The sequence below is a fragment of the Nipponia nippon genome, unplaced genomic scaffold (assembly GCF_047370975.1).
Source record: "Nipponia nippon isolate SJK-2023a ecotype South Korea unplaced genomic scaffold, ASM4737097v1 scaffold_5, whole genome shotgun sequence".
Classification (NCBI taxonomy): Eukaryota; Metazoa; Chordata; class Aves; order Pelecaniformes; family Threskiornithidae; genus Nipponia; species Nipponia nippon.
The window spans coordinates 1,499,260-2,012,740 of NW_028262369.1; the positions used below are offsets into that span (position 1 = coordinate 1,499,260).

Sequence of the window (513,481 nt, forward strand, 5' to 3'; positions counted from 1 at the left end):
CCTAGAGAGGTGGCCGATGCCCCAAGCCTGGCAGTGTGTTTCCGCAAGCCGGTCCAAAAACTTTCTAACTCCAGTTTGGCATTTAGAAAGCAGGCATTCTTTATTGCAGCGCTGGATGCACGGGGATATCTCCACCTAGCGTGCATGCCGTAGGTCACGCCAGCAAAGTATTTCTCAAACTTAAACATACATATTCATTAATTTTTTGAGAAAAGTCACTAATATTACAATTATTTCCCAGAAATCATTAACCTACTTCCCCTCCCACTGGAGCATGCGCTGTTTAATTCTGGGGATTCTTTCGGGGGTCCTTGGTGGTCGTTATCCTCAAATTTGAGCTGTCCGCTTGTTGACCTCGTTGATTTTTTCCACCTAATCGTGCTGATTTGGCTGTTTTCTTTTGTTAAGAACACAGCTGACACTGCCCAATGTCCAGGGAGTTTCTTGTTTTATGCTCAGACCCCCATTACCTTTGTTCTGACCTTGCTATTTCGTTCAGGCCTTCCTTCTTATCTCACAGGCCTCTCCTCTGTCCTTGGTTTCTGCCGGTTGTTGGTGATTAACTGTCTTCCTAGCTCTACTCTGTCCTTGGTAGCCGTCAGTTGTTGGTGATTAACTTCTTCTAAGCAGGCCTTGGTGATTAACGTTTTTCTGAATCCCACATGTAACAAAGGTTTAAGAGGCACTGGGATAACGCCGTTAACAACGCGCTTTAACTTTTGGTCAGCCCCGAGTTGGTCAGGCAGTTGGACTAGATGATCGGTGTAGGTCCCTTCCAACCGAAATAGTCTATTCGATGAACAAGGATGCTAAAGTTAATGAAAAGAAACACTTTACTTCAAGCGAGGGCGACATCTGGTATCCATCCTGAGTGCGCTTAGGCAAGAAGGGCTCCTCGGAGTTCAGAAGCTGCTGCTGCTTTTTTTGGGCACAGCAGGGATATTTAGCTCCGAAAGCCACAGAGAGGCAAGATCAGCTTCAGGCTCGCTGGCCCTTCCATCATGTGCTTAGCGCTTGTTTTCAAGTCACTGGAACTAAATCCATGGTCCCTTCCAGAGCTTCCCAGTTTGGCCCCTCCAAGCTCTCTAGTGGCCAGCAGTGAAGTTGCAGTGATGGCCAGTGAAGTTGCGGTGATGGCCAATATCTGTTGAGAGACCCAAATGATTTTTTCTGGCATATAGGGTATTTGCAAATGACATCCTATCATTCTGTGGCACTACCGTTAACTTTAAAGGGACGCTTTCTTCTGTCATTTTGGGCAGAAATAAAGTGCCTTATTCGGGGTATGTCAGCAAGATAGCTCAGCCTCCAAAAAACTGGCTTACATGGATGTTTCTTCAAAATAGCTGCATGCGCATGCAGGCAAGAGTACCTTTGGGTACAGACAGACAGCTAAGGCATCAGGCAGGACCTGGGAACGCCCTCTACTACACTATTATCATAATTCTATGATTAATTACAGGCCTTCGTCTTTGATTCGCTTTCAGAATTTGAAGAAGGAGAGGCTGGGGAGAAGGGCCACAGCAGGGGGAAATGAACCCAGCCTCTGGCCTAAGACAGGTTTCTCTGAACACCGCTTCTAAGCTAGGTTTACACAGAGCAAAGTGCCTGGCGTTCCCTGACGCCCCTTGCAAATACCTGGCGGTACGCCTAAGCTAGCTAGGAACGTATTGGTGATTTTAGTAGTCGTGTTTTCCCCAACTTATTAACTTTAGGGCCACTCCTTTCCCTTCTGACTAACACCAATATTTTATCTGTGCACTTCATCCCCAAAAAATCTGTAGAACAGACATTCCACTTGCAAAGGATAACGGGCACGTTGTTCACGCCACACGCTGCCAGTACCAGCGGTATGGTACCTGTACCTAATTAGGTCTTAGAATCATAGAATCACAGAATCGTTAAGGTTGGAAAAAACCCTTAAGATCATTGAGTCCAACCGTTAACCCAGCACTGCCAAGGCCACCACTAACCCATGTCCCTCAGCACCACATCTCCCCGGCTTTTAAATCCCCCCAGGGATGGGGACTCAGCCCCTGCCCTGGGCAGCCTGGGCCAGGGCCTGGCAGCCCTTTGGGGGAAGGAGTTTTTCCCAATACCCAACCCAAACCTGCCCTGGCGCAGCTTGAGGCCGTTTCCTCTCGTCCCATCGCTTGTTCCTGGGGAGAAGAGACTGACCCCCCCGGCTCCAGCCTCCTTTCAGGCCGTTGCAGAGAGCGATGAGGGCTCCCCTCAGCCTCCTCTTCTCCAGGCTGAGCCCCCCCAGCTCCCCCAGCCGCTCCTCCCCAGCCTTGGGCTCCAGCCCCTGCCCCAGCCTCGCTGCCCTGCTCTGGCCACGCTCCAGCCCCTCCATGGCCGCCTTGGGGTGAGGGGCCCAGCGCTGAGCACAGCATTCGAGGGGCGGCCTCACCAGTGCCCAGCGCAGGGGCACCATCACCTCCCTGCTCCTGCTGGCCACACTATTCCTGATACAAGCCAGGATGCCATTGGCCCTCTTGGCCACCTGGGCACACTGCTGGCTCATGTTCAGGCGGCTGTCGACCAACACCCCCAGGTCCTTTTTTGCCAGGCAGCTCCCAGCCGCTCCTCCCCACGCCTGCAGCGGTGCCTGGGGTTGCTGTGCCCCCAGTGCAGGACCCGGCCCTGAGCCTTGTTGACCCTCACCCAGTTGGCCCCGGCCCAACGACCCAGCCTGTGAGGCGGCGGGTGTGGGTGTGGGCCCAGGTGAGCCTGGTCAGGGCGGCAGGGGCACTCGGGCCCTCACAGACCAGCACTTGGGAGCCCCACATCCGTCTGCAGGTGCCTTGTGAGCAAAGCTGGCTAAATTGCACATCCACCAGGTCAGCCATGTTATCGTTTTACCATCTATCCATATAGTTGGGGAAAAAAAAAAAGTGCTCCTGAAAGACAGGATGGATGCAGCACTTGTAAAATAAAGCACTTGAACAAATGCTAGATGTTAGCGTTAGATGTTAGCAGCCCTTAGCGCAGGCTGTTCCCTGCGAACAGTTTAAGGTGTTTGAGCGAAAGCCAAAGCACGATCCTGAAAGGACTCCCAGAGCACTCTACTCACTGCTTTAAGAAGAGCCTTAAAACCACACTGGTTTAGTCCATCCTGGAGTTTCAACTGGGCAGCCTTGTTTCCAGCTTGAAACCCAAGCAGGACACATGCAGCTCTCCGCTGCTGAATGAAAGCAGAGGCATGATAACCCATTTGCTAAAATCTTTTAATGCCCTGGTTTGTGCTAAGGGAGGTTTCCAGTTTATTTCTGAAATAAAAGTACATGTTTCCACCTGCAAGGCACCTGAGACAGCAGCACGCTTGCCTATACCGGGCAGACTTGTCCTGGGAGACCCGTGGCATTATCCTCCCCTCCAGCACTGGCCATGGAAACACTGAACGCAGCCTCAGGCGCGCGGCTCCGCAGCCCCGCTCCCCGCGCTCCCAGGGCCGATACCTGCCTTGAATCGCACAGCATTGACAGAACCAGGTGCCTGAAAGGGAGGAGAGGACTAACCGAGCCCATCACCGACTAACTGAGCCCATCACCAGCTAACCGAGCCCATCACCAGCTAACCAAGCCCATCACCAGCTAACCGAGCCCATCACCGACTAACTGAGCCCACCACCGACTAACTGAGCCCATCACCGACTAACCGAGCCCATCACCGACTAACCGAGCCCATCACCAGCTAACCGAGCCCATCACCAACTAACCGAGCCCATCACCAGCCCGATGCGGGCTAAACAGACAGAAACACTGGTCAGGCAAACGTGATGAACCCTTCTGCAGCGAGAACGGGGCTTTCCCAGTCCTTCCTCCGTGAATTCCCCTCTCCCCCGCTCACGAGTAGCGCAAGGCACTTGTGTGCAATGCAGCTCAGCAGTAGGCTTGTCTTTTTTGCAATAAAAATACGAAACTTCTCTATCAAGCTGCTAATTTGCGTGCAGGGAAAGAAAAGAAAGGGTTTAATTGCATCCCCCACGCTGAGGCAGGAGCATCGGCTGGCAGACAGCGGCGGCAGGCCTGCCCTCTGCGTTCCCAGATCTGAGCCCGTGCCAGAGCCATGCCTCCAGGGGACACACAGCCTTGGATTTTAAACTTAGCCCCATGAGCTTGGGAGCTGACTGCACACCTAAAAGATGTCTTTTATTCTCAAGACAAACGTTTTGAAATTTCATTTCCCATCTAATGACATACCGGCAGTATTTTCCTCGGCGACAGGTATGGCTCAGAAATGAAACACTAAAACAACATCCTGAAGCGAGCGTTTACATCCCCCCAGCAACTCGCCCCAAACCCTGGCAAAACCTCTCCAATTAATTTCCTCTGCTATTTAAACTGTGAGAATTTAGTAGAAAACCAAAGGGTGCCTGCTTTTACTCTTGCTCTTCAGGTGGTTATGGCTTCCCAAAGAGTCTCTTTTGTTTGGTCAGGGCTAGAGCTGAAACTTGGCTGAAAACGCCAAGAGAAAGAAATACAAAACTTAACAAGTGTTTGGAGCCGTCGGCACGGCTTGAGGCGGTGGCGGGACTGAGCGCTTGGCAAAGACGAAACACAGCGAATAAAGTAGGTGCCCTTACCGCTGTTAACAAAATAGTTCTTTGATTCAAAATACAACTATGGAAATTAGAAAGAGAAACACTTTTGCTGAAAATGAGGGGTCTGGCATATAGTTCCTGGTTAGAAAAATTACCTTATAGGTAGGTAGAAGAATGGAGGATTTGCTTTTTTTAATCATGTATTTGACATGGGTGTTTCTTGAAAGAAAAGATTCCCAGATTTGTAAACTAAGGCTCTCCACGAGTTTTCACCCTAACTCTGTTAGCCAAGGTGTATCACAGAATCCAAGCCACTGAGGTCACAGTAAGGAGAACCTAGAGCTATGGAATATATTGTCGTCCCCCGCAATTTAGTTATTTTTCTCTTCTGGAAAATGGACAAAATCGTAATCCTCCGAATGCAGATGATGAAGCTGTAGTGGCTGCAAAGGCCGTATTTACTTTGTTGTTTGTGAGATATCTGTGAGGATCCGTCAGAGATGGTGCTGAGAAGATGCCAGACCCTGGAGGATGGAGAGCGTCTCCTCCCTGACGCTAAAGCTAATTCACAGAATCACAGAACCACAGGAGGCTTTGGGCTGGCAGGGCCCTTTCCAGGCCATCCCCTCCATCCCCCTGCCATGGGCAGGGACAGCTTCAACCACATCAGGGTGCTCAGAGCCCCGTCCAGCCGGGCCTTGAAGGTTTCCAGGGATGGGGCATCTCCCACCGCTCTGGGCAACCCCTGCCACTGTCTCACCACCCTCGGCGTAAACAATTTCTTCCTTATATCCAGTCTGAATCTCCCCTCTTTCAGCTTAAAACCATCCCCCCTTGTCCTGTCGCAGCAGGCCCTGCTAAAAAGCCTGTCCCCCCCTTTCTTGTCAGCCCCCTTTCAGCACGGCAAGGCCGCAGTGAGGTCTCCCCGCAGCCTCCTCCTCTCCAGGCTGAACCCCCCCAGCTCTCAGCCTGTCCTCCCAGCAGAGCTGGGCCACCCTCGGAGCATTTCGGTGGCCTCCCCTGGCCCCGCTCCAACAGCCCCATGTCCTTCCCGTGCTGAGGACCCCCGAGCTGGACGCGGGGCTCCAGGGGGGATTCAGACACCTCTGCATCACCCAGAGACAGGCTACAGTTTATTATTGAAAGAACAGACTTTGAAAGTATTTCTTTCCATGTTTCTAGTCGCAAATGTCCCTTAGCTCGCTGCTCTGAGCGCAGGCCGCACCCTGACGGGGGGACGGCGGGAAGCGGCCGCTGGGGCTGCGCCACCGCCGGGCGGCAGAGGGCGCCCCGCCAGCGCCCGCCCGCCAAGATGGCGGCCTCCGGGGCGGCGGGGGCCGCGGGCGGGGGCCGCGGGAGGCGGCGGCCGGCGGGGAGGGCGGTGGTGGCGGCCGCGCTGGCGGCGCTGGGCTGGCTGCAGGCGGCGAGCGGCGCCGGGTGAGTGTCCGCGCGGGTGGCCGGGGCGGTGCCAGCCCTGCCGTCCCGTACGGGCCGGCCCCGGGGGGGTCCCTTCCCGGCCGGGCGCCGCCGAGCCGGTGCCGCCAGGTCGGCTTGGTGCTGCGGGTACTAAGCTTGGGGTACTAAGCTTGGGGAGGAGCGGCTGGGAGCTGCCTGGCAAAAAAGAGCCTGGGGGTGGTGGTCGACAGCCGCTGAACATGAGCCAGCAGTGTGCCCAGGTGGCCAAGAGGGCCAGTGGCATCCTGGCTTGTATCAGGAATGGTGTGGCCAGCAGGAGCAGGGAGGTGATGGTGCCCCTGCACTGGGCACTGGTGAGGCCGCCCCTCGAATGCTGTGCTCAGCGCTGGGCCCCTCACCCCAAGGCGGCCATGGAGGGGCTGGAGCGTGGCCAGAGCAGGGCAGCGAGGCTGGGGCAGGGGCTGGAGCCCAAGGCTGGGGAGGAGCGGCTGGGGGAGCTGGGGGGGCTCAGCCTGGAGAAGAGGAGGCTGAGGGGAGCCCTCATCGCTCTCTGCAACGGCCTGAAAGGAGGCTGGAGCCGGGGGGGTCGGTCTCTTCTCCCCAGGAACAAGCGATGGGACGAGAGGGAACGGCCTCAAGCTGCGCCAGGGCAGGTTTGGGTTGGGTATTGGGAAAAACTCCTTCCCCCAAAGGGCTGTCAGGCCCTGGCCCAGGCTGCCCAGGGCAGGGGCTGAGTCCCCATCCCTGGGGGGATTTAAAAGCTGGGGAGATGTGGTGCTGAGGGACATGGTTTAGTGGTGGGCTTGGCAGTGCTGGGTTAACGGCTGGACTCGATGATCTTAAGGGTCTTTTCCAACCTTAATGATTCCGTGATTCTATGATTAGCGGGACAGCCCCCCCCCCTTGAGCTGGGGCAGGTTACAGTGGTACCGGGGACTCCCTGGGGGCAGGGGAGAGCAGGGCCTGGGGTGTCAGTGAGGCCTCCCCCAGCTGAGCAGCTCTTGTCCTACTGCCAAGCGTTGCTCTGCCAGGGTGGCCTTGGGGCAACCAGGTCTTCTCATTGCAGGAGCCCCTCCGGCGACCCTCTGCTGCAGCCATATTTCCCCTCCCAGCACGGCCCTCGGCACCACCACAGGCACGTCAGAGACTGTCAGCCCACCAAGTACGGCAATGTAACACACGAAGCTTGGCCCAGTGACAACAGGACGGATGGCCCAGTGGCTACCACCAGAACATTTGTTTCTTACATCCCACTGGAGGGCAAGGACCACAAGGCGGTCTATGGCCACTTCACTTTTGTGAGGAACCCCCTGAGGACCTTCTCTGTGCTAGAGCCGGGCGGTGCGGGAGGCTGCCAGGCTTACCGCAGAGCCCCTGTGGAGGAGACCGCAAAGCTCGGGAATTGTCTGGTGGCACAGAACGGTGGGTACTTCGATATGGAAACCGGAGAGTGCCTTGGGAACGTTGTGAGCGATGGAAAGCTGGTGAGAAACTCTGGAGGCCTGCAGAACGCTCAGTTCGGCATCCGGAAGGATGGCACCATGGTGTTCGGGTAAGAACTTGGGGGATGTTTGGAGAGCGCTCTCTCCTCCTGAGGACCGGTAGGAATCAGAGAGGCAGGAAGCACTGCCCAGGCCCTGCCTCCTTGGCCTTTCCCAGTTACAGCATGAGGATGCTTTGAACACTTCAGTTAGGGCTGCCCTACCTGTACCCCATTGAGCTATCTCTGGTCATTGGCTTTTGTTCCTAGGGAGAAGAGAAGCTGGATAAATTAATTACTCTGATGATCTCTAGCTGCTTAGGTTCCTGTGTCTCCTCTCCCAACATGCAGCAGGGATACTTGATTATGGTAGAAGGGCAAGAGGTCTCTGTCTTTGCGACGGAGGAGAGGCAGAGTGGACTACGTAACCGCTTGTGCTACAGCACAGGAATGCTGGGCTCGGAAGGGACCTCTGGAGGTGCCTTGTCCACCACCCTGCTCAGCGCAGGGTTAGCTGGAGCAGGCTTCTCAGGGCCACGTCCAGTCGGGTTTTGAACATCTCTGAGGATGGAGAGTGCACAGCCTCTCTGGGCAAACCTGTTCCTGGGGTTAACCACCCTTTATAGTAAAAAACCTTCTCTTATGTTAAGTTACTTACTGTTAAGTAGAAATCCAGGTGTCTCCTGGATTGCCTGTGCTCCGCTGTGTTGCCCTTTCAGCAGATGGTTAAAGTCTTCCACAAGTGCCAGGGCCTGTGAACGTGAGGCTTTTTCCAGTTTTCTGAAGAAGGTCTTAGCTCCTGTTTCCCGACCGGGCAGTCTGTGGCAGAGACCATGATGTCACCCACGTTGATCCGCCAGAGCTCTAATCCCAAGCCGTAAGCCCTCAGCTTGTGGTCAGTGCTTAGGCAGAGCCCCAGGCGTTCCTGCTGCTCTCTCACGTAAAGGGCAACCGCTCCCCACTTCTCCCACCGCATTCCCTGGGTACAGGCTCTTCCTAAAGAGATGTATCCATCCATTGCAGCGCTCCAGTCACACGCACTATCCCGCCATGCCTGCATGACTCCAGTGAGGTTGTAGCCCTGCAGCTGCACAGACCTCTGATTCCTCCTGTTTGTGCCCGTACTGCTTGCACAACTTCACACAGGCACCCACTCCTATTTTCCAGGAAGAGGGTGAGAGCTTCCCCTAAGTCCTCTCCCCATTTCCTTATTTGTGGGCATATGGTTGAGATCCCCTTTTGTTTATACGCTGTTGTCTCAAGTTCTTATGCCCGTGTCACCCTGCCAATCTTCGTGTGCCAGCCTGGTCTGCCACTTCCTCCCTTGACTGTGGGTGATCGTCTGCCTCCTGCGTCATTCCTGGTCTAAAGCTCTCCTCAACAGATCGCCTGTTTACAGAAGTTACTTTTGCCTCGCTTGGTCAGGTCGACATTCCTCAGAGAGGGTTCCAGCCTTGTAAAAGCCAAATTCCTGTTGTCAAAACCAGCTGCGCTACCACATGTTGACCCACAGAATCCATCCACTGCTTCTCAAGCCCTTCCTCCTCACCAGCAGGACTGAGGAGAGGACCACCTGGGCCACCCTTGGCTATCACCCCCAGAGCCGTGCAGTCACTCTTGCTACACTCCTGGTTTCCCCTGGCAGTGCTGCTGGTGCCCGTGTGGAAGGGCAGCGGGGGGAGCAGCCTGGGGGCTGGAGGAGCCTCAGCAGTCCCCGCGCCACCCTGGATCTGAGCCCCCGGCGCACCTCCCTAGACAGGTTAGCGGGTGGGAGCTCCATCCTGCGCAGCAGGGAGCTTCCCCTGCCACTCACCCACCTCCTCTGGTGCTGCTGCGGGGCTCAGGCTCAGCTGGCACGGACGCATGGTTTCACAGAGCTCCCGGCCCCTCTCCTGCTGCCAGGGCACTGAACCCAGGCGGAGGAGGAGCTCCCTGCTGGTGCCAGAGCTCACAGGCTTCCAGCCTTCTTCATCACAGGATTTGCCACCCCAGCAAGCAGATCCTGGGTGCTCCATCTGGGCATTGTGGGGTTTAGGGGTTTGTTTCCGCAGGCTATGAGGGAAGATCTGTCCATCTCTTTCTCATCATCCCTGCTGCTGTGCAGCATGCAGACCTCCTCCTCTAGCTCCTTGTCTCAGCAGCATAGCTCCTCAGCAGCACACACTGGGACACTGTTCCCCTTGGCCCCAGCTTCAGCAAGAGGCACCGGGTATCCCCGCAGAGGGACTGTTAGTGCTTGCTGGAAGTAAAGGCCCCTGGTAGCTACCCTTCCCCAGCAGCAGCCAGCACCCTCAAGGCCCTAGAAGGTTTCTCAGAGTCCTTCTGTTGGTCTCAGAAGATTGAGCAGCAGTCTGGAAGCTGCTGCATCTGTTGGCTGCATTCTCCACCCTTCTGTTAGCCCACTGCCACGAGCCCTCAGACCGCAGCAAGGGTCCCTGCAAAGCCAAACTGACCGGACCAAGCCGGGGCTTCAGCGTGCAGCCATTCTCTGACAGCCCCGAGAACAACGGCTTAATTTATGTGGCAGAGGGGCTGGCAGAGTTGGTGACGTGTCCACATCGGTGAGGGGGCTTCTGCCGAGGGGACCGGCAGCACCTGCGAGGTCACCGCTGTGTGCTGAATCTCAGCTCTGCCCCGTTTCTCTCCTGCTCGGGCAGGGTTTCCCGTGTTAAATGCCGTCACGGCACTGTGTGAGTTGTCTGCTTTGTGGTCTCCAAAACATGACACTAGAAATAATAGTTTTGGGGTAAATAATTTGGTCTGTCAGGGCAGTGGGGGAAGTAATTTGCACTTGACCCTTTCACACTATATGACCACCAGCAGGAGGGTGCACCAGGGCAGATTGTCACCCCCCACCTAGCAAAGACGCTGCCCCTGCCACCTAGGCTGGCGATGGATAATGGCAGGTTTAGAAGCTGACAGTTAAAAGCTGACAGACTAATGTCCGTGCTCAAGCTGCTGTGCTATTTGATCCATTTTCAGCTGTGTTCATTTTGTCTTTGTGTTCCCTTCCCATGGGTAAAGGGATTTCTTTTTGCACGTTTTCCATTCAGGTATTTCCAATTACACTTTTCTACACAGTGTGAAGCTTTGTTTGGCTGCAATCGTGGGTACTAAAAAACTGAAAGTTGAGCATCCAGCTCCCACAAGCCGTGTCTGGAGCCCGCGGAGCAATCAGTGTCAAACCAAAAACCGCTGGCAGAGCTTACAGCAAAAGCCCAGCTGCTCAGCCCCGACCTGGGCTGCTGTCCTCTCCTGTCGCAAACGTCACCTAGCATCAGGTCCTGACGAGGCGGATCTTCCTCAGCACCCTAAATCTTGAGAGAATACCCCTTGGGAAGCGCCCTACAGTGACACCCAACACCCGAGCGTGGAAATGGTCACTGAACCGTTCTTTTACTGCCCGACTGTTCAGTGAAAGGTTTTGCCGCCTGGAAGAGAGCAGAGGAAGCTCTTTCCCGGACGGAGGGGAGCAGGTAGCATCCAGCAGTGTCTTCCCCTCAGCGCAGCTGCCGGCAGAGCGGATGCTGTTGCTGAAAGCCCTCTCAGAAGCTGTTTGGTGTCACTGTTTTGCAGAATGGAAGCTGACAGACAGCAAGATGTTACAGCTGCTTCCACAGATCCCCGAGTATTTGGCAATGGCTCTGCCCTCATGTTCTGCCAGATGCTTTCTGCCCTTATTTGTCCTGGCTCAGGTCCACTGGCCACGTCGTTGGCAGGAGGTGTTTCGTGCACAGTGGCCTGGCACCATCATTAGCAGTGGGTTTGTGCAGAATAGCGGAGAACAGGGTCCGCTCTGGCTGCTAAAGTGATGTTTCGCACTGCTTGGCCTCTAGTTTTGGATGTAGCTAGCCTTCATTCAGCCGCCTCCTCCCCTTCTCCCTGCTTTTGGAGCCTGCTGGCAGCAGGAGAGGCTTTTACATGACACTGCTGTGACTGGGTAACCCCTCCTGCTCTCTCTTTCCTAGCTACCTGTCTGAGGAAGATGTCTTGGATCAAGCAAACCCTTTTGTGCAGCTTGTGAGTGGGGTAGTTTGGCTCCTAAGAGATGGAGAAGTGTACATCAGTCAGAGTCAAATGGCTGAGTGTGGTGAAATTCAAACCACAGGTAAATATTGTAAAGCCCAGCTTCGGCCTGGGTATAGATTGTCCTTCTGATGGGGCTACTGGAAGGAGGGGGTAGCAGTGGACACTATTGCCTAGTTGCAGTTCGCTGCTCACTTAAGAGGTCCAAAGTTCTTCTGTGCTACTTTACCCCGACGCTGCAGCAAGTGCAGCACAAGAAGCAGGCTGCCTGCGAGATAAGGCGGCGCGCGCTCGCCCGCGCGGGGTTGTTGAACAGAATTTGCTGAGGACTGTAAATAGCGGTGGCATGAGTGGCATGAACGCTGCTCCAGAGAAACTCGAAGCAGATGCCTGTTACAGGAGGTTAAAACCGAGGGCTTGCGAATCCCCTTCTTTGTCCCTGTGCCAGACAAAAACTTAACAAGAGTGCTTCTGGAAATGTTATTCCTAGATGGGCTTGGATGAACAAGAGGAACCTGGGCTCTGTTCTCATTGCGTTTCAGTTTAGATGAGCTCCTTGTTGGGAGCTGTTTTGTAGACAGATGAGTCTAAGCAGGCAGTTCTGTCACCCAGCTGGCGTGCGAATTCTTCCCTCTCCTGCACAGGAACCTTCAACAAGTTCATCAACGTGATATCAGCCAGGACTGCGGTTGGACACGACAGTCAGGGGCAGCTGGTCTTGGTTCATGTGGATGGACAGACAGAATCCAGAGGGTAAGGCCAGGCTTGTGGTAAGGTTTTGGGGCAGGTGTGAGATCGGTCTTTAAATTCTGTCACTGGAACTGGCTGCCAGTAATATGTTTTAAGGCAGAGACTCAGAGAGCTCAAGAGGTCAGCTGAAGACCCCGCTGTTTGGTGTCTTTCTGGCAGAGCCAGAAAAGGCTCACGCAGCCTCCAGGCAGCGAGTCGGCAGACCTGGGATGGGAGAGCTGCCCCCCTTCTGCTGAGGAGAGGGACCATTCCAGTCTAGCAGTTTCATTGAAGTCAAATAGCACGAACGCGCCACGAACAACTGTTTGCTTTTGCAGGGTCAACCTCTGGGAAATGGCTGAATTTCTGAAGCAGCAGGGAATCATCAACGCTATCAACCTGGATGGTGGAGGGTCTGCAACGCTGGTCTTAAACGGGACCCTCGCAAGCTACCCGTCTGAGCACTGGTAGGTGCTGGCTGCACGTGCCCAGGGCGGCGCAAGTAACGCAGCTCCCGTTAGCGTGCAGGGCTCAGTCCTGCCCCGCTGCTCTGCGAGGGAGTCAGTCCGCGTGGCTGGGAGATCACAATGTAAAGGCGAGTGACAGGTTTTGAGGGAGAGAGTGACTCTAAAATTTACAGCAATTTAGTGACTACATATTTTTTCCACTCAGTCATCCGGGATTAAAGTTCAGCTGGTTTGAGACGTGCAGCAAAACTGTTCAACATGCCTGAGTGGCCTGATGTGGGAATCGGATAAGGAAACAGCTCTTAGAGCAGGAGATTCAGAGCTGCACATTCCCAGGAATTAGCAGAGATCTGTCAACAGCTTATTGTTATGGAAGAGAAACGCTGACTTGGAGACCCTGCCCTGCCTCGTGGGAGGGAACCCAAAGAATATTTTACTTTAAATTTAGCTTTTTAGACATTTCTGACTGGAAACATGAAGGGATTTAAAATCCGGTTTGCAGTCTGACAGTTGAAAGCCAAGCGTTGCTATAACCGCAATGACATCGCTTATATCAAAGCAAATAATATTGAAGAAAAGCGCGTTGAACGCTGAAGCTAGGGAAGCTAGGACTGCTTAAAGCGAGCCTTTGCTTGCATGTTGCTTTCTGTAATCTCACGTTTGAAATGACTCCTATCCAATAGGAGTTAACACTGAGTTAAAACATTGACTCAAATCTAGTTTATATTTTCCCATTATTAATGTTCTTGCTTGGCAATGTGAATTGGGATGAAAATTTGTGGATTATATCCACAGGGGTGTAATCCCCGTAGGGCTGGGAGCAGCACAGTGCTTGCACACCTTATGGGACCCGTCTTCTGTCTCCAGCTCTTTTGACAACATGTGGCGTTGCCCTCGGAGCATCTCGACCATCCTGTGTGTCCACGAGCCTGCCTGCCAGCCTGCAGACTGCAGCGGTCACGGGGACTGCGTGCGAGGGGAGTGCCGCTGCGCCGGGGACTTCTGGAGAGGCCCAGCCTGCGACGTCTTGGACTGTGGCCCTTCCAACTGCAGCCTGCACGGCATCTGCACCTACTGTGAGTCGCTGTGTGCGCAGAGACGGCCTCTAAGGTAGCTCTAGGGGAAGCTGGACAGCATATACGTGGGGAATATCGCTTACCTGCCCACGAGGCGCCACGTGTGCAGTCCTGGCTGGTCCACGGGGTCCTTTCCCACCCTGGCGTGAAGGAGCGTAGCTCATGTGAACTGGCACCAGCAGTAGCTGCTTCCTTCGCTGCAGAGAGCGGCGGTTTTTGGGGTGGCCTCCCAGCCCTGGGAGCCAGCCTGTCAGGGCCGCAGGTGCCGATTGTCTGGCCAGCCCCAGCCCTGCCTCTGGAAGCCAGCCGGTGCTGCGCGCCTCAGCCCTTGTCTTACCTTCTGGGCGCAGGGAGCTGCTCTCCCCCTTCCCTCCAGCATCTGAAGCAGCAGTAGAGATGCTCAGAACCTGTCGCCTTTAGGAGACAGCAGCAGGGCTAGGCTGGGGCTCAGCTCTGGAAACCAGACCTTTCATAGGACGACTTCATACTCCGTGCCGGAGTTTCCCTTTCTGCCCCCTGGGGCTGTGCTCCTGGTCTGTTTGTAAATCTGCTGATGGGAAGGGCACTGTATGACAAAGCAGCCGAGTTCTGCCCCCTCCTTTATTGTTCCTTGACTCTCCTGCTTCATGATTTTTACAAGTGGGCAATTGCAACACTTCTGTAAAGTTGTTTTGAATCTAGGGACTGCGTAACCCCCCCCCAGCTTCTGCTCTTCTGTGCCCGCTCAATCCTGTTTCTTTGCTACCGCCCTGATTGCACTGACAGCCAGGTTTGCCCCAGTGAAGTGACTGGGCAGAGCTCAGTGGCTACCGGTGTTGGTAGCAGTCGACCCAGAGTTAATCTCTGGCAATCCAGTCAGCAGGAGGCTCTGCTGTGCTTGGCAGCTGCAGCGGGGGGGTATTTGAACCTAACCTGCGGGTGAGTTCAGGATTCCTCGTCTGTGGGTTCCTTAGCAGAGGCAGGGAGAGTTAAGAGGGCACCCCAAGAAGCAGAGGCTCCTAATTTTGAGTTCCTGCTATTTCTAGGTCTTTCTCTGTTGTTGCTAATGCCTGTTTGTCTGTGTTTGCACAGCTGGATGCCTGTGTGATGCTGGCTGGATTGGCAGCAACTGCAGCGAAGGTAACGCTGACTTCTACTCCTCTTCTTCGCAGCCAGCGAGAGGATAGTGCGAACCGCTTCCTAACCGCTGGCTGCCTGCAGCGGCGGGCGGCTCCCCAAGAGGGAGCAGCGAAGGGAAAGGCTGCACAGCGCGCCTTTCTTTTTGTCAGCGTGAGTTTAATTGCAGCCCGAGCATCTTATGATTGCCTCAGTGCGAAGAATTTTAAGCCCTTGCTCCTTATTCGAGGCACAGACTGGGCTTCTGTTCTCTGCGCAGCCTGTGGCAGTGACTGCTCTGCGGGTGTGAGCGTGGGGTGGGATCGCTGCCTTCGTAACGAGGGCCCTGATGAGATCTCTGCTTGTCTCCTGTAGCTTGTGCTAGCGGCTTCTATGGGGACGCTTGCACCCAGAAATGCCAGTGCCAGAACGGCGGCTCGTGCGACCCCGTGCAGGGAGCCTGTTCCTGCCCAGCTGGGTACTACGGCACCAGCTGCGAGCACGGTAAGCGCTGCTCCAAGTAACAGCCTGGGCTGGGAGAGGCTTTTCCGTCACATCCGAACCACACGAAGTGAGCGTGAGGTCTGCCAGCAGGCTCAGGCCCGAGCTTCCCAGCTGGAGTGGAACTTGCCAGCTCCCAGCTCTCAAGGGCTTGCCTGCCCTAACCACGTTGGCTACAAAGAAAAGGAGGGAGCGGAGAGGAAAGAGGAGTTTTCTTCATCATTAGAAAATTGTGGATGCCTGCTTAGTCTCTGCCCCAAAGAACCGTGTAGCTTTCCCAAGTGTAGAACACGAATACTTGAACATCCATGGCCTGAGGCTGTTGCGCCGGGCCCTGCCTGTAGCCTGGGCTTCAGGTGATCCAGGTCAGTGGGCGCGAAATGCTCCACAGGGCCATTCTGGCTTACAGCCTTCGAACTCCAGCTGTGCCGGCGCTAGCAGAGCAAGCCACGTCCTCGGTTGTGTGGCCACCCCAGCTTTCCTGAAGTGCTCACGGCCCCCCGTGTACCTGAACAGCCTGCTCCGGTGACGGGACCAGTTAATTACAGCATGGGTGTAAACTTCTTGCGTGCGTGGTTACGCTAGCGCTGCTTTGTTCCCGGCCTAGGAACGCTCAGCCAGCCCGATCCCTATTTTACAAAATCTCCTTGAAGTAAACAAAATAACAGCGGTTCGCTCACAGCTTGGTGCTTTCAGGCTGCTGGAGGAAGCAGGGAGGGCAGGCACAACAGCTTTGTCAGAGGCCGCAGGAAACCTGGGGCCCCGGCTGCTCAGCACGGCCAAAGAGCCCACCAGGTGCTCGCATTGAACACGAGTGCTCGCTTCCCGCTGGGAATCGGCCGCCTCCACCTTTGCTCTGAGCCAAAGGGCAGGGCCGTAGCTCGGATGTGGCAGGGAGAAAAAAAACCCACATGGGAAGCAACAAGGCCAGAGCCTGCTGTGGTGATGGGGGGCGACGCGAATCCCTCGGGCAGGTGTAGGGGAGGTTTGAGCCTCTCCTAAGGCTCTGAGCGTGCCCGTCCTGCCTGGCGCGGAGCTGGTGCACGGCTGAGCTGGGGCCGAGGGGAGCTGCGGTGAGGGACCGGGTGGTTTCAAAGCACGTGGAGCTCTGACAACGACCGACGTCTCTGTAATCCGTTCCCCAGAGTGCCCCATGGGCTGGTACGGGCCGAACTGCCAGAAACCCTGTGCGTGTGAACACACATGTCCTTGCGACCGGGAGACGGGCAGCTGCAATGTCACCGACGAGCTGGCAGTACAGGACCAGTTAAACAGAGGTACCTCTGGCCACAGGGGCTGTGGGGTTTTAAAAAAAAAGCAGCTGGAAGAGCAGTTTTGGTGCAGACTGTTCTGGTTGCCGGGTTATCAGCTCCGGCTGGCTGTCATCTTACCTAAGCTTACTCGTTTTCAGTGGAATTTTACACCCTTCCCCAACGCTGCCTTTCTTCCCTCTGTTCTTTGTTTTCCAGCTGGGCAGTGTTTGGCTTCCCAGAATAAGGGAAGGAGCAAAGAAAAATCCTCTCTGTCAGAGTAAGTGTGTAATATTCATCGTATATATATCTATAAACATACACAGCGAGTCCGGGCCATCAGCTGCTCGCTGATGGAGTTGTTCAGGCCACCTCCTGAGCGCCAGGGCAGCGTCGGTGAAGCTCGGAGACCTCCTGCTTCATTGCCCAAAGAGCCGTGCTCTGACGCCATTGCATCACCTGCGGCTCTTGGGATGGGAAGGATGAGGCTGGGGAAAGCAAGGTGATAAAAATCCAAGCGTAAGACAGGCGCCGAGCCGAAGCCCCCAGCGCTGACAGTTTGTGCTCTGTAGCACTGTGTCTAGAATCACAGAATCGTTTAGGTTGGAAAAGCGCTTTAAGATCCTCAGGTCCAACCATTAACCCAGCACTGCCAAGCCCACCACTAAACCATGTCCCTCAGCACCACATCTCCCCGGCTTTTAAATCCCCCCAGGGATGGGGACACAGCCCCTGCCCTGGGCAGCCTGGGCCAGGGCCTGACAGCCCTTTGGGGGAAGGAGTTTTTCCTAACAACCCTGATGCCGCAGACAAGGAGAGCTCCAACCCCAGAGCACAGCTGCCGTGGTGGCGGTGAAGCTGCAGTTGCTCCGCGGGCACAGCTGTCACTTGTTCACCGAGCGGGAAGCTAAAACCACTTTTGCTCTGGCTGCCAGCGCAGCCCCTCGCAGGCTTTCCCAGAGCCCGCGCTCACCTGCCTGAGAGCAGAACCGTGAGCTCCTGCTGAGAGGAGGGAGTACAAAGCTTGAGAAGTCATTTGCGCACCGGGAACATGTGAAAACAGGTCAAGAGATGTGGCTTACGTGGCTTTTTCTTCTGTCTGACAGAAAAACCTGGATCTCCGTGACCTCTGTCTTGGCTCTGCTGCTCGTGGTGAGTGCCATGGGAAACGTAGGCCTTTTCCTGAAGGCCAGGCCAGAGAAGCACGGTGGGAGCGGTGACTATCGCTACCACCCCCTGAGGGTGATGAACGGGGAAGCCAGTCACACCTCTGCCTCTGCTGCCGGCGAGACAGAAGATGCTCAGGACCAAAGCCAGGCCCTCCTTTAGAGTCCTGGAAGAGAAGAGACGAGGTATTTCGCTCTGCACCCCGTACCACGCCACGCAGCGCTGACGGCTGCAGAGGCTGTTCAGACCTAGAGTGGAAAAGTGCTGACAAGAGCAGCAGCAAGATACCTCAGCCCAAGAAAGTCCCTTGTTTCTGGCCCGGCCCTGCCGAGGACACGGCTGCCCTCCCTCCCTTCCCCTGCCGCTCTGGCTGGCGCGAACAAGGCTGCACAACCAGTTGCCCTAGGAGGATGCAGGGCGCAAGCCACGGGGCCGGCTTCCACACACGCAGGTGGGCAAGGGAATTCCACTGCTGCAGCAGGAAGGGAAATTCCCTCCGATACCTGAGGGAACCAGGTGAGGAGTGCAAGCCCTAGGCACTTCACAAAGGTCCCATCTCACCTGAGCAGGATTTTTAAGATGCAAGATAAATTGTCTGTAGCATAAAGCTAGGCTTAAGGAAGCTGGCTTAAGGATGGTGTAGTCTATAACTGTCTGCCCTTCCCTGGTAAGCTCAGACTTTTCATAAAACTGAAAAAAAGTTGTTTTAAAGGGTTGGACCAGGTGGAGCGCGCAATGAAACCACAGCATTCCTCCTCCTGGCCGCAGTGGTGGGCCCAGGCTGACGCCCAGGGCTTTCTGGCACCTGACTTTTCTTCCCCTGGCCTGTGCTGACTGCAGGGCGAGAGCCTTTTCCTACCAATCTTAGTCCTAGGGGCAGCCTAACAGGTTTGCGTTTTTGGTACGTCCTTGCAGCACAGCAACATAAAAAGCCTTGTCTATTCCAAAATGTCATTCTTGCGTTCTCCCGTACCTCCCAGAAGTCGGTGCGCTCGGCCCAGGCCGCTACCGAGGGACCGCGGCCGGGGGCTCCCCCACCTGTGGAGGGGAAGGGCCGGCAGCAACCTGGCACGGCCGGCACCACGCGACCAAGCCCTGGGACCGGGCTCGCCTTAGCCAGCCTGCCGGGCCTGCGCTGCCCTCGGCCAGCGGGCCAGTCCGTGCCGCGGCCCTCGCTCCCTGCTGCTGGAACTGCCCTTCCCTCCTCAGAGGGAACGGCTGCCGGCTCGGACCGCCGTCAGCCAGCACTTCAAGCAACCCAAGACCCTGAACATCTCAGCTGGAAATCGGACATTTTACTAGAATACATCCTTGCACAACGCATTTTAAAAAACCCCAAAACCCAAACCCAACCTATTTGCTTCCGCGCGAGGGAAAACGAGCCTCTAACGTGCTCCTTCAGCGCTGCAAAGGGGGTTAAAGCCCCTCTGAGCCCGAATGCTAACGTTTTTATGCACTCTTTTTATCGCTCCAAGTATGTCATTTTTGTGCCGCTGCTGGCGTCGGATCAACCTGTAAACGGAAGATTCTATTTTTCTATTATTTACAGAAGCCTGTTTGAAACTTGAATAAAGTCTATTAGTAACAACTGCCGGAAACTCCCGTTCTTAATACGCCGTGGCAGAAGGCAGGCGCGCTCCTTTCCCAGGTAATCTCGGTTGGCCATTTGAACCCGGTGGGCCCTTTTTATTTTAAATCACCAGCTCCATTGCAGGACGACGTGTACCAGCCTACGCTGTGGTATGAAAATAAATGAAAAATGCGGGCTCTACAGGAAAACATTAAAGAACATTTTAGTTAAAAAGTAGGAATAACTGAATGCAAGCAAGACTTACCTCCGTTTCTGTGGTAAAGAGCAGCACGCATGCTTAAATTTTAAGCATGCGTGCTGTAGGTTTACCACAATTTGACGGGTTGCAGCAAACAATCAGACACGTTCTTTGAAGATGCTTTTTTTTTTTTATTTCCAACAGACAGAAGCGTACAGCTCCTACCAGACCCTACAGCCGCTGTAACGCGGTACGGCTGTCGTCCCGTAGCACGTTACAAAGCACTCCACGTCGCGCTAGCGTGCTCTTCGGGAACGGTTGGGGGGTTTTGGCTGAGAAAAATCAGGACTTCAGTACACAGAAATGAAGACAGCTGGAAGGGAGAGAGAGCAAGTGCTTGCTAAAAAAAAATTAATGCCCATTTAACTTATATACGTAACTAATAGCTTGGAAGTGGATGTGGATGTCATCAAAAGCCAATGCACGTCACACCACTCCAGTTTAGCCTTCCAAGAGAGAAATGCTCAGGTGTAAGAATCGCCACAGACGTGCTGGAAGAACATTAAAGCTGACAGCATGCAGGAATCGTTGACAAATGCTTGTCATTTTTAGTCCGTAAGAGTCTCCTAGCGCTGTTCCTTGCATTGGTTGGCTCACGGTATAAACACGTCAGATAGTAAAGTGGGAGCTAGTAAAATGCATGTTGAAATAAGGGGTTCCTCCGGCGCCGGTACGACCGGCCTTAGCTACTGCGTCGGGACGTCGCAGCTTCACTCCTGAGCTGAGCGGGCAGTCGGGCTCGCCGCTTCCTAACAGGAATTCTGCGTTGCAGCATTACAGATTTAAGAGGACTGGACTATGGCATTTTCAAAATCTTTTGATGAATAAACCAAATTGGGATTATAAATTCTTATTAAAAGTTTGGTTTTTTCCTGCTACCGAAAAGGAGCTGATAGAACCGAACGGGCCAGCCGTAAGACCGAAGCGATTCAAACATCTGCACAGCCAAAGCGACTGCCCTTGCTCCGAAGTCCCTCAGGACACGGCAATCAGGCCTGCTCTTCTCCCAGCAGCAAGGGCAGCGAGCTGCGAGACAGCAAGAGGCGCTCTCAGTGCCTCCTCGCTGACGCGCGAGAGCGCCTTAGGGTGCCGGGTTGGTGTGAGAGCACCTTAGGGCGCCGGTTTACACCTTAGCCCTCGGCACGCGGAAGCAGTAAAGCAGCCAGCGCTGCTGCTTTTGCACCGTCCCGGGCCAGAGTCCCCCTCGGTCCCTCCGCAAGGCCGAGCTGTTCTGCTCATAGCAGTTAAAAAAGCCCTTTTCAAACCTGAACGACATCAAAACGCTTAGCCAAAGTGACTCGGTGACTGCACGCCAGCTTTGCCCCGCGTCTAGCCTGGCATCCGTCTTCAGCGCATGCTCACTGGTGACGCGCTCCGCGTTTGCTTTTCCCAGTCCTACTGGGACAGAAGCCAGTAAATGGCGGGACGGGGCAAGCCTACAGAAATGGTGAAGAATCGAGGTTTCGCATATGGCCGGGTTTAACTGTAAACAATGGCACACCACTTTGTACCTCCAGCATCACGTCCTCTCTCTCTTGAGCTCTCGCATCACACGCTAAACATGGCAACAGCTCTTTGAGGTAGGTATTGTGTTTTGCATACGGAATATTTGAGACGGGGGAAAGCCCCAATTTACCGAGGAGCTCTTTTTTCCGTACCCAGCCATAGTTACCTGCGCACAGCCCGAGGGCAGCTGCCGGGGCGCGGGGAGGGCCTTGCTGCGTCTCTGGCTCAGCACCCAAAACTGGAGCCCGTTTTCCGAGGTTCAGGCTTACAAGATTTACGAGAGATGAGTGGCTCCCGGGGAGCCAGAGCCCCAAACTCCTCCCAGTCTCAACTCACAAGAGGTTGCTGTGAAGAAGACAGCGTGGTTTATTTTCTAAAGCACGCTGCTGTCATTTTAGGGGGGAAAAGGGGTTTTAGCAGAATTCTGCTGCTCTTGTATCTGCAGTTCACAAAGTCAGGTTTAAAAAGCACAGCACAGCATCAGCCACAACATCCAGGCTGTTGCCCCCTTTCTCTTGTTACGTTAACGTTCAGGGAAAAAAAGGGAAAAAATTCCATAGTGGATTATTTAAATTGGTCACTAAGTAAACTGGTAGGTGGGATAACCCAGGCGATTTTGCTTAAAGTGGACAAGGGAGGGATCAGAAGCTGCTTCCCAAGCAGGAGGGTGCAGCAATCTCTCAGTGGGGCAGGAGAGCCGCACTACTGCGGAGCAAGAGGAAAAACGACGGCGGTGACATCCCCAGAGCCGGCGGGAGGGAGCGCGCCGAGGGCCCAGCCCTTGCTCAGCCTGGAGAGGAGGAGGCTGCGGGGAGACCTCACTGCGGCCTTGCCGTGCTGAAAGGGGGCCGACAAGAAAGGGGGGGACAGGCTTTTTAGCAGGGCCTGCTGCGACAGGACAAGGGGGGATGGTTTTAAGCTGAAAGAGGGGAGATTCAGGCTGGATATAAGGAAGAAATTGTTTACGCCGAGGGTGGTGAGGCAGTGGCAGGGGTTGCCCAGAGCGGTGGGAGATGCCCCATCCCTGGAAACCTTCAAGGCCCGGCTGGACGGGGCTCTGAGCACCCTGATGTGGTTGAAGCTGTCCCTGCCCATGGCAGGGGGATGGAGGGGATGGCCTGGAAAGGGCCCTGCCAGCCCAAAGCCTCCTGTGGTTCTGTGATTCATCTCCTCCTGCCTCATTCAGAGACCTGGTGCCAAGTTCCAGGTGCCTCGCTGACAAGAATTAAACACCCAAAACTGTTACCAGTGGGAGGAGAACAGCACATGCCACAGTTTAAAATTAAAAAAAAAAAAAAAAATCCAGTGCAATGGAAGAGATTCTTAACCAGAGCAAACCAGCCAGGAATGTTACCACCACGGGACGTGACCAACCACGTAAGAATCGAGCGACAAGAAGCTGAAATCCTGAAAGAGCATGGGGAGGATGAGGCTGGGTTCGCTCTCGATGCTTTGGGAGTCAGTTTGAAACTCTACTGCCAGGCAAACACCTCGGCAGAGCTGAGGAGAGGAGATGAGTAAGAACGCGCCGCCAGGACTGGACCGGCTTAGGTTGAGAGATCTCATTAAGATCGATCCCACTATACCCAATTAATGGAGCTTTTCAATCTATGGTTGGTATCTGGTACTATACCGGGCATGGTAAGAGAACGTCGGACTGCGTTAATATCAAAATCTGCTTTACCACAGCGCCAGAATGACATCAATAATTGGCGGCCAATTACCATGGGATCAGCCATTTTAAGGTTGCTCTCAAGGATTTTAACAGCAAGGTTGACTAAGGCACGTCGCATTGATCCACGACAAAGGGGGGGTTATAAAGTCATCAGGACATGCAGAGAATTTGGAACTATTACAGCTACTGATTCACGATGCCAAAAAGGAACGTCGACCCCTTGGGGAGCCTTCACGGATGTAGCGAAAGCCTTTGACACCGTGAGCCATTCTCACGTCATTTCGGCTCTTAAACAGAAGGGGGTGGACAATCCCATCGTTGCCCCGATTACAAACTTGTATCACGACATCAGTGCTCGTATTGACTCGAAGAAGGAACAGTCGGATCCCATTGAGATTTGGATTGGTATAAATCGGGGGGCTCCAACGTCCCCAGGTTTATTTAACTTCGCTGTGGCCCCCCTGCTGTGCAAGCTGGAGGAGGAGGGAAGTGGTTTCCAACGCTGTTCGAAGAATATAACAGTTATGGCTTTCGCAGACAACCTGGTACTGTTGAGCGGATCATGGGAAGGAATGCAGAAAAATATTGACATTTTGGAGGTCTTCTGCGAACTAACCGGCCTCAAGAGGCAAGGGGAGAAGTGCCACGGCTTTTACATCCAGCCGATGAAAGACTCACGTACAATCAAGGACCGTCCTCCATGGATGATGAACGGCACATCCCTCAATATGACCGAGCCCAGTAGCTCTGAAAAGTACCTGGGCTTCGGTATTGACCCGTGGACCAGAATATCAAAACCAGAACTACTGGAGAAAGCGAAGGGCTGGTTACAACGGATTGGGAAGGCTGCATTAAAGCCATTTCAGAAGGCTGACACCTGGAAAGGGTACACCATTCCGCGACTGACCTACCTGGCAGACTGTGCCGACGTGAAAGCTACGTACCTAGAAACCCTCGAGTTGGCAATTCGAGCAGCCGCCAAGGAACGGTTACATCTCCCGACAAGTACCTGTGATGCCATCCTGTGTTCCAGCACCCGGGATGGAGGTTTAGCTCTCACCAGGCCCTGGTTTCATTCCCAGCGTACAGGCTCAAAGACTACACAGAAATGCGCATTCTTCGGATGAGACAATAAGAGCAGTTGTTCGGCAGGAAGGCATTGAGAAAGGATTTGAAAGATTGTGGAGGAGATAAGGATAAAATTCCATCTATTTGGGACCCGAGAGCGATTATGGTGATATCAGAGGAGATACGCAGTGAGGAACCAGCCTTGGAATGGGAGATTCCTGCTCCAAAAGTTATCTTTCCAAGACCCTGTCACTGGTGAAAACAGGAATTTGTGAACTGGACCACACTGGTATGCCAGGGCTGTGGAATTTCCAGCTTTGAGAAGGATAAAATCAGTAACAACGGGCTAGAATTTTCTAGAGGCATTCCCCGCAGAAAGCTCGTCACAGCGCGACAGCTGAGAGCTAATGTCTACCCCATAAGAGAATTTTTAGCAAGGGGCAGACAAGAAACTCAAATTAAATCACGCCGACATTGTCAGGCAGAGAATGAGACCTGTTCACACACCATCGGGTACTGCCCAGCAGTACAAGACGCTAGGATTAAGAGACATAACCATGTGAATTATTAGCGCAAGAGGCCAAAAAGGAGTGGGTAGTATTCCAGGAGCCGCTGCTGAAAGATGAACAAAATGAAGTAGGTAAGCCGGACTTGGTATTCGTTAGAGGAGATCAGGCCCTAGTAGTAGCCATCACGGTTAGGTATGAGAGTAAATCAACATCTTTGGCGGATGCAGCAACAGAGAGAGTTAAGAAATAGCAACACTTAAAAGATCAAATTCAAGAACTGACGAATACCAACACTATTAAATTTATGGGATTTCCATTAGGAGCACGTGGAAAATGGTCTCAAGGCAATTACGAGCTATTGAAAGAATGAGGACTCTCCAGTTCCCGACAGGAAAAGGTCGCTCGTTGTTTATCGAATCGGACGTTATTTTCTTCAGTAGATGTTGTACCTATATTTGTTAGTCGAGCACGGACTGCTTTAAGATCTTAATGGATTAATGAATTGTAATTGTATTACTTAATGAGCTGTAAGTAAACTGACTCCTTCTCTCTAGCTAAAGCAGGAGCTGGGCTCCCTGGAGAGTGCCGAGGGTGGCAAAATCTTAGGCAAAAGGGCGAGCGCGACACATGAGGGTTGCGATAGTATGTAGGGACGACAGTGGGCTCGGAACCATGACGCGTCATCTATCCTGCCAAAAGACGTTAATTACTGGCCTTTACCAAGGTGGACGGGCCACCTTTACTTAGCCTGGAAAAGGAACATGTATAATTTTGTATATGTTTGATAAATAGCATCAGAATGAATTATGGGTAAAGGATTTTACATTAGGGATACACACGTGCACTTTTAATTCCGGAACTCTTGATCTTCCAGAACAAAGGTAGTACTTTTCCCTCTCTATCAGACTCCCGTTACGCTGAAATGCCAGAGACAGAAGTTTCCTTCATCTGGGAGAAACGGTGAAGTCCACGGAACAACTGGGGAACTCTGAAATCGGAACGTTCCCAGAGGCCTGCGTAACTACGTTACCTGTTCTGCTCTCACGGTGAGAGATGCAAGGTGGGAGAGTGATTTCCTTGACTCCGATCCTTTAAAAAAACCCAAGCAGCTTACAGAAACACATCAAGTTCTTCACCTCCCATTGCTCCAAATAGTGGGTTTCTTTTTCTCCTTTGTCAATGCCTGCTGCTCCAAAACCAGTAATTAAAAAAGCGGGGTTAGAAGGAACTAGTGTACATGTGCGTTGTTGTTAGCTGCACAGATTCCATCAACCTTAATAAAAACTTGGTGAGAGGGAAAGAAACCCCAAGTCTTTACTGAGCACCATGGCCACGGACACACGAATTGCTGTGCTGGAGGAAGAGCCCACACTTCCACCACCACCTCTGCTTGCCCCCCGGCCCAAGCCAGAACTGTTTGTGCTGCTCCCCAGCTGGGAACTGGGAACTCCTTCATTTTAGACCCCATCCGCTGTATTACATGATGTGAGCCACTCGGCTGGGATAACCCGAACCATCGCGGGGGCAGCACCCTCACCATCCTCCTGCAGGCAGCGGATCTGTGCAGAGGCCACCTCCAGCTGGCGGGGAGGAGCCTTCCCACAGCACAGCTGGATCCCGAAGCTGACATCCGCCCACATCCCACGTCCTGCACATCTGCCAGCTGCAAACGCTGCCTAAGGACGATTGGAAATTTGACGCCTGTTCTCACTCTGTTGCCACCTAGACAAGAACACGTACAACTTCGCTACCCAACCTGATCAATGGATCAATAGCACCTTTGCTACCCATCTAATCTCGGGAACGATCAGTGGAGATTATGGACCGACTTGGTATTTTTGGCGTGTCACAAAGATGGGCTATCGTCTTACAACTCCTGAACTCAATCCTTGCTTCTTAATCTTAAGAAACATCCCTCTAGAGGCCAAAAAGCGCTGGACTCTGACCTCGCCTTGCAGGAGAAGACGACAGGCAGCCCTTACCCCGAGTGCTAGGTACCACACCGCCCTTCACGCAAGAACGTCCAGCGATCGCAAGCGATTAGACCTGCGGTAGAAAGAGTTCTTGGGACCAGCTATTCCTTTCTAAAACAAAGCTCATCCCATTAAAAAAGGTGACTGGATTTAATAAATAGTCATTTTTGAAATTATAAATAAGTTAAAAATTAATTTAAAATAAGCTAGTATTTGAATAAATACATTTCAGTGAGTGCTTAAACACATACATGCTTTTTTTTTTTGTTGTTTTCTCTTCAAGTTAGCTCATGTTTTAAAGAAGCGAGTTCTATAATACTGCCATAAAATTGTGTGCCTTCAGGAAATAAAATATTGCTTTTCTTAGCCCTTTATAGTTTGATTCAGTTCCCATCCGCTTTGACGAGATGGGTCAGATCTACTCATTATTGCTTGTAAACCTGAGGAAAAAAGGAAAAATAGTCTATCTTTAAGAAAGATGCTGCTTACTGGAGGCAGGTTCTCTGCCCGTACTTTCTAGAAAACCATTCTGACTTTTGTGTCTCAGTGGGTTAAAAAAATCCAACACATTTCCTAATAGCATCCTGCCAGATCGGAAGAGGTTTTAGGTTTGACCTGGAACTGATTTCTGAAACGTCCGCTCCGTATTAAGGTATTTACAGTTTGCTTCAAGTCCCTGCACCTGAAATGCCCGCTTTTCTTTCTGGTGTGTAAGTGGTACCCTGGGCACCCAGAAAACTAGGTGAAGTTTTGCTACACATGAATAACCTAGTCCTAAGCTCAGACAGGTAAGGCAACATCAGTCTCCTCTACCACACGTAGGAAAAGGACTGACTGGAAAGAGCCCTTTAAAGTCGCGTAATACACAGATTCATGCAAACTGACATTCATCCAAAACCACAATTTGTGAAAAAGACTACTGAGAAGTAGGCATCTGATATAAAATATCTAAATCTGCCATCCGAATTCTAAGTTTTTATGTTTAAAACAGCTCCCAGAAGCCTCTCTGTGTCCAAATGGCTGCTACCTGCGGTCACAGGAGCGACTGCCTCGAGGCTCGGCCGCCGCGGGCTCTTTGGTTGGGCGCACGGAGCAGCTCCGGGGCGGCCAGGAAGCCCCGAGTGACTTTTCCTTGCCGGCGCGGCCTTGGCCCTGCTATCTAGAAAGATGGGAGCTGCTCTGGGACTGGCTGGAAGATGTCGTGGCTCCACTCAGCTGGGAAAAGCCGCTGTTGCAAGATTCCAGGCTTGACATGGATCCCCTGGGATGGGACAAGAGAGAGGTATTTGTGAGGAAGGCAGCTCTATACATCTGACAGGAGATCAGCTTACGCTCTATAACATTTGCAAAAGTTTTTTATTTTTAAAATAAAATCATTTAATAATAAAACTATATATTAATATTAATATATTAATATACGTTAATAATATATGAAATAAAATATAATAAAATAAAATATATAAAAAATATATAAAATAAAATATATAAAATAAAATATATAAAATAAAATATATAAAATAAAATATATAAAATAAAATATATAAAATAAAATATATAAAATAAATAAAATATATACTATTAATACATAATATTTATTATTATTAATATTTATTATTAATAATAATAAAATCCCATCATTTTAACTTTGTTTCCAAGAATCTCAGGGTTCCTTCGCGTCACGATGAAAAACTAATTTGTCACAGACATCTTTTTCCTTAGCTACAGCTATTACACCCTGCCTCTTGCAGTTATTCTGGGGGCGGGACACAGCTGGAGCCCCTGCGGGGCTGCGTTCTGCCCCTGAGCAGAAGGCCAACAGCAGGGCGCTCCGCACGCCGCGTAGCTCAGCGAACGCCGCGGCTAACGCGAGCGCTCCAGCCTGCTGAGCACCGGAGTCCCAGCTTCAGCACGTCCAGCCGGGTCTTCTGCTCCTGCTGCCAAGGCAGACCCCGTTCACCGTAGCTGCGACTGCCTACTGCTCTGACACGTTTTACGCAGGTAGAGCCACGAGGAACGGGTTCGAACGATCGGAGCGAGGAATCTGCTGCTGCTCTGACTCCACAGCATCTGGCCAGGTCACGTTCGCGAGGTCGCCACCTGCCCATCTGCAAGTCTGGTCTACCTAACACGTCCTCCAGCTCCCAGGGAAAGGTCAAGTACTTGCAAAGAATTCAAATTACTGGGGGATTCAAGAAGTACTTTTTGCCTTAAAGGAGGCTAGACAAATCCTGCCAAGGTTGATGTATTCACCTATTCAGAAAGCGCTCTCCAAGTCACGACTGACATCCTTATCAGGTGCCAAATGAAATATTTATGAAATAGCCCAGCTGATATTTGTTAAGTTACTCCAAAAGTAACTTTTCAAAATGTTCCCAACTAAGATCAAAAAACTCCTCAGTCAAAAGCCTCCCCTCTTCAGGGGGCTGTAAGCAAGAACTGAAGCACAAATTCCCCTGGTGGACACAGAGCCGAGGGGTCCCTTATTACCTACAGCGCTGCAGGGGATTCTTTGCACAAAATGCCACCAAGTTTTTGTCCATCTAACTTATCATCCACGAAACGCAAACCCTGAGGAGGTCACTGCTATCTGGCTGTTCAGCTCACACTCACTCCTCTCATTCGGCTTCTCTATTGCAAGTTGCATAGCAAATCACAGAATCACAGAATCGTTAAGGTTGGAAAAGACCCTGAAGATCATCGAGTCCAGCCGTTAACCCAGCACTGCCAAGCCCACCACTAACCCATGTCCCTCAGCACCACATCTCCCCGGCTTTTAAATCCCCCCAGGGGTGGGGACTCAGCCCCTGCCCTGGGCAGCCTGGGCCAGGGCCTGACCGCTCTCTCCGGGAAGAAGTTTTCCCTAACATCCAACCCAAACCTGCCCTGGCGCAGCTTGAGGCCGTTCCCTCTCGTCCCATCGCTTGTTCCTGGGGAGAAGAGACCGACCCCCCCGGCTCCAGCCTCCTTTCAGGCAGTTGCCGAGAGCGATGAGGGCTCCCCTCAGCCTCCTCTTCTCCAGGCTGAGCCCCCCCAGCTCCCCCAGCCGCTCCTCCCCAGCCTTGGGCTCCAGCCCCTGCCCCAGCCTCGCTGCCCTGCTCTGGCCACGCTCCAGCCCCTCCATGGCCGCCTTGGGGTGAGGGGCCCAGCGCTGAGCACAGCATTCGAGGGGTGGCCTCACCAGTGCCCAGCGCAGGGGCACCATCACCTCCCTGCTCCTGCTGGCCACACCATTCCTGATACAAGCCAGGATGCCACTGGCCCTCTTGGCCACCTGGGCACACTGCTGGCTCATGTTCAGGCGGCTGTCGATCAACACCCCCAGGTCCTTTTTTGCCAGGCAGCTCCCAGCCGCTCCTCCCCACGCCTGTATCCCCAGTAGATCTCCTACCTGAAGTCCTTGGATGCAAGCACCTCGTAGTAGTATATAAGCTTGCACTTGTGACTGGAAACTTGCAGAGAGGCAAGAACATCATCCACCCGAGGGAGGCTTGTGCCAGAACAAGGCAGAGGGCCATGCATTTTCCACTGGAGAATGTAAAAGCCAGGCCAGCGAGTCACATGAGATCCCTGGGAGAGAACGAGAGTGCCAACAAGTGACCACCAAGCGTCTGAAGAAATAGATGAATGACTTGGCAAAGTCAAAAAGAAACGATTGAGCTGACTACTTGGGGAGCATATATCATTCACTTATTTTACATGCCCGAGCCACATGCCCCTGTAATGCTATTAAAAAAAAAAAGGTTCTTTTCAATTAACTTATCATCATGGATTATAGAATCTTTTGCCAATGGCGCAGTCTAAATTAGGACATCAATAGCAGCCACTTTCACAGGGAATCCAGAGAACGATGGCCACAGCGACTATTTCCAAGCACTACGTGATTTTCCATGCCATCAATTCCTTCCCCTCCCCACCACCGGATCATTTTGGAGTTTGCTAGGACAGCAGGATCCCCTCCAGGACCCAAACACATCTGACCTGGATGCTCTCTCCTTCCCGGCAAACCAGCGGAGATTCCATACGGCTGTAATCCACCCCAAGGACCCACGTCTTATCAATTAGCTGCATATTGTCCCCAGCAGCAGAGGTACTTGGTAACGTGGCTTCTTTATGACTTGTTTCAGGAGCTCGTTTGGAGTGAAAGAGGCTGAACACCACATCGCCCTTCAGGATGTCAAAGTCCCAGGTGATGACGGATTCCCCTTCCAAAATCTCCACCACTATCTAAGAAGGGAACAGAACAAGCACATTGTAAAGAGTCAGGTCTTCCGATGGCAGCCAGCATCTTCCTCCCCACTCTACAAACACGCTTTTCTCTAGAATCCTTCAGTGAAGCTATTGGTCTTGATTCCTGAGGAGGACATAGACTGATTTCCATTGCCACTCTTCCACCCCAGTAGCTCTGCTCAGGCATTTTTACCCCCTCTCCCCCCTCTATCAGAGTTGCCTGTGCATCATCTGCTAGTTCCAGGAAAACCTCAGCGGAACCGAGCGAAGCGTTCAGGACACAGCAAAGAGCACCTTCTGAGTGGCTATGAACTCCAACAGCCACGGCTGCTTCGTCAGGAGTCTAAGCAGAGTTACTTGTCATCAGTGAGGCTGGTAGGCTGCTTTGACATCCAAGTGCTCCTTTTTGGGACATTCTCTTTTCTGATGACTCCCGTCAGGATGTTCCCAGTACATACCTCCTTCTAGCACCACCATCGCTGTACTGTCCTAACTACGCCACTGAAAATGGAAGCTGTACTATCGGAAGGGAAACTGAGGGAGCTTTATTTCCTCAAGGAGGAGGTCCAGAAGATCAGCCCATAGTAGAGACAAGAGACACCAATTCTCAAATTGCAGTTCTTTGTTTCCACATTTCCAGCTAGCGTTAGCCTTCCCAAGAAAGGCACACTGCTGCTGAACCATCTTGTGCTCACGCTTTGGGAGCCCTTTCTTGTTCCAGTCAGCCTTAACCCAAGGACCACATCACTGAAACCAGTTCAGCGCCTCCTTCAGCCTTACGAAGTTCTGGTTTGTACCTCGTGGGGAGCTCCTTTGAGGACGCTCGCAGAATGATAGATAGTTTCTGTCCATAAGCGGATGTGATCCGAGTTCTCTGGCTCTTCTTCTGTTTGATAAAGGGACTTGGGAACAAGTCCCCCTTCTGGGACGGTACACTGGAAGAGGCAGACAAACAAATATGAGCGGTCATCCTCATCTAGTGGTAAAGCATCAAGTCACCTGTACCACGAACACTTGCCTGCTGTCAGACGCAGAGGACGACACCCTCAGCTGGCATAAGATTTCACCGTGGGACTAAGTCTACTTGAGCTATGACAATTTATCTAAGCTCCATTTAGAGAGCCGACCTCCAACCCCCTTCTCCAGGGCTGCACCGCCACTTCGGGGTGAAGTCTCCTGGGTGCAAATTAACAGCACCGTGCTCAGAGCAGCGGTATCCCAGCCAGAACAGAGGTTTAACCGTCTTTCAGAAGGGAGCGGAAGGCCAGGGCGTTGAGGAGGAGGGAATGGAGGGAGCTTGCGCACTGCAGATTCCACCTGCCCAAGGGGAAGGAAAACTCACCATGCAGTCTCCTCCCAGGAAGTCTGGGATCACGTCCTTGTCCACGTAGTCTACCAGCCCTCCCGGACCCTGGTAGTTATTCCCACTGTAAATGAGGAACTTCTGCCTTGTGTTCTCATTGATAAAGGGACTGACCTGAAACAAAAAGTGGACAGAAGACATCGCAGTCACTGAGTGAAGTTACAGACAACGTTCATACCATCGTACATGGATGCTTTAGGCTCTAGACTGGGAGGCCTCGTCGGCAGGAATGCAGACCAGCAGTAGCACAGAGCTTCGCAGCTCTGAAGCACTTCCCCAAAGCAAGGGGCGACAAATGCGAAGTGCCCTATATCGTCATCTCACAACACTTTCTACTTCACGTAAAATAAGTTTTCAGTCACTGCACCGCATATAAACCTCACAAGAAATTTAACAAGCATGTTCTTACTGCCAGAACAGTCAGCAGCACCAGGCAGAACCAGATTTATTACTCTTCACTGCCCTCCAGCATGAGATTAAAAAAAACATTTGTCTTTTCCCATCAACAGAAAAACCCACCAAGCTTGGGCTGCCACTGCTGCGTGAGGATTTGCAGTCTAGGTCCGACAGCCTGGCCTGCTTTGGTGGACGACAGCCACTAGAAGGAAATGAGCTGCAGGCACGCTATGGCTTCTCTACAGCAATGCTGTGGCCTCTTCAGGAGTTCAGCCACAAGTTACCTGGAAGCTTTTCCCTCCCTAGCTCTTGAAACAAGCAGAACTTACACTGACTGTGTGTCAGAGAAGGGCAGTGTGTGTCCAGAACAGGGCAGCGAGGCTGGGGCAGGGGCTGGAGCCCAAGGCTGGGGAGGAGCGGCTGGGGGAGCTGGGGGGGCTCAGCCTGGAGAAGAGGAGGCTGAGGGGAGCCCTCATCGCTCTCTGCAACTGCCTGAAAGGAGGCTGGAGCCGGGGGGGTCGGTCTCTTCTCCCCAGGAACAAGCGATGGGACGAGAGGGAACGGCCTCAAGCTGCGCCAGGGCAGGTTTGGGTTGGGTATTAGGAAAAACTCCTTCCCCCAAAGGGCTGTCAGGCCCTGGCCCAGGCTGCCCAGGGCAGGGGCTGAGTCCCCATCCCTGGGAGGATTTAAAAGCCGGGGAGATGTGGTGCTGAGGGACATGGGTTAGTGGTGGGCTTGGCAGTGCTGGGTTAACGGTTGGACTCGATGATCTTAAGGGTCTTTTCCAACATTAACGATTCTGTGATTCTATGACTGGATGATTTAGCTATTTGTACATGCACAAGTGCTTATGATCCTGCAGTCCAGATTTCACGCACCAGAGTCCAGAGCACAGGAAAAACCCTGGGTGCTCGCACTATCAGTAGTCTCCCCAGAGTCTCAGGGTAGTTGTCCTCTACAACCTCAATTATCCGAAGCAGAGCCTTAACTCCAGGCCGCCAGAGATGCCGCATATTTAGCCCTTCCAAATCCACCAGACATGTCCAGGATCTAAAATAAACACGCAGAAAAAGACCTGTCAGAACTTCATTGCACAGTGGCTGCTCAGTTTATGATCCACAAGGTATTTTCAGTAGCACCATAGCCTGTACAGGATCTAGTGAGGCTGACAAGGGAGACCAGCAGTTCCAATAAAATGCAGATCTCCACGCAGGCAGCAGACAGCCTGAATCCAGTCGAGCTTTCAGGTAACCCCGAAGGCAAGAACATGTGCTGTCGGCGCGGAAGAGGGTGAAGGTATGCAGGCCTATTGCTAAAAATAATTCCAAAATGCATTTTAAATGGAAGTGGAACCTGGCAGACAGTTCCCTGCATATAAAAAAAATGAAGAGAATTTCAAGGACCTGAATTAAAATCACCAAGATTGCAAGATTAAATTCATCTGAAATGGAACATAAGAAGATGTAAGAAAGGACCAAGTCTTGCTTTCATATCAAGCCATAGAATTTAACTGCATTTCAGTCCACTATATATGGTACCCCAAGCCCAGGAACAGCCCGTAACAGAGACACGCTGCTGCCTGCAGTTTAACCCCAAGGACATCATCTAAAACCTTCACAGAAGCATTCTTCTCACCATCTCAGTTCAAACTCTGTAAGGCTACAAGAAAACTAACTATACTAACGTGATGGGGCGGCCAAAGACGTTGGTATTTTCCTCACATCTCTTCTGTCCTTCCTCGTTAATTGACAGAACCTGAAATCAAAGACAGTACAGACTAGGATTGGCCTGAGGGCGACTGAGAACCCAGGATGGCCCAGAGATCTTATTTCAAAAACCACAGAACCCAGAAGTATACCAGTTTGAGAACTTGCAGTGTGCAAAACAGAAAATAAGAGAGGAAGAAAAAAAAGGCTTCACTACTGAAAAGTTGTGCTGACCATAAAACGTGCAGAAACTGAAAATCTAAAATGAAATCTAAGAGTCTCGAGATCAAATGTTATTAGCTGAGCTGCGTGAAAGGGCCATGGAAAGCTTACAGCTAAACTGCAAGTTATCAGAAAATGTCTTTCTGGCCCATTCTTATCATTTGTATCAGGAATACTGTGGCCAGCAGGAGCAGGGAGGTGATGGTGCCCCTGCACTGGGCACTGGTGAGGCCGCCCCTCGAATGCTGTGCTCAGCGCTGGGCCCCTCACCCCAAGGCGGCCATGGAGGGGCTGGAGCGTGGCCAGAGCAGGGCAGCGAGGCTGGGGCAGGGGCTGGAGCCCAAGGCTGGGGAGGAGCGGCTGGGGGAGCTGGGGGGGCTCAGCCTGGAGGAAGAGGAGGCTGAGGGGAGCCCTCATCGCTCTCTGCAACTGCCTGAAAGGAGGCTGGAGCCGGGGGGGTCGGTCTCTTCTCCCCAGGAACAAGCGATGGGACGAGAGGGAACGGCCTCAAGCTGCGCCAGGGCAGGTTTGGGTTGGGTATTAGGAAAAACTTCTTCCCCCAAAGGGCTGTCAGGCCCTGGCCCAGGCTGCCCAGGGCAGGGGCTGAGTCCCCACCCCTGGGGGGATTTAAAAGCTGGGGAGATGTGGTGCTGAGGGACATGGGTTAGTGGTGGGCTTGGCAGTGCTGGGTTAACGGTTGGACTCGATGATCTTCAGGGTCTTTTCCAACCTTAACGATTCTGTGATTCTATGATTACAAAAGCTTCACTTCTGTCTCTGCAGGAAGACAGAGGAGCTGTGCCATATGCCAACGTCGCTAAGCCAACTTTGAGTTGCCAGCCACGAAACACAGGAATTGCGTCAGGCAGGCTGATGCCTGCTGCGCCATAACAAGCCTTCTAAACACCCCAAGGGAAGTGGAGTTCCTCAGGTGAGAAATATAAGTACAGCTTACGTGTCGCAGCAGCGATTCCTCTCCCAGAGCTTTCACCAAACCTTTTGTGTCCATCTGGCCAAGACGAAGGATGTAGAGTGGGCGTCCATCTTCAAAACAAACGTACAGGTTTAAAGAGGGTTTAAAGACAGTCTCCCAGGCTATCGCTCTAGGGCCTTTTATAAAAGCGACATTGAATATTTGAAAAGGATAAAAATCATATCCAAATGCAACCTTATCAAAGAGCTGCTGCTTTGCGCTAGCTCTAGTCTGCCTGATCTGTGCAGAGAAAATAACAAAATTACAGCAAGCCAGAGTGGCTATTTACAGGCGTTGAACTGCTTTGTTAATGTTTAAAGTGTCTATACGACTTTCTCCACAAATCCCAGGTTACTTATGAAGTCCTACAATGCAAACCGTGCTGTAGTATCGATGTAAGGGGCAGCTTCTAACCTTTGTCTTGATAATGCCATCCTCCGGTGTAGTATTCCTCCAAGAGGGCGGGGGGCCGCCAGGACTGTAGGATGTAATCCACCTGGTACTGCTTTCGCCAGGACAGCGACTGACACAGCATTTCTCGAGCTTTGTCAATGTTGAAGTCACGAGCCCGCAGAAATCGAAGGATATGTTCATCTTTGGGGATCTGAGAGAAGACAGAGTCCGAGGATCAGGACCAGTACATTACCTGTACCGCTGTGCCATACAGCCTGCTGTCGCGGGTTAGCCCCAGCTGGCAATGAAGCACCACCCAGCCGCTCGCTCGCCCTCCCCCCTGCAGTGGGATGGGGGAGAGAGTCTGGAAAAAGTAAAACCCATGGGTTGAGATAGAGACAGTTTAAGAGGACAGCAGAGGAAGAGAAAATAATAATAATAATAATAATAACAATAACAATAATAATAATAGAATATACAAAACAAGCGATACATGACACAATTGCTCACCACCCGCCGACCGATGCCCAGCCCGTCCCCGAGCAGCGATCGCTGCCCCCCGGCCAACTCCCCCAGTTTCTATACTGGGCATGCTGCCATAGGGTATGGACTAGCCCTTGGGCCAGTCTGGGCCAGCCGGCCTGGCCCTGTCCCCTCCCAGCTCCTTGTGCACGGGCAGAGCAGGGGAAGCTGGAAAGGCCTTGACTGCTGTAAGCACTGCTAAACCATCAGTGTGTGATCAACCTTATTCCCATCCTAAATCCAAACCACAGCACTGTACCAGCTACTGGGAAGAAAATTAACTCGATCCCAGCTGAAACCAGGACACCTGCAGAACATGCACAGTTTTCAATCTCTTCAAACTAAGACAAGAGATATTAAAGCTGCATTCCTTCTCCCTCCCTCCTTAACTAATCCAGCTGAATGCAGCAGCTGGTGCTAGGAGCCCAAAAGGAGCGACCGGCTCACGCCCCGTTGAGCGATACGGGTTTGATGTTTATCCGAGCACCACGCGTGCACAGGCACGGTCTGTGAGAAGCCTTGCACTGATCCAACGGCCAGAAGCCCCAGCAAACTCTTGCCTGGCTAAGGCTTCCCTCAGCTACCTAGCCACAAGGACAAAGAAAATACTGAAAGGAAGAGAGCTGCAAGCTTACCTCCCCGCAGGACAAATTAGCAAAGGATGGAAAGCATCCCTAGGTAACACATTAAGCAAGTTAAGCAGGTGCTGTTTGGAGGGGGATGGCGACTGTACAGGCCTTGTGTGACTGACTAGCACCTGTTTCAGCTCTCGGGCAGGGCCTCCTTCTGCGTTGCTGTTGACCGTGCTTCCCTGGTGGTGTCTGAACAGGAAAGCTTCCGAGCTCTGCCACAGCCTCCCCCGCCCCACCACGTCACGCTCGCTCTTGCCAAAACAAACACATCAACCAAAACTGCAACGTACCCTTCTCCTCTCTCTCGTGCTCATCCCAACGCTTGCTGTCAGGATGCTAGTACAAAAGCCTTCCCAAACCAAGTCTGCAGAGTGGCTTATTCCAACCTCCTCCCAAATCTCCTATGTTCCCTTTTGCTGAAAATCAAAGCGAAATTGCCAGTAATTCCTAAACAGGAATTGGCAATAACCCTGACAGATTCCACAGAAGTGCCAAATTTGACTAGAAGTCTCTTTGTTGCCCAAACAACTGGATTACAGCTGCGTATGCCGTGGATTTCTCAGTCCCTTCACCCCAGCTCCCCCAAAGGCTTCGACCTCATTTGCTACATCAAGTTTCCATTAAAAATCCAAGTCCTGTCGAGCAGGGATAGTCTCCTCCAGAGTATCTGTACTGCGCTGAGCACAACGCGAGCAATCTGAGCCCTGCTGTAAGGCAAAAAAAAGCACATGTTCGGGAGTCAAAGCTCTTTTGTTTGTTCGCTGACATGCTCACAAAAACAGAAAGCAGGGAAGAAAGCAAAGCCGCCAGCAGCGTCAGGCTGGGGGCAATCTCAGATTCACCAGCTGCTATGAAGCTGCAAGAGATATTAAGAATTGATTCCACGTAAAGAAAGAGTTCAGGCAGCCTAAAGCCAAGCCTAAAAGCACCTGAAGAGGAGCTGGGAGATGAACGCTGTTCGAACGCTTTGCAAATACCGCATTTGCATGCCACAGAAAGCAAAAGGGCAGCCTTCCCGAACAGGATCTCCGATGTAGTTAGAAGAACGCCACCAAAATTTTCTGCAGCGGAGCAAGATTAAGGACAGCAGAGTGTTCATCAGCTGCTTTACATTTGCGTTCCTGCTGCCCGGAGGAAGCTGCTGTTCACCAGACAACAGACCAAACCCACACCACCCACCACAGCCCCTGGCTCTCCTCTACGCTGCAGGAGAGCGGATGGCTGTTAGAAGGTTTTTTCCTACTTTTAATGTTTTAAACCTACACCGTACATCGCTGCAGGTAAGGGGCAAGTTCAGCGCTTCTGTCTGGACCAAAGGCGGGGAGCTCTAAGGGGATTTACTCCACCCCGAGGGGAACTGGTCTCATCATTATCCTTGTCCAGCCAAAGCAGTGACTGCCATATGCAAGAAAATGCAGTTTTAATTTCAGCCTCTTTTTTCATTTATTAGTGAAACTACATGTACTGTTCTACATGGTGCAAAGCCATGGATTACCAGCTTTAACTATCTGCAATTTTAACATAGTTTGAAGGTTTTTTTAAAGCAATGATAAATGTGATTAGAAAGAATAATGTCTGTTTCGGAAGGATAGTAAAATAGGATGAAGAGGACAGTTTCCAAGAAACAGGAGATCTACAGATATTTTTTGACAGAGGAATAAGGACATCCCTGCTCCGGATTAAAAGAACAGATTGTCACAGCCAGGTCACGGCCGCTCCAGAGAAAACTCAAGTCATGTAGGACAAGTTCCTGATTTTATATTACTCTGACAGGCAACCGAGCAGCAAACAGGCAAGTAGTAAGGGCGTTTGGGATGAAGTTTCAATAGCCAGCACCATCCTTCCTACTTGTTCAAGACCGTGCGGGGAACGGGGCTGACCAAGCCCACGCCGAGGGTCCGAGGCAGGTCCCAGCGGTCGCTAAGAGCGCCCAGCAATCGCCTCTGCCCTGCCAAGGTACCAGCACGCAGCAGGCGGCTGTCGGGAAGCACAAGGGCTTGCAGACGCTCACAGAGCTCCAAGCACCCGAGAGGTGGTTGTTTCTCATGTGCTGTCACTTTTACCTTCTCCAGCCTCCATTCCCCAGCCTCTGCCTAGGAGGGGGGGGAAAAAACCAACCCACAGAACAAAGCGGGCAAACGTTTAGAAAGTGCTGCTTCCACCTGAAACCCAGGCCCTTGCAGGTCGCACACGGATAACGTCTCACTGTCTTACTCTCATCTAGGGCTCCTTTTCAGCTGGATACCCAATCGCTGAAATATCTCCTACCACGCAGAAGTCCACACTGTTTTAGGGGACAGATCACTGCAGACCTGAAAAGCTTCATGTCCTATACTTCAAAGCGTAACTATAGCTGGGAATTCACCCCTGCCCGCTCTGTTCTGCATCTCCCTGCTGTCAAGCCCCTTTTATCTGACAGGAGGTTGGATGGGGGGAGACGTGGACCACAAGCAGTATTTAGTAGAGCGAGTTTTATTAGTGAATCTGTTATTACCAGCTGTTTACTGGGAGGCAAAGCTTCGCTGTGACATGACAGCAGCTTGCAGGTAGGTGTTCAGCTGGTCCTTCAAGGGGCCCGTTGTTCCATCGGGTCTGTATCTATTCCTGCAGTCTGTACCTGCATCGAGCAGCCACCACGCTCTTGGACACGGCCCAAGCTATGCAACCTGCTGACGCTACCATAGACCAGCAGCCTTGGACAGATTTGGCAGATGTTTGGTGTTGTGAATTTATCAGCTCCTGAAGATTCAACAGCGTTGCTGGTCTGCGGAGCTTATCAGCTGCTGGGAGACTTTCCCACACTACCTCAACACATACTGTTCTTCTCTTCAGCCTACGGTTTTCTGGTAACTGGTTCTCCATCCGCGTTCATAGGTACCAACAAAACCCACGTGCACACTCACACAGAAGGGGACTTCTTCACGAGTTCCGTAACAACAGAACTATAGCACTAAATCTTTGTTGCATTTTATTTCTACATGGGTGATACACATTAGTTCTTCCAAGAGAAAACAGGGGTTTAAAAATCACGTTTAAACTCCTTATACTCAGATGAGACATGCTCTCTCTCAGCTCAGAGAAAGATACAGCGAGGCATGCAGAAAGTACCGGCAAAGCTCCTTGCAAACTGCGGCCTCTTTTGGAAAGGCCAGTTAAAAGAAAAATAAAAAATTAAGATCTTCCAAAGCCCCTGAACTTGGAGTACCTCTTAACCCTGCGCAACTGCCTGAGCAGTTAGCTTCTAAGCCAGGAAGCTATTACTACTGAAACCTTATCTAGCTGTACTCTTTTCAGGGGAGATCCCTTGCTCCAACCATCCTTCTGTTTTCCCCTCTTCCTAAGCACTCCCTATCGACCCAGCCCTCCCAATTACTCTGTTGCTACCCTTGGTCCTTCCTTCCTTCCCACCCAATCTCTCTCCATCAGAAATCTGGAGTTAGATCCCTCTAGAGGCATTCAAGCTGCCCTGGGCCTTTTATTTCCTCAGCCACATAGCACTTACCCCCTGGGCCTGATATAGAGACTCCCCTTCAACCAGGAGGAGCCCAAGCAGCTGCTGAACGCTGCAGCAAAGCGGAGATGCACCTAGTCCGCACTACCTGTACTGCTAAAAGTACTCCCTAAAAAGGGAAACATGTTTCTACCTATGCTAGCTGGCCAGCACCAGCTGTACTTGTCCCAGTCTAGTGCCCTCAGCCCCTCTATTTTGGAGGCTTACACAAGGTACCTCACAGCTTAAGGTGAGACTGTCTCCACTTCCCGAATCCTGTGTGGTTTTGAAATAGTACATTTTGATAAAGGAGATTAAAACAAGAACAGAATGAATTCTCGGGAGAATTCAGCCCTTGGCTGTACGAGCTTACACAGCCTGCCTGACGTACCGCGCACCGCACGCTGCTGACGCGCAGCGGCTGAGAGCTCGGGGCTACCAGAGCAGCATCTGCCCAGAGATGGGGGGTACCGTCGGTGCAGCTCACCACTTCTCCCACCCTCCCTGCAGGGCTTGGGAAACACAACCCGCCCGGATGGGCCAGTCTGGGCCACCGAGCCCCGGTCAGTGCCTCCTCTAACTGCGCAGCAAACGCACGGTGCGCAGGGACCACAGAGCGGCCTTGTCAATGCTGACGGGACTGAACTGGGCAATGCAGGTGCTGTGATACTGCTGGATCCTGCTGCGAGGTCACACGGACCGTTCTCCACGCCTGGCCTTTTACCTAACCTTGCCAAAACACTTGAGACTCAACACACAAATTGTCCATGACCCTGAGTTTTACTGCGGGGCTGAAGGCACGCAAGCTACGCGAACAACGGCGCTCAGGCTTGCAAAGGGGTGCTGCGCTCTGCCTCACCTACCCACCTTGCCTTTGTGCGTTTCTTGGAGCCACTGGCGAAGGCGGATCAAGCAGCTCTCTTGCATTGGAGTCAGCTGGCCCAGATATCGCTCGATGTAATCAGCATCCAATTTGTCAGCTGGAGAAAAGAGGAAAAAAAAAAAAAAAAAGAACAATTCAGAGGAGAGTTGGCATAACCAGAAAGGAGATGTGCAGTTATTTCTACACATCAGGTTACTTATGATTTACACCAGAAGAGCGCAGAAGCCCTCATTTTAGCTGCCTGGGGGAAGCGAGCGAGTGATTTTCTCACGGTGATTAGGGCATGAGGACACAGACAGCACATAAGGTATCAAAGCTGGATCCCTCTGCCTGTCTCTTAGAACACCAATATTTCACCAATATTTCATTCAATGCTGAACTGCTCCAGCAGGAGCTTTTTAAAAAAAAAAAAAAAACCAAATAACAAAAAACAAAACAACCCAACAAAACACAGGAGCTCTGGCACTCATCTCATTAACCACTCCAAGACCCGGGCACTTAAACCCCCTGGTGTCCTAAAGATCTCACACACAATTCCTATGACAAGAGGCTAAAAAGCAGACAGCTGAAAACTGAAATGTTATTCTGCTTACGGACGCCAGAGGGAAAGGGAGAATAGCACTACCGTTTCTGACAGCAAGGGAGATTTTTGGCCTGAGAAGCGCTGTGCATACCAGCAGCTCGAGGTCCCCGCAGATCCGAGACAAAGGACAAGGGGGCTGGGTCTGCCAGCATTCAGGGACAGCGGCAGATGTGCCATCTGAGGCTTGTACGGGCAGAGGCCAGCGAGGAGAACGTGGTACCCAAAGGGGAGCAGCACAGACCAGTAGCTGTGCTGGAGGCATGCAGGCCCACAAGGAGGAGGAGGGCTGGGAGGAGGACCTCCGAGCTAGCTCTTCATCAGGCGGGACTTTTTTTTCAGCAGATGCCATTAACTACAGAACAAGGCCTGGACACCCACAGGATATGCTCTTGCTGACTGACAGTACAGAAAATATATTGGATAAGTGCTACGCCCCCACCGAATCCACAGAGCCAGCAAGCTGGGGAGCAGTCCCAGGGAAGGCAATCACTTCCTAAACATGAATGTAAGGAGAAAAATAACAGCTACTCTCCTGCTGGATGGGATCTGCCGCTCTTAGATTAACTTTAATCTCAAAGCACATGAACATTTCCTATAGCCAGCTCCTCTGTGGATTTCGTTCCTTTTTCCAGACGGATTCCAACACGGAGAAGCTACCAGAGAAGGTCTGGTGAGACCAGAACCATTGACAGTTCCGAATTCCAAGCTTTTTCCCTAGTTACACTCAGCAAAACAAGCGCTGTCTTTCATTCTGAGGAATGACAACTCCTATTTCTAATACCACAGTTCTAAATTAAAAGGCCCCTATTTCTTTTTGTCAAAGAAGAATTTTATTTAGTCTAGAAGATATCGTCAGGTCAACACACAGAACGATAAAGTCCAATTCAGGCATTTTGTGGGAGAAACGCATTAGGCAACATTCTGCAAGTTTGTCTTGGCTTGATAGAGGGGCAAAACCTATCCAAACCAATCCCCAAGAACATTAATTTTGAAACAGCCAAAATATTTCATTATAATTCAGTTATAGTGTACTCAAGATACTTTTAAGTTTCTCCAATTTAAGGTATAAAATACCTTAAAAGGTCAGACCAAAACCAAGTTCTTTTCTAAGCTCAAACACAAACATACTGCCTGCACAGTTTCTCTTGGCTTTTCAGTTTTGGGGAAAAAAAAAGTTCCATTGTTTGTGTTTTTCTTGAAGAAAGAAAATAACTTTCCCTCCTCTCCACCCACAATCCAGAAGAAAAACCTCATGCCAAAAACCTAAAAATAAAGCCATTAGTCAGTGCTACTCCAGGCATTCAGATTGCCAGCAGCTGCCGCTGCCTGGACAGTGCATACCGTCAGGGCTGCCAGCCTCGGCCGGCGGGCAGGAGCTGGCAGTTTGCTCTTTGGTAGCTCCACGAGCCCCAGACTCTGGCGGTACGTCATCAGCATCGTGCCCAACAGCCGGGGTCCGCTCATCCTTCTGTCCGCACGCTGGGGGAGGCGTCCAGCGGGGGATGAACGTGATCCCTTGGGAGATCAGCTCCTTCAGATAGTGCTCAATCACTTCCTTACCCTGAAGGGGAAAACTCTCATTAGGAAAAAACAGCCCCATCTCCCCCAAACCAGCAAGGTGCAGAAGAGTGCTCCTCAGGACAGATGACTAATGGTCAGAGATAAACAGAAGGGAAATAGCTGTCTCCCATCTGCATGACCCCGTTGGAAAAATTTCAGTATGAAAGCACCATACAAATGGTGAATTATAAGACCGGCCAGGCAAATCCCACCACCACGGATGCGGCTACCTTCAGAACACTTTTATCCCATTCCCCTGCTCCCAAACCATCAGTTAGCTGCCCTGTTCCTCTGCAGCCCAGGGGAAAACGCCACCGAAAGGCAGCACCTCTCCCCAAGCTATTGGAGGGACAGGGTGCGGATTTGTACCCAGAACTTGCCCTTCCTGCCCGAGAACAGTGTCCTCAGTGTCTGAGGAGCCTGGCACCCGCAGCATCCACTGCGATCCTCCTCTGGTACAGCCTGCTCCCTCCCCTGCACAGACGCATTCCAGCGAGCAGATTGTTTTTGCTCATTGCACACTGGCTTTTTCTTCGTTTGCCCTACTGAGGGATTTCAGAGACATATGCAAGTGTATAAAACTATAGTGGGTCTATTTTACAGAAAAGAAAATAGATGCACACGGAGAGCAGGCGTTTGATTTTTGTTTTTACGGCACGAAGGGAAGCCCATCTTACCCGCTTGATGTTTGAAGTGTACTGCTTCATGGCAATTTTTTCCACTGTGCTTTCAAAGCCAAAAAACGACTTGATGTCGAGAGACGCAGACTGTTCAAAGCAAGTCCACTCTTCATTCTCAGGGTGAACCTACGCCCAAAGATACACAGATGGTTGGATGCTAGCAGATAGTTCACATTATGGCAGGGCCCTTGCCCCAGTACCAAACTGGCTATTTAACCTCCAGAGCTACAGAGTGAGGGGGCAGAAGAGGCCTCCTATGAGGCACTGACAGAGCCGCATTTAACGGTTGAATTCTCCCAGAGTAACAGAAGCACATCATGAACTGGACAGATGGACGTTTGTGGTTAACCCAGCATTCTTCACATGCACAAGGAAATCAAGGTTAAAACCCATCTCTGCCCCCGCAGACCTGAACGGTAATATTCGTAGCAGAAGTGGCACTAAAATAGTAGTGAGGCTGCCCACTTGAAACCATCACGTCAAGATCTCCTTACAGAAAGGCAGGGATGGCTTCTCAGAACATGCAATTAAAAACCCCGACACATCTACAAAAAGAAAATCACAAACCAGGGTTTTTTTTCTAGTTTTGGATAGGAAACTCAGTCACTAGTGTCAGTCTTTACCCCAAAACACAGGAGACACGGCAGTTTTCCCCATCAGTTCAATAGCCACTTTTCCTTTCTAGCCATTTCCCCTCGGTTACTCTACATATGGTAAAAACCTACATAACCTTTTCCTCTTTTAAACTTAACCCTTTTCTGAGAGGGCTCTGCCTTTTCTCTGTAGGTGCTGCTCTTCACAAACTGACAGGAAAGAAAAAATTCCAGCCCACACACGAAGATACGAGCTCTATAAAGGACACAAAACCCCCCAGGGGAGATATTAAGTAACTGCAAGAGCAGGATCACATTTCTCTAAGTTGCTTCAGAGAACACTGCAGAAAAGGAAATATGAGAATAAACCTGTTTCCGGAGCACCCTGGCAGGGAAAAGGGAACTGGTAAAAATAGAGCAGGGAACCATCTTGAGGATGCAGACAGCTCGCTTCCACCCTGTTCCAGGAAAAGCGCTCCCCTCAAAGCCCAGCTGCTGACGTTTCCTTCTGAAGGGGACAAGTCGGAGGCGACACAGCCAAAATCAGCAAGTGCAACAACATCTGAGCCATTCCAGAGTTGACCTGGGAGCGTTTCGGACCTGTCGGCGCCTTTTACCATGATGGAATTTTGATTCACCGTAGTTTTTAGGAAGCCCCACGTAGCCACCGAGCGATCTCTGGCTCAGGAAAGCCCCTCGCCATCCAAAACGTTAATAGCTCTTCAACTCTTTGCCTTGCTTGAAACAGAAGCTACTTTCAGTTTGCTTACCCCCAAGAAGCTGAGCTGTTGTCCAGTTGCCAAAAGGGCAGGTAAGTAACAGGATCCGGACTTTTGTTTAGGGAACAAAAAGCGGTATCTGATTGCTTCCAGAAACAGGTGAAGCTATTTAATGGTGACTGAGCCCTAATAGCACAATTACAATGAAATGCCACACTGTCGCTGAAGACACAGATGCAAAACGAGACATCCCAGGCCACAAATAAGGCTCAAGACCTTTTTCCAAATATTTAGAGCATGAAGATCATGACACAATGCTAAAACTTGCACTTATTTGTGGGCAAAATTAATTGCCAGACTTTCCTCTGGCCCTCATCATAACAGTTATTAAGAGTTTCCTTCTAAATATCCAGATCTAAATACACGCCCAAGCTCCAGGTGCTTTTATTAACTTGAATTTCAATCGAAAAGAAACTCAAGGAACATCGTCAGTTCTGGAGCACCAACCGTGTTTTCTTACTCTCGCCCTAGGGCCTAACACTCCAATCGGAGAATGACAATCAACCTAAAAGTGTTTCTCAAGCCCTACGAAAGCACTGGAAAAAGCCCACACCCTAAGACCCAGTGGCCTTCCAGCCTAAGAGCTTACATTACGTGACAGTCCAGTGTTCAAATTCGTTCAAGCAGCTTCGCCCTGTATGTTAGCACATGACTTTCAACACTTCCTTCACAGACAAGTAGAAACAAGGCACTTACTGAGTAGCTACATGTCTCGAGGACGACCACACGGTTGGCAAAAGTCTCATTGTGGGCTTCAATGCGGAGAGTTCGCTCTTTCCAGTTCACCGTGTTTTTCTGGATGAAGAAAACATACTCTACCCCTGCAATCTGAGAAGGATGAAGAACCAAAAGGAGGGGCAAAAAAAGGGAGAAAGAGTAACTTTAGGTGCCTTTATCTATCTGAGCCAGCCAACAAAATCCAGGACTCTGCCCCCCGGGTTCCCCTTGCCTTCTTCAGCAGCCTAGGAGCGTCCACGTTCAGTTTGCAGCTCCGTTCAATGATATGTATGGCTCCGTCATCACTCCTGGATTCATGCAGGATTTCACTTCCCAGGAAGACCGGGATCTCTGGACATGTAGGAAAGCGCTTTTCATATGCCTGGAAGTAAAAACAAAACAAATTTCAGCTTCTGACTAGATCAACTTTAACTCTTTCTGAATTAATTATTCCCCTTCCAGCAAGAGTCCAACAAAAGAGATGCCCTTCACCTCTGAGAAAAGGGGAACCAACGCGGGGGTTGAAGTCAAAGCAAAATAACTATGAGCAGAGCCAGAGTCCGCTCATGTCAGTCATCAAGCTAAGCGTGTCTTAACAGAACTTTTCTTTCAAACACAAAGTAGAAACAAAAGCCTGTTTTTAGAGAGTACTGGGAGGGGACTCATAATGACTTGAACATCAGGAACCTAATCTTTAGCTAGCAAAAGCAAGCACAGCTCTGCTGATTTTTGCTAGCTAGAGACTTGACCCAGAGCTAATAAATTCATCAGACATATTGCCTGTACGAAGAAGCTATTTAAAAATACCGAATACTCCTGTGCCTTAAAAATGCGATGTGTCAAACAGTTCTAGCTGTCCTAGACTATCAGGGGTAGGACCTCCAATTATTGGCTACTCACTTTGCCTTGATTTATCCATTTCTACAACAATTCTGTCCCGGTTCTGAAATCTTCCTTCTTTTAATGGACGCACATCCCTCTGAAAAGCCTTTTATCCAAAGCTTCTTTATCAGCTCTAGCAAAAATCCAGCTTTCCACGGCACTTGCAGCAAACAAAGTTAACTTGCATAAATGCTACCTACTGCTGCTTCTCTTTCCCTAGCTTCTCCATCTCTCATTCTATTGCAAGACCTTTGCAGGATAGGGTGCTTTCCTTGGATTTCTGAAAAACACCTCCTTGCTTGTTGGGATGCTGTTGTAAATATGTGATTGAAGCAACGCTAGCACAAGCAGCCCAGGATTCAACTACAGCTGTGACAGGAGGAGAAGCCGTGCTTTTCCCACTGCACTCTCGGAGCGCTACACCATTTTGGTGATGAGATGGTTTTGCTATCATTCCACAGACGAGCCTAACCTCTGTGAACTGCTGCCAGCTTCCCATCTTCTGTAAGACACAATCATTTTGTACAGCACATAATTCTCCCACGAGTAATTATATTTATCTACCACAGAAGATATTAATGTGCTAACGATTGAGATCAGCTGAGCCGTCAGCACACGTGCAGCACCATGGGCACGCTCGGGGTGGCTGCTTTCCCCGTTACCACGGCAGTTCAAAGGCTGGTTGCCTCTGTACATATTCATGGAGCCTGTGAATAATACCTGCTCTTAAAATAGCTCAGGCACTTAAGGACACATTCCATATCTCCTGCTCCTAGACCTCTGAACGGAATAGGAGTTATTTAAGATTATCGTGCTGCTCTAGTATCAGGAGGGAAGTGCAAGCAGACTACCAGCTGGAGCTCCGGCCATGAACTCCATGCACGGGTCTTTAAATCATCCTCTCCGAGTCACTCCGTAACGTCCTGCTTGCTTTGCCACATTTCTTGGAGAACCTCCCCCAGATCTGCGAGGCCTCTACCCGTGCTTTGTTTTTCTGATCGCAACTAAAATGTTTTAGATAAATATAAAGCTTCCCATGGCAAGCGGCTGTTTCCGACACCAATCCACCTGGCTCCACACAACAAAACCAAGCTCCTTGCTTTAAGCAGCTTAATCGGTAATGACGGAAATTCACGGGTGGCTGTCGGGCACTGCCGCAGGATGCTTCCAGCCGTCCCCTCCGGGCACTGCGCTGCCCTCCAGGGTCACGGAGCATAAGGGCTGCACCCCTTATCACCCGCGCTCCCATATCTGCAGTTGCCAGGACATTAATCCTCCCAGGCAGAGTTAATACTTCCTACCTGTGCCTCCACCTGCCCTCTCCCAACCCTCCAGACGCCAAACCACCACCTGGAGCTATCTTGAGGTCAAAACCTTTTCCCTCTTCTCCCTTGCTAATCTTTTGTATTCTAGCACACACAAGCAAGAGTCTCTCCAGGCCGCCCATCCTTAGTTACTAGTCTCAGCATTCAGGCAGCGAAAGCTGTGAACACCTTTGTAAGGCCACTGGAATGCCAGAACATTTAGCAGCTATTTTTCAACTGTTTGTCCCACACCATGCTTGCAAAAAGTGTAGCCGAAAACCCAACCCACAGGGTAGGGCCACCGAAATGCTCCGAGGGTGGCACAGCTCTGCTGGGAGGACAGGCTGAGAGCTGGGGGGGTTCAGCCTGGAGAGGAGGAGGCTGCGGGGAGACCTCACTGCGGCCTTGCCGTGCTGAAAGGGGGCCGACAAGAAAGGGGGGGACAGGCTTTTTAGCAGGGCCTGCTGCGACAGGACAAGGGGGGATGGTTTTAAGCTGAAAGAGGGGAGATTCAGGCTGGATATAAGGAAGAAATTGTTTACGCCGAGGGTGGTGAGACAGTGGCAGGGGTTGCCCAGAGCGGTGGGAGATGCCCCATCCCTGGAAACCTTCAAGGCCCGGCTGGACGGGGCTCTGAGCACCCTGATGTGGTTGAAGCTGTCCCTGCCCATGGCAGGGGGATGGAGGGGATGGCCTGGAAAGGGCCCTGCCAGCCCAAAGCCTCCTGTGGTTCTACCCTAAAAGAAGGCTGCCCCAGTTAATCCCATGACTTTGGAAACCAGCAGCTAATGCTAGACAACACCTTGAGTGTCAGAAGACCACGTGAGAATGGTACTAGGATTGTCCCTAGGCTTGACAGCAAATCACAAGTCTGCCTAAATACCCCTAAAATCCCAGACCTGCATTCCTGCGAGGAGCGCCAGGCCCTCCTCGCCCTCAGCACCATACCCTCGCTGCCTGAGCTCGGGCACGCTCTCCACCACCTTGGCGCACAGCTCCAGCCCAGCGGGTAACACCGCACGTTCCAGGGCTCCACGTTCAACGAGCCAGGACTAACCGTAGGAAGCAAAGCTGAGCCAACACCATCTATGTCTCTGGGTCAGGATTAGGGCTGGCCAAGGATTTCTTGCCCCAAGTACTCATGATTTCCCGCAAGTTTAAGAGGTGCAAAGCAGCTGTGCCATGAACATTTGAGGGAGTTTGCAGAGAAACAAGAGCTGTTCTGGTAGGACAGCGAACGATCGAAGCACAGACACCCTCCAAAGGCCTTGCTTCAACAGCTTCGCCAGGAGCACTGAGCTGTAAGCGCCTCCTCGCCACCAAAAGACCGTAATGGGCAACCTGAAGCCCCCCAGACCACCACCGAACCCAGGTACCTCTGGCTCTGATTTGAAGATCAAGCCACTGGATCTCAACACACAGCTGGGTTTTTTTTCCTCCTCTAACTATGCACTTGACCCAGCTGGAGACAGGCTTCCTAATGAACTGTCATTACATCTAGCAAAACCAAGACCAGGACAACTACTAACAGGGTGCAGTCACTATTTCGGACAGCTAAACATCATCTGGAGAATGAAGAAAGGTCAGGGCAGAGAGGCACATGTCTATGCGCAGCCCTGGTGATATAACTACGATATGCCCAAACCCATCACCTAAATAGCAGAACGTTTCCATATTTGAGAAAATATCAATGTGCAAAAGGGATTCTAAGTCCTTTGCTAATCTTCTTTGCACAACAACTCTAAAAATACAGCAGCTGAAGATGCCGGAGATCATATGAAGGACAGCTGAAGCGCCACGCTGCAGTCACAATACAGTTTTACTGTTAACATGCCTGATCTTTCAGCACTGAAGAGACTGAGCTATCAGGAGAGCAACCCATCTTCTGCACCCAGCATCTCTCATCAAAACCAGTCTCGATACACAGCAGTACCTTTTTGCTCCAACAGAGAAACTGAGGGCAATCAAAGACAGAGAAATATTTTAAATTCTTTTTTCAAGCCGTTGCCAGAACTCGTTGTTATTTTCTCCTCCTCTACGATTCTGCAGAGTGCAAGGGGAACGACAGAACACCCCAGTCAAATGAAAGGCACGGAGTACTCAATATTAGCTTGTTTTAATACTTTGGCTGCTAATCCGCCTGCGTTTTTCTTTCATCTCCTTGCTGCAGTAACTCTGTGCTGTCTAGTATACACGAGCTACGATCGGTCTCTCCCTTCTCTGCCCTCCTTGCCCAGAAGGAATAGCAGCAGCATTGTGCCATTACTTTTCTCTTAAGCGCATACCTACAATATTGCTTTAAGACAACCACCTTGATGACCGAGTCTTGAACAGGATCAAATTATCTATCTATCTAATATATAAATAAAATAAAAATAAACATATATATAAATATATATATGTAAAACAAATATATATATATATATATAATAAATAAAACGAATGGCTTCACAAAGCCACTCCCCAACTTCTTCTAAACCCCACCGGGATTAACATGCAGAGGCAGAACCAGCCAACACTTTGCGCGCCTCCTGCAAATCCTCCAGCCCCAGCAAGCCAACGTGTCACACCGAATCCCGGCTCGGGCTGCTTTTCTAGCGTAATCAGTCTCTCGTACTGACTTCACACCAGATCAGACTGAATAAAATCCCCAAGCAGTTGCACAGCAGCAGGAGCTGCCCTGGCAAGCCAGAGGACCGCGTACACCTGATTTACCAAGCCAACTATCTCAACAACACAGTTTACATTAGTTATTTTCTTAAAGATTCAGATTAACATGCTCTCTTTGTACCCAAACCAACCATTTCACAAGACCTGGTGGTTCAGGCCCACCGCTGTCCTTCCCTAAATCAAGCTGGTTTTTCCCAGATTTCTTGCAAAAGAATTGTTGCCAAAAACAGTGCAATGTTGTTTTTTTGTAGTGGACCGTATCCTTAATGTGACCAACATACAGATGTCATTTAAATCTTCGCAGTTATCTCCCTCAGACTGAAATTACACGTTAAATTTCACAAACGAGCTGGGTGAGGACAGAGGGATTTGGGATCTGTTTGAACTCTCCAAGATATTCTGCTTGGAAATATAACCAGTTGGTTTTGGGGGCATCTAAAGTGTAAGAAAAAAAAAAATCATTTAGATACAGATGACAGCCTGCTGGAATTTAAAAATTTTAAAAAAAGTAGAAAAGAAATGAAAACAATGTACAAGTGAAACAATTTCTAGCTAAAAAATGTAAAACATGCAGGGAAGTCATGACAGATACTCAAGGTTTCAGTAGCGTCAGGTCTTCCTTGCAGACTGAAGGGAAGACGAGGGAAATGTGTGCAAGGCTGCAGCGCGCGTGTTTGTGAAGGTGCCAGTGGCGCGGCCTGCCCCGCCGTCCCAAGCGGCCACGGGGGCTGCCTCGGTGCGGGGGGCTCGCCAGCCTTACCGCATAAACCCAGGCTAGCGGCAGCACAGACGGGGCTCCTTCAGACTGCTTACCCAGTGACCTCGGCATCCCGGAGCCCTTAGTGCCACAGGAGCTGACAAATGATTAATCACACCGAGCAATGATTAATCAACAGTGATACGGCTGACTACGAAATCAGTACAGAGTGCTTTGACCAAGGTTTTGCCCTGCAGTCTCCTGGGAGATGCGTCTGAGTGGTTTTATCTATGCTGGCGAAACAGGTTATGGGACCAACACTGTGATAGTTGAAAATACCTCGTGAGAAGAGAGTCTTTGAGGACTATGCAAGGAAGCCACACTTAAGCGTCCTAAATTGTTGGTGAAATACACAATAACCAGTACAAAGAAATGCATCTGTGAGAAGAGATTGCCCTGAGGGTCAGACAGATGCCAAGCAAGAACAAGTTATACAAGAATACAAGTGTCAAAACCAAAAAATGACATCCTAAAGCCTCACAACCACAGAGAAAAGGGGAAATTACCCTCCTCTACAAGCCCTCTAGTTCACCTGCTTAACCCCTTCCCCTCCCGAGCACAGAGGTCCTCCCCGAGTCCTTTGCCTTCCCGGTACCAAGGTGGTACACGCACTGCCAGCGCAAGTGTGTTCCTGCTCCCCGTCCAGTTTAATTCTCCTGTAGGCTGGCAATAGCTGTATCGCTGCCGTTTCCCACCCGACCCGGAGAACACGGCCGGAGGGCAGGAGCTTTTATAACAGCTACTCCTGTTTCTCCTCGGCAGGTTTCAACATCCTTTTCTAGCAAGTGACCTTGAAACCAGTTACACAACAGAGGCCTTCGGAATCCGAAACAACAGGGACGTCCAAGCGCTGAATTACTGCATGAAACAAAACACCTCAAAACCAAACTCTCCTCCACACGTCGAGGCTCCTGGCAGTTTCTTCCAGCCCAGTGGCTGCTGGGTCCTGAGTGGTTCCAACGTGCTCCAACAAGAGGCAAGCTTTTGTTAGACGATCTAGTTTTATACCTTAATATCCCAGAGGGAATGCGATCCTCTCAGTCTTGGGGCTGCAAACAGACTCCCAGGGCCGCAGCTCTGGCTTTCTCCCCGCACCTGAGAGAGGTGATTCTTCAAAGCTTCTCACTAATACACAGCAAACGGGCAAACTGGTTTGGATTCTCCCTACCAGCATGCAGATCCTTCAGCAAAGTAAACAGACAGAGCTCGCGTGCTAAATGCTGCCGTCCATGAAATCAGGCAGAAATGTACCGAGCTATTTTGGAACAGCGGTTGGCAGGAAAACATTCATCTTCCACTTAACAAGTGCTGCTCTGAAGTGGCTGCACGGCCATCATGTCCTTAGGGTGCGTTGGTTGGCTGTTTTTTTAAACTGGGAAGGCTTCCTTAGTGACAGCATCACGGAGATCTGCTGTTTCGGATTCCGGCAAGAGCACAGGAATGGAAAAACTATGGACTGACTCCTGTATGATGCCAAGATGAACCTGAGAGAGATCTTCAAGAGCGCAAAAGTTCAGCTATTGGTGAAAATTATATTCTGTAGAACACACAGAGGAACTAAACTGTTATTCATCTGATGTAGACAGAAACTGTTATAGCCGATATCATATGAATATGTTACAAGGGTAAGACTTCATCCTTGTGCTAAGAGCTAAAACACTTCAAACTTTCATGATCAAAGACAGCGTTTAAATCTGTATTAATGAGACTCCTCAAGGTCATGTTACAGCCATGTGCAGTTTGCCAGGAGAAGGGAAGAAAACGTACATCTGTGTTCAGATGAACGGGAAATAAGGAGGAGATATGGTATCAGGTTTTGAGCTAAAGATATCCAGATCATCATGTCTTTTCAAAGAGATGACGAGAAGCAAGGTAAGACCGAGAAGCAAGATCAGACCCCTCATCACTTTTCAGTAGGAAGTGGATGCGTTTGGACTAGCTTTTGAGCAGCTCTAATGATACATAAATATCCCTCTCCAGATTCAGGCGGTTTCAGATTGTGGCCTTCTAGGAAAACGTCACCATTTCACCTTGCAGTCCCTCCTGCTACTTAGGCTAACTGCTGAAGGGAACTGCAGGGCCTGCATACGTAGTCACCAGACGCAACAGTCCATTTGCTTTGTAATCACTAGAACATCTATCTGCTTCTCGCTGGCCATAGCGGTGCAAAAGAAAATACACGTGGAACAACTGGGAGCAGGGAGGGACCAAACGGGTATCTGGGGTGCAGAGATGCACTGAAGTCAGGGAAAGGGAACTTCATTTTAAGGAGGTGCAGAGCATCTGCGGAGTAGCAGAAAAAGTCTTTGGGGCCTGAGAAAAAAAAAAACCACACACAACACTTTTTCTGGAAAGATGAAAAAGATTTGCCAGTGAGAAGTCCACTGGACCACAGTACCCAGGCTGCACACATTGACCCAGTGTTATCTCTCCCTGGACTACAGCCAATAATTTGCCTCATTTCTTTGGATTTTGGTGAAAGAAACAATTCAGGGAGCAGCAGCTGCCTATTACAATACAGGCACAACTGAGTGACACAGCAAACCTACTAAAACCAGGACATGCACTGCGGCTGCACAAAGCGAACTTGGGAAACTGCCAAGGTGCCTGACCTCCTGTCCGAGAAGAAACAGTACCTCGTTCAAGTTGTTCTGCTACAGCGTTCTCCTCTGCTTACCGGAGAGAAGAAACTTGGTGGTGGAGCAGTTCAACTGTATGAGATTCAACAAGGCTCAGGGCCGGGTCCTGCACTTGGGGCACACCAACCCCAGGCACCGCTGCAGGCGTGGGGAGGAGCGGCTGGGAGCTGCCCAGAGGGAAAGGGCCTGGGGGTGGTGGTCGACAGCGGCTGAACATGAGCCAGCAGTGTGCCCAGGTGGCCAAGAGGGCCAGTGGCATCCTGGCTTGTATCAGGAATGGTGTGGCCAGCAGGAGCAGGGAGGTGATGGTGCCCCTGTGCTGGGCACTGGTGAGGCCGCCCCTCGAATGCTGTGCTCAGCGCTGGGCCCCTCACCCCAAGGCGGCCATGGAGGGGCTGGAGCGTGGCCAGAGCAGGGCAGCGAGGCTGGGGCAGGGGCTGGAGCCCAAGGCTGGGGAGGAGCGGCTGGGGGAGCTGGGGGGGCTCAGCCTGGAGAAGAGGAGGCTGAGGGGAGCCCTCATCGCTCTCTGCAACGGCCTGAAAGGAGGCTGGAGCCGGGGGGGTCGGTCTCTTCTCCCCAGGAACAAGCGATGGGACGAGAGGGACCGGCCTCAAGCTGCACCAGGGCAGGTTTAGGTGGGATATTAGGAAAAACTTCTTCACCGAGAGGGTGGTCAAGCATTGGAACAGGCTGCCCAGGGAAGTGGTTCAGCAGAAGAGAGAAGGGCCTTTTAGTCACTACCGGAATACAAGATAATGGAGATACCTCCAGCTATGTCGCGCCTCCTTGTGCTACGCTGCGGTGCCATTGAACTATAACTTACTTTAGAGCTTGTCCATGCCAGCACTAGACTGCACTGATCCGATTAAGCTTGAGACACCGCTCATTCTTCAAGGAAATAAGCCTCCATGTTGCAGCTGGAGAAGGCGATTAAAGAAAACAGACTCTTTGAATTACTCAGTCTTCTCTCCAATCTACGCGTGGTGCCAGCAGCATCCGCTCCTAAGCCATTCTTGTCAAGCCAACGGAGCCTTAGCAGTGGCAATGCAAAGCTATCAAAGAAGAGACTTGTATGATCCCTACAAGACAGGCTAAGCAGGCCAGATGTGCAGATGTTGCCAGCAGTTCTCCAGAACTCTGAACGAACAAGCAGCTCTTCCATCCGCCGCCAGCAGCTGTGGTAAACAGCACTCACCAAACACCTTCTGCTCCCTTGAGGAGAAAAAAAACTTGACTCACACCATCATCTCAAGAGAAATGTCAGCTCTCTGCTCAGCCTGGCTATTGCTCACTCTCAACCTGCTTAATACCAGGAGGAGGTGGCGGCAGGGCACAGGGACTGAACACATGAATGCAGCTGTGAGGAATCATCCCAGTGACACAGAGATCATTACTTTCAGACTTTTGTTGCCAAATGCTTCTCATCAGTAAGATGATGGGATATTTATAGCGTATCTTGACAGCACGGTTTCAAACCCTCAAGTCACACTAAAGCATCATGTCTTGAGTCAACGCTAGATCCTCTGTAAGTGCATAAAATGTTAACCCAGTAGCTTCTGACAATCTCAACAAATTTACCTTCAAAACATGGCAAAAAGAAGGGACAAGGGAAGCTGCCTTCTTTAAAATACCTGGCACAGACCATGGCTGCAGACACACCATCCACATCCAAAGCTGATTTGTCTGCACTCAAGAGGCAAGTTCCATAGACCTAACAACCCTGCCAGAGGGAGCAGATTCTGCTTTGTAGGGGACTATCCATTTCTTAGCTACTGCTCAGATTATTATTGGGACGTTTCATGTTATCCGTGACATGGATTGAACACCGAAGAATAACTATTTTAAAGCGTTTCCCCCCTCGCACATTGATTCTCTCTCAATCTCTAGGGTACTGTCAACCAGAAACACCATTTCAGACTGCACCTGAAAACCGTGTCGTTATCTATGCCACAGCAGCTCCAAAGGAGCTTTCGAGCACCGGGCATACAGGCTACACGCTGCAAAGCTCTACCGCATGTCATCTGCAGCTATGCAAGGACACAGCGGGCAGCAGGCCACTGCAGGAACCTCTTCGCTGGCATTCCTGCAGATGCTGCGCTCAGAGCTCCACTCCAACCTCTTTGGCTACTCCGCACCGCCCTCTGATCAGCTGCACCATCACCGCTGCTTCAGAGGGACGCCAGCTGCCAGAAACCGCCCCGCGCTCCCTGCGGCAAGTGCTCCTCTTGTTCCAGAGTCCATGCTTGGAAGCAGAGGTTATGAACCAGCATCAAATATTTTAGTTAAGATTCTACTTCTCTTTATTTAAAACCAGCCTGTGACGATACTAGAATAACGACGACAACTTGGAGCTCCAGATGGGGATATTCCAGGCTGTAATTACAATTAAGTATATAGGAACCCCCAAAACCATAGTCTGCGGTGCAGCACCTGCGCTGTAGGCACTGTAGGATACCGCTCTGTAGCTGCCCTAGATGGCCAAGCTGCACATCTTACGCAGCAAGACGGTAGCAGCCTTTCCGAGACCTGGATGGGCTGTGAACGCACACACTGAACTTGTCACTCTAAACAAACCCACAGAACTAACGTGGTCCTCGCTAGACATCAGTCTGCTTGTACGTTATACCGCTTTCACACACCATTTTATCTCTTACCACACACACGCACCTCATTTCATCTGTTACCAATGTGTACTGCAAGCTGTTTGGGCCACACTGTGGTGCCTACCCAGCAAAAGAGGGCTCAGAGGTTCTGTTGCAAAAGCATCACCGCATCAGTCACTGAAATATTGAATCCTTTGAGACACCACAGCATTAGAGAGGAGAGCATGCACGATATATCAGGATTTATGCAGTCTCTTTATATACTCAACGTGCTAAACGCAACAGCAAGAAGTCATTAAATAAAACTACTTAGAGATCTAACATCTTTAACACAATGCGTGTTGATGCTGAAAAGGCACTAATAAAAATAATTTTGAAAAGGTGTACGGAAAGCAATTCTAGCTGTCAGGACCTGAACTTCAGTATTCAGAATTTCTTCTCCTGCAGCTAAACCCAACAGCTACAATAGCAAGGAGCTGCTTTCAATTAGACTGCGTATACGAGCCTCCCAACACCGCTGGCACAAAGGAACGTTGGGACGGTTGTGAAATAGGCAATGCGTTTTGCTTTTAGTCGTACTGGGTGTTTGACTCTCACAGGTAGCTGTGGGCTTGATCCTCAACTGCTGCAAATGAGCAAAACTCCAGTGGCTGCGAAGCAGCTTTGCCAGCGTGCAAATAGCCAGCGTAGTCACGGCTGATCTGCTGGTGGATTATTCAGGGGCAAGAGTAAGGAGCCTTGCCAAATCCAGTGACCATCATCAAGACTGCTTCAGCAGGGTCAGGCATGCAAGACAGACGTCTCACACAGGGACCGGGATGTTGGCTTTTGATGGGTTACGACCCTGTGTTACAGGATGAGAGAGTAAAGACGATGGAGAAGGAATACTTTCTGCTGCTTACTCCAACTGAAGTGACTTCTGACTCTAAATAAACCTGCAACATTTGCAGCCTGAACTAAACTTGCCACCCAGCTTGTTAGCACCCCCGACACTCAACCCATACTGAGAAGAAACAGAAGTATACATCATTAATTTCCTACTTTATCTTACCTGAAAAATAAAGAACTCCAGATCAACTAAATGCAGAGAACACTGAATTGCTACTAAAACTAGAAAAGAGAGTTACAGAGCTGCTCGGAAGTACAGGTGACAGGCCAGGACCTCAGATGACCAAGCTTTCACTTGCAGACATGGGCAGGGAAATCACGAGCTGCCACCTAACAGGTCTATTAGAGAGCCTGAGCGAGATAAGAAATGCCAGTATACCACACATGCACCCAAAGAACAACTACCCCCCAAACTAACGCTGCACGTAGCAGAAGCACGCGAGACTGAAGAGTACCGCTCAACCAGCGCGGGGAGAAACAGACGCCGCTGCTGTCCACGCGTGCGTTTTCAAGAGGTCAGGCTCTCAGCTGCTCATATATGTGTCAACACACGCCGTGGGCAGCACCAAGAAACGAGGTCAAGCAGAAAGCAGCACTGCCTCACATCGTGCACGTGCGGGGCTCGAGAGCAGGTTGGTCTCAAGCGCAGAGTACGACTGGTACGCGCACCGAGAGCTGACGCTACCGCAAACTTCCGAACGCCTGATCTTTGTTCTGTCTTTTCAAAACCATGACATATTTTTTAGGTAAGTCGTAAACCACTCAAAGGCTGCAAACCTAAAGCTGATATCCTGTATGCAGTAAGCTTAAATGTCAAGTCACATATATATATTTTCACATATGCATATAGCTTTTTAGCGTTTAACTAAACTCAGCCTTTAACCTACTAGTGTTGTGTTTTGCAGAGCTTTTGTTTCAGAGAAAAGATACAACCCCAGGCACCGCTGCAGGCGTGGGGAGGAGCGGCTGGGAGCTGCCTGGCAAAAAAGGACCTGGGGGTGTTGATCGACAGCCGCCTGAACATGAGCCAGCAGTGTGCCCAGGTGGCCAAGAGGGCCAACGGCATCCTGGCTTGTATCAGGAATGGTGTGGCCAGCAGGAGCAGGGAGGTGATGGTGCCCCTGCGCTGGGCACTGGTGAGGCCGCCCCTCGAATGCTGTGCTCAGCGCTGGGCCCCTCACCCCAAGGCGGCCATGGAGGGGCTGGAGCGTGGCCAGAGCAGGGCAGCGAGGCTGGGGCAGGGGCTGGAGCCCAAGGCTGGGGAGGAGCGGCTGGGGGAGCTGGGGGGGCTCAGCCTGGAGAAGAGGAGGCTGAGGGGAGCCCTCATCGCTCTCTGCAACTGCCTGAAAGGAGGTTGTAGCGAGGTGGGAGTCCGTCTCTTCTCCCCAGTAACGAGTGATAGGACGAGAGGGAACGGCCTCAAGCTGCGCCAGGGGAGGTTTAGGTTGGATACTAGGAAAAACTTCTTCACCGAGAGGGTGGTCAGGCCCTGGCGCAGGCTCCCCAGGGAGGTGGTTGAGTCTCCATCCCTGGAGGTATTTAAAGAACGGATAGGTGTGGTGCTTGAAGACATAGTATAGATGGACTTGGCAGTGATAGGTTGACGGTTGGACTCGATCTTAAGGGTCTTTTCCAACCTTGACGATTCTATGATAGAATCTCAGACAGTAAAGTGATAAAGGCTTGATCTGGCTCAAGGTGCAAAACCTGCAAGCAGAACATTCCCCTTTTCAGGATCTGCAGCCTTTGCCATGCCCTTGGCACCGGGCTGTGCAAAAAGACCCCTCGCTTGCAGCAGAAACCATAAATTGCTATTAGGAGCAGTAAGAGCTGAACGTGAAGTGCGCTGTAAATGTGGCAAGAGGACCAAAGAATTGACAGAAGTGCCATCATGAAGTTTCTCATTTCCACCACTATGGCAGCAACTCAAACTATACATCAAGTACGGAAGACCATGCGAGAGTCCCTGGGCGGGTGTTTCAGTTCTGGAGCATTAGGAAACATCCTAAGCAAAATGAGCGTATACTATATGCAAAAAATGGTAGACGTCAAATCCAAGTGGGAAGGGTTGAATACACTACTAAAATTAATGGGAACAAAACACCCCGCTACTTTCAAAGCTAAAACTATCTCATCTAGCCTAATAATTCATGGGCAACAATAGTATTAAAAACGCTGCCTCTCTTAGCTCTGTTACCTGTACAATGATACATTTTGGACTTGCTCACCCAAATCACATTCTCCTCTCCACATGTCAGAGAGGGCTCACAACAATTTACATCATCCAGAGTGAGTTATCACTCACGAGCCGCGTGGCAGAAACACCTCTCCTTCCAGATGTTTCCCTCTTTCTACCAACTTAGTAAAAAACCTTTAGCTTGAAAACTACAGGTACGACACAAAGAAAACAAAAAGTTTACACTTGGGGATTTTCTTAGCTGCAAAATAAAATGACGAAACACATGCAATCTCAGACCTGCTGCTCTAATGGAAGAGAAGACGAGATCAGGCCCAGAGAGGCACGGACAACCCGTTTGAGGGAACAGCTCCATTTAAAAGGAGAAACAAAACAAAAAGAGAGAGAGAAAACAGAAAGGAAAAACACGACAAGATAGCAAAGCATAACAAACGCCAAGGTTCTTTTCAAGTATAAAAGGGATAAAGATGTCAGGCACTGGTTATAATTTGAAGAGCGTAACATCTGTGATCCTTTAATGCGAGTGCAGATTAGGAACAAAGCAGGTGAAAATGAGCACTATGAATTTGCACAGGTGTGGAAAGATTGTCCTTTGTTTAAATCTTTTTAGAAGGGAGGACTCTTCTAGCAAGAAAAAAAATTCAGAACTCCTGAATGACCGGCAGGGACTTGGTAAGCTGATTACTTTTTACCTCCTCGGAGGCACAGGACTGGCGAAGAAAGCAAGAAAGGGAATGTGGTCCTCCTTCCAAGGACTTGGAAGGTACATCAAATCTCCTGCCTGCAAATGCCAGAACGCAAGCTGCAGAAGTATTAGTAAGCAGCAGACTGTAAATCCATAGACAATTATCCAGAGACGCAGAATAACAAAGGTATTAACAGTAAAAGCACTGGCTCATCTGTCAAGCAGATCCGCGTGCTGTCTAGAGGATGAGCTGCACACACATGCACCCTGTACAAGTCCAAGGAAGATAAATTCTGTTCCTGATGGTAGGGCTCAACAGAAGGCATGGGGGACACTATGTGTTTGAACAAGGCCAGGAAGCAATGAATCATTTGCCTCATTTGGCTACGACAATCCTATTTCTCAGACCCTCATATCTGAATGAAGCATACGCACTGTTTTCTATAGTGGGATCCAAATATCCGAGGTTCTAAGGGAAAAATACTTTTCCTAACAAACGCTGCTTACCTCAGGACATAGCCTGAGCAGGCCACAAGAAGTACGACCCTCCCCGTTACACAGATGAGGAATCAAGCACAAGTGTATCAGGCTGAAGGTGCATAGAGACCCATAAAATAAGGAGGTGTCTTGAGGTCACCCACGCGGCCTCTGCTTCCCTACCACTAACCACGGTACGAGACCTCGGCGCTCCAAAGGCTCACACAAAGCATTTGAGGGGAAAAGATGAAAGCAGCTGAGTATCAGGTTCCCAGCGCCGAGGCAGCTGCTGTCAGATTTATGCTGAAGCAGATGAACAGCAATGCCACGTGCTGAGGAGCAAAACAGCTTCACTGTACACCCACTCTCCCTGCAAAACTTCCAGCAACTGACAGCTAGCACCTGACAGCTCTGTGAAATCTGCACTGCCTCCACACAAACGGAAGACTCCATCTGAACACATCAAATGCGATAACAAAGCCTGCACCCAGCTCAGCCTGCGTGGACCGCCACTAGATTGAAACGCTACTTTATAATGCCAGCCCTCGTAATAAAGCAGATCCTGCTGCGAACGCATGATTTTCACAGGACATTAGAGTGGGATGAAGGGGTCTATATTCAGCTGCCTACTCCACTACACAGTCCTTTGGGCGACCCTGGACAAGTAACTTGGTCTTCATAAGAAAGAGGACTAATAACTTTGCTGAGGTAATGGGAACTTGAGTTTGCCGAACACCTAAAGGATGACATTTACAATCCCAGCCCTGAAATCCCAGGGAATTTTAAGTTCTGTCATGTTGAAAAACTGAAAGCAAATAAAACTAAACCACTTGAAAAATAAACCCATCAAACCCTGGCCTTCAGGCATTCTGCTAACAAGCTTACAAAGGATTTGCCTAGAGGCAGCCCTTCTATATTAGCAGCCAATCTATTGACGGGCATCTGGTGTTAGGTTTATCCTGCTAATATAGACAACAGGAATGGGGAGAGGTATGCATAGAGCAAAGGCTACCAGTATCTTCCTGACAAGTACTGGTGTCTTATTCTAATACAGGACGCACTGAGAGAGCAAAGAACGCGGCCAGAAAAGCTTCACTACCACAAACATCAGCCCCAGCCTGGCTGGGGCACTTCTACAGCACGCCACTGGCTTACCTGTTAACAGCCACGGCAAATTTGGGTAAGACTGGAAAGAGAAAAAGAGGGAGGGTGGGAAGTGGCGGAGGGGAGCCCAACCGTCAAAAAGAAAGTGTTTATTTTGATAATTAGAGAGCATCAGAGTGAATGGCACCTGCTGAGGAACTGCTGCTACCTTCGGGGTCCATTTTTCCCATTTAGGGCCAAAGAATCTCTACCCCAGTTCTAACGATAGGAACAGAAGACTGGAGATTGTTTTGGACAAAACAAATCTTACAGCACTTATTTCCCAGGAGTCCAGAAAAGGTAAGCGGCATGCAGTGTACTACGTCAGGCTCTCCCTTCCATTCACGGGAATGATTTCAGCTACCTGAAATGGCTATAGCTTTCCATCTCCATTCCTGATCCCTAATAGACAAAAAACCTGGTGTCCTTGTTGAGCAGGGAAGGGAGACAATGAAGAAAGCAGCAGACTAAAAGTGGCAAATACTAAGTCTCGGGGATCCCTACAGTAGACAAATCCGCAACGAATTACAAAACAAAGCCTTGCAAGAGTCTATAAGCAAGCATCTCGGATAAATGCCCAAATGCTCAGTGCTGCCCTTGAAATGCAAACAGCAAACCTTTCAGGCTATTTGAGTCGCACCTTGAAGAGCAGTGACAAAGTCCAGAATATCACAAATGTCTTTAAACTCTACGGAAGGAAGCTGCCACGGCCACGCTAGCTTTCTGCATCCCCAGCAAACAACCTTCAAGCACAGCCCTCAAGCCCCTTGGGGAAATCACAAGATTTGGAGAGAGATCTCCAAGCATTTCAAGCACAGGGGAAACAGGGAAGAACGATACGGAAGAATTTTTCCGGACTTCTAGCTTTTAACCAAATCAAAAAGCTCGGTATGCTTTAGAAACAAGTTTTAGACACATACATCCTACAATACTGATTGGGATCAGATCTAGGGAGATTCTAAACTGAATGGCATTTGGTGATAAGGCAAAGGCGGTGTCTGGCCACAAACTGACCCTGCCTTCCTGAACATCACCATTTTTTTTTCCTTCCTTGTGAAAGGAATTACAGAAGGTTGGGCTTTGTTCGGCTTTTTCCCCTTTAATGACTAAACTGCCTCTCTTAAAATACTGAGATGCTGATTCTTATTTTTCATGGAAAATTGAAGAAAGGACAAAAAGATAACGAGAGCTAAACCTCTGTTCCCGCAATGTACCCGTAAGGTTGCCACAAAGGCACGCTAGCCAAAACTGCAGTCCCCCACCTCCCACTGGCCTGAGGTTGCAGCCCTTAGCAGCTGGAGAAGTAAAAGTGCTGAGTATTACTCACTGCCATGACGAGCTCAAAAGGATATTTGTAGACTCGAACTGGGGACTGGTATTTCTGCACCATTTTTACTACACACCTGCAATAGAAAGAAATTGGAAAATTTTAGATCCCTTACACCAACCACCACAATACATTCTAGCGGTTTTTACAAACAGAGCTTACTAGAAGCCGTAACTTTCTCACAAGTAGAGAGGAGACATATTAGGTAGAATATCTCGCCCAGCATCGCTTAGCAAGTCAGTGGCAGAGGCAGAACAAAAGGCAGGTCTCTGCAGTCCCGGTCCAGTGCTGTGTCCAGCACGCAATAGCATCCTTTGCTGCTTCCCAACGCTGCTGCAGCAAATTCAACTTCGAGCTCCAACAAAAGTCATGATAATTAAAGCACAAAACAAAGATGCAAAGCCAGAATCAATTGTACTCTGAAGAAGGAGCCTGCCTTTGGAGCCTTGCAAAGCTTAAATGGCGATTCTTCCCCCATCCCCCTTTTCTGCATTACATTTGTTATTTACGCAAAATCCCCCTTGTCGAAAGCTTCCACAGCTTCCCATATCTTGGTGTTTTAAATGCTTTTGTGCACAAAGTAGCATTCAGCTGTTTTAACCCACTAAAAGAAAGGAAAAGGAAACAGCAGGCTTAAAGAACACGCCTGACACTAAGCTAGCAATCACATCCCACTGACTGGATGCCCACTGCTTCCAGCTGAACTAAGGAAAGAACTGCATGCAATGGAAACAATTCCCTTCTCAGCCTTTCATTTCTCCCAGCCACCTCTCACTGTTCTCATCAGGATTCCTCCCTCAGACTCCCTCGCTGGGGTTTTAACCCTCAAATACGCATCAATAAGCAGCATCTCAAGGAAGCACATAAACCATTAAAAAAAGGTTATTAGGCTGCCCTTCTGCAATTCCTTTAGGTTCCTTTATATCGCTCCCATTAATGCCATCTACGAGCATCAGACGCACAAAAGACCGGACGGCTGGTTTGAGACACTGGGCTGATTCCACCCCACTCAAATTCCACTGCTGAGCAGACACAGCCCTCGGCAACATGACGCAGCGTAGCGCGGAACTCGACAGTCAGAGCATTAAGACAACTTATCCCTGACATTTTAAGCCCAAAAATGAAGGTGAAATGGGAATTAAAAGGCAAACGGCAATAGATTCTCCCTCAGAAAGACTGCTGCAAAATACCATTACACAGTAAAATCTCAGCAAGGGAGAGGGGAAAACGACTCTAAAAAGTTTGAGTACCTGAGAACTGGGAGGGTTTGTAGAAGAAGGGTCTTGCAATCAGACAGTTACTCTGCAGAGTAACCCAAGAAGCAACGTTCAGGACTTGCTGGGTCTCCAGGAGTCTTACTGGTACTAAAAGCCAGTCCACGCAGAACCAGTCAACGCAGAGAGAATGCATCAGCAGAGCATCCAACTCCAACTGAAGCGAGCGGAGCAGGGGCAAGCGAACACCCAGGAAGCCCGGGCTGCTATCACGTATCGGATACCCGAGCCAAGATGCACGGGGCACCTTGTAACGCAATGCTGTAATATGATTATGTAAGCGCGATACCTAGGCCGCGCGGGAACCTTCCGAGTAAGCGCAAATATAGCAAAAGAAGCCTCGTCAAACGTATTTAGCTGTGATCTTTGTTCCCCCTTCTGACCTCGCCTGCTAAACCCGGAATTCCTGCACCTCTGTAGGAGGGGATCGGGGACCTCCGCGGGAGGGAGTCTCAGGACAGACCAGTCTAGAATCGCCCACGGCCCAGCAACGGAACGACGGGATGGCACAAGCTGTAGTTCAACAGCTGCTCGGACAGATCTGTGGCTCTCTAGCAGCTGCAATACCTGATTGCCCCAGGTTTACTGCCCCATAGCTGTCTAGTTGGGGGAAGCTTGAGAAAAAGAGGCTGTGACTGTTATACCCATGGGAAGCTGTGGAAGAAAGCTGATAACTCACACCTGCCTTCGAAACCTTTCCTACCTTGGGGAAAGGACAGCGGCAGACCTTCTACGCCCTCTCCTCTAAACCGAGCTGCGAGACAGTCATTCTGCTTCTCAAAGCAAGAGGGGCTCCAGCTATAACTCCAGAGGGGGGAAAAACGTCAGAAAAGGCAGTGAAAGGTAGCTACCCAGTGCGCACAGATACAGATGGATGACAAGCACCGATAGCGATGTAAGATTTTCAGGTGTTAGCACTGGGCATCTGGGCCATATTAGCTGAGGATGTGCATCCTCATAGGGCTTTAGAACAAAAAGATGTGTTTTTAAAGTCATCTCATGTATTCCACTCAAATTACAAACAGATATGTTCAACCACCTTGTAAAGAAAACCAGAACGAAACTACACAACTACAGAATACGTCCGCTCCTTCAACATCCATCGTACCACTTCAGCCTCTACAGTGGCCCGGGCTACCTGCTCTACGTCGTATTTCCATCTGGCTAAGAGCACATATTAGGGAACGCAGCTCAGCTGAAGAGCAGTGACTCACTAAACTGCAGCTTGATCCCTTAGAAACCCCGATCCCCAGCTAGAGGCAGACCTGTAGCCATTCCTTGGGCAACACCAGGGAAGAGCACGAGTTCAGCTGGCCAAGCCCAGCGCAGTTTGTAAAAAATCAGCGAGGCTGGAGCCATCAATGCATTGAAGCAACACACCTAGCTAATAATCGCTTTAACCATCCCAATTAGATATTAAAAGTGTTTCAGTTATCACACACCTCAACACAGAAAACAGCGGCAGCTACCACGTTTCACAAAGCATCCCGTGACACGCTGACAGCAGCGCCGACAGCACGGAGACTCAACAGCCTGCGGCTCCCTGCAGAGGCCAGCTGGCCCGCAGACCCCGTTCCGCTACAACCCATGCAGCAATTCACAGATGAACCAAACCCTAGACGGCAGAGAGTTCATTATAAGCTTCAGATACACCAGCTGGCACTGTACCGGGGGAAGGAGGGCATGGAAGGGGACATGAAAGGGAAGGATATGAACCCCTGATGAACATTTCCCTCCTGTAACTTTGGTAGCATTTCAGAGAAATGGCGAATTCTTAACAAGAAGCGGCGTAGCATGCAAAGCTACCACTACGTGTTAGCAGAGCTTGAAGACCGCGAGGGCTCCCATGAGGAACACACATCACTACACACGCAGCAAGGGGAAGAGAGGCAGTGATACATTTCCATTTTATTTAGAATCATCCACTATGTACCTGAGGGATTTTCCATATGCTTAACTTTTATTCTCCTATTTGTAGCAGAGGCTTCCTTGACAGAATACAGCCAGATGGTTGGAAATCAAAAATTGAGTTTATATATTAAATACACATAAAGCCCTGAACCAAAGCCCCCAGCCCCTGCTTCTCGTCCAGGCCAGTACAAACTCATTCGGCTCTTTCCACATTAGAGCTGCCTCTTGGACGGCGGAACTCGGCAGCAAGTGACTTTATTAACTTCTCCCACCTGTGGTGGCTTCTTTTCAGCTGGAAGAGAACAACTGAGCAATTTTTTTTTTTTTTTGTTCTGTTTTTGACAAAGAACTGCTGAAAATAGCAGAATTCCAGACTTCCTCAAATACTACTACAACATGTGAAAGCCAGCTCGGCACCCAGCTCGGTCGATATTTCCAGTTAGAAAACGGGGGACTCTGCGGGGCTGGAGTCTTTCCTCCCCCCTTCTGGAGTAAGGCGGAGAGGAAGGTGTGTGACATTTCCTCTGCCTGAAACGCCTGACACTTAGGGAGACGTTGACACAGTAGCTGATCCTTTACACACATAATAACAAGATGGTACCAAGCTGTAGGATATTTATTACAGCTCTTTCACATAAGAACTCGAGAGCAAGTCTTTCGCAGCTTGATATAAGGAAGGCTCAAAGCGGAACGGTGCCAGCATAAGCTTTTACTGTCTTTTAGAAGCAGACATCTTCTCAGGCAGGACTTCACCTTACCTCTGAGAAACACCTACGGCGCCGGGGTGAAGCAGCGCGGAGGGCTGCAAGCCAGCACGCTGCTGCGGAGCCTGGCCACCGCTGCACACCTTGCAGAGCTGCCTGGAGTCCTGCTGCGGATTAGAAATCAAAGGCGAGCAACGCAAACATTCAAACAACAACATTCACACATTCTTTACAGCACAAAAAGGAAGAGTCTCTTTGGCCGAGAGGGGAAGAAGAAAAAGGAACAGCATACAGCATTCTGCTCTCAAAGCCTTGTAAAGCTAGCAGTTTCTTCCATGTACGTACCAAAATAAGCTTCATGCCTGATACTTCCACACCTTCACCTCACAAGTTAATTTTCTCACCAAAGAACGACCGCTGACCTCTTACACACAGCCACATACTAAATCCCCGGTATTTGCCACCCTGCAGCAGTAGATAAGCTTTCTTGAAGGAAAGCTCCTCATTCCTCACCCTGCTGCTCCACGGGAAGTCACACTGTGCCATTTTATCCATCAACACCACAGTCAATTGTTCAATACCCAAGTCCGGTTTAAGAACGGAGCCATGCTTTAGCTTAACGTGTAAAACAAGAGCGGGTCCAGTCACCAGGTCCCTTGACAGTGCACCAAAGCACCAGCACAAAACCGTTTCGGCTTGCCCCGAGTGAAGTTCGCAGCCGTATTTTCTCCGAGCACAGGTATGCTGTCCGTATGCTGCACGCTTGTCAGCCCAATTAGACAAGCAGTGCCATCAGCACAACCCCCTTCTCGCTGTCCGCAAGCCGATTTTACTACTTGGAGGAGTTAAGCCAAGTGACCCAAGAACAGCACATGCTTGGTTTAACCCTGCCCTAAAGCCAGTGGGGTTTTATAGAGAAGCTGACCCAAATACATCGATATGTTTAGCAGCAACTTACCAGGGTCAGCCTTCGAGTTTACAAATACTTCAGGGACAGGGTTTTTGGGGTTTGTTTTTTAAATTAAAGCGGCGCCGGCGGCAGGGGTGACGCTGGCAGGCGAGGGGAGCGCGCCGGCCGCGGGGCGAACGGCTGGACGCGCTGCTCTTCGCCGTCTTGTCCAACCTAAACCATTCCGCGATCGACTCCTCCACGCTGCGGGCCAGCCCGCTCCGAAGCAAACCACCGCCAGCCTTTGGCGAGAGGAGATCCAGCGTTTACCCAACTTCTTCTAAGCAGGACAGAAATCAGCAAACTTTAAAACCGGGTGCTTTTTTCGAAGCAAAGCTGTAGCGATGCTCAGGCAGCCTGCCGCTCGCCGCCGCTCGGCTTCCCACCCGCTCCCCCGCTAAGCCCCGCAGGTTTATGACTAAAACGTCCCTCTCAGACCCCCCCTCGCTGCACGGACGACGGCCCCCGGCGCCCCCGCGCACCGGTGCCGCCTCCCCCGGCTCCGCACGACGGGCGCGGGCAGGCAGCGAGGCACGGATAACGGCCGCCCCTCAGCCCCCTCCCTCCCCGAGGACCCCCGGAGGAGGGGGAGCCCAGCGCGGCCGCCTCCCTCCCGCCCTCCCCGCCTCCTCACCGCGGGCACGGCGGAGCCCGGCCGGGCCCATACCGAGCGCGGCGGCCCCGCTGCCGGCCCCGTTTGCGCTGCGCCGCGCCGCGCGGCGCCGCCGGGCTCCACGCGCCGCTTCAACCGCCGCGCGCGCCGGCCCCGCCCCGCCGCCGGCCCCGCCCCGCGCGGCGCCGCAAAGCGCTGTCCATTGTGCTGCGGGGGGGAAGGGGGGGGCGGGACCGGGGTGGCCCCGCCCCCGCGCACGTGCGCCGCCCGCCGCCATGTCGCCGCGCAGGGCTGAGGCGCGGCCGCGGTAAAGCGGGACCGGTCCCCGGGCAGGAGCACGGGGTGGCTCGTAATCGGTGGAAGGCTTTCGCTTACGGCTGTTATCTGCCTTGAAAGAGGGGGTGTGCGTGGAGATGAGCGCGTCCTGGCCTGCGGGCCGGGCTTCCCGGGCTGGCACGTGCCCTTGAGGAAGAAGAGTCACAGAATCACAGAATCGTTTAGGTTGGAAAAGCCCTTTAAGACCATCAGGTCCAGCCGTTAACCCAGCACTGCCAAGCCCACCACTAACCCATGTCCCTCAGCACCACATCTCCCCGGCTTTTAAATCCCCCCAGGGATGGGGACTCAGCCCCTGCCCTGGGCAGCCTGGGCCAGGGCCTGACAGCCCTCTCGGTGAAGAAGTTTTTCCCAATACCCGACCCAAACCTGCCCTGGCGCAGCTTGAGGCCGTTCCCTCTCGTCCCATCGCTTGTTCCTGGGGAGAAGAGACCGACTCCCCCCCGGCTCCAGCCTCCTTTCAGGCCGTTGCAGAGAGCGATGAGGGCTCCCCTCAGCCTCCTCTTCTCCAGGCTGAGCCCCCCCAGCTCCCCCAGCCGCTCCTCCCCAGCCTTGGGCTCCAGCCCCTGCCCCAGCCTCGCTGCCCTGCTCTGGCCACGCTCCAGCCCCTCCATGGCCGCCTTGGGGTGAGGGGCCCAGCGCTGAGCACAGCATTCGAGGGGCGGCCTCACCAGTGCCCAGCGCAGGGGCACCATCACCTCCCTGCTCCTGCTGGCCACACTATTCCTGATACAAGCCAGGATGCCACTGGCCCTCTTGGCCACCTGGGCAGGAACCCACTCAGGGTCTGGGCTGGAGGAGGCAGAGCCAAACAAGACCCCACCCCACTCATCACGGGGCAGATCAGGGCTTCATGAACTGAGATGCCTCCTCACTTTAGCCCTTTAAACTCTATCATTGCACTGTACGGAGGTTTGATTTATTACAGGACTTATTATAAAGTTACAAACTCAGACTTTGGGCAAACGTTATCATAACTGAATTCTCCTGACAGGGTAAAAGGCGATCATCCAGCTAAGTGGCGCTGAGGAGGATGCTGGGGTGCGTTCTCACCTCTCAGCCTTTGTTTCTCCCGCCGTCTCTGAAAATCTGTACACTGTTTCACGAACCTCGGGGAGACTGCACTTGCCCTGTGCTTCGGAGCGCGTGGTCTGAACGGACCCGGTTCCTCACACCGTGAGGCTGTAGCAGATAGTTGTCACCGTCTGGTGAGGGTCCTTGAGGAACGTGGCTCTACGGGAGGAAAAGACGCCCACGCTGCAGCCCCTGTGGGGTGGAAGAGAGCTGCTGAGCGGGCGCGCGGTCCCGGGGCAGGAGCAGCATGTGGCACCAAGAAGTGGTGAAGGAGAGGGGGATGTGGGAGACCGGCCCGGGAGCGTTTTGCATCTTCAAAGCCTCCTTTCAAGATCTCCCTAGGGCCCAGCTGCTACTTCGCATGATGTTATTGAAAAACATCGCAATCGCATTTACTGCTGCTTTTTCTTTTCCTGTCTCCTTATCACTTCTGGCTGTAGAGCGTCCCCTTATCTGGGCAGGCATTTCAGGAAGCTGCGGCCCTATTTCTGATCAGCAATATTTCCTGAAATGTTCGGCTATCTCAGACCGAGGAGACCAGCCTGACACGGCTCTGTAAACATTGAACCCACAGAGCCGTCAAACGTCAAAGCCCTCAAGGCTGCAGCCTGCAGAGTCAGGGCAGGCAGCTTTTCCTACAGGCCTCCGCAGAACAGCCAGGCATCGAAAGTCACAAAGTTACCCAAGGCCTGCAACATCTACGTTCACTTTATAAATAAATGCTGCCTTTTCCCATTCAGAATGCGACTTTTTTTTACAGAGAAATGGTATTTCTCTCCCATTCCTCGCTCACTGTTAAATTTCCTCAGAGAAAACAGAAATAAAAATAAAATACTGTTTCCACCCTCTTGCTACAAAACTTACAGCAACCCATTACTACTTCGTGACCTAACAGCAGCAGTTTTCCTTTTATTCTAGGCATAAAAGCTGCTCAAGATTTTGGCAAGTAACATCCCATCCTTTCCTCTGCTGGGCAGCCCTGGCTATAATTCCCGTTCTCCAACGTATATTTTCTCCTGCTGCCCAAAGGTCGCCTGGGCATTTTCCAGTGTCGGTCGGCTACCTTTTCCGCTGACACAGAGCCAACTCTCTCCTGGCGTTCCCAAGGGCCACGAAGTCTTTTGCTGTCCTTCCACCTACAAGAACTGGGTGCTTGCCTCCAGGGCTGGCATTCAGCCCTCAGTCTGTCTCCTGGGAGCTGCTCAGAAAGAAGTTCTCACCCTGTAGTAGCCCAGCCCAGGAACTCCTGCGAGGCTCCGCAGCTAGAAAGGAGAACGTCTGCCAGGAAGGACGTCTGGTCTGCAGATACCATTCAGCCTCCACTTCCCCATTACCAAGGGCTTTTCACTGCAAACTCTCTCTTCCTCTCAACTTTCATGCCTCATCTGTGGGTGTCAATTTGAAAAACTCAACAGAAATTCAAGTGAGCTGGTGCATCACATGCAGAAAAAAACTTGTAGGGATTGTTTGTGGGACTGTTATTCCTGTTTACCTTATCACCCAAAAGAGCTGATCTCTGAAGGAGCTGCAGAGGATGTCTGTGGCAAGGCTGTAGCCAGAGGCGCTGGAGCACTTGGAGGTGCTGGGGTAGACTCAACCCTACGCAGGAGAAAGATCACGGTGTCGCGGAAAGGCAGCATCACGCAGCCAGCCCAGCCCTTTCTGCATCGTCACACTAAGGTGCTTTCCAGCCCTCTTTCACACGTGTTCAACAACCCTTAGAAAATCAGCATTGTTTAAACATTAAAGAGTCTCTTTAAAAATTCAGCAGCAAAGTTCCCCTGGTTTTCAGAGCCATATTTAAAGCGGCGTGGAAGCGTATTTCCACTCTCTAGAACTGGGCTTCGGTCCAGCCCGTGTCACTGAGTGGAGCTGGGAGACCGTGGAGGCTCTGCAGCCTCTGGCGCTGGGAACAGACATGCCAGGCTACTCCACAGCAGTGGCCAGGGCTAGCTCTCACCTCTGCTACCTCTACGTCTCTGTAGAGAAACCTTTCAGCACTTAGCCTAGCTCTGTTTCACAAAAGCTAAGCAAAAGTTGGGTCTGTTGCTTTGAGAGCCAGCAGAAGTTAAAGTATTGAGGCTTTTTTAACGGAAAACAGAGATCAGCGGTACATCATGCCTCACCATTCCCCGGATCCTTTTGTGCCCGAAGGTTGTGCCCCGTGCCCTATGGGTCCCTGGGGCTTTGCCTTCCCCGTGGCACTCAGAGAAGCACATACTGTCGCTCCCATTTTTTCTGGTGCAAAACTGAGCTGAAATGTGCTGCCCAAGGTCACACAGTGCGATGGCAGAGATCACCGGCAGAGATGAAACTGGAGATCTAATGAGCTCCAGTCCAGCCCATTTACAGCAGATTCAGTTACCTTACCCATCGGACTGCAGATAAACAGTCTGCTAATGGCTCTCTGCTACATTCCCTTTTCCAGATAATGCCTAGGTGGCTACCTGCCCAACCTTCCCTTTCTCTGCAGCTGTTCAAATAGTTAGACAGTCATATTTTATTTAGTTTTATTTCGTTAGGGAAATAGGTCTCCCAACCTCTGACTCACCAGCAGTTAGGAACTGAATTTCTGCTTTGCATAAGAGAAATACAAAATGAAACCATTGCAGCAGAGATATTTAACCCCCAAAGCTTCCAGGTCAACAGCCGACCACGCCGATGCTCTTTAAAGGCATCTTTATGAGTTTATACACGTGCAATGTGTTGAACATGGTCTGTTATGTCCATTTATGGGGAGTGTTTGCATTTTCCCCGGTGGCTCATAAAACACTTGCCATTTTCCAGCTTATCCACTCAGGAAGATCTGATAGCAGACAGGACTCATTTTTATCAGAAATACTCCTCCTCCTCCTCATTTCTGTTCGCTCGTACTGGGACTGCCTTAGACAGATACAGCGCGTTGCGACAGCAGCACGTCTCCACAACCTTACGAGCAAGCTATAACATTGCAAATGAAGGCAGAACTCAGCTTTTTTGCAAGCGTGCTAGACAGACCCTGCGTAAATAAAACGCATCCTGTTTAAATGACGTGTTCTGTGACTTCTCTCTCTGCGCTGTTCGTTCCTTCGTGCGTCTCCCTTTCTGCCCCGTGGTAGCTCTGCGAGGAGACGTCACCCTGTGACCTTCTGAGTTCTGCCGAACTCCACTTGCCTGGGAGCCAAGTGTGACACAGGTTTGTTATTCTGGGTCACCGCAATCGACATCAGCTCCGGGAGCACAACGCTCGTCATATCTTAGCTTTCAGCATTGCTCTGAAAAGGTAGCAGTTAGTGACAACGCTATTAATAGAGAACAGAAAGTTTTCTGTGCTTGAAGCAAAGGAAAAAGGCACGTGATAAATTCAAAGAAAATAATGGAAACCAGTTAAGTTAAATATGACTGCTGTGGAAAGCACCCAGTGCTTGATCCTTGCGCGATGGAAGGATCTCCAGTGGCTGAAAGGAACCTGGAGGATTTCTTTTCCAAAGAGGTTGCCAGTAAGCTGGGAGCACAGAACTGTCCGGGCTTTTTAAAAGGTTCATGTCTTCACAGCTCTGTTGCTAGCAGGCAGCTCGGGATACGCAGAATACAGCGGCCCTGGGTCAGCATCTCGCTGTTGCCGCCCTTTGCCACGCGTTAGCATCAACTGCACAATGTTTGTGCTTTGTGGGGCTTGTCTGATCCAAGCCCTCACCCGCTGTGGTGCTTTTATACAAAATCTTATTTCTTGGGACATTAAAATATAAATCATTTTGTGGAAGCAGCATCAAGTGTGTTCTCTTTCAGACCACGTCACTGATCCCTGCTGGGCCAGGACTGGGCTGTGCCCTTCCCGCACTCGGGGAGGTGGAGTTCAGTACTCGTGTTTTGACTCCTGTTGACTTCCACCAGATTAAAGTTGGGCCTAAATAGTTCCGTTTTCCCCATAACTTGTCCCTTTTCTACCAGGTTCCTCAGGTGCCGTTGGGTGTATGTAATGCCACAGCACAGCTGAAGGCCTGCTGCTTCCCAAAATCTTGTTTGCCCTGTTCCCTGGCAAGTGTGGCGAGCAGGGGCTGGAGACATCTCCCTAGGATGCAACCTCCGGCCAAATGCTCTTGAAGACACGCTGCTGGGAGCGGATTGGTATCTGCCGTACAAACCCCAGGGGAACTGGAGATGTTTTTCCCGAGACAGGGTAGACCAAACTGGTGAGACTGGATTTTGCTCTGTGCACCTCCTACCTGTCTTCTTGCAGCTTTGCCCTGTCTGTATCACACACGAGATGAGAACAAAGCCATGGGGCTAAACCCACAAGTAGCACCAGTATTTACTGTCATTGCACCGAACCAGAGAGCACTGGGGACCAAGCTGTTGACCACAGGGTATCCCAAGATTAATATTTTTTGAGAGTATCTCCTTCCTGGGAGTATTCCTTGTGAGTGGTCCAAAGAATTACGTTTCCTTTTAAAAGAAGTCCTTTAATTTATATTCTGGGGCAGGCATTCAAAAGATTTCATTTACCCTTAACTTAATTAAGTTTAACCAAAACTTCAGACTGGTTATTTATGTGACTGTGAAGTTCCACCACACAGTTACTGTTCAGCAGTGTAGCGATATCCTTGAGTACAGTAGATACTGGCGAGGGCCGTGATTTTTCCTAAGCCTTTAGTTTAGGCTATAAAGGATCCACGTGCTTTGAACCCCCAACAAGGGAGATTTGAGGTAATCGTAACAATTCTGTGTAAAAGCCAGAACGCACCTCGTTTTCCTGCAACTTCTCAATGCACCTTGCTACCAGCTGCCAAAATAAGAGGGAGGGAAAACCAGACGCAGGCCGGGTATTTATCTCAGAGACGCTGAACCCAGCAACCGCAATCATAACCCAGAAAGCAAACGCCTTGTGAGCAGCGTTTCCATTTTATTTTCCAGACCCTGTGTTCATCTCGGATCTCTACCCCGCTCATTGCTAACCACCTACAATCTTGCATCACGTGTATCTAATTTCCGAGTGACACTGCAGGCCTTTATTGAAATATGTCCAGTATGTCCTCTCCGGCGTTCCAGGGAGTGCTCGGCGTTCAGCAATGCATCGTCGCAGGTAGCATACGGCTGGCTATCTCCGCACTCTTCTTCCATCTAGCTGAGATGGTGCTTTCCATTTCAAGCCTTGCAGCTGGGAGAAGCTATACAAAAAGAATAAAAAGAGAAGTACCTATCCCAAGACAGCGAGGATGCTACAGATTAAGCTGTTTTGATTACAGTCACTAAATATACTTTGGTTTTTCATATGAAATACCAAAAGGAATCTGTTGGAGACCCCTGAGTCCCTTGGGTAAGTTTATGCTCCTCTTACTACCCGGGATAGAAGCTCTAAAAGGCTGCCAGTGAAATCCAGGTCCTTATAGCCTCTTGAGAATATTTTTCCTATAAAGCTGCAAAACCGTGAGCAAATAGCCTTGCATGATAACTCAGAGGTAGACACGCAGGGGAGGTTGCTGAAAAAGTCTTGGGTCGTTGGGAAGAATTAGTCTCGTGTTAGAAAGCTTGTTTCTCAGTCTGGTTTGCCTGGAAGCTGGAGCACCCGTGGCGTGTCTTTCCCATCTCCCAGCGCAGCAGCAGCAGCCAGGTTGTGGACGGTCGCAGGTTGGAGCACGAGCAAGCCATGGGAGATTTATGTAGGCTTCTTAGGCGGTCCGTTGGTTGGACTCGGTGGCTGCGGTTGATCACTCCTGCTCTGGCTCGGAGGAGGGGGCCACGTGGTCTTCTGATGAAGATGGCTAAAAATGAGAAATATGTTTTTGTATACGTACTTTGGAAGAGGACACAGAGGATAACATGAAGACAACACTGGTTATTTAGGAAAGACAAGAGGCGGCCACGGATCTTGCATGGCTAGTGGATTGTAGCGGCCATCGGTTTTGTCTGAAAATGCTTTTCATAACCTTGAAATCATGGTTTGCAAATGTCTACTTTGTACCTAACTAAAAAACTGTGCTGGCAGACATTCAGTCTGAGTTAAGGTGATCAGCTAAGACAGTGGCAGTAGGTCTCAAAGTGTGTCCTCTCTTATGTCCCAAAGTGCCCTTTCAGCAGATATCTTTAGGACATGGCTCTGTTGAACATAAGCCATTGAAGAGGTTTTAGGGAAATTCTTAAGATGCTGAGGGTCCAAACAAAGCCACGTTGTCCTGCTCTCCTTGGCTGGGACTTCACAGCATCTTGATACCACAACATAAAGGATTAACACGTTCAGTGCTGCTTTTTCCCTTACTCAGAACTCAGCAGTCTATAAAAATGCCAGCTAGACAAGTGACAGAACTGTAAATCCCCATCTGGTCTGAAGGAAAAAGAACATTTTAGAAAACAAAAGAGAGATCCAGGAATTCACACCGTGCTTCACTGCGCAGGGCGGGAAGTCTTTTGCTGTCTAGGAAGGGACGTATTTCTCTGACGTGGCCATCTGAAGACCTCTACTAGATTATCTGGTTAAAAGTTGTCAAGCAGAAGTTTTGATTAAAAAAAAACCAACAAAGCAAACAGGAATTTTTAGTATGTATATTGTCAAAATTACAGACCACGGCAGTTTTGACACCTACTCTTTGTAATTTGGGTTTCCTTCAGCAGGCAGGCACTGGTCCCTGTCACATGGCAAAGCTGCAAATGTAAGCACACAGCCAAGAATAAGCGAAGGGTTAGAAAGCATGCCCAGTGCAAGCAGCGCTGCTCATTAGGATAATGCACATTTAAATGATGCAGGAACTCTGAAAATGCTGACACGCTTATATATCAGAGGTGCTCCTTAAAGGCTACAATTATTTTCCTTGTGTCTTGTGCTTTGAGACCAAGACAACGCTGGACCATGGCCAGGTTGAGTTGGTGAATAGCATCAAAGAGTAAAGACTGGGCACCTACCTGGGGCTGTGCGCTCACCTGATCCTGAGGAGGAGGTCATAAACGCTCTTTTTGCATGGAAAGAGACAAGCGGGGTCAAGTAACTGCTGCCAAGGAACATGTATGGCTCATGGACTAAGCTCAGAGTCCTGGACTGGGAAAGTTAATTCAGACTCCCATGGAGCTAGATGCCTTTTCTCTGATTTTCTCCCGTCCACAGACGCGTGAGTGGACCGAAGTCTAGGCTGATTTGTATGCCAAGGAAACAAGGAGATTACGATTCCCCTCCGCTCAGCATTGTTGTAGTCATACCTGGATGGCGTAACGAAGGTTTGGATCCTTGGTTGAGAAACTGGATGGGGTCGAGCAAAGGGAGCCCTAGGGCTGGTAACCTGCAAGGAGAGGCTGGGGAGGGCTGCGGGAGCTGGGCTTGTTTAGCCTGGCAAAGAGGAGGCTGAGGGGCAAACTCGCAGCACCCACTCCTACTTCAAGGGCAATTAGAAAGATGTCAGAGCCAAACTCTTCTTGGCAGTGGCAGACAACATAACTGGGGGCAGTGGCCACAGCTTGCACCTGGGGGAGTTCAGACTAGATGCTAGGAAAATCTTTTTCACGGAGCATAATGCAGCTCGGGAACACATTATCCGGAGAGGCTGTGGATCTCCATCCTTGGAGGCTAAACCCACTGGAGATCTCATCTAGTGTGATGGTCCTACCTGGAGCAGAAGATCTGACTCCTGATCTCCAGCAGTCCCTTTCCACCAGCAGTTCTGCGATTCTGTGAAACCATCCTCCTGCCTGTTAGGTTTTTTTTCCCTGGATAAATGCCTTTCTTCTGGCCCTGGGCACAAGTCACACCCTTTGATTCCTTACACTGCGAGTCTGCATTTTGGATTCAAAGATGAGTCGTATGGATACACGGGGGGCAATTACATCTCGGTTAGCATGAGAGAATCAGATACGTGTATGGGAGGCTTAACTGGTACGGCAAAAAATACGTGAGGTGGTGGAAACTGTAAATAGAACTAACAGACATCCCTGAGACTTGTTTGGATTCAGGTTTCTCCGGTTAATTTAGTGCTTACCGTCCTTGTTGGAGAGGATTGGCGCTAACAGCTCTTTAGCTTCTGATAGCAAAAGGTCAACAAGATCTGAAGATGGAAGAGATGTGTCTGAGACTGCGTCTGTTTTATCCTCTTCTGTTTCACTGTTGACTCTTATAAATACGGAAAGTGCCATCAATACTTCTGTCATGGAATGGTCATTGAAAATCCCGGCCAGCCTCTCGTGAAGGACATTCTATGTAAATTCTGTGTGTTCAGGGGGGATTGCAACTCGATCGCTCAGCAGCACAGGAGACTCTTTTAGACACACTTGCACCATTGTGTTACAGACAGATAGCAAGGTATTTTTTAAGAATTTCTCAAGAACATTTTTCCTTCATTATATTATAGGTAATCATCTTGGAAACTTAAAAATTGGATTCCATCCTTCTTAAAAACTGGCTTTTCTTTAAGGGGCTGGTCATTATCAATGAGACTGTGACCTTTCAATGAGTTAATCAATGAAAAACACACCAGCGTTCCGATAATAGAGCTGTGATAGATTTTTTGCAAGCGACAGGAGATAGATTCAGGTTGAAGGGGAGTCCAGAAGCCTGAACTTTATTTCTCCAACCGTTCGTGCAGTGAAGAGTCACACTAGCTCTTTGCTTCCACTCTAGCAGTTTCTGTAACTGCTGATAGAAAAGGACGCGGTCCTAACGCCAAAACCTGACGTATGTTGGGAAAAGCAGGTGGGTCAAAACTCTGCTTCTTTGAAACAACTTGCTTAGGGTCTCTGCTAACAAGAGCAACTTAACCAGAGGAGTGTTTCACCTACTTATTCCCAAAAAAAGCCTGAATAGAGGCCAACCCCCCCAAATACCAATCCACCAGCAGCCTCCAGATCATCTTTCTCCTATGGTTTCACTTCCAAAGTGACAGTATGTTTAGAAACGCTGGGTAGGTTACGTGTGAATCACTTTCCCCTGAGAAAGGTCAGAGGAGGACATTTCATGTTGCTGTTCACGATTCCCAGAAGCCATCTCCTACCTTTTCTCATCTGGTAAATGACTGGGTGTGCTCAGGACCTTGTGGACGTTCTGCCATGCAACAACAAAAAAGAAAAAAAAAAAACGTTTCAAACTTGTAGGAACGAATGATTCCTGAGAACAAACCCCATGGGTTTTTCCTGATGATCAGATTTAATATGACAGTAATCAGCTTCTGCTTATTCATTGCCCTTGAAGCGAATATCTCAAGGCCTTTTGCAACTCAAGCAACGTTCACAGCCTATGCAAATATACAGACACATCTAAATTATGCATTTTTAATACCAACACTAAAATATATGAAATGCAACATAAAAATACTCCTCCAAAGAACAATTTTGCAGACTACGTTTCAGCGAGCCTTGATAATCGCTACTAGCAATCCCTGGTTTCTGGACTGTACCTGCACGCGTAAGCTCTCGTTACCATGCACGGTTAGTGAATTCTCAAGCACTACTGAGGGATGTATAAAAAAGGAAGATATTTTGCTCCAGTGTTCAAAATCCTGTGATGTTTGAGCCTGGGGCCAAGTCAAATCCATTTCCAAAGTCCAGCCCCAAACTGCACAGGCACCGGCACATAGTGCTGCGGGTCTCGAGGCATTTTAATTCTTCCCTCTCTGAAGCAGAGGACGCAGCACCTACGCTTCCTTTCGCTCCGCTGTTTCCTATTGATTTCAAGAGCTCTTGGGATAGGCTACTAGTAGCTCTAGCAGATATACTGAATGCTAGTGGTCCCATGCTGGCTAGTTTCCTAATTACACAAGCTTGTATTCCCCATACGGGTAGTGAAGTGGAAGAATAGTCAATTAAAAGACTAAAGCAATTATGTGTGTGATTTCACAGGAAATCTGGGGGGAAAAAAGCACTGGAAGAGCAAAACCGCTCTTCGAGTTCACATTTGTTGTGTAGAGAACCAGTCGTCCAGCTGTACAAAGGGAAGGTTAGAACACGTGATGTCGACCGTCGTGTCCAACAGAGTTCCTGGAGCAGCCTCAACCGGAGCATCAGAGCGGTGAGCCGGGGACACCAGAGCCGCCGGGCAAAACCTGCGCCACGGTGCTGACATAGCTCTTAGGTGTATGAGTACATATGAGTTCATTGCCTAGTTTCTCCTAACCGACAGACAGTGCCTTTTTAGGATGAGACAGAATTAAAAATCCCCTCTCTTGCTTATGGAGCAGGAAGTTATTTGGACTTGCAAAATTCCCCGTAAGGTAAGAGGCCGCGGCGATGCCGCCAGCGGCGGGGGCGGTTCAGCCCTTCACCTGCACAAAGAGGAGCAGTTTCCTATTGCAGATCTCCAGGCGCTTCCGGGAGACTTCTGATTTTCGTAACTGGCCGTCAGCCAGGGACAACTGTCTTTTCAGTTCCAGGACGTCCTCCTGAGACAGGGCCAGAGGAAGAAGAGAAAGGTGATGATGATGCTCCAGCCTTGGCTTTTGGAAACACCAATTTATGATATTTGCTACAAACAGAAAACCACTGTTCTTTTGGAATGGACAGTGGAGTTTATACAGATGATAACACAGACGCAAAGACCGCGCTGGCCTTGTGGTCATGCACAACAAATGATGTACGTGCTACGTTCATTTTCTCCTTCATAAATAGAAGGAGGGGAACCCACAGAAGAAGGGTCGGGAAGGTTGTGGGGTTTTTGCCAGGCGGAAGGGTTGCATTACCTCTATTTCAGAGACGTGTTTTGCTTTCTTCCCCGCCAGCTGCATCTTCAGTTCTGCAATTTCAGCTTCCAGCAAGTGGATCACTTCCTCGTAGTCCTGCTCCGCGCTGTGAGCCTGTCTCTGCACGACCTCTGCCATCTGCAGCTTGCTGTGCAGCGTCCGGTTCTCGGAGAGGAACCCCAGTGCTTTCTGGAAGCAGCGAGAAGTTCTGGTGAATGCACCACATCCCCACCGACCACCAAAACCACCCCAAGGCCCCCAGCAACCTCTTCGCTAACCTGGTTCAGTCTCTGAAGCTCATCTTCCATTGACTTCTTGCTGTTCTCCACCTCTTTCAGGAGAGACTACGGAAAACATTTTCACCGGATTAGAAGCAACACGTGGTAGGACATTCTCTAGAAGATGCCCTGGTCTTGTAGCCCCTACCCACCAGAAAAATATTTCAGAGAAGCAGTCGTGTGCACTCTCCCCCACCCCAGTGCTTTTTGGGCTGCGACCTGCATGCCTGCGGAAATCCACCTGGACACCACCATGGTGCTGAGAGCCATGCCGGCAGTCTGCAGCTGGGTCAGGATGGGAGGACAGGCGGTGCTTCTGTTATTCGTGGACTTGAATTATTTGTGAGACACGTTTTTGTGTTTTTAAATATATTTACTCACTGCTAAAAAGTGACTGCGTACTTTCAGTACAAATAAGTTTTCGTGTCAGGTTGAGAGCGAGAAAGAGGCAATTAAGGAGAGCCGAGGGTGAGAGTCTCCTTTGTAAAGAGGAACGCGCAGAATGCAAACTGGTGACTGCTTAAGAGGGACAGGCTACGCCGTTACCCTCGCGCACGACTACAGCGAGCTACAGCAGAAGGCACCAGCCAAGAAATCTGCTCAGAGGAGAGGCTCCACCTTTAGCCTTCGGACTTCTTGCCGCAGATCCATCATTTCCAGTTGCAGCTGCTCCAGCTCCTCGTTGCCGTTACAGCTGAGAGAGTCGAAGGTCTGCAAGGCAGAGGGACAGGCTGCATCACGCACCGCTTACGCTTTACCAAACGCGTGGGGCTATATGGCAGGTGTATTGTTTTCCATACCCGGAATAACGATGAATCAAAATCACTTTGAAAAGGAGTCAGCATTTTTATGCAACAGATCAAAAGGCACCTTAAATAATTCAGCTGCAGGGTTTTTTTTTTCACCCCACAGGATTTCACTCTCCGAGCCCTGACATAGCTGGAATAGCTGTGCTACAGTGAATTTTCATTTTGTGAACCAAATGAAATTAGTTGCAATTGATTAATTATGACTAGTTTTCCTTCTGCATCACTGCCAGGCCGCTTCCTTCATATCATCCCGTAGATATTGTTATTTCCTTATTAAAAATGAGAAGTTTGAGGTCTTTTATAGAATTTCCTATCGTCAAAATGATTAATGCATATTTCTGCCTTCTCTTTATAACTCTAGAACAACGAGAAAAGGGTAATTTAGCTTTTCCCATCTCAGAATTTCATGGATTTCCCGTAGAAGATTCATGGATTCAATGTAGAAGAGCGTCGGACTGACTGACCGCAGAGTGAAAAGCCGATGTATCCAGCAAACTGGCCACTTCGTGCTGCGTGAAGAGCATGGAGTTGGAATCCAGACCAGCCTCGTCCAGCTCCTCCTGCATCAGATCCCTGAGTGCCTGGAGAAGATCTGCAAGAAAGAATCAGTTTTTACTGGGCTAAAAGAGAAAGCGTTGTGTGTTAGGAGAAAATCACAGAATCACAGAATCGTCAAGGTTGGAAAAGACCCTTAAGATCATCGAGTCCAACCGTTAACCCAGCGCTGCCAGGTCCATCTATACCATGTCCTCGAGCACCACGTCTGTCCGTTCTTTAAATACCTCCAGGGATGGAGACTCAACCACTTCCCTGGGCAGCCTGTTCCAATGCTTGACCACTCTTTTGGTGAAGAAGTTTTTCCTAATGTCTAACCTAAACCTCCCCTGGCGCAGCTTGAGGCCGTTCCCTCTCGTCCTATCACTCGTTACTAGGGAGAAGAGACTGAAAATGCCACCGATCTGGGGGACATCCAGTGACTGCCAAGCAGAGCGGGTTTAGAAATGCCACCCAGTCTTCTCGAACGCTCCTGGGTTCTTAGGCAATCCCATCAAGTTTAAATAAGTTGTTGACAATCTTTACCAGACTCTTGTTTCTTATCCAAGTGAAAAAAATTAAACTTTTAAATTCAAAAACCCCAGATATTTTCACAGCAGAGTTTTCACGATTGCGGTTCTCAGAGTTTTAAAATTTTAAGCCAAAGCAACATTTCTCTGACAAAAGGCACCCACCTGCCTGCTGGCATTTCTCGTGCTGCCGATTTAAACAAAAAACAACTCAATGGCTTCAGCACTTAGAAAAGCTGTTAAATTGACAAGTTGGAAAATCCAGATTCATTTTGCTTTCAGACGCGGAGGAAAGCACGGTGCAAGGGGCTGCGTGGGACAGGCGGGAGCCGGCGCAGCAGAGGGGAGGTCCCAGCCCCTCCAGTCCTCAGCCCCTGGGCTGCAGCAGGAGCCGGGGTCTTGCCGCCAGCACATTTGCCGAATACCCCTAATCGTCCTTATTTCTGTCACCATAAACTACGAACCGGGTCGCTCTTAGGAGAGACGCACGGTTCTGTATCCCATCGCTCGCTCTGCACAAAAACGTCCGTCCAAGAGGCGTTGTGCTTCGCAAGCCTGTCTGTCTGGTGGGGACGTTGCTGACGGCTTGGAATTTTTGTGAAAAAACCTCTGGGGAGCAGACCCCGTGGGCCAGATATGCTCTGGCAGGTCCCAGAAAGCAGAGCAGGCTTTTATTTTCCGCATGTCCTCTGGCCAGCTCTTGCTTGGCAAGCGAGGGGTTTAAGGAAAGTGAGCCCTCGCACTGACTTCCCTGTATTTTCATTTTACGTATGCTTCTACCAAACACCGTCTTCTGTATTTGTGACTTTTCTTAGCTGTTTTGAGGCTACATCAACACCCAGCCAGGCATCTTACCTGCCACCTTGCCTCCAGCAAAGCTATGCAAAAATGAAAAAGCCCATCCCGCGCAGAGCTGCCTGCTCACCTCCATAGGCCACCGTCCCCTGCGAGTCTGTGGTCAAGCTTTGCCGTAACTGCCTCTTCTTCTCCTCGCTCACATCCAGACCAAGATACTGCAGAACCTTGAGCAGAAACAGTAAGCCTTTAAAAAGAAAAATACTGGAAAGGCAACTCTTTGAAGTAGGTGCTGGGAAGATGCTTGGTGCTGGGTTTTCTGCTGGAAGCAGCTCTCCAGGCAGCATCTCCCAAAGGAGCAGGCTTGGGCTGGATTTCCAGCCTCTCCTTTCCTCCACATGTACAGAAATGCCTGTTCCTCAAGACAGGGACATGTTCACATCCCTCCAAGAACATTTTATACAGATTTTGCAGCTATGACAAACTGTCAGGAGCTTTATCAAAAGCCGGTGGAGCTGTAGCAAGGCTCAGCTGCCAAGAGCTCAGCCTCTCCTCTTATTGCTCAGGAACTGGGCTTGGGACCGAGAAGCTAACAGCTCTTCACAGAGTATTTCCCGTGGCAACAGAAGACATTCAAACATTTTCCTTCTCCACTGCACCTTTAGCTCTCTCATTACGCCTAATGCCCTCTCTTCTACTGATAGTTATCAGTTCAGCCCCAGGCCACTGCACAGAAGCAGATGAACCGGTGCAAACCCCGCTTCACTGCTGGCAGCAGCCAGTAAGAGCTTTTACAAGACAAAGTCAAGCTCAGCGGACTCTGGGAAAGAAAGAGCCCAAGTTAAAAGCTCGCCTGTCCCAGGCTGCACCCCTGGCTCCCGCTCACGCGTGTACCGCACCTCCTGCACGGTCCCCAGCGACGAGTCCTTGCTCACATCTCCATCACCAGCAAGCCCATGGGACCTGTCCGCTCTCCTGCGCTGCCTGCGTGGCCCATTTGAGTCCCACCTCCCGCTCCCCTGCCCGCCAGCCCCGCACAAGGCAGCGCTGCAGGCTCCTGGGCTTCGGGATGCCCTGATCCTCAGTCTGCAGATGTTGGCATCTGGCACGGGCCACCCCAAAACCATCTCAGGTTGTGCCGGGGGGTGTGCATGTCCCGACGCTGGCACTGCTGCAGCAGCCCACTCACAACACTGGCTTTTAAAAGGGGAAGCCAAGCGTCCCCACTCCTCCCACCAAAGAGGAGCTGCTTTTTACCCATGAGGAGCAGCGGTCGCTGCGAAAATGCAATCCTAAATCCCGCTTTAGGAGAATTATGCAGGCTTAGAAGAAAAAAGTTCCTGCTTGCCTGCTGCCCTCCTGGGAGGCGAGAGCAGCAGAAGGGCGAGCGCTGGATCTGCCGTCGGGTGGCAGCAGCTGCTCGTTGCATCGGGTCCTCCTTGGAGTCCCCCGGCCCTGCAGAAGGGGCTGGTTCCCACGCCCCCCCCAAAGCCAGCAGTACCCAGGGGGGGCCTGCACCCCAAAGCCAGACCGAGGGCATGGCCCCCAAGGGCACTCTGCTCTTCACCGGGGGCCCGGTGAGCAAATGGGCAGCTCCGCTTTGATGGTGCCCATGGAATGTATTTTCCATAAAATGATGAAAGGAGCAGCGGTTCTGGCTGGATCCTCGGTGAGATAGCTCGTATTCCAGCCTTCCCTCGCCCACACCAGGCTGCCCGAGGTCACCCCAGCAGCCACAGCGGCACCGGAAAGTTTGGAGGGCAGCTGCCTGCACCTATAGCCCTGAGTCAAATGCATTACCTCCAAGGGAGCTGCAACTGCCAGGAGACTTCTGGAGTCCCTGGAGCATTGAGAAACAGCCGAGATGAGCCAAGGTGCCTTCAAATGCCCCTTTGGACACGATCGGGACGTTTCACTGTGCCCTCTTCTCCCTTTTTATCTTTAGAGGCTGGACCCAGCCTCCAGCAAACTCGACTAAAGAGTCGAGACCCTGTTTTTTTCCCAGCCTCTTGGTAATACATACAGTTTGATGGCCAACTCTTATGCCTCTGTCTCAAAAATCACGTGAATTAATTGCAGCACATGAGCGGTGTGATGCAAATAAGGAAAGCAACGTTCTGAGCACGGCGGCTGGCTCTGCGCTCTGCATCGCCTGTGCTCTCGCTATTCCCAACACAGCCCGGTCGGCATCCTGGAGAGGGGAAGGGGAGTGAGGCTGGCGCAGGCTGTTCAGCAGAGGGTGGTGTACAGGTAGATTAGAGCATGATCAAGTGCTATAGCTTTATGCTGTGCAAACAGGCAGGCTGGTTCTCTTAGGCTGTTTCTATTCAGGCTTGCATTTTTTAATCCCTCCAAAAACCAAGCAAGGTAGTGACCCCCATGCTAGTACCTGGCCCAGTCCTCACATGGCCGCGTGCAACGTTGGTGCAAGGATCAAAGCTGAAAGGTCTCGATCAGTTCTTTCACAAAAAAAGCCATGAGACCATTCACGTAAGCTTATTTCGTTTGCCAATAATGCGGCAGCTGGAAGCGAGGAGGCATCATGCCAGCGGACTATTTTCTGCGTAGCGCACCTTGGGAGAGGATTGAGAGACCTCGCTTTCAGGAGAGGGACCCGTTCCGCTTACCAGTTCGAGTTTCCCATCCTTGAGCCTGATATGGGGATCCAGCGCTACTTTGGGTTTGGTGCCTGAAGCTGCTTTATGATTAGATGCCGAAGCAGGTGCTGAAAAGCCAAAAATAAACGTTAATGGAAGAGCACCTGGGTAGAGGAAGGAGGTGCCTGCAAAGCAAAATTCAGAACTCTTGTTGCATGAAATATAATGTGTGTGCAGCAGGCCAAAAATCAAAGACCGGGATTTACTAAATCCAATCCTGGAAGGCTCAACTAGTCCACCATTGAAAAGACTGGGTACTGGGGCAAACCCTTACTGAAACTGGGCTTCTGCATGGTTTAAAATGGGATGTTTCATTCAAGGACCTAGGACTAAAAATGTAGCACTTTGGAAATTTCCAATCACGAGTTTTTGTGGAGTTTTGGGTCTGTAGCTATGGTGATCTGGGGGAAAAAAAAGTCTGCCTGGATCTTGTCTTCTCTAATTGATTAAGCAAAACTGAAACACAGCATTTTATAAAACGCAGCCTTGGCTTTCACAACACCCATGGAAAAGGGAATCGAAGGATTAAAAGTGAAGTGGAAAAACACCGCTGCAAGACTTCTTCCCTCCATAAGACTGCAAAAAGCCTTGAACCCTTTTCCCTCGGTTGGGCAGGCAGGTTGTTTTGGGTAGAAGGAGCCATGTGCAGAGGCAGACACAGAGGGAGAAAGAGGCAGAAACGGCAGCTGCTTTGCTGGTGAGAAGCTGCCGTGAGATCAGAAGAATCAGCTGCTGGCAGCTGGCTCGTCCTTGCCGCCACTGCCTTCACCGCTAAAATGGTAGAGAGCGCAAGCCCTGCTGCCATGCCCTGCCACTTGTGCTCCTCCATCCCTGGAGGGAACCCCACCTTTCCGTTACGACTAACCCTTGTCCTTGAGGAACCGCGACATTCCTTGGGAAAAGGGCTGCAGAAGGCGTTGCTCACCCAGGAGCTCCCCTGCCAGACTCCAGAAAGGCGCAGGACTGCTGTGCCTGCAGCCCTGCCTGCCTGCCTGCCCATCTGCCTGCCCTGCTCACCCTCAAGCCATCAGCCCAGGTCGCTGACAAAATTCCTCCTCCTGCTGGTGGCACAGGATTTGCCCAGGGAGCAATTTCTTTTATCTGCCTGGGATCTCATTAACATCACGGGAAGCCCCGTCTTGCTGAGTAACACCGCTTCTCCTAAACCTCTCGAGCACTTCTCATTGCACCCTTCCTCGACCGCCGGGGCAGCGACCAGGCGCAAGGAGAGGGCAGCGAGAAGCAGCGGAGGTGCTGCACAAATGTAATCCTCCTCAGCTGGGTGTTCATCTGCTCTGCTAACACCAGCAGCTCGGAAGCAGCAAGAGGTAATAAATGGGTTTGCTGGATCGGCTACCTATGCTCCAAGTTCAAGGGCAGAGCTGTTACCCTTCGACGCATGGCTAATCAGGATTAGCTCCACGTGGCTTTGCTGTCAGTTCTGGACACGGAGATATCCAGGGCATCCATCGGGCACCCAACAGAGAGGCAGTCACTGGCCCAGGCTCCAAGCCTGGCTGCTGCTCTTTCAAAGTCAATTGTCTGTTTTCATGGATGACAACACTGACACAAAGCCTCCTCAGCATTGCACATTAAAAAACCACGTGTAATAAAATCCCCTCGCTAAGTCAGGAAGCGATTAGGTCATTGCTATTTGCTGGATTGCCTACATGACCCAGGGCTTTGCTCCCCATCGCCGGGACCTCTGGCTGGTGGTGGTGGCCACCTAAAAGCCTACCTGAACTCAAGGCTGCAGGACGGTCGGGGCAGGGAGGACAGAGCGAGGGCAGTCCCTGTCCTGGGGGCTCTGCAGTGCAGAGCATGGAAGGTGAAGGCTGCAGCCTGCTGAGCTCGCCCAAGGTGAGACGGGCAGCCCTGGGAGCAGGGCGCTGACGCACACCCAGCCCAGCACCGCCTGCTCCCTATCTCTTCCACTAATCCCAGGTATAGACTAAACACAATTCATCTTGCAATGTGCGCTTTTAGCCTTCCAGATGGAAATTACAACATGGCACAGGGATTCACAAGTGGGGCCAGTGGCCTGGCAGTGCCTGGGGAAGGCAGGGCTGTCGGACTTGTGGCCACGAGAACGATGGGCTGCACTTGCTCAGGACTCGCTAGGGAAAGCCCAGCTTTTCCTCTAGGGCCACCAAAATGCTCCGAGGGTGGCACAGCTCTGCTGGGAGGACAGGCTGAGAGCTGGGGGGGTTCAGCCTGGAGAGGAGGAGGCTGCGGGGAGACCTCACTGCGGCCTTGCCGTGCTGAAAGGGGGCCGACAAGAAAGGGGGGGACAGGCTTTTTAGCAGGGCCTGCTGCGACAGGACAAGGGGGGATGGTTTTAAGCTGAAAGAGGGGAGATTCAGACTGGATATAAGGAAGAAATTGTTTACGCCGAGGGTGGTGAGACAGTGGCAGGGGTTGCCCAGAGCGGTGGGAGATGCCCCATCCCTGGAAACCTTCAAGGCCCGGCTGGACGGGGCTCTGAGCACCCTGATGTGGTTGAAGCTGTCCCTGCCCATGGCAGGGGGATGGAGGGGATGGCCTGGAAAGGGCCCTGCCAGCCCAAAGCCTTCTCTGATTCTATGAAATAACCTTCATATCGTAGGGATATGGGGTATCTTGCTGGAGGTCATCTCCCTGGACACTGGATCATGGGGGTTATTGAGATTTCCTGCGATTCCTAAGGGACCTGTGAAGCTGCAGGGTGATTTGAGTTCACCCCCTGTTGCTGCCATCCTAGCGAGCGAACAGCAGGTCTCTCCCACAAAAGTTAAGAGCTCAGTACAGGACTCAGAGCACGGAGAGAAAACACAGCGTGGAAAAGGAAGCCAAAAGTGAAGCTTGGATGTAGAGAGAAATCTGACTTCACATCTATAAGCAATTTCCCAATTTGACCAACTGAGGGCAACCTTAATGCCTGTATAATGCCCAGGGTGGCCGTGTGCGTTACAACCATCCGTGACTGACTTTTTTTATACTGTGTCTCTGAGGACCACCCATTCCCACCAGAAGGGAATGTTGCCTGCGAGCAAGTCTGACGTGGCCTTTGCAGGTGGGCAAAGACACTGCTGCAAAGGCACCACAGGCTGAGACTGGAAGAAGTTGTCGTCTCCCGTTTCCAGTCCTCTGCATGCCTTAGTAAAGAATTTTGCTACTACGGACCAACATGGACATAATTACTACTTGTTGAGTAGTAATTGAGTAGAAGCTGCTACCTTCCCTCTCTCCTACTGGGCTGAGACTCATTATCACACCATTAGATTCCACTACAGCAGTATGAACACTGATCAAAACTAATTTCGTGATCCTCAGCACCGAGGAGCCAAGGCTGTGCTTGTCACCCACGCAAAGAAAGCAATTTAGCAGGACTCTTACCTGAGACAGTAAGCTCTGGTGGGCAAATGTCCGGTGACAAAGAAGGCACAGGAAAATGATTTTCACGTCTATTCTAGAAAAAGAAGACAAAACGGCACAGGCAATCACTAAGCAGAATCTGTTGGTGTAAATAAAGAGCCAAAGGTGGAGGAGTTTAAGAGGGAGCAACCCGTCTGGCCCATGAAGAGCAAAGGCAGCGCGTACACCCCTTGTGCAGGTGGGCCAAAAGAGACTCCGGGGGTTTCTCCAGGAGCACTTGGCACAGGCACGTTCCTGAGCCACCTCAAAATCTCTGGTCACACACAGAAAACCAAGTTTGTCATTACTGTAATCGAGAGCTGAGGATAAATTTGACCTTGTATGCTTTCTCCGTAGAGGTTCTCCCTACAGCTCTGCATCCAACACACCAGTGAGGGCCTGATTCTGACCACGGCCAGTTGTGTTATTTACCCAAAACACGTAATTATCACAGCGTGCAAGAGAGGAAGCCATTGCCCGCCCTTTCTTAAGTGCCAGGTCACGGCTGAAAGCACGAGTGAGAGGGAAAACCAGCATCACAGGGTGGATATGCTGAGCACCACCGAGACCGTGCTTCCACAGCTGGGAACTTACGTGCAGAGAGAGGCAGAGGACTGGTGCTGAGGGCGTACGGACGGGTAGCACAGGCGCCCGAGCACGCTTTCCCTAATGTGGAAGCCTAGACCTCATTAAATGTTCCATCTTTTAGCAGCAAAGTGAATTTAATTCAGCCAGCGATGTAATTTTATAGAGGTGCCCAGCATTTCACAAGCACACCTTCTGCTGGATGAGGGAGGATCTAACTATACTACTCAGCTGTATGTATATGGGCTAAGGCTGACTTTCATAAGGACGTCTCCAGCCTGGTACACCCGAAAGCAACATATATATGATGTTCTTGCAAGTCCAGGTCTCCACAGGGTCTGGAAAGAAGGACCTTTTGTGAATGATGCTTGTGTGAAATGAACATCCAGCCGGCCTTTCCTAAAGGAGGGTTACGTGGAAGAGGGCAGAAGATACACCCGGTATTGCACCAGTCCAGGAGAGGAGCGACACAGGCACAGAATCCAGCCACAGACCTAAATTATTGTGAGGGTTGTGTGGTTAAACCCTGTCTCACCAGGCACAGCTCGAGCATGCGTCTCTGCAAACACAACACGGAGCTAGGCTCCACAGGAAGATGAGCCTGGCTTATCATTAGGCTAGTGAAGAACAGAAATGGGCTGCTTAGGAACGCTGCGGATTCATCCTCTTCAGAGGTCTTTAAGAACAAAGAGTTGTTCCTGCCTTTGGGTAGGAGACTAGATCAAACCGACTCCTGAGATCCCTTCCAGCTCTATGACTGGTATTGAATGAGATGCAGGTTGCTATCCACAGAAGGATTTTGTTTTTAAAACCTGAGACTTCCGAAACAGGTCTGAATGCAGGCCCTGGAGATGAAACTCTTCTCATTATCTCCACAGATCATTCGCCATCTCAAACCCAAGACAGAAGAAACAATATCTCAGATTTAAAATACCTGGCTGTAAACCAGGGCTACATACATCAGCATTACAGACTTTCCACCATCCAGAAGGGCTACCACAGAGTCCCTAAAGAAAAGCTTTCTGATCAAAGAAAGATCACAGGACTGATGTCTCTGGTCTTAGATATGAACTTCAACCTACCTCTGGGGACCTCACATGGACCTTCAGTCTGCAGGAGCTCAGACCGTTTCCCACAGCCTTTGGAGGCGGTGATGGGACGTTGTTGTGAACCGACAGTCCAGGGTGTAACCGTCCCCTTCCAGGAATAAAGGCCACTTCTGTGTTTCCCTCATGTCTTAAACAAACAACAAATACAGAACATTTTATTAACAAAAGAAAAGTACAATTTAAATTGGCAGAACTTCCATGCCTGTGGTCCTTTCTCCAGGCTAGCCCATGCAGCCTCCATCAGTGTAGCTGGATCTCCACCAGCTGGGTTGCTTGTTTGAACTTCAGTTCTCTTGCAAAACTCTGCTGGGCAGTGACAGAGGACATTCACGAGGACCAGAACATTGGAAAGGTCTGGATTACACTTCAGGATGATCCATGCATTCAAGATTTCCTTATAGCAGGGCCATCTTGAAGCACTGTTTAAGACTAATAATCCTTATGCTTCTTGAGATCAAACATTGGTGTGACATGAAGGGGTTTTGCCTAAGACTCAACAGCACCATGATGATGACGGGAAATCTGTTACAGGCCTACCTGAATTTGGCTTTTGCAATTATTTTTCTGGCCTCTTCATGTGTGCTGCCCACCAAAGAATCTTTATTGATAGCGATTAGTTGGTCACCAGGTCGGAGCCGACCATCCTAAACAAAGAAGGAGAAAGTCAGAGCATTGGGAAGGAATCTGCCCAAAGCCTCCCTCTGCAACACAAATCCTCATTAGTCCGTGCAATGCATTATTCATCTATTCTTAGAAAAGCTGCTTCAGAACAGCTACTGCTTCTAGGATAGGTCTCCATTGCAAAGTCACTGAGGGTCTCCACGCTGACTTACCTTGTAACAGTCACCATCTGGCATAAGCTCTTGAACATAAATCATGGGGCCATCAGGCCTGTTAGATCCACCACTGATTGTCAGCCCTAAGCCGGAGGATTTTGCTATAGAAATGCTCTGGATTCCTGATTCAATGGAGTAGCTGCAAGGGAGAGATGTTAGCAGGTGACTCAAGGTGATCTGGTTTATTTTCCCATGTCGCTGAACAAACTCTGCCTGGCTTTCTTTCCATGCATGATCCTTATAACTTCTCCCAACCTTTTCTGTCTCTGCATCTTTTCTTCCACCCAACCTTGGAAAGAGGAGGTGAGGACTCCCGTTTCTTAGCAGACATTGTTCAGCATTATGAAGATGACTGGCCTGCATAATCTCAAATGCTGGGGAATACTCGTTTGCATTTAGAAAATAAAGAGAGAAGAAACTGAAGGTTTACCCAGAATATATTTGGCACTCCTGCTTTTTATAGCCAAAAGCATACAAAGGATGCTTCAATGTGGTTATTGTTCAAATCCATTTAAGTCACCAGACAGCAATTTACAGATGGGTCAACCGTTAGGCAGGCCTTAGCGAACGTCACAGTGAAGCTCAGGACACACAGCTATGTCTTAACCAAGGCTTGGACTCAAAACCTTGCAAGATGCCCTAGGAAAGGAGCCCTTAAGCACCTATATAGCAACACCCACCGCACTGTGATTTACTTCTGTGCTAGAGACGACTCTCCCAGTCCAGGACGCACTGCGAATGGAGCAGTGACAAGGTTGGACCCTACCCGCAGAGAGCTGCCTGCTAGACAGGACCCAACAGGCCACCAAGGCCAGGACACAGCAGGCAGCTCCATGCAGGGAAGGAGCTTTAGCAATTGCAGTAAGAGTTTGTGGCAGCAGAGATTTCACTGACCATCCACGGGCTGGTGGGAATGACCAGGCAGCATCGCAACAGGGAGGTTTTGGGGAAGGATTCGGTGGGATCTAAGGGTCAGTAAGCCCCTTCCTCCCAATGGGCTGGCTGCAACTGGCATTTCTCCTTTTCTGGTCCTCCTTGTGTTATCTGATAACTTCAGACGCAACGACAGCTGTGCATCCCGTGCCTCCCAGTGACCCCAGCGCGTAACCGCCCCGTGCTCCTCAGCAGTGCCATCCCCAGCGGTCAGACCTCCCCATGACAGAGCAGCATCCCACCGGCACCCCCCAAACCGGAGCGGGCCCCCGGGAGAGCCAGCTGGCTCTGCGGGGGAAAGGAGCGGCGTTCATGCAGCATGCGTCTTACTCTTATGGAAAAAACACTGCTTTAAGAAATATTTTAGGAAAACGATGTCACGAAATGTAACATTAAACCCTCTGTTCAAATCAAAATATCAGACACTATCTGTGGTGAGACTGAATCGTATCTGGGTCCCGTTGAGGCAGGACCTCAGATGACACTGCGGTGGGAGGTCGCAGCCTGGGGACAACCTGCGGCGAGCAGAAGGGATGGCAGCCACATGCATGAAGAGACCCGTGGCCCAAATGACATCTCTGCAGCTGACCACCAACGCTCCGCTGCAGTCAATGGTCCGTGATTTCAAATGGCTCATGCTGCTCCCAGGAGAAGATCACTGGGGCCTGGCACTGGCATGGAGACAAGCAGAAGATGGCACAGTGTGGCAGCGTTGAGCGAGGAGGCCACCAAGTCAGGTCCCCTCTAGCCTGTATCGCAGCCTGGAGTGGGTTAACAGCAGAGCAAGGATAGTTTGTCCAAACCGGCTGCCAAGTAGATGAGCTGGCCTCTCCTCTGTCAGGGTCTCTCACTCCGTGGAAGCAGCTTAAACCTCTGGTGCCAAATATTTGTCCTCTGCAAATCCCTAATAACGAGCTGGTATTTAGCAAGAGAATTTACTGGTTCTGCAGTGAGGGCTGATTTTCTTTACCAGCGACTTGGCTTATTTATGTTGGCAAAGGAAGGGAAGCTGCAAGCCCTGGGGACAAATGGTCCCAATTCCATGACGGTTAACACCCTCCAAGCTGTCCCTCTTGAGAAGGGCAACCCCAAGCACCCTGGAGACGAGACTCCACAGAAAAACATGCTCTGCCTGTCCAAACCTCTGACCCTGCGAAATATGAAAGGGACAGATGACCACATGAAAACACATGCTCCAGGAGATGCTCTGGAGACAAAGGGATGTGGTGTCTGTAGACAACCGCTGTTGACACCAAAGCAAAGGGCGTCGGGAGATTTTGCATCGAGAGGGCAGTGTTTGTGCTCTTGTTGCACGATGTCAACGTGTCAGAAGCAGGGCAATAGAAAACAAGCTCCTGAAACACCTTCCAAAAGCACCACTGGCCTCACAGAAACACTCCGCTCATGACATGGTTTATAAAGGTGATGAGCAGGGTCCTCTCAGCTGGCTGTAAGCCACGGCTTCTCCCCAGGTTTCAGAGGGGAGGAAGAGGAGCAGCTGTGTCGTTAACCGTATTGCAGACATATTGACTGCCTCAACAGGGAAGCTTTTCAGCTCTTGGGCACAGGCTTCCCAGGAACAGTCAAGATGCCACCACGACAAGGACTTCTAAAAGATGCTGTGGTCTCCTAGCCATTTTGGGGATACAACGGTGTGGAAGACATAAGGGTGAACAAAGCAGTTCTTCAACACTAGAAGTATTTACTGGATCTACCCCTCAGACAGCGTTAGACATTCGGTGATATCTTCATGACTGACCAAGGGACAGGCTTTGCGGGGCCGGCCCCGCGCGACCCGTACGTACTGTGCGTGAGGGGGGTGCGCCGGGTTCCCGATGACGGGGCCGTGGGAGTTGGCGGGGCTCAGCAGCAGCGGGCTCTGAGAGCGCGAGGAGGAGCCCGAGGATGTACTTTCCAGGTATCGACCTGAACAGCAAAGTCAGAGTCAGTCCAGGGAACGCAAATACTCCAGCATCACCCTCCTCCCCCGCTCTACCGCTGAGAGCTGACACCGTTTTCCTAGCTTTTTGGGGAAAAACCACATGGTAGTTAAAGACATCAGTATAACGCTCATGGAGAGGAAACATTCAGCCTCCTCGGCACATTTCCAGCGTGGGACTGTCACCCCTCTGCCAGCCCTACCTACCTCTGCCACAGGGGAAGGATTGGCAGCCGTCTGGTGGGATACCAAGCCAGAGGGACACCTTCTTCCCCCAGGCAGACATGATTTGATGCGCTGGCACCTGGCTTAGGTTAACCTTGTTGCATCTCATTAAACATTTCCCATTTGCAAATGAAAAATAATGACCATTGCATGAACGATTGCTGAAATGCTTTGAAATCCATAGTAGAAAGCTGCACTTGCAGAGACGGGTATTGCTGGGGTTCCCTGCCCCGCACGTCAGTTAAGCGGAGTCTGGGGATCTGGGAAGCTGTTACGACCCCAAGCCAGCTCTCCCTTGCTCGCCCCAAGGAGGCTAGCTTGCTGCCTCGCTTTGTGCTTGCTGCCTCGCTTTGTGCTTGCTCTGTGCAGGCAGGACTGGCCGTGCCCGCTGCTCTGCGCCCCGGGACGCACTAAGTGCTTGCAATAAGGACGAGCAGAACTTCTCTTCCTTCAAACCTCCACCCCAACACCTACACAAATCCAACCGAAACTCCTTCAAAATAACACCGAGATAAAGAAAACTCTCTCAGCAGAGAGAGGGGCTTTTGGTTCCTCCCCAAAGGCATGCTGAGCTACTCACTGCCACCGTGCAGGATCGGCGAGCTCCGTGCTGAGCCCGTATTGCTCTGGGAGCCGAACTTCTCCAGCAGCTCAGAGAACTCTCTCCTGGAAACACAAACATGGTATAGTCAGCTGCTGCTTAAAACCATCCCCCACCTGATTATATGGCAACGGTGCCTCTGATGGCAGTGACTTACTACCAAGTGTAGAGGGCCGATGCCCTCCAGCAATGGGGAGCAGACAGGGCTTTCTTATGCGTAAGGGTATAATCCCCCTTGTTTCAAGAGGTTGTGCAAGACTTAAGGTCCATAATCAATCTCATGGCAGTGCAGCTTTCCTGCGATGGGCTGGAACTTCGGCGTGCTCCTGCCTTGGGGAGCGTTCAGGGTGAACGTTGGCAAGAGGAGCTGGGCAGGGATGTATGGACAGGCACTGGTGACAGGGAGAGCAGGCAGATGAACACAGGAGCCCTGCCCTGCACCCTGCCTTGCACCCCACCGCTTGGACCCTCCCAGGAATCAGCTGGAATAATTTCACCCCCAGCTATAAGGCTCGGAAGTTTTGCTAACACACCACACAAATTAAACAGACTGTCAGAAGGAGCTGTAACTACACAAACATAAACAGAAAAAGTTTGGCCTATTCGTGACTCCTTCCAAAGTAGTTAAATGTAGATTATTCTCTGTTTTTTCTCCTTTCCCAGGCAGAAAGCAGATCCCGCTAGCTCTGGCTGGGGTAAAGATGGGAGATGGCTTCTGGAGCACATGCAAAAGCAGCAGCCCACTCTCCGAATCCATCCCTGGTGATATCCTCCGTGAACGTCGCAGGATAAACTTTTGGAGCATACGTCCTTAAGAACGACCTGCACTTGTAAAGCGTGCTGGGGCAGCGCAGGCTTCTCCGCTCTTCCCAGCAGCTGATGGCTGAAGATGCTGAACCAGCAGGCGCATGCTAACTGACAGATACCAAGATCAGAAGGGCTTGTCGGTGAATTCAAGAACAGGGAGGAATGGCAACCCGCAGACATTTAGCATGTTCCCTCTGTCTTGAGGTAATCCCCCTGCTTCCTGTAAACCTCTCTGCAAAGCAATCCCACCCACAACATCCCCTGAAAGCTGGCTGGGTGCCCAAGTCCCTCCATTAGCGCTTTGCTTCCAGGCTGAGCCTGACACCGTATAACTACCCGACTGCGCTGAGTCCTCGATGAGCTGTAACTACCTGTACACAACAGGTGAATTGCTTCGCAACCTTCCTTTTCCCAAGTGAAGCACGTTGAGTTCTTTCATTCAGAACCACGTTTACCAGCTCCTGCATCATTTCTGTAACCCTTCTTTGAGCTGCCGTGAGCCTCTCGCATCCTTTTGGAAGAGGAGGCACAGAAAGGGGATGCCATGTTCAAGCGTCGGCCTCCTGTGCCCGTCCCTGCCCCACTGGCTCGTTGGGCAACACGGCTCGCAGGAGCATGCTCTCCCTCTGCGACTGTGCAGCCCTCTCGCTTCATAACCCAACGCTTCTGGATCAATCCAACCTTTTGGCAGAGAGAAGAGCCTCAAGGATGACTCATTTCTTACAGGTGTCATTAAACAAGCAGCCAGGCAATGGGGAGAGACCTTGAAAATGTTTCTGTGGCCACAGTAACAACATTAGATGTCCACTTTGAAGGCATGAAGGAATCCCCATGGGAAGGTGCCGTCTTGATGCCACAGCCACAGGGAAAGCCTGGTTATGAGTGGGTAGCTCTCACGCTTGACAGTCAGACTAGCTCAAGACATAAATTGGTAGGAAACCAGCCGCAGCAAAGTTTCCTCCGCGAGGAGACTGCTCTTACACACAAGCAGACGTTGTGTCATCTGCGTGCTTTACCGGGACAGATGTTATATATTATTGGCTAGATTAGAGTCAACAATATTAAATGATGAATGAATCATCAGCTCCTTAGGTTCCTGCTGGAAATGCTCTCAGTAATTTACATCTTCCCCTTAACAACCAGCTCATTAAAGAACTTCAAAGACCAGTGCCTGCCTTATCTAATATTGCCATCAAATGTATGCCTTATTCATTCCATTTGATGCTAATTTTAAATCCAAGTGTCACACAATACTTAGTGGAATGCCTTGGTGAATCCCAATACTTCGCATCAACACGATTGTCTTTATCAACTAAACCCATGACCTTAAAAAAAGACAACTACTTTGTTCAGAAACCCCACCTTCCACAAAACTGTTCTAACTCGCAGTTTCGTGGCGTCAGACGCTGAAGTAGGTGTAAAAGCACTGAGAAAGTGGAAGGACAACTTAGACCCTGTAGCAGCCGGACAGCCGTTCGCTGTTCTGTGGTTCCCTGGGTTAAGCCTTGGATGGATCTTACCTTAGCAGAGTTTTTGCAATTAGCCTCTGTATTTCTATGGGTGATTCACACTCCCGTTGCACGGGTAACTCATGCAGCGATGGCCTTGTGCCTCCATGACCTCTTGCCATGGCAGGTCTAACTTGCTGGAAGCTCACGTATTATTTCCAGTGGTTACCAAGCCATCGGCAGCTGGGTTTTTGTTTTGGGCTGGCTGTTTCTGTGGTCATCTATTGTTACATTTTCCTCAGATAATAATCCATCGGAGCACAGAATAGGTTATGAACTCAAAACAATGGCTAAAAAACTCTTAGTCAATGCAAATGCAACTAGTCTGGCAGCTCTTACGCTCTTTAAATCCTGCTAAACAATGCAAACTCACTCACCGATCCGTGCTGTCAAACTCTGTTCTAAGCAAGAGCAGGTATGACTTGGGCATTCGTTGTTGGTGTTGATTTCATGGCGTTAAGTTGATCCACAAAGCAATATTTCTCCTTATTTGCTCAGGAGCCTGAACAACGAGCTCGGAGCCCAGGGTTGCTTTGCTGCAGGGACGGTGTGACTAAGCGCTCCATCACGGGTGACTGTCCCAGCTCCTGCTTTGTTGGTCAGTACTGCAAACCCCGGTCCCACCAAGGACATCATAAACACATGACTAACTTGAAGCACACGCTTATCCCAGCAGCAAGCAATACACTTTCTGGTGTCAACCTCCCGAGAAGTAATTTTGTGCTCAGTGCTGTATTTGAAGGAATTTGCAAGCAGGCAGATGATGCCCAAACATCACGGATTAATGAACAAGTACGCTGAAGGAATGCCCACAAGTCTTGCTTTGTGCTTTCAGACACTAAGAGACTTCAGAAGATGTCTTTAATATTTAAAATTTGACCCCTGCTGAAACATTTTGAGTTGCCAGGTGTCTGCAGGACTAAACTGCCCAGCTTTATTTAAAAAAAAATAAAAAATGTGGGGTTGTATTAGGTGGAAAGTTCATTTTAACAGTCCCTTCTCCAGCTCTTTTTCATTAAGACGCAGACATTTGAGGTCTGGAGGATCCCCGTAAGAGAGCTCGAGCCTGCACAGCCTTCGGCCAGCCCCACGGCGGGGAGCGGGGTACTGGGGTTGGCCAGCAGCAGCCAGCTGCAGGCTGACTTTGCTGCAGATTAAGCAGTGGGGGGTCAATCTTCCTGCAGAATATTGTTGTTTTATCTCATAATACCTTTTTGTCCTGCCCTTTTTTTCTTGGGAGAACAAAGGGTGAATCCTACATCAAAGGTTATGTGAGAGCACAGCGTCTGGAAGCCTCAGCTCTGCACTGCAGCTGGGGGAGAAAGGAGCCTATGACACCAGATAAATGAATAGCTTGTCTCAGAAAAACAAAGCCTGCAGGTCAGTGGGAACCGTGGACCCGAAGCACTGCAAAAGCATCACAAAAGCAGATTTTCTTGTCCCCGGCTTGCAGCAGCTGCAACATTTCCACCGCTGTCCGGGCAGGATGATGCTCTGGAGCAGCAGCTCCGGCACGGAGCCCAGGTCCATCCCAGCACGGAGCCAGCGCATCGCAAGCTGTGAGCCCTCCCGCACCGGCTGTGCTGGGCAGCCCGTCACACCGCTGTTTGTCTTTGCTTTTTCATTAATGCCTAGGAAGCGGGGACGTGTACAAGTGCATCTCAGCTTCTGCGTAAAAGGATGCCTGTTCTTCCCCAGGGACCTGGGACAGCCCAGACTTGCAGGAGTCAACCCCACCACTGCCTTCCAGTTTAGCACCAAGCGCTCAAACACACAGGGCTCACTGGAAAAAAGGGATTCCCTTGTGTTCTCACCAGCCTGGGCACGAACTCCAGCCACAGCCTCTCTGCCGATTCCTGGGTGCTGGTCGCCGTTGGCTGTGCCTTTGCAGAAAAGCAGACTGCTTTCCTTCCTGCTTCTTGCGCAAGCCCTATTAATACAACAGCCCATTTTCCCCGAGATGACTGTGCATGTCGTGCGGCGATGCAACGTATTTAGCATGTTATCATGCGCGTACTAGGAGGTGCAGTGCAAACTTGCTTTCTCACAGCGATAAACCTGAAAGACCAGGATGATATCTGTGCAACGCAGAGAAACAAGGAACTATTGTAACTTTCAGGCTGGGAATGAATAAACAATAATTATGTGTATGCAATAAAATTATCTTCATTAGCTAAAGATGAGCACAGACGACAATCAGATCCAACCATCATCCAAACCCAGCATGCCCAGCTCTAAATCTGAATTTTCTGCTTTAAGCCCTAGCATTACTGCCGCTCTCTGCAGCATGTCTGATGCGACAGGCTGAAAACATGCATCTTATACACGCCAGGACTGAGTTCCATTAAGAGCACAGGTAAATTGGGCCTATAATTAACTCCAGGGACAAATAATAGCGTTTATGAGTCAAATTCACCCGAGGGCAACCACAACAAAATGCTACTCAGCTGAGTCATTGGGAAAATTGGCAGGCGGGTTGGATCGCCTTCCAAACCCAGAGCCATTACGTTTCCTCCTCCAGCGTGCCTTGTGCGCTCGGGGGTTGTGAAGACGACCTGCATGCGAGTGTCTGCAAATACCCTGAATGCCACCCCTCCCCGTGGCATCCTCCTGGCTTTCATGTCTCGTGAGCCGCTTTGCTGGGCGGTAGGAGGGTGCGAGGCTGCCCTCAGCTCGTGGGAGTTCAGGGCACAGCACCTCCGTGGGTATCGCCTGCGGAGCTGACAGCCCCTGGGAAGTCAGAGAGCCCGTTCCAAGCCAGCCAGCGGGCTGTCTGCTCGCCCACGCTCAAGGATAGACTTAAAAGATAATAGGGCATCAATAAAATAAAGACAAAACTAAGGAGAGGGAAAAAAAAAAAAGTAGAAAGAAAAATCCTTCCCCTGTTGCCACAGCCCTTAATCCTGGAGATATGTATTTGTGTATTAAACAGTTTGCGAGATGATTATGTAAGTGAAATCTCTGCAAATCTTTTTTAAAAAAAGACAAAAACAAAAAAACCCTCCACTGATTACTTCCCCACTCTCCCGCCGGCTAACCTTTTGCAGATTTAACAGATAACCAACAGCAAACGGAGGCCAAATAAATTGCTTAAAGTTTCGCTGCCCTCCCGGTCTCCCTCGGCCGGGTTACGCGCGGCTCCTCCACAGGGCGACTGGGGACTGCCGACAGATGCACAAAGGAGCGGGAGCTGCCGACGAAGCCTCGCGCGCGTATGTTTTAAGAAACATCTGCTGCAATTTAAGATATTAGGAGGCACGTCGAGCTGCCTGAACCGCTTGGAGCAGATCAGCATGGGTGAAGGCAGAAAACCTGCTTTGGGGGCTCTGGCTGAGAAATAAAGTGTTTCCCCGAGCAAGTCCTGCTGCTGCTGGGTGCAGGGAGCCGCTCGGCTGCGGAAACCATCCCTCCTGCCGAGGGCCAGCAACAGCCAGCCCGAGGGGACAGCGCGAGGTGCCCGCTGCCACTTGCCCCCCTACGGCGAGCGCAGGGACCGCTGCCGCACCGCGTCCCGCGCATCCTTCCTCGGACCAAAAGAGGGTCAGACTCCCCAGTCTAGCTCTGGGGAGCTGCTCGCTTCAGCCAGTCCTTCCTCAGCAGCTGCTGGAGGACTTGCAGTTAATATAATAATTTGAGATGTTATTTTCACCGGAAGAGTGGGATAGAGGTAGGTAAAAAGCAGTTCGTCATTAATAGGAAATAATTCTTCCACCATAATATTACTGTGTCAGAATTAGTCTCATCCCTGTCATTACAGCACTCTCACTGTTCTGCTAAGGCAGTAACGCTCTGCAGCTGCTGATGGATAAGGAATGAAACCATCATCTCTGACGCTAACGGGATGCGGGTGCGTTGAGCAAACGACTCCGTGATCTTCAGCCACCCACGTGCAGCGCGAAGCCTCGGCGCCAGCAGCCTGCCCACGACCGCGCTCTGCCTAAACCCACTCTCATTTCGGTGGTTGCTGGCGCACCTCAAGTTTCCAGACCTGTGTTTCTGTTCAACAGGGAGAGGTGCTCCAGCACATCGCACCAGATCTGCCAGGGGATGGGAGCAAAGGACCCCACTAATCCCATAGCTCGGTTTCCACAACCCTGCCCTCTCTCGCGACACCATCGTTGTCCCACACAGCTTAAATCCAGCCAAGACAAAACTGAACTCCTTCCTTCCCTTTTTGAATCCTCCAAGCCTCTCTAGAGAAAGCTAGGTTTTCCAGGGAGCAGCGAGGGGAGAGGTTTCAGGGAGAAACTGCTCGTCCTCCCTGAGAAGGAGGAATCCTCTGGGGAAGGGAGACCATAACTTGACGGGTCTGACTGGAAAGGAAAGGGAAGATCCTGCTGTCCCTCTGTGTCTTCATCCAAAGCTCTGTGCAGGAAGCGCTAAGCCGTAGGCAGCTCAGCACCACGCAGCAGAGCTGAAGGAGCCCGTGCCACCCTACAGCCGAGGCCGGAGCTGCCCTGGTCCTTGCTGGGGAAACGCCTGCAGAAATCTGCTCGATGCTGGGATGCCCCACGGACCTGGCACAGGGTGGGCTGCAGCCAGGTCTGCAGCTGGGAGCCACCAGCTTTGCTTCCCTTCCCATTACACCTCCAGCACATTCCCACCACTATCAAAGCCCCTCAGCCATCTCCATCTTCACCACGGGCTTTGAGCCCAGTTAGCTCAAAGGCAGTCCAGCCACGGTGCCAACGAGCGCTGCGATCCCCCTTCCCGGCGCGAGATGACACCCCTTACCTGGCGTCGTCATCGCGGGCTATCAGAAGGCGCATGTGGCTGGTGGCTGACGCTGTCCTCAGGATGTCCACGGCCCTGCGAGACAAGGACCGCAACACGTCAACGCTGGCTTGCAGCGATGCTCCACCAAGCTCATCCGACCGCGTGTCGAAGTTCAAGGCAAACTGGGCAGAGGCCCATGGCCTGGGCAAACCCCGTCAGCAGCCAAGTGGCTTTTTTTGGCTGGATGCCGGAGGAGCAGCTCCTTTCCCTGCCCTGGCAGCTGGGCCAGGGGCAGCCAAATCGCAGCCTGATTTTCCCACATCTGCACTAAATTGGAAGCCCCCGATAACAAAGCAGACCCAGAAGATGTACGTGGCAGTGAGCGGATGCCTCCCAGCACATCTCCTCCCTTGGGAAGTTTCCGTCTCAGGGACGACCGCTTTCTGGTTCAAAACAGAGGCGTCCCCGTGCGCGTCAGGGCAGCGTGCTGGGGGCCAGAGGCAGCCCCCCTGCAGCTGCAGAGATGTCCTCGGGGACCTCCTTCACCAAACCCAGCTGCTCTGGAGGGTTGGGAGCGGGAGAAGCTCCTCGTGCCGCTTCCCAAGCATCCACCCCGCCTAAGCACGCCATGCAGAAGCGCAAGGCAGCAGCGAGCGGGCTGGCACCACGTTTAATGGAAGAGGGGTGCCCCAAAAGTGCGGTACTCTTCTGGGTCAGTTAATTATTTCCTTGGCGGGGAGGCGAGGGGCTGGACTGCAGCTCCGGAGGGATCCCCCGCGCAGAGCAGCGCTGTTGGGCGTAGGCACGGGCTAATCTGTGCTGGGAGCTGCGGGGCTTGCTGGGAAGCCGCAGCAGATGGAGTGGGGGTGCCAGGAGCTGTTAAAAACCCGGTATTTGGGGGAAATGTCTGAATATCTCCCAAATACAGTTTGGATTCACTGATCTATTTTTATATAGAAACTTTTTTTTGGTAATTCCCAAATTGGCTCTCAGGAGCAACACCGGCTGTGTCAGAGCACAGAGAAAGTGATGCCCTGGTGTCCTCCATGCAACTTGCAACCTAATCCACTTCACAGAATTATACAAAAGCAACAGGAATGCAAAATTTCCATTTGGATATGGTACCTCTCGCTTGTAACCCCAATTAAGGAGTCTCCATTGACCTCCAGGATCTGGTCTCCCGGCTGCAGGCGCCCTAGAAAAGAAAACTAATGGATAGAAACTGCAGAAAATACAGCTTGAAGGGACTGGGAGAGGTCGGGCAGTTCCTCCCTTTGCCCAGAGACAGGATGAAATATGCATAGGTCATTCCTGAGATGCTCATCCAACCGGTTTTTCAACATGTCCATAGATGAAGTTTCTGCAACCTCCCCGAACAACCTGTGCCAACGTCGCGGCGCTTCCTCTGCTGTAGGAAATTACGAAAGTAAATACCAAAAAATGCAATAAAGCTTTTACTTAATTCAGTCTGAGGTCAGGTAGAAAACCACGAGTGGCACCTCCACCTGTTCTGGGTTTATTTTTCCTTATTAGGTGGAAAAATGATGTTGTAACATTTGGGAAAAAAAAAAAAAAACAACCCTTTCTGGCTGAAGTTATGGAAGGTGAACTCTGCGGAGGCCTGCCTAATACCTCCTTATCTGAAGACGCTCAGAATGAAATCAGTGGCCCAGCGCAGAGCTGAATTTGCCAAAGGATCTCAGGTCATTTTGGGGCTACAGGCAGGCAGCGGCACGGGGGAAAGGACAGGCAGCAAAGGGAAGTTTTTTGTGTGACAGAGAGGGATCTTGCTTTAAAGACGCGAAGCAATCATACACATGCTGAGAAGCCAAGACAAGGCTGCCGTCGGATCTTACAGCGATTGCCACGCAAAAAACATACCCCCACTACTGGAAAATCTGGGAGGAAGCACCTGAAATGTCTAAAAAGGCAACGTATGAAATAAATACATTGGATTTTGGCCTTTCTCAGGCTTTGCGGTACTCTGCACCACGTTTAACTCACCATCTGCATAAGCGACACCCCCTGGAAGGATCCTCTTGACATAAACTCCATATTCTTCTCCAGTGAGTTCCTTGATGCCACCGATTACCTTAATACCTGGAGGAAAAGAAGTGCCCGTGACCCAAAGGCAGAAGAATCGCAGTTTGCACGGGCCGTCTCGGAGGGACGCAGCCTCCAGCCTAGCTCTCAGGCACCCCGGCACTGCCTGACACCCCTTTTAAAAATCATTTGTGGAGAGCCCCGCGTCTCCCCTGCACTACACAAGCAGCAGCAGAAGCAACGGGATGCAGCCGCCGACACAACACAAAGGCTCAAGGCATCTGATAGCACCTGCTTGGAGCAACGGCTATGGAGACAAAGCTTCCCAGAAGGGCATAGGCAAGAAGCAACCGCCTTCCCCAGCTCCAAGTTCATAGAACCACAGGAGGCTTTGGGCTGGCAGGGCCCTTTCCAGGCCATCCCCTCCATCCCCCTGCCATGGGCAGGGACAGCTTCAACCACATCAGGGTGCTCAGAGCCCCGTCCAGCCGGGCCTTGAAGGTTTCCAGGGATGGGGCATCTCCCACCGCTCTGGGCAACCCCTGCCACTGTCTCACCACCCTCGGCGTAAACAATTTCTTCCTTATATCCAGTCTGAATCTCCCCTCTTTCAGCTTAAAACCATCCCCCCTTGTCCTGTCGCAGCAGGCCCTGCTAAAAAGCCTGTCCCCCCCTTTCTTGTCGGCCCCCTTTCAGCACGGCAAGGCCGCAGTGAGGTCTCCCCGCAGCCTCCTCCTCTCCAGGCTGAACCCCCCCAGCTCTCAGCCTGTCCTCCCAGCAGAGCTGGGCCACCCTCGGAGCATTTCGGTGGCCTCCCCTGGCCCCGCTCCAACAGGTCCAAGTTCATCACTAATGAGAAAGGATCCGATTCTGCTGTGGACGCCTCAGCCTGTGCTCGTGTCTCTGATAAGACTTGATGTAGGAAACATGACTGGGGACAAGCGTTTCCCCCAGGAGACCCCCTTCGAGGTGCACCATCTGGACAAGCCCCAGCTTCAGTACAGTGGTGAGAACATCCCCTGCCTGCCAGGCTCCCGCAGCGTCTCCACCACAGCCTTTGAAGCTGCCGCCGACTGCAGAGCTGCACAGCAGCAGCCCCAAGAGCTGCCGCGTTTTACCAGTGTTTGGACCTGGGAGGAGCAGCGCAGAGGCAGGAGCCAGGGTGCAGAGATGACCTTTGGTGTGGCCCTGAACCCCCCCGTTGCAGCAGCGTGGCTTGGGTGGCCTGGAGCACCTTGGCAAAGGGCTTGTGCTCTGCACGGCCACCTCTCCAGCCACGGGACCTGTCCCTGCTGGCATGCGTAAGCTGGCTGGCAGGAAAAGGCCCAAGAGACTTATTTGTCTGGGGCTTATTAAGTCCTGCTTCAAAGATGCAGGCTGTGGACAGAAGGATTAAAAAGCCTGGCTTTAATTAATAAATCTCCCCCGAGAGCCGCTGGTCAGGCATTTTGCTGCTCTGGCAGGAGGGCACGCTGAGGACAGGCGGCACCGCGAGAGGGGTGCTGCCCGCGTGAAGCCAGCTTCGTCCTCTGCTGCTGCCCTGGGCCGATGAGCTGCTCCGAGCCTTGGTGGGGTCCGGGGATGCACGAAGTGACTGCGTGCGAGAAACGCCTCCCTCCAGCGGAGCAGAGCTCGGCTTCTTCCCCAAAACACGAGGCCCCTTTTTGAAACGAGCAGGAGGGAAGAGGAGTGGACCGTGGATTGGGATTACGCGGGACGACGGCACTGTTTCCATCCCTAGTTCCCTTCCCTTCGTAACCCAAGCTCTGCTCTAAGGACCCTCGCGGTTTTCAGCTACCTCTAGGGAAAGACCTTGTCTCTCAAGTCACCTTATATTAAAATTGTGATTAAAACCAGATTTATCACAATATTTCTTTCCCATATGCACCAATTGCTCCTTCTCCCAAGCACAAAACCCCAGCCCCATCCAAGTGCTGGAGTTTATTCCCTGGGCTTGATGCATTAAACCATACATCCCCCGGGTGTCCGGGAGGAGCTGTTTTACCGGTGGCAGCGGGAACTCATGGCAAAACACCTCAGGAAAAGGCACCAACGTTGTTCTCCATTGCATTTTTTTAAGAAATTCACTAAAATTTGAAATATTGTCCGAGAGAGGTATCTCTGAGCGGCGCAAGCCTCACCGAGGCATGAGGGCAGGTCAGCCACCTGTGGACCAAAGTGGGGAAGAGATGCTGCAGCCCCAAAGCCCGCTCACAGAAGGTAAAACCTGCTCATCACCGAGGATGCTCAGCTGGAAAGCTTCTCAGCTCCCGAGCGGGCTGGGGGGCTTTGCCACCAGTGGCAGAGAGACGCTGGGGAGCAGGCTTGCACCTGGGATGGGTTTGGGGAACCCCTGGCATGGGGGGTCCTGCAGAGGCAAAGCCCCATCGGTTCCCCTGGATGGGGAGGACACTGGAAGTCCAGCTTAAGCCAAGGTGATGACTCAAGAAGTCGTCGTACGTCTGTCTTCACACCAGAACATGAAGTAATTAGGAATGATGAAACGCATTGGACAACTCATGTAAAAATCTGCATCTCAGCAGAGGCGCAGCTGGAGCAGCAGCCAGCAGCCCAACGGGACCTGCTGGTGACAGGGTCCTCTGCCAAGGTATCAAATCAATAATGACTCATTTCCCTTTTATGTCCACAAATCAATTGTAATAATGGCTTAATATAGCTGAAGTATCTACAAATCCTCCTTTATCCCCAACGATGTCAGGAGAAAATCCGATCTTGTTATTAAAATCGGTGATTACTGACAGTGTTGTTCCCAGACACACTCAAACTTTGACGAGGGGGAGGAGAAACCCCTGACTCTTAACTCCCTTGTTGGCAAACCAGCTGGGTGCTGCCAGGTTCGGCCCGCGCTGCCCTCCCACCCATCGCCTTGCCGTGGAGGCACTGCGGGTGCCGGTCCTGCCCCCCCGGGAGAGGCACCGGGGAGCCCCATCGGGGCGGGGAGGAGGAGGAGGAGGAAGGGCTCACCCCTGCCAGGGCTTGGACCGAGCCATGGGACAGCCCGGGACTGATTGCAACAAACCCGAATCATCAAAGATTGCGGTGGTAGCATTCCTAGGAGTCTTTGTATTTTATAAACACTTATTTCAAATTTATATTTGGGACCCAGTGTAGGTAAATAACGGCTCTTTAATTATCACAGCATCAAAGTCCCGGTATAATGCTTATTAAGTCATACTTAGGGCCAGATAATCTAGCCTATTTTGGATCGCTCTCTTTAATCTTTCCTTTCTGGCGAAGGTCCTGGAGTCAGTGCCCACATCCCCAGTATTTTCTCTTTTGCAGAATAAATGTTTATGGGGAAAACCCAGGTGGGCATACAGGTTGGACTGACCAGGACTGTGTCTTCTTGAGATTCTTAGCGATCCTATAAATTTCTTCCAGACCCTCGAGCTTCTCCGGCACATCTAATCCCGCTCCCACTAATGCCAGTGTCGCAGTTCTCAACTTCTCAGGCTATAATCTCACCTGCTCCCAGCTCCCTATACCAGGGGTCAAGGGGTGTCCTGGCTAATCCGGTTGTTTAGCCCAACTGTAATCATCTCCGGCACATCCCGACCCCACCGGCCACTGTGCCGCGCTCCCGGCGGTCCGCACGGAGAGAGGCTGCCCGCTTTGCGCCTAAGCTAGCAATGTTCAATTACATTTCCCTTAATCCCTCTGTTGATCTTGCAGCCCCGGCCAGCTTTTTCTGTCTGGAGGAAGGGACAGATTGGAGGTGAATCACTCACTGCCCTCTCCTAAGAAGATGAAGGTCAAGATAATGGGATCTCAGTGTTTCTGAGAAATGCTTCTTAATCAGCACTTCCCTTTGATGGCTATTCTTTAATTCAAAGTTCAGGTTTTAGGAGCTGCCAGGTAACCCCTTTGAACTTCTGCTGAGGTTCACATGTGGGTTTCCACCTAAAGCCACAGAGCAACAGACCCGGGGCCAAACGCTGACCTGCCACGCCGGCCCCGAGCGGGCTGATGCTGCCCTAAGGAAACCCTGCTAGAATAACACCCGCATCTGAACATAAGAAACTCACGGAGGCACCTTTTTTCCCCCAAAAAAACATATTCTGAGCAGCTACACCTATGGCAAACACGGGGCTCCTGCAAGCACCACTTGGTCCTCAGCAGGGAGGGATGATTTCTGGAGGACGACCGCTTGTCTCGAGTGTTTCAAGCCTCACAAAAGAGGATGAAGAAAGATGATGACGGCATTAGAAAATCCACGTCATTCCTGCAGCACATTGCAAGACCCCGTAGAGGGTCTGCAAGACCCTGCAAAGACCCTCTGGCCGCAGACTGGGGGAAAGGAGGAGTACTGGGACCCGGCAAAGTGGCTCGCAGCGGGCTGTAACGTCTGTGCACCTCTTCCAGAGGTCAGCAGCAACCCGGTCAGGCGTTTCTGGGTCTCCTCCTTTAATGAGCTAATCTAACCCAACAGCTAAAATCCCATCAACTCAACCAAATCCACCTCTGGAGATTAAAATATCATATTCACCGAGCAAAGACGTGTCTCTGAGCTCCTGTGAACATCATGAACCAGGGGAAGAGTCAGCAGAGCTTTTCCTCCATGACAGAAAGCCCCGTTACCCAAGAGCTGGAAACAGCCAATAATGAATCTATAATTAATCTCAGGTCTCAGGAATCCTGACCTTGTTTCCCTGGCGAGTTTGACTTCTCAGGAGGGGTCCCCAAATGGTCGCCCAGGGGCCTCACCACGGGGCCCGCAGCTGCTCCGCGGGATGATGGGCTGCACTCGCAATTAAAAATTGTGGAGGAGACTGCATGGTGGACCCCGAGAAATCCTGATGCAGGATTGCAATTTTTTTATAAAGTCCATGAAAGAGCACGAGTATTTATGCTGCTGGATACACAGCGGGCAGCTGAGATGCTATACCGCATCCTTTCGGGCTGAGTTTCATCCACCTGTGGCTATTTCTCACGTTCTGATGGATATGACCGTCTCTTTTCCCTTCTCTTCCATGCTTTGATGTTCAGAACACCATGGAAGGACGTCTGACTCGCTGGGTGCTCATACCCTTACCCGTGGGCCAAACTTTCCAAAAACAACTCATACAGCCCGGTCCCCAGGCGCGCTGCAAGGCCCTCCGCTGCCTGTCGGGGTGGCATCCCGGGGGGCCCTGCCTGCAGCGGGGCAGGGGCAGGCAGCCGGGAAGTGCTTGGGATTTTTTTTTTTTTTTTTAATTTTAAATTTTAATTTAATTAATTCAGCAGAAAATTCTGAAAAGCCGTTTTCCCCGCTGTCCTGCTCAGAGGAGGGGCTCTGGCCCCAGGCTCCTGCACAGCTCTCAGCACTGCGGCTGCTCACCATCAGCAGGGAATTAGGCGGGATTTTGACCTTATTTTAACCTCCCAGCTGCAAAAGGTGCTCTCGGATGCTCGTCACAGACGGGCACAATAACCGGTATTTCTGTGAGATACCAGACTTCGCATAGGGAGGCACATCACGACATGGGTGCTGGGGACCGGGGAGATGTTCGAGCTGCCCCAGCCCACCCCGATGTCCCTCGCCGAGGTTCGGTACTCACCCAGCCCATTTGCACAGTCGTAGAAATCAAAGCAGTGCACGGTTCGATCCATCCCGTATGGTCCCATGAGCGTCCTGGGAGAGAGCAGAGAAGCATCTTTCTTTCACGGGCTAAAATAAAGAGACGCACAGGCGCCCAGCCAACACGTGCACGAGCGCATCCTTCCCACCAGCCCAGACGTTGCCCACAGACCGAAGCAGACGCTCAGGTTGAGGGACACAGCCCCGCGTATTAAGCCCACGCTGGTGAAAAGCAACCCCCTCCCACCTCTCCCAAAGTATATACAGATAAATGAGAGAATATGTGCAGGGCTAGACATCATCCTCCCCACCCAGCAAATCTGATGGACCTGTCTGTGATTCATTACCCCAGATTAACGGGGCTGGACAGCTGTCCAGCTCCCGGGAAATGAGATCAGAGCTCGGACCAATGTTCCGGGAATAAACCAGTTCCACAAATACAGCCAGCCTGTAATGAATACAGCCGGGCACGATCCGCTCCCGAGGTTTTGTAAGGCAGGCAGTCTCTGTCCTTCTGGCAGGGGTCTGGAAAAGGGGGATGGAAGATCTGCCGAGCTGCTTCAAGTCCCTGCCTCGCCAGGTCAAGGGTGGGAGCTTCTCATCACAAGCCAAAGTGGGTGCAAGAGCATCATGCACCTGAGTTTCCCCCGTGCCAAGTAATTCTCCCAACCGCCCCGCAGTCTTCCCCACAACACCCACTGGCAAGGTGGGCGTCCCAAAGAAATGACACTGAAAGCTCCACTCTGCCCTCGCTGGGGACCCTGGACTCCAAACCTGGGACCACCAGCACTTCTCCTCCTTGGGTGGCCCGTGGCCGTCGCCCCAGGGACGATGGGTGGACATGAGGGTGGGTGGACTTTGATGTGACAAACCCAGAGCCAGGCGTGCCAGGTGGGAAAACAGGGGCAAGGGGCTCCCAAAACACTCTCCACTTCCCAGGATTTAAGTTGCAAGAGAAAAGAAGTTTCTGAATCAATATCAGATCCCAAATCTGGATACAGCTGAGGAGGGACAACACCGTGGGGTGCAATGGGCTCCTCCGAGTCCAGCGGGACACAGGAGAGGAATAAACCTCAGGGATTTCTCTTTGCAGGCATCCGAAATACCTCTCAAAATATCAAGTATCTGCAAAGCCAGTAATGCCCACCACTAAGATTCGGACTGGAAGTTTTTTCTCCTCATTAAAAATGCCCCCCCTTGGTATTGTTGCAATGTTTCACGTATTCAAGAGACTGGACAAACAACTGGCCGCATCTGGCTGTCAGAAAACAGAGCCTGAAGGCGTCCCAGGAAGCCAGAGCCGCCCTGGGCCCAGACTGGTTCAATTTACCACCCAGGATTTTCAGAGTATTTTGAGTAAATCGCCAAGGAAACTCCACCATGAGTAAACAGAAATAGCTCAAACTGGGCTGAAATGCGACATAAGGACGGAGGTTTCGGTAAAGCAGATGCCTACTTGATACGATCAACTTTTATCCCCGATTTGATGCACAAACGGCGGAGCAGAAGCGCGCTTCACTAATGCTAGAGACGCAAGAAACCCAACAACAGGCGCGAGTGATGATGTCCTCAGCTCCTTCTGCTACGCGCGAGCCATCTCTGCCACCGAACCCTGGTCCTGGCGAAGCCACAGCAGATGACCCTTGGCTAGAGGTGGCCACCGGGACCCCCAGGGCCGCCCTGTGCCCCCTCCCCGATTCCTGCCCTGGCTGTAGGGGGGATTACCTGCTGATGATGATGGCTCCCTTGTAAAGGACAGAGACGGCAGGCATCTTGCTGGCGGCGGCAGCCCAGCCCTGCCAGGCGCCAGCCACTCTGATTTGGCAGGAATCCGTTAAAGCGATGGGAAAAAAAAAAAAAAAAAAAAAAGGGGAGGTCGGAGGGGGTCACGTGGTCTCCCCATATGCATGTTAATTCCACCCAACATTAACACAGATCCGCTAAAAACATCTCCAACTTTAGATTAAAGCTTATGCAAGCCAAAGCCAACACGGCCCATTGCAAGCGCCTTCCCGAACGAGCGGGGAGGGAGCTCTGCCAGCCCCCCGGTAGGGCGGTCGCACCCAGCATCAACCCAACGGGGTAATTATTTGGATGCATCCTATTACGCATCTTTCGGAACAGCCCCTCCAGGGATGAAGGGCAGCATTCGGTGCAGGACATGTGGGCTCACCATCCCTAAAGGCTTAAAATCCATAGCAAAGCTTTGGAAGTAATAACAGACTGTCGCACTTAGGGGGTTAGGGTTGTGGGGTTTTTTGTGTCTTTTAGCATCTTTTCCAGCCCACAGCGTTTCCTTCTTAATACAAAGCAAGTTCAGCTGTTCCACTCTCTGTTGGGAGGTCAGAAGTATGATTTGCCTTTAAACAGCCTCTTCCACCCCCGTCTCGCCGCACATCACCCAGCCCGAGAAGCGGCGTGACCCCCGTTTTGTGGGATGTGGGGATGGAGGCATGAAACGAGATTATCCAAGGTTGGCCAGTGAGCAGGGACGGAGCTGGAACAAGCCACCCTGGGGCTTGGCAGGAGCAGGGCTGTGATCTTGGCAGGCACAGTGTGAAATGAAGAGGATTTCCCAGGAAACATGGTCCCCTGGAGCTGCGGGAAGCAGGAGGAGACAGCTCCTGCATCCCTGCCCACTCTGGGGGACAGCTAAGGTCACAGGTAGGCTCCTGGCCCTGACTCCATCAACGGTGTCTTTCTCCTGCTCTTCCCACAGCAGGCCGCGGGCCAGACCCCATCAGTGGTGCCAGACCTCATTAGCTGAGCGTCAGCGTACATCAGCCCGGCTCAGCTGGGGATCAGACATGGACGTGCTCGCTTGGGACTGCAAACTCGCTGCCAAATATTTCCTTGGACCTGGTGCTGTTGGATAGTACTTTTCCCATGCACGAACAACTAATTTCATTAGCAAGAGCTTCCCCAATGGCTGTGTGAAGCCTTGCTGGGCAAGTTTGAGATGTTTTAAAATAATGACAATATGTGAAAAGTTTTCCTGCATTTTAATTGCTTTTTTTAAAGTGACTTCCATTTGGGGACATTCAGATGAAATATTAAAATCCCAAGTAGAATAGACCTTTAGGTGGCCAAAACTCTCCTAAAAAATGAATTCATTTAGCTGCAAGATCAAAATTTGGATAAATAATGCCAACTAGACATCAAATATAGACGCATCTGGCGATACCTTACGCGCGCCCCACCAAAGCAAGGCACACCCAGCGCCTGGTCCACGTCTGCACAAAGGCTTTGGCCAAATCAGACTAAGCACAAGGGGTTGTACATGAGGCCGTTTCCCAGCCTCCTGGGCAGCTGCAGCCTTCCCTGCACCAGGAGCCTCACAAAGCTACTCATCCTCACAGCAACCCGACAGCGGGGAGATGCTCTTTCCCCTGCCATCCCACGGACGACGTCCAGCGCACGGAGAGCCGAACATCCTGCTCCATTAAGGCAGGAGGGTCCAAGCACCCGGTGGCCCCCAGCTCTGGTACTAAGCGACTCGGTTAAGGCTAGCCAGGAAGTTTTGCGGCAGAGCAGGCACATGAATTCACCTCCCCCGGGGTGCGGTAACCCTCCCTCCGTGCCTGTTCTCCTGCAGTGGAGAGCTGGTCCACGCCAGGGCACAGCTCCTTGAGGGGCAGGAGCACCCCGGCACCGTGCCCACCTCGGGGTGGCCTTTTTCGGCAGCTCCCCTGTAAATGGATGCCCGAGCAGCCCTCACCCACCAGCCTCCTGCCAATTACAGTAATGATCATATTCCAAGTCCTCTAATAATCATCCCGGTCACAGTAAGAGACAATTTCCATCCCACCACCAAAATTCAACATACAACCTTCTGAGGTCCTTTGAGACTCTGCTAATAAATTAATTCACAGAATCACCCCTTTGAGTCATGGGCCAGAGCCTTGGCGGGAATAAATCGGCGCTGCTGAAGGGAAGGGATAGCACAAGTGCTGGAGGCAACATCAACAGGACAAGGTGACCTCTCTGACCAGCTTCAGAGGGGCTGCAGGAGAGCTCGCTGGAGACAGGCCAGCTTGACCCAAACCATGGAGGCAAATGGGAGAATTTCCCCGCCTGGCAATTCAGTAATTCATCCGCCCTGCTTTCCGCACCTCAGGGAACAATTTCCACACTCAACATTAGAGGACATGTGTTTGTTTAGGGCTTGGGTGCTCAGCACCTTCAAAAACAAATCCTTCAGCAGTCCAACCGTGGCCCCACCAACCATGGTCCTACCAGCTGCTGCCAGCTGCACCTGGAGCCACGCTCGCCCTTCCCATGTGCCGATGCTTCATACTGGCTGGGTGGGATGTTGCAATAAACCACACGTTTGTCTGCGAGGTGGTGAAGTAAATGAAAATCGATCCAAAGAGGCCCTCAGGGAAGAGGAAGAGGGCTCAGCTTCCAAGCTTATCTCCAAACCTTCAGATCCTTGACTCCATCCTCCAAAACACAGAGTGACCCTGGCAAAAGCATCAGACGCTGATGCTCCTCCTGCCGATTAACAGCTGTCTTATTTAGAAAAAGTTTCAGCAAAATAGCTTCAAAAGTTTTTTAGTGTTTTAAAAAATCAGGCTCGCATTCAGGAAGGATTTAAGCGCCACATATAACCTGCCCGAGGGTCCCAGTCCTGCTAGGTGTAACTGGTGTTGAAGGCAAACATCCTACTGGCAAAGGGGATATGCCATACGCTCAAGCTCTTTACCGAGCTAGGATCTATCTGAGCAACTCAGAGTAAATCCAGCTGGAAAGCTCAGGCTTCTTACCCCAGGGAACCACCGATGAGACTTTACATTTTCAAACAAATGGGTGAATAAAAGGAGCACGAATTAAGTACAAACTATCACCTCAGGGCTGGACAGCCTATAAACGCGTGCTTAACTTGCACGTCCACTTTTTCGTTGACTGCTAGAAAAATGAGTTTGAAAACTCATTGAACTCATTGAAGAAAAAAAAAGTTGGTTTTTATTCTATGTAAAAAGTTATTTTTGCTTGAAAAAGTATTTTTAATATAAAAAGTTGAGTGAAATTACATCAGTCAGCTTTACTTAACACTAGCGTGTATGAGCAGGGGTGGGTGAAGCTATGAGTGAAATCACTCCTATGGTCTTAGAGCAGGACCATAAGGTAAAAAAATACCGACAGCACAAGTCAGGCGCTTTTCCGATACATTTTTCTAAGAGATCACGGCGGGGAAAGTGAGGGCAAGAGAAACTGGGAGCACTGGGGAGAGGCACGGAAAGGGAGTGGGTTACGTACCAGCAACTGCGTACAGCAGCTGAGCTGCTGCTTGCTGCCGAGGAGCCAGGAGGCAAAGCAGGCTGTCACTGGGCTGGCTGTGCCCTACGCGCCGTCCCGCCTCCTCCTCCTCCAGGGCATCACACCTTCTCCAAACCATCCAACTTTGGCCGCTGCCAAGAGGAAGCAGGTGGAGAAGATGGTGGCAATATATTTGTCTGGGTTTCAGGAAGAAAAGAGGGGAAGAGGATGGCTGCAACAAGCACAACCAACAGTAAAGCTATTTTTTCTCATCATTCAAGTCTCCCCTTGCCCTTCCTACCCAGACTACAAGCAAACAGTGCTAGGAAGAGCTCGCCCGCAATAGGTGGAGGTCACAGGTTTAACGTCATTGGGAGCGTTGGCACCACATGGTCAACACGGGGGCAGAGAGATGTCCAGCAGAAAATGTAAAATTGCATGGGAAGACATCGCTCAAGGCTGGTTGCTTGTGAGACACACTTTCATTTGAAACTGCAGGGTTCAATGACTGCTCTCCCCAGCCAAACAGTTCTTTGCAGCCTGCCCACCCAGGTAGGGTCATCTCCAGGTCACGTTAAGGCCATACAAGCAAAGAAAAGAGCCATCGGTCTCCTCAGTTATTCCAGCCCCCAACATTGAGGCTAAAACCCAGGAACCAATCTTTTCTTGCAACTTAGCCTTCAGCACTGACTGATGGCAAAGAGATCTAGAAGGCTTGTGCAGCCCAAGCCACAGCCCATGGAGATCCTTCGGCAGGTGGAAAAGCCACCTTGTCTGAAACTAGAACTAAAGAAACATCTCCATTACATCAAAGGAGATGTCTGTCTGCTGGTGGGACAGCCAAGAAGACAACTCCACCGCTTCCCCAGTTGAAGAGGACCCGCATATATCGCTGTGCTGGGGCAGGGCTGTTTGCCCCAGGACGCACAGGACCTCTGGACTTCCAGGCTTTGAAGCGACCAGCTCCTGGACTTTCAGGGTGTTGGTTTTCAATCCCTTCGTGAAGGTCTGCAGACTCCATAGGAAGGATGCTCTCTCTCCTGCTTCTCTCCCCCCTGAGTTTTCCTGGCAGCACATTTTAAACTTGGAATTTCTCCTAAATACCAATTACACAATCCTTCCTGCCTCCAGCCAAGCAACGTGCTGCCTCGAGAGTTCCTCCACTTCACCGCCCAGGGCAGGAGATTTCAGCCTTCTTGCTTTAGAAAGCACCATTATGATCAGAGATATAAAGTAATGGTTTGGGTAAGGATGCAAAAAAAAAGATGAGAGTTTATTTTCTATCCAACAGAAAATCATGAGCAGATGCAATTGTCTGCTATGTTATTCTCCACCTCTCCTCCACGCGTTGCTCAAAGGACCTTCTGGGCAAGCAGCGTTTAGCCTGTCTATGGACAAAAGGCTCTTCTACATTTCTTCCTTGGTCTGACGTGACCAACATGAGCACCAAAGTAGGTGAATGGTGGCCACCAAATCGCAATTGCAGCTGGAGGAGCCACGCGTGGTTGTCCCCACAAACCAGGGCTGGCTCCTTGTGGGCAGACACCCGCTATGGTCGGTGCCAGCTGCAGGATAGGGAATTGCGAGATTTATGATGAAAAATAGCTACAGAAAGAGACAAGACCAAACCACAGGGACAGGCGTGTTGGCAAGTATGAGAAGAGAAGCGAAGAGGTGCATCCCTGGCAGAAACACAGGGCAAAAAGAGAAAGTCAAGGGAAAGGGCCAGGTACAAGGACATGGTGCTCTCAGCCCTGCCAGCGAGCCGGGAGGGGTTTGCCCCACACCAGCCATGCAGTCGGGGCAGCCAGGCTCGGCCGCCCTCGGTGCAGGGAGCAGCCGAGCCAGGACACGACCAAGACCCCATGGGGATGCCCAGCCCGGGCAGGTCCCGCAGCGAGCATCCCTCACCGAATCAGGTGATTCAGCCAGGACCAAATCACCCCTGGCAGCTCCAGGCAGGATCCTGAGCCGGGCAAAGCAGCAGCACAAGGATGCCAGAGCTGGGGACGGGCGGGTTGTGCCGACAGCAGCACCACCGAGCCCACAGGGAGCCTCTGCGCATAGCTTAGCGGAGGAACAGGGGCCGAGCAGGTTTGCGTGGGTGGGAATTAGAGGTGCAAAGATGTCCTGCAGCAGCAGTGAGGTCTGTCTGAGGGCTTTTGGCTCTGGAAAGCAGCAGTAAGAAGTTTTGAGGTGGGAGGGTGCAGTGCTCAGCAGGGCACTGTGTTACGGTCTCTGCCCATGTCTGACTGACGCCAGGAGCCGCGGTGGGAGCAAAGGGCTGCCCGGGCGGCATCAAGCACTTGCTTAATAATGGCCCAACGTTTGTTTCATGACAAAACAAAATTAGCGTAGGCTCAAGAGGCATTTGCATCCGATTAGAAAACAGAAAATGCAATTGTGTTGCTTACAGGATCAGCTACAAAGCGTTGATAATAAATCAAACAAAATAAATCAGCTGCTGTGGACCTGGGAAGCAACTGCACGCTGTCCACAGTCGCGGCGCAGCCCACATCGTTTTCATAAATATTACCCATGGAGCTGCTTCAAATGAGCTCATAAGATCAGGGACGGTCACAGGCAAGTCTGAACAGAAGAGGGAAAAAACAAAACCACACTGCCGAAATTACTGGCGGAGAAAGCAAGCAGATACTACAGGGAGCACCCAGGGACCGGCAGCTCCTGCACCCACCGCGGTGCCCTCTGCGCCAGCCCTGGGCATCAGCAGCTCCTTGGCCACCCGCCTGCAGGCAGAGGGGTGGTAGCAGATGAAGGGGTGCTGCCAGCCCCGGGGGGGTGACACCGCTCCCCGGAACCTGGGGTCCTGCCTGTTCCTGGTGACACCACTCATGGAGAAAGCTCATCCCTGCAAGCCCCACTGCCAGTGGTCACACGTTGATGTCTCCACACCCTACAGGCACCTTCCTCCTCCCGATGGCCGTGCAGACCTCTGTGCTCCCTCATCCCCTTCCTCGGGGGCAAAGAAGGGGATCCCAGGGGACAGGAGGGGCTGCCCAAGAGCAGCTACTGCTTCCCACCACCGCCTGCATGGTTGCGCACCCATCCCCTTCTCCCCAAGGCGGATGGCCAGCACTGATCGTTGTCACGCACCTCATCTGTGGAGTGTCCCTTCCTTGCAAAGGGGCCGAAGCACCCCTACCACATCCTAACACCCCTCCTCGCTGACCCAGCTCCACTCCCTGCAGCCAAGCACAGGTCTCCTCTGGCCACAGAGATGCTCCCGGGGAGCATTTCATCTCCCTGCTCCTTGTGTTGGTGGGTCACCATTCACACCTGTCTGAACCACAGACTGCTTGTTAGTCTAAAGAGGGAGAAGTGAGTAGGTTTTAAAGCTGAGATTGTTTTCCAATGCTTACTCCCTCCATCTGTTGAAGGAAGATGTCTCCACCCTGGGCTGGATGCATCTCCTCACCATTTGAGGAGGAAGACCCCTTCTCCCATGGCATCTGCCCCATGAACCAGGATGACCGGGCCACCAAGACCGCGGTCAGGTGGAGATGCCCTCTCTCCCTGCTGGCCAGGCTTTTCTGTTCTTCAGCCCCTTTTATCACCCTCCTCTAAACTTCATGCCTTTTCCCAATGCCCTTCTCAGCCAGTGGATTTCTTCACCAGCAGGGGTTGATCCCAATCAGCCTTTGCTGTCTAAAAGTCAGGTCTCTGCTGCCCATCACCTACACCCTGGTGGGGACGGGGGCTTCCAGGAGGGAGCTGATCCCACCTGAAAGATTTGCATCAAGTCAACTGAGGTGGAGCATTTTCTGGAGGTGCTTCTTGCCCAGTGAGAAGCAGCTCAGCCCGCAGGCACGTGCCTGGCAGAGCTGGCGAGGCAGAGCTGGTCTCGGAGACCGCTGGGGCTTGGAGAGGGGTTACGAGTGTTTTCCCATGGACAGACCCCTCCGTCAACATGCAGCTCTTCCCATGCTGCTCTCAAAAGCTCTGCTTGAGGAAAAGGCAGAAGGGCCTCTTTAATTGGCCTGTCCTGCAGTAGTTAGGAAGAGAGGCTGTTTCAGGTGGAAGCAAGGTCAGGCCTGGTCTGCCAGAGGTTTTTGGGAAAGGTGTTTATACCAGAGCCCCGTACCCAGCTGAGATAAGCATCCTCCAACATCTGGGCCAGCCCAGACCTCCCAGGTACCCACTTGAGATGGGGATTAACGCAATTTGAATACAATCACAGGGGAAAGCTCAAACAAGCTTCGCCCCAGCAGGCACAGTGCCATATCATACGCAAGGAAGCCTGCCTGCCTGCCTTCCTCCCTCCTCCTTCTCCTCCTCCTCCCACGAGGTAGGCGATCTACTGCTCTGCTCAGGGACTCATGCTGCAGCCCCGGTTTGGCCATCAGCTCCTGTGAAGGGTTAACAAGATTATAAACCTGCCTGCCTTTCTAAATCCCCTGGGCTGTGGGATTGGACTGGTTATAAACTTATTAACAGGGGACAGTCACCGATGGGGGCTGGTGACCCTGCTCTGCCAGCCAGGCCACCGGTCTGTCCTCAGGGTTGGGCTCTCCAGGTTCTCAGGGGAGCAGCAAATCGATTAATTTCCCCAATTAGGGAAAATGCAAGAACGATGGCAAGGGACTCACCCAAGTGAATCCATAAGAAAGAAGAGGGAAAGAAGGAGGGGGGGGAAATGGCTGGGTACAGAAAGACAAGAAAACGAGATACTTTTGGGAAAAATTTCAGAACGTGCCACGAAGCTGGGAGCATGGCAGAGGCTGGCGCAGAGGCTTGGGAAGAGCTTTGACCCGTCCTTGAGCTGCGAACATCCCTGTGCTCAAACCCAGGCCCCGGCACAAGCCGTAATCACAGCAGCAATAATAATGCAAAGAGGACTGGGGGAAGCACTGGGCTGGTCCTGCACCCCAGCCATGCCCAGTGAGGAGCCAGCAGCAGCTCCTGCCAGCTCCAGCGGCTCCTGGAGACCTGCCCAGCATCGGTGGGCACCTTCAGGGCTGTTTTATTTCCCACTGGGCCTGGCAAAGCTCCCGCACAAAAGCCACCATTGCAAAACCTGCTTAGGGCCTCCAGCAGCCGCTCTCCGGAGGAGCGAAGCCGTACGGGAGAGCCCTGCCACCAGCATCACAGCCGGGAGAAAACGGTGCTCAGAGACGAGCTGTCAATCCAGCAACGCACCCCATCAATCGCCACCCCGTGCCCCAATGATGCCAGGCAAAGTCCTGCTGGCAGCTCATATTTATGTATTAAATTCCTATTTCAAACTCTAAAATTAATCTTTTAATCAGCGGCAGAGCGGGGCTATACTTATCGGAGTGCTGGGGAGGCGTTATCTCTCCGCCATCTGCTCGCCGCCCTCCGCCGCGTCCCGACAGAACCGCCAGACAGCCAAACGCCGGCCGGCACAGCTGGCACCCGTCGCATGTGGGGGCTGCTCCCCCGGCACAAAGCCAGCCGCCCCTTGGCCGGGGCTCTCCGTTCCCACAAAGCGCATCCCAGTGGGCAAAGCTGGGGGAGGTTTCCACCCAAAACCCCGACATGCGAGCAGATTTCTCATGTAGAAAATGGGTTTTGAGCATTTTTTTTTGCCTTGCAAGTGCAGAGGAGCAGGGCTTAGCAACTCCATGGAGCCCAGGGGACCCTGGTGAGGCTGCTGGTGCTGCTGGGCAGGGGTGCAGCACTGCCTGGACTTCCCCAGCCCTGGTGTGCAGACCATGGCCCCATCACATCGACACCCATGGGTGGCACCGACATGGCAGTGCTCCCCAAAACACACCTGACGAGGTCCAGCCTGCCCTGCACTACCTCCTCCTGACCGCCGACGGATTCTGCCTTTTCTGCACCCAAAAGCAGGGCAGGCATCAGCAGAGCACCCCAAACCAAACTCTCGGGTGAAGGTAATGGTCGCCCCGGGGTGCTGCCCTTGCCAGCCTGCCTGCACCCTCGTGGGGTGCTGCCCGCCCCCAGCCCCCCAGCCCTCGCTCCAATGACCTACTTCAGCAGGAGACGGATCGTGCCCCAGCAGCGTCCATCGTCCCCGGTGACTGCAGGGTGCTCCGAGCTCTCGGTCCCCAGAGGGGATGCCCAGGCTCGGCCAGCCCAAGAAAGTCTCTGCCAAAGCTCAGGGTGGCTCCAAGAGCCTGCCGGGGCCCCTGCTGGCTCTGGATCCGGCCCACTGACCCCCAGTTAATCGGCTAAAGCTGCACGCTCTGAACCCTGGCCCCGGCCACCGCCGTGCTCCCGCCAGCTCTCTCTGCCCTACATAGACATCTGCAGCCACCCAGCACCCGCCTTCACCTCCCGTCCCCTCCGTCGTGCCCGACGCCTTCCCCGCACCCACATGGGGGTCCCCACTCCGCACCCACCTGCCCCCCAGGCACCGGGGCCACCGGAGGCTGGTGTTGCCAGATGGGAGAGCCCAGCACTGGGGCTGCAATAGGAGCAAGGGCACCCGTGGCTGCTTGCAGAGGCTGTGGGTGCTTCTCCAGCTGCTGCCTGTGAAATAAATCCCCTCCCCCACCCCTGGCCGATACTGGCCTCACCTGTGTGCTGCCCCTCCCAGGGGAGCTGGGATGCTGTGGGACCCCTGGGAGTCCCTGCCCGCCAGAGAGGGGCCACCAAAATGAATTGAATTAAACCCCGCAAAAAGCTGCAGGGTCACTGAACACCTCTTCCCTCCATGGGCTAACGCCGCTCCCGAAGACGGGGTCCAAGATGCCGAGCGATGCCCTGTTCCCGGCGTGGCAGCATCCTGCCCTGCTTACCAGTAAATGAGAGAAAGCCCATCGAAGTGCTCCAGGTCCCGGCCAGGGGGCTGGAGGTAGGACATCATCCAGGGCCACCCGTCCCCACCGAGCCCTTAGGGCCGCCGTGGCCAGCTCCCGCTGCCCGGGGCCACGGGCTCAGAGTACCGGCGGCCGGCACGGCTCCCCGGCATGGCTCCCCGGCACAGCCAGCCACATCTAATCCCAGACGGGCGAGCATGTGATCGCCCCTCTCCTGGCTCCCCCCGGCTAAACCCCGCCGATGTCTCCGGTTCTGCGGCGCTGGCCAGGCACGGAGCGGCTGTGCCACTGCCTGGGGATGCTGTGGTACGGCTAATTCCAGCCGGCAGGTCCGAGCCCCCCAGGGTCAGAGCCGCTCGGGGCCCAGCACGGTGAGTGCCTCCGCCACGGGACCCCCGCAGCACCCGGCAAAGGTGTCCCATCACCGGTGTGCGGCTGTCAGCCGGGGGCTCTCCCTACCAGGCATGGCCCCTAGTTCAATAAACAGCATTTCTTTTAGCAGGGTGACCCCTTCACCCCCTACCAGTGAGGTCCCCCCCTCGCCTGGCGCTCACAGTAGCTGTTAATGATGGTTCTGATAATTAATGATGGTTCTAGTCGATGGTTAACCTGGCACAACAAACTATTTAAAGCCAATTGCAGGTGTCACTGACCTGCACTAAGCCCGGGCTGCGGCGACACACACTGCTCCCCTCCTCCCCAGCCGCTGCCAACAGGCTTCAGCATTTCTAATTATTTATATAATTCGGGGGACAATTCTTGCATGTTTTTTTTTCCCCCTGTTTCAGGTCATCTGGTCATACTTGAGCATCTCAACAGTCCCTTGGACTCTTAGGAAAACCCAGGGAGCGAGTGCCGGCGGGCAGATGGAAACTGTTTGAAGCAGGGGAGCTCATCCGTGTAAATTATCCCGGAGCAGCGAGGGCACAGCTCGCCCTGTGGTGCTTCCCCGTATCCAGCTGTGGGTGGGATGGACAGACAGCGAGATGGGCAGACAGCAGGACGGGCAGACAGGTCCCTGATTCAGGGTGATGGAAAAGCCACAAATGAGCATCAGCCTGCTGCACGATGCGTATTTTATTTCTCCCTCGCCCCATCGGGCACGGTCCCACGGGACCAGCCCGGGGCGGCTGCGTGCCTGGGGACTGGGTGAGTCCCAGGGATTGTGAAATGCATCCGTCTGTCCCCGTCCCGCACAGCCCGGGAAAGCCGCCAGCCCCCGCAGGGGCCAGGTCCTGTGCCCACCGCTCCCCCCTGCTCCACGTAACGCTGGGACACCTGGGGACTAACACCAAACGGTAGGGATGGTGGCAATCCACCTGTCTGGCCACCGCTGCCCAAGCCGAGGCGTCCCACGGGCACTGGGCACGGCGGGTCTCTGAGGACTCGGTGGTGGCCGGTGGCATCTCCAGCCAGGGCATGAGTGCCCGTGGGAGAGAAGCTGGGAGACCTCGGTCCTCGGGGTCAGTGCGGCCGCCCCAGCCCGTGCCACCCACGCTGTGACAAAGAGGAGGGAGGAGGCCGGCGGGCGGACCCGGGACAGGCGGGTGCAGGGCCCCGCGGCACCCAGCAGCCGCCCGGGAGGATGCGCCCGTGCCCGGGGTGACAGCCCGCAGGCACTGCTCGTCAGGCGTTACCGAAGCTGCCTGGGAGAAGGGGGTGAATTAAGGCCGATCCCACTCAGCATCCTTTCCGAGTGACTGTGCAGGATCTGCCGGTGCCAAAATCCTTTTCACCTGCTGCTACCCAGCCTGGTGACAGCCTGAGGAGGCACAGTCCTCCGCCTGGGACAGCTGCCACCACCGGGGCTTCGTCCCTATGCAGCTTTAGGGGTGCAGCTCTGCTTTACGCCCTGCCCTGAGCCAGCCCTCTGCAGCGCACCCCTGGCCAGGACCCTTCTCCATAGGGACCCCCCCCGGTGCATTTGGGGTGCATGACCTTCCCCAGCCCGGTGAGCCCTCCTGCCGAGGGGTGCCGGTACCCCACGCTGGTGCGGGGAGAGCCACCTGCTCCTAGGGCTGTCGCAACCTGGTGCCAGGCGGTGCCGGGTGTGAGCTCCGGGACCGGTTTCTGCTGCCGGGAGAGGACGGGCAGCAGGGTTTGCCGAAACCACTGGGAGCGGGCAGGCGCAGGGGTGCCGGGGTGCAGCAGCCGGCCCGGGGCTGGGCCGGCCTCTCCTGGTCTCACTGGTTGGGATTGTCAAAGGCGGTGTCACCCCGCTCCGGGGCGGGGCAGGACAGTGCCCAGGGGCCTTGGGGATGGCAAGGCCACCCTGATCCTGTCCTGGTGCCAGCGGTCCAGCTCCGCCGAGGCGCCTGGTGCCCTGGAGCATCGTTTCCACCTCCCTCCCTGCAGCTGCCGGGAGCCCGCAGGGACACCCCACGGATGCGTCCCCCCTTGCCCACAGCTCTGGGGGGTCACAGCATCCCCCGAGCTGGGCTCATGGCGTGAATCCCAGAGACGTGCCGGGGAGGGACGCGCTGCCTTGCCCTTTCTTCCGAGAGAGTTTCCGTGCTGGCGGAAGCGGAGCATTATCTCCCTCACCCATCAGAGGCAGCTGCCCATGGGTGCGCTCCATCTGCATACTTATATGGATGCAAACATTACACCCCGGAAATTCCCAGCCTTTACATCACGGGCCAAAGGCTGCTGCGGAGGCTTGACCTTTTTCTCCCTCTCAATGGGTCCTGGGGAGCCTGCGCTGGGGCGGGCCCTGCCTTGGGACATCCCGGCCAGGATCTCGGCCATGGGTGATGCTCCCCTGCGGGCAGCGGGAGCCCCTTCAGCAGCGGGACCACCGCGGTGGTATGGGGCTGCGGAGCGGCATGGCTCCCCTCCGAGCTCCCACGAGGCCGGGGCTGCAGCATCGCGCCACACAGGAGGCAGAGGGGACACCCGGTTGTCCCCCCTGGGGAGCTGGGACCCCCCTCCCCTCTCCATCCCTTCATGAGACACAATAAGGACCAAGAGCAGCTGCTGCCGCGTCGGATGCAGCAAGCGCATCACGATCCTAAAATCCTGATGCCACCAGCCCCGTCGCACAGTGCTCAGCACCTTTCTGAAAGCCGTGGCTGGGGGACACAGGATAGGGACCCACTGGGGGGGGCCCCCTCTGTCGGTCCCCCCCCGTTTGCTGCAGATGCCCCCGATCCCTCCTCGATGCCCTCCGTGGGTGCCACCTCTTGGTGCCTCCAGCCGAGCACGGGTGGCACCAGCACCCCAAAGCCACCACACCAGCGTACTCAGCTGCACCGCCGGTGACAACGCGGCTCCTCTGCTCCGTACCGCACCGGGAGAATGAGGAAGAGCCGAAATTTAATTTATTCCATGCTGCATTTTCATGCCAAATGAGTCAGCGCACCGGCCTCACTCAGCCTTTGTTTTGCTTGGCTGCTAGCACTGGCTTTTGCTTGCTGTTTGTTCAATACTTAACTCCCTTGATGGCACTTGGGCTCTAACCAGCAAGTGCAGCAGAAAAAAACCACTTCCCTGCTGGGGCAGGAGCTCTCCCAGCCTTCAGCTCCACTTGGGAGCAATGCATTTATTTTATTTATTTCTCGCAGCTTGATGAAGCCCTGAGCTTGGTCCTTTGAGCCACCGCATCCCGCAAGACCCCGTTTAAAGCTATGGGGGCTCACAGGGGCTGGGGGACGGGGCCGGAGCACCTGGAGCAGCCGGGCTGGCTGCTAATTTCAGAGCAAAACCAGCCTTAAAAGGAGCTGAGGGATGTTTCGCCCGGTGCAGGACCAGTTAGGAACGAGCACAGCTGCATTCCTGCGCACGTGGGAGCCAGCGAGAAGGAAGCGGCAGCGCGGAGGTGTTTCGGTGCCCTGCTTTCCTATGCCGTGCCGGCCGTGAGCGGGAACTCCCTTCCCACCCCGACAGCCAGAAACCCCCCAGACGTGGAGCGAGCGGTTCAGCTGGCCCCGCCAAGGAGGGCTGTCAAAAAGTCCCACCCAGAAAATAAATGAGGTTTTGGTCAATCCACTGTTGGTTTGTGTTCCACCGACTGTCTCAATTTTGGAAGAAATTTCCAAATTTTTTTACCCCCTCATCCAAATCTAAATCCTAAAGTTGGGAAATGCTGTTGAAAAGCCCCCGGGGTTGAGCATCCCCATGCCCGGCTCCTCTGCTGCGACAGGTCCCCAAAACCCCTCGGCGCCGCAGGATGCGCCAGGGCCACGGCGCCTTTCGGGGTGCGCGGGGAGGGGGATGCCGCTCCCATGATGCTGGCTTGACCCACCAAGCCCCCATGCCTTCCCCAGTTAGGATGGGCTTGCGTGGGGTGGGATGGTGGGACGCAGTGGGATGGCCAAGCTCGTTGCCAAGGTGTCAGCAGGGAGCAAGACCCCGGCAGCTGATGCCCACCCTGCACCTCTCGGCAGCAGGGTCGGCCTTGGCCGGCGGCGATGGGGACGGTGCAGGGTGGAGCAGGGCGAGCTCAGCAGGGTGTGGGATCTGCGCCGGCGAAGGGCTTGCCAGGAAAATGCAATCTCGTTGCATAAAACGTGCTCCTCTCCTGCTCCCCTCCCGCGGCTCAAGAGCTTCTTACCCAGATTAAGTCAATATTGCCACATCGCTGCCTCTGTCGAGGTGCTCGCCCCTGTGGAAGGAGCTGAATGGGTGTTTTAAGGGCTGGAGAGGAGTCACGGGAGCACGGCTGGGCGGGGGGTCCCTGTGGGCTCCAGCACGGAGTGCGGCTTCTCAGGGTCCCCATGAGCGGCACCCAGTGCACCCCTGGGGCTCGGCAGCCCCCCACGAGCTCCTGGCCGCCGCAGAGGGACCCGGCTGCGCTCGGCAGCTCCCTGGGGCACACCAGGGCCAAAGCCCTCTCCCCAGCACAGGGACGCCTCTACTCCTTGATGCTCCAGAAACTTCCAAGGAGCCGGCGGCACTGGCTCTGGGTACCAGCACGGGGATGTGCCAGGTGCAGCAGCAGCGGCGGGGGGGGGGTACAGAGCGCAGCGGGGACCGGCTGCATCAGTAAAGCTGCCGAAAGGCTCGTTTGCAAACGAGCTGCAAACCTCCCCCCCCCCCCCCATCCCAGCTCTGAGCTGTGGCTCCAGCAGACCCCAGCTGGGGAGGGAACCTCGGCACGGGGTGTGCGGTGCTTTGGGCAGGCACTGGAGCTCATCCGAGAGCTGCCAGCACCCCCAAACCACAGGCCCCCAGGTCCCCAGAAGCACACTTTGTACAGCCCCTCGGATCCCAAACCAACGTGAAGGCAAAATACCTGGGCAGTTTACATAAGACATAGTTTTCCACTACAACGGAGTTTCTCACCGCCCGGCGTTTCACCCAGCAGCTGCAATTTTGCAGCTCTCAAGGGCATTCGCTCACGAGAGTGAGCCACGCCAGAGATGCGGGGAGATTAGGATTATTAAGGCTGCAGAGCTGGTGCAGGAGAAGATATAATGCGAAAACCCTCCAGTAGCAGGCAAAGGCCTTTCATCCCTAAACCCGGCCCCCGCTCACCTTCGCAAAGGCCTTAAGAACGAGGTGGGCTCTGGGATGCGCACGGCTCACGGGGAGAAGCTGGAAGAGCAGCAACCGGTCCCCTGAGCACCCGGGAACGTGTTGCCGCTAGATATTGGGGGGATACAAAAGCATGAAGACCGCGGTGTTTCTAGAACAAATAAAGACACGCAGAACTTCACGTGGTAAAATAAAAGTAGGTGGGTTGGGTTTCTCCATCCTCGCCCCCCCTTGTTTCGGGATCGGAGCCAGTGCACGCTGCCCGGGGCGGGGAGGATGGGGATGCGGGTGCTGCCTGGCCCGGCAGCTCTGCCTCTGCGGCACGGGGATGCTCACAGCCTCTGAACACAGCACCGGGCAAATCCTTCCCCTAAAAGAAACAGGGAAAGCCTGGTCTGCTCCTCGGCCCGGGCAGGAGCCTGGCAGGGCCATGCGGCTGTAGCGAGGAGCGTGCCAGCCACCCGGCACTGCCAGCCCGGCCAGCCCGCAGGGATTAACCGGTACTGGGGAGGTGGGATGAATGGTTCTTACCAAGGGGATTCTCACAAGCTGAATCTATTTAGAAGCAGAAATTGAAGCTGAAAACAAAGCTGTAACCTCAGTTATAGTTCAGCCGGAGCTGTCATGGGTAGCAACTGATAAAGGCCGGAGAGGCGGCCCCAGGCAGCGTGGGGCCAGGCCAGCAGCCCCGATTCAGGCTGCTTCGGGGCTGGTGTGGGAGCAGGCTGCCACTGCTGGGCTGCTCCAGCCTCGCCCCATCGCCCCCCGGCAGCGGATGGGGTACGAGTCTCATTGCACAGTTTCACCCCAGGGGAAGCTCGATCCCAGCGGGACCCTGCCACCCCTGCCAGGACGGGGCACCACCAGATCGGGCTGCGGCACAGCCCTGGGCACCTGCGAGCATGTTAAATACGTCCCTGCTCCCCAAAGGCTTGAAGATGCTTGGCTGGACGAGGCCATGAAAACGCAAAGCTTTGCTGTTTTGCAGGTGGTGGCCTGGCGCCGAGCGGGGTCAAGGCTCTGCAAGGCATCAGCTGCAGGTTTCAGCCTCGCAGCCGAGCTGGTTTCTGGTGACTAATTCACCACCGAGAAGCGGCTGGCAAAGCCGGGGAGCACGGTGGGACCACCCCAGTGCCGCAGAGCCTCCGGCAGCCTCCCCGCTGCGTGCTGATGCCCTCAGCCCCACGAGGAAACCGCCTCTCGCCCCTCAAAAGCAGCCAGGAGGACACCCCGCACCGAAGCAGGAACCCTCCTACAAATACACAAACACACACACACACACTTGCCTTGCGCTGTCGCCGCCGGGACCCGCAGCCACCCAGCACCTCAGGCCGGCGAAGCCAGAGCCGCGCAGGACCGTCTCGCCGGCCGGAGGGCTCCACGCTCTCTAAGGGTGCTTGGGACGAGCTGCCCCGGAGCAGAGGCGATCCGATGTACGCAGGGGATCGGGATCAATAGGTCACAGCGTGCACTGACTTGTCCCCAGAATGAAAATCAGCAGAGGATTTGGGGCTGGTGGGGAAGCTACAATCAGGCCTTTAATCCCACATGGGCACAAAATCCTGGGATAAAAAGGCCAGAGCTGGTCCTGATTGCTGGCTGCTGCGTGCTTGTGGATGTGTGAGCAAAACCTCTTAGGCTCCAGCAGGCCTGGGGGGAGCGGCTCCTTGCCTTCTTGCTGCCCGTGCGACCGAGCCCCCCGGGACGGGGGCTCCCCCTTTGCTGGGGGGGATCTGCCCCAGCACAGGCAAGGGCGGCGCTGGCACCGGCTTCCCCAGGGGGCTGCAGGCCCTGGGGAAGGATGCAGCTGGAAGGAGCCGTGATGCTGGGCACATCGCTCCCTCCTAAGGACAGACATCAGCCGGGAGGCGCAGGGCCAGGCAGGGAGGCTGGGGAGGGGGCGGCCAGCCCCTTCGGCTGCCCCTCCACGCCTGCGCCCATCACCCCTGGCCGCATCAGGGCTGGAGGAGCACCCCGGCTGCTCCCCCCCCCCGCCTCCAGGGGGATGTCACAGTGACCCCACACATTTTGGGGGGGTCCAGCCCTGTCGGAGCCCCTTTCAGGCAGAGCTGGAACTGGGAGCGCTGGGCTCCGCCAAAACCCTGCTGGAAGCCGGGGAGCGCCGGGGTGGGGCGGGGGTGGGGGATGCTGCGGGGCGGGGGGGGCCGGGGCGGGCAGGAGGCGGGCAGCGGCGGGCAGGAGGCGGTGCAGCCCCGTCCCCGCCTCCCGGAGCGGCCCGGCCCGGTGGCGGTGCAGAGGCTGCGGGCGGCGGCGGGGGACGAGCAGGCGGAGCGCGGTGCCGGGGACGCGATGCACTCGCTCTTCAGGAAACGCAACAAAGGGAAATACAGCCCCTCCGTGCAGAAGAAGAGGTGAGTGGCCCGGCCCCGGCAGCCCCGCTCCCCCCGGAGCCCGGGGCTCCCATCCCGCAGCATCCCCTCCCGGCGCCGGGCTTGGCGGAGCCCGGGCACCCCCCGAGGGGGGAACCCCGGGGTGCGGGAACCCCCGAGGTGGCAGCTCCTCTCCGAGCTGGCTCCGCGTCTCTGGTGCCCGGTGAAAGCCCCGAGACGGTTTTTTCCCCAATCCCCCTCGCATCGCAGGGGCGGCAGCTCCGGGGAGCAGGTTCCTTCGCTTCCCAGGCGTCTGCTGGATTGGATCTTAGGGGAAAAAATGTCTGGCTGTCCTCAGCCTTCATCCACTTGTTCCATCAGGACCGAGGATTCAGGCGATCGTCTTTTCCTCAGCTCTTTCTGATGGGATGGGGACGCGTTTTGGTTGCACTGGTCATAAAAAAAAAAAAAAAAGCAGCATGTTGAATGCGCCCCGTGAAAGGTCACTGTTAAAAGGGAAAAGATGTAAAAATCCCCTCCCCGAGAAGCTTGGCCCCTCTCCGGGCCGGGCGATGCGTTGCCGCAGGAGCGGGGCTGGAGGGAGGGCAGCCCCCAGCCCCTGCCTGCACAGGGTGGGTGGCACAGGGGACATTTTTCCAAAGAGGTGGATGTCGGGATCGATTCAGAAGCGTGTCCTGCCTTTCCCGGAGGAGCTGCGGGGGCTTTGGAGAACGTGGGGCGGGATGGCTGGTGCAGATTCGAGCCCATGGCTTATTCACCCCACTCCATCCCTCTCCAGAGGCACCTGCCCTGGCCGATGGGCTCGGAGCAGCCGCCCTGCTCCCAAAAATCCTCCTTTGGGAAGGAAACTGGGGAGCTGGTCCAGGCACTGGTGTGCCTTCGGGGACCCAGAAAGGGACCAGTCAGCCCAGAAGGCGCCGACATCTTCCAAGCTGGGGGAGCCCCTCGCTGCTGCCGGCCCACGGGTGCTCCCTGGGAGGGGAGGGTGCTGCCCTGGCACAGTGGGTGCTCAAGCTGTGGTATTTGCTGAGCTCCCTCCGTTCGGGCTGAGGCTCCAGCTTCAGCCCTGGGGACGGGCTCCCCTGACAGCCTGGCTGGCTCCGCAGGGCCACCCAGGCTCCTGCCCGGGGAGAGACGGGTGGCACAGAGCCCTCCGAGGCTCAGCACGTGCCTCCCTGATGGCCCCGGCGTCCCCATGGTCAAAGGACGGTGTAAATACCCAGTTGCACTTCTAGACTTTGGGGGTGTTAGTGGAAGGCTTGAAACCAGGCCACACCTGGGTTGACACCTCGGGGCTCTGAGCAGCATTAGGGTGTTGGGAGGCAGGAGCAGTCAGACCTCCTCTGCGCCGGGTACCCACCTTGCGATCCCCAGCGGGGTCCCCGCTGCCGCGCTCCGAGCCCTGCCGGCACCGGGTGCCCCGTGCTCACGTCATCTGACAGCGGATGGGGCTGGGGAAGACAGTCTTCCCTCCGCCGCCCTGCCCGCGAGCCCAGCCGGCTCTGGGCAGGTGCCAAAGCACCTCCGAAGGCTCGGGGCCAGGCTGAAATCCTTATTTTGCTGGCTGGCTGGTGGCGGCTGAGGAGGCAGCACAGGGCTGTGGCCTCCGGCCACCCTCCCTCCCTGCGCCCCGGCTGTCCGTGCACACCTCGGGGAGGGCTGTGCTCATTAGCCCCAATTTGTTAATTCCTGCTTTGGAGTTTACAAACATCTGTGAATCCAGGGAACACTCCCACCGTGTGGAAACAGCCCCACCATCGAGATGGGGAAGCCGGTGCTGGACCGGTTAAACAACTTGCTGGAGAAGGATTGCGAAGAAGCGAGGAGCTCCTGCCGCCCCGTCCCCTGCTCCAGGCGCTGCCGGGCTCCCAGCCGGCTCCCGCCCAGTTTTGCTGTTAGAAAAACAGAGCAACACTGCTAAAATCAACCGACCGCCCCCGCCGTAAACAGGGACGGGGATTTCGACACCATGTACAGCCCGGCCTCATCCTGCGCTTCAGCGAGGCGGCGCAGCCGGGGTGCAGGGGCTGCATCTTAGACGAGGGCTTAGTGCCAAGGTGCCGCCAGTGACCGAGCCTTCAAAGCACAGCGGCGACAGGGCAATAACCGAGCACCGGTTTAGCAAGCGTGCAAGTGTGCTGGAACGTTTCCTGCAAGCAGTGAGGAGCCGGGGCTACAAGCTCAGCTGATTCAGTTAGGGATCGCCAGGGCAGCGCCAGCCTGCAGCAGGCTGTAGCCTGATGAGGCGCTGCTCTGAGTCTTGGTGGCTTCTTCAGCCTTGGGACGAGCCCTTCCCGTGATGGGGGCGTCTCGATGAGCATCACCGGAGAGTCAAGATCTCCGTGAGTCTGCGCAGCTCAAGCCAGGCGCGGTAATCTGCCCACGAACAACACTCGTTGTCCCCCTGGACACAGCCAGCTGCCCTTCCCCAGCCCCAAACTGGCCCTTCAGCCTCCCATCCAAAGCGCCTCGAAGCGTATGGGCTTCGAGCAGCTCCCCTGCCTGTCCCCGAGCAGGCAAGAGGCCGGGGTGGGCAGGGATGGGTTTCCCCGCCCCGTGCCTGCTGCCGTGCCGGGGATGCAGCTCCCCACGGGAGCCGAACCCCTCTCCAAACAAGGACGGAGCCATTTGTGGCAACCGCCTCCGCGTCTCGAGGCCGATCAGCCCCATGCTAGCATTAGGAAGGAGGAGAGCCAGCCTGCTTTGAAGCTCTAACAGGGCAATGGTGGGGAAAGAACAGGAGCAGCATTAAATCCTGCAAAACCGCGATGGTTTGAAGACGACTCGGTGCTGGGTCCTCTGGCCTGCTGCGACTCGTCCGTCCTCAGCGACACCAGCTGAGTCTTGGAGACCGCTGGCCACACGCTGTGCCACGGCTTGGCTGGTGGAAAACCACGGCGATGCTCTGAGCTGAGCGCCCTGGACCGCATCCCCATCCATCCATCCACCTCCCAGCACCACTCAGCACCAGCGGTTGCTTTACCCGCAGCGTGCAGGGGATGCTTCTCAGCAGGCGTTCCCCGTGGTTTTGTTTTTCGGATGCACAGATTAGCAGGACCAGGGGCCAAGTCTCTCTTTAGGAATAGCTGCTGCACCTCTGGCCTGGGCTCGTGGCCTCCAGGCTCAGCAGCCAGCCCTGTCCAACCCCGGGCATGTCACTAGGTGCGTGGGCATCTCCCTACCTTGTCTGGGGAACGTGGCTGATGAGGATGATGACATTTCTTTTGTGTCATGGATTTGGTTGCTTTGTGCTCTTCTTGCTCACCCCATCCCAGTAGCATAAGGGCCTGGATCCAGCTGGGACTGGCCATGACTACTGTGGTGTTAGCCCATCATATGTATATATACATGTGTCCCAAGAGGGGAAGGTAGAAGCCTCGAATAGGGATGTAGTATGGGGGAAAACCATCACCTCCTTCCCTGTTGTCTTCACCAAACACTTGCTGCACTTAGAGAACAGGAGGTTGGTCTCTCTCTTAGAAAATCCAGGTTTGGGAGGTAGAAAACACAGCTCAGCCTTGAGAAGTGGCTGCCAAAACCCTCCTGCCAGCAGGAAAGGTGTTCGTCCTTGGGGTCCCCTGCTGAAAGCATCCATCCAGGAGGGCTCCCGGCCCTGGAGACCCTCGGCGGTGTCAGGAGAGCCGGTCCCCACCTAAGCGGGGTGCGGGCAGCTGGGGCAGAAGCGGGGAGGGCTCTGCCTGCGGGGCTGGCACCCATTTCTAGGCTGCGTGGTAGGGCTGGAGTCAGCACGAAGGACCAGACAGCGGGTGAGTCAGGGGAGCTGCTCTGTATTTACGCTGGAGCAAGCCTCGCCATCGCCTAGCCTATTTCTGCTTTAATTTCCATGCACATTACAATAATATATCACCCTTACTACGAGGGAAGATAAATATAATTGGAACGAGCTGGACTAAGCACAGCAACCCTGCTGTCCAGCTACGCCCTAACGTGGGTAGCTCAACGGCACGCTGCTCTGGAGTTTTGAGCCAGATCCTAATCTCTCCCAAACCTGAATTACACCACCCATAGCCCAGCCCTTTTGTCCTCTGCTCTGCCACAGTTTCACTCCAGTGTCGTTACAAGCGGCACAAGGGAACAGCATGCAGGGGTAGCTGCGGCTCGGGGAGCTTTAAGGGCATTTATAGTTCTGTGCTGTGGCCTTCTGGAGGATTCGTGCCCTTTAAGTCCCTCCTAAAGTCTGGTCTCCAGCAGCAGTGCTCAGAGGGGTATGGTTTTTTATGAAATCTGTATAAATGGAAATTAAATGGAGATGGAACGGAGAGCAGCAGTAGGCGGTGACTGCCTGATGCACCGTCCGTGCATCCCAGTATAGGGATGCGGTAGAGCAGGACCGGGATGCGTGCTGGGACCCCGTCCTCAGCCGACTCACTTGTCCCTGGCCGAGCGGTCCCACCTGGCGCGGGAAGGTTTCCCAGCAGGAGAGCAGGGGCATGGCCAGCATCGCCGAGCTGCGGGACGGAGCAGGACAGAGCCCTTCCCATTAACCCTCCCAGCAAGGATCTGACTCACGGGACCAGCTCCCAGCAGGAGTTTCCCAGGGATCGCGTTCAGCTGGAGCAGTCAAAACTCCAGGAGTAGCTATTTGAATGTCCTCACTTGGGGGGGGATTAGTGAAATAGCCTCCTTGTTTGGGGAAAAAAAGGAGACAGAGAAATCAAAGGGATTTCCTACCACCTGCCAGCGAGCGCAAGCCCAGGTGCGAACCTGTGGACATCCCAGAGATGCCAGCTGCGGGGAAGCTTGCTCTTACCAGTAAAGACACAACCTAACGGGAAGGGAGAAAAAAGTAGGAATAGAGAAAAAAAAAGTCCAGTTTTTAGCAGCAAAGTTCCCATGTCACAATAATTATCATCACATCTGTCTTTGGAGAACCTCTCTCCCAAAAAAAACAACCAACCAACCAAACCCCAAACCCAAAGAAAAAACCCCAAACCCAGAGAAAGAGACTAGCACCTGAGGTCAGAATTGCGGCAGATGGCCGAAGCGAAGCCTGCCACAGAGCAGCTGCCTCCTCCCGGCTCCCCAGCTGGGAGAAACCCAAAAACCCCCTCCCGTTCCTCACGGGAATAATCCTCATGGGAATAATCGCGGGCCCTTCACGCCAGCCGGGCGATGCTCAAGGCAGCGCTGAACAGAAATAACGCTTCTGCCGAGCGCAGCCTTTCACGAGTGATATCATTTTTTCCTTCCTGATCAGAAAATGTTAAAGTTCTCCAGAAATGGCAAAGCCAGTTTTTTCCAGGCTTTTTTTCTTTTTTTTTTTTTCATTTTTCAAACAAAGCCTTATCTATTTTAGCAGAAAAGCTCTGCATTTCCCTTCCCTCTGCCGGAGCCTCGCAAGGGCCGTGCCCCGGGCACCTTTGCTCCTGCCTCCGCTCAGCCGCGCATGCGCTGCCCTTCCCAGCTGGGCTATGGCCAAATCCTGCCCTTCTCCCTCCCCAGCGCCGCTCTGTGCTCCGGCCAGCCCCTCCTGCCTGGCTTTTGGCCCCGGCAGCCCTTCGCCTTACCCTGCCAGCTGCTCCGCTCCAAAGCCCAGATGCACCCGCGGCTCTTCCCAGCAGCTTCCCAAAAGAGCCATCTCCTGCAAATCCCATCCACACCCCTTTCCCGGGCCGGCCAAGGGTTCCTCACCGCTTCGCCCATCGCCTTGTGCTTCTCCTGCATCTTCCTCCTCTCAGCAGATGAAGGACATGGAGATGCTGACCTCCTCCATCCCCTGGCACAGAGATGCCGACCTCCTCCGTCCCCTGGCACGGAGATTTCGGTCAGGCTTCAGCTTTCCCAGCCAATCCCTCCGGCACCCTGCTTGACATCCAGGTGGATGCAGGGACCGCGCTCGTCCTTGTGTTTTACCAACACAGACCCAGCTATGGGGAGGCAGGCAGGTTATTAACAGGGCTGACGGTCTCAGGTCAGTAATGGCCAAGTTGGTTGATGAAGTGGCGCAGAAGTGTTATGTATGCAGAAATAAATACAGAAATAAGAGATCTTGTAAGAGAGAATAAGATGCAGAAGTAATAAGTATGTGGAAATAAATACAGAAAGGAGAGCTCTTATTCTCTCTTATAAAATCGTTCTTTTTTCTGTATTTATTTCTGCACACTTATTAATTCTGCATTTCCAGCAGCAGTGGGGTGAGCTGGGGCACACACCGACCCCCCCGCTCCCCTGTGCCGCGTTCAGCACAGGCTGGGGCGCGGAGGAGCAGCTCCCCCGACGCTGCGGCGGCTGTTTTGAGATCCATCTCCCGTGGGAGATTTCCCCGCACCAAAACCTCAGCTGGTGACACAGTCGCCTGCTCGGCCGGTGACTCTGGCGTAAACCGCAGAGGTGGAGAGCAAACAGCTCTTGTTGCGTGCGTCGGGAAAGCCGAGGCTGAGCGGCAGAGCCATGCCCACGTTGTAACCGAGCATGTCCTTGCTTGCTCCGAGCAAGCTCTGCGTTTTCCTTTCCCTGGTCACCCAGATACTGCACATCAAAGTTTCTGGATTACCGGGCAAACCGTCCTCTCCGACACCGGGAAGCGCCATCCTCTGCCCTCCCCGTGGCCCCAGCCCCGGCTTCTGCTCCCTGCAGCGATGGAGAAGGGGCCGCCCCCCCCCGGTACCTCTGGGGCTGGCGGGTGGCTCTGCCCCGGCACTGGGTTCCCCGGGTCACAGGGAGGGTGGGTGGCTGGGGAGGGATGGCCGGGGGCACAGGGTGATTAACGGGGGTGATTAGAGCTCGTGGCTCAGACCCGGGGGAAGAGTGGGGAGAAGGGGATGAGGGGGCGCATCGTCGCCCGGACACGTCACCCTCGTCCCAAACCGGCCTGGCCGTTCCAGCAGCAGCAACGCGGCTGCGGAGGATGCTCCCGGCAAAGCCGGTACCTGAGTAAGAGGGTCAGGGCCTGGGTGTTGCACTCGCCGGTTCCTGGCACACGAGATCAGTTTTGCTGATGCAAAGCGAGCGCAGCGGCTGGGCAGAGGCTCCAGGCTCAGCTCTGCTAGACCAGATCAGCAGCAACAGCTTGGGAAGCCGGGGCTGAAGCGCAGTGTTGCCGCGGATCCCAAACGATCCCTGGCTTAATTTCATTTCCCCTGTAAAATTTAGAAGCTTCAATCAAAACCAGAACTAGAAAAGCCCCAAACCTCTTCTGCTTTTTGGGATGGTTTTTCCATCCATGCTATAGATCCACCGACACCCTGAAGATTCATCCATGGGCTTGCTAGAAAACACTGGGACCAAGGTAGGGAACACGGAGACCAGCCGGCGCGCCCTGCCAGCTCTTCCCGAGCCCTGCTCAGTGCCGGTTCCGCTCCCGGCTGTCACAGCAACGCATCCCAAGCTCCCACCTGGATGATCAGCCTCTCCTGCCCTCAAAGCTCAGGTGGCCTTGGGTTCATCAGCGAGAGGTGAGGAAGGCTCCTTGGTGGTTGCAAGCTTTCTCAGGGTGCAGGAGATGCCAGCTCTGAGTAACCGTCATCCAAAGACACACAAACGCGTGCATGCGAGAATGCAGATTAGGAGAAGCCCCCACGTGGATTTTGAAGAGCTGCTTCTGCGGTTGCAGCAGGATCCAGCCACCCACAGCCATCTCCCGGTGCACCCCCGTACCCTCCAGCGGCGATTATCGAACAGAAACCGAGGCTCATCCTTGCAATTACTGCAACCAGCCGCATGACTCGCAGCAACCTCTTCCTTTGCTCCTCTGCTCGGAAATGCCCGCTCGGTTCGTTTCTGCTGATGCGAGAGGGCCCGTAATTAGGGCTAATCCCTCCGCTCATCAGGAGGTGCCAGGCAGGCAGCAGCAGCGGTGACAGACACAAACCACCGGCCGTGCCGAGTACCATCCTGATGATGCAGCTTCTATAAAAAGAAAAAAAAATCAGTGTAAATCCTGCCCACGCCAGAACTTCCCAGGGAACCGTGAACTTTTGTGGAGCTGTCGGATGCTACAAGGCTCCTGCAGCCCGGGGCAGGGTTCGAGGTAGGGAGGAACAAGCCCAGAGCTGGGTTTTGTTTTGTTCTGCTGCACTGGAAGCGATAGCACGCGTGGCAGGCAGGAACGTGTCCTGAAGCTCAGCACCAGCGCCAAGAAGGAGGCTGGCCAGACCCGGGCTCGCCAAGCTTTTTCCCCCCGTGCCCACACTGGAAAGGCAGCAAACTGAGACATCCCCGTGGGGGACTGCGTGTGGTCCCCGAGGTGCACAGGACTGACGAGGCCACGTACTGCTCTTACCTGCTGGTAGCCGAGCGTGGGCACGTGCCCAGGGAAGCCACGGCAAAGCCCTGGAAGAGGATTTCCTATGAGGACAGGCTGAGAGCTGGGGGGGTTCAGCCTGGAGAGGAGGAGGCTGCGGGGAGACCTCACTGCGGCCTTGCCGTGCTGAAAGGGGGCCGACAAGAAAGGGGGGGACAGGCTTTTTAGCAGGGCCTGCTGCGACAGGACAAGGGGGGATGGTTTTAAGCTGAAAGAGGGGAGATTCAGACTGGATATAAGGAAGAAATTGTTTACGCCGAGGGTGGTGAGACAGTGGCAGGGGTTGCCCAGAGCGGTGGGAGATGCCCCATCCCTGGAAACCTTCAAGGCCCGGCTGGACGGGGCTCTGAGCACCCTGATGTGGTTGAAGCTGTCCCTGCCCATGGCAGGGGGATGGACGGGATGGCCTGGAAAGGGCCCTGCCAGCCCAAAGCCTCCTGTGATTGCCTTGGTCGACAGGCCATTTCCACTCTCAGCTTTGGCCCACCTCGCTGTGGAAGGCAGGAGGACGTGCCTCATGCTGTCCTGGAGAAGTTCCTGTGGTCAAACCCTGCCCAGTGATGGATGTAGGTGCTGCAGGACCCCTCAGAGCTGAGCTGACAAAGCTGCAGGACGCGGCTGTCCACCCGGGGACGAGGAGCTGCCACAGGAGCCCTCCACGTCACGAGCAAGCGCGGTCGGGACGCTGGTTGCTCCACCAGACAACTCTGCTCTCCCCCAGCCTGCCCCACTGCCCTTCAGCCTTTGCAGGAGACACACAGCTCATCGACTAGCAGCTCTAACAGCAATTAACACCTCCCAGCGCCATACAAAGATTAATTCTACCACCACATAACGAGGTCATTAAGGCTCATTATCCCTGCTCTATAGGTGGTTGGGATTGGAGTGAGCCAACCCTTGGCTTAAGCCCACATGGCAAAGTAGCCCAGCTGGGACAGGAGCCCCAGCCTTGCCAGCAGCCTTGGCTCTAGGAGCCCTCCAGCTGCAGGGGCTGTTGGGGAGCACACCCTGCTTTCTGCCTCCGGCCTGCAGAGCCGCAGCGGGAGGCTGCGGGCATCGCCTGGCACGCGGTCCTCGGCATGCTGCAACCTCGCCTTGCAGCCAAAGCGACAGCGAGAAGATGAAATGTTTAAAATAACTCCAGCAATGCAAAAGCTGCGTCATGGGTTGTTCGGACTCTGCTTTAGCTCAGCTGTCCCTGCAGTGGGGCTGTGACTATTTGGGCTGGCCCTGCACCCTGCCAGCCCGGCTGCAAATGGAGAGGCTTGGACCAGAGTCACCCTGGGAGCAAAAACCAGTGCCTAGCAAGAGACAAAGCACTGAAAGATAGATGCACTGTGTGCTGTCCCATCCCTGTATTTGGTTTAAATTGGGAATAACTCCCTGCAGAACAAGGAAGCCCTGACCGTGGCACGGAGGGACACAGCAGGGCTGTGCCCTGACGCGGGGAGCACACAGGGCTGCAGGCAGGGGCTGCCCAGGGCACGGGCAACAGCCTCAAACGGACCCTCTCGCCTGTGTGCACAGGGTCCAGGTCCTCCCTGGGGTTCAGGCTTCTCCAGCTCCACGCAGGACCCCCCCTCCCTCTCTCCCGGTCCCCTGCAAACGGCTCTTTTGCTCCGAAGCCAAGGGATGCTCAGGCTCGCCTACGGCATCGCTCCCCTTTCCACCGTGCGGGAGACGCTACGTCCCCACCCGCCACCCCCCTCCTGGCAGAGCAGCCGAGTATTTTGGAAAGTGTTAGAAAGGCAGCAGTGAGTCACGCGCAGCTGCAGCGCCTGGCAGGCTCGGCTGGCCCTCGGCCACCCCGGGGTCACGGCACCCCCAGGGCAGCCCCCGGCAGCAGCTTGGGACTGTGGCCCTGTTTGTGGGGTGACCAGTCCCCCTCTTTCTCCTCCTCTTTCTCCCCAGCATCTCCAGCAAAGAGCTGACTGAGCTTATAGAGCGTCTGCAGAAAAATGCCGACCAGGTGGAGAAAAACATCGTGGAGACTGACTCCCGAATGCAAAACGTAAGCGAGCGCTGGCCCCACGCACACGGGCTCCTCCGAGTAGCCCCGTCCCCGCTGCCGCAGCCCTTCCCGCTTCGCTGCGGTCTCCTCTCCTCTCCCACGGCACGTGTGCGCGGCTGCCCTGCCCTGCGGCGGGTACCCAGGCTGCGATGAGCCGTACCGGAGGGATGCACGGGTTCCCCCGGCTCGTGGGAAGAAGGTGGGAGGGTGGTACAGGCGACAGGGCCCTGAAATTCTTCCCTACGCAGGGCTGGGCAGCACTATGCAGAGCGGGGATGTGCATCCCTGGACGTGCATCCCAGCAGGCAGCTAGGATGGGGGAGAAGGGGCCTGAACCATCCTCCTCCTCCCAGAGGGTACAATGCATCCCGAGGCAACGCAGCCCCCCCAGCCGCAGCCCTTCCTCGGGGCCAACATAGACAAGGGGAAAGCAAAATACATCCCTGGGAGGACAGGAGACGGCAGAGCTCCTGCCCATCTCCAGTACCCAGAGGCAGCGTGGTGGGACAACCTCTCGGATACCCGTTTCTTTTCCCCTCGTGACCCTTCCTCCCCGCTCTCTGCCTGCCCAGGACTTGCACAAGATCAAGGCGTGCCAGCTCGCGCAGTACAAGGACCTGACGGCTCAGAAACTCACTGAGTCCGACAAGCTGCTCTACGTGCTGGATGGGGATGCAGCGATCGCCCGGCACATGAAGCACCCCCAGGGTGACATGATCACTGAAGAGTGAGTACCGGAGGGGGGAACCCGTCCCCGCAGCCTTGCAGGACGCTTCTCCCGGGGCTCTGCTCAGCTCCTGCCTGCAGCGGGGGGAGGCACCACGGGCTCCTCCACAGCCCAGCTCGCATTGAGGTGCATAACCTGCAGCCGTCCATGGGCAGGTATAGCGTGAGAACGGCTGCAGGCCTGCTGATGGCTGTGTATAAAGCTCTGCATGAAGCGTGGTGGGGGGTGTCTGCCCAGCATACGGGCAGTACCAGCCTGCCCCAAGCTGAGCAGCCCTTGGCAGAGGACGGGCGTGCAGGAGCCTTTGCCCTCTCCCTCCCCAGCCGATTGCACAACGCGGCTGCAGCCTGGCAGTGCTGGGCTCTCCAAGGTCCCCTAAGGACAGGGCCCCCCTCCGTAAGGGGGTGGGAGAGGGTCACCTCCAGCTGCCGATGCTAATGCCAGCCCGTGCCCTCGCCCTGCATCCCACCCTCGCCTTTCCCTTCCCGCAGCATCCGTCAGCTGAAGGAACGAGTGGCAAACTTGCGCGTGAAACATGAGCAGATCTACAGCTTCCCCCTGCAGCGTATTGAGCCCCAGGTCAACTGGTCAACAGTGATCGAGGAGAAACAGGTACCAAGGGGACCATCGGTGCCACGGCCTGGCCAGCAGCACCGGCTGGGGACAGGCAGGACCTCCTGCATCTCCCCAGGGAGAAACAGGCTCCTGGAAACCTTCTTGGCTGCTTGATAGTGGGAGCAGCAAACGGCACGGGAAGGAGGCGGGGTGCTGGCTGGCAGGGGAGGGTGCAGAGGCAATGGGACAAGGCGAGCTGCTGTGGCACCGGGAATCGGTGCTCGAAGCAGCACCGCTGGCAGCAGCCAGGTTAAGCAAGGAAAAGCTCCGGAGGATCGGGGGGCCACGGGGTGTGCGCCAGCCTGGCCTTCGGGGGATGGGCTCCTAAGACTCAGCCTGGCCAGTGACCTCTTGGGTGAGCTTGGGCAAACCTCTGCCCTTCTCCATCCGAGGACAGAGACCGCACTCCCTCTCCAGGCAATGTGCTCCAACACCCCACTGTCCAAAGAGTGGAAAAGCTTCTCCTTGCACCCAGTCTGCACTTCCCCTGGTTCAATTTACGCCTGTCATCTCTCATCTTCCTACCACACACCACCCTGCAGAGCCTGGCTCTGTTTACTCAACAACTTCCCCGCAGTTAGGGGAAGGATGCGGATAGTCCCCCACAAAGCCTTCTCCTGCCACGGCTGAACCAGCCTCAGCCTCTCCTCTCGGGCCCTTGGCTTGGCATCCCCAGCCACCACTGCTTTGGGCTCGACTCTGTGGCCCTTCCTCTTCGTTTTATCCGAGTACTACACTATTCCAGCCAGAAAAGGGTTAAAACCCCCAAACTGGCCTTCCCATGGCCACCATCCGGCATGGCTGCCTTCACCCATGGGCTCCCGGGCACCCACACGCTGCCAACGCCGGGGCCCATCCAAGCCCAGCTCCATGTCCATCTCCAAGAGGAGTTTCCCAGGTCTTGGCTGCTGCATCCCGTTCCCCCATCGCTAACCTCAACTCCTGTCGGCCGCAGGATGCGTTAAGCAGCAAGGGCTTCGGGACCGACCTGCCGCTGGTCAACAGCCAAGTAGAAGAGCACAAGATCTTCCACAACGAGGTCATGGCCATCGGCCCACACATTGCCAAGGAAGGCAACAAGGTCAGCTCTCCTGCCCCTCTCGCTGCTGCCCCGCGGGGCCAGCCCCATCCCAAGCCACTGATGAAGGCGAGGGCATCCCACCATCCAAGCTCCTACGGCCTGGACCAGGTTGGGTGGTCGCCCAGCTCCGCGCCTAACCTCAGAGCTGAGCATCGTACACCGACTCTAGCTTTACCATGAGGCAAATCCCATAAACCCTCCATCACCAAGCCCCTGCCAGACCACCTCTCTCCAGAGACACGCTCCTAACTCTTGCCTTGCTTCTCCTCTATTACCAGGAATACACGAGCGACTTCCAAGCCAAATACCAGAAGCTGCTGGTAAGAGACCTCTGAGATCCCGGGGACAGAGCCCTTTTGCAGGGGTCCCTTGCCGGGGTGGCCAGGCACCCCCAGGGGACCCATGAAGAGGAGCTTTGGGCTGAGCTCTCCCTCTGACCCTTCCCAGGCCGGCTCCCAGCAGCGGCAGCAGGATCTGAATTCCCTGCAGGACTACATGCAGCGCTGCACCAACAAGCTCTACTGGCTGGATCAGCAGGCGAAGGACAGGACCCATTACGACTGGAGCGACCACAACCTGGACTACCCTAGCCGGCGCCGCCAGTACGAGGTCCGTGCGCGCTCGTGTGCTGCCCGGCCCCGCGCCGGCTGGGTGCTTTGCAACAAGGGAGGTGGGCACGGAGCCAGGGAGGTAGGCTGGGGGTTGGATGGGGGCAGGAAACGTCCCTTTCCCCGTGCCTCAGTTTCCCCCGCTCCATCATGAAGCACTTCGAGATGATAGCATACGGATAGTAAGGTTAATCCTTACCTCCTGCCGGAAATAAAGCAATGCGGAAGCTTGAGACCTTCCTCATTCTCCTCTCCCTTATCTCAGCGTTCACTTGGCAAGAGTCACATCTTTAGCAACATCTGCAAGGGAAGGAAAAGCGAGAGCTGCAGTAGGGGATCATCACGCTTTCTGTCTCGTGGAGCTGTTCAGGCCCTTTCAGAGTAGCTCTGAAGTAGCCAGGGCCCCCTCTCTTTGCGTGGGGACCAGGGTCCCCTCTCTTTGCATGGGGATCAGTACCTTGCCTCTCTCCATCTAGAACTTCATCCACCGGAAGCTGGAGGAGAAGGAGGAGGCCATCAACAAGCTGCATGCGGATGGAGATCAGCTCCTCACCCAGAATCACCCCGGGAAGAATGCCATCGAGGTGAGCATCAGGGACGGGCTCCAGCTTCCCCGCCTGCCCCGGCGCTCGGGGGACTCGCCCAGCCCGTCTCCAGTGTGGGACCTGGTGCCAACACGACTCTTGACTTTACTTCCCGGGATGCCAAGTGGGAAAAGTCTCCTTCACCTGCAAGTGTGTCAACACCATCAGAGGAGCCAAGATAAACCTAAGTAGCTCTTCCCATCTTCCTCATTCCTGTGGTGATTGCCCTGTGCCTGCCTACAAAGGATCAATTATGGTGGCGAGTTCTACCTTTGATGGGAAGATGGATTTGCCACCTCCTTCGACCCATCCCCACGCTCCCATCGGAGCATTGCAGCTTTGGACCAGCTCTCCGGTATTCCCATCCTAGCTTTGACCTGAGAGCATCTGGGTGGCTTCGCAGGCAGCTGAGGAGTTGTTTGCTCAAGAGGGAAACGGGTGCTTTCTGGTGGGCAGCCCAGGCTCACCCCTAGCATGGGGTGTCCTGCCGACGTTCACCTCCCGGCCCTGTGTTGCAGGCTCACATCGAGGCAGTGCACGCCGACTGGAAGGAGTACCTCAACCTGCTGATCTGCGAGGAGAGCCACCTGAAGTTCATGGAGGACTTCCACAAGGTACCCGATGCCCAGGGGCAGCGAGCTCTGCCCAGCCCAGAGAGTAGGAGCTGGGTTGCAGGAGACCCCAGCAAACATAGAAGCTCCTGCTGCTCTGGAAACAGGGTAGAAGAGATTGAGTCCTCTAGTCTACGGGGTTTTGAGGCTAGGAAGACCATGTTGAGCTGATAACACAAGTCACAGTTGCTCAAGCAGCGCCAAGTGCAGTAATTGCTTGGCCAGAGCAAAACTTGCAGAAAGCATCCGCTCGAGTGCTGAGGTTCAAGAGCCACAGTCCAATGTCGGCACCCTTGTCCACAGGACAGCAGAGAGATCTCGCAGAGGTACCTCACCCTCAAAACATGGCATGGGGAGATGTTGCATAGAACCACAGGAGGCTTTGGGCTGGCAGGGCCCTTTCCAGGCCATCCCCTCCATCCCCCTGCCATGGGCAGGGACAGCTTCAACCACATCAGGGTGCTCAGAGCCCCGTCCAGCCGGGCCTTGAAGGTTTCCAGGGATGGGGCATCTCCCACCGCTCTGGGCAACCCCTGCCACTGTCTCACCACCCTCGGCGTAAACAATTTCTTCCTTATATCCAGTCTGAATCTCCCCTCTTTCAGCTTAACACCATCCCCCCTTGTCCTGTCGCAGCAGGCCCTGCTAAAAAGCCTGTCCCCCCCTTTCTTGTCGGCCCCCTTTCAGCACGGCAAGGCCGCAGTGAGGTCTCCCCGCAGCCTCCTCCTCTCCAGGCTGAACCCCCCCAGCTCTCAGCCTGTCCTCCCAGCAGAGCTGGGCCACCCTCGGAGCATTTCGGTGGCCTCCCCTGGCCCCGCTCCAACAGCCCCATGTCCTTCCCGTGCTGAGGACCCCCGAGCTGGACGCGGGGCTCCAGGGGGGTCTCCCCCGAGCGGAGCAGAGGGGCAGAATCCCCTCCCTCGCCCCGCTGCCCACGCTGCGGGGGATGCAGCCCAGGAGACGCTTGGCTTTCTGGGCTGCATGCTCCTCTCGGAAGCAGACCAGGTCCTAGTGGGGAAATCACACCTGCAGAAAGCCGAGTTCACCCCCCAGGGAGCCCTGCGCAAGGGCTCAGCGCCCCAGCTGAGCTCAGCAGACAGATGTCTGCTGGATAAATCGCATCCGACAGCCAGGGAGGCGCTGCAGGGGAGCAGGTCAGGCCGGATTCCTTTCCCACAGCCTGGGTGTGTTGACGACGTGATGAGTCTGTTGCCAAAACTGAACCCTGGTGCCCAGCCCAGGCAGTGCCTTGTGTGGGTACCTGCTGGAATAACTGCCCCGGGGGGTGGTTTGTGTGTGGAAGGGCTTGGCTCTGCCTTCGCCTTGGCGCTGGCAATGGAGACGCCACACACCATCGCCATGATGTCCAAGTGCAACAAAATTGAGGGCAGGGAAAGGTGGAATTTAACAAGCCTGCAGGAGAAGAGCATGGAATAAAGTGCCCCTGGTTGTCTTTCCCCTAGCTCTGCCGTCCCGAGCGTGGGAAATAGCGATTCCTCACCTTTCTCCATGCGCTTCCGAGTGCTCGGATGCCCGTCATAGCTCCTGGTGGCCGTCCCTGCTCTAGGCAGAGCAAAGACCAGGGTGCTGGGCTGGGCCTGCTTCACGTTGCAGCAGGACCCTCTCTCACAAGTGACTTTGCCTTTCTGCAGTTTCAGAAAGACACTAAGGATGCCCAGGAGCTCTTGAAGAAGGTGGATACAGACCTGGACCAAAAATTTAGCCCAGAGTTCAAGGACAGATACCAGCTCGAGTCTCTCCTCCGGGAGCTGGATGTGAGTATCGGTGCTGGCAGGACCGAAGGGGAGGCAGCAGCAGGAGCCAGGGTCCCTCCGACCCCGATGGAGGGACAGCGCTGCCAGAGCAGGCATCTAGCCCAGCTTTCAGCATGGCGAGCAGCCGGACCACGGGGCTGCCTCCCTTTGCCCAGCCTTCACCCAACTCTTCCTTCCCCTCTAGCTAGAGATTGCCTCTCCCATAGCAACATAATTGCTCACTGGGTTGGTTTTTATTTGTTCTCTCCTTGAGTTAGCGCTCCTTAAGGGCGGGAGCATAATTAGACCTGCTGCCAGGGGAGGCTGTGGAACTCGCTGTGCTGCCGAGAGCCGGGATGCGAGATCGCCCACTTGGGAAGGGCTGGGCTGAGCCCCTGGCCAAGCCCAAGCCCAAGCCCAAGCATGCTGCAGCAGGTCCAGAAGATGCACGTGTCCTGGGACAGCCGATAGCTCTTCCCGAGAGCTGCCCCTCTCCTCCTGCATGCTCCATCCCACTCAACGTTGTGGCATACCCACCTGCACAGCTAGAAATAGAGCAACCGCTGGGGAGCCTTTCCACGGGGCTCTCATTAGAGCTAACAGCTGGGAACGGGGCTATCCATCGACACGCGGCCAGGCAGATGTGGACCATACCCCAACGAGTGCCTGTTACTGCCCGGTGGCTAGTGCCAAGGCATGGCAACTCACGGGCACAGCCCTGGTCCTCTGCCTGGCCGCAAAAGTAGGCAGGAGAATGCAGGAACGCTTGGTGTAGGAACACGACGGCTGCAGAGCAGGGCCCAGGAGATGTTTTCACTAGCATAAGCAAAAGAGAAGCCGCAGTCTCTGTCCCGGCAGCGTCAGTACGAGCTCCTCCCCAGCCCTTCCCCAACGGGCAGACCCCAGGAGCTCGTTCTTCCCACGTTTCCCTACGAGTTTTGGTCGTTACTCTGTGCTAGGACCAGGAGAAGGCGATGGACAAGTACGAGGCGGTGGTGAAGTCCCTGCAGGAGCGCAGCCAGCACGTCCTGCCCCTGCGGTACCGCCGCGAGATGCCGCTCCAGCCCATCCCCGTGGAGGCTCTCTGCGAGTACGAAGGCGAGCAGGTAACATCTCCCTCGTCCCGCAAGCAATGCAGAGGTGCTGCTGGGGGACCGTCTCCTCGGGGGGCACTGGGGATGGAGGAGACACCATGGGAAGGAGCAGTTTTTGCCAGTGGCCAAGCAGCGATGTCTCCCACAGCGGGGACAAGGCGAAGGTCGTGCTCGCCCCGGTGGGAGAGCAGGTTTTGCAGCTCAGGAGGAGAAGTGCAGGAGGGGTCTGGGGGAAACGCAGCCTCCGTCCGCCCTGCCGACAGCGTGCCTATCACACGCCCTTCGGGAGGTTATGCCAGCCTGGCTCTGTCATGTTCCCACGCTCCCCAGGCTGGGATGGTGAAGATGTCTGGGCGTGTTTCCGATCAAAGAAACTCACCCCAACATCACCGGCGCAGTGCCGGTGAGCGCATCTGCGTCCCCCCTCCCCACCGTCACGGCATCAGTCTTTGCAGGACTGAGAGGCTGACCGAAGGGATGGGACAGCGAAGCCGGCAGACACCAGGCAGGGGCCTGGAGAGGAGCGAGCGGCTCGGGCTGACTCAGCTGCCTGCCTCTCCGAAAAGGAAAGCCACAGCACAGCCTTGGAAACGCCTCCTCATCTCTGCCCTAGTGGGAAATCGCTTGCCGTGGCTGTTGCAAGAGGAAGCATGGCTTCATACCTGGAAGCTCAGGGGAGGGAGGAGCAGGCACATGAGATTTCTGCAAGCGGCAGATACTTGGATAAGCAAGAGGGTGCAGAGAGAAGGGACCAGGGTTTATGCCGGTCCTGCTGCCCCGCAAGCGCGGCTCCCCGGGGCTGCCGGCGTGGAGCAGGGTGGGTGGTGGCTCCTGGCCTGCTGCCGTGACCGGTTCCTGTCCCCCAGGGCCAGATAAGCCGAGGAGCCCACTACACCCTGCAGAAAAACAGCGGAGACGTTTGGGAAGTGGCAGACAGCTCAGGAGAGAAGATCAGCGCCCCGGGGGTCTGCTTCATGATCCCCCCACCTGACGCAGAAGCAATAGCGCTGGCAGACCGGTACGCACCCCCCAGCCTGCCGTGCCAGACCCTCCCGCCGCCCCGGCAGCCTTTGCCCTTGCCTTCACCAGCCCCAGGCCATGCCACCGGCGCTGCGCCCCACCATCCAGCAGCGCTGACGGGGGGCTCCTGCCCTGATTCCCACAGCGAAGCTGTGCCTGCTTGAAGCCTCAGGCTTCCTCCAGGAGGGATTCCTGCACCGTCCTGCTTGCACACAAAATCCCACCTGGCAAAGTGGGGCCAGCTCAGAGCCATCCAGGTCCCCCCACTCTCTGGGAAGCCGTTACGGCGGGGGGAGCTGCCCACCTCTCCCTCAGCAGGCAGGTACCTGCCTTTGGTGCCTCTCCCCTGCTCTCACCCCTCCAGTGAAGACGCTGCTCTGCCCCTTCGCCAACATGGGGTGATGGTGCCTGTCCCCCACTTGTGGCCGGGTCCCGCGAGCCCCTCCAGAGCTGCGCCTCCTTCCCGGAGCAGCGCCGGGATGGGTGACGGGGGGACGGAGGGGCCAAGGGCCTGACTCTGACCTCACGCCCACGCCATCCCGTTTTGCAGAATTGCCGATCACTACGTGACCGTGAAGGAGAAGACGACCAACTGCAAGAACGTCCTCCAGCAGCGCTACGAGGGGCTGAAGGCAGACAGCATTGGAGGTGCGGCTCTGGAAGGGCAGCTTGGGGCTTCCCAGGCACAAAAAGGCTGCTGTAGCCTTGAACTTCGGTGGTGGCCCATCTTAGTGGGGGTGTCACCGAGAGCTTCCCATCTCCTCAGGGTCCTGGGGTCAACAGTGTTGGGATGCGTGCAGGGGCAGAGCAGCCAGGCTGCAGTAACAGCAGTCAGGGCTCAGGGAGCGGAGGGGGATGCGGGTTTTGCACTCACCAGTGGGACTGAGCCTAGACCCAGTCTCCAACCGGCTTTAACTTGGTCCCTCCTCATTATCCAGATGCTGCATCGGTTCGGGGGCGCCAGCTTCTGGCAGGGCTGGAGAAAGTGAACAGCGACCTGGACAAGCAGGAGAAAGCAATAACGGCAAACCTCCGTCCGCCGCTGGAGCAGAGCCGGGCTGTGCAGGACAGCACCGAGCGCTCCAAGGAGCTGAAGGTAGGGGGCTGTGGAAGCGGGCAGACGGTGCCGTACAGGGACCGTGCTCCCAGGGTGGTCCTCAGTGTGCTGGGTGCTGTAAGCGCGCCCTGAGCCCAGGAGCATGCGGGCATGGAGTGATGCTTACAGCTGGCTGCTCCTTCCAGTGGAGGTGGGGAGCAGCCCTTTGAGCAGCCTGAGAAGCCAAAAACCTTTGCTCAGCTCCTGGCCCAGCTCAGTCCCAGGAAGGTTGAAAGGGAAAAAGGTGATGGGTGGAGAGCGTGGGCTGTGAGGAAGAGAGGGGAGCCCTCAGGTTTTGATCCTGCCCGTCTTCTGAGCACAGCAGGGACGTTAACTTTGCCACCACCAGCCCAGAAAGGAGCAGGAAGACACTTATGCACTGGTTCTCCCTGTGGACCTGCTCCGCTAGGCTCCGGTGCTGGTGGCATCCTGCTCCTTTCCCCTCCTTCAGACCCCTAATTAGGCCAGGCTCCATGCCACAAACCTCCCTTGCTTTAGGAGGAAGTTCAGGTCCGGGTTACATCACCTGCCGAGGGCTGTGGCAAAACCCAAGGGCCACCACAAGTGAAAGCAAATTACTCCAACTGCCTGCAGCGCTTTGATGTCCAGGCAAGAATTCATCCGTCAGGCTGCAGAGCCCAACGGTCCGGATGAGTCCGGCACGTTTCCGCCAGAGCTAGAGCTGGTGGGAACCACTCCCCAGCCAGAGTTTCCTTGCTAAGGGCTAGCTAGCCTGCCCCAGAAGAGATACAAGTCAACAGAAAGTCAGCAGAAAATATCCTTTTGTCCCCTACAGGGCTGAAAGGCACCTGCCATCAAACACAAGCCCTCAGCCCTGACCTCTCTTCTCACACTGGGCAGCCAAGGGTCACCTTCTCCGTCACGTAGCCACAAGGTCTTACGTTCAATTGCTCAAAGGTTTTGTTCCTACTGCAGAACATCACCAATGAGGTCCGTCGCATTGAACCCGAGAAAATGAGGAAGATCCAGGAGTGTGAGGTCTTCATCGAATCCGTGCCGAACACTGGCAGTGCCACCTTGGTAAAGAACAAGGTGGAGAACACCAACAAGAAGTACGACCGCGTGGTCCAGCTGCTCAGCGCTGCCCAAGAGAAGTAAGTCATGGCTTAAGTCACGGCTTGAGCCCGACATGACGTAGGATCCTGCAGGAGACGGGTGCAGGCGTGCTTAAACACCTTTCCTCTTGTGTCCATGCAGAGTTGAGGTGGCCACGCACCTCGAGAGGAGCCTCCAACAAGGCCGAGACCTGCTGTCTACCTATGAGAACAAACTGGTCATAGATGACACGGTACCAGAGGATTTGCGGGTGGTAGACCGCAAGAAAGAAGAGCTGCTGGTGAGTGCTGTCTCCAGCCAGTTTTCTACCCTATTGACTTGCTCCACATACAAACCCACTTTCCAAAAGCTGCTCAAGTCACAAGCTTGAATCGGTTGGTACAGGGACGGCCTCCCCCAGCTGGAGACGAGACCCCACGTTAACTGCGGTGATCCCCGCCTACTTTAAATATGAACCGTTCCCATCCCCAAACCAGAAAGCAAACGCCAGTTGAATACTTGTGATTTGATGAAAGGACTAACGGAGAAGTGAAGGATAAAATGGTCTGGGAAAAGGAACGCGGAGGTCTGATACATGAAAGAGGTGGACCTAGCAAGGCTCTGAGAACCGTTATCGCTAGGAAAAGCTACCGACCAAAACTGGCAATCCTTCTGGTAGAAAGGCCAAGAACTGGCTAGGCCAGAATTTTACGTCCTTCTTCAGCTTTTCCATCAAGTCCCCAAGTTCAGACTAGTGCGCAAAAGCTTTCACAGCTCCTTCTGGAGCTGTTGCACTGGCAGGAGCAGGGTTTAAGGCTTGCATGAGGAGCACCAAATATTTTGCACATAGTACGCTTGCTTTGAAAGATTACCAGGTGGAGAAGGGAGCAAGAGCTAGCTTTTCTCCCCATCAGGTTTACCAGATGGCTCTGCTTACGATGCAAGCCCCTAACTTGCTTTTCTCCACAACCTGTAGCACTGCTGCAGCTCAGCTGTTCCTTAGCATCCTCTGCAGCTCCAGCTGGAGTTGATGGGGAACCGTAACAAAAGCCTGGCACGTGTGCAACCCCGGGGAATCCCTCTCTCCTGCTTTTTCCCCAGGCCATGGGCACCGAGCTCCAATCCAAGAGGTTCCTGCTCAATGAAGCAGAGCAGAACTTGCTAAGGACGAAGACGTGCTCCAACACTCTGGCCAGCAAGTTCCAGGAGCACTGCCCCGACATCGAACGGCAAGAAGCTGAGCTCTACAAACTCAACCAGCGCTTCAACAACCTCAGCAAGCAAATCGACCACAGGTAAGACAGAGGACAGGATCTAGGTAGGACTGGACCAGCCTGGAGAGCCGGGATGTCTACAGCGGAGGTGGAAGCACACTGAATCTGGAAGAGGCTTAACACCATCATGGGAATGAGCAGTTGCAGAAGGGCTTCCAGGGAGGGCTAAGGAGGGAGAGAGAGGCTCCTGGCATGCACTGGCTGGGCAGATCTGGGCAGCCTTCAGGATTAAGTGCTCATGCAACAGAGATGGGGACGTTGGCAAGAGAACAACTCTGGCTCAAACCTGTGTCTTTAGGGAGCAGGGGAAGCGGGGACGGGTGATGAGGTGTTTGCAGAAGACAAGAGAGATGTGATAGTACTGAAGCTGAGCTGATTCCCCCCACAGAACGCAGACCCTGCAGAAAGCGAAAAGTGCCTATTCCAACTACCGCACCAACTACGACAAGGTCAACCAGTTCCTGTGCAACATACCTAACTACGAGCCGCAGGAGACCGACAGCATCCAGCAAGTGGAAACGAAGCTGAAGAACCAAGCGGTAATTCTTTCTGAGAGCGCCCTGGGCTCCACAGGGAAGAAGAGAAGGAAAAACGCTAAAAGATAAGGAATAGAACGTAGACAGCCCCTGAACATAAAATAGAAAAATATAAATACTTCTTAGCTTTATTTATTTTTACGCGACAAGGTCCCACTGTCCTACCTGTGCCTTGTTTACACGTAGCAGAGCAGCTCGAGAAAGTTGTAATTCTGAGTGTTCTAATTTTAATGGCAACCCTCAAAAAGGCTGAACGAAGCGTTTGGTTTTTGCATTCCCTTTGACGTGTCTCTCTGTGCATGCCAGGCGCTCCTCAGCGACATTGCGAGGAAGGAACAAGAGGTGCAGAAGGTCTCTGCCACAGCTCAGCAGTACCAGCAGGCAGTGAAGGTAAGGAGTGCAATTCTGCCGGTGGGAGAACTTTAGCATAGAATCATAGAACCACAGGATGCTTTGGGCTGGCAGGGCCCTTTCCAGGCCATCCCCTCCATCCCCCTGCCATGGGCAGGGACAGCTTCAACCACATCAGGGTGCTCAGAGCCCCGTCCAGCCGGGCCTTGAAGGTTTCCAGGGATGGGGCATCTCCCACCACTCTGGGCAACCCCTGCCACTGTCTCACCACCCTCGGCGTAAACAATTTCTTCCTTATATCCAGTCTGAATCTCCCCTCTTTCAGCTTAAAACCATCCCCCCTTGTCCTGTCGCAGCAGGCCCTGCTAAAAAGCCTGTCCCCCCCTTTCTTGTCGGCCCCCTTTCAGCACGGCAAGGCCGCAGTGAGGTCTCCCCGCAGCCTCCTCCTCTCCAGGCTGAACCCCCCCAGCTCTCAGCCTGTCCTCCCAGCAGAGCTGTGCCACCCTCGGAGCATTTCGGTGGCCTCCCCTGGCCCCGCTCCAACAGCCCCATGTCCTTCCCGTGCTGAGGACCCCCGAGCTGGACGCGGGGCTCCAGGGGGGTCTCCCCAGAGCGGAGCAGAATCACCTACATCCTACAAGGAGCCACCTAAAGCAAGCCTACTGCCCTTGCTCAGTCAACTGATGAGCTAAAACCAGGTTATATCTGCTCTGACGTTGACATCGTGTGGCCATCAGCACAGCCACTGGCTCAGATTTATTGTCTGTGAAAGGAGGGTTTCCACTCCAAGCCCAGCATCAGTAAGACAACTGGAAGGTCTTGACACACGTCAAGGGAAGAAGTCATTAAAGCCAGGGTTTAGGAGGGCTCTGTGCATGAAGGGGATCCAGTAACCTCCCTTTCCTCCTGGGAACTTCTTCCCACAGGACTATGAGTTGGAAGCAGAGAAGCTACGGTCCATCCTCGACCTAGAGAATGGCCGGAATGGGTACACGAGCAAGAAGCCCAGGCTCCAGTCTCCAGCCGCGAAAGTGAAAGAGGAGGTAAATAAGGGGTGGCCTACAGGGAGCTAAAGCAGATGACAGCTTACGGGACGAACGGGGATTTTGCAAACAGTTATATTTACTGTCGGCAACCGTGGTCCCAGAGGGGGCTGCAGGGGAGGGCAGAGAATCCGGGGAGGAAGGGATTTTTCATCATTCTTAACCCATCAATTTTTCTGGACTAGGCTGGCCAGAATGAGACAGGGAAAATACTGGATTTAGCGCTTCCTTTCTGAAAGGGGCAAGACCCTGGAATTTTTCCCTTCCCAAGGCTTTCAAAGAGCGAGTGAGATTTCACCACCGAGGACTGCATGCTAGATAGAAACACAGCGAGAACAGGCCACAAGCTACTTATTTATGCAGGACCTGTTTGCTACCTGCCTCAAACTCCTCCTGCCTATCAAGGCAGGCAGCCAGAAGCGTCCACCCCGTTCTTCCTCAGCTGCATCTGTTTTCGCATATCTCGAATAGGAAACGTACGGTATGACCGTGAGAGCGTGCCTGCGTGAGAATCGCTCTTCCTCCCCCAAAGCTTGGCAGATCACCGCTGTAGAAGGTTTTTAGAAGAGCACCCAGGGTTACTTCTTTAGGGCCTGGCTGTTGCTTCTGTTCAGCAAGTCTTGACCAAGCACCCCTGGTTCCACCACCTTTTCTCAATGCATTTTTGTTCCGTAGGAAGCTGTTCTGGCAGCCAAGTTCACCGAAATAAATGCTGTGAATAAACAGAGGCTGCAGAATCTGGAGTTTGCCCAGAGCCTCCTGCGGCAGGTAAGCCATCACCAGGAGCAATGCGATACTGAAAGGACAGGCGAGTAAATAATCTACACGTGTGCCTTCGCTATTACAAGTTGAACTGGAAACAAATCTAGCTAGTGTTTCATGCCTCCAAAATCATTCATCAGCAGGCACTTAAATCAGGTAGACAACCCCTCCGCCTTTCCCAGTCCCATCTGGCACTCACCCTAGGAAGCTCCACATCATTTTTAGCGCTCCTTTTGCCAAACCCGTGCCAGAATTAGTGGCCCTTGTGGCTAAAAGCTTTGTTTTGACAGCAACAGGCATCGCAGAAAGCGTTTCGCAGGCTGGGAATCCACAGAGCAGTTCAAGAGCAGCCTGTTTGCAAATCCCCCCGTTCAGCATTTGCAATAGGCAGCCTCCATTAACCAAGCTCAACATCCTCCTGTCGTCTTGTCACAGGAGGCACTGAAAATAAGCACCAAAAGTATGATTATTTGGGGTTTTTTTTGACTACACATTCTTTTTTCAACAACAGCAACCAGAGGTTCAAATGACACAAGACTTTCTCCAGACCAAAAAATCCGTAAGGCCCGTGGAAGAAGTCTGGAAGTTGAAGAAAGAGCTTGAGGATGAGACTCAGCGTCGGCAACAGCTGGAAGCGGAGATCAAAGCCATTCAGAACAACATCGTCCACCTGCAAAACCAGAAGCCCCAAGAAACTGTTGTTAAGAAAGAACTGCTGAAGAAAGTGCCGGACCCTCAGCTGGAGGAGAGCTTCCACAAACTGCAGCAAAACCTAGCAGAAGAGCAGCGCAAGAACCAGGTGCTCCAGGACGAGCTGGAGGCTCTTAAAATCAGGCTGCGCGTTTTGGAGCATGAGAAGAGGGAAGGAGGACAGGAGTATATAGTGAAAGAGGTACTGCGTATTGAACAAGATAAGGCTCAAGCTGATGAAATCCTGAAGCTCAAAGAAGAATTGGAAGAGCTCAGGAGGCAGGAAGGAACCAGAGAGAATGAAGTCATCGTTTTACGCCAACAAATTGCTGTGCTGTCTAGCGAGAAGAACAAAGAGCAGGAGAAGGTAACGGAGAAGGAGGTGCTGAAGCTGCAGAACGATCCCCAGCTGGAGATGGAATTCCGCATGTTGCAAGAGAGCAAGCAGAGGGAGAGCGCCCTTCGGAAGAAGCACGAGGAAGAGCTCAGCTTCCTCCAGGACAAGCTCAGACGTCTTGAGAAGGAACGGGCCATCGCCGAGGGCAAAATTACCATCAAGGAGGTGCTGAAGGTTGAGAAAGACTCGGCCATTGAGAGAGAGGTGAACGAGCTCCGGCGCCAGTATGAAGATGAGAAGTCCAAGGGCCGTTCCAACGAGCGGGAAAAGGCTGAGCTGCTCAGGAAGATCCAGCTGCTGGAGGAAGAGAACTCCAAGGTGGTTGTCCAGGAGAAAGTGCGTGAGATTGTGCGCCCAGATCCCAAGGCTGAAAATGAAGTTGCCAACCTCCGTTTGGAGCTGGTAGAGCAGGAGAGGAGATACCGAGGTGGTGACGAACAGCTGAAGAGCTGCCAGAACGAGCTGGCTGCTCTGAGGAACAGAGGGCCACTGGTAGAAGTCAAAGAAGTCATTAAGGAGGTCATTAAGTACAAGAATGATCCAGAAACTGAAAAGGAGCTACAGCGACTCCGGGAGGAAATCATAGAGAGGACGGGAGCAATTGAAAGAGCCGACCTGGAGATCTACCAGCTGAAACAAGAGATACAAGCTTTGAAAGATACCAAACCTCAAGTGCATACGAAGGAAGTTGTTCAAGAAATTCTGCAGTTTCGGGAAGACCCCAAGACTAGAGAGGAGGTAGAGTCTCTGAGAGTGCAGCTAGCAGATGAACAGATGAAACACATTGACCTGGAGAGGGAGCGGCTACTCCAAGAAGAGAAAGTAAGACAGAAGGAGGAAGAACTTTCCCAGGTGAAGGAGAAAGTGGTCCAACAGGAAGTAGTGAAGTATGAGCAAGATCCTGCCTTGAAAGCTGAAGTCAACTCCTTCTCTCAGAGCATCGAGAGCGAGCTGAAGCAAATTGATTGCCTCCGCGAAGAGCTCCGCAAGCTGCAGAGGAGGCGGTCTGAGCTGGAGCGTCAGCTAGAAGAACTTGAAAAAGAGAGACAGGCCCGCAGAGAGGCTGAACTGGAGGTGCAGAGGCTGAAGATTAGGTTGAACGAGTTGGAAGAACAGGAGAGGGAGACAACAGAACGAGTGACTGTGAAACAGAAAGTGATCCTTCAGCAAGATCCCCAGCAAGAGAAGGAGCACTCCCTCCTCAAGCTGGAGCTAGAAGAAGAGAAGCACCGGAGACAAGTCCTGCAAACTGAACTAGAAGCCCTGAGAAAGAAGCTCCTCTCTTTGGAGAAGATGGAGGTCAAAGAGAAAGTGGTCTTTTCAGAGAGCGTCCAAGTGGACAAAGGAGACACGGAGTACGAGATTCAAAAGCTGAAGAGCAATCTGGAGGAAGAAAGTAGGCGTAAGAGGGAGCTAGATGCAGATATCAACCGCCTCGAAACCAGGCTGTCCGAGGTGGAATTCAACAACTCCAAGTCATCAAAGGAGCTAGACTTATTAAGGGAGGAAAACCACAAACTACACCTTGAGAAACAGAACCTGCTGATGGAAACAAGGAGACTGCAGTCAGAGATTGAACTCACAGCAACAGAAGCTCGGGATTTGAGAAACATGACCCACGTGGACAGTGGAATAAACCTGGACTCCAGATTCCAAGCTTTGGAAAGAGAGTTAGATGATCTGAAGCAGTTATCCAGAGAAAAAGACGCAGAGATCGAGCAACTCCAGAATCGCCTCAAGACGGTGGCTATCAAGAGGGAACAAAGAGAGAACCACCTGAGGCGCTCCATTGTGGTCATCGACCCCGATACAGGAAAAGAAATGTCTCCAGAGGAAGCTCATGTGCTTGGCCTCATTGAATGGAGCCTGTTTGTCAAACTGAAGAGTCAGGAATGTGACTGGGAGGAGATCTCGATAAAGGGTCCCAATGGGGAATCGTCCGTGATCCTCGACAGAAAGTCTGGTAGAGAGTTCTCAATTGAGGATGCCTTGAAGAGCGGACGGCTAACCACGGCTCAGTACAACAGTTACCTCAACAAGGAGATGTCGATCCAGGAGTTGGCAGTCTTGGTGTCCGGAAGTAATTACACAGCGCTCCCTCCACTTTAGAAACTTTTTCTTAAGAGCAGCTAGTCGGAGCTGCACCACTTGTTAGACTACCAGATCACTGCAAATCCTTGCCCTCCTTTGCGTCTTCCAAAATGCTAGAGCCTCTGTCCCGGCCATGCTACAAAGCCACACTGCTTGCTGTCATACACCACAAGAAAAGCACCACCAGTAGTGGAAAACACATTTGTCAGGACTACAGCAAAACCTTCTCCCCCTCTTCATCCCTACTGAATCGCTCAACGTAACAACCACCAAGACAAAAAGCCTTAGGAAAGTGAAGTACCCGAAGTCCAAAGACTCAGTAGAACCTGCAGTTTCCTCAACATATACTCACGTAGTCGCATAAAAAGCTATATACAGCAGTGATTAGAGAGACCGAAGGTCAAGATGACTCCGGGGTGACCAGCAGGAGCTGGTTACGTCACCTGCATGTTGGTAAGCCAGACAGTTTCATCGTGGACAACTGACTAAATGATGGGATCGTCCTCCGAGAAAACCGGCTCTGTAAAAACAAAGGTGTGCTACACATCTCAATTCAGCATCACCACATTAACACCTAAACACCATCATTTTGTTCACCTACGTGCCTATGCCGCTGGGGAAGCGTGAAGCAGATGTAATTCGATGGCGTCAAGCCGTAGATCCAGGAGGAGCATTCGTACACCAGAGAGGTCGCGAAGAAGTACGCGGGGAGACGGCGGTACTGCCGAACACAAGAGGGTAGTGTAAAGCATGCAGCTGTAACCAAACGCAGAGTGCCTTCGAAACAGTTAGCTTACCTCATGGCTAAAAGCCATTTGTGCTGGTATTTTACTGGATGGAGTTACAAGCAGCTACATGTTTCATTTACTTGTGCAAGGGAATGGGAAATAGAGGGGAATTCTATTTATAGTACAAAATAAAAATGCAGTGGTTCCAATCAGAAGTTGGGTTTTCTTTATTAATTATGGCAGTCTCTTCATCTTGGGCGTTACAGAAAGATGCCATTTTGAGTTAAAAAAAATTACGACTGTTCGTTGTAGCTCTTGACTCTTTTCCAAGAGGGAAATTGCAGGAGCAGCGTTAGAGCTGGGACTAATTAGCAGCATTAGGTGGGAGCGAACTGCACTCAGAAATGGGACCGGAGCTGCAGGAAAACAGGGAGTCCCACTGGGATGGTACCAGGGGCTGCCACATCCAGAGCACATTCGTTTCCCTTTTCCCGATTTTCGGCTAATGCCAAACCCCAGTAACCTCTGCTGTCAACAAAAGCAGCCGTAAGCATCCACTGCTCATCCCTCCTGGCTTTGGGGATTAACGCCAATGTTTTACCTCCGAGAACGAAAGGATCACGCAGGATCACGCCGCTGCTCCAGGGTCCGAACCCCGCTTGTTCTTTCCAGCAGATGTCAACTTCAGCATCAGCAGGAGCGCGCTGACTGAGAACGTGCAATTCCACCACCGCAACGGCTAGAAACAGAGCTGTCCTTTACTTGCCACGTAAGAGACTTTAGTTAAAACAGTAAATAACTCGTTCCTCACTCAAGAAACAAGATGATCAAGGGGCGATCATCTAAGCTGAAAGACAAATTCTTGAAAACAAAGTCATGAAACTAGAGGTAAGGAGAGGGAAAAAAGCATTTTGGAAACTTTGAAACAATTTATTCAGTTGTTCTGTACAAGATTAACAGTTTTCGTACCACCCCCACTATCTTCAGCAAGACAGTCCCAACACACACAAAAAACAAAACAAAAAAAAAAAATAGTAAACCGCAGCTCTTACACCCGAAAGGAACTGCCATACGAAGTGCGTGCCACGGGAGCCTCGCCTCCCCACGCCGCCACGAAAGCGCTGCAAGATGCCTCGGCAAGGCCGAGATGCCAGGCTCCTGGCTCCCCACCGGCTGTCGGGTCTCCGCGTGGTTCTGCCTTGCTGCGACTCCTTTCCATACCATTCACTCATTCATTAGAGCATGTAAAGAAAAAAATATCCCACAGAATTTCCACCAAATAAACATTTCCCTGAGGCAAGAGGCTTCGCTAAATTCCTAGAAGGAGGGCATTCTGCTCTGGCCACGCACACGGGTGCTTCCCAGCGGAAGCATTCAAGTGAAAACAAAGAGAGGGAGGAGAACCAGTACCTCGAGTCACTCGCTGAGACCCTATCCTGCCAGGTGTCCGAACGCTTTCAGCTACCCTGGGAAGCTGAAGGTGCAAAGTACCTCTCAGAATTAGGCCTTCAACGGGAACCATGCGACATCCACTGCTCAGAGTCCATCCATAACTGCTGTGCTTAGTTTTAGTAACACAAGTTCTGTCTTTGGCTCTTTTGCTACAACCTAGGTATTTTCTGTAAACAAATTTTAAATCTGAGCTGCATTTTTTTTTTTTCAATACAAACAATGCACTGATCTTGGGGAAATTACATATCAGCTCAAACTAAAAACAGTCCATCCTGGATCTTACCAAAAATGGGGAAAAAGAAAGCAGCTATTTGCTGGTATACTCAGTGTCAGCATCCTTCCCCAAAGCTCAAGAAGGAAGGCTGCAAGCTTTTGCTTGAAATACCAGGAAAGCCTACGCGGATCAGCGCTACTACTGCATGATTCAGATGTGGCTGTGGGGGCCTGAGAAAAGGCAGACTGGGGGAAGAGCAGAAAATCGGAACCCATAAAGCTCAGGTGGACCCACAGCCTGCCCTCAGCTATGCCCGGACTGAAAGGGTGTGCTCAGGAGGAGTAGTTAGGGCTAAGAGTTAAAAAATTAAAAAGAAAAGACACACCCCAATTCTAGATGGTCCCCATTCCTGCAGCTGTGACAAGCACATGATCCTAGTGCAGGAATCATCGAGGAGAGCAATGTTCTTCTCCGGAATTCATCGGACTAGTAGTGACCTTGGTTAATCTAGATCCTTCCCTCTGCCCGCCAAAGAGATCATAACCGACGACCCTAGGAAAGAATGGCTTTAGGGGAGGGTCTGGAACCCGCCTGCACAAACTCGGATGAGAACTGGTGCTCTTGCTGGATTTGGTACTGTGTTCACAGTCACCAAGACACCACTGAAGTCCAGACAGTGCAGCTTTTTTTTTTTTTTTTGATGTGCAACCATAAAAAGCTCTATTAAATAAAACAGAATACATTTTAAATACAGAATGATTAAAAAAGGGTCGAGGAGCACACAAAATAGGGCTGAAATGTGTGTCACTAGTCCATTCTTGCTCCACCATAAAAGGCACTGGAATTATGTCTTCCTATACATGTGACATGCCGAGAAGTGTCCCATTCAATCCAATGCATTCGATGGTAATGAGGAGAAAACTGAGCAGGAGGAAAAAAAAAAATCCCAAAACCGAAGAAGTCAAATTCTCAAAGTCAATGACTGCATCTAAAAATGTCTCTCTAAAGAGTCTTCCTTCTCCTCCAGAGGGGAACATCAGGTGGTTCATTAGATTCACCACACAGGAAACGTTAAGTCCTCCATTAACTGTAGCACAGTTTTATAGTACAATCGAAAAGTTAGTCAAACGTCTTCAGAAAGCACTGGCAGTGCTAGAATTATCCAAGTCAATCCAAAGCGGGAGAAAGAAGCACCTTTCGTACCCTCCACCGGGAGACCAAGGAGGTGACTGGACTTGGAGGTACTTGGCAGATATCGACACAGGTGGGTGAGAATCCACCGCCAGAAAGCCAAGCCACCCGAGGCTCCCTGCGCGTTCCAGCTCCCGCCAGCGCCAGGGAATGCGTGAAGGGCAGCAGCAATAAAACAGTGCTACAAAATGCTTCTCTCATTAGGGCATGGCTCGAGGTGGCCCTCTGCGTGGGGCTTAGCTCCGAAAGCCTCTGAGCAAACGCACCAATGAGCTCCTCGTTGCGGTTCAGTCTCTCCAGTTGTCGTGAGGAAAAAAACAACACAAAAAGAGAAGACGCAGCCGGTATCCGAAGTTCATGACCTGTTCCTCTTGGGTTTATCCTATGTGTGCTCTAGCTCCCCTCCTTGCAGACGTCACAACTTGCGTTGCTGTGCGTTGGACCCTTTGCCGTGAAGCTGAGAAGTGTCTGAAAGAAAATAAAACCAAGTGGGAAGGGGGTTCGGCATCAGCTCTGTGGAGCTGCGTGCAGCTGGGGCAGCCAGATCTCTCCAGATGGAAAGACCTCCTTTTCCCTTCCAGCACCAAGGAATCAGGGGGTAAGAGGACGTGCTCGGAGACATCCCACACACCTGGGAGCAGCCCTGCCTCTGCACCTGAGAAAGGCACACGGGAAGCACTGAGGGTCTCCTGTGGCCCCCCAGCAAAAGCACCACGGCGCAGGTTCAGATTGCTCGTTGACCAGCTAGCCTATGCTCTTCTCTAAACGCCACCCTACCACGTCTCCCCATCTAGGAAACTAGAAATACACGGTACTTGCTGCCTCGCATCTAAAATTGGTTTGAAATGACACCGTTAGTACACCTTTGCTGTTGTAATGAAGGCTTTAGGTGCCCACCGACAGCAACAGCAATCATAGGAATCTAGCCAGTGAAGTAACAGAAAGGAACAGACGTGGAGGGAAAAGAGAAAATGCACTGAAGAGAGAAAAAGGAAGGAAGTTTAAGGAAGCAGAAGTTTTCCAGGAGCAATTAGAACTACCATCAGGCTGTCATGAACAAATGGGCGTGCTGAGATGTGCAGTTAAGCAGCAGTGGCACCGAGCAGCGTAGCAACAGTTTCTCCTCCAGGACAAGGACGGCTCATTCCATGCAAGGGCTCAGTCCCATCACGTCGCGTTTCTGCAGCGAGCGGTCAGAACCAACGCCACAGCGCCAGCACGCAGGCAGCTCCGCCAGCAAACGCGGCAGCGACAACACACAAGCAAGCACTGGATGCTCCTTGCTCAGGCGCTTTTGGATGAATGCTGGTGGAAGCGCTTTTGTTGAAGACATCAACGTTTCCTTGCATTTGTAGCAACCTCCCAACACACCAGAGTCCTCGCAGCTTTCGGGCAGAGCAATGCAGCTGTGGCCATCTGCTTATACAGCCAACCACAGTTTATGCCACAAAACAAATTAATACATTTTAAGATTATGGCAGTCACTTCATTATCTACGGTGCTGCTCTACAAACCACCACAATTGGTAATATTCCCAGAGATGACAGCACTAGGCTCAATCCCCTATCTTTATGTGAAAATACCAAGTGGAAAGCAGGTCCCTGCTGAAGCTGGCAGGTTTTATTCCTAGTCACTTTTTGTCCCCTCGCAGCGTCTAGCACAACGGCCTGCTTAAGAGCAGCAGTCCGTCAAAACATTCTTTTCTTATAAGCCCTATAAGCAACAGTGAAGTAACCACTCTAAATTCCCCCAAATAACGGGACAGAGAACTCCTTCCCGGTGACATGGACTACATTTCACACCCCACGTTCAAATGGAAATCATTTATCTCACTCTCCAGTACCCGTGAATTTACAAAGGGGAAGGAAGGGTCCGTCGCACCGGTGACTGCTGCCAGTACCTGCTGCTTCTGCTCCACCGCATCAGAGCGGCACAACCACCTGCCTCGGACAAACTTCGGCAAAAGAAGCAAAGACGACACATGCTCTGAATTCTCACCAGTGCACAGCACTCTCTTCATCAACCAAGCGCTGCACTCGGCGGTCAAGGGCAGTTTACCCCATGACTGCCACGGGAGCCCGCATGAACTCCAGCAGGTTATCCGCACACCTAATGGCCTCGGGGCCACAACATTGGGCTAGCACATCCACTCCTCAACCAGGCTCCTGTTGCCGAGTAAGACAATGGCAACAGGAGCGAGTACTAAGACAGTGACACTGAATCGCGCTGAAGAGCTAAAGAACACTCGATCAAGAAAGCAGAAATAGCAATTACCAATGGAATAAGCAACTCCCGGCAGCAGCTAAGCCCAATCTGCTGGCCCTGCATTTCAATTTTCTGAACGCTGCACGGATCCCCCTCACTTCTCTCCTTCCTCCACAGTGCTACACATTCACACGCGCCCACAGCCCCCTGACGAGCAGGGGCGGTGTTCTTCGGAAATCTCCTCTTTTATGCATTGCTTCTGCTGGCGTCAAACTGGGCCAGGAACAGGCTTAACTGCAAAATCAGCACGTTGTCAACACCAGGTAAAGCAGTCTCCATTTACACTACAAACTTGTCGCGAAGGAGATGCAGGCAATTAGCTCAGCGCACAGACGCAAGACATTCTGGTTGGACACATTTTATATAGGTCACCAGAAACAAAACTCCACAGAGCCAGAATATTCATTCCTGGGCAGTCCTGGCAGACTGTGCATAAACACGCACAGCTTTCATCCTGGCGGGATAATTCTTCAGCACGACACAAGCAGCAAAGCTGAGTACCTCCAGGAACCAACACTTGCTAGAAGCACCGAGGGCTCACCGTTCCCAAAACGCACAAGTTTGTCCTGGTTAACTAAACAGTAAAGGATGCAGAGGGCGACGCCTCGCTTTGTACCGCGGGGAGGCCGCGGGTTTTTGCGACGACCGCACCGGTCAGACAACGTGGACAACCACTTTGCTTTCGCCCCTAGAGGAATTATCTGCCGAGCTACAGGACGACTCACGATGCAGAAGACAAACACGACCGTCTGACAAGTTACCTGGCAAACTTTGCGGTAAATGAGTGGACAGGGCAGAATGTGGGAGTGGCGCTGCATGGTGGGGGCTGGAGTGCAAGCCAGCTAGAAGACCTAGAGAGAAAAACAAAAGAAAGGAGAGGGGAAAAAAAAGAACAAATACACATCGAAGACAGAAACGAGCAGAAGAGCTGCAGCAGTTAGCCTATAGCTCAGCTTCCAGCTATGGGGACTTCTGGGCTAGCTACGGGAATGTGCCCAAGGTTCTCCAAATGCAACTGCTGGAGATATAAGTGCATGAACTACAGCATGAAGCAACAGCAAGAGAGATGGGTTGGTCTGCAATGGGTTAACGCAGCAGAGCATTGGCGTTCTTGTTATTTGATAGCGCAGGCACAAGTAACACACACGTGCGTAACCAGGAGGATACTCACTGTGGCCAAGGCCGTGGTGGAAAGTTCCTGGAGCGGGTCCCGTAACTATTGCATCCTTTGATACTCCTGCTTTTGGGGAGGAGTCTGAACTGAAGGAGATGACATGAAGAGGGAAGGAATGAATAGGAGAGATAATACCTAATGGGGTGGAGCTCAGGGCAGCTGGCAGCTTTGGGTTGCTGGACTTGTAGGATGGAGCCAGTACACTTAAGGAGGAAGAACTCGTTAGCAGCACAGCTCCACTAGTTCCTTTCTGGAAAGCAACAGAAAAGGGCAGTCAGGAGTAGGAAACCCAAGGCATAGCATCATTCCTACTTAAAGAACTGCAAAACATGGAGTGCTCAAGCATTCCTCCTTGCAAGGAGTGCCCTCCCAGCCAGGGCCCAAGCACTGCCAGCTCCTGAGGCCACCTGGAGGTGCCCAGGACACTGGCAATCCAGCTGCTGGATGCTATGCTCTTCTAAATGTGACCAGACTGGACTTCACTCTGTCGTTCCCTTCCTCTTGAACTGTGCCTCCATTAGGCAGAGGAAAAGCTGACAGACTGCCTGTGAGTTCCAGGGAGGATGCTTCCTACTCCCTTCCAGCAGCGTATCACTGCTGACGACACAAGGCACCAAGGTTTGGTGTGCCCCTGCACCAAAGAACGTTATCCGAGATCTCTCCCATGGAGAGAGATCCCACCGGGGAATGCTTTTCAGCTCTCTGTCTCGGTAACAGACAAGGTACACTGGCTGAGCAGTACCTGGTTTTCAGGCCCATTTAAACACACTCATTTAATTGCCCAGCTCTTTTCACATGCCACAAAAGAAGGCAAGAATGAGCAGCCAACAACAAATTAATACAGCAGCGTTAGGAACAATTACTTTTTTGCTAGAGATTAAAATTGAGGTCCTTACACCATTAAATACAATGGCTGAATAATACAAGTCTGTATAGGTAACCCAGGAGTCCTTCATGAGACACTGAACCGTATTTTGCTTAGTTGTTACTTTAAGCCGAAAATGAAAGCTTGAATTCTGGAGTGCGAGCCCATGGCAAAGGCCAGGACTTCCTCGCCTAAGCAGCCAAGACCCAGACAGTCATTCACGAATTTCAGGAAATTCTTTTGAAGTCATCACTTCACGGCAGGGCTGAACAGGTCAGGAGATGGCCTGCCACAGCGCCATGCGTCCCCCTGGCTTTAGGCTCGGCCAGCACCCCCCTGCTTACCGGCACAGAGGTAGAAGATGCGGTGCTGCTAACAACAGCTGGCTTTAGGGAGGAGGTCAGCAGTTTGGCCACTCCTTGAGTGCCCCCGCTAGAATCTCCGTTTGAACCTCCGGGAGGTGCCACCAGAGTCAGCTTCTGCGAAACGGGCGTCTTCTTCACCGAGGAGCTTGAGGACGGGCGGCTGGAGGCCTGGCCCGAGGAAGGGGTCTGCACGCTGGGCAGCAAGCTCCCAGAGGAGCAGCCCTGGTTTGCAGAAGCTCCAGATGAGGAGCTGCTGGAAGAAGCCCCGTGCTTGGAGAGGGAACCAGAAACGAAGGGCGATTTGTAAGATTGTCCTGAAGAGCTAGAGCTGCTCGAGTGCTTTCCTGTGTAGCTGAGAGATGATGAGGATGAGCCTGGGCTCTTGTGGGAGCTGCCAGAGTTTTGGGTGCTGCCTGGTGATGCAGAGGAATGGAAGCTCTGAGCTTTGGTTGATGACTTGACCTGCTGGAGGAGGGAGCGTTGGGGCAGTGGGGAGGAGGACTTGGGATTCTGCAGTTTGACAAACGGAGCCGGGGAGGTGAAAGTTTTCTGTAGCTGGCTGCCTGAGTGAAAGACCTTCACCTGAGAACCCGGCACCGGGGTGGAGGTCTGAGGCCCGTGGCTTGGCCGGGCCAGGCTGTGGTGTTTCTGTTTAGCCTGATGTGCATCGGGAAGGATTTTGCTGGGGGAGGCTTGGCAGGAGAGCTCTTTGTAATTAGAGTTCTCTGCCTTTTTGTCTTGAGAAGACTGGCCCAATGCCAGGGCCTGCTCAGCCAGGAAGTTTAGAGGAGACTGGAGGGAACCAGAGGATGATGTAGGGGAAGGGTTGGACTTTGGAAATGTCCTCTTCTCCTCTGAGGTTGCAAGAGTTGGGATCTTCTCTGGTGGAGCTTTTGGAGCTCCAGGAAGAGTAAAGTCAGGGCTCCCTCCCGCTCTGCTGTTCAGCACAGCCAGTTCCTTAGAGACTGCTTCAAGCGAGGAAGTGGGATTATGAATTAAGTCCTCATCCAAGGAGTCATCCATGAAGGCAGCAGGAGTGCCGGTGCTGCTGGCTGCTTGGGCTGTCCCAAGGGACAGGAGTTCCCTGGTTTGGGCACTGATGCCCAGAGCTCCTCCCTGGGGCTCTGAGGACAGAGCTAAGGTGCTGCTTGAGTGCATCGAGGGAACAGAAACCGACACCTTTTTATCTGGCTTGCAGGAAGATTCCTGGAACAAAGTCACAAGAGAAGGCAGAGTCAGAACAGAAGCAGGATTTACTGCTGAAGAGGGAAGGTTCCCGATTTGGGGATAAAAGGCAGAACAGGCACATTCTGTGCCTGCCGCCCCCCACCTCCCTCCCGACTGCTGCTGCCATCAATTTTAGCTGCTGTTCCAGTTGTTTTTTCAAGCCCAATACTGACTAGAGCTATTTCACAGTACAACTTCCTGGTACCTCATGCGTAGATACAAGGCTCAAGTATAGGATTTCAGATGGCAGACACTTGACTCTTGGTGTACGTCAACCGTGCGAACCAGAAAACAAGGAACTCACCTTCACTTTCACCTTAGTAGGAGCTATAACTTTCTTCTTCGCCCTGTTTTGAGGGAGACAAAAGAAACATGGCTCACTGCATGCCCGCAGGGAAGCATCCAATTAGGGAGCACACTTGGGCCCTGTTAATGATGATCCACTGAGTCTTTTGCAAAGAACCGAGGGAACAGAGGCAGCATCTCAGGTTGCTAGGATTCAAAACCGTATGACATTCGGTTGCTGCTCTAGGAAGCCCCAACTCCCACACAGGGGAATGAATTAGGGAGCGGAGCAGAGTCTGAAATGGTAGCAGAGCAGTGAAAGCACTCAACAGACACCTCCTGCACCGGGCGCAGGGCTAGGAGATACTACAGGAACCCACTGCTGGCCTAACTATAGCAACACCCAGAGAGAAACTGGCAGAGAGACTGATCTGGAGAAGAGTTACACGCTTCTTTTGGGTTCCCAGAAGAAGTCAAGGATGCAAAAGCATCTGCCAAATTCACGGAAAATAAATCATTTGGTCTGGTCAGATGCAATCTCTGGTACAAGACATCCCTGAACTGCTGGAATGGTATGGCTGAGGGAAGGATGACTCTACGCTCTATTTCATACTCTTTCTCACACTTCCCCTCGCTCATCCAGTGCCAAGAACAGGACCGTCTGTCAAACAGACATCAGCCTAAGTCCGTATCATCATCTATTATAGACTGCCAGCAAGATCCACGAGACCTTTTGGCATTAAAACACCTGCCCAGCTGGATTCCGATGGCTCTCGTGGTTTGCCACCCACAAGCCTGTTGCACCCACCTTCACCAGCCTGAGCTTGTTGTACCCCTCCTTTAACCAGGCAACAAGAAAGAGGGAATCCAGAATCCAGTAAGGACCGACTGAACAGGTAGCAATAATCGCAGTGCTGGCATCACGCTCCGTTTTACCTTGATCTGCCTCCCAGGGACTAGCACAGAGGCCTGACTCCAATCTGTTGAACAAGGCCAGGAGGCAACCTGCCTTCAGAGTTCTTATCTTTGAGCTTACTGTAAGGCTAAAGCACCTCCGGAAGGCTGTCGCTGGGAGATGTCGCACACAAACAACTACTCTCCCTAGACCTCCCCAAATGAAGCAGCGCCAAACTATCTGACGGGAGCCAAGCAAGCTCAGGTACTCCTGCGTGATCCACCCAGGCCCCGGGGAACGGAGTTCACCAGTTATCGCTCCAAAGGAATGCTGCGCGATACTCACAGGACTGATGTGAGGTGTCCGTGTACACGCCTGCTCTCCTTAAACAGTGTCCTAAGAAGGGAAGAGAGCAATGAGAAGTGATATCCAGCAAGACCCAGTAGAGCAGCTGGGATCACTGGAGACAGAGCTGCACAGTACAGCAGGGGACTTAGTGAAATTAAAACCACAGAGAGCAAACAAATATTCATCCCTTTTCCAGGAAAGTCCTCCTGAACTCCCCCACACAATTCCCTCTCTGGGGAGCTATGCTTGTAGGCGCTGGAAGGGCCATTAAGGCAGTTGTTGGACAATAACTAAGGAAAAAGCTCTGCCAGCCTAAAAAGCTGACTGGAGAGGCAGGACAATCATTCAAGCTGGGCGTTACTGCTGCCACAGATCGTCCAAGAGCTGGCAGATCATACAGGAGCTCTTCACCACCTTCAAGGGCGAAAGGTTTCCTTCCCCTGCCTCAGTACAGCCATATGGACGGGAAGCCTTCGCACACTGCACGTCTCCCTTGCTTTTGCGTCCCCAGCAAACAGCTGATGTGACTTCTTAAATCAGCACAACCATTTCTGTAACAACTGACTAACCACCACCAATAAATAAAGCTTCATCCAAAACCCTTTAGTACCGAGACTAAGTAAACCAGAATCTCACACCAACACTATTTCACCTACGGCAGCTGCCACTCAGCCACCGCCTTAGACGTCAGGGTGAGAAGCTTATAAATACACCTTCAGTACCGACATATGGAATATGCTCCCCGTCTGCTATTAACAAAGACTTTTGTCATCCTTTTTCTTTTAAAAAGGAAGCTGATTTTAACCTTATATTCTGTTAATGGCCTTGTAGCGCTACCTGAGAAAACGCAATCATGGCAGGGCCTCTCTGAACTCATACACAAAGGTGCTACTCTGTCCATCTTCAAGTTCCTCTTAAAGATGAACTTCTGTCATCGTGATGACAGTGAATCAAGCTGACTTGACCATAAAACTGTTCACAATTCCCCTAGTGTTGCCAATCCCTCCCCTTCTGTGTGGCTGTCAGTCTACCCCTGTCTTTAAACCACAAAGTCACAGAATCATAACGTATCTCAAGTTGGAAGGGACCCATAAGGATCATCAAGTCCAACTCCATCAGGTCCCAGCAGGAGAAACCATTGTCCTTGAGCCACTGGAAAACAACCAGGAAAACTGCTTTTACTCAGTCAGTCTGTAGTTAACCTCACTGGAAGGCACTCCTACATTGAGTCTTAGGCGAAAATCTGTATGCCTAAGAACAGTTTCACCTACATACTAGGGGGGAAAGATTTTAATTTCCTTTTATTCAAAGAAGAGAGTTTTTAAAACTTGGCAAGCTAAGCCCCTCAAGCTGGTAATGTCTTCCTTAACTAAGTAGGAATCTGCACCCACCTCTTAATGCCATCATTCAGCTCCCGTACACTAAAACAACACACTACAACCGTGCACATTACTGCACTTCACGTGCACATGCAACTGCAATAAACGGCCCCAGACTTTTCCAAATGGATCCGTAATGTGCTCCTCATACTTACTGCTCTTAAGAACTGGTACCTACTTCTTCCTTTATTCCCCACGAAACCCAAAAAGCAAATTCAGCTCTTTAAATGCAAAGAGATAGAGATTCCAGCAGTAAGTAAGTTGTCCTTTCCTTAAAACTATTGAGCAAAACAAAGCAGGCCAGAAGCTGATGACAGTCCCAGCAGAATGACTCTCTGCAATTTGTATGGCTCTCTGCAATTGCCAGCTCAATGGCATGGATGATGGAGGGCGTGAAAGAGCAGGAAACAGCAGTGAAGACACCAGATAGGGGAAAGAAAACCACACCAAATTCCTACTTACTCTGCTGATGTGTCTAGTGCGAGTCCAAAGTCCCTAAAACTTTCTGCTTTGCTTTCTTTTGGGAATACTCTAGGGAAGACTTCCCAAAGTATCTGAAAAATGTATCCTTCGTGAGACAAAGTGATCCTTTGTCATACAGATTCAAGAACCCATAGGCCAGTCAGCCTCACCTCAGTCCCGGTTCTACCTCGTAACTTGTCACTGCCGGTGGCGTCCATCAGAGGTCAGTACGGGGGCCAAGACTACTCAGCACTGTCATTTACAACCTGGACAACAGCACGGACTGCGCTCTCAATAAGTTTGAGGGTGATACGGAAATGGAGGGAAGGGGGAGAATACGCTGGAGGGCAGGGCTGCCATTCCCAGGGACCTGGACAGGCTGGAGGAAGGAGCCAACACAAACCTTGTGAAGGTCAACAGAGACAAACGCGAAGTCCTGCAGCTGGGATGGAATAACCTCACGCAGCGACACAGGCTGGGGGCCAACTGGCTATGTAGGAGCCTTGCAGAAAAGGACCCGGGGGTCCTGGTGGACAAGTTGAATGTGAGCCACTGCTGCAGGGGTGCACTGCTGAGAGCTAACTATATACTGGCAGGTATTGGCAAGAGCACAGCCAGCAGTTCAAGCGCTTATTCCCCTGTGTTTAACGCTTGTGAGGTCACATCTGGATACAGCATCCAGCTTCAGGGTCCCCACAATACAAGAGAGATGTCGACAAACTGGAGACAGTCCAGAGCCACTAAGATGGCTGAGGAACAGGGACAAGGAGAGGCAGAGGGGACTGGGTTTGCTTAGCCTGGAAAATGAGAAGACCAAGGAGGGATCTAATGGCAGCCTTCCACTATCTAAGGAGTCAGGGGGGCAGGGAGCCATGAAGAAGATGGAGCCAGACCTTCCTCAGAGGTGCACAGTAAAAAGCAAAAAGAGGGAATATTCAGTTCAGTGCAGCAAGGGGAATTCTGATTGGAAATAAGGAGAAAAGATTTCATGAAAAGTGATTAAGTACCGGAACAGGGGCCCAGAGACGCTGTGGCAATCTCCATCCTTGGAGAGTTCCAAAACTCCATAGGACAAGGCCCTGAGCACTCTGATCTAACTTGGAAGCTGGCCGTTCTTTGAGCAGGGGTAGGACTAACGACCTTCCGAGGTCCCTTATGCCAAGGAAGCCCTGGAGTACAACTCGATTCTTGCTCACCTGGCCTGCATCCAGCCTTTTGGCCAAAGGGGCTTCACCTCTCCATCTAGGAAGGTCTTCACATAATCCTCTAGAGACTGAGCCTTATTCTTGTCAAGGTCATAACCATCCAACTTAATCTTCACCAAGTGGCAAAGCAGCTCCCTGAAGAACAGGAAGATTTCAAATACAGTTACGCAGATTAACTTGCCCCCGTTGGAGGTCGTTCTGTTTATCCGGGGCTGGATAAATACGCTAAGACACGCCTGGCTCTGCATAACACCCTGCCGATAAAACCGACCCTGCGCCGCCTCCGCAAGAAAGAGGAAGGGAAAGGCACGTTCCTCGCTCCCTGTGTGCACGCACATCGATGCGCCAGGGGTTACCCCTTCCCATTTTAATAGCCCAAAACCCCAGAGGTAGCAAACCAGCGCCCGAATTACAGGCGTCGTTAACAACCGCAGAACGGAACCTCTCTGCAGACCTTCGTGCTGAGAGGCAATGAGAAGGCAGGAAGCAAAGCTGGCTTTGTTCTCAGTGAATCGGCCCTCTGCAGAGCAGCACCCCGATTTGTTACAGAGTAAGACGAAGACGACAGCAGGACTCATTCTCGTTTCACCCTTTGTCACCTGCCCTTCACCCAGCACTCTGTTCTTCGTCAGAGCCCTGGGTGCCAGGGCCAGCAACCCCCGTTAGCTTTAACTGCGTTCACAGCCACAACTCTGGTCCTGTGAAGAGTCTAGCCTGCAGGATTTCAGCAGTTCAGCTGAGCTCCTTCTCTTCTCAAAGATCTGTCCCGCTCTTTTGGCCTCTGCACAGAGGCTTCTTAGCACTTCTCTCAGAGTTGGCCTGTGCCCGAAATCAGCTTAGTTTTGCAATGTATATAAGGGTGAGATTTAATAAATGCAGCAGTGGCTTCCACAAATAGCACAGTCTGCCACCAACCTGCAAGCTGACTGTTACTACAGGTGATCAGCGCTGCTCTGAAAACAAGATGCAAATACTGAAATGCTTCACTTCCAACTGCATAGAATAAGACAAGTCACAGGTTCACTTAATATTTAAATTATGCAAACCTGATTTCATCATTCCATTGAAATTTCTTTCGCGGTCCCATGACGCGCTTCCCTCCCTTTTCTTCATCCTCATCATCATCAGAACAAACTCGATCTCGCTGCTCTTTATCCTTTTCCTCTTCCAGCATCCTAAAATGGAGACAGAGATAACGTGGAAGTCATTGTCCCGGAGATCCAAGGACAGGATTAAGTATCTCTGAACAAGACTGTTCAGAGCTCTCAATAGCCAATGATAACACAGGCATGGGAAGAGGGCCTAGATCTCTTGCTTTGGGTGAAAACTGAGCTAAGTGCTCATGGTTAAGAAATCTCCCAATATTGCATAATAAGAGACCACCGGACCAATCCGGCCTGACTGTTCTCAGACTGCCACATTCCTAAAGACACGCCCGCACAGAAGTGGAAGACTTCAGCCAAGTTCTGGTCCCAGCCATGCTGCTGTAGTTGGCATCGCCATAGATAGCACAAAGAGCGCACACAGATGAATGAGGCCAATTAATGCCCCTCAGCAATTTTTGACTACAGAACAAAAATAGGTGGTAAACTTCATGAGGGCAGCCTGCAGGTCACAGGGAGGCTGCTGAGAAGAGCTACAGATGCACAGCAAGCAAACAAGGAGCTTACTTGGCAAACTTGGCCTGAGTGTGGGCTTGGCATTCCTCCTGGTACTTGGCCATCTGCTCCGGCATGGCCCTGCCAATGGCTTCCTTCAGCTTCTGCAGAGGTTCCTTCAGTCGCCCGCCCTAGAGCACGGCACAGAACAGACTGAAGTTCCGCATGGCCTCTGCCAGCCCAGGCACCCAAATCCGGCAGGCCGACACCTCGCCAGTCCCGAACCCGCACCACCGTCTGCGGCGCCTGAACCGTGCTCCGTGGAGAACACCACCGCGTTAGAGTGATGACAACCGTGCGCTGCAGGTCCGGGGTAACACACGCGCGAGACAGGACTGTGCTGCCCGATTCACTCACCTGCTCGTAGAGATAAAGCTTACGGGCACGCTTGACCAGAGTGTCCTTACTGCACGGGAAGAAGGCAGCCAGGTGGGCGTACACCCCTGACCGGATCTGGCTGTTCAGCTCCCGGGTCTGCAGCTCGATGCTGAAGAAGAAGACAAACACAACGTTGACCAGGGATCTGGCAGGGGCTCTCTAAGCAACAGAAACGCAACTCTGATGCAACCTGGGGAGCTGGAGCAGGCAGAGAGGGACAAAGGACAAGCCAAACTACGTGACGGTTCTTTAGATTTTAGAATCAACAGACACGAGCCCTTTATCCCAAGCTAGGCCTTTTAATCGAGTCTCAGAGTATCTGGAAAAGGAAGAAAAGGATGTCAGCACTCTCATTTATTCTGCATTTCTTCCTGGCAGCTGAAGTGCAGGAGCGTCAGGCAATGAAACGAGATATACACGCTGCTTACGTCAGATACTATGGCAGTCTAACACAGGATATTATAGAATCAAACTTTATCCCTTGGGCTCAAACTTCCTTCCCAGTGAGCAGATTCGAGAGGTCAGTGTGCGCCATACCCATCTACACAGTTAGGTATAACTTAAGAGACTAGCTTTCCAAGCCACCGCTCAGTGTCAACAAGAAGTGTAAAAACCCCTAACTGATTCTACGGCAAAGTCATACAAACCACTTCGGAATGCGGTTTAAGTTATCAGTTTGAAAACAGATTAGGACTGTGTGTGCAGTCAGCACTGGAATGCTGAAAGGTGGTAATCACCACTTGAAAGGAGAGGGAAACAGACTCCCAAGCTTCCCTTCGGCAATTCCCTTCAAGTGCCTTGATAAACCTTAATGAAATTAAAACCTCTGCGTAAGTATTACGCTGCGATGATCACAAAGCTGTGCGCACTCATCAGCCTTCTCCAGGCACTTGAAGAAGAATGAAGCCATTATCAACAGCTGTCTGAAGCAACACTGGCATTCTGTAATTGGGGGACTCAAAAACACAGAGCAGTAATGGAGTTCCTCCAGTCTGCAAAGCAAACCAGTTGAACGCAGCAGCCTTATCCCAATTATAAAACATTCCATATAGCATCTAACTTAAATAGCAAAGAACACGCCTGACACCGCCGCCGGGGAGAGATTTACGGTTCTTGTAGCAAGCTACAATCACAGGCCCAGTGACCAAATTTACGTACGCAGGTATCAAGCATCATCTTGAGAACAGGAGGCCTGGATACATCCCTTCCAATCTTCTCCTACTTCAGTTATATGTCATATTTCAACTGAAAGCCATTTCTAGGAGACTTTCACGTTATCCCAGGCATGTGCTGCGTGGAGGACCTGTATAAGGACACCCCCGCAACTCCTGCTAAACTGGCTCCTGAAGTTACCAAAAATGCTCTGCCTGATATTCTCCCTCCCTGCTCTTCTCTCCCCGTGGCACTTACTCCAGTATGATGTTGTTGATATCCTGAGTGAAGAATCTCTGTTTGCCTTCTCCCTCTGCAGCTCTGGCAGCCTGGAAATTAGCAAATAACACAAGTCATCATCAGTTCACAGATCCAGACAGCCACAAGCAATCAAGCATTTTTTAAAATCACTTCACCGATACTCTAAAACAAGGCACGGTTTTATTCCACCAAACTCTACACCAGCTCCCTGCTGTAGATGGGCTAAAAGCTGCGACAATCGCCAGACAGAAGAGGGACTGCGTCCTCTCCTCTTACGCATCCTCACTCCAAGTCCAACCCTGCCACCTGACCGGGTAAGACCACGTCCTGCCCACAGACCTCCCCATCCTGGACTCTCCTGCGCAGACACACTGGAGTCACTACACTGGAGCGAAGATTCCTCCATTTAATGGGGCAAAGGAGATGGCTTGGTGGCCACTGGCTTCCTTGGCATACTTAGAATCATAGAATCATAGAATCGTTAAGGTTGGAAAAGACCCTTAAGATCATTGAGTCCAACCGTTAACCCAGCACTGCCAAGCCCACCACTAAACCATGTCCCTCAGCACCACATCTCCCCGGCTTTTAAATCCTCCCAGGGATGGGGACTCAGCCCCTGCCCTGGGCAGCCTGGGCCAGGGCCTGGCAGCCCTTTGGGGGAAGAAGTTTTTCCCAATACCCAACCCAAACCTGCCCTGGCGCAGCTTGAGGCCGTTCCCTCTCGTCCCATCGCTTGTTCCTGGGGAGAAGAGACCGACCCCCCCGGCTCCAGCCTCCTTTCAGGCCGTTGCAGAGAGCGATGAGGGCTCCCCTCAGCCTCCTCTTCTCCAGGCTGAGCCCCCCCAGCTCCCCCAGCCGCTCCTCCCCAGCCTTGGGCTCCAGCCCCTGCCCCAGCCTCGCTGCCCTGCTCTGGCCACGCTCCAGCCCCTCCATGGCCGCCTTGGGGTGAGGGGCCCAGCGCTGAGCACAGCATTCGAGGGGCGGCCTCACCAGCGCCCAGCGCAGGGGCACCATCACCTCCCTGCTCCTGCTGGCCACACCATTCCTGATACAGGCCAGGATGCCGTTGGCCCTCTTGGCCACCTGGGCACACTGCTGGCTCATGTTCAGCGGCTGTCGACCACCACCCCCAGGCCCTTTCCCGCCGGGCAGCTCCCAGCCGCTCCTCCCCACGCCTGCAGCGGTGCCTGGGGTTGCTGTGCCCCCAGTGCAGGACCCGGCCCTGAGCCTTGCTGACCCTCACCCAGTGCCTGGGCCCATCGACCCAGCCTGGCCAGGGCCCTCTGCAGAGCCTCCCTGCCCCCCAGCAGATCGACACTCCCACCCAGCTTGGTGTCCTCTGCAAACTGACTGAGGGTGCCCTCGATCCCCTCATCCAGACCATCAGTGAAGATGTTGAACAGGACCGGCCCCAACACTGAGCCCTGGGGAACAGCACTGGTGACCGGCCACCAACTGGATTTGACTCCATTCACCACCACTCCCTGGGCTCGGCCGTCCAGCCAGTTTTTAACCCAGCGCAGAGTGCACTTATCCAAGCCACTTCCCACGGGGAGAAGGGACAGTTCTAGGGCATGGTTTTAACTTCACGCTAGAGCCGTTAGATGGAGCAATACGAGCACAGAGCTTGTCCCTGGAACAGGGACGATCATCCTAGTCACGTTTAGCGAGGGTCAGGGATACTCATCATCAGGCTTTCTACACCAATCTGGACACTAAGCCAAGAAACCAACAGAAAGAGTAGCAGCCACAGGGGATATGTTGTTTCCAATCAACACCATGGAAGCTAAAAAAAAAAAAAAAAAAAAATCCTGTTCATCCTGTTCAGGAAGCTTCCTGAGCTATGACTGCAGCACACACAGCACCGTCCAAAAAAATCACACCCATGAAAAATACGTCCAGTGGGAAAATAATTCCAAGAGATGAAAGAAATAGTAGAAAATTGCCAAGAGCTTTCAGTCTCTTGTGAGCGGGGATGTAAACAGAGCTGGGATTCGCTACAAGGCACCACATCAAGTCAGCGATTCCTGGCATGGGAAAGGAGACCAGGAGAGAAGGGCACAATTTTGAAATCCCCTGATTTAACACTTCAAGGCTGAGGCTGGTAAGCGATTAATTTATGCCCAGAAGGTATACATTCCTCTCTGTCAGCAGCAGGTTATAGACAGCTGGTGGTATCAAAGGAGAAGGCTCAATGCTAAAGAGAATCCTCAACAGGAAAATTCTTTTAGGAAGGAGAGTTCAAGTCAAATCAGTTCAAGTACAAGAGGAAATGCCTGGAGGCTCCGTTTAACCCAGGAGCTGCTCCCACCTGCTGGGATGGAAGAGCCCTGGCTCTCAGACAGAGGCATGGCACCTCTTCATCCCCGCCTGCACCAGCGTACCTGACCCAGAGGCTCCAATTGGTTACATCTTGCATTTCTCCTCCTTGGTTCCTTTTCTTAACATACACGACAGCAACAAGAGAGATAGCAGCAAGAAAAATCTAACCAGGAGGATCTGCGGGTAGTCTGCTATTACACTATCATGCAGCGACATAACAATTAACTTGATACCATGGGAGCCTCCGTAATATTCTCCTTTAACTCAGGTATAGCTCAGAAACAGCTGTTTCAGTGTTTTCTGTTAACAGCCTGAATAGCAAATAGAAACATCCACAAAGAGCCCATTCTTTTTATCAGCTGTGGCAACACTTTCTTCAGTTCCTCCTTCTCTTCCATCTGCTCACCACCACTATACGCACTTAAAACTTCTCAGCAGAACACAGTTATCTTTAACAGCCGCTTATCTTCAGTAACAGGAGTTATTAAGGAGGAGATGCTTAAGTAACAGGGGCTCTAAATTGATGTGCCCCGGAAGGCAGGACACGCACCACCCTAGAGGTCTAAGAGCACTGTTTGCAACTTAAAATCAACGTTTAAAACAGCACTGGCAGCAGGAACAAAACATCTCGGCATTCGTGACAGCCCTCGCACCAGAGAAGGCTCACAGCAAGTCTGAAAGCGCACTTCTTCGACATGCCAGGAGAGGGATCCCTGACCAGCGCCCAGCGCTTTCCTGCTTCTCCGGAACAGCGCAGCAGTTCCCAAAGCGGGTCACATTTTGGAGCAGATGGGCGAGTCCCCCAGGAGCCCAGCTGCAGGAGGAGCTACCGGTGAAAAGACCTGGGATCACCCTTCTAATATAGTCCACTCCCTAACCAGTCCCCCAACACCGAGATGTCAGAGATGGGGAAAACCCAAATTGCCACGGACGCGGCTCCGATGCGGGAGATGCCAACTTGTACCCAGGCTTCAGTGAAGGCATCTGCCTGCGTATCACACAGGGAAGGGTTCTAGCAAATCCTCAGGCCCCATCTACAGGGGTGAGGATGAGAGGGAACGGCCTCAAGCTGCGCCAGGGCAGGTTTGGGTTGAGTATTAGGAAAAACTTCTTCCCCCAAAGGGCTGCCAGGCCCTGGCCCAGGCTGCCCAGGGCAGGGGCTGAGTCCCCATCCCTGGGGGGATTTAAAAGCCGGGGAGATGTGGTGCTGAGGGACATGGTTTAGTGGTGGCCTTGGCAGTGCTGGTTTAATGGTTGGACTCGATGATCTTAAGGGTCTTTTCCAACCTTAACGATCCCATGATTCTATGATTCTACAGGGCTTTTCATGCCTTCTCACGCTGCAGAACAGGTAATGCTTTCCAGCTGCACCCACTTATTGTACATACAGAGCACTGCACGCCACTTCACAGGCGCTGTCCTGACCATCACAGCGCATTAAAACTACTACAGTGGAATTTGTCCCCCGGCCTCGTTACTTCCCGTTTTAAGTTCATTCATGTTAAATTGACTTTGGAAATTACCTCTTGCATCAGGTCGATACTTTGCCAAGAGAGGCAAGGAAACCATACTGACAGGTGGCATACTGTTGCATTCAGTAGATAACAAGGCCAAGGACTTTGACCCTACCTGACATCCGGGCGTTCAAGAAAGTGACTTGGCCATAGAGAAAACTGGGTGGCACAAAGGCATGATCCGACGCGGCACTGCGAAACTCCCTGCTGGAGCGTGCTCTGTCTCTGGGTGAAGCTACCCAAACCCAGCAGAGCTGTCCCCTCTCCAGTAACCACACAATCCTACTGCCCCGCAACGAACCGCCATACCTGAGCCAGTTCTTTGATGCGTTTTTCCAAGGGGGCTGGCAGGCCTTCCGGGAGGGATGGCGGTTGCTTGAAATCCTGTTCCAAGCCCATCCCAATAGGATCGCTCCCATCCTCCATGTCAGGAAAGGGACTGCCGGCTGGGGATTCACTGAGGAGCCGCTCCAGGTCGAGGTCACTTAACGAGTCCATAGCCGTCGCTGCCTGAAGCAGGTCGTTATCGCTGGCGTGGCCGAAGAGCGAGAGCAAAGGGTCAGGCATCGCCTCCGCCTCCCTCGGGGCCGGCGGTTCTGCCGGTGAAGGAGTCGCCGCTTTCTGCTCTTCGTCTTTTTTCTTCTGAGCATCCTTCTCCTTCTGGAACTTCTTCAGCATCTCCTTGACACTAAGAGCGCCCGAGTACTTCTTCTTCTTCTTCTCCTTACTTGCATTTAACGCTGTGAAGCTGTAAACAAAGTAGGGAGGAGGAAAGGGAACTGAAGTGAATGCAAGACTGAGGGAAGAGACGAGGCTACCTTCATCCCAGTTCACTTCAGCCACGCGCACCAATCTCCTGGGAAGTCTTAGCCCCATAACCAATTACACCAGGAAAAATATTCTATTGCCTCTTAAGGTCTTAAGCTCCTGCTGCTTGTTCAGCTTGGAGAAGAGAAGGCTGTCCTTCCTTGCTGTGGAGAGGTGATGGAGCTTAAACCGTCTCCATCGTGTTATGCTCTTATTTAGCCCTGTGCATTACTCCAGCAAGGAAGATCTGGACATGCACAAACAACTCGTGCAGAGGAACTGAAGCAGGAAAGACTGAGAGTGACAGCACCTTGACGCTTTTTGCCTATTAACACCAAGACAGCAAATTCCTTTTCCTTCTCTTCAGGCTCCCCAGCACCTGTTCCCACCCTTAGTGCCTCCCTCAACAGAGCTCCGAGAAACACCAGCGCCGCAGCCAGCTGTGCCCCCTTTGCTCGGACAGCCCTGCTGCGGGGCTGTGCTCCCTCCCTCATCGTCAGCTGCCTTTTTTCTCCCACTCTGGAAGCAACGGGGCTTTACCTGCTGGTGTTTCTGCAGCACGCGCGCAAGCCGCCCCCCGCTGCTACAGGCTCTCCTGCAGCCTAACAAATGCCACCTGTAACCCTGAAGCAAGGTGTCCAGCCGCAAGCGTTCCCTCCCCCTCCTTACCCAGCTTTTGGAAACTTGGACTTTTTGGATTTCTTTTCCTTGTCGTAAGAATCATCTTTCTTCTTCTTCTTCATTTTTTCACCTCCATCTTTCAACTTCCTCTTCTGGAGAGGATTAAAACCAAGTCACAACCAAAGCGACTCCTGCAATGCTACCTGCACCCCCAGAGCCACTTTGGGCCCTCTCCCACGAATCTGCAAACAGCTCCTTCCCCACCGGACGCATGAACCCCAGCCCCACACAGGTACCACCATGGTTCTGGCACACACCGTCCTCAACGTTTCACAGCTTTTACACCGGAGACGATTCTACCGATAAAGGGGAAGGGATGCCGAGCGCTCCTGCTCTTTCCCCTTTCACCCGCCTCACTTTGGTATTATGAAAACGGGGCTGTCTCCAACAGACATTGCCACCGAAGAAGAGCACACCTCTAACAGAGGAAATAATCGAGAAAGCTGGCTTGCTGACCTTGGGACACTTCTTCTTCTTCTCCTTAACATAGTCATCTTCAGATTCAGACGCTTGCCGAAACTGCAGTGTTCCTGAGTTGATGTAAAACCCCCCATACTTCGTAGTAAGAGAAGCCGGAACAAGCTCATCGTACTGGAAATAAGAGAGAACAATCTCTTGGTACCGTAAGCTTTGTCACTTCATTCTGTAGCTGAGCTGCCTGGAGAACGGAGCGGGACTTGTGCTCCCCCAGGAAGAGCCGGGGCTGCGGACACGCCTGCTGACCAGCCACCTCCTGCCACGCGCTCGCCCCGGGCGCTCTCCTTCCCCAGCCCTGGCGCGCTCCTGCCTCGCGCCCCGGCCGCCTTCTCCCAGGGGCCACCTCAGCCCCCCGGCAGCCGCCCCCGACCACCCTCACTCCCGCCCCACTACTCACGGCTTCAGAGTTGTCGATGAAGGAGTCGGATTCGTCGTAGCCATACCCCATATCAATCAAGTCCTGAATACGGTCCTTTCTCCGCCTCTTGCCACCCTAAACAACAAAAGATTGACAGCGTCTTCGTCTTCCGTTTCCAACTACCACGGGGACGGCCCGATACAGGGCACTGACATTGGCTCCAGCTCAGAAGGGAGAACGAGATCTTTTTTTGCTCCTAGCAACAGCAGAACCAAACCAGCATTACCTCCCATCACACTGTAATCTCAGGATATGGCAAATCCAGTTTTAGGCCTTGTCAGACGGAATCAAAAACGGTGCAGCCAAACGAAACAGAAGGCTGACCTGCCAGACAGGCTGTCTTTGTGCCAGCAGACTTTATGTTGAATTGGGTCGGCACCCTTGAACATTTCTGCCAGATTGTTCTTCCATAACTGCTATGCAGTCAGTACAAACGCGCTACTACACGCATCAAACATACACGTGGCGCATTAGGGTGACTCATAGGTCAAATTCACATCACAAGGCAAAGCAACTCGCCATCCAAAAGCACCCGTTGTAAAACACAACGGAGTTTTATTGCCGTCTACAGCAGTAAAGCGAGAGGAAGACCAGAAAGGAAACGAGTAAGACACATCCGCGCCTCTCCTGCTACCCAGCGCAGTACTGTCCTAAGGGCAGCACTCACCAGGGCACCGTACTTAGAGACTTAACAGACTACATCGTGCCACAGCTACAAGGCCTAGAAATTAATTTTTGCTTAAGAAAATTAAATTTTACAAGTTACATCAAGATCACGACATTTGCCACTACAAGTGAGAACGTCATTCACTTTAATCCGACTGTCATCTGATTTAAGAACGTGTCTGAACTAGTTTCGTGGACCACAGCCCCGAGACAGGAAAGGAACACAGAAAACAGAACCTTCCAGCCAAGATAAAGGACTGTGGGAGAACAGGAACATAAGAGCCAGCAACCATTACTAAAATATTACTGCTTGAGAGCTGAACAGCATTGCCCATTCTAAGGGATAGCGTAATAGAAAGAAGAAAAACATACATATTTTTCTTCAAACTTCCTAGCAAGAGCCTCCACTTTATGCCTTTCCTTTTCGTCATCATTAAAGGGATCAGCAGCATCTTTCTTCTGTAGAAAGAAAAGAGACAAAAGCATCAGAATCCCTGCTGTCATGCGGCCACCAAAACCCCGTGCATTGAACCCATCACGATCAGGACATCCAGGCAGAAGCTCAGGCAAATCGACCTTTGGCACAGTATTTAGTACAGTGCTGTTCAATATCTTCATCAGTGACACAGACAGCGGGATCGAGTGCACCCTCAGCAGGTTTGCAGATGGCACCAAGCTGAGCGGTGCATGGACACGCCTGAGGGACGGGATGGCATCCAGAGGGACCTGGACGGGCTGCAGAGGTGGGACTGTGTGAACCTCATGGGGTTCAACGAGGCCAAGGGCAGGGTCCTGCACCTGGGTGGGGGCAACCCCTGGTATCAGCACAGGCTGGGGGATGGAGGGGTGGAGAGCAGCCCTGCCGAGAAGGCCTTGGGGGTGCTGGGGGATGAAAAGCTGGCCATGGGCCGGCCATGTGCTCTGGCAGCCCAGAAAGCCAAGCGTCTCCTGGGCTGCATCCCCCGCAGCGTGGGCAGCGGGGCGAGGGAGGGGATTCTGCCCCTCTGCTCCGCTCGGGGGAGACCCCCCTGGAGCCCCGCGTCCAGCTCGGGGGTCCTCAGCACGGGAAGGACATGGAGCTGTTGGAGCGGGGCCAGGGGAGGCCACCGAAATGCTCCGAGGGTGGCCCAGCTCTGCTGGGAGGACAGGCTGAGAGCTGGGGGGGTTCAGCCTGGAGAGGAGGAGGCTGCGGGGAGACCTCACTGCGGCCTTGCCGTGCTGAAAGGGGGCCGACAAGAAAGGGGGGGACAGGCTTTTTAGCAGGGCCTGCTGCGACAGGACAAGGGGGGATGGTTTTAAGCTGAAAGAGGGGAGATTCAGACTGGATATAAGGAAGAAATTGTTTACGCCGAGGGTGGTGAGACAGTGGCAGGGGTTGCCCAGAGCGGTGGGAGATGCCCCATCCCTGGAAACCTTCAAGGCCCGGCTGGACGGGGCTCTGAGCACCCTGATGTGGTTGAAGCTGTCCCTGCCCATGGCAGGGGGATGGACGGGATGGCCTGGAAAGGGCCCTGCCAGCCCAAAGCATCCTGTGGTTCTGAGAGTGTCTCTGGGGTTTGGGTGCTCTCTCAGGTCCTCCTGTACCTGTCTCTGCTTCTCCCGACTCTCAAAACAAAAAAACCCCAGCACGAACCGCCAACTGACTGCTAAACAGTTCTGAAGAGCAACAGTAAAAACGAGTAGAACCCAATCAACTTTCTTTTCATAGAAAAACACCCAGAAGACAAAGTGCAGATGCTCCCCAGGTCTGCGTGCCGCCGTATCCTGAGAAACGGCTTTCAGCAGGCAAACAGAACGGTCAGGCAGCGCCTGGGAGCACCACACTCACCGCGCAGGAAGAGGCGCCACGGACTGCCGTGGAAATATTCACGTGCAGTAGAGCAGGGCCCCCAAAAAGCTACAGCCACAGATCGCAGAAGCAAGCCAGGTACCAAAAAAATCACTTTCCATCAAGCAATTCCAAGCTAAATGAGCGTTGTTCCCCACAGCCCACGCAGACACTTACCTTGTCTCCTGAAGAACCCCCTTTTACTTTGCCTCGACAGCTCTTCAGAAGATCTGGGTAGAAAAATTCTGGACAACGTTTGTGATCCGGCTCGAAGAGAGTGAGCGTGATTCGAACAGCCGTTGCCGCCGGTTCAGAGTCCTGGGGCTGCTCTCCATCCTCTTTCCGAGACCTCTTTAAGAAGCTGCTGCTCAGCGGGCCGTGGAGAGTGGTGAACGAAACCCTGTGGGGCTCCGTCATGGCTATGGCCAAGTCTTACCAGTCCTCATGGCACAGTTCCGGCCGCATCAGGAAAGGGCTGCAGAGACGTGGGTTTCACCGGCCGGTTAAGGAACGCTGAGGACGTTGGAAGTGGAACAAGTCGTTTGATTTTGAAGTTTGGTTGGGAAATGGCAAACACCCGTGCTGCTCGCGCTTGCTACGATCACGAAAGAGAAAGAAAGGGGGAGAGTGGTCAGGCCCCGCACCAGAACCCCCTCCAACCTGGCAGCCCCCCGCACTGCACCTCCTGCCCGCCCCCAGCCTCCGCCTTAACACCGCACCGCTCCGTGGGCAACGGCGGGCGGAAACGCAGTTACCCAGGAACCCAACCGACCCCACCGGCCTCGCCCCGGCAGCCCCGGGCTGCACCACCCCGGGCCGGGGCTCCGCTCCGGCCGGCAGCTCCCCCGCTGCACGGAGGCCCGGACACCCCCGTGTCCGGGAAGGGCGACCCCGTCCCCGGCGCCCGCGGGGGGCTGAGGGGCGGCCCGGGCGCTGAGGAGAGACCGAGGCCGGCCGCGCTGAGGGGAAGGGGGGCCCTGGGGCTGAGGAGAGACCGAGGCCAGCCATGCTGAGGGGAGCGGGCCGCGGGGCTGAGGGGGGAACCGGGGCCCTGGTGCCGAGGGGGGGGAGCGCGGGAGGCCGCTGGCCGGGCGGAGGCGGCGGCGGAGCGGCGGAGCCCCGGGCCGGGCGGGGCAGGGCCGGGCCGCCCCGCACTCACCACCGCCGCCGCTGCGGGACGCGGCCGCCGCCGCCGACTGACTCCCGGGCCGACTCCGAGCCCCGCTCCTGCATCACGTGCAGGGGGCGCTGCCCTCGCGCTGAAGCCGCGCGCCCCGCACCCAATCAACGCCGCCGGCCGCGGTCACGCCTCGGAGGAACGGCGCCCTGACGGCCGGCCCGGCCCACGTGACGAGGGCGGACCTATCCCCGCTGCCGGTGCCGCCCCGTCCCGGCAGCCCTCGCGCGGCGGCGGGAGGGGAAGATGGCGGCGGCCGGGCCGCGCCTCGGGAGAGCGGCGGAGGCTCGGGGCGGGCCGCGGCGGGCGCTGGGGCTCCGTGCCCGGCACCGCCGTCCCTCGGGGCGCTGTGGAGAGGAGGCGGGAGCGGGGCGGGGGGCTGCGGGCCGGCACCGGAGGTTGAGGGGCGGCAGCGGCGGCTGTTTCGGGGCTCTCGGGGCGGCTGCCCGCGTCCCCGTCACTGACAGAGCACCGCTCGGTGGGGCCTGGTAAAAATCAGGTAGAGCCTGGTTTTTCAGGTAACAAAATCAGGTCAAAATCGGGTCAAGCCTGATTTTTCGGTTAATAAATCAGGTAAAAATCAGGTAAAGCCTGGTTTTTCAGGTAAAAAAATCATGTAAAAATCGGGTAAAGCCTGATTTTTCCAGGTAACAAATCAGGTGAAGCCTGATTTTTCAGGTAAAACATCAGATAAAAGTCAGGTAAAGCCTGATTTTTCTGGTAAAACATCAGGTAAAGCCTGGAGCCTGGTAAAAATCAGTGAGATGAACACTCCTGTTGCCAGGAGGCTGTGCTCGTCCTGCCCCTGCTGGGCCCGGGAGCGTTTAGACAAGCTCGGGTTTATTTGATAGAGTTAAATATAAATTAAGGAACGTGCGTAACGAGAGGTAAGGGGCAGCAGAATGGGGAAGCGGCAGAAGTTGTGAATAGGCTGTAAGTGCTGGGAGCCCTGGGCGGGAGGATTGTGACGGGGGGGTGAGGAACTCCCAGCCGACCCTGAACTCGTTGGGACCGGCTGCTCCGGCGGATGTGCCTAAGTCTGGGCGGCGATGGGATCCATCCCAGGTACAGAAAGATCCATCCCGGGTACGGAAAGAGCTGGCCGCTGTCACCGCGGGGCCTCTCTCCGTTATTTCTCAGCGGTGTGGAGAGGTCCCAGTCACCTGGAAGCTGGCGAACGTTGTCCCGGTTTCCGAGCAGGGTGGGAAGGCAGGCCCTGGTAGTTACAGGCCTGTCAGTCTCACTTCTGCGCGGGTAAAATTACGGAGAAGGTTGTTCTGGGAGTCACTGAAAAACACTCGAGAGAGAACACAGTCACTGGCCGTAGCCAGCACGGGTTCACGAGGGGAAAGTCCCGCTTAACCCGCTTAATTTCCAGTTGTGACGAGGTTGGCCGTCCAGCTGACGAGGGAAGCCGGTAGATGTTGTGGTTTGGGGTGTTGGCAAAGCTTTTGATGCTCTCCATCACGGTAGCCTAGACAAACGGTCCGGCACGCTGCTGGACGGGTCCGTCGTGCGCTGGGCGAGCGATTGGCTGAGGGGTCGGGCTCCAAGGGTTGTAGTCGGCGGGGTGACGTCAGGCTGGCGGCCAGCCACCAGTGGCGTTCCCCAGGGCTCGATTTGAAGGCCGCTGTGCTCTTTGATGTCTTCATAAGCGATCTGGACGCAGGAATCGAATGTACTTTCAGTAAATTTGCTGATGATACCGAACAGGAGGAGGAGCGGGCTCCCTCGAGGGCAGAGGCCTTGCAGAGAGATCTAGAGAGGCCAGCGCGGGGCCGGCACTAGCCACAGGACACGGAACAAGAGCAAGGGCCGGATTCTCCGCCTGGGATGGGGCAATCCTGGTTACACGCACACACTGGGGGACGAGAGGCTGGAGAGCAGCCCCGCGGAAAGAGATCTGGGGGATGGCAAGCGGAATGGGAGTCAGCGGTGCCCTGGTAGCCAAAAGGGCCACCCGTGTGCTGGGGCACATTGAGGACAGCAGCGCTAGCCGGTCGAGGGAGGCGATCGTCCCGCTTGGCACCACGCTGGGGCCCCACCTCGAGCGCTGGGCGCGGGTTTGGGCGCCGCGATACAAGGAGGGCGTCGAGGCGCGGGAGCGTCCAGGGGAGGGCGACCGAGGTGGTGAAGGGGCTTGGGGACACAACTCAGGAGCGGCGGCTGAGGCCACTTGGCTCGGGGACTTGATGGTCCTCCCCGGTCCCTCCCAACTTGAGATGTTCTGCGGTTCTGCTGGCCCACAGAAAGAGGAATTTCCACCGAGCAAAACCGTGAAGCACCTGCGCTCTGCGAAGAGAATCTGGCAATAAGGAGAAGGAGCTAAAAGAGAAGGAAGTATCTGTTTTATTAACAAAATTAACGACTGTGCCCTGGAAGAGGAGCTAACGGACCGATAAAAGGGAACATCCTGGCGCCAAAGCGATTGGTGAAGAAGCGTGAAGTGGGATAAAACTGCAGTAACCGGGTGAGAGGGAAACGCGGCGAGGGGAGATCGCCACCACCGACTCGATTCGGGGCTGGAAAGACTTGCACCCCCCGCAAAAGGAGCACGTGGGCTAATTTGCGTAGCAAAACTTAAATTAAATTTAAATAGAGTAAACCAACAGTGCATGAAATGTGAAGGAAATAAAATCCCTCTGCTCCGTGCTAATTGGCGTCCGTGCACCGGGCAAACGACCCCGCTTTGGGAGAACAGTTTGGGCTTTGCTTGGAGATTGGTGATGCGGGAAGGAACGGGCTGGGGCTCGGCGGGGAAGAAATGCCCCTGGTGCAAAGCCTTCCCGGAGCCTTTGCGGGTCTGAAACAGGAGCAGGGGAAGAGGCAGCGGCCGGAGCTTTGTGTTCCCAGCGACCGTGCTGGGAGGACACCCACGGAGAGGATGGCAAGAAGCCGTTTCCCCTCCTATTTACGTCCACCCTCTCCCACTTTCTGACACCCTTTGCGCTTGGCCAACGGCACCAACTCGGATCTAAATCACCCGCAGCCGCGCTGCTGGCCGGAGGAAAAGCCTGTGGGGGTGCGCTCCCCCGCCCCAACCCCCTCCCGCGGCTCTGCGTGGGGGCTCGCCGCCGGCGCTGCCGCGATGGCTGCCCTCGGCTCAGGCTGGGTTCGGGGCAGACGGGGAACACGACGACAACCGAGGGCTAATTTATGGCAACGCGCCCGATAGCCTGCAGAAAGTGAAAATTTGCCAGCGAGCAAAACTACAGCTGTGCTCTGGGAAAGCGATCTCGGAGGGAGCTACAGGAGTATTTGTTGCATTAACGAACGGTGGAAAACTAAGGGCTAGACCCTTGGAGAAGAGCTACCGGGCTGATAAAAGGGAACATCTTGGCACCAAAGCCTGGAGGGTGGCCAGAGAAACATGAAGTTGGAGAAAACTGCAGAAACTGGGTGAAGGGTAAAGGTGGCGAGGGGCGATCGTGACCACCGACTCAATTCCGGACCGAAAAGACTTGTACCCCCTACCTGAAAGGAGCATGCGGGCTAATTTGCATAGCAAATTTTAAATTGAATTTCAATAGCGTAAACCAATAGTGTACGACATGTGAATCGCTAACCAATAAGTGTAAAATTAGGCGGGACTATACTAATCGTGTAGGAAAATAAATACGCTGTAGTGTTGTACGGAGGTGCGCTAGCTTTGCGGATTTACCACCCCGCACCCATCTCTGCGCAGACGTGAAATAAAATCCCTCTGCTCCGTGCGTGAAGGCGTCTGCGCACCGGGTGAACGACCCCGCTTTCAGGACAACGCGCCCACCTGCCCGCAGGGCTGGTCCGGCCCGATTCAAGCCAGATTTGGGGAAAAAACAGCACCTGCGGTCGGTATGCAGACATGACGACGAGTCGATCGTCTTCCCCTGTAAACAGCGAGCAGCCCAAGAGCCCGGTGCGCTCCTGCACGGCAGCAGGCTGCACGCCGGGATCTCCCCGTGAGCAGGGACGCCTCTCCGGGTTCCTCCTCGAGGCTGAGAGATTCCCTGCCGCAACAGATCCTCGGTGAGCGACTAACAGCATGCTAAACTTTGAAATCTTAGCTAGGCGATGTAAAGGATTGATTGCGCACCTATAACCCCTTAGACATAAACCGCTGACCAACTCTGAGGCTAAGTCTGGATCCAGCCGCACCGAGGCTCCTCTCCGAGAGGTTTAGAAAGCCGGGGGGGCCTCTCTGAGCCCCGCGACTCAACGGGAGGGCTCCCGACAGCCTTGTCTGAGCCCGTCCCCTGCGCAGTGAATCATAGAATCACGGAATCGTTAAGGTTGCAAAGGGCCTCTGAGATCATCGAGCCCAACCGCTACCCTAACTGCCAGGCCACCTCTAAACCCTGTCCCTAAGCACCACATCCACACAGTTTGAACACTTCCAGGGACTGTGATTGCACCCCTGCCCTGGGCAGCCTGGGCCAGGGCCTGACCGCTCTCTCCGGGAAGAAGTTTTTCCTAATACCCAACCCAAACCTGCCCTGGCGCAGCTTGAGGCCGTTCCCTCTCGTCCCATCGCTTGTTCCTGGGGAGAAGAGACCGACCCCCCCGGCTCCAGCCTCCTTTCAGGCCGTTGCAGAGAGCGATGAGGGCTCCCCTCAGCCTCCTCTTCTCCAGGCTGAGCCCCCCCAGCTCCCCCAGCCGCTCCTCCCCAGCCTTGGGCTCCAGCCCCTGCCCCAGCCTCGCTGCCCTGCTCTGGCCACGCTCCAGCCCCTCCATGGCCGCCTTGGGGTGAGGGGCCCAGCGCTGAGCACAGCATTCGAGGGGCGGCCTCACCAGTGCCCAGCGCAGGGGCACCATCACCTCCCTGCTCCTGCTGGCCACACCATTCCTGATACAAGCCAGGATGCCACTGGCCCTCTTGGCCACCTGGGCACACTGCTGGCTCATGTTCAGCCGCTGTCGACCACCACCCCCAGGTCCTTTCCCGCCGGGCAGCTCCCAGCCGCTCCTCCCCACGCCTGCAGCGGTGCCTGGGGTTGTTGTGCCCCAAGTGCAGGACCCAGAATAAATAACCCAGGGCATCCGGCCATTGAATGTCATTAAACCACTGTTGCATTTACTGTCAAACTTTGTTACCAATAAACACATTGCTGCTTCTCTCTTACGAGTGAAGTGCATCGCTCCCTCCGCAACAAAGCCCCGGAGCAGCAGCCACGGGCTGAGCGCGGGCCCTGCCGAAAGCCATCAGAAACCGCGGGGCCGGTAATGGTGCCAGCACCCAGTCCTGCGGGGCGGCAGACCCCGCGCAGCTCTGCTGCCAGGCTGCGCGGGCGCGTGGTGCTGCAGCAGCAGTCTGCCTCCGCTGCAGCTCCGTCCCCGCCGGCCTGGTGTTTCAGCGAGAAGCACAAGAACCCTCCGCGGGGCGGGGGCCAGGCAATCTCCGCTGCCGTTACCTCCTTGAGCTCTGACAAACAGGCGCTGCATTTGAAACCTCCCCTCTGGGCTGGCAGCTGGGCTAGCGTGGCTATTTCGGACAAGTGCCTTCGCGTTCCTGCCTTCAAGGGCCGTCAGGGCAACGAAAGACAGTTTCTGCTTTTATTATTACAGTTTAATACAGTCTTTGATACAGGAGAAGCTGTTTTGCATGTTGGCTCCTGCTACTAAAGTCATCGGGGGCTCGAGAGAGATCACCAACAGCTCAACTCGTGTAAGCAGCTGCTCTTTCACCACAGCGACGCAGATGCACCCCTAGGAGCCCGTTTCCCTACGCGCTGCGGCTCGATCGCGCCCCACCGCGCGACAAGTTCATCGCAGAGACCAGACCAACGCGCAGCAGTCAGGAGGAGGGGACCAATAAGTGTAAAATTAGGTGGTCTTTGATTTTGCCTTTTGAGGACTCAAGTCCGTTACGTGACTGGAGTCCAGCACACCTTGAAACTGCGAGGCCACCTTAAATGTTGTCTCTGCGGACAGTCTGCAGAGAAGAGGGATGCTTCGGGAAGAGGCTATCCAAGCCATCGCAAATTCAGGAGATAAAGCACAGACACTGGGCTGCAGTTTACCCGTTTCACAGAGCTGGGACCTCTGCAAGCCCACACGTCCTTTCAATGCCTCTCAAACAAATGTACCCTTCTTCCTGCTCGCTTCACACCTTGCTCTTCCACTTCCAGGCTGCGTTGCCACCCGCTCCCAGCCCCGCTGCCCGCAGGCTGCTGCGGCTGCCCTGCCTCTTACCGATGCACTTGCGGTTTTTGAAGAACGTGAGCGTCCCGTGCCACGTGTCCCAATGCACCCCGATGATGGAGCCTTGGCCAAACCTCGACGAGAAGTTCGTTTTGTCTCCCTTGTGATGCAGTAGTCCTTAAAACAACAAAAATGGCATTCGGTGGAAAGCCTGCGCTCCACGAATTCATCCCAGCTCCCGCGCTGTGAGTTCCCACTGCAACAGCCTCGCTCAGCGCCTAAAAAATCCCTCCATTGCCTGATCCCTGCCCTCCCACCCCAGAGCGGGCAATGAAAAGGGGAACTTCATCTGCCAGTTCCCTCAGGACCCTTGGATGCATCGCACCAGGTCCCACGGACTTGTGCACGTTCAGGCTCCTTAGTCTCAAACCTGACCTTCTCCTACGGTGGGCACTGCTTCGCTCTCCCGGTCCCCGTTCAAAGAACACGGGACGTTTCTGCCTGCCCGCAAGCGACCCTGCCCCACGTACCATGTCTGTGCCGTACACCGGGGAGGTCATCTTGATCTCCCAGAAGTGCTGCCCGTCCACCAGCTCTTTGTTCCCCCGGATGGCGGCAGTGCCGCAGCTGTACTCCATGTGGAAGTTCACCTTGCGGTTGTCGCAGGTCAGCAGCGTGGCCGTCGACTTATTCAGGTCGTCCCACACCCAGTCGAAATCTGTTCAGGAAGCACAGAGGGGACAAGGATGGGCAAAGGCCCTCAGGGAGCGAGCCCCGAGCCAAAGCAGAGCCGGATGCTTCTTCTGAAGGGCTGTTGGGGGGTTATTTATTTATTTTTTTAACCACTTAAGAGGGTAAATCCTAAGCTGTGCACATTGGAGTTGTTTGAGGCCTGAGCTATTCTGCAGCGTCCCACCAGGGGTGGTTCTATGCTCTGAAGCCGAAGCTGTCAGCATTAACCAGTTCCCATCTTAGCTAACACGAGCCACAGAGACTCTGTGGCAATCTCCAATCTCCATCCTTGGAGATTTCCAAAAGTCCATCGGACAAGGCCCTGAGCACTCTGATCTAACGTGGAAGCTGGCCGTTCTTTGAGCAGGGGAAGGACTAACTACTTAAAACTGACCCTGCGCCGCCTCCACAAGAAAGAGGAAGGGAAAGGCACGTTCCTCGCTCCCTGTGTGCACGCACATCGATGCGCCAGGGGTTACCCCTTCCCATTTTAATAGCCCAAAACCCCAGAGGTAGCAAACCAGCGCCCGAATTACAGGCGTCGTTAACAACCGCAGAACGGAACCTCTCTGCAGACCTTCGTGCTGAGAGGCAATGAGAAGGCAGGAAGCAAAGCTGGCTTTGTTCTCAGTGAATCGGCCCTCTGCAGAGCAGCACCCCGATTTGTTACAGAGTAAGACGAAGACGACAGCAGGACTCATTCTCGTTTCACCCTTTGTCACCTGCCCTTCACCCAGCACTCTGTTCTTCGTCAGAGCCCTTGGGTGCCAGGGCCAGCAACCCCCGTTAGCTTTAACTGCTTTCACAGCCACAACTCTGGTCCTGTGAAGAGTCTAGCCTGCAGGATTTCAGCAGTTCAGCTGAGCTCCTTCTCTTCCCTCTCTTTTGGCCTCTGCACTTCTTAGCACTTCTCTCAGAGCGGGCCTGTGCTTCATGAGGGCAGCCTGCAGGTCACAGGGAGGCTGCTGAGAAGAGCTACAGATGCACAGCAAGCAAATGAGGAGCTTACTTGGCAAACTTGGCCTGAGTGTGGGCTTGGCATTCCTCCTGGTACTTGGCCATCTGCTCCGGCATGGCCCTGCCAATGGCTTCCTTCAGCTTCTGCAGAGGTTCCTTCAGTCGCCCGCCCTAGAGCACGGCACAGAACAGACTGAAGTTCCGCATGGCCTCTGCCAGCCCAGGCACCCAAATCCGGCAGGCCGACACCTCGCCAGTCCCGAACCCGCACCACCGTCTGCAGCACCTGAACCGCGCTCCATGGAGAACACCACCGCGTTAGAGTGACGACAACCGTGCGCTGCAGGTCCGGGGTAACACACGCGCGAGACAGGGCTGTGCTGCCCGATTCACTCACCTGCTCGTAGAGATAAAGCTTACGGGCACGCTTGACCAGAGTGTCCTTACTGCACGGGAAGAAGGCAGCCAGGTGGGCGTACACCCCTGACCGGATCTGGCTGTTCAGCTCCCGGGTCTGCAGCTCGATGCTGAAGAAGAAGACAAACACAACGTTGACCAGGGATCTGGCAGGGGCTCTCTAAGCAACAGAAACGCAACTCTGATGCAACCTGGGGAGCTGGAGCAGGCAGAGAGGGACAAAGGACAAGCCAAACTACGTGACGGTTCTTTAGATTTTAGAATCAACAGACACAAGCCCTTTATCCCAAGCTAGGCCTTTTAATCGAGTCTCAGAGTATCTGGAAAAGGAAGAAAAGGATGTCAGCACTCTCATTTATTCTGCATTTCTTCCTGGCAGCTGAAGTGCAGGGGGCTGGCAGGCCTTCCGGGAGGGATGGCGGTTGCTTGAAATCCTGTTCCAAGCCCATCCCAATAGGATCGCTCCCATCCTCCATGTCAGGAAAGGGACTGCCTGCTGGGGATTCACTGAGGAGCCGCTCCAGGTCGAGGTCACTTAACGAGTCCATAGCCGTCGCTGCCTGAAGCAGGTCGTTATCGCTGGCGTGGCCGAAGAGCGAGAGCAAAGGGTCAGGCATCGCCTCCGCCTCCCTCAGGGCCGGCGGTTCTGCCGGTGAAGGAGTCGCCGCTTTCTGCTCTTCGTCTCTTTTCTTCTGAGCATCCTTCTCCTTCTGGAACTTCTTCAGCATCTCCTTGACACTAAGAGCGCCCGAGTACTTCTTCTTCTTCTTCTCCTTACTTGCATTTAACGCTGTGAAGCTGTAAACAAAGTAGGGAGGAGGAAAGGGAACTGAAGTGAATGCAAGACTGAGGGAAGAGACGAGGCTACCTTCATCCCAGTTCACTTCAGCCACGCGCACCAATCTCCTGGGAAGTCTTAGCCCCATAACCAATTACACCAGGAAAAATATTCTATTGCCTCTTAAGGTCTTAAGCTCCTGCTGCTTGTTCAGCTTGGAGAAAAGAATGCTGAGGGGTGACCTCATCGCTGAGGGGTGACCTCATCACTGTCTACACCTTCCTCACGGGGGGCAGCGGAGGGGGAGCTGCTGATCTCCTCTCTGGTGACGAGCGACAGGACACGAGGACATGGAGTGAAGCTGCATCAGGGGAAGTTCAGATCGGACATTAGGAACAGGTTCTTCACCGAGAGGGCAGTCAGTCCCTGGCACAGGCTCCCCAGGGAAGCGCTCACAGCACCAAGCCCAGCAGAGTTCAGGGAGCGTCTGGACGATGCCCTTAGTCATAGGCTTTAGTGTGAGGCTGTCCTGTGAGGAGCAGTGAGTTGGACTCGATGATCCTTAGGGGTCCCTTCCAACTCGAGATATTCTATGATTCTATCATCCTAAGTCATACCTGCGAGTTAAGGATAAGACTGAAGTCCTGACACTTCACCGGTACCAGATGCCCTAAACGACACAAGGCATTTTCATTCAGTTATGTCTCTCTTTTTTTAGTAACTTATCTATCAGGTGTTCGCTTACCCAACTTTACATTTTACGTTTCAGTTCCTTTTCTGTAAGTTTCTCTGCTTTCTGAATGCATTTGTCCCACGACTCCTACGTCAGATTTAACAACTGTTCCCCATGAAACAATAGCTGGGGAACGATGGAAAGTTGGATGACGTTTAACAGACCTGCCCTAAAGCAGATTCTACTGGAGCAGAGGAAATGTCACCCATCTCTTGTAAGCCAGCGAGTCTTGAGGCTACACAACACTGCCGTTCTGCACACTTCTCTGCCTCTCGACTCGACTTCACAATCGATTTGAGCCATGGCTTCCATTGTAAAGACTGGGAGCGTAGCTGCCCTCCACAGAGCAACCCTCTCTCCATCCACAGCCCCCTGCTCTAAGGATCCGAAGGTAAAGCTCTTTGCAGCTCTGCAACCTGAAGCTGAGGGGAAGCAGAAAGACTCATTCAACAGGTTCATCGCCTGTGCAGCCACTCACACCGGGGACAGGGCTGCCACCGCGCAAGACTTATGTTGATGTACAAGTCCTTCCTCGCTGTGGAGAGGTGATGGAGCTTAAACCGTCTCCATCGTGTTATGCTCTTATTTAGCCCTGTGCATTACTCCAGCAAGGAAGATCTGGACATGCACAAACAACTCGTGCAGAGGAACTGAAGCAGTAAAGACTGAGAGTGACAGCACCTTGACGCTTTTTGCCTATTAACACCAAGACAGCAAATTCCTTTTCCTTCTCTTCAGGCTCCCCAGTACCTGTTCCCACCCTTAGTGCCTCCCTCAACAGAGCTCCGAGAAACACCAGCGCCGCAGCCAGCTGTGCCCCCTTTGCTCGGACAGCCCTGCTGCGGGGCTGTGCTCCCTCCCTCATCATCAGCTGCCTTTTTTCTCCCACTCTGGAAGCAACGGGGCTTTACCTGCTGGTGTTTCTGCAGCACGCGCGCAAGCCGCCCCCCGCTGCTACAGGCTCTCCTGCAGCCTAACAAATGCCACCTGTAACCCTGAAGCAAGGTGTCCAGCCGCAAGCGCTCCCTCCCCCTCCTTACCCAGCTTTTGGAAACTTGGACTTTTTGGATTTCTTTTCCTTGTCGTAAGAATCATCTTTCTTCTTCTTCTTCATTTTTTCACCTCCATCTTTCAACTTCCTCTTCTGGAGAGGGTTAAAACCAAGTCACAACCAAAGCGACTCCTGCAACGCTACCTGCACCCCCAGAGCCACTTTGGGCCCTCTCCCACGAATCTGCAAACAGCTCCTTCCCCACCGGACGCATGAACCCCAGCCCCACACAGGTACCACCACGGTTCTGGCACACACCGTCCTCAACGTTTCACAGCTTTTACACCGGAGACGATTCTACCGATAAAGGGGAAGGGATGCCGAGCGCTCCTGCTCTTTCCCCTTTCACCCGCCTCACTTCGGCATTATGAAAACGGGGCTGTCTCCAACAGACATTGCCACCGAAGCGGAGCACTGGTTTCCCAGCAGAGCCTCCAGCACACCTCAGATGAGAAAGAGAAGAACCCTCAAACGTATCTTGGCATCCCTCTAATGCTAAGCGACTTTTCAGGGTGACAAGTGGCTACTGTCACCTCTACTCTAGGAATCAGGCAACCCCACCAGGAGTCTCATCCGTGCCAGACTTCCTTCATTTTACTATCAAATAGGGGGACGGAATGGGATTTGAAGTGCTCATCCCTATTCTGACCACCCCACTTCACAAATCTCTCCCTACTTTGAATATCAACACACTTTTCATGCAGCAAACCCACCGAGCTCTAACAGAGGAAATAATCGAGAAAGCTGGCTTGCTGACCTTGGGACACTTCTTCTCCTCTTTAACACAGTCATCTTCAGATTCAGACGCTTGCTGAAATTCCAGGATTCCTGAGTTGATGTAAAACCCCCCATACTTCGTAGTAAGAGAAGCCGGAACAAGCTCATCGTACTGGAAATAAGAGAGAACAATCTCTTGGTACCGTAAGCTTTGTCACTTCATTCTGTAGCTGAGCTGCCTGGAGAACGGAGCGGGACTTGTGCTCCCCCAGGAAGAGCCGGGGCTGCGGACACGCCTGCTGACCAGCCACCTCCTGCCACGCGCTCGCCCCGGGCGCTCTCCTTCCCCAGCCCTGGCGCGCTCCTGCCTCGCGCCCCGGCCGCCTTCTCCCAGGGGCCACCTCAGCCCCCCGGCAGCCGCCCCCGACCACCCTCACTCCCGCCCCACTACTCACGGCTTCAGAGTTGTCGATGAAGGAGTCGGATTCGTCGTAGCCATACCCCATATCAATCAAGTCCTGAATACGGTCCTTTCTCCGCCTCTTGCCACCCTAAACAACAAAAGATTGACAGCGTCTTCGTCTTCCTTTTCCAACTACCACGGGGACGGCCCGATACAGGGCACTGACATTGGGAGAACGAGATCTTTATTGCTATAGCAACAGCAGAACCAAACCAGCGTTAACTGCTTGAGAGCTGAACAGCATTGCCCATTCTGAGGGATACCATAATAGAAAGAAGAAAAACATACATATTTTTCTTCAAACTTCCTAGCAAGAGCCTCCACTTTATGCCTTTCCTTTTCGTCATCATTAAAGGGATCAGCAGCATCTTTCTTCTGTAGAAAGAAAAGAGATAAAACCATCAGAATCCGTGCTGTCATGAGGCCACCAAAACCCCGTGCATTGAACCCATCACGACCAGCACATCCAGGCAGAAGCTCAGGCAAATCGACCTTTGGCACAGTATTCTGAGAGTGTCTCTGGGGTTTGGGTGCTCTCTCAGGTCCTCCTGTACCTGTCTCTGCTTCTCCCGACTCTCAAAACAAAAAAACCCCAGCACGAACCGCCAACTGACTGCTAAACAGTTCTGAAGAGCAACAGTAAAAACGAGTAGAACCCAATCAACTTTCTTTTCATAGAAAAACACCCAGAAGACAAAGTGCAGATGCTCCCCAAGTCTGCGTGCCGCCGTATCCTGAGAAACGGCTTTCAGCAGGCAAACAGAACGGTCAGGCAGCGCCTGGGAGCACCACGCTCACCGCGCAGGAAGAGGCGCCACGGACTGCCGTGGAAATATTCACGTGCAGTAGAGCAGGGCCCCCAAAAAGCTACAGCCACAGATCGCAGAAGCAAGCCAGGTACCAAAAAAATCACTTTCCATCAAGCAATTCCAAGCTAAACGAGCATTACGTCCCACTCCGCCACCAACACATCACCTTTATGACATCAAATTCCAGCAAAGGCAACGGAGTGCAACAGTGTGGCCTGACAACAAGAACCCCTGCCTGGATACCAGTTCTCCCGCCTGTGGGATGCCTGACCACCCTCCTTCCACCTCTCAGCACCTCACAGCCAACGCACAAGCCACGCTTAAAACAGGATTAAAGCAGCAATACTGAAAAAGCCTTTGAAATCTTCAGATAGGACGTCAGTTCTCCACAGGCCACTTACCTCGTCTTCTGAAGAACTGCCCTTTGCTTTCGCCTGACAACTCTCCAGAAGATCTGGGTAGAAAAATTCTGGACAACGCTTGTCATCCGGCTCAAAGAGAGCAACTGTGATTCGAACAGTTTTTGAAGCCGGTTCAGAGTCCTGGGGCTGCTCTCCACCGTCTTTCCCGGAAATCTTCAGGAAGCTGCTGCTAGGCAGACTCTGGAGAGTGGTGAACGAAACCCTGCGGGGCTCCATCATGGCTGTGGCCAAGTCTCACCAGTCTGCCCCAGCTGCACAGACGTAGGTTTCACCGGCCGGTTAAGGAACGCTGAAGACGTTGGAAGTGGAAGAAGTCGTTTGACTTTGAAGTTTTGTTCGGAAATGGCAAATGCCTGTGCTGCTAGCGTTTGCTGCAATCATGAAAGAGAAAGACAGAAAGAGAGAGAGACAGAAAGACAAAAAGAAACAAAGCAAGCAGTCAGTCCTTGAACCAGAATCCCCTCCAACCTTGGCAGCCCCCCATGCTGTCACCTCTGCCCACCCCCACGCCTCTATCTTAGAATCATGGAATCGTTTAGGTTGGAAAAGCCCTTTAAAATCATCGAGTCCAACCGTTAACCCAGCACTGCCAAGCCCACCACTAAACCATGTCCCTCAGCACCACGTCTGCCCTTCTTTTAAATCCCTCCAGGGATGGGGACTCAGCCCCTGCCCTGGGCAGCCTGTTCCAATGCTTGACCACCCTCTCGGTGAAGAAGTTTTTCCTAATGTCTAACCTAAACCTCCCCTGGCGCAGCTTGAGGCCGTTCCCTCTCATCCTGTCACTTGTTACTGGGGAGAAGAGACCGACCCCCACCTCGCTACAACCCCCCTTCAGGTACTCTTAACACCACACCGCTCCGTGTCCAACAGCTGGTGGAAACACAGCTGCCAAGGAACCCAAACAACCCCACCGGTCTCGCCCCAGGAGCCCTGGGCAGAAACACCGGCTCCCACTGCACAGAGGCTCGGACAGCCCCATGTCCGGGGAGGAGGACCCCATCCCCGGCACCCGCAGGGGGCTGAGGGGGGACCCAGGCACTAAGGAGAGACGGAGGCAGGCCGCGCTGAGGGGAAGGGGGGCCCTGGGGGCTGAGAAGACACCGAGGCCAGCCATGCTGAGGGGAAGGGAAGCCCTGGGGCTGAGGAGACACCGAGGCCGGCCGCGCTGAGGGGAGCCCTGGGGCTGAGGGGAGCCCTGGGCCTGAGGGGAAGGGGGGGTCCTGGGGCTGAGGAGACACCGAGGCGGGCCACGCTGAGGGGAAGGGAAGCCCTGGGGCTGAGGGGAGCCGGGCCCGGTGCCGAGCGGGGAGCGCCGGGCCGCCCGCACTCACCGCCGCCGCCGCCGCCTGACTTCGCCCCGAAGCCACGCCCAGCGCCCGCGTGACAATGGGCCGACCAATCGCCGCCGCGAGCACCGCCCTCGCACCTGCGGCAGCCCGCGTGCGGCGGCAGGAAGGGAGGGAGAAAATGGCGGCGGCGCTTGCCCTCATCCCCCCAGGCGTCGGCCCCCACCCCCGCCCTGTCGAAAATAACCAGCGGGAGAGACGATGGGACAGCAGAGTTTATTATAAAAAAAGCAAATGGACGAGTTACCGGAACAAACAGACTCTGTGATGTAGCAGGGAGACCCTCCCTCCCCTCAGCGCTCGTTCCCGAGTCGCTGACGGTGCTTCCCACCTCAGCCCTGCCACCCTCGGGGCCAGTCTGGAGCAAACCGTGCTCATTCCCCAGCAGCCACGAAGCCAGGGAGCAAGAGAGAGACCCGCTTTTAGGGCAACGGGCAAAACATCTGAGCCTCCACCTCAGGGTGCAACACCGCTGGCCTTGTCCTTATGCTCAGCGCAACACAACACAGCTCAGAGGAGTTTGGTGCTCCAGGGAGAGCTCACAGCAGGTTCAAGGTGTTGTCCAACTGTTCCAGAAACCCTCCCAGCAGGGAAGCTCCACTATCAGACAAGGAAGATCTCAGGATCTCCCAGAGCTCAGTGCCAGGGCTCCACAGCCTGCACCGCGCACAAGAGAGGACTAAATGGTTGTCCTCCTCCTTCCTACACGTCCTTCCCCACCTCGCTCTCCCGCTTTATTCCTGTGGTTGGCACAGCGCTGCTGCTTCGCTAGCGTGCATCAGTCGCCACGGAGGCACAGCACGAGACCGACCGTGCTGGGTCAGGCCAGGGGCCGTGCAGCCAGCAGCAGAGGCCCGGAGAGAACCAGAGCAGACCTGGCAAAGCCACTCCCCCGCTCCCAGTACCCGCAGCCAGGAACCGGAGCCAGAGAAACTGTGCGTTTAACAGCATTTGGTGAATTGTCCTTCCACAGACTCGCTCATCACGTCTGAAGGCGGGTGAAGTTGCGCCAGCCCTGGCACACAGAGCTCCCACCAAGGGAGAGCGAGCCGTTTGTCCTGTCCTTCATTCCTTGTCTTGGAACAAGCTCTTACGCCAGGAGGGAACTTTCCCCCTTATCCCATAGCAGCCAAATTCTTTAAAAGCCTTTGGTGAAGAACCTTATAGAAATGCAGGTAGATGATATCAATCACATCACCTTGCAGTGACCAGAGCACCTCTCCCAGCGGCGAGGAGCACACGTTCTCCTGTGCCAGGCAGGTCTGAGAACACACAGGAACGGGCACGGAGCCCGGTTTTCACTTCAATAAATCACCTTGAGCTATTTGGGATTTAAGATGCTGCAGCAAACAGAGCAACAATATCAACTACTTACTATAAGAGAGAGAATAAAAAAAGAAATAGCTACTCTTGCAGGGAGCTGAACCGCAGAGTTACACATGCGGACCAGCTCCCAGGACCCCTCCACCCACACGCAGAACAGAAACCCCCGCAGCACGCGCCACCACAGCAGGATCCACAGCCAGCCCAAGCAGCTGCGATGAAGTGGATGGAAACGCCCCGTGCCCAGTCGGGAAGACGTACTTCCCTCGGGCTGCTCTTCTTACGCGTAGATCCAGTGCTCGGCCGTGTCTTCCCAGCAAGTCAGCTCCTCCGGGCGGAACCAGAGGGAGATCTCCTGCCGGGCACTCTCAACCGAGTCGCTGCCGTGGATCACATTCCTGTGGGGAAGAAGAAAGGGATCAGCCAGGACTAAGCAAAGAAATGCAGGAGAGGGAAGGTACAGTTTGGAAAATTTCACCCTGACCAATTTAATGAAACCAATTGAGTCAGTCACATCCTACAATGTTCTTTCCCGCCTTACAGCCCTCCTCCTTCCAGCTCAGGGGCTGTTCGTGGTTACGCTGACCATGGCTCAGGTCACGAACGCGCAGGAGCTGTCACTCCTTCCTCCCATGATGAGGAACCATTTCTTTGCTACAGGAGGAGCTGCAAGTGGCTGTTGATCTGGGGTTTGCCTTGGTTTTATGTCAGTAATTCAAGTTTTGCCTCCAGGTTTCCCCCATTCCTTCTGTCAAAGCAGGTCCTACGAAGCAGGTTTGGTACCAGACACCACGGAACAGAAACCTAATCCAGGAGGGTTCGATAAAAGCAGTGTCTGCCACAAGCCAGGCTGCAGCCAGCCGAGGTCGCAGCCGGTGAATCTTCACCAGTGAAGAGCCCTACCGCATGTAGAGCTCCCGCTTGGCTTTTGTTACAGAGCCAGGTGCCCAGTGGAGCTAGAGCAGCTCTCCAGGTGCCCTGCTCCCCCAGGAAAGGGCTGAGAGGGCTCCTCCCTTCCTCTTCACAGCCTGACAGTCCTGATTCCCTGGAGCAAGAGACAAGCAAACCCCACCTGCTTTCAACAGAAGAGGCCTCAGGAGGCAGGAAAGGCACAAAGCCAAGCCCCGGAGGCGGAGGTCAGCGCCTCCTCCCAGGGCTGCTCAGCAAGCTGCTAGCAGGAGACAGCTCCGATCCGAGCACAGAGGGGAGAAGCTGTGCTCTGCGGATGCAGGCTCGCATGGCTCGGGCAGGCCTTGCGCAGGAAGGCCTGGCCTGGATGCCCTGAAATACCGAGGGAACAAAAAGCCAAAGCTCTCACTTGCTGACTTCGACGCAGAAGTCTCCTCGGATAGTGCCAGGCCTGGATTCGGCCGGGTTAGTCTCCCCAATCATTGTGCGAACTGTCTTGACCACGTCCAGGCCCTGCCAGACCTACGTGACAACAAAACAAGAATCAGCTTCCACAACTCCCCCAGCAGATCCTATCGCCTTGTCCTCCAAATTCCCCACCTGACCCACCCGGGTGAGAGACAGGAAGGGGTCTCTCTGTAAATAGTCTTCAAAAGTTGATTTTGGAAAAATAATCAGAACTGCCTGTGGATTTAATGTCCCGCAGAAAACGCCCCTGCAGTTCAGTACGGCTTCAAGAGGCCCTCTGAAGAGAGAGGCCACCTTGTTGCCATCCATCGTGCCACAAGCCAAGGCCGCTTGTACTTTGCGCTTACTCCTTGGTTCAGGGAGAACCTGGCCAGCACTCACCATGGCCACCACGGGCCCAGAGCTCATGTACTTCACCAGCCGGCTGTAGAAGGGACGGTCACGGAGGGCGATGTAGTGCTCTTTCAGCAGCTCCTCCGAGGCCTGAGCACAAAGAGGACAAAGTTTAGTCTGCTCTGAGCAGGGGGGATTTGGGCAAGGTCCGCACCCGAGAGATGGAGTTAAAGCTGGATAGTGCACGTTACAACTAAACTCCTGCACAGACGTGAACTTCTAGGAGCGAAATGCCTTGACTTTGCTGAAGCCCGACACAGGGAGGGGAAAAGTTTCTAGGTCAGAGGAGCAACACCAGCTTCATCCAGCCACGTATGAGAGCCCCGCAGCACGGATGTGGCGAAGGGCAGGCACGCTCCCCACAGCGGGAATCGCTCCTCCAGGAGCGGTTTAGGCACCGGGGTGCCAACACCCCCCTGAGCTGCAAGGATCTGGTGCCCGAACGACAACAGCAAGCCGAAACCCCCCGGCAGCCACCAGCCGAGCCGGGGCCTGCGGGGCCGCACGGGCCTTGCTCCAGCCTGAGCCCCTGGGTACCGGGTGGATCCCCCACCCCACCAGCGGCCGTACCGGCCAGGCCGCTCACCTGCAGGAGCTTCAGCCCCACCAGCTGCAGGCCCTTCCTCTCAAACCGCCGGATGATCTCCCCGACCAGGTGCCGCTGGACCCCATCCGGTTTGATGGCCACGAAGGTGCGTTCGTTCACCCCGCTGAAGGCTGCAAGGAGAGGGCAGAGGTGTGAGGGTGGGGAAGGAGAGACCAACCCTGGCCCTCAGCCCCAGGGGTCACAAGGGGCAGGGGGGTCCTGGCCCAGGCCCTCAGCCCCGGGGGGCACAAGGGGGTTCCATGCCCTCAGCTGCAGGGGGGAAAAGGGGGTCCTGGGCCCAGGCCCTCAGCCCCAAGGGGGACAAGGGGCAGGGGGGGCCCAGCCTGGATCCTCAGCCCCAAGCGGGGATAAGGGAGCCAGGCCTGGGCCCTCAGCCCTGGGGGGACACAAGGGGTCCCAGCCCTGAGGGGGACAAGGGGCAGGGGGGTCCCATGCCCTCAGCCCCAGGGAGGGACAAGGGGGTCCTAGCCCAGGCCCTCATTCCCGGGGGGGGAGGGGGAAGGGGGTCACGGGCCCTCAGCCGTGAGGGGACAAGGGGCAGGGGGGTCCCAGGTCCTCAGCCCAGGGTGGGGACAAGGGGAGCAGGGTCCTGGGCCCTCGGTCCCGGGGGGGACACAAGGGGCAGGGGGGTGCCAGGCCCTCAGCCCCGGTTGGGGGGCAAGGGGAGCGGGGCCCTCGGTCCCGGGGGTCCAAGGGGCAGGGGGGCTCCCGGGCCCTCAGCCGCGGGGGTCCAAGGGGAGCGGGGCCCCGGCCCGCACCGCTCTGGAAGAGGCCGGCGAAGAGGCCCAGCACCAGGCAGATCATGGCGGCGCCGCTCTTAAAGGGGCCGCGTCCGCGCCCCGCCCCGCGCTCTCGGCTCCCCGGGGCCGCCCCGTCACCCGCCCCCCAGCGGAACGATCGTGGCGGGGCCGAGGAGCGGCGGGGCCGATAGAGGGTGGCGCGCTGCCGCCGTTCCCACGGCAACGGGCGGGGCCCGGCGCCTCCCGGCCGCCGGTGCTCGGCCATGGCCGGGAGCGAGCGGCGCGGCTCGGGGCCGGCGGCCCGGCGAGCCCCGGCCTGGGAGGTCTCCGAGTCGGAGCCCGAGAGCGAGCCCGAGCCCCGCGGCCCCGCTGCGGCGGCCGGCTCCCCTCCCGCGGCGGGCCCGGCAGTCCGGCCGAGGAGGCGGAGGAACCCCGGGGAGGCCGCAGCCCGCAGGCGGGAACGGGAGCTGGAGAAGCGGCGGCGGCGGGAGGCGGCGGCGGCCTGGCGGCTCCTGCGGCCGGAGCGGTGCCTGCAGCTGATGGAGGTGTGCGCCGACCCAGGTGGGCGCCGGGGGCCGGGGAGGCCGAGCCCGCCGGGGCGGGGGGGGCCGGGACCTCCCGGCTGTCCCCTCTGAGCCCGGGGCCCACACCGCCCCCGCGTGTTTGTTAGGCTCTTTTGGCTTCCTTATCTCTGTCGTTGCTGTCGTGACTGCCGACTAGCTGCGGTTAGATGGCAGCGGGCAGCTGCTGGGGTCCCCACCTGGTTCCTGAGCATCACGGAGAGAGGACTGAGCCCTCCAGCTCCGGGTTCGCCTCTGGAAAATGAGCTCTTAACTCGTCGGGGCCTTGTTGCAGAAGCAGAAGGGCAGCGCTTCAGCCCCAGAGGGCTCCCGGAGCTCGTCTTTATAGAGCGTCTGTTTCTGACCTAGTTCTGGGGTGGCGAGCTCCTGGCTGTTCATTTGCTCCCGTCCTCAAGGGTCATTATGAAGAGATAAGAAGAGCTGCAACCGACCGCCTGCTCAGGCTGGGCGATGTTACCTGCTACCTGCAACTCCCTTCTTGGGACAGCTCCAAGATGAGCTTCTGGGAATACCAGCGCCTGAAAGACGTTCTCTAGGTGCCTCGCAGAGGGCTGGGTCTGCTTCCAGAGTGGCTCTGCCTGGTCAGGGAGGACGTTCAGGGCACCAGGACCCCGTAGGTCACGACATGGAGCTTCGTTGGCAGAAAATGCGGTGGCTTATTCTGTGGCGCCGGCCACCAGCGTGTCCCTGGGATCCTGGCTCTTTCCCGGCACTCGCAAGCGCCACTGCTGATCCTCTGAGACGTCTGACTGCCTGGAGCCTGTTTGTAATCCCCTGTCCCGGTGGGAGCGGGGCTGCCGGCCTGTTCCTCGCCCTGCAGCTTGCCCGGGCAGCCGGGGTCGCTGGGTGGGTTTCCCTGTCGAGGGCAGAGCGGCCGGTGTGACAAGCGTTACACTGCGTCCCGGTCCCCAGCGGCTCGAATCCAAGCTGCAGCTCATCACCGTGCACATGTAATTAGGGCCGTAAGCTTTATATCTCGAGTTGCTCTGTTTGTTAGCATCTGTCATGCACTACTTCTTGCTAATTACATTATCCTTATGGTAAGCGTTCACTCCACTGCTAATTGCTAGCAGCAAGATTTGTTTAACTAAACATGTTTTTTAAGGATACGTGTTTTGTATCCTTAAATGTTCTGGTTAGAGACTTGTTGGTCTGCTCGCTCTCCTCCGTGCAGGTCTTGGGCAGGTTCTCTTGGTCCTCTGGATGGCAGGGATGCAGCTGCTTTATCCGACATGGTTTTGAGTAACTTATCACCACGTTTGCACCTAGAGGTTGTCTTTTGGGGGCTCATAGCATGGCTTTGCCCGAGGAAGATTGTCCCTGTTTGCTCCGACACAGGCCTGTTGTTGTGCTTATTGTTCTGCTAGTAGGAAAGTCTTTGTGGGATAAATACTGTCATCTGTTCCGCTGTGGAAGGTGTTGTGAAGTCATGGGTACAGCCGGCGCTCGGGAGGTGGTGGAGGTTGCAGAAGTGTATTTTCGTGGCCTTTCTCCAGGTGAGCGATCCTGTTGGAGCGGGGTCAGCCTGGTGAGGCAGGCTGGCCGGTGAAACGCACAGCCCGCCAGAGAAAATACCGTGGGATTCTCACTTTAAAAACTCCACTGTGGCGATTGTATCGGCACCCAGCGAGTCCTCCGGGTTTCTCTCTGTCCCTGGCTTTCCCCTCTGCCCCGGTGCTAATCGGTTTAGTCCTTGCTCATCTCTTCTGCCCCATTCCTGCCTGGTCTCAACCCCGCTCCTGCCTTCCCAACCCTCCTCTCCGCACCAGCCAGAGGCTTTTCTCCTCCTCTTCCCGGGTGCCGGCAGAGGGAGCGCAGGCAGCACGGAGGAGCGCTCTGCCTGTCCTCTGCCTGCAGCACCCAGCCCTGCACCCTGAAGTCCCTCCTGCCCCGGGGAGCAGCTTGGGGCTGGGCCGGGCAGCCTCGATGGCAAAACTCCCTCATCAAACAAGGCACTGGGATTTTTAACGCAGACAAGCAGCATGTTGTTAATCCTCCCCTTGCATTCTTAGAAATAGCTGCGCTATTTTATTGAAAGATCTCAAATAAATTCATTCTAGAGCAGGCATCTGTCAAAGAAAACAATCCAAAGACTTGGTTTGGTGAGGGTACGGAGAGCTGTAAGGAAGGTGCCTGATGGCTGGTGTTGACTCACGTTGGCTACGACTGACAGTCCTTGCAGAGCCAGTCATGAAGAGCAGGTTCTCCGTGGGCTCCCCGGGGACGCCGCGTGTGTCCAGCCTGGCTGCTGGGGTGGCGGCGCGCACAGGAGCGAGGGGAGCGGGGCTGAAGGGAGCGCCGAGGGAGGTGTGTCGGGGCTGCGCATGGGTGGTGAAACCCCGCTTCCTAGTTGCGAACTGTTCAGCCTGTGGGCTAATTTCAGTCTCCTTTCACAGAGAGAGAGAGATTTCAAAAATAATAACATTTCTACAGGTTTAATAAAATTTCTTCTTGGGGGAACAGAAGAGCCGGCTTTGAAAGTTCGCCTTTAGTAACCTAGAATGTGCGAGCTGATTTTTAGGGTCAAATTGCCTGTCACTGTCCAGGTACTTGGCTGGAGTGAAGAAGGACAATTCTATAGGTGCCCGCAGAGGTGGTCAATGATGAAGTCAATAACTCAGTTAGCAATCCAGCCAGCAAGCGCACACGTTGTAGGAAGCCAGGCTTCCCATGCGTGCAGAATTCCTCGTTTTCCACTTGCGTTTTTGTTGTTGTTGATTAAAGCTGATGAAACACCTCTTTTTCTCACGTCAGGATTGTTCTGTCCTCCTCCACAGGTCTCCTCAAAGATCCTGGCTCAGACGCTTGGGTGGAGGTTTTAAGTTCCTTGGACTGTAAATATTCTTTTGAGCCTCAGGCAATTCCCTGCAGCGTAACCTGGAGGAGAAACACGCCAAGCACCCTGTCCACTCCAGTGAGTCCTTCTCATCTTCTCTGTACACATCACCTGGCAACGGATGAGGAGAAAGCTTTGACTTGCCTCTCCAGGCTGGGCATTGGAGCCTCAGAAACGCTGATTACTGGTGACCAGTTAGCTTGGGAAGGGAGCTGGGTGTGATTTTCCCGCAGATTATTCCAAAGCCAATGTCTTTTAAAACGTCTGGCGTCTTGAACCCCGCTCCCTGGGAACCTGAAAGGGCAGGTACCTGCTGGTACCAAATCCGGTTCCCGTTTCAGTTTGGTTTCGGAAGGTTCTGTGTCAAACGGTATCCGCGTGGCAGTGGAGGCTGAGGTAGGCTGTTCTCGTGCTTACCCCCACCACAGGAATTTCAGGCGGAGGCAGAACTCTATTTTTGCTGTTGCTGAATAAAACATTGCAGATACTGTGGTCATGTAACAGACTACAGATAACGTAGGTGCAGATAACATGGCATCTAACAGCGTGCGCAGTGCAGACAAAGCCATTTTGTGTCCTTTCACCTCAGTTAGCAACTTCTGCAGTCGTCACTGCCTCCCTCGCCAGGCTGTTTTTGCACCTTCGGCGATCTGCTGGTTGGGGAGGGTTTTTACCTTTCAGTTCAGCCGTGGTCTTTCACCGGCCCGGTACTGACGGAGCCTTGCGAGTGTCGGTGCCTCTTAGTGTGGGCCCTGCGCAGGCGGAGCCTTGCTGTCTGCTTCCATGCTGGACCCCTGCTTGTGTTGGAAATGATTTCATTTTCTTTAGGATGGCCCCGTGGTGAAGACTGAAGAGGAGAAAGAGGTGCTGGTGTTGGTAGAGCCCGAAGATTTTCTTAAGCGCCTCTTCTCCCTCACCCAGGTGATACAGCTCTCTGAGCCAGACCTGCACAAAGTGCTCTACAGCAGAGCGAACAGGAGAGGGGAGGGAGGGTTCCTTCAGAAGGTTTGAAAGGAGAGCACTTGTGGGAGAAGCCCGATCTGAGTACAGCAGGAGGCCTTCAGGGACGGCATGCAGGCACTTGCCTTTAACCCCGGGAGAAGCTGCTGGGGAGCTGAGACTGGACTTGCCTTTCCTTGCATTCAGCTTTTCCACTCTCACGGAGTCCAGAAAAGATTTGCTTGAAAGAAATGCTGAGAGCACACAGCCCTCAGAAACACTTGCATTTCGAGGCAGAGAGATTTGTGTTAGTTCTCATTTGTGTGCAGTCCTACAACATTGTATTTATACCTGTCTAGGCAGCCTGTGCTCCTGCCCTGAGAAGTTCCCAATCCATCCAGCCCTGTCCGAGACTAGGGAATGACAGGCTAGAATAGGCAGTGTCTGGGAGGAGATCAGTGCTAACGCTGCAGGGAAAAAGGTGAGCCAGCAGAAGCAGCGGGACACTGGGAGATGCGGCACGTGGTGCGTGCCCAAAGGCGACGCTCTCGGCTGTGGTCTGAGGCTGGCTCCTGCCCGTTCCCGCCGATGAGATGCACCTTGGAGGGCCCCGCTGTCCTGCCGGAGACGGGGAGGGGCGTTTCGGAGAGGAAGGCTGCTACAGACTTGGCTGTCATTTGTCTTGCTTCAGAGTTTTGTCACCGCCCCGTCAGCGAGTCAGCCTGACCTGAACCAAGTGTTGCCTCTGGCCGGTCTGGAGGGCTCCTCCAGCAAAACCTACAGCCTGGCCGTCGTCGGGCTGGATGCCTACAGGCGGTACGTGCCGGGGAAGCGAGCGGCAGTGCCGGGGAAGCTCGCAGAGGGTGGAGATCAGCGCATCCGCAGGGGGGACGCATTCGGGGCTGAGCTGCTGCCGCTTGGTGCCAGCGTGGTGGCTGTGAATCGCAAAGTCCCTGCTCCCGGGGGCCAGGACTTGGGTTTTGCAGTCCTGAGGGCGTACTTTGCGCACGCGTTTGCAGCAGCCTCTGCGGATCTGGTAGCCAGAAGGGGTTCACAGGGAAGGCTTCTCTCCGTACCGCAGGCGGAGGGCCGCAGGGAGACGGCGGAGCTGAGGGAACTGCTCTCACTGAATTGCCCTGCTGTTCCCAGCACTGTGTGCCACTCACGAAGGAGCGAGAGATGTTCAATGCCTGGAGCCCTTTTCTTGTCCCCTGAACCTCTCACTCGTGTGCTGCTCCCGGTGCCCGGGTCCTCCCTCTCCGTGTACATGCACGGCAGAGGAATCTCCTCTGCGGTGATGGTGTGGTCGCTTCCAGAGTTCCCTGCACAGATGCAGCTACAGCAGCTCGGTCTGTCCTGTCCTCTCTGGAGTATTTCCCAGGGAGAGCTCTTGTCTCGCCACCTCCTGGGCTCTTTCTCACTTAAGCCTGCGAGGATAAATTTTACTGAGAGTGTTATGTATAAAACAAATCAGCTGTGGCATGTTGAGTTCTGCCACCAGAGGAACGGAGTGGCTCTCACCCTGGTTTCGGGTCTCCCCTCCTCTCCCTCGCAGGGGAGCAGGTGGCCTGGAGCAAACTCGCCGCCTTGGTCTTCAGCTTCAGGTCAGACTGGGAGGTGGCAGGCGTGGGTGGGTTAAGCCGGGCCCTTTCCTCTCCATCGGACGGCAGCCCTGAGGTGTGAATGTGGAGAGCTCGCGCGTGAGCCCTGTGTCTCGCTTGTAGGTGTCAGCGGGAGCAGGGCAGGCAGCAGGCAAAGCAGAGTCCCAGCTCCCAGCCTGGCCCAGAGCTGGCTCTGACTCAGGAGGAGATACTGGAGGTAAAACTTCTTACAGTCCTTGACGTTTTGTGTTACTTGGAGTTGAGCTGTGGGGAAAAGGCTCCCGCTGGCATGCAGGGAATGCTTTCCCAGAGGAGGTGGCGGCTGGCTTGGATCAGGTTGCATCTGCGTGCACCCTCCTTCACCCTGGCTGGCAAGGGGACTGCAGAGGGACTGCAGGCTTCCAGGCACGGTTTGGAGCCTCTTGTTCTTAAGACCCCGGTTCAGAGCTGATCCAGCCTCCCCTCCCCAGCCCACCAAGAGCTGCCCAGTTAGCGGTGAAAGGAGCTCCTGGTTCTCACTCAGGCAGAGCCCGTGTCCCGCAGCAGAGCAGGAACGCTCCTTGTGATGCCGCAGCAGTCACAAACTAGGTCAAATACGATCTAAACCCTTGCTTGATATCCCTTGAACTAAATTCCTGCCCTGCCTGAGTGTGCCCCAAAGCGGGTTATGACTCACTGGCTTACTGGGAGCTAAGAAGGATGAGCGGGCTTTACTGTGGCGCCGTGTAAACAGAGCTAATGCAGGCAGCCCGGCCTCCCTCCCCTCCCAGCCCAGCCTCATCCTGCCGAGGGACGCATCCTACCCACGTGTTTTCCTTGCTGCTCTCGCTGGTGGCCAGGGCTGACACCAGTGTTACCGGCTGAGGGGGAGGAGGGTGAGGGCCTGGGGCTGTCCTGGCTCTGTCCCGTTGGTCGTCGTGGTACAGGTTTCACCTCTGTCGCTTCTCCTCCAGGCGCTGGTGGTGCTGCAGCTGTGGGGTAACATCGACGTCCTGTTCCTAGACACGTGGCAGGAATTCGGCCAGCACGTCTCTGCGCTGACGAAGGCAATAGCGAAACGCCCGTACAAGTGAGTCGTGTGGGCTCGGTCACGTCCCAAGCCCAGAGCTTTGGAAACCTCAGTGGAAGCTACAGGAACATTTATCTGTGGCCGCCAGCCTGTCCTCGATGCCGTCAGCGTACAGGCCCAGACTAGATGTGTCTCAAGATCCTTTTCAGTCTCTGTGCCGATGAAAATCCTCTGTTCTCATGGTGAATGCAGAGGTGATTCGGCACTAGGAAAGGAGGGAAAACGACAGCCTTAGGGAAACCTTTCCACCAAGGTGTTTGGAGCTTTCCAAGGAAGGAAAGAAAATTATGAGGGGGGAAAAAATATTAGTCCTGGGCAGAAAGAAGCCCCCTGCTTAATGCTAGGGGAAGGCTGCAGTGTCTGGGGGCTGCAGGCCTGTGCTCAGTGCCCGCGCTAACTCTAACCCAGGCCTGGCTCTCAGCAGTCTGTCCTTCTGCAGGAGGCAGCTGGAGTCACAAGAGTTGCCTTTTTGTGCCGCCGGGGCCTGGGCCAGCGGGGTGCGAGTGCAGAAGGACGGCACAGGACTCCGGCAGGTGTGGAAGAGACAGATCCAGCAGTTTAACAGAGTCAGCCCTGCAACAGCAGCAGCTATAGCGGAAGCGTATCCCTCCCCAAGCCTCCTGTTACAGGTAAGCCCCCAAACCCCTCCGAGTCCTGTTAAAAGCTTGGAGGATGCCGGCAGGGAAGGGCGCCACGTGCTTCCTTGCCTAAAGGTCTTTGGTGATGCAGCAAACAAGTCCCGAGCGCGAAACTGGCTCTCCAGAATGGCAAGGCTTGTCTCCAGATGGGCGTTTGCCTTGAACCATAGCTTTGTGTCAGCAGTAGCCACTTACCCCTCCTGTTAGCCCTTCCAGGCCTCTCCCTGCCTTGCTCTCCCCTCACAGGACCCGCTCAAAGCATCTTGGCAGTTTTGCTTGGTGATGCATTTGGTTGCCCACCCCAGCCAGCGCAGCTGAGGCTCTGTTGGATGCATCCCACTGCCCTCGGCCAACACCCTCTGCCCGTCAGCTTCCCTTGGTGGTGTTTGAAATGGGCGATGTCTCGGCACAGCCTGACAGCTCCACAACACCCTCAAGCAGAAAACGTGCGTCAGCCCTGCAGACCTCCACAGGACACCCGAGCTCTCTTACTGCTTGCTGTCACCAGCGGCATACCCCAGCCTTTCATAGAATCACAGAATCGCTAAGGTTGGAAAAGACCTTTAAGATCATCGAGTCCAACCGTTAACCCAGCACTGCCAAGGCCACCACTAACCCATGTCCCTCAGCACCACATCTCCCCGGCTTTTAAATCCCCCCAGGGATGGGGACTCAGCTCCTGCCCTGGGCAGCCTGGGCCAGGGCCTGGCAGCCCTTTGGGGGAAGAAGTTTTTCCCAATACCCAACCCAAACCTGCCCTGGCGCAGCTTGAGGCCGTTCCCTCTCGTCCCATCGCTTGTTCCTGGGGAGAAGAGACCGACCCCCCCGGCTCCAGCCTCCTTTCAGGCCGTTGCAGAGAGCGATGAGGGCTCCCCTCAGCCTCCTCTTCTCCAGGCTGAGCCCCCCCAGCTCCCCCAGCTGCTCCTCCCCAGCCTTGGGCTCCAGCCCCTGCCCCAGCCTCGCTGCCCTGCTCTGGCCACGCTCCAGCCCCTCCATGGCCGCCTTGGGGTGAGGGGCCCAGCGCTGAGCACAGCATTCGAGGGGCGGCCTCACCAGTGCCCAGCGCAGGGGCACCATCACCTCCCTGCTCCTGCTGGCCACACCATTCCTGATACAAGCCAGGATGCCACTGGCCCTCTTGGCCACCTGGGCACACCGCTGGCTCATGTTCAGGCGGCTTTCCTTGCCCTCCTGCTGTCTGACCCTTCAAGGAGCTGCTTTAGCTCCCTAAATTCGCCCTCCCCCTTAGCTTTCTGCAGGTTCCTGAGCTAGACTGGCTCAGCGAGGCGCTGGGGGAGCAGGATTAGACCAGGATGCTGTCTGACCCTCTGACAGCAGCTTAGCCAATTTATGAAGACACATTTTTATCAGCAAGTGCTTGTTTTTGTGAGCATTAATCACATAAACTCTTTCCATTAGATCAGGAAACGTGACAGAACTTTTTCAAAAGCGTGTCACGTAGTCAGATCCTCTCCTTTTTCTTCCCCTGGAGCTTTGACCTCTGTCCCTGGCACAGCCTCTTCGGAAGAAGTGGCTTCACAGCTCTCTCCTTGTACGCTGGAGGGGCAACACCCAACTCTGAGTGCACGTGAGGTCTGTTTGCAAGTGATAGATCTTGTTTCTGCTGGGTTTTATCCCGATCCTGGAGGAAGGCTCGTGGATCCTCACTGTAACGATGGGATTGAGCCTCGCAGGGGAGATCGGAGTCTTCTCACAGAGCGTCTCTGCTAACGGCTTCCTTCTCTTGTGTGCTCCAAGGCCTACGAAGAATGCAGCACAGAAGATGAAAAACTCCTTCTGCTGAGTGACATCCCAGTGAAATCGGACATCAGCGGGAAAGACCGCCGCGTCGGGCCGGACTTATCCCGCCGCATCTACCTCTTCATGGTATCCCCCGACCCCGACCTCGTCCTGGACCTGAGCGCGTAGAGGGACCGTGGGCCGCGTCGCTCGCCTCCTCGTTTTATCTGCCAAGACGCGGCGGTGGCTGAGCTGCTGCTGGCTCGGCAGCGCTGCTGGGAGCCCGGCCAGGGGAAGCAGCTGATTCTCTTCCAGAACAGAGACCTGCACATCAATAAATGTCTTGTTACAGATGCTTTCTGCAGCCTCTTGGCTCTCCTTTCCTCTTTTAGCTGCCCCAGCTTTCTGTCCCCTGGCTGGAAGGCAGGCTGTCTCCTGAAAGAGCTAAGGAATGGTTGGAACAGGGGCTGGATGTGAAAGCGTGAGCGAGCTGTCGCTGAGCAGCGCAGGATCAGCTCCTCCGCGGAGAAAGCCGCTCGGCAACCTGCCCTGCGCTGCCCTCCAGGCGAGCTGTTGAACGAGCCCCGTATTTTCTGCAGCGCGTCCTGCCTTTTAGAATCACAGGATCGTGGAATCGTTAAGGTTGGAAAGGACCTCTGGATCATCGAGTCCAGCCGTTAACCTAACTGCCAGGCCCACCTCTAAACCACGTCCTGCTCCCCAGTGGCTCCGTGGTGAGACAGGACCTGTCACTGCAGGTCCTGCTCCTGGCTTGATCCTGCTGGAGTTACTTCGGAAAACGTTTGCCAGCTGTCAAAACCAGCTGGCCAGAGAGGAACCCCCTCCTTGGGGTCGCACCGAGCTCAGGGCCGGGGTTTGTTGGTGGAACTCCCAGCAGAAGGAAATGCCAGACACGCTCCAGAAAACTCCATGCGAAATGGTGGGGTAGGATGGGATTCTCTTTCCCCAAAGCAAACACTCGTTTTTTTTTAACTCAGAAATAGCGGCAGCCAGGACGGGAGGGTGGGGGACCCCCAGCGCCTGTGGTGTGCTGCTGCCTGGGGCCTTCCGCAGTGCCACGGAAACCCCTGACCTTCCTCCCCTGAGCCGCAGCCCGCGGGCTCAAAGGTGCCGCAGGAGCGGGAAGGCGCCCTGTGAACCCAGTTCCTCCTTGCCAGGGATTCTTCTGCCTCCGTCTGCTAATTACTACTTGACTCTAGTTCCTGGGAGGAGCAATCCAGCAAGGCTGGGTTTTTTTCTGGCTGCAGCACAGCTACAGATGGACTGACAGAGAGCCTGTCCTACTCCGGTCAGGTTCTCAGTCAAAGCCTGTCACCAGAGAAGCCACAACCATCTTTGCTTAAAGATTTGTGATGTGGGAAGGAAAGGCTGGGGCTCGGCGGGGAATAAATGAGCTTTCCCGGAGCCTTTGCGGGTCTGAAACAGGAGCAGGGGAAGAGGCAGCGGCCGGAGCTTTGTGTTCCCAGCGACTGTGCTGGGAGGACACCCACGGAGAGGACGGGAAGAAGCCGTTTCCCCTCCTATTTACGTCCACCCTCTCCCACTTTCCAACACCCTTTGCGCTTGGCTGATGGCACCAACTCAGCTCTAAATCACCCGCAGCCGCGCTGCTGGCCGGAGGAGAGGTCAAAGGCTGGGAAAAGCCCCGGAGCAGCAGCCGCGGGCTGAGCGCGGGCCCTGCCGAAAGCCGTCAGAAACCGCGCGGCCGGGAAAGGCGCCGGCACCCAGTCCTGCGGGGCGGCAGACCCCGCGCAGCTCTGCTGCCGGGCTGCGCGGGCGCGTGGTGCCTGTCCCTGCCCATCAGCTGCTTCGGCATCGAGGGGTAGAAACAGGAGGAAGCGGATCAGCTCCGGCTGGATCAGCTCTGGGCTGGGTCGCCCGAGCCAGCCCAGCCCGGCAGCGCACCGCAAGCCGGGTGGCGAGAACCACTTATGCGCCCCAGCCCTCCTCTTGCCGCGGTTTGTCCCCAGGCAGCGCTCCTGTCCTCGCCTGCACGGAGCAGCGAAAGCGCTTTCCCCTCTGCTTCCCTGTCTAAAATCTGAGGGCAGCTCCGATGCAGAAGAGCAGGCAGGCTCTCCTGCCTGCCGTTCGCTGGCAGCAGTACCAGGCCACGGCTGGCTTAGCCGCTCGCCCAGGCTCTAAGCCAGCATTTCCCAACTGAGAAGCCTCAGCGGGGCTGTTCTGCGCTGACTCTCGGGCGCTGGGGTGGGGTTCGGAGCCGTTTGTCCCACAGGACAGGCGTTACAGCACCCCACAGCCTCCCTTCCAGTACGCAGACGTCTGCCTCCGCTGCAGCTCCGTCCCCGCCGGCCTGGCGTTTCAGCGAGAAGCACAAGAACCCTCCGCGGGGCGGGGGCCAGGCAATCTCCGCTGCCGTTACCTCCTTGAGCTCTGACAAACAGGCGCTGCATTTGAAACCTCCCCTCCGGGCTGGCAGCTGGGCTAGCGTGGCTATTTCGGACAAGTGCCTTCGCGTTCCTGCCTTCAAGGGCCGTCAGGGCAACGAAAGACAGTTTCTGCTTTTATTATTACAGTTTAATACAGTCTTTGATACAGGAAAGCAGCAGGAGCCAACATGCAAAGCAATTAAAGTCATCGGGGGCTCGAGAGAGATCACCAACAGCTCAACTCGTGTAAGCAGCTGCTCTTTCACCACAGCGACGCAGATGCACCCCTAGGAGCCCGTTTCCCTACGCGCTGCAGCTCGATCGCGCCCCACCGCGCGACGAGTTCATCGCAGAGACCAGACCAATGCGCAGCAGTCAGGAGGAGGGGACCGGTCTTTGATTTTGCCTTTTGAGGACTCAAGTCCGTTACGTGACTGGAGTCCAGCACACCTTGAAACTGGGAGGCTGCGGTAAATCTTGCCTCTGCGGACAGTCTGCCGAGAAGAGGGATGCTTCGGGAAGAGGCGATGGCTTGGACAGCAAGTCAGGAGGTGAAGCGCAGACGCTGGGCTGCAGTTTACCCGTTTCACAGAGCTGGGGCCTCCTGGAGTCGACAGGTCTGTTCAATGCGTGTGATGGATGTTTAGGGTAAAGATTTCCCACAGCGTAAGGGAAATCTTTCCGAAGGAGCAGAAATGGAAGTCCCCGTGAAGACAGAGGTGCCTCGGGCCTGGCCGGCCCTCGCAGACGGTGGAACAAAACCCCACCCGCCTCCCTCACAGCAGTTCGTCTGCAGAGACGTTATGTCCTCCTGCACCTCTTCCTTTGGCAGGCCTCTGCGTCCGAGCCACAGGAGCTGTCCGAGTCGCTTCCCGACGAGGAGGAGGAAGGCTTCGACGTGCTATAGTTCATGCTCAAGACCCACCCCAGTTTGTTGTGTAGCACCTGCTTGAGTCCCGGTGGCAACGGCAGCACCTCCAGCGTGTCCACGTAGTCGGGCAGGAGCTGGCGCAGGCGGTAACAGCAGAGATACTGGAGGGACGTGCAGCTGGCGCAGGAGCGGATCACCTTCATGCTGCTCTTGGCCGCCGTCGAGCAAACCATGGGGTAAAACTTCTTGTTCTGCAGCTTCGTAGCTGCAACCCCTGCCAGGGGAGAGCATCGGGGAGGCGTCACGTTAGTTTTAGCGAGGTGATCTCTCTCCTCCCTGCTACCGAGAACCTATTAACTCCAGAGCTGTTGGATAACAGCCTTTCGAAATCCCAATCTATTAAACAACAAATGGAACCTTCCTCCCACTCGCTTCACGCCTTGGTCTGCTACTTTGCCAGCTTTTTCATAGAATCGCAGAATCGTTTAGGTTGGAGACGACCTTTAAGATCATCAAGCCCAGCCGTTAACCCAGCACTGCCAAGGCCACCACTAACCCATGTCCCTCAGCACCACATCTCCCCGGCTTTTAAATCCCCCCAGGGATGGGGACTCAGCCCCTGCCCTGGGCAGCCTGGGCCAGGGCCTGACAGCCCTTTGGGGGAAGAAGTTTTTCCCAATACCCAACCCAAACCTGCCCTGGCGCAGCTTGAGGCCGTTCCCTCTCGTCCCATCGCTTGTTCCTGGGGAGAAGAGACCGACCCCCCCGGCTCCAGCCTCCTTTCAGGCCGTTGCAGAGAGCGATGAGGGCTCCCCTCAGCCTCCTCTCCTCCAGGCTGAGCACCCCCAGCAGCCCTGCTGCAGCCCGACTCTGAGTTCAGGCAAGGCTGCGCTGCCGCCCGCTCCCAGCCCCGCTGCCCGCAGGCTGCTGCGGCTGCCCTGCCTCTTACCGATGCACTTGCGGTTTTTGAAGAACGTGAGCGTCCCGTGCCACGTGTCCAAATGCACCCCGATGATGGAGCCTTGGCCAAACCTCGACGAGAAGTTCGTTTTGTCTCCCTTGTGATGCAGTAGTCCTTAAAACAAAAAAAATGGCATTCAGTGGAAAGCCTGCGCTCCACAAATTCATCCCAGCTCCCGCGCTGTGAGTTCCCACTGGAACAGCCTCGCTCAGCGCCTAAAAAATCCCTCCGTTGCCTGATCCCTGCCCTCCCACCCCAGAGCGGGCGATGAAAAGGGGAAAGCTGAGGTTTTGCAATACCAGAGCGCGGGCAGCAGCGCTGAAACCCCCAATCAGTGACGTGCAAGCAGCAGCGCAGGCGCCCCGGAGGTTCACGCACCGGTCCTAAGGCGTCTGCACAACGCAGGCGAGGCGAGATGGTCCAAGAGCTGCGAGCTGCAGGCGGCCGCTCCGGTTGTCGTTGACAAAGGGACTCGCAGGTCTGGGGGCCTTTTTGACCTCCACCCCCTTCAGATCATTTAATTCTCAACCCCTTAGGACAGCACTTACGCCCGCTGCTGCCCTTCCTGCCCTCTGCTGCTGCCCTGCCTGCGTTACCTGTGTAGGAGAGCCCCCAGCTGTCCTCGTCCTTGCCCAGCAGGCTGCAGAAGGTGTGGCGGTACTTGTCCAGGTTCACATCCGACGTCCCAATTCCCACCATCTGGGAGGCAAGGCCAGGAAGAAGAACACAAGCTTAGCGCCTTTTCAAGCAACAAAACACAACCCAGACTCCACCTCCGGCTCTCCCCTCTTTTTCTTGGCGCAGTCCAAGACACCCAGAGGCTTTGGTGAAGCCACGTCAGAGGTTTCAGGCCGGAGTCGAAGGCTCCCAGCTCCCATTTCGCTTCCTAAGTGAGGAGCCCCAGCTGAACTACTGGAGAAGCTTGCCGTCCTGTTCACAGAACCACAGAAGGCTTTGGGCTGGCAGGGCCCTTTCCAGGCCATCCCCTCCATCCCCCTGCCATGGGCAGGGACAGCTTCAACCACATCAGGGTGCTCAGAGCCCCGTCCAGCCGGGCCTTGAAGGTTTCCAGGGATGGGGCATCTCCCACCGCTCTGGGCAACCCCTGCCACTGTCTCACCACCCTCGGCGTAAACAATTTCTTCCTTATATCCAGTCTGAATCTCCCCTCTTTCAGCTTAAAACCATCCCCCCTTGTCCTGTCGCAGCAGGCCCTGCTAAAAAGCCTGTCCCCCCCTTTCTTGTCGGCCCCCTTTCAGCACGGCAAGGCCGCAGTGAGGTCTCCCCGCAGCCTCCTCCTCTCCAGGCTGAACCCCCCCAGCTCTCAGCCTGTCCTCCCAGCAGAGCTGTGCCACCCTCGGAGCATTTCGGTGGCCTCCCCTGGCCCCGCTCCAACAGCCCCATGTCCTTCCCGTGCTGAGGACCCCCGAGCTGGACGCGGGGCTCCAGGGGGGTCTCCCCAGAGCGGAGCAGAGGGGCAGAATCCCCTCCCTCGCCCCGCTGCCCACGCTGCGGGGGATGCAGCCCAGGAGACGCTTGGCTTTCTGGGCTGCCAGAGCACATGGCCGGCCCATGGCCAGCTTTTCATCCCCCAGCACCCCCAAGGCCTTCTCGGCAGGGCTGCTCTCCACCCCTCCATCCCCCAGCCTGTGCTGATACCGGGGGTTGCCCCCACCCAGGTGCAGGACCCTGCCCTTGGCCTCGTTGAACCCCATGAGGTTCACACAGTCCCACCTCTCCAGCCCGTCCAGGTCCCTCTGGATGCCATCCCGTCCCTCAGGCGTGTCCATGCACCGCTCAGCTTGGTGCCATCTGCAAACCTGCCGAGGGTGCACTCGATCCCACTGTCCACATCCCCAACGAAGATGTGAAATAATACTGGTCCCGATGCGGACCCCTGAGGGACCCCACTCCTCTCTGGTCTCCACCCAGACATCGAGCCGTTGACCGCAACTCTTTGAGTGCGACCATCCAGCCAACTCCTTATCCACCGAGTGGTCCACACGTCAAATCCATGTCTCTCCACTTCAGAGACAAGGATGTTGTGCAGGACAGTATCAAATGCTTCGCACAAGTCCAGGTAAATGACATGAGTTGCTCTTCCCTTATCTACTACCCCCATCACAGAAGGCCACCAAGTTCGTCAGGTGCGATTTGCCCTTAGTGAAGCCATGTTGGCTCTCACCAGCCACCTCTCTGTTTTCCATGTGCCTTAGCATAGTTTCCAGGAGGATCTGCTCCATGATCTTGCCATGCACAGAGGTGAGACTGACTGGCCTGTAATTCCCCAAGTCTTCCTTTTTCCCTTTTTAAAAATGGGGGTTATGTTTCCCCTTTTCCAGTCACTAGGAACTTCACCGGACTGCCACAGCTTTTCAAATACGATGGAGAGTGGCTTAGCAACTTCATCTGCCAGTTCCCTCAGGGCCCTCGGATGCATCGCACCAGGTCCCACGGACTTGTGCACGTTCAGGCTCCTTAGTCTCAAACCTGACCTTCTCCTACGGTGGGCACTGCTTCGCTCTCCCGGTCCCCGTTCAAAGAACACGGGACGTTTCTGCCTGCCCGCAAGCGACCCTGCCCCACGTACCATGTCTGTGCCGTACACCGGGGAGGTCATCTTGATCTCCCAGAAGTGCTGCCCGTCCACCAGCTCTTTGTTCCCCCGGATGGCGGCGGTGCCGCAGCTGTACTCCATGTGGAAGTTCACCTTGCGGTTGTCGCAGGTCAGCAGCGTGGCCGTCGACTTATTCAGGTCGTCCCACACCCAGTCGAAATCTGTTCAGGAAGCACAGAGGGGACAAGGATGGGCAAAGGCCCTCAGGGAGCGAGCCCCGAGCCAAAGCAGAGCCGGATGCTTCTTCTGAAGGGCTGTTGGGGGGTTATTTATTTATTTTTTTAACCACTTAAGAGGGTAAATCCTAAGCTGTGCACATTGGAGTTGTTTGAGGCCTGAGCTATTCTGCAGCGTCCCACCAGGGGTGGTTCTATGCTCTGAAGCCGAAGCTGTTAGCGTTAACCAGCTCCCATCTTAGCTAACACGAGGTTCCACAGACCCAGGCGGAGCCTCCTTTCTTCCTACGCTTCTCGTAGGCTCAAGGGAATCTCTGCTATCGGCTTTCTCGGCCAGCCCGCGCCCACCCTCTGCCTACCTCTGCCCTGAGCGCACCGGGCCACGCAGCCGGGCGCCCTGCCAGCCCTACCAGGGATCAGCGGCAAGAGGGCTGTAACCACGAGGGCCGGTTTCACTTGTGGCCTCAGCTGGATTTGAAAGCAGGTCCCCGAGGTGAACTCTGATGCGTTAACAAGTTCAGCACTTAGCCCTTGAAACATCCCAGGAGGCACGTGCTTGTAATCTTCCTACAGTCTACGCGGCCTTGAGATGTAAACAAAGGAGCACCGCACGCTGGGACAGAGATGAGGGCCCCCGCGGAAAGCAAGGGATCGGTGCAGGGGTGCAGTCCGTGCCGCCAGGCCAGGACTGCACCCACCTCAAACCCCAACGGCCTACGGCAGGCCGTTGGGGAGCCCCTTCCTTACACTCGTCCTCCTCGCCGCACTGGCAGTCCTTGATGCGGTGGAGGGCGTGCAGGCTGGAGCAGTAGGGCGCTTCGCTCTGGTTCTCGCAGTTGCAGTAGGACTCTCCAGTCACAGGGATGGCGCTCGGGATGGAAGGAGAGAGGGTGGAAAACTCTGGCTCTGAATCCGAGTCGCTGTGCTGCCGGGGAGAGTGGAAGAATGGTCACTACTGAACGCCCCCGGGCTCGGGGAGCTGGGCTGGCAGAGGGCTGCGAGGGCTGGCGTGCCGCAGAGCCGTGCGGGGACGTCCCCAGGCTCGTGCCAGAGCCGGTGGCAGCACGGCCGCATCGTGCCCCGGCCTGGCCGGCCACGCGGGGTGGCGAGGGGCTGCGCCAGTCGAATTGCCCTGCTTTGGGAGCTGGCTAGCATCTGCCTGGGCTGCAGAGACCTCTCGGCACAGGGCACTGCACGATGTGGGTACGTTCTTTGTGCCTTCCCAGGGCGAGGAGCTGTCACGGCAGGCAAGCAGCGTGACGGTCCGAGTCTTTACCACAGGTACTTTTAAGCAAACTCTGTGCTAAAGCTACGGTTTTCAACGGGCAGGTTACAGCCAGCTGGAGACCCCGGCCAAGGCGTCACAAAACCAGAGCACGCTGCTGAAAACCACTGCTCTAGAGAGGCTGGGAGCTGACAGAGAGGAGAGGGAGGCAAACAAGATGAGGAGGAAAAGCGAGAGGAGGCCAGGCAGGGGAGAGGGCAGAACAAAGGGGAACCAGTTGAGCAGCACGGCCGCAGCTCCTCACGCCAGCGCTGCAGACAGGCCCACAGGGAACCTACGGAAGGATTAAAAGGCTTTTGTTTACTTCCATGCACAAACACAAAAACTTGATTTACTATTCCCCAGCGCCAAGAGACCAAAGTGTCCCCGCACCGGACGCTGTAAGAGTCAAAGCCCCGTCTCGTTCCCTACGTTATGGGAGGTTTGGTGTCGCCTAATGGAGTCTCTTACCACAGATTGCAGCGAGTTACTCCAGGTTTACACGCTGGTCAGGCGTACCTGCTTGTTATTCACTCCCACGGCAGACTTTGTAAGCAGTATTTAAACACAAAAATCCTTTAAACTTATCTTCATGTAGCTGTGTGAAATGACTTGGGCTTACTTACGCACTGCCCACCCCTCCTTCGCCAGCCTGCATGTTAACAAGCTTGATTTCTGTCTTTCATCGGCCCTTCCTAACTATGCTATCTAGAAATCCAGCCCTTCCCGTTACTGCAGAAACACAAAGCTACTCTGTAGAGAAAAGGCTCGTTTTCTGGGAGCACAGTGCCCGGGTTTGGACACCGTGCTCTGGCAGTGGCCTCGTAAGGCTTTAGCCTAGCTTTGAAGCTCCAGGAGCAGTTCCTTGCGTCCCCACCGCTGCGTGGGAAACTGAACGCGCCCACTCAAGAACTGGGGAAAAGCACGAAGGTGAATCTAAGTCACTCCTCGCGCCGTTTTACCGACTGCTCTCCCTGCTGTGTTCCCACCTTCCAGCACACCCGGGCCAGCTTCAGAAGTGATGCGCACGTGATGAGCAGGAAACGTGAGAGAATTTCAGTTCAAAGGTATCTGAGACTGTCACTTCACAGACCGGAGCAGCCCCTCTCCCTCCACCACCACCTACCAGCCGCACAAAGCCCAGAAGTTAGCACAGCCACACAGCGAGCCAGACTGGAGAACTGCTCCACTTTAAACACGTATTTAGATCACTACTTTAAAAAGATTTAAAAAATACTGTATGGACTTTATATACGACACACACACATTATATGCTTAAAAAAGTATTTAGGCTAGTAGCGATCAGCTCCCTGGCTCAGCTAACGACAGAGCTGTGGTGCGCAGATTGCAGGCAGCTTAACCTGCGCTGCCTGGGGAAGATGTGCTGGGATCCCCGCTCCCCACGTTAGAGCTCGGAGGGGGCTCGTTAGCTTGTATATTTTATTAAGTCTTTTCTGATTTTGGCCAGTTCTGCCCGCTGAAGTCCCAGCTGCTCAGTTCCACAGACCCCGAGTAAGTGCCTGCTGTCAGGGGAGAGGAAAGCTTTCCCTCGTGTCACTTCAGAGCCACCCGAGCACCAGCCTACCTGCCCATCGGAGTCGTAGCCCCAGCCACGCGTGCCGGTGGCCAAAGTGACCGCCCGGGTGTCCGCCTCGCGCCGCACCCCGCTCAGGACAAAGTGCCAGGCCCTGCTGCTCCGCGTGCGTCGCGCCATGCTGTTCCGAGAGAGGTAAGCTGCGGGGGCAAGGGAGAGGAGGTTAAACACAGCAGCCGTGTCCCACTTCCACCCACCACTCACCGGGCTCTGCTCTCTGAAGCAAACCTCCCCCCGGTCACCATAGCCCTCCCAGGAACGAATCAGCATGAACCACATCTGCACAAGCCCCATCAATGGGTAAACTGATGCAAAATAAGTTCCTCCCGCATCACGAGCCTCTGCAAACTTCAGCCTCTTTCTCTTTTCTCCACGCAGAGTCAGCTTCTCTCCGAGCCCAGGTGCTGAACTGGCCCCCAGAAACGCTCCCAAGACCTGGCGGCGGCAGCAGCTGCCCCCTCCGCACCGCATGGATCCAGCGTCCACCTCTCACCGCTGGCCTGGGGAGCGTCAGGATCGTCAGCCACCGAGGCACGGCCTCCCTGGCACCTGGTCACCCCCTGTCAGCCACCAGGGCTCCAGCCATCGGCCACCTGCACCGCCCTGGCCCCTGCTGCAGCCCCTGTGTGGCCGAGGTGCGTCCGTCCGTCTGTCCGCAGGGAAGGCTGCTTGTTCACCTCCGAGCCACTGCCCACTGAGAGAAGACTTTGCTCTCAGCGTTTGGGCTCGGGGAGAGACCACTTTCTTGCTCACTGAAGGGAAACCGGCCTTTTCCCGGACCTGTCCTGACTTGCCTCAAGGGTGACAGACAGAAGCGAAGCAGCTGCCTGTCTCCCGACTCAAGCGGGGATGTTATTCAGAGACAGATCTCCACGGGCTCCTTCCCTGTGTACAGCCTGACAGACCACAGCAGCTCCTAGCCACCGCGCGGGAGCGTTGCACCGGCTGTGACAGGGAAACCCCAACACCCAATTTCATTTCCCCTAAAGTTTATCTTTGCAGAAAACAACTCCCCACCAAGAAGCACCTGCAGGGCTGTAACCCCCCCCCCCCGTCCCTTGAACCCGCTCCCTCTGCTCAGCCTCCGTGGCTGCCTCCCCGTCACAGCCAGCAGGTCTGCACACCCGCTCCGGCGCGTCCCTGACGTGCAGCAGCTCAGCCCCCAGCGCACGCAAATCCTGCAAACATGTGGCAGGTCAGCCCCGGCCCCGTTCCTCCCGCACCTCGGTCCCCGATGGGCTGGCAGCTCCTGGGAAAGCAGGACAGGCCGAGCCACGGATGCCCTAAAGAGCTCTGGGCATCCCCACCCGCCGAGATCTGGGGGCTCTCACCTCTGCCAAGCACAGCCGTGCTGGGAAAGCACCTGAACCCACGCCAGAGCCCCCCCTTCCCCGGCTTTAAACAGCACCCGCAGCAGCCAAACGCAACAGCTCTGCTCCCCCAGCCCCTCGCGAAGGCCGGGGCTCACGGGGCAGAGCCGGCACGGCACGGCGGCTGCCCCGGTGCGTGATCGGCACCGAGGGCCGAGCCCTCCTAGGCCCCCCCGGGGCTGTCGAGGCCTTCTCGCGGGTCCGAGGCCTGCTCTCCCCGCCAGCCGGCTCCCAGCCGCTCCCCCGCGCTTCGGCCCAAGGGCTGACCCCGACGGGCAGCCCAGGGAGCTGCCGCAGGGCTTCCCTCCGCCCTCACAGCGCTCCGGGCCCTGGACGGAGCCCCCCACCCCTCGCCGGGCACCGAGCGGCACAGACCGCGGGGACACCGGCGGCCCAAGGGGCTCCCCACGGCGGGCAGCCGCGGCCCGGCCCCGCTCTCCCTGACGGCCCCCAGCCTGGCCTCAGGGGCCGGCGCCTCCGCTGGAAGGCGGGAACCAGAGCCCCGGGGGGGCCGCGCAGCTGAGGTGCGGCCGGACCGGACAAGGCCAGGCCAAGCCAGGCCGCCGCGCTTGGGCCGCACAGCCCGGCCCAGGCCCCAGGACTAGGCCCTCGGCTCCCGCCCGCGCCCCGGCCCCGGCCCCGGCTCCGGTCCCGGTCCCGGTCGCGGTCGCGGTCCCTACCCCGGTCCCTGCCCACCTGCCCGGCCCGGCCCGGCCCCGCCGCCGCGCTCTAACCTACTTTCCCCTCACAGGACATAAACAATCCTCTCTCGACACCGCCCCCCAAGCACCCATTGGCTACATCCTCACCGCGCCCCCTCGCCGTTGGCTGAGCGCCCCGTCGCTCACAGCTGAAAAAGGAGGGAGGGGGAGGTGCCTGAGGGCATCCCGGCGACACTGGCTGTGCCGTACGTCAATCATAGGGGAGCCGCGCTATTGGGCGGTGACGGTGGAGGGCCGGGGAAGGTGGCGGAGGGAAAACACCAAGCTCATTGGCTGAGGGGGAGCCAGAGGGTTGGATTGGCTGAGGAGCCTGGGGAGGCGGGTTCCCGGTGAGGGTGCGGCTCGCGATTGGAGGCGGCGCCTGCCAGTCCGTGGGGGCGGGGCTTTAACCCGGCGGAAGGCGGAAGCGGGCGGTGCCGGGCTGCAAGCATGGAGGCGGCGGCGGGGGGTGAGCGGCGGCGGCGGCGGGGCCGCGGCCGGGCGCTTCCCCGGGGCCGAACCGGCCTTCAGCGGGGCGGGGGAATCCCGGGCCTGGCGGGGGGCCGCAGCCCACTTAGTGGGGGACGTCCCGCCTGGGGTGACCGGGCCTGGCGGGGGATCGGGCTCGTCTCCGTGAGGGGAGTTCCGGTGTGACCGGGCCTGGCCGGGTGCCGTGATGGCGGGGCCCGCTTACCGGTGAAAGGTGCTGGGGCGGGGCCCGCTTACCGGGGGGTGGCGCTGGGCCTTACCGGAGTCCCGGGCCTGGCTCCCGCTGGGGGGAAGCGCCGAGTAACCGGGCCTGGCGCGGGGCTGCCGCTGTCAGCGGGCCGCTCCCCCGGGAGCACCTCGCCGCGGGGCTCCGTCTCCCCCCTCCCCGTCCCCCCCTTCTCCCCTCCCACCTCCCCGCCGGGGCCGAGCGCCGTTACCGTCGGTGGAGGTGCGGATGAGGTCGGCCATGGTGCTTGCGGGCTCCATGCCGCCGGTGCCGGTCCCGATGCCGGTGTGATGCCGGAGGGGCAGGGAGGCGGGCCGGGCCCGGTGCGGTGAGTCAGTGGCCGGCGGTGACGGGGCACCCGGGAACGCGGGCCCGGGTGGGTGGCGTTTGCCCGGTCCGACCCTGGGCCGCCAGCGCAGCCCCGGGCCGGGGAACCGGCCCCGAGCGTTCCCCGCTCTCAGCTGCGCGTCGTCGGGCTGCGGCGCCCGAGCCCGAAGCCCCGAGCGGCGCTGACAACGCAGCAAGAAAACGGCGCGAAGGCTGGAGAAGGAGCGTGGGGCCACGGGGAGGCAACTCCCGCGGCGCGGAGGAAGGAAACGCCAAGGGCCTGACCTCACCGGCAGCCTCCGAGCGTTCCCGGGCTGAGCCTGGCGTAGGCACAGCCTGACGAGGCCCCGCGGGTGTTTATTGCTTTGCTGCCCAATTGCCGCTTAGGTCATCGGGACGAAGCCTTTACACCCCGTGGAATGTTTACTGCCCTTGCTCTTGTTGTCCCTTTCCTGACGGCAGGAGGGCTCTGGCACGTCCACCTCTCCCTTCCCTCTCCCTTCCACTTAAACCAGACTTAAAAAAAACTTTCAAACTTCACTTGGAGCAGCGACAGGCACCGTCGCCCTCAGCAGAGACCTCAGTCTCTGTGCTGACCGGTCAGGTGCTGCCGCCTTGCATCAGGAGAGGCCCTGATGCCTCGTTACCGCTCTTATTAGAGCCTCTGATGCCTTGTTATCGTTCCTCCCAGAGAGAAGCAACCTGGCCGGGGTGCGGCACATCCTGCTGGTGCTCTCCGGGAAGGGCGGCGTGGGGAAGAGCACCATCTCCACTGAGCTGGCACTCTCGCTGCGGCACTCCGGGAAGAAGGTGAGCGAGGGTCTGTGGGATGCTGAGCTCTGCCTTCTCCTTCCCGACCCCCAGCTGGGCTGGGTTTTGCTCATCCTTTATGTCTGCGTGTGTCCTGTGCAGGCAGCCTATGGATTCTCTGTGTGAAAATGCTGATTGTGATAGCAGCTCAAGTGTTTCTTTTTCTGTCTTTGCTTCATCCAGTGCAGGGAACTGCACTCTCATCCGAGAGACTAAAATCACCCCAGATTTGTTGTTGGTTTTGAAACAGAGGCACTGAGAAATCACTTTGCTGGTTTGTGGTGTAACGCACGCTCCCGTTGTGGAATGAGGCGGATGAGCTGAAGGATGGCGTTACGATGGGGACGAAGGGGAACGTGGGGGCATGAGACAGGCTGAATTCCCCAGGGTTTTTTAAAGGCTGCGTGCAGCCGATGAAACTGTGTTTCAAATCTGGCTGCTGAGCTTAGAGTCCGTTCTGTAAAGCGTTGCGAGCAGCCAAAATTCGGACGCGGCCGAGCACGGCCGGGTGCTGCCGCTGTGCTCAGCCCTGTCTGAGGGGCTCTGCCTCGCCCCCGCAGGTGGGGATCCTGGACGTGGACCTGTGCGGCCCCAGCATACCCCGCATGTTCCAGCTGCAGGACAACGACGTGCACCAGTGCGACAGCGGCTGGGTCCCCGTCTTTGTGGACCAAGACAAGAGCATCTCGCTCATGTCCATCGGCTTCCTGCTGGAGAAGCCGGATGACGCCGTGGTGTGGAGAGGACCCAAGAAGAACGGTACAGTTGGGTTTTGCTGTCTGGGGCCACCTTCCAGTGCCAGGAACCTTCTGGGAACCCTCCTGGAGGTGGTGGTTGTTCCTGCTGGGGGCCAGGCTTTTCTGGGCAGGTCGTTCCTTGGAGCGAGACAAGGCTCCTGTTCCGCAGGAGTGGGTTCGGGTCACTCGGATGCGGAGAGTGCAGTCCGCGTTGTGCTGACAGCAGCCCTGCCGTTTCTCCCCGGGCCCTTGTCACCCAGGGTGCCTCCTGGCCCACGGCTCCCACAGCACCTGCTGAAACTGGTTTGTTTGTATTTTTTTTTTTCCCTTGCCCTTTTTATTTCCGTAGCTTTGATCAAACAATTTGTTGCTGATGTGGCCTGGGGGGACCTGGACTTTCTCATTGTGGACACGCCGCCGGGCACGTCCGATGAGCACATCTCCACGGTGGAGGCCTTGCGGCCCTACAAGCCGCTTGGAGCAATCCTGGTGACAACGCCGCAGGTAGGGCAGCCGGCTGGGGCTGAACGGGAGTTCCCGGGCAGGCTTCTGCCCCCAGGCATGTTTTGGGGGGGAATATGCACCTCGGGATGGGTGTTCGCACAGGCCTGTCCATGGCTGCTTGTTCTACGCATCTGCCTCTCATTTGATGCATGCCTGCTCCAGACCCACAGTCCATCTGGACAGACGGACACCCCTAACCTCCCCTGCTCTCCCCCACGCAGGCTGTGTCTGTAGGAGATGTAAGGCGAGAGCTGACCTTCTGTAAGAAGACGGGCTTACAAGTTCTCGGCATTGTGGAGAACATGAGTGGCTTCGTCTGCCCGCACTGTTCGGTGAGTTTATTGGGACGCTGGGCTACTGCGGGTTCTCGTTCGTGACGGGGTGTTGTCGGGTGCGGTGCCTCGGGTGGAAAATTGGCCAATGCCACGAGGCTGATGCCGTGAGCTGGGGAGATGAGAAGCTGCCGGCTGCTGTGTGTCCGCTTTTAGGAAAGCGGAGCCAGTGGCTTCTTCCAGGAGAGCTGGGGGAGGGCAGGGGCAAAGGCAGTGCCCTGAGGCTGGGAGGCGGAGGGGAGCTGGCTCTACTCCCCGTGCGGGGTTTATGACTCGCTGCTTTTTGCTCTTCCTCCTTCAGGAGTGCACAAACATCTTTTCCAAAGGGGGAGGTGAGGAGCTGGCCAAGCATGCTGGCGTCCCCTTTCTAGGTGAGTGGCCTCTTGAGCAGAGCTTTCTGTGGTCCGAAGCGATATGGCGGTGCTGTGGGAGTGCTTGAGCGGAGGGGTGCGGCGTCACGGGGGCAGGCAGGCTGGGCTCTGTGTCCCTGTGAGCCCCTGCTTGCCCGGTCAGAGGTGAGGTGTGGTTCTTGCTTTGCTTCTCTGCCATCCAAACTGCTCAGAGTGGGCATCTGTCCCTGCTGGGACAGAGGTGGTGACTATCAGCAGCCTGCTGTGGCTGCTGACGTCACGGTGACAGAGTAAGCAAGCCTGAGGCTGCACAGAGCCATTCTGAAATGCCCTGGAGCCTCCCTGAGAAATGGGGGCTGAGGGCTGAACCCTGCCTCCAGACAGGGGTGGGATCAGAGTGGGAGAGGGTCTCTCATGGGGTCTTGGACCCGGAGGGAGCAGTTGCCGGTGAGAAGTAGCTCCTGGAGAGCTCAGCGAGGGTCGTGGTTGCCCTCCTTCCCACTGCTTCCCCCAGAGACGACTCTGGCAGGGTATTTCTTTCCCATCCTGACTCCAGGCCTTTGCCTTACAATGAGCAAGCAGCCACTTTTCCCCTTCCTCCTATCCCACAGGCTGCGTTCCCCTGGACCCCCAACTCAGTCAGAGCTTGGAAGAAGGCAGAGACTTCATCCGAGAGTTTCCCAAGAGCTCTGCCTTCCCTGCCTTGGCTCGCATCGCCCAGCAGATCCTGGACGGTGCGTCACAGCGGAGCTCCTGAGGAGGGCATGGAGCTGGACTCTTGCTGGCGGAGCCCCTGGCCTGGCAGCGCCACCAGCCCCCCGTGCCGGCGGGGAAGGGGGACGCAGAAACTGTTTAGCTGTAAAACTGTCCCAGTGGAGGGTGACAGAGCGAGGGGGGAGCACGGCGATCCAAAAAGGGAAGCGCTGCTCCGTCCCCCCGGATTTGAAGAGACCCTGCGCAGGCGCTCCCGCCTGCGTGGCGGCAGCCTGCTCCTCGCCTTCTCGGCGCGGCGGTGCTCTGCCCAGGTGGTACAGTTGTTCCTAGCCCCGCGCACGCAGAGCCTTCCCCCGCAGCCAGCTGTGGCGTGGGTGCTTGGGTCCGCAGCGTCTCATGCGGCGCTTCTGGTGATCACCCAACGCAGCCACAGCGGCAAACGCCGTCAACTCTTCTCCCCGCCACTGCACCCAAATGGCACCGATCGTCTGGATCGTGGCTCCGCGTGCTGCTGCCTTCCACCGCTTTCCTTGTGTGACGGATTATATGGTACTTAGTTCAGTGGCTGGGGGGTTCCTGCTGAAGGCTCTGATGTGGCCCCAGGCCACCTTGCTCTGAAACCTCGGATCCCTGATGAGGGCACGGCACGTGCTTCACGTGAGGAAGTGTCTTCAGGGGATCTACCGCTGGTCTGCATCCTGCCGGGCTGGAAACAAGGCCTTTCTGGTCTGCTGGGGGTCATCGTGACTCAGGAATATTTTTAAAGATTCCAGGCAGTAAACACTTTTCCTAAAATCCAAGTCTGTGACGTATGTTTTTCCATGGCATCAGGCCTCATCGTAGCTGGGAGTCTTGGTATTGCGAGCACTTCACGTACATCCAGGCATTTCCTGCTTTTCCCCAGTTTCCTTGCTGGGGTTCAACTAAATCTTTCCTCCTTCCATACCAGCCTCAGGATCCAGCCCGTCCCTTGTCCTGCCAAAAGCTGGTCCTGGCAGTCCTCTGCGGGATGCTTTGCCGTGGTTTTTCTCCACGCCCCTGCCACACGTGCGGCGCCTCCGTGTCCCCGGGTGGTTCCTGCCTCGTTGCTCTGAGTGTCCTGCTCCCTTGAACCTCCTTCCGTGGCCTCAGAGCTGCTGCTCCCGTGGGATCCGCTCTCTTGCAGGCTCGAGTTAAGCTGGGGAAGCAAACGAAGGTGCATCTTGTCTCCCTCCCTCCTGGACTCCGAGCCCCTCCTGCCTGGGTGCCCTCCCCGCACTCAGGACTCCTCCTTGCAGTGCTGTTTTTGGGAGGCAGGGGGAAATCTCAGATTTCCACTAACCAAACCGGATTATCGTGGCAGCCGTGTGGAGGAGAGCAGGAGGAGCATCTGTCCCCGCTCCCACTGCGCCCGCAGCGAGGACTCACACCTGACCAGGTTTCCCCATGTGCAACTTTCCGGGAAAAATTTTTTTTCCTGACCTTTGATCACTTATCTGGGATTTGGAGAGCTGGGCAGCGGCGCTGGAGTCTGACCTGGCTGTTGGCTTCTGCGGGATGGCCGGTCACCTCTCGCTCCCTCCCTGGGCACGTGCCACCCACCCGGGGCTTGCAGAAAACTTCCTGCAAGCTCCCCCAGCGCCGTGGGGAGCCTGCGCTCCTCGCCTCTGTCTGCAAGCCCCGAGGGGCTCTGATAAGAAACCCCACCTGGGTGCGGCACGTGCTTTGGAAAAAACATACTTACAAGATGGGTTGCGATAGCTCCAAAGGTTTATTTGTCTGCTACGATTTATCAGGTAAGTGACGTGTGCGGCGCTCTGCACCCTGCCTACACCTGCTAGTGCAAGGAATGATTAAAGCAAGTCGTCTGCCCCCCTCCCTAAACCTACCCGGGAGCTCAGGGGGCTTTTAGGCTTTCTGGGCTGCTCCGTGGCAGGAGGGTGCTTTGCTTTGTCCCACCGATGAGTCCTGGCCCCGGCAGGGGTGCTGCTCGCCACGGGGACAGCTCCGGGCTGGGGGTGCAGCGTTCCCCCGTGCCGGAGGCTCAGAGATGCCCGTGTGCCCAACAGGAGCGACCACGCTAACCCAGGGGCTGCTCTTTAAATATTAAAGGACTGAAATATTGCAGTTTGAAGCCAGCAAAGCCCATCTGGGGAGCTGGTGTCCGTCTCCCCCTGCCAATGGCCGGGGCCATGGTCCAGCATTGTGCGGGCACAACTCCTTGCTGCTGCCCTGGGGAGCTGGCAGCGGCAAAGCTGGGCTAAACTGGGGCAGCTGGGCTAAACTGGGGTGGTGAGGGAGCTGCTGCCCCAGGGAGCCCAGGATGGGGCTGGGGAGGAGGCAGGCGAAGGTCCGTGGTGCATCTCCCCAGGAAGGGCTGGCATGCATCAGCAGTGAGCAAAGCTGTCCTCGGTGGTGTCACGGAGGTCCAGGCCCGCCACGGCTGGGGGGTGGAGGCAGGTGAGGTTGTTGTAGGTGTAGATGGGGACGTGGGCATCGTCCCCCTCGGCCACGGACTGCACGAAGCGCGGGACCACCACGGGGTGCCGCAGGGAGAAGTCCCGCAGGCCCTTCAGGGAGCAGTTGCAATGCCAGTTGTTGCCCCCCAGCCACAGCTGCTCCAGGGCGAAGGAGGAGCACAGAAAGCCCACCGAGAAGGTCTCCAGCGAGTTGTTCCTCAGGCTGAGGTACCGCAGGTTGGCCAGGGGGGAGATGATGGTGTTGTCCAGCGTCTCCAGCTGGTTATGGGAGAGGTCGAGCCAGAAGAGTCTCTGGAGCGGGCTGAAGGTGTCCTGGGAGATCTCCAGGAGCTGGTTGGAGGAGAGGAAGAGGTACTCCAGGTTGCTCAGACCCACGAAGAGCTGGGGTGAGAGGTGGCTCAGCCTGTTGTGCTTCAGGTCGAGCTCCAGGAGCTCGTGCAGTTCGCTGAAGCTGTGGTCTTCGATGACGGAGATGGCGTTGTGCTGCAAGAAGAGCCGCCGCAGGCTGGAGAGGCTGGAGAAGGTGTTTGCTCGGATCCTGCCGAGGCAGCTGTGCTCCAGGTGGAGGCTGTGCAACTTGGCGATCCCCTTGAAGACATAGTCCGGGAGGACCTTGATGCAGTTTGCGGACAAGTGCATCACCGCCACGTTGTACAGCCCCAGGAACGCCCCAACCTTGATGTCTTGGAGCTGGTTGTTGTTAAGGCTGAGGACCTCCAGCTGGCCCAGCCCATCGAAGGTCCTTTCCGCCAGGCTCTGGATCCTGTTGTGCCCCAGCTGCAGCTCCTCCAGGAACTGGAGGTCCTTGAAAGTCCTTGGCTTCAGGCTGGTGATGGAGTTGGTGGACAAGCGTAGGACGTGCAGGCTGAGGAGGCCCAGAAACGTGTCGTCAAACAGCGAGGCGAGCCGGTTGTGGGAGAGATCCAGCCACCGGAGGGACTTCATGCCCATGAAGGCGCGGGGCGCGATGGCAGTGATCTGGTTGTGGTTCAGGTACAGCTTCTGGAGCTTCTGCAGCTTGACGAAAATGTTGATCTTGATGCCCTTGAGCGCGTTGCCGCTCAGATCCAGCTCCTTCAGCTCGGTAAGGCTGCAGAAGAGCTGGTGCTGGAGGTAGGGGAGCTTGTTCCCGGCCAGGATCAGCTCCCTCAAGTTAGGCAAGTCATGGAAGACCTTGTCGGGCAGGACCACAAGCGAGTTCCAGCCCAGGTTCAGATACCAGAGGTTGGAGAGCCCGGCGAACAGCCCTTCCTCTACCTTACTGAAGTAGTTGTTGTTGAGGCTGAGGGAGACGAGGTTCTGGGTGTGGAGGAAGGTGTGGGGAGCCAAGTGCTTGAGGCGGTTGCGTTCGAGGTGGAGGTGGTAGAGGCTCCGCAGCCCATGGAAGGCGTGCTGCTCCACGGCAGCCAGCTGGCTGCTCTGCAGGTCCAGAAAGTCCAGGGCCGAGAGGTTCCTGAAGGCAGCGGCCGGCAGCAGGGTGAAGTTATTGCCGTCCAGCCAAAGGGCTTTGGCGTTGAGGGGGACGTCCTCGGGCAGGTGCGTCAGGTTGCGGGTGCTGCAGAAGACGTTGAGCTCCTCGCTGTAGTCGTCCAAGCTGCAGGCGCAAGGGCTGGGGCAGCGTGGGGGGTCCGCGTCCCCCTGGTCCTTCGGGCTGTCCCCCCCGGGGGGCTGGGAGGCGGTGGCCAGCAGCAGGGCCAGGGGGAGCAGGAGGGTGACGCCTGCTGCGGGGCACGGAGAAAAGGGGACACCATTAGCGCGGGGCGATGGCTGCCCTTGGGGACCCCCCTGGGACCCCCCTGGGGTGCCTGTGCTGCTGGGGGGGTGGGCGGAGGGGTCTGTCCCAGCCCATCGCGCACGCTGGGCAGCTGCAGCGGGGGGGGGTCGGAGGCTGGATCTGCCCTCGGGAGAGGGCTCAGACCCCTCAGGTACCCAGACCCCCAAAATTCATCCCTTCATTGCAGCAGCAGCTTCTCCCTTTCGTGGGGAAAGGTCCCCAGGCCCCTCTCCCCCTTCCTCCCCAGACGTCCCCCCATAACTTGCTCTTCCTCAGAGCAGAGGGGTCTCGGTGCCGCGGCCCCTGCCCGTCCCTGCAGCCCCCGTCCAGGTTTGGCCTCTGCCCTACTGTGCCAGCAAGCACCCCGGGCAGCAGGGGGGCTCCCAAAATGCCTTATTAGCAGTGGATGGGGGAGAAAAGCTAAGGGTGACCCCAGTGCGAAGCCCCATCAGCGTTTCAGCCTCTCCCCACAACCCCCTGCCTTGCCTCTCCCTCCCGGGACGTGGGAACGGGCAGGTTCCCTGCCTTACCTTTGCCTGCGCTCATGGTGGCGGGCAGGGCAGCGCTCCCTCTCCGCTCTCCGGCCCCGCCGACTGCGCAGGGATGGATGGAGCAACCACCTTGACGCCTGTCCAGCCGCCCGCCCGGCTGGGCTTAACCCCACCGCTGCTGGGCCAGGACGTGGGCTCAGCCCCCGGGACAGCATGGCCGGGGCGAGCATCACCCGGGACGGGCTCCTTGCTTCTCCTGCCCTGCTCTGTAACTGCTCGGGGAGGGGGGGATGGAAGGAGACGCCCATGAGGACAGGCGATGGTCCTGGGGGAGGGTGGTCCTGCCGGAGATGGGGTTTGGGTGGGCAGCAAGCGTGAAGGGATGGACGGGCAGCCTCGTGAGGTGCCCCACGGCCATGCCCTGGGCTCCGGGAGGGTCCTGAGCAGCACCGACCCTTCCCTGGGTCCTGTCCCTGCCCTGGTGTGAGCCCCGGCGTCACAACCCAAAAAACACACGCTGGGGCTTGCAGTGTCCTTATTGCACCGGGGGTTGGAGGTGTGGGGGTTACCCTTACTGCGAGCTGGGCTGAAACGCCCAAGGTTTTGCGGTGAGGTGGATAAATGGGAACAAGCTCTTCTCCGTGTGGCACTAAAGCCTGGGGGCTGAACCCGCACACCCCTCCTGCGGGTGTATCTGCCTCGCGGGTGGAGGTGGTGGTGGGAGCACCGCTCTGCTCACTGCTTTTGTGCCACGGGGGAAGCAAGAGGGCAAAGCCCCAGTCCCGCCGGCGAGGCGATGGCTGCGAGGGTCCCCCGGCTCCTCCGCCAGCCCCGCGCACGGTGGGATGATGGTAGATGATGCTCCGGGGCTGGTGCATCGCACTCCCTGCCTGGCAGCTCATCAAAACCACCCCGGGGAGGCTGACGACCTCGTTTTGTGTCCCAGGTCGTTTCCCCACCAGCGTCCAACACGGCTTCTGCAGAATCTTTTACCAGTTTCCAGGAAAGAAAAATAAATAAATAAATAAAAAGCTACTTCTGCCCCAGTGCGAGGAGCCCTGCGGGCTAGCGGCTGCTGGACGGAAAAGCCATAGCTAACCCTTCCCAGTGTCCTGGTGGCCCCCTTCCTCCTTGAAGTTGTGCCAGGACGGAGCTGGAACCATTCACATCCATGCCTCCGGCAACAGGCGTCTCCCACCGGTGCTGCTCTTCCCAGCCCCGCTTCCCCCCATGCTGGTCCGTGAGGTGGAGATGATGGCGTGGGGACGCTCTCCACCGCCAGCCCCACGCCACGGGCATCCCCCTCGCGCTCCGACGTCGCCCATCCCCGTGGGAACCTGGCATCTCCCCCAGCTCCCAGCTCGGCTCTTTACTCAGGCGGGTTTAAGCAACCTCCTCACCGGCCAAAGCAGGACCGTGCCCATGGGAAGAGGCATCGGAGCGAGCCGGCCAGGCTCCAGCCTTGCAACCCAACTTTCCCACAAGCGGTGTTTTCTCCCTTTCTTTTCGGCCCAGAGTGATGCCCTCCTCCCCCTCTATTTTTAATCCTCTCTTCTGGGAAGTTATAGATCAGAAAGTAGAAATGAGAGATGGAGACACACGCACCCACTAATAGGCGTTAAGCACATATTGACACAAGGTGTAATCAATCTGGAAGCTAAAAAGAGCTGAACCAGCATGGGCCAGCCAGCCAAAACCCACAAAACCTCTTTGGGAAGTTTAAACGAGCCCTACCTGTGGCTGGGAGCGGGTTTATCCCTGCCTCCAACAGCCCTCTTTCAGAGAAAACATCAAACGAGCTGCGAAGGGAAAATAAAAAGGGTAAATAAGCAAATCCCTTCCCAATGTGGCTGCGGTGCAGGGAAGAGCTAGACCCATCTCCACCTTTAAACCTCTCCAAGGGCATCTCCTCTCCAGATGTCTCCCACCGCCGCCTGCGGCAGGGGATGCTCGGACCCCACGGCACGGTTGGTCCCTCCGGCATCGCCGCGAGCCCGTCCTGGGAGCTCGTGCCTGCCCGGTGTACCGTGGCACCGCAACCGCCACGGGGACCTCATTTTGGGTCCCTACCACGGACGTCCTCCTCCCACCACGGCCCCGGCCGGCGCGGACCCCCCCAGCCGATCCCCCCCATCGTTTCAGCTCCGGTAGCTAATCTCCCTGGCTGGGACCAAAGTCTGAGCCGCCCCACCTGGTTGCCATGGAAAAGGCTGTAATGGTATTAGGAAAAGCTGCAAAATCATAAAAAAAAAAAAAAAAAAGCTTTTAAACCTATTTAAACTCTAAGGAATCATTACCTTCGCCAGCAGCCCCCCGTGCCCGCGGGTCCCTCCCCAGGGAGCTCCCCGCCATCCCGTTGTGTGGGTAAATGCCACCAGCCAGCCCTGGCTCCCCGTTCTGTCCCCAGCCACTCAGGCTGGCCGCGCCGGGGAGGGAGCGGCGCCGGTGGCCCTGCCAGGTCTGCTGGAGCCAAGGAGGCTGGGGGGACCCCGGGACCTCCCTGATCCGTCCCCCCCAAGCCAGGCCACCCAGGGCAAGTGGCCCAGCTCTGGGTGCCAGCAGGGACAGCACCGACCCGGCTTGAGCCCTGCGGGGAGCAGGGATGCGACGCGGGTGGTGGTGTCACAGCTGAGTTAGGAAGTATTTTTAGCCAATCTTGCCGGGTATTGTCCCTGGCTGGAGGAGAGCATCTCGCATTGCCAGGGCAACTGGCGCTGCCGCTCCTCATCCCGAACCAAAAACGTGTCAGCCCCGACGCTGCCGCCCGAGAGAGCCGGGACGGGGGACACGGGCATCCCAGAGCTCGTGCTGCTTTCCTGGGGACACCTGCAGGGACCAACCTCCCCCCCGGAGAAACCCTCCTGGCAGAGATGGGCTTTGCCGCATGCTCGCTGGCCACCCATGTTTCTGGTCATCCTGGTCCCCGCCAATTGCGCCGCATCATTTTTCACTCAAAAAATTCTGCGTTACGAAGGATGGGGACGTGGCAGCAGCGGCAAAAGGGTTTGGCAGCTGCCGGCAATGGTCCCCGCCGGCATCTCCGAGTGTCGGCCCCTGCCCTGCCGCGGTTGCCACAGGCTGGTGCGGGGGGTTGAGAGAGGCGGCCGATGCGCCGACGGCTCTTGATGCTAATTACCACCCCGGTGTCACACGCGGCCATGTAAAACCACACCACCGCCACCAGTCTGGCCGGGCTGGTTGGACTGGGGAGGCGAGGACATCGCCGAGCCATGACTCAGGGTGGCCAGGGCTATCGCTGGAGGCGAGGACGGGGACTTTTCCAAACCCAGCACTGAGGCGGACCTGGACCTGTCAGAGCGGGCGCAGAGGGGACCGCGGAGATGGTCCAAGGGCTGGGAGAGCCGCGGGGGCAGCCGGGGCCGCTCAGCCTCAGCAGAGCTTCTGGCCGCCTTTTGATGGAGAAGGGGCTGCTAAGAACGACGGAGGGAGGCTTTTCCCCAGGATGTGTAGCGCCAGGAGAAGGGGTGATGGTTTTATACTGGCAGAGGATGGATTTCGACTGGATACAGGCTGGAATGGGCTGTGGGGAGGGGGTCGGAGAAGGGAGGGGGCTGCCCCGAGGAGCCGCGGCTCGGCCTCCCGCCGCCAGGGGGCGCTGCCGCCCCGCCACCCTCCCCCGGAAGCGGCCGCGCCCGTTGCCCTGGAAACGGGAGGCGGCGGTACTTGAGTAGGCCCCGCTGCAGCCGCCGCCGTCTCCGCAGCGGCGGGGGAGGCCCCGCCGCCCCTCCGCTCCGCTCCGCTCCCCCGGTGCCCGGCCTTCGCCCCAGAGGCCTCACCCCGACGCCCGGTGCTGCCCCAGGAGGGGCCGCGCACGCCTCGCCCCGTGGCAGCTCCTCGCACCCGCTGCGGCCTCCAGGCCCCGCGCCTGGGCGTGCAGGCCCGCCGGGGGCTGCTGCGGCGGCAGCGGGCGGCCCTGGCAGGGCTCGGTCCGGGAGGGGATGCAGATTCACTTTGCTGGCGCTGGAAGCCAGATGGAGCTGTGTTAATGCCGTGCTGTGCCGAAGCCTCCCGTGAAGGCAGGGGGTTGCTCCCTCTGCTCCCCTCCGCGCTCGCCATGAGGGCCCCGGCACCAGCAGAGCGAGGCGGGCGACCCTGGCAAGGGCCGGCTGGTGCTGGAGGAGAGGTGAAAATAAACAGCGGGCTTGAAATCTTCAACCGGTTTCCTCTTGAGCTGCTGTGGATTTGGGGAGTGTTTTGACACCGTAGAGCTGCGTCCCGGGTGAGAGGTTCGGAGCTCGCTGACGATCCAGCCACCGCGTCGGCTGTGTTAGAAGTGTCCTTGACGAGGAGAGTGAAAGAAAAACGCAGTGCGGAGTTGGCATTTCAGCTCTTCATGAGGTTAACTCTTAGGTTGGACATTAGGAAAAGGTTCTTCACCCAAAGGGTGGTGGAGCACTGGAACAAGCTCCCCCGGGAGGTAGTCACGGCACCAAGCCTGACAACATTAAGAAGCGTTTGGACAACGCCCTCAGACATACGGTGTGAATTTGGGGTTGTCCTGCGCAGGGACAGGAGTGGGACTGGATGATCCCTGTGGGTCCCTCCCAACTCAGGCCATGCTATGGCTCTAACAAAACATATACTTCTTGTTTGGTTTTGCCCTGGAGCGGCGATGGAGGTTCTGGGTTGCGATGACACCCTAAAGCCTCCCTCCTCTGCCCAATTCTGCTGTTTGTGGTGCTGTCCAGGACAAAATTTGCTTTGTATTTCCAAACCACAGGAAAAGCAGTCGTTGTCATTTCTGGTGCTGGTACAGCACCTGCCACAAAGGTGCTTTTGCCAGGGTCTCCCAGGCGCTGCAGGAGCATAAATAATAACGTATGTGTCTATATTAATTAGTCTTATATTGCTGTCTGCCAGGTGAAACGGTGTTGCGGAGGGAGCGAGAGTGCACTTCGCTCGTACGAGAGAGCAAAAAAAAAAAAAAAACAAACTTTATCGATATAAATCAGTGAGTTAACAAACTTCAATGGTAAACGCGACAGTGGTTTAACGAGAGTCGATGGCCAGGTACCCTGGGTGATTCACTGCGCAGGGGACGGGGTCAGACAAGGCTGTCGGGAGCCCTCCCGTTGAGTCGCAGGGCTCAGAGAGGCCCCCCCGGCTTTCTAAACCCCTCGGAGAGGAGCCTCGGTGCGGCTGGATCCAGACTTAGCCTCAGAGTTGGTCAGCGGTTTATGTCTAAGGGGTTATAGGTGCGCAATCAATCCTTTACATCGCCTAGCTAAGATTTCAAAGTTTAGCATGCTGTTAGTCGCTCACCGAGGATCTGTTGCGGCAGGGAATCTCTCAGCCTCGAGGAGGAACCCGGAGAGGCGTCCCTGCTCACGGGGAGATCCCGGCGTGCAGCCTGCTGCCGTGCAGGAGCGCACCGGGCTCTTGGGCTGCTCGCTGTTTATGGGGGAAGACGATCGACTCGTCGTCATGTCTGCATACCGACCGCAGGTGCTGTTTTTTCCCAAATCTGGCTTGAATCGGCCCGGACCAGCCCTGTGGGCGCGTTGCCATAAATTAGCCCTTGGCTGTTGCGGTGTTCCCTGTCTCCCCCGAATCCCCTTTGAGCTGGATGCAGCCATCACGACCGCCACTGGTGATGGTCGCTTGAGCAGGGTTACGGGAAAAGGTCACTTGTGTGCGTGCGGGGAGCACAGCGCCACAAACGGGCACCCCCGCGGCACAGGGAGCGCCTGGCTTTGCCGGCACGCTGGGGTGGGGTATTTGCCCGCCTGAATTGGGCGCCTGGGGGCCCGGGCACGCTGGGGCTGGCTGGGACAGCGGCGTGAGCCAGCCTGCGCGCGTCCCTGGGCCGGCGTGGGCTGCGAGTGCCCGTCCTCGGGGACCCACGCGGGGCTGAGAGCCGGGAGGAGACAGCGTGCACCTGGGGAGCGGAGCTGCAGCTCAGCTCCTCCGTGTGCTGGAGCAGCCGCTAGAGACTTTTGAGCCCCCCAGCGCCGTGGGCGGTGTGTGAATTTGGCTTTCTGCTCGGCAGTGGGTGTGAAGAGACTGTGAATTCTCATCAGTACTTTCATTACCTTAATAAAATTACTTCAGGTCTGTTAAGTTCTTTTGCAGAAAAAGAAGACATAATTGCACGTTTCGGTAGCTTCTCCTTCCCCCTGGGTCTCGCTTCCATGGCCGTTTGTGAAATCCACGTCGAGGGGCTTCGGGGTCTTCTCCAGGAGCCTGGGCCAGGCGAGGAGCTGGTAAACTCTGCTCGGCACCGAGCCTCTGTCAGGATGGCCCCTCTCCCTCTTTCATCCTCTTAGCTTTGACAGATGCTGAGAAGTTATTCAGAGCTTTGGTCTTTTTAAACAAAAGGTTATTGTCAAAGCTTTTCTTCTGTAAGAGACAAGTTCTTACCTAAACTCACCCACTCTACAGAAATAGCAGTGATAATAAGCCCAAAATGAGGAGATTAAGAAGTGGCATTCGTTTTACCCCATGGCTGCCGTTCACCAAGGTCTTCCAGCGCTACCCGCTGTGCCTTACGCTCTCCGTTACCCTCGCTCTTGCATCAGAGACCCTGTTCGAGTCCTTTTCGCTTTGCACGCACTTGGGATTTGTCCCGTTCAGGCCTGGATGGCCGCCGTTTGGAGTCAGCGGCAGCGTGTAGACCAGCACAATCCAGATTTAGCGCTGTCTGGGCTACTCAAAGAGTTTGTTTCAGCGCATGCTTTGCTTTAAAACTTACATTTTATATTAGATGATATTTTTCCGCCTAGCATCTCTGATGCGAAGTGATAAATTGAGGGAGGTCTTTCCTGTCACCAGCTCAAAGACCCTGGGACCCTTTGGATGGCGCGATGACACAGGAGATATGAGGACTGAGAAGATTGCCTGGAAGTAAGTTGATGTTAGATGCTACTGGATGGTCTTGGAGCAGATGGCTGGATTAATGGATTAATTAATTACTGGGTCACAACAACCCCAGGCACCGCCGCAGGCATGGGGAGGAGCGGCTGGGAGCTGCCCGGCGGGAAAGGGCCTGGGGGTGGTGGTCGACAGCCACCTGAACATGAGCCAGCAGTGTGCCCAGGTGGCCAAGAGGGCCAGTGGCATCCTGGCTTGTATCAGGAATGGTGTGGCCAGCAGGAGCAGGGAGGTGATGGTGCCCCTGCGCTGGGCACTGGTGAGGCCGCCCCTCGAATGCTGTGCTCAGCGCTGGGCCCCTCACCCCAAGAAGGCCATGGAGGGGCTGGAGCGTGGCCAGAGCAGGGCAGCGAGGCTGGGGCAGGGGCTGGAGCCCAAGGCTGGGGAGGAGCGGCTGGGGGAGCTGGGGGGGCTCAGCCTGGAGAAGAGGAGGCTGAGGGGAGCCCTCATCGCTCTCTGCAACTGCCTGAAAGGAGGCTGGAGCCGGGGGGGTCGGTCTCTTCTCCCCAGGAACAAGCGATGGGACGAGAGGGAACGGCCTCAAGCTGCGCCAGGGCAGGTTTGGGTTGGGTATTAGGAAAAACTTCTTCCCCCAAAGGGCTGCCAGGCCCTGGCCCAGGCTGCCCAGGGCAGGGGCTGAGTCCCCATGCCTGGGGGGATTTAAAAGCCGGGGAGATGTGGTGCTGAGGGACATGGTTTAGTGGTGGCCTTGGCAGTGCTGGGTTAACGGTTGGACTCGATGATCTTAAGGGTCTTTTCCAACCTTAATGATTCTGTGATTCTATGAATTAATGGGTTAATCAGATCTTAAATTCTCTAAAGATCCCTGCAGCAGAGATGGAGGCCGTCCCTACAGCCAGGTTTTGGGAATGGTCCATAATATAAATGGAGTGGTGCCTCCTAGCTGGCAATAGTGCTTCACTGGGGGTGTCTGCTAAGCATCTTGTTTCCGTATCTGCTGTGCGCTGCCTTAGCAATACAGAAGCCTCCCGACAAGTGTTGTTTCTTTTCCTGGGGTGGCTGTAATAATTGGCTCCACCTTAAGGTGGATCAAGGTGGATGCTGCACCCGCTAGTAACCAAAGTTGTTAGCAACATCGCTTGTGCCCTACCTCGAGGGAAAAATTGCTGCCGTAGAGATCCTGAGATCCTTCCTTTGCTCTTCAGCCACTACCTGCCTGATATCGTGCAAAGATCTGGGACTCCAGGCACATGGATTTTGCAGAGAATGAGAACGTAAGTACTCTGAGAGCACACATGCAACACCTTGCTAACGAATGTATAAGTATGAAGGTCTGCAGCCCCTTCCTGGGTCATGGAACCATCACCGCAAATGAAATCCTAACCGCAGGAGGAAAACGGCAGCTGAAAATCCCCTTACAATTTGTTCAAGCTCTGAAAAACTGGATAAACAAAAAAACAAACCGAACCAGCACTGGGGTGGGAGCATAGGGTGGGGGAGAGGAGGGATCTGCTGGCTGGCACCCGCTGTCTGAGCTGTGGTGTGGCTCTAGGTGCAGCTGCAGGACAGGAACGAGAGGCCGTACGCGCTCGGAGACCCGCAGGAGAGGATGGGGAAGCTGGCTGGCTCCAGAACAGATTTGGCAGCCAGAATGGTCTTCAGGGAAGAGGAAAAACTGAAGGTAAAACAAATACTTTAGGAGTTGGAGAGAGCTGAGCCATGAAGCCATCTGAGGGTAGTAGATCTGCAGCGGAAAATCTGGTGGGCAATGTTGGGGCAGCTGTCTAGGGGTGTACGTGTTGTGCCCAAATTCCTTGGTGCGACCTGTTGAAGCACCTCAGAATCGGTCCGTGGCCTTTATAATGTCCTTTCTCTCTCCTAGATTTCCAAAGACCTTGTTGATCTCCAGATTGAGACAAACAAAATGAAGGAACAGTATGAGACGGAGAACTTTGAACTGAAAAATATGGTATCAGAAAGCTTGAAGTAAAATTGATTCATCTCTGACAATACCTTTCTCCAGAACCGCAGTTCATTACGCATCCATCTTTGCTTTGCTTGGTGTATTCTCTTGGCTTTAGCCAGAGCAATGAATTCCCCCCACGATGCCCCAGATACCGTGAAACTCGTCCCTCTCTAAGTTGTAGCATGCCAGAAGTTGTTTGGCCAAATAAATGCCCTGTGATTGCTGCTGGTCTCTGCCACAGTCTAATTCTGCTGCCTCTCCTCTGCAGATCCTGGCCCTGGAGAACCGCGTGCTGGAGCTGGAGCTCTGCAGTGAGAAAGTCACTGGGGAGCGGGATGCCTTACGGGAACATCTGCACGCTCTGGAGAGCAGTCGGAAGGAGCTGGCGGATGAGTACATCATTTTGAAAAGCAATTACCTGGCCCTAGGCAAAGAACTGGAGCAGGAGGTGAGACAGGCTGCAGTGTTGGTTCTGGTGTTCTCGACTCCGTCGCGTGATTACCTGGCCTACAGACAGCTTGGTTGGCTTTGGGTTGCGTATCCACGTCCCAGCTCAGGTCCGGTACCGTTTGCCAGCTGTGAGACAGCGTAGCTTGGGCATGGTTTTCTTTTCAGGACCCCGGGGATTTCACGTAACACGGTCACCTTCTAGCAGGGCTTGCAGAATCTGCCCTGCTCAGCGGTGACAGTGCCTAGCCCGCGCTGACCCGTGCGCCAGGCTCTTCTGGGCGCCCTGCTGTCAGAGCCTTTCTCCTTCCACGCCGTCCCGGATCCCTGTCACTAGCAGTAACGAGGAGGTCACGGCGGGGCTGGCCCGAGTGCACGTTGCGGGTCCCTCTTGACTGCCAGCACGCTTTGTTTCCCTTTTTTCTGCATGGCTTGCGCAGGCTGCACGTGAACTGATTGTAGTCGCTCTCATTTCGTAGGGCGGCGGGAAGGGGCCTGGGCGTTTTTGAGGTCAGCAAGTTTATAAAAACACTGAACGTAAGCAAGTTTCTGATTGTCCCTTAAAATATAGGGAATTGCCTGGTGACTCTTAGCTTAGTGATTCTTAACTAAAGTCTTTTGGACCCGGATTTGTGTATTTCTTCGGCAAGAATAGCTACTTCAACAGACATTCCTCTCTTCCATCCCTCTCCCCCCTCCCACTTCTCCTTCTTTTTGAGTTGGATCGATGACTGACACCCTCCTGCCTCCCTCCCCGGCAGATAGTTCAGCTGGTGTGGCCAAATGACCTGGTTCACCCTGCTGGCCCTGCGCAGAGCTGTGGTGGGAAGTTGTGGGGCTGGCGCCAGGTGTGCTGGTTTAGGCAGCGTCCAGTCTCTCTTTACGTTGAGCATCCATCTGCAGAGCTCCGGTCGAGAAGGATACGAGGTCGTAATCATCCTGTTGCAAATAAGTGAGTTAGTGACTGTTGCAAAGCTATCATTTGTCTCCCGTAAGGTGAAAAATTAAAATTTCTTAGGAGGAGGCAAGCTCAGCTGCTTGCATGGGTGCGAACCCACCCCGTCGTCCGGAGCACGAGGCAGAGCGCGTGCGGCTGACTGTCAGCAAGGCAGCGCGCCGCTGAGACGCGGTACCGCCAGGCTGCGGAGGAATAGCTCGGCGTTCAGCAATCTTGGTTGCTTCTTGTCCCCAAGGGGGTGCAATGTGTTTGTCAAAAAGTGGATTTTCGGGTGGCTGACATCACTAAATGATGGGTTTAACAGGTTGGTGGTAATAACACCCCGTTTTCACATGGATCCTGGAATCTTTCAGAGAATGAAAGCACACGGATTCAGTTATGTGCCTGGACAGCATCCTGAAGAAGTAATGGAACAGGGTCCAGGAGCCAAAGGTGAACTCCTCGGTTGTAATTCATAGACTGAGGATTTTACCCCAGTTTCTTGGCTCCGGCTACCGAATATCCTTGCCTGAAGCAAAAGAGGCTCCAACTTGGCAGGTTGGGACTTGTCGCGGCATGGGCCTCTTGCTCATTATTTTCCCAGTGTGGACTTTCCCAAAGGAAATGGGAAAAGCAGCCTGCGGTTCTGCCCCCTCCCCTTCCCCGGCGCTCTTCTGGGGAGACAATGAACCTTTTACACATTCCCAATTACAAGTGCTACTTGTGACCTTGCCAATATGTTGTCATGGCTGCTTGGCGCAGAAGCAGCTCGGCGAGCTCATTCACGGCCCCTTGTGCGGGAACAGTTAGAGCCTCTGAATTGTCGCGGCCCCCATTGTACGGCTCGATTCACACATCGCCCTGTGTCTGTCCCAGGCGAAGGAGCGCGGCGGAGCTGGCCTTGCCTGTCCCTGGGGAAGTGCCTTCCAGAAGATGCCGCTCAGTCACTTTGTGCCCGTTTTCTAACTCGCTGTAAATTCTTCCTTTTCAAGACTCTGACCTTTTCCCGACTCTCCGTTTCCTCCTCCTCTTTTGTTCAGCGGGCTTACGCCGTCTGCATCGGCGGTACAAAGCGAGGCCGTCGGAGGGAACCCAAATGGCTGCGAACCGGTTCCACGCCGGGCTTTTCCCTGGAGCGGGGCCAGGGGAGGCAGCGAAGCCCATCGCCAACCTGGGACTGCCTCTTTCTTTGGCCGGGCTGGTGCTTCTGCGCTTGTGTGACCCCCTCTGATCAAATTGTCAGGGCCTGACAGCTGCAGATGGATGGTTTTCGGTTGGAGAACAAGCAGCCTGTCTCTGCGTAGCTGTCAGTTTTCACAGCTGTATATCTCACCTCTTTGTCAGCCTCTTTTCTCCTCTCCTCTCTCCCTCAGCCCACCCTGTGCTATCTTTTGATAAGCTATTCTTTCCACGGATGACTCAGATGACCTCTGCCTCCCATCCTCCCGATTCACTGCCATGGTAACAATTACTCAAGCTTGTCCCCAGTCATAAACCCCATCAAAGCTTTGTTATCTACATAGAAACCCTCCCGTGAGACATGAATTCCCCCAGTGTTCCTTCCAGATCACCTGTAACAGAGCCTTTCTCATTCAGATCCTCTTTATCTTTTTGGAAATGTGTCACTTCACACCAGCACCGCGCTTTGAATCTCGCTGCCTACACGGTGCTGTGGGCTGGCTGCTGCTGGAGGGATGCATTCAAACGAAACTGGAATTAGCTGGGTGGCGTCAGCCTAGATGGATGGAAATTTGGGCCTTCTCTTTACGTTATGGAGGCCAGCGCTGTTCCAAGGCGTTGTACGGGGAAAAGCCATGCCTGAAGCGTTGGGAGGGTGCAGGGTTGGAGTGAGGAGGGAGGCTGGAGGCCGGGACGGAGAGGTGGTGGCGGAGCCGTGCCCGGGGCTGGGCTGGCACCGGGATCTGTATCCGACTGCCAGAGCGAGATGGGCAGAGAGGGTTACATGTGAATAATCCTGATGCCTGGCGATGATACTTACCCTGCATTTCCATGAGAATTAGAAAATCGCTGATATCTTTGGACATATGAGAGAGAACTAAAAATAAAACTTGCTTTCAGGAAGGGATGTGAGTGCCTGCCTTGTGTACGCACCAAGAGCAGCGGGTATGTGCTGAACAGACAGCGTGTGGAGCCAGCGAGGAGGGATTTCAGAAGCTCTTTCCTTCTTGTTTGACCTGGCAGGTCACGAAGAACGAAGAGCTCAGCCTAGAGCTGCTCAATCTGGCCAATGCCCGGAGCAACCTGCCCCGCACAGAGAGCAACCACTGCCGCTCCCCCGGCGTGGCCGATGAGTCCTCTGCCGAGCTGGAAAGAGTGCGTGCGACGGTGCGCCGTCTCTCGGCTCGGAAGGTGAAGGTAAGGACCACTCTGCCCTGTTGCCGGCTCCTTGGTGAACAGGGATCTAACAGGCGCTTTCTTCTGTCTCTTACGAAAACCAGCCAGAAGATGCAGTTGCCTCTGAAGACGAGCGGCAAAAGCTGGAGAGAAACGTGAGTGTGTGGGGGTCCGCTGCTGGATCCTTGGGGAAGCAGAGGGGGGATTTATTCTGCCTGGCTGGCACCTCTTGGTGCTAACTTGAATTTTGTGGATGAGCCTTGATTTATTTCACTTTTTTTTTAAGCTGTGCAGTTGAAAAATGAGACTAGAATAGCTCCAGCTCTTGTGGAGGCAAAAGCTGAGAGAGGGCAGCTGTGGTTCCTTCCGTCGGCGCCCCTGGGTGAACAGAGGCAGGAGTTTGGAAGTCAACAAGTGCAGAGGACGCTTGCTTATTTTCTCCTTGCCTTTACTTGAGCAAGCCGGGGGTGATAAAGCACCCGAAACCGAGAGCACTGAGACGTTCCCTGCCTCCTTCCCATCCGCAGCCCCTGCGATACCAGCTTGGCCTCCGCCACCAGCTCCTGCTGGGAATCCGACTCTCAGAGCAAGACTCTCCCTTGGGGGAAAAACACGTGTGCACCTCCACGTGCCCTGTCTCCAGAGCACACACCACTTCTGGTGTGCTACAGGGCACTGGTCACTCCCAGTTCAACCTGGCCTTTCCCCAGTATGCCACTGGTCAGCTGGACTTGTGCCTAGCTGGAGGCTCTCCTCACTTCTTCCCCGTTCACGAATCCCTCTGCTTAGCTCAGCCCTCTGTCTCATCTTCCTCCTCGTTTGTCCCTCAGTTGCTTGGAAACCAGGATCCCATCAAAGCGGAGCTCGAACAACTGAAGAAAACCTACGATTTGCAGCAGCAGAAGCTGGAAGAGAGAGTGTGAGTGTTTGAGGGCACGTCCTTCTGCTTGGCTGGGCGTTCCTGGGGCTCGTTGCAGCGGAATTTGAGCCTCGGGCAGAGGAGAGGAGGCAGCCTGCCTTTGGTGGGGTACAGGGTGGGAAATGATGGTTCACCCTTGGAACAAGTGAGGCCTGGAAGCAAATGTTTCCAAGGCTTTTAAGAGAGTCAGCTGCCGCCTTAAAAGTCGGTGGTGTTGAGGTACCTGACTGGCCTATGCACCTCTGAAAATCCACTTTCTGTGACACACACAGCAAACGTGTGACAGCCCAGAGATGAATCCAGCCCTGGTCCTTACCCCCACAGCGGTTTTTCCATCGACAGGCTCGATGGGGTCAGTGTCCTGGCAAAGGCTGCCACAGCAGGGATGCTGGAGAACCGGACCCTCTGACTGGGGAGAACCTGCACCTTTGGTTGCGAGAGCTCTGTGGCCGCTGGTTGGCACGCAGCTGGTGGGGGCTGGCAGCTGCTGCGAAGAGATTTCTGTCCTCCCGTAGTGATTTCCATCTCAAAGCTGGTTGTATTGGACCTACAGAGACGTTTGGGGGGGTTAAAATAAACACACCTTTTTCCTGTGTGCCCAGGATCGCCATGGGGAAGGAGCTGCAGGAGGCGAAGGGAGCGATCGGGGACACCCAGCAGAAGCTGGCGGAGCAGTCGGCGGTAAGGGCAGGCTCCCTTCCAGCCCCCGGCACCCAGGACTGCCCCTGCTCATCGGCTCCTCCTGGGTGCCCTGCGCTTCTCCTGGAGCTAGCAGGGGGTGGATGTCTTGTACTGAGGTACTCCGACACATCTTCCTCTCCAGGGAGTTTGTCCTACCAAGGTGCTCCTCCCTGCACAGTTTCCTTCCCCGGGGTTGCGATGCACGTGGTGGAAGGTGCTGCTTGCACAGGTGGTGGGAGGAATTTTATTCACTGATATTTAGAAAGGGTTGGTGAAATCACTGGGCGGGGTGGGGGGGGGGGGGGATTGCAAATGACAGAAGGTAGCAGGGGAATAGAGACTATAACCATTTCCAGTGGGCTCTGGTGAAAACCCAGGACCTTCCCAGCTCTAGTGAAGCTGAATATCTGGAAATGAAGTCCCCCATCTCTTAGGGAGCTTCTTAGTGCCCCTCGCTTGGCCGGGGGACGAGGGCAGCAGCGAGCATGTTTGCTGTGCCTAGGTGCTGCTCACCTCCCAGAGCCAGCTCCAAGAGGTGGAGGCGGAGAACTCCCGGCTGCAGCTCCGGCTGAAGGAGCTGAACGAGGACTATCGCTCCCGGCTCGCGCAGTACGTCAAGGACGTGGCGGTGGGTACCCCCAGCCGCAGGGGCTCTCCTGGCCTTGGGAGGTCTCTCCATGCTGGCTGCCTACTTCTTGCAGGCTGCTGCTGGTTCCCCTCCTTGCTGGGCTGCGGAGCAGAGCGGGCGGTGGGGCTTGGGGAACCACGCTTGCAACTGGAAGGGGGCTCTGCCCCCTCGGCTTGGCCTGGGGGAGGAGATGCCAGCCCCGCTCCTCGCCCAGATTTCCTGTATGGCCATGCTAAAGGGTCTGTGAGTTTCTGCTGGGACTTTCTTTCTCGGTCAGATGACTTGGATGGAAAGATCCTATTTACAATGGCTGCCTTCCAGTTGGCTTCTAATCTCCATTGCCCTGACAACTTCCCTCGGCGGGCCAGGCGATGCCGCTTCTGGCTTGGTCGCCGCCTCCGACTTGGTCGCCGCCTCCGACTGCCGCTGTCCCCGTGGGGAGCTCTGCCAGCCCCCGCCGTCGGCTACAAAGCCGTGTAACGCTCGTGCCAGGGACCCGCTCTGGCAACGAGCACCTTTGATGTAGAATAGGGCCCCCAGAGCATGGCGAGGACTCGGCACAAGGCAGGCGTTTCAGGCAGGTTCAGGCACTGATACCCGATTATACTCCGCTGTCAGACTGGGAAGAAATCTCCTTCTACCCCCTTGGTGTAGCAGTAAGCAGGTTTTGGCAAGAGCTTCTGTGCTGGGAGGAGGCCAGTACCGAAGAACACGGTGTAGTGATGGATTAGGAGACTAAGCAAAGCAATTTTTACTATTAAGAATAGTTTAATTTCTAACAGAGCGATGTTGAAGCATCTCCTAGCTAGCAGAGAGAGCGGGGCGCGGTGGAAAGAATATGAGAATAGAGATGGTAACTCCCAACGCCGACTCATGTTTCCCTGGTCAGAGATCTTCTCTTTCTTGAAGGGCCATGATGGAAGCTAATTAGTCTTTCCAGCTCTTAGGAAATGAGAGATATGCCCTAATCTCTGTGCTGTTAGCACAAATATTCCTGGACCTTCTCTGCAGGAAATGGGTTACATGCCTTAGGGAACGACTTGATCACCTCCATTTCTTTCTCTGTGTGTTTAAAGGACTACATGGACAGCAAATCCAGCAACGTAAGGGGGCCTGGCAAAGCCCCAGCTGATCAGGCCCACATGAAACGCTTTGTGGACAGCATGCTGAAGGATATCAGGGCTTCCTACAAGTCTCGGGAAGAGCAGCTAGCTGGAGCGGCACGTGGCTACAAGAAACGCATGAAGAACTTGGTCAAGAAGCATGAGAACCTGCTGATTGCTTACGGGTAGGGCTGAGCCAGGGTCTGGGCTGCCTCTGTCTCTTCGGCTAATTGCTAAGGAGCAACTGGAACTGCTCCAGAGCACCCAGACCCCTTGCTGGGAGGGAGGCGAGGGGCTCCCAGGTGGAGCAGGGGATCTGGAGTGCATATTTATCTCCTTGCTCTTGACAAGCCAGGAGCGAGATGTCTCCAGCTACACATCAGGGTGCTCTGGTCACCCCAGAGCTGCTTGCACATACACTTCTCCTGTGTAAAATTTAGAGCGAGAGATTGATTCCACGTTGGACGGGGTGGAAATGCAGAGGTACCACAAATAACTCCTGCCTCCCAGCCCATCTCTGCAGTGTTCTCAGCTCTGCTCCACAGTTCTCTCAGCAGCTTGGGCTGTGGGAAGCAGCAGAAATTCTTGTGGCATAAAAGCTACAAATAGCTCTAGGACATGCTCCCCTCAGAAACACTCCCAGGAATATCGTGCGTACTGCTGGGCTCTCCCACTTATCCTTTGCAGGTGGACTGGCTCTTGGTGGCCAGAAGCCAGCAGGTCCCAAGGCCATGGAGGGGCTGGAGCGTGGCCAGAGCAGGGCAGCGAGGCTGGGGCAGGGGCTGGAGCCCAAGGCTGGGGAGGAGCGGCTGGGGGAGCTGGGGGGGCTCAGCCTGGAGAAGAGGAGGCTGAGGGGAGCCCTCATCGCTCTCTGCAACGGCCTGAAAGGAGGCTGGAGCCGGGGGGGTCGGTCTCTTCTCCCCAGGAACAAGCGATGGGACGAGAGGGAACGGCCTCAAGCTGCGCCAGGGCAGGTTTGGGTTGGATATTGGGAAAAACTTCTTCCCCCAAAGGGCTGCCAGGCCCTGGCCCAGGCTGCCCAGGGCAGGGGCTGAGTCCCCATCCCTGGGGGGATTTAAAAGCCGGGGAGATGTGGTGCTGAGGGACATGGCTTAGTGGTGGGCTTGGCAGTGCTGGGTTAACGGTTGGACTCGATGATCTTAAAGGTCTTTTCCAACCTTAACGATTCTGTGATTCTACGAATGGTACCTCCAGCAGCAGCAGCGATGCTGTGTTGTTACCTAAGCAAAGCTACCAAGGACTGACCCCTCTGGCATGTTCCAGGCTCCAGCGAGAGCAGATCCGGTCCTTGGGCAGCAGCGCTATGGATTGCGGCCCTGCCGAGCTCCACTTTTCCATCACAGACCCAGAGCTGCTGACGAACACAACCCGGGAGCTAAACCGGCTGCGGGAGGATAAAGCAAAACTGGAGATGCAGCTCCATGAATTGCAGAAGGTGGCGGCTGGGCTGTTGGCTTTCTGGGGGGTTGAAACTGGGGGGCGGTGGGGGGAGTCGCACAAGCGATAGATTCAGCCCCTTCCTTAGGCATTCCCTGAGGGTTTGCCGTGTCCATGGCACAGGCAGGGGTAGTGCTTGCTCGCTTTCTCATTTTGGGAAGGGAGGGGATGTCCAAGCAGTCCCCTTGTTGCTTCAACCCTGCTGCGGAGGGGTGAGTTACAGTTAGATCCGGGAGGCTGGGCAGCCCCGTGGGTTGGGGTCGCTGAGCCCCGGGAGGGCTGAGGAGCAGCAGATGTTAGGGGAGAGCTGCCAGCCCAGTGGACTCGCTCGCTGCTAAAAGAAGAGGCGGGTAAGGGAGGATAGGATGGGCCTTTCTGTTCTTGAATGCCTTCGCCTCGGCGTGAATAGCTAACTGAGCAGGAGACCACACTCAGAAACACGCCGGTCAGCTCCACGTCCTCCCACAGGTTCTGCCTGGGCAGAGACATGTCTCTTGATTTGCCTGAATTGAAAAATTCAGAGGACGGGAGACCTAAACCTTAAGCTTGTGCTGCACATCGCTTCCTTGCCAGGGCACTGGTGGCTGTCGGAGTGCTAGGATACCCTGGGCTGCTTCAACGTGGCAGGGGCTGTGGTGAGATTGCAGCAGTGTAATGCTTACGGGAACGCTGTTCTTCCTTTGCCTTCAGAAAAGACTGAAAGAAACCTCCGCCTTTCCGCTGTCTCCCGAGCAGTAAGTGCTGTTTGTTTCCTGGGATATTTGTAAGTCTGAATTCTCCTTGCTGTGTGGATTGAGGAGTCTTCTCCGCTTTACTCGGAGATGGTAATAAATAGGGAGAAAGCAAGCTGATAGGGACTCATCCGAGCAGAAAAGCCAGCCGTCGTCTCGGGGCAGCATTTCCTGCAGTGAAATGAGTTGGTCATTTAGGCCTTGATCCAAGAAAGCTCTTAAGCACATGTTTGATTTAATCACATTTTTAGTCCCGCGGATTTCTTTAGAAGCTGAAGTTAAGCCTACGCCCAAGTGCTTTGGTGGATCACAACCTGAGAAAGGCAAGGGAAGCACCACCTCGGGATGGTCTTGCTTCTCCTCCCTCCCAGGGCAGAAGCTGGGCTGGAGCCCTTAGGTGACCCCGCACCGATACCTCCCTGGCTTCCAACAAGCCCTTTATTCGCTCATTTTTGATGGGTTTCTTCCCCCTGCTCCGTTAGGCTGTTGAAACTCTGTCAACTACAGCTGTGGAGAGGCGGAACAAACTGTCGGAGAGACCTCAGCTGGGATTTTTCAGCCCTTTAAATGCGGTAGCCTAGAAAACATGTCAGGTATTTCGGTGACTGGATGCCAGCACGGAGGAGTCGATCAGTGCCTGAGCCACCAGGCTCCAGAGAAGCGTCTTGGAGAAGAGCTTGCACCTTAACCATGCTGAAAAACAGTAGTAGCCCTTGAAGAGATGCATTAATTTTGTCAGACTTGCCACAGGAACGAGACAGAGAAGTAGCAGCACCTACATTTTAGTGATGCGTCTCGTTAAGGTTTTTATAGCTGCCGAGAGACTCTACACACTTCAAACACGTCTTTTCTGCGTGCTGATGGGTCTCACCCGTGCCGTTACCTTGTTCCTCTAGCCAGAGAGGCGAAGCCTGGTGTAACCGCAGCACTTCAGCCGCAACTCCTGCTGCTTCTCGTCTTTATCAGCCGCGCGGCTTCGCTGTTTATCGTTCCCTTCGCTTCTGCTCCCACGAAATCTCAGCCGTGATTTCCCGCGGGCCTGGGCCGGGAGGCGGCAGCCACCAGAGGGAACTCTGGCAGTCGCAGCCAGCCGCTCTGGAGCACAATGCATTCCTCCCTTCATACAACCCAAATTCCCCGAGCGTCAGATGTGACCTGTATTTTGCTTATTCAGACTGAGACAGAATGGGAAGAACTTTCCCACGGCTGGGCCGCACAGACAGCTCACCTATCGCGCTCGGCGACCAGCACGGGCGGCTTTGTGCTCCGAAACATGAAAAGCGCCAGCGTTTGGCATTGATCACTCTCTATTTCCATCAAATCCAGTCCTGTGGTGTCAGGTTAAGGACTCTTTCTGCACGGAGTCCTCTGATGTACGAGTGTTGATGCGAACTTGGAAGAAACGCAGCCGTCGCGGTGGGGAACCCCCGGTTGGCAGAAGGGCTGCGACTCCCGTGCGCGGGCACAGGGACGGTGCCGCGTGCCCTGAAGTTTGGGGCACGGGGAGAGAAAAGGTTGAGAGCGCTGGGGTTTATGGTTGGATGGGCATGAGCCGTGTGACCTACAGATGGGCTGGATTTGAATGTCTGAGCATGATGAAAATCTGCTTTTCCCTCCTAGGCAGCGGGATGAGGAGGGCTGGGCAGAGGTCAGGAAGCAGCTCCGGGAGTTTGTGCACACCACCCAGGTAAAGGTCTGGAACAGCCCGTCTGAAGAAAGCTTATCCCTTACCCCCACGGCAAAGATGTGCTGCCCCAGCCAGCTGCTGCCCCGGGGCCGGTACGCTGCTCCGGGCTGGAGTGGGGAAGCTTTCCACGGAGCCTTGCTGTGGCTTTGGCCTCAGCCCACCAAGTGACGCTAGCAGGTCCCCGGCCGGTAACGTATGGAGGCTGTACTGACCCTGCTACCAAAAGAAGGAGAGCAGCCCTTATGGCTGCTCGTTGCTGGACTGTATCGCTCCCTCCCGTGTTTCAGCACATTTAGGCATCTGTAGAACACGACCTGGTTCAAGTCTAGTCTGAAACTGAATCAGCTTCCCAGCCTGGTTCTCCCTGAGTGCAAGGATATTTGTGCTGCACTCAGGACCGGGGTGGCCCGGAGCGGGGAGCAGAGCTCTCTCCGTCCGCAACGCTGCCCTACAGCACCCACGAATCCGTGGTGATGCTCGCTGGGAGCGGGCTTGGCTGAGGTGGGGTTTGCTGTCCGGCAGTGCCGGCAGCAATAGAAAGAAGGGTGGGTGCTGGGATTCCTGCCACGCTGACTGCCAGACGCGGGGAAAAGGGCTTTGGAAACCAAGCAGAGGTTCGGTTTTCTGTGGCAGACGAGGCTACCAGCTCGCTTCCACGTCGTGCCTTCCTCCGCCCGCAGCGACCTAAGGAAGTGCTCCACCGTAAAGCTAAACGCCTAAATTGTGGGTATCTTTGCGGCCAAAGGAAGGGCGATGCCGTGGCTGAGAGGCTGGAGCGCTGCGCTGGGAGGAGGTCCTGCTCCTGGCTCTGCCGTGCGTCTCGGGGGTGAGCTCAGTCGAGCACCTCAGGTCCTCCTGGTGACACGGGGACCGCGCGGTTAACCTGGGTAAGCCGGTGATCTGCTGCCGGAGCCACCGTGCAGAAAACAAAGGGGATTTTTTTTTTTTATCTAGAAGGGAAGGTCGCTTCCCTCTGCAACAAACTACCGGTGGAAAGGTGTGAAAGCTGTGTCCGTGCGCCAAACCTAGCGACCGCTCCGCCAGCTGGCTGTGAAGCCTCTGGGGCGTTAAAGCTGGCTTGGCAGGCCGGGGTTGCCGCCTGTCCTGGGGCGGCCCTGGCCCCCACGCCTGCGCTCTGCTCGGGGACGGCTGCGGGTCTGCCTGGCCGATGCCCGGGAGCGGTGGTGCCTGCAGAAAGCTGCGCTGCCGTCACCAGGCTCCTTCCCCCGAGCGCATCAGTTTTCGGTTGCTTCTTGCCTCACGCCAAGTGGTGCCGGAGCTGAGCGGCGGGAAGCGCTTGGTCTCGCCTGGCAGAGAGGGACTGAGCAACGTCACTCCCGTCTCCCCGAGATCCCCGTTTTCTCCATGTTTCTTTGCCCCTCCAGGAGGATTTGGAGCAGGAGAGGAGCCAGCTGCTGACGCGGGCGATCGTGGCGGAAGAGCAGGTGTTGGAGCTGCAGGAATACATAGATAAGCATCTTGCAAGGTGAGATGGTGGGATCCCCCTCCGCGTGTTCTCTGCATTGTGCTCCCAGTTTCTCTCCCAGGCTAATCGCCGGCGACATTGCCATGCCCGCCGCGCTGTCGGCGCCTGACCTCGCCGCCGCCTTCCCACAGCGCTGCCGGCGCGGCCGATGTCCCGCAGCACGTCCAGCTGTGCGGGCAGCTGCCACCATCCCTTGTTCCGCAGGGGTGGAGGCGGGGGGACGACCGCACGTCTCCTTCCCTGTGCGCTCACCCATCCTTTGGAGGGAGCTAAGAGAGGGGTTGCCTAAAATCCCAAGCTTTCCAGCAGCCCCTGACGTACGGCCCTCTCTCGCTGGCTCATCGCGCCCCGTGGGCAAGGACGGGTGAGAACAAGCAGAGCACGTCCGTCGGAGCGACGGTGCCTGCCGTAACTCCTGGGTCAGACTTGTGGGCTTGTTGCTGGTACCGGTACCTGGCAGAGCCGACAAACACCTCTTCCTCGGGAAAAGGCTGTGATTTTATATCTGCCGGGGCTCAGCTCCCGGCGTGGCTCAGTGCCTGGGCTGGCTGGTCTGAATTAACTGACACCGCGCGTCCTTAGCGTGCAGCAAACACAAGGCGAAGTGTAATTTAAACTTATCGCTCCTGTGTGTGAGCTATCAGTGGGGTTGCGACCAGACGGGCAAGGACGGTGCTGCTCCCCCGTTGCAGGTACCAGCAGGAGATCCTCCGGTTGAGGACGCTCGCCGGCAGCGAGGTGCCACGCGCGCTCAGTGCCGGCGCGGCCGATATTCACTCACTGCCTGGAGCGAGAAGGAGCGTCAGCCACCGACCGTAGCTCTTCCCCACGGCTCCGAGAAGCGGCACGATCATAGGAAAAAGCAGGATTTAAAAGGAAGGAGCTTTCTGTTGTGTGGGCTGGCCAGGGCAAGTATCCTTCCCTGGCTGAGAGCTGGGAGGCACAGCAAGGGAAACCACGTGGGTGTTCTCGGTCTCAAATTAACAGCACTAAAATGGGACGAGACAACTGCGTCTCGTCTATCTTCTGACCCCTCAGCTGTAGGAATTCTGCTGTTCCCTGAGCACATCACGCCTTGGGACACGGGGTCAGGTTCCCAGGCAGCTTTTTACTGGGGGGCTGCAGGGCCAGGTTCCCGTTCCTGCCTCCTAGGACACTGCTGTAACGGTTCTCCTGGGTCAGACCGAGACCGGAGTCCAGGCGCTAACGCTGCTCCTGCCTTTGCTCCCTTCTCGGCCTCTAAGAGAGAAGGGCAGGGCTGGTTCAAGCTAGACAAAGGGGATGAGCTGCTCTTTTATGGTGGAAAAACCTTTTTTTCCTCTGCATTTGAGTGGAAAAGGGAATGTTGCAGCAGGTGAGCAGGGCCAAACTGATCCCGCAATGGGAGGTGAGCTGGACAAACCCCCTCCTGAGCCGCCTTCCAAGGGACGGCGGAGCAAAGCCTGAGGCCGGGAGCGACGGCTGCTCCGGCTCCAGGAGCACCCTGCGGCTCAAAGGCAAAGCAAAAGCCTCAAGGGAAGAACCATCCAAATGTTTATTTTGAAAAATTAACTAGAAATAAAGTAGCAAACATTCAGAAAGAGGCACTGGAGATTTAGCCCTTAAATCCTGTGATAATTCCAGGATTTCTAGATCTGGTTTTTCCCTTCCCTTGCTTCCCCCAAACCGCCCGCTCTTTGGAAGACAAGGAGGGACCACCATGCTGCAAGTCCCCGGGGAAAAAGCATCCCTCTCTCTGCTGTCCTGAGCTGAGCCTAAGGGCTGGAGAGGCTCTGACCTCTACCATTGCTGACCCTTAATGCCAGGCTTAACAAGGCTGCCGCTAGACCGGGCTTCCCTCTGCGCCGCTCGCCGCACCTCCTTCATGTCATAGGCCCAGACTTGCTCCAAGCCCTCCCCAAGGGTGCTGGTGGGGGTCCAGGAGGGGAAGGGGAAGCGTCCAGCCACCACCCGGGCTTCGTCGGGGAGTTCTGCAAGGAGCTTGGCGGCCAGGGGAGGTTTCTGGGGAGAGACAGCCAGGGCCAGGCGGCCTTAGGAAAAAGGCACGCGGTGGCAGTGCCACCAAGGGATCACAGGGCAGCTTCTCGGCACGGCTGGTGGGTCCCAAGCAGACAGCATCAACCAAAAACCCTTCCAAAACGCAGGGCCGGTACGAGTCCTGTGCGTGGTTGGGATTAGGACCAAGTAACAAGCGATAGGATGAGGGGAAACGGCCTCAAGCTGCACCCGGGGAGGTTTAGATGGAACGTTAGGAAGAATTTCTTCACCAAAAGGGTTATCGAGTGCTGGCCCAGGCTGCCCAGGGCAGGGGCTGAGTCCCCATCCCTGGGGGGATTTAAAAGCCGGGGAGATGTGGTGCCTGGGGACATGGGTTAGTGGTGGCCTTGGCAGTGCTGGGTTAACGGCTGGACTCAAGGGTCTTTTCCACCCTAAATGACTCCGTGTTTCTATAAATTCAAGTGGTGCTGAGCACCAAACCGCTCGCTCCCACCGACGCCCACTTGGCCTTCTTTTTCCAAGAGTCTTTGCCCCCGTCCCAGATCGTCTCTCTTTGCTACAAAACCCCTCCCTCGAGCTCGCTCAGAACACGTCGGGGTGCCAGGGACCCACTTACCACGCTGGGGGCCAGGAACACCATCACGTTGTAGCAATCGGAAAGATTCACCTTAAGAGAGAAGGAAAAGGGGAATAAAAGCAGCGACAGGCGGAGGGGGAGCGGCGGGGGGAACCGTCCGAGCGGCCAAGCGCTTTGCGGGCGATCTTTTGAACGTCGGGGGAAGCAGAGGTGCCCCACAACGTGTGGGACGGGGATGTGTTGGTGCAACCAGGAGCCGGGCGTGAAAGCAGCACCTCTTGCAAAACACCTGCCTCCAGCATCGTCCCAAACCACATTCCCTGCTGGCTTTTCCCCGGTTGGGCTGCGGGTACCTGATGCCAGCTTTAGCAGGATGTCTACGACGGCCACCGCGCGTCAGCAGCACCTAAGACCTCTTCCCAAAGCTGCCCTGAGAAGGAGCGCTGCTGCCTGCCCCACCAGCAGCCAGCCGCGGGCGTTCCCTGCGGAAGGAGGGTGGTTTTTCCACCTCCTGGGAGCAGCGTGGGTTGGGGAAGGAGCAAGCGACCCTCACCAAAGGCTGGCTGGAGATGTAAGACCAAACCCCGGCCCTGCCCTGACTACAGCCAGCCCCTCGGGACGCTGTTACCTTCCACAGGTCCTTCTTCAGGAAGGAAACCTTCCCGTGGTACCCAGCCCTCCAGGCCCGGTAGCTGGAGAGGCACAGCAGCCAGGGGTTGAGCTCGTAGCCAACGGCTGGCCTGAGACCTTGCTTATAAGCCTCTACCACCTGGAGAGAGAGAGAGAGTTGCAACCGAAATGAACCTCGGTGTTGAGTTTGGGGGACAATCTGGGGGACAGGGGCTCTTGCCCAGCTCCACTTCGCTCCCTCCTGCTGGCTCATGGGCAGGGTGACCTTGGTCCTCAGCGCCTTCCAGGTGCAAAGGCTTGTCTAGGTCTTTCCTCCTAGAGTGGTCGTTCCCACCCTGCTCACTGCATGTGATGTCTTCTAGGGCCACCTAGGACTGTCTAGGACCACCTAGGGCCACCTAGGGCTGTCTAGGACCACCTAGGGCCACCTAGGACCACCCAGGGCTATCTAGGACCATCTAGGGCTACCTAGGGCCGCCTAGGAATACCTAAGGCTGTCTAAGACCACCTAGGGCCATCTAGGGCCACCTAGGACCACCTAGGGCTGTCTAGGACCACCTACAGCAGTCTAGGACCACCTAGGGCCATCTAGGACCACCTAGGGCCGTCTAGGACCGCCTAGGGCTGTCTAGGACCACCTAGGGCCATCTAGGACCACCTACAGCAGTCTAGGGCCATCTAGGACCACCTAGGGCCGTCTAGGACCATCGAGGGTCATCTAGGGCCATCTAGGACCGTCTAGGGCCACCTAAGACCACCTAGGGCTGTCTAGGGCCATCTAGGACCACCTAGGGCCACCCAGAACCACAGCCAGGAGCGGGGGGGCTCCGAGCCGCCCTCCTGCCGAGCGCAGCCCCCCTCCCAGCCCCCAGCCCCCCCTTACAAGCCGGCCATCTCCCGATCCCAGGTCCACCGTCTTCCCCGTGCGGCTCCGCAGCAGCGCCAGGGTGTTCGCCACTTGCTGGGGGCTGGAGGGCAGGTAGGGAACCTGGGGGAGAGGGGGCGGTCAGGTCCGGGGGGGTCCCCGAGGAGGGGTTTGGGGGTCCCTGAGAAGGCTGGGGGGTCCCCAAAGAACGCTTGGGGAGTTGGGGGGTTCCCAAGAAGGGGTAGGGATTCCCTGAGAAGGGTGGGGGGGTCCCCGAGAAGGGTGGGGGGTCCCCAAGGAGGGGCTGGGGGGGTCCCAAGGAGGGGTAGGGGGTCCCCGAGAAGGAGTAGGGGGTTCCCGAGGAGAGGTGGGGGAGTCCCCGAGAAAGGGTGGGTGGGGGTCCCCCAGGAAGGGGTAGGAGGGGTCCCCGAGAAGAAGGGGGGTCCCCGAGGAAGGGGTTGGGGGCGTCCCCGAGAAGGGGTGGGGGGGCAGCGGCGGTACCTGCAGCCGCAGGGGGACCTGGCGGAAGCCGGGCATCAGCAGGGTGGCCCAGGTGGCCCAGGCGGCCGCCCCGCTGGCCACCGCCAGCTCCAGCAGCCCCAGCCCGCCCAGCGCCCCCTCCCCTCGGCCCGGCCAGGCCGCCTCCCCCGGCTCCCCCGGCTCCCCCGGCTCCTCCATGGCTGCCGGAAGGGGCGGCCCCGCCGCTCCCCGCCCCGCCGAGCCGGGCCGAGCCGAGCCGAGCCGAGCCGAGCCGAGCCGACCCGGGCCGAGTCGAGCTCAGCCGAGCCGAGCCGAGCCGGGCAGAGCCGGGCCGAGCCGAGCCGAGCCGAGCCGAGCCGAGCCGAGCTCAGCCGAGCCGAGCCGAGCCGAGCCTCAGCCGAGCCGAGCTCAGCCGAGCCGAGCCGCGCCGAGCCGAGCCGAGCCGACCCGGGCCGAGCCGAGCTCAGCCGAGCCGAGCCGAGCCGAGCCGGGCCGAGCCGGGCCGAGCCGACCCGACCCGGGCCGAGCCGGGCCCAGCCGAGCCGAGCCGAGCCGGGCCGAGCCGAGCCGAGCCGGGCCCGGCCGAGCCGAGCCGAGCCGAGCGGGAACGAGCCCAGCCCAGCCGAGCCGAGCCGAGCCGAGCCGAGCCGAGCCGAGCCGAGCCGAGCCGACCCGGGCCGAGCCGAGCTCAGCCGAGCCGAGCCGAGCCGGGCCGAGCCGAGCCGACCCGACCCGGGCCGAGCCGAGCCCAGCCGAGCCGAGCCGAGCCGGGCCCGGCCGAGCCGAGCCGAGCCGAGCCGAGCGGGAACGAGCCCAGCCGAGCCGAGCCGGGCTGAGCCGAGCTCAGCCGAGCCGAGCCCAACCGAGCCGAGCGGCCCCGGGGCTGCCGGCGGCGAGCGCTGGGGCTGTGCAGGGCCCTGTGAGGTTGTGCCGGGTGGTGTGCGGCTGTGCGCGGGTCTGCGTGGTCCTGTGCGGCTGTGCGCGGGTGTGCGCCGTTGTGTGCGGTTGTGCAGGGCCGTACACGGCTTTTCGGGCGGCTGCGTGCGGTTGTGCACGGACGGGCGTGGTTGTGTGCAGTTGGGCGTGGTTGTGTGCAGTTGTGCACGGCTGTGCAGGGCTGTGGGTGGTTGTCCAGAGCTGTGTGGGGTTGTGCCTGGTTGTACACGGTTGTGCATAGCTGTGTGCAGTTGTCCATGGTTGCGTGCAGTTGTGAAAAGCTGCGCATGCCCGTGCACAGTTGTGTGTGGCTGTGCATGGTTACGCGTGGTCGTGTGCAGTTGTGCAGGGCTGCGCACGGTTGTGTACGACTGTGCAGGGATGTGTGCGGTTGTGCACAGTTGTGTGTGGTTGTGCACAATTGTCTGCAGTTGTACCCGGTTGTGTGCAGTTGTGAAAAGCTGTGCACACCCGTGCAAGGCTGTGTGCGGTTGTGCAGGGCTGTGTGCGGATGTGCACAGCCGTTCGCAGTTGTGTGTGGTTGTGCACAGTTGTGCATGGTTGTGTGCAGTTGTGAAAAGCTGTGCGTTGTTGTGCGGGGCTGCATGGGGGTGTGCACCGTGTTCTGCAGCTGTACACGGCTGTGCGTGGTTGTGTGCGGCGGTGCGCAGTTGAGCACGGTTGTGCACAGCTGTGAAAAGCTGTGCACACCTGTGCATGGTTGCGTGGGGCTGTGCGCAGATGTGCGCAGCCATGCACGGTTGTGCACAGTTGTGTGTGGTTGTACACGGTTGTGCATGGCTGTGCGCAGTTGTGTGCAGTTGTGTGCAGTTGTGAAAAGCTGTGCATGGTTGTGCAGGGCTGTGCATGGCTGGGTATGGTTGTATGCTGCCGTGCACAGTTGTGCATGGCTGTGTGTGGTTGTGCACTGTTCTGTGCAGCTGTGCGTGGTTGTGTGCGGTGGTGCGCAGTTGAGCACGGTTGGGCGCAGTTGTGCAGGGCTGCGTGTGGTTGTGCACCGTTCTGTGCAGCTGTACTCGACTGTGCACAGCTGTGTGCAGCAGTGCGCAGTTGAGCACGGTTGTGCGCAGTTGTGCAGGGTTGCGCACGGCTGCGCAGGGCCGTGCACAGTTGCTCGCCCTTGTGCGCGGTTGCGCGCGGCTGCGCGAGGCTGTGCGCGGTTGTTCGCCCTTGTGCGCGGTTGCGCGCGGCTGCGCGGGGCCGTGCGCGGTTGTTTGCCCTTGTGTGCAGCCGTGCAGGGCTGTGCGCAGTTGCTCGCCCTTGTGCGTGGCTGCGCGGGGCCGTGTGCAGTTGCTCACCCTTGCGCGCGGCTGTGCGCGGCTGTGTGTGCCGCCGGCGCGCGGGCGGCGGGTTTCCTGCCGCGAGGGAGCGGCGACTGTGGGAAAATCCCAGGCTGTGGGAAGCGGGGGGGCAGCCAGGCCCCCGCAGCCCCTGCCCGCCCGCAGTGCGTAAAAAACCCCGCGAACCGACCCCAACCCGGCAGCAAGAAGGGCTCGGTTAGGGGAGCGGGCGCACAAAGGGCAGGCAGCTTCCCTGCCCGCGCCGGCGCTTGCTGCCGCATCGCCGTCACCGCCATCGCCTTCCCCCCCTGCTCCCCCCCGGCCTTTGGGTCAATACTTGCAGGGCTCCCCCCCAGCACCGTATCGGGGGGTCCCCGGGGAGCTCAGGGCCCGTACAACGGCCAGGGGCACCCGACGCCCTCGCCATGGGGCGCCCGGCCTCCTCGCACGCCCGGGGACATCGCCCGTGTGCGATTGCGAGCGGAGGCTCCCAGCCTGGGAACGGCTTTGGGGTGCAGGGGAGCGGGATTGGGGCGCCCGGAGCCCCCCTTTCCCAAGGAGCCGACGCAGGCAGCAGCCAAGGGAGGAGCCGCCAAAGGCGAGCACCCGTTCCTGCTCCCATCTCGCCCTTATTTGTGGCAACCAAATATTCCGCCCTTGCGCTGAGGATGCGCACGCACCCCATGCGTGCTCCCCCCTCAAACCGAGGCCTGAAGCTCGGGGTGCTTAATGGCAACCAGACCCCATGAAACGCATCCCCCGGCGCGGCGATGGGGCTCCGCCGGGAAGGCAAAGCCGGCCCTACGCGCTGCGTATAGCCCAGAAATATTGCCCAGGGCTCTTTCCCTGCCCCGTCCCGCCAAAGCACCCGGCGCGGCTGCGGCCAAATCGGGGGGCACAGGGATTGCTCCGATTTTCTGGTGCTCACTGGCAGGTGGAGCCGGTTAAGGCTGAGAGTGAGCAGAAAAGCAGGGGAAATAGGAGCTGGGGGAAGAGCGGGGCGGAGGAGGAGGATGGTCCATGGGGACCCCGAGGCAGCCCAAGGCCTCCCGTGATGCCGCAGAGCAAATAAATGAATGAAGCAATTCCCAGGCAGGGCTGAGCCTCCGTGCGGGGCCCCCGGGGCTCGGCCGGGGTCGGTGGGGGGTGGCAGCATCCCCTTCTGCCCCAGCCCTGGGTGGCCGGCAGCATCCTGGGGTGTCGTGCCGAGCAGGTGGCCCTGCGATGGGACCAGTTGGGCTGCGCCACCGGAGCCAAAGAGCTTTTAATCCGCCTCTTTCCAGGGCAGCTTCCCCCTGCCGAGGCCGCGGCGGCTGCAAAGCAGCCCTGCCCGCCAGGAATTTGTCGCTATGTGCTGGGAAAGCTCCTTCCCACCAGCTGTCGGCAGCCCGGCTCGGCGGGCGCAGGCGCGTCGGACCGGGGAGAGCCGGGGTGAGGGGCCGCGGGGGCCCTGCTGCGGGCCAGGGTCCTGCCCCAGCCCCGAGCATCCCTGCGCGGCGCAGGGACGATGCCGGATCAGCCTTGGCCCGGTCAAAGAGGGGGACTCGGAGCAGCCCCCTTACCCCAAGGCTTTGGGGTGCAGCTCCCCAAGGGGTGGCAGGGCTGGGGGTGTCGGTGTCCTCGGCATCACCAGGCTCTCGCCCCTCCTCTCGCCGAGGGCCGTGGGGCAGAGCTCACCCCGTCCTGCCCAGGGCTTGGGCTGTGCCCCCCAGCCCCTCCTCTGCTGCCCCACGCAGGCACCCAGGCTGCCCCAGCCGACCTGGTGCCGGCCAAACCCCGGCCCCGGGGCTTCATCCCACCCTGTGGGGCATCCCCGAACCCCGGCGGCTTCATCCTGACCCTATGGGGCATCCCCGAACCCCAGGGGCCTCATCCTGACCCTACAGGGCATCCCTGAACCCCAGGGGCCTCATCCTGACCCTATAGGGTATCTCTGAACCCCAGGGACCTCATCCTGCCCTTATGGGGCATCCTTTTGGTCCCAGGGACCTCATCCTGACCTTATGGGGCATCCCCTGGTCCCCAGGAGCATCATCCAACCCTATGGGGCATCCCCAAACCCCAGGGGCCTCATCCTGACCTTATGGGGTATCTCCTAACCCCAGGGATATCATTCTGACCCTGTAGGGCATCCCCTAACCCCAGGAGCATCATCCTGACCCTACCGGGGACCCCCTGGTCATTCCCTTGCTCCACGCCAGCTCCTGGGCCCCGGGGCGCAGGCAGGGCAGGCAGGGCAGGCAGGCTGCCCGGACATCGCCGGGGTGGACGCAAGGCCTGCAGATTCCTGCTCGGGGCCGGGGGCCGCGGGAAGGGCTGAGCGGGGCCGGCCGCCTTTGTGCCTCCCCTTTGTGCCCCGCGATTCACACGTTCGGGCTTTTATCCGGCGGCCGGGAAGGAGGAGGGCGAAGGGGGCAGGAGAGGGGGGAGAAGGGCCCGGGGTGGGGTGGGGAAATGGCGGGAAATGGCGGCTCCCTTTGTGCGACGGGGATGGGGACAGGGACCGGGGGACACCCCGTCAACGCCACCGTTCTGCGTTTTGCCGTCCCGGTGCGGACACCCATCGGCAGCGTGACCGCAGGGCTCCCCGGGCTGGGATGCGATGGGTCCGTGGACGAGGAGCCCCGGGCACCTCCCTGGGCGCGTTTCCACCGAGGCAGCTGGTTTTGGGGTGCTGCTCCCCATCGTGTCCCCAAAGCCACCCTCGGGGGGGGGTGTTTGGAGCGGGTCCGGCCGGACCGTCCCCGGGGATGCTGCAGACAGCCGCGATGCCCGCAGCGGGGACCCCTCCCTGGGCTCGCAGGGTGCCACCGCCACCCTCTGCCATCGCCACCCCTCTTTCCAAGCCCCGATGGACTCCGGCTGCCCCTCCGGAGACCCCCAGCTCCCTTCTGGCCTGCCCAAAGCAGCCCCCAGCACGCCGGGGCCCCCGCCACGCTCTCCCCCCGCCGCCACGCTGCCTCCCGCCCCATTTTCCAGCCTGCGGAGGAGATACGGACCGGGATGGAGTTGGTCTCATTGTGTTTTTAACCCTGCCAAGAGGCAGGAGGGGCCAGGCAGGAATTAGGCTTGGCCAAGGCCAGTCTCTGCTTTCGGGGAGATGCTGGGATGACCGGCCCCGGGGAGACGAGGGTGCCGAGGCCGTGGGATGCTGCCTGGTGCCACGGCAGCCCCGAGCAGCAGGGAAGGGCTGTTATCCCCATCCTGCGGTGGGGAAACTGAGGCACCGGCTGCCCGGTCCCCCCCGTGGGACGCTCCCGTAGGAAGTGTGTGTGCCCTGGCCGCAGCCCAGCCGCGGCGGGAGCCGGCAGCCGTGGGAAGCGCGAGCCGACCCAACCTGACACAGGGCAGAGGGCACCGAAAACAGCACGAAAACCTCTGCAGCAAGAGAAGGAGCAGGATAACAGCCCTTTCCGCCGCAGCGGAACGAGCTGGGTTGGCCAAATAAACAGATTGGAAGAAAAACAAGAAATTCTGCTGGACAGAAAGCTGCCGGATGCTCGGCGCATTAAATGCCATAATTTAGCTGAGAGGAATGTGCTGGATTGCGGTGGGGTCGGAGCAGCCGTGCTCTGTCCCCGGGGCGTACGGAGGATGCCGTGGGCAGCGCAATTCCCTTTGCACCTCATTTATTGCTTTTCCAGCCTCATTTTTCCCTCCTCCACTGGGTTTCCCACTCCTTCCCCCTTCCCTGCTGCCAGAATCCAGCGGGATGCGGGCATCCTCCAGAGCTGGGGCTGGAGCATCCCGCCTCCCCCAGGGCCTGATCCTGCCCTTGGGCCCAGCCTGGCCCCAAAATGAGCAGCAGCCCTTTGGCAATAAAGCATAAAAAAAGAAAAGCATCGAACTCTTCTTAAAGGAAACCGTGTTGCGTATTGAAGCCACTGGGCAGGCTTGCAGCCGCGAGCTCGCGGGCAGGATCGCACCACAGCCAGATCATTTTATACACACACAGATATATATATATATTTAATTATTATACTCCGAAGCCCCCAGCACTCTTTGGAAACGGTTTCTGGGCAAGTAAAAGTGTGTTATGGGCAGCGGGGCCACCAAATAGCTGGCTAGTGGTAGTTGAAAAGGGGTTATTGAAATAAGATTGAGAAGGTATTAAAGCACGAGCTGACAGCTGCCGTGGCCCTGGCTCGGGTGGTTTGGGGGCTCGGGGGGCTCGGGGGGCTCAGGGGGGGTGACCTTTTCCAGCGCTGAGCCCCTGTGGGCATCACGGATGGGGAGGAAAGGTCCCTGGCTGGGGGTCCTGTGCCCCGTCCGTGGCTGGGGGTCCCGTGCCCCCACCCCAGCCAGGCGTCCCCTACCCCATCTCCATCTTGGGGTCCCAATCCCCTCCCCAGCTGGGGGTCCCACCCCCCTTGCCACCATCCGGGGACGCCGGGGCAGCGCGGGAGCCCCCGCGGAGGCGGGCAGCGGCGGGGTGGGAGCGGGCAGGGTTGGGAAGCCGCCGCCGCGCAGCCCGGCACAATGAGGCCTTGTGGCCGGCGGCGCTGACGAGAATCGGCCCTGACAGCGGCTCCGCCGGCGGGGTCGCCCACCCGGCACGGGGCCACGCGATCCCCAGCACCGGCCCCGCTCGCTCGGTGCTGCCCGGGGCGAGGAACCCCAAACTGACCCACCCAGGGGAACAGCAGGGGTGCAGCATTTAGAAATAACAACCTATCTATATATAGATATATAAATAGTAGGGCTGTTTCCAGCCCCCCAGTTGGTGCTGGCGCAAGGGGAGGCAGAGCTTCACGCCATGGCACACACCGGCACCGGCACCGGCACTCACCCGCGGCACGTGTTGGTGAACATCCCGCTCAGCTTTTTACAACAAGGAGAGGCACACGCTACAAATACAGCTTAGTTTATATATAAAAAAAAAAAAAAAAAGTCACAAATTTGGTATCGTTATAACTTTAGTGCACATACGATGCCCCCCACCCCCACGGTCAAAAATCCCCCCCCCGGCTGGCACGGTGTGCCCCGCCGCCGGCGAGCCGGCACAGCGGGATCCGGCAGCCGCCGTCAGGCCGCGGCCCCGGGCTGGCGGTGATGGGTGGCACGGCCCGACCTCTCCCCGCTCCCGCGGCACCTTCCTGCATCAGCGCTTTGGTCCTGTCCGGCCATGCCGGGACATCTCTGCTCCCCGCGTCAGCCTTCCTCCTGCCTCACCATCCCCCTCGCTCCCTTCGGCCTCACTCCTCTTCCTCAGCATCCGCCCCGCGGCTCCTGCCCGTACCCCGCGTTGCAGGCAGGGCCAGGGCAAGGCTCGCCACCGTCCCGCTCCCCCTTCCACCCCCGACATCGCAAATTCACCTCCTGGCCCTTCTGCGCCCCACCATGCCCGTCATGTCCCCAGCCCTGCCACCACGGCCACCCACCGCCATGGCCACCCGCCACCGAGCCCTCCCGGGGCGGGAGACGGCCGCCCCATCGTGCTGGACCCACCGTGCCCCACAGCGTCCCCGAGCCCACAGCATCCCCTGAGCACGCAGCGTCCCCGAGCCCGCAGCGACCCCAAGCCTGCAGCATCCCCTGAGCACGCAGCACCCCGAGCCCGCAGCACCCCGAGCCCGCAGCACTCCGGTCCCCAGGGACCCCCCAACCCATTGCCCCACGCCACTGCACCCCTCACCCGGGCAGGTCCCTGGGGACCACGGGCGAGCGCGCCCTGGGAAAATCCCTTCTCTTCCAGCAGGATTTTCCCGGGACCCCCTCAGCCCGGTGGCAGGCGCTGCCGGAGCCCGGCGAGGACCAAAGTGCCACGCTCCCTCCGGGCACCATCCCTGCTGGCGCGCTGCCCCTGCGTCCCCCCGGGGATGCTCTTGCTGCCTGCGGGACCCCGGCCCCCCAGCACCCGCGGGACCGGGCTGCCCTCCCCGAGCCCCTCAGTCCATGGGGAACTCGCAGGGGTTCTGGCGCGTGCGCCGCGCCCCCTCGTAGATGCGCTGGAAGTCCCTATAGCGGGGCGCGCAGCTCAGCCAGGCTTCGCCAAAATGCAGCCACCCGGTGAAGAGGAAGGTGCCGGGGCCTGGCTTGACGCCGCAGCGCAGCGGGGTGCGGATGCTGCCCACCGGCCGCCCCGGCCGCCCCCCCGCCTGGAAGAGGGGGAATTTTTGGCGGTGGATGCGGGCGGCGCTCACCCCGATGACGGATTCCTGCAGCTCCACGTCGTTGGAGACGCTCCGGATGCTGCCGCGGATCACTGCGGGGGGAAGGCAGGGAGGGGTGTCAGTGTGTCCCCGTCCCCATCCCCATCTTTATCCCCATCTCTGTTCCTGTCCCTGTCCCCGTCCCCATCTCCATCCCCATCTCCATCTCCGTTCCTGTCCCTGTCCCCATCCCCCATCTCCATCCTCATCCCCATCCCCGTCCCCATCCCTGTCCCCATCCCCATCTCCATCCCCGTCCTCTTCCCCATCCCCATCTCCATCCCCGTCCTTTCCCCGTCCCCATCCCTATCTCTGTCCCCGTCCCTGTCCCCGTTCCCATCTTCATCCCCATCCCTCTTCCCCATCCCCATCTCCATCCTTTTCCCTGTCCCCGTCCCCAGCCCCATCTTCGTTCCCATCCCTGTCCCCATCCTCATCTCCATCCCCATCCCCATCTCCATCCCCATCCCCATCCCCATCTCCGTCCCCGTCCCCATCCCATCCCCGTCCCCATCCCCATCCCCGTCCCCATCCCCGTCCCCATCCCCATCCCCGTCCCCATCTCCGTCCCCGTCCCCATCCCGTCCCTGTCCCCATCCCCATCCCCATCCCCATCTCTGTCCCCGTCCCCATCCCCGTCCCCGCCCCCGTCACCATCTCCATCCCGATCCCAAGCAGCCTCCGGGGCACGGATGGCCGCAGCCCAAGCCAGGCCAGCGCGGGAAGGGGAGGCCAGGGCTGCCTGGGGGCTGTTGCCCCCCCAGTTTGAGTTTCCTTCCCTCCCGCGGAGCCCCAGGACCCCCCAGCACCCGGGGGGGCTGCGCTCACCAAAGTCACTAGTGCAAATGGCCATCAGGATCTCGGTGTCGTTGCACGGCCGGCACGCCCCTGCAACGGCCAAGCGCAGCCCGTCACCGCGGTGGCTCCCGGTGACCAGCCTTGGGGCGACCACCCCGGATCCGGCCCCTGCACCCTCTCGCCTCCGCGCAGACCGGGGACACCCCGGCAAGGGAGGCGGTCACCGCCCTGGGGAAACTGAGGCAGGCTGAGCCGGGACGCTCGGCGCTCACCTTCTCCGGTGAGGCTGGCGGCGGGCAGCGCCGGGCGGGCCAGCCAGTCGCCCCGCAGCTCGTAGCGGAAGGCGGCGATGCGGCGGCTGATGTCGGGGTGCGGGGTGGCCTGCAGGAAGAGAGCCACCTTCTCCCGGGGCAGCCAGCTGAAGCAGCGGACGCGGGGTCGGGGGGCCTCCGGCAGCAGCAGCTCCAGCACCCCCTCCCTCTCCAGGTAGAGCTGAGCCCCCCGAAAGGTGCCGGCGGGTTTAACGCAGGCGGTGACGTGCCGGGGGCTCCTGCCCTTGGCGGAGGCGGCGGCGGGGGGCAAGCGGGGGGCCAGGCGGAGGCGCAGGGCCCCGGTGGGGTACAGCCATTCCAGTGAGCCCTCGGCGCAGTGCAGGGAGAGCTGCTCCACGCTGCCCGCCTCCTGCGACAGCCCGCTGCGAGGCACAGCGGCCCCCGTCAGCCGGGACCCCTCCGGGTGACGGGGACCCCCCAACCCACGGCCCCCCCGGCACAGCAGCACCCCGGCACTCCCGAGCAGCGCCCGTGCGGAGGCGTGCGGGGCGAACGCGGGGAGGAGCAGCACCGAACCCTCGATGGCTCGGAGTTGGGGTGCAAGAGCATCATTCGGGGGGTGCTTGTGCTTCCCAGCACCCCCCCGGGGGGTGCTCAGGCAGGGCCCCCCTCAAACCGGGGGTCGGCTCCCATGCCCCCCCAGCCAGGGTGCCCACGGCCCCGGGGTCGCTTGTTATCCCCCCCCCTTTGGGGGATCCCCAGTGGGTGCTGGGGGGGTTCCACCCCCCCCCCCATCCCCCGGGATTGGGACTCGCGTGTAAACAGTGCCCGGAGCCGGTTTTAGCGGGGGGAAGGGGGGGGGGGGGGGAAGGCCAGGCTGGAGGGAGCGGGGGCGGCCGTGGGGAGGCTTTGTCCCGGCCACGCTGCCGGGGCCGCCCGCTCCCCGTGGCCCCCACGGCCCCGCGTGGGGCCGGCGCCAGCCCCTCCCGGCGGGGCCCGGCTCTTTGTTCCGGAGCTCGCCGCTTTCCCCAGCACCGTTTCGGGCCCCGCCGAGCACGGAGCTGCGGTTCACGGGTGGGGAAGGGGCTCCCGGAGAGGCCCCAGCACCCCGGGGGGCAGCATCCCTCGGGGCGGGGGGGGCAGCCGCAGCCAGGGGTGGGGAAACTGAGGCGGGTCCCAGCCTCCCACCCGTGGCTCTGCCCCCGGGTGCCGGTGCCGGTGCCGGTGCCTACCTGCCCCTCCAGCTGCACTGATCCGCCGAGGCCCCTCCGCCGCCGCCGCCGCCGATCGCCGCTCCCAGCCCGGCCAGGCAGAGCGCCCGCAGCGCCCACATGGCCGCCCCCGGGGCGGCCCTGCCCGGCCCTGCCCGCACCGCTGCCCGCACCGGGGGCGGGGGGGGGGGGAGCGGGGCCGCCACCCCGCGCCGCGCCCCAAACTTTCCGCCAATGGCGGCGGCGGGGCGGGGCCGCCCCCCCCCCTCCCCCCCCGCCGGGGGCACCGGCAGCGCGCGCCCCGGGCATCCCCGGCCCCCCCGGGGCTCCGGTGCCGCCAGTGGCCCCCCCCGCCCAGCACGGAGGCCCCGGGGCTGCGGCACGGCCGGGGCGGCCCCGGCTACAGGCAGCGCTGGTGGGGTGCGCCCCGCGTCACGCACACCCCGGGTACAGGCACCCCGGGCTGTGCACACCCCAACTGTGCACACCCCCGGCTGGGTACACCCCAACTGGGCACACCCCAACTGGGCACACCCCGGGTGCAGGCACCCCGGGCTGTGCACACCCCAACTGGGCACACCCCGGGCTGGGTACACCCCAACTGGGCACACCCCGGGTGCAGGCACCCCGGGCTGGGTACACCCCAGCTGGGCACACCCCGGGCTGGATACACCCCAACTGGGCACACCCCGGGTACAGGCACCCCGGGCTGGGTACACCCCAACTGTGCACACCCCCGGCTGGGCACACCCCGGGTACAGGCACCCCGGGCTGGGTACACCCCAACTGTGCACACCCCCGGCTGGGTACACCCCAACTATGCACACCCTGGGCTACAGGCACCCTGGGGTGGGTACACCCCAACTGTGCACACCCTGGCTACAGGCACTCTGGGGTGGGTACAACCCAACCGTGCATACCCCTGGCTGGGTACACCCCAACTGTGCACACCCTGGCTACAGGCACTCTGGGGTGGGTACAACCCAACCGTGCATACCCCTGGCTGGGTACACCCCAACTATGCACACCCTGGGCTACAGGCACCCCGAGGTGAGTACACCCCCAACTGTGCACACCCCGGGCTACAGGTACCCCAGGCTGGGTTACACCCCAACTGTGCACACCCCGAGCTATGGGCACCCCAGGCTGGGTTACACCCCAACTATGCACACCCCGGGTACAGGCACCCTGGGCTGGGTACACCCCAACTGTGCACACCCCAGGCTGGGTACACCCCAACTATGCACACTCCAGGCTATGTACACCCCCAGCCATGCACACCCGGGGCTACAGGCACCCCAGGCTATGCACACCTCGAGTCATGCACACCCCAGGCTATGTACACCCTGGGGTACGTACAGCCATGGTTATGCACACCCCAACAATGCACACCCCAAGCTATGCACACCCCAAGCTGTGCACACCCCAACCTATATACACCCCAGTCTATGCACACCCCAACCTACATACACCCCAGTCTATGCACACCCCAACCTATATGCACCCCAACTTATGCACACCCGAAACTATGCACACCCCAACCTACACCCCCCCCCAGTCTATGCACACCGCAAGCTATGCACACCCCAACAATGCACACCCCAAGCTGTATACACCCCAGTCTAGGCACACCCCAGTCTATGTACACCCCAGTCTATGCACACCCCAAGCTGTGCACACCCCAACCTATGTACACCCCAACAATGCACCCCCAAGCTGTGTACACCCCAATCTATGCACACCCCAAGCTGTGCACACCCCAGGCAACAGCCCCTCTGGTTCCCTCCCCCCAGCACCATGTACCCCAAGAGTCCCGCACACCCCAACCTCCATACAAACTACCCCCGTCCCGGCAGCACCCCCGTCCCTACAGGGGCACTTTCTGAACCGGGGGAAGCCGTGGCGCGTGGCGCTGGGCCTGGCACGGGGTCACGCACACCCGAACCCCCATTCCCCACCCCAAACTTGCCCCTCGGGATTTTACCCCCCCCCTCCAGCCGCTATTGTGCCAGCACCACAAACCCCGCAATTAATTAAGTTTCCATCCAGTGACAGCCCGCCAAAATGTTTGAAATAAACACCGAACAATCGGGATGGGATGATACAGGCCGGGAACAAAGTCCCCGGAGAGAGGGTGGAGCGGAATGGAAATGAGGGATTGTAAATTTGGATGGCGGAAAGAAAGAGGGGAAGGGGGAGAAGGGGAGGGGGCCGGGGGGGGGGCAGGCAGGGGAGAGGGGGATTCGCAGCCCTCCGGCCATGAAATGATGCTGAAAGGAGTCAAGCTGCTGGAATCCGTGGAAAATGAGGGGCCGGAGGGGCTGCGGGTTAAGGTGGAGCGGGTTGGGGTGCGGGTGTCGGGGTGTCAGGGTGTCGGGGTGGGGGGCTCTGTGCCCGCTGGCCCTCGTGCTGAGGCCACCAGCGGCTCCGCGGGGTTTGCCGGAGGGTGGCTGGGCCCCAGGGCCCGGCTGCGCACACGAAGCCGGGTCACGGTGACCCCCTGCGTGGCGGGGAAGTGGGCCCAGGGCCGTGGGCAAGCGGGGCCCGCTGGGCTCGGAGCTTGGCATGGGATCCAGCCAGGGAGCCCACAAACAGCCAGCACCGGGTCCCCAGAGGCGCGGTGGCACCAGGGAAGAGGTGGCACCGGGGAAGAGGTGGCACCAGAGTTGGGGTGGCACCAGTGCCACCAGGCGCTGGTGTCCCCAGGCAGGGACCTCACCCCACCGAGGCTGATCCTCCGCCCCGTGGGGTGCTGAGCACCCTCGGGGGGCTTCCCCTTGGCACCCCCCATGGTGCGGGGAGGGGGGACGCGGCCGTTTGCGTTGTCCCCGTCCCCACAGGGGACACAGCAGCGAGCCTGCCCCAGCCCCGCTCCAGCAGCCCGGGGTGAGCCAGCACCCTTGGCCCCCGCCACCGCCCGGGCGTGCAGCACCCTGATCCACCTTAACGGGGTGTTACGGGACAAACCTCAGCACCAGCTGGCCAAAACCACCCTGGCTTCCCTCCACATGGCCACTGGGCCAGTGGCATCCCTGCCTTTGGGGCGCGGCCATCGAGGGGGCCAGGATCCCCTTGGGAGCAGCCACCGGAGCTGGGGCTGAACTGGGACGGGGCAAAGTCCCCCCAGCACCCACCGGTTCACTCATCCCTCTGGGCCAGCCGATGGGGCAGAGCACCCCGGGGCCGGTAGCCCCCCCGGGGCCGGCAGCCACCCCGGGAGGTGCCGGAGCAGGGGGGGCAGGGGAAGCCGCCGGCCCCTCTCCAGCGGGGCCCGGGGCTGCTCCGGGCTCCCGGTTTGGCCCCGGGGCCCCCCCGTCCCTCTCCGCCCGCGGGGCCCGGGATGCTCGGGCTCGCAGTGCCCTCTTGTGACCGCGGCTGCTCCGGCCCGGGGGTTTGCGGGGGGGACAGGCCACGTCCCGCAGCGGGACAGGGCACCGGCTCATCGGGTGGCACCTTCAGAGGTCGCCGGTCCTGGGCAGGGACATCTCCCGCCGGGTCAGGGTGCTCCAGCCCCGTCCAGCCCGGCCTTGGGCACCTCCAGGTCTGGGGCACCCACAGCTCCTCGGGGCAGCCCCCTCCCATCTCCGACCCCCTCCCCACAGCCCATTCCAGCCTGTATCCAGTCGAAATCCATCCTCTGCCAGTATAAAACCATCACCCCTTCTCCTGGCACTACACATCCTGGGGAAAAGCCTCCCTCCGTCGTTCTTAGCAGCCCCTTCTCCATCAAAAGGCGGCCAGAAGCTCTGCTGAGGCTGAGCGGCCCCGGCTGCCCCCGCGGCTCTCCCAGCCCTTGGACCATCTCCGCGGTCCCCTCTGCGCCCGCTCTGACAGGTCCAGGTCCGCCTCGTGCTGGGTGCCCAGCATGGACGTGTGCTCCGGGGGGGTCTCACACTGTGAGACCTATGGGGCACCCAGGGCGTTGGGGCTCCACGTTGCCCCACAGCAAGAGGGACCCTTGTCCCTTCCCTTGTGCTTTTTGATGATTCTCCATCTCCCTGTTGGGTCACCCGTCTTCAGCAGAGCTTTCTCCTTTCCTTTCTCCTTTCCTTTCTCCTTTTCTCCTTTCCCCACCACCAAGCAGGTCCCTGGGCTTCCCGCTGAGCCGGGGCATCCCCCGTGCCCACAAAAGGGTCCCCATGGGGTGGCTCTGGGCACCCTCCACCCGGTGCCGTGGGGGAGTGATGGTGAGGGCAGGGATGCTCCAGGCTGGGCCATGCCCGGAGGCAGAAACCCTCCGGGAAAGGGGGCTCGGCGGGGCTTGGGACCCCAAAAGGGCTGCTCGGAGGCTGGGGCTCCCCAGCCCCTCTCCATCGCGCTGCGGCTGAGTGGGGAGCTTTCCCGCCCAGCCGAGCGCCCACAGGCACCCACCTCATCTTTAAAAAATAGCTGAGCAGCCTCGCCTCGTGCGGGGGTACCCCCAGCCCCTCCCCAGGGAACCCGGGCGCTGAACGCGTCGTGAGCGGGGCTCTGTCCCCTCCCAGTGCCCCCGAGGATCCGGACCCCCGGGCTGGTGCCCCTGAGGGCAGGCACAGGCCCTGGGGAGGCTGGAGGAGCCCGGGGAGGCTGCCAGGAGGGGAACCGCAGGGCGGGGGTCCCCATGGCAAGGCAGGGGTCCCCATGGCAGGGCAGGGGTTCCCATAGCAAGGCGGGGGTCCCCATGGCAGGGCGGGGGTCCCCATGGCAAAGTGAGGGTCCCCATGGCAAGGTCGGTGTCCCTATGGCAAGGTGGGGGTCCCATGGCAAGGCAGGGGTCCCCATGGCAAAGTGAGGGTCCCCATGGCAAGGTGGGTGTCCCCATGGCAAGGCAGGGGTCCCCACGGGAAGATGAGGATCCCCATGGCAAGGCGGGCGTCCCCATGGCAAAGCAAGTGTGCCAGCAGCTGGATGAGGATCCCCACAGCTGGGTGAGGGTCCCCACAGCAAGCTAATGGTCCCCACAGCTGGGTGAGGGTCCCCCGTGGCCAGGCGAGGGTCCCCGCAGAAGCCTGAGGGTCCCCATGGCTGGGCCCTGCCCTTGCCCACCCTCACCTGCGTGTGGCCTGGAGTGGGGGGAGCCCTGGGGGGTCTCTCAGCCTCGGGGGGGGCCCAGGGGGTCCAAGCCCTATGGAGGGCCCAGGGAGCCCAGGGGGGCTGAGCCCTGGGGTCAGCACAAAGGGCACCGAGCCCGAGGCGGGGGGGGGGGGCGGGCTGATACCGGGGTGGGGGTCCCAGGGCCCTGAGGGCAGTGGCGGGGTGGTGACCCCATGCCGCCCAGGCCACCCCCCTCCCCTGGGCAGCCCCCCGCCGCCGCCGCCGCAGCGAGGCCCCCGCGTGTCCATCCTGCGGGGTGGCGAATGGAGCTGCCTATTGATTCGCAGCCCGGGCTAAAAATAACTTTCAACTCTTCATCCCGAGCTGTGAAAAATCCCCCATTGCTAGGCGACGGGTTACCTGGAGACAGCCGGCGCTAGGCGACGGCGGTTGCTGCGGCGACGGCACCCGGCGCACTGCGGTCCAGCTTTGGCACCGGTGGTCCGGCTGGATGGGTGATGCTCGGCCCAGGGTCCCATCACCGTTGGGGACAGCTGGGTGCGTGGGGTGAGACCCTGCAGCACCCCCGCAGGACGGGGGGGACGGGAGGGCAGCGGAGGCCAATGGGGTGCTGGCGGTTTGCATAAAGATGAGTTGTGGAGGAGCGGTCGTGCTTGGTTCTCGGCTGCCGCCCTGGCCTGAGCGTGGGGACAGCGGCCACCACCCGGGAGGGACGATCCCCATGGACCAGGGGGGCTCAGGGGGCCTGGCCTGCCACAGTACGGGGTGACAAACCGGGGCTGCCTGCGGCTGCAGGGTGAGCCGGCGCGGCCGGGCACCCCACATCGGGCACCCCCGGGTGCGGGTACCCCCCTGGGCTGGCAGCACGAGGGGGTCCACCCCAGTCGTGTCCCCTCCACTGGGGACATGCACTTGGAGACTCCCCTTGCCCAGGCACTCCTCCAGCGGTGACCCTTCTTGGCATGAAGATGTCCCCAGGACAGGGGGCCACCCCAACATGTCCCCTCCGGGGCCCGGAGCTGGCAGGGGTTAGTGTCAATGGGGACATGGCAGGACCAAGGGGACAACAGGGACCATCTGGGACCCAACTGCCCCGCTGGGGCTGGGCTCAGGGGGTGTCCAGGGGTGCGATGACAGCAAACAGTGCGTGTCCCCCGAGGCTGGCCCACCACCCGCTGCTCCGGGGCTGCTGCTGGGTGACAATTCCCCTGGGACACCCCCATGGGGACAGGGCACCACGGCGGGGACAGGGCACTGCTGGGGGGACAAGGGGTCACAGGGGGAAGGACCCCCAGTTCCTCAGAAAAAGCCGTGTCACCTGGATGAGGCCACTGACCCGCACGTCCCCGCGGTCACCGGCCCCTCTGGCCCCCTTGCCTGCGGTTGTCATCCGCTGGGCAGCGTGGGATGAGGGTGTGAGTGTGAGTGCGAGTGTGAGTGTGAGTGCTCGTGCCCAGTCTCCTCCCCCAAGCCCTCTCCCAGCTGCCAGTGCGAAACCCGACCTGCCTTATAAATAATGGAGGCAGGAGCCAGGCGGCCGGAGCCAGGCAGCTCCATCAGCCTCCCCAGGGCCCGGCCGGGGGCAAGCGGCCGAGCTGGCCCCGCTGCCCGCATGGGGCCGTGCGAGGGGAAGGCGGAGGGGATGGGGTTAAACACAGCACCTAACCAGTTCCCTCCAGTTTGGGCAGCAGTGGTGAAGCTGGGCCCCAGACTGGGGGTGCTGGGTGGGTGCTGAGCTGGGGGAGATGGGAAATGGGGGGGCAGCAATGGGGTGTCCCCTGGCTGCGGGTCCCGCCGCCAGCTGCAGCCTGGGTGGGTGAACCCCCCCCGGCACTCGGGTGCAGCACCCTTCCCTGGGTGCCCGCAGCACCCCAGGGTGCTGGAGCTGGAGCGACCGTCTCTGCTGTGCCTCAGGGAGCCGGCTGCCGGGGTGAGAGGGGTCTGCACCGGGACCTCCAGCCTGCCAGCGCCCTGGTGGGGAGAGAGCCAGAGGAAGCATCCGTCTGTCCGTCCCTCCCTCCCTCCATTTCTCCATCCCTCCCTCTATCCTCCCCTCCATCCCTCCATCCCTCCATCCTTCCATCTCTCCATCCCTCCTTCCACCCCTCCATCCCTCCATCCATCCCTCCATCATCCCTCCATCTCTCCATCATCCCTCCATCCCTCCATCCATCCCTCCCTCCGTCTCTCCATCCCTCCATCCCTCCATCCCTCCAGCTCTCCATCCTTCCCTCCATCCTTCCATCCCTCCCTCCATCTCTCCATCACCCCTCCATCCCTCCATCCCTCTATCTTTCTATCCCTTCTTCCACCCCTCCATCCCTCCCTCCATCCCTCCATCATCCCTCCATCCCTCCATCTCTCCCTTCTCCCCTCCATCTTTCCACCCCTCCCTCCCTCCCTCCCTCCCTCCATCCCCCCATCCTTCCACCCCTGCATTCTCCCACCCACCCACCCCTCTCTCCCCCTGCCTGCACCCCCAGCTGCCAGCCCAGCCCTGCCCGCACCCCCCCCGCATCCCTCCCTCCCTCTCCGTGTCCCGCACCCTCACCTCCCGGTACCGCTACCGCTACCGTACCATCCCGCCACCAGCCATTATCATTACCGACGACCGTATCTCTTTAACAGCCTCCGCTGCTGAACACGCGTGTGTGCAAACGCGCGTGTGCGTGTGCGAGCAGCTCCCCGGGCTGGCTGGCAGCAGGGACCCCCCTTCTCCATCCCCCCCCAGATCCGGATCCGGCCCCATTCCCCCCCCCTCCAACACTCCCCGCTTATTTTTCCTGTTGTTTAGCGGGATTGGGGCGGGGGCCGGGCAGGATCCGGCCCCTTTTCCAACGGGGAATTTTTTTTTGGGGGGGGGATTCCTGGTTTTTCTTCCTGGTGGGGTTTTTTTTTGGTGGTTTGTTTTTTTTTTTCTCCTTGCAACCAAAAGAAGACAGGCACAAGGCATGGCATGAGCTTCGGGAGACGGGGCTGGAGGTAAGAATCCCTTGGGAAAACCCTTTCCAACACAAAGCCAGTATCGGTGTTGATGTCGGTGCCGGTGCCGGTGCCGGTTTCACCGGCACCGGCACCGGCACCGACATCAACACCGGGGCTGCAACCATCTCCCGCCGCATCCCGCATCATGGAGCCGCGTTATATAACGGCGGCGGAGCCAACACGGCCCCGGTTCTCCCGGTTCCCCCCCTCCCCAATAGCTCAACCGAGGATGGTGGTCGGTGATGCGTGTGTGCCCCCCCCCCCCCATCCCGGTGATGCTGCCCACATCCCAGTTTGGGGACTGGGGGGATTCTGGGGGAGGGGGGGGTGGTAAGGTGGTGCCCCCCCGCCTCCCAGCATGGCCGGGCATCACCGGGTGGGTAACGGTGGGGGGGGGGGGTGGGTGGGTACCGGGGATGCTTTGGGATGGGGGTTTAGGGGGATGCCCCCCCCCGCCAGCAGCCCCCAAAATGTCCCTTGTCCTCCCCGGTGGCACCCCCAAGCCTGCACCCCAAGATCAGGGGGACTTTCCTCCCCGGTGGGGTGACACAGGCTGGGGCGGGGGGACAGTGGCACCCACCGCGCCGTCCCAGGGCCCAGGGGATGGAGGAAGAGGAAGGCCCTGGCTGGGATGGGGCCGAGAGGGCTGAGCCCCGCAGCGGGGTCCCCCAGAGCCCAGCGCGGGGCCAGGGACCCCCAGCAGCCCGGGAGGGGGGCGAGGGGCCGGGGGCAGGTTGTTTTGGGGGAGCAGGGGACGGGGGTGGGTGGAGGGGTCCGTGTGCGAGGCTGGCTGGGGCTGGGGGCCGGGCGGGCAGGCTGAGCCCCATGGAAGGGCTGGGGGAAACTGAGGCACAGGGTTGTGGCAGCAGCCAGGCACAGACCCCCACGACCTCGCCCGGGTGGGGGTCTGGGGGTGCCACGGGACACCAGGCCGAGGTGCTGGGGCAGCTCTGGCTCTTGGGCATCCGCCGGCGCTGGCGGGACGTGGCGGTGCCCGGGTGGGGGAGGCCGGAGCAGGGCAGTCCCTGCGGCAGGGATGCTCCTGGCAGAGGTCCTGCTCCACAGCCGCCCTCCGCCCGGGGTGCGAGGGGGTCTCAGGCCCTGTTTGCAGCACCCAGGGGGTCTCGGCACGCAGCAGGGTGGGAGCAGCGGGCACGGAGCGAGTGCCATGCTGTGCTGGCATCTCCCCTCCTCTGAAAGCTGGGTGCTGATTTCACTCCGACTACCAGGAAGAGGGAGGGAGGTGGCTTTGGAGTGGGGAGGACTCGCTCGAGCATCCATTTTTAATGAGCTAGATATCTATTTTTCCCCGAGCTGGCTTCCCCCACATCGATCCCTTTGCCATCCGCCGGGCCTGCTCTCCTCCCCGTGCCAGCGGCTCCACAGTGGCGGGGAGCAGCAGGACGAGCATCCCCAGTGCTGGGAACCTCCCGCCTCCCCAAATCCTGCTCCCGGGGACGGAGGGACCCTCGCTCGGGCCGGGGCGTCACATGCGGGAAGGCGGGAGAGGGGAAAGGGTCCCCTCATCCCCTCTGGCGGGGTCACCTCCCTGTTGACCATCCCACAGGGACATGGCCATGCTCCGGCCGGGAGAAGGGAGATGGGAGCGGGAGCGCTTTGGGTTTGGGGGCTGGATTCTGCCTTCATGCTCCGTGAGTTTAAGCTCTGCCTGGCTCAGAGTCATGGCAAAGCCACGTCACCCTGCCCGTGCCTCAGTTTCCCCATCTCCAAGCCGTGGCCCTTTGCTCCCCACCAGTGCCTATGTAGATAAGCAGCACCCGGAGAGGGGAAGGGATTGGAGAGGCAAGTAGGTGCCGATGGCGTGGGAGGGAGCGGGATGGGGCGCGCGGGCGAGCGGGGCTCCTTCGGCAGCCTCCCACCCCGGCCAAACCTCTGCCCACCCGCCACGGGGACCGGCCACGTTCCCCGGGTGCTCCAGGGCCGGCGGTGCAGAGGAGGGGGCCGGGGCTGAAGGGGAGAGCGTCTGGGGATGGGGCAGGCAGAAGCCGTTTCTCCAAGGTTTCTCCCTGCCGGAGGTGTGACCCACGCCCAGCTCCCGGCTGGGGGAAGCGGGTGGCTGCCCTGGGAGCAGGATCGGGCCACTGCCTCGGCTTCCAGGAGTGATCTAACGGCTTTTTGGAGCCTGTGTCAGCATTTAGCCCCTCTAGCCCCCTGCAGCAGGGAGTCCCGTGGCTGAACACCGCCTGCCCGCCCCGGCGTCCCATGAGCCTGGCGCTGATGGCCCTGGTGCTGGGCAGGCGTTTGCTCAACCCCTGCTCCCGGCCGGACCCCCGAGCCCGGAGGCAAAGGGGCATCGCAGCACGCGTGGCCGTTGCCGCGTCCGGAGGGATGACGGGGTTTGAAGAAGCGGCTCAGGTCCCAGCAATCCCCGGGGAGCACATGAGCGGGCAGGGGGCTTGGGGGCAGCCATGGGCCATGGTCTCCCTCTCCTCGTGGGATCTTGCATTTTTCTTCCCCCCTTCCTGGGCCCAAGAGGGGCAAAGCGAAGGGCTGTAACGTGCTGGGTGCTGCCGGTTGGGCGTGCTCTGGCTGGGCTTGCAGGAGGAGGCCAGGCTGGGCAGGAGCCGGCACAGAGGAGCTGCTCCCTCTTCCCCGGGCCGGTGGGGAGCAGGGCGAAGCTGGGCCGAAGCACGAGCATCCTCCCGCGGCAGCGAGGGCTGGTACCTGCGGAGGAGGCCGGAGGAGATGGCCCCGGGGCAGCACGGCGAGGTCCAGCTCTGCCCTGGTCTGTGCGTCCCATGCTCCTCTCGTGTGGGGGGTCCCCCCGAGGGGACATGGGGCTGCCTGGGACAGGGAGGGCTGGCAGAGCCTGATGTCTGGGGGAGATTTGGGTCTCAGCAGAGAAGACGAACACTGCTGCGGGAAGGGCTTGCGGCAGCTGGAGGGGACCCCGAGGAAGTTTTGCCTGGCCAGGCCTGAGGGGCTGGAGCTCTGCCTCCATTGCTGAGGGCTGGGGGGGACAGCGACTGCGTCCCCCGGTCCCCCTGGACGTGAGCTGTTCTCTCACCTAAGCAGAAAGTGGTGGGGACCTGAGCAGAGCTTGGCTTTGGCACCTCAGCCAGTGTTTCCCCGACTCCCTGGGCATGGGGAAGGCCCCGCACAGCCCAGCGCCAGCCCTTGCTGCTGGGAAAGGCTGTGGGACCTGGGGGAGAGCGGTGCTGGGGGTTCCCTATTGCCATGGCTCCGCTGCCCGGCCATGAGACCCAGCGATGGATTCGCCAGCCAGCCCAGCGCTGAGTGGCAGCCAGCAGGAGTGGGACTCAAACCAGTTCTTTTCCCAGCTCCTCCTGAGCCTCTTTGTCCGCTGCAAGGTGGAACGAGCTCTTTGGCGGCGTTGGGAGCCACCAAGGGAGCAGGAGAGCTGCTGTCAGCCCTCCGGCCTCCCAGGGAGCTCTCAGGGTAATCTCAGGAAGGAGTTTCCCAGCTCCCATCACACAAATGGCAGGTCTCCGGGGCCAGGTGGAGCGGCGAGGCCCTTCCCCACCACGAATTCCTGGCTTGCGCAGCGGGGGAATACGTAGCACTGAGTTCAGAGCTGTGCTCTGAGCTTCTCTCCCGGCTGACGTGCGTGAGCGCCGAGCCCGGGAGCGCTGATCAATGTGCACACACACGCGCATGCACACGTACAGGCGGCTTCCACCCAAGTGCAGCCGTTGCCCCTCCATCTCGGGGGGAGCCGGTGGCTCCTCCAGGGCCCTCTGCGGCTCCTCTGCATCGCCGGGGTGATCCCAGCCCTCCGAGGGGACCCGGCCTCGGAGGCCGGCGGTCGGGCACCCCTCTGCTCACGGCACGGGCAGCGGTCCGACCTGCTGGGATCAGCACCTCGCACGGCACCGCGTGCTGCCGGGGAAGGCGATTTGTACGGTGGGATGTCTTTACGACTACCCTGTGCTGTGGTTTGCCCCCCCCAAAACAAAAGCCCCGCGTGGCGTTGCTGCTGGTTGGGGACGCGGCGCAGAGCCGGGTCCCGGTGAGCCGTTACCCTCAGGAGCGCCGGACAAAAGCCTCAGCTGCGCGCTCTGCCACAGCTCTGTGTCTCGGGTGTGTTTTCTCCGCCTGTAGAGCAACTTGATTTGCTGCATTAGTAAAAATAGATGGGCTAATGAATTCAGCTGATGCAACCCTCCGTGTGTGTGCGTGCGGGCACGCGCTGCTCTCGGGATGTGTGTGCGTGCGTGCGCGTGCGGCTGAGCGCCGCGGCTTGTGCAAGGTGCGCCCGCCAGCTCCTGGGGCTCTGCCGGGGTGGCTGTGCGTGTCCATGGGTGTCTGGGTGCGCGTACATATATACGTGTGTGTGTGCGCGTGCAGGGAGCCGTGCGCGACGGCTGCCCGCTGCCCGGCAGCGCGCTGTCACTGGAGCAGCGGCTCTACAGCAATGATTTTGCAGCAGCCTTGGGTCCTGGCAGGGCAACAGCGGGGCTTGACGGCAGGCCGGCGGGGCGGGAGCGGGGACCTGGCGGCGGCGGGATCTCACGGGGACCTGGCGGGGTGACAGTGGGTCCTTGCAGGGACCTGGCGGGGCAATAGTTGATCCTCGTGGGGACCTGGTGGGGCAACAGCAGGATCTCACAGGGACCGGGGTGGGGGGCAATAGTGGATCCTGGCAGGGACCTGGTGGGGTGACAGGAGGATCTCACAAGGACCTGGTGGGGCAATAGTGGGTCCTCACAGGGCTCTGGTGGGGCAATAGGTGATCCCCATAGGGATCTGGTAGGGCAATAGTGGATCTCACGGGGACCTGGCGGGGCAATAGTGGATCCTTGCAGGGACCTGGTAGGGTGACAGCAGGATCTCACAGGGACCTGGCAGGGAAATAGTGGATCCTCACAGGGATCTGGTGGGGCAATAGTGGGTCCTCACAGGGCTCTGGTGGGGCAATAGGTGTTCCCCTTAGGGATCTGGTGGGGCAATAGTGGATCCTCACGGGGACCTCACGGGGTGACAGTGGATCCTCACAGGGATCTGGTGGGGCAATAATAGATCCTCATAGGGATCTGGTGGGGCGACAGCAGGATCTCACAGGGACCTGGTGGGGCAATAACAGATCCTCACAGGGACCTGGCAGGGCAATAGCAGATCCTCACAGGGACCTGGCAGGGCAACAGCAGATCCTCATAAGGACCTGGGGGGGCAATAGTGGATCCTTGTAAGGACCTGGCAGAGCAATAGCGGATCCTGGTGAGGACCTGGCAGGGCAATAGCGGATCCTCGTGGGGCCTGGGGGGGCAGCCGTGGATGCTGACGGGGGGCCGCTGAGGCGGGGTCCCGCAGGGTTGCGGGGAGCCCTCGCCGGTGCCGCGGCGGCGGGAGGCCCGGCCGCTGTCCGCGGTGCTGACGGGGACGCTGTCCGCGGTGCTGAACGGGGCCGCTGTCCGCGGTGCTGAACGGGGCCGCCCGGCAAGCGGGGCCTGGGCCCCGGTGGCTCCCACTCCTGGCCAGTCCGGGGTGTCAGTGGCCTCCGAGCCCAGCTGACCCGGAGTCCTCGGTAGCCTCCAAGCCCGGCTGGTCCAGCGCTCACCCTTGAGCCCAGCCGCAGCGGGATGACGGTCTGATCCAGCGCGGCTCATCTGCCACAGCCTGGGGGCTCCCAGCGAACACCCAGGCAGGGGTGGCACTCAGAGGGTGACTGATCATCCTGCCCATCTCTTGAGGCTCTCATCCCTCTTCACTACCACATGGAGACAGTAAACTCACCAACGGCTTGGACAAGCTCTGTCTTCCTGGCAGCTTTTGTCCTAGTCTTCCCAGGAACTTCATCATCTGTGCAATGTTTGTAGTGACAGGCGCTTAGACCCCCTTCTTTCCTCTCTCTTCCTGCGTCAAATCCACCCCCCACCACTGCATCATGGCTCATTGTGGATGACAAAACCCTCATGAATGGAGTGACTTCTCCGGCGATGACGTTTCCTGTGAAATGTGCACCCTGGAGTGAATTCGGGAGACTAAAAGACTCTGCCCTTTGCTTTTGTCAGGTTTCCTCCCACTGGATTGGGAGCTGGTGCTCCACTGCTGTCAGATGCTTCCCCTGTGAGCTGTGGCCTGCGAGAGCGGAGGGGGGGTTGCGACGCGGGGTTGCGATGCTGGGCCCTTGCTGTGGGTTCCCAGAGCAAGGATGGTGGTACCAAGTGCCGAACTCTCCTGGTGGCTTTGTGGTTGGCCCAGTCACTCAATCTGCAAACAGTGAGATAACCAGGAGAGGGAGAAAGGCCAGCTGTCTGCTCTCCTGCTGCTTTGGGGTGACCAAAAAACATATGGAGGTGCTCATGGAGCTGCTGGAACCTCAGAGGGGCTCTGTACGGACAACTCCAAGGCAGACAGATTCGTATTTCCCTGTCCCTCTGCCATCTCAGTGGGTTGGAGGGAGGGCCCGGGGCAGGACAGGGTGTGCGCTGGGTCTCCCAGCACACAGCAGCTCTGATCTCCGCGGGACGCGGTACTCGCACTTCGTACGTCGGAGCGATGTGGCCTCAGCCCAAGGGTGAAGGAACCTGGGGAACGGCTTGGCTGCAGGCAGGGGCTTTCCTGCAGCAGCACAGGGCAGATCCCAGATCGGACCCACTCCCCTCCCCAGTCTGTGCCCCCTGCCCACCCTCTCCAGGCTGGGGTCCCTCCTCAGGCACAGCCCTGCTCCTTTTGGCGTGGTAGGAACCCCCAAATCCTCGCCTGCCCATTTCCCCGGAGAGATGTGGCTGGGCACAGCCAGCCTGCCTGCCTGGCCTCCCGCTGTGCTGCCTGCAGCCTGCCTGTGCCCAGAAGGCTTGAATCTCCATCCGTCTTTCTATTTGAAGCGACTTCCCGGCTCATTCATGGTTTGGGATTTCTGCGAGCCAGACAGGCAGCCCCAGCGCCCGGGGCAGGGGGGACCTGGCTCAGCTTTCCCAAGGCAGGACTGGGAAAGCTGCTAAATCCACTCAGCCCCCCCTGAGCCCGGCCTCGGGGACCAACCGAGGTCTGAGCTGGTTGTAAGTGTTGCCAACATCTCCCGCTGGCTGCATTTCAGTCCGACGACTTGTCAGCAGCTGTCTCCTCCCGTGACTGTCCCCTTGGGCTCCCGAGGCCCGGGCTGCCCCTCTGCCACCACCTGCCCTCTCCCCGGGGACAGCCAGCGTGCCGAATGGCTCTGGCTGTGGGCTCCATGCTGGAACGACAGCCTTTCCGTGCCGCCTGGTAATTATCTGTTTGGATTTGTGCTGTATGGCTGTGTTAGACACCCTGGTGCACGTTCTGTCTGCTTCCCTAATTGCTGCCAAGCGCCGAGCCGCTGGTTTTAAGTTTCTTCCTTCTTTCCTCTCCTCTTCTCCTGCTTTCAAGCGACTTTAGCACATGTCCAAGCATCAGAGGCCCAGCTCCTCTGTCAGGCAGCGTGAGCGGAGGCAGCAGAGGCTGCATCTGAGCGGGGAGCGGCGCCAGGCTGTCTGCACAGGGCCGGGCTCATCCCCGGAGGCCGAGCTCTCACGGTGCCACTGCCATCAGGCCGGGCTGTCTGCGAGGCACCTCCGCACCACTGCCGCTCGCACCATGGGAGAGGCTTCGGTGGCTTCCACCGGCCCTGTCCCGCAGCCGCGCTGTGCCAGGGAGGGCACCCCTGGGAGACGCCGCACACCACGCATCCCGTGGGGTTTGCCGGCTGCACCACTGGCAGCTGCCTGTGCTCCTGGGTTCTTCCATGGCACCTTTTGGGTGGCTGCTCCCCTCCCTGCCTGCTCCAGGAGGGCTGGATGAGGCCAGGGGTGCTGTGAGGGTGGAAGCGATGGGCTGGGGGCAGCGGGGGATCCAGGCTGCACCCCGCCTGGCAGCCATCCTCTTTGGCTGCATGGAGCACCGTCAGAGCCCACGGACCTGGGCCATGAGCATCACCGGCCAGGATGCTCCTCCCTCGCGCCCATCTCTCAGGGCCCGGCCATCTCTGTCCCAAATCAAGCAGCTAAAATAATTCCCTTGCTTTTATCTTGGGTCTGGGGGCAGCTGGCGATGCAGAGGGTCCTCCAGTCCCATCAGCCACCGTCGGATGGATGTGCCAGCCATCCCTTGGGGCTCGAGGACCACGTCCCTGTCCCCAGGTCCCTGAGCTGGAAGCTTCTTCCCCAGGCTCCAGCTCCTCGCCGTGTCCCCAGGGGCTGCCAGGATCCCAGCACCCTCCAGCCTCAGACCCGGCTCTTCGGCAGGGTTTGGCACAGCAACAGCAAAGAGGGTGCAGGTACCTGCAGGGCCCTGAGCCAGGCACCGGCTGGGGCAAGAGGTGGGGGCCGAGCCCCCATCAATTATTCACCTCCATATTTATAGAGGGAAATGCTTTGAATAATGGATGGCGGGGTGCGGCGGGGCCATTGGAAAGCCAGCCTTGCTGCCGCTGAAATATTTATTGGCTTGGTTTGCTGGGGTGCCGCCCGGCTGCTGCGAGGCTTGGCAAGGCTCGGCGAGGCTCCTGGCCGGCACGGGCTCACCGCTGAGCGCCTGGCTGGCACGGCGAGTGCAGGCAGCTCTGCTCTGCTGCCGCTGCCTCCTCTCCCCTCTACCGAAAGGCTCCGAGGGTGGCACAGCTCTGCTGGGAGGACAGGCTGAGAGCTGGGGGGGTTCAGCCTGGAGAGGAGGAGGCTGCGGGGAGACCTCACTGCGGCCTTGCCGTGCTGAAAGGGGGCCGACAAGAAAGGGGGGGACAGGCTTTTTAGCAGGGCCTGCTGCGACAGGACAAGGGGGGATGGTTTTAAGCTGAAAGAGGGGAGATTCAGACTGGATATAAGGAAGAAATTGTTTACGCCGAGGGTGGTGAGACAGTGGCAGGGGTTGCCCAGAGCGGTGGGAGATGCCCCATCCCTGGAAACCTTCAAGGCCCGGCTGGACGGGGCTCTGAGCACCCTGATGTGGTTGAAGCTGTCCCTGCCCATGGCAGGGGGATGGAGGGGATGGCCTGGAAAGGGCCTTGCCAGCCCAAAGCATCCTGTGGTTCTATGATCCTGCTCCTGCTTCCATTGGTGGCTGGATCCCAGGCTCTGCGAGGGATATGAACATCCAGGGACAAACCCCCACCTGTCCCCCATCATGGGAGGTGCCAGGGTCACTCAGCCCCTTGCAGGACCCTGCTCTGTTCCCCGGGCATGTCCCCCCTGTGGCTGTCCCCAGCAACCCTGCACTGCCCCGTCCCCTGTGCCACCCTGCTCCCTACACAGGGACCCCCAGCGTCTCCCATCCCACCGGTGCCACGACACCCCCAGCCCTGCCTGCCCTCCCTGCCTGCCCTCCTTGCCTGCTCTCCCTGCCTGCTCTCCTGATGGACCAGCAGCGCCTCAGCCCACACCCCTATGTTGCAGAGAGACCTGTGGAAGATGTCGAACCCGAGAAACGGCGACACCAAGCCCCCATGTTTGCCCCGCAATGGACTGGTGAAGATCCCCACGCAACCCAACGGCCTTGGCTCCGCCAGCATCACCAAAGGCACCCCCGCCGTGAAAAACCGCCTGTGCCAGCCTTCCTCCGTGCCTGCCATCCTCAGCCCGGCCTTAGCCCACCGCAGCGACCTGCCCATCCCCAGCCTGGCCTCCCCGCTCTCCTTGGCCACTCTGGCCGGCGTCTCCTCCTCTCCCGGCGCTTCCTTGGTGGGACTGAACACGAGCGAAGGCTCGGAGCAGCCCTCGCCGGAGCGGCTGCCCGGCTCGCCCTCGGAAAGGCAGCTGGCGGTGGACGAGAAGATCCTCAACCGCTTGTTCTGGTACTTTTCGGCATGCGAGAAGTGCGTGCTGGCGCAGGTGTGCAAGGCGTGGCGGCGGGTGCTCTACCAACCCAAGTTCTGGGTGGGCTTGACGCCTGTCCTGCACACCAAAGAGCTCTACAACGTCCTGCCCGGAGGCGAGAAGGAGTTCGTCAGCCTGCAGGGCTTCGCCGTCCGCGGCTTCGACGGCTTCTGCCTTGTGGGCGTCTCCGACCTGGACATTTGTGAGTTCATTGACAACTACCCCCTCTCCAAGAAGGGGGTCAAGTCCATGAGCCTTAAGAGGTCGACCATCACGGACGCAGGGTTGGAGGTAGGTGTCTCCAGGAGGAGACGTGGCAATGGCAGGTCCTTCCCGGTGCCTCTGGGGACACACGCACAGGCAGAGCTTTCACCGGCCACGGGCAAGGAGCAGGCAGCAGCATGGCCATCCCATGGGTGTGGGCAGCGTCGGAGCCCCTGCCTGTGGTCTGGGCAGTGGGATGGGCTGCGGCCTGCGCTGCCCTCGCAGGCAGGGGGTAAGGATGCTGTTGGGGGGGTTCATCCCTGCTACCTGCCAGTGCTGCCTGTAGATGCTGCCGGGAAGGCAAAGCCAGGCGATGTGGCCCTGCTGCTGGGTGGTGGATGCGGCGGAGGGTGGCGAGCAGGGCTCAGGGCATGGGGTCATCCCCGCTTGGCTGGCTGCTCCCCAGCAAGGGGGGGGGCCTGGGCAGGGGGCTGCGGGTCAGATGGAGATGGGGCGACTCGTGTTCCGGCACGGGGCCAGGCGAGGTCCCCACCGAGGTCCCCTGCCCCGTGCCATGGCCAAACACAGCACGGGCTGCTCCGTGGCTGCATCCTACCCGAGCAGCGCATTAATCCTGCCCCCGCCAACAGCAGCGGGTACAGAGCAGGGGCCGTGGCCAGGGGTCCCTGCCCACCCCCTGCCGATGCTGGCATGTCCTAGAGCTGGGCACTGCTCCGATGCCGGCAGGGTCCCAGGGAGAAGACTGGGCTGGGGGCAGCGGGAAGAGCCCTGGGGGGCTCAGAGGGAGCCGGGGCAGGGGCGCAAGGCTGTGCAGGGTGGTTGGCGGTGCCCACCATGCCCTGACCCCCTGCCCCTCGGCAGGTGATGCTGGAGCAGATGCAGGGCGTGGTGCGGCTGGAGCTGTCAGGCTGCAACGACTTCACAGAGGCCGGGCTGTGGTCCAGCCTCAACGCCCGCATCACGGCGCTGAGTGTCAGCGACTGCATCAACGTGGCCGACGACGCCATCGCCGCCATCTCACAGCTTCTGCCCAACCTCACTGAGCTCAACCTGCAAGCCTACCACGTGACGGACACGGCGCTCGCCTACTTCACCGCCAAGCAAGGCTACACCACCCACACCCTCCGCCTCAACTCCTGTTGGGAGATCACCAACCATGGCGTGGTCAACATGGTCCACAGCCTGCCCAACCTGAGCGTCCTCAGCCTCTCGGGCTGCTCCAAGGTGACGGATGACGGCGTGGAACTGGTGGCTGAGAACCTGCGGAAGCTGCGCAGCCTCGACCTCTCCTGGTGCCCTCGCATCACCGACATGGCCCTGGAGTACATCGCCTGCGACCTGCACAAGCTGGAGGAGCTGGTGCTCGACAGGTACGGGGTCGTGCCGAGCCGTGCTGAGCCATGCTGTGCCATGTCAAGCCATGCCGAGCTGTGCCAAGGCACGCCATGCAATGCCGAGCCGTGCCATGCCATGCTGTGCCATGTCAAGCCATGCTGAGCCATACCAAGCTGTACCAAGGCATGCCATGCCATGCCGAGCCATGCCGAGCCATGCCAAGCCATGCCATGCCATGCCATGCCATGTCAAGCCATGCCGAGCCATGCCATGCTGTGCCATGCCGCGCCATGCCGAGCCACGCCATGCCATGCTATGCCATGTCAAGCCATGCTGAGCCATGCTGAGCCATGCCATGCCATGCCATGTCAAGCGTAGCTGTGCCATGCCATGCCGCACCATGCCGTGCCATGCCGCGCCATGCCGAGCCATGCCATGCCATGCCATGCCAAGCCATGCCATGTCAAGCATAGCCGTGCCATGCCGTGCCACACCATGCTGTGCCATGCCGAGCCATGCCGTGCTGATCCATGCTGGAGGCTGTGGGTGCAGTGTGGGGGCCATGGTCTAGGGACACCCATGGGTGCCCTGCTCCCGGCCAGCCCTGACACCCCATGTGCCCGGCAGGTGTGTGCGGATCACCGACACCGGCCTCAGCTACCTGTCCACCATGTCGTCCCTGCGGAGCCTCTACCTGCGCTGGTGCTGCCAGGTAGGTGGGGGAACGCAGCCGCACCCGTGCTGGCTGGCGCCACCCTGGGGACGGGCCTTGAGCTCAGGGTGGGCACCCCGGGCCGGCTGGAGCCCCTGCGACTTGGTGCTGGGAAGCAGGGAAGGGATGGGGTGCTCCTGTGAGCTCAGCGGGACTCAGCCCCGGCACCCTGCCCCAGCACCCTGCACCCTGTCCCCGCACCCTGCGGCTGCTCCCTGCCCTGGCACCCTTCCCCGGCGATGCTGAGCACCCGGTACCACAGCGGCCACCCCCCGTGGAGCCCCTCCGTGTCCCCCCCTGCTCCTACTCCCTTTTCTTTTCCAGGTGCAGGATTTTGGCCTGAAGCATCTCCTGGGCATGGGCAGCCTGCGCCTCCTCTCGCTGGCCGGTGAGATGTCCCCCTCGCCCTCCCGGGACTGGGGTGACTGGATCCCCACGGGGCTGGGGAGAGACGGGGCATGGGGACAGGGACAGCCCTGGGGACAGCCAGCACCGCCCCCCCAGCATGGCGTGGCTCCCGCATCCCCCCGAGCCGCCGGGGCACCCGCACCCAGCCCAGCTCCCAGGGGAATGGGTCCACGGCTGGGCTCTTGGGGTGCTGGGGTTTGGGGTGCTGCTGTGTTTGGGGTGCTGGTTTTTGGGGATGCTGGTGTTTTGGGGTGCTGGGTTTTGGAGTGATGGGTTTTGGGGTGCTGGCATGTTTGGGGTGCTGGGTTTTTTGGATGCTAGTGGTTTGGGGTGCTTTTTTGGGGTTGCTGGTGTTTTGGGGTGCTGGTTTTTTGGGGTTCTGGGTTTTGGGGTGCTGGGTGATTGGGTACTGGTGTGTTTGGGATGCTGGGTTTTTTGGATGCTGGTGGTTTGGGGTGCTTTTTTGGGGGTGTTGGTGTTTTGGGGTGCTGGTTTTTGGGGGTGTTAGTGTGTTTGGGGTGCTGTTTTTTGGGGTTCTGGGTTTTGGGGTGCTGGCTTTTTGGCATGCTTTTATTTTGGGATGCTGGTGGTTTGGGGTGCCGTTTTTTGGGACACTGGTGGGTTTGGGTGCTGGCTTTTTGGGGTGCTGGTTTTTTTGGGGCGCTGTTTTTCGGAGTGCCGGTGTTTTTGGGGTGACGCGCGCCCTGCCCGCTTGCAGGCTGCCCCTTGCTGACCACCACGGGGCTGTCGGGGCTGGTGCAGCTGCAGGAGCTGGAGGAGCTGGAGCTCACCAACTGCCCCGGGGCCACCCCGGAGCTCTTCAAATACTTCTCCCAGCACCTCCCGTGCTGCATGGTGATCGAGTAGCGCCGGATCCGGCCACCCCGCTCCCGCACCCACCCCGCCGCCGCCCCGTCTGACATCGCCCACCCCATTTCTTTCCGTCTGCTGGGGGGACGCGAAAGACGCCGTCGATTACAACCGACCCTGGATAACTCCCGCATCGACACCCCCAAAGGACACGGGGCTCTGCGGGGAGCTTGGGGACGGTGTCGCCCCTCGCCGGAGCCCCCCCGGGTACCCTGTAAATTCCCCCCCACGCCGCCGCCATTGCCCGTCCTCCTCCCAGTGTCCTGCCAATCCCTTCCGGACAGATGAACGGACATCATGGAAACCCAAAGTGGGAAGGTGATGGCAGCGTGACCCCCCCCCGGCCGCATCCTGCCCCCGCCCCGCCACCAAGGATGCTCCCGGGGACCGAAGGATGCTCCTGGGGACCAAAAGATGCTCCTGGGGACCAAAGGATGCTCCCAGGGATGGGCGAGAGGAGGATGCTTATTTTTGGCACCCGTGGGTGGTGGCGGAGGCTGGAGGGGTCCCCTCGCACCCCCGGAGCGGGTCACCGAGCTGCCCACCCCTGTGCTGCGCACCCCCCCGAGCCCCCGGCCCTGCCTTTGGGGGGCCCGGCGCTTTCTCCTGGTGAATAGGATGTTTTTCTCCACCCGTCCGCCCGCCGCCCTCGCATGCTCGCTTGCTTCAGTCTCGTGGTACGGCAGGCTCCAGGGTACCTGGGGGGCACGGTGACAAGTGACAGCCCCCACCCAGCCCCTCCACACAGCTTTGCCCCGGCCGGACCCTGCCCTGGGAACCCCAGCAAGCATCCCCCCTCGCCCCGGGGACCCCGCCACACCCCGGGTTACGTGGGGGCGATGGGGCGATGCCGACGCTGAGGAGCGACCCGTCCGGCTGGGATGGGACATCCCAGGGGACCAGGGCCAGGTCCAAGTCACCGCGGGGACACCGGGGGCACAGAGCGAAGGCAGGAGGTGGCACCTCAGGACACGCTGCCGCCGCCATCGCTCTTCCAGCTGGAAAGCCATCGCCCCGACGCCAGCGGCAAGTGGGGGGCCGCGGGGACCCCTGGCCCGGGCCGAGCCGGGGCCGAGCCGGGCACGGTGCTGGGGTGCCCACGGGGACCTGGCACGGGAGGGGGCTCGGTGGCCGTCCCCAGGGCATCGCCCATTGCCACACCGGTTGCCCGCACGGCTCCGGGAGGAGCATGGGCACAGACGCGGGCACGGACACGGGCATGGATACGGACACGGACACGGACACGGACACGCTTTCGGTTTGTTTTGCCTTTGTACCGGCCGGGAAGGAACTGCTGCACCACCTGCCGCCTCCGCTCCCTCCTTTGTCCAAAACGCCCTTTTCTGGCCCCAAAATGGCACGAGGACCCTCGTGGCCTTGGAAGGGGGTTTGGGGTGCGCCAGGAGCCAGCAGGGCCGTGGGACGGGGTGGCACCGCTGGGACACGGAGCACCCCGGCGCGGCGGCAGCCAGGGTGGGGGGCTGCCTGCACCCCCAAACCCACCGGCGTGCTGCCACGAGTCGCCCGCAGGCCAGGGTGGCCAGGGGACGGGGTGGCCGGGCAGGGACAGGCAGTGGCCACGGTCCCACATCGTGTGGGCAGCCCCAGCACAGCCACAGCCCCGGGGCTGGGGTGTCCTTGTACCCCCTCCCCACCCCCCCATGGCAGTGCACCCCCATGTCCCCAGTGCACCCCCATCCCCCCCACTGCACCCCCATGTCCCCACTGCACCCCCACCCCCTGCACCCCCACCCCCGGTGTAGCCCTGTGTCTCCCTGTATAGCCACCCCCCTGTACCCCTAAACCCCAGTGCACTCCCAAACCCCCCAAGCAGCCCCACACCTCAGTGCACCCTCATACCCCCCCAGTGCACCCCCATACCCCCAGTGCACCCCCATATCCCCCTGACACCCCATTTTTTCCATCGACCCCCCCCACTGCACCCCATGCCCCCCGGCACCTCCATTTTCCCCCTGCACCCCACATCCCCCTGGCCCCCCCACCCCTAATGCACCCCACATCTCCCCTGCACTCCCACCCCAATGCACCCCACATCTCCCCGGCACCCCCACCCCAATTTGCCCCATATCCCCTCCAACACCCACATTTTCCCCCCTGCACCCCCACCCCAATGCACTCCATATTCCCCCCGCACCCCCATTTTCCCCCCTGCACCCCTATACCCCCAATGCACCCCATATCCCCCCTGCACCCCCATTCTTCCCCCCACCCCCACCCCAATGCACCCCATTTCCCCCCTGCACCCCCTTTCCCCCCACCCCACCCACAATACATCCCATGTCCCCCCGACACCCCATTTTCCCCAATTCGCCCCATTTCCCCCCGCTCCCCCCCGCCCGCCGCGCCGCGCCTCCTGCCGGGGGCGGGGTCTGACTCAGGGGCGGGGCTTCACCCGGGGGGCGGGGTCTCCGGGAGGGGCGGGCCCAGTGGGCGGGGAGCGGGCGGGGCGCGGCAGCGGAAGGGGGCGGGGCGGGGCGGCCGTTTCCGTGGCGGCGGCGGCGGCCGGCGGGGCCTGCTGGGTCCGAGCTGCCGGTGGGGCTGCACCGGCACCCGGTACGGTACCGCGTACGGCGCCGGCGGGCCTGGCCGGCAGCGGTAGCGGTAGCGGTAGGGAGGGATGAGGGGCGGGAGGGGGGGTCTGAGGCGGCTGAGGGGCGGGGGCGGCCGGGCCCTGGGGCGTGGGAGGGGGTCCTGGGGGGAATCTGGGGGTGGGAGGGGGCCCTGAGGGGTGGGAAGGGGCCCTGGGGAGGACCTGGGGGGTGGGAGGGGGCTCTGAGGGGGCCCTGGGGGGTGGGAGGGGGCCCTGAGGGGTGGGAGGGGGCCCTGGGGAGGACCTGGGGGGTGGGAGGGGGCTCTGAGGTGGGAGGGGGCCCTGAGGAGGCCCTGAGGGGGCCCTGGGGGGTGGGAGGGGCCGGGAGGGGGCTCTGGGGTGGGAGGGGGATTTGAGGGGGACCTTGAGGGGGCTTTGGGGTGGGAGAGGGCCCTGACAGGGACCTGAGGGGGCTTTGGGGTGGGAGAGGGCCCTGACAGGGACCTGAGGGGGCTTTGGGGTGGGAGAGGGCTCTGAAGGGGACCTGAGGGGGCTCTGGGGTGGGGGTGGGGACCCTGAGGGGGCTCTGAGGAGGTCCTGAGGGGTGGGAGGGGGCCCTGAGGGGTCTGTGGGTCAGAAGCGGGCCCTGAGGAGGGGGGAATGTGGGGTGTGAGGGGGGGCTGGGGCTGCTGGCGAGGGAAGGGTGTAGGAGCAGGAGGGCCTGGGGCAGGGGGAGCCGGCCTGTGGGTGCCCCCAGAGACCCTGCAACCCACCAGGCAGCGTTGCGAGCCCCAGGGCTCCCCCAGAGTAGCTGCCAGCCCCTGGCACCCTGGCCTGGGATGGGGATGGGAAGAGCTGCTTCTCTGCCTGGCAAGGGGAGCTGCTGCCTTCCCCCTGCTAGAGCAGCAGAGTGACCCCCTGCCCGTGGTGCTTGCAGGGGTTTGGGGCGCAGGGAGTGCCCCGCAGAGATGACTGCGGCCTCGTTCCACCCAACCTCTCGCTGGAGATGCTGCTCCCCTTGGTCCGCGTCGCTGTAGTCGACCTCCCGTAGCATCACCAACAGCGGAGCATCTCGGAGGGTTGAACTGAGGAGGGAACAAGAAATCCAGAAAAGGTTTTCAAGGCCTCCCTGAGAGGCAGCAGCAGGAGGAGGCGCCCGGCCTGGGGCTGTATCTCTCTCCCCGCAGGTAGCAACCGGGCTGTAGCCTCTCACCTCTGCAGCCCGTTGATGTGGCCACAAAAAACCGCGGTCGAAGCCACCTGGGCCTGCCAGGAGCTGTGGGAGCCGAGCCGGTCCCTTCCCAGCTCTGGCTGAGGTGGAGCAGGGCAGCCGCGCGAGCGTGAATGCAGCCTGCGGGGACGCGAGCCTCCGAGCCTGCTCCTGGAGAGGGGAGTGCGCCCCGAGGACGGCCATGGAGAAAATGGCCAGGGTCACCACCGCCCTGGGGGGCAACACCCTCACAGGACGGACCATGTTCTGTCACCTGGACGCCCCCGCCAATGCCATCAGCGTGTGCCGCGATGCCGCCCAGGTGGTGGTGGCCGGCCGCAACATCTTCAAGATCTACTCCATCGAGGAGGACCAGTTTGTGGAGAAGCTGAACCTCCGCGTCGGCCGCAAACCCTCCTTGAACTTCAGCTGCGCGGATGTGGTGTGGCACCAGATGGACGAGAACCTGCTGGCCACCGCCGCCACCAACGGCGTGGTTGTCACCTGGAACCTGGGCAAACCATCCCGCAACAAGCAGGACCAGCTTTTCACCGAGCACAAGCGCACCGTCAACAAGGTCTGCTTCCACCCCACCGAGGTCTACATGCTCCTCAGCGGCTCCCAGGACGGCTACATGAAATGCTTCGACCTGCGCAAGAAGGACTCTGTCAGCACCTTCTCTGGTACGAACGCGGGCTGTTCCTTGCCCCCCTCCCCGGCTGAGAGGCAGAGGTTGGGGGCTTTGCCCTTTCCCCGTGCCTGGGAGGAGGGTTTGCTCAGGGCGCGATGTCCGGAGCAGGCAGGGAGGGAGCCGAGAGGCATTTTGCTGCTTTTTTTGCCACTCAGCAGTGGGCTGGGTCTGCGCAGGAGGTAGAAGCTGGCCACATCGCTCCCTGCTTCCACTTCTCTCTGGGCTGGTGACCCCCATGGCTCTTCCAGTGGCGTTTTTAGCTTTGCTGGAGCTCGGTCCCACCGGATCTCCGCTTCTGTCCCTGCTCAGGCCAGTCGGAGAGCGTGCGTGACGTCCAGTTCAGCATCCGGGACTACTTCACCTTCGCCGCCACCTTTGAGAATGGCAACGTGCAGCTGTGGGACATCCGCCGGCCAGACCGCTACGAGAGGATGTTCACGGCCCACAACGGGCCCGTCTTCTGCTGCGACTGGCACCCGGAGGACAGGTGTGTGTGAGGCTGGCCCCTGCCAGCCGCCCGGCCTCGGCAGAGGCAGGGGAGGCCCTAAAAATGGAGTTGGGACCTTTCAGGGGGGAAAAAGCAGGGTTTCTGATACCCTGGCCCCTCGTGTCAGGGGCTGGGCTGTTGCTGGAGGATGGGAGCAATTATTACTTTGATTTGGGGGAGTGTTGGGGTGGTTTGATTTTGGTTTTTGGACAAGTCAGAGGATCCTGAGGCACCGGATTGCTAGTGGTGGGGTATAGCAAGCTGCTGTCTTGCCCCTCGTGTCAGGGCAGCCTCTCGCTCCAGTGCCCGGCTTGGGGAGGGCGCTGTGCGGCTGCTCTGGGATGCAGCTTGTTTACGTTTGATCGCATTTCCCTCCCGCCTTTCCCCGGGGGCGGTTGGGGTGCGCCTGGAAGCATCTATTGTGGTGTGTGGGTTGCTCCTCGCCCCCTGCCAGGCCATGCTGCGACTCCTCACGAGCTTAGAGAGGCACTGAAATACGTTCAAACTGGCCTTTTTCCTTTCTGCTGTCCCTGGCAAGTCGGAACCAGAGGTGGGGGGAACTGGTCTGGCTGGGAGCCCTTCCGATGAGTGTGGCTCTAAAGATGCAGGGCCTTAAACAGGAGCGGGAAGGAGGGGTGTTGCCTGACCTGGTTATTGCAGAGTGGAGGCGTCAGGGTAGCGTGTGGGAGGATGGAATTTGCAGCCCGGCTGCCTCCCCTTGGCGTGGACGTGGTTCAACGAGGCCAAGGGCAGGGTCCTGCACCTGGGTGGGGGCAGCCCCCAGTATCAGCACAGGCTGGGGGATGGAGGGGTGGAGAGCAGCCCTGCCGAGAAGGCCTTGGGGGTGCTGGGGGATGAAAAGCTGGCCATGGGCCGGCCATGTGCTCTGGCAGCCCAGAAAGCCAAGCGTCTCCTGGGCTGCATCCCCCGCAGCGTGGGCAGCGGGGCAAGGGGGGGATTCTGCCCCTCTGCTCCGCTCGGGGGAGACCCCCCTGGAGCCCCGCGTCCAGCTCGGGGGTCCTCAGCACGGGAAGGACATGGGGCTGTTGGAGCGGGGCCAGGGGAGGCCACCGAAATGCTCCGAGGGTGGCCCAGCTCTGCTGGGAGGACAGGCTGAGAGCTGGTGGGGATCAGCCTGGAGAGGAGGAGGCTGCGGGGAGACCTCACTGCGGCCTTGCCGTGCTGAAAGGGGGCCGACAAGAAAGGGGGGGACGGGCTTTTTAGCAGGGCCTGCTGCGACAGGACAAGGGGGGATGGTTTTAAGCTGAAAGAGGGGAGATTCAGACTAGATATAAGGAAGAAATTGTTTACGCCGAGGGTGGTGAGACAGTGGCAGGGGTTGCCCAGAGCGGTGGGAGATGCCCCATCCCTGGAAACCGTCAAGGCCCGGCTGGACGGGGCTCTGAGCACCCTGATGTGGTTGAAGCTGTCCCTGCCCATGGCAGGGGGATGGAGGGGATGGCCTGGAAAGGGCCCTGCCAGCCCAAAGCCTTCTGTGGTTCTATGCTATGATGTGGTCACATCTGTGTTGTGAGCGTTTCTGGGCCGGGGCAGGAAAGGAGAGGTGAACGGGCATGGATCCTGGCCCAAGCTGGCATCTCACAGTCTTTCTCCATCCCTCTCACAGGGGCTGGCTGGCAACAGGCGGCCGGGATAAGATGGTGAAGGTGTGGGACATGAACACCACGCGGGCCAAGGAGATTTACTGCGTGCAGACCATCGCCTCCGTGGCCAGGGTGAAGTGGCGCCCGGAGTGCAAGCACCACATCGCCACCTGCTCCATGATGGTGGACCACAACATCTACGTCTGGGACGTGCGGCGTCCCTTCATCCCCTCCGCCATGTTCGAGGAGCACAAGGACGTCACCACGGGCATCGTGTGGCGTCACCTCCACGACCCTTATTTCCTCCTGTCGGGCTCTAAGGACAGCACCCTCTACCAGCACATCTTCAAGGACGCCAGCCAGCCCATCGACCGGGCCAACCCCGAGGGGCTGTGCTACAGCCTCTACGGAGACCTTGCCTTCGCCGCCAAGGAGAGCCTCATCTCCTCCGACTCCAACCGCAAGCCCTACATCGGGGACCGGCGTCACCCCATCTTTTTCAAGCGCAAGCTGGACCCCACAGAGCAGTTTGAGTACATCTCCTCCTCCAGCACCCTCAGCGTCTTCGAGACGGACGTGGAGAGCGGCAGCATGGACTGGTTCGTGCACACCGCCAAGCAGTACGCGCTGGCCGGCAGGCCCCTGGCCGAGCTCTGCGACCACAACGCCAAGGTGGCCAAGGGCTTGGACCGCAACCAGGTGAGAGATTCTCAAAGCGCACCTAGGCTGGCGCTGAGGTTGAAAGGTGCTGTCAGGATGAGGCCCGCCCCCCCGAGCTGGATGGCAGCTCTCTGTCCGGCTGTGGCCCCTGGCTGTCCCCAGAAGGTGTACCTCTGCCTGGCCCCCCTGAGACCCTGCCCAGCTCTCCCGATCGGCCGGTGACGGGAGTTTGCCGTCAGGCGCGTGGCTGCGCAGGGCCTGGTTTTTAGCCTGGCGATGTCTGACCGCGGCGCACTCTCACGCAGGTGGCTCAAACGTGGACGATGCTGCGAATTATCTATTCCAGCCTCGGCACCGTCTCGTCCGCCAACCTCAACCACAGTATGGGGAAAGGCAGCGCCGCCCTCCCGCTCATGAACAGGTAAGGGGCGCCGGAGCCGCAGTGAACACCGCGACGGCTGGGGCGGCTCCGTGAGCAGGAGAGCGGAGACGGCTCCTGGGCTGGGCTGGAGTCGCGGGGTGGGAGCAGGGACGGCTGTCCCCCAGCCTCAGGCCGTGCTGGTTCGTAGGTTGGCATCGTTTGAATGCAGCCATTTTCCCTGTGGGGGTGAGAAGCGAGCGGCCAGCCCGGCCTTGAGCCATGCAGCCTTGTACGCTGCTCCCTTCCCTCCTTGAAACCAAGTTTGAAGCTGTGGTGGGGCATGGGGCTGGTGCCATCTTTGCGGTTATTTAATTAGCGACTGTGACCGAGGGCTGGGGATGGAGAAGCCCTGTCTTGCTGCTGGAGCCAGAGCTGCTGGTGTGGAGAGGACAGCCCAGCTCTGCGAGCGGCTCGCTGGCATGGAGAGCCCCGTCGCAGGCTGATGAAGCAGGAAGACTTGTTTTTCCTCTTCTCCATAACATATAAAAGTGAGGGGTGAGGACTCCAAATTAGCTGTCAGACCTTGCAGGGCCGGGTTCCCAGAGCGAGTGGCAAATCCTCGAATAACATCAAAGGAAACGCTCTCCTCGACCAAGCTCTGCCTCCAGACGGGTCGCTGTCTGTCGCCAACTTAAACACCGCAGGCAGCAAGCTGAAGAAAGAGCTCTGCTCTGCTTCAATCCCATTCCCTTCCTTTTCCGTCTCGGTGAAGCCTGAGAGCGGTGATGCATAACAAACAGCAAAGCACCTTGTAGCAAGGCAGCTCCTGTTTACCCACCTCTGAGGTGAAGGTAAATATAAGAGATGGAGTCAAGAGCCTGCGCCCAGCTCTGAAATCCTTTAGGGAGACCTTTGCGGCGCGTGCGCGGAGACGCCAGGCTTGGAGAAAGGGCTGTGTTAACAACTCTTTATTTTTAAGTTACAAAGTGGGGACCAGCTGACTTCTGCGCTCTCAGGGAAATCGCCACATCTTGTGTTTCACCGTTCGAATCGCAGCTGGAGACCTATATCCAGGCTGTTTGCTGGCTAGAATGGAAGCTGTAAGCTTCTGTGACTATTAAATTTGGCTTCTTTTCCTAGCTTTAACCTGAAGGACATCCCCTCCGGGCTGGGCAACGAGTCGAGACTGGACCGCAGCAAAGGAGAAAGCCGCACAGAAAACATCCTCATGGATTCCTCCTCCACCCTGATCAACAACGAGGGTAATGTTTCCTATAGCTCTTCCCTCCTTAGCTGTAGATGGCCCTGATACGGGATAAACTGGTAAATTTATCCTGTAAATTGGGGTGATTGGGCCTGCTGCAGCCTGCTGAGCCCCAGGGCCCTGCAGAAGGACAATTTACCCCCGTGGCCCCCACGGCAGTGGCCACAGGTGCCAGGAACGCGACTGCGGTGGGGAGCTGAGCCGAGCTGGCTCAGACTCAGCCTGGCATGCTGTGGCAGAAGGCGGGGGATGCGGATCCAACCATGTGCCCGAGGGGAGTGAGCTGATTTCTCTCTCCCTGGGCACGCAGACAATGAGGAGACGGAAGGCAGTGATGTCCCTGCGGATTACCTGCTGGGAGACGTGGAAGCGGATGAGGACGACCTGTACATGATGGACCATGAGAACCCGCACGGTGAGTGCACGGCTGGTGCTGGATTTTTCTCCTGGCCTTCCCTACTCGTTCTTGATCAGATCTCTCTCCTCGCAGCTGAAGAGCAGGAATACAGCCTTCCCCAAGAAGCCTTTCCCCTGCGCCACGAAATCGTGGACAACCCCTCGGCCTTGGACCACCTGCAAGACAAGGCTGACTCCCCTCATGTCAGTGGCAACGAGGCCGAGACGGTGTCACTGACGCCCGTGGAGTCCTTCTCCCTCATCTCCATCTCCCACTCGCTCTACGAGAACCGCCTGCCCTCCGACTTCTTCAATCCCATTGTGCGGGACACGCTTCTCTTCTACGCCGAGCAGGGCGACGTGCAGACGGCCGTGTCCGTTCTCATCGTGCTGGGAGACCGCATCCGCAAGGAGATCGATGAGCAGACGCAGGTAAAACCTCGGGAAGCCCTTTCCTGGCTGCGTAGGAACTGGAACCCTCCCTTCGGGGCTGGTGCAGCCACCCCATGAGATGCAGACGCCTCGGTGGGCGATCCCCATGCGATGGGATCCCACCGGGGCTCTGGGAACCTCCCTGCTCCTCCAGGCCCGCCGGAACCTGGGGTGGGCGGCCCCAGGATGCGGCTGGCTGCCCTGCCACTGAGGTGGCGTCCCCAGGGCCAGGGTGGGGAAGCGGCCTTGATTTGGGGAAGGACACTTCTTCCTCCAGCTGCCTCTGGGATGCGGGGCTGGGATGCCAGGGGGAGATTTTGGGGGGTGTCAGGGCTGAGCCGCCTGCCGCCGTCCCCAGGAGCACTGGTACACGTCCTACATCGACCTGCTGCAGCGTTTCCAGCTCTGGAACATCTCCAACGAGGTGATCAAGCTGAGCACGTGTCGCGCCATCAACTGCCTCAACCAAGCCTCCACCACCCTCCACGTCAACTGCAGCAACTGCAAGCGGCCCATGAGCAACAGGGGCTGGATCTGCGACAGGTGAAGGCAGGGAGCGGGCAGGGAGGAGGGGACCGCGCTCCCCTCACCCCGGAGAGCCCCAAAAGGGCCGCGGGGGCAGGAGGATGGGGTCGGTGGTCCCCTCCTCGGTGCCCGCCGCAGGCTCTCGCGCTCACCGCCCTCTCCCCGGCGCAGGTGTCGGCAGTGCGCCAGCATGTGCGCCGTCTGTCACCACGTGGTGAAGGGCCTCTTCGTCTGGTGCCAGGGCTGCAGCCACGGCGGCCACCTCCAGCACATCATGAAGTGGTTGGAAACCAGCTCCCACTGCCCCGCCGGCTGCGGCCACCTCTGCGAGTACACCTGAGCCCCTCGCCCGCCGGGGGAGCCGGCAGCCAGGTGGGGCAGGCAGCGGCGGGCAGGGCAGGCAGCGGCGGGCAGCGCAGGCAGGGCCTCCTGCCTCTTGCCCTCCCCGTGCCTCCCTCCCTCTATTTATTTTTATTTTTGCGCCCCCCCAGCCCCCCCGCCCGGCCCTTTTGTACTGGATTAAAACAAAACGGAGCAGCTGAACCGAGCCGTGCCTCTTGTCTTTGCTTAACCTGGCTGCAGCGGCCCCCGCGGGGGGCTCGGGGCCCCGGGGCGGGCTCGGGCCCGGTCCCGGTAGCCCAGTCCCGGTAGCCCAGTCCCGGTAGCCCAGTCCCGGTAGCCCAGTCCCGGTAGCCCAGTCCCGGTAGCCCTGTGGGCCCCTTTAAGCCGCGGCCCCTACAGGGCTCCGTAGCGCGGCGCTCAGCCAATGGCAGCGCGCGGCGTCAGCGCGGCCGCGGTGCCTGCCGGGAAGTGTAGTCCCGCCGCAGGCCCCGGTACCGGCGCCCGTCCCGCTCCCCCGATGGCGGCGGCGCGGCGGCTGCTCTCGGTGCTGCTGCCGCTGGCCTGGGCCCGGCCCGCGGGCTGCACCGACCCGCCGGGCGGCGGCTGGTAAGGGCGGGCGGGGGGGCTGGCCCGGGGCCGGGCCCGGTACCGCGGCCGGTACCGAGCGAGGCCTGCCGTTGCAGGCTGGCGGGCACGGTGCCGGAGGAGGAGCGGTGCAGCGTGGAGCGGGCCGACGCCTCCCTCACCTACTCCCTCTTCCTGCAACGGTACGGGCGGGCCCGGGGCTGGGGCAGGGGCAGAGCCGGGGCCAGGCCCCGGTGCCCCGGGGGGAGGCTGTGGGGCGGCTCCCGGCGGGAGGTGGTTGGGACCGGCCCCGGTGCGGTGCTCTCTCCCCTCCCCAGGTTCGCCTTCTCCCGGCCGGTCATCCTCCGCGGGGTGACGGACAACTCGGTGAGTACCGGGGCGGGGGGGGGGGGGGGGGCACCCCGGGCCCCGGGAGCGGCGGCGGGCCGGCCCGGCCCCGCCCCCCCCCCCCCCCCCTCCCCCCAGGCTTTCCGTGCCCTCTGCACCCGGGAGAAGCTGCTGGCGGCCTTCGGGGCCCTCCCGGTGCGGCTCAGCACGGCCAACACCTACTCCTACCGCAAAGGTGAGGGTGGGGGCCGCGCCCCGCAGCCCCCCCGGCGGGCAGGGCCTGCCCCGGGGCCGGGGGCACCGGCACGGCTCCCCCCGGCTCTCCCCTCCCCGCAGTGGACGTCCCCTTCCAGGAGTACGTGGAGCAGCTGCTGAAGCCGCAGGATCCAGCCAGGCTGGGCAGCGGTGGGTAGCGGCCTCCCCGCAGCCGGCACCCACCGTCCTCATCCTCACCATCCTCATCCTCACCATCTCCCCCACCCCCAGACACCCTCTACTTCTTCGGGGACAACAACTTCACCGAGTGGGGGTCCCTCTTCCAGCGGTACGTGCCCCCTGCCTTCCGCATCCCGGGCACCAGCCCTGCCTACAGCTTCGGGATCGCAGGTGGGTGCCGGCAGGGGCGGGTGGGTGCAGGCAGCACCGGGGGCGGGGGGATGAGGGGGGGTCCCCAGCATCAAACCCCCCCCCATTCCTCTAGGATCTGGCTCCGGCGTTCCCTTTCACTGGCACGGCCCCGGTTTCTCCGAGGTGATCTTTGGCAGGAAGGTGAGAATTGAGCCCTGAGGTATTTGGGGAGGTGGAGGGAGAAAAAAAGACCCCCAAGGGGCATCCCCTGAATGGGGGGGGGATGGAGAAGCCCCCCCCGAGGGGCTGGAGGGGAATCAGGGGTGTCCCCCTCCCCGCTGCCTTCCAGCGCTGGTTTCTGTACCCGCCGGACAAAACCCCCCACTTCCACCCCAACGAGACGACGCTGGCCTGGCTCCACCGCACGTACCCCACGCTGCCGCCGGCCGAGCGCCCGCTGGAGTGCACCCTCCGCCCCGGGGAGGTGAGCCCGGCCCTGGGGGGACGTGGGGTGTACCCTGGAGGGACGTGGGGTGTACCCTGGGGCACCCCCGCTGCGCTCTCCTGGCAGGTCCTGTACTTCCCCGACCGCTGGTGGCACGCCACGCTCAACCTGGACACCAGCGTCTTCATCTCCACCTTCCTGGGGTAAAGCCGGGAAGGCCGAGGACGCGTCACCATCATCCCGGGCGCGGTGACACCGTGCCGGGGCGGCAGCTCCGGCTCCTGCCGCCACCAGGGAAGGGCCACGCTGGCGGCCACCCATTCACCTACTGGTGTCGGGACCAAGCACCTGAAGTTCTGGTTTTTACTGGTCTTTTCCCTCCCCCTTGGATTAAAGTTGTTGTTTTGCCAGAGCGCTTCGTGTATCGCTACGTCCCTGCCGCCACCGGCGTGCAGGCAGGGCGGGCAGCGCAGGCAGGGGCTGAGCCCCAGCCCACGCAGGCAGGGTCACGGCACGGCACCAGTTCCCAAGCCATGGTGCAGAGGTCGCCGCCGCCAACCACCCCAGCTCTTTTTCCACATTTATTGCTGAATTTTTTTTATTTTTATATATATTTTTTTTCTTTTTTCACTTGACATTGGCAAACTTCCAGAGGGCACTCAGAAGCCGGGCAGGCTGTCGGCCGACCGAAACGCTGGAGCTGTCAGCCGTGGATTTATTGGTTGGTTTTGGTTTGGTTTTGGTTTTTTTTTAAAAGGGATTTCAATAAAAGGAAGAAGAACTCAAACCCAGGCGGTTGTTTGCAGGGAACCACGCTCCCGGCAGGCGAGGGGCCGCACGAGCCAGCCCCTTCCAGCCCCGGGGACGGTTATTTCCCAGGAAAAGCCGGCCGGCAAGTCGGCGCCCGCAGCGGGAACGTTGGGCTCCCACCCCGGCAAGCGGCTATTTCCAGGACCGAGGCGAAGGCGCCCCTGGCCAGGCAGGCGATGGAAGGAGGAAACGACTACGTACACGGGGAGGGGACAGATGGACCCAGTGCCGGGCGCTTGTCCCCAGGCGGCACCTCCCCGGAGCAGGATGTGATCTTTGGGGGTTGTCAGCTGCCGTAGCCAAGGGGGACCCCGCTCTCCAGGTGATGAAGACCTCGGTGAGACCTTCGAGATCCGCCACGCTGAGCCAGCTTTCTCCGAAGCGCCGGGCAGGTCTTCCTTCAAGTGCTGTGGTCGTCGGCGAGGAGCTGGTGGAGAGGGGAGCCTTGGTGCCCGCCCAGCCGCCGCGGTTCCTCGGGAAGGGGAGATGGCAACACGCCCTCGCTGCTGCTGGGTCTCTGGGCACCCGGAGCGGAGGGGGAACAGCCGGAGAGCGAGTAAGGCATAGTGCCAGGCCAGCGAGAGCCGTCTGTGCCGCCGCGGTGCCATGGGGGGACGCGGGCGGGCCAGCGCTGGCCCCTCAGTAATCCTCCACCCAGCCGTTCTCCGAGATGAAAGCGTCTATCACCTCCTTCATGGCGAGGTTGGGGATCAGCTGGTCCTGGGTCAGGGGACTCCGCGTCACCGGATCAAAATGACCCACGCGCTGCAAGGGAGGAGACGGCCACGAACCAGTTACTCCACTCGGCCCTGGGGCGCAGGCAGCTGCCAAGGCAGTGCCGTGCCGTGCTGGCGGCTGGCAACAGCCAGGCGTCCGTGGGGGGGAGGAAAGAGCGGGGCGGAGGGAGAGCCCCAAATCTGAAGGTGCCTCCCAGCCGGATTGGAGCAGGTCAAGGCACAAAACCCCTGCCAGCAGCCGCCTCCGCTTCAGGCAGGGCCTGGCAGCGCCTGCCGCCTTCCTGCCTGCACCTCCACAGGGAGCCGCCCGGGCAGGCAACTGCGACCAAACCCCAGGAGGATTTTGAGGCCTTAGTTGGGCAGGCAGCTGCCTTCACGCCCAGGGAGGGCAGGCAGGAGCGGGGCAAGGTCCTGGGAAGCCCCTGCTGCCCGTGGCCTGCTGGTACCTGGAGATGTTCCTCGATGTCCTTCCTGTCGTAGGTGATCCCGCTGGGCGTGATGCAGGGCTCTCTCATCAGCTCAAAACTGATCTTCCCGCACAGGTAGTCAGGGATGTCCCGCTTCTGGCTCGAGAGAAGCGGAGCTGGGTCAGGAGGGGCTGGGCAAGCCCAGCAGCAAGGAAAAAAATAAAAGGGCTGGGAGGCAGCGCTGGCTGCGAGGGGGAAGCGGGAGTAGCATGGATTAAAGTGGGTTTAGGGTGAGCAGCTCTGGAGGGGGCGAGACGAGAGCGCAGGCCGGGGCACACTCACCTTCCTCTTCTCATCCACCTGGGAGAAGAGCTCGTCCATGTCCGCCAGGTATTTGTCCTGAAAGAGAAGGCCTTGAGGAGGAGGGGGCTGCGGGTCCCCAGGGAGAGAGCCCCGAGGCCTCCCACCCCATGGGTGCTGTCTTTGGGGGGCCCTCTGCTTTCACAGCCCCCCGCCGGCGTCTGCGCGGCTCCGGGCTGAACCGCATGGCAGGAGCGATCCAGCTTAAAAATAACCTGCCTTTGTGGGGCTATTTTTAGCCCGGGATTAGTCCCCTGCGCCGGGCTGGCACCCAGACCCGCAGGCAGCTGAGAGCCGCTCGGCCCTCGGAGAACAACGGGTACAGCAGCTGGGGGAGTGCAAGCCGGCGTCACCGCTGCCGGGCTGGGACAAGAGGTGACAGAGCAGGGACAGCCATCACAGGGGGGACACGAAAGCCCTGCAACAGCAACTCGAGCCGCAAAATGAGGGCTGAGAAGTCACCCGGGGGTCTCCCGGCTTCCACCTGCACAGCGCAGCCCTGCGACTTCCTTGGCCGCAGCAGAGCACGGGGATGAGGATGGGACGAGGAAGGCCCCGTTCGCCTCCTGGCCCCCACGCTCACGTGTTTGGCCTCGATGCTGGCCAGCTGAACTCGGCTCCGGCTCTCGTCCGCGTTTTCTTCCTGCTGAGTCTTTCGGCACTCGGCCAGCTCCCTAGGACAGAGCGGGGAGAGATCAGAAATGACGGAGGGACGCTATTGCTCCCTTCCCTGCTGCCGCCCGAGCTGCGGGGCTCTGCCTGCACCTCCAGGAAGGCAGCGGCACCGCGCACAGAGCTGCGCTGGCTTCGTGGCACTAAAAAAGCCCTCACGGGTGCTGCCGCTGCCGCGTTACCTCTCCTTCTCCGCCATGATCAGCTTGGTCAGGTAGGAGTGCAGCTCGTTCTCCTGGTTGATCCGCTTCTCCTCGATGCTGTTCCAGCGTTTCTTCTTGGCGATGCGCAGCGCGCTGGGGATGTCATCCCCGAAATTCAGCCGCTGTTCCTTGGCGAGGTTATAGGCTGCGGAGAGAAAGGGCGACTCAGAGCCGGCACCGGCTTCCCCCTCACCATCCCTGGCCCTTTCCCGGCGGAACACCGGCGCCGTAACCGCTCACCTCTCTGCAGGTTGGCGATGGCCTCGTCGTAGTTCTCCATCTCCATCTGGCACTGGCCCAGGAAGAAGTGAGCCTTCACCGACTGGCCGTCCAGCTCCAGGGCTCGCTTGCAGTCCGCCAGCGCCTTGTCGTGCTGCTGCATCTTCAGGTAGCAGAGGGCTCGGTTGGTGTAGTAGACGGCCACCAAGGGGTTGCGGTTCTGCAAGGTGAGACCCGCGTTACGGCCGGTGACGGCAACCGCTGGCAGGGATGAGATGCGGTGACAACAGGGTGACAATCAGGTGACTCGGGGAGCCGGCTGCGCAACACCGTCACGCTGGGGAGAGCCAGGAGTGCCGGCACAGGCTTGCACCCTGCAGGGAGCTGCTGGGATGGAGGGGGGACAAGCTGGGGCCCGTCCCCACAGGGCAGCCTGTTGTCCCCCCCCCAGAGGGCACGGCCCTGGCCGGGGGGGCTGGGGTGCTGCACCCCAGGGTGGGGATGTGGGGGGTCCAGGGGAACAGGCCCAGGCTGGGGGGACTGTGGGGGGGACAGAGGGGGGTCCAGCCCAGGGCCTGGTGCTGGGATGTGCCCGGCTGGGGGGGTCCAAGCTGAGGGAGGTGCCCAGGCCTGGGGGGAAGGGGGTCAGGCCGGGCCTGCGGGGTGGTTTAAGCCCAAAACCGCGGGGGTGTCCAAGCCTGAGAGCAGGGGGATCCAGGCCAGGCCTGGGAGGAGCAGTCCAGGCTGAGGTGGGGGGGCCGGGCCAGGCCCAGCGAAGGGATCCAGATCCAAGAAAGGGGCTCCAGGCCCAGGGGAGGGGGCTCCAGGCCCGGAGAAGGGGGCTCCAGGCCCAGGGAAAGGGGGTCCAGGCCCGGGGAAGGGGGCTCCAGGCGCGGGGAAGGGGGCTCCAGGCCCAGGGAAAGGGGGTCCAGGCCCGGGGAAGGGGGGTCCAGGCCCGGGGAAGGGGGGGTCCAGGCCCGGGGAAAGGATCCGGGCCCGGGGAAGGGGCTCCAGGCCCGGGAGGTTCCTGTCCCGGGGCCGGGCCCCAGCCGGGGCTGCGGGTGCCGCTGGGACTCACGATGGCGCGGCCGTAGCAGGCGGCGGCCTCGGGGTACTTGCGGCCGCCGAAGAGCCGGTTTCCCTGCTCCTTGTGCTCCTGCGCGCTGTGGCTCTTCTCGGGGCTGCCGCCGCCGCCCCCCGCACCCGGTCCCGCCGTCCCGGGTCCCGCCGCTCCGCCCTCCCGTTCCTCCTTCCCCTTCATGGCCCGGCCCGGCCCGGCCCGGCCCGCTGGGGCCGGCGGCTCCGCTGGCTCCGGCCGCGCACTGCGACAGCCGCCGCCGCCGCCGCTTCCGGGGCCGGGCCGCCGCGGGGGCGGGGCCAGGGGCGGGGCGGGGCCACGGGGGGCGGGGCGGGGCCACGGGGCGGGGCGGGGTCTGGGGAGGGCGGAGGGGCGGGCGTGGGGAGAGCGGAGGGGCGTGGTCTGAGTGGAGGGGCGGAGCGTGGCGATCGGAGGGGCGGGGTTTGGGAGCGGAGGGGCGGGGTTGGAGAGCGGAGGGGCGGGGTTGGAGAGCGGAGGGGCGCGGTCTGGGGGCGGAGGGGCGGGGCGCGGTTTCTAGGGCGGGGGGGCGGGGCTGGCTGGGGAATTTGGGGGGTGGGGGTACTGGGGGTACGGGGGGAGTTTGATGGGGAGGGGGGTGCAGGGGGGTGGGGGAGGCCGGGTGGAGGGGTGGGGGGGTGCAAGGGGGGGTATGGAAGGGGTGGGGTTTGATGGGGGGGGGGGTGGTGTGGGGCTGCGTGGGGCCCGAGGTGGGTGCGCTGGAGCATGTGGCGTGGATGGGGGGGGTTAGGGGGGTGAATGGGGGGTGTCAGCCAACACCCCCGAACCCCCCGACCCCGCACCCCCCGGGGCTCAGCCGCTGCCGCCTCCCTGAGCTTTCTGCTCCAGTAAATCCCGTCCCCGGCTGTGCCCCCCCCCACCCCGTGTTGTCCCCCCCGTGTGTCCCCCCGTGTCCCCCCGGCCCAGCCGCTCACCGAACCACCAGGGATTGGGGGGGGGCACCCCAAAACCCCCCATCCCCCCCCCAGGGAGACGCAGGCCCCGCCAGTGTGCAAAATATTTATTTATACTCCAAAAAGGTCGGGGGGGGGGGGGGGTCAGAGCGGGGGCCCCCCCCGTGTCCCCATCCCGAGGTGACCCCCGCTGCGGGGAGGGCGGCCGGCAGCGAAGCGGGGGGCTGGGGGGGGGAGGGGAGGGGGCTGCACCACTGCTGCCACGAGTTGCGCCGGCCTCAGCTGGTTCTCGCCCCCCCCCCCTTCTTCTTTTCTCCTTTATTTATATTTATTTTGGCGTAGAAAAATAAATCGCTCCTATTTTGGCACCAGTCCTTTGCGGGAAAGTGCAGGTCCCGAGGGGGGGACACAGCGAGGTGGCCCCCCCACCCTGGGAAGGGGGACGGGAGCAAGCGGGGGGGGGGGGGGGGGTGTCCCCTGCATCCTTTGGGGTGGGGGGGCTGACAGCGGGGGGGGGGTGCCAGGGTCTATTTGGGGTGGGGGGGCCGCAGCCCACGGGGGGGGGGGGGGGGCGGCGCGCTTGCTAGCACCGAGGGGGCAGGGGGTGGCCTGTCCCCATGTCACGCGCGGGGGGACCCCCCCTCCGCCGGCGCTAAATAACATAAGTACAATGGTTGGGATGGGGGGGGGGGGGGTGGTTTATGGCGGGGGGGGGATCTGTGCCCCCAGCAGGTCGTAGGCGAAGATGTTCCAGAAGACGGCGAAGAGGAGGAAGGTGCCGTAGGAGAGGAGCAGGACCCACCAGCCGCACTGGTCCTGCAGGCTCTCCTCGTAGCTGCGCAGGATGGTCAGCCCCATGCTGATGCCCACGATGGCCCCCGCCAAGTGGGCCATGAAGCTGGGCTGGGGGCCGGAGGCCGGCAGCGGCGGGGAGAAACGGAGCCAGACGGCGCGTCCCACCTCCGAGCTCACTGTAAGGCAGCGCCCGGAGGGGCTCAGCACCCTCCTGGGGCCCCCACCGCCGCCGCCCCGCCGTGGGCACCCCCGGGTGGGTACTCACTGCACACCAGCGCCAGCACCATCCGCAGCAGCTTGTAGGGGCAGCGCATCCCGGCCCAGTTCTGCGGACGGACAGACGGACAATGGGCTGGCACCGGCGATGCCCCGGCACCGGTGATGCTCCGGCACCGGTGATGCTCCGGCACCGGCGATGCCCCGGCACCAGGGCCCCCAGGGGAGCTGTGCCCTGGACCCGCCCCAGGTCCCCGCTCCTCCCCAACCCATGATGCCACTCAACGTCCCTCCTGTGATGGTGCCCACCCCCAGTGCCACCCCACAGCATCCCCCCGACGTCACCCTGTGCTGCCCACCCCCAGTGCCACCCACCGGCACCCACCCCACGGCACAGCCCCCTCCCGATGCCCCCACGCCGCCCACCCTCCCCGCTGTCCCCCCGGTGCCGGCGGCGCTGACCATGACGACGTTGGCGAGATGGGCCGAGCAGAGCGCGTAGACCCCCCCCGAGCCCCCGACCAGGGGCGCCCGCATGTCCGTGATGGAGACGGTGAGGGAGCCTGCGGGCGCGGGCAGGGCTCAGCGTGGGGCCTCGCCCCCCCGTAGCATTCATTAATTACAGTCCACATTAATTAATTACGGGCTGCCTTGCCGCCCCCAGCCCCCCGGGGCGAGCGACGCGCCGGCGCAGGGTGGTACCCAGCGGGCGGCCGGCGAAGCCCTGCATCCCCGTCAAACTCGGGGTGCATCTCCCCGTGCCCTCCCCGGGGCTGGCGATGGGGACCGCCGCCCCGGCCGGGCGGGGGGGACCGATGGGGACAGCCACCCCCCGCCCCGGGCACGCACCCACCTGCCAGGACGCCGGCCAGGTAGAGGAAGCTGATGCGCAGGATGCCGTGCACCATCTCCAGGGGCACCCCGATCATCAGCTGCAGGAGGGCGTTGAACCCCAGCTGCTCCAGCCTGCCCGGGGAACAGGAGGGGACAGGCGGTGGCTGGAGCCCACGCAGCCCCCCGCGTCCCCCCCACCCCGGCGGGGACCTACCCCACGTGCATGAACATGTAGGTGAGGAAGCGCCAGGCGCGCGCCCGGTGCCCGGGGTGGTAGACCAAGGGGCTCTTCATGTACTCGGGGTGGTAGGTCTGCAGCACCCACTTGTTCAGGCGGGCGCCGTAGCAGAGGAACACGATGATCTGCGCCAAACCCCAGGGCCGTCAGCACCGGTACTGCCCAGACCCCCCGCCCGGCCCTCTGGCCTGGGGCAGGGTGCTGGGACGTGGGGCACCCGGCACCTCTGCCCCGGGTCAGAGCCCCCCACGGTCACCCGGACATCAGAACTGGGGCACCCATCCCCTCCACCCAGGGTCTGAGACCTCATATGGGTGCCAGGACATCACCAGGGTCACCCATGCCCCCATATGGGCACTGGGACATCACAACCGGGGTCACCCGTCCCCTCCACCCTGGGTCTGAGCCCCCCCGCGGCCACCAGGACACCACCAGGACACCACCAGGGTCACCCATGCCCCCGATATGGGCACTGGGACACCACCAGGGTCGCCTGTCCTGGGTCTGAGCCCCCCCATGAGGGCACCGGGCCATCACAACTGGTGTCACTCGTCCCCTCCACCCCAGGTCTGAGCCACCCGTGGGCACCGGGACACTTCAGCCAGGCTCAGCCTTGGTGCCAGCCCCGTACCTGGGTGAGGGTGACGGCTGCCATGAAGACGGGGGGCGGACACGTGCGGTGCTGGTAGAAGTACCAGCGCCGGTCCATCTCGCAGGGCAGGATCTCGTAGGCCACGTAGCGGACGAAGCGCTTGTAGAAGCCCAGGCCGGTCTCGTCCAGCAGCACGTCGCGGGGCAGGGCTCGCTGCCCGTTGGCGATGGCGCGCTTGAAGCTGCTCGAGCGCTTGCTGCTGATCTGCGGAGAGAGGCCGTGCCCGCGGGGGCCGCAGGGGCAGCTCGGGCCGGTGGGCTTGTGGCCACCCCCTGCCCGTCGCCGCCACCCCGGTGGGACCGGCCGGACAAACCCCCCCGAGGTCGTGCCATCATCCCATGCCAGGGGAGCCCCTGGGGACCACCGGTGTCTGCCCCCCTCCCCAGCGGCACAGGGAGGTGCCCAGTGCCCACCCCGGGCTGGCACCCGGCCGCTCGCCCCCGTCCCCGCGGCCCCCCGGCACTGACCAGGTCTACCAGCTCCTGATAGCAGACCTGCCCCTCGTCGTTGCCCTGTGCCAGGGCCACCAGCATGTCCAGCTTGGCGGGGTCCAGGGGCAGCTCATGGCTGTGCACGAGGCTGGCGAACGTCTCCACCCCGATGAAGCCGGTGTTTTCGGGGTCGAGCTGCGGGGCACGGCACAGGGCATCACCGGGACGCCGGGGCTGCGGCTCCCTGATCGGCCGGGGAGGCCTCCCAGTGCCTCTCACCCCGGCCTCAAGCCTGGTGGCATCGCCAGCCCCTGCCTCTGCGAGGGAGGCCGCAACCCGCACCCAGCCCGTACCCCGCACCGCGTGGGTGCCCCATGCCGTGCCGGCGTCCCCGTCTCCCCGCGGCGCAGCCAACACTCTCCCACTCAGTTATTTCTCGCCACCAGCAGCCTGCCAGCCAGGAAGCCACGAAGCTAAACACACGCGCAGCCCTGGCACCGGTCTCCTCCTCCTCCTCCTCCTCCTCCTCCTCCTCCCGCGTGCCCTCACTGGTGCTCCGCCACGCCGGGCACCCTGCACCGGCGCACCCTGCACCATCCCTGGGGCTCCTGGCACTGACCGGGCACTCCGAGCCCTCCAGGCACCCGGCACCATGGGGCACCCCGCACCATCGGGCACCCAGCACCATGGGGCACCCAACGTGGTCCCGCTCGCGGAGACGAGGAGCCCGGGGCGGCACGAGGACGACGGAGAGGGCAGCAATGGCCGGAGCACAGCTCGAGCCCTGCCGAGGGTGGCCGGGACCCTGCACCCCGCAGAAGCACCCAGCAGAGAGCGTTGGGTTTGCTCCTTTCACGAAACGCAGAAGAGGAAACTCGTCCTCGCGGGACAGGCACCCCCACCCCGGCGCGCACCCCGGCCCCAAAGCCGCCTTCCCGAGGGGCACCCAGCTGCCCGGAGTCCCTGCGGGCATGGGTGCGGGATGCAGGGTGCAGGGTGCGGGATGCGGGGTGCAGGCGGCGCTTGCTCCCACGGGAGCAGCCGGGTGCCACCGCTCCCCCGCGCCCCACAAGCCACGCTCGCCGCCCCACAAGCGCCACGTGCATGTGCCACGCCGGGACCTGGCACACGCTGTCCCCGCGCGCCGGCGCGTGCCGAGCTCGCCGGCCCCCGGAGACCCCCGGCAGTGGGCAGAAGCCCCCCTTCCACTTTGGGGGTGCATCTCCCCCCAGCACAGCCCCGCTGCCCCCCGGGGGGGCCCGATCCCAGCTCCCCCAGCCCCGCAGCCCTGCCGGCCTCTCCCAGGCCCTGCTCTCACCGGGGGAAGACGCTGCTCGTCCCCGAGGGGCTCGGAGGCGCGCGGAGCCCCAGCGCCCGATGGCGGGGTGACACGGGGGACGGCACCGCAGCTCCCGGACCGGGGAGGCCGGGGGACTCGGCCAAGGTCACGGAGCCGGGGCGAGGGGGCACCGTTAATAATCCTGACCCCTAATGAATTCCCTCCTCGTGCCCAGGGTTGAGCCGCTGGCGCGGCCAGGGCTGGGTGGGGACGGAGGGCTGGGGTGCAGTGGGTGCGAATGCATCGGGGCCTGATCCTGCCAGCGGAGCGGAGCCCACCGCGACGCAGCGTTAATGCTCCAGGGCCCGATCCTGCAATCGGGTCACGGGGCTGGCTGCAGCCCCCCGCGAAGGCGAGCATCACCGGGGCGGGGGGGGGGTTGAGCCTCCCCGGGGGGTGCTGAGCCCCACGGCAGCCCCTGGGCCCCATCCTGCACCCGCTGCCGGGACTCGGCACTGCCGCAGGCGTTGGGGCTCGGCTGCCCAGCACCCCTCGTCCTTGAGGGTGCGCACACGGCAGGATCCGACCCGGGGGCCGGCGGAGTGGGGAGCGCTGGGGGGGGGGGGGGGGGCAGGGGGGGGGCACAAGTGAGCTGAGTTGCGCGGTCTCAGCGGCACAACGGGGGCCCGGGTCCCCCGGGGCAGGGCCGGGGGGCACCGGTGGGGGGGGGGGATGCTCAGCGCGGGGGACAGCGGGGCTCGGTGCCTGCCAGACCCGCGGGCAGCGCTGCCCGCTGCTTCCGAGCATCCCCCCCCCCCCCCCGCCGCTTCCCTCCCCGGTAGCGCTGCCCGGTGCCCGGTCCCCCCCCGCTCTCCCCGGTTCTCACCTGCTCCTGGATGAGCTGGAGCAGGGAGCTCCTGTCCATGCACCCGGCGGGCGGCGGGCTCCGCCGCTCCCCCGCGCCCGGGGCCGGCGAACCGGGCAGGGGAGCGGCGCGGGCGGCGGGGGCGGCGGCGGGGGGGGCGGCGGCGGGGGCGGCTCTCCCCGCCAGCCCCGCGTTGCGGCGGGCCCGGGAGGGAGCTGCGAGCGGCGGCGGCGCCGGGAGCCGCCGATGGCAGCGGGGCGGCGGCGGCGGCGGCGGCGGCGGCGGGGGCGGGAGCGGAGCCGAGCGGAGCCGCCCCCGCCGCAGCGCACGGCGCAGCGCATCCCCCCCCCCCCCCCCCGCCCCCCCCGCCTCCTCTCGCCGCCGTGCGGGGAACCGGAGCCCGCCCCGCCCCGCGGCACGGCACCGGCGGGAGCCGGCAGCGGGCACCGGCGCCTGGGGGGCACCTGCGGCCCGGTGCGGTGCTTGCAGCCGGGACGGGACCCACCTCCCGGTACTGGGACCCGCATCCCAGTATGGTACCTGCATCCCGGTACAGTACCTGCATCCCAGTACGGTACGCATCTCCCAGTACTGGGACCCACCTCCCGGTACTGGTACCTGCATCCCAGCACTGGTACTCACATCCCAGTACAGTACCTGAATCCCAGTACTGGTACCTGCGTCCCAGTATGGTACCTGCATCCCAGTATGGTACCTGAATCCCAGTACTGGTACCCACATCCCAGTAGGGTACCTGCATCCCGGTACAGTACCTGCATCCCAGCACTGGTACCCACATCCCAGTATGGTACCTGCATCCCAGTACTGGTACCCACATCCCAGTACTGGTACCCGCATCCCAGTATGGCACCTGCATTCCAGCATGGTAGCTGCATTCCAGTATGGTACCTGCATCCCAGTACGGTACCTGCATCCCACTATGGGTACGTGCATCCCAGTATGTTACCTGTATCCCAGTACCGGTACTCACATCCCAGTATGGTACCTGCACCCAGTATGGTACCTGCATCCTGGTATGGGTACCTTGCATCCCACAACGGATATGTGCATCCCAGTATGGTACCTGCATCCCAGCACTGGTACCCACATCCCAATATGGTACCCACATCCCAGTACAGTACCTGCATCCTGATACTGGTACCCACATCCTGGTGTGGTACCTGCATCCAGTACGAGCACCCACATCCCAGTACAGTACCTGCATCCCAGTACAGTATCTGCATCCCAGTATCGGAACCTGCATTCCATTTATGTTACCTGCATCCCAGTACGGGTACACGTGTTCCAGTAGAGGCACCTGCATCCTGGTACATTACCTGCATCCCAGTACAGCATCTGCATCCCAGTACTGGTACCCACATCCTAGTACGGTACCTGCATCCCAGTACAGTACCTGCGTACTGGTACCGGTTTCTGCGCTCCAGTACAGCACACGCATCCTGCAACAGGAATCCGTGTCCTGGTTAACTGCGTCCTGGTATGGCACCAGCGTACCAGTAGGGGTACCAGCATCCCAGTATGGGCACCAGCGTCCCAGTAGGGGTACCCGCATCCCAGTATGGGTATCAGCATCCCAGTATGGGTACATGTGTCCTAGTACGCATACCCACATCCCAGTAGGGGTACCAGCATCCCAGTATGGGTACCTGCATCCCAATATGGGTACCAGCATCCCGGTATGGGTATCCACATGCCAGAATGGGTACCCGCATTCCAGTATGCATACCCGCATCCCAGTATGGGTACCAGCATCCCAGTATGGGTACCCGCATCCCAGTATGGGTACCAGCATCCCAGTATTGGTACCAGCATCCCAGTATGGGTACCCGCATCCCAGTATGGCTACCAGCATCCCAGTATGGGTACCCGCATACCAGTATGGGTAGCAGCATCCCAGTATGGGTACCAGCATCCCAGTATGGGCACACACATCCCAGTATGGGTACCAGCATCCCAGTATGGGCACCAGCATCCCAGTATGGGTACCAGCACACCAGCACCTGCGGAACCCGGTGCAGGCGCCTGCGGCCCTCACCTCCCTCCTGCCCCCGGCACCCGCAGGCCAGCGCGGGTCCGGGCGCGTCCCCCGTGGGTGCTCCACGGGGCGCACGCTGCCTCCGGCGCGGGTGCCTGCCCCAGCACCGGGCCCCCTTGAGCTGGCACCATACCCGTGAGGCGCAGAGCGGCGCCGGGGCCAGGCCCGCAGCCCCCGGACCCCCACGCGCCCGTCTCGCGGGGTGCCACGTCCCCAGCACCGTCCCCGCTGCCCCGGGCCGTGGCTCAGCCCCGCTGCGAGTGCTGGCACGGGGCAGGCAGCGACGCCAGGCAGCGGGGCGATGCCCAGGCTCCGTCCTCGGGGCCTGCGTGGGGTCATGGGTGAGCTCCTGCAGCCCCGCCACGTCCATCCCTTGCTCCAGGCCTGCCCCGGCACGGCGCGCGTGGCTCCGGCATGGCACACGTGGCTCCGGCACACCGGCGCTATTAATATGCACCGCGGCACGAGCCTGACGCTCCCACCGGGCCCAGCCTGGTTTGGACTCACCGGGGAGCACCGCGCGTCCCATCCACCTTGGCATCGCCTCCTCCGCCCTGCGCGGTGGCACCGGCCACATTCCCTCCCCGTCCCCACACGGGCACCCCGGCTGCCATGGCGGGAAGGGTCTCCTCTCCCACCCTGGCAGCCCCGAGGGACCCCCTCGTACGCGGTTCCCGGTGCCCAGCGCCCACGGCGGAGCCTGCAGAGACAGAAATAGCCGAGGGAAAAGCTGCCACGGGGAAATGGGAACAGGCAGGGGAGGCGGCACAGCCCCGGGCGCTGCGGGGGGAAGGCGGCTGCAGGGAAGTGGGGAGCCCCCAGCCCTGCGGGGGGACGGGAACCCGGAGCCACGGCCCCCAGGGGCACGGGGCAGCCACGTCTCCCGCTCCCCTCTGCCCGCGAGATCCTGCCAGAGCCACGCAGGGACCCACCACCTCCTTCCCCGTCTCTCCCCGCTGCCCGGCACTTGTTGTGGAGGCATCCCCGTCCCCAAACTCCAAGGAGCCCTGGGCCAGCCCCGAGCCTCGTCCCCTCCTGCCCTAAATCCCTGTAACTGCCCCCAAAGCGAGGGAGCCCAGGCGAGGGAGGGGCGAGGGCTCCCGCTCCCCAGGAGAGGCAGGACACGGCGTGCAAGCGGAAGGTGTGTAAAAATTTATTTTCACGTAGAGAACAAACCTCCTAAAATGGTATGGCTTTGCCAGACCTGGACCGGTGCCGGGAGCAGGCTCAAACCACCAGACGCGGGCCTGGGTGGCAGAGCCGTGCCCGGTGGGCTCGGGCACGGAGAGGGGATAAGGAAACGCCGGGGACGTGGCCCTGGCAGTGCCAGGAACCACGGGCCAGCAGTGAGCGCCCAACTGGCAGAGCGGCTCCGGCACAGGCAGGGACCCCCTCTCCAGCCCGCACCGGGGACCGGGCAGCGGTGGGATGGGTGCTCAACCCCCTCACCGGCTCCAGGCCACGATAAAAAAGTTTAAATAGACAAAACACACAGAAAAGCAGCTCCAGCTGTACCTCGGTGCTGCCCCACCAGCTGCCTGCGGATAAACCTACCCTGAGTGGGCTCGAAAAGCCTAAGAGCAAGCGTCGCTGAGCCGGGAGCCGACGCGGGCTCCCCCCGGCAGGACGGGAGCCCAGGGATGGCGTGAGCTGAGCCTGGAGGCCGGCGCAGGCTGGCCTCGCTCTTTGGGACTCGGGGACAGGGACGCTGTGGGACTCTGGCCCTGGATTTGCGCTGGGCTGAAGTCACAGGCAGCTGCCTGGCAGCTAAGGCCGGCTCGGGTGCGGGCAGAGGAAAAAAAAGCTTCCAGTTGTACCAGGAGATGCAATGCCCAGAGCCTCGCGCTCTGGGACAGCCAGGGCCCCGCGGAGGGGACAGCAGGACAAGGGCCATATGCCAGCGTGTGGCACGGCGTGGCACCACCTCGGTGACGGCACTCCCGGGAAAGGACTGCAGCCCTTCCCCAGCTTACCAGGGCTCCTGGGGCTCTGCGGATACTGGTGGCCGTGAATACTGGTGGCCAAGGCAAGGGTGGGGAGGGGACGGGCCACGCAGCCTGGCGGGGAGGAGGGCAGACGGGCCACGAGCCTGGCACACTGCAGGACTCGGAGTATTTTTGTGCAGAAACAAGAGAGAAGGGGCCTGGACAGGTGCCGGGTATCGCTCCCACCCCTTGCAGCCCGGGGCCGCAGCCACAGCGTCCCAGTAAAGGCCAGGAGGAACCCCAAAACGCAGGGCCTTGGGGGGTGTCAGCGCCTGGCCCTCCACGGCTGCCTTTCCCAGCGCTGGCAGAGGGAAACGGGCTGGGGATGGAACCGTGCCCCGGGAGGGCGAAGCCACGAGCCCACGCCCCAGCTCTGCTGCTGCTGGAGGCCCCAGGGGCTCCGGGAGTGTTGCCCCCCAGAACTGAGGGCACCAGCACAGCCCTCTGGGGAAGGGATGTGCCCGGCCCAACAGATGCTGAAACACTCATGTTTGAGCTTAAAAACAAACGTTAAAAAAGAAAAAATTAACAGAATAAAAGGTGGGGGTGATCCTCCAGCTGCTGGCGAGGCGGAGCCCCCAGGCAGTGCTGCCCAGCCCCTGCTGCCGCGGCTGGGCAGGAGCCGGGAGGCGGCAGGGTTAGGCTGGCCGGTGCCGGGGGATCTATGCTGGTGCTGGGAAGTCCGGTTTCACTGGTCCTGCGATCCAGGCTGGGGGGAAAGGAGGATTTCCCACCGGGAACCAGTTTGAGGCAGGAGCCCTCACCGGGGCGTCATTGAGGAGGGGGAGGCTGGTGTCACGGGGAGGACGGGGTGGAGAGCGACTCTCATTTGTTCTTGGCTAGCGCACGGTACAGCGTGAACCCTACCAGAGCAGTCACCGCGGCCCCCAGAGCCACCCGGAGCCAGAAGGACGCCGCTCCCAGCTCCACGGCGTTCAAGTGGCTGCAAAGAAAGAGAGAAGAGAGCGGTGAGCGAGGTGTACAGAGACGGCTGTACAAACGCCAAGCTCCCCGGCAGCCCCCAAGCAGGGAGGTCGGGGTGCCCCTGGGGGACGGCCGGTGACCACGGCGCAGGATAGAGCCCAGCCGAAGGCAACGAGCAGCTCCCCGGCCCCACGAGCCCGAGCACCCACCGCCCGGCACCATCAGCAAGCCAAACGACGGCTCCCCACCCCGCCGGTGGGACGGATGTGGCTTTACCCTCCCATGGTCTGGAAATAGCACACTGACACCTAAATAATTAGTAGGAGCAAGGAGGTACGCATCTTCCTTTCTAGGTCAAGCTGCTTTTACAACTCCAAGTGCACTGAGACCCAGAAGCGGGTGCAGGCGGAGAGGCTGGCACAGCCGGTGTCACCGACCGAAGGGCAGCGAGGGAAGGGGCCCAGTCCTGCCCGAGCGTACGCGTTCCCTTCCTAAACGCGTGCTGTCCTGCATCAGCGTGCTCCTCTCGAGGAGGAAAGGCATATCCATTATTCATTCTCCACTAAATCAGGGGAGAAGAGCCAATCCCTGGCCTTCCATTACGCCGTTATTTATTTATACCACATACCCTAAGATATATTAAGAATATTTAAATTTTAATACTGCAGAGGGGGAAAAAAAAAAAAAAAGCGTCAGTTCTAAAAATAAAGTTGTTTATTGAAAAGAAGCTAGAGGGAAAACCACTCGCTAGTAATCCCATCCTGTCTTCCAACGCACCCACACGTTCTCCCCGGGAGGGCTCTGCCCCCGGCGCTGCGCCGACCCGCAGCTTTCAGCCCCTGCCGCCCCCCGCGCGGAGCGATGCCGCGCGCAGACGCGTCCTCCTTCCCGGATCTGGCCTCGCCGCCCGCGGCCGGCCCGGCTGCCGCCCTGCCCCGCTGCCCAGCCCCTTCCAGGTGCGGTTCCTCCCCAAAGGGAGGCTGGGCGAGCAGAGGTCTCGCTTCGCTGACCTCTTTTTCAGTCTGATCCACCTCAGCAGGAGAAAACAGCTGCTGAGGGCCCTGGCAAACGAGGCTGGCTACTCCCCTTCAGCATTTTTTATCTTAGGCTTCAAAAATAAAAACTCCTGTGGCACGATCTATCTAAGAAATCTATCAGGGAGACACGCCAGGCAGAAGAGAGCCTCCACCCTCTCCGAGCCGGGGAAAAAGTGGCCCTTTTGTTTCAGTTACTTGTATGAGCAGATGACGCCAAGAGCTAGAGAGGAACCAAACCAGAAACAACGCAGCGGAGGCAGGGTTCGGACACAGCCCCCCTCCCCAAGCTCTGCTCCCAGTCGAGAGTCCCCTCTGCGGGAAGGATACTCACGGGAAGGTGGCGGCGGTGGCCAGCTTGGTGTAGATGGTGGTGTCGGGCGGGCCCTGGCCGTGGCAGGAGAAGAGGAAGGGCGGCGGGAGGCAGTGCCTGTAGCAGAACTCGGCGGGGGAGAGCCCGGGCTGCTGACCCGCTTCTGGCAGGTCCGTCTTGGAGGCCACGAAGACGCAGGGGATCTGGCTGTCCATGTAGTGTTGCTGCAGAGACGGGGGGAAGTCCCAGCGAGGGGTAAGCGACCAACCCCCGGGAGATGCGGGGCTGCCACGCACAGGCGGAGGTCCCACAGGGCCCCTGCCAGGTACCTTATAAATACTGGCACAGTAGCTGAAGGATTTGGGGTCGCTCAGGTCATAGACGAAGCAGGCGACGTCGCAGGCTGTGTCCGACGGCTTCACGAACTTCGTGTCGGCGCTGACCTCATACAACTGGGGTAGGAGAGGGAAGGACACGTGGCACAGCACCGTCTCGAGGAGATCGGCTGTTTCTCACACCAGCACACGGACTGTGCCGGCGTGACCGCAGCCACAGCCCAGCCCAGGGGTGCCGGGATGGCACTGTGGCAAGATGGGGGGATGCAGCCCAGCCCTGCTGCGAGCCAGACGCAGCAGCGATTCCCTCTGCTCCCTGACTTACTATAAGGTACTTTTCCTGGCCGTTGACCTGCACCGTGTTGATCGTGTAGAGGGATGGCTCTCCTGGGTTCTCCCTCTGGGCCTGCCACCGATGAAAACACCGTCTCAGACAGCAGGGAGCAGCGCTTGGGGGAGGGAGAGCATTTCACACTGCCCCAAGCCCCGTGGCGTTAAGAGCCACTCGAAGGCCAGCTGTGGCCTGCCACGAGACGTGGGGCCATTCGTAACAAGCAGGGAAAGTCAGTGTCACCTCGGGGAGACAGAGCTGCCCGGGAAAGGCACAGCCTCTCCGGCTCCTCCGGACACACAGAGGGAGCAGGCTCACTGCCTTAGGCAAAATTAAGGACGCCTGAGCCATAGCAACGGGCACCACCGGCATGGAGAGGGGTGTGAAGCCCTTTGCCGGGACGCTGGGGCCCAGCCACGGGCAGGGAGGTGCCGTCCCGCAGCAGATCGCTCAACGGCCTCACGGCTCTGCCTCCTGCTCCGCTGGGACGCCCTGCCGCAGCGCGGCCGGAGAGGGGAGCAGCCACTCACCGCGAGGCTCCTGCCGAGGAAGGCCTGCAGGAAGGCGGACTTGCCTGCGCCCCTGGCTCCCAGCACCTTGCAGAGGAAGACGTTTCTCTGGGTCTGGCCTTTCTCCAGGTCGATCCTCTTCTCCCGGGTCACTGGCAGGAGAGAGGCTGGGTGAGCGAGAGGAGGGACCCGAGCCGAGACAGGAGGGGAGGGCATGGCCGTACCTGTGAGGGCTTGTGTCTGGGAGTCCTGCTCCGAGAGGATGGGGTAGCCCAGGTAGCCCAGGCACTCCAGGCAGTGTCGCACATCCAGGTAAGCCACGAGCCTGGAGAGACAGAGCGCACCGGGAAGCCGACAAGGTCAGCAAGGGCTAAGCGATGTGAGTAAAGGCAGGGGAGAGGGACTGAGCTTACGTCCACTGGCAGAGGAATCCATGCAGGGAAAGCAGGCCTTTATCAGTGGTGCATACCGTGTTGTAGAGCTCGGGGCCCCAGGGCACGCAGGGGAAGACGCTGAAGAAGTTCTGCAGCTCTGTGGGGGAGAGGGCTCCGTCCTGGTCCTGCCGAAACAAAGGGGAGTCAGCCACTGAGGCGGGACGCAGCCCACGCGCACACCAGCACCTCTCTGCAGCCACACCGAGCGCGGTCGGGGTCCAGAGAGGGTCCCTGGCACACAGGCCACCCTGCTCGCTGCTGCAGAATGACACAGGGATGCTTTCAATGGCAGAAATCAATTGCAAGCGAGGCCAGAGCTGCGTGAGCGTGCAGAGAGCCTGTGCCCCAGCGACTCCCATCGCTGCACAAGAGACAGGCCGATTCCGCTCTGCGATTGCGGCTGGAACCAGTGCCAGCCCTGCTACTGGGCAGGACCTGTCCACACTCACCCCACAGCCCGGAGCCTCCCTGGGGCCAGCCACCCCGCAGCAGCTTGCATCCAGCCCGGCCTTCCACGCTGCAGGGTAACTAACCCAAGGTCTGCGTGTGGCCACCGGGCCACTGGCCACCGGCTAACCACACGCCGAGGCAACACCTTCAGGCTGCTGTGCCACAGGGCCGCGCCACAGAGCATCTGCCGGCATCTGGGCACACAGGGACGCGCATCAACTCCGTGCTGCAATTCCCCGTGGCCACAGAGCTGCGGTACCCCCGGTGCACGTCAACGTCTGAATAACTAGTCCGAGCGGACGCCTGCAGATCCAACACATCCCCTTCTCCCGCTCTCCAGAGTACGGCACAAATCGGTTGCTTTCTCTCCCTCCACAGGGCTGGCAGCCGTGTGGATGCTTGTGCTTGGTCAGTGGCCATAGGCCAGCAGCTGTGCCCGCTTTCCGTGCCACCCTGCGCGCTGCAGCCAGGCACGACGAGGGGCTACGCCAGTTTGATGCTAACTCAGACCCATCCCCTCAAGGCCCAAACTTTACTGGCTGCCCTTTGGTCAAGGGTAGTGACCACAACCCCACGCCCTTGGCGTGCTGGGGCCGTCAGACCACCTCCAGCTCGCTGTGACCGCCCCCTGCTCCCAAAGCCTCGGCAAGAAGCTGCGAAGGGAGCGATGTGGCAGAGGAAAGCCCTTGGCTGGCTCTGCGTCTGCTCCCAAACGCGCAGGCCTAGCAGAGAGCATCCCCGCCGCGCGCTGCCCACCTTGTCGTGCTTCTCAAACAGCCGCTGCAGGAACTGGTAGCCCAAGTGGTTGAGCTCCGTGGAGCAGCCGGGGGGAAGGCGGAACCTGTCAGAAGAGACCCAAGTGAGGCTCCTCAAGCCCCGAATGAAGGGCAGCGTGTGAGCGGGCCTTCAGCCAAGCCCGATCTCACCCAGAGCACAGCTTCTCACTCCCTTCCCCCACTCAAGGTTGGTGGTTGTCTCCGGGCCTGGCTGTTCCTTGACACAGCCCCCTCGTTTGGGGGAGAAACCCTCGAGGGTGCGCAGTGGCCTCTCCTCGGCACATCCGCGCTGCCCAAGCAGCCGGGGAGACGATGTAGCTCTGCGTCGTGCCCAGGGCTTCAGTAGGGCACAGCACTACCCCTGGGGTGCTTTCCACCAGGCACGGGCCCTGTCGCCTCCCCGCGCAGCCTGCCATCTGGGGAGAGGATGAGGCAGCTCACAAGCCAAACCCTTTCATTACTGCCAGATCACCACCTCCAGGGTGGCAGGGAGCAGAGACAGCAGCTGCAGAATCAGCCGGGAGGGCTACGCTGACAGCCCGCTGCTCCCGACAGAGCCGTTCTGCCTCAGCTCAGGCAGAGACAGAACAGCCTTCAAAATCCCTTTGCTAATGTCAAGTCAGGGACAGGCCTTCATTCCCCACCGCCTTGCTCGCCTACATCAGAGCCAGCAGTGCAGTCAGCAGCTCAAGGACCATCATATTCATCGCCAAGCCCGTGCGGCAGCTCCTGCCTGCAGGGGAAGGTGAGGAGCATCAACCTGACCACGAGCTAAGGGTGCGGATTCAGCCCCAGCTGAGGAAAGGGGTAGAGCCCAGGATGCAGAATGGAGCCAGCAAAGGTGCTGGGGAGCCCGAGTTTCACACCGCGGGGATGTCACGCCCTGCCCACCTCCCACTCCACGGCACGATACGCACTGTGGGTAGAGATAGTCGTCTGTCAGCTCCAGCTCGTCGTCGTACCCGAAGCGGCGAAGGATGGTCCAGGTGGTCTCGTGCCGGCCCCTCTGGATGAAGAGCGTGTTGAGGAAGAGGAAGCCTGAGGGAGAGATCAGGCGGCTCAGTGGGGTCAACTGAGCGCTCAGCCTCAGGGATCCACTCCTCACGACCACGCTTTCTCTGGGAAAACAGGCTGCTTGGACAGAGAGCTCTAGGAGCCACAGCAGGCTCAGGCTTGCTTTGACAAGAGGGACTAATTAGGCTTGGAATAAGAGCCAGGAGGCTCAGCTCGAGGACAGGGCCCCTCGCAATGTGCTGAAGGAGATGCTTCCCTTGCTGGGAAGGGACGTGGAGCCCTTTTGCTGTTACCGTTCAACGTTAGGCCGTTGTCCTGCACCCCGTCTGTGGTGTTCTTCCACACAACCATCTTCACGTCCTCCAGGGCCTGGGGAGCCAGTGGGTTTCCAAAACAGGACTTCTACCTCCCAAGAGAAAGAAGGGCATCGTCAGGAAAGCACGCGGACAGTGCAACCCTCTGTCTCGCCAGCATCCCTCTTCCTTGGCAAGGAGATGGTGTTTTCAGGAGAGAAAATCCACCCAGCTCAGGGATCGCTGCCTCAGACCTTGACCAAACCCCTGTTCTTCAGCACCCCAGTAACGTACGACTCTCAACATCTCCAGAGCCTCCTGCTCTTCCCACTGCAGAGCAAACTTGGCCTGAGCTTAGTGAAGATGGAAGAGCTGTGGATCCCCCTGTGCTCCGAGACGCGCCCTATGGTGCTTTAGCTGCGCAACAGCAGAAGTGCTGAATGCAAACAGGACGGCTGTGTCAGGAGACAGGCAGCCTTTCTGCCTGGTATTGGATGGAAAGGGGACCCCAGGGGCTTTCCACGAGGGACAGGGGGATACCCCAGCTCTGCAGCCAGCCCTACCTGGAAGTAGTTGAGTTCATCATCACTAAGGATCTGGTTGTTATCCTGGTCCGAGAGGTTGAAAATCCGGGTCAGCGCTCGTGCGCACGCAGGTTTCAGCTGCAAGGGACCAACCATGGTGACAAAAACGTGGCACCACCTTCAGCCTGGCCCTTCCTCCCGCCTCCCGAAACCCCACGCGCAGAGGGGTTCCCTTCCTGCACTGGCTGGGAACATGGACCACAGCCACCTTGGAGGCGGGAGTCAGAAGCAGGACAATCCACGGGGAAGTTTTCTCCTGGACCCTTCCCACCATGGCTGCCACACGGACTGGAGCATGAGGGCTTCCACCCCAACGTGCCCCCAGTACTTGCAGATCTCTCTGGCCTGGATATACTCAGCTGGCTGCGCTGAGCACGGGAGGTGAGTGTTTTCCCCTCCGCCGGCTCCCCCCCGGGGTACCGCTTTCCCCTTGTTCTGGCTGCCTCGGCCCAAACTTTCCACCCTCCTACTCAGGGGCAAAAGCACAGCACCAGACCAGAGCCCCGTGATGGGAAGGAGATTCCTCCAGCGGCTGCGAGCAGCGCTGCGTACCTGCTTCTCCTCTGGGTCATAGAGGGGGGCGGTGGGGTGCAGCACAGCTTTCTGGGCATAGTAGAAAAGCTCAGAGATGTTCTTGAGGTTCTTGGCAGAGCACTGGGGATTCAAAGGAAGAGACAGCCCTGTAAGCAGGGACAGGCTGGTGACAAGGGGCAGGAGGAAGATGATACGAGCTCCCTGAGCCAGACAAGTTGTGCATCAAAGCGTAGCGCAATGGCTGTCCACCATTAGGAAAAAACAAAAGGGAAACCTCCTGCTCGTGCTCTCACTTTGCTGCACCCTTTCCGCAGCCCCAGAGGCAACAGGGGCCACACGTAGCTCCAACACCGGTTAGGCTAGAGAGCCGGAGTGGGCCGAGACTGAAACCCACTCCCTGCGAGGAAGGAAAGGACAGAAAGCCCAAAGTACAGGCCCTCAAAACCCAGAGAGGGGTGCTTCTGCAGAGCAACATTAGCAGGGCAGATCTCCACAAGCACGAAGGCTCCCTGGCTCACACCAGACAAGCGCTCCTACCCCTCAGGGAGGCTTTGCAGAAACCCTCCGGTTCCCTCACCTCCACACAGGTCTCGATCTCCGAGAACTGGTTCATGATGGGCAGGATGACATCCATGGAGCTCCCCACCTGCAGGTCAGACTTGTTTCCCACTAAAATAATGGGGATCCTGGGGAAGAAAGATGGGAACGTCAGAGAGCACGAGCGAGGCCACCCCTCTCTGGGTCTCGGCCATGCTCCCAGGCAGCAAGCCGGGGAGCTTCCCCACCCTCCTCCACAAGGTCCACAGCAGCTTTCCTGCCTCCCACGGCTGGGAGCATCCATCTGGAGAAACAGACTGCCTGATCCCGCTTATGCTTTCACCCAGCAACAATATGTTCAGGAGCCTTTAATCCAGCACAGCAGCCTTCTGCCCAAGCGATCCACATGCAGATTGCGGCTTCTGTGCTCCCATACTCCCCTGGCAGCCTCCTCTCCCTGCCTGGCTGAGGAGAGCTCAAGGGGCGAAGGAGCCCTCTCCCGTGGCCCTCTGCCTCAGCTACATCGGTGAGGGAGAAAAGGCCCCCACGTCCTTCTGCTACAAGTGGTCTGGCCACTGGTTTGATCTGAGCAACCGCTGGACGATGCAAAGGTGGTGGGGAGCCCGCAGCCTCTAGAATCCCCCAATTCTGCACCCGCGGACCACGCCACGCACGGTACCTGGAGCCCTTTTCCACTCCTCCGTTCACCATGGGGATCCACTTTGTGCGGATCTGAAAGGCGAGCACAGGGAAAGGCCTGTCAGCGCAGCCTGGGGAGGGAGAGGCAGCTCGCAGCACAGCTCCCAGCACAGGCGCCGTGGCGCTCAGCAGGGCCCTGCAGCCATCTGCTCCCCGGCATTCCCCCGCACCAGCAGGCAGAGCAGACCCAGGGATGCTGGATGCCAGCAGGAGGATGATGCAACAAGCCTGCTGCCCCCAGCACGGGAGGACAACAATCAACGTGTGCTCAGCCTCCCTCCGCTTGCAGGGGTCTCAAACCCCAAATCCCCACAGGGCTGGGGGGCATCAGCACCCACCCATGCCAAAAAGCCGGGGCAGCTGGGAAGGACCCAGCGCTGGGAACCCCTTCTCTGGTGCTGCTGCCGGAGCGGGGCTGCTCAGGGCTCCGGCACCGTTACCTTCTCGATGGTGGCCTCCTTGGTGACGTCGTACACCACACAGACCACGTTGGCCTGCAAGAGAAAAGCGGCAGAGGGTGGTGAGCGAGGGTCCCTGCGGCGCACCCACCGCAGCGGGGAGGCAGCCCCAGGCACAGCTGTGCCGTAGCCGCAGGCCAGCCCCGCGGCCAGGCCGCTCCAGCCCCACACGCCGCTGTCACCGAAACCTGGCAGCGGCGGTTGAGCGCGCGTGAGCGTGCACGCGTACGCACGTACGCGCAGCCCTCCGACAGCAAGGACTCGCCCGCTGTCAACGCGAGCTCTACAACGGGCTGCTGGAGGCAACGGCTGGCTCCTCTGCTTTGGGAGCTGGCGCAAGCACATCTGCCTCCAGGCCTGACACCCCACTCCCCCGCTCCCCCACCTTGCTGTCCCCCTGCGATGGCTCTGCCCGTGCCCCGTGCTGGGCCCTCCTCCCCTCCCCAACCCCGCGCAGACAGTGCTGACACCAACGCTTTATTTGAAGCAGACAGGAGGGATCACTGGCCCTTTCAGGAGAGAGTTTAGTGCTAATCCTGAGGACACACAAGGGTTTAGGCAGGATTTCCTGGAGCCATTTTAAGCCTCTGTCTACTCTTGCTGTCTGGGTGGAGGGGAGCAGAACCCCCGTGCCCACCTCCTCGGCCGTTAGCCACCGAGGTGGAGAGATTAAATAGCTTTGCTCGTGTGAGGTGCACAGTTTTATTATCTGTAATCAAAAGGTCTTCCTCTATGCAGAGCCGAGGTTAATCCCAGGGCAGAGAAGAGCAGCTGGGTCCACCCCAGCCAGCCAGCTGGATTATTCCTCCGTGGCTGCTCCGAGGGATGTGGGAGCCCTCGTCCCTCCCTGCCCAGTGCTCACTGGGGCTCCAGCTCCCAAACCAACTCCTCTGCACCACTGCTTCCTCAGGCAGCCACGGGGACCTAAGGGAGGGAGCAGGGGGGTCTCGCCCAAGCTCAGCAACTGCTTTTCCCCTCTTCTGAGCCCATCGGGAACATCCCGAGGCTGAGAGCACATCGCCTGCTCAGCGGCCTCCTCCACCTCCCGGTGGGCAGCGAGCTGCCCCCCACCGCTCTCCTTCTGGATGCTCCCCGGAGGGCTAGGACAAGCCACACACAACAGCTTACAAGACAGAGAAGGATTAAACAAACCTCTAAACAAACCGATAGCATTAATCCACAGATAACCAACTGCCTGCGCGTCTCCGGGTGGCGAACGGGGAAAGCGAGCAGCCATGTGCCATTCTTCAGCTGCAGGGCGATGGGCGCCACAGGCTCCTGCCCCGCAACACCCCCGCCCAGCCCCGCTCACCTTAGCGATCTCCTCCTGCAGCTCATCCTCCGTCTGCTCCGATTCTGGATGGGGAAAGAGAGCTGTCACCAACCACCCTCAGCGGCAGGGACCCCTTCCCACTCCCCTCAGCCGGGCAGAGAAGGGGAGAAGTGAGGCCGGCAGGGAGCGAGGAGGGCCGGGGCCCTACCTGAGTAATCCACGATGTGCGTGGGGACCTTCTCGGGCGTGACGTCAGCCGGGATCGTGATCTCCTCTGCGCGGGGAGGCACCTGCAAAGCCAGCAGACTCCGTTCCAGCCAGCCGTGCCGAACACAACTGAGAGGACGAGGGACAAGGGACTTCAGATCCCCGCACGGCCACTGCCCAGTGCCCTCCCTGCCAGGGTGGGATGAGCTCCAGGCCGTGGATCGCTCTCGGCCCACCAGGCTGCAGCTGCGGCTTGGCTCGCTACAGTTCAGCCCTCGCATAGCCAGCGTCCCCGAGGTGAAACCTCCGACCGCCTCCTGGCCCCTAGCCCTCCCTCGAGACGCAGCTCCCGAAGGCGCCGAATCCCGCCAGGGAAACCGCCGTTCAGACAAGTCAGGGCTGCCGCCCCCGCAACAGATCCGGAGATAAGCCCTCAGCGCTCCCCCAGCTCTGCGGCCTGACCTCTTGGCAGCTGGGAGAAGCGCTAAGCTGATTGTCCGGGCTTTGCCGTGAGAGCATGGGAAGGTACGCAGAGCTGGTCCTCCCCTGAGCCCCCGGAGCTGATGCTTCCCAGCGCAAATCTGCTCGCGGGCAGCGGGAGAAGCTGCCTGATGGCCAGATCGATCCTGTTTCCCCATCCAAACTGCGATGGGAAGGTGAGCCACCGAGCTGGAGGCTCCAAGGGGCACAGGCAGGTGGGCTGGATGCTGCTCCTCGCAGATGGCGCAGCTCAAAGCGCCAAGCCCGTCTCCAGACAGGCAGCGCAGGGCAGGGAACGTGGCTCAGCCCCTTCCAAGGGCTCTGCGCCAGGGCCGCCACAGCAAGGCCGGAGCTGGGGAGCAAATGGCCCTGCCACAGAGGGCAAGGCTGGGCCCTGCAGCCTGCTGTGCTGGGGACACAGAGACCCCCAGCAGTGGGGAGCAGGGCCCCGGGAGGTACCTACACCCCTCCCCGGGGCAGACGGGGTCCCAAATTAGGGATTAGAGCACAAACTGGAGAAAACACCACTTCAGCTGGAGCTCCAGGGGGTCCTCACGGGCTTAAACTCACCTGAAGCAGCCCTGTGGCTGTCACCCGTCCCCAGAGAGCTTGCCGACACCCCCGCCTCGGGCCGGTGCCACCCAGGACCGAGCCACCCCACCGCTGCCTGGCAGGGCACCCAGTGAGGGGGCCCAGGGTGTCCCCCCGCCACGCTCACCTCTTCAGGGAACTCCTCGCCCACCAGAGCCATGATCAGAGATGTCTTCCCCACCTGGGCTAGGAAAGAAAGGGAAAATACTGGCACCGACCCCATCAATCGCACCCGCGGAGCCCGGGGCGGCTCGGCCCACGGGGGAAGGGGACGTGGGTGGCCTTGCCCAGCGGGAGACCTCGGGGCGGCGGCCGGGGACGGGGCGCAGCGCTTCAGAGCCCGCCCCGCCCGGGGCTGCTGGAGGGAGCCCACGGGGAGCGGCCCGCCCGCAGGAACCGCCACAAACCGGGGCCCGCGGGGCTGGCGACGGCGGTCGCTGGGCGCTGCCAGCAGGGCCGTCACGGCTGGGGACGCGGCTGCCGCCCCGCCAGCCCGCCCCCCCCCCCCCCTCGCCACCGGGGGCCGGGGCCACGGGCAGGCCCGGCCGCTCCCGCCCCCCCGCAGGTGAGGCCCTCCCGCTGCCGGGCGGCGCCCCACGGGCCCCAGGCCGCCCCGGGGGCCCACCGGCATCCCCCGCCGCCCGCCTTACCCTCCCCTAGCAGGAGGATCCGCACGTCGCGCTTCATGGCGGCACCGCCGCCGCTCCCGGGGCCGCCGCGTCCCCCCCCCCCCGCTTCCGGTTACACCAGCGAGCGGCGGCGCAGAGCGGCGCGGGCAGAGCGGCGCCCCCTGGCGGGCGGGAGGCGGCGCACAGCACCCCAAGACCTCCTGGCTTCGGCTTTCGATGTTTTTATTAATTAAAAAAACACCAAAACCAAAACAAACGGCAAATGGGGCCGTAAAAGACATCCCGCAACCGGCCGAGTCCGGCCTATGGGCCCGCCGCCGCGTCCGTCCCTAGCAACCCGCGGGTGGAGGGGAGGTTGGGGCTGGGGCCTGATTGGGGCCTAAGCCAGGGCCTTGCCCAGAAGCCAGGGCCGGGCAAGGGAAGCCGGGGCCGGGCAAGGGCCCTCCCCTGCTGGAGAAGCGCTGCTGGTCCAGGGGTCTCCCGGCTCAGCCGCCCGTGAGCTCCCAGACGAGGACGGCACTGTGGGAGGCTGTGAGGAGGCGGCGGCCGGAGGGGGCGAAGTGGCAGAGGTGGATGGCGTCGTCGTGGCCGGCGTAGTCCTGCGCATCGCTGGCGGGGCAGCGCAGCAGCCGCAGGAGCTGTTCTGCAGGGAAGGAGGGAGCTCAGTGCCAGGGGAAGGAGGCCCTGCTGCCATGGGGCTTGTCCTTGCCACCCCCCGGGACCTCTCCCCGCTGCGGAGCTGCGAGTTGATAAGCTGAGGGACAAGGGACAGCTTCTTGCCAAAACAAGCGGGCAATTAGCAGCTGGTAATAGGGAGAGAGCGTGACACAGCAGCTCCGTGCTGCGTGTCAGGCCGTCACGCTGCAGTAATGGATGTGGCAGCACGCGTTAGTGCAACTCTGCTGTCTCACACCCTCCCGCAGTGCCCGGCCCAGGGCTCAGTGGGGGCCCCGCAGCTCTGGGGGGGGTGTTGAGCTCACCCCGCTCTCGGGAACCACTGTCAGAGCGGGATGGATACAAGCACTGCCTCCCCATGCAGATACAAACAGCACGGTGCCCTTGACAGGAGAAGGGCGCTAGGGGAAGGTCCCTTCTGCCCCCGGGCTGTAGCTCACACAGCCAGAGAGCTGTTCGCTCCTCAGCAGGGATGAAGACAGCCCGTAACGCCAAGGAGTCATCTGAGCGACAAATCCTGCTTGTCGACAAACAGGACTGAGCTCATGCATCTCGTTTCTGACCTACGTGTCCCTCGGAGCCTTCTCCTTGCCGTGACGCACACCCTGCCCGGGAGTGGGGCAGCTGCCCGCAGTCCCAGGACCATAGCTCCTGGGGTCTGAGGACAGGGGCTGGTGTGTGTGCAGGTCTCTCTTGTTTAAAGGAAGAAGGGACACTTGGTTCCTCTCAGTTGCAAGAAGAACAGGAGATCCCTCCCCACGGAAGGTAACAGAGCCCACAGCACCCTCCGGTACTCACCGCCGAAGCCGACAGCCATGAAGCGCGCTGCAGGAGACAGGCTGAGCGATGTGGCAAAGTACGGCAAGGAGATCTTCTCAACTACCTGCGCTCCAGCAAGAGAAACACACCAACACCTCAGAAATGAGCAGGCAGGAGACGAGAGCTGCTGCAGCTACAGTCGTTAGGAGGGTAAAGGGCTCCTCTCAAAGGGGAGGCCGACAGATGCACGGCACCTCTCAGAGCTCGGAAACCTGCCAAAGGCATCGACTTTCCAGAGGAGACTCAACGATTTAGAGACAGTTAGTGCTCCTGAAAGCAAACGCCTTCCCCTCCCGTTGGATCGAAAGGCAGTGGGGACTGGCAGCCGGCCCAGCCGCAGCCCGAGGCAGGGGCAGCTCCCTGCCGCTCACCGGTTACCTGGGCCAGACTCAGAGTTTCTGAGATGCGAAGCTGTTGCCCTGAGCAGCTGCTTGCCTGAGCCCACCCCACACCTTTAGACTTGGCTTTACGCACAGGGCAGCACCGCCTCCTCCCCGCTGCACCTCATTCGACGTGGCTGCGGCCCCGCAGCAGCAGAGGAGCGCCCGTGCCCCCCTGGCAGGGCACGAGTACCTGTTTCTTGCGCAGACTGTAAACCAAGGCTTCTTTCTGCATCCCAAAGCCGACGTAGACCAGGGTACCGGGGTCCCAAGGGCAGAACGCAGCCAAGCTGGGCGGGAGGCTGCCGAGATCCTGGTGGGGGAAACCAAAGGGAACAAAATGGAGGCTAGCTTCTCCAGCCCACAGCGGGGGACAAAAGGAGAGCACGGAGGGACACCAGCCCTTGGGCTGCAGGTGCCCGAGCAGTGGGAAATTAGCATGATGGAGGCTGTTTTCTCTTGCATTGCCATCTCAGACGTGCTCACGGCAAAGCGAGGAAAAACCACACGCTGCCATGGAAACCTGAAGCAAATTGTTTGCTGTCAGAGGAGTGGGACACATGAGGGTCCAACAGGTTGAATTTCCACTAATGCATTATTCCTACGTGGGCCTGAAGGTGGGATGGGGTTATGGATCAGTTTAACACGAGCAAATAGAATCATAGAATCGTTAAGGTTGGAAAAGACCCTTAAGATCATCGAGTCCAACCGTTAACCCAGCACTGCCAAGCCCACCACTAACCCATGTCCCTCAGCACCACATCTCCCCGGCTTTTAAATCCCCCCAGGGATGGGGACTCAGCCCCTGCCCTGGGCAGCCTGGGCCAGGGCCTGACAGCCCTTTGGGGGAAGAAGTTTTCCCTAATACCCAACCCAAACCTGCCCTGGCGCAGCTTGAGGCCGTTCCCTCTCGTCCCATCGCTTGTTCCTGGGGAGAAGAGACCGACCCCCCCGGCTCCAGCCTCCTTTCAGGCAGTTGCAGAGAGCGATGAGGGCTCCCCTCAGCCTCCTCTTCTCCAGGCTGAGCACCCCCAGCTCCCTCAGCCTCTCCTCGTAAGACTTGTGCTCTAGGGCCCAGAAGACAGATCTTTAGTACTTCCCCAGCTCACTCTGGGGAGACCTGTAGTGAGTTTCCTTCAGGGAGAGGAAAGCCATCGTTTTGGAAACAAACAGAAGAAATGCTGATAGAACCCAGCTGCTGTAGGGGCCCAGACGGTGCTTGGCCCTGAGGGTGGCAGGCTGAGGCACCACCACTTGCCCCCCAAAAAGACCCAGCTCCCTTCTGCGACCGTCTCCACGTCCTCTCCAATACAGACCCTCCTCCCCTTTCTAGCAGGTGTCCTGCTGCCAAATCCCACACCTGGGCGGGAGCCCAGCTGTTCTGCAAAGCATCACAGACACCCAGGACCAGAGTACTTGGCTCTGTGAATCCATCACTGGGCTCCTGGCTCTGAATATTCATGCTCCTCAGGACTGTCAAAGTTAGCAGCACGCTCATAATTAGGTCTCTCTTCTGTGCGCTGTGCTCACCGCGGCCTGTGCTCTGTTTTGCGTAGCGCAGGGGTGTCAGCTCTTTGCAGATGCAGTTTTTGACTCCTCACGCTTACAAAGTCAGTGCTTCCCGGTGGTTAGGCACTGCTACGCTTCCCACTGCCTTTCAACACGCGAGAAGGTGCATTAAAAAGATACTCTACGAGCAGCAAAACTAATGAAGATGACTTTCCTAAGCACACACTCTCTTTGGCCCCGTCCCATTCGGAGCCTTGAGGCATCCCTCCTCCAGCTCGGCTGGTGCCGAGACCCACGCCGGGAGCAGGCAGGGGCTGGCAGCGGCCACGCTCACCTCGGGGCCGGCAGGAGCCGGGAAGCTGAGCCAGTCGAGGAGCTCGCACTTATCCTTCAGCCAGTCAGAGGCCCAGATGCTGACCCGCCGGTCCGAGCTGGTGGCCAGCCAGAGCTCACCTCCTTCCACCCCAAAGTCGTGGTACTGCAGAAGATAAAAGCAACGCTGTGACTCTGGCAGTACCGAAGCTTTAAAGAAAGCTGCCACTAGAGCTAGCACGGGGCAGGAGCACGTGGGAACGCAGGCCTTATGCCGCAGGGGATCAAGGCCAGGATTAACCTCCGTTTGGGCAGTGCTTAAAGTCACTTAGAATGAAATAGGGCAAGGAAGCCGTGGTGTTGGAACCTGCGGCACGCTCCAGGCTGAAAGCCCCGGCAGAAGAGGCTGCTGGAGGGAGGGGTGAGCGCCTGGCCTGACCGACACAGATCTCCTCCCCGGGATGCCCTCCGGATCTGCACATCTCCTAGGGGAGTGCTTGCAGGTACTGTGTGTCCCCTAACAATGTCCTTCACCTAAAAACCGAGGAGGATCTCCTAAGTGTAGAATTACCAGGGAACACAGCCTCGCAGCATGGAGGATTTTAAAGCCTGAGAACAAAATGATTCTCATTTGGGCTGTGCAAAGGAAAAAGACTCTCCATGAAGAGAAGGACAAAGGAGATGCTAAAACCATGACACTGCTGCACAACCAAGTCTTCCTAGCTCCACGGAGGAACCATACAAAGAGCCAGCTACACCCAGGAGGCCAGGCTGCCAAGAAGCAAAGCGGGGAAAGCACGCTGAGCCCTTTCTCGGGGGCACGGGGGCTGAAAGATCACAGCCCGGGCTGCTCTCAAGGGGTGCTGCTCTCCAAGAGCCCGTGGTGTGGGCACACATCACACCTGCGTGCAGCCACCATCCACAGGCGCAGCTTGGCTCGGGATTGCGCCCGCAACGCCTGCGGCTTTACCCCACCGAAGACATCCCGAGAAAAACTGAACAGGAGTTACTGGAGGGGATGGGGGCCTGAAGAGGAAAGGTGAGAGACAACGAAGCAAGCTCGCTGACCGATCTGGCCACGCTGCTGCTGCTTCCCGCAGCTGTGCGGTGACTCCCAGGGGCCTCGCGCGGAGCCAGGGCAGAGGGTGAGGTCTCACCTGCTTCCTGGTGCACTGGAGAACGGTGATGGGGGAGCCTTTGTGGTCAGCGAGGACGCGGATGGTCATTCCGGTGCGAGGGCTGCTGACAGCCACGAGCCCGTCCTTGCCCCCTGATAAGATCATTTCTCCTGTGGGCAGAGGAGAGAGAAGAATGGGACACTCCTTATAGAAGAAGAAAACCTATAGGAGAAAGGCGCAAGATCGTGGGATACTGGTGTCCCAAAACACCGTGAAAGGCTGGGAACATCTGAGTCAAGGGCTGGGTAAGATGAGAGGTCTCAGAGACACCCACTGAAACACCACGCTGAAGGAGAGCCACTGCAGATTGTACGCAGGACACAAAGGAATGCTTCTTGTGTCCAAACCCCTTTGGCTGGTACCCAAACGGCATACCATTGCCACAGACCTCTTGCGTCCCATCTACCACACGCTCAGCCGGCAGAGCTACCAAAGCTCCTTGACGGAAGTTCTCTGGCTCTGCCGGGCCGCAGGTTTTTGGGCAGGTCGCCAGCACGCAGAGTGGCTGGAGGTCAGGGTAACCCAGGCACAACCCAGCCACGCTCCCTATGGCAACATCTCCCCACTGTTGTAACAGGCAGCCTCACCGTCCGTGGAGTAGGCAATTGCTGTCAGCGCAACGGCATGGGGGTGCATTTTCAGCTCCATCTCTGTCCTGGAAATGCTGAACACGCGGATGGTGCCATCGCTGTACCCTGCCACTACATGCTGGCTCTCAGCTCCCCACGCAACGACGGCACAAGGCTTCCAGGCCAGGCACTGGCAGCTCTGCAAAGGAACCAGGGCAGAGACCCGCTGACACAGTGATGACAGCAGGACTGTGCAATCAAGCGCACTAAAAGCTCCACCTGCAAGTATTTCTCCAGCTTTAGTCTGCTCCGCGAGGACACGGCAGTCCTTGCAATCCCAAGCAGCGGCCTGTGCCCTCTACCAAAAGGAAGAGATTGACGTACCACCAGCGATTACCTGGTTGAGCACCTGGAACTGTACCACCAGCTCCATGCTGCCCAGAGACCAAATCCTCACGCTGCCGTCCTCCCCGCACGTTGCGCAGTGAGCCTCGCCAGGACTAAAGCACACGTCGGTCACCTGCGGCGAGAATGGAGATGGGGAACAGGGGCCCTACAAATGCCGCAGGCTAGAGGACGTCAGCTCCTCTGCCCCTCTCATCCCCCAGGACCCCTCTCATGGGAGACACCAGACAAGAAGCCCCAGACATAAAGGAAGGTGGGGTGCTTTGGTTTTGTGCTTAAATCTTGGGCTGACAACTAGGCTTGTCATGGAAACCAGTAAACCTAACCCCAAAGCTGGGACGAGGCGCTATGCAACGTAGGTGTAAGTAAAATACCTTTTTTTCTACCATTTCAAATCTTTGGTCTGTAGCGTAAAGATACCCCAAAGCAACAGTAAAATTCAAACTAGTCATTCTTCACCTGTTGGTTTTTTTTTTTTTTTATGTTTTAGGCAAAGAAAACGTTACCCAATATGGATGCCCAGCTAGCAAACGGAAGGCAGGCAGAAGTTGCAGCACTCGGGAATGAAGCCTGAGTGACTGCAAACTCCATTCTTCCGCTCCAGCGGAAAGGCCCGCGGCTGCTCCCGGGCTGAGGCTGTTAAACACTTAAGGTAGGAGCGGATCAGCTCAGACTTCTTGATGTTGGACTCCTCAGTGTGCACATTTCTCTCTAGACTCCTCCGTGTTGTCCCATCAGTGCTAGCGAGCCCTGCAGCTCCCCGCCCTCTCCCACCGCCGCACCAGGGAACGCTTCTGCAGCCCGCGCGCGCTTCCTGGGGCACGGACAGCACACGCAGCGCTCGCCACTCTGTGGCGCAAACCGGCCCGGCCCAGCCCCTCTAACCTTGTTCTTGTGGCCGCTGATTAGCCGGATGCTCGTGCTCTCTGTCCAGTTGATGTACCACAGCGTTCCTGCCGTAGTGCCCACAATTCCCATTTCTAGAGAGTCATCAAAGGCCGCACTGACTATCGTCCCGTCGAGGGTAATCTCGTGTTCTAGCAGGACTGAGCTAGACCTGGAGGAAAGGAGGATGCGAGAGGGACTGGCTCAACTGTTGGAACAGCCGCTCTGCCTCCTTTAAATGCAATTTTCTAACAAGCCCAGTCATGTATTTGCAGCTAAATGGTTCAGTGAGGGGCTCCTGTACATTGAACAGTGACTACCGTTGTGTTTGCACTACAACCATCTTTTACAGGAAAGAAAGAAAATAGGGGCTGCAATAGCACGAGAGAAGAACCAAAGGCAATGTATTTCACTAATTCTCTTAAACGAGTTCCTGCAAATCACCGACACAAACTTCAGGCATGATAAACTCCACCTATTTCCAGTATTAAGAGGGTTCAGCTACCTGTGGCAAAAATTCAGTAAAAAGATCCAGACAGAAAGAATCAGCAGTCATGGGATGGAGAGGAAAAGCTAAGGATGAAGAGCGACAGGAGCGGCGCGGTTGCAGCCAGAGCCGATGTCTGTCTGTGAAAAGCCACCTCTCGGACAGGTCCTGGGAGCTGCAGAGCATCTCAAGAGCACAAAGGGTTCTCGAGAGGGGCGCAAGCACCGCGGGGGCGCTGGGGCCACCACCTCCTACCTGGCGTCGGGACCTTTCAGCCTCAGCTCCTGCACGGTGGCCACTGCCCACAGGCGGATGCGTTTCGTGTTGCTGCCGCTCACCAGCCTGTTGCACCGACACACCAGCACACCTGGGAGGCCACGGGGGAAGGAAGGGCACCCGTGAATACCCACCGCTCTCGGCCATCACCCTAGGTGTGCTCCTGACAGCCAGGCCCCTCGGGCAGGGCAGCGGGGGTCTTTTACAGCCCAGTACCCAGTGTTTTTACAGACTAGAGGTGAACCCCGCGGAAAACCCAGGACCTCGAGGAAACCCAGGTCACAGATCCGTTGCCACCCCATGCATCTTGCATCCAACACAGCAAACCGGTTTTCTGATCACAGCTGAAGTCGGAGGTCTGCAAGCTCGTTGCTCTTCTTTCCTAATGAGTTCCCCGTTACAGCCCTAACGGACACCTGCGGCATCTGCACCCACCGATCTCGCCCTCGTCGGCCTCCCACGTCATGAAGCAGCGGTTAGTCTCGGTGTCCCACACGCAGATCTGGCCTGAGTTGGTCCCGCTATATAGAAGAGCGTCGGCACCGTAGCAGAGAGAGGTCAGCTCCACCGGCCCTAACGCGTCCGGGGCAGGGGCCCGATGAACCTGCCGGAGCACATAAAACAGAAACGTCAAAGAGAATATGGTGCTTACCTACACCAAAAAAAAAAATCCCAAACCCTTCCTCCTCCCCTCAGTTCGTGCAGTTAATGCCTCAAATACAACTGAAAGCTGCTCACGGCCAGCCAACATCATCCGCTAAGAGAAATCATCAGCTCTCAGAGACCTGTGGAGGCAGAGCCTCCATCGCACTCACCAGGGGCTTGGAAAAGAAGTCAGAGATGCTGAACGGAAAATTTAAAAGAAGGTAAAACTGAGGTTTACCTTGAGGTTGACATCAGCTCCCTGCTGCTCCAACAGCCAAAACATCACGGCTCCCTTCCCCACGCAGGCCAGCTCTCTGTGAGAAAGAGGACTAAAAGCCACGTCATGGACTGGCTCCGAGATACAAGTCGACAACATGAGTTCGTAAGTGTAGGTATTCCACAGAGCAACGGTTTGATCGCTGTAGTCCCCTAGGCAGAACATGAAAAGACAGTAGGAGGAAATTCTGCAGCCTCAGTGTTTCTTCAGGACGCTCGCAAGCGCAGACACTGCACGCACGCATCAACTCTGTCACTCCCTTGCCCAGTTGTTCGGAGACAACCGCCGCGAACACCGTCCCAGGCATGGACGCGGCTCCTTGCGTGTTCAGCAAAAGCCACACGACGTGGCGGGTCCTCATTCGAGGTGAGGACAGATATAACTGGCCCAACGCTTCACGCTGGAGGCTGTAGCAGATCTGGCCCTGCAGCGGGGTCTGCAGCCGGCATTCGAACCGGCCGATGGCTGGCGTGGTAGGGATTTCAGCAGGCAGAGGAGGTTTTCTGCTGTTTCTACATCCTTAGGAGCTCCTGCACACCTCAACATACGCCCCACACGAGCCCTCCAGTGATACTGTGTGCTCCGGGCTAACAACGGTCTTAAAATGAGACAGGGATGTCACCATTGCTGAGGTCAAAGCCGAGATGGGAGCTGAGGTCAAAGCCGAGATGGGAGCTGAGGTCAAAGCCGAGATGGGAGCTGATCTTAGTGGAAGCCACTGTATCTGGGTGGCAGCAGAACGGGGAACGTTCTGTTTGGGGACGGCAAACATCCCCAGCACCGGAGGACAGTGCTCTCCTGCTGCCTTTCCCAGGCTCCAGAATCTCAGTGGAGACTTTCAGCTTTTCTCTGCAGCCCAGACCGGAGCTGGAGGAGGAAGGCTGCTCTCCCACGCTGCTCCGTGGAGAGCGCAAAGCGCTCTTCCTCGCCAGCAAAGCTCGCTTTTTGCCAAGGGCAGACTCGCCAGCCCAGAGAAGGTGTATTGCCTGCTCCGCAGGTCCTGTCTCATACAAAACAAGAACTTACTAATTGCATGTTTGTCCTTTAAATGTCCCCTGCCTAAACAAAACAGACAGCTTGAGCGTCCGTCTTGTGCTGGCATCGCTGCCTGGTGGGAGGCGCACAGTTTGAAGCCTGTGCAATTCAATGCAATTCTACCTAAGCAGCAGTAAGAAGTCCAGAAGGTGGCTTTTCCCTTTGGATACTATATATAGTAACTGCACGCTATTTACATGGGCTTAACAAGCACTAGCGAGGCAAGAATGCTGTAACTTCAAGAAAAATGAGCTAGCTGGGGCAATGAGAAAGAACTGAAGGGGAGCTGGAGGGAGCCCAGGGCTGGGACGCACGGGGCGCGTGCTTCCCCTCGAAACGCTGCCGACAGTGCCCCGGCAGCACGCTCAGCTGCAAAGAGCAGCTCTGCAGGCGGTCACTCCCCGGAGGGCCCGAGATCGCTCGCGGTTTTACGTGCTGCATTATCCGTTATCCCGAGGCTACCGAGCACCAGCTTCATACCCACGAGCCTGGTGCACATCTCACAGGTATTGCACGCCTTCCTCCCGTGAGCTGCCTGCTCTCGGGTGTATTCCTGCCCCACACCTGGTGTTACCGGTACACTCACCTAGGGTAACAAGGAACCTGTCATCCCGAGAGAATGCCATGGCTTGTACTTGTGTCTCGTGATGGAAGAGATTTGCTGTGCAAACCCCATCCTGGGTGTTCCAGATGCAGATGTGACAATGGGAGTCTCCATTCCTCTTTCCCGAGGCAGAGGCAAGAACCTAACAGAACAATACCTTGTCACTGAGGCCTTGGTAAATCATTAGAGAACACTTCATTAGTTAGTCAGTCTTAGGAACTGTTAGTCTCAAATTAAAGTGATGTGGCTGGCAAATGAAAAATTCTCTGAGAACAACCATCAGCTGATGGCAGGAGGGAATGGCAGCATCACCCAGAGGAGGGGTGATGATTTGAGGTATTCGCCTCAAATCCTGTGCTCAGCGCTGGGCCCCTCACCCCAAGGCGGCCATGGAGGGGCTGGAGCGTGGCCAGAGCAGGGCAGCGAGGCTGGGGCAGGGGCTGGAGCCCAAGGCTGGGGAGGAGCGGCTGGGGGAGCTGGGGGGGCTCAGCCTGGAGAAGAGGAGGCTGAGGGGAGCCCTCATCGCTCTCTGCAATGGCCTGAAAGGAGGCTGGAGCCGGGGGGGTCGGTCTCTTCTCCCCAGGAACAAGCGATGGGACGAGAGGGAACGGCCTCAAGCTGCGCCAGGGCAGGTTTGGGTTGGGTATTAGGAAAAATTTCTTCCCGGAGAGAGCGGTCAGGCCCTGGCCCAGGCTGCCCAGGGCAGGGTGCAATCGCAGTCCCTGGAAGTGTCCAAAACCATGTGGATGTGGTGCTTAGGGACAGGGTTTAGAGGTGGCCTGGCAGTTAGGGTAGTGGTTGGACTCGATGATCTCAGAGGTCCTTTCCAACCTTAATGATTCTATGATTCTAAGCCTTTACCGTCCCACTGAGCCAGCACAATGGGTAGGTGGGCTCCAAAAACATGTATTTTAGTTCCATAACCCCAGATCTCCATGCAGCAGGCAGAAGAAGGAACGGATAAATGGGATTTTAGCCTGTGACATTCCTTTAGCCCAAAGTGACGCAGACAAAACCCAGCCCGGGGCAGCAGAAGCCTCTCCTACCTGGGCATCGTGGCTGACGGCGAGCGTGGAGATCTCCTCTGCGTGGCCAAGCCAGTGACTCTGTGACCCCGAGTGCAGGTCTTCAACCACGACGATGCAGCCACAGGTGTAGGCGAAGAAGCCTAGCAGAGAAGGAGGGATGTTTTCATGTAAAGGCTTCACACACAGCACCCTCTCCAACCCACATTGCAATTCAGGAAAAGGCTTATTTTTCAGTAATACGTAAAAGCTGACTTCTACACGGCCCGTCAGCGTCCTTCCCATCAGGTTGAGAGTGGAGTAAAGTCTCCCTTCCCCTAATCCACTCAACAACCGAAGCCTGAGTCTGCCCCTATCAACTAACGGTTGCCAGCAGCAAAGAAGAAGGGTTACGGGATTTTACCAGCACAAAGAATCCCTGTGTTAAAGCAAAGATCCCAACCCACCAGGTAGGAGGTCATAACTTGGCTCAGCACAGACACCTCCCGCCCCTCCGGAGCCTTCCCGGTGTACCTGTGTCCGGGTTCCACACCATATTCCCCCTGCCGTTCCCATTGTAGCCGATCACTGCTTTCAGCTTCAAGACCTCACTGCCAGCTGGAGGAGAGATGAAATTCTGCAAGAAAAATAGACACTGGCTTAAAATAAGCTCTAGAAGGATGGCTCGGGCAGGTACACTCAACACCCACGTAAGAAAAAGCATGAGTACAAGCACACGCACGTCCTTGCACACACAACACGCAAATTCACGCCAACGCTCACACAATTCAAGTTCAACACATCAACAGATGAATACTTATACATCGAAAAGAGAAACCGCACCAGCAAAACCAGGCACAGATGCTTTCAGATGGGGCACAAAACGGGCTGGCAGCCACTGCCCGGCCGATGAGCAGCTGCTAATCCTGCTGGGAAAGGGTTCAATGGGTTTTGCTGATTTGGGAATGTAGATGTTTCAATAGGAAGACAGCGGTGGGGGGGGTGGGGAAATGCTACCAGGTGGAGGGACAGAGGAGAGAATTGAGGCTGCGAGCCGAACGTAGCTTTTCTCCCAGCACCGCGAACGGCAGAGCTTAGGAAAAGGTTGAGTTAAGTTTCTGTTTTATTATTGCTCTGTTTGTTAACAGAGCGAGAGCTGCGCCTTGACTGCCTTCACTACGCTCGACGGATTGCCTTCCCCAGCCTGCTCTGCCAACGCATCTGCTCGCAAATACGGGCGCGTGATGAATCACTCCATTGCTCACTCGTCTTTCACTTTCAATAGCCCATGCCATTTCCATTTCTTTGGAATAAAAATGTATGCAGATTTGCTGAACAGAAAAAGAGTTGATCACAACTCACTTTTTCCTAGTCTGGAAAGAGCTGCGTGTAGAGGAGAAAGGGGAACTAATGCTAGGAGTTTCTTATTGAACATCAGGCCCAGGGGTGTAGTTCACAAATTGCTTTCAAAGAGAGAACAAAATAGAAAAAAATTTGGAAAATCCACCTACCCCGGCCCCAAAACGCCTGTTTGCCAGGCAACCAGCCCCGGCACAGCTCTCACCTGGGGGAGCACCGATGCCTTAAAGCGAGGAGTGAAATGCCGGTAGGAATCCGGGCGGACGGAGCGTCGGGACTTGGGACTTTTGGTCTCCTTTCTGGGTTCTGCCACACAAAGAAGAAAACAGCACCTATGGGATGCTGCTCCCGGGAGTGGTTTGGGAGCAGCGGCTAGGCTGTGGCTTGCTGTCCCTTTGGATGCTGCGTACGTGCGTGTGCACACACACACACACGAGGTAAAAATCCGACTGCGGCATCACCCGCGCTCCTACATGACCGGCCACAGGAACAGCACCAGCTTTCCCGGAGCAAAGGGGGAACATCCATCTCCTCCCATCATCCCGCTCAGCCACGCCACGCTGCAAACAGCCTAAGGGCACCCACGCCGCACACCCTGCGCCCCGCTGCGAAAGCGTAAGGCACGCGGCTAGAGGGGGTCTGTAACGAGAGCGGAGGAGGCACGGTTTTATGGCGAAGCTTTCCAACGAATCCTGCCTGGGGCCGAGTGCTGGCAGCTGCCTGCTTCTGGCAGCACGCCACGAACTGCTGCAGCTTGGAGGCTGTGCCTCTATTAATAGAGACATTGGGAGCTTTCATTTCAGGCTGGTTTAATAGAACGTGCCGCTTCGAGATGATATTGGCTCCGAGCTGAAGAGGGGCTTGTGGTGTGCCGAGAAGCGGCAGCAGGGAAAGAGCCAGAAAAAGAAGCACGAGCTTCCCTCCGTGCTGACTTCCCTTGGTAAATCACAGCCAAGGGAAGAGCCCCGAGGAACACGCTGCTGCCCTTCATCTCACAACGCAGAGCACGTGTCCGGGTCTACCTGTACCATGTTAATAATGATCTTTATTTTTCAGGGATAGACCAAGCTGCCATGCAGGCCTGCGCACATCGTGCCCCTAAGGAGCCAAGCTCTGTACAGGACAGGAATACCCCTGATTTACCGTTTGCTGGTTCTCCAGGAGACCTCGGGCCCTCCTGCCTCACTTTGGGCCTCACAACAACGGGCTCCTCGTTCCTGACCGACTCCACCACAAGGACCGAGTTGTCTTCATCTCCGTTCGCCACCATCCTGCTGCTGCCTGGCCAACCTGCTTCCTCCTCTTTGTCCGAGTCAGAGAAAATACCTGAAAAGAAAAATCCGTGGGAGGACAGAGCCATCCGTGTCCTTCAGGACTGCTTCACGTGTGACCAATCCTTTGATCCTGGCGGTGTCATTCTCCTGCTCTGTGTAACAGCCCATCTGTTAGGGTGGAGAGCAAAGCAGACGTTTCCTCCTGGCTAGGTCCAGCAAGGTATCTACCACAGCCCTCGGAGAAGCTGTGCCAGCAGCTCAGTCTATGGAGGAGGGCCGAGGACAGAGCCATGCTGGACCCCAACACCTCTGGCTGGCTTTGTCCCAGTTAGGGGAGGGGAAGTGCAGACTGGTCTGTCAGGCTGCAGGAAGGGGATCATGGGCAGGGATGGCTCCAAGGCTGCTGCTCAACTAGGGCAAAGAGTTTTTCCTAAAACAAGATTCATTTTCCCCTTTCCTGCAAGCAGTTCCTCTTACTTTGACATCCCGCTTGGTGGACAGAGCTGACATCCAAACACGGTGGCGAGGACAACAATGGAAGAGGAACTGTCTGCCGAGGCGTCTCAGAGGCATCCTTCAGCTTCTCAGAGCTCCCGTCTGTGAAAAGAAAAGGCTTCGTGTAACTTCCTTCATCCCTTGGATCCTCTCATCCTCCCTAGCTGATTGATGTGATACCTCCAAGCTCATTTCTCCAGCTTCCTCCTACATGGGAGAAGCCACTTCTCCTCTGTCCTTCAAGAAAGGTGGGGGACAGACAGAGAGAGGGACAGCGAGGGCAGGGAAAAAGAAGACAGAAGAGATGGAGGCAGGGAAAGACAGAAGGCAAAAGCTGAAAGGCCCGCCAAGAAACCCAGAGCGGCTCTGCTCAGAACATCCCCTCCTTGGCAGACTCCCGCTGAGAGGTGCTCGTTAATTGAAGACTGACTGTCCCTTGGGGTTAATTAGCTCTTTAACCCCCTGCTCTCTGACCCACTGAGGGAAGGAACCCAAAACCCCAACCCCTACCCTCTGCCACGAAGGGCTGCCAACCTGCCGGCCAGCACAACTCACGGGAGGAGGCAAACTCACCTGCTCCCGGCAGCAGAGCGGATTCAGAGGAACGAGCCCTGGAAAGGCGAGGAGACCGGCGTTACACCGAGACGGGACGGGGCAGGGGAGGGGACGGGAAGCAGGAGAAGGCACTGCCCAGCACCATGCGCTCACCCGGCTGGGGGTGACCCCTCCGCAGGCAGAGCCAGGAAATCCCAGAGGAAGATGGCATCTCCGACGCTGATGACGTGCCGTTGGTCTGGGGTGAAGGCCACCTGGCGCACTGCCTCCGAGTGGCCGATGTACACCTGGGAGAGAGCAGGCCTTGAATGTCTCCAGCACCACGCCTGTCCTATCAGGATGGGGGGTACGGCCCTCCCTCCCCTGCACAGCCAGTGTCTACGCTCCTCAGTGGAGGATCCCCTCGGAGGCCACCTCTACAGTGCTCAGACCTAGGGTCGATCAACCTGGAGAAGAGGAGGCTGAGGGGAGCCCTCATCGCTCTCTGCAACTGCCTGAAAGGAGGCTGGAGCCGGGGGGGTCGGTCTCTTCTCCCCAGGAACAAGCGATGGGACGAGAGGGAACGGCCTCAAGCTGCGCCAGGGCAGGTTTGGGTTGGGTATTAGGGAAAACTCCTTCCCCCAAAGGGCTGTCAGGCCCTGGCCCAGGCTGCCCAGGGCAGGGGCTGAGTCCCCGTCCCTGGGGGGATTTAAAAGCCGGGGAGATGTGGTGCTGAGGGACATGGTTTAGTGGTGGGCTTGGCAGTGCTGGGTTAACGGTTGGACCTGATGATCTTGAAGGTCTTTTCCAACCTAAACGATTCTACGATTCTAACCTGGGGCTGACCAACCTGATCTGGAGAAACAAGCAGAAGCTGAAAACCCCCAAGGTCTTATCATAGAATGTCCTGGGTTGGAAGGGACCCACAAGGATCATCGAGTCCAACTCCTGCCCCTGCATAGGACAACCCCCAAAAATCACACCGTTATTCTAGCTCTCAATACCTCTGAAACCCTGGGCGAGCCATTTTCTTCTCTGGGTGGCCCTGTCCCTGTCACGGAGGTGACACCTACCTCTGTCCTCCGCAGAGGGTCTCCCTAGGTGTGGTGCTTTGGCAGCCCTAGCCCGTGCTCAGCGCAGGGCGTTACCACAACGTGGGAACAGAGCTGCATTTCTGTTTACTGGGCAAATTGGGACTGGGGACGCTGGGCCACGTCACACAGAGGGCATTTGCTGCTCTCTTCTCCAGGGATTCAGAAATACTTGATCAAGGCAACACCAACCCCCTTCCCTCCCTTTGTACCTGGAAGTTGATATCGAAGCGCATCTGATAGTCCCACACTTTGATAACTTTGTCGCCAGCAGTGAGCAGGTACCTGCCATCCTTGCTCAGCGCCAAGGAAGAACAGGACAGCTTGTGCACGGGAGACACCTGAGGATGAGAAACAGCACTGGCAGCGTTAACTGAGCCGGCTCCTGTCCTTACTTACGCTTCAGCAAGAGGACAGGAGCGCAACAACACGGAAAACAAGGACAAGCTCAGGCTCACCCTGGGCATGACCACACCAGGATAGCTACGTGCTTGCCACTCATGGGTTTCTTTGAAGCTTGTGAACTCCAAGATGAGCTCTCCTCTCATTTAGCCTCCTGCACTGACATGAAGTGCCCACACCCCACGCAACACGAGCCCTCGGTGCATTCATTTCATAGTGTCCTACCTCTCGCACCAGTCGTCCCGTTTTTGCATCAAGCACGAGGATTTTATTGGAAGAAGTGGACACCAGGAGCTCGCCTCGACGCACCGGAGCAAAGCAGACTCTCGCTGCAGAGTCCAAGGCCGTGCTGTTCAAATCGAGGATGCTGATGTCCACCCTCAGCAGCTGCGGAACAAGGAGCTACTGAACGAACGCCCTGGAGCGAATACTGCAGAAGCCTCAGGAGCCTCACGGCTCTCCTGACACGAAGCTATGGAGCCCCCAGACCCTTCCCACCTAATGAGAGGCTGCAGGGTCCAGGCAATGTCCCTGCTGCCCAGGAGAGCAGCTCACAAGGAGGAGTCGGAGCTGACAGTCTACACAAGACTTCTCCAAATTATCTTTCTAGAGGGGAAATGAAGCCGGAGAAGAAGAAACCTTGACTTTGTTGTTTCTATCTCACAGAATGGAAAACAAACCTCATTGTAAGAACCCTGAGCACGTCTGCTGTGCCGGCAAGGGCCCTCTCCAACACTGCTGGTGCCCAATCTATCTCCTCTCATGCAGCCTGTGGGAATTGCCCCTGGGGCACGTGCTCCCCTCCCCACCCTCCCCCAGGGACAAGGGGAGCCTGCTGGGTACCTCATCCAGAGAGCAGGCCTCCATCACGGTCACGACGTACTTGGAGGGACCCACGAAGGCCAAGAGACGGCTGTCCCCACTGACCGCCAAAGCATCCGAACCGCTCCCAGCGTCCTGGGCCACCACGTTGCCTGAGGGCCACAGCAAGAGAGAGAGTAAAGAGAGGAGCATTCTCCTGCCTCCGAATCAGCCTTGGGTTAACGTTCTGCCCTGAGAAAGAAGCAACCTCTGTTGGAGAAGATGCTGCAAATTTTATCTGCAACACCCGAAGCGTGCGGTGAACCACCTCAAGGACAAGGTCTAGATACACGGCTTGTCGCCTGTCTGAACGGGCGACGTTTTCAAGGAGAGCAGAACAAAGTCAAGGGAATAAAACTGATTTTAGTGTTTAGTTTTTAACGGTATAAGAAGCTGCGACAAGGAGCTCTGAATGCGAGATCTCAGCTGGAGCCTGGGTGTCTGAACCCTGTGCAGAATGAAGTCTGTGTCGAACCCCACCACACTGATGTCAGCCGGGTGGGCAGATAGACCCAAAGGTCTAAAAAAAAAAAAAAATAATCACAGACATCAGAGCAATTCTCTGTATTTATTCCACTACCAAAACACCACTGTTCTGTCCCTGGAACGCGGCCAGGGAGCAAACACGGTTTCAGAGCAGAGTCAACATGCAGCACTGACACCAAACTTGGGTTATTTTGGACAAACTCCCTGATCAATCCGAGCCCCTGTTCCTTCTCCACCTACTCCAACTGCACACTTCTTGGGGCAGGATCCTCCTCTTTGTACAATATTGCACAACGGAGCTCCCTTTCCCTGCCCAAGCTTGTGCTGCCACAGCTCGGTTCAAAACCATACATTAAACGTGACATTAACGTGTCCAAACTGCCTTGCCCCCGCGCTGCCTCCCCTGCCTGCAGCTCTCCACCTTCCCCCTTCAGCAGCACGGCTCTTTGCGCTGCAGGCAGGATTAGGGAAACGATCCAGTTTAAAACAAATTAAACCGCACATCCGCAAAATGGAATAAGTAAGAAGACTCTACATGTGTGTTGCTTCTAGGCAATGCGCTGTTGAAGCCAGACCCGAAAGGGCAGGTCTCTGCGATTCCGGCCCGTTCGCAACACCAGAACACCGAGCAAGCCGAGAGCGTCGGAACAGGGATGGGGTAGGGAAGGGCTGGCGGTCGCTAGGGTTTGCTCACACGTACGGTATAAACCCAAATGACACAGCTCAGAACGTTCATCAGAAAATCTCTTTGTGTAGGCTGAGTCTGGTTTGGCTTTGGTCCTCGGATGGCTGTGCTAATAAAAAAAAAAAAAAGAAGAAAGGCAACCCACAAGCCCGAAGTCTTACCCAGGACCCTCAGGATGTGGCTTTTCTCTGCCATGCAGCTGTAAAGAGCCAGAGTTCCCTGCAAACAGGAGCTGAACATGAAATTGCCGTCTGGAGAGAAGGTCAGTCCAGTGATCACAGTGCGGTGCTGCCTGAAAGAAGACAGAAAACATGAAAAAGGGGAGGAGAACAAACAAAACCCCAGAGAACAGCAGCAACGTGAAGAACCCGGGGAGCAGGCAGAGGTCCCCACCGTGCTCATGCCTGCAGCAGCCCAGGACAATCAACGCTCCAACTTTCTGGAAAACCGAGCAGCAAGTGCAGCACACCAGCTGTCCCTGGATGGGACATGCTCCCTCTCCCTTTGGAGCATCCTCTGCTCCCCATGCCGAGGCTCGCAAGGGCTCGCTGTTCAGCTGCTCTCTAGGCCAAGCCTTTTCCTACTGTTGGCCAACTGTCCACCAGGAAGCCATAGACTCACAGAAGGCTTTGGGCTGGCAGGGCCCTTTCCAGGCCATCCCCTCCATCCCCCTGCCATGGGCAGGGACAGCTTCAACCACATCAGGGTGCTCAGAGCCCCGTCCAGCCGGGCCTTGAAGGTTTCCAGGGATGGGGCATCTCCCACCGCTCTGGGCAACCCCTGCCACTGTCTCACCACCCTCGGCGTAAACAATTTCTTCCTTATATCCAGTCTGAATCTCCCCTCTTTCAGCTTAAAACCATCCCCCCTTGTCCTGTCGCAGCAGGCCCTGCTAAAAAGCCCGTCCCCCCCTTTCTCGTCGGCCCCCTTTCAGCACGGCAAGGCCGCAGTGAGGTCTCCCCGCAGCCTCCTCCTCTCCAGGCTGAACCCCCCAGCTCTCAGCCTGTCCTCCCAGCAGAGCTGGGCCACCCTCGGAGCATTTCGGTGGCCTCCCCTGGCCCCGCTCCAACAGCCCCATGTCCTTCCCGTGCTGAGGACCCCCGAGCTGGACGCGGGGCTCCAGGGGGGTCTCCCCTGAGCGGAGCAGAGGGGCAGAATCCCCTCCCTCGCCCCGCTGCCCACGCTGCGGGGGATGCAGCCCAGGAGACGCTTGGCTTTCTGGGCTGCCAGCGCACATGGCCGGCCCATGGCCAGCTTTTCATCCCCCAGCACCCCCAAGGCCTTCTCGGCAGGGCTGCTCTCCACCCCTCCATCCCCCAGCCTGTGCTGATACCGGGGGTTGCCCCCACCCAGGTGCAGGACCCTGCCCTTGGCCTCGTTGAGCCCCATGAGGTTCACACAGTCCCACCTCTGCAGCCTGCCCAGGTCCCTCTGGATGCCATCCCGTCCCTCAGGCGTGTCCATGCACCGCTCAGCTTGGTGCCATCTGCAAACTCGCTGAGGGTGCACTCGATCCCGCTGTCTGTGTCACTGATGAAGATACTGAGCAGCACCGGCCCCAGTACAGACCCCTGAGGGACACCACTCGTCACTGGTCTCCATCTGGACACTGAGCCATTGACCACCACCCTCTGGATGCGACCATCCAGCCAATTCCTTATCCACTGAACAGTCCACCCATCAAATCCATATCCTTCCAATTTAGAGAGAAGGATATTGTGGGGGACTGTGTCAAAGGCCTTACAGAAGTCCAGAGAGATGGCATCCGTAGCTCTTCCCTCATCCACTGATGTAGTTACTCCATCATAGAAGGCCACTAGGTCGGTCAGGCATAAAGCAAGTCCTCATAGCCTTCGCAGGTTGGACTTTTACCACCCAGAGCCTTGGCACAGCAAGCTAGCTCTGCCTGAAAACCACTCGGCTGGGACGTGAGGATTGTCGAGCTCAGGAAAAACGCTTTTCCCACCTCCACAATTATCGCTGTGGCTCTTGCCAGGACACCCACAGTTCGAGCAGTACCTGTCCTCGTGCAGCTCCCACTGCAAGCGCTTACTTGTGCTCCGCCAGCAGATCGGAGGCAGCCAAGCTGAAGGTCCGCACCGTCCCGCTGTCAAAGCCACAGGCCAGGATCTGCTGGGTAGGGTGAAAGGCGACGGCACACGGCATCTCCTCGGCAGCTGTGAAGTCATACAGCTGCGGGGAAGAGACACACCGCAGGCACAAAGCTGGATAACGCTGTACCTGGCAGCCGTACCTAACACCAAACAGCCTCGGAGCTCCACCGTGAGTGTGTCCCGTGACAGAAATCTCATTCTGCCTGGATGGATGTAAAGCGCGGTCAAGTCCTGGCTCTTTGGGCATTTAGATAAAGCCCTTGGGTATTACGTCTTGTGTTAAAAAGCAATATTCAAAAGATGGAGGAAACGAATATATTTTTGTTTAACAATACCTTCAGGAGCTAAGGCCAAATCATGCATTAAGCTAAAACACTCAGAACTCCATACTCTGGAAGGATTTCTTGCCCATGGTGCCCCCCCATGCTTCAGGGAGGACATTTAAGGACTCAAACTGTAGAGCTTTGATAATTAGACTAAACAGAGACCAGGCAGGCTGTTAATAAATGCTAGACACCTACTGACTCTCGTCTCACCTACCTGCTGCATGGAGACGAGGTCCCAGACTCGGATGGTGTTGTCCCGAGACACCGTTGCCATCTGCTTCCAAATCCCCTCCACCGAGAACGCCAAAATGGAGTCCTCGTGAGAGCGCATCAGGGTGTTATAGTCCCGGGACTGGATGTCCAGGTAGCCCAGATTTCCAGCAGTGGTCGCGCACAAGACTTTGCGGCTGTCCGGACTGATGCAGACAGAATTCACCGGTGCCTCGTGCTCTGGGGAAAGACACAGGAGTCAGCAAATCCCCCGGGAAAAGGAGTAGGAGCAGCTGGAGCACAGCTACCGAACCAGATTCGCATTTAGGAAAGTCACGCACAGAGAAACGAGCCGCCGACATGACCTCGGGACTGAATGCTTGCAGGTTTGAGTTTAGTGACAAATTAGTCTCTGCCCATTCTAGAAGTCCCCGGGCCCTGCTGTTACGGTGGCTGTTTCAAAAAGAGTGAAGAACTGCTCAACTTCTTCCCTAATTTTTCACGGCCAGAAAAGCTGTGGGTACGAGGGCACAGAAATCAAGACTGAGTGCCTGCTCTCACCCAGGAGATCACAGAATCATAGAATCATAGAATCATTAAGGTTGGAAAAGACCCTTAAGATCATCGAGTCCAACCGTTAACCCAGCACTGCCAAGCCCACCACTAACCCATGTCCCTCAGCACCACATCTCCCCGGCTTTTAAATCCCCCCAGGGATGGGGACTCAGCCCCTGCCCTGGGCAGCCTGGGCCAGGGCCTGACCGCTCTCTCCGGGAAGAAGTTTTCCCTAACATCCAACCCAAACCTGCCCTGGCGCAGCTTGAGGCCGTTCCCTCTCGTCCCATCGCTTGTTCCTGGGGAGAAGAGACCGACCCCCCCGGCTCCAGCCTCCTTTCAGGCAGTTGCCGAGAGCGATGAGGGCTCCCCTCAGCCTCCTCTTCTCCAGGCTGAGCCCCCCCAGCTCCCCCAGCCGCTCCTCCCCAGCCTTGGGCTCCAGCCCCTGCCCCAGCCTCGCTGCCCTGCTCTGGCCACGCTCCAGCCCCTCCATGGCCGCCTTGGGGTGAGGGGCCCAGCGCTGAGCACAGCATTCGAGGGGCGGCCTCACCAGTGCCCAGCGCAGGGGCACCATCACCTCCCTGCTCCTGCTGGCCACACCATTCCTGATACAAGCCAGGATGCCGATGACCCTCTTGGTCACCTGGGCACACTGCTGGCTCGTGTTCAGGCAGCTGTCAACCAAATCCTGCCTTTCCCCTACGAGTTACAAGAATGAACGTGAATAATTGTTGTTGAAGTAAAAGACTACCAAGGCAGCCACCCCCAGCGAGAGCAGGCATAAAAGATGCCCTTGTTCACGAGCATCGCTTTAGGAGACATGGCAGCGGAGCTTTGGCTTCAGAGCTGATGGAGACGTGGAGTTCAGAAGCCCTGGTCCCAGCTCTACTCACCTGCCTCTAAGACGACAGCTGAGAAGTCCAGTGGCCACAGCCGCAGGTAGCCATCTTCTGAACCCGTGGCGCAGAAGGCTGAGGAGACGCTAATACTGTTTATAGCGATCCCAGGGCCTGAAAAGCCAAAAAACCAACACTATATTGTACACTTGAAACAAGAAAACCCAAACCGAGTGTACCCCGCCATCCAAGAGCCGAATCCCATGGTCCAGCCGCACCAGCGGCCGAAGTCTCGGAGGACAACGCCAGGAACGCCGCGGCGGCTGTCAGTCCAGGCCGATGGGTCTCAGTTACTCCTTCTCAGCACCCAAAACGTGTTCAGTCCCCATCCCTTTCCAGCACTCCTCTTTACCGTCGCGCAGCTCTCGCCAGGCACAGAAAATGCTTACCGCTTGTTAAACCCTGCCATATTTGGGCCTTGAAGAGGATCCTGTAGCAAAGTTTGTCCTAGATTAACCGCCTGAGATACAAACCCCTTTCACCTCCGTGTCTCAAATCCTCTCTGCAGCGCAGTGAGGAGGGAGAGAGGATACAGATCTACAGAAATGGGGATTTTTTGATTCGGGTATGAAGTCCATCGGTCAAAGCACTGGCAAGAGCCAGCACTGCTACCAGGAGGACGCCCAAGGACATCGCTTCATCTCCGCTTGGGCGTTTTCTCACCCACGAGGTGAGAACTGGAGTTAGGTACCTCTCAAAGGGGCACGCGTGAGATTAATTAGCTCAATTTGCCAAACTATGCACTAAGTTTTAAGATATCAGAGCAATCACACTTGAAAGTGAATTCTTCCCGCTGTTAAAATGAATGGAAGAGCTGAAAGCTGTACTACTTAGTACACAGCAACAAAGATTTTCCAAACACTTTGCCCAGGCTGAATAATGAAAAAAATCCCCCAAATCATCTTTTTCGTTGGTCTGCTTCGCTCTTTTTCCATCTCTACATTAAGATTCCCATCAGCAAATGAAGACCTTGTTTCACGTTTCTAAAAGTAGGGTTGCTCTGAAAGTGCAATCAGCGTTTAAAATGCTCAAATTCTTTCTTAAAACGATACTTTGCTGCACTAAGGAAGATTATTTGCAGTACTTAAGAGGCTAGCAATGATCTAATCAACCTCAAATAATCCTTAGCAGTAGGTAAATACCCGGTTTATTTTACCAGAGATCTGTTTGTCGTTTCTGACCCCGATGACGGCTGAGGCGCTCCCTGGCTGGTCCCCTCCTCCCTGCCTGCAGATATTCCTGCCTGCACCGCTGCCTGCCTCCTCCGGCCGCCGGCAGCCCCGGGGCTGGGCGGGCAGGAGCCGCCACGCGCTCCTCACGCTGACGTTCTTGTAGTCCACCTCCAAGACGTGGCCGCTCTTGCTGCAGACAAAGCTGTAAAGGAGAGAGACCCCTGCTCCGGCACCCCAGGGTTAAGAGGAGCTGCGCCAGCGTGGTTTAGTAAAAACCCAGCTCAGTTTATCCATTAAACTTTCCTGATGGAAAGCAATTCTGGTTCACGGTAACCTAACGGGTCAACGCGGTGTCCGAGGGCACCTTTCCACGCGCTACCCTACAAATCTACAACCAAGTCAGAGCTTCCTATTTTATTCCTTGTCCCTTTGAAACGTTAATTAGCAAAAGAGCTAAAAGCTCGGCAGAGACTTCAGAAAGAAACCTCTCTCTGCCACAGGACACAGCCCGGGGGAAGGCAGGGCCAGCTGAGCTGACAGCTCTGCCTGCACGGAACAGTATGGGGTAGCGAAAAAGGTCTGGCTTTGATGATTAAAATAAAACAACAACAAAAATGACGTGTGTCTGTCTATATGCAAGAGGATATGTACCACACTCCTCCCGCTGCCAACGGAAAGCTAACCACAAGCCTCAGGTCGGGGAGAGATTCACAAAATACGGCAAAACATCGGTACGGCAAGAGGAAAGACCCATTTCTTGGGCTATTCTGCAATATTCCATATCTCTTTTGGGAAGCAAAGCGTGCCGAGGAGGGGAGAGGCTCTCCCAGCTCCAGCAGGCCCCCGTATTTTGCAAGGAAAGCCCAAGCAAAACGCCACGCTGACGCAGAGGAGAGGGAAGGAGGATGCTAAAGGCAGCCGAGGCAGAGCTCCCTCCCAGCAGGCTGCCCCAAGGACGGGCGACGGTGGAGCCTGGCAGCCCCTTACAGCGTGCGGTCCTCCGGCTCGGCCGCGTGCCCCTCCTCGAAGGCCAGGTCGGTGAACTCCAGGGAATGGTATTCGCCCAGACTGACGGGACAGGAGCGCAGGGCTCCGCTCCGTACTCGCCACAGCCTGACGTTGTCCCGGCCGCACGACACCATCCTGTCCCGGGAGAGACCGCATAAGGACCAGGGCAGGACTCTCCAAGCCCCTGGTGAAAGGGCAGTGGCCCGAGGGCCACCAGCTGGCAGCGAGGACCAGAATAGCAACCGGACGGCTGCAGCACCACGATTCCCCCCGCAGCTGTGCCAGAAACCAACGCTTTTGATTTATTTTCTTTGCATGCTACCTGGTATCATCAAAAAAAGCGATCTTCAAGGCCTGGATGTCCACATCCGTGTGCGCTTTGGCCAGCACGGACACCTCTCCGCCACGGGTCGCCTGAGCAGCGTTCCACACCACCACCATCTGAAGCAAGAAGACACGACGGCAGAGCTGCTCAACCGTGGAAACGATGGCAGCAAAAGAGCTTTTCATCACAGCAGCTGACCAGCTGCACGTACAGGAGCCCGCTCCGGAGCTGGGCACGAAGCATCGATAACAGAATTGAAGCAGGGGAAAAAAAAAAATTCTCTCGCACAGAGGGTTTAGGACAGTCCAAGGGCTTTGCAAAGCTTCACGGCAAAATGTACTTGTCTGGCATCCATAATTATAGGTTCTGAATCCCGGGGCTGCCTGGCAACAGGGCTCAGATTTGGAAAGCAAATCCACAGAGGAGTGGGAATTCTGGCCGCTGAGATGGAAGAGCTGTACCAGCGCTGAGCCGGTCCGCGAGAGCTGAAGGCAGCACGTGCCCGGCCGCGCTGGCTCTCGCAGCGCTTCGCTCTGGTGCGGGTTTGCCCAGCGCGAGGGGCAAGAGGCTCCGAGCCTTTCCCCAAAGGAAAGGAGGAGATGGGTGAAGAAACGGAGCTGATTTGATGCTTTGCATTTCAAAACACCATTAAAAACAGACCCAGCAGCACCTCGGGAGAGGGGCTCCTGGCCCCCACCGTTCTCCCACCCTGCTTTCACCCTCTTTATCCCCCTCCTCAGTTTCAGCTCGCCAGCTCCCACCCGGATCACGGACCTCTGCCGCCTGCCAGGAGAAAAAAAAACAAACGGAGGGCTGTTTCTTTTTTTCTGCAGGCAGCAGGCAGTTAGCGATGGCACCGCTAATTGCTGGGGGATGAAAACAGTTCCACTGAGAAAGCAAAACCCCCGGTCCCATGCAACAACTTGATTTTTGACTGCTACGCGTGGGATCTGCGTCATCCTCTAGCCACATCGGTGGGTGGCAGCTTCAGTGCCCAGCAGCGATGCCTGCCACGCTCAGAACAGAAAAATTAAACCTCCCATCTTGCCCTAAATGCTATAAAAAAGGGGTTTTTTTGGGCTCTAGTCAGTGCTGAACCTCCCATTTCAATTCCCATTCCTCCGCTAAGCACTTGCAAGCCTTCCAGCTCGAAATACCACCCAAACACGTGTCAGCCGCAGCCCCGTGGGCCAGAACGGCTGCAGAGGCGGGCGGTGAGGCTGCGCGCGAGCCTGCGGCGATCCCCGCAGGGTGCAGGCAGAATCGCACAGCCGCCTTCATCGCCCCGGCCGGGCTCCTAGCTGGGACCCCACCAGGGACAGCAACAGCCCCAAAGCTCAACCCCAGCGGGTCCCTCTTCCGAAAGGATTTGTTTGCTTGCAGCGGAGGATCTTGCACGCAAACACGCGCAAGCATCAGGTAGAAGGGAAGTATTTTCGAAGCAGCTAATGAGAAAGGGATCTCCCTCTGCCTAGAGCGAAGAACGTGCCTAGGAAAGCCCAGAGCAGAAGTTTGTCTGCAAAATAACGACATAACCTGGGAGAACAGCCACCTCGTGTTGCTTGTTGCAGGGCGGGGAACCGCCAAAACCAAGTTTCAGTCCTCACCGTTTTGCCGTGCCCATCCTTTCCGACGCCACACAGAACGGTTCCGCTGTGGGAAAAGCTGCAAGAAGAGGCCACCTGGTGAAACGCAGCTCCTCGTACCCCGAGCACATCTCAGCGGGGAATAAAAGGAGACAAGTTCAGGGCATGGGGAGAGCTGAGGGGGAAGCTCAGGAGGGAGCTGGCAGCGTTATCAGCTGCTCTGGGCCAGCTGCCAGCAGGTCTCGGTGATAAACACAGGCAGAAGGAGAGCTCCAAGTCACTCCTAGTTTATCACACGCGAATAGCACAGGAAAGCTGCCGCGCTGCAACGCGTAGCCTGCCTGAACGCATCCCTGCGCTCAGGCTGAAACCCACCTCAGGGACAAGAGGGAGCGGACGTGGGTTTTAAACACCGAGAGGCAGCTGCCCGTCGGGAAGTCCCAGAGACGCACCACGCTCAGGGCACCGGCCTGCGCGGAAGCCAGCAAGGTGCTGTTCCCATTGAAGGCCAGCGCCGACACCTGCGGGAAGCGCCAGGTTAGAGGCTTTCGAGGAGAGCTGGGACCAGGAGTACATCGGGGGTACAAGGACAGCGTTGCTGTACGGCTCTGTAAAGAGTTACGCTCACCTTATCCGTGTGTCCAGTGAAGAACCTCTGCTCTCCGGTCTGGATCTGCAGGGTCACTATGACAGCGTGGCAGGGGTAGACCACCGCAGCGTTGTTCTGAGTCCACAGCGCCTGCGGGACCGAGAGGGGAACGAGAGGGCTGCAGATCCTCCCGAGCTGCCCCAGGTCCTAGGCTGGACCGGCAGAGATTTCTTCAACAGGAGATCTGCTGCACACGTGCAGGTGAGAGGATGCTCTTCCGTACAAGTACTCTCCTAACTCGCGAAGGAAAGCTGAGAGCCCAGCCGACATCCTGCTTGATTAGAGGGCCCTGGCCAGGCTGGATTGATGGGTGAGGCCAGCTGGGAGAGGGTCAACAAGGCTCAGGGCCGGGTCCTGCAGTTGGGACACAACAACCCCAGGAACCACTGCAGGCGTGGGGAGGAGCGGCTGGGAGCTGCCCGGCGGGAAAGGGCCTGGGGGTGGTGGGCGACAGCCGCTGAACATGAGCCAGCAGTGTGCCCAGGTGGCCAAGAGGGCCAATGGCATCCTGGCTTGTATCAGGGATAGTGTGGCCAGCAGGAGCAGGGAGGTGATGGTGCCCCTGCGCTGGGCACTGGTGAGGCCGCCCCTCGAATGCTGTGCTCAGCGCTGGGCCCCTCACCCCAAGGCGGCCATGGAGGGGCTGGAGCGTGGCCAGAGCAGGGCAGCGAGGCTGGGGCAGGGGCTGGAGCCCAAGGCTGGGGAGGAGCGGCTGGGGGAGCTGGGGGGGCTCAGCCTGGAGAAGAGGAGGCTGAGGGGAGCCCTCATCGCTCTCTGCAACTGCCTGAAAGGAGGCTGGAGCCGGGGGGGAGTCGGTCTCTTCTCCCCAGGAACAAGCGATGGGACGAGAGGGAACGGCCTCAAGCTGCGCCAGGGCAGGTTTGGGTTGGGTATTGGGAAAAACTCCTTCCCCCAAAGGGCTGTCAGGCCCTGGCCCAGGCTGCCCAGGGCAGGGGCTGAGTCCCCATCCCTGGGGGGATTTAAAAGCCGGGGAGATGTGGTGCTGAGGGACATGGTTTAGTGGTGGGCTTGGCAGTGCTGGGTTAACGGTTGGACTCGATGGTCTCAGAGGTCCTTTCCAACCTTAACGATTCTATGATTAATTCAGTGGATTTACCGTGCCAATCCTCTCTACTACATGAACAGCAGATACAAGGAAAATCATGTTGTTGGCAGAGCCTTGAACTGGCTGAACCAAAACGACCCTTTCTCTACCCTAACACAGACTGCAAGCTGGGCTCCTGCAAGGCACAGTGCCCCACAGGAACAATCCAAAACACAGTCCTTCCTTTCCAGACTCCTATAAAGTGGCTCTAATTTTAACATGTTAAAATGCGAAGATCTAAAAAGGCCCCCATTTCTAATTTGCCATCATAACAGCAGAAGAGCGACGCACAAACATAAGCTCGTGCCCATCTGCTTTGGGGACGTTTTCCCCATCAAAAAGCGCAGGACGGGTGGCACTCAGCTGCCTTTCACACCTCGGAAAAAACAATCAATCTGTGATCACACGTAAACTCCCCGAACCATCCGAGCTACTGACCCCTTTGGTGCTGCAGCCTCCAAAGCCAATAATCATTCTCAGCTTCAGGATGGGATCTGGTAAGAGCCTCTGAAAAACAAAAAACCCAAGACGGCACCGTCACACTTCGAGCCGGACCGAGGTCCTCTGCTCACGGGGCCCCTCCGTCCCCATTGCTCCTTTCTCTCTAAAGCCCAGAGGCAGCTTGGGGCTCTCTCCTCTTACAGGGGGTGGCTTTAAAGTATTGAACTTGGCAGAAGTCCAATCTGGACGGAAGGAGGAGCTGGGATTTCCCAGCTTTAAGCAGCTCTCCCACCCGTGCTGGGTTACGGGAGAACTGCTAGTCCAAAAAACCAACGCCAGCAAAAGGATCCACAGGATTAATGCAAACTCCAGCCCGAAGCTTGCGTTCCCTCTGCTCCTTCTGCCGGGCTCACAAGCGCCAGCCGTAAGCATCCCAAAGCCACCTGCGGGCTGCTGCGACTCCTCGGCGCTTCACCCACCTCCTCCGAGCCGGTGCGGACGGCTCGGATGGTTCGTTCGCTCCTCTGGTAAGCGTACACGTGGATGCCACCGTCAGCGACTGACGGTGACTGCCCAGCGTCCCCAACGCTGCGCGGTCCCTGGTTCTTCCCTAGCTCCTGGTCCCCAGCAGGCATGGCTCTCGGAGGCCCTGGGGCTGTCAGGTGAACCTCGGGGATGCTTTTCGTAATTACAGGACACCGATGCGGCACCTGAAAAAGAGCAAAGCCTCAGACAGAGATCAGCCCTCCTCCCAGCGCCTTCCACCCACCACAACGGCAGAGACAGGGAGGCACCTGCGTCTCTCCCGAGTGACTCTTCACGGCAAGGATGCAGCGACATGGAGGGAGAGCATCCCTGTCGGTGCGCAGCTTGGCCAGGATACCTTAACCAGCCACTCTCCCTACGCTCCCAGTGTCATCTGTGCACAGTTCACCTCCTCCAGCCAGCAAACCAGAGCCCCAGGAAAGATCCAGGAAAGTCTCTGGAAAAGCTGCCCTCTCCAGGGAGCAGAGGAGGCTAAAAGCACCTGGCCAGCCAGCTCAGCACATCCCAGTTCAGAACAGCAAAGTGGTCGCACTCCTCGTTTTCTCCCTCTCCACGGCGTGAGAAGGATGGCTTCCCCCAGTCCCTCTCTGCAAGCCCATCACCGTGCTCTCTGGGCAGCCAGTCTGAGCACCGGCTCCTGCCTCGCCGCCAGCAGGGAAGAGGAAATGGGAGGTGAGGGCAGCTGCCTGCAACCCGGACTCCACACACTGCTCTGCGGCACCCGATCAAGTTCTTTACTCTCCAGTCCTCCTTTCCTATCGATAATTTGAAGACACAACTATTTGCTGCCTCAGCTGAGGGAGGGAGGATAGGTGTCTGGAGATTCCGAGGTACTCGGCATTTATCTCGTCTCTTCTCTGCGCTACGCCAGACTGAACCACCCAGTCCTTAACTGCGGGGCCGCGGTTGACAGACCATGCCCAGATCAGGGGCCTGACCTGCCCACATCAGCTGCCAATGACAACGAGCAGCTTCTACGTCCTTAAATAAAGGAACTCAAAGACAAGACGTGGGGAAAAACACCACGGGAGGCAGAAAGGAAGAAGCTGCAGCCCCCTCCACTGTGCACTTACAGCTTTGGGACTGGTTATTTGGTGGACGAGGGACAGTCGGTCACGGACCGCTTTGGTGAGCGTCACCGGCTGGGGCAGCTGCCGGACGGGGTCCTCCGAGACTTGGCCACCTGGGTGACACGAGGAGCGGGTTGGGCTCTTTCGGCAACCCAAGGCGTCCAGCCGGGGCGGCACAGCCTGGCCTGCGGCCCCCAGCCTTCCCACCTGCCGCAGGGCCGGGACAGCTCTTCTGGATGGAGTCGTACGGCAGCTTGCAGCCCTCGGATGGGAACCTGAGCAAAAACAGAGGAAGGCGCCATGTCATCGGGATATTGCGCTGGCACCCGGGAATCCCACTTGATAACTCAAGCCTCTTCACTGTCTCCTAGAAGATTCCTCCTTTTTCCCCCTCCTCCCCCAAATATAGGGATACTAAAGCATCTCCCAGGTCCGATCCACACTGTTACTTTCCGGGGGTTAACTTGGCACCGCGCGCTTTAGGCAACGCTGCCAAGCCAATGACCTGCAACTTCATGACCGACGGAGCTCTCTGACAAAAACCTGCCTGCCGATGGGAGCCCAGCGCCGAAGCTGAGGAAGGCACGCTTACGTCTGCCCGCCGACGAGGCGGTATGGCCAACGACGGCTCAGCGGCCCCCGTCAGATTACCCTTTAACTTAGCAAGAGGCTGAAGCACTGCCTAGGAACAGCACGTACAGAAGAAAGGCCTGTGTTACGCTAAATCCCAGCAAGAGACCATTGAGAGGGAGGACCGGTGTTAACACCAGGCACGGGAGTGCTCTAAGGCCTTTTTCCCGCCCCAAAATATCACTGATCAGCAATTACACTTAGACCGGGGCAGATGCATTAACGCCACCTAAATGCTGGAGTTGGGCTGACCAAAATATCTCCGCTCAAGCCCCAGGTTTGTCCAGATCTGTCATTCCCCAAGCGGCGTTACCTGTCCTGCCTTGCCCCGGGGAACAGGGAGGTCTTGGAGCCGCGGTGGGTTCAAGCGCAGCCGGGAGCAGCCGTACCTGATGTAGTCGTAGAGGTCGTGCCACTTCTCTCCCTTCGGCACAGGGAAAGCCATTTCCCGCGGCATGGGAGCGACGCCGCGGTGGGCCAGGTCGCCTTGCCGGGCCTCGGAGAAGGTCACGCCTGGCAGCACAGGGGTAAAGATAAAGCAAGTAAGTTCTCCACGGCCCGCGGAGCTGAGATCGTGAGTTTCCCACGGGACACGGGCACAACCCATTTCCCTCTTTGAGAACACCTGAAAACCAAAGATTACAACCCCGAGGGCTGCGACACACACACACCTTTGCACAGGAATATTCCTGAAACCCTCAACCTCCAAAAAAAGACCCCAGAGCATAAACCCTTGGCATCGAGTTATAAATCCCTCAGGCCCAAGATTCACTTAGTTTTCTATCCCGTGATTCAGCAGTTTCACACAATTTGTGTTAAGGCTCTGTTTGCATTTTCTTGTCTTTTTTTTTTCCTTCATGCCTTTGGAACTTCATGAAAGTCCTCAACATATAACAAGCTGCAGGAATCCGAAAGCAGCATCTAAAACTTTCTCCTCACCGATGCTTTCCAGCGGGCCAGTCGGTTCGGGCAGATTTCCAGCACAAAAAAAGAAAGGCAGAAAGAAAGGTTTTGATGGAAATATCTCTGCCACACTGAGCGGGTGGATAAAAAGAAAAAAAAAAGTAGGTTGGAAGATTTCTGAGACAAAAAACCCACAGGTTCTTCCGGCAGATAAAAGCACAGGCCTTGGAGAAGTCAGGCTTGGTAAGACTTTTGATTTTTTTTTCCCCGAAAAAAGGTTTCTCCCCTGGTAAGATATTTAACTTTGCTCTTATCGTTCACTTTTACAGCTGGAAAATGAGAGGACACTTTCCTCCAGAGGTCGGGAGGTCATAGTCACCGGCGCACGTGAAACTTTGCAGGTGACACCAAACTGAGTGGGGAAGCAGACACTCTGGAAGGGAGAGCCACCCTGCAGGAAGGTCTGGACAGGCTGGAAGAGTGGGCTAACAAGAGCCTTAGGAAGTTTAACAAGGACAAGTGTGAGGCCTTGCACCTGGGAAAACGTAATCCAGGAGTGCAGCATGGACTGGGATCCACCTGGCCGGAGAGCAGCTCCGTGGAGAGGGACCTGGGGGTCCTGGTGGGCAGGAGGCTCAACGTGAGTGAGCAGGGTGCTGCTGCGGCCAAGGAGGCCACGAGGAGGCTGGGCTGCATCAAAAAGGGCGGCACCAGCAGAGAGAAAGCAGTCATGATCCCTCTCTACTCGGCGCTTGTCAGGCCACACCTGGAATCCTGTGCACAGTTCTGGTCCCCGCTGCACAGAAAAGGTGTGGGCAGGCTGGGGGGGTCCAGAGAAGGGCCACCAGGATGATCCAGGCTCTGGGCAGCCTGCCGTGTGGGGACAGGCTGAGAGAGCTGGGCTTGGTCAGCCTGGAGAAAAGGAGGCTTCGAGGTGCTCTCATCACCACGGACCAGTGCTGAAAGGGGAGCTACAAAGAAGATGGAGGCTCCCTTTTTACAAGGAGTCCCGTGGTGAGGACAAGGGGTAACGGGTGCAGGTTACTCCCAGGGAGACTCCGATGGGACACGAGAGGTAAAGTTTTCACAATGGGAACAGTCAACCGTTGGAATAATCTCCCCAGGGAAGGGGTTGACTCCGCTACGCTGGACACGTTTAAGACTCGGCTGGACACGGTGCTGGGCCGTCTTGTCTAGATTGTGCTAGAAAGGTTGGAGCAGATGATCCCTGAGGTCCCTTCCAACCTGGGATTCTAGGATTCTATGAAACTTAACATCGCACCGAGTATTTTGCCCTTTCTGCTTTCTGTCCCGCTGCCACAGTAACGGCAGCCCGCTGCCATCGCGCCTGCAAAAGCGGCTTTAAACCCCCGCGGGTTCCACCCAGGCTGGGTTTAAGTCACAAAAGAAACCAGAGAACCACTGCGGGGTCTCAGCTCCTCACCTGGGTCGAACACCAAGTCGCTCGTGCAGAGGTTTTTCACCAGGAGGTTGGAGCAGAGCTTGACGCTCTTCAGGTGGCTGTAACGGCGGCTGAGGTAGAGGGAGAGGATGGAGCGGAGGTCGAGCACCAGGCAGGTCCAGCGCGCGTCAGCGGGGGCTGCTCCCGCCAGATCTGGGGAGGAAAGCGGCAGGCGGCAAAAGAAAAGATGGGAAAAGATGCTACAGACCTCGGACCGTGCTGAACGGGAGGCGCGCGATCAACGCGGTGAGGTAAAAAGTATTTATGCAAGAGTCCCACCAGGCTTGGCTTGCCTGTGCCAAGATGGGAGGTGGGAAAAGGCGCCTCGCGGCTGGCCGCTGCGGCGCAGAGGTGGGGAAGGGCGGAGAAGCAGCCCCGCTGCCTCCGCGGACTCGCACCCCGCTGCTTGGGAGAATGGGGACGGGGGACATCCCTCCCCGAAGCGACGGCTCCGAGCTTCCAGCTGCCGAGCATCTCCTGCTCAGGACCACCGCTCGTCAGCATCAAGTCAACTTCCAAACTCCATTTATTTCCTAACAATTGATTTCGGTGGCAACGTGGCAGCCCAGTCCCGACCGCGCCGCGATCCTCACCGCGCCTGGACGTCTGGGCCGCGCGGTCGCACGCCGAGCCCTTGGCTGCTCCGCAGACGAAGGGGAACTGCAGCCAGGTGGCTGTGGATTTAAACTCCTTAAAGAGGTTGGAGAAAGAGATGCGAACCACCTGGTTTTCCTGAGAAAACAGAGACACAGGCAGAGCTTTAGTCACCCTGGTGGCTTTGGTGGGGAAATGCTGCAGAGGAGAAGGCGTGTGGCTGTGTCCCCTGTCCCCTCCGTGTCCCGTCCCCAGCAGAGACGCCACCAGGATGGAAACCATCGCCAGCCCGGCGTAACCCACCAGCAGCAACAAACACCAGCCAAATTCTACACCCCCAAGCGCAGGAGACCACCGTTACCACCCTCCCGGTCCTTCAATCGGTTCGCGACGCTACCGACGGCAGTTTAATGAAGCCGCCCCCGCGTCCCGTACCTCGGTGGCGACGTCCAGGTGGACGACGAAGTGTTTGCGGGGCATGGGCCTGAAGAGCAGGTAGAGGTAGCGTCCCGCCAGCCCCAACGACTGCGTCCCCGTCCGGGGCAGCTGCAGGTAGCTGCTGGCGGGGAGGGAGCCCCGGATCCGGTAGACTGTTCCCTTCAGCCTCGCGTCCTTCCGAAACCACGGAGGGGGGTGGTCAGCGCTGCCCACCCGTGGCCGGTACCCCCCGCCCCGTGGTGCTGGTGCCCGCCGTTACCGTGAGGGCGGCCACGTCCCCCTCCTTGGCAGAGCGCTTCCACTCCTCCACGCGGAAATGCTTGAAGACGTTCAGGTAGGGACGCTGCCAGGCTGCCGGTACCGGCACCGGGATCGGCGGGGGGATGGTACCCCCGCTCAGACGCCCCCCGTTACCCCCTGAACCGGGGAACCCCGCTGATGCCCCCGTGGTCCCCTGCCCTGTTGGCACCCTGTTATCTCCGTGTCCCCCCAGCCCCAGTGATGCCCTTGTGCCTGAGCCTGGTGACGCCCCCGGTACCTCCAAGCCCCTCCAGCCCCGGTGACGGCCCTGGTACCCCCGTGCTTGGAGGCCCTCCAGCCCCAGTGATGGCCCGGTAGCCCCGGCCCCTCCGGGCCCCTCCAACCCTGGTGACAGCCCTGGTACCCCCCTTCTCGGAGCCCCTCCAGCCCCGGTACCCCCGTGCTTGGAGCCCCTCCAGCCCCAGTACCCCCGTGCTTGGAGCCCCTCCAGCCCCGGTACCCGCAGGCCCCTCCAGCCCCGGCACCTCGGTGCCCTGAATCTCCCCAGCCCCGGTAATGCCCCGGTACCCCCGTGCCCCAAGCCCCACCACAGCCCAAGCCCCGCTGTCTCCTTGCTCTGAGTCCCCCAAGCTCCGGTGCTGTTCCCAAGCCCGGTGACGCCCCCGGTACCCCCGTACCTCCGAGCCCCCCCAGGCCGGTGACGGCCCCAGTATCCTCAAGCCCCCCCAGCCCAGTGACGGCCCCGGTACCCCCGTGCTTGGAGCCCCTCTGGCCCCGGTACCCGCAGGCCCCTCCAGCCCCGGTACCCCGAGTCTCCCCAGCCCCGGTAATGCCCCGGTACCCCCGTGCCCCGAGCCCCACCACAGCCCGAGCCCCGCTGTCTCCTTGCTCCGAGTCCCCCAAGCTCCGGTGCCGTTCCCGAGCCCGGTGACGCCCCCGGTACCCCCGTGCTTGGAGCCCTTCCAGCCCCAGTGACGGCCCCGGTAGCCCCGTGCTCCAGGTCCCTCCAACCCCGGTGATGCCCCGGCACCTCCGGGCCTCTCCAGCCCCGGTGACGGCCCTGGTACCCCCGTGCTTGGAGGCCCTCCAGCCGCAGTGATGGCCCGGTAGCCCCGGGCCCCCCCAGCCCCGGTGACACCCCCAGTACCTCCGAGCCCCTGCAGCCCCGGTGACGGCTCCGGTACCCCCGTACTCCGGGCCCCCCAGCCCCGGTGATGCCCCGGCACCTCCGGGCCCCTCCAGCCCCGGTGACGCCCCCGGTACCCCCGTGCTCGGAGCCCCCCAGCCCCGGTGACGGCCCCGGTACCCCCTCACCCCGCCCCGCCGCTACCTGCCGCCATGGCGCGCGCCGCCGGCTCAACCGTCCCGCGCGGCCTCCCGCCGCCCCGCCCCACGTGACCCGCCCCGCCCCTTTCGGACGCGCGGGAAATGTCCCCCCGCGGCCGCCGTCGCCGCTGGGCGGGGTCCGCCCCGCCCCCCCCCCCCCCCCCCCCCGGCAGGCGGCGGTGCTCGGGGCCGATCGCGACAGAGGCAGAAGCGGGGGCCGGGGGCGCGGGGAGTTTATGCGGTGCGGGGGCTCAGAGGGCCGGGTTGCCGAAGCCGAAGCGGTGCTGGGCGGCGCGGAGCTCCCGCAGCAAGGCGGCGTTCCTCAGGCCCAGCTGCGGGAGAGAGGCGGCGGGGTCGGGGCAGTCCGCGGGCGCCCACAGACACACACCCCCCCCCCCGCCCCGGCTGCCACCCACCGGTGTGCCCCCCCCCAGGGGACCGAAACGGCCGGGCCCTGGCTGCCGGTACCGGCCAGCGGCCGGGACGGCGACGGGAGGGCGGCGGCCGAGGGCCGGAGCATCTGTACGCATGGCTGCTTCATGTGCCACATCGCCACGGTACACCCGCAGGTTCAAAACCCAAACCTCCGCCGTCTGGGAGCGCTCCGGCCCGGCTCATTCCCGCTCACCGGCAGCCCGTGCCCTGCCCCGCCAGCCCTGCCTGCCCCGCCAGCCCTGCCTGCCCCGCCAGCCCTGCCTGCCCTGCCTGCCCTGCCCCACCAGCCCTGCCTGCCCTGCCTGCCCTGCCCCGCCAGCCCTGCCTGCCCTGCCAGCCCTGCCTGCCCTGCCCTGCCAGCCCTGCCTGCCCCGCCAGCCCTGCCTGCCCTGCCTGCCCTGCCCCGCCAGCCCTGCCTGCCCTGCCAGCCCTGCCTGCCCTGCCCCGCCAGCCCTGCCTGCCCTGCCAGCCCTGCCTGCCCTGCCCTGCCAGCCCTGCCTGCCCTGCCAGCCCCGCAGCACAAACCTTAGCCATCGACACCAACCTTGACGACGTACTTGTAGCACTGCTCTGCCTCCAGCTGCCGTCCTCCCTGGGGAAGGGACACGAGAGCGGCCGGTGAGGAAATCAGGGGGTCAAGCACCAGAGCGGACTGCCCGGGGCAGGGGCTGAGTCCCCATCCCTGGGGGGATTTAAAAGCCAGGGAGATGTGGTGCTGAGGGACATGGGTTAGTGGTGGCCTTGGCAGTGCTGGGTTAACGGTTGGACTCGAGGATCTTAAGGGTCTTTTCCAACCTTAACGATTCTGTCGTTCTATGAAAAGCGCGGATTCTTGGGGAAATAACGTAAGAAAGCTCATGTCCTGGTTTCAGCTGGGATCGAGTTAATTTTCCTCCCAGTAGCTGGTACAGTGCTGTGGTTTGGATTTAGGATGGGAATAATGCTGATCACACACTGACGGTTTAGTTGTGGCTGAGCAGTGCTCACACCAGTCGAGGCCTTTCCAGCTTCCCCTGCTCTGCCTGTGCACGAGGAGCTGGGAGGGGGCAGGGCCAGGCCGGCTGGCCCAGACTGGCCAAGGGCTAGTCCATACCATACGACGTCGTGCCCAGTACAGAAACTGGGGGAGTTGGCTGGGGGCCCTAGTCGCTGCTTGGGGACGGGCTGGGCATCAGTCGGCGGGTGGTGAGCAATTGCACAGTGTATCACTTGCTTTGTATATTATTATTTTATTATTATTACTACTATTCTATTTCATTTTACTTCAATTATTAAACTGATCTTATCTCAACCCACGAGCTTTCTCCCTTTCACCCTTCCGATTCTCTCCCCCATCCCACCGGGGTGGGAGTGAGCGAGCGGCTCTGCGGTGCTTAGTTGCTGGCTGGGGTTAAACCGTGACAGCTCAGCATGTGCCCCAGGGGAATATGTGCAGCTGGCAGCGAGGCAGGGCGCTGATTTTGCCACCCGAGCACAGTCCCCAAACTATTTTTACCACAGATCTACAACGTGTTTCTCGTGGTTTAACCCCAGCCAGCAACTAAGCACCGCAGAGCCGCTCGCTCACTCCCACCCCGGTGGGATGGGGGAGAGAATCGGAAGGGTGAAAGGGAGAAAGCTCGTGGGTTGAGATAAGATCAGTTTAATAATTGAAGTAAAATGAAATAGAATAGTAGTAATAATAGTAATATAATAATAATACAATAATAATATACAAAGCAAGTGATACACTGTGCAATTGCTCACCACCCGCCGACTGATGCCCAGCCCGTTCCCGAGCAGCGATCACTGCCCCCCAGCCAACTCCCCCAGTTTCTGTACTGGGCATGACGTCGTATGGTATGGACTAGCCCTTGGCCAGTCTGGGCCAGCCGGCCTGGCCCTGCCCCCTCCCAGCTCCTTGTGCACGGGCAGAGCAGGGGAAGCTGGAAAGGCCTTGACTGGTGTGAGCACTGCTCAGCCACAACTAAACCATCAGTGAGTGATCAGCATTATTCCCATCCTAAATCCAAACCTCTGTACCAGCTACTGGGAAGAAAATTAACTCGATCCCAGATGAAACCAGGACAGTGTTCTTCAGGCTCACGAACAGAGGCTGATAAAGCCCCCGGCCCTGCGGGGCGGGTGGTGGGAGCAGCTGGCCGGCTGGGCACTCACCTGCAGGCAGATGAGGGCGAGATATCCCCACACTTCAGCGTTGGTGTTATTTAGGGCATTGGCTTCGGAGAGAGCATCCTCTGCCTCCGCCATCTCGTCCAGCTGGAGAGAGAGAAGGAGAGGCGTGGACAAAAGGCAGAAAGTGCTTCAGAACCCAACGGGCATCTGCGTTAACAGCCGAAGAAATCAGTGCAACGAAAGCGTCTAGTAGGGTTTCCCTGATAGGGATGCAGGGAAAGGATTTAGGGCAGAGACAACTGGTTATCCTCCGTGCCAGCGTCCCGCTCACCGGAGGGCAAGCCTCTCACCGTGACTCCCGACTCCTGTGGGAGCACACGCTGGATTTACAGATCGGCCCCCGGCTGTAAGGAAAGCAGCGCAAACGCCTTCACCTCCGCCCCTGGGAACCGAGTGGTTGAGCTTTGTGAGGAAAACACAACTCCAGTCCCGATCCCTATTCCCGCTGCTCCCGGGAGGCGGGGGTAGCTGGTGCCCGCTGGGCTGCAGCCAGCTCCCGGACCACCACTCGCCTCCCTGGCTCAAGCCAGGACCCTCCCAGGAGGTGTACATTTGGCCAGGGGGGAAAGAGAAGTTCAAGTTCCTTCCCTGTTTGCGTCCCTCAGCCAAACTGCCTTGGAGGAACCTCGCGAGGTGTTCCTCTGGGAGACACTGCGCTGCGGGTGGCTGGGTGTCCTTGGCAGCCCTTCAGAGGCGCCGGATTCCTCTGGGCAGGGAAAGCACCGAGATTCCTCTCTGCTGACATTCTCCTCAGTTCCTCCATGGTGACACGCAGCTCATGTGCGGGCAGGCGCTCGGAGCAAAGCCCAGGCCCGGATGACGTGCTTGCCACAACAGCCTGGGGAAGGAGGTGCTGGCAGCGGGACGAGGGGGGAAGGATTGCTGCTCCCAGGGCAGCTGCCAAGGGTGACTCTCCTCTGACATCTCCTGGGGTGCCACGCTGGGACCGCGACAGCAGCTCGCCCAGGAGCGCTGGTTTCACAGGCAGCCAAGCTTTACTTTATCAACGGTGTGATTTAGGGTCGTCCTACGCAGGGACAGGAGTTGGGCTCGATGACCCTCGTGGGTCCCTTCCAACCCAGGACAGTCGATGATGCTATGAAAGGGGATCATGCAAAAGCAGCCCCGTGTCCCGTGCTGCAGAGCCAATTCAAGCGCAGACGACGTGAAGGTAACTGCACTTACCCTGTAGCAGGCGATTCCCACCCCCAGCCAGGTGAGACAGGACGCGGAGTTCTTGCAGGCGAGCAGGTAGGTCTGCTTGGCCCGGCCGTACTGCCAGGAGAGAGACCATCCCGTTTCTCTCTGCCTCAAACGCATCGCTCCGCAGACAGCCCCCCCCTTTCCTCAGCCATTTGCCAAACCCCCCATCTCCGGTGGGGCTCAGCCACCCACCGTCCCCAGTGCAGCTCTCTATCTATCCCCGGGATGGTGGGAACGGCTCGGCAGCACCCTGAGACCTCATCCCCAGGATGGTGGGAACGGCTCGGCAGCACCCTGAGACCTCATCCCCAGGACGATGAGAACGGCTCGGCAGCACCCCGACACCCTGCCGCTGAGCCTGGCAAGGAACAGGACAGGGCCGCGCTCCCAGGAGCGGAGCACTCCGAGGTTTTGCTGCGTTGTGAGATCTTGGCTATAGCTACAAATAATGGCATCTTCTACCTGGGGTCTGGAATCTACTACTTTGTGTAAAATTCCCTTCCGCCACTCCTGCTGGCTCCTCACCTCTTTCTCTTCCAGGTAAATGGAGCCCAGGCGCAGGTAGACGACGTGCATATCGGCAGCGTCCTCCACAAAACTGATGGTTCGCTCATAGCACTCCTTTGCCTGGCCAAAGTCCCTCTTCAGGTAGCACAGGTGCCCTTTCTGAGCCCAGACATTTGGATTCTGCGCACAGAAAACCAAGAGTGAGAGGTGGCTGGGAGATGGGAGGGAGACAGACCTGGGAGAGGGGCAGGGATCCCTGTAATCAGCCGAAAGGCAGAGCCGGATGGTGTTTGATTACAACAGGACAGATTTTACGCACAGTTAAAATCAAGTTAGGGGGGCTGCCTGCGTAACACCAGCACTGGGAGCCCCCTCCGGCCTTTCCGTGCACGGCGTCCTGGCCTGCGCAAGGCTCCCCAGGTATCGCGAGTACGCAAACAGCGTTGGGAGATGTCAGCTTCACAGCCCTCTCCGATTTCCATTTGACCTGACTCTCCAAAGCCGCCTTCCCTCTCTGCTGAATAGCAACCTTGCTTCGCATGAAACAGAGCCTGACTCACCAACAGCAGGAGAGAATCACAGAATCACAGAATCGTTAAGGTTGGAAAAGCCCTTTAAGACCATAAAGTCCAGCCGTTAACCCAGCACTGCCAAGGCCACCACTAAACCATGTCCCTCAGCACCACATCTCCCCGGCTTTTAAATCCCCCCAGGGATGGGGACTCAGCCCCTGCCCTGGGCAGCCTGGGCCAGGGCCTGGCAGCCCTTTGGGGGAAGAAGTTTTTCCTAATACCCAACCCAAACCTGCCCTGGCGCAGCTTGAGGCCGTTCCCTCTCGTCCCATCGCTTGTTCCTGGGGAGAAGAGACCGACCCCCCCGGCTCCAGCCTCCTTTCAGGCAGTTGCAGAGAGCGATGAGGGCTCCCCTCAGCCTCCTCTTCTCCAGGCTGAGCCCCCCCAGCTCCCCCAGCCGCTCCTCCCCAGCCTTGGGCTCCAGCCCCTGCCCCAGCCTCGCTGCCCTGCTCTGGCCACGCTCCAGCCCCTCCATGGCCGCCTTGGGGTGAGGGGCCCAGCGCTGAGCACAGCATTCGAGGGGCGGCCTCACCAGTGCCCAGCGCAGGGGCACCATCACCTCCCTGCTCCTGCTGGCCACACTATTCCTGATACAAGCCAGGATGCCGTTGGCCCTCTTGGCCACCTGGGCACACTGCTGGCTCATGTTCAGGCGGCTGTCGACCAGCACCCCCAGGTCCTTTTCTGCCGGGCAGCTCCCAGCCGCTCCTCCCCACGCCTGCAGCGGTGCCTGGGGTTGTTGTGCCCCAAGCGCAGAGGCTCAGGATACGCATGTTCAAAGGAAAAAGAAAGGCAGAGGCTGCAGAGCAAGGAGCCCTCGCTCAGCACAGCCGCCCCACGAGCAATGAGCGCGGTAAGGAGGAGGGCAGCGCCACGGCCACAGCCTGATGCGGTTGATCAGCTGTGATTGTCCTCCCCTGCAGAAATTGCTGTGGACCAGCGTTCAAATTGCACAAGTGGAAATGAAGCACTAGGTTCACAGGCAGCAACGACACGGGCGGAGCCTGCTGCGGCGTTTGGCCGGCGTCCTGCTTCGGGACACCGCGCCGCATCCCGGCAACACGCAGAGCCTTACCACGTAGTCGATCCTAACGGCCTCGCAGAGACATTCTTCGCATTTGGAGAAATCTTCCTTCAGCAAGGACGTCTGGGCCAGCGCCAGGTAGTAGGCGCAGGAGGGACCTGCCGGGAGGCTCAGCAGCTCGTGGGCCAGCGCCATGTGAACAAACTGCGGCGGAGGAACGGCACACCGGCGCGGTTAGGGGAGCAGGCAAACCACCGGCACCCCGAGCAGCACACAGCGGGGGGACTGACTCGCACCTCTTTGACTTCCATGAACAGAAAACAGACAGGAGATTTCTTTTTCCCCTCCTTTGAATATTTACCTCTATTACTTCTAGTTCTGTTCTGCTTTAAGCAACTCTTTCTGCCATGCCAAATTAAGGCAGGCAGGATAATGTGGCAGCCTGAGAGATCCCCCAGAAAGGACTGCGTGGGACAGGGACATTCCGCAGGTGACACAAAAATTACTCCGACGTACACAAGCGTCTGAAACAAGGAGTACTGGCATCTTGGAAGCATCGCAGTAATGCATCTCATCTCCGCGTGTACAAAGAGCACATCTGCACCGTTTCTGACTTGCTGCTCCCTCTGCAGCAAGCAGTGCTGAGCTCAGGCCCCCCGAGAACCTCACCTGCCGGAGACGTCTCTGTCCCCAGCCAGCATTTTGCTCTGAATACTCTGCCTGGCCACAGTTTTGCATTTCTGGGCAGTGGTGGGTTTGCTCCTTCTTGCGCTGGGCGTCTGGGCTAGCCACAGCTTGTTCTCCGAGCCCAAGAAGGAGCTGGAGCTTGCCACCAGCTCCTCGGTAATAACCCCAGGAAGGAGACGTTGGGCTGACCTGGGTGGCATTGACTTTCATCAGGAATTCCACTGCCTTCATGAAGATTGTGCAGGGAGGTCGGCTAACTCCTGACACAGGGGACGGTGCTGCAAGAAAAGGTGTCTCCATCAGTCCCAAACTGGCCTTTTGATTTCAGAAGCAAGGACAGGGGCTGAGACCCTGGTGGGGACAGCGGAGTCCCAGCAACGCAGTGTGAAACCCGGGAGGTGGCAGAGCAGGCTGAGGCAGAGATCATTTCTTTCTGAAGGGCTTACGTTTTTGTAAAAGACGTGAAAAGAACCGATGCTCTTGACCCGCTAATTTTCCAGTCCAAACTCAGAGGAAGAAAAGGTAGGAATTTGTGATGGAAGCTTGTCAGAGTTAACTACAGGGAGGGCCCTGCCTCCCCAAACCGACCCGGCACCCCGCGCTGCCATCTCTTTGCCACCCGTTGGAGAGCGCAGCCGCAGAGAAGGCAGATCACACAACACGCGACCAGAGGAGATCCGTAGGGACAGGTTAAGAGCTGGCATCTCAGGAGGGAGACATCCGAGCAGCCGATGAAGGCAGCTGGGGGCAGTGAACAGGTAGGGAGAGATCTGCACGCACCCGCTGGCTGCCCGCCCTGAGATGTGCTGCTCTGAAAATCGGGGTGACCCTGCTTTGCCTGGAGATTCCCCGGCTAGGGAGAGCGAACAAGCCTTGATGCCTTGCCTTGGCATCAGGGTGGCCGTGGCTCAGTGCTCCCAAGTTACTCCCCTCCCCGCTGACCGCAGGAGGCCACCTCCCAGCACTGGGCTCTCCCTTACACGCCAGGCCCCCGTCCCTTAACCTTTTGGGGCTGCCTCCGGTGCGGTAGCCTCTTCCTCGGGTGCCGCGCAGGCCAGGGCAGGCTCCACCGCCTCTGGCGGTTTGTCAGCTGAGCCGTCTGGAACCCCCTCTGGAATGAAACCCCCAACAACCATTAGGTGCAAATAAAGAGGTTGCCCTAAACTGCCCAGTTTGGAGCATGATTCCACAGAAGTGGGGAAGAGAGAAAATATAAAAGATCTATCAGATTTTCAGAACAGGGAAGAAATTTGCAGGAGGCAATACCTGGGTCTGGGGTTTTGAGTACAAGATTACCGTGTGAAGCTAGAAACAGGTATAAATGAAGGAATATCCCTTCCCTCATAACCAGAAGGGGCAAAAAAAGGCATATGAGACGAGGCCTGCCTGCCTGAGGCACTTCGCGTGAAGTGGCGATAACGTTAAAAATAAAGCCAGCCGACATTTCCCGCAGCTCGGCCAAATATCCGGGAGTCGGGACAGAAAGTCTTGGCTCGCGGTGAGGCTGAACGCAGTGAGGCTCCAAAGGAAGCCTTTGGTTGAGGGGCACCACCGAGCAGCTGGTTTGCTCTTTGAACTGGTGAGGCAGCGCTTTCCAAGGGAAAGTCACAGCCTTGGGAAGTCACGGCCACGGCTTTGATGAAAATGGAAAGCAGCACGCTTGCCGCTGTTGTCTCTCGCTGGCGTCGTTCATGGTTCACATCTTCTTCCCTTACGCTTTGTATTTCTCCTCTTAGAAATACTTAGAAATTTCCCCTCTCCTTCCACTCCTCACCATCTCCCACACTGCTCCGAGCCCCCTCCTCGCCAGTGCTCGGGCACCTCCTGGTTTTGCCCGGCATTACCTGGTTTTGCCTGATGTTACCTGGTCTTGCTTGGCATTACCTGGCAAGCACTCTTCTGGGCCTGGGCTGGGAGAGCTCACGCACACAGCAGCAATGTGCTTTTTTCCTCCTCCTCCCTCAGCAGCCTCAGGGATGCTCCTCTCCTTGGCAAGCTGTGCTTGCAGTAGCTTCCTTGCCTCACGGAAAGCCATTTCTGCCTGAATATTATTATTCTGCAGCTCATAAAACAAACCTATGGGAGACAGAAAGAGCAGCGTAAGCAGACATCCATCCCTGAGCAAAATCCTTCCTTTGGCCCTCAGATTAGAGCAGGGAGAAGAGGAGCAGGGGCAGAAGCAATGCTTGGCTCTGCAGGAACGCCTTGAGCAGATAAGCTGGCTTGCTTTTGTACCTGAAAGCGTCCAGGCTACAATGCTGGATGGCTCCAAGCAGCAGGCATCCTCAAAGAAAAGCTCTGCCTCTTCGTAGTGCTGCAGGCTGACGGCCACAACCCCACAGAGCAGCAAGCTGGGGACAGGGTGGGACAGGTCAGGCTGGCAGTGGCGTGGGGGACACCCACCCACCGGGAGCACGCAGCACCTTTGGATGTGATGGGGGTCCAGAGAAAGAGCCTGCTGGAAGCACTCCTGGGCTTTGGTTGTCTCCTCGAGAAGGAGGCAGAACGCCCCGTAGTCCAGCCAGCACTGGACGTTGCACTGGTCCTGAGCTACCCTCTAGACACAAGAGATCGTTGCTGGAGTGAGGACGGCTGCAATCACATTCAGCACGCACGATGGACGGGGCAGACAACTCTGGAACAGCCCCGGCTTTCCTCTGGCCACCCCAGCCCAGTTTAGCAACCTTGTCTATCACGTGCTAGGGTTTCCCTTAACTGGGATATGCTGGGCTTCCTCGAAGCCTCCTTCACCTAACACTTGTCCTCCAGCTTCAGCTCACCTCCTCCTAGCCTCCTGTTAGAGGGGCCAGTGTCCCCAGTGCTGACCCAGCACGCCTTTTGGACCAGTTCATCCCATTTCCCCTGGCCTGGAGGCCGAAGTCCTCAGTGACCTGGCCAGCCTCTGCCTCACGTCCTCCAGAGAGCAGCATCTCCCTAGAAAATCCCTCGCACGTTCAGCCCGGTCGCGTTCACCTCCTTCCTCCCTACACAACAGTCAGGGCCGGCTGAGCTGTCAGCAACCCCGGCCCCCCGCCGCGATCGAGTGCTGGCTGCCAGCCCAGACAGGCCGGGGACGGGCGGGGAAGAAGAGCAGCTCCTTTACCTGCTGGTGGTAGAGAGATGCCAGCTTGTAGTCCTTGTTGACTTCAGCTTCGCGAGCAAAGAGCCAGAGCTGCTCCCCGGTCGTGCGGGGCAGAGGGGCAGGGGAAGCAGCTTCCTCGGACAGTAGCTGGTAGGGAGCGAGACAGAGTGTTAGCCCCGGGAGGGTAAGGACGGTTCATGCGATCCCAGTACAGTCCCCAGTCCGGCACTGTGCCGAGTACAGCCTGGCGGGTTGGAAAGGCAAGCTGTCCCAGCTCCTGTTTGTGGTGGGACGCGCTCCTGTCGTTCACAGGTACCTCTGCCACACAGGGACGGGGCAATAGCTGTTATTTGCAGTTGCGACAAGTAAAAGCATCCCCTAGATCAAGACCATTTCAAACTTTCTCTGTGGTGTTACTTACTGGTGAGCCTAGCTCATGCTGGAAGGCCTGTGCTCGGCCCGGGTGAGTGGCAGATGGCACAGTGCCAGCCACCCTCACCGCCGGCGGCACCTCGCACATCTCCCACCATCAGGATTTCGTAGCAGGAGGACACCGATGCACCAGATCTCGCCTCTGAGCGTGGTTCAGGGCCTCCGTGTGACAACCGCAGCAAATGAAAGCACGAGCCTGCTCCTGTCTTGAAAATTCCCCCCGTCTTCACTAAACACAGTGTCAAGCCCTGGATCCGCAGTGAAGCCATGTCCCGAGTCACCCGTCCCAGCTGACCAGACACATGGCAGGGTTTTTCCCTACCTGGTTCAGAGCAACATGCATCTGGTCCACCAGGTACACGTAGAGCTCACTGAGAAATGCCTGGAACTGCTCCTGGGTCTCAAACGCTGTGGTCTTCAGGTATTTCTCCCTCACAATCTTCACTACAGCGTACTGCGGAGATATGCGACGGTTGGACAAGGCAGGTCCCCCACCAGCTCCCCGAGCGTGATAATACGGAGCCAGAACACCCTGATTTTGCATGAAGCTCCAGCTTAGTTCTGAGGAAGAAATCCAGCCCAGCACCAATAAAAGGAAGAGAAGCAAGGAGGGGTGAATTCCCTTCCCGCCTCCCATTCCCTGACACACCGGTGGCTCTTTAGGGACAACGTGTGGGAAGGCTGGTCCCCTCGGCACGGGGAGGGGGTCTGCGGGAAGAGCATGGCCAAGGCTGAGCAGCCGAGAGAGGGGAACCCCTCTTTCTGCCAGCGCCGACTGCGAGTGTGCAAGAGCCGTCAGCTTTGCCTCGCTCAGGCTATGAGCGTGGGGCAGATGGATGTGATCAGCTTTGGAGTCTCCCCTCTTTAACAGGAACGGTTCTCCTGGTGCGTGACCAAAGCAGCTTGGTGCCTGCTCCGTTAGAGGGAAAAAACATCCCTCCCCGTGCCCACTGCAACAGCCCCGAGTGGCAGGAAGGGATTCTGGAGCAAGACATCACCCGAAGTTACCGCCATGGAGCAGCAGTTCCTCGCTGAGAAACTGCCAGGACAAAACAAGTAAGGAAGCAAAAACCACAACGGACTCCTTACCTTCAGCTGTTCCTTAAAAGCAAAATATTTCCCGGAGCTATTGAGCTCGAAGTTGAGCTGACGCTTCTGTTCCTCCAGGGTTTGGTGGTCTATCGCTCCCCGGTCAGGCAGCCGCTTCCCAAAGAGCTCGTGGTATTCACTGAGGATGGCAACGGCAATGCTCGTGACATCGTTGTGATAATCTTCCACGGCCTAGGAAAGAAAGAAATAATCAAACTTCACAAGTCACTGCTGCCATCAACCTGGAAATGTATTTTATTTGCCCGAGCCCACGTCTGCCATCGACTCCACCTGACTAGAGTCTCAATTAGTTTGTCACGCATCCTTTCCTGTCCACGCCTGAGGGCTGCCAAAATATCTACGTGTAAATACAAAAGAGCTCCTTCGTAATCAGATATTGCTCCTGCTATATTTTTCAATCAGAACCCAGTATTTCAGTCATCGTCGTCTCTTCTCTAGCGGTATAATTGGCTGTAAGTAAAATATCTCTCATTTGCCAGGAGCCTTTTAAACCCATGGGCCAGCCCTCTTCAGCAGCGTCTGTAATCTCCATAATCTCGGTGGCAGAAGCTTCCATGTGCTGCGATAATCAAAATGTGTCACTCTGCGCACGCCAGACAAATTAATCCTGCCGCAGCACTGGGGTCAGTTATTGAAGTGCCGCTTCTTCCCCCACTGTTGCTTTGAATTTACCAGGGGCCACGTGAGGACGTTCTCCCTCGACGGCTGCTCTGTACCCACAGAAGACCAGCCAGCGCTCTCAGGCTGTTTTCTGAGGATGTCACGCACACACAAGTCCTCAAAAATTCTGGGTGAGCTGAGAGTGGTCGGGGCTGATTCTGTTCACATCTGTCTGGGTCTGATGAAGCACATGGGCTAGTCTGAGACAAGAAACTGTTGGGACTGCCCGGGGTAACCATAAGGCTCTGGTAACCTCTTTCCTAGCATCCCGTTTCCTTCCAAACACCTCCACACTGCTGCCGTCCCCGCCTTTGCCCTGCCTTTGCATACAGTTGGGCCGCGGCCAACTGTCTGAGGTTCAACAAGGCTCAGGGCCGGGTCCTGCACTGGGGGCACACCAACCCCAGGCACCGCTGCAGGCGTGGGGAGGAGCGGCTGGGAGCTGCCCGGCGGGAAAGGGCCTGGGGGGGGTGGGCGACAGCCGCTGAACATGAGCCAGCAGTGTGCCCAGGTGGCCAAGAGGGCCAGTGGCATCCTGGCTTGTATCAGGAATGGTGTGGCCAGCAGGAGCAGGGAGGTGATGGTGCCCCTGCGCTGGGCACTGGTGAGGCCGCCCCTCGAATGCTGTGCTCAGCGCTGGGCCCCTCACCCCAAGGCGGCCATGGAGGGGCTGGAGCGTGGCCAGAGCAGGGCAGCGAGGCTGGGGCAGGGGCTGGAGCCCAAGGCTGGGGAGGAGCGGCTGGGGGAGCTGGGGGTGCTCAGCCTGGAGAAGAGGAGGCTGAGGGGAGCCCTCATCGCTCTCTGCAACGGCCTGAAAGGAGGCTGGAGCCGGGGGGGAGTCGGTCTCTTCTCCCCAGGAACAAGCGATGGGACGAGAGGGAACGGCCTCAAGCTGCGCCAGGGCAGGTTTGGGTCGGGTATTGGGAAAAACTTCTTCACCGAGAGGGTGGTCAAGCATTGGCCCAGGCTGCCCAGGGAAGTGTTTGAGTCTCCATCCCTGGAGGGATTTAAAGAACGGACAGATGTGGTGCTCGAGGACATGGTATAGATGGACCTGGCAGTGCTGGGTTGACAGTTGGACTCAATGATCTTAAGGGTCTTTTCCAACCTTGACGATTCTGTGATTCTATGATTCTATGATTCTATGATTCTATGATCTCTCCCCTTCGTATGGGCTGCGAACATGAGTGGCGCAGCCCAGGAATGATTTCCCGAGGCATAGTACTGCGAAGATAACACATCCAGAAGTTTCCTTTTCTGTGTATTTCCTCTTCGGACCTCATCTACATGCTGCTGCAGGGCTGAGATTGAGGATGAAGATTCTCCTGCGTGAGAGGGATGAGGGCGGGACGAGGTGACAGAGTGGCGGCAAGGCCACAGGCGCTTGCTCGTACCTTCTTGGCTCCTGCAGTCCGGGGAGGCAGCGGAGGGCGAGGAGGAATCATCTGCTTGACCCTGTCAATGAGAGGACAGAAGAGATCAGCCAGAGACGCTGCCAGCAGGGCTGACTTGTCTTGGGCACAAGCAGCCTGTAGGGCGAGGGCTCCAGCCTGTCATCGTATCCCTGAGATGCCTTGCAGGGACCCGGGGACGAGGGGAAACTGAAGCCTCAGACCAAGAATGAACTGTAAAGACCAGGCACCCACATTCGACGCTTGTAGCTCATCGTGATGGCTTGAGAGAACTAGCTGCTGCCTCGCTCCCTGCTGATGATTACCCTCCACGGGGATTAGATAAGATTTATATAGTTGTTATTTTCACGGGGTTTGACTGACCCATCACACAAAAACTATCGTAGAAGCTCAGCCCAGCAGGTAAGGTTAACGTTTGTTATTGCTAGCAATCAAAGCCACGCTCCTAGAGAAGCCGATCTTCTTATCAAGCTGCTATTCCTTTAACTCACAACCTCCTGGGGCTGCGGAACGGCTGTAGGAAAGGTGCCAACCCGGGGACAGCTCTGAAGAACGTCACCACTGTGACCCCCAGGCCACCCGATCCACCAGCTCCTGACATCCCACAGCGCAGCTGCGGCACCTCATCCCTTGGCCATGCACTGACTCCTAGACACCGTACCAACCCCATTTGTACCACTCCTAGGGTCACAACGACCTTTCAAACACGGATCAAAAGCCCTCAGGATTCCCATCATTTTTACTGCGCTTTTACTAAAATCCTTGGTGTCAAACCAGCCTACATTCATTGGGATTTTTGTCGAGCTTTCCTGCTTGCTGGTACCAACACACCTTTGAACACAATCCAGCCCACCAAGCAAAGGTGTCACATCCCTGTGATGGCTCCTACCCAATTAGCAAAGCAAATTACTTATTCCCCGCCAAACATAAACCACTCCTCTAACTGTTCCGCCAGCTCAGAGCCCCTGACCAGCTGCCTTCTCCAGGTCGCGAGCCCTGGCCACTTCTCCAACCCAAACCCTTCCCGTAGTCTCCGCTGTGCGGTCCAGTGCCACGGCCCTGCGTGGTCTGCGGAGACCCGTCACCGCTCCTGGGGAAGGCACAAAGCCTGAGCAAGTGGGCAGTGCAGCTCCCAGTCCCACCCTCAGAACAGCACCCATCCCTGACGTGTTACCTCCGTACAGAGGACAACCAAACTGCTTCACTTTCAGATGAGAAAAAGAAAACCAACAACAACCTGGGGAAAGCAAGCGAGTGATGAGGGCCAGGTGGAGGCTGACAGAGAATTTTGGATGGTGCTCAAGAAAGAGAGCTATGGTTTGCTACTAAGATACGTATTTAAACAGCCTTCCAGAAAAAGATCCACTGTTGATCTCGTCTGCTGGGACACATGGCCAGCAGGAGCAGGGAGGTGATGGTGCCCCTGCGCTGGGCACTGGTGAGGCCACCCCTCGAATGCTGTGCTCAGCGCTGGGCCCCTCACCCCAAGGCGGCCATGGAGGGGCTGGAGCGTGGCCAGAGCAGGGCAGCGAGGCTGGGGCAGGGGCTGGAGCCCAAGGCTGGGGAGGAGCGGCTGGGGGAGCTGGGGGGGCTCAGCCTGGAGAAGAGGAGGCCGAGGGGAGCCCTCATCGCTCTCTGCAACGGCCTGAAAGGAGGCTGGAGCCGGGGGGGTCGGTCTCTTCTCCCCAGGAACAAGCGATGGGACGAGAGGGAACGGCCTCAAGCTGCGCCAGGGCAGGTTTGGGTTGGGTATTAGGAAAAACTTCTTCCCGGAGAGAGCGGTCAGGCCCTGGCCCAGGCTGCCCAGGGCAGGGGTGCAATCGCAGTCCCTGGAAGTGTTCAAAAACCATGTGGATGTGGTGCTTAGGGACAGGGTTTAGAGGTGGGACTGGCAGTTGGGTTAACGCTTGGACTCGATGATCTCAGAGGTCCTTTCCAACCTTAACGATTCTGTGATTCTCTGACTCTCTGTCTGTGGCATCAGCTTGAGCCCCCCAAGGCAGGGCCCTTCCCACGACTCCAGAGGGCTGAATTTTCAGGCCTGACATCTGCAGCCCTGGCATGTGAAGGAGGAGGAACTACACTGAATTCACACAAGTTGCAGTAGAGTAGGAACGGTACAGAAAGGGCCAGGAGAAGGTCTGGCGTAAGGGGGTTTCACTTTCCTCAATCTCTTCTCCCCAGAAGACAGCAGGCAGAACAGAAGACAATGCACATGCTTTCCTTTCAAAGAATGGCTGCTGCTCGTGTTTCTGTTTGAGAGAGACATATCGCCTGCGTGTGTTATACTTTATTCATTTGCTGCATTTTCTCTTTTGTATTCAATAAATTATAGATGCTAGGCCTTTCCTAGACTGTAACGCAGCAGGGCTACCACTGGACAGGGAGCAACGGCCTCAAATCAAACAGACAGCGAAAGACTCGAAGCAGCAGAGGAGAGAGAGCAGCTCTACAGCAGAACAATGTGAAAACTAATGTAAGAGCCGAGGAACGGGTAGAAGATTGTGAGAAAACTTCTGAAAAGGGGGGTGGGGGGGAAAGACAGAATGCTATGTTGAAGTTCCAGCAGCGCTACCCAGGGCAGCTCACTGGTGGCCAGTCCTGGCCAAGCAGCTGAACATCAGGTGCCAGAGGCAAGCCCGCAGGGATTAACGGCAAACAAAGCCCGGATGGGAACGCAGACGCTGTTGTGCTGCTCTGGTGTCTCTCTTTTTGAGAGGAATGGCAGGGAGATGCCAGCTCGGATGAACGCGAGTGTTTTCCCAACACACCAGATGCCATCTCTTAGGCAGTCTGGCCAAATCCTCCCCCTGATCCCAGTGGGCTTTGGCTCCGGCCCTCAGCTGGTCCCGGCCGAGCACTCCAAGGGGGAGGCTGCCTGTACAGCCCCGTTTCTATCCTGCAGAAATGAGTCCTCAGCCCCAGAGTTACAGCACGTCTTTACGCACCGTCCGGTGAGCTCCTCTCGTGATCGTTTTGGTACCAAGGCCTTGTCCAGCTTTATCTCCATCACCAGGAACGTCCCTGCTTCGACGTATTGCTGTGAAGATAAACATTGCGCTCTCGGTGTCGTGCTGTCTAGAGCCATTACTGGCGTGATGAAAGACTGAGCATCTAGCTACAGATCTTCAGCAAATCCTCCTCAAACTGCAGAGATACAGCCTGTTTTATACCCTGCCCTCAGAATGATTTACAGCAGCAAAATTCAGCTCAAGAAACGAGTCGAGGAAAAAGGAGAAAGCTCGGATAATCAATCTGCTTGCAGAATGAATATGCGTTCTAAATGTTTTGAGGAAGAAGCCAAAATATGAAGAAACACTTCTAAATAAATGCCTGATTATTTACAGAGACCTTCTAGCCCAACGCTAGACTGCCCTCCAGCTGGATGTCACTGGAAGAACTCCAGGACAGCATCTACGTAAAACAGCCCGCGTCCAACTCACTCTTGAAGAATTTAATTGCGTGAAAGGTGTGAGACAGCGGCGCGGTGATGGTCTAGCATTCTTTCCTTCTCTTTGGAGGTACATAATTACCTGTCCATCAAGGCTGAGATATGTGACATTTTCTGCTTCTACAGTGGCATCTGACAACTGGATTTTGGGCACGCTGGACATCTATTGAAGAAAAAGAAAAGACATCTCTTGTTTCAGATTCAATAAACCCCACACCTTAGCAAATTCAGGATGTGAGCTGTACATTTGCTCAGGCAACATGTACTAAAATTTCAAGATAACGAGTATTTCCCAGTTGGCTGAGGCAACACAGCATCAGGCCCTGGTTTCTGCATGCCCCAGCTACCTCTGAGGTAGAAATGGAGCAACCATCTTGCAGTATGCCTCTTCAGACCTTACCTTTCTGTTGGACTCCTTATCTTTGGTGATTTTCTCTTTGTCTTCCTTCTGAGACTTGCTGGGAACCGCTCTGGGAAGGGGAGTACTGATTCCTGGGGTCCATGACCCTTCCTTAGTCAGACTGAGCTGCGACCTGAGATCCCGGAAGACGCTGTGCTGACTTTTAGTCTGAAAAAAAGAGGGAACAGAGGGAATCAAGGGACAAACTAGGCTTTCCCACCCCTTTGCCTTAACCTTTCACATTATAAAACACATTGTCAGGGTCCTAAATGCATTAAGAAGCTCTGCAACCTCGTCCTCCCCTCCTAGGAGTTCAGCTGCTGGTACTCAAGGCCAGCTCTGAGACCGTAGAGCTGCGTGGCCTCAGGTTAGGCTGCTGTGAAAAGAGCTGCCTGCGAAAGCCTCAGTGGGGTCTCCCTGTCTTCTCTCGAGCTGCATTTTCACTGAGGTGCTGGCCCTTGGTCCTTGCCTGAGCTATGCGGTAGATTTGCTGGAGCCCAGCCCCATGCTGCCCCGATCCTGACCCACTGGCCTGAATTCCTGGCTTGATCCTGGACCTGCCTCACGGCTGTGGACTCGCTGGGTGATGTGGACTGTTAGATGAACCTGGCTACCCTTACTAGGTCTGCTCTGCAGTTTTTTTGGGTGCCCCCCCCTGCCCTGCAGCGACTCTCGGCTCCTGGCTCACTTTCTGGTGCGGAGCAGCTTCCCTGACGCACGTCAGTGAATTGCAAGGAACAGGTTTTTCAGATTGTCTCTTTACACACTGCTTGACTGCTTAGACAGGCGGTTCCCTCCCAGCTGTCACTGTTACCCGGGCGGGCAAGAACTGAGGGGATGCCGGGGAGAGGATGGGGCAGCTACACCGAGACCAGCTAGACCAAGGCCAAGAAGCAGCCCAAAGCATCTGCAAAACCAGAGAACGACAGAGAAAACATGTGTCACTTCACTTGTGACAGATAAATGCTCCGGGACGAGGAGTACCATGCAGCCAAGAGGCCGTTAATCACAGCCAGCGAACAGGCTGGCTGCTAGCCCCGCTTTGGGACATGGAGGCAGGGAGAAGGGCTGTAATTCAGCTGGCTCCAGCGGCCAGGACAGCAGCGCTACGGGGGCTGTGGGCAGAACCAGCAGGGTGTGCAGCTGCCCTCCCGAAAGCAGCTCAGGTCTGTTCCGAGAGTACTGTGGGAAAATGGAGATGTAACTGTCACTCGTCGTAACAGAGAGGGGGGAAACGCAAAGGCAAATAAACCTCCACGAGCTCTAGCTGAAAGAGCTCCAGCGACAGCTTTTTTGGTTGTTGCCTGGGGTAACGCTATCCTTTTAGAGCCACTGTTTGCTCTTCCCAGCAACGCACTTCATTTGCCCATGTTCCAGACTGAGGGGAGAGGAGCGTTCTTACAGCCCGCTCTGCTCAGCTGCTGGCAGAGAAGGGAGTGGAGTGAGATTGAGAGCCTCTCTCAGCCCCCAAACCTGCTCCCACACGCCCAGAAATCCCCTGCCTTTGAGAAGTCTGCGCCTACAAACTTGTCTCATTATTTTTCTCCATCACCAGAAGGGCAGTGAAGTTTCAGAGACAGCCTCTCAGTGCCACGCTGCCCGTGCTGCCTGCTGCCAAATTCCACGCTGCCCATGCTGCCTGCTCCCCAAACCACGCTGCCCATGCTGCCTGCTCCCAAATACCACGCTGCCCATGCTGCCTGCTCCCAAAACCACGCTGCCCATGCTGCCTGCTCCCAAATACCACCCGGCTGCAGAGCTGGAGCGCAGCCTGGCTGTCTGGCCTGCTCTCACCTTCTCAAACACCTCGCTGTCTTGGTAGGTAAAGACACGAAAAGCGCCTCGGATCCGCTTCACGCCGGGGCACAGCAAAGGCACCATGTTGACATACGCCACGCCATGGAAGAAAATCTGCTTGTCCTCATCTCCCTGGAAACACAGAGCAGGGGACCGAGCTACTGAACGGACTGTTATACGCTGTATGGAAACAAGGTCACCGATCCCATTAAGAAGAGGCCACGCAGCAAACTGATGCACCTGATGAGCCAGTGGCTCTCTGTCACTGGCACGCAGCCGAGACAACCTGGGCGATAACACTGGAGTCATTCAATATCTAGAATATCAATTTTATTCCTATCCCTGCAGGGCGGCTTTTCTCTCTAATGCCCACGCTGTGCCATTCCTCAGGACGGTCTTGTAGATACGGCTGCAAAATTACTGACGGTGCGGTTAGAAATCCAAGCGACCCTACCGGAGCTGTGCCTCTGAGGTCTGACAGGAATCAGGTAGCTCAGGAGGTCTGAGAGGCCGGGCTAGCAGCAGACTGGTGAGGGTAAGGGAGAAGGATCTGCAAGATCCTGGCACCAATTAGTGCAGAAAGAGATTTATACCAACTTAGATGACTTTGCCCTGGAATAGATTAGGAGCTCTCACACAATCAGCCGCCAGGAACAGAACAGCTAAAGGGCTGTTTCTTTGTTAAACCACCCCAGTTTGTATGCAAAAGCATAACTTATTTACACCCCCAGAAAGAAGGCATGAATTTCTTCAAGATGTTCCAAACTCCAATGGCCAACGATAAGCTCAGTGAATCACCTCAGTTTGCAAAAAGCACCCTCTGCCTCACCCCTTTCACCGAGCTACCACAGACCCTCAGCGAGAGCTCTGGCTGCCATAAGGAAAAAAATATTATCCTTTTTCTATTTAGCAGCTCTACAAGGCTGCTTAATCCCTTTACAAAGCCTTTAGCTCTCTGACTCGCTTTGGCCAGTTCAAGGCTGGTTTTGGTATTACAAAGGCGTTGAAAGGAAAACGCTCGATGACGCGACCCTGCCTCACACGCCAGAAGATATCCCTCCCCGCTTTTACCTTGTCAGCTTTGCTCGTTTTCCCTTTGCTGGGTGAGGCCACGGGCATCCTGCAGACCTCCACGGGCCAGTACCCGCACTCCGCAATGCGCTTCTGCAGGCTGAAGACAAAGGAGGGCACTGAGAAAACGCAGAAACCACGCCGGCGAGCCGCACCGCTCTCCTTTCTGCCCCAAAGCATCCCCCCCTTGGCCTTGCTCCCGCCCGCTCCCACGAGACACGGCACCACTGGAACACGCGCGCTTTGGGGCAGGCTTGGTGCATTTTCTTCCCCGTCCACTGCTGTGTGCATTTATGGCACAACCAGCTATAAACCGATCGGGAGAGCGACACACTCAGGTTTTCTTACTCTCCTGGTTACTTCAGAAATGAAACAAATAAAAAGGAATATGATTAACTTTGGTATAAATCCCGAATTGCACAGAGCAAGCGGACCCTGAGCTCCCATTCCATGTGCCTTGGTAACTCTGAAACCAGCAGGCAGGCTGATGAAAGTGTAGGGGAAAACAAAATTTTAAAAAATCAAACCAGATAGAAGGGAGTATTTCCACACGAGGAGTAACTTGGCTGTGAAACTCACAGCCATGATGCAGCTGAGGCCAAGAACGTAGCAGGATTCAAAGAGAAACGGGTTACTTTTCCTGATCTTGAGCATATCTGGAGCCGCTAAAGGTAACATTTGTCCAATAAAAAAGCAAACGAAGAGTGCCCGCGTGGAGTGAAAGGATTTTAATGTACTGGGCATTCAGCACAACTTAATTAGCAGCTCGGAGGAGAGCTGTGTGGGCCATACTATTCCATCTCTGCTCACCATAACTCTGCTGCTCCTTCCTTCAAACCGCAGAGGGAACAGTCAGCAGCTCCAGTTGCTGGCAGCACGAGCGAGCATTTACAGCCCGGAGACAGCAACTACAGCCAATTTATCTTCTCCCACCACAGCAGAACTAAGCTGCTGCCAGCAATTAAAGGCAGTTAGCGGCTCCCTTGCTCACGTGAGCACCTTTGGCCAGCAGATAGCCATAGGAGCCACGGGAGGCGAGGCAGAGCCACGGTTTGACCACGCAAGTGTCTGAGAGCACCTGCGCGTTGCTGCTCCCTGCCTTAGGTCGCTCAGCCGAGCGCGTTCTGGGGTGGTTTCTCGCCACCGCTCCGTGCTGGAAGGGAGGTTCTCAGGTCCCTTACATGACTACTGCAGCGGGATCCAGGTAACAACGCCGTTCCATGTCCCATACAATTCTCTTCATGCTTTCTGCTTGGATCCTAAATTCCCTGTCCTGGGAGAAACAGCACGCGGTCAGAGCCAGGACAGCAATCTCCACAGCCTGCGCCATCCCCAAATCATCCCCAAAGATATTCCCTGGGAGAGAACGTGAGTCAGACAGAGGTGTCCACCTCACCATACCCAGGCCGTCCGAGCAGAGTAAGTTAGCAGCCCTCCCTGCAGACACCAGAGCCCTGCTCGCGACGAGATAATACAACTCCCAGCCCAGCAGCTCAGGCGTGGGGAGCTTTCTGGGGACCGGACCTGCCACACACACCCCAGGGAACTCCTCCGCGGTGAGTTAGCAGGCCCGCTGCCCCAGGGGAACCATCTCCGTGTCTGGACACCGCACAGAGGACCAACCACAGCCTTCCTCCCCTAACAAGTCTCTGCAAGTCTTTGTCAGTCCCTTCAGTGAGATCTGCGGGTTTCTCTTCCAGCCAGGACACCGCCAGTCCTTCCTCACCTCTCTTTTGTTGAGCTCTCCATCCTCATCCTCGTAGGGGCCGCCAACGATGAAGGAGTTGGGTATGCTCAGAGCGCCGGGGGCCATGATGTTAGCAAGGGGCCATTTTTTGGGCCGGGGTAATGGCTCTTTTTCACCAGCAAGCTTCAGGATGCCATTCTTGAAGAGCAAGGGGACTTCCTTCTAGAGAGACACGAGAATGAAAGGACTTGCATTCCCAGCATGAGCAGGAGCCAGTGCCAGCTGCTCTGAGCTGGGTCTAACAGAGCAAAGCAGTAGTGCAGGGGCCTGGCTGGAAAAACACACTCCACCACGCGCATGCAAAGAATGGAGAAAAAATAAATGGCCTTGTGGAAAAAAAACTGCCAGTTTTAATCCAAATCTTGCCAAGCAGAGACCCTGAGCACTCACAACAAACACTGCTGTTGCAAAAGCACAGGAGCTGTACGCCCCACGGGCCTGGACACTTGTTCCCCAGTGAGAATAATCCGCTTTGTAGTAGCCAAAAAACCCCTCTTGCCGTGCCTGGACCAGCGCTCACCTCCCCAGCTGCTGGTACTTGCAAACAAGCCACGTAGTTTTGCAGGGGTCCGGTGGGAGCAAACGCTTCGGGGACAGAATAAGCTGCCTCCAGCGTGACGCTCAGGAGGTTACCGCTTGAAAGCTGCGTTGCAGAAAGCAGGGGCTCTTCGGTGCACACTGTCACTTCAAGGCCACCCTGTGAGAGGAGGATAAAGTGGAGCAGTGAGTAGACAATTATAACTCTCCTGCTCTTGAGGGAGAATCAAGCAGAAACCCAAGGCCAGAACGCATGATGTTATCTTACTCCTCACCTCAGATGTAAAAGAAAATAGACCGGCACAGGAAAGGAATTTCATGATCATTTTGTCTGAATTGTGGTATTTGTTCAAATCGGAGGCTGCTTGAGGCACGGCATATGCCCCAAGGGTCTCCTAAAACGAGCCAGGGAGAAAAGAGTCAGGGTCTCCTAAAACGAGCCCCAGAGAAAGCAGATCAGGGATGGAAACGAATGATTTTGCCCCGGTGATTCCGAGCGTGCCAAGCCAGGGCCGCGCTCTGACTCTGCCCTATCTCTGCGCAGTCTTTAATTACCCGTCGCAGCCCCGGATGGATGGCGTGCAACGAAAAACCAGCTGGTCAGCATTTATTATCTCTCCTCCCTAACGAGTGCCCCCCTGCCTTGCTTACTGTGTAACACCTCTTAAATACCGACACGTTAAGGCAATATCCGTCCCTCCAATTCACTCGCAGTGCTAGCTGCGGGCAGACTCAGGAGCGCAATTGGACACATTTTCCCAGTCTCATGCTTCATTCCCTGCTTTATTCACTGCGTACCGGCTGAATGAATGACCTTGCAGGAAAACCAGTCAGAGCCTGGAAAATAATGGACTCTGAGACATGTTATCCACGGAAGGGAAGACTAATGAAGCTGGGCAGGTAATCCTGCCTTTGTCTTGTTCCAATTTTTCAGCACTATGCTTTCCATCTTGAAGATTTTTTCCGGAGCAATTTGGTAGCTGCACACATTAACATTTCCTAGCACGACCTCACCTATCATAGGCAACTAGGGACAGACGTCAACGGGAGTAGGAAAGGCCTCCAAGCTTGTAACATATAGGGCCATAACATATCCGTGATGAGCTCGGCGGCTGAGTCATGCTCGCCTTCCCATTAAAAAGCAGCAGAGCGCCGAACGAGCGAAGGAACAATTCCAGATTCCGCATACCTTGGCCTCCGGCTGAAGGCTCTCTAATGGAGAGGTAGGCACTGCATACAAAGGAGCCAAGACCTTAAATGAACACTGTCCTGGGAAGAAAGAGGAATGAGAACAGCCTAAAGTGAGACCCTCTGCAGAGAAACCGTGGCCTGACTCCTAACGCCGAGCTGCTGATGTCACCCCCTCTTCCCCCAGACCCAGCTTTCTACAGATGCTACAAAGTGCGTTTTGTCAAAAGGAGGTCAGATACAGCCAGGGGTCCGTAAGCAAAGCTCAAAAAGTGCCAGGGAGTACAAAGTGGTTGACTGTGGAAGTCAACGTTGTACCTTGCAGCAGAGGTAGAAGGTCCACCACAGCTTGGCCAAGAGGCACGGTCTTCTCCTTCTGTCTCTTCTCGCTTTGCAACACTTCTATCACTGTCACTAGAGAGATAAAGAGAGAGGAGCTGGCAGAGTTTCTCAGCCAGCTTCAGACCAGCAGTTCAGGGGCTGCAATGGGTCTATGTCAGCTCCGGCACACGCTCCTACTTCATCTCCCAAGGCCGACAAGAACAGCGAAGCCAAGGAGCACCAGCCAACATGAAAGGGGATTCTTCCAGCTGGCAGAGATGGGAACAGAAGCGTTGAGACCCTCCCACCGCCGCTGCTGAAGTGCTATTCTTGAACGAGTGACTCCTGCGGCAGGCAGGCAGAGCGGAGCAGCTGACAGCACCCACCTCCGAGGAGGGAGATGCAGCGTCAAGTACTTACAGAGCACAGGTTTTTGCGCGATGTCGTCCAAGGAGTTGGGCCCATCGCAGCTGCAATCGAAGCTGGTCGTGAAATTATAGTTTGCTGTCCCATTTGGCAAGACGTCAGTCTTGGAGGAGTCTCCCAAGACGGCTCCGTTGTACTCTGCACGCACCAAAGTAACCGACACGTCGCTTTTGATAGTTTTCTGTCAACCAAACAGCACATTAAACAGTTGGCTCCGCAGCAACAGGCCCAGGATCAAAGTTGCCCCTGGCAGGCAGCTGAGTTCAGCGCCCAGGACGGGGTTCACTGGTGGGGGTCTCTGGACTACAGGAATGGGGAAGGGGAACAGAGCTTGGCCGTGCTGAGACCTCCCCCTTCCCTGTCTTTAGGAGGGAAATTTCCTGCTCCACCATGCTGTGACGCCCCAAGGAGTATCAGGAGCTGCGGCAGGGGAGATGGAGAGGCCCAGGCTTCACCCCAGGAAAGGCAATGAAAGACAAATCCCAAAATACCCCATTGATATTTTTGTGCTTCCAGGAAGCTTGGGACTTTTGTCGTCTCCTAAGAAAGTAGTCGCTGAGCTACACGGCTGAGCTCACAGGACACTTGTGTCTTGAACGCCCTGAAATCGAAGAAGGGCTCCAGCAAGCTCTTTGGGGAGCGCTGCAGTTTGTTGTTAGGCCACCTCCACACCACTTGCTTTAAGCAGAGATGAGGAGATTTGAAGCTTAAAATGTCTCCGCCGAGGGGCTTAAACGTGGGTGAAGAGGGATGGTGAGAGCACGGCACGCCGCAGCGGGGATCGGCGTGCCTGGGCAGCCCTGGCCACGCGGGCAGCACCGGGCTCCTCCACGGCAGCGCAAGAAGCGCCGAGAGAGGCAGCAACCCAAGATCCTCCCTGCAGGAGAGCCACGGTTTGCTTCTCCGTCCAGGGCAGAGCGGCTGCCGCCCTGAACACGAGGATGGTTGTACCCAAGCCCAGCTTTTCTTTAGTCCCGAGCCACGGGGATGCCTAACCTCCCTCAGCCCCCTCTCCCCGTGTCACTGGGGTAATTAGTTCCATATTGGCTCCTGCACAAGAAGAGAATTCATTCACTTGGTTTTAATTTTCAGTCCTTCTGACTGTCTCCTTGAGCATATATTCTATGAGCAGCTAAACAGAAGAATCCAATTAACCTTTCTCTGTACCATTAATTATGCTAGACTCCTCTCTCATCCTTCTCTACATTCCCTCTACTTAAGCAGATTCCACACCTCTTAGAGCTGGAATTTTTTTCATATTGTTGTTCTTATTATTGCACTTTTGTAACCCGCGCACCTTTTGCCAGAGCCTTTTCTAAGATGGAGCCACCAGAACCACAAAGCAATATTCTGGATGCAGTCAGTCCACCCGTCTATTATTTTCAGCGTTGCTTTCCCTCCTCTTACCTTACACCTCTCGGGTAAGATGCTGATTGCTGAATCTATTGGTGTGAGAGGTACTCAAATACCACAACACAAAAACCTCAGAAAAACCAGGCAGCTGGTTTTGGTTTGCTTTTTTTTTCTTGTCTGCTGCTAGAGCAGAAGCAGGGATTTGCATTTTTCTGCTTGCAGCAGTAGCTGAGCTTCTCCTCCGCATTCCCTCCTAAATGCCAGTTCCTCTGGAAGATGTGAAGGCCAGCGGGGTGTATCACGCAGCACGTGGAAAGCACAGCAGTCATGGTTCGATCGGAACCAGCACACAGTCTTGCCCTGTAACCGCACTGGAACCACTGCCCTTTTAAAACCAGAGCCGCCTTTAATAAATTAATATGATTTAAAGCACTGTAGCTGGGGTGAAAATCTGGCTTTATATCCAAGGCTGGATCTTTTTAGAGGCATTTATCTTGCTGATACACGTTTTTACTGTGTTTTGCTTAAAAAAGCTGCCATTTACATACAGTTAGGCGGAGAAGGCAGAGAGATATAGAATCATAGAATCATAGAATCATAGAATTGTTAAGGTTGGAAAAGACCCTTAAGATCATCGAGTCCAACCGTTAACCCAGCACTGCCAAGCCCACCACTAAACCATGTCCCTCAGCACCACATCTCCCCGGCTTTTAAATCCCCCCAGGGATGGGGACTCAGCCCCTGCCCTGGGCAGCCTGGGCCAGGGCCTGACCGCTCTCTCCGGGAAGAAGTTTTTCCTAATACCCAACCCAAACCTGCCCTGGCGCAGCTTGAGGCCGTTCCCTCTCGTCCCATCGCTTGTTCCTGGGGAGAAGAGACCGACCCCCCCCGGCTCCAGCCTCCTTTCAGGCAGTTGCAGAGAGCGATGAGGGCTCCCCTCAGCCTCCTCTTCTCCAGGCTGAGCCCCCCCAGCTCCCCCAGCCGCTTCTCCCCAGCCTTGGGCTCCAGCCCCTGCCCCAGCCTCGCTGCCCTGCTCTGGCCACGCTCCAGCCCCTCCATGGCCGCCTTGGGGTGAGGGGCCCAGCGCTGAGCACAGCATTCAAGGGGCGGCCTCACCAGTGCCCAGCGCAGGGGCACCATCACCTCCCTGCTCCTGCTGGCCACACCATTCCTGATACAGGCCAGGATGCCATTGGCCCTCTTGGCCACCTGGGCACACTGCTGGCTCATGTTCAGCGGCTGTCGACCACCACCCCCAGGCCCTTTCCCGCTGGGCAGCTCCCAGCCGCTCCTCCCCACGCCTGCAGCGGTGCCTGGGGTTGCTGTGCCCCCAGTGCAGGACCCGGCCCTGAGCCTTGTTGAACCTCAGACAGTTGGCCTGGGCCCATCCATCCAGCCTGGCCAATATATATATGTCCAATATATATTTCAACACAGCATCTCTGGACTGCTGCTGAGGAGGTGAGTTCCCCAGCCTGCGTGAATCACAAGCCTTTACCCCGTGCGAACAAGCCCTCAGCGGGGAGGAGGAAGCCACCCGAGTCCCCGATATTCTCACCGCTCCTTCCTATAGCCTCATCGCCTCTTGAACGGGACCACGGCACACGGAATCGCTCTGGCCTCATCTATTAAACCAGCAAAGGCATTTTCAGAAGAACTTTACCAGGTCCTGCGCCTTCAGTACTGCGATCTGCACTGGTTTCGGTGGTGCCGGTTGTGAGTCGCTGGGAAGAGCTGCGGCAGCGGGCAAGGCGGAGGATTGCTTTCTGGCAGGCGGCCCCACCGGGACCTCCATGGCTCTGCAGGGAAAAAAAAAAAAATGAGGAAAAACATGAAACTGCTCTATTCCTCTCCCAGAAATGTCTGCCGGAGACAGCAGCCGTGGCTGCCAGCGTTATTCGGGGCTCGTCTGTCAAAACACCATGGGGTTTGTCCGTGACGAATCTCGTGAGGAGCAGGGGGGAGGACAGGGAGCAATGTAACGGGAAAACTAGCCGGCTCTGTAAATTTAACCCAGCTGCGGCTTCTCGGTGCACAGGGGAAGCGTTCGGCGTGACAGGCTGCCTTCGGCAGCCCTGGGGCTCTCTCTTGCTTCTTGTTTAACGGAAATGGCGGCCAAAGGCCTGCGGCTGCCAGCACGCCCGGGGGACCCGGCGCCGTCCCTCACCACAGGTTCCCTCCCTCTCTGGGCCGAGGACACCCCACCGCACCCCCAGCTACCTCCTGCCCCGGGGCTGGCAGCCCCCTCAGCACGGCCTCCTGCCCGGGGAGGGCCCTCACGCCTCGGGGTGCGGCCTGCGAGGCTGCCGGGGCGGCGGGAGCTGGGTGCGGCCGGCGGCGGGGCTCGAACCCGCGGCCTCCCTGCCTCGGGGTTGGGCCCGCGTCGCGTAACCACGGCGACGCAGCTGCTCCCGCGAGGCCTCGAAGCCTCGCGAGATCTCAGCTTGGCACCACGTGAAATGCAGGGGCGGGTCCGTGAAGCCGCCGCCGCCATGATGGGTGTGGGCAGCCCTTGCCAGGCCCCTGGGGGGTGCCCCATGGGGCTGGGGTCCCCCCGACCCCGCCCGGCTCGGCCAGGGTGGTGCCGCAGGGGCACCGTGTCCTCCCTGCAGCCTTGGGGTGCCCCTGGGGAGCCCAGCTCCTGCCCCAGCCCCACTCTTGGCCCCTTCCTCCTCCTGGCAGCGCCTGCGGTGCCCACCCAGCCGCTCGCCTGCACCCCACTGAGGGCTCTGAGGGAGAACGGGGGGGTCCCCGGGGCAGGGGCCTCGTGGTGGGGGGCTGGCAGACCCCACAGGGGAGGGGAGAGGTGTGGGGCAAGGTCCTGGGGTGGGGGGCAGCCACCCCTGCTTGCCCCGGGGTGTGGTAGGGGGTAAGCGCCAGGGCAGAAGGTGTTTTGGGGGACCCCACCGCTGCTGCCGGCTTTCGGGGCGGGTGCCAGACCCCCGGAGCGGGTTGGCCCGGTCCCTGGGAGGGATGACCAGAATAGCTCTGCTATCTGACTCCTGCTGCAAGGGCCACGGCCGCTCGCCACCGCTATCTTCTCGGGGGCTGACATTTGAGCCCAGCCCTCCCTCCCCGGCAGCGGGACTTGTGCCGGGGCCGACCGGCATCACCCTGCTCCTCCGTCCTCCCACCGGCGCGGTCGGGGACGAGCGGCGGGATGGCGGGCGGGAAGCGGCGTGGGGGCGGTGGGAGGCGCGGGGGAGCCCGGCAGCACCCGGGGACCCACGAACCGTCCCCCTCGCCTGCACCCCTCTCTCCCGCAGCCACCACAGGCCAGCGAAACGCAGGCGCTGCCCCCAAAACCGGCCGCCCCAAGAAGCCCGTGGAGGAGCCGGTGGCAAGAGGACCTGATGTGGACTCGCTGGGCTTCCAGGCCATGGACCGCAACGTGCCGGGGCTGTCCCACGTCATCCTCCAGAAGCTCAACATGAAGTGCTACAAGGACTACAAGTGAGTGAGCACCCATGGGTGCTGCAATGGGTGTGTTTCTCCCAGCCGGAGCATCCCGTATGTCACCCCAGCTGGAGCATCTCCCCGGTTTATCCCACCCTCCCGGCTCAGCCTGCAGCTGGGGTGCTCTGACGGGGCTCCTGGGTGCACCCCTCCACCAGCCCATTCCCCCGCTCCCCATCCCCAACCAGCCCAGGGCAGGGTGCTCTTGGCGGGAGCCAAAATCCTGGCAGCCTTGGAGGGAGGCCGTCAGCCCCGCCGTGACGGCAGAGCAGCGCGGGCTGCGTCCTGCTCACCCCCCACCCCGGCGGCTGCAGGTCTGCCATGGACGGGAGGAAGAGCGGCAGCGATTTTGGCATCCGGACATATTTCGACATGTTCCAAAAAATGGAGGACACCTTCAAGTTTTGTGCCGAGTGCAAGAAGCTCCCCGATGCCCTCCCTGATCCCAAAAGCCTCCGGCGATGCAAGAGGTATGAGGGGGAGCATGGGAAGCGTGACGGCACGGGGCTGAATCCGCTTCCAGCCCGGTGGCCGGGGTGAAGCCAGGGGTGTCTGACCTCCAGCCGCAGGGCAGCCCCAAAACAGCGCCGCAGCCCTGGGAGGGGGTGGCAGGGAGCCAGGCCCGATCCTGGCCCCCCCCCTCGCAGCTGGGCACGCTGCCGCTCTTCCCCCAGGTGCCAGAACGTGTACTACTGCGGCGTGGCGTGCCAGCGTGCCAACTGGCCGCTGCACAAGAAATTCTGCAAGAAGCTGAAGCTGGTGGCCCTGGATCGGCTGGTGGAGTGGCTCGTCTTCACAGGTGGGGCAGGGGACGCTGCTCCCACCCTGTTTGTCCCCCCCCCCCCCCCCCCAGCCTCCCTGACCCCCTCCCCGGGCTGCACGGGTCCCGTGGCGGGATGTGGGGTCCCTCCTCCTGGTTCCAGCCCCCCCCCCGGCTAGACCAGTATCCCCACAGCCCGGGTGGGATGGGCAGCCTGGCTGTCCAAAGACCCCCAAAGCTTCTCCCTAACCCCCCGCAGGAGACATCCCCTTCCCCACGGACACCTGGACAAAACCCGCCCGGGACGTGGAGGGCTGGGAGGACTGGTTCTCCATGCAGGGGCAGCTGGAGGAGAAGCTGGGCGCCATCCTGGCCGGGCGGTACATGACCCTCCTCTGGGCCAACGCCGGGAAGCCCCGGCCAGAGGACGGGGAGCTGCGCGAATCCGTCTGGCGGTTGGTCACCGACTTCCACTCGCGGCCACTCACCATCGGCTTGGGGCTGCGGCTTTTTGGCATCGACCCCCTCGCCAAGGCCCTCACCGTACACGTGGTGGGGGCGTCCCACGTCGAGACCCTCAATACCCGGCTGACGGACTACGACGAGCTGACGCGGATGTTCCCGGGGCACCGGGGCATGGAGGTGGTGATGATAGGGGTGGACGTGGTCGACGGAGCCATCATGAGGCCACCCCTGGCTGCGCCAGCACCCCGGGGAAGGGTCTATCTCAGCAGCTACAAGGGGCTGTACCACGACTTCTGGGAAAGCCACGTGGAGACCAAGCTGGCCGCCCGCCCCGACCTGGTGGTGGGCTTTCACCCGGGTGAGTGCCCGTGCCGTGGAGGGGCCTGGACCCTCGCCACCCCGCTGCCCGGAGCGGGATGTCCCCGGCAGGGTGCAGGGCAGACCCTGAGTGCCCCGGCACCGCTGGGGGCTCAGGACGTGCCCGGGTCTTGCTGTGACTGTGCACCAAGCCACAATGGGCCACCCCGCACAGCCAGAGCAGCCAGGGTGACTCCCTGGCGCTCAGCGTCCTGCCTGTGTCACCCGCCTGCCGGGCAGCGGGTGCGAGCAGCACCCAAAGGGGTCCCTGCCTTCAGATCTCGGTGCGGTGGCTCAGCCCAGGACCCAGAGCCGGGGGTGCCCCCCATGCTGGTGGGGAGACGGGACCCACCTTGCTAAGGGCTGCCAAGCCCCGCTGCCAGCATCACCACGCACCCCGCGGGTCTCCGGCACGGAGCGGGTGCTGTTAGAGCCGGCTTTCCCCAGGGCCGGGATGGGATGGGAGGGAGGCGGGACCCTCACTGCCATATCCCCACAGGTTTTCACGCCTGCCCGGACCTGCTGGCGGGCTGGCTGCCCACCCTGCTGCTGCTGCGGGACTACCGCCTGCCCGTCCTCTTCACCGTCTACAGGTGAGCGTGGTCCCGGTCCCCACAGCGTGCCGGCACAGCCGGCCGCTAACAGGGCCCGTCCTCCCCCTCTCCCGACAGCGAGCAGGAGCTGAAGTCCTCCCTGCAGATCCTGGTGGAGCTCGAGACGCACATCATGGGCTACGCCGCCAACCCCTTCGCCTCGCTCCGGCCCGAGCAGGTCTACTCCAGCCCCAACAAGGCGCCCGTCTACTGCAGCTCCTACTACATCGCCCTGCTGGGGCCGGTGGCATCAGCTGTGCCGGGTGCCGAGGAGCTGGAGGACGGTGATGGCTGGCAGGGAGGGGAGCCCAGTGCCGCCGGCACGGCTGGGGGCATCGCCCCAGGGCTGGGCTGACCCCCTGCAGCCAGCGCCGTCCTGCCTGCCTTGCCCACCCGACCCCCCGCCCCTCGCTGCCCCGTCCCAGGACCCCGTCTCCCCGTCCCGGGATCGGTGATCCAGGCATCTCTCACTGCACACATCCAGTCCCAGGGGACACAGCATCCCGGCACAGGGACGGCACAGGCATGGCAATCCCTCCTCAGGGCCAAATAAACCAATGCCAGCAGCCGGCCGCTGTGGCTCGAGCTTTTATTTCTGAAAAGGCCTTTGTTTTCCCAAAGAAAACGGAGGGCTGAGCCTGCGCCAGCCCACCTTGGGACGGCGAAGGGGACCCCGACTGCGGGACCTGCCGTGCGTGGGGCCGTGTGGCCCCCGGGGTCCCACGGGGAGACCCAGCCCGGGCACCCAGCCGTCACTGTCACACGCGCTGTGCCCCTGTGCCGATGCTGCTCCGGCACCGCTCGCCGAGCTCTGCAGCTGCTCAGCCCGGCACCAGCGCCCAGCCCGGCCGCAGCACATGGGCCAGCCGCAACGAGGGCAGGCAGTGCTGAGCGAACCGGCCCCTGCAGCATCGCCCGACGCTGCCGGGGACCCGCGCCGGCCTGGCGTCCCCTCCCTGCGCAGCCAGCGGGTCCGGCACAGTGATGGTGGCAATGTCCCACGTGGGCACCCGCGATGGCTCAGGGAGGCCGGTACCCCCCCGGGGCTCCCCGCGCCCCGACGGCGGGTCCCTCCCCGAGGTCGGTGCCTGTCGGAGGGGCCGTGGTGGGCGGTGGGGCTGGCACGGTCCGGCCGGGGAGGTGGCACGGCGTGGCACTGTCGGCGTCACTCGGCACCGGCACGTTCCCGCAGTGCGGGCAGCGTCAGGGTCTCCGGCGCTGACTTCTTGCGTGGGCGAGTCTTGGGGGGAGCGAGGAAATCGGGGGCCTCGTCGCTGAGGGGGGTGGAGGGGGCGCTGGCGGGGGCCGAGTGCGTGGCCGTGGGCTGCCCCACCTCGCTGACCGCGATGGTGGGTGCCACCAGGCCGATGAGCTCGTTGGTGGCCTCCTGCGTCTCCCGCTCGTAGCACCGCACCTCCTCCATTGTCATCCCTGCCGAGCACAGCCGGGCTTGGGACCACTCAGCATGGCCGCATCCTGCACCCCGTCATCCTGGGGCACCCCGTCACCCTGGGGCACCCCGAGCTGGGTGCCGGGAAGGGGACAGGGGCTGGGGACAGGGAGACGGGCAGGGAAGGGGACGCTGGGCAGTGCAGCCAGCCCCCCGCTCCGGCACCAGCAGCAGGGAAGGGACGGACAGACAGCTCAGGCAGCACAGGCAGGGGACACGCGGGCAGGGCAGCCGGGCAGGGGGGAGACCCTCCGCCGTGGGGTGCAGGGGGGGCTCGGCGTGCACCGTGCACAAGCCCCCCTGCCTGCACCTGCCTGCAGGCAGCGTGGCGGGGCCTGGGGTCTCCATCCCCTGCAGGCAGCGCGCGGCAGGGCTGCCCCCGCAGCGGGGATTAGGGGTGCTGGCTCCCCAGCTTTTGGTTTGTGGCCACTTGCATCTGAGTCTCGAAGGCCCGGACCTCTTCCAGGGACATGTCTGGAAGGCAGAGAGCCGCTCACCGCGACGGCCCCGCGCCCGCTGCCGGCCCCCGCTGCCGGCCATCGCCATACCCGGGGCTCCCGTCCCCGTGTCCGCGTGCGGCAGCTGCCTGCAGCGTGTCTCCCTGCCAGACCGGGGGTGCAGGCAGCGCGGGCAGGGATGCTGGGGCTCCTCTCCCCCGCTCCGTGCTTCAGCCAAGCCTTTCCCAGGCACACAGCGGAGCGGGCAGCGTGCGGGGGTGCAGGCAGGCGTGAGGGCGGGGGAGCGAGCAGAGCAGGCAGTGCAGGCAGCAGGTTGCAAGGCAGCTGGAGGAAGAGCGGGAGCTGCCGGTGGGGTTAGTGGCATCGGCGGTTAAACCCGCAGCCCCTTCCCACCCCGGGGGTCCGGGGCCACCCCAGTGATCGTGTCCCCCCGCCAGGACAGCCCCACGGACTCACCGCACCACTCGTCCACCCAGGCGAAAGCCTGCCGATGCCCGATCAGCAGGATGTCCCGGATCACCTGCGACGGCACCGCGGGGGTCAGCGCCCCATCCCCCCCCCCAATCCCCCCGCCGTGGCCTCGGTCCCCCCCTCACCTTGTGCACGAACTGCTCCACCCGCGTCTGCAGCCCCCACACCTCGAACTTGACGCTCACCAGTTTGTAGGAGCACATGATGGGCTTGGTGTGCTGGCGCCAGCCCTCCCGCAGCGGCCCCCGGCCCGTCTTGGCCGAACTGAAGAAACGGGGGTCCTGGATGGGGAGGGCAGAGCAGGGCTGTAAGCCCCCCCCCCCCCGGGGACGGGGGACAAGGGGGTGGCCCCGGGGAACTTCCCCCAGCCCCGCTCGTGCTACCTCCAGGCTGCGGTAGTAACGCTCGGGGATCTCGTCAAAGGCGATGTCCAGGAAGGAGACCTCGTGGTCGCCCAGGATTTTATCGCTGTGGAAGATCTGGGGAGGGGAAGGGAGAGTGAGAGGTGCTGGCCACGCATGTGTGTGTGTCCCCCGTGATGAGTTTGCCAGGTCTCAGCTGCGGCGCAGACTCACGTTCTCGCTGTCCCCGCAGTTGTCCTCGTACTTGGTCTCGATGTAGATGGAGAACTTGGGCAGGAAGGAGCACTGCAGGGAGCGGCCGTCAGCCGGCCCCGAGGGATGCCCGTCCCGAGGGACGCCCACTCCCAGAGATGCCCACCCCCAAGGCATGCCCACCCCGAGGGATGCCCACCCCAAGGGACGCCCACCCCGAGGGACGCCCACCCCGAGGGACACCCACCCTGAGGGACACCCACCCTGAGGGCTGCTCGGCCCCGAGGGATGCCCACCCCAAGGGACACCCAGCCCCAAGGGACGCCCAGCCCCAAGGGACGCCAAGCCCAAGAGACGCCCACCCCAAGGACACCCACACTGAGGGATGCCCAACCCCAAGGGATGCCCACCCCCAGGGGACACTCACCCCCAAGGATGCCCAGCCCCAAAGGATGCCCACTCCGAGGGACACCCAGCCCCAAAGGACACCCAGCCCCAAGGACACCCAGCCCCAGGGGATGCCCACCCCAGTGCCCCCTCCCCAGCCATGCCAGGTCCCCCCATGCCACCTCCTCACCGTGTACTCTGCAGGGACACCGTGGCACGTCAGCATCCCGGGGCGGCATCACGGGGTGGCATCACGGGGTGGCATCACGGCGGAGAGAGGGAGCGGTGAGCCCAGGAAGCGGCCACGGCCAGGCTGGCAGCCCACTGCCACCGCCACCACCGGAGAGGGGCAGGGTGCCCGGCGGTGCCGGCGTGCCCGTCCCCACGCCCTGCCCAGGGCTCACCGGTGATGGTGTAGGGGTAGTAGTTCCAGGCCTTCTCCGTGATGTAGAAGATGCGGGGGGTCACTGCCCGCGCCCAGCTCGGCAGTTTGCTGCAGGGGACCGCGGCGGGCGGGGGGCTCTGCTCAGGGCAGGATACGGCCGCCGGGCACAGCCCTGCCCAGTGCCACCCGGCCCTGCTCCACTGAATGCAGCCCCCCCCAGCACGGCCCCGGCTCCTGGACCCCCATCCCCTCCCCAGGGACTCCACGTGCTCCCCAGGACCCTCACCTCCACCCCAGCACCCCCCATGCAACCTCACCTCCACCCCAGCACCCCCCCATGCACCCTCCACACCAGGACCCCCCCAAGGACCCCTGCCACCTCCCCAGGACCCTCACCTCCACCCCAGCACCCCCCCATGCACCCTCCACACCAGGACCCCTCCAAGGACCCCTGCCACCTCCCCAGGACCCTCACCTCCACCCCAGCACCTCCCCATGCACCCTCATCTGCACCCCAGCACCCCCCCATGTACCCTCACCTCCACCCCAGGACCCCCCAGGGACCCCACCACCTCCCGAGGACCCTCATTTGCACCCCAGGACCCCCCCAGAGACCCCTGCCACCACCTCAGGACACTCATCTGCATCCCAGCACCCCCCCCCAAGGACCCCTGCCACCTCCCCGGGACCCTCACCTCCACCCCAGCACCCCCCCATGCACCCTCATCTGCACCCCAGCACCCCCCCATGCACCCTCACCTCCACTCCAGCACCCCCCAGGGACCCCTGCCACCACCCCAGGACCCCCAACCCCTCCCCAGGCACCCCTACCCCCTTCCCTAGGGACCCCTACCACCTCCCCAGGGACCCCCACCCCTTCCCCAGGACCCCCCAGCCTCCCCAGGACCAGGACCCCATGGTGCCCCCATTGCCCCTGCCCAGCACCCAGTGCCTGCCCACGCTCCCAGGGCAGGATCAGGCCCCCAGGGAGGTGGGTTTTGATTAATTTGCAGGCGTTATAAATACCATCCCCGAGAGGGGAATCGTGAGTGCTGCAGCTAAAAATAGCCCGTCTCACGCCAGCGACTCCCCGGCGAGGGAGCAGCCGATGCCCGCACCGTGGCGTGCCGCAGCCGGCGGCGGGGACGCGGGGACAGCAGCACCGGGTGCCAGCGGCTGCCCGACGGGCACCCAGAGCTGCGTGTGGGGACACCCCCAGACACGGGCTGAGCAGCAGCCTGGGTGTCCCCGCCGAGCCCCGTGCCACAGCCGAGGCACCCACCGGTACCCAGAGATGGGTGCCCACCGGGAGAGGGGTGCAGCCCCCAAGGATGGGTGCACCCCTGCAAGATGGGTGCATGTCTGGGAGATGGGTGCACCCCTAGGAAGATGGGTGCACCCTGGGAGATAGACCCCAAAAATGGGTGCAGCCCCTGAAGATGGGTGCACCCTGGGAGATGGGCGCAGCCCCTGAAGGTGGGTGCATGCCTGGGAGATGGGTGCAGCCCCCCAAGATAAGTGCACCCCAGGAGACGGATACACCTGGAGAGATAGGTGCAGCCCCTGAAGTTGGGTGCAGCCCCCAAAGATGGGTGCACCCCTAGGAGATGGGTGCAGCCCCTGAAGATAGGTGCACCCCTAGGAGATGGGTGCAGCCCCTGAAGATGATGGGTGCACCCCTGGGAGACGGGTGCAGCCACACCGCAGGGTGTCAAGGACCCGGAAAGGATGCGCCCCAGGAATTTTGGAGGGAGGGATGGGGCCACCCCGATGCCTGCCCATGCCCCCCACCGCGGCGCTGCCGCACGGAGCCGGGGCGCCGGGGCCCCCACCCCACCCAGTACCCTCTGCCGGAGCCGCGGCCTCACCTGGAGAGGTGGACGCGCTTCTCGGTGAACTGGCCGGGGCCGTGGACAGGGTCCTCGTGGGGTTCGTTCTTCACCACCTCCACGCCCTCGCCCTTCTCGCTCTCCTGGTGACTGTGCTTGCTGATGGTGTAGAGCTGCCCCACGCGATACTGCAAGCACCGCGCCCGGCCTCAGCGCTGCCATCCCCTGCCCCGGCACCTTCCCGGCCGCACCGCCGGGACGGGCTCCTCTTTGCCGGGCTAACGGGTTTCCAGCCGCACCACTGAGAGGGGAAACTGAGGCACGGAGCAAAGGGGTGACAGACCCCGAGCCGGGCAGCAGGTGGGGGTCTCCCGGGGCACCCTGTTTCAACCCCCCTGCCCCTGGGCCGCTCCAGCGCCCGGGCGAGGGCCGGATCCTGCCCTCCCTGCTCTTCCCTGGTGCCCCAGTGCCTCGCAGAGTGCCTGGAGGCTTTCTGCTCAGCAAGCAGCCCGGGAGCCGGGAAAACTATATATATAGATATACAGATAGAGATATATGGGTATGGATATATCTATGTGTGTGTATTTGATGACGTGGCCGCGCAATAAGCGTGTTCTTATTCTGCTGCAGGTCCCATCCATCACCCCAACCGCCAGCGCGATCTTATCGCCCCTCCTTGCCTAATTGCAAACCTTCCCCGGGTGCCAACGCAAAAACCAGTGCCCGGGGAGGGCTGGCGTTGCCCGGCATGGGCACCGCCGCTGCAGCTCCCCGCTCCCTGAAACGGCCCCCTTGGCACCAGGCGCTCACGAGCGACCTTTGGCCGGGGATGCCACCGGCTGCCGGCTATCGCCGCTGTTTGCCGATGGGATTTGGGCTCCCTGCCGGAGCAGGGATTGAGCCCGGGCTCCCCATCGGAGCCCCGAGCGCTGCAGTGCCACGGGCACCCAAACCCCCGGTGCCCTTCGCCCACCGGCTCATCCCATAGTCCCCTGCCCCCGAGCAGCCCCCGGCGTTGCCATCGGGCTCCGTGCCCCAAGGTCACCCCCCTGCCTGCGCCCCCAAACACGGCTCAGCACTCGCACGGAGCATCCCGAGCCCAACGGCGGTGGCCAAAGCACACCTTGGCGGCTCAGCCACGAGCCACGAGGGGATGGCAAAGGGGGCCGCGGTGCCCCCCAGCCCCTCTCCGGGCAGGGACCCGATCCCCTGGCACCCCACTGCTGTGGGTACGGGACCCCCACCCACATCCCCCTCCGTCGGTGGGTCCCTGCAGCCGAGCTGTCCCTGGCACCCATGGCCGGGGGCTTGGGGCTCCCCCCGCCTGTGCACCCCTCTTCCCAACGGACACCCCCAGCCCCCTGCTGCCCCCCGCTCACCTCCTCGGTGGTGAGCGGCATGCAGATGCGGTACTCCTTGATGAGCATGGTGGCGCGGGCAGGGCGAGGGTCAGGCGTCGGCGCTGGCGGGGGCACAGCTCATTCTGGGGGGGGCCCAGGGAGCGCGGTGAGAGCGGGGGGACGGCGCTCAGCAGCCTCCCACGCTCCCATCCCATCACCCCATGCTCGAGGCGGCCGCCCCGCTCTCAGCACCGGTGACTTCATGAGTCGTTGCCATGGCAGTAGCGTGAGGTCACCGGTGCGAGGAGCGGCCTGGGTGTACCCGGCTGGGGACACCCCGGCACCCCGAAACCCCCCGTGGCGTTAACCCCTTCCCTGCCAGGCAGACACCCACACCCCTTGGAGCACACGTGTCCCCCCCCAAAATGCGGCGCCATGCCTTCGGGGTGCCACATCCGCACCCGACCGCGGCGGCCAGCGCAGCGAGGGGGCTGCAGGGATGCCGGGGTGGGATCAGCCCTGCCGATGCTTGCAGGGACCCACCCCTGGGCACCCACGCTCCCGGGGAGCACCCATAGGCATGTCCTTGCCGTGGGACGTCCCTTCCCTGGGCCGGAGCCGGACCCCCAGCCCGAGGCTGCCCCCAAGCACCCACCCTGGCCAGCACCCACCCTGGGGCTGCCCCCCAGCACCCATCCGGGCCAGCGGCACTGCCAGGCGGCCCCGCTCGCCCCCCGGGCCCCCGCTCCAGCCGGGGCTGGGGATGCTCGAGGGTGGGTGATGGAGCAGCTCAGGGGGTTCGGGGCTGTGGCCCCCAGCCCCACGGGGCAGGGAGGGGACGCGAGCCCCCCGCGCTGTCACCCTGGATGAGGGTCAGGCCCTGGAGGGGGCAGATGAGCGGGTTTGGCTGGGGACGACTTGTCCAGCTGGGGACACAGGGGTGTCCCAGGGGGCACAGAGGCATTGGGGGACACAGGGGCGCCCCGGGGGGACACAGGGGCACCCTGCTGATAGGGAAGGGGGCTGGGTGCTGGTGCCAGGGAAGGCTCCTCACCCAGCCCCGGGACCCCGCCGCCCCGGGCCGGGGGGGGCAGAGGTGGCCCCGGTATGCGGCAGGGAGGGGACACCCCGGGGGCAGCCGGGGGCACCCCCGGGACACCGCGTCCCCTGCCCCGGCCCGGCCCAGCTCAGACCGGCCCGGGGGGCTCCGGCGCTGCCCCGGGGTGGGGGGGGGGACGCGTCCCGTCCGGGGCGGCGGGGGGCCGGCCGCGCTGCCGGGACAGGCGGGCGATGCCCGAACCCCGGCGGGCTCGGAGCACCGCGGGGCCGGGACCGGCAGCACCGGGACCGGTACCGCCCCCCCCCCCCCCCCCGCTCCGCCCCGCCGCCAACCCCGGCCCGGGCCCCGCCGCCCCCTCCCGCTCCGCTCCGCCGCGTCCCCCGCGGGGCCGGGGCTGCCGCCGCCCCCGCCCCGCCCGCACTCACCCGGGCCCGCGGCGGTGCCCGCTCCCCGCCGCCGCCGCCGTGCCCCGGCCGCCCCGGGCCGTGCGTAGGAGCGCACCGCCTCCCACACCGCCTCCCGCACCGCGGCACACCGACCCCTAGGGGGAGGAATGCACCGGCACCGCACCGGCACCGCGCCGCACCGCACCGGCACCGCACCGCACCGGCACCGCCGTCGGCATTGCACCGCACCGGCACCGCTCCGGGACCTGCACTGGCACCGCACCGCACCGGTACCGGGACCGGCCTCGGCATTGCACCGCACTGCACCGCACCGGCACCGCACTGCACCGACAGCAGCACCGCACTGGCACCAGCACCGCACCGGCACCAGCACCGCACCAGCACCGGCACTGGCACCAGCACCGGCACTGGTGCACCGCACCAGCACTGGTGCTCTCCAGCACGCCATGGCACTGGGAGTCCCTCCGCACCGCACTGGCACCAGTGTGCCCCAGCATGCCACGGCACTGGGAGTCCCTCCACACTGCACTGCACCGCACCGCACCGCACTGGGGCTCCCCAGCACACCATGGCACTGGGAGTCCCTCTGCACCTCACTGGCACCAGTGTGCCCCAGCACACCATGGCACTGGGAGTCCCTCTGCACCTCACTGGCACCAGTGTGCCCCAGCACACCCATGGCACTGGGAGTCCCTCTGTACCGCACCACCACTGGGGCTCCCCAGCACGCCACGGCACTGGGAGTCCCTCCGCACCGGTACTGGGGCTCCCCAGCACGGCACAGACCAGCACCAGGGGTCTCGGCTGCTCCCAGGGACCCTCCGTGTGCCCCGGCTGGGAGATGCCCCAGGGTCTCCCCCAGGCGCAGAGCCCCCCCGGCCCGGGCTCTCCTGCTGGGCTGTTCCCCCCAGCCGGGTGCAGGGAGCCCCCCAAACCTGCCCCTGCACCCCCACCCCTGCACCCACCCACCCACGCCCAGCAGCCATGCTGCACCCCGCTGCCCGCCCGGCCTCCTGCACCCCAGCCTCACTGCACCCCATGTGCCGGCACCGCCCGCATGCCATCCGGAGCCGAACACGTTACCGGCACGACTTGCCACAAGCCATAACCAATGACAGCCGTCACCGCGCTTCCCCTGCCCCTTTCCTCCATGAATTGCGATCAACCCGGGCACTAAAAATAACCGCGCTCGGCTGCTGGGCAGGGCTGTGCCCGGCCGCTGTGGTTTTCCCTTTATTTGCTCCAAAAATTCCGCCTGGGAGGCTGCGAGCGGCTGCCACAGCACTGCCAGGAGGGCGAAGGCCAAGCCGTGCTGCTCGGTGCGAGCATGGCATCGCGGCACGCTCCGGCCTCACTGCCTCGGGTGCAGGGGAGCAGCCCACCTGGTGCCAGGGTGCCACGGTCACGGGGTGATGGCCACCGTGGGGACACGGACCGGGCGAAGGGGACACCCACCAGGCCGCCCGGCAGCCTGTGGTGTTGCCATCACCAGCGGTGCTGGGACCTGCCTCCGCGGTGGCCCCAGCACAGGGCATGGAGGTCCTGCTCGCTGGGGGACCGTGGCACCCATGGGTACCGTGCGGTGCCCAAGGCTGGGTCTGGGCTCTTTTTGCCACCGTGGCAGCCGGTCTGTGCCATCTCCTGGTGGTGGGGACCCTGCTCTGTGGCCCCCAGCAGCCCCCGAGGCAGCGGGGATGGGCCCTGGGCCATGCCTGGGCTTAGCTCTTGGCCCCAGCAGCCCCCAGGCAGCGGGGATGGCCCCAGGCTGTGGCTAGTGTCAGGGCAAGCAGCGGCGGAGGGAAGCAGCATGGGCTGGGGACAGTGGCCCCAAAAGCCGCCGGGCTGGCCCGCGGGGCGCCCGTCCCACATCCGGGAGCGGCGTGCCAGGAGCTCTGCATGCCGGGCACACCTTCCCCTGCCTGCACCGGTCCCTCGCTGCCTGCACCGGCCTGCGGTGCCACCGGCCTCCCGATGACACCTCTCGGCACCCCCAACTCTGGTGGCACTGGGTGGCAGCCACCCCCCTGCCCTGTGTCCCCCCTGGGTCACTCCCCGGCAGCCCCCAAGGGGTAAAGCAGGAGGCACGGAGCTCCTACCAGCGCGGCTGGGAGCAAACCAGGGGTGACAGTGGTGGTGACGAGGACCTGGCGGTGCTGGTGACAAGGACCTGGCGGGCTCGGCCCCCCCCCCCCCCAGCAGCCACATTCCTCCCGAACCCGTTCGGCAGGGTCCTGTGCGGGTGCCAAGGCAAAGGGTTGGGTTTTTTTCCTGGTCATGCCCTGCTTCGCTCTGGAGTCAACCAAGAGGAGAAGAGAGGAGCTGCTGAAGCCCGGTGCCCCCCGCTGCTGCCGGTGCCCCCCGCTGCTGCCGCTGGCCCCCAGTTTCTCACCGCCAAGCCCCCCGCGCCGCTGGGGAGGAACGCCCAGAAAGCTGGGAAGGGGAAGAAAGAGGAGGCAGAAGCAAGTGAAAAATGACCCAATTTAATCCCAAAGCCCCCCCTCCCCAGCTCCAGGGTTTCGGGAACGCCCTGGTCCCCCCCAGCCCGGCTCCCCGGCCCGGCAGCCCGTGGGGCGCGGGGCTGAGCGCACCCCCGGGAGCGCCCTGCGGCTCTTCGCTCCGGCGCGGGGAGAAGGAGCTTTCTGAGGCGGCCGGCCTCTTCCTCAGCTCTGCCGGCAGCCCCGCACTGGCACCCAGCCGCATCCCACCACCCCTCGCCCCACCGGGGCCCCCCGGAGCCCTTAGGGAGGTGCCCTGATGAAGACCATCCTGGTGGAGTAGATCAGGTCCACCAAGTAGGCGATGAGGTTGAAGATGGTGAGGAAGGTGACCCCCAGGTGCCTGTCCCACCAGCAGTTCCTGCCGCAGGGGTTGGGGCGGTTCCTATTCTTGAAGCTGTAGAGGGGCCAGAGGACGGTGGCGGTGATGTACATCCCCAGGGCCAGGGCATTGTAGCCCACCAGCATCTTCTCCAGCGGGCAGGGCATGTAGGTGAGGCAGCGGCCGATGGTGAAGATGATGATGAGGAAGGTGATGATGAAGCAGATGGAGTAGACAGCCACGCACCACTGCAGGCCGGCTTCCGAATGATAGGTATCCAGCAAGGAGAAGATGAGACAAGCCACGTAGGCTTCGAACACCTTGAGGAGCCCCGGCACGGTGGAGAGGAAGCTGCTAATGTCCCCCGGCTTGGCGCGGGTGAGCCCCACCTCGAGGGCGTAGGCGAGGAAGCAGAGGAAGGAGACGGTGGTGGCCGCGGCCTGCCGGGCACACTTGCTGCCGCCGCAGGGGCTGCTGATGAAGGTGGCGGGGAAGACCACTGAGGTGGTGAAGACCATCAACGTCGCCAGCATGGAGAAAGCTGAGGTGAAGTCGTCCCAGGAGAGCGGCAGCTTGGGGTAGAGCTCCAGCAGCTCCAGCACCAGCACCAGCAGCGTCACGGCAAAGCAGAAGCACCAGGTGAACATGCACCACGTCCCATAGGGACCCCTGAAGTCCCCGGTAGAGGCCACCAAGCTGAAGGCAATGCAGGACAGCACGACGGCAAAGAGCCGGGCGATGCCCACCCAGGAGGTCACGGCACGGAGGTTCACCGTCGCCAGAGCCATGGTCCTGGCCAGCTCTCCCACCCACGCCGTGTGCTGGGAAATGGGTGCTGCTGGCAGCCGCTCTTATCTGGGTGCTGGGACGGAGGGGTGGGGCGTGGGGCAGGGAGCTGCCGGCCCCCCGAGCTGCCCGTGCCGATGACTCCCGGTTTTGCCACCACCGCCACCGCCGCCAGGCACGGCTCGCCGGGGTGGCTACTGGGGGCTGGTGGCGGCAGCAGCACGGGTCGGTGGATCATTAACGCGGGGCCGGGCGAAGGGTGCTGGCGCTCGCGGTGACGCCGAGCCCTGCGGCGGTGCTGGGGTGGCGGGGGCAGGGAGTCACCGTGTGCTGCCGTCCTGGCACCGTGCCCCAGCCCTGCCCGCGGCGGGAGGCACAAAGGGGCCTTTCAGGCACCCCCGGAGCACCGGGGAGGCCACCCCGACACCTCCATCCCCACACTGCGCCGGGGCCGGCAGCCAGCGGGGCAGCACCCACGGGGTCCGCCTGAGGGGTTTGGGGGGCTGCACCCAGTGCCGGGTGCCCCTGGCAGGGAGGGTGCCATGGTGGGGAGCAGCTGAGTGTAGCCCCCCCTCCCTCTGGGCAACACCTCCCATCCCAGCACCTCCGCGCCCCTCCCAGCACCTCCGGCACCTCCACCACCCGATAAGAGGCTCAAAGTCCGGCTTTGCCAGCTGCCGTCACTGGGCAGGGTGGGTGGGGTCACCGCGGGGAGGGGACCCACACCCTCCCCGCCCCGGCCACCCATGGCACCACCAGCACCCCACTGGCAGCACCACCACTTCCCCGAGGTGCCCGGCTGGTGCTGGCACCGGGCACCCCGGCAGCACCGTGCGGGGGTCTCGCCCCCATGGCCCCAGCAGCTGGAGCAGCACAGGAGGGTGGTGGCATGTCAGAAGTAGGGTGTCCAACGGGAGGATGATGATGGCGAAGGCTGAAGGCTCCGGGTTGACCTTTAATGCCGCGCAGGGTCCAGAGGGTCTGTGCCCATGGCGCAGCTTGGGGACGAGGGATCCAGGGACCCAACCTGGGGGCAGCCTGGCACTTTTGGGGGGATTCTCACCCCAAACCACCACGGTGTCCTCACCCCAGGCAGGGTCCAGGCACAGCCACTGGTGGGCAGGGGACGGGCACTGCCACGGGGGGCCAGCGGCAGCTCCAGGGGGGACACGGCGGCTCAGAGGTCGCTGCCGCCCTCGCCCTTGCCGGGCAGCCCGTTGAGGGAGCTCAGCGCCGGCCGGTTGCTCTCGTTCAGCCGCCGCACGCGGTAGCTCTCGTAATGGACGTTGTGGGTGATGTCCTTCAGGTCCTGCAGGTGGGACCTGCCCGGGGCGGTAACGGGGAGGAAAGGCATCAAGTCACCGTCCCGCCATCCCCGCCGCGGGGTGCCGGCACCCCCCGCCCCGTCCCCTGCTCACCGGATCAGCAGGTCCCGCAGGAGGGGGAACTCGCAGTGCGCTGGGTTCTCCACTGCAAAGCAAGGCAGAGCGGGCAGCGGGGCAGGCAGGGTGCAGGCAGGAGGGCAGGGTAGCGGGGGCGACGCCCGGGGAGCACATCCCAGCAGGCTCCGGGTACCACCGCAGCACCGGCACGGCTCCACGCTGGCTCAGCACCCCCCAGGGCAGGGATGCGCCCATGGGTGCTGCTCCCCGCACCCTCGGCGGATCCCCCCGTACCTGGGGAGGGCTGGGGGTACAAGGGGCTCCGCTCACCTTCAATGATGCCCCATTTGGTCTTGCGGCCCAGCACCCGCTTGCCGTTCACCTGGTGCTCCTGGTCCGCCCCCACCACGGCAAAGGGGATCTTCTCCTGCCGGCGCAGAGGAGCACGCTCGCCCCGGGGTGCTGCCGGGCTCCCCCAGGGACAGCGACATCCCCAGTCCCGGCATCCCCAATCCCAGCATCCCGGCACTCACCCGAATCCTGTCGTTCAGCGCCCTGTCATCTGGGTCCTGGTCGAAGTCCTCCTGCGGGTACACGCTGATGGCGTGGGTCTTCAGGTCCTCCTGGATCTGTGGGATACGGGGCTTGAGCCGAGGTTGGGGGGGACACGGGGCACCCCGGGACCCCCTCGGGGACCTGTCCTCACCCGTTGCTTGAACTCTGCCCGTTCTTCCAGGGTGAGCGTGTCGGCTTTGGCGATCACCGGCACCACGTTGACGATCTTACTGAGCCGCCGCATGAACTCCAGGTCCAGCGGGCGAAGCCTGCCAAGGACCACCATCACCCCGGGGTGACCCCACCACCATCACCCCGGGGTGAGCCGCACCACCAAGCAGGGAGCACCCATGGGTGCTGTGAGTGGGGACTCACCAGTGACCCGTGGGGGGGACGAAGTAGACGCATCCATGGACCCGGGTGTCTGGGATCTTCCTCTTGCGGGTGATGAGAATCTCCTCACGTAGGTACCTCTCATACTGCTCGTTGATGTATTTGATGATGGGGTCCCAGCTGAGGATGAGGAGTTGGGGGAAAGCATCTGAGCTCAACCCTCACCCCAAATTGCCACCCGCCAAGCTGGGATGCTGGACCCCGTTGTGTCCTACCAGTTCTCGTTGTTGATCTGGTCCCCGAAACCTGGCGTGTCCGTCACCGTCAGCTTCATCTTCACACCCTTCTCCTCGATGACTATGGGGCAGAGATGTGGGTCAGCGGGGACCAAGCATCGGGGAGAAGCAGGGTACCGGGGGGGTCTGAGGCCACATTTGCGGCCTCAGACCCCCCCGGTCCCCTGCTTCTCCCCAGTGTTGATGGGACACAACCCCATGGTGGTGACCTTACCATGGGTGACGGACTGCAGCTGCACCGTCTTGGGGATACGTTCCTCCTGGCCAGGCTGCGAGGCTTTGCGGCTCACCTTGGACTTGAAGAGGGTGTTCACCATCGTCGACTTCCCCAGCCCGCTCTGCCCTGCGGGGATGCCGACAGCTCCGCTTTATCCCCCCCCGCCGATAAATTCCCCCAGGGCGATAACACCTTGGTACCCATTTTGGAGCATCCCGGCGGTTGGGATGAGCTCACCCATCCGCATCGCTACATTACGGGGTACGGGACGTTGCTCATTAATTTCTTGCTGCTTAAACTCCTTAAAATCCCTTAAAAGCATGATCTCCCCCGGCACGGCAGCATCAGAGCCAGGATTCCCACCCCAACCGGGAGCAAACCCCACGGCCGGCGCTCACCCACAACCATGATGTTGAACTCGAAGCCCGTCTTCATGGTTTTGATTTTCATCTGGTCAAGCACGGCTTCAATTCCCACGTAACCGAAGAGCTGGCAACCGGCCGGGCCAGACGCCGTGGTGAGGGGCATCTCCTCCTCCGGCACAGCCGGCTGCTCCATGCTGTGCTCCTCAGGCTCCAGGCTGCTCCCTGCACGGGTGGGCAAAGGCGGGTGAGCCCGGACCCCCGCCCCAGTGCCCACCCCTCTGCCGGCACCGTTGCCCCAGCAGCAGCTGCCCCGGTGGGCACGCAGCCCCGGCACATTCCTGGCAGCCGGTGAGGCTCGGCATGGCAACAGGGCATGCCGCCCCCCCGGCACCCCGTGGGTGGAGGGGGACGGGTAAGTGCCATAGCGGCATCCTCGGGGTGGCCGTGCCACCGGGCAGCCCAGTCCGTCCCCCACGATGCCACCGGTTGCTCCGCAAAGTGGTTGCATCGGGCACCGTGGCCACTGCCAGCACCCTTTGCCCAGCCCACGCTGCCACCCACGCCAAGGCCACCTCCTGCAGCACCCGCTCCGGCCCCGGTGCACCCGGGGGGCTCCGGGCATGGGGCAGGACGTGCCACCCCACATTGTACCCAGGCATCGGCCCCTGCCGGGGCGAGGGGCACCTGCCTGCGGCTCCGGGGATGCTGGGGAGGGCCAGCACAGGCAGCGGCGCAACCCCAAGCCCCAGGGACGTGCGGGGTTTGCCCGGGGGACCATGCCCAGAGCGTGCCCCAGCTGGGGGGCAACCGGAGCCCCGCACCCGCCCCAGCCCTTTGTGCGGCAGCTTGGGGGGCCCCCGAGCCCTTTCTTCCTCCTCCTCCTCCCCGGCACGGCCATTGTTCGGGTCCTACCTCAGTGCCGCGGTGCCCTCGCTCAGCACCCCGCTACGGTTGGGGTGGTCCCCCCAGGCGCCATCAGCGTCCCCATCCCCATCAGCGCCGCAGCCCGGCCCCCTCCCCTCCGCCAGCCCCCGGCTGGCACCGAACCCAGCTCCGGCGAGGCTGCCGCTCCCACGCATGACCAGCACGGCAACATCCCTCCCTCCCTCCCCTCCCCGCAGCCCCCTCCCCGCCACAGCCGAGCCCCTGCGCCGAGTTTGCTGGTTGCCCGGCGGAGTGGGGAAGGCGCCCACCCGGCTGTGCCCACCCAGCACCTGGCACCGCAGGCCTCCAGCCAGGCCGGCGCAGACAGGGACCCCAGCACAGGGGTGGCCCCCCCACCTCCACAGCACCCATCATCCCCACGGGTGGCTGCGGTGGGGGACAAGGAGCGCTCGGCTGTGGGTACCATCCCCGCTGGCACCCACCGGCTCCCTGGCACTGGGGACCACCCTGCACCGTGCCCCCCCGAGCAGCACCCGTGCCCAGCCGTGGCATGGGCACAGCGGGACGAGGGGTGGTGGCCTTGCCACCCGCCCCACTGCCGCAGTGCCCCACGGCGCCTGCGTCCCCCCCTGCCGCAGCCTCCCCGCCTGCCACATATGTGCCAGCCGGTTCTTGGCGTCGGCAAGGCTCGAGCGGCAGCTTGCTGCCGGCCGAGGCTGCCGAGGCAGCTGAGCCGCCCTGCCGAGGCCGCAGCCGTGTGCCACGCAGCCTGGGGACGAGGGACACGTGGGCAGGGTCCGGCCGGAGCCAACCCGGGGGTACCAGGAGATGATGGAGCCGAACACGCCTGTTGCCATGGCAACAGTATCCTGGCAGTGGGGGCACCCAGCACCCTGTGCCCACGGGTGGGTGCAAACCTGCCGCCTGGCCGGGGCGATGGCAGGAGCACGGCCAGGCAGCGATGCCTGGGAAGGTGGCGGGGTTGGGGACAGCAGCGCCCCGTGTCCCATCTCCCCCCGCGGGTCGGGTCGGTCCTCGGAAGTGGCGAAACAGCCACGGACTTCCTGGTGACAGCAGTGACACCTGGCCGGGGGCCTGAGGGCAGGCAGGGTGCTGCCTGCAGCAAAGCCGGGGTGCTCCGCAGGCAGGCAGGGTGGTGGGACCCCCCCCGATGCTCACCTGGGCACGCCAGCGCTCCTGGGGGACACCGGCCCCCCTGCGCCCCTACCCCGGTCCTTGCCAGCCCCCCGCCATTGCCGGGACAGTTCCAGAACCAAGCGATGCAGCCGCTGCCTGCAGCCACCCACGGTGGCCGGCCACCGCAGGCAGGGTGCAGGCAGGATGAGGCACTTGCACCCTCCCCAGCTCCCCGGGGTGCTCTCTGGGGTGCAGCACCCGCACAGGGGCTCGGCCATCGCCCGCCGCCTCGTGCCGTGACGGCGGCAGCGCCGAGCAGACGCAAACAACCGGAGGGGGCGGCGGGCGGAGCCGCGTGGCGGCGCTGGGTGCTGCACCCACAACCACCACCCCCATGGGGACGCAGACCCCGTGTCCCTGCCCTCGCTGCCAAAAACACCCATCAGCAAAGGCCGGCGGCCAGGCGGCCAGATGGAAGCGCTTCGGCATCACCGTGCACCTCCGGGGCTAATGGCTCCTGCAGCCAGACCTGTTCGAGGACTCATGGAAGATGCTCTTATTTTCCAGGCAGGGACAAGTAAGCCCCGGTCTGTGGTCTCCTCCATGGATTTAATTACTGATGCGGGGTTAATTGGCCGGTTCCCTGGGGAAGTCTGTAATAAGGCTCCGGGGGTGGAGGGCGCTGGGAGAGGATGAGCCGGGAGAGGAGCTCCCGGCCTGGCTGCTCGCCGCTGCGCCGAACTGGGCATCGCCTCGGCCGGGAAGCGCAGCCGGCTGGGGAGAGCGCGGTGCCGGGTCCCAAAGGCTCGAGGGTGGGTGGGGAGGAGGGAGCTGGCCCCTCCGGCAAAGGGATGGAGGATTTTGGGGATGCGGAGGGAGAGGTGCCCACCACACTGGTGAGGAGCCCACCGCAGCTCTACCCGCCCAGCCAAGCATCACCCAGAAATGCCGGTGCCTCTCCCAGCACCGAACACGACCCAAGGGGACAGCGGTGACAAACCCCATCCACAGCCGGACCCGGAGCCAGCCTGCCTGGCTGCGGCACAAGAAGGAGCCACGGCACAGGGCTGGGGGCCGCAGGGCACCGGCGGTGAGAAGAAGCAGAAGTGAACCATTGAGCGAAACCCTGCACCCCGCAGCACCGCCAGCCTGCTGGGGACCAGAGGGGCTCATCCTGCCCCAGTGGCAGCACCCCCCTGCCCGCACACTGCCCCAGCCGCTGCCGCCCTGGCCATCCCTACCTGGGTGAGCCGGCCGGAGCCGGGGCTGCTGCCGCCAAGAGCTGGTCACCGGGGCCAAATGGCTCCTGGGGTGCAAGGCGGAGAGGGTGGCTGCAGCCCACAGCTCCTCCTCTGCTCCTCCTCCTCCTTGCCCTGGGCCCTGCGTGGGCGACCCAGGCGCTCGCTCAGTGTGGAAGTGAAAGCGGCTGGCTTGGCGCTTCCTCCCACAGTGCATGGGACCGAGCGTGCCACACCACCCCACAGCCACCCGTGGTGCATCCCCACCTCCTCCTGGCACAGAAACCGCTGTGCCCGAGCAGTGCCCGCCGGCGCCGTGCCATCTGCAGGGCAGCCGGTGCCCACACGCTGCCCGCTGGCTCGCACCCCGCTCCGCAGCCTCAGCGCATCGCACTCGGCCACCCTGCCAAACCCTGCCGTGGTCCCGAGCACCGTCCCCCCACGTCCCCATCACCCTGCCTCAGCCCCGAGCACCATCCCCGCCGTGTCCCCATCACCCCAGTTTGGCCCCGAGCACCATCCCCACCATGTCCCCATCACCCCAGTTTGGCCCCGAGCACTGTCCCCGCCACCCCGGCCAGCGACGGGGCAGCCGGGCTGGCTGGGCAGCGCGGCCACGGGCATTGCTGGGGGATGATTCACCCCAGCCCGGAGCAGATGTATGGATGCCTTCGCCGGCGTCAGTACTTAGAGCCTGGCGACGGCGGCTCTCATGACACCCCAGCGAGACAGGCAATGAGCCCCAAGCACCTAAACAGGGAGCACCAGCAGCGGCAGCCATCTCCCGGCCACCCCGGCGCCCTCCAGCCTGCCGCTGCCGGGAAGGGGGGACACTGGGGGTCCCCTGCCCCACGCTTGGGGACGGGCACGGGCTCGGCGGTGCCCACACTGGCGTGGTGGGAGCCGGGAGCACGGCTGTGCCGGGGAGCCCCGCGTCCTCCCCCCGGCACAAGGCGCGCGCCGAGCACGCCCGAGCGCACCTTGGCCCCCCGCCACCTCTTCCACCCCCGCGGGAAGGGAGAAACAGGATCCGTCCCCGTGCCAAGACGAGGAGGGATGAGAGGGGAAGAAAGCGCTGGATGTGGGACAAGATCGCAGCGATAGCCGGCACGCGCGGGGCCCCGGTGCTCGGCGCTGCCGCCGATGGGGCACATGTGTCCCGACCTGTCTCCCTGCGCTGGGGAAAACGATTAGCGCTGGGGCGGTGCGGGAAGCTCGCCAGGCACCCGGGGGCCGGGTGGGACGGGAGCCCTGCCAGCGCCGTGCTCGGCTCCGTGCATCCCCCCCCGCCACCACGCGCCGGGCGGCATCCAACCCGCCCCACGGCACCGGTGGGGAGGAGGGCACCGGTGGGGGTCCGTGTTGTCCCCAGTGTCACCACGGCCCTGCGTCAACACCCGCCCCAGCGCCGGGGTGGTGGGAGGCAGTGGGGTTCACTGGGAGGTTTTGGTAATGCCGTGCCCAGCAAGGGGGTCCCGGTGGGGAGAGGGGACAGGAGCGAGTCCTACCGTGCTCCGGCGTCACCACAGCCCAGCCGCCGTCCGCAGCCTCGTCGGGAGCCGCCACCGCTGTGCAGGGTCTCCACGGCCCCACCAGCCCGGTGCTGGGGGGGTTTGCCCCAGCTCCACCGGGCGCTGCCAGGGTCCCCAGGGCCGGCACCAGCACCAGCCCGCCGAGGAAGGCGGGCTGGGAGCTCACTTGCACCGTCTGCGGCTGGGACACCAGCTTGAAGGGGGCGGCCTGGGGGGCCGGCGGCGGCGGCAGCCCCTCAGCCCTCCCCGGGGAAGGGGCGGTCGGGGCCGGGGCTGCCTCCCCCTGGCCCCGGGGAAGCGGTGGTGGCCGGCGGGCCGGGCCAGGGCTGGCACCGAGGCTGACCCTCAGCTGCGGCCGAGGCAGCGCACAGGGGGCCGCGTCCCACCCCCCAGGCCCCCCGGGGAGCGTGGGCAACCCTGGGGCCACCCCAGTGCCATCGCACGGGGCCGGGGAGGAGGAGGGGGAGGAGGAAGGCTGGCGGGTGCGGGGCTCGGTTGCAGGGCATTGGGTGCCCCACGGTGAGGGGTCTGCAGCGGGGGACCCCACCCCCGGCTCCTCGGCGATGTGCAGGTCCAGTGCCGGCAGCGAGCCGTGGCTGGCGGCGGCCCCACGCAGGGGATGCTCCAGCTCTGCCGGGAAGACGCTGCCGTGGGACGGGACCTTCTTCAGGCCAGGGCCGGTGGCCGGGGGGGTGCCCGGCAGCTGCGGGGGCGCAGGGCTCTCCAGGCTGGAGGATGAGCTGCGGAGGCTCTCGCCGTCGCTGCCCGGCCCCGCGGCGAAGCCCCGGTGGGTCTGGAAGGAGGCGACGCGGGTGATGCCGGTGCTGGCGGTGCCGTTGGCTCGGCTGGTAGAGAGGCTGGTGCTGAGCCGGCTGCGCAGCACAGGGCTGGGTGCCGGGCTGGGGCTGGCGGCGGTGCCCGAGCGGGGCGGGTGGCCGGGCTGCAGCGGCCGGCGGCACTCGCCAGTGCCCGAGGGCAGCAGGGACACTGGTGGGGAGCCAGGCGCCTCGTCCCCATCCTCCGCCTCAAACGACTTCTTGAGCGCTGGGGACAGAGAGAGAGATGGCGGCATGAGAGTGGCACCTGATGGCACCCATGGCCGGGCACCCACTGGGCTCTGCCCCCTCCCCAGCCGGCCCCACGGCCACCCCCGCGCCCGGACCCCCAGCCGTGCCCACACCCAGAGGTGCCCCCGCGCCGCCGGGTGCTGAAGGGCCGTTTGTGAGCCCGTCCCGCATGGGAAACCAGCTCGGCGCCGGCGGCCCCGTGGCCCTGCCGCATTGTTCACTGCGGTTTTTATCATTGTTCCCCGCGGTTTATCTGCACCCAGGCCACCGGTGCTGCCGGCTCCCCGCAGCACACTGCCCGCTTTATTCCCCCTGTAAGGGATCCGGTTTGAGTAACCAGATCCCCCCGGCCAACCCTCTCCCCCTCCATCCATCCAAACAGCCACGCTGGGAAGGATTCCTCTCCGCTTACAGAGCATTAACCCTGAAGCCTACTGATGGCGAGGAAGGCCGGAGCTATCGCTACCTGCAGCAGTAACGCAGGGGGCTGCAGCCATGCGGCATGCCTCCTACGCGGCTTTGCGGCACTGACGGCAACCACGAGTCCACGCCGCAGCCCCGGGGTGCGAACGTGCCCCCGCCACGGACCCTGTGGGCACTGTGGCACCTGGCTCCGGTGCAAAGCCTCTGCCGGAGCAGCCACCAGGCGCCTGGCAGCAGTGGGGGGCCCTGTCCCCCCGGGCACCGTGGAGGTCTGAGCAGCCGGGACCCCCACGAAGCCCCCGTGGGCTGGAAGCGCCTTCCCCGGGGCGGCCGCCCCCTCCCTCCTTCCCGCCGCAGCGCGGGGCCCCCTGGGAGCCGCGCTCCTGCCAGCTCTGCCAAAGCGGCACCGTTTGGTGCCGGCAACCGGTTCCCCGGCTCCCCGGGAGAGCGCGGGGCGCCAGGCCCCCGCCGGGCAGCCTTCCTCGCCCCCGCCGCGCCCCGCTGCCAAGCGGCGGGTGGCCGCCTCCAGCGGGGAGGCTGGCGGGGGCGGCCCACGCTGCGCCCCTTCATCCCGGCACGTGTGCCGGCCTGCCCCGGCACGGCACCCACCGGCACGAGGCCACCATCGCCCTCCTCTTCCTCGGTCCCATGGCTGCCGCTGCCCCGGCTTGGCCATCAGCGCCGTGGGCGGCGGGGTGGCGGGGGTCCCGTCCCCGTCCCCTCCCCAGCTCACCCCTGCGCCCAGGGCTGGGCAGGGGTCAGGGGCCGGGGCGCGGGCGCTGCTAATAGCAGCTCTCCGCCGCCCAGGTGCTCTCTCCGGCCCCTCTCCGGCTGGCCGAGGTGCCGGGGGCCATGGGGACGGCATCCCCCTCCCCACACCCATCTCACCGCTTCAGCACCGGCGGCGGGGCGATGCCACAACGCCTCCTTTCACCCCAAACCTGCTCCTGCTTACGGGTCACGTCCTCGCCCGGCGCTTTGGGCTGCCCCGAACGGTGGCCGGAGCCGGGGGGGGGGGGGCAGCGGCGGGGGGCGGCAGCGGGGAGGGGTGGCGGGGGGCGGGGGGTGGCAGGGGAGGGGTGGGGGTGGCAGGGGGTGCGGGGGGAGGGGTGGGGGGTGGCAGGGGGTGGCAGGGGAGGGGTGGGGGTGGCAGGGGGTGCGGGGGGGCTTGGGGGGTGGCAGGGGGTGCAGGGGGTGTGGGGGGTGGCAGGGGGGTGGCGGGGTGGGGTGGGGGGGTGGCAGGGGGGTGGCAGGGGGGCGGGGGCGGCCCGGCAGCGGGGGGGTTAAGGTGCCCAGGGTAGGTGCACACATTCCTCCCCGGCGCGGGCAGCAGCAGCCCCGGGCTCGGGTTTCGCCGCCCGCCCCCTCCCCGGCCCCGGCCATGGGGGGGGGGGGAGCCGGGCCCAAGCGGGACGGGGGCCCCGGCCCCCCCCCCCCCCCGGGGCGCACCCCGCAGCCCCCCACGCTCCCCAACCCCCGGGGGGGACCATCCCAGCCCCCCACGGGTCATCCCCCCCCCCGCAGCCCCCCACGATGCTCAGCTCCCCGGGTGGGCACCCCCCCCTCTCCCCGAGACACCCAGCCCCGAGTGGGGGTCCCGCAGCCCCGGGGGTCACCCGTGGGGGTGGAAGGGGGGTGGGGGGGGGTCTCGTAGCCCCGGCCGCACCTTCGAAGTCGGAGAGGATCCCGTCCAGGTGCTCCTTGACGGAGAGCCGGGCCATGGCGGGGCGGGGGGGGCCGGCGGCTGCCGCCCACCCGGGACACCCGCATGGGGGGGGGGTGGAGGAGGAGGACGAGGAGGAGGAGGAGGAAGAGGAGGCGGCGGCACCGAGCGGAGCGGAGCCCCGGGATGGGACGGGACGGCGCCGGCGGCCCTCGGCGGGGAGGGGAAGGAGGAGGGGACCGGGGTGGGGGGAGGGGAGGGAGGGAGGGGAGGGGGAGGTGCTGCCCGCGCCCCCGCCCCGGCCGGACCCCCCCCCCGCCCCCCGGCCGCCTGCCTCCTCCTACGGGCCCCATCCGTACCGGCCCCGGGGTGCTGGGGTGCTGCAGCCCCCCCGGGCAGTGGGGGAGGACGGGACCCCCCCTGCCCACGCAGAGGCTGGCGGGGAGTTGGGGACCCCACGGCGGGCAAGGGAGGGGGGGTCCCCTGCCTGCCCCCCCCGCCCCGTGCTCCCCCTTCTAGGGGTGCACCCCGTTTCTGCCTTGGCCCTGCTCGCAGTGGGTGCTGCCTGTGCACCCACTGTCGCTGGCGGGGTCCTGGGAAGGCTGGGGGGGTCCTGGGCAGGATAGGGGGGTCCTGGCCAGGCTGGGGTGTCCCAGGCAAGATGGGGGGGTCCTGGCCAGGCTGGGGGTCCCGGGAAGGCTGGGGGGGTCCTGGCCAGGCTGGGGGGTCCTGGGCAGTTTGGGGGGTCCCACACAGGCTGGGGGGGTCCTGGCGAGGCTGAGGGTCCCAGGCAGGCTTGGGGGGGTCCTGGGCAGGCTGGGGGTCCTGGACAGGCTGTGGGGGTCCTGGGCAGGCTGGGAGGGTCCTGGACAGACTGGGGGAGGTCCTGGGCAGGCTGAGGGGGTCCTGGGCAGGCTGGGGGGGTCCTGGGCAGGCTGTGCACCCCAAACCTTGCTCCCCCAGGGATTTCCAGCTTGGAGCAAGAGGAGGGAAATGCGCCGGTGCAGGCAGGGCTGCCTGTCGCTGCCTGCTGGCTGGGTGCGTGGGGCGTTCGCTGGGGTGTTGCGGTCCCCTGGTGTTGGCTGGCCCTGCCAGGGGTCGTGGCCCACGCCTGGGCTCCTGGAGCATCCCTGGGGACCAGCCGCAGGGCACCGCGCTCCCCGTCAGCATCCCGGGTGGTCCTGCCCACGCAGCACCCCCGGGTGAAGGCCCTTCGCCCTAAGGGATGCTGAGGGTGGGGGGCATCATCCAGCCCCTCTCCCACCCCGCCTGCCAAGGGTTAACCCCATCCCAGCTCCATCCCGGGATCCGCAGCAGATGTGGAAGGGGAAAGAGCTGGAAATCCCTTCTCCAAACAGGGGTCCCGCAGTGCAAGCTCTGTTCTTCACCTCCCTCCGGCCGCCAGTAAACACCCGGCGGCTGGAGCACATTCCTGCGCTGGGCCCGGGCTGGGGTGCAGCCGGATCCGGCCCCGCTGTGGCATCCTTGCCGGGGGACACGGGCCGCGGTGGCCCTGGCCGCAGCCAGGTTTTGGGGGCGTTTGAAGGTGCCCGTTGGCTGGGGAAGGGGCTGGATGGGGTCTTGCCAGCCGCCCCACGGCTTTTGGGGTGCAGGGGAGGGCTGGGACGGGAGAGCGCTGCTGCCCTGGGGGTCACGCCGGGCACGGGCCCGATCCAGGGTGAGCTGGGAAAGCGCGGCTCTGCTTTCCCCGCAGCTTTGTCCTTTTGTGGCCTGTGCCGGTGCAGCAACGAGCCCACCGAGCTGGGTGGCAGGGAGCTGGGCTGGGTGCTCGTGGCAGCCCTGCCTGTCCCCAACGCCCTGCCTGCACCGGCAGAGCACCCAGGGGCTGCACGCACCGAGCACCCCGCTCCTGCTGCCCAGGCTGAGAGCAGTGGGGAGGCACCGGGGCTGCACACGGGGAACCCAAAGCGACTGGAGGGCACCCCAGGACCAGCACCCTTCCCACAAAGCACCCATCCCAGCCGGAGCCAAGCGGGCACCGTGCACGGCCAAGCCAGATCCGGAGCTGCCGGGCTCCGATGCTGTTGTTTCAATGAAGTCGGGGTGATTTCTGGCGCTGCCTTGGCCAACCGAGCTGGCCTGACCCCAGAAAAGGGGAAGAGTGGGCAGGGGAGGCAGGCGCAGCGCGGCCGGACCCCGCGGGCGCACCCCGGGCACCGTGACCGCGGTGCCACCCGTCTGCGGCCAGAGCATCCCACCGTAACGAAGGGAGACGAACAGCGGTTCAGAAACAACTCAGCTTCCCCGAGGAGTTTCGGAGCTACAAAAGCTCCACAAATCTCTAACCCTATTGCAAATATATTGATTTAAACGCATTTAATTTTTTTCTCGTGAACAATAACTCCGAGCTGCCTGCGGCTGCCCAGAGCCCCCGCCGCACCGTGGAAGAGCAACTGGGAGCACTGGAGCTGTTCTGCAGAGAGCTTCACAGCTTTAGGGCTTTTCTGGAGCGGCTTCGAAGAGGCTGGAGAGGTTTCAAGATGTTTTCAGAGGACGTGCAGAAGAGCTTGAGCGCTTCCCAGCAGCTACAAATATTTTTGGATGAGTTTTAGAGCAGCTTTGGAGCAGCGTGGAGCTGTTTCAGGGTTGCTTACGCCTCTTCGGTGTTGTTCGGAGGGGGTTTAGGGTGGTTTTGAATTGTTTGGAGAAGCTTAGAGACGTTACTGAGAAGTTTTAAGGCTGCGGAGAGGTGCAGGAGAAAGGTCCGGAGGAATTTCAGGGGCCTTTCGGAGGGCGGCGGAGCACTTGAGGCGTTTCACAGCCGCGCAGAAGAGGCTTAGAGTGCTTCAGAGCTGCTCCAAGATCTTTTTTTATGATCCATTTTGAGCTATTTCAAGGAGTTTTAGAAGAGTTTAGAGGACTTGAAGAGCTACTTCGAGCAATTTTAGCATCTCGGTGCCTTTTAGGGCTGGTTTGAGGAGCCCATGAGCTATTTGAGCAATTCAAGTGCCTCAGCGCTGCCTGAAGATCCGTCCTTCCAGAGCTCTCAGCTTTTCGGAGCCTGTTTGCAGCTCCTTGAGGTGACCCAGCACTGCGCCGATGCCCCGGGAGCCGTTTACTCTCCCCATTTCTAGAGCGGCTTCGAGCTGTTGGAGGCTGAGCTTTTCAGAGGAATTTTTAAAGGATTTTTTTAGAGGCGTTTCGAGAAATCTTGGCGCGCACTAGAGCTGCCGAGAGGGGCGTAGAGCAGTTGAGAGCGCTACAGAGGTGTTTCAGAGATGTTCAGGGATGTTTTAGAGATGCTCAGAGGTGTTTTAGAGATGCTCAGAGGTTTCAGAGATACTCAGGGATGTTACAGAGATGCTCAGAGGTGTTTTAGAGATGCTCAGAGCTGTTTCAGAGATGCTCAGAGGTTTCAGAGATGCTCAGAGGTGTTTTAGAGATGCTCAGAGCTGTTTCAGAGATGCTCAGAGGTTTCAGAGATGCTCAGAGCTGTTTCAGAGATACTCAGAGGTTTCAGAGATGCTCAGGGATGTTTTAGAGCAGCTCGGTGCTGCTCAGAGCAGTTCAGAGGAGCGTGGAGCAGTTCGCAATCATTTGGGGTGGTTTAGAGAGCTCCGAGCTGGTTGGAGGCATCTCCCGGCACGCAGAGGCTCTCCCAGCTCTTTACAGCAGCTCCAGGCGCTCCGGGGCTGCTCGGAGGAGTTCAGAGCAAGAGTCTGGAGGCACGGAGAGGGTATTTTGCAGGTTAGAGCCCTTTGGGGCGGCTTACGGGGGCCGGGAGGAGGTGGAGGGAGGCTTAGAGGGGTGTGGAGCAGCTTAGCAGGGCGGTTGAGAGCATTTAAGGGATTTTGTAGAGTGGTTCAGAGCAGCTGAGCGCTCGGAGGGCTTTAGCAGGGTATAGAAAAGGGAAAACCTCCGTGGCCTCACCCGGCGCAGACCCCGAGCGCCGAGCGGCAGCCCGGCCCCGTCTCAGCCTCCCCAGACCCCCCGGGGCGGCGGGGGACAAAGCCAGCTCCGAGGGTCCCTCACCCCCCGCGGACAGCGGAGGGCGAATCCCCCCCCAGGTCCCACCTGCAGGGCTGGGCTGGAGGGGAGGCTCTGGCTGCCCATGACCTTGGCCCATCAGAGCCAGCCGGGTCCAGCCTCCCCCATCCTCATTCCCCCCAAAATCCATGCGTTCTTCAGGGCAGGGGCATTCCCGCGCCCATCCAGCCCTGCTCCGGGGCCGGCACTCGGATGCTGGGGATGCTCCGACGCTCGGAGCCGCCCCTGCAGAAAGAAGGTCTCCGGGCAGGAATAGTAACAGCTTTTAATCTGACGAGAATTGATACATCATTTAAGACAATACCGTTTTTGCCTCTTTTTTGGGGACTTCCTTCACATACCAGTGGGGAAAGAGGAACATTTTCGGGAAGTACACGTTTTGGGTTTTTTTGTTTTTTTTGTGTTTTTTCCATAGGGACTTTAAAGCATGGTGAATGTGCAAGTCAGTGCTTTGTTTGCTTAAAACTTTTTCCCGGTGCTTATTTACAGTTACAGTACCTCTTTGTGAGCGACAGGAAAAAAGACGATCGTTTGAACTGGGGATCCGTGATCCCAAGTCGAGAAAGGCAGATCTCCGATATTTATATATTTATACATATATATATATATGCTTTTGTGTATACACAGATACATTTCTCTCTTCTTTAAAGTATTAAAAAAATGATCAACCTTCATTCTATAAAAATACCTACTCTACAAGATAGAAAAATTTTCCCTCTCCAAGTATACACTGATTTACACCCAAAGCTTCTCTGGAAATGTACATTACGTGGCTTCTTCCCACGGACGCGGGGAGGGGAGCGGACGCCGGGGAGAGCCGGGTGTTGGGGACGGCGTGCGGGAGCAGCGGGTGCCCCCCTTGCCCAAGGGTTTTGGGGCTCGCCCCCAGCGCCTCGCACAAGGCCACGGGGGTCGAGCACCCAGAGGCGATGCGTTTAAAGAAGGGGTGGAAGAGGGAGGGTCATGGCGGTGGTGGCTCGGCCGGCTCCGGCTCGCGGCCGATTCCCCCGGGGGCCGGCAGCGTAGGGGACCCGCGAGCCACCGGGGACCCCCCAGGAGGGACTAAGGCTGCGGCAGCCGCCGCCGGTCCTGGCCAGCGGCACCCTCCGGGGCCGAAGGGCGAGCTGGCTGCTCTGCCACCGCCCCGGCGTGCGTGGAAGCAGTTTGGGGAGGAGCAGGCCCCCCTGCACCGGCGGCCGAGGGAGCGCTGTGGCTTCTGCTTTCAGGCCACTCTAGCATTTCTAAAACCTGACAAGCAGGAAAAAAGAACTGCTTTTCGGGGCCTGATGGACTAAACGAAGCCGGATCCTTGGGAGTCTGCCGGCTGTCTCCTCCCGGGAGCCGGAGCGGAGCAGGTCGGGTAAAGTGGCTGCTTCCCCGGGGTCAGGCCACGCCACGGCCGCTTGTGCCAGCAAGCCAAAAGCTGTCTGATGTAAACATGGCTTTTGTTTCCCAGGGAGCTGCTGTTGTGTTCTCTGGTCTCCTCTCCCCAACGGCATAGAGATTGCGGCCCAGGCTGATGCCAGGGGCTGAGAAATGAGAGCAGCGGCTCCATCCCCTGCCGCAGCACGGGGAAACAGCGGGGAAAGGCGGCCGGAGCGGGCTCTCCCTCCAGGACTGCAGCTGTCACCAGCAGAGCCCTGCTCCGGGTGGGAATGGCACAGGCCGCTGTCCCCAGGCCAGGGGGGACAAGGCGGAGAGCACAGCCCTCTCCGCTGGGGCTCCCATGGCAGGTCCAGACCTGCCCTCGGCCACTGCGTGCCCCCGTGCTGGGCCAGGTGAGCCAAGCCAGGCTGGGGAGAGGCGGCCAGGACCAGCCTCCAGTGCAAGTTGAAGAGTCGCAGCCTTTCCCCCAGTCCCTGCAGGCTGGACAGACAGCACCCGTGTGTCTGCAGCTGGGGGCCAAGGGGACCTCTCCTCCCAGAGCCGGCCCAGCTCGACAGACGCCCGCCGTGGCCAGCAGAAGAGCCGGGAGCGGGGAGGAGGGCAGCGGAGCCGCGAATGCCGAGGCGTGCCGACGGTAGTGAGCCACAGACAGCAAAAATAAATAAGGAGGCAGGTGACAAAGTGCGCTTACGCCCTGTCCCGAAAACAGCCGCTCCCCTGCCTCTTTCTGCCACCGGCGAGCGAGAGAGGAGCCAGCTAGCTCTCTGCACGCAACCCCTTCCCGAGCAGAAGCGGCAGGGCAAGGATTAACTGTGCCAGCTGAATGAGGACATTTGCATTAAGTTAATTAAAAAAAGAAAAAAAAAAACCAAAACACCTCTAGAAGTCCGGGACACATTTCCCTCTTTCCCAGATCTGCCCCAGTGAGTGAGCGTGTCGAGGACACTTTGGCAAAGCAGATACTTGGGCTGGACAGGGCAGCAAGGGAAAACATCAGCTCCGGCGCTTCCTTCCCCGTCCCGTTATCCCGCAGTTCAGAGAAACCCGCTCCTTCCGGCTCCTGTTCGCACCCCGCGCGCCAGAGGGTCTGACGCCGCTGTCGGGACAGTTCCCAGCCTCATGGGTAGCGGGGCCGACACAGGTCCGTCCTCCAGCTGTCCGTTGCCTGTGTTTCTTCTCCAGGTTCCCTTTCACCCCTCAAAACCAGAAGGGTTTCAAAATAACGGAGTCAGACAACAAAGCCTTGCTGCTGGTTTTCTTTTTCCCTGGTCCGCTGGCTAATTCACCCACCGATCTGACGCGATGCTTCCTTGTGCCTTCATCAAAAGCAAAGATGTTTTGGGTCCCTCTTCATCCTCTCAGAGCACCAAATGCACAGCTATTGACGAGCGCACAGCCGGCGGCTCCCGGCCGCCCTTACTTCACTTCCAGGATGGAGGGATTCGTCTCCATGATGGCCACGATGATCCTGTCGATGTAATCCTGCAGGCGGAAGTTGATCTCCTCTTGCTTCTGAATTGCTTCCATGAGCTGCAAAGGAGGGAGAAAGGGAGTGAGCCGTCACCGCCTGCCACTGCCTGGGGACAAAAGCGGGGCTTCTCGTGGCTCCGTGCACCCACGGAGGTTCCCTCCCTCCTTCGCGCTGGCTTGGGTTGTTCCTGGCCACGTACAAGATCCCTGGATCTCCAAACCATGCAAGTGGGTGCTTGGCCACAGAAGCCAGAGCCCCGGGTGGGGAGCGCAGGCAGGACAGGCTAAGCCTGGCGCCCAGATGCCCAACTGCTAGAGGAATATGTCATAGAATCACAGAATCCTTAAGGTTGGAAAAGACCCTTAAGATCATCGAGTCCAACCGTTAACCTATCACTGCCAAGCCCACCACTAACCCATGTCCCTCAGCACCACATCTCCCCGGCTTTTAAATCCCCCCAGGGATGGGGACTCAGCCCCTCCCCTGGGCAGCCTGGGCCAGGGCCTGACAGCCCTTTGGGGGAAGAAGTTTTTCCCAATACCCAACCCAAACCTGCCCTGGCGCAGCTTGAGGCCGTTCCCTCTCGTCCCATCGCTTGTTCCTGGGGAGAAGAGACCGACCCCCCCGGCTCCAGCCTCCTTTCAGGCCGTTGCAGAGAGCGATGAGGGCTCCCCTCAGCCTCCTCTTCTCCAGGCTGAGCCCCCCCAGCTCCCCCAGCCGCTCCTCCCCAGCCTTGTGCCCTACAGGCTGCCCCCAGCCTTTCTCCCTCCTTGAGCAGGCTCTGGCCCGAAACGAGGCGATGCCCTCAGCTGCTGGCCCTGCTCACTCCCATCCTTCTGCAGTTTCTCAGCCAGATGGGACCTTGGAGAAAGCAGGGAGCATTGCAACTCCCTTCGCCCCCCCCAGACGTGTGATTTCCCATTACGCTTCTAAGGATCTGAAAGCTAATTCTGACACTTAGGCAGGCTCACACACCAGTATCTGGGGTACAGCCATGGAGCAGGGAGAGCACATGCCAGAGGAGCCAAGATCTTAAAAAAGATCTGTTTTAAGATGGCTACAGACAGACGGACACACCCCATGCTCGCTGGTCCATCCCAGGAAGAGGAAGGCAGTCCCAGGGCAGGCAAAGCGGAGCTGCCAGTATCAGCAAACTGGAAGGGAGCAGCTTCCCCTGTTCCCGGGAAGGAGGGCTGGCAAGTCCTGCAAGCTCTTCAAATAGTCGTGCGGGTATTTCTTTGCTCGCAACAGCTTTCAAGTGAATTTTGGGAGTGAGCTGTACCACAGCCAGGGCCACATCAGCTCCTCCCAGGCCCTCGGCTGGCTGAGAGGAGCGGAGGTGCACCAGCCATCCCGGAAAGATGCGGTTTGAGGTAAGCAGTACTCCGGGGCACACACCTCGTCTCTGGAGACTGAGCTGATCTCCGCTGCCAGGGATTCAGAGAAGGAGGCTGAGAAGAGGTTCTTGGCTCCCTGGATGCTCAAGTTAATGATCTGCCCGTTCAGTTCATCATTCTGCTCCTTCAGGTTCCTGTTATCCTGTTCACAACAGACAAAGAGCAGATGGTGCTGAAGCACACGGTGCCCCCAGAGCAGAACCGGCCAGGGAAGGCAGGGGCTTTCGTCCTAACCAGCAGCTCACAGTGCCAGGGAATCGGCGTGCCCTTTTGCAGACGGAGCAGCCAAGACCCTTCCCTCCCCGCCCAGCCCCCCATACCTGCTTGAGCTGCTTGATCTCTTGCTCCAGCTCCGTCTCCCGCGTCCTGCTGTTGTACTCCTGGAGCCCCATGCTGCTGCTCCTGCCCCTTCGCTGCTCAGCTTCCAGTTTGAAGAGTTGCAAGTGCTCAAGCTGCTTCCTGAGGTCCTCGATGAGCTGCAGCACAAGGGAAGGGGACGACTGAGTGCCGCATCCCCTGCAAGTCCAACAGCTCGCACTGGTCGTGGCCGGTGTGACAGATGGGCTCTCCCATTTGGATCGCAGGATTAACAGACCCTTGCTGGGGGTGCACATGGCTTCCCCCATGCCTCTAACAAACAGGAGAGGGGGAGCTACTTAAATACATGAGAGCAGCCCTGGAAGGACTTTGCTGGAGCACCAGAGATGCTGGCTCCAGATCTGCAGCAGCAGATCTGCCCCAGCAACATGGGCACTGCTCAAGCAGCTCCCTCCTGCCACAGCGCTGTGAATCCCCGTCTCACCCGAGTGCTCTTAGCATTGCCAAAACGACAATAATTTCCTCTTTGAGGCCCAAAGCTCTTTTTCTACCATAACGGCAAGCCCTGCGTGAGCCTCCAGCTGGAATTACCAACCATGCAGGTACCTAGAAGGGGCCGGGGGGGCTGCGTTTCTGCCCCCAAGCACACAGGAGCTGGCAGCTCTGACCCAAGCAGCCTCGCAGCCCTCTCCTCCCGCCTGCCAACGCCTGCCGGCTCCGCCTGCCGCTGTCACCATGCTTCTGCCATCACCCCTTCAACGCAGAAGAGAAACTGGCCCCGCAGGAACGGGCCAGGGCAGCACAGCCCCACTGCGTTTGCAGATGCAGACACGCTTGGCTGAATTTGAATGCAGGCAAAAGCGGCAGATGCTATATAGTTAAGCTGCTGTACTACCTTTCTCTGCCCAGGCGGGACCAAACGCTCCAGTTACACCTATTTTTGGAGAGGCTGCCAAGGCCAGCTTCCCCACATAGCCCTAATTTGGGGGAGCAGCAGGACAGGGCTGTGGCAGGCAGCCCCTACTCTCCTTACCTCCTGCGTCGACTCCTTTTCCTTCTGAAACTGGTGCCTCTCCTGACTCAGCTTGTCCCCCATCTTCCTCTTTTTCTCCTGCTCCTCTGTGAGCTGCACAGTGAGGTCTTCGATCTCATCCAGCAGCTTCTGCTTCTCCTGTAACGACATGAACGGCAGCAGTCACAGGGCCCGTCTTCATTCGGCGCTGCCAGGGCTCTTCCCACTCGCTCAAGGACACGGCGCACGCTGAGCACCGCGGGGAAGGCTCTCCTCGCTGACGCATTCGGATGCGCTGCCTGCTGGGATTTCATTTGCCATCTGAGGGCTTCAGAGCCCGAATGCTTTGGCAGCAGCAAGAAGAGCCGCGCACCAAAATAGCGCTGCGAGGGGAGAGGTAATAAGAGATGACTCAAGAATAAACGCACACAGGCAAATATCCGCAATTGTGCGGCTTTCTGGGCAGCGCCATACTGGCGTGGGACACGGCTTGGGCGGGACTGGGGCCAGCACAGGGGCTACAGGCCAAGAAGAGACATTAAATCATAAGGCTCCTTAGGTCTGATTTCAGAAAAGCCATGAATCCAAGATCTTAAGCCACTCTAGGGATGCACATTCTCGGTTTCAGACATGAAAGAATTTAATCGAGGACTGACCCAAGAAGGAATATGACCAGTTTGAGCCGGGAGGTAAAACCTCAGCCCAGCTCTCCCGCCCTGTGCCTGTCCTACACTCAAAGCCTCGGCTGAACATTTGAGATGGCAGGTAAAGCTTGTCACTTGGTGACGACAACAGCCCTGCGCGGGACATTTCCCGGTACGGCAGCACCCTTTGCTTAGCACCCATTCACCCCATCCCCAGGCTCACAGCTTCCAGCCTGGCTCTCCCCGTAAGGAAGGTTTTAGCTTTCAGAAAGCCAAAACCGCCACAAGACCCCAGCCAACGCCAGCGCTGGATGGCCCATGCCACAAAGAGGTGAGGAGCAGCTCCGAGGGGGAGCTCCAGCTGCTGGGTCCGGGGTGTCCCGGTCCACGGAGCAGAGCACCAAAAGCACCACACCAACAGAAAATGCAACGCTGACAACAAAATCCTGATTTCAGACACTGGACGAGACCGCAGTTCATCAGCAGGGCTTCTCCCCTTGGCAGGGAGCGGCAGCAATTGCACCTCTCCCTCCTTCTTAATCCCATTAACTGTGGAGAAAAGCAGCCCCGCTCTGCAGAGAGATTAAGGATCAAAACCAACTTCGTGGGGCTGAAACACAGCCAGGCAGGAAATTTATCCTGAGAGCCACAGTGCCTTTCCTACCCCCAGCCTCAATGCACCGGGCTTGCAAGGTCTGGGCAGACGAAGACCACTTCATCGTGGCCACGTCGGGTAGAGATGGAGCCGCAGCGCTCTCCCGCAGGCTCAGACTGAGAGGGGATGAAATGCTTGAGGGCCTTCAGCTGGGCAGAGAGATTTGATTTCACTGAAATTTTAATCTTAGGTTCGCCACAAGCTTGAACAGAAACAAAAAATGCAGCCTTTGTAACCAGATGTTACATCTGTAACCCACATTCTCTCCAAAAATGAGCATCTTGTCCATCCCATGGCGCCTGTGGCGCCTCGGCAAGCCTCCGGCCCCGGCCGCAGCTGCACGGCCTTGAATCCTGAGCGGGGTGAGAGGGGAGAGGATCTGGGAGATAACGCTACGCTTTGGAGACTCAACTTGCAAATCTCAGCGAGGGCGTTATCTGCCCCGGGCAGGACGCGGAGATGAAGCAGCCCTGCTCCTCTTCCTCCCTTGCCGCGGACTGTCCCGCTGCGGGCTGCAGGGATGGGGACAAGCTTCCACAAGAGGGCACGAGTCCTCTCCTAACCAGGCAGGACAGGACGGCCACCGCTGCCCGCTGGGGCTTCACGCAGTCTGTGCTGTCAGAGATTTATTACGGGTTTGTTAATTTATTACGGGTTTGTTAATCCCAGCTTCCAAGCCAAAGACTGGGAACCCGCGTGGATAGAGGTACGGGATAGCTCTGGTCCGAGGCAAGGCCTGCAGGGACTGGGAGGCAGAAGCAGCTGAATTGCTCGTTACGTTAAACGGACCTCACGTAGGCCCTTCGTGGAAGTGAGAATTTCAGCTGCAGGCATGGGAGGCAGCAGGTGGGAACCCAGAAACACGGCTTCACCCCCAGTACACACGGTCCTCACCTCCTCTAGTCTTTCAATGTTGGCTTTTAAACAAGGGACGCAGGATCTCAGCTCGCTGTTCTCATCATCCAGTTGCTGCAGCCTGCAACAGCAGAGAGATGTGTAAGAAACTCACCCAAGCATCCCAAGCGTAGGAGACTTGGTTGAAACATCCCTAGGAATATTAAACCAGGACCTGCTGAAGGCAAGCCAGCAGGGATTTGTCTTTTCAAAGCAAACCCTGAGACTTCCACTACTTCTACTCCCAGGGAAAAAAGCGGGGCATCCACACGACTTCTGGCAAGTCCGCTCTCCAGTGCCATGCCCTTCTCAGACATGGTCCAACGCTATTCTTTAGGCCCAGGGCTTCAGCAGGCCGTGGGCAAGCCTCAGCATTAGGCACCAAAAAGCAGACACGTCGCCTGGGCAGAGGAGGGGTTCAAAGAGGGCTTCAGCTTTGCATTCTCCAGGTAAGGTGACATCCATTTGTCATGGTAACGGTCCTACTACGAGCCCAGTAAAAAACCCCACTGCCTTCATCTTTCATTTACCGCAAGGGCTGAACAACGGCAAAACACGTTCTGGAAAAGCAGTGAAAAAACCCCGTCATATCAAGTAAACCTCTCCCACACCACTTTTTCCTTTGGGAGGCAACAGGTGGCATGAAGCACCCTGTCCCGGACACTGCCCGTTGGACAACTCTTCCTTCCCAGGTATTTTCCTGTTTCCATGAAGGCGGAAAACATCTGAGCATCAAATGTACTTCCATGGGTCACTCATGGGAACAAGCACTACCAAACCTCTTCGTTCACACGCTGTGGGGCATTTAAACTGCATCAGGGAAATACGAATAAAGAGTCTGAGACTAGGTTCATGGAGGGGCTTAATTTTGGAACGAAGGTAGGAGAAGTAGCCAAAACTCAGGGTTTATAATGACTTTAGTTACACCTTGCATATCACAGAACCACAGGAGGCTTTGGGCTGGCAGGGCCCTTTCCAGGCCATCCCGTCCATCCCCCTGCCATGGGCAGGGACAGCTTCAACCACATCAGGGTGCTCAGAGCCCCGTCCAGCCGGGCCTTGAAGGTTTCCAGGGATGGGGCATCTCCCACCGCTCTGGGCAACCCCTGCCACTGTCTCACCACCCTCGGCGTAAACAATTTCTTCCTTATATCCAGTCTGAATCTCCCCTCTTTCAGCTTAAAACCATCCCCCCTTGTCCTGTCGCAGCAGGCCCTGCTAAAAAGCCTGTCCCCCCCTTTCTTGTCGGCCCCCTTTCAGCACGGCAAGGCCGCAGTGAGGTCTCCCCGCAGCCTCCTCCTCTCCAGGCTGAACCCCCCCAGCTCTCAGCCTGTCCTCCCAGCAGAGCTGTGCCACCCTCGGAGCATTTCGGTGGCCTCCCCTGGCCCCGCTCCAACAGCCCCATGTCCTTCCCGTGCTGAGGACCCCCGAGCTGGACGCGGGGCTCCAGGGGGGTCTCCCCCGAGCGGAGCAGAGGGGCAGAATCCCCTCCCTCGCCCCGCTGCCCACGCTGCGGGGGATGCAGCCCAGGAGACGCTTGGCTTTCTGGGCTGCCAGAGCACATGGCCGGCCCATGGCCAGCTTTTCATCCCCCAGCACCCCCAAGGCCTTCTCGGCAGGGCTGCTCTCTTTAACCAAGTTCAACTCACTGCCTACTGCACTTTGTCTCCCCAAAGGCTGCAGTTGTGCAGCGGCAGCCTGTACACCTCTCCCCGCGCGTACGTGTGGGTCCAGGGGACCCGCCACCACCCAGCCCTGCCCCAGCCCCACCTGGCCTGCAGGTTCTCAATCTCAATGCTCTTCTCCCTCTCCATTTTGCTCAGCAACTCCCTCTGCTTCTTGATCTCCTCCAGGAGTGTTTGGTCAGCTCGCAGCTCCTGCTCCTTCAGCTGTTCCTCGAGAGCGTTCGCTCTGCAGAGAGGAGAGAGAGAGGATTAACCGATTAATCGTTCCCGACGGCTCACCCCCGGCACGCTGCCATCCCAAGGAGGGGATCGGACTCTCTTCCCAGCCTTTCTCCCACCGTACAGGAGAGCTGGGAGAAGCAGACTGTAAAATAGAGTGAGCTTTCAGGGAAATTACACCTATTGCCATCTCAAGCAGCAGGCGTACGAGGGCTTCAGTTTGTCCCATCAGATGCAGTGGGAAAGCAAGACGGTCCATGAAACCCCCGAGGACACTACTGCTGACCAACATGACAGCCAAATAAAAGAATACCACGCTGGTATTGCCTCTGTCTAGTTTTTTAAGCCTCCAGGCTGCATCAAAACCCTTTTTAAGGGGGAGGGCAAGAAGGAGGTGAGGTGATGGTGAAAGCACAGTAATTATTTTACAACCCACGGCCTGTGGGTCACAGTCACGGCATCACCCAGAATCTCATACAATCGTAGAATCATTTAGGCTGGAAAAGACCTTTAAGATCATTGAACCCAACCATAAATCCGAGGGTTGTGGTTTCACCTCTAGCGGCCATGGCAGAGAAATCCTTCAGCCTTTTCTAGCATTTTGGGCTTCTTTACTCTGCCCTGAAGCCATCTCGCTGCCCAGAGAAAAGAAGACAACAGCCCCAGTCCTCCTCCTTTTCACTTTCTCCTGTCCCCAACAAAAAATACAGGATCTGCAGGTCAACCTTCTCTGTCTGCCAGCATAACAGCGATTTCCAGGCGGTCCCAAGACTGTGACGGCACAGGCAGCGGCCGCGTTTGCTCGGACGGGGCGGAGGCGTTTGCCAGCACGCCTACCTGCCCGCACCCCTGCACCGCCGTACATCACCCCGCGGCGGCCCGAGAGCCGAGGTTTGCTAGGAGGCTGGAGTGCTGGAGCTTCTGCTATCCCTTTGCACAGGCAGGCGGGGAAGGCTTTTGCCAGATGCACCTATTCTTCAACCCGCGCTGAGTATAGGCTTCACTTGATTAAAAGCAGACTGACGCTTCTGGGCCAAGCCGCTAAAGTGAAAACATTTCCCTCGCTGCAAAGTTTATCAGGGCTTAGAGAAACCTTTGTTTGAATCCCTCGGTTTCCTGACACGATTGTTACTTAACAGTCTTACAGCCCTATAGATAAACTGCTGCCGGGTTTATCTGCCAAGGGTAAATATGCTGCTGGAAGGGAGAAGCCTGCCAGATTAGTAAAGACAGCGATTACATCAAATGGGATCCAAAGGGCTACACCCCAGCCAGGATCTAAAAGCAAGAGGATCAAGGCCAGCTGTGGGGAGGGTAGAGCTGGGTAGCAGAGACCCTGCTACCTTCCACCCAAGCTTAACGGGTGAAATAAGGGCCAGAAAAAGTCCATACAGAGCAAGTGTGAAGTATATAGCCTCCCTGAATGGGAAGCTTTCCAAGAAGCATGATGCCCCTGCAGTCCTCTGAGCCAGCCCCCAGAGCTCCACAGAGACCTTTCAGGAGGGACACGTGGGGCGGGGAAGCACATAAAAATAAGATAATAATAAAAAAAGATCTAAAAAGCACTGTTATAGTTACATGCATCTGAGCAGAACGTTGCAAAGGAGATATCTGTCATTTGTCCTGGCTGAGCTGCAGGCCGTTCCCTGCGCTCCTGGGAATTTGCCGGAGATGCGTGCGGGATGCGGCGATCCCGCACACAGCCCTCGTGCGGAGAAGGCAGCCTGAACCCCGGCTGGATTTCACCCTCTGCCAGGGCAGGATCGGATCGGCAAGGGCAGAGCTGTGAAGCTTTCCTGCTATTTTCCGTCCGTCTCCCTCCTCTCCTGCTGCCTCCTTTCCCCGCGCACTCCGGCAGCTCCTGAGCCGCTCCTGCCTGCGTGCAGGCAGGCGGCCGGCCCGCGGGGAAGGCACGGAGTGCTGCCGTACACGGAAGGGGAAAGGAAAAGGCACCGCAGGCGATGCGAAGCTGCGTTTTGGCCACGGTACAAGCCGGGCTCCCTTACCTGTGCACGAGCTGCAGGTTTTCCTGCTTGAGGCGGCTGTGCTGTTCGCCGTTCGCAGCCGTGTCCTTCTCCAGCTCCGTCACCCGCTTCTCCAGAAAGACCACCTATGCGACGGGAGAGGGGAGGATGAGCCACCCGTGCTTAAACCCGCTGGCAAAGCGGCACCAAGTGCTGGAGCAGCTCCCAGTAGCTCCAGTACATTGTGCAGGTGCTCCCCGCTCGCTCTGGGGCTGCCTTGGGTTTGTCGTACTGATTCAGAGCCGGTCACCCCGACGCAGCTCCCGGCATTACCTGCATCCCCCTCCTCACCACACAAGGCAGCTGAGCTGCCAGAGCCATCACTGGGGTTTCACAAAATCACAGAATCGTTTAGGTTGGAAAAGACCCTTAAGATCATCGAGTCCAACCGTTAACCCAGCACTGCCAAGCCCACCACTAAACCATGTCCCTCAGCACCACATCTCCCCGGCTTTTAAATCCCCCCAGGGGTGGGGACTCAGCCCCTGCCCTGGGCAGCCTGGGCCAGGGCCTGACAGCCCTTTCAGGGAAGAAATTTTTCCTAATAGCTACTTAAAAATGGATGGTTGCCCCTGGAATGAGGTAGCCGTGCCTTGATTTAAAGCATCCTTTTAAAACATCCTTTTACAACATCCTTTTACACCCTGGTTTTTCAGTTTTTGATGTCTCCCATGTACCAATACAGAGCCAAACGCTTCACTCTTTCCTTTCTTCGTACCCTTCACGATGATATCCTACATGGAGGTCTAGAGGGAAAGACCCCAGCTGGATCCCCAGATCTTTGCTTTGGAGAGCAAAGGGGGCCGGGAGTGCCCCTCTACTTCCCACCCAAGCAGGAGCGTGGGTGGGTGGGGAACCGCAGCAGGACAGACTTCGTGGTCCCCAAAATCCCATTTGTACCCATAGAAGGAGAATCATGAAAGAGAGGCAACCAGGAGCACGTCTGCAAAACCCGAACCATCGCTCCGGGGAGAAGGGCAAGCGACAGGCAAGTGTATTAAAAAGAGAAATATGCAGAGACACAAGGCTTTTCCCAGAAGTGCATACATGGTTTCCCAAGCCAGATGCCTTCAGGAACGTCCGTGTTTTATTCACCTGTCAGACTTGGAAAACCATTGATTTTTAAAGCTTTTTTTAAAGGCCTTCTATGCATTATCATTATAGCAGAGCGCAGCCACACACACATGTATTTCTCTTTCACATGCTGCTCCATGCAGCTATTTGTGAGTCCAGAATTAAAAAGCCATTTTCAAGGAGTTTCAGGATTGCAGCAAATGCTTCCACAAGCCACAACTCACCCATCTTTAACTTCCCTGCTTTCCCTTAGCCGGTTTTAGCTAGGGGTGCTCAAACAAAAGCTTTCTTGTGCTCCTGCCTCGCTCCCATCTTGTCCTATAATCCTTTTCTCCTAACACCTCAGTAAAACCCAACAGGACCAGCACAAAATCAGCTTTACACGCTCACGGCACAAGCAGCAGCAGCAAGAGCGTGCCAAGGAAAGGAAAGCCTTGTTTTGCACCAGGCGACTTTGCTCACCTCAGAAAAGCAGAATTTGAGAACATCTTATTAGGTGAAGCAGAAGTGAAAATGCAGCCTGCAAACAGCTACCCCCTTGTGCCAGCGAGCTGGAGGGAAGCCGCCCTCGCCGCAAGCGGGGCAGGACACCTCCATCCCTGGGAGAAGGCACTGGTGCCACCTCCTGACTCAACACAGGGCCTCCGCAGCTCGGCTCTCCTTCTCCATCCCCTCCGTGCGGGGGGCTGCACCCTGCGCTGATCCACCCCGTGCCAGCTGCGCGGTGAGAGACGCTCCAGCCTAACTCCTGCCCGGAGATCCCGGAGCACTGCAAGCCGCTACGTGCTCCAGGATAGCGCAGGCAGCACTGCCCTTACCTTGTCCGTGATGTCCTCTTCTGTACACTCCAGCGTGTCCCGGTAAGAGCCCTCCATCACCGCCACGGACAGCGCGCTCGTCTGATGCAACTGTCTACAACAGAGACAAACCACCCCAACCCACAGCAACACCAACATTAGAGCGAACATCGCAGGGCATGGCAACTTCAGACGACAACCGCTCTCGCAGGATACCGTCCCCTCTCTCCCCTCCTCAGCTGCCACCTCCTTTTCCGAGGGGATTTAGTAGGATTTAGTAGGATCCGAGCAGGATTTAGGATCCTGCTCCTTCCTGGGCTGCAGGATTTACGGCAAAGGACGGCGTGGGCCAGGTCCTTCTCGCCACCACGAGCTCCAACGGGCAGTGAAGCTCACCACCTCGGTGCGCCCAGATAACAGGGCTGAGCGGGTGGCTGCTTACCGGCCGAACGAAAGCGCCCTGCGAGGGAAGCGCAGACGTGGACACATGCTGCTGGGACTTCATACCATGATCGTTTGTTCTTGCTCTTTGGAATGGGAAGAGATAAGAGCTCTCTCTTTTCACTTTCTTTCTTTACGAACATGCCAAGGCCATGTATTACCCAGCAAAGGACAGAGTACTCTGCTCTAGCCACTGATAAGGTTAATAAGAAGTGGAGGACAGCAAGTGTAAGGGGAGGGAGGGGAGAAAAAGCCCTGAAGCTGTTGTGGAGCACCCCAGCCCACCATCCCACACCATCCGCGACACCCGAGAGCGAGCTAATCATTAACGAGGCCTTGTGACATCGGCGTCCACGGCTTTGTTGCGATCTAAAGGACGCCCCGTGGAGGGGCCGATTGCTTAATCCTCGTGTTATCGCTGCAGGTCAGCTCCATCGGCTCGCGGCACAAGAAACCGCTATTGCCACGTGGAGGGGTGTCGTGTCCCAGCTCTGTGAACCCCAGGCAGATGCCGCCGGGAGAAAACCACTCTTGCTCTCCCACTGCAACGCAAACGATGAGCAGCCTCATCTACCTTTGAAGCCAGCTCTGCTTTGAGCAGGAGGTGAGCAAGAAAACCACGGAGGTCTCTCTGAACCTCAGTTTTCCGAGGAATTGGTAATGCGGGCTCTCAAATTCACCCTGCTACACAATCTGCTCATGCAAATATTCATGAAGCATAACTGGCATTTACCAAAGAGACCACAGCTGAGTACCAGCCTTATTTTGCATCCTCACCCTGCGTATATATTTAGATGCTGAAGTCTCAGGCACATTTGTCATTTAAGTCATGCCAAGCACAACAGGGCCTAAGCAGCTGAGATTTCTTGGCACAAGCGGAACCTGGATAACGAAAGTCAGGAAAGAGCCCTTACCAAAATAAAATCAATTTCCTAAAAGCAAATGTTTTGGTATTATTCAGTAATTACAGTATTGGCCACAAAGGGCTTTCTTTGGGCTGATCTTAAGGGTCTGGCTCTGCTCCGCAGCAAAACCCTGTTATCTCTGTCGTTATCACAACCTAAACTCGACTGCTCTTGAATTAACCAGTATTTACCTAAGCCCAGAAAAGCATCTTACAAATGCCAAGGGCCAGGAGGGCTCAATCCTCCACTGACAGGGCGCCTCCATTCCCAAAAGTTTAACCCAAATCCTCCCCAAATTTGCTCTGCCAGACACGGGACAAAAACTAGACCTAAAACAGGAAACCTGGGGACAGGCTGCTTCGACCTTCTTTCCTGCCAGTGTTTTTAACAAAGATCTAGAAAGTAAGATGACTGGAACTAGGAAATGTAATATCGAGGACCTGCTTCCTTGCCAGGAGGGGAAATCGTGCCAGGGGAGACTTGCTGACCGCAGGAAAAACGGAGAAGGGAAAGGAGCGAGAGCACGGCCGGGAGGGAGAGGCGTACCGAAGCTGCTCGGGTCAGCACAGGGAGCAGAGCGAGCGCCAGGGCGCGGGGGTACGAGCATCACCCAAACCGAGCTGCCTGCTCCTCCGCAGCATCCCTGCCCCGCTTGGAAAGGAGCAAAGGCAGAGGCTGCAGAGGGCAACCTCCCTCCCGAGCGGGGCAGAGGCAGGCGGGACAGCTAAGGGAAGCCTCAGTATATTCTTAAAAGCGCGATGACACAGGAACGGGAGGGATGGTGAAGCTGAGAAAGGAAAGGTGAACATCGAGAGGGGATGGACCCTCGGCCCCAGCGATTCAGAGCAAACGCCGCCGCTCCTCCTGGGCGGGCAATGCCCACAAAGAAAGGGTGACCGGCATCGCGCGAGACGGTCCCGCAGGACAGCAGCGGCCCAGCGTTAAACCCTGGGGTGGGGTTACCTGCCGTCGCCCCCCAGGAACTCCCCAAAGCCCCGGACCGAGCTGGGAGGGCTGCTCCAGCAAAGCCAAGTGCCAAGGATTACAGCGAGCAAAGCAACAGAGCCAAGAGAGTTGTCTGAGACCACTAGCTTTTTTGGGGTGTTGAAGACATCCCTCCAAGCAGGTGTAGTGACCGGTCCGGTCTTCTAGAGATCCTAGAGACCCACCATGGTGACACCGGGGAGGAGACAGCCCAGAGGGACGTGTCCTTCTAGAGACTCCTTCCCGCTCCACGTGCCCCCTGCCAGGGCACCGGCAGGATGGAGCGGGGAAAGCACCCCTACTTTGGTCCTGGAAGAAATCAGGGTGACACCAGCCTCCAGCTGTGTGCACGAGTGAGAAACCCCCATTTCAGAAAAACAGCTATTGCACACTACATCAGAATTAAACCCGCTTTTCCCCAGTCCAGAAGTACAAAACTGCAAACTTATTTTGACAGCCTTCCTTCGGTGGGCCCGGCAGCTAGCACGGGCACCCCTCTCACCAAGCAGTAACAGAGTATGAGCTTACCTTGCCACCTTCTTGCTTGAGAGTCTTTTATTTGGACTGCAAAAGGAAGGAAAAACAGGAAAGAGTTAGGAAAGCTGACAGCAAGGGAAACAGGAAAGCGTAAGCACTCCGGAGCACATCCTTTGCTATGGCAGGGGAGCACCCGCGCGGCATGCACCCCCCGGCCACCCCCGCTAAAAGGCAGGCGAGGAAACCGCTCACGTATTGAACAACCCGTTGAATAACGCTGCAGAAAAACCTCACCGCCTCCAGCAAGGGTATCCTCTCACCGGCTGATCCCTGTCCTGAAAGCTGATCCCCAAGGAAAGGGCTAATAATAGCGGTGAGTTCGGTGGGCCGCAGCCCGGCGCCGAGGGCAGGCCGAGCCGCGTCTCCCGCACCCCGCAGCACCCCAGCGAGGGCCGGGGGACAGGGCGCACCTCCTGCCGGCACACGGGCCCCTCCATCCTTCTGCACGCTGGTTCGCGCTTCTCACAAAGATTATTCTCCCTGTTTGGCTCTGGATCACCGGAGGATTGCTGCCTACGCGCAGCTAAGATTTCAGAAGCTGTTGATCGTGTCCCTTTCTGGATTTTAAGCACAGGCACTGTTATAATTGCTGGGGATGGGTACGAGCTCTCCTTTGCGTAGATAACTGATGGAGGTCACGCACCCCGGCTCCGTGTATGCCCGAGCAGCTGCCACCATACCACAGCGGTCAGGGTTTAGCTAGCGCTCAGCGTGACCCATGGTACGAACAGCCAAGGTCCGCGCTACCCTGCCCCCCGGGACGGGGCTGCGGGCTCTCCCCGCTGGGAAAAAAAAAGCCTTTTTCAGAAAGGGCTACTTGCTAATACGCTCCTTCCAGCCCTTCGGTCGTGATCGATGCAGCTGCAAGCTAGTGAAGCAAGCGGGGCTTGGATCTCCCTCCGTCTTCCACCCGAAGACACGCTGTTGGCAAACAGATGCCACCGATACCAAATCATCACTGAGCGATGACGGCAAACACAGCTCTAGCCTCAGCGGAGAAGCAGCAATTGCATTCCCTGGTGCTTAGCTCAGTTTAAAGAAAAAAAAAAAAATCATTTAGGAGTCCATTCTTGCCTTGAGCTGCAACAATTACCTTAGTTCTTAGAAGGAGGAATTAAAAATAGCTCAGGACAATTTTCTTTTAAAAAAAAACACAACAATGAGCGACCAGGGGCTGTTGGCAGGGCTACCAGCCCTCGTGTCAAAAGTGCATCCCCAAATCCCAGATTTTCAAGGAGTGCAAGAGCCGCTGCTGGCCGGGCTTCAAGGACGCTCGGCACCCGCCCGAGGGGAGGAGGTCAGGCCCTCGTGTTTGCCAGCAATTGTAACGAGCCACGTACGTCCCCAGCGTGCAGGGAGAAAAAATATTTTTCTCTGCAAACCAGCTTATGGGAAAGCAGTGCCGGCACCTGCGGGTCTCTCCGGAGGGGACGAGGCACACCACCGCTGCTTCAAGGGCACTAAAACAAAACGTACTTTTCCAGAACTGGTTCATCCCAAGCTCCTGGCTGATTTCTTCCCTGCCCACCTTATTCCAAGTGTAAAACGCTGCATAAACACCCGCAGCCTTTAAGAGCGAGGCTGTTGCACGGCGGCTGGGGCTTCACCCCCGCTGCTAGCATCCTCTGGAGCGGTTGTCTTCAGGCTTGGCCTGCCAGGCACGGTGCGAGGCTGCTTGGCCCAGGTTTTGGTCCAGTTTCTGCTGCTCTCTTTGCCTGCTGGTCCCCTGCACTGAGGGCTTCACGTTGGCGGTGATGCTGGGAGCAAACCGGTCCCGCCACATCCCGCACGGGGACGCCTCTCACGTCCTCGCCGCAGAAAGGGTGGGCAATGCCCCGTCCGTCAGGTCGGTGCGCAGGGGCACTTGGAACAAGTTTCCAGTGAATTTGTGCACTGGAAACCCCGAACACAGATGGAGGAATCGTACCTACTCGCCCTGAGCCCAAAGGGGCTACGGAATTCCCACCGTGACACCATGGGATGGGGAAGCCTCCTCTGGAAATCCCAGCCATCACAGGAGGCTCGGAAGCGTTAGTTCAGCTTTGCAGGGAAATTTGGTGGAGACAAGCCTGAAATGGAGCGGGGCTACTGGTGCATCCAGGGAAGTCCAGTGTTCTCCTTAATAACTGTTATTACCACCCGGAGAGGCTAACCTGAGACCCATCACTGACCCTCAAGGCCTCCAAACGCAAAAGCAACTCTTTGCCTGAGAAAGACCGAGGGAGAGAGGTACTTTTTCCACTAAAAAACCCTAAGGTCAAGCTCCTATTTGTTTTCCAGTTCTCTTCCCATAGCTATACAGCCCAGGAGAGCTCCCACGTCATACTGTCCCTGTAGAGGACAGATAGAAACCATGAGCGTGACCAAAAACCAGGCTTGAAATAGCACACCAGGCGCGAGCAGAACGATTATCATTAACGCCACCATCCTTCCACCCAGTGGACCGCAAACAGGTCTGAAAAAATAAACAAATAGAAATCCCTCCCCGCTTGTCAAATCCGCAAGTCCAGCTGCTGGCTGGTAGACCTCAAACGTTACGTTCAAAAGCTCCTGAAGTTCCTAGGCAAAGGCCCCGGCGTTTATCACATCTACCTGGCGAGAGGTGGCACGTAGGCGGGCGGGCAGCTGGCGAAGCCGGCTGAAACACGGCTTTACTGCTGCAAAGCAAGCGGCTACAGGAGAGGTCCCAAGCCCCGGAGAGCACGGTGATGTTTTCAGGTTACTGCTGCAGCGGGAGGAGAGGCTGTAACCTGCCCTTCCAGGTCGAACCAGCAACTCGGGCGCTGGGCATTACTGGCCAGAAGACCTGGCAGTCTTTTCCTCGGTGACAGAAATACTGTACGCGATCAGCTTACGGCTTTCAAGTCCCGATGCAAGGACTGCGTTTCTCGGAGCGTGGAGAAGCACCCACGGCTCAGCAGGACATGCAAAGAGGCTGCCCAGAGCAGAAGGGAAGACTCTCACTGTCTGCAAGCCTCCGTGGCTCAAATTAAAGGAAACTTCTGCTCACCCTCCATAATGTTATTACAGCCTTTACCACCTGGAGAGGCTCACCTCGTTGGGCGAAATTCATCCCCTTTTGCAACCAGGAATCGAGGAACGCACCAGCAAAGGCAAGCCATGCAAGACAAGGAGAGTCTTCCCTTCAAGACCATCATTCCCAACACTGAAACGGCCATACACGAGCCCAATTACCTATTCATTTCAAGATCATTCAGGCGAGCAGAAAGATCCTCGAGGCGGTTGATTTGTTTGTGGCACTGGCTACAGTAAAACTCAAATGCTTCATCTGCAATAATGCTGTGCAGTTTCGCAGCGAGAGGATGGGTGCTAGAGAAATCACAAGGGTCATTTCAACAGGACAGAACAGACGGGGCTGATCTTCGTCCATGGCTTCCACAAGCTGAGCCTACGTTGGGGCAGGGGAGTTTTGGGTGTGAGGCACAAGACTTGCAATTAAAAACTTTAGGGCAGATTGGGTCACCTCCCCCCTTGATTTTAGAAGCCAAATCACAGTCAATATGGAGTTGCTATAGATTAGCAGGACTTCCATCACCTTCCTCCCAGCAGCTGAGCTTGGCTTACGTTTCCAAACCCCTGTGCCAGCCGCCTTTTGCGGAGGACCCCCCCCTGCCGAGAGCCCCGGGAAGGGGAGGTGCATGCTTTCCACAAACCTACATGACTACGAAGTTTATTTTCCAACAGGATTTTCCAAGCAACCTGTCTCAGGAGGCTCTAGCAATGGTCCTGGTTTGCCTCGGTAAACGCAGACCGAGCTCAGGCACCGCTGGACCGGGCGCCATAAGCAAGAGCCAAATCCTTTGGTCGGTCGCACCATTTTCCAGCGGGATGCCTTAAAAATAGAGCATCTGTGCTGCTGCGGACCCTCCGTTAGTAATGCACAGAGGCAGATTTTCATTGCAAAGAGCTCCCCTTTTAAGCTAAGCTCAAAAAGGCGCTTGCGATTCAGCTGCTGTCTCCTACAAAGCGAAGCACACAGAAGCTGAAGCAGCAGCTCTGCCTCGTTGTATGGAACATCATTTGGCCACTGGACATGGGGGCCTACAGATTTTAACAGCCTGGGGAGCTAATGGGTCCGATCAGCGTTTCATTTTCAGCTCCTGACGTGGAAAACAAGCTGTCGAGGCATTCACCGACACTTGGCAAACCAGGGAGCCATCTCCCCCACCCGGCATGGCTTGGGCAGGACAGAGTTTGGCCAAGGGATTCTGCACGGCAAAGAGTTTGGGTTACTTTGGGGCCAAATACACGCCACAAATCCTTTCTGCAGGAAAACACGCTTCTGGAAGCCACGGACTTTGATTAAAGAAAGGTTAATAGTGAAAAAACAAAGCAGTTCAATAAGAAAGACAGGTAAAGGTGTGAGCAAACACAAGCAAGCTTAAAACCAAAAGGCATCTGAAAGGGCTAAGTCAACCCCGTGATACAGCTCCACACGGGCAAGTCCTGGCCCAGGAGCTGCTGAGCGTGCAGGACGCCCCAGGAGGGGTCCTCTGGCTCAGCACCTTTGCGTAACCCCTCGTTGACGTTTTTGGTGGTGGTGGGGTGTCAGCAGCCCAGCCACCCCCAGGGTCAGGCCTCTGAGTTTGTGCCGTCTGTACAGTATTTCCGAGCCGCCTTAGAACAGGCGACTGGACAACGGTAAATGTTGTCATCTCTTCCCATTCCTGGAAAAAAAAAAAAAATTGAAACACATTCCCCCTACCCTCTAGGGCAGGTTTGGAGCCAGGATAATCATCATCCAGCAGCAGTCAGTTCAGTTGCCCAGGCTTTGCGCAGGGTAAGAGGTGACAGAAGCTTTGCGGCACTGGGAAGAAGCGACGTGCCCTTTTCTGGGCTCTGCCCCCGCGTCTGGCTGCACGTGAGCCCCGTTCAGCGAGTCTTCCTCACCCCTGCCGGGAGGCAGAAACAGCTCACCCGGCCGGGTGCGTCCCTGGGCGAGGTGTGAACCCAAATCTTAACAAGCATTAATCAAAACAGGAAAAGAAGCGCGGAGGAGAACCCACAGGCCAGCCTGGCAACTCTTCAGGTACGTACAGATGTACTTGGCTTCTGGCTGCGTTGGTTGCTTGCCCATGGAGTGGGCGAGAGCTCCACCGCACCGCGCCGCGGCGCGTCCCCACCTACCCCCCGTGGCAAGCTGCCACCCTCTGCGCCACGTGCAGCCTTCCTGCCTCCTTCCCCCGTCCCGTGGAGTAACGCTCGTCTTCCACAGGCCATGGGTGCTTACTGACGCGGCATGTCGGCAGCCGACACGGGTGCGCGCGGGGAGCTTTTCCCTTCGGTTGCCATTCATTTCCCACCAAGCGTTGCAGAGAGACTTCTCTTACGGGATGGAGGTGCCAAGGAAGAGGCGGCAACCCCAGAGGAGGGATCGCAAACACACAAGCAAGGACTAAGCGGGAAAATGCAATACCCCCTGGCGTTCCCTGAAGGCTCTTGGTTCTTGCATTAGTCCTCTGGTGAAGATCTGGAGCTGCGGCAGGAAAATTCGTTGACGTTATTCCCACTTAGAGACTCTTGTGACATGGAAAGGGTGCGTGGCGATGTGACCGTTTACAAGCAACACCGTTCCTCCTATTCAGATCACAGCCAAAAAAAAAGTTCAGCCTGAACCAGAGATGTCCTGTAGTTTTTTAAGGTTTCACTACGTTTAAACACCCTGGGGAGGCAGGGCTGTGTTCAGAAAAACAGCACAATCTCAGAGAACGATCAGCTAAGAACCTTCACGCACGCAACGATAACCCAAGGTAAGGGCTAGACCTCAAAGGCATGAGGAAATCCTCTGTTTCAAACAGAGCCACATTCTTAACTGGAGTTTTTGCAGGCTTTATCTGCAACCTGCTTCCCTAGCAAGCCCCAGCAGCGAGTTTCCAGCATAACCACCATGAGCCGCGTGGCCACGTGCCGAGCGAGGCCCTCCCGGCCGAGGAAAGATGCTGCAGAGCACGATCTTGTGGATCGGATCCAGAGAGACAGAGCAGCAGAGGGGAGACGGTGCCGGGACAGAGCAAGATTTGAACACCGGGAGCGTAGGCAACCTGGGAGCTCCAGACTGATATTAAAGAAAAAGTTTAACTGATTGCAAAGCTCCTTTAGCTGAGTGTTTTCTTGCCAGGAGCCTTCTGGACTAGGTTGGAGGCCTGCACTCAAGGAGAAACTCAAAACAAACACCAAGGCTGGTTTCTATCTGAGAACACTTCCTAGGCTGCAGCACCAGTACAGCCGGCCATACTGGGCATTTCTGCACAGTGCAATCAAAGGACAAGCGTGGACGAGTGACACGTCCCTTCCGCTGCAGCGTATCCCATCACATCAAGCCTTGGAGCACCGGTTTCTTAAAGTAATGGGTTAGGCATGCTTTACAGCAACACTCTCCTATTGCAGGTTTAGTTAACATCTTCAAAAGTGCTGCTGCACCAGCAAAAAAGAAAAGTCGGCCCTGACCTGCAGCGAAGCGCCCGTGCGGAGATTCGACAGCAGTTCTTCCCTGTGCAACCAGAATGGCCCAAACTTAGGAATGGGGCTTTGGGAAGCTGGGAGAAAACAGACAAACGGGGGGAAAAAAAAAAAAAGCCACAACATGTTTATCCTGCTGCAGAAACAGCAAACGCGTATCATCCCAAAGGAAAAAAGTATGTTCTTGTCTTCAAGACAAGCGTGGGGCTGGCAGGGACCACTCCCGCCTGGTGCGGAGATGATGGAGGAACACGTTCCCGGTGTTATCAGTCATCGCAGAGACTTTGTGGGCTGCAGCAGTGGTTGAGCATTCCAGCTTTTACTTTTTTTTCCTTAGAAAGTAAGGATTGACGGGTTTTGTACCATCATACCAGCTCCTCAGTTCACCCTGCACGGGCTGGAAAACCAACGTTTGCCTGGTTTCGGACCCTAACGCAAGGAGCGCAGGAAAACGCGACAGCCTGCTGCTTGGCCCACGAATCCCTCCGGCTGCCCGGAGAAGGCAGGCTGCCGCAGCTTGCGCGAATCCAACCAAGCATCGTATCAAAGCCAAAAATACAAGCATGAGAGAGAAAGAAAAAAAACTTGTCATCCAACAGGACCAGGGATGGTTTTCTCCACCAGAAGGTTCTGCGAGGAGCCGCATCCCTAATAGGAGTGGGAACGTGATGCTGTCCCGGACGCATGTGAAACACAGCCTGCTCTTCCATCTGCGGCCGGGCATTAGCGCCTCTGGATGGGTTCAGGAAAAGGAAAGATTGAGAGAGGCAACTACTCTTCCACTTCCGAGCCGATTATCCCGTTGGAGCCAAAGTTTGCCAGGAACCCCGTCTTGCAGGCCAACGGGTGTGCAAACCCAAAGGAAACAACTCTCACGCACACAAAGCCTGGGTGAAGAAACTAAGCAAGTGAAACCCGTTAAAATACGGGCAGCTCTCTGCTAGGCATTACCTGGGAGAGAGGAACGAGGAGCTATTAAAGCTGCTTTCCCCATTACACAAGCTGTCCGAGAACAAATCTGCTTCATTCCCTTCTCCGTAATCCTCAAAATGCTCCTCTCCGCTAATGACCGTAACGATGGAGTGGCTGAGGTCCGAGCCCAGGGGCAGGTCGTGCGGATGGGATCTGTGGGAACAGAGGGGAAGATGTTAGAGGGCGGCCACCGCCGCAGCCTTTCCAATTGCATCCAACACATCCGCTTTCCAAGTCCCGTCTCCCGTTTTGCCAGACCAGGCTAACTCCTCCTTACAGTGCCATTCACCCTGTGCCTTGACCACTGAAAGGGCAGCCCAGGCACCACCGGGAAATTGGGAGGAATTTTTTCCCAACGAACCAATGCTTTTTGACGCAAGCTCCCCGGGCAGCTGCAACACGGGATTTGGGGGCGGTCAGATTTGCAAGACAGTAGCCAGGGTTGGTGGCAAGCCCTTGCACGGCACGGGCGCAACCAAAAGCAAGCTCGGCATGTCCCAAACACACCCTAAATACGTTTTGAGTTACATCGCCAGCCTATGCGCCGGGCTGACGCTCGCTTAGTGCTGTATAATCCTATCAAGAGCCCAGCACCGGGGTTTAACACCGTAACCCCCCCGCCGTGCCACAAATCCCGGCGGTGCCAAACCCGGCAGTGACAGACCCCCGGCAAGCCAAAGGAGCCCTTTCCCTGCTCCTGCTGGGAAAACGCTGTACGCACTCATCACGATCTTGGAGGGGGGAATGCTGTTTCATGTGTTTTTAACACTGGATCTGGAAGGCTGTAGCGTGTTAAGCCTCAGCCTAAACCCTGAGCACAGCCAGCGCAGGTCTTGGGACGTCCCTTGCTTCGGAGGGGACACAGCTCAGCGCAGAAGTCATCGTTTCCATAAGCGCCTTTTCACGCGCGCAGTGTTGTATGAAGTCAAGCCACCACGGCGGTATGTGCCCACTGTCGGAGGACTTTCCTGCCCAGGACTGGTTTTAAAATTAAGTTTTAAAATTAAGCTGGGGGGGAAAAGGCAGGGGGATTTGTAAGAAGCAGGCTGTGGAAGCAGCCCACGTGTCTACGAGCCACAGGGATGTGTTCTGGGGGGACTAGCACCACTCTCCTCTTCAAAATTTGATGCTAAAAAAAATAGCATTATCGTAAAAACTGGTATTTCAGGCTATGCTCCCATCTTCATCCACTTGCTAGGAGAGGGAAAACGGGGGTATGACTAGATTGCTGTACTAAATCAGAAAGAAAAGAGATTACAGATAAGCCATTTATGACAAAAACCTGCACCATCTGAAGGATTTGCCCTTATCCCACTAATAAAAACAGGGCAACCCTCCAGCCAAAACAGCAGCAGGTCTCTATTTAACCGCACAAATGTGCAGTCCGGCTTGTGGGCATCTGCACACCTTCCTTGAGCAGCACCATTATTCCCGCAGCGGGATCCGTCAGGAACCCGTCCTCCCCAGCGGTGACTCAGACGCTGCACCCAGCGGACCGTCGCCCGAAAGCATCGGAAATCTCTCCAGGAATAGAAGGCAGGGGGTGGAATTTTTAACTTGCGAGCAAAACCCAACCCCGAATCTCTAAATTTGGTGCTGTGGTCTGACAAGCACCATACAGAAGCAGATCTGGAAACCCTCAGCCAGCGATGCTCCGGGCAATAAATAGTACGGGTATTTCATATACACCTGTGGGGGGGCTCTTGCAGTTTTGAGATCCAGAGTCCAACTAATCTTTACTATACACAGCCTAAATAACCACTTAAGCTCAAACTGTCTACGGTATGCTGAGCTTTAACAGCTACTGAAAAGCAGCGTGGAAGCTTTGATTCAGTCCCCCAGCTGCGCTGGGCACCCATACTTACTGACCGTCCCCTGGAAGAGCTCCTAGAGGTGTAAAACTGTTGTCCTGCCTGCGGTTTGATGGCACCAAAACCAGCCCTCAACAACTTGGGAATAGACTTCCAGAGGTTTCCATCTCAAGCCTTCCAAATCTTTAAGCTAAATGAACTTTTTCCTTGATTTTTTTGGCTACCTGGAATTTGCGCATGTTTAACACAGCTGGCAACAGGCACCGCTGTGCTTGGACAGAGCACCCAAAGGACACCCGACCTTCCCAGGCCCACCCTGGCATAGCAGGGAAGCCTCAAGAACAACCTAATCTTAAAAAAAATTCCCAAGCAAAGTATTTTGTACCTACAGGCAGGTGAATCCGAGGCATGCCATTTTCCCCAGAGGATGAGAGCGCACGCAGGCGGCCATGGCCCCTCCAGAGACCCCCGGCTCAGGGGCTGGGGAGCTCAGCAACCGATTATATCCCGATTTAACCGTCACCGAGCTGAACGCGCTCGGGCAAGGAGAGCCCGGCCAGCTAATCTCATTTCTTCCCTAATCCACAGCACCCTTTCAGCCCCGGCACTGAGCACCCAGCAGCACTGAGCGCTCGCTGCGTCCCCAGCTGTGATTTTGGGGTGGAAGGGAAGCCCGGTGCTTTCTAAAAGGAATGGGAACCGTAAGTACTCACCAGAGCACCAGCCCTGGGTGACACCAGCCCTGGGTGATGTGGTTTTGGCCCCAGAAATTCTGTGCCTTAGCAGACCTTAAGCGATGACGGTTCTGGAGGTTTCAGCCCAGACCAGTGCTCCTGGGTCACTGTTAACGGAGTTATTCCCTCCCCCTCTTGCCTTCCCAGCATCCCAGTTTCACCCCAAAAAACAACTTTTCCTGCAAAATCTAGGACATGAGGTGGGCCCGGGAGCAGTTTTGCCAGCAGTGGTTGGGATACGGGGACAAAGATCTTAGCTCACGCTTCGGTGCTTCAGGCACACGTTTAAAACCAGTTATTACAGGAGGTGGTTGCACATCAAAGGGCGCACGCATGTTTAGGAAAAACAAGAATACGATGAGTTCCCCTCCTGACTTGAAAATTATATGTTGCGTTTCTGGCTTAAGTGATAGATTAAAAACTGTAAGTATTTCAGGTGTTTGGATCATCTGAGAACTTATTTTAGCAGTTAAAGATGCTAATGAGGGTACAGAAGTTCTCCCAAGGCAAGCAACAATTAACTCAAAGAGATTGCCAGGCTGAGCTCCAAATCAGCCTACACATGGTGCAGGCTAATTATTGTTATTATTATTATTAAAGAAGAGCTATTTTGGTCTTGCATGAAGTTACAAATACAAAGAACAAACCAACCAGTTTCAGCAAGACAGACCCAGCCCGCTTTAGTTTAAATCCTCAGGCTGCATCTCCCTCGGTCCTCGGCTGCTCCCGGTTTGCCGAAGTTTCCTGCCCCGCACGGCGAGTTTTGCTCCTCGCCGTTCCCACTCACCCATGCTCCGGCTCCTCGATGGGATCCGTGAACTCCGAGTGCACGGTGGAGTCGATGGCACTGTCCGTTTCTACTTCGTCGTGCATCTCGTGATGCACTAGTGTGCTGGTGTCTTCATCCGTGAAGGTTTCGCACTCGCTGTACGTGCTCTCTGAGCCCATGTAAGCACTGTCGGTCACCTCATTTGCCTGTTCAAAAACACAAGAGGGAAAAAATAAGATAGCCTAGCTATGCGGTTTCATCACAGAGCAGGACAAAACACGTACGGAGCAGCTAAATACTGCTGCGTTGCATTTCTAAGCAGAGAAATCCGACTTCCCAAAACCAGCGTGAGCCGTACCCCGTGTCCAGGTGCTGCTCTGCCTCCAGGTCCAAGGACCGAGCGCCGCCCCGGGGTGCACCACGGCCTTCGGGCCGCGCGTGCTTCGCAACGGCGGCGCTTGGGAAGCAGATTACAGAAATATATACTAAATAAAGAGTTGGAGTGAGATTTTGTTGTGAGCGAGTATGGATTTGTTGAGTGCAGGAGAGATTACCCGCTGCTGACTCAGCAGTTCTGACCCCTGTTGCTTTCACCCACTCCTTTTTAAGAGGACACATTATTAATCTGAATTTTCTGCAAAAACCATTCAAAACTACCCGTTAGTCCTTAAAGCACTTTTTCCCCCTTGTCTAATAATACGAGGGCACCTTCCATCCCTCAACAGAGAATAAGGTGGTTTATAAATCTTCATTACAGCATCTGATTTGCAGGGACTCCAACCTCAGCAGGACACTCCGACCTCTGCACTTCAGCTGGAACAGCAGCTTGGATATTGTGTGCTACTTGGGTTAAAAACTGTCTAGATGGCCGAGCCCAGAGAGTGGTGGTGAACGGAGTCAAATCCAGTTGGTGGCCGGTCACCAGTGCTGTTCCCCAGGGCTCAGTGTTGGGGCCGGTCCTGTTCAACATCTTCACTGATGGTCTGGATGAGGGGATCGAGGGCACCCTCAGTCAGTTTGCAGAGGACACCAAGCTGGGTGGGAGTGTCGATCTGCTGGGGGGCAGGGAGGCTCTGCAGAGGGCCCTGGCCAGGCTGGGTCGATGGGCCCAGGCACTGGGTGAGGGTCAGCAAGGCTCAGGGCCGGGTCCTGCACTGGGGGCACAGCAACCCCAGGCACCGCTGCAGGCGTGGGGAGGAGCGGCTGGGAGCTGCCCGGCGGGAAAGGGCCTGGGGGTGGTGGGCGACAGCCGCTGAACATGAGCCAGCAGTGTGCCCAGGTGGCCAAGAGGGCCAGTGGCATCCTGGCTTGTATCAGGAATGGTGTGGCCAGCAGGAGCAGGGAGGTGATGGTGCCCCTGTGCTGGGCACTGGTGAGGCCGCCCCTCGAATGCTGTGCTCAGCGCTGGGCCCCTCACCCCAAGGCGGCCATGGAGGGGCTGGAGCGTGGCCAGAGCAGGGCAGCGAGGCTGGGGCAGGGGCTGGAGCCCAAGGCTGGGGAGGAGCGGCTGGGGGAGCTGGGGGGGCTCAGCCTGGAGAAGAGGAGGCTGAGGGGAGCCCTCATCGCTCTCTGCAACGGCCTGAAAGGAGGCTGGAGCCGGGGGGGTCGGTCTCTTCTCCCCAGGAACAAGCGATGGGACGAGAGGGAACGGCCTCAAGCTGCGCCAGGGCAGGTTTGGGTTGGGTATTGGGAAAAACTTCTTCCCCCAAAGGGCTGTCAGGCCCTGGCCCAGGCTGCCCAGGGCAGGGGCTGAGTCCCCATCCCTGGGGGGATTTAAAAGCCGGGGAGATGTGGTGCTGAGGGACATGGGTTAGTGGTGGGCTTGGCAGTGCTGGGTTAACGGTTGGACTCGATGATCTTAAGGGTCTTTTCCAACCTTAACGATTCTATCATTCCATGATTCTATGATTCTACTTCACCATAACTGTTACCTGCGGCAGGCTCTAGAAAAGAAGCACGATTTGGTTTTTAACACACCACGCTACAAGCACGGAGGACTGGGTTTTCCTCCCAGTTCTGCCCCTTAGGCAGGCATTCATCTTCGGTCCTGCCTGCTCGCTCGTACACGAGCTCGTACACACATGGTGCTGCACCTTGAACCATCCCGACATTCGGAGGAGAGCCGTGGGAGCACTAGAAGAAACACCCTCCTAAAGCTCTTGTCACCCATCATAGCGCCAGCTCATTTCCCAGTGTTTATGGGATTTCCCCAGCGTGCCTCAGAATAAATCAAATCATTTTTGGCTCTGGGATCTCAATCGTGGTGGGATCTTCAAATCATTTTTGGCTCTGGGATCTCAGTCATGGTGGGATCTGTCAGTGCTGAGCTCCAGCTGATCCCCTGCCATCGGAGGTGTCGGGCAGAGGGACGGGAGCCCTCCTGCCTGGCCTGAAGAGGAAAAGCTGCTCATGAAAAGCCATTTGCTCCATCTGAAGTTCCCCCAACTGCAGCAGGGCAAAGCAGCAGCGTTCTGAACGCAGGCACCAACACTGAAGCAAACCTCTCTTCCTCTGCCAGAGAGCACACAGAGCAGCTTTCAGTGCTTTTTCCAAGGATTTTCGAGAAAACGAGATTTCTCAAAGCCCAGTATTACAGCAGCTGGAAAGAAAACACACAGACGTACCATCCTTGTGACGGCAGAATGAAAAATTCCGTTAGAGCTCTTCATTCAAAGCAGGGGATGCATACGGCGGGATGGAAGAGTCCTGCTCGTGGCTGCAGACGTTGCCCTCCGGGAGAAGAGCAGCTTTTAGGGCACGTGCTGGATTTGTACAGCAGGAGAGCACCAGACCAAGGGAGACAAATGCCCCGCTGCCATCATGTTGCCTAGACTTCGCAAACGCTGCTCTCGCCGGCCTGATTCTCCTCTTTGGGGTAAATACAGCCCAAAGAACTTCTGCAGCTTTCGCTGGTGCGAAGCGGCTCAGGACACAACCAACGCCTCGTTTTGTTTCGCCCACAAATTCCCAGGCGGCCTCAACACATGTGAGGCCAGAAAGGGAGAGCACGAACTTGTACAGGGGCTCTGAAAACCTTGAAGGGATGGACGGAGAAGTGCTCAGCGGCGGCTCCTGTTCTACATGGACATTGGGGAGCAGAGTCATAGAACCACAGGATGCTTTGGGCTGGCAGGGCCCTTTCCAGGCCATCCCCTCCATCCCCCTGCCATGGGCAGGGACAGCTTCAACCACATCAGGGTGCTCAGAGCCCCGTCCAGCCGGGCCTTGAAGGTTTCCAGGGATGGGGCATCTCCCACCGCTCTGGGCAACCCCTGCCACTGCCTCACCACCCTCGGCGTAAACAATTTCTTCCTTATATCCAGTCTGAATCTCCCCTCTTTCAGTTTAAAACCATCCCCCCTTGTCCTGTCGCAGCAGGCCCTGCTAAAAAGCCTGTCCCCCCCTTTCTTGTCGGCCCCCTTTCAGCACGGCAAGGCCGCAGTGAGGTCTCCCCGCAGCCTCCTCCTCTCCAGGCTGAACCCCCCCAGCTCTCAGCCTGTCCTCCCAGCAGAGCTGTGCCACCCTCGGAGCATTTCGGTGGCCTCCCCTGGCCCCGCTCCAACAGCCCCATGTCCTTCCCGTGCTGAGGACCCCCGAGCTGGACGCGGGGCTCCAGGGGGGTCTCCCCCGAGCGGAGCAGAGGGGCAGAATCCCCTCCCTCGCCCCGCTGCCCACGCTGCGGGGGATGCAGCCCAGGAGACGCTTGGCTTTCTGGGCTGCCAGCGCACATGGCCGGCCCATGGCCAGCTTTTCATCCCCCAGCACCCCCAAGGCCTTCTCGGCAGGGCTGCTCTCCACCCCTCCATCCCCCAGCCTGTGCTGATACCGGGGGTTGCCCCCACCCAGGTGCAGGACCTTGCTGTGCTCCCTGCTGAGTGCTCTCACCAGCCCCTCTGCCGACCGAGCACACTCCACTGGACGATGGATGGAGACCGAGAGGAGCTTCAGCTTTCACAGACCCATGCCGACCTAGGGACACCAGCATCTCTCTAGGACACCACCCTGAAGTTAAACATGGCATAAACATTCACAGAACCGGAGTCTAAAGTCAGCATCAGGAGAAGACGGGGTCGTTCAAGTGAACTTGATTCAAACAGAGGAGAGGCTGCCGCAGCGAAGGTCATCCCTCGCACGGGAGAAGGCAGCTTTCACTGGCCTTTGAGATAAAAACAAAAGCCTCCTAAAACCCCCACCCACTTTATAGAGCATAAATCCAGCAAGACTACTTATATACCTAAAGCTGGGGACTTGCTTAAGTGCTTTACTGGATTTATGCTGCACTTCCTAGAAACACCAGTCAGGCTCTTAATGCTCGAGCAGGAGGAGGACGAGGGAGATTTGGAAGAGGAGGCTCGGTCTGCCAGCTGGTTCGCAGACACACAAGGACATCACGCCATCCCCGAGCCCGGCAGCTCCCCGGCCTCCAGAGCAAGGCGCGCTTGGGCAATTCCAGTGCTTTTCCAAGCTACCTGCAGCGTACGCCATGTTTAGGAGAGGCCAGGCTTCAGCGTATCGGACAACGTTGTGTTGCAACAGTGCTTATGTTTTGCTTTGGGGGGGAAAAAAACCCATCTCCAACCTGCACCGCGTGTCCCCGGCGCTCGCTGCAGCGACGGCGCTTCGTGCCGGACTGGCACGGCTCTGCTGGGTGGGAAGCAGCGGGGATCCGATGCAGCAGAAAGGGCCGGAGAGATGACAGCAGCCATCCACGTCTGCAGATTTACCTGTGCGCTTCAAAGGGGTACTTTTTGCTTGTTTGAAAAAGATTTGATGCCAAACTGGAAATAGCTTCGCTTGCAGACTCCAAAGTAAATGCCGCTGCGTTTTTTTCCCCTCCCACTGGAAAAGCTTAAATTTAAGTATATGTTGAAGTATTATAATGAGCACAAAATAAAGACAACTATTGCAAAAAAACCCCAAAAACCAGAAAAAACCCCAATAACCAACCCCAAAAACAAAACCAAAGAGCCCCAACCCACAAGTAAATTGATTAAAACCCAGCCTGTCGTGGTTACCTTGCTGGCCCTCTCACCGTGGAGCATAACCAGGAGCTGAACAGCTCAGGGCATCAGAACACCTCAGTGCCCTCAGTTAGACGATTTATCTATCAAATTGATAGAAAACATCTTATAGATGGGAAATACCGGCACAGACAGGCTAAATGAGGGAGCAACCCTTCAGAGCTAGAAGTACATTAACCGTCCTCCTTCAGCCACACCGAGGATGTGCAGCGACTTATTTATTAAAAAAAAGACCACCTGTAACACAATTTGCAAACTTTCTTTGTATTTTGCAAAGGAGAAGAATTTTTCTCCTGTAATATTAGCCTAGATGAGATTTCAAATGCAAGAGCCCTATTAAAATTAAACCTCCATGGTCAACGAGTTCAGAGGCAGCTGAAACGGTACACAAAGTCCTCCCGAGCATGAGCGTGGAGAACTTTGCTTTACATTTCATCACAGATTAAGTAACTAAACCTCAAGAAAAGATGCAAGGAAGAGATAGGCCAACAAGGGGATTTAGGTAAGGTATTACTTAATACCCGAATAAAGCAAAACCAAGCTCCCATGCCCCGGGCAAAGGTGCAGCCGCAGGCTGCAGAAAGCTTTTTTTTCTGGTCTCGCAAGCAGCTGGTTTGTGCGCTGACCCTTTAAACCCCCCGAACATCACTCCTTCGGCCAAGTTTGCCTTTCTGTGAGCAGGCACAAACCAAGCACTTCTTCCAGATTAAAAATAAAACAAACAACCAAACCACGATACACTTGAAGAGGTCCATGGGCTTTGGGACAGCCAGGCTGGGCTATAAGCGCCCCGGGGGACTTGCCAGGAACGTCCCCACCACATTCAGAGTGGGGTTGGTGTCACCGGTATCAGTGTATTTGAAGTTTTTATCAAATAAAACATAGCCTTAGACGCTTCGGGTAAAGCTCAGACCTTAAAACTGGGACACGTGCACACAGGCAGCCCCTGAACCGAAACAGGATCATGGTTCGACTGAAGTTCCCATCCCGGCTCCCCGGCAAACCGCCGAGGATTTGGACGCCCGGCAGTGAGCCCTCCTGCTTCTAAAAGGAAATAAATGGATGAAATCAGCATCGGGTGACGTACCGTGCCCTGATAACATGGGTGAGGCAACGAAGCACCTTTAGGAGCCTTCTCCAGCACTGGTTCATCTGTTCCAGGGATTTGATTACACATTGGAGTAAAGACCATTTGATTAAATGTTGTAAAGTGCTATAAAAACCACATTGACTAAAAAAAACCAGCCGCTTGAGTATGAAGAGAGGAAAGAAGACTATTGGAGTCACCTGCAAGGCAGGGACAAGGTAAGCTTTGATCTGTGACGGACAGAAGCTTTAGTCCAAGCTTTGGTAAGGTGCTGCCTTAGGGAGAAGAGCAAAGTCTGGCTCCCAGGGAAGCTCCTCCCAGGCATTTTCTGCAGGGCTGGTCCCCGCTTGTGCCCGGAGCCGTCCCGGCATCCCGAAGCTCTGCTGTCCTTGGCGACAAACACTCGGAAGCTCAGGAAGGGAAGCCGGGGGAGAGGAAAAGGAAAAACAACTCTGTTTTCCCAGCAAGCATGAGTCTATTTATGATGAATGCCAGCTCTGATTACCCACAGGACAGACAGGAGACGGGCCGGCTACAGAAACCCCCCTCCAAGGACACCCTCGCCTGCTGACCGCAGCCAGGGCCCCGGTGCCAGCGCCAGGCTGGGAACGCTGCTCTGTCTGGGGCCGAGCCAACACCGGCCCTGCGAGCGCCCGCAGACCCGCACACCGCGGCCGCGGGACGGGCTCCATCCGAAAGGAGAACAGATGAAGAATCCCACCTGCCGGGTGCAGCATCCCATAGAGGTAGCCCGGCCGGCAACACTGAGCCCAGCACAGCTAACGGTGCTGCGGCATCAGCCTGCCGGGGACACGCGCCTGCCAAGTTTTGCAGCAGGCGACCTCTGCTTAAATTGGCTTTAAACCAGTTTAAAGCCGGGGAGAAGGGAGGTAAGTTGTGTTTTCAGTCCCACCTGAGCTGGCATTAATACAAGCACCCCCAAAGCCCTGAAACACCCCACGGCAGCTCAGCCTCCAAGTGCCGGCAACCAGAAACCCATCATCCCACTGAGTGATCCCACATTGGAGGCTGCCAGGCACCAACCCCTTGGCCACAGTATTTGCCTCTTCCCGTGTATTTGGGCAATGTCCGCTTTTCCGAGAAGCCAAGGAGCCCACGCTCAGCCTACGGCAAAGGCAACTGCTCCCCTTTCACAACACAGCCCCTGAAATTGGGTTTCAAGGCTGCTACACTTGATAATACCCCTCAAGGGTGGGCAAGAGAATCGTGCTGCATCTGTCGGAGCAAAGTGAAAACACTCACCAAAAAAACCAAACCAAAACCAACCCAAAACCCAAACCAAAACCCCAAAAGCGAAGAACAACTGAAGACACCAGGTCTCGCAGGCTGTCCTCAGCACCCCAAAAGCCTGCAGCCACCATCCCTCCTGGTCCAGCTCCCCCGAGAAGACCCAGGCAGAGAGGACTATGAAGATGCCATCATATGCACACACGCCACGGACTATAGGGAGGAAAGGCCGTTCCTAAATATGCTGCACTGAGTGGGGTGGATGCCCAGCCTGCCTCTTCCCAGCTCCTCCGGGCTGAGAGCGGTCCCAAGGTCGCAGACCTGTCTCCTAGAAAGCCAACTCTTCCTCGCTTCATGTTAGCACCCAAAACCCACCTGCGGACACATCGCCTCCTCGCCCGAGTTAAATCCAGCTCCGGGAGCGCACACCTCCGGGAGCTGCCGGCTGCTTCTGCAAGGCGGGAGGGAAGCAAAGTCCAGGAGACGCCGGGCGTGAGGCTTACCGACTCAGCGCCGGTCCCAAACAGAGCTCCTTTTGTTCCCGACCTCCCAGCCTCCGCGATAAGGAGAGGCGAACCACTGCAGGCTTCCCGGCCGTGTGACTGCAGCCCTCCCGGTTACGCCAATACCAAAACAAAAGCACGCCTTCGAAGCCCCGCGCGACGGCCAGCCCCGCTCCAGGTCCGCACCCCTTCTTTTCCCATGAAACCATCGCTGATTAAAAAGGTTAATTCTGAAGAGGACCTATAGAGGCTTCCAGGGCTTATCTCATCCTTCCTGATATTTCTGGTGAATATTTAAGCACTAATTGACAAACGCCTTCCTTATAGCCACAAATAGAAAATGAATAAAGTTTACCTTGCTCACTAAGGGAAGATCAGGAGCACTTTGCTACTGATAAGCAATCACAGTCACCCTTCGGGTGACTCAAACGGCAATTTGTAACACGCGATGACAATATTGCCCTTAAAGAAGGGCTGGCGCTTCGGTCAGCGGTGATAACCGCGTTTACAAACACACCAACCCCACCGCTGCCCGAGCTCTGCGTTGCCCTCACCCAAGCAGCTGCTTTCGGCCAACAGAGGAGCCCCGTCGGAGCCGGCGCCGCGGGGTGACCCGATCCACAGGACCCTCCCTGCCCCACGGCAGCCCTTGGCGTACAAAGTCCTCGGCAGGGCACAGTTTGCAACGCACCGCTCAAACCCAGAAATCCGGAGGGTTTTGTCTGTTTTTCGCGTTTCCTCTCTGCAGACACTTGACCTACTTCAAACCTCGGTCTCCCTTAGTCGTGCCTGTCTCGCATAAACAAATTTATTTCTTTCCATTACCTTCATAAATCATGTTTTCCCATTTTCTCCGGGTTATCCTTGCTCTCCTCTGGGCCACATCCTTCCTGAAGCACAGTGCCCCGAGCAGGACCTACCACTCAGCAACACTGACTGGAAGCGTCTTGCACCTTGATAACCAGTTGACCTTCTGTGCCGAGTCCAAAATAAGCAAGGACTCCTGCGAACGAGCACGGCGGCAGGCGAGTTATGCTTTAACCCGAGCTCTCTTCCTGGCTCTGTCCGGATCTGCTCCTCAGCCGAGACCGTCACGGCCCTTTTGCTCTCCCAGCTCCTCTGTGCGTGCTGCAAAGACCTCAGGGAAGGTCTAGCACCGCTGCGAGGAGCCCAAAATCAGATGCCCCTATAGTAAAGCGAATTATGAGTTGCTAATCACCGCCAGTTTTACGTTTCAAACTCTTCTTCAGGCACCTTTGCTTCCAACGCTGCTTGGCCCGCTCGCGGCCCCCTGCTCCCCCGCGCCCCAGCCCTCCTGGTGCGCTGCCATCCGGCTCCCACGTTTCTCGGTCCCACACGCTGTGGTTCAAGATAAGGCTTCAAGGTCTTTGCTTTCCAAACTCCTTCCAACCTATTTTGTGCAAGGCAAACACTCCAACTAGGATCTTTTCCCACCAGCAAAGAAATTTCTCACCGTAACCCTGACCTAGAGTCCTGCCTTCAGGGACATTTGTGCCCGATTTACACACCCATCCTTTCCTCTAAGCAGTACTGAGTCTATAAAACACATGAATTTCCTTGGTATTTTCAGACTTTTTGTTATCAAGTTATCACCATGGACTGATTTTGGAGTTCAGTCCAGCAGTTTTAGTAATGTGATGACTGTATTTTCTTGTATTAATCAATACAAAGATAATACAGACCGTTCATTTGTTTGCTGCGAAAGTGTGAACAGGATGGGCAGCTCCCTTCGCGGGAGCAGAAAGGCTTTGGGGACAGCAGGGACAGTGCTCAGGGCTCCGCGTGCTTCCCCGAGGGACAGATGAACAGACGTAAAACCGCGTCCATCGCGTTTCACAGCCCTGCAGTTCTGGCCACCTACGAGATTTTGAGTGCAGCCCCTGTTTATGACAAAATTAGCACCAATTCCAGCAGCCGACTTGGAGAGGGATTTGTGATTTTCTTTTGCTGGGACACAACGATGGAAGATCTGGACAGGCTGGAAGAGTGGGCTAACAAGAGCCTTAGGAAGTTTAACAAGGACAAGTGTGAGGCCTTGCACCTGGGAAAACGTAATCCAGGAGTGCAGCATGGACTGGGATCCACCTGGCCGGAGAGCAGCTCCGTGGAGAGGGACCTGGGGGTCCTGGTGGGCAGGAGGCTCAACGTGAGTGAGCAGGGTGCTGCTGCGGCCAAGGAGGCCACGAGGAGGCTGGGCTGCATCAAAAAGGGCGGCACCAGCAGAGAGAAAGCAGTCATGATCCCTCTCTACTCGGCGCTTGTCAGGCCACACCTGGAATCCTGTGCACAGTTCTGGTCCCCGCTGCACAGAAAAGGTGTGGGCAGGCTGGGGGGGTCCAGAGAAGGGCCACCAGGATGATCCAGGCTCTGGGCAGCCTGCCGTGTGGGGACAGGCTGAGAGAGCTGGGCTTGGTCAGCCTGGAGAAAAGGAGGCTTCGAGGTGCTCTCATCACCACGGACCAGTGCTGAAAGGGGAGCTACAAAGAAGATGGAGGCTCCCTTTTTACAAGGAGTCCCGTGGTGAGGACAAGGGGTAACGGGTGCAGGTTACTCCCAGGGAGACTCCGATGGGACACGAGAGGTAAAGTTTTCACAATGGGAACAGTCAACCGTTGGAATAATCTCCCCAGGGAAGGGGTTGACTCCGCTACGCTGGACACGTTTAAGACTCGGCTGGACACGGTGCTGGGCCGTCTCGTCTAGATTGTGCTAGAAAGGTTGGAGGAGATGAGCTCTGAGGTCCCTTCCAACCTGGGATTCTAGGATTTTATGATTTTGGGTCGACACTGTGAACAGAAGCCCGTTGAGGGCAGTCCTTCCAGACAGGGGAATGGCACTGGTAAAGACAGTCTGAACCAAGGGGTGAAGAGTTGCAGCCTTCACACGCTGCTGTCTCATCTCCATCTTCCCATCCCCACCGCCGCTGCGGTGGTACAGCAGTGCCGGTGTGGCAAAGGACTGTGGACCTTCCTACCTGCATTAGGGCAAGCAGGGAACAGCCCACGGGGTCCCCGGCAGAGCTGGTGAGCTGAACCCCACGTCTGCCCTGGCGCTGCAAGCCCGGCGGCAGCTCGGAGGCAGGTCGCCTTTGAAGGCTGCAAAGCTTAACCCCGTCTTTTCAAACCGGCCGGCCTCTACCAGACACGCATCTGCTGGTAAGAGTGGTACGGAGAGGCAGAGGAAGAAAAACCTCACGTCAACTGATGAGAACTGAAAAGCAGGTCCACCACCAAGGCAGAAAACACGTACTCCAAATACTCTCTCGGCTCACGCAGCACAGCGCGCTCCGCCTTAGGAAAAGGCAAATAACTCCCCGGGGAGGCTGCACTAAGAAAGGAGGGCTCAGAAGGTCCACTGGGCTACCAGGAGGAGAGACAGCGCGTCTACAGCAGGCTCGTACTACCGTGCCACACGGGCTCGTTGCAAAATACAAGCCACGAGGAACGATAGCTGGTGCCTCCAGGGAACGGCTCCTGCTCTCCCAAGTCGCGGTACACCACGCACGCTCAGCAGCGGCTTCTGGCTTACCGGCGCTCAGCTGGAACCCTACAAGTCTTTGGTCCCCTCTGCAGAAACTCTGAGCCGCTGAAGAAATCCAGCAACGTGGATTTAAAATCACTCTGATTTTTGCCCTTCAAGAAGCATTCAGTTCAATTGCTCCACATGAAAAGAAATTCCAGCTTCAATAGAGGCAACGGCTCTTTCAGACAGGCAGACTGGGGAGAGCCAGGAGTATCGCCCCCTCCTAAAACGCACAAAACTTGATGGAGGACCTCACCGAGGACCATTTTACTCTCCGGATCAACTCCTACTGTGTAGTACAGCTTGCTACTGAACATTTAGCCAGAGGGGACATGCCTGGGGAGGGTGAAGCTTGCAGGGTGCCCACCTGCGTACCTGGTTAGCGTCGCTGCGTGCCCGGTTAGCATCGCTGCGTGCCTGGTTAGCGCTGCTGTTCTGAAAAAGCAAGATACTCCTCTCGCGGCTGTGCACGGCTCAGAGCGATGCATTTTCCTGGCTGCTACCGAGAGGAGCCACAGCGGCCGCCCAGCAGATGGCAACAACCCTGCGCAAGGCGCGTGCCACCGCGCAGCACCACGCAGCACCGCTGCCCCCGCACCTCTCACCCGCGGGAGTTTCAGCTGCCGCATTTTGCAGAGCTCAAAAAGGGCCTTTCTATGACCTTGCCGGCCCAGGTTCCCAACGCTAAAAAAAGGCATTTGTGCTATTTATCGTGCTCCCGGCCAGCCTTTCCTGAGCACAGCCTTGCACCGGCTCTGCCTCTCCTCCAGCCCACCTAAGGTTACACATCTCCGTGCCCAATCCCAGCCTAACTCTGGCAGCGCACCGAATTTTTGTGGCTTGCTTTCATTTTGGGACAGTCAGCCTTCCCGCTCCGCATTGCTCAAGTGGGCTCATCTGCCCCCAGGAGTCCGGGCAGGGGGCACAGAGAGCCCTTGTCCTAGGGCAAGGCACGGCAGGCATCAAGAGAGCTAACTCCAAATTCCCCTTTTCCCCCCCGCAGAGCATTGCAAAAGAGTCCGTGTACCTCCGAACTGAGTCACGAGCTTCACGGGAGCTTGCAAGGGAGGCGAGGATAACTCCTACCTCCCAGTTAGTCAGCAGCAAAGCTGCACTGGCCCAGCCTGGGGGAAAACAGGCAAGGACGCAGGTGTCTGGACAGACTCCGAGCAACCTTTACATAGCTTTTACAAAGCAGGGTAGCCAAAACCGCTGTAATTATTTTTCGGCGACGTTTTCCTGCAGAAGTAGAAAGCAGTAAGCTTGTTGCCCAGCTGCCCTGCAACCACCGCGCTCCCACCTCGGTCAGGGAGAAACGCGCTACCTGGGGCTGCAGGCGGGCAGGTAACCCCGGCGAGGCGCTGCTCTCCCGGCTTTGCAACGGGCGTAGAGGGGATGAGACTCCTCTTGCACGCGTGACAGCGGAGCGCTAGGGATTGCGACGAGCCCCCTGCAAACACAGCTGGATGCACAAAAAGCCACGGGGCTGCAGGAACCGAGGCTCCTGTGATTTCGATCCCCTGCAAGCCGTTGTCTCAGCGGAGCTACGCACCCAGAAATCCTCTTGGAAAACAGTTTCACGGACAGACCTGCCTGCTGGACAGACCTGCAAGGTGCAACAAGAGCCAGAAGCTCCGCGCCACATCAGGAGCCACGCCAGCAGCTGAATTGTGGAAGTATCTGGAATTACAGAGCTCCCTGCATGAAAAGTTCAGACCTTGCCCCCTTCAAGAAGCTCCTACGCCCTTGCTGGGAGATGCAAGCGTTGGTTCTTCTCTCTGTAGAGCAAACACTCGCTGAAAGACACCAATACTGGGTACTGGGGGTTTTCGCAGATCTTCAGCTCTCTCTGATGACAGCCACCAGAAGAGGGGATGAGTCACCAAGAAGAGCAAACCTTATTAACAAAGAGAAGACATTTTCATTCAGATCGCTTAAAGCACTTGTTTACACTCGTTTGAATAAACATTTAGGAGAAAAGCTCTCTGTCGAGGCCCCAACACTTGTAAGAGCCAAGCACTCAAGCCACTGTGATCCTGCGCTGTTTAAGGGGGACCAGAGCCGATATTCCAAATCCAGCAACCACGATTACTCCCAGCGCCATGGCACAGCAAACGCAGCACCGCTTCTTCAGCTCCCTTGCAAACGTCCTCTGATGGGACAGGAGAGGAGGAAAGCTCCCTCGCCCCATGACCCTGCCAAAGCAAGAGGGGCTCAGCCGTTGACTGAAGTCCACCAGTTGTGGTTTGGGGACTGAGAAAGAAGCTGTCCCGTTAAAGAAGCTGTCCCGTTAACGAAGCTGTTTAGCTGCCGTGGTGGTCCCACATAGCAGCAAGGTCTAGAGCTGCGTGCTCGCTGTGCACCGTCTTCCCAGGCCTAAAACGGGGACATCTGAGAATACAAACTGCTTTTTGGTGGTGCGGGAGGTCTACTCGGAGGAAAGGCAATGCCTTCACTTCTGGAAGGCTGCTTTTTCCCACTCCTCTCTTCCAGGTGAATCCAAGCAAGGTGGAATATATAATCAGGAAAGGCCATTTATTCTGTTTTCTGTCTTACGATTTCCAGAGCAGCCGCCTGCTGCACCTAACAACGAAGGGCCCGCCGGAGCCCTCCCACCAGCAGGCAGCTCTGCCAGGCAGGGCAGCATCGTGCTCCGCTGAAAAACACTCATTTGCTGCTCCCAGCAGGTTGCTTCCTACGACGGCTTCTCTCTTCCCCCCTCCCCAAAACAGCTCAAGCTTTCCAAGGCACAGCACTACAGGACATGGGGAATAAAACGCACGTTGGGAGCTCACGGCTCAGCTAAACGAGAACAAAAAAAACATGCACCCCAAGACACCAATTTATTTTTACACTCGCAACGCTGAGCGGTATTTCTCGATCTTGTTCTCATTTGCTGAACCTCTACGAAATCCTTGCAGGCTGGAAATTATTTCGAATCCTGTATCCAAGACAACAAGGGTAATTCTTCCCCGGCATATTAAATGCCAACACCGACGGAGCTCTGATCTTTAGACGATTACCCTGAATTCAGTATAAGAATCCATTTACATCTTTCTGAAAAGGAGATTTCAGGATTCGTCACCTTTTTTCCTTCGGGTCACCTTGTCATTTCAAGGAAACGATGGCCCAGCAGCAGAAGTATTTCATCCCAGCGGGGCACACACCCGGCTTGTTGGTATTCCTGCCCAGAATAGCTTGCAGCACTGACAGAGCTCATCTATGTTAAATTAGCCCTTGGAAAACATCCCTGCTCTGAATCTCAGAGAAGATTGTCCCTTGGTCTGGGGAGCAAAAAGCAAAAGCCCTTGCCTGCACGAGCACCGCGACGCAGACCCTCACAGCCTCTAAACCGTTCAGTCCAGCGGTTAAAAAGCACATTTGTGACCTTGTACCAGATAAAGAATATGAAAACCCATCTCCCTTCCCATCCCCCTTCACCCAGCTATCCCTGGCTTTTGCATCTACCTTTCGAAAAGGAAAAATAATCTAATATTCAACACGCCCTTGAAAGCTTTCTGGGGGAGGAACCCAGGATCACACGCTCTTAAGGCTGTGTTCATCCGAGCAGTCCTCAGGGAACAAGTGACTTGCTCAGGGTGACAGCACAAGTCCGTTGGCTCGATCGAGAACGGGAGCCAGCAAACCAGCTCAAGAGAAAACCCGCGCCTGGCTGGGACATGGGAGGATGGACCTGGCTGGCTGTCAAGCATAAGTCGTCAAAGTGCGAGCTTCAAGCCATCCTAAGCGATGGACCTGTGCTTCTCACTAACATGGGGAAGACCAGGTGCCCAACACCCAGTTTATCGTTAGGAAACTCAAAAGAATAGCTTGAGCCTTTTCTCAAGAAGTCGCAAGGCCGAAATAACATATTACAGGCTATACAAAGACATACATACTTGCATGCAAATATAAAGGAGGCTGGGAGTCCCTTTGCAAGTAACAATTTGCGTGATAAAAACGTCCAGGGTACCAAGACACAAGAGTCAAAACCTGCAGAGGAAAGTTTGGAAAAGGAAAAGCCCAAGGAAGCTACTCCGTCCCCACGTGGGACTAGGGAGCCAGCCGGCCCTTTGCTCCGAAGGCACCTGCAGCACCTTCTGCTCCAGGCTGGAAGGGACGGAGCAGGAACGGAGGAAGCCTACCAAGCAAAGCCCCGAAGCCCTCAAACACAGCCAACGAGTCACTGTAACAGCAGCCTCCTCTCGAGCTGGGGAGAGCAGACACAGGCTGTTACTGCGGTGTGCTCCTGGGCTATGGAAAGCCGAAGGGAACGGAGGGATGGAGGCCTTAACTTTAACAAAAGGAAAAAAACAAACCATGTCAGTTAAGCATCCTTGTTCAAGCCCAAGAATAGAGAGAAAAATCTAAATTTTGCCTTCTGCTCTGCCTTTTACCGGCCAAACAGCACCGAGTGCCAACATCCACCCGCTCTGCTGTGCCTCTCAGGTAGGCTGGGACATCTCAAAACCAGGCTCAGGTTCTCCAACCTCAGAAACTCCAGCAACGAGACAAACACGACAGCAGCAGGCACCCTTCCCACGTTGCTGGTGTTTCACCACAAAAAAGATCTCCCTCTTTCACCCAGGGCACCACGCTCTGGCATTCTATGAGCTAAGCCAGCACTAGCTGTGGGTTTTTGCTTGAACACCAATTTTAACTTAAAACAGCACCAAATGTTTGGTGCAAATTCTCCGGGCCAGTCACCCACAGATCAAAGGATTTGTCTTTACTACGTGTTAAGCATCTCCGAGCCCCACCACAGCAAATGCTCTTCTCCCCCAGCCAAACCCTCCGTGCTCACGTCTCTCACGTTTGCGGGAGTTAACAGCACCTTGTACTTGCCTCAAACGTGACGAAGTCATCAAACTCATCAGGACAGGCCGGGGCTTCCTCCTCGGGGGTATAGCCCATATCATACAGCTGGCTGTCAGGATCTGCAGAGGAAAATAAAAAAAGAAAAGAGAATCACCAAAAGGAAACGCGCACCCTCAAACGAAGGACGGCTTTGGGAGACGTGACAGCAGAAGGACAAGAACCTCCTCTTGCACACACCGGTGCCTTCAGCTTTCAAGAAGGGACCTCTGCTTCCAGGCATCCCACCGCCACCTCGGGGGAAGAAAATTGGGATGGCTGCTCCCTGGCAGAGGTCCTACGAGGCCCCTCGCTGCTCCAACGGGGCTAGCACCCGGATTCATCCCTACCCCGCCATGGTCTCCGTTCCTTTTCCTGGTTTCTTCCCTATCTCCGTTTCCTGCATCCTCTTCTCCTTCTCCCAGAAGGCTTTAATCCTACTGTGGGCAGGGAATACATTAGATCTATGTGTGACAGCCAACTACCATGGGAACCGCAGAGAAAGCAGGCTGCACCGAAGCTTTTATCTACTGCTCCTCCCGTGGCCAGCCACATCAGGAGCCATCCTCACAGCGGGACAGGAAAATAGGAGGTTTTCAAGGGGATTTCTTAAAAAAATTATTCCTCCCACCCCCAAACACCCATCTGCAGCAGAGCAGATCAGCATTTCTCCGAGCCCCTCAACCACGAAAGGGAGCGTAAAGTCCTCGTGCTCCCTCAAGCAACAGCTAATGCCTGATCCAGCACACGACCTAGATCACGGGCTGGAAACACCAAATCAAGATCAGATGCTGCAGTCCCAAAATAAATAGCAGGCTCAAAACCACACGCCCTGGAGCTGCAAGCGTTGCGGCACTAGGTTCGTCTGATGTCGATAAACTTGGCCGGGTAGAGGGAGTCATTATGTCAGTGCTCCTAGGAAAGCTCGGCCATCGCCCGGATTTGGGGAGGGACAGGTTTTCCTTTTAAACGCCTGCTCGAGGCAGACGATGAGAGAAGAGCTACAAAGCAGGGTCTGCTTTCTGCGTCCTTCAGGCCGGTGGCTTCCCAGCAGGCTGGCAGCGCAGCCGATTCAAACGGCTCCCGGGCTCGAGTCCAAACCGAAGGGGCACGTAAATCGCGTGACGTTTTGCTGCAGCCCAGCAGCACGGCCGCCCCGACGGGATCAGAAGCAGCCTCCCCCAAAGAGTATATCCCTTATACAGCCACAGCCAGCGCTCCTGCTTTGGGTCCATCTCCAGATATCAAGAAGGGCCGCTTTTCACGAAGGGATCTGTACAGCTAGTACGAAGTCAAGGGATTAGGGCAGAGTAAGGAGTCAGGCTTGCAGCAACACCCCTCCCACCCAAACACCCTCCCCAGTGCCTCTTTCAGCTGACCATTAAATGCAAACATAGTCAGGGCCCCAGGAGACACTGGAGCCACCGAACCGATGGGTACCAGCAGCCCGTGGGCGTGGGAGAAGCTGAGCACGCAGCATCGAGAAACGAGCCCTCCCCTAACCCGGGTCTGGGGCTCCCAGGGGTTAGACTGTAAATCAAAACCAGCAATAAGCCAAATTGCTTTTCCAGAAACTGGCGTACGCTGCTGTGTTCTACAGTAAGCACACGGCGGGGTCACGGCTTCGTCGGATGAAAGGTGCTCTTGTTCACGATTTACGACTTCAATATCCCCGCTGCTCTCCCCGCTGGCGGCACCGGGCAGCGGCGCTGCTACGAGCTGTGTGTGCTTCCAGCTGCCGGGGCTCCTGCGTGCAACCCGGAGCGAGGCGGCCAGATGCACGTGAAAACGCTGCTGCCCGAGCACGGCGCTCAAGGCAAGGCAGCCTCAGGCCACCTCTTACTCTAACTAATGGGTTTAGCACCGAAGTATCTCAAGACTGTATTCTCCCTCTCCTCAAACATTACCCTGTCCCCACCTGCACAGCTCCACCAGCAGGTCTGAGCCTACAACCGGGAGGAGTTTTCCCAACAGTTATCCCTGTCCCTATTCCAAAATTTGCGAGCTGTCAGCAAGGAGGACCATGGGGATGGGGACCGCGATCTGCCCGCTGCAGAGCCGCGGGCGCACCTGAGAGCGGGTCTCACCGAGAGGAGCCTCTGCCCACTTCTGGGAAAACCAAACAGTGCTCCTGAAAGGTATCCCACCTCACATCATGGAAACGGAGGGGACAGCCAGCCACGTCTCTGGCCGAGCACAGACCACAGCACGCAGGCAACGGCCACCTCCAGAGAGGTGGCTGTGATGTGCACGGGAGCATCCGAAGAGCCAGATCAGCTCACCGGGACGCAGGCTGCAGGCACAGTGCCCTGGTCCTGTGCCCAGCCAGGGCTCTGCCCTGCGGCATGCCCCAGCATGAGCCCCGGCGACAGCTCTGCTCCCCGCAGCCTCCAAGCACATCCTGGCACAGCGCAAATGCTTCATCTGCAGCACATCTGAATCCCCAAGCCGAGAGCGGCAGGACTCCAGCCAAACAGCTGGGTGCTGGGCAGCTGCCAGTGCTTCCAGCTGCCTGATCTCACACCTCTGCCGGACACGGCCGGGCAACCCAGCCAGCCTTACTGGTGCCCACCATGCAAGGCCATCCCCAGTGCTGCTGGTGGCACCCACGGCAGCCCCGGGGAACCGCAGAGCACCCCGAAGGCAGCGGAGCCAGGCACAGCCTGCTCCCTTCTGCTTATTCCCGTATCATTTCTTTTCCTCCCCCTCCAAGTAGACACACAAAAGCGTCCTGCTTTTCTACAGACATGGATAAATATATTTATTCTGCTCATTCCTTCCAAAGGGACTTGAAAAGGGAGGATTTACAGTCAAGTGAAGGCTTCCAGTTCCCTTCGGAAGCAGGGGTATAAAGCGTGGGCAGACAACGCACAAACAGCTCCCCGACATCAGCTGCCTCCTGTACAGCTCTTGCCCAAACCGAGCGCTCCTGGAGCCTTCCCAGCTCTTCGGGTGTTTCTTGGTGTAGGGGTGAACATGAGACCGGTTGCTCCATCTGTCTGCGGAGCATCCAGCCCAAAGAGGGGGTCTCTGCGCAGGCAGGGTTTATTTTTACAGCAAGCTCCACTGTAAAAAGCAAGAAAAGACCATTTGAGAGGTCACCTGCACCCTTGCTGGTGGCGTGGCCAGCAGAAGCCATGCCCAGGAGATAGCACTCTGTGTTTCCACCTCCCCATGCTCCACGTCGGAGAGCAAAGACGACCACCACCACAAACAAAGGTTGACTTTTCTGCTCTGTTCGTTCCCTCCCCCTCCGAAAAAGCCATATGGTGCTTTGTGTATAGGGAGAGTTGCCATGGAGAGCTTGCCTGCAAGGCTGCCAGCACAATAGGCTGCATTAAGCTTTCAGATTCCTGCCCAAAAGAGCCAAAAAACCCAAGAGAGATTTTGCTGCTCAACTGGCAGTCCCCATGTGAAGAGCACCATCCTCCCGGTGCAGAGAGAGGCATGTGGCGGGAGCCAAGGACTCACGCTAGCCCTTCTCCCCCACCGCACCGTAGCAGCGCAGGAGGATGGCCGTGGGCCACCAGCAGCAGTGCTGCACGACCCTGCCCCAGCGGCGTGTGGTGAGCACAAACGCTCAAATTCCTTCCGCTCTCCCCCTTGGACCTCGGAGCTAAATCCCAGCGGACACCCTACTCTCCTTCACATCATCTTCTCCATGCCCCTCGCACCATAAAGCGTACTTGCACCTCTTACACCCACCCCTGATTTCACTCGACCTCTTTCCTTCTCCTCTGAGGGTTGATGCGGTCAGTACGCCTGGGGTCACCTCCTTCCAACGCTGCTCAAAATCACGGCTTTTGCCCAGAGGTGCAGATGTCATCAAGAACTGCCTTCTGTCCTCGCACCCGAGTGTCCGTGACCGGCTTCTCCTACGGTTTCAGCTCCGTCCATCGCTCCCACTGCTCGTCCCCTTACATCCACACACAGCCAAAAATCTCAAAGCTAAAAATCAGGCTCCAGGAGATCCTCCAGGGAGCCTTTCTTTCCAACAATCTCCCTGCAAAGAGGCTATAAGTTGTATCTTTTTCCCCAATTAATTGCACTAATTTATTTGACTGGATCCGTGGGCAGGGTACCAGGCATCTGGATAAAGCTTTAGTTGAACTGTTGCGGCAGCACTGTTTCACCAGGGTAATGCGGCTGATGTAGAATTTACAGACGCAATTGTAACCAATAACATCAGGCACGTGTACTATAATATCCAGCGAAAGCCAAGGCAAATTTGGAAAAAAAAAGATGTAAAAAGCAAATTAAGTCTACTACGAGGCACCTGCAGCGTCCTTTTGACACGTTTTCCTATCCCTGCCTCGAAGCCTCCTGTTGCCCAGCCTGTGCTCCTTCCAACCCCACCGAGATCACCACCTTCCAAGCTCATCGCGTCACACCGCGCGCTTGGCAGACGGAGATTTGCCGTCACACGTGTTTTGCCGCGAGTCCAGCTCTGACCGCTCAGCCACAGCGCTTTCTTCTCTCCTACGCATTTCATTTTCTGCGTTCCCCAGTGCTGCCCTGTCTCTTGCTGGCTTATGCCTCTGCACTGAACCCTGCATCTCCCTCTGTTCTTAGAATCATAGCATGGCCTGAGTTGGAAGGGACTCACAAGGATCATCGAGTCCAACTCCTATCCCTGCGTAGGACAACCCCAAATTCATACCATATGTCTGAGGGCGTTGTCCAAATGCTTCTTAAACGTTATCAGGCTTGGTGCCATGACTACCTCCCGGGGGAGCTTGTTCCAGTGCTCCACCACCCTTTGGGTGAAGAACCCTTTCCTAGGTTCCTAGGGCATCTTAAGATGCCCTCGTTCCTCCTAGCATTTCAAAAAATCATTGTCCAAACGCTGCTACGTAAAGCTTCTGACAAGGACCGCCTCTGTCCGAACACATTGCATGCTCTCCCACTGATGGAGTATTCACTCTTGTCTTTTACGCCAACTGCAAGCCGAGGGCAGCCTCTGTCCAGCATCCCTCAAGCCTCTAGAGCCACTGGCCAACTCCGAGGAGCAGCACTGCCACCAGCAGAGAGCCAGCCAGCTGCACGGAGATTTCTCCTGGACGTACGGCATACATAGAATCACAGAATCGTTTAGGTTGGAAAAGACCTTCAAGATCATCAGGTCCAGCCGTTAACCCAGCACTGCCAAGCCCACCACTAACCCATGTCCCTCAGCACCACATCTCCCCGGCTTTTAAATCCCCCCAGGGATGGGGACTCAGCCCCTGCCCTGGGCAGCCTGGGCCAGGGCCTGACAGCCCTTTGGGGGAAGAAGTTTTTCCCAATATCCAACCCAAACCTGCCCTGGCGCAGCTTGAGGCCATTCCCTCTCGTCCCAGCGCTTGTTCCTGGGGAGAAGAGACCGACCCCCCCGGCTCCAGCCTCCTTTCAGGCAGTTGCAGAGAGCGATGAGGGCTCCCCTCAGCCTCCTCTTCTCCAGGCTGAGCCCCCCCAGCTCCCCCAGCCGCTCCTCCCCAGCCTTGGGCTCCAGCCCCTGCCCCAGCCTCGCTGCCCTGCTCTGGCCACGCTCCAGCCCCTCCATGGCCGCCTTGGGGTGAGGGGCCCAGTGCTGAAACATGCAGGTAAAGAACAAGCAGGGCAGGTCCTGGGCTCTTCGTGGGGGTGGATGTGTGCTGAGCTCTTGCGGCGGCCAGCGACGCACCCTGCGCCATCTCGTCGTGCCGATGGGAGAATCGCTGTGCTTCAAAAGGGCTGGGACGCGCAGTAGTAACCTGGGCTTTTCAAGAACCGCAACACAGCGTAGGGCTACAGGAACCGAAGTCCCGGGGTACAGAAGGCTCCTGAAATAGATTCTAAAAACTGCTTTCAAAAGGCAGGATTTCAGTGAAAAGGCACCTTGAGCGAAGAGCTGTGGGTACAGCAGTGACACACAGGTCAGAAACAGAGCCAGTTTTATCAGCTTCATATAGGAATGACCTAGAAAAACAGAGCCTTTCCGAAGTATTTAAGTCATCTGCCAACACACACTGTACATACTGCTGCAAGCCACAGAGCCACAAACCCAAAGTGATTTGAACAGTATGGATTATGTGCAGCTAACAGACCCGAATTATTCAGTGCAGGAATAAGGCCAGGAACCTACGTGAACGGCACAAAACAAAACAGACCCAAAAAAAAAGGCAAGACGAAGTTACGGTTGGCTTAAGAGAGGACAACTGATATAAACCGTTCCCTTACTGGGCACGCTGCTTGAAAACAAGATGGCAAAAAAGACACACAGTAAAATATTAAAAAATTACAGGCATTTGGGAGGATCTCGCATCCAGAGCAAAGAGACGGAGGGGAAGCCACCGTCCGGTATTTCCAGAGGCAGCTCAGGGTCTTGTGCTTCCACCGAAGCTCAGGCACCCATGTGTTGTTCACCGCTGCAGGGTAGAGCTAACACCAGCCCAGCCACCCAGCCTTTTGCTTTCCGTAAGCAACCCAGGGGTACGTTTATAATCCGATGCTTGCGTACAAAGTGGTAGCGCTGCGAAGAGCCGCTTTCTGCTACCTGCTTTTCCTGTAGCTCAACCTGCTGACTCCTCCAGAGCCAGGAGCACTTACTGCAGACTATCATTTCACAACCAAAAATCACACAACGGAATAACCGAGTGGCAAATTCAGGCTCCCACGGAGGCAGCGTCAGAATTAGGATTGCTTACACAACCCTCATCCGAGCCCTCTCGGCTAATGCGCTTTAGCAGTCCTGCGTTTCCTGAATATCATTGCCCGTGGATTGGTACTTATCACATATTCCTTTTGATCCTCTTCACAATGCAGGCCCTCAAGCTTTGTTTAGACATATCATCTAAAGACATTTTAAAAAGAATTAACTTCTTGGTATCCAAGCAGTTTGGAAACATAAATCGAGCTGCCTTCCCTTCATCTCGGAGCCCATCGCTGCCTCTGCTGCAGTGACAGGGACGGACCAGAGACAGAAAACCACCGCTAACATGTGGGATTTGGTATGGAGTTTAACATACGGGTCCTCGCTTTTGATTCTCAGCAATTTGAGCTGTCTTCAGTGTGTGCTAGTCATCGAGACCAGCTCAAATTCCTCCAGACTTGTGTCAGCCTGGAACGAAGGCTCACTGCTGGAGGTGCGGAAAACGAGGAGCAGGCTTGTGGCCACCTGCAAGCGGTTCAGAGCCACTTCGTGACGTACCAGCAGAAAAGAGTGAGCCTCCAAAATAGCACAAGCTGTCCTGGCAAGGAGACCTGATGTCCTCCATCTCCTCCACTCTAGCTTCGACTTTCAACAGCTCTATATTTCAGGAAACAAAGCTGGATTTTGCAGCCAACAGCTTTATTCCCTGTTCCGTGAAGAGAATGAGGCAGGACCTCTTGAAAGAGTGCACGCAACCATGCAAACAACCAAACATCCTAACTTAGCTTCCCAGATGTCTACTCAATGTAGACGCAACCTTTGGGACATCCAGCGGCCGGTGCCTCGTCAAGCGTTTGAGTACACCGAAGCAGAAACTCTTCTAGATACTCCACATCCAGCCTGATTTGGGCAGGAGCACACAGAAGACAAGTGGCGCCTCGTGGATGAGATGGCCCTGACAGCAAAATAAAAGTAAAGAGAACCCAGATGCACCAGAGCTTTTGACATGCCAGATAACAGGCAGAAATAAAGCTGTTTCTCAGCCCGCTCATTAGAGGCCCCTTGCATCAGCTGGGGCTGGATGGCACTGTCCCACCACGAAGGGCTTCAGCCTTCCACACCGGCTCCAGCTCAAAGCTCCCACGTGGAGAAATCACGGTAACACAGCTAAAACCAGTTCAGTCCTCCCCAGCTCATAGCTTCCAATCCCATGCCTGAGAAATCCTTGCAGTGTACTTCCCTTCAAGCCTAGCTAAATATCATCATCAACGCAATGCCTGGGTGAATCTAGGCACAGCTTGCCCGCAGAAGAACCCACGGCTTGGATGCAAGCATTAAAACAATTAAAAAAAAGTTTAAAAAGTCCTTTCAACACCTACAGCACTTGCAAATCAGAACACACAGACATTAGTATTTGTCATTCAGCGCTTGCGGGTCTTACTTGCCATTTCTCTCCCCCCACTAGCCATTCCACAAGCCGAGGACAACTAATGCAAAGCTGATGCTAAAAGCCTTTTCAAAGCAATCGCCAAGCCCTGGCAAGGGATTTGGATCAGAACCACCCACCTGCCTTTAGGCAACATGTGGATCTACGGGTGAACGGCAAGGCTGGCCAACAACTGTACAGACACCTTCGACTCCAGCCAGGGCTCCGACTTCAGAAGGTAAGTTGCAAAACCGTTAGTAAAAACTAAATAGGGTTATTTATATAGTGGGCAAGTCTGAGATCAGAGGCTAGGTCCCGATCAGAACTCAGCCCAAGTTTGGGGGGAAATCAGAGAAATAAAATACATAAGACATTAAACTACACCTGCAGGGGAATTCTTCCTAACGTGGCGTTTCACCATTCTGAGCCGTCTCTTAGCAGCGATGGTTGTGTTGCTCAAAAATGTCCTGCCTGTTCCAGTGAGCGTCAAGCAGCCAGTTTGTCCTCCTGCTGCTGGCCACAGTAGAGCAGCTTGGAGCCCCTCTCCTCCCAAGTCCCTTGAAAATGATGCAGATTAAAAGGAAAATGCTCCTTAAAGCTCACCTGATTGAAGAGCCTTGCCTTTTTCTCCCCCCAGCTCTCAACATTGCCAAAAAAAACCCTTCTGAAATGAGCCGAACCGTGTCCCACGCACCACTGAAGACGAGGGGAGCTCTACTTTTTAAAGTGCCTTTGCTCAAACAGGCTTCTGTAAATTAAAACACTGCCAAGAGAAAAAACAAAGTAAGGGAGGAGGGTCCTATAAGCTTGGGTTTTAATCCTTTTTCCAGCATAAGATTCCCCAAAGCGAGGAGGATGGTGCTGGAGACATCGCGCAGGGTGGCAGCCCTTCCTTCCCGCCGTTATCGAGACAACGCAAGTGAACCAGTGCCTTGATGCAGCGCTCGAACCACGAACTCCACGATGCCGACACCAGCAGGCATCGTCAGCGCTTCATGCAAAGCTAGTTTAATTACTAGGGAAATCAACTTTTCATAAACCTCCTTTGGACAGTTTGCAAAGGTTTTGGTAACATTTTGCTGGCTGGAAAAGAATCCACCACCGTTATTTGTGCCTGACCACTCTCTTGCAGGTGGAAGGAGGACAGTTGAGGACCACGACTATTGGAAGTGTTTTCCTTTTCAATCCAGAGTACGAAATCTCCGAGAAGGGAACCAAGGGGCTGAGAGGTTACAAACATGACGGTGCTCAGTTCCTACCACCTCAACAGCAGCAATATTTTATTCAAGGTTGGTGCATTACCTCTGCTGACCTCTCCATAGGTATTGACTGCATTAATAAAATCACACGCAAAACAAAACAGGCTTCAAAACCAAGCAAGTGGAGACGCGATGGGAGACGGCGAGTCGCTGACTCGGTACGGCTCTGCTCTCAAAGTCGGAGAGCAGCACGGGAGCAAAGATGCTCTGCCGTGCACGCGTTGGGCTGCAACAGGCGACAGTAGCCCTTCGCTGCCGTCCTGTCAGTCTCTCATTGGCAAATTCAGCACCGGTCACCTCGTGAGCAGGAGTCTTTCCTATCTGAAGGAGATATAAGCTGCTCTGTGGCTAAATGGACTTACAGGAGCAATCAGACTGTATGCACTCGGAAAAAGATGATCATCAAGGAGAAAGACATCTGAGGGACACGTGGACCAAACCCAGGAGGAGACGTGGCTTGGTACAGGCAGAACAGGATCGAGATGAAGAAGCGAGCCGTGGTGAGAACACCAGGGAAAGGTCTCTCAACGCGGGGACGCGCCACCCACCGGAGCCAGCCCGCCTGCTGCTCACCCGTCGCAGCCCAACCCAGCGGCTCTGCAATTAGGACCAATTTCCCAGCAAAGCCAACGTCGCACGCAGCCTCTCCTGCCTAAGAGCGAGACCAGGAAGCGCTCAGAAGAAACAAGCTTTTGCCACATCGACCTGTCAAGGCGTCACAAGAGTACACTCACCGCACAGTCACAAGCCTCCAGGCCGTGACAGAGCCGAGCAGGGCTCTCGGAGGAACAGAAGTCCTAGGTGAGTAATTATCCCGTCATTAGTAACACCAGATTGACCGGATTCCTAAGGAGAAATGGTCTGACAGCTCCGGCTCGCCTGCTGGTCCAGAGGCAGGACGATGGGCTACTTATTTTCCTTCCCCTAAGCTTGGGAAGCCAACCCTACCTGATCTCCGGCCAGACATTTCTGGTGAGGACGGAGGAGACAGCACCCAGCTTCTTGGGCTGAGCCGAGCATTAACAATCCCTTACTCCGGAGCTAACATCCAAGCCTGAGCAATCAAAACAGGTAGGACCGAAACCACCACCACCCATCTGGAGCCACCAGCCCAGCCCAGCCTGCTCCCACGCGCTCCCCAAACCGCAGGCTAGCCCTGTCTCCCAAAAGCGTTAGCAGCAACAGATGTGGAACGAAACAGCGCACTCCTGACAATAAAACACGCGATGGAGAAATACTGAGAGAGCAGATGGACGATGAGAAACGTCTATTTTCTAACAGAAGTTGCCTTTGTTTGCTTTTTAGTCGTCACCTCTGCAGAAGAGAGCGCGCTAAGAATTGCTCTGAGGCTCTAACGAAACACTGCTCTCTATTTTTATAATGACCATCTTCCCATGAAAACAGGTAGTCCCTGCAGTGCTTTTTCTTCTCCTTTGCCCGAGAAATTAGTTTTCTTTGCAATTTAAACTCACCCCAGCTTGCCTTTATCAGGCTTGGGTTATGGTCTGAGGGTCTAAGCAGCCACCCCAAGTTTACTGGTACTTCACGAGGACACAGGGAAGTCCCTGCTCAGCCTCTCCACTCTAATTTACTGCGATTTGCAAGAAATCTGGATACACGGTAATGCTTTCCCCTCACAAGGAACTGTCTGCAAATGGTGATGCTGTGGGCATTTAATCCCAGGTCAGCCGCTTGCCGCAGTAAGCGAGGAGCAGCTTCGCAATCCACACGGACGGCGCGTGGATTTGGGACCTGCAGCCCGTCAGGCTCCGTGACGGCGACGGGATGCAGCAAGATTTCTCTGGCGTACGCCTCGAAATATTCATAAAGAAAGAATTCTCGAAATGAGAGAGATGCTCGTGCCAACCTCCCGTTCCCCGGGACCCCGAGGGCTGCTGAGCCTTAGCGGCAGTTTTACGGCAGCACGTCTGAGTAATTCCCTGCCGTTCTCATCCCGGGGCTGCGAGGAGGCCTACGGACACAGTTTCTACAACACTTCTGCGTTTCTCCCGAAAGTAGGTCAATGCAGTATGTCATCTGCCAGGCTGTTTTTTGGGAAGACGCGCTCCCTGCTCAGGCACGGCGCACATCGAGCGGGCCAGCTTCGGCCCTGATGCAACCCTTCACCCAGCTGCCAAGTTACAAAAATGAATAAACCCGATTGTTTACGTAAATTAAAAGAGAAATGCAAACCACAAAAAGCCATGGTGAGCCAGAAGTGCCCCCCCCCCCGCAGAATCCGAGTCCTTTCCCTAGCATATTATAGCAGAAATAAATAGTGATTTAAAAGAGCCTGAGGGCGACGTGGGCTGTGCGGTCCTGCTCGCCGCTGCTCCGAAGCTCGGCAGCGGGACAGGTTTCACAGCTGAGGAGCATCTCCTCACCTCCTGGCCACTGCTCCTGCTCTGAAGGGGAACAAGCAGTTTTCCATGCTGATCCAAATCTCCCTGCTTACACTAACATGGAGAAAGTTTGTAGTCAGAGTTAGCCTTGCTGAATCCTGGCAGCTGCACGGCGGGAGATAAATAGTTTTGCGGGCGGTGTTTTTGTTCCTGGTCTTGCTTTTAAGAAGTAAATATCCTTCCTCCCAGTTGAGCCAGTTTGCAGTCACCCTTTCCAGTGTGAAAGAGGATAAGCGTGTGCATCAGGAGCGCCATGCACCGACCTCCCACCTCTCCGCCGCCACCGTGGAGCTGCTCCCTGCCCCACACCGGCTGCGGGCGAGTCGAGGCGCATCCTCGCCCTCCGGCCACGCAGCCTGCGGTTCGCTCAGCGGCAGCAATGCGGGAGCCACGGCAGGGGTACGAGCAGCTATTAAAAACAAGCGTGGAGAACAAAGGTACATTTGCAGAGGTAGGTGTCCAAGGGGTGCGGCTGTCTCCTTGTTTCAAGAGGATCTGGCAACAGGCATCCCAGAAAGCATCCCTCCCTTCGAGGCTGGGCTCGCAGCCGCCTACGCTGTACAACATTTGGGGGCTCCTGGGAGCAGAAAACTGACTTTTGGGGATCCTGGGCGCGGAAGATTGACTTTTCTTCTCTGCAGACAACTGTGTGATGTGGGCTGGAGGAAGAGAGCAAACCCCCCAGTGCCACCTGCCCTGGGGTTTTCTCCTGTGCCCTCCCCTCGCCTAGGACCAGCCTCTGGGGATGAAAGTTGGGCTGGGCTCACGCCTGCTCGGTTCCTGACCTGTCTGTGCCTTCGTGAAGAGGACCTGCGTCCCACCCCATCCCCCTCACGCCCTGAGCCCAGCCTGTCGCAGGCGAGTGCCTCTGTGCCCCCAGATACCCCCGATCCTCTCCTCTTGGAGATGCCTCTGCAGGAGAGGGATGGAGAGACCCCTCAGGCCACTTGGACCCCAGGGTACCACCAAAGCAGCTCGCCTCCATCACAGACTAGCGCCTACGCTCCCAATCCCCCATCCCCTGTGAGCGGGGAGAGTGACATCGACTCGAGACAACCCTCACGCATTTTCACGGGCAGGCCCAGTGGTTTCCAAGACAAGTGTTTAAGTACCACTACTTCAAGAAAAAAAAACCACCCCAAGCTCAGTACTTCCACGAAAGGCTTGGCTGCTTCTGTCCCTAGCGAAGGGGGTCACAGGCGACGAGCATGCGGACTCCAAACTTAACAAGCCCAGTAACGGTGCTACAAGCGTCCCTCTGCACTACAGGGATGAGGAGAACTCTGATCTACAAAGAACAGCACTACAAAGGACAGCAGGAGGGTCTTTTTTTTTTTTTTTTTCAAGTATACATATAAATTTTAAAATGATATTTAAGCTTTCACTCCTTTCAGGGGCAGAATTAACGCTCATCTTCATAAACTCCTTAGCCCAACAAGCAGTACATATAGTACCTACATATATATATATATATATGCCAGAGCAGAGCAAGATGAAATGCAAAAAAAAAAAAAAAAAAAGCAGAAGACATAATTAGAGCAATTTTGATTTTATTCTTGCTTGTGAATCAATCTTGATTTCCCATTCATGGCAGCCCCCGTTCCCTGAATGACAGCTGTACACAAAGAGGCATCTTTCCTACCTTCAGCCATCAAACGAGCTGCCTCCCTAATCGGCGATGGTTTAGCCAGGGTTAGGAACAGGCAAGATCAGTGGGAACGTCTTCACTGCAGCAATGCTGCACGAATAAAGGGATCAGCAGATCTGATGAGAACGTAGGACGTGCTCATACCAGTGCCAGATACTCACCGAGTTTAGTCAAACGTGCACACAAGCTCTCCTTCCATCTGCTAAGCTTCAGTGAAGACTTTCCTTTTTAAAAGCAACCACCTTTAATATTAAATTGGGCCTGGGCACCCCCACGGAGAAAGCGTGCTTAGATGTCAGCAGCAGCCTGTTGCAAATACAACCATATTTCCAGCATCGGTCTGGAAGAGAGACCGCGGAAGACGCACACGAACGCAGCCTCGGAAATAATCACTGGATTGGGAGCGTGGAAGAGAATGTAAGCTTTGGCTTCTGGAACCATCCCCGTGCAAGGAAAGCTTTCATTTTGCATAGCAAAAGCCATCTGCAATGCAGATCCTACAGAGGCAAAAGACGCTACACAAACCAAACAGTGGTTTACGTTACCAGATGGAGCTGGATATCCAACGCCCTCTGCACCTTCAAATGCTCTGCGGAGCCAGAGCGGATCCGTGTCACCGGGGCAGCAGCCAGCCTGGCTCTCCAGAAATTAATTCAGAGGCACCGCGTGCTATCTAGCAGCCTCATACGAGCACTAAGTGGTTCACGGGCAGCCAGAGCCGTGATCTCAGAGATGTCATCTAAGCCCGATCAGATCCAGAGGCGTCTCCGAGACGCCGGATCAGCAAGTGAGCAGTGCAGCCGCGGGAGCGGGGAACGTCGCTGCTCCCCCGGCGGCGAGGCTGCACAGCATGGCCTGCACGCGGGGTGAGCGACGCGGGGATAATTACTCAGATCTGGTTTGGGGAAGCGATGTGCAGTTCCTTCTCTTGGCTGTAAGCTTTTAAGATGTTAATGCTCACAGCCTTCATCCCAAGGGAGGGCTGGATATCTGTTTTTCTTTCAGGAAATTCCCAGATTGGCGTTCAGCTACCAGGAGCACACCAACCATTCCGGGACGTGAAATGCCGGTTGCAGAAACAGCAGCCTCTGCTCCGAGGATACACCCATCAAAATCCTCCTCTCGGGAACCGAGTGATGCGGCCCCACAAAGACTCCAACCGACTCGAGTGCACACTGCTGCCAGTCCCAATTAGCAGCGGCACAGCGCTTTTACGTGGGCTCTTTGCGGCAGCCTGCCCGTGCGCTGCCAAGGCGAGCCAGCCAGCCCAGCCGAAGCCCCGACCGCCGGCCAGCCCTTTCTTTGCTATTCAACACCCTGCCCTGCACCGGCCCCAGCCCTGCCTCGCTCGCTCGGCAGCTCCCCGCTTTCCCCTTCCAGCCTGTCGTTTGGAAACCTGTCAAATGCCTTTGGTAAGCCGAACGCGCTCCTCCTGCTGAATGCCTCTTATTCAACCCCACGGGGGGATCTCCACCGAGCCGCGGCTCGTTCGTTCGGCACGGCGGCCGACTCCTGAGCCGGCTACCCCCCGAAACCGGCACTGCCAGGGCTCTCTCCCAGTCCTGCCAGCGGCCGGCCGGCCCTGCAAACAGCAACTCGGTTAGAGCTTCCAGGTTTGGGTGTTGGCTCTGGAGCTGGATTTTCCATCTTCCCAAATCCAAAGAGCTTTTAGTTGAAGCATTTGAAAAAGGATTTGACTGTTTCCATCCTCAGGCCCTCCCCTGAGCTCACGAACACATCTCTTTCTCAGTGGATGCACTGTCTGCTCTGGATGCACAGGGGCCCCTTTGTTCAGGGGGCAGGAGCCGGGGCAGAAGGGACGGACGGGGCTGCGAGCTCCAGGGACGCACCTTCCCCTGCCTGAGACAGCGCTTATTTGACCTGGCACCAACAGCAATCCCCCCGTGTGCAGGAGGGTACCTGCACAGAGCCCACCCCCAGCAGGCTTTTCTTTGGGAGACAGATGTTACAGATGTTTCAGTTCACTGCATGAATTATGCAACTCATTCGTTACTGCTTTTGAGTTCGAGTGAGAGCACTGGTCTGCTACAAAGAGGAGGCATTAAATACATCCTACTGGATGCAGAGAGGCCTCTAGAAAAAAAACAGGTGCCTGAAGCTTAAAGGGTTCTTAAATACCCTGACAAAAGAAGGAATCTGCTTGCGAGCGCAACCCTTGTTTGTTTGCATCCAGCTGTGTCTGATACTACCCACATTTCGTGTTTGCCAGCTAACTCCCCCCCCAGCAGCTCCTGCACCCAACACGCAGCAGACCAGAGTTGCTCTTTGGTGCAGGCGTCTTGGCTTCAAATTATAGACTCCATCTCGCTGCCCCCGTCCCATGGTCAGCTCCTTGCCATGCAGGCAGGCAGAGACCTTACTCCTGGCCTGTGCTTTCTCAGCAGCTTGCATACAGCCCCTCGTACCTGGTTCTTACAGAGAAGATCCCCCATGAGCTGCAGCTTCCAAGCACGATGAATGCAGTGGTCACGCTGGCTCCCCGTTCCTTTTCCCCTGCAGACTAGGAAGATGTCCCATCGGATCTCGCTGATGGTAGCCAGGAGCACCACGTTCTCCTCTGGCTGTGGATTCCCCAGGCATTACACACCTTAGAACCACAGGATGCTCTGGGCTGGCAGGGCCCTTTCCAGGCCATCCCCTCCATCCCCCTGCCATGGGCAGGGACAGCTTCAACCACATCAGGGTGCTCAGAGCCCCGTCCAGCCGGGCCTTGAAGGTTTCCAGGGATGGGGCATCTCCCACCGCTCTGGGCAACCCCTGCCACTGTCTCACCACCCTCGGCGTAAACAATTTCTTCCTTATATCCAGTCTGAATCTCCCCTCTTTCAGTTTAAAACCATTCCCCCTTGTCCTGTCGCTACAGGCCCTGCTAAAAAGCCCGTCCCCCCCTTTCTTGTCGGCCCCCTTTAAGTACTGGAAGGCTGCAATAACATCTCCCTGCAGCCTTCTCTGGTTTCTTTAAGCATGGTCTATAACATACTCTCCTCCTTCAAATCCGTATCATTACTGCCTCCACTACATTATCAGCTTCTCAAGTTTTACAACACAAGGCCCTAAAATTCTACTTTTCAGAGTTATTTCTCATCCCTGACGCGCCGCCCATGTTTCTTCCACAGTTTCCCTTTTTGCTTTGCTATTTTCATGCTGCAGGACAGGCCGGTTGTCCAGGCACCACAATCTTTAAAAGCAGGCAAACCACACAGGTCAGGGAGCAGGGGGAGGACAAGGGCATCCCAGCGGCCACCCCACCCCACGGGCAAGAAGGGTTGGGACACAGCAGGTTGTGAGGAGCTGAATCTGCCCCAGCGGTGTCCGGGCAGTCCCCGTGCCAGCCCGCTCCTGATGGACGCTCGGAGCTGGGCTGGACAACGGAGCCCAAGCGCCCGAGAGCCACGGGCTCACCACCTCCCGCAGCGGTGAGAGCCCGGGGGGCCTCCGGACTCCACCACCAACACAGCACCCTAATGGCAATCATATACATAGGCAGCAGGCATAGATATATTTATATACACACATGATGACCACATTTTCATCTTACGTCTTCTCTTTGGGAAGGGTAGAAGATAAGGCAGCCCCAACAGGCTAAAGATTCTCATTACAGTCTCAAATCCAGCTTCTGTAGCATGCAAGTCACTGTGCTCTCTCCGCTCCACAGCCAACGTTACCCGGCCAGACAGAAGGTTACAGCGGCAGAGAGATCAGCATTGGTTCATGGCAGCGGAGAGGTGGCGTTGTGGCTTTCACCGCTGTCTGAGTGGTTAAATCATACAATCATAGAATTGTTTGGGTTGGAAAAGACCTTTAAGATCATCGAGTCCAACCGTTAACCCAGCACTGCCAAGCCCACCGCTAACCCATGTCCCTCAGCACCACATCTCCCCGGCTTTTAAATCCCCCCAGGGATGGGGACTCAGCCCCTGCCCTGGGCAGCCTGGGCCAGGGCCTGACAGCCCTTTGGGGGAAGAGGTTGGAAAAACGGTGCTTTGCTCCGCACTGAAGGCAGAGGTAAATTCGAGGAGTCGCAGATCGGCACGTTCCTCAGCCAGTGGGAACATACCCCAGACAGCCGGCACAGGGACGGGACCGAGGAGCGTGGTATCCTCCCTGGATGTAAAGGCCAAGGGAACAGGACAGCAGTCGTAAGGAAAGCAGCTGACTACACAAGTTTTGCTGGTTTGTAACTGCACCTTCAGTTTGCCAAGCTAGACCATAAGAGCTCGAGCAAAATCACAGCCATTCTCCTACGGAGAGACGCCGAGAGAGCGGGGAGAGGGAAAGAAAAGTGGAGCATCTTCAGAAATAAACCCTTACCTACATTAAGACAGACATTGCAAGGTACAAGCTTACATCAGCTCTCACTTCAGTGGCTGACCGAAGAGCTACAGAGCACCAGCAAATGCACCAGAACTCTCTCTGGCTAAAAATAGCCCAAGCTAATGAACAAAAACCTTGTTAAAAGGGACACCCAGCAGCAAGCATAACCTCTGCTTTCTTTCCAAAGGGATGATCAATATTGACTGTCTCAACGGCAGCAGGAAACCCTCAGGATCGCTTCAACGTGAGCAACTGCTCAGCTGGTGGAGACTCAAAGAAACTCCCTCTGTACCCTGTCCTGCGTTTCTTTTAGAGCTTCTTAATGCTGTGCAACGTTAGAGAGCTCTGCCTTTCTTAACCACTGTAATAAATACATATCAATCTCTTTCAAGTTTAATAAATAGGAATCCTAAAAGCTTTGTCTGGATCTGCTTTTTCCATTCAATTAATATAACACAATACCAGAGCAATGAATTATTGAAGAGAAATACAAGCCAGAGCTTTCACAAACACGCTCTACTCCAATAGCAATTTATTACAAATTAATAGCATGCTGCATTGCCTCCTGCATCACGAGAGCCGGCAATCAGCTGTGCCGTCAAGCTACACCAGCCACGAAAATTTCGGAGCTGCCGTAAAACACTACAATCCCGAGCACAAATAAGCTGGGGGTGGGATGGGGGAGCAGAAGGAGGGATGGACAACCGACAGAAAAGCAGAAGGCATGGAATAACACGGTTTCTACAGGAATAATTGGTCTTTTCACATCTTTGCTTGCATCAGCGCTCAAAAGCGCGCTCCGCGCGCAAGGGCTGACAACATGGCGCGTGTTCCTTGCTGCAGGAAAGCAACACTAAAGGTTAAGATCAGCGTGCAAGTATGACAATTCATATTTGCACATTTAAAATTACGTCTGCTCAGCAGGAGGCTTCCAGTATTTTTCACACCCTGCCCTTAACACCACACTTGCCCCCAAATGACCTTCTAACGCTCCTACTAGAGATGAATCCCCAAACCAACATCTTTCCTTCAGCAAAGCAGTTCAAACGCCAACCAGCCAGAACGAGACTTCACATTTCACCAAGCTATTGCTCTGGAAATACTCGCAACAAGCCCGTCAAGAGCAACGTGGGGACGGTCACAGGCCTGTTTCGGGGGCCTGTTGAAAGATTACCTACCAGGCAGTGAGTTCAAAGCTCTTGTTTCACGTGCTTCTTGCTAGAAATCATCTGAGCACATTGATCCTCCAAAGAGTTGGAGTGAAGGCAAATGCATTAGTGCCCGGCGTTGGGAAGACGGTACGCTGCGGCAGACAGACAGACATCTCCAGCAGCGTGCCAGCCAAGGGTCGCTCCTCTGGCAGAGCAGCAAACCCTCGTGAAACCATACAGGAGAGCATACACCAAACCAGAAGGGATTTTTCCCTCGATGGCTTTTCTGTTTCTAACATTTAGGAGGGAACTTTCCTGATAAACAGGAAAACACAACCACCACCACCACTGTACCACCTTTTTCAGCTGTGTTATTAAATGCACCCAACCTCCCCCCCTTCCTCTCCGCCCAACAGAGCAGCGACTTTCAGAAAACCAAACCCAGTTTGTTTCCACCAAGCGACTTCTCGGCGGGCTTAACCCCTGTGGCGTTACGTTTGGTGTCTCCCTGTCCTCCCTCGCAGCAAACTCACCTCCATTTTTGATAGCTCTGATCCCCCGATGGAAGTCTTCGAAGCTGATAACTCCAAGTCCGCTCGGATCGAGGTACTTCATCAGGTCCTTTACCTGCAACCAGAAAAGCAGTGTTACCCATAGAGCCCTTTGGGGACATAGTGTCTTCCATCAGAGCAGCACCCTGTAATAAATTTTAGCTCCTTACAGGAAAAAGATTTGAGCTAATGGCAGTGAATTTCTTACACCGATACCAAACGGTGGCCATTCTCCTTGAAGTAACCAGTACAGAAGGGTTAATTAGTACTTGGCTGGTGCTGAAACTATTGCTTAGTTTTGCAGTATAGGTTAGGGCGGTATTTCTTACAACATGGTCCTTCTCCATCAGGGATTTGTTTATTTTTATGGTTTTTAAAGAGGTCCTATCTTAATTGGGAAAACTCAGTAACAGGCCGCCCAGTAGGAGGGCCGAATTAAGAGGATTCAGTGATAATGAACTGCTCCACGTTACAAATTTAGGCTGTGTAATTGAAACATTTTCACGATTAGACAAAGCCCAAGGGGGAAGGAATCACGTCAGCTAGCGCGGATTAGGATGCGGGTGCCGGAGCAGGCACGCACGCGGAGCAAGGGACGCTTGCGAGACCTGGCGAGGATGATCTGGGCACTCCAGACAGAACAGGCTACAGCTGGAGGGCGAAACCACGGTCATTCCTCACCGTCCAAACAAAGCCTTCAAAAAGGTGCATTTGGCTCCTTCCTTCCAGGCTGCCACAAGCTGGCCCTTCAGAAAACCCTTTATGCCACTGATGCTTCTCAAGCTGAGACAATCAAGCTTTTTTTGTGCTTTAAAATAAACGCAGAGCCTCAAGCCTCATTTTAAGAGATATTGAGGCACCTTCGTGTATTTTAGAGCCACATCGTTCAGCTGAGAAACAAGCCCAGGAGGGAGCAGGGCGTAAGAGGTGAAGGAAGGAATTGCACAATTAGCTCCGTACTCAAAAGCTGCCCTCGCCCTGCAAACACATCGACCTCTCCTCCTCCTCCTCCTCCTCCTCCGGAGCTGACGCACAGGAGGAAATCTCCAGGCGAACTGCAGTGCTGGATTTGTTCAGCTCTCGTGAGCACAACCGGTTGCTTTTGACTCACTTGGGCAATCTCTCTGTTTTGGTTTGTTCTTGGGGGGGGGGGGGGGGAAAGATGGTGAATCACTAAACCTCTCCTTCCAGGGAAGGAAACCCTCGGAAACAGAGACTTAACATCTGACGGTGCGGAGGACAACCGAGCCCAGCCCTGGTGCCGAGAGCTGCCCGACTCAGGAGGCATCAGCAGGGGGGTTTGTTCGCTTGCTTTTTGTTTTCTTGTTCTTAAACCCAGGTTTGTGCTTATAGAGGAAAAATCACACCTGCAACAGGCTCAGGGCTGTTCGCCCGCCTGTCCACCTGGTTTCTAACATCTTTGGGGGAGGCAGGAGAAGCCTCTGCTTTGGACATCCCACCTCTCCGCAGCAGCGGTGCTGCCGGCACGGGGGAAACCCCAGCACGGCACAGGCTTGCCCGCCGGCCGGCTTACTCCATCGTGACCGGGGAAAAGATCACACAAGCATCTTTTCCAGTTTTCTGGGGAACTTTTTTGGTAGACAGATAACAAAACTGCTGAACTCACACGGCACACATTGACTTGGATGAGTCAGGCTTCTTGTATGTTAAACAAAGATATTTTAGAGTAATAAAAACAACTCTCAGGAATGTGTCGGTTCCAGTTAATGCATCTGGCAGCTTCTTTGAGTTCAAAAGCTGTAGCTTAATCTGTTATCCGTGTATATAGATAACAGAAATGCAGGTGACATTTAATCAGACTTGATAAGCCTAGAAGTGATTATCATAACACACTCGAAAGTATAGTTTCTGCAAAGACCCAGCCACGATGGCACATGGGACGTGCCAGGCAGGGCTGCTCACGGCACCGCTGCGGTGTGGGCAGCTTCTCCGGACCAAGGAGGGCCCCAAGCCCTCGTGCCAATTCCCGAGCAAGGGGCCTCTCCCACGCCGGTGCTTGTGCAAAAGAGCCAGAGAAGCCGGACATGTATTTCGTTCCTGCAAAAGAGCCACCTATGTATTTTAAATAAGCTGCGGGCAAAGGGAAATAAGTGGAAGTGTTTCTTAAAACTTCACAGCCCCGACACTATGGATGCAAACAAACAAAAGCCATGCAGCTGACGAAGCTCAAGCCTATGGTAGTATGTCTGTGCTGATCCAAACCCGCCTGTATTTGCTGACCAGGCTTAAAAGGAACCCTGACCATTAAATAACCGACCGAGACAACGCTCCCGTCACCAGACTGAGTGCGAGTGGCCACTGACATTGAGAGCTGACAACACGCAGAGGACGAGAACATCACCAGTGCCTGCCTGGTCCCCCCAGCCCCTGCGAGATGCTGCCCAGGGAGAGCAGAGGCTGCACCCTGCGGGCCAGCACCCAGGATCTCCCAGCACCCACGGCGAGGGAGCCGGGGATGCCTGGGGGGACATCCCTACCCACGAGAGTCCGAACCTGCCTCCGCCGCCTCTGGGGCTGCAAGCTCCCAAAGCTCGCTACCTGCTCGGTACAGGAACATCTTCTTTTAACTCTTCTGCACCCATTTTCTGCTATTTCATCAACTGCCTCCCAGTTCTACCGCCACAACACGTGGTAAGGTGCAAGCGTGATCCCCCTGGACCACACTCTCCTCCCCGAGGGGTGCCAGCCTGCCCACCCTCCCCTTGCAAGGCGGCTGCTCCAGCCCCTTGGCCATTTGCGCCATGCCTCCTGCTCCCTCTCCAACCCTCCCATCCTTTTTGAAGGTGAAGGTCAGAACTGCACACACTGTTCAAGACTGGTACCCTGCTCCTGAAGCCCAGCATCTCGTTCAGAGCCAGGCCGTCACGGCACGGAGCCACCCGCATCGGGAACGGCCAACGACAGCTCCAGCGTCTCGCTCCTGGGTTATAACTGCCCATTTTCTCCATTTCTTCATTTTGATTACTAGGCTAAAAAAAAAACCCTACCTTATTAGGACAGTTGGAGAAAAAAACCAAGAATTATGGCTCAAGCTGGTTTAGATTAGCAAATCTTAGCAGTTCTGAAGTCACAGATTTGTTGCTTTTAGCAGAAGACTAATCTGCAAGAATATAGTTAATGCCACACTCCTATTAGCACAAAAGCAAAAGTTAACACTCTACCAAACTGCAATGTTAAGCTAAACACAGGCAGCTACAAGCCACAGTCACAGGGAGGTACCTTCATTTGGCCAGTAAGAAATATTAAAAATAGAGGATTTACTTAATGTGTGTGCTTGTAGCTGGTTACAAACTCTTCTCAAAGAAGAAAGAGCAGCTAGAAATGCAGAGCATTAAAGAGTCAAAGAGGACGACATAGTTTAAACAGCTGATGTAAACCCTGATGGAAAGTGAAAGGTTTAAACTACTGTAAGTCCATCTGCCTTAAGCTGAACACGGGCACAAGCCTGCAGAAGCAGAACCGGTGGTGAGAATTGCCCAAGGGACCCTGCTCGCCCCTGTGCCGGGGACGAGGCACAGCCCGGACCGCAGCTGGAATGAGCTCCTGGCGCGAGTCCGTAAGGGATTTCTCCTGGTTGGGGACATGGAGAGATGGGGGAGGAGGAGGGAGGTCGTCTGGCATCTCAGCAACAGAGCAAGAACTACTCATTGCACCAACCGCACTACCACGTCTTCTCCCGTATTCAAGAGCTCTGCCCATGGGCAGGGCGTTTCACCTTCCAAAACCAACAAGATTTGCTGCCAACCAACACCCACCTCCAACAACCCCCTCCGACCAAGCCACCTCCGAGCGCGTACGCCAGCCCCGTACCAGCTGTTAACAGCTTCCCCATGATGCGGAGCACAAAAAGAGCTTCCTTGCTTCGACGCAGTGACGTCAGTTCAGCAAGTGATTTCGAGCCTCAGCTAAGCCAACGGGGACAACTCCAAATTCAAATTAACACAAAGGCTTGGCAGCCACACAATGAAAGTTTTCCAGGGAGGTGAGGGATTCCCCAGCTGTGAGCGGCCCTGTTAAAGCAGGCTGGAGGAAAAGGAGGCTCCCGGCCTTTTCTGTTTGCCTTATGGATGCTCCATGTCTCCACCCCATAGCAGATGGATTTGGCAGAACAAAATATCCACTTCTTCCAATATATCCAATTCTTCTGAGGGGGGAAACAAGAATGGGAGTTTTCCAGTGGCCACAGCAGTCGGGCACCCCAAAAGGAAGAGCCGGCGGAGCTCAGCTCCTACGGTCCTATGGTATCTCATAGGAATGATTCTTCCAGCCTAGCCACAACCAGGGCCACCTCTTGTCCTCCACACCACATAAGCGAGTTACTTGATGATAACATAGTAGGAGTAATAAGGCAGCATTTCAGCACTCTACACTGATTCTGGAAGCAAATCCAAAGGAGACAAAGAGGAGGAATCAATACTGACCTATTCCTGATAAATATCCCAAATACTCGAGGCAGGCCAGCGAGCAGGCTGCAGCTCCCACCAAGAACTTGGGTACCTGCAGTCTCACACGCGCTGCGATAGGCCAAGACAGATGCTTTTGCCTTGAAGTTGCTCCCTCCTTTCCTTGGAAAGGATTCGCGTGTGGTCTCAGTCTTCGGAGCAGTCGGACAAGTGCCAAGGCAAGTCATGGGCAACTGAGCGAGGGTGGAGATCTGGTCTGCTTAACTTCTACTTCTCAGTAGAGACTTCTACTCTCAGGCCCCCAAAGGGACCAACCACGTGGATTATGTGCAAAAAGAACCTAGAGAGGTATTAGAAAAACACCGAGAGACCTGTCCAGATAAGGAACAACATGCCAGAGACTTACCAGGAGTCCGGCTGAACTGGGCATCTGGCTCAGCATATTTGGGCCACTTGAGCAATCAACAGGGACAGACCAGCCCATCCAGGAAAAAGTCCACAAAACCAGTAAGCCCAGTCCAGATGCTGACTGGGTGACACAGCATGCTTATTGCTGGCTGGGACTTGATTTTAGCCCAAAACATCAGATGAACCATTAACACAGCCACCAGAGGAAGACCTTCATCGGGGAACTCACTGCCACACCATGGCCTGATGGCAGCAGCCAGCGCTGGGCAGGGACCGTTGCAAAAAGCAGCAGCTACCCACAAGCAGTTCAAAACACATTCGCATGTCACTTATTAAAAACTATTTCTACAGAAAGACAAAGGTTTAGCCTAATAAATGAGCACTGAAGCACTCAGATTGGAGCTTTGAAAGCAACTGTGACAAGTGGTGTCCCTCAGGGGTCCGTACTGGGGCCAGTGCTGCTCAATATCTTCATCAGTGACACAGACAGTGGGATCGAGTGCACCCTCAGCGAGTTTGCAGATGGCACCAAGCTGAGCGGTGCATGGACACACCTGAGGGACGGGATGGCATCCAGAGGGACCTGGACGGGCTGGAGAGGTGGGACTGTGTGAACCTCATGGGGTTCAACGAGGCCAAGGGCAGGGTCCTGCACCTGGGTGGGGGCAACCCCCGGTATCAGCACAGGCTGGGGGATGGAGGGGTGGAGAGCAGCCCTGCCGAGAAGGCCTTGGGGGTGCTGGGGGATGAAAAGCTGGCCATGGGCCGGCCATGTGCTCTGGCAGCCCAGAAAGCCAAGCGTCTCCTGGGCTGCATCCCCCGCAGCGTGGGCAGCGGGGCGAGGGAGGGGATTCTGCCCCTCTGCTCCGCTCGGGGGAGACCCCCCTGGAGCCCCGCGTCCAGCTCGGGGGTCCTCAGCACGGGAAGGACATGGGGCTGTTGGAGCGGGGCCAGGGGAGGCCACCGAAATGCTCCGAGGGTGGCCCAGCTCTGCTGGGAGGACAGGCTGAGAGCTGGGGGGGTTCAGCCTGGAGAGGAGGAGGCTGCGGGGAGACCTCACTGCGGCCTTGCCGTGCTGAAAGGGGGCCGACAAGAAAGGGGGGACAGGCTTTTTAGCAGGGCCTGCTGCGACAGGACAAGGGGGGATGGTTTTAAGCTGAAAGAGGGGAGATTCAGACTGGATATAAGGAAGAAATTGTTTACGCCGAGGGTGGTGAGACAGTGGCAGGGGTTGCCCAGAGCGGTGGGAGATGCCCCATCCCTGGAAACCTTCAAGGCCCGGCTGGACGGGGCTCTGAGCACCCTGATGTGGTTGAAGCTGTCCCTGCCCATGGCAGGGGGATGGAGGGGATGGCCTGGAAAGGGCCCTGCCAGCCCAAAGCATCCTGTGAGTCTATGAGTGCAGGGGCGGGTTGGGGCCCCCCACCTCAGGCAGCCATTCCAGCAAGGAGGTTGTGGTGGGCAGAGAAAACACGTGGTCGCACGCGTACATCCTGGCCGACTCCGGTTCCCGGCCCCTCTGCCGCTGACTGCCAGGCTCAGCAAGCCGGGCTGCGCACACAAAACCCCTCGACATCAACGTGCAGTTGTCAGCAGGCTGCAAGGCAGGGAAAGGGCATCCCACTGCACGGCTCAACAGGAGCAGAGCTCTGCTACAGAGGGATGAAACAGGGAGCCCTTGGGCCCCTGACACCTATGCAGCCCCCTCCCACAAATCCACACCAGTCCCATGCACTTCTTACCACCACCCCTTCCCAACAGGAAATTTTTCGCTCCTCAATGGAATATTACAGCAGACTAATAGGTTTGAGGACCTTACCCTTGTCTCTTCCCCTCCAGAAGAAATGGGAACCTTTGTGGTCAAGTTTAAAACACAGAGGGAGGCAGGACCAGGCAAGGAAGCAGTGTCCGTGCTAGAGAAGCTGCGGCTTCAGCACCAGCTTCCACAGGGCCCGTTTCCACCCGGTGCCTTTGAGGAAAGTCTACGGAAGGAAAGCAGCCAACCCTTCGGTGGGCAAGGACCCCGGGTACGCACAAGGGGAAGCCAGTAACGGCAGCTTTTCCCCATCACTGTTAGCAGGCCAGAAAGGTTTCCAAAACATTGATGTAGCTGTTTAATCAGCTTTGCAGGATCAAGCACAGCGCATGCAGACACTGCTCCCCACGCATCTGGACATTTGGCTTGAACACGGACTCTGAAGCAGTACAAACAGAAAATAAAACTTCACTTTTAATCCAACGCTGAGCTTTTTCTGTCAGCCTCTACTTTTCATTTTCTCCAGCTGGATCACACTCCCCTTTGCTGCCTTCGCACTCTGCTGCTTGGATCTCTGCCCGGCTTGGTGCAAAGCTCCGCACTATGTTAAGCATGCCCAAAGCCAGCTTTTATCTTCTCTTTGGCCTTAAAAAAAAGGCTGCTCAAACCACCTCTTCTCATTCGAAGTCTTTGGATTGTAGCAGGGTCTGGTTTACAAGGCCCTGTTTGCAGACACCCTGCCGTGTAAGAAGGGTCTCAGGAAGGGACAACACATGGGACGGCAGGAGCAGACCCCTGCCAGCCAGCAGCCGCTGCATGGGCCAGCACACTTTCTCTGCCAATCTACAATTTGGGGAGTTTCAAGCAAAACAGAGGACCACAAACGTCCTAAAATCCAGCGGGTCTTGGAGCTTTAAACATAGGAAATTCATTTATATTGAATAACCGGGTCCAGACCAATTCTGGGTAGGCAGGGGCCCCCAAAGCCTGCTTGACCGAGACAGGACACGAAAATCCAGGCGCCTCTCAAGGAACTCCGATTACCCTCTTCTGTCTGCAAGAAGCCCAAATCTGCTCTGAACGTCTTTTATCTTCTGGGGGGGGGGGGGAAACAGTATTGTAAGTCACACAGTCCCTGAAACGCAAGCAGAGAGAAAGCCAAGTGCCACATTGGCATAGCTGCCAAATAGAGGGGATTTTTAGCTAGCAAAACTCTAAAGTGCAGGAGAGGGCTCACGCCAGATGCTCTCCTCTTTATGTTTAGCCGGATCTTTGGCCTGAAGCGGTACACAGGAATTTAACAGAGCGAGCACACGCAATGTAAAAACCTCTCATGGTTACGCAAAGGTGGGTGCAGCATCTTTACCCTCCGCATTTAATCGAAGGGCAGGAGCCAATGTACTCATTTGTTTGTAAAAACCCACTTTGTCTCTCAAGGCTAAACCCATCCTTTCAAGAAAAAAAGGATTATATCTTTAAATGCTAATTACAGAAGCCAGAGTAGCTTTATTTTTTTAATCTTTGGGAAATGTGCAAACATGCTGGAACTGCTGAACCTCCTGCCACCAAATACCAGAGCAGCTGTGCAACTTGCCAAAGACACAGCCGTCCCTATAGAGCCGTTCTCTTTAGATCGCGCGGTTGCTAAATCAATGGCTTGCAACACGATCAGCTGAAATGAATTGATCCCTGTTAATGCAGCATTTGTCTGGGCTAAGACCACATCTATCCCCCCCGTGCCGGGTGCTGAGAGAACATTAACGCGCTGACAACGTGAGCATAACTTAACGTCGCTTCACGCCACGTATTTCCCAGAACCCTGCTGTGATCTGAACCGCAGTCGCACCGGTCCCAAAGCCAGGAACACCCTTTCCAGTGCTTCGCTTCTGCGGCTTCAACCATGTAAACAAGCAGGCTGAGTGCAAGGCTGAGAACTCGGGATTACACCGGCTCCAGCCGTGTTTATGGGAACCGACTCTGTAATTTATTAAAGGATCTGGCACTACAGAAAGCAGGCAGAACCCCAGAGCAGGTTTCTATTCTGCTGCAATTACACCTAATTAACTAACCTTTAAAATACCCTCGAGGGGGCAGATCTCATTACAGGGAGAAGCAATGGTCAATTGTGAGTAAGCAGTGCAAGAGCTGCATTATTTATTTCGCAAGTGGTGGCACTTATCCAGGGCTGCTGCGAGCACGTTGCTCTCCGAGCCTTTCCAGAAGCTCCAGGAGGAGATCAGCAGGCAGGCTGTGTCTGCTCAAGTCTCTGTTTAAAGGTCCACCATAAGCAACACTCGGTGAAGACGCTTTCTGCAAGGTGCATCCCCAATCGTGCGTCCACATCGGTTCACCTGTCCTTGCTGTCGCTTCAGTCCCAGAGGGTTCAAACACTGCAGGGCCCTCTGCTATCCGTCTGGTATTCAAAACCAAGAATCAAGACATCTTTCTGAGAGGGAGACAAAGAAAAAGATTCAGCCTGGTTCATTCTCCTGCTACAGAAGAAATAAGCAAACCTACCATGTAAGGCAAAAGGGGAATAAGCCTCCTGCGGTCCTCCACCAGCCTGCAAGTATTTAAAGAGCTGGAACGGGAGAGGGATCGCCCATAAACCAAGCGAGAGAAGCTCCAGCCATTCTATCATTTCCTTGAAACAAACTGAGCAAAGTTTCCCAATGGGAACAAGCTCCCCTCCTCTCCTATCTTCCCAAGACGATGACATCCCCACCTTTTAACACATCCTCTTGCCTAACAAATCCTCCTTCCTCCTATTTATCCAAAAAGAAAAAGCTCTTTGGCATGTCGTCAACTTTTGATGCGTGTCACCTTGTTTGGGCAGTTTCTACACCAACCCTGCACCCGGTCGACCTCGGCACTGAACCCCGAGGCACGATGCCGCTCGCCGGCCTCTCCCAGGGTCAGCGGGGTCTTTCTGCAGGCGCAGGAAACACCAGAGGAGAGATGTGAGTACGTAACGAACAGGAGAGAATTCCCTCCCCAGCAAACTATCCTTTTTGGAAGAGGAAGGAAGAAGTCTCCGAGTCAACCGTGAACCAAGAAGAAACCCAAAGTTGATACCGAGGAGCAATTCTCCCGCGGCTCAATCCCAAAGCCAGAGTGCCACACGCATCGGGAGTGCGCAAAGGAAAGGACTTTCCTTCCAACGCTCAAAATTCAACGGGAAGAAGAAAGAGAAGCCAGAATTTGTTTTCAAGAGCTGGCAGCCAGAAACGCCTGAGGGCCCAGACCCTTCCTGCCCACCCTCACAAGAAATCAGCCCATCCAGCCAGACCCTCGGCACACAGCACGGAGCCGAACTGCAGGAGGTCTTCGCGAGCCCAGATCGCTCACATTCAGCGGTTTTGGGTTTTTTACCTGCTGGTAGAAATCCTTCTGGTCTGTACTACGTAACAGGCATGAGTACAGGACCTTTTTGGACTAACCCTACCAGCTCCAAGGCTTACCTGCAGGCAGCCGCAATACCTCTACGCTCACCACGGCTTCAGGAGCCTCACGTCGTCACATTTTTAAGCGTGTTCAGGTATGACTATTTCCAAATTGTCCATCAATTGTTGCCGCTGGAGCATAAAAACACATACAACTCCAAGGATGGTTTGGAAACATTAACAGGAACATAAGTTACACTGAAACGGTTTTATTCAAATTTAATTGCGTTTGTCTTAGGCGTTCCAGATTTCCTGTCGCTACCTGAGCGCTCAAAGGCGTCAGCAGCAACGCTCTACTATAAACATATTCATTTGTTTAATGAAATTTGAAAAGTGTTCTTCCTCCACCCTCCAAAACATTGAAGGCTTTGTGTCTAGCTTTTGTTCCTCTAATGACAGGGGAAACCTGTTCTCACCCTTTCAAACACACAGCTCAGAGGCAGGAGACTGGATTAAAAAAAATATGAAGAAAAAAAGAAAAAAGGTTTAGTGCTAGGTTACTTCTTACATAAAACGCATGCATTAATGTAGGGGGGGAAGAGCCAAGCGCCACAACCGAAGCCACCCCGGGCTCGAGGCGGGACGGCTGCGTCCTGCCGGAGCACGGAACTGGGGCAGAAAACCTACGCAGGATTCCCGAGCCGATCCGAACAGACAACGAGTAACTCAATAAAACATGCCAGGAGGTCGCCTATCGAGGACCAGGCATTTTAAGAGACTGAATGTTTTGCAGTGCCTGGTGCAGTTTCATGTCAAGTCCCCCTGCAACGTACCCAAGTATTTCTGTGATGGGGGCTATTGGGTTACGGAACAGACTGCCTCGGCTTATAAATCCAGGACTGCGGCTTTTGCTTCCATTTTCTCCTAGCCAGGTTAGAAAGCAGCTCAAAAAATCCCACGGCGTATCCCAGAATAAATCCTCTCGCTAGCTCGGGACTCGCTTTTGCTAACTCACCCTTTCCAAAAAACAATGTACATGCTAGAATCTCTAAAACAAGACCATAATAACCAGAAACAGAAGAAACCTATTACTGCCCATGCTCAAACAAGCAAACCATGAAAGCAGGGGGCAAAGAGTTGCATCTCTCAGCTTGCAAACCCTGGGAATTCGGTGAGCACAAGAAGCCTGTCGGGCTGCGGAGGTAAAGCCCAAGTTGAGTTTAAGACACGAGCCTGTCCCCGACCAGGCAGCTAAATATTAGAGAGCCGAGCGTGAGACAACTAACTCGCCTTCCCCAGCCAGACTGGGCCTGCCACGCTATCAAAAATAAGTTTACTGTAATACAAGCAAGCGTGATTCCGAGACCAGCAAAGCATAAAGACTCATTTCTTTTTTAGAACTGTTTCAAATTATTTCCCTCCTTTTGGCAACCCTTCGTGCAGCCTTCGGAAAGGGCTGTTTGTGCAAAGGCAAGTACCCAAAGCATGCGTGCCGGAGCGGGGGGGGGGGGGCGGGAAAAAAAGCCCGGAATGGTTTCTAGGCTGAGAGGTAGATTCTCAGAAGAAGGGAGAAGAGGCTGAAATGCAATGCATAGCTTGGGAAGGCCAGGACTTCAGGGTGGGATTGTAAGCACTGGGCTTACAAGCCTCACCGCAACAACAAAAAACCACCCAGGCCAATGTTAGTGCTTCTCCAGCGGCCACCACGTGCCCAGCTATCTCACCATGCCCGGCGCACATCAGGTCCTCCAAGCAAAGGAGCAGCAAGAGGTCTGAAATTTGCTCCCCACGCTCCACCATGGCTTTGCAGGTCTCTGCCAGGCTGGCGGCCAAGTCACCTGCCCTTCGCAAGGGACTTGCCTCCGTGCTCCGGGCTTTCAGTCCTACCTCTCCTGCCGGCATCCCTCCTTCATCCGCTACACCTCTGCCACGCCACCCGCGCTGCCAGCCTGCCCCCGCCACGCCACCGAGGGACGGATGCTCCACGGAGCCCGAAGAGATGCAGCACAAAGTCCAAGGGCAAGTTCCCAGTTGCACACCAAGGTCTCCAGCATCTCCCTTAGACCTTTCAGGGTGACTACAAGCCTTGCTTCTGCTTTCTGCATCCTTCCGCTGCGCTCCTGCCAGCACAGTAGTCCCGGAGCTCCACGTAGCCAGGAGAGGATTAGCTAGTTGCTGCATCCACTTAGCCAGCAGAGGAAAAAAAATTCCACAAGCATATCCAAATTCCTCCCCCCCCCCCAGCTGTAATCTCCTCATGCACACACAGTGAGCAGGGCAAAGAACTGCCACTCCCCTGGAAAAAAATAAGGAATGTGGCCATGCAAAAGGGAGGCAACTGATGCCGTTTAATCCCTCTGCAGCCAAAAATGGTGGCGAAAGCCCCAAGGTCCTGATCAGCTCTTAAAGCCAAAGTGGAACTGAACATTATTTTCCCACTAGAAGGGTTTCACTTACAACCCAGCTATGCTTCCCCCAAGCAGGAGAAGGGCCCCCCAGGCAGCCCCTCGTTCCATGCCGCATTTGCTCAGGACCGCAGAACCGCGGAGCGGCCGCGTGGATCCCGGTCCGGCACCGGCCCCGCTGCAGCGAACGCTCCCCATTTGTTTCCTGCCCTTGACAACTTCTGTTCTCTCAAAACTGTTGGTTTGGGCTCCTTTTACCTCCTGCGCATTTTGCTCGAGCCCAATTTCCTATTGGACTCTGGCAAACGGATTTTCCACAGGGCTGTTGGCAGTCGGCTCCGTTCGGTCTTGCCAAAGCACGCGGCTCCCAGCACCGGGTCCTCTCCCTTCGGTTTTACTCCTCAGAAGTAGCAGCGACTCAAACTCAACATAACGCTCCTGGTATTTCACCAAGGGATATTGAGGCAGAGGGAACAGTAGCTCTTTTTTCTGAAGAGCTACAATGCATTATTAAAAAAAAAAACAAACAGAATACCAGGCTGTGCACGACATTACCTAACAGAGGGACATTCAGCCTGCAAACGCTCAAATTTGTGTCAAATATCACCGCCACCCGATTGCTTCTTTTAGCTAAATTGGTCGCCTCAAATAAGATAACAGCGAGCAAATTCAGCAGTTTGGTATCGCCGGTATTTCTTTCTATTACAAGGTTTTTTTGCTGTTACAACGCAAGGAGCCAGCCGGGGCGAAGCAGCGCTCGGAGCACGCCGAGTGCCAGGCAGCCCAGACCCCTTCTCCCAAGCACGTTTTCCCAAGTTTTTTTCCCAAGTTTTCTCCCTAGAGAAGGGGAAAGACCCTGACCAAAACCAGGGCTCAAGCAGACGCCAACCCCAGGACGTCCACAGCCGTAACGAAGCCTCACGCCAGCAGCAGCGCAGCCCCGTCCCAGACCCGCAGCTCGCCGGGGCTCTCACTTCTTCATCTCCATTGAGGAAAAACCCCAGCCCAGCCCCAAAACCGCAGCAGCCACATACAGCTGAAGTACCCACCGCCACCGCCACTGATTTGAGTTCTGCTTAAACCCAGTTTCAGCCTGCTTTCCCCCTCCGGAGCAAACGCCATCCGCTTGAGCTTGGCGATAGCAGCGGTTTGGGAGGAAGCTGTCCCCAGGGCTGCCCTCGGTCGTGTTTCCTCCTCCTCCCTCCTGCCCCGCAACCCACAGGCCATTAATAACTTACCTTCTGCCCCCTACCAACTCCAGCAGAGGCTACAGAGAAGGGGAAGCCTCATCACGAACCAAAGTTTGGGCAGAAGAAACAATTTCTGTCCAATTCAGAGCAATGCCAAAAGCCCAAGCCAGCATTTCCCCTGCCCCATCACATCCTCGAGGCTATTCCTTGGGCTTGGATGCTCTGGGTTCCCAAAACAAGGTTCACGCCAGGCACCACTGATATTAACTGTGACCCCCACCATGCATACGGAGGATGAGATCCCTTTGAGCCTGTGCGTATTTCAGTATCTTCCTGCTATCCAACAGAAGCACACAAAGATATTAAGAAACAGCGATTCTTATGCCTTATGAAATCCAGGATGTCTCTCCCACTGCGTTTGGTTCAAGTCCTGTCTCCGCTGGGAAGCCTCAGACCTTACAGCTCAGCGGGAAGCATCAGCCTTCAGCAGCATCCCACGGGTGCTTCGCCATCATCACGCAACCCGGCCACGCGTGGACCTGCCTCCGCCCGCGTCACCAGCGACACGCGGGCCGTCGCGGCCCTGCCGCCGCCAGCAAGGCCACAGCGCCGCTCAGCCCAGGCCTCCTCTAGGCAGGAGCATCCCGTTAAAGATCAATTTGAAAGGGGAATGAAAGACGCAATGCTTTTAAAGTGGGAAACGAAGGCTGAGAGGAGCTCTGGGGGGGGTCTGCCGGACTTGAACAACTAGAGGAGCATGACTGTCTTGCAGGCTTGGTGTGGCTAGTTGAGCAAACAGCTGCACTGCAGATGTCACGAAAAAGCACCGTCAGGAGAGCGGCTCCGGGCAGCTTAACGCAGCACCGAGAGCCCACGTTATAATCCAAGAGGAGGTGGAAATGCTTTTGGCGTGTGGGAGCGCGAGAGTCATTGAAAGTACAAAATGCACAATTCCCCAAGGACAAATTCACTATCTGTGTCAGCAGGCACGTTTCACAACGTGAGCACGGCAGCAAGATCTCCAATCGCTACCTAATCGTGTTCATCCCCGTGAACGCGCCCTCCTGCCAAGCCATCGGCTCGGACCTGATGAATCAGATGGCATCTGGAGCTTCAAGTTGTTGGAGCTCGCCCTCCGCTGCGTCCCTACCCGGCACCGCGCTCCCCTGACCGCAGCACGCCAGATAAAACGCGCTTCCAGAGAAACGCCGCTGCTTCTAAGGAAAACCTTACTGGAACCAGTCGGGCAGCCTTGTATCCACGTTTTCCACGGGTGTTTGAATTTAAGCAAACAAGCAGAAGGAAAGGCTGGCGTTGCTCACTCCGGGCTCACGTGGAGGAACCAGCCCTGTGCCCTACACCAGAAACCCAAGCAGGATTTTGGAAAGATGGAGCCAGGCAGGAGAAATAAAGAAAAGCAAGCCTTGGTCCACCCCATCCCATTGCCTGCTCTCCTGGGGACGGTACCAGCAGCTTTCTAGTACTGGGAGCCCAGGGGAGAAGGGAAGCTGTGGCTAATGGGAAGTCATTTGTTTTGCAAAAAATTGAAAGCCAGGGAAAAAAAAAAAAAAAAGCCACTGGGTTCAGAGTGGATCTCATCTGACACAAGCAGCAAACGCAAGTCAAAACGAGAATAAAATTGAGAGAAATTATGTAGGCAATTGTTGTAATGACTATCAATTACTGGCTGTATTGAGTTACACGAGGATATAAGCAACTCTGAAATGCTCTGAGAGCGTTCAGTTATAAGCAATATCAGATCGAAATGACTCCGAAAGAGCCGAATCCCCGTGTTGTGGTGCAGTATCATATTCCAGGCAGTTAATTATGATGACCCCAATCCAATTTTTACTAGTCATAGCCTTAGAAAATTTCCTGCTCCTGAGAAGGGAGAAAGCCTCTCCTGAACCCACCGCTGTCTTAGAGAGAGCTGCCCCACACCGCGCAGCAAGCAAAACTTTGGAAGAATTTTTATTGCATAAAAAACCCCAACCCCAGGAAAAAAGCCCTTGCAAGCATTTTTAATGAATAATTAAGAAAAAAAAAACAACACTGAAAATCTTTAGATGAGGTCTTTTTTACCTGCTAAGGCTCCTGGCCCAGCCTTCAGCAGCGCTCACCCAGTCCAAACTGGCCTGGCAGCTGGGGATTACTGGGTACTGCATCCACACCCCACTTCCCTGGAAATCCCGCGTTTGCCTCCTTGCCCACAGCATTTTCCAGCTCTACAAAGGTGGCACTGATGCTTTTTCCTTCTTCTGGGAAGGGGGGGGGGGGGGGGGAGAACTTTTCTTTATTTGCAGAAATGATTTCAAATTCCAGAGGAACACACCTAACTTTTATCAAAATCTGTAATTAGAAGAAATCAACACCCCACTCAGCAATAGTCGTATTCTCAATCTGAAGGAGAAAGGGAGAATAAAAAGGTTTCTTAACTAAACTGGTAGCTGGGATAAAATTACCATCGCCACCCTCCTCCCAGCCCGCGCAGACAAACCATGCCTTTGAGTATTCACGGTCCTGCCGGACTTGATCCAACCCGGATAAGCCAGCAATCTGATTACGACCGCAAATGTAAGTATGAAACATATCATCAGAAAGATCTGTTGGCGATACGATAGGCTCCTAACCCTTCCCGGCCGCTCCAAGAAGGGACGCCTTCAAGAAGCTTAAAGCCAAAACTTAGCAGGAGAAACAAAAACCCGGGAGCACAGAAATCACCTCTTTATTCGAGTCTTCGGGATATTTACAAATGAATAAACTTCTTTGCAAATTCCATTTTCAGCTAACCGGCAACCGCCTCGCCCAAAATACATTACATGAAATATGTTGGCTTGGAAGCGTTTTCTTCTCAGAGGGAGAAAGAAAAACTCCCATCTGGGAGCTCCCGCAGAATACAGATGCGTTATTAACGACGATAAAACATCCTTTGAAGAGGGAGGCGGAGGGAGGCAGGCCGAGCGCCGCCGTCCGCCCCCAGCCGAGCCAGCCCGGTATTTGAGGTGAGGAAAGGCTCCCGCCCGAATGGGCAAAACGAACGGGAGCTTTGCCATGAATTTTTATGGTGAAAAACCAGGCCCTTGGTCAAAGCAAGCAAAATATTTCAGATCTGCTCCTCTTCCAAAACGCACATAGGCGGGAGCGTGTCCACAGGCATGCCCAAACCTATTACACGCAGCATCGCCCTCGCTGCGATCCCAGCTCCGCTCTCAACAGCGGACACCAAAGTTCAACAGCAGTTAAACCTCCGAAAGGTGCAGCAGTGGCAACGTGGGTGGAGGCAATTTAAGCTTCACTCGCATTTACGTGGCCTGCAAATCCATGCAAGATAATTTTAGAAATCTCTTTATAAGCAAAGCTAATATTTCCTCTGCTCAAAGGGGGCAAAACCCTCAAAAAATTAAAAAAAAAAAAAAAAAAAGAAATGAGGTTTCTTCATGACAGTGATCCAGGCTATTAGATTTCACATGGAAGTGAGAGAAGGCTAAGGGGAACAGGGAGAGCGTCCAAGATCAGATGCAATGTCAGCAGCTCCAGGAGAGGACGACGCTGGAGGTAGGAAGCATTTGATCCAGGGTCTGTGTGCAATTCCCAAGGGATCCATCAGAGGTGAGCAGGAAAAGCAACCCTGGATTCACCGGGGGGGGGGGGAGCCACTAAAAAGCTGCAGTTTGACACTATCCAGACTTCACTCCAGAAAGTAATTGCCAAATGTGGTAGATTGTTCTATTTTAAAATAAAAATAAACCCCACGATTCTCTGCAGTGACACCTCCTCCCCCCCAAAATGCGATGTCTTCTGCAGCACTCAGCTCAGGCTGGGCACCCCGTTACAAGAAGCTGAAAAGGTGGTGGGAGGTAAAAAAAAAGCACAACAAGCCTGATGGTTTCTGAAGCTTTTAATCAGGTAAGGAAAAGTTAAAAGCTGAATACGGAGAGCTCAGCTGAGGGTAGCTGATGTGGGGGCAGAGGAAGGCTGGTAGTCGAGGGCAGATACTTGAAGGATGGAAATGTTAAAAGAAAGCAAACCAAAGCACATTGAAACGAAGCTTGAACTGATCATCAAGAGAAGAAAAAAGGCGTAAGATCTCTGTCAGAGCACGGAGGGCAGAGATGCCATAGAGCCTGGAGCGGTTGAAAATAGGTTAGACAAACTCTGGGACTTCTCTTAATGGAGCAGAGGCAGCGAGACCATGTGGTGCAAGAGGCTTTCCCACCTCCAACTGTCTTCTAGATCAAAACATAAAAGGAAAAAAAAAAAAAAAAAAAACCAAAACGCCAGCAGGATGGCTTCTCCTCGTGCCTTACAAACACTCGCTTCTCCCCGACGCGACCCTGCGTCGCCAGCTAGTATCAAATCCAGTGAGGAGAGGCTGGGCCTCTGCAATCGGACACAGTGCAACTGCGGAACAGGCAAGGCAAATGATGTATTTGCTGTTTTAAAACTATTGCGCAACGGCCTTAGAGTCTGTATAACCCACAGACCTGCAAAATACAACCCCCCTCGCTTTACAAGGTGACATAAAAGTTACGTCAAGCGTGCCTCTACCTCCTCGGCTCGCTGTCTAAACCAGCCTTGCTCCAGCCGTCGGTGCCAGCCAGCGGGAGCACCTTTGGCTGCTACAGCACGCACAGCAGCTCCCAGGGAGCATCAGATCCCCGGCGAAGCGCAGCGATAAAGGGGAGGGAACGGAGACAATAAAAATACAACGCTGTTACGAACTGCCCGACGCGCTACTGGTGAGCGGACCGGAGGCTTTGCATGAAAAGCCAAGCCACCCTCAAGACCTTCCCCACCCCACGCCTTGTTTACAACTCCACAGAGCACATCAACAGGGCCTAGCAAGCTTTCCAAGCGCCACGATAGTCCGCGTTTGACCAACAGCCACCCGTTACAGGTTGCTGGAGGACCATCGCATGGCCGCATCTCCTCTGCTCAAGGCTACCCCTGTCTACGGGTGTCACCCCCAGCTGCTGGGACCCCAGCATCATCCTTTCCATGCACCCTTGACTATGAAGGTACTGGCAATAGCCTCAATCCCCATCAACTTTTATCATTTGGGAGAAGAACAAACTGTCTTGACGTTTCCATGCCTTCATCTCTTCTAGTCCATACCAGCACTTCACTGCCGATACCACAACCATGAAGCTCTTTAAGTCTTTCAACCACCCCAGCTACTTAAGCAAAAACAACCCAAACCACCCCCTTGCCTCTCCCGTTTTTCATCACGCAGAGGAAAAAAAAAAAAAAAAAACAAACGATAACATTCACAATCGTGTCATTTGTATGGAATAAATGCCAATCGGTCTCTTTCCTTTGACATTTAGCTAATAATTGTTGCAGCCAAATAAGCTGACAGCGCTGAGCTCAGTAGCCCGTAAATGCCTCTGGTGTTTCACCGAACGCTAAAGACAACACTTGCTGCTCCCAGCTGCCCGGTGCGCGGCTAGAGACACACATGCTTTCCTTAACCCTTCAGCCCTCTCCGAACCCTCCGATGAATCAGCCGGCTGCGATGACTTGCTGTGCTTAAATTTAGCAGTCTGTTCCGCCGCCACCCCCCGTGCATACCTTCCACGCATCCACCCGTGCGGGCAGAGGCCAGGAGGAAGGAGGGGGAGAAGAAAAGGAAGGAGGTACCTCCTCCTCTTCCTCAGCAAGAGCAATAGTAGGAGGGCTGGAATTTGCTCCTCCTTAACTCCCGATACCCTCGTGAGCCATCAAACCCTGGCACCTCCCTTGCTTGCAAGCTTCCAGTTCCAGTTGTAGCACACCCTGAAGTTTCCTTTTAGTGGACTTAACGCCATTTTACCCACCTGGTGATGCTCCTATCCTTTAACTTTCACCCGAGCTGGACTGCCATTTTTCAAAAGACCCCCAAGTTACACCTTGCTTAAAATAAAACCGGTCAAGAAACTTCCCCCAGAACTCTCTTTATTACTCTGCACACCTGCCGGGAGCTTACAGACCCGATCACCAACCTTTTCTCCTTCACACTCTGCGCACCTTCCCGCTTTTCTGAGCGGCAGGCTAGCAATAACGCAGGCAGAGGCACCGCAAACATGACTTCTTCTCTTCTGGCATGCCTCTGCAAAAGGTACCAGGCTGCGTTCCCCGGGGTGCCCGCTACCTGCTGGCTCAGCCGTCGTCACATCCACCTCACCGGGGCGTTCAGCGCTTGCTGTCGCGAGAGGCAGTTGTTCTGCACGCCCAGAGCTAGCTATCCAAGTCGCTCGCTGAAGATAAATGGAGTTAAAAAGCAGAACGTGTTTCAGCATGGACAGCAATACCGGTAGCCGTGCTCAGCGGGAAGGAGCAAGCGACTTTAAAGGGACAGCCAAGGCAAGAAGCCTGCAGACAACCACTTCCAGGCTGGGTCCATACGAACAGACAGCTTTGAGCGGCACAAAACCTCCCTGGGCATCCTGCTTCAGTTTAGGAGAGACCTTAACAGTTCGCAACCGCTCCCCAGGCCAAGATCTCAAAGCACTTCACAGGCTTATCATCGCACCTTTGACGCTCCGGCACAATTCCCACGTCAGAAGCAAGGCCCAAGGCATTGCACGGGGCCGGGGGCGGCAGGTCTGGGCTGAGCCGCACACTGACAAACGCCGGACCCGCCTGCCACGGCCCCTGCCACGCACGTTTGGTCCGCCTGCCCTTATTTCCCACGTACTCGGGCTGCTCCGTACCAAACTCGCAGGGAGAGGCACGCCAAGGCGAACGGTCCCCCGATAAGCTCCCACCGTGCCCCGAAGCGACGGCCACCACGCATCGGGTCTGGGAGCCGCCGCGGAGCGACTCGCACGCCGACACGAATGGACCGTCTGCTCCTGCTTTCTCTGCCGGCACCAGAGGGGCCGCGCAGCGGCACGGAGCGCCCGGACCACAGCGGGGAAGATGCAAGGCAGGGGCTTTACGCTGAATAAAGCTTCTCTCACCCGGCAGATGCCGGAGCGCGTTGCCGAGATGATCCTGTAACTCCCCGCCGGTGCCATGACGCTACCTGGTTAATCACGCAATGAGGCGGTAAGCAATACCGTCCGCACACACAGTGCCCCTTACCAGCAAGGATCTGACAAAGAAGTCGCATATCTCCACTTTATAGAGGTGTTTTCTAAAAAGAAATGCCTCTATTTTATCTTTAAGAGGTGTTTTTACCACGAGGACAGAGATAAAAAAAACCCTCCTCCACCAAAACACTCCTTCACACACGGTGATTTGCTTTGTCATGCCAGTTTAATACATGCACAGAATTAACGCAGATCTCCCGGGTGAGCACACAGAAACTTCATAACAATACCTGCACGCCTTAAAAAAAATACATCTTTTTTCTTGTAGCAACGCCAGCACAGGCCAACGGACAAAACGTCAACAAATTCACTTCCATTCCCGGGTACACTGCTAGAGCTCTCTCCATTTTGGGTCATACCAGGCAGCTTCAAATTACATCGATTCTGATCTGCTGCAAGGAAACACAAGCTCACCGTGGTACAAAGCAGCGGAAAGGAGGGGGGGGGAAAAAAAAAAAGCGCATTCGGGATCGTCAAAGCCGTGATAAGCGAGCTGCTCCGTACTCAGCGCGGTGCCAGCGAGCCCACGCAGGGACCCTCAGCAGTGAGGCGGGCAAGGAGCAGCCGGAGATCCCGGGATCCCGCTGCTGGTCCCTTCCACACGGGAGCTGCTCCGACAAACCTAAACGCGTTATTGATGGAGAACAAAGAGAAGGGATGCGGGCTCCCAGCGGCGCTCCTGGGATGCTCTGTTCCCAGTGGATCAGGACCTGGAAAACACGAGCTTCGGCTTCGCCTGGCTCCATCCGCACCTCCTGCGTCCGTTTCAGCCCACGAGCGCCCTTCACCCGGGACGACCCAGATGCCGGCGAGGCGGAGGCCGCCCGCGCTCACGTTAAAAGCTCTTCCCGGTGCCACCGCCACGGCCGCCTTCGCTCACCGCCCCGTCGGTGGACGGGGGACCACCGGAGGCCTGGCCTGGAGGCTCCCCACCGGGTGACGCCAACCGCGGCGCAGAGCCGTCAACTCTCCCGGAGAGGCCCCGGCCTGACAGGGCCCCGCGGGCCGAGGTCGGTGCGGGCCCGGTGCCGCCACCGCCGCCGGCCTCACCTGCTCGGCGCCGTAGGCCGTGGCGAACTGGACGAACTCCTCCACGCGCACGAAGCCGTCGCCATCGCGGTCCAAGGCGTCGAAGACGGGGCGGAGGCGCGGCTCCTCCTCCTCCTCCGGTGGGGCCGGGGGCTCGGCGGGGCCCTCCGGGACCGGGCACCCCCCTTGCTCCGCCGGGGACCACGGCGGCGGCCCCGGGGCGGGCTCGGCGGCCTCAGGTGCCCAGAGGCCCGGCTCCGGCTCCGGCTCCGGCTCCGGCTCCGGCCCCGGCCCCGGCCCGGGGAGCGGGGCCTCGGGCACGGCCGCCGGCGGACGCGGCTCCATTTTCACCGGCGGCGCTGAGCGCCCGCCGCCGCCCGCCTCGCCGCTGCCCGGCGGCCATGCCCCGCGGCCATCACCCCCTCACATCGCTGCCGCCCGGCGGGGCGGTACCCGGTAACCGGTACGGCGATGCCGGTGCGGTCCCGGCGGTAGCTCCGCCCGTTAGCCGGGTTACACGGCTTTGTGCGAGGCGGCACCGGCTCCGCCCGCCGCGCCGCCACCGGGGGCGGCCCCGCTGCCCCGCCCCGCCCCGCCCCGCCCGGGAGCGGCGGCTCCGAGCGCCGGGGGGGGACGCGGTTCCTCCCCGCGGTCGGGGGGAAAAGGGGAGGCGGCGGCGCCGAGAAACAACCCCGCCCGCCCGCGCCGCCGCTGCGGGGCTGCCCGCGGCGAACCGCCAGATCCAACCCGGTAGCCGCCGCAGTAGCCGGGGCGGTGACGTCACTCGTCTGCCCGTGACGACCCCACCCCGACGCGGCGCGAGGCCCTGCGGAGGCCCCGCCCCTTCCCCCGCCCCGCAGCGGGGGGAGGTGGGCACCGTGCACCGGGGCCGGGCGTCCCACCGGGGATCGCGGTGCACCGGGGAGCCGCCGTCAACCGGGCCCTGTGCACCCCACTGAACGGTCACCGTGCACCGGGGTACCACCGGCAACCGGGCCTGTGCATCCCCCGGGGGGGTCACTGCGCACCGGGGTACCACCGGCAACCGGGCCTGTGCATCCCCCGGGGGGGTCACTGCGCACCAGGGTACCACCGGCAACCGGGCCTGTGCATCCCCCGGGGGGGTCACTGCACACCGGGGTACCACCGGCAACCGGGCCTGTGCATCCCCCGGGGGGTCACTGCACACCGGGGTACCACCGGCAACCGGGCCTGTGCGTCCCCCGGGGGGTCACTGTGCACCGGGGAGCCACCGTCAACTGAGCCCCATGCACCCCACCAAGGGGTCACCGTGCGCCGGGGAGCCACTGTCAACCGGGACCTGTGCATCCCACTGAGGGGTCACCGGGCCCCGTGTACCCCACTGAACGGTCACCGTGCACCAGGGAACCACCGTCAACTGGGCCCCATGCACCCCACAGACGGGTCACTGGGCCCCGTGCACCCCGCCAAGGGTCACCGTGCCCTGGGGAGCCACCGTCAACCAGGCCCCGTGCACCCCACCGAGGGGTCACCGTGCACCGGGGAGCCGCTGTCAACCAGGCCCCGTGCACCCACGGGGGTTCAGGGTGCCCCGGGGCCTGGCCACCCCGCCAGCACCACCCCGCCCCTCGCATCCCCCCAGCCGGTAACGGGCACAAACCCACAGATTGTTATCAACCCGGCTCTTGACGCTTCCAGCCCGTTACGGGCGTTCGGCATCACCAAACACCGGCTGTGCCCGGCCTCGGCCGCCACAGCACAACGGGCCACCACCAGCGTCCGCCGCGTGGCAATGGGTGCCACGACGCAGGGAAAGAGCAAGCAGAGGGTTCAGGCTGTCAGCCGCCGGCGAGGGTCGGTGGTGCACGCACACCCCTCGCTCTGCCTGCGCACACCGCCGCCTGATCGCTCTCCTTTTAACGAATTAATTAACGAATTTAGGGGCTTACAGCCTGCAGCCTCAGTGCGCGCACGCGGCCGTGCCGGCGTTTGCACCTTTGCCCCC

General features: G+C 57.4%; 27 protein-coding genes across 74 annotated transcripts; 9 read left to right on the forward strand and 18 right to left on the reverse strand.

Moving 5' to 3' along the window:
- Positions 1-5,495: 5,495 nt before the first annotated feature.
- Positions 5,496-19,398, forward strand: NAGPA (N-acetylglucosamine-1-phosphodiester alpha-N-acetylglucosaminidase). Of its 2 annotated transcripts, XM_087730406.1 has the most exons (12): positions 5,496-5,980; positions 7,026-7,511; positions 11,408-11,547; positions 12,110-12,218; positions 12,533-12,661; positions 13,529-13,737; positions 14,809-14,856; positions 15,208-15,336; positions 16,479-16,610; positions 16,803-16,863; positions 17,690-17,935; positions 19,300-19,398. In XM_087730406.1, the coding sequence occupies exons 1-11, from the start codon at positions 5,856-5,858 to the stop codon at positions 17,910-17,912; spliced, it is 1,791 nt and encodes a 596-aa protein (XP_087586532.1). In that variant the 5' UTR covers positions 5,496-5,855; the 3' UTR covers positions 17,913-17,935; positions 19,300-19,398. The 2 variants fall into 2 exon arrangements, with proteins under 2 accessions (XP_087586532.1, XP_087586533.1); XM_087730407.1 differs by lacking the exons at positions 14,809-14,856; positions 19,300-19,398 and having other exon boundaries at positions 17,690-17,912.
- Positions 19,399-25,446: 6,048 nt separating this feature from the next.
- Positions 25,447-71,544, reverse strand: SEC14L5 (SEC14 like lipid binding 5). Of its 6 annotated transcripts, XR_015698576.1 has the most exons (17): positions 69,074-69,197; positions 63,602-63,677; positions 46,262-46,411; positions 46,009-46,140; positions 43,938-44,066; positions 43,042-43,261; positions 41,102-41,214; positions 35,612-35,801; positions 35,180-35,268; positions 33,981-34,051; positions 33,175-33,346; positions 31,880-32,014; positions 31,335-31,472; positions 30,289-30,534; positions 29,699-29,877; positions 27,338-27,571; positions 25,447-25,523 (listed from the first exon to the last, which is right to left on the reverse strand). XR_015698576.1 is itself a non-coding variant. In XM_087730405.1 (16 exons), the coding sequence occupies exons 2-16, from the start codon at positions 63,662-63,664 to the stop codon at positions 27,466-27,468; spliced, it is 2,133 nt and encodes a 710-aa protein (XP_087586531.1). In that variant the 5' UTR covers positions 63,665-63,677; positions 71,526-71,544; the 3' UTR covers positions 27,271-27,465. The 6 variants fall into 6 exon arrangements, 5 of the variants coding, with proteins under 5 accessions (XP_087586531.1, XP_087586527.1, XP_087586526.1 ...); XM_087730405.1 differs by lacking the exons at positions 25,447-25,523; positions 69,074-69,197 and adding an exon at positions 71,526-71,544 and having other exon boundaries at positions 27,271-27,571; XM_087730401.1 differs by lacking the exons at positions 25,447-25,523; positions 69,074-69,197 and adding an exon at positions 70,442-70,753 and having other exon boundaries at positions 27,271-27,571.
- A 3,724-nt stretch (positions 71,545-75,268) lies between these two features.
- LOC148051983 (syntaxin-binding protein 4-like) lies at positions 75,269-112,738 on the reverse strand. The gene is made up of 22 exons (XM_087732928.1): positions 112,692-112,738; positions 110,947-111,020; positions 105,350-105,445; positions 104,471-104,540; positions 103,364-103,438; positions 96,294-96,379; positions 95,355-95,475; positions 92,614-92,755; positions 92,318-92,424; positions 91,754-91,907; positions 90,069-90,141; positions 86,664-86,761; positions 84,167-84,263; positions 82,642-82,769; positions 81,987-82,079; positions 81,369-81,434; positions 81,091-81,279; positions 80,677-80,793; positions 79,411-79,460; positions 78,403-78,533; positions 77,023-77,080; positions 75,269-76,203 (listed from the first exon to the last, which is right to left on the reverse strand). Exons 1-22 carry the CDS (start codon positions 112,736-112,738, stop codon positions 76,098-76,100), a joined length of 2,178 nt encoding a protein of 725 aa, XP_087589054.1. The 3' UTR covers positions 75,269-76,097.
- Positions 112,739-130,689: 17,951 nt separating this feature from the next.
- On the forward strand, positions 130,690-159,422 carry PPL (periplakin). The gene is made up of 22 exons (XM_009477365.2): positions 130,690-130,836; positions 140,990-141,089; positions 141,662-141,816; positions 142,308-142,428; positions 143,387-143,512; positions 143,791-143,832; positions 143,960-144,121; positions 144,597-144,704; positions 145,223-145,318; positions 146,968-147,090; positions 148,029-148,175; positions 149,030-149,181; positions 149,734-149,831; positions 150,122-150,279; positions 151,216-151,394; positions 151,498-151,636; positions 152,437-152,630; positions 152,998-153,148; positions 153,452-153,535; positions 154,423-154,539; positions 155,215-155,307; positions 155,813-159,422. Exons 1-22 carry the CDS (start codon positions 130,775-130,777, stop codon positions 158,495-158,497), a joined length of 5,292 nt encoding a protein of 1,763 aa, XP_009475640.2. The 5' UTR covers positions 130,690-130,774; the 3' UTR covers positions 158,498-159,422.
- Positions 159,423-159,570: 148 nt separating this feature from the next.
- UBN1 (ubinuclein 1) lies at positions 159,571-193,027 on the reverse strand. Of its 9 annotated transcripts, none has more exons than XR_015699341.1 (20): positions 192,524-193,025; positions 192,045-192,170; positions 184,874-185,291; positions 183,241-183,327; positions 182,182-182,277; positions 181,764-181,898; positions 181,296-181,399; positions 180,129-180,567; positions 175,981-176,051; positions 174,550-174,679; positions 174,205-174,323; positions 173,581-173,709; positions 172,526-172,669; positions 169,486-169,536; positions 168,265-168,307; positions 166,713-167,939; positions 165,501-165,753; positions 165,091-165,180; positions 160,260-162,532; positions 159,571-159,946 (listed from the first exon to the last, which is right to left on the reverse strand). XR_015699341.1 is itself a non-coding variant. In XM_087734806.1 (19 exons), the coding sequence occupies exons 3-19, from the start codon at positions 185,111-185,113 to the stop codon at positions 162,480-162,482; spliced, it is 3,411 nt and encodes a 1,136-aa protein (XP_087590932.1). In that variant the 5' UTR covers positions 185,114-185,291; positions 192,045-192,170; positions 192,524-193,025; the 3' UTR covers positions 160,103-162,479. The 9 variants fall into 9 exon arrangements, 7 of the variants coding, with proteins under 7 accessions (XP_087590938.1, XP_087590932.1, XP_087590936.1 ...); XR_015699342.1 differs by lacking the exon at positions 159,571-159,946 and having other exon boundaries at positions 160,103-160,434; positions 161,259-162,532; XM_087734806.1 differs by lacking the exon at positions 159,571-159,946 and having other exon boundaries at positions 160,103-162,532.
- Positions 193,028-194,082: 1,055 nt separating this feature from the next.
- LOC148051984 (ubinuclein-1-like) lies at positions 194,083-201,742 on the reverse strand. 2 transcript variants are annotated; one of them, XR_015699343.1, is made up of 8 exons: positions 201,620-201,742; positions 199,052-199,443; positions 198,130-198,216; positions 197,834-197,929; positions 197,419-197,550; positions 196,651-196,754; positions 194,291-194,897; positions 194,108-194,209 (listed from the first exon to the last, which is right to left on the reverse strand). XR_015699343.1 is itself a non-coding variant. In XM_087734817.1 (7 exons), exons 2-7 carry the CDS (start codon positions 199,289-199,291, stop codon positions 194,411-194,413), a joined length of 1,146 nt encoding a protein of 381 aa, XP_087590943.1. In that variant the 5' UTR covers positions 199,292-199,443; positions 201,620-201,742; the 3' UTR covers positions 194,083-194,410. The 2 variants fall into 2 exon arrangements, 1 of the variants encoding a protein (XP_087590943.1); XM_087734817.1 differs by having other exon boundaries at positions 194,083-194,897.
- NME3 (NME/NM23 nucleoside diphosphate kinase 3) lies at positions 200,619-205,126 on the reverse strand. Of its 3 annotated transcripts, none has more exons than XM_087734826.1 (6): positions 204,880-205,126; positions 204,101-204,231; positions 203,503-203,604; positions 203,063-203,175; positions 202,029-202,142; positions 200,619-201,761 (listed from the first exon to the last, which is right to left on the reverse strand). In XM_087734826.1, the coding sequence occupies exons 1-6, from the start codon at positions 205,124-205,126 to the stop codon at positions 201,743-201,745; spliced, it is 726 nt and encodes a 241-aa protein (XP_087590952.1). In that variant the 3' UTR covers positions 200,619-201,742. The 3 variants fall into 3 exon arrangements, with proteins under 3 accessions (XP_087590952.1, XP_087590954.1, XP_087590953.1); XM_087734828.1 differs by having other exon boundaries at positions 202,006-202,142; XM_087734827.1 differs by having other exon boundaries at positions 200,619-202,142.
- EME2 (essential meiotic structure-specific endonuclease subunit 2) lies at positions 205,125-214,621 on the forward strand. Of its 4 annotated transcripts, none has more exons than XM_087734813.1 (8): positions 205,125-205,422; positions 208,220-208,356; positions 209,107-209,199; positions 209,909-210,033; positions 210,942-211,035; positions 211,772-211,887; positions 212,327-212,516; positions 214,284-214,621. In XM_087734813.1, exons 1-8 carry the CDS (start codon positions 205,125-205,127, stop codon positions 214,452-214,454), a joined length of 1,224 nt encoding a protein of 407 aa, XP_087590939.1. In that variant the 3' UTR covers positions 214,455-214,621. The 4 variants fall into 4 exon arrangements, with proteins under 4 accessions (XP_087590939.1, XP_087590941.1, XP_087590942.1 ...); XM_087734815.1 differs by lacking the exon at positions 214,284-214,621 and adding an exon at positions 212,772-213,313; XM_087734814.1 differs by lacking the exon at positions 205,125-205,422 and adding an exon at positions 205,623-206,938.
- A 2,173-nt stretch (positions 214,622-216,794) lies between these two features.
- Positions 216,795-227,966, reverse strand: SPSB3 (splA/ryanodine receptor domain and SOCS box containing 3). 6 transcript variants are annotated; one of them, XM_087734819.1, is made up of 7 exons: positions 227,154-227,966; positions 224,148-224,296; positions 222,046-222,223; positions 221,096-221,283; positions 219,102-219,204; positions 218,494-218,619; positions 216,795-217,818 (listed from the first exon to the last, which is right to left on the reverse strand). In XM_087734819.1, the coding sequence occupies exons 1-7, from the start codon at positions 227,200-227,202 to the stop codon at positions 217,475-217,477; spliced, it is 1,137 nt and encodes a 378-aa protein (XP_087590945.1). In that variant the 5' UTR covers positions 227,203-227,966; the 3' UTR covers positions 216,795-217,474. The 6 variants fall into 6 exon arrangements, with proteins under 6 accessions (XP_087590945.1, XP_087590947.1, XP_087590946.1 ...); XM_087734821.1 differs by lacking the exon at positions 227,154-227,966 and adding an exon at positions 226,265-226,347; XM_087734820.1 differs by lacking the exon at positions 227,154-227,966 and adding an exon at positions 226,223-226,334.
- On the forward strand, positions 226,639-231,516 carry NUBP2 (NUBP iron-sulfur cluster assembly factor 2, cytosolic). The gene is made up of 7 exons (XM_087734825.1): positions 226,639-226,696; positions 227,961-228,079; positions 228,640-228,838; positions 229,166-229,320; positions 229,542-229,652; positions 229,954-230,023; positions 230,614-231,516. The coding sequence occupies exons 1-7, from the start codon at positions 226,678-226,680 to the stop codon at positions 230,757-230,759; spliced, it is 819 nt and encodes a 272-aa protein (XP_087590951.1). The 5' UTR covers positions 226,639-226,677; the 3' UTR covers positions 230,760-231,516.
- A 1,323-nt stretch (positions 231,517-232,839) lies between these two features.
- On the reverse strand, positions 232,840-235,674 carry IGFALS (insulin like growth factor binding protein acid labile subunit). The gene is made up of 2 exons (XM_009477360.2): positions 235,480-235,674; positions 232,840-234,896 (listed from the first exon to the last, which is right to left on the reverse strand). Exons 1-2 carry the CDS (start codon positions 235,493-235,495, stop codon positions 233,083-233,085), a joined length of 1,830 nt encoding a protein of 609 aa, XP_009475635.2. The 5' UTR covers positions 235,496-235,674; the 3' UTR covers positions 232,840-233,082.
- A 3,343-nt stretch (positions 235,675-239,017) lies between these two features.
- Positions 239,018-258,111, forward strand: CCDC78 (coiled-coil domain containing 78). Of its 3 annotated transcripts, XM_087734173.1 has the most exons (16): positions 239,018-242,304; positions 243,498-243,566; positions 243,845-243,973; positions 244,175-244,261; positions 244,527-244,706; positions 247,845-248,018; positions 248,102-248,152; positions 248,828-248,916; positions 249,519-249,597; positions 250,100-250,225; positions 251,302-251,513; positions 252,613-252,784; positions 253,477-253,520; positions 255,138-255,204; positions 256,590-256,690; positions 257,383-258,111. In XM_087734173.1, exons 2-16 carry the CDS (start codon positions 243,543-243,545, stop codon positions 257,507-257,509), a joined length of 1,662 nt encoding a protein of 553 aa, XP_087590299.1. In that variant the 5' UTR covers positions 239,018-242,304; positions 243,498-243,542; the 3' UTR covers positions 257,510-258,111. The 3 variants fall into 3 exon arrangements, 2 of the variants coding, with proteins under 2 accessions (XP_087590299.1, XP_087590298.1); XM_087734172.1 differs by lacking the exons at positions 256,590-256,690; positions 257,383-258,111 and having other exon boundaries at positions 239,018-241,664; positions 242,233-242,304; positions 255,138-255,440; XR_015699199.1 differs by lacking the exons at positions 256,590-256,690; positions 257,383-258,111 and having other exon boundaries at positions 253,360-253,520; positions 255,138-255,242.
- Positions 258,112-258,210: 99 nt separating this feature from the next.
- Positions 258,211-261,473, reverse strand: ANTKMT (adenine nucleotide translocase lysine methyltransferase). The gene is made up of 5 exons (XM_087734174.1): positions 261,262-261,473; positions 260,779-260,883; positions 259,894-260,034; positions 259,305-259,355; positions 258,211-258,691 (listed from the first exon to the last, which is right to left on the reverse strand). Exons 1-5 carry the CDS (start codon positions 261,436-261,438, stop codon positions 258,470-258,472), a joined length of 696 nt encoding a protein of 231 aa, XP_087590300.1. The 5' UTR covers positions 261,439-261,473; the 3' UTR covers positions 258,211-258,469.
- Positions 261,474-268,454: 6,981 nt separating this feature from the next.
- Positions 268,455-279,632, reverse strand: METRN (meteorin, glial cell differentiation regulator). Of its 3 annotated transcripts, none has more exons than XM_087733503.1 (5): positions 279,523-279,632; positions 277,344-278,915; positions 270,700-271,121; positions 270,458-270,517; positions 268,455-269,682 (listed from the first exon to the last, which is right to left on the reverse strand). In XM_087733503.1, the coding sequence occupies exons 2-5, from the start codon at positions 278,165-278,167 to the stop codon at positions 269,366-269,368; spliced, it is 1,623 nt and encodes a 540-aa protein (XP_087589629.1). In that variant the 5' UTR covers positions 278,168-278,915; positions 279,523-279,632; the 3' UTR covers positions 268,455-269,365. The 3 variants fall into 3 exon arrangements, with proteins under 3 accessions (XP_087589629.1, XP_087589628.1, XP_087589630.1); XM_087733502.1 differs by having other exon boundaries at positions 279,496-279,618; XM_087733504.1 differs by lacking the exons at positions 277,344-278,915; positions 279,523-279,632 and adding an exon at positions 271,932-272,052.
- Positions 279,633-279,793: 161 nt separating this feature from the next.
- Positions 279,794-294,532, forward strand: FBXL16 (F-box and leucine rich repeat protein 16). Its single transcript, XM_087733505.1, has 6 exons — positions 279,794-279,926; positions 289,259-289,969; positions 290,765-291,273; positions 291,866-291,950; positions 292,275-292,338; positions 293,077-294,532. Exons 2-6 carry the CDS (start codon positions 289,274-289,276, stop codon positions 293,223-293,225), a joined length of 1,503 nt encoding a protein of 500 aa, XP_087589631.1. The 5' UTR covers positions 279,794-279,926; positions 289,259-289,273; the 3' UTR covers positions 293,226-294,532.
- Positions 294,533-295,689: 1,157 nt separating this feature from the next.
- Positions 295,690-304,513, forward strand: WDR24 (WD repeat domain 24). Of its 4 annotated transcripts, none has more exons than XM_087731961.1 (11): positions 295,690-295,802; positions 296,717-297,672; positions 297,990-298,167; positions 299,795-300,470; positions 300,737-300,852; positions 301,933-302,054; positions 302,367-302,471; positions 302,547-302,884; positions 303,243-303,427; positions 303,581-303,781; positions 304,435-304,513. In XM_087731961.1, the coding sequence occupies exons 2-10, from the start codon at positions 297,192-297,194 to the stop codon at positions 303,747-303,749; spliced, it is 2,370 nt and encodes a 789-aa protein (XP_087588087.1). In that variant the 5' UTR covers positions 295,690-295,802; positions 296,717-297,191; the 3' UTR covers positions 303,750-303,781; positions 304,435-304,513. The 4 variants fall into 4 exon arrangements, with proteins under 4 accessions (XP_087588087.1, XP_087588089.1, XP_087588086.1 ...); XM_087731963.1 differs by lacking the exon at positions 304,435-304,513 and adding an exon at positions 303,901-303,956; XM_087731960.1 differs by lacking the exon at positions 304,435-304,513 and having other exon boundaries at positions 303,581-303,956.
- JMJD8 (jumonji domain containing 8) lies at positions 304,050-306,087 on the forward strand. Its single transcript, XM_087731966.1, has 9 exons — positions 304,050-304,357; positions 304,435-304,518; positions 304,654-304,702; positions 304,802-304,898; positions 305,000-305,068; positions 305,150-305,269; positions 305,364-305,431; positions 305,580-305,714; positions 305,802-306,087. Exons 1-9 carry the CDS (start codon positions 304,176-304,178, stop codon positions 305,880-305,882), a joined length of 885 nt encoding a protein of 294 aa, XP_087588092.1. The 5' UTR covers positions 304,050-304,175; the 3' UTR covers positions 305,883-306,087.
- A 155-nt stretch (positions 306,088-306,242) lies between these two features.
- Positions 306,243-310,432, reverse strand: STUB1 (STIP1 homology and U-box containing protein 1). The gene is made up of 7 exons (XM_087731964.1): positions 310,162-310,432; positions 309,105-309,303; positions 308,844-309,009; positions 308,573-308,663; positions 307,972-308,028; positions 307,669-307,785; positions 306,243-307,250 (listed from the first exon to the last, which is right to left on the reverse strand). The coding sequence occupies exons 1-7, from the start codon at positions 310,342-310,344 to the stop codon at positions 307,125-307,127; spliced, it is 939 nt and encodes a 312-aa protein (XP_087588090.1). The 5' UTR covers positions 310,345-310,432; the 3' UTR covers positions 306,243-307,124.
- Positions 310,433-311,723: 1,291 nt separating this feature from the next.
- Positions 311,724-316,527, reverse strand: RHBDL1 (rhomboid like 1). Of its 2 annotated transcripts, none has more exons than XM_087733507.1 (8): positions 316,425-316,527; positions 314,323-314,454; positions 313,808-314,032; positions 313,153-313,301; positions 312,958-313,070; positions 312,567-312,667; positions 312,154-312,214; positions 311,724-312,064 (listed from the first exon to the last, which is right to left on the reverse strand). In XM_087733507.1, exons 1-8 carry the CDS (start codon positions 316,461-316,463, stop codon positions 311,793-311,795), a joined length of 1,092 nt encoding a protein of 363 aa, XP_087589633.1. In that variant the 5' UTR covers positions 316,464-316,527; the 3' UTR covers positions 311,724-311,792. The 2 variants fall into 2 exon arrangements, with proteins under 2 accessions (XP_087589633.1, XP_087589632.1); XM_087733506.1 differs by having other exon boundaries at positions 311,728-312,064; positions 314,296-314,454.
- Positions 316,528-319,588: 3,061 nt separating this feature from the next.
- RHOT2 (ras homolog family member T2) lies at positions 319,589-332,965 on the reverse strand. Of its 4 annotated transcripts, none has more exons than XM_087732500.1 (19): positions 332,871-332,965; positions 332,348-332,406; positions 331,151-331,232; positions 330,982-331,025; positions 329,652-329,705; positions 329,192-329,244; positions 328,553-328,661; positions 327,994-328,095; positions 327,421-327,519; positions 326,858-326,966; positions 326,468-326,588; positions 325,531-325,615; positions 324,304-324,449; positions 324,115-324,215; positions 323,912-324,042; positions 323,376-323,456; positions 323,045-323,167; positions 322,737-322,939; positions 319,589-321,387 (listed from the first exon to the last, which is right to left on the reverse strand). In XM_087732500.1, exons 1-19 carry the CDS (start codon positions 332,905-332,907, stop codon positions 321,270-321,272), a joined length of 1,857 nt encoding a protein of 618 aa, XP_087588626.1. In that variant the 5' UTR covers positions 332,908-332,965; the 3' UTR covers positions 319,589-321,269. The 4 variants fall into 4 exon arrangements, with proteins under 4 accessions (XP_087588626.1, XP_087588629.1, XP_087588627.1 ...); XM_087732503.1 differs by having other exon boundaries at positions 331,151-331,278; positions 332,871-332,943; XM_087732501.1 differs by having other exon boundaries at positions 332,348-332,401; positions 332,871-332,939.
- A 131-nt stretch (positions 332,966-333,096) lies between these two features.
- Positions 333,097-368,831, reverse strand: WDR90 (WD repeat domain 90). 2 transcript variants are annotated; one of them, XM_087732047.1, is made up of 43 exons: positions 368,718-368,830; positions 367,386-367,477; positions 367,124-367,300; positions 366,688-366,826; positions 366,077-366,247; positions 364,119-364,242; positions 363,307-363,374; positions 363,103-363,212; positions 361,963-362,193; positions 361,481-361,549; positions 359,917-360,027; positions 359,664-359,809; positions 359,310-359,367; positions 357,700-357,818; positions 357,357-357,512; positions 356,354-356,571; positions 355,195-355,311; positions 353,751-353,986; positions 353,150-353,289; positions 351,258-351,388; positions 349,908-350,038; positions 349,290-349,451; positions 348,875-349,003; positions 347,746-347,879; positions 347,611-347,648; positions 347,020-347,139; positions 346,412-346,594; positions 345,474-345,574; positions 344,444-344,546; positions 343,952-344,073; positions 342,888-343,047; positions 341,228-341,418; positions 340,780-340,948; positions 340,324-340,435; positions 339,582-339,753; positions 338,689-338,811; positions 338,310-338,490; positions 337,702-337,832; positions 336,567-336,710; positions 334,917-335,036; positions 334,323-334,407; positions 333,307-333,492; positions 333,125-333,254 (listed from the first exon to the last, which is right to left on the reverse strand). In XM_087732047.1, exons 1-42 carry the CDS (start codon positions 368,725-368,727, stop codon positions 333,335-333,337), a joined length of 5,592 nt encoding a protein of 1,863 aa, XP_087588173.1. In that variant the 5' UTR covers positions 368,728-368,830; the 3' UTR covers positions 333,125-333,254; positions 333,307-333,334. The 2 variants fall into 2 exon arrangements, with proteins under 2 accessions (XP_087588172.1, XP_087588173.1); XM_087732046.1 differs by having other exon boundaries at positions 333,097-333,487; positions 368,718-368,831.
- A 99-nt stretch (positions 368,832-368,930) lies between these two features.
- CFAP70 (cilia and flagella associated protein 70) lies at positions 368,931-396,663 on the reverse strand. Its single transcript, XM_087732048.1, has 28 exons — positions 396,524-396,663; positions 395,967-396,102; positions 392,945-393,131; positions 392,522-392,617; positions 392,205-392,284; positions 390,999-391,175; positions 390,458-390,640; positions 389,913-390,004; positions 388,732-388,831; positions 387,658-387,792; positions 385,864-386,031; positions 385,546-385,626; positions 384,961-385,052; positions 381,995-382,055; positions 379,920-380,111; positions 379,153-379,284; positions 378,420-378,545; positions 377,740-377,873; positions 377,552-377,667; positions 377,201-377,392; positions 376,320-376,427; positions 375,506-375,594; positions 374,681-374,833; positions 373,052-373,213; positions 372,509-372,598; positions 371,306-371,407; positions 369,693-369,740; positions 368,931-369,045 (listed from the first exon to the last, which is right to left on the reverse strand). The coding sequence occupies exons 2-28, from the start codon at positions 396,096-396,098 to the stop codon at positions 368,965-368,967; spliced, it is 3,309 nt and encodes a 1,102-aa protein (XP_087588174.1). The 5' UTR covers positions 396,099-396,102; positions 396,524-396,663; the 3' UTR covers positions 368,931-368,964.
- A 524-nt stretch (positions 396,664-397,187) lies between these two features.
- MSS51 (MSS51 mitochondrial translational activator) lies at positions 397,188-400,505 on the forward strand. The gene is made up of 6 exons (XM_087733927.1): positions 397,188-397,756; positions 398,074-398,229; positions 398,434-398,558; positions 398,779-399,342; positions 399,841-399,934; positions 400,013-400,505. The coding sequence occupies exons 1-6, from the start codon at positions 397,464-397,466 to the stop codon at positions 400,287-400,289; spliced, it is 1,509 nt and encodes a 502-aa protein (XP_087590053.1). The 5' UTR covers positions 397,188-397,463; the 3' UTR covers positions 400,290-400,505.
- Positions 400,506-400,509: 4 nt separating this feature from the next.
- On the reverse strand, positions 400,510-408,393 carry LOC104023521 (cytoplasmic phosphatidylinositol transfer protein 1). Of its 2 annotated transcripts, XM_087733929.1 has the most exons (10): positions 408,294-408,393; positions 406,848-406,951; positions 405,508-405,656; positions 403,659-403,747; positions 403,445-403,452; positions 402,889-402,960; positions 402,697-402,792; positions 402,439-402,594; positions 402,299-402,362; positions 400,948-401,365 (listed from the first exon to the last, which is right to left on the reverse strand). In XM_087733929.1, exons 2-10 carry the CDS (start codon positions 406,893-406,895, stop codon positions 401,100-401,102), a joined length of 948 nt encoding a protein of 315 aa, XP_087590055.1. In that variant the 5' UTR covers positions 406,896-406,951; positions 408,294-408,393; the 3' UTR covers positions 400,948-401,099. The 2 variants fall into 2 exon arrangements, with proteins under 2 accessions (XP_087590054.1, XP_087590055.1); XM_087733928.1 differs by lacking the exons at positions 403,659-403,747; positions 405,508-405,656; positions 406,848-406,951; positions 408,294-408,393 and having other exon boundaries at positions 400,510-401,365; positions 402,439-402,577; positions 403,445-403,579.
- Positions 408,394-410,735: 2,342 nt separating this feature from the next.
- On the reverse strand, positions 410,736-412,538 carry LOC104023520 (myeloid-associated differentiation marker). Its single transcript, XM_009477351.2, has one exon. It carries the CDS (start codon positions 411,878-411,880, stop codon positions 411,014-411,016), a length of 867 nt encoding a protein of 288 aa, XP_009475626.1. The 5' UTR covers positions 411,881-412,538; the 3' UTR covers positions 410,736-411,013.
- A 282-nt stretch (positions 412,539-412,820) lies between these two features.
- SEPTIN12 (septin 12) lies at positions 412,821-423,182 on the reverse strand. 3 transcript variants are annotated; one of them, XM_087733034.1, is made up of 11 exons: positions 422,975-423,182; positions 419,795-420,862; positions 415,060-415,248; positions 414,659-414,787; positions 414,424-414,505; positions 414,191-414,328; positions 413,967-414,084; positions 413,794-413,889; positions 413,591-413,687; positions 413,297-413,348; positions 412,821-413,200 (listed from the first exon to the last, which is right to left on the reverse strand). In XM_087733034.1, exons 1-11 carry the CDS (start codon positions 423,027-423,029, stop codon positions 413,056-413,058), a joined length of 2,169 nt encoding a protein of 722 aa, XP_087589160.1. In that variant the 5' UTR covers positions 423,030-423,182; the 3' UTR covers positions 412,821-413,055. The 3 variants fall into 3 exon arrangements, with proteins under 3 accessions (XP_087589160.1, XP_087589161.1, XP_087589162.1); XM_087733035.1 differs by lacking the exons at positions 419,795-420,862; positions 422,975-423,182 and adding an exon at positions 418,290-418,390; XM_087733036.1 differs by lacking the exons at positions 419,795-420,862; positions 422,975-423,182 and adding an exon at positions 415,939-416,078.
- A 4,044-nt stretch (positions 423,183-427,226) lies between these two features.
- On the reverse strand, positions 427,227-511,955 carry RAB11FIP3 (RAB11 family interacting protein 3). Of its 8 annotated transcripts, XM_087731355.1 has the most exons (16): positions 511,904-511,955; positions 511,516-511,814; positions 489,809-489,902; positions 470,436-470,527; positions 454,207-454,394; positions 450,854-451,027; positions 446,618-446,752; positions 443,414-443,449; positions 440,577-440,670; positions 438,667-438,770; positions 436,527-436,667; positions 434,757-434,838; positions 432,585-432,722; positions 431,554-431,709; positions 431,235-431,375; positions 427,227-429,895 (listed from the first exon to the last, which is right to left on the reverse strand). In XM_087731355.1, exons 1-16 carry the CDS (start codon positions 511,908-511,910, stop codon positions 429,782-429,784), a joined length of 1,995 nt encoding a protein of 664 aa, XP_087587481.1. In that variant the 5' UTR covers positions 511,911-511,955; the 3' UTR covers positions 427,227-429,781. The 8 variants fall into 8 exon arrangements, with proteins under 8 accessions (XP_087587481.1, XP_087587480.1, XP_087587482.1 ...); XM_087731354.1 differs by having other exon boundaries at positions 511,516-511,911; XM_087731356.1 differs by lacking the exons at positions 446,618-446,752; positions 511,904-511,955 and having other exon boundaries at positions 511,516-511,900.
- Positions 511,956-513,481: the final 1,526 nt, after the last annotated feature.

Bases quoted from the DNA above. Each gene is read 5' to 3' on its own strand.
- PPL (XM_009477365.2), top strand. From the start codon at position 130,775: ATGCACTCGCTCTTCAGGAAACGCAACAAAGGGAAATACAGCCCCTCC. The intron at 144,705-145,222 runs GTGAGCATCAGG...CCTGTGTTGCAG, and splicing joins CCGGGAAGAATGCCATCGAG to GCTCACATCGAGGCAGTGCA. The intron at 152,631-152,997 runs GTAAGACAGAGG...TTCCCCCCACAG, and splicing joins AGCAAGCAAATCGACCACAG to AACGCAGACCCTGCAGAAAG.
- SPSB3 (XM_087734819.1), bottom strand. From the start codon at position 227,202: ATGGAGCCCGCAAGCACCATGGCCGACCTCATCCGCACCTCCACCGAC. The intron at 219,205-221,095 runs GTACGTGGGGCA...CTTGCCTCCCAG, and splicing joins CGGTGTACGGCACAGACATG to ATGGTGGGAATTGGGACGTC. The intron at 217,819-218,493 runs GTAAGAGGCAGG...CTCCCCTGGCAG, and splicing joins CAAAAACCGCAAGTGCATCG to GGGTTGCAGCTACGAAGCTG.
- SEPTIN12 (XM_087733034.1), bottom strand. From the start codon at position 423,029: ATGGCCCGGCTCTCCGTCAAGGAGCACCTGGACGGGATCCTCTCCGAC. The intron at 413,890-413,966 runs GTGAGGACAGGT...CGTATCCCACAG, and splicing joins GGGCAGAGTTCAAGCAACGG to ATCCAGGAGGACCTGAAGAC. The intron at 413,349-413,590 runs GTGAGCGGAGCC...CTTGCTTTGCAG, and splicing joins CAAATGGGGCATCATTGAAG to TGGAGAACCCAGCGCACTGC.
- LOC104023520 (XM_009477351.2), bottom strand. From the start codon at position 411,880: ATGGCTCTGGCGACGGTGAACCTCCGTGCCGTGACCTCCTGGGTGGGC.
- RHOT2 (XM_087732500.1), bottom strand. From the start codon at position 332,907: ATGAAGCGCGACGTGCGGATCCTCCTGCTAGGGGAGG. The intron at 329,706-330,981 runs GTGAGCGGGGCT...TTTCTCTTGCAG, and splicing joins TGCAGGAGGAGATCGCTAAG to GCCAACGTGGTCTGTGTGGT. The intron at 327,520-327,993 runs GTACGCAGCGCT...GGTCCCTTGCAG, and splicing joins ATGACCCAGAGGAGAAGCAG to CTGAAACCTGCGTGCGCACG.
- WDR24 (XM_087731961.1), top strand. From the start codon at position 297,192: ATGGAGAAAATGGCCAGGGTCACCACCGCCCTGGGGGGCAACACCCTC. The intron at 300,471-300,736 runs GTGAGAGATTCT...ACTCTCACGCAG, and splicing joins AGGGCTTGGACCGCAACCAG to GTGGCTCAAACGTGGACGAT. The intron at 302,055-302,366 runs GTAATGTTTCCT...CTGGGCACGCAG, and splicing joins CACCCTGATCAACAACGAGG to ACAATGAGGAGACGGAAGGC.
- NME3 (XM_087734826.1), bottom strand. From the start codon at position 205,126: ATGGCCGAGCACCGGCGGCCGGGAGGCGCCGGGCCCCGCCCGTTGCCG. The intron at 204,232-204,879 runs GTGCGGGCCGGG...CTCTCCTTGCAG, and splicing joins CGCCGGCCTCTTCCAGAGCG to CCTTCAGCGGGGTGAACGAA. The intron at 202,143-203,062 runs GTGAGAGCTTTG...TCTTCCCCACAG, and splicing joins TTCTGCGTCGAAGTCAGCAA to GAATGTGATCCACGGCAGCG.
- MSS51 (XM_087733927.1), top strand. From the start codon at position 397,464: ATGGCGGGCGGGAAGCGGCGTGGGGGCGGTGGGAGGCGCGGGGGAGCC. The intron at 397,757-398,073 runs GTGAGTGAGCAC...CGGCGGCTGCAG, and splicing joins AAGTGCTACAAGGACTACAA to GTCTGCCATGGACGGGAGGA. The intron at 399,935-400,012 runs GTGAGCGTGGTC...CTCTCCCGACAG, and splicing joins GTCCTCTTCACCGTCTACAG to CGAGCAGGAGCTGAAGTCCT.
- LOC104023521 (XM_087733928.1), bottom strand. From the start codon at position 403,480: ATGCTGACGTGCCACGGTGTCCCTGCAGAGTACACG. The intron at 402,961-403,444 runs GTGAGGAGGTGG...CGCTCCCTGCAG, and splicing joins GTGTCCCTGCAGAGTACACG to TGCTCCTTCCTGCCCAAGTT. The intron at 402,793-402,888 runs GTGAGTCTGCGC...TCCCCTCCCCAG, and splicing joins ACTGCGGGGACAGCGAGAAC to ATCTTCCACAGCGATAAAAT.
- JMJD8 (XM_087731966.1), top strand. From the start codon at position 304,176: ATGGCAGCGCGCGGCGTCAGCGCGGCCGCGGTGCCTGCCGGGAAGTGT. The intron at 304,899-304,999 runs GTGAGGGTGGGG...CCCTCCCCGCAG, and splicing joins CACCTACTCCTACCGCAAAG to TGGACGTCCCCTTCCAGGAG. The intron at 305,715-305,801 runs GTGAGCCCGGCC...CTCTCCTGGCAG, and splicing joins GCACCCTCCGCCCCGGGGAG to GTCCTGTACTTCCCCGACCG.
- METRN (XM_087733503.1), bottom strand. From the start codon at position 278,167: ATGGGGGTGTCCCAGGGGAATTGTCACCCAGCAGCAGCCCCGGAGCAG. The intron at 271,122-277,343 runs GTAACCCGTCGC...TGTGCCTCGCAG, and splicing joins CTAGCGCCGGCTGTCTCCAG to CGGGCTGTCGCAGGAGGCGG. The intron at 269,683-270,457 runs GTGAGCGCAGCC...TTCCCCCCGCAG, and splicing joins CATTTGCACTAGTGACTTTG to TGATCCGCGGCAGCATCCGG.
- RAB11FIP3 (XM_087731354.1), bottom strand. From the start codon at position 511,839: ATGGAGCCGCGTCCGCCGGCGGCCGTGCCCGAGGCCCCGCTCCCCGGG. The intron at 451,028-454,206 runs GTGAGTGGGAAC...CTGTTCCCACAG, and splicing joins ATCGAGGAGCCGGAGCATGG to ATCCCATCCGCACGACCTGC. The intron at 432,723-434,756 runs GTGAGGACCGTG...ATGTCGTTACAG, and splicing joins ACATTGAAAGACTAGAGGAG to GAGAAGCAGAAGCTGCTGGA.
- NAGPA (XM_087730406.1), top strand. From the start codon at position 5,856: ATGGCGGCCTCCGGGGCGGCGGGGGCCGCGGGCGGGGGCCGCGGGAGG. The intron at 7,512-11,407 runs GTAAGAACTTGG...TCTCTTTCCTAG, and splicing joins GATGGCACCATGGTGTTCGG to CTACCTGTCTGAGGAAGATG. The intron at 13,738-14,808 runs GTGAGTCGCTGT...GTGTTTGCACAG, and splicing joins GCACGGCATCTGCACCTACT to CTGGATGCCTGTGTGATGCT.
- WDR90 (XM_087732046.1), bottom strand. The intron at 367,301-367,385 runs GTAACGGCGGGC...TGGTTTCGGAAG, and splicing joins GGGACGTGGCCGCCCTCACG to GACGCGAGGCTGAAGGGAAC. The intron at 366,248-366,687 runs GTGAGGATCGCG...TTTCCTCCCCAG, and splicing joins GGCCCAGACGTCCAGGCGCG to ATCTGGCGGGAGCAGCCCCC.
- CFAP70 (XM_087732048.1), bottom strand. From the start codon at position 396,098: ATGGAGGTCCCGGTGGGGCCGCCTGCCAGAAAGCAATCCTCCGCCTTG. The intron at 390,641-390,998 runs GTGAGCGCTGGT...GTGTCTCTCTAG, and splicing joins AAGTACCAGCAGCTGGGGAG to AAGGAAGTCCCCTTGCTCTT. The intron at 382,056-384,960 runs GTGCGTAAAGAC...TCTCATTGACAG, and splicing joins CGAGAGGAGCTCACCGGACG to GGTCAAGCAGATGATTCCTC.
- STUB1 (XM_087731964.1), bottom strand. From the start codon at position 310,344: ATGAAGGGGAAGGAGGAACGGGAGGGCGGAGCGGCGGGACCCGGGACG. The intron at 309,304-310,161 runs GTGAGTCCCAGC...CTCACCTTGCAG, and splicing joins CCTGCTACGGCCGCGCCATC to AACCGCAACCCCTTGGTGGC. The intron at 307,251-307,668 runs GTACCAGCAGGC...CCTCCCTTGCAG, and splicing joins ACATCGAGGAACATCTCCAG to CGCGTGGGTCATTTTGATCC.
- LOC148051984 (XM_087734817.1), bottom strand. From the start codon at position 199,291: ATGATGGAGCCCCGCAGGGTTTCGTTCACCACTCTCCAGAGTCTGCCT. The intron at 198,217-199,051 runs GTAAGTGGCCTG...TTCTTTCTACAG, and splicing joins GCAGTTCTTCAGAAGACGAG to AAGAAAGATGCTGCTGATCC. The intron at 197,930-198,129 runs GTATGTTTTTCT...TTTGTTGTTTAG, and splicing joins GGAAGTTTGAAGAAAAATAT to GGTGGCAAGAGGCGGAGAAA.
- ANTKMT (XM_087734174.1), bottom strand. From the start codon at position 261,438: ATGGAGGAGCCGGGGGAGCCGGGGGAGCCGGGGGAGGCGGCCTGGCCG. The intron at 260,884-261,261 runs GTACCGCCGCTG...CCTCTCCCCCAG, and splicing joins AGGTCCCCCTGCGGCTGCAG to GTTCCCTACCTGCCCTCCAG. The intron at 258,692-259,304 runs GTAAGTGGGTCC...GTCTCTCCCCAG, and splicing joins TGTTCCTGGCCCCCAGCGTG to AAACCTCCCCTGGCCGCCAA.
- CCDC78 (XM_087734173.1), top strand. From the start codon at position 243,543: ATGGATTTTGCAGAGAATGAGAAC. The intron at 250,226-251,301 runs GTGGGTACCCCC...GTGTGTTTAAAG, and splicing joins AGTACGTCAAGGACGTGGCG to GACTACATGGACAGCAAATC. The intron at 253,521-255,137 runs GTAAGTGCTGTT...TTTCCCTCCTAG, and splicing joins TTTCCGCTGTCTCCCGAGCA to GCAGCGGGATGAGGAGGGCT.
- SEC14L5 (XM_087730405.1), bottom strand. From the start codon at position 63,664: ATGGTGCAGAAATACCAGTCCCCAGTTCGAGTCTACAAATATCCTTTT. The intron at 41,215-43,041 runs GTATGCACTGTC...TCTTTTCTCCAG, and splicing joins CGAGGCTGGCAGCCCTGACG to CTGACAAATTGGATGCTGAT. The intron at 30,535-31,334 runs GTACAAACCAGA...TTCCCTTCTTAG, and splicing joins TCAAAGGAGCTCCCCACGAG to ATAGTGGTGGAGATTTTGGA.
- RHBDL1 (XM_087733506.1), bottom strand. From the start codon at position 316,463: ATGGACAGGAGCTCCCTGCTCCAGCTCATCCAGGAGCAG. The intron at 313,071-313,152 runs GTAGGTCCCCGC...TTCCCCGGGCAG, and splicing joins TACATGTTCATGCACGTGGG to GCTGGAGCAGCTGGGGTTCA. The intron at 312,215-312,566 runs GTCAGCGCCGCC...GTCCGTCCGCAG, and splicing joins ATCTCGCCAACGTCGTCATG to AACTGGGCCGGGATGCGCTG.
- EME2 (XM_087734813.1), top strand. From the start codon at position 205,125: ATGGCCGGGAGCGAGCGGCGCGGCTCGGGGCCGGCGGCCCGGCGAGCC. The intron at 209,200-209,908 runs GTGATACAGCTC...GTCTTGCTTCAG, and splicing joins GCCTCTTCTCCCTCACCCAG to AGTTTTGTCACCGCCCCGTC. The intron at 212,517-214,283 runs GTAAGCCCCCAA...GTGTGCTCCAAG, and splicing joins CCCCAAGCCTCCTGTTACAG to GCCTACGAAGAATGCAGCAC.
- UBN1 (XM_087734806.1), bottom strand. From the start codon at position 185,113: ATGACGGAGCCCCACAGGGTTTCGTTCACCACTCTCCACGGCCCGCTG. The intron at 181,899-182,181 runs GTGAGTAGTGGG...TCTTATTTCCAG, and splicing joins TCATCGACAACTCTGAAGCC to TACGATGAGCTTGTTCCGGC. The intron at 169,537-172,525 runs GTGAGCAAGAAT...TTCCCTTCTTAG, and splicing joins AAAGGCTGGATGCAGGCCAG to GACACTGTTTAAGGAGAGCA.
- NUBP2 (XM_087734825.1), top strand. The intron at 229,321-229,541 runs GTAGGGCAGCCG...TCCCCCACGCAG, and splicing joins TCCTGGTGACAACGCCGCAG to GCTGTGTCTGTAGGAGATGT. The intron at 230,024-230,613 runs GTGAGTGGCCTC...CCTATCCCACAG, and splicing joins TGCTGGCGTCCCCTTTCTAG to GCTGCGTTCCCCTGGACCCC.
- FBXL16 (XM_087733505.1), top strand. From the start codon at position 289,274: ATGTCGAACCCGAGAAACGGCGACACCAAGCCCCCATGTTTGCCCCGC. The intron at 291,274-291,865 runs GTACGGGGTCGT...TGTGCCCGGCAG, and splicing joins GAGGAGCTGGTGCTCGACAG to GTGTGTGCGGATCACCGACA. The intron at 291,951-292,274 runs GTAGGTGGGGGA...TTTCTTTTCCAG, and splicing joins ACCTGCGCTGGTGCTGCCAG to GTGCAGGATTTTGGCCTGAA.
- LOC148051983 (XM_087732928.1), bottom strand. From the start codon at position 112,738: ATGCCTGCCGTCTCTGTCCTTTACAAGGGAGCCATCATCATCAGCAG. The intron at 90,142-91,753 runs GTAGGTTGAAGT...TTCTTTTTCTAG, and splicing joins TCCATGTGAGGTCCCCAGAG to AATAGACGTGAAAATCATTT. The intron at 80,794-81,090 runs GTAATGCAACCC...GCCCTGTCTCAG, and splicing joins AACACGTCTCTGAAATAGAG to GAGGACGTCCTGGAACTGAA.